We start from the raw sequence: 534,129 nt of genomic DNA on the forward strand, positions 1-534,129 counted from the left end.
GATTTGCGCTCCTGTCAATTGCGCTGCTCTAGCAGAGTGTTTGCTCCTTCGATTGTGCTTCTCCAGCAGAGTGAGCCCTCCTGTCGATTGCGATCCTCTTAATTGCACTCGCTTTGATTGCGCTCCTGTCGATTGCACTCCTGTTGATTGCGCTGCTGCAGCAGAGTGAGCACTCCTGTCAATTGCGCTCCTCACTGCTGCTCGTCTCTCGATTGCGCTCCTCTCTACAGCGCTCCTGTCGATTGTTCTGCTTTCGATTGCGCTACTGTCGATTGCTCTTCTCTTGATAGCACTCCTCTTGATTGCGCTCCTCTTGATTGTGATCCTCTTGATTGCGCTCCTCTTGATTGCGCTCCTCTCTGCTGCTCTTCACTCGATTGCGCTCCTGTCAATTGCGCTCCTCTCCAATGAGCTCCTGTCCATTGCGCTCCTCTTGATTGCGCTCCTCTTGATTGGGCTCCTCTCTGCTGCTCTTCACTCGATTGCGCTCCTGTCAATTGCGCTCCTCTCCAATGAGCTCCTGTCCATTGCGCTCCTCTTGATTGCGCTCCTCTTGATTGCGCTCCTGTCGATTGCTCTGCTCTCGATTGCACTCCTGTCCATTGTGCTGCTCTTGATTGAGCTCCGTGCTGTTATCAATTGCGCTCCTCTCTCTTCCTATGCTCTCGAGTGAGCTCCTGTCAATTGCGCTCCTCTCGATTGCGCTCCTCTCGATTGCGCTGCTGCAGCAGAGTGCTCGCTCCTGTTGTTTGCACTCCTCTTGATTGCTTTCCTGTCGATTGAGCTGCTGTTGATTGCACTTTTTTCGATTGCGCTCCTGTCGATTGCGTTCGTCTTGATTGCGCTCCTCTTGATTGTGCTCCTGTCGATTGCGCTGCTCTTGATTGTGCTGCTCCAGCAGAGTGAGCGCTCCTCTCGATTGCGCTCCTCTCTCTTGCTCTGCTCTCAATTGCGCTGCTCTCGATTGCACTCCTCTCGATTGCGCTCCTGTCGATTGCTCACCTCTCTCCTGCGCTCCTGTCAATACAGCTCCTGTCGATTGTGCTCCTCTCTATTGTGCTCCTCTCTCTTGCGCTCCTCTCTCTCTTGCGCTCCTCTCTCTTGCACTCCTGTCAATTGCACTCCTGTCAATTGCGCTCCTCTCTCTTGCTCTGCTCTCGATTGAGCTCCTCTCGATTGCACTTCTGTCGATTGCGCTCTTGTCGATAGAGCTCCTCTCTACTGCTCTGCTCTCGATTGCGCTCCTGTAGATTGCTCTCCTGTCGATTGCACTCCTGTCGATGGGTCTCCGGTCGATTGGTCTCCTGTCGATTGAGCTCCTCTCTTCTGCTCTTCTTTCGATTGCGCTCCTGTCGATTGCGCTCCTCTCTTCTGCTCTTCACTCGATTGCCCTCCTCTCGATTGCTCTGCTTTCGATTGCGCTGCTCTGATGCTGCTCTGAGTTGTGCCTCTCCGACAGAGTGGGCACTGTCAAGCAGTGCGCTCCTCTTAATTACGCTGTCCAGCAGTGCGCTCCTCTTGATTGTGCTGCTCCAGCAAAGTGTGCGCTGCTCTCGATCGAGCTCCTCTAGATTGTGCTGCTGCAGCAGAGTGAGCGCTCCTCTTGATTGCGCTCCTCTCTGCTGCTCTGCTCCCGATTGCGCTCCTCTCGGTTGCTCTCCTCTCGATTGCACTCCTCTCAATTGCGCTCCTCTCTCTCGCTCTGCTCTCTCTTGCGCTACTGTCGATTGCGCTCCTCTCTCCTGCTCTGCTCTCGAGTGAGCTCCTGTTGATTGCTCTCCTGTCCATTGAGCTCCTTTCGATTGTGCTCCTGTTGAATGCACTCCTGTCGATTGCGCTCCTCTCTGCTGCTCATCTCTAGATTGCTCTCCTGTCGATTGCGCTCCTCTCAATTGCGCTCCTCTCTCTCGCTCTGCTCTCGATTGCGCTACTTTCGAATGCGCTGCTCTCTCCTGCTCTGCTCTCTCTTGCGCTACTGTCGATTGTGCTCCTCTCTCCTGCTCTGCTCGTGATTGCGCTCCTCTCGATTGCGCTGCTGCAGCAGAGTGCTCGCTCCTGTCGCTTGCACTCCTCTTGATTGTGCTCCTGTCCATTGAGCTGCTGTTGATTGCACTTTTGTCGATTGCGCTCCTGTCGATTGCGTTCGTCTTGATTGCGCTCATGTCGATTGTGCTGCTCCAGCAGAGTGAGCGCTCCTCTCGATTGCGCTCCTCTCGATTGCGCTCCTCTCAATTGCGCTGCTCTCAATTGTGCTGCTCCGACAGAGTGTGCGCTGTCCAGCAGTTCGCTGATGAGATTGCGCTTCTCAGATTGCGTTGCTCCAGCTGTGCGTTGCTCTTGAGCTGTGTGTTGCTCTTGAGCTGTGCATTGCTCTCGAACAGTGCGTTGCTCTCGAGCTGTGCGCTGCTCAGATTGCGTTGCTCCAGCAGAGTGTGCGTTGCTCCAGCTGTGAGTGCGTTGCTCCAGCTGTGCGTTGCTCAATTTGCGCTGCTCCAGCAAAAATAAATTTGTTTGCGTTGCGGCACTTGAGCAGTGTAAATTTCGAGTGCGTTGGGGGTCAACGCAGTCGCGTGAATTTCGATTTTGGCGGAGCGCAATTGTGCGTTGCTCAATTTGCGCTGCTCCAGCAAAAATAAATTTGTTTGCGTTGCGGCACTTGAGCAGTGTAAATTTCGAGTGCGTTGGGGGTCAACGCAGTCGCGTGAATTTCGATTTTGGCGGAGCGCAATTGTGCGTTGCCCGCAAGCAAGACACACCGGCTAGGGCTAGGTGGTGATGCATCACTGCATGGAATGCAAACTCCAAGTTGACCAGGATCGAGGTTGCTGTATTGACTGGCTTGGATGTGCCATCAGGAGAGAGGCAGAGGTGGAGGAAGGTGCGTAGCAGAGGAAGACGTTCCAGCTCACCATAGGCAGGAGGATCTTGGGTGATGAGGTAGACACTGATCGACTGGATGCCACTAAATGCTTGCAAAACCACATCAGGATGCATGGAGACATCAACATCCAGATTGGGATCATGGAAGAGGTCCTGAAGGTCCTCAAAGAGCCCTGCAAGCTGTTCACTGATGCCAAGGTGTGCATCCTGATCATCATCACCATAGTAGCCAAGAACCTTGCCATCTAGCATGACATGAGCCAGCATGGTGATGAGCATTGCCCAGCAGTCAGCATGCTTGATGACTGTGGGTTGATCAAGGGAGTATGGATGGCTAGGGGTGTCGTCAAAGGCATGGAAGGTTTGTGTCAGGGGTCTCGCGCCTGAAACCCAGGTCGGTCTGTCGAGATACTCGGTGACTATCAAACTGTGTGACAGCTATTGTCTCGGTATCAGTGACTATCAAGTTGTGCAGTGACAGCAGGTGGCGTTCGTTGTATATACTATCGTAGGTTTCGGCTGACCTCTGTGGACACTCCGTTCAGGGGTAGCTCGGCACGATCAATATCAATGTTATGATGACACCAAGGTCTGGTGTGGGTGTTGATGATGATGAGGTTGATGGTGTTGGTGATGAGATTGGTGATGTCGATGATAATGAGGTTGATGGTGTTGATGATAAGATTGGTGATGTCAATGATAATGAGGTTGATGGTGTTGGTGATAAGGTTGGTGGCGTCAACACGAGTGTCCAGTGTGTTGACTTGATGCTTTGAAGTGATCCCCGGACCGCAGTGGACTACTGCCTTCGGTTCTATCTATATCCGGACCGCTAACCTGCTATGGGCGCCTTCGGACGTCAGGTAGTGGTGATACAACACACACACTACGATGAGGAGCAACCTTGATAGATTGCTGCTATGCTGACTGAAACTAATGTATACTTATGCTGAAGTGATAACTAGTTATGGTGAGTAGAGTGGATGGGGATCCACTTGACCTATGATGATGAGAAAGCATGGTTATATACCTCTTCACAGCATCGCCAGCGATGCTGCTCCTGCTCTCTCTCCAGAGAGTACTTTCTTCATCGAGTACTGCTCAGGGGCCTCTCCTGCTTGGCACCCCTGTGCCTCTTGAGTGGTGTCGACTCCTTCGACACTGCTCCTCCTCCTCATGACCTGTGTCGACTCCTTCGACACTGCTCCTCCTCCTCATGACCTGTGTCGACTTCTTCGACACTGCTCCTCCTCCTCATGACCTGTGTCGACTTCCTGTCTCTCAAGCCCCTGAGTGGTAACCATCTGAGCTTGGTCCTCCTCATGGCTGCGCCTGCTCTTTGAGCTTGGTCCTCCTCGTGGCTGTGCCTGGTCCTCCTCGCATATGGGCTCAGTGCTCCTTTGCATGTGAATCCATAGGAGTCCATGGTCTCCATGGAGACTGCACTACGACCATGCTCTCTACTGGTATCGACTAGGTCTTCGATACCTGTGCTCCGTCCATATGAACCAGTGACCCTCCTGCTTCTTGAGCATCCAGGCCCATGACAGTTTGCTGCACCTGGCGGCCAGATTGAAGAAGTGCCTCCATCCACTGCTGCATACACTGTTGTGTCATGCCAAGCAGCCAGTGAAGGAAGTCCTGGTGGGCACCTGGCCACTTGTGAGGGTTGCAGCCAAGGGAACCAATGGCCGCCACTGGCTTGCCAGCCCAGTACTCCTGCCAGCCTAGCTGCTTGAGCCATGGGCTGAGATTGCCAGTCACAGTTCGTGGTTGAATGCCCTCCATGTCCAGATCTGCCTTTGCCATTAGCTCTGCATCCTTGGCAAAGAATGCTTCCAGCTGCTCCTTGAAAGCTGTGTCCTCCTCTGTGTTGATGTTGGTGTTGATGTTGAAGGCAACAGGAGGGGGTGTAGGCTCGAGCTTGCTGTTGAAGACCCACACATAGCGGGTGAAGGGACCACTGGTGAAGATGGGCTGAATGAGAACAGGGTGGATGACAGAAGCCTTGCCATCATGGCTGCTGCACTGGTGCTTGTATGCAGAGGAGCTCAACTTGACAGCATACTCGCAGATACTGCAACAGTAGCCATCAAATGTATCAAGCTCCTTGATGAGGTTGATGGGGAGTAGATTGGTGTTGATGCTGACAGTAGCAGGGCTGACAAGGTCGAGAGTAAGGAGTGTCTCCTCCAACAGCTTGATGCCAGTCTTGGTGAGCAGATGATGGTGGGACTTGAGGTGCTGAGACACATTGGCATAGGTTGGGATGAGCGGCAGGTGGTGAGTGCACTCAGGGCGAGTGCAGAGGAGAAGAGAAGGGTGCTGGAGGAGGCGGAGGCAGAAGCTGCAAAGCTGGTTGGCAACCTTCAGATCAACTGGAGCAGCAAGAGCAGTCTGGTTGGCAGCAGGGAGCGGCAAAGTGCTGTTGATGACAAGGAGAGCATAGATAGCACAAGTGACGTCAGTTGATGCTGATCAAGAAGATACACTGGAGAGAGAAGCAGTGTACATACAAGTCATCATCACTGTTGATGGCATCAGAAGGAGCGAGGTCATCAGCTACTGGAGATGGGAAAGCATCATCAGGGTTTGAAAGAGCATTGGCACTGTGCATCGCAAGGTTCTTGATGATGGCAAGAGGAACTTGGCTTTCAGTGAAGGGGTTGATGCTGCTACTGTGACAGTGACAGCAAAGCTCGGTAAGAGACAGAGACTGGTCAGTTGGAGATCAATAGGAAGAGGCAAAGGAAGAGGATAATAGCACGTACCTGACTGCAGCAGCAGTGTTGATGCTGGCACCAATGGAGATGGAAGATGATTGAGACATTGTAGATTGTGGTTGGTGTTAGCAGCAAGAAGAGCTAGATGTTGCTGGTGTGGTATGGTGCTGAGAGATGTGAGCGTTGAGGAGACTTGCCATAGCTGTGAAAGAGGGCTGGTATATATGCTAATGCTGAGGAGCTCAGGTGTTGGCAATGACAAAGTCAAAGGATGCATGTGCAGACACACACACAATGATGATGGGGAACAACAACATTGGATTGCTGAGTGTGGGAATAGAGTACAGGCGGTGATGTGAAAGGTGATGTGCAACAAAGCAATGATGAGAACAAAGGGTTGAAGATCGACTAAGGATTGATGATGAGCAAAGGCCTGGAGGAAACAAGTGGCAATGGTGATGTGTGGTGATGGTGAGAAAAGCAGCAGTGGCAAGAACAAAGGGGTGAGAGCATAAAGGACAAAGGTGTGAGAGTGTAAGAACAAAGGTTAATGATGTCGACAAAGGTGTGAGAGCATAAAGGACAAAGGCTGATGATGTTGACAAAGGTGTTGCAAGGCTGATTGGTAGTGAGGTGTGAGCGTGAGAGAGAAATGATGTCGACAAAGGTGCTGTAAGGCTGAGCGGTAGTGAGGTGTGAGTGTGAGAGAGAAATGATGTCGACAAAGGTGTTGTAAGGCAGAGTGGTAGTGAGGTGTGAGCATGAGAGAGAACAACAGCTGATGAAGACAAGTGGTGATTATGTTGTGCGGTGATGATGAGAAGTAGTGGCAGCAAGAACAAAGGGCTAAGAGTGCAAAGGAGGCTCATGATGTCGACAAAGGAGTTGTAAGGCTGAGTAGTTGTGGGGTGTAAGTGCAAGAGTTGTGCTGGAGCTCTGCATTGCTCTCGAGCTGTGCGCTGCTCAGATTGCATTGCTCCAGCAGAGTGTGCATTGCTCCAGCTGTGAGTGCATTGCTCCAGCTGTGAGTGCGTTGCTCCAGCTGTGAGTGCGTTGCTCTCAAACAGTGTGTTGTTCTCGAGCAGTGCGTTGCTCTTGAGCTGTGTGTTGCTCTCGAACAGTGCGTTGCTCTCGAGCTGTGCGCTGCTCAGATTGTGTTGCTCCAGCTGTGAGTGCATTGCTCCAGCTGTGAGTGCGTTGCTCCAGCTGTGCGTTGCTCAATTTGCGCTGCTCCAGCGAAAATAAATTTGTTTGCGTTGCAGCACTTGAGCAGTGTAAATTTCGAGTGTGTTGGGGGTCAACGCAGTCGTGTGAATTTCGAATTTGGCGGAGCGCAATTGTGCGTTGCCCACAAGCAAGACACACCGGCTAGGGCTAGGGCTAGGGCTAGGGTGTGCCAGCCATGAAGGCACTCTTCACAGCACTCAGGAAGCAGTTGCAATGCCATGCCTGCCCTGACCCAGGCTACACATACACATGGGATGGTCAAGCCCAACAGTTCCAAATCAAGTGCTCAGTGTGTGGCAGAAAGCTGAACCAGTCCCAGGCCAGGGAGCATATCCTCCAGCTTGTTACCCAGGATGAGTTGATCTTGCCAGAGGAGTTCCTGCCAGCCCCTGCCAAGTCAACTTGGTCTCCCTCCCCAGCTGAGCCAATCACCACAGTGGAGCATCTGCCCACTCCAGAGGCTCCAGCTGCCACCACCACCATGCAGCTGCATTCCAAGATGGTCCAGGACCCTACAACAGCCATGGAGATGTCTTTGGAGATCCACTGGGTGCCCATGCTCAACACTATTGTCCCAATGGATGGTATGGTGGAGGTACCACATCTACCAAGGGTCAAGCGGTCCACCACAATCAAGCCAGATGGTAACTGTCTTTTTAGGGCTGTCAGCTACCATGTCTATGGTACTCAGGACCACCACATGGAGGTCAGGAAAGATGCAGTGGAGTGGCTCCATAGCCAACCATACTTGGTGGCCACCTTTGCTGCAGAGGGTAGTGGTCACCTTGGACCTGGTGCCTGGCTGGACCAGATGGCCAAGGAAGGCACCTGGGGAGATGAGCTCACCCTCCTGGGACTCGCAGAGGCACACCACTGCAGCCTGTGGGTGTACTCTGACCAGCATGACCTCCACACCACCTACCCAGGTGGAGCTGGTGGACCATACCAGGGGCTCATCCACCTGGGTGGCAACCACTATGAGATCCTGAGCTTGTGATCAGACTGACCAGACTGTATGTACATAGCACTCCTCACAAAGCCCAAAGAAACACCCTTGTAAATAGCCAACAACCTCTGCTGGTCATGACTGTTACATGTCACCAAGTAGGGTTAGAGTTGGCCAACACAAGTCACCATATCTCAATGACCAGACTTCACTCCTGTCTGAAACTCTGTATCCATCATCTCCTAGCATGTGTCTACAATGTTCATTAAGGTAGCATAAAGATCTGAGGTGGTCCATATCCTACCCCTCCAAGGGGGGACCCTTGCAGCTTTGGCCAAAATTTCAAAAATGCAAAGTTGGCCACAGCTCCACAACAAGTTGGTCTATCATCATGACAGTCTAGGACACTCTTATTGGTGTATAGAGCAACAACTTTTATTATGGGTGCATGTCAAAAATATCAATATTTCAATGACCTGACTCGTACCAGGCCCAACTTCACCAAGCTGTATCGGAAAATTTTATTACTCAACTGGAGTAGGGTTGGATAATGAAACATGCATAGTTTGGGTAGTACTACAACTTTGATTAAGCAACCCTACTCGATTTAAAAATGGAACCCCCTTGTAAGCTCTCGATTACACTCCTCTCAATTGCGCTCCTCTCTCTCTTGCGCTCCTGTCAATTGCACTCCTCGTGATTGCGCTCCTGTCAATTGCGCTCCTGTCGATTGTGCTCCTGTCGATTGCACTCCTCTCTGCTGCTCGTCTCTCGATTGCGCTCCTCCAGCATAGTGTTCTGCTCTCGATCGAGCTCCTGTCGATTTCACTCCTCTCTTGCGCTCCTGTTGATTGCTCTCCTCTCTTGCACTCCTGTTGATTGCTCTCCTCTCTCTTCCACTCCTGTCGATTGCGCTCCTCCAGCATAGTGTTCGGTGCTTCGAATTGTGCTCCTATCGATTGCACTCCTGTCTATTGAACTCGTCTTGATTGCACTCCTCTCGATTGCTCTCCTCTCGATTGCACTCCTCTCAATTGCGCTTCTCTATCTCGCTCTGCTCTCTCTTGCGCTACTGTTGATTGCGCTCCTCTCTCCTGCTCTGCTCTCGATTCCGTGCCTGTCGATTGAGCTCCTTTCGATTGCGCTGCTCTAGCAGAGTGTTTGCTCCTTCGATTGTGCTTCTCCAGCTGAGTGAGCGCTCCTGTCGATAGAGCTCCTCCAGATTGTGCTGCTCCAGCAGAGTGTGACCTCCTCTCGATTGCTCTGTTTTCGATTGCGCTCCTGTCCATTGTGCTCCTGTTGATTGCACTCCTGTCGATTGCACTCCTCTCTCTTGCTCTGCTCTCGATTGGGCTCCTCTCGATTGCACTTCTGTCGATTGTGCTCCTGTCGACTGTGCTCCTGTCGATTGGTCTCCTGTTGATTGAGCTCCTCTCTTCTGCTCTTCTCTCGATTGCGCTCCTGTCGATTGCGCTCCTCTCCAATGAGCTCCTGTCGATTGCGCTCCTGTCGATTGTGCTCCTGTCGATAGAGCTCCTGTCGATTGCGCTGCTCTTGATTGTGCTGCTCCAGCAGAGTGAGCAGTCCTCTCGATTGCGCTGCTGCAGCAGAGTGAGCGCTCCTCTCGAATGCTCTGATCTCAGTTGCGCTCCTGTCGATTGCGCTCCTCTTAATTGAGCTCCTGTCAATTGCGCTCCTGTCAATTGCGCTCCTCTTAATTGCGCTCGATTTGCGCTCCTGTCAATTGCGCTGCTCTAGCAGAGTGTTTGCTCCTTCGATTGTGCTTCTCCAGCAGAGTGAGCCCTCCTGTCGATTGCGATCCTCTTAATTGCACTCGCTTTGATTGCGCTCCTGTCGATTGCACTCCTGTTGATTGCGCTGCTGCAGCAGAGTGAGCACTCCTGTCAATTGCGCTCCTCACTGCTGCTCGTCTCTCGATTGCGCTCCTCTCAATTGCGCTCCTGTCGATTGAGCTCCTCTGAATTGTGCTGCTCCAGCAGTGGAGCGCTCCTCTCTCCTCCCCTGCTCTCGATTGCGCTCCTCTCTACAGCGCTCCTGTCGATTGTTCTGCTTTCGATTGCGCTACTGTCGATTGCTCTTCTCTTGATAGCACTCCTCTTGATTGCGCTCCTCTTGATTGTGATCCTCTTGATTGCGCTCCTCTTGATTGCGCTCCTCTCTGCTGCTCTTCACTCGATTGCGCTCCTGTCAATTGCGCTCCTCTCCAATGAGCTCCTGTCCATTGCGCTCCTCTTGATTGCGCTCCTGTTGATTGCGCTCCTGTCGATTGCTCTGCTCTCGATTGCGCTCCTGTCCATTGTGCTGCTCTTGATTGAGCTCCGTGCTGTTATCAATTGCGCTCCTCTCTCTTCCTATGCTCTCGAGTGAGCTCCTGTCGATTGCGCTCCTCTCGATTGCGCTGCTGCAGCAGAGTGCTCGCTCCTGTCGTTTGCACTCCTCTTGATTGCGCTCCTGTCGATTGAGCTGCTGTTGATTGCACTTTTGTCGATTGCGCTCCTGTCGATTGCGTTCGTCTTGATTGCGCTGCTCTTGATTGTGCTCCTGTCGATTGCGCTGCTCTTGATTGTGCTGCTCCAGCAGAGTGAGCGCTCCTCTCGATTGCGCTCCTCTCTCTTGCGCTCCTCTCTCTTGCACTCCTGTCGATTGCACTCCTGTCAATTGCGCTCCTCTCTCTTGCTCTGCTCTCGATTGAGCTCCTCTCGATTGCACTTCTGTCGATTGCGCTCTTGTCGATAGAGCTCCTCTCTACTGCTCTGCTCTCGATTGCGCTCCTGTAGATTGCTCTCCTGTCGATTGCACTCCTGTCGATGGGTCTCCGGTCGATTGGTCTCCTGTCGATTGAGCTCCTCTCTTCTGCTCTTCTTTCGATTGCGCTCCTGTCGATTGCGCTCCTCTCTGCTGCTCTTCACTTGATTGCCCTCCTCTCGATTGCTCTGCTTTCGATTGCGCTGCTCTGATGCTGCTCTGAGTTGTGCCTCTCCGACAGAGTGGGCACTGTCAAGCAGTGCGCTCCTCTTAATTACGCTGTCCAGCAGTGCGCTCCTCTTGATTGTGCTGCTCCAGCAAAGTGTGCGCTGCTCTCGATCGAGCTCCTCTAGATTGTGCTGCTCCAGCAGAGTGAGCGCTCCTCTTGATTGCGCTCCTCTCTCCTGCTCTGCTCTCGATTGAGCTCCTCTCGATTGCGCTGCTCTTGATTGAGCTCCTGTCGAATGCACTCCTGTCGATTGCGCTCCTCTCAAGATTGCGCTCCTCTCTCCTGCTCTGCTCTCAATTGCGCTTTTGTCTCTTGCTCTGCTCTCGTTTGCGCTCCTGTCAATTGCGCTCCTCTGCAATGAGCTCCTGTCGATTGTACTCCTGTCGATTGCGCTCCTCTCTTCTGCTGGTCTCTCGATTGCTCTCCTGTCGATTGCACTGCTCTCTCCTGCTCTGCTCTCGAGTGAGCTCCTGTAGATTGTGGTCCTCTTGGTTGCGCTCCTCTCGATTGCGCTGCTGCAGCAGAGTGAGCGCTCCTCTTGATTGCGCTCCTCTCTGCTGCTCTGCTCCCGATTGGGCTCCTCTCGGTTGCTCTCCTCTCGATTGCACTCCTCTCAATTGCGCTCCTCTCTCTCGCTCTGCTCTCTCTTGCGCTACTGTCGATTGCGCTGCTCTCTCCTGCTCTGCTCTCGAGTGAGCTCCTGTCGATTGCTCTCCTGTCCATTGAGCTCCTGTCCATTGAGCTCCTGTCCATTGAGCTCCTTTCGATTGTGCTCCTGTCGAATGCACTCCTGTCGATTGCGCTCCTCTCTGCTGCTCGTCTCTAGATTGCTCTCCTGTCGATTACGCTCCTCTCTCTCGCTCTGCTCTCTCTTGCGCTACTTTCGAATGCGCTGCTCTCTCCTGCTCTGCTCTCTCTTGCGCTTCTGTCGATTGTGCTCCTCTCTCCTGCTCTGCTCGTGATTGCGCTCCTCTCGATTGCGCTGCTGCAGCAGAGTGCTCGCTCCTGTCACTTGCACTCCTCTTGATTGTGCTCCTGTTGATTGAGCTGCTGTTGATTGCACTTTTGTCGATTGCACTCCTGTCGATTGCGTTCGTCTTGATTGCGCTCATGTCGATTGTGCTGCTCCAGCAGAGTGAGCGCTCCTCTCGATTGCGCTCCTCTCAATTGCGCTGCTCTCAATTGTGCTGCTCCGACAGAGTGTGCGCTGTCCAGCAGTTCGCTGAGATTGCGCTTCTCAGATTGCGTTGCTCCAGCTGTGCGTTGCTCTTGAGCTGTGTGTTGCTCTTGAGCTGTGCGTTGCTCTCGAACAGTGCGTTGCTCTCGAGCTGTGCGCTGCTCAGATTGCGTTGCTCCAGCAGAGTGTGCGTTGCTCCAGCTGTGCGTTGCTCAATTTGCGCTGCTCCAGCAAAAATAAATTTGTTTGCGTTGCGGCACTTGAGCAGTGTAAATTTCGAGTGCGTTGGGGGTCAACGCAGTCGCGTGAATTTCGAATTTGGCGGAGCGCAATTGTGCGTTGCCCGCAAGCAAGACACACCGCCTAGGGCTAGGGTTGGATAATGAAACATGCATAGTTTGGGTAGTACTACAACTTTGATTAAGCAACCCTACTCGATTTAAAAATGGAACCCCCTTGTAAATCGTTCCTCTCGATGACCCTGTCTGGTAAGCTCTAGCTGTGCTTCCAATAGAGTGAGTAGTCTATCGAGCTTATTGTTGAGGTCTGTGTCATGGGCCTGGATGCTCAAGAAGCAGGAGGGTCACTGGTTCATATGGAAGGAGCACAGGTATCGAAGATCTAGTCGACACCAGTAGAGAGCATGGTCGTAGTGCAGTCTCCATGGAGACCATGGACTCCTATGGACTCACATGCAAAGGAGGGCCAAGCACAGCCACGAGGAGGACCAAGCTCAAGGAGCAGGCACAGCCACGAAGAGGACCAAGCTCAAGGAGCAGGCACAGCCACAAAGAGGACCAAGCTCAAGGAGCATGCAGATGGTTACCACTCAGGGGCTCGAGAGACAAGAGCCAAAGGAACTGTCACTGATCAAAGGAGGAGGAGCAGTGTCGAAGGAGTCGACACCAGGTCATGAGGAGGAGGAGCAGTGTCGAAGGAGTCGACACAGCTCAAGAGGCACAGGGGTGCCAAGCAGGAGAGGCCCCTGAGCAGTACTCGATGAAGAAGGTACTCTCTGGAGAGAGAGCAGGAGCAGCATCGCTGGCGATGCTGAGAAGAGGTATATAACCATGCTTTCTCATCAATAGGTCGAGTGGATCCTCATCCACTCTACTCACCATAACTAGTTATCACTTCAGCATAAGTATACATTAGTTTCAGTCAGCATAGCAGCAATCTATCAAGGTTGCTCCTCATCGTAGTGTGTGTGTTGTATCACCACTACCTGACGTCCGAAGGCACCCATAGCAGGTTAGCGGTCCGGATATAGATAGAACCGAAGGCAGTAGTCCACTGCGGTCCGGGGATCACTTCAAAGCATCAAGTCAACACACTGGACACTCGTGTTGACGCCACCAACCTTATCACCAACACCATCAACCTCATTATCATTGACATCACCAATCTTATCATCAACACCATCAACCTCATTATCATCGACATCACCAATCTCATCACCAACACCATCAACCTCATCATCATCAACACCCACACCAGACCTTGGTGTCACCATAACATTGGTATTGATCGTGCCGAGCTACCCCTGAACGGAGTGTCCACAGAGGTCAGCCGAAACCTACGATAGCATATACAACAAACGCCACCTGCTGTCACTGCACAACTTGATAGTCACCGATACCAAGACAATAGCTGTCACACAGTTTGATAGTCACCGAGTATCTCGACAGACCGACCTGGGTTTCAGGCGCGAGACCCCTGACATTAGAGTGGATCGTTCAAGCAGCTCCTCACAATCACCATGACGGACCCAGACCTCAACAATAAGCTCGATAGACTACTCACTCTATTGGAAGCACAGCTAGAGCTTACCAGACAGGGTCATCAAGAGGAACGATTACAACAAGCTCAACTGAGCAGGGAGGAGACAATGGACCTCTCTCACTCAGAAGACCAAGCAGGAGGAGGAGATGAGTCTATGATAGGAGACCCACATACTCCTACTCTGGCTCCACGACCAAGACGATCAGTCTCATTCAACCTGGATGAGCAGGAGGACATCAACTACGAGAAGTATGCTTCACTTACTGGGCCAAGATATGTCAAGACTAAGCTGGACCCCTACAGCAGGACTAGGATGGACCCTTACCCCCTGGACCACGAGGAGGATACCAGCATCATGGCAGAGCTTAACCGGTCAAAGCCCATCACCACCCCCTTTCCAAAGTTCAATCCCCGAGACATGGAGATCTTCATTCTAGAAGCCGAAGCATGGTTTAAGTTCAACCAGGTGTATGAGCAGTCTAGGATGATCAATCACATGGGTGCTCAACTGGAAGGGACAGCAAGAGAGTGGTGGACCTCCAAGCTCCGTATTGATAGAGCTAGAGAAGGAAGGTTGTTCAATGATTGGCACTACTTCACAGAGCGACTGTCAGAGCAGTTCAACCCACGCAATGCTAGGATGGAGGCATACAACAAGCTGTTGGCTCTCAGACTCACAAGTGATGCTCCTGGTGCCGCCACATGTCATGTAGAGCGGTTCAGAGACTTGGAAGGACAGGTCAACCTAGATGACAATGAGCTAGTGATTGATCTCTTCAGAGGTAGTCTCACTCGTAGCATACAGGAGAAGTTCGAGAGGAATCCACCTGGGAAGAGATGGGAGTGGTATCGAGAGGTCGAGGAGATCGATCGACAGAGGATGCTACTACAGCAGTCCTCAGCTAGACACTCACTTCCAAATGCCACGTCACCTCCACTAAGAACTGGGTCTCGGCCAAATCAAAGTTCAATCCCCATCCGACAACCCACTCAACCTTATCCAGCTCGATCACCATCACAAGCAACTACACAAGCAACTATACAAAACCTAAACCGACCCCTTCCTCATCATCCCACCCAACCCTCGAAGCAAGGAAGCCCTGCTCCATCAGGTATCAACACCTGTCATGTATGCAAGGGTATCGGCCATTGGGCCAGAGACTGCCCCAGCAGGAGGGTAAACCCTCTTAGCTCTCGACCCATGGGACCAAAGGTTATGGTCACCACAGCAGACCCCTTCGAGGAGGCCACCGACTCAGGAGATGGCCACACAGGCAGTACTGAGACGGGTGACCCCGAGGCCATGGACCTCAGCTCATACCAGCAACCCATGGACCCCGATCACGAGGAGGAGCACGATGATGATGACGATGAGGGAAACGTCAGTGGGGTGATGCACTGATGGCATGCATTGCTCTACAAACCTCCTCGCCATCACTCTGTATATATCAAGATTGTCAAGTATGTTTCTCTACCAGTGGAGGCAAAGCAGTACTGGAGCTCTCTGGAATGGTTCAAGACCATCCTGCTCGGATACTAGCTGATACCGGTGCTGGTTTGTCCATAGACTCAGATTCTTTCATTAGTAAGTACCAAATACCCACAAAACCCATAAAAACAAGATCGATCCATGGTGTCACCGGGCACCAACTCTCCATCAATAGTTCTGCGAGCATGCAGGTATCTATTGGTACACACAATCTGGGTGTGGTCGAAGCTTCAGTGGCTGACACTGCGGACTATGACCTCATCCTGGGGTTCACTGAGCTATGGAGGCTCAAACCCACCATACAATGGGATACGGGCCAGCTGGAGTTCAAGACTCAGGAGCAGGACCGACCCCCTAGGAGACCCCCTGAAGCAGCAAGAGCAGGGGACCTAACCATGAGGAGACCAACCCTTCATGGTAACGAGTTTGTCTCAGCAGAGCGCATACTACGAGCAGCTCTGGAAGATGGACCCATAGGGTTCATGCTGTTAGAGGAGCCACCATCATCACTCCCGGCCTTTGGTTTTGTACCTACAGGCGCAGACAAAGGAGTCGAGATGGAGGTGGAGGTAGATAAGGTGGTGACGGCTGCAGACATACCAAAGCCATACCAACACCTGCGAGATGTGTTTGATGAGGTGGAAGCAGACAAGCTGCCCCATCATACCGAGCATGATCTCCACCTCGAGTTGATAGAAGGAGGTAAGCCACCTCAAGGGCCCCTATACCTTAAGGGACCCAAGGAGATGTCCGAGTTGAGGAGATACTTGGATGAGAACCTCGAGAAGGGGTTCATAAGACCATCGAAGAGCCCGGCACGATCACCAGTGCTCTTCGTACCAAAGAAGGATGGAGGTCTCAGACTCTGTGTGGACTACAGAGGTCTCAACGAGATCACTGTCAAGAACAGGGCACCATTGCCCCTCATCGAGGAGCAGCTGTTCTTACTCAGGAAGGCAAGGATCTATACCAAGCTAGACCTTAGAGCAGCATACAACCTCATCCGGATTGCTAAAGGAGATGAATGGAAGACAGCTTTTGGCACTCAGTTGGGACTCTATGAGTACCTAGTGATGCCCTTTGGCCTAGCCAATGCTCCGGCTCACTTCCAGTCATTCATCAATGACATCTTCCGAGACATCATTGGAGTATATGTAGTGGTATACTTAGATGACTTCCTGATCTTCAGTGACACTGAAGAGGTACATGTGAAGCATGTCACCGAGGTCCTCACTCGCTTAAGGAGCAACAGGCTCTTTGCTAAGCTGTCGAAGTGTGAGTTCCACACCAAGACAGTCGAGTTCCTGGGGTACATCATCAAGCCAACGGGCATAGAGATGGACCCAGAAAAGGTGCGCACTGTCAAGGAGTGGCCAATGCCAGAGTCAATCCATGACATCCAGAGGTTCCTGGGTTTTGCCAACTTCTATCGAAGGTTCATAGCCCACTTTGCTTGCATAGCCAAGCCCTTGACAGCACTGGTAAAGCCTATAGAACGGTTCAAGAAGTTCGAGCTACCAGAGGAGGCCCAACAGGCCTTCCACAAGCTCATCCAGGCCTTCACATCAGCAGGAGTGCTTCAGCACTTCGACTACCACCTTCCAACAAGGTTGGAGACTGATGCAAGTGACTTTGCTATAGCAGGAGTGCTCAAGCAGGAGCATGAAGGACGATGGCATCCAGTGGCCTTCTACTCTAGGAAGATGTCTTCTGCCGAGAAGAACTATGAGATCCATGATAAGGAGCTCCTAGCTGTGGTCGCCTGCCTCACTCAGTGGCGACACATGCTAGCTGGACTACCGAACCAACTGGTCATCCTCACTGACCATGAAGCCCTCAAGTACTTCAAGTCACAGAGACGCATCACAGGTCGACAAGCTCGATGGGCAATACTACTAGCAGACTTCGACTTCATATTGCAGTATCGACCAGGAGACAAAGGTGGTGAACCCGATGCTCTCACCAGAAGGACAGACATGCAACCAGCCGGTGAAGAGCAGGATCACAATGTGAGGCAACTACTGCCTCCTCGAGTGTTCAAGGAGACAGCAGACCATGATTCGCTCCTAGTGGCCCCCATGATCTCGATGGAGTCCATAGCATCAAAAGGTCTCAAAGACCTGGTCCAGATCTTCCAGCCCTTAGACCAAGAGCTACAGGAGATACATAGGAAGAAGCCCTTCGAGGTCAGGGATGACCTATGGTACAGTGGAGGAAGGTTGGTTATCCCCAAAGTGATCATGCCAGGGAGGACCAACAACCGACACTCAAGGAGTGCCAAAGAGGTAGATGGACAGTCTCTCTCTGTAGAGCATCTGCGATTCATGGTGATGACCCAATGCCATGATGGTATCACTGCTGGACACATAGGAAGAGATGCTACCATCAAGGCAGCACAACGACATTACTGGTGGCCAAACATGACAGCTTGGATTGCAGACTATGTAGCAAGTTGTCCTGTATGTGCTAGGTACAAAGCTCCTCGTCATCGTCCATATGGTTTGCTACAGCCACTAGCAACCCCAGACAGGCCCTGGGGCTCCATATCCCTCGACTTCATCGAAGGACTACCAACATCGAAGAAGTATGACTCCAAGACCTATGACTCTATCTTAGTCATTGTCGACAGGCTAACCAAGTTTGCCATACTAGCTCCAACCCATAAGACAGTCACGGCCAAACAGACTGCAGTATTGCTATATGGACACATGGTTAGACTCTTTGGATATCCAGATCACATGGTCTCAGACCGAGGCAGGCAGTTCATATCAGGAGCATGGAAGGCATTTGCAGAGCAAATGGGTGTGAAGCACTCACTTAGTACGGCTTACCATCCTCAAACTGATGGTCAGACAGAGAGAGTCAATCAGGTCATAGAGCAATACCTCAGGATGTACTGCAACTATGAACAGGATGACTGGGCCAACCTGCTGGACACTGCAGCCTTTGTATACAACAACATGGTCCACAACAGCATTGGTGTCTCACCATTCTTTGCATGCTATGGATGGAACCCCAAAGCTCATCCTGACATCCCTCAACGACTAGGAGTCAATGATCCAGGTCGCTTCGAGTACCTCATGGATGGAAAGGAGCGTTGCAAGTACCTCCAGGAGCAGATCAGAGAGGCACAACGGAGATCAGTAGACCAGTATAACAGGAAGCACAAGGACATTGAGTTTAAGGTGGGTGATATGGTCTATATCAACCGCCGAAACTGGAAGACACGGAGACCCACACCCAAGTTGGATACCCGGTTTGCAGGACCCTACCCAGTTCAGGAACGGGTAGGACGCCGAGCTTACCGAATCACATTGCCAGCAAACCTTAGGGTGCATGATGTGTTCCATGTCTCCATGCTCGAGCCAGCAAGAACAAGTTCTCTTCCTCAACGTGCTGAACAGCCCACCATGCCACCACTTCCAGATGAGGACCTCGACTTCGAAGTCGAAGCACTCATCGACAAGCGTTCACACAACGGGACTACAGAGTACAAGGTGTTGTGGAGAGGGTACTCAGAAGAAGCTGCTTCATGGGAACCAGTAGAGAACCTCAACTGTCCCGACCTCATCCAGGAGTATGAGGTGTCGGAGGGGGGACGAGTAAGTAGACAAAGTAGAGAAAGGAGGAGAGAACAGGAGGAGTAGAGAGAGGAGGATGACGTTGAGAGAAGGAGGAAGGATGATGGGGGCGATGTTGTCAAGGAAGAGGAGGAGTCAGCATGAACCAGACCAGAGCATGCCTCGACGGAGCTCGGCTCTTAAGAGGGGGGTAGTGTCATGGGCCTGGATGCTCAAGAAGCAGGAGGGTCACTGGTTCATATGGAAGGAGCACAGGTATCGAAGATCTAGTCGACACCAGTAGAGAGCATGGTCATAGTGCAGTCTCCATGGAGACCATGGACTCCTATGGACTCACATGCAAAGGAGGGCCAAGCACAGCCACGAGGAGGACCAAGCTCAAGGAGCAGGCACAGCCACGAGGAGGACCAAGCTCAAGGAGCAGGCACAGCCACAAAGAGGACCAAGCTCAAGGAGCATGCAGATGGTTACCACTCAGGGGCTCGAGAGACAAGAGCCAAAGGAACTGTCACTGATCAAAGGAGGAGGAGCAGTGTCGAAGGAGTCGACACCAGGTCATGAGGAGGAGGAGCAGTGTCGAAGGAGTCGACACAGCTCAAGAGGCACAGGGGTGCCAAGCAGGAGAGGCCCCTGAGCAGTACTCGATGAAGAAGGTACTCTCTGGAGAGAGAGCAGGAGCAGCATCGCTGACGATGCTGAGAAGAGGTATATAACCATGCTTTCTCATCAATAGGTCGAGTGGATCCTCATCCACTCTACTCACCATAACTAGTTATCACTTCAGCATAAGTATACATTAGTTTCAGTCAGCATAGCAGCAATCTATCAAGGTTGCTCCTCATCGTAGTGTGTGTGTTGTATCACCACTACCTGACGTCCGAAGGCACCCATAGCAGGTTAGCGGTCCGGATATAGATAGAACCGAAGGCAGTAGTCCACTGCGGTCCGGGGATCACTTCAAAGCATCAAGTCAACACACTGGACACTCGTGTTGACGCCACCAACCTTATCACCAACACCATCAACCTCATTATCATTGACATCACCAATCTTATCATCAACACCATCAACCTCATTATCATCGACATCACCAATCTCATCACCAACACCATCAACCTCATCATCATCAACACTCACACCAGACCTTGGTGTCATCATAACATTGATATTGATCGTGCTGAGCTACCCCTGAACGGAGTGTCCACAGAGGTCAGCCGAAACCTACGATAGCATATACAACAAACGCCACCTGCTGTCACTGCACAACTTGATAGTCACCGATACCAAGACAATAGCTGTCACACAGTTTGATAGTCACCGAGTATCTCGACAGACCGACCTGGGTTTCAGGCGCGAGACCCCTGACAGTCTGGGTCTGTCATGGTGATTGTGAGGAGCTGCTTGAACGATCCACTCTAATGTCAGGGGTCTCGCGCCTGAAACCCAGGTCAGTCTGTCGAGATACTCGGTGACTATCAAACTGTGTGACAGCTATTGTCTCGGTATCAGTGACTATCAAGTTGTGCAGTGACAGCAGGTGGCGTTCGTTGTATATACTATCATAGGTTTCAGCTGACCTCTGTGGACACTCCATTCAGGGGTAGCTCAGCACGATCAATATCAATGTTATGATGACACCAAGGTCTGGTGTGAGTGTTGATGATGATGAGGTTGATGGTGTTGGTGATGAGATTGGTGATGTCGATGATAATGAGGTTGATGGTGTTGGTGATAAGGTTGGTGGCGTCAACACGAGTGTCCAGTGTGTTGACTTGATGCTTGAAGTGATCCCCGGACCGCAGTGGACTACTGCCTTCAGTTCTATCTTGATCCGGACCGCTAACCTGCTATGGGTGCCTTCGGACGTCAGGTAGTGGTGATACAACACACACACTACGATGAGGAGCAACCTTTGATGGATTGCTGCTATGCTGACTGAAACTAATACATACTTATGCTGAAGTGATAACTAGTTATGGTGAGTAGAGTGGATGAGGATCCACTCGACCTATTGATGATGAGAAAGCATGGTTATATACCTCTTCTCAGCATCGCCAGCGATGCTGCTCCTGCTCTCTCTCCAAAGAGTACCTTCTTCATCGAGTACTGCTCAGGGGCCTCTCCTGCTTGGCACCCCTGTGCCTCTTGAGCTGTGTTGACTCCTTCGACACTGCTCCTCCTCCTCATGACCTGGTGTTGACTCCTTCGACACTGCTCCTTCTCCTTTGATCAGTGAAAGTTCCTTTGGCTCTTGTCTCTCGAGCCCCTGAGTGGTAACCATCTGCATGCTCCTTGAGCTTGGTCCTCTTCGTGGCTGTGCCTGCTCCTTGAGCTTGGTCCTCTTCATGGCTGTGCCTGCTCCTTGAGCTTGGTCCTCTTCGTGGCTGTGCCTGCTCCTTGAGCTTGGTCCTCCTCATGGCTGTGCTTGGCCCTCCTTTGCATGTGAGTCCATAGGAGTCCATGGTCTCCATGGAGACTGCACTACGACCATGCTCTCTACTGATCTCAACTAGATCTTTGATACCTGTGCTCCTTCCATATGAACCTGTGACCCTCCTGCTTCTTGAGCATCCAGGCCCATGACACGTTGCTCTCAAACAGTGTGTTGTTCTCGAGCAGTGCGTTGCTCTTGAGCTGTGTGTTGCTCTCGAACAGTGCGTTGCTCTCGAGCTGTGCGCTGCTCAGATTGTGTTGCTCCAGCAGAGTGTGTGTTGCTCCAGCTGTGAGTGCATTGCTCCAGCTGTGAGTGCGTTGCTCCAGCTGTGAGTGCGTTGCTCTCGAACAGTGCATTGCTCTCAAGCAGTGCGTTGCTCTTGAGCTGTGTGTTGCTCTCAAACAGTGCGTTGCTCTCGAGCTGTGCGCTGCTCAGATTGTGTTGCTCCAGCAGAGTGTGTGTTGCTCCAGCTGTGAGTGCGTTGCTCCAGCTGTGAGTGCGTTGCTCTCGAACAGTGCATTGCTCTCAAGCAGTGCGTTGCTCTTGAGCTGTGTGTTGCTCTCAAACAGTGCGTTGCTCTCGAGCTGTGCGCTGCTCAGATTGTGTTGCTCCAGCAGAGTGTGCATTGCTCCAGCTGTGAGTGCATTGCTCCAGCTGTGCATTGCTCAATTTGCACTGCTCCAGCAAAAATAAATTTGTTTGCATTGCGGCACTTGAGCAGTGTAAATTTCGAGTGCATTGGGGGTCAACACAGTTGCATGAATTTCAAATTTGGCAGAGCGCAATTGTGCGTTGCCCGCAAGCAAGACACACCGGCTAGGGCTAGGGTTGTTGGGCTCATAACCTGTTGGAGTTTGATGGTGTTTGGGTCCTGATACTGGCGATTGGGGATAGTCTAAGTATGATGTCACTACTCTTTTAAGGCAGAAACATATACTAAATTGACTGAAGGAATGTGGTGAGAGCCTAGTGCTCTCTGTGAGGTATATATACATGTGAGCAGCACATGCCAGATGTGGAAGTTGCCATATCTAATGATTTAGCCTGACAATGAGTGGAACTTCATTGTTCCCAATTTCCAGTGAAATCAGTTTGTCCTCGATCTCTGATCAGATCAGTCCTCTGACCAGATCGGCTCTCCCTGATCTCCGATTGGATCGGTTCAGCGTCACTCTTTAACATCTCACTGGATCGTAATCTTCAACAGCGTCAAGCCAGAAAGAATCGAGACCCTTTGATTCACTCAATAGGGGGTTTCAGTTTTTTTTTGCCCTCGAAAACTAGAGTCTTCCAATAGTGAAAAAAGGCCAGAAAATTGATGCCCCCAAATGTAACCTGTGTTTTTAGAGGGTTATTTTTTGAAGCCAACAAAGGGAGGGTAGTGTCAGCTGGAACATGAAGTGTCAGCCAGAAAATGAAGCAGTTCTGAAATCCAAACCACCTGTTCTGGAATCCAAACCACCTTGTAGCTCCACCATCTTTGACACTCTTGTCACACAATCCAAGTATATACAGTCATCATTGACACCATGGGTTCATGCAAAACAAGCTGTGCAGGAAAAGTGGAGGCATTTGTGCAAGTAGATCACATGCAACATCACATGAGTGAAAATTAAAGTCCAATTCTGAAAACTCTGCTGCATTGGTACTGCTGAGGCAGTGTTTTCAAAAACTAGGGTATTTTCCAAAATGGCAGAGCTTACGTAAGTAATGAATATTCAACGCAAGTGAAAACTCAAAAAAAAAAAACTTGAGTTTCCAAAAAGAAAAAAGAAACTAAAACCCCCTAATTGCGTCCATGCTGCCCAGTTGTCACACAGACGTACGCCGGGTGCTTTCCTCGTTGGATCACACTTCTGATCGATTCACCGCCTTACGACAGGACAGGCTGGGAGCACTCAAGGAGTAAAGGGAAGTTCATGATGCATTAGAAAGGTCATTACAAGTTCGTATTATATATGAGTGCTGCTTGCACTATTGACTCTATGCTTTGATGCGAAGCGACCCGATCTCTGGCAACTCTTGGACACTGGCTAGAGCTGCCTCAATCTGTACGCCGGTAATTGGAGCATTGGTCGTGTGGTTCAGGTCAGCAAGAACTTTGCCGCTCTTAGCAGATGCAATGCTGGACGCTCGTGAGTGGCGAGGACTGAGGTCGTGAGGGATCTTCTCCGTCCTTGCAGCTTGGATAGCGGCCATTTGTGATGGACTCAAGTTGCGCTTGGGCGGAACAGGCTGCTGCGGTGGAGGGCTGTTGCCGAGCACTGCAACTTGAGCGATGGAGGCCTCAGCGACGACAGACTGTTTCTTCTTAAAGACGTGTCGTTTTGGGGCACCTGCTGGGTCGGTCAAGGACACGAGACTAGGTGCTATCGCGGGCTCGACATCTGCCATGGCTGCTGGCATAGCTGAGAATGACTTGGTACCCTGTGCAGGCGTTTCGGCGCTCGGTCCATCGAGCGGATAGTCCCAGGGCCGCGGCACAAGAGCGAGCGGCATGAACCAGGTTCCAGCAATGCAGACACCGTGACCTTGATCTTGCGCCTGAATTGCCTTGTACTCAACCTCCATGAACATCGAGATGTACTTGATGAAGGGCAAAAGCTCCGGAACACCTCCACCTACCGCCATGGTCTGCAAGAATGACAGGAAAGCGCCAGAGACTGAGTGTGCTGTGCCCAGATAAGCTATCGATGCCTTGGGAAGCGTGATCTCGAAGCCCCACCAATGAATAAAGATGGCCATGCGATCCAGTGGTGGGTGAATCGAGTCCATGTCCTGGGTTGCTCGAATTGCAGCACCGGAGACATTGGCGAGAACATCGAAGGCACCAGAGTTCTGAGCCGCTGTGCCGACGGGATCCATCAGCAGCTGCAATGGTGTCGATCCCATTAGACGCTGTCCGTCCTGAAGTGTAGGCAAGTTGGCCATCGACAAGCTCTTGAGCATGGGGCGCCTAGCACTCGATGACACATTCTTTACAGCTGCGGCGGATGGCTCATCTGGAGACGTCACAGCAGAGCGGGTAGCGAGCAAGCCACCGACACCGGCGAGAGCGGCAGCGGCACCAGTAGCAATGGAGGCAACACCGAATGCACCATTCCCGTCCGCCGAATTGGTGTTAGCTTCGCTTGTCACGACTGTGGCAGCATCCAGGTGTTGAGCGTGCCTTTGATGCGCTTCGCGTTCATCGCAGTCGAGACAAACCATCTTGAGAGGGCGAGCTCCTGACGCACCAGTCGCAGCCTTGGTCACTGGAGTTGACTGTGCTGGAATGGGTGATGACGCAGCGCTCGCACACCTGTCGTCAGCAAAAGGCGGAAGCGAAGAGGTGCGTGCGGTGACGAGAGCTTTCTGAGGCGGAGCGCTTGCTTCAGCCTGTAGGGTGATCTTGCGGAGAGCCTCTTCGGCCGCCGATTTGGCTTTTCGCCCAAGAGGAGGCCGTTCGCGTGCAGTCGACGCAGCTGCTGCAGCAGGGCCAAGAGCCTCAGGGGTGGCGCCGGGCCTCTTGCGGATCTCGCTGTCATCCTTGCTGTCGTTTCCTTCTAGCGCGGCGTCCGGAAGACTGGCTACAAGGATGCGTTCCTCACCATGCTCTCCCGCGGTGCCAATGTGAACGTCGGGAACAATCTTGCCCAGACCGCTGCGAAGAGCGTCAAGAGGGACCGGCATATTTCGGAGCTCGCTGATGATATTGTTGGCCAAGTCGACATCGAGCAAAGCTGATTTGAGCCCTCTCAATTGTGAGCGATCGACGACCGGAATTGGCTTTGCTCGAGGAACGTTTGCCTTGTTGCCGCCTTTGGCTGTTACTTGTTGGGCAGCAGCAGCAGAACTGCTAGGCGGCAGAACAGGATGAAGGCCCATACCTGCATTGATGACTTGCTCTAGTGTCTTGGCGTGACGAGCAGCGAGGGCCTGATGCTTGGTGACTTTGACCTTGGCCACTTTGCCCTTGTCGCTGACTCCCGAGTGGTGAATGCCCTTCCTGTCCCACCGGAATAGTCGACGCTTAGCTGCGGCTGCTCCTGGAAGTGCAGCACGGTCTTCGAAGCGTTCGGAGGTGCTCGAGCTGGCAGCCGATGAGACGGTGAGCGTCGAGTCCATGCTCACCCTACGTGAAGTATTGGTGAGGTCTGATGTCGATTTGGACTTGAAAGCTCTCCACTTGCTCGTCTTTGCTTTCGACTTGCCCTTGGCCTTGGACTTGGATGGATGCTGTGGATGTCGTTCTTCATCGACCCTGTCTGCCTTGGTTTCGGCGTTCTGGCCGAGAGTAGCAAATGCCAGAGATTGTTCGCGTAGGTCGGCGACCTCTTCGGTAGAAGGACTGAAGCTGACGCGGTGTGGTGAAGTAGTTCTAGATGGGCGCTGAGCAGAGGCAAGCGATGAGGGTTTGGGTCGAAGCTCGTTGGGTGGTGCCAGCTGCTGTGTTGCAGGAGAGTCATGCTCCGTGGATGTTGTTGTTGTAGCTGCAATCGGTGCATCAGTGATTGGAGAGGGGTGCGTCCCGGAAACTGGCTTTGGTTCGCTGAGATTCGCTGTTGTGGTCAGCACGGCTGGGCCAGCGTCTTGAAGATGATCGGAGTCAGCTTTGGATATCCAGGTGGTAACGCTTGCTTTGCGAGGAGACGAGACAAAAGGGATGCGGAGAGCATCCAAGCTGAATCTATTCTTTCCATGTGCGGATGCTTCGTTGGTGTTGGTAGAAGCTGCAGGTGGCTTCGATGGAGCCAACGACGTTGGCACTTGTTGAAAGTCAGAGCTGGACTCTGCTGTGGTGTCAGACATGATCGATATGGCCGAATTTGCAGTGGAGTGGATTGAGGGTATCGATATCGTGTGCTGGAGAGGATTCAAGACCGAGTTTGGCTGTTTTGACTTGTCTCTCTTACGTTCCAGAAGAGTGTCACTGTGGGACTATGCCGTTGATGCCTGAGCCAAGGTCGGTATATGCATCTGTGATAGGAGCAGAGACAGTTGGGAAATGCAAACAGGCTAAGCGGAACTCCTTGCCGAAATGGCAGCGCAAGGAGGGAGGGCGATTGGTTCGGAGAGGGCGTGCAGATGCCTCGAGAACAGATGGTCCAGGCTCCGGTGTTAGCGTCAGGGGTCTGAGATGGGTTGGGGTTTGAATGAGCTGGTGATGTTGCAAGCAGGGATGGTGGAGGAGGTAGGCAGTGATTTCCTCGCTCTGTTCTTAGGCGCCGAATGAGGACAAGTTGAACGCTGTGCAGTTCGGATCGGTTGCAGCGTTCTGACGGCTAACTTTAGCCAAGAGCAAGTTCACACGTTCCCGCCCCTCTTTTCGACGGCCCCACTTCGGCCCCGGATGAGGCTGCAGCAGACAGATCTTTGCTGCTAAGCCTAAGTTGGAATTGAAGATTGCAAGTAAAACGCCGCCAATCGGAGCTACTAGCAAGCTCAACTTCACAGGTGTATAACTTCAAGAAAAATGCTTATTATTTCTATTTGTGAGTGCTACAACACGAGCATGTATATATACTTGATTGTCATCCTTAACACCTGCTATGTTGTAATGAACTCTTCTTTCATATGGCCCCCTGTGTTGTCACTTTCTAGTCATTGCCTCTCCCTGAGTGTTATGGTTGTATCATTTATACATCCCACATGCACATCAATGCATGTCGATATGCAACTCTGACTCACTATTATCTAACTTGAACTCCGTGGACCCCGTAATTCATGTTAGGATGCTGATGCATCTTCAACTCCCTCCCTCAATGGCATCATCAACCCTATCAGATGCACAATCCGAGATGTGGCCAGACCTTTTAACAGTTTTGTGAGGATATCTGTGATGTTGTCTGCTGTCACAACAAAATTGATTTTGACTTCTCCCTCCTGAATGTGATCTCTGACAAAGTGATATCTTGTGTCAATGTGCTTCAATTTCCAATGCTTCACAGGGTCTTTGCTTACCTGGATACATCCTTGGCTGTCTGTCCATAGTGTTGGTGGCTGAGTCTCAATTCCCAGGTCCCTGAGGAGGTATGAGAAGAAGAGGGCCTCTCTCATTGCTTCTGAGGCAGCTACAAACTCAGCTTCTACTGCTGACAGTGCTATGCACTTTTGAACATGTGACCTCCAACTAACCAGACATCCATATATATATGTTACTCCTCCTGATGTGCTCCTTCGTCTGTTCATTGGGTCCGATGCCCAATTCACATCAGTATATGTGATGATATGTTGTTCCAAATGTTTGTTCATTCCATCTCTGAAAACTAGCTTGTACTTGCTGGTTTGATTGAGGTACTTTACCAAGTGTAGTGCTGCCTTCCATGCATTGCTCGTTGGGCTTGACATGTATCTTGCAAGTGCTCCTATGGTAAATGATATGTCAGGCCATGCAGTGTTGGACACCCATAAAAGTTGTCCAACCAGTTCTTGGTACTGCTTTGCCACTAATGGGTCACACTTGTCGCCACCTGTAATACCTGTTAGGCTCTGCATTGGTATCCATGACTTCTGATCAGTTGTTTGTAGCCATTTTCTCACCATAGCCTTAATATAAGCCATTAAGTTGAGTGTCATCCTCTTTTGTACCCTGTCTTGGTCTATGCTTATGCCTAGGAACTCCTTCATGGGTCCTTTATCCTCCATTCTCCACTTTGCCATTATCTCATTTTTAGTGCAATCTACTTCTGTACAACTGGGTGTTGCTATGAGCATGTCATCCACATATGCTGTGATGATTGTCATGCTATTGCCTGTTCCTCTTGAGTATAAGCATGGGGTGCTTGGCATGCAGTGGAAACCTATTCTTTGTAGGTGTGAGTCTAGCTCTACATTCCATTCTCTACCTGATTGTTTTAAACCATATAGTCCTTTCACTAGTTTTAGGGCCTTTCCAGAGGAAACCTTCATCCCAAGTGGTGGTTTCAAGAAAATGTCATGATGCAGCATTGAGTTCAGGTATGCCTGCTTAACATTGACACAATCTACTTCCCAGTCTCATACAGTTGCCATAGCCAAAACTTCTCGAATTGACTGGATAGGTGCTACAGGAGTGAAAACCTCCATATAGTCAATACCCTCTCTTTGAGTGAAGCCCTGTGCCACTAACCTTGCCTTGAACTTGGTTGGGATCAAGTTCACATCCATCTTGATCTTTAACACCCAATGCATGTTGACAGTAGTCATGCCCTTTGGGAGATCAGTGACTTCCCACATGCCCATGGCTTTAAGTCTGTCCAGCTCCTTATGCATCGCTTCCTCCCAGTGTTTCTTATCTTCTCTGGATAGTGCCTCGCTAATGGTTGGATCCATGTTCTTCCTTTTGTTGTCGCTGATCGCTGTAAATCCAGAAAGTTTATCATTATTCCATCTATCAGCAATGGGGTTGTGTTCAATCATTTCCTTGGCAACTTCATTTGAGATCTGTCCCTGGTCCATTTCATCGACATTCTCCATGTCCATGTATTCCTGCAATGGTTCCTTTTCCCTCTCATCAAAAAGGTTCTCATCTGTGTATCTTAGATCATTGAAGTTTTCCTCATTTGCTAGTGCTGGTGGTGACTGTGCAGTCACTGGTCACCACTCCATCCTGTTGGACCAGCACTTGGTCTCCATGAACCTTGCTGAATTACTCCAGAATATGTTTGGGCTGTAATCTGGGCTGTAGAAGAGCCAACCTCTCCTTTCTAAACTATATCCTAGGAATATGGATGCTATGGCCCGTTGGTCGAGCTTCTTATTATCTCTTTTAGCTTTAGGAATGTTTACCCATGATAAACATCCAAACACATGTAGAAGTTTCATAAGCTGTTTTGGCAATCTTCCAAACATAGCCTGATATGGGAGATCACCATCTACACTTGGGGTGAGATTCATCTTGAACACTGCAGCCCTTATTGCATATGGCCAAAACCTTTTCAGCAATTGTCTCTGCATGAGTAGAGCCCACATTCTCTCACCTAAACTCCTATTCATCCTTTCAACACATCCATTCTGTCTGCTATCATAACCTACTGTCATTTGCCACTCTATACCTTTGTCATGTGCCCATTCATGGGCATTGTTACTCCTCCATTCAGTACCTTGATCAGACTGTATTGCTTTCAGGCTCTTTCCTGTCTGTGTTTCAAGGTATGCTACTATTGATTTTAGCTCCTTAAAAGTGTGGCTCTTCCATAGTAGAGGTCATATGTATATGTACTTGCTGTAATCATCAACCAACACCAGAGTGCACATATGCTCTGTTGCATGTGATGAATCAACTATCAAGTCAATATGGATGAGATCAAGTGGAGAACAAGACCTCTCTCCACCACCCTGGCCCATCCAAGCTGCCATACTTTTGGATCGGATGCATTGCTCACATGTCAAAGTGGCATTTGGGTTCAGGCTTACTGGGTGATCACCTTTTAGGTGATTAATGATGGCTCTTGTCTTGTCTTGGCCTGGATGCCCCAGATGCTCATGCCATAATTGTTGTTTGGATATCTGGGGTTTGTTTTCAATACACTCAAAATCATCATCAACACCTTCAAATAATGATGTTGATGTGATCATTGCATTTTCCTGCCATGTATTGCCTCAGAACTCCAGAAGTCCTTGCTTGCAATTCTTGATCATTTTGAGTAACATGCCATTTGCTAGATATATTTGTCCTCTGGTTGAGTCTAGTGTCACTCGTGCTCCTTCATTTGTCAGGGAATTTGTTGACAACAAGTTAACATTGAGATGCTGGACATACAATACATTTTGAAGAAAGATATCTCTGGTGTTTGTTGATATGCTAGCATCTCCTATAGTGGTGGCTTCTAGAACCTTGCTTCCAGCAGTGAGTATGTGCTTTCAGCAGGTTTTTGGACCAATGAGCATGCTATAGTTGTTTACCATGTGGTAGCTGGTGCCCAAGTCTAAGATCCAATGAGAGGTCTCTTTGGAATCTATGGGCCTCTGCCAGCTAGGTGTAAAGGAGCACCAGACTTCCTATTTGGGCCTGGCAAAAGGAGAATTCTCTGGTATAGTCACCAATGCATCACATTGACTGATCCCATGTCCAGGCCTCTTGCAGATCCAACATCAGAGCCTTCGGGGTCTTGCGGCAACCTTGGTGCTGGTGCTATCAGTGTCCTTTTTGTCCTTCTTGTCCTTTCTGGGTGGTTCGTCCTGGTTGTCACTGCTGGCAACTCTGGCACTGGCTTGTTGGGGATCAACCCTCAGTGCAGGGTTGTTTTTGATCGCTGATTGCCAGATGGATAGGGTGGTGGTGAGGGTGCTAAAGCTGAGCTGGCTCACAGTGGTGATGGTCTCTTTGTACATTGGGTGTCGGATAGTACACTTTTGTAGATTAGAAAATAGAGTGTCATCGGCAAATGGCTTTCCCAGTAAGCTACTCTCTGTTTGGATGGTCCATATTTCTTGGATGAGCTTTTGTGCATCTGAATTGTACATCCTGAGCTCTCCTAGCTGAGTGATTAGTGCAATGCAACGAGATATGGTGGTAGCCTCATTGGTGAGTCCATTTTCAATCTTCTTCCATACATCATGGAACATATGGTGCTCCCTGATGATGTCAAGGATCAAGTAATTGATATTGAACTCTCCGGTGGTGTCAATGGTACTGTGTAGTGCATTTGTTAAGGCATCATCAAACATTCTGCTCCACTTCAGATGTTTCTTGTTGCATGCTCCATTGAGGTGCTTCATAGCATAGGGGACACATTGTAGGAAAGACTTGATATGGGCGCTCCAACTATAATAGTTGTGGGAAGTGAGTTTTGGGACAGGCTCAAGTAGTTTTGCTAGGGTACGAAAATTGTATTGTTTTCCATTGTCATCATGATCTGAGTCGGAGTCAGTTTCTTCCTCAGCATCATCATTGATCACCTCAGTGTCTGACTCATTGGTGGCCTTGTTGTCAACAGCTTGCAGTTGCATTATCTTTCCCTTTCTTCCTCCTTTGGCCTTGCTTGTGACATCTTGAGCTTCAGCCTCTTGTACCATGTTGTCAATGATCCTGGTTGGCTTAGTTGGTAGGGCTTCAGACTCTTAATCAATTGAAGATTGCAAGTAAAATGCCACCGATTGGAGCTACTAGCAAGCTCAACTTCACAGGTGTATAACTTCAAGAAAAATGCTTATCATTTCTATTTGTGAGTGCTACAACACAAGCATGTATATATACTTGATTGTCATCCTTAACACCTGCTATGTTGTAATGAACTCTTCTTTCATATGGCCCCCTGTGTTGTCACTTTCTAGTCGTTGCCTCTCCCTGAGTGTTATGGTTGTATCATTTATACATCCCACATGCACATCAATGCATGTCGATATGCAACTCTGACTCACTATTATCTAACTTGAACTCCATGGACCCTGTAATTCATGTTAGGATGCTGACGCATCTTCAACTGTTGGCCTCGGTGTTGGTCTCACTTCATCACAACCCCTGAACGCGTCCCTCTAAATACGGCCCTAAAGGATTTGTTTGCTGCTCCCACTCTAACAAATACGACAAAAATTTCGCCTCCACAAAGGTCAACCGTCGCCCAAATTTGGCCAAGTTGGACCCTTGCTGCTGCAGTCAGCATAATGGCTTCCTTGTGACACAAGAAGAAACGGCTATCATCAGCCCACGCCCGCTTTGAAGATCACATTGTCGAGCCGATGCTCTCATCTCATCAATGCCATCAACCTAGGCTTGTTCCTACCTCAACGATTAGCTTGTCCGCATCCTCCTATGGCAGCATGCGACCTTTGTGCTGATGGCGTAGTTCGTCGAGGTAGCCAACATGTCAACTTCTGGGCTAGCTTCTAAACGAGGTCCGAACGCATCCATATGGCCTATTCAGCTTTGCGACAAGGGTCCGTCCATCTCCAACCGTCAGCGATACAAATACGTGGCGATAGAGCAGCTCGACTTCGAACATGTTTCCTATTCCATCGACTTGCATTTCCTCGCTGACAAGCTTCTGCAGAGGGTTCACCTTCAAAATCACATACCCACTCAGCATCAAAATCTCTACAACAACACCAGCGCTGGATCCAAACGCAAACGCTCATCTTCTCCCGCCAATGGTGCGCCCATCTTGCAAGGCAATACGCCCAAGAGGTTCAAGCATGAAGAAGGCCATGCCGAGACCTCTCATCAAGTGGAGCTGGTCGAGACCTGTTGTCTCTTCAGTGTCAAGGCACGAGAGGCACATGATACTGACATCATTCTTGCACTCAAGCAGATGCCTGACCACCCTGAGCACTCTTGCCTCAATAACCTCGCATTCACAGTCATCTCGCATGCCGATCACCAGTGCCCAGACGACACCTTGATTGGAAACTTTATCCAACTCAGCGATCCGACAACTGGCGCGTGCATTGCAACCTTGCCGGTGCTCAAGGGACAGCAATACAACAACCGCCGTGGAAGGCTCACCAACGGCGATTGGCTTCTCTCCTTATCCAGCATGCTTTTGAGAGGCGCTGTTACCGCCAAGTTCGCTCTCTCGCTGGCTACGCCACCGTTGCAATACCCCTCTGACCGTATCACTGCCGGCTCCCTCTTTCTCCGGCTCTCCATCTCAGTTCGGGTCAACGTTTCAACGTCAACTGCATCGTCATCGCCGCTCCCATGCGACCGCATCTTAGACATGGCAACCATTGTGCGCTTTGCTGATCGCTTCCCTGATCCCGACGACTGGGACACGGGCGAAATCAACGACAGCTTCGTTTTGCACCATCTGCGACCAGCAACAATAGACTCAAACGCCCATGCTCTACAGCCCGCAGAGCTCAACCCCACTCTGCTTCCTTTCCAAAGGCGCTCAACCGCTTTCATGCTCGGTCGTGAAGGCATGATCTTCGACCCAAACGGAAAGCTTGTCCGAAGCAAGTCAGTAGTTGGTCACCAAGGGCAGCAACATCTTGGTCTTTGGTGGAAGAAGATTCAATCTCACCTCTACTACAACTGGACCGAAGCCCGCTTCGTACAGAATCCTGAGCTAACCCTTCGGTATGACTTCAAAGGCGCCATGCTTGCCGAGCAGATGGGTCTTGGGAAAACCGTCGAGGCTGTCGCACTCATCTTACTCAACCCTGATCCTGATGCCCACTCACGTCCCGCATGGCATGACGAGCGCAACGACATTCATGTCGTCCCGACCAAGACGACGCTCATCGTCGCGCCCGAGACGCTGCGAGCTCAATGGATCGAAGAGATCGAAAAGCATGCCCCGCATCTATCCGTCTATTCCTATCAAAGCAGGCAAAAGGTCGAGGAACAGGTTCCTGCCCGCCTGACCTGGGAACAATGGGCCCAAGACTTTGACGTCATGGTCATTTCCTACCGTATCTTATCTAGAGAGCTCGATACTGCCAAGAAGCCGCCTGATCGTTCTCGTCGCCACCAACGCAAGTATGAACGCCCTCGCAGTCCTCTCGTCAAACTTCACTTCCACCGCGTGCTCATGGATGAGGTGCAAATGGTAGGCCAATCGAATGCCGCTGAGATGGTCTCGATGATCTCGCGTGGCTCCTCGGTCGCTGTCTCCGGTACTCCGGTTAAGAAGTTAGATGACCTTAAATCATGCTTTCGCTTCCTTCGTGTCCCTGGCTACCATGCAACTTCATCGGAGTGGCAGGCCATTCTTCATCCCCTACTTGCTCCTGCACTCGTACGCGTTTTGCGCACCATTGCTACCCGCCACACCAAAGCTCAAGTCGCCTCCGAGATGTCATTGCCGCTACAGACGCGGCGCGTCATTCCGATTGACTTTACCTCGATAGAAGCCGCCTTCTACGCCGATATCTGGAAGGATGCCTTGCATGATATCCGCTACGGCTCAGAAGGCAGCCCGCGATCCAATGACCATCAGATCGACGTGGCCAAGATGCGCAATCAACTTCTACTCCTCCGTCAAGCTTGCACGCATCCTCAAGTCGCTCTCCAATTCCGTGGCGGTGTCGTGGGGTCAAGAAATCTGCGAAGCATCGACGAGGTGCTCGAGTTGATGATCGACTCTACTCGCACCGAGCTGCACAGCACCCGGACGCATTGGTTCGATCGTCGCGTCCATCGCAACATCCTCTCCCTCTACCGCCGTGACGAAGATACACGTCTCCTGGTAGCATCGCAGTTCCGCGATATCGAAGACGAGATCAACAAGAACATCCTCCGATTCGAGCAAGAGATTCGCAATGCTGCGATTCTTGGACCGCTCTATCGCTTCACCAACCTTGAACGGGAAATGGAGCAGAAGGCTGAAGCACGCACGAAACGCCTAGGCAGCAGCAACGGCAACGACGACGAAGACGGCGACCAGGCCTTGCAAGCGGTTGTTCAAGATCTTGAAGCCTACCAAGCCCTTCAACAGAAGCGCAAAGTCAGAACCAACCACATCATCCAGCTCAAAGCCTTGCTGCGATCCCTGCTCATGAAGCTGCACCGCCTTTTACAATTCGTCGGCAATACGTACTACCAGCGCGGCGAGTACCTCGATGAACAGCAAAAGCTGAAAGAGAAACGGAGCGAAGCCATCAAGGTCGAGAGCGAAAACGATGTCCGAGTGCGTTCTCTTCCTGCCAGTCAGCCTCCATCGACGGTCGATGCTGAGGGAGAACCTGTCTCTCCAGTTACCGATGACACTGATAATAACGAGAACGCCCTAGCCAGACCCGAGCCAGTCTTCATGAGCCCCGAGCGCCAATGCCTCAAAGATCAGGAGGACGTTGCTTACGCCAAGGCTGAGAAGGTTCGACAACGGCTCCTCGCAGAAGCTGGCGACGAGGTGCGAGCAGCCATCGCTAGGTTGGAGCGGGATCAAGTCAAAATCAGCTTGCAGTCGATCAAGGCGTCCAAGGACCTCTTCGAGTCTGGTGGAGGTATCCTAAGCACCGATTGCTACGAAAGACTGTCAGAGAATGTCGACCTGCTCAACGAGCACGCCCAAGTGCTCTTCCGCTGGAGGGAGAGTATCATCGATCGACTGGTGCGTCCTGTCAATCGCGACGTCAGCCTTGAACGTGACGATGACGACCAGTATCAAGAGAACCTCGACACGCAGGCAGAAGCCGAGGTTCTGCTTGAAATGTATCGTCCGCTCTTGGCAGAGCGTGAAAAAATCTTGAAAGGCGCCGTGGCTGTCGGAGCCACTGACCGTCCGCGACTGTTCAAAGAGCTGGAGCAAGCAGTGCGGGCTGCAAGGCAGGATAGACTCAAAGGCATCGCGCCCGAGACAGAGGCTGATGAGGAGCTCTTGCGAGTGCAGCAGCAACAGCTCACTCACTTCAAGAAGCTTGACGAGGAGCAGCGGTCGGTCTCCTTGGCACACCCCTCCCAATCCTTCACAGGCGTAGCTGAAAGGCTCGGATTCCAGCGCGACAGCATTGTCGGACCAGAAGAGATCGCTCTGGCCAAGCAAGCTTACATTGAGGCAAGACGTATCATCGGCGAACAGAGCAAGCACCTAGACCACCTCGGAAGAGAAGAAAGAATGCTACTAACGGCGCTCTTCAATGCTCGTAGTCAATACTTCAAAGAGATCCAGGTGCTGTCCGACACAGTGCGTGATCCTATCTTTTACGATCTCGAGAAGACGATCAAGGCGACGCAGAAAGAGGAAATCGAGGCTGTCTCGAAGGTCGAAGATCTCGAGAGGCGGTTGCGGTACCTCTTGCATCTGCAAATGGTGCAATCGACGGACAAGCTGGACCAGGCAGCCAAGACTTGCAACATCTGCACCGACCCGATTGAGATTGGCATCCTCACCAACAAGTGCGGTCATGTCTGCTGCGAGAACTGCTGGAAGGAATGGCAATCGCAAGGCCATCGAACGTGTGTCATGTGCCAGACGCGGGTCTTGCCAACCGAGGTGCATCGCATCATCTATTCGAGCGCTGATGCGACGACTCGCCACGGAACCGTTGCATCTGCGGCGGAGGGCCAAGGTGTTCCTGACTCGGTCGATGGGAGCTACAACAGTGCAAATCCATTGGCGGTGCGTTACAACGAGCTCGACGACTCGCTGCGATCTACTCTCAATCGATTCGCCATTGAAGGACGATATGGCTCCAAGATTGACCACGTCAGCAAGCACGTCCGACACATCATTAACCGGACTGGCGAGAAGTCGCTCATCTTTTCGTCGTTCCAACGAGGATTGGATTTCGTGGCACAGTCGCTAACAGCCAACGGCATCCGCTATGTGCGATTGACAGGCGCTGGTAAGATGGGCAGCGTGGCGGCCAAGGACTTCCGGAGCGATCCCAACATCCACGTGATGCTTCTACACTCGGAAGTGCAGAGCTCCGGTCTCAACCTGGTAGCTGCCTCGCACATTCACATTCTCGAGCCATTCCTAGATACGAACAAAGAGCTGCAAGCCATTGGCCGAGTGCATCGTATTGGGCAGACCAGAGAGACCAACGTCTGGTGCTACTACGTCAAGGATACCGTGGAAGAAAGGATCCTGGCGCTTTCGGCGTACAAGGGCCACAGCTTGTATCTCAGAGGACGGCATACGAGCTCGACCGAGGGACTGATTGACGTTGCCTTTTCATCGAGCGGCCCTGCGTCCGGCCAGTCGCGACAGGCTGCAAGCAGGGTAACGGCGTCAGGAAGAGCTAAAGGCAAGGGCGCTGCAGGGGCCATGCGAGGCGACATGACGAGCAACAGCAATGAGTTGCTGGCTTGCTTCTTTGCTCGATACTTGCCGCTGCAAGGGCAAATGCCGAGCGTGCCAGCAGGTGCGACGACGAGTGGAATGGCCAGTCGGAGCAACGCCATTGCGAGCGCCGCTTCAACAAGGGAGCAAACAGCAACAGTGCCAGAAGGGAGCCGCAGCAGAGACGTTGTTGAGGAAGATGAGCTCACGAAGCTCCGCAGAGCACGCTTGGCTGCTTTGGAGCAGCGTCAGTCGACCAATCTGCTTTGATCAGCAACTACGAGCGTATGGCTGTGGCCGCCCTGTTGCTACTTCTTCACGCTTGTGCCAATAGTTGTGAAAGACTTACATCATGTGCTAGTGATCTGATTCTAAGGTCTGTCGTGTGTCGCCTGCAAGTGCTTCGACTCATAACGTCTTCGAAAAGAGATATCCCGTCCAAGGCAAGCCTGGCCCATGCTTATTTTTTACGTCGAAAGGGCCCAACGGCTGGAATCCTAGTTTTTGATAGTACCTGTCGAATCGAATCATATGAAGGGAAACAGATGAGACTCTTGGTCACTAATAGCACTACTTCAATCTAGATCACTACACACTCACTTCATAAGGCCATCACGATTGCCACGCCAGCAGTCCCCGTAGAACTTGCTCTTCTTGAGTGCTTTGCCTTGCTCAACAGCAAAAGTCACAAGTTGATTTCCCGCACCTTTGGCCAGATCGCCTGTTCTTCTGTCGACGATAAGGTAGTTGAGATAGAGGTAGTCTGTCGCTTTGCGCAGCTCATCACTGATAAGATCATGCGGAATGTAGTCTGGGAAACTTGTTGAGGTACCTTGTGCTGCGACTCTTGCCCACCCTTGGTCAGTTTGGACTTCGTAGATGAGGAGATGTTGCCAACTCTCCAAGTTGCTGCTGGCTGAGAGTTCCGAATTAGCATTAAGACTGTAACTGTCCTGCAAGTACCCAGCGAACGATTCGCGAACCTTGGGCTTCTCCGAGAAGAGCACTGTCCCCCACTGAGCTTCAGAGCCAATGGATGCTAGATACGGTAGGGCCGAGTCGAAGGCGTGCAAGACAAAGTCAACGTCGCTTTCGTCTGGGTTGATGACGCCCAGCTCGGTCAATGTCTTGGCAGGATCAGAGGCTGGTTGAGCTGTGCGGAATCGTGCTTTCCTATCCGAAGCGTATGCAATCATCTTGGAGAGAGTAACGCAAGGTATTGATTGAGATATGATGGAGAAAGGAGGCTGAGCTCGACGTCGACAAGAAGGGTCTGCAAAAAGGACGAAAGATTGGTGTTCAGACCGCGCATGGCTTTGATGGCAGCCGCCGGATTGCAAGATTCCGTGTTTTGACGATATCATCTCAAACGTGATCTCTTCTGTTCCTACCACCAAAGACGCGCATCCATACGACATCATCGATCGACTTGGATGGACTCACAAACGGGGCCGTCACGGCCCTCTGAGCCCGTCACTTCGCCACCACGGAGGAGCACAGATCAGCGATCGGCGGCAACTCCTACACTCACCCACAAGACATCGATGGTCGGCACTACAGACACATTTGCATCCGCAACAGACGGCGAGGGCGAATACACTGACGCAGCCGCAGATGTGAGCGCATGTCATGCCGACGATGCGCAAAGCCGCTTCGAGAGGGTACCGCAAAAGATCCATGCACATGTTCACGAACGTGATGACCATACAGCGTTATCTCGAACATCTTCAGCCCAGACAGCTCAACGACAACACACGGCAACAACTGATCAGCTACACGCCACGGCTTGGGCAAATGGCGTCGTAGCGCCACAGGAATCAGTAGGCGCGCAGCTCGCATCATCCTCAACCTCTGACTCAAACACGCAACAGCATTCAGCGGTCGAAGAAGCGGGCAAGCAGATCGAGCGAGGCCATCTTCCCACACCAACACTTCATCGAGCTATGCGGCACTGTGCTATTCTTGGCCTGCTCACATTTGCTGCAATCTGGGGAACTCTAGCGCGCGAAGGTCTTGTCGCCCTCAACACTTACGACGGCGAAAGCGTCGCATCTCTCGTCTGGGCTCAAGCTGTTGGCTGTCTCTTCATGGGTCTTGCGATCGGGACAAACAGGCAAACGATCGAAGGTCGATATCCCCCTGCATACATCATGATCACAACTGGCTTCTGTGGGAGCGTCACGACCTTCTCCAAGTGGATACTTGATGTGTTCCGTGCGTTCGGCAACCAGCGTCACTTTGATCGACACGGACTGCATAACGTGATGGATGCACTGTCACAGACAGGTGTCACGTTCGGCATGGCTATTGTTAGTGTTGCTGCCGGAGTGTCCTTGTCGAGACTCGTCAATCTCGAACTCCTCGTCGCTGCGTACTCGTCGCGAACTAAGTCAAGGTCACAGCTACCGCAGGCGAGTCAACCTCAGCATGCTCCGACTGCAGACAAGGGTAAGGCCAGCAAAGCTGATCCGGGAAACACTCTTGTCCTCGACGCATCGATGTTCTCCCTTGGCATTCTCGTTTGGATAGCCTCTGCTATACTCTGCGCTCTCTACGCTTCATCCCGACGTGTCACCTTCAGTCTCGTCCTTGCCCCATCTGGTGCCATCCTCCGTTGGTATCTCTCGCGCTTCAACACCCACCGCATCTCTCAACGCTATTCTCTCCCTCTCGGGACACTAGTTGCTAACCTTTTCGCGACCGCTGTGATTTGCGCAGCTTTCACTGCATCACGCGCTGGTTCCGTGCCACGCTCGTTTGCAGGTGGCTTGACAGGCTGCGAGGCACTGCTGGGTCTCGAAGATGGCTTCTGCGGCTGCTTGTCGACTGTCAGCACGTTTGCGGTGGAGTTGCGAACGATAAAGCCACGCAGAAAAGCTGTTAGGTATGCAGTGATTTCCTGGGTTGCGGGTATACTGCTATGCGTGCTACTTATCGGCGCTCCCTGGTGGAGCATCGGAACGGACGGGAGGTGCTTAGGGCTTACTTCATGACCTGCATTGTACTTGTACCACTTTTCATTTCATCAGATCCGATCGGAACGGCATCTTTGGAAGCAATGGATACACAGAGCTACTGAATACGAAAGCGTTCTCTGAACGTCAAACACAAAGATTGCTGGATGCAAATGAATGTGCATTACGTAGAACATATTATCGCTCAATACGATCAAGAGCTTGGTGAGACTCTTTTTGCAAGCCCGGACTTCTCGTAAATGGCATCAATAGTCTTCATAATGATCACAGACTCCTCGTTCTGCACCCAGACCGGAACTCTCTTCTCCCCCTCTCGGTCCTCATTGATCATGTTGATCGGGCTGACTTCGTGTGCTGGTGTGCCTGCCTGCACTGCCCTAACACCCAGAACAAATGCTTCCATCTGCCACCTGTAGGTTGTCCACCACACCTCACCGGTTCCCTTGGGCCAGTGGCCGTCCTTTGCCGCCCTACGCATCTGGTCTGTCCCCGAAGTGTCACTGGGCACGTAGGCTTTGTAGCTCTTTGTCGTTCCTTGCGGCACGTTGGCGTTGATTGCCGATTTGCCGCGATAGGTAGCCACGATCTTGTGCCATAAGAAGGGCGCGACGAAGTTTTGCAGTTCCACCGTGCTCCCGTCCTTGAAGGTTGCCTTGAGTGTAGGGCAGATGCGGCTAGTGTTGGGGACACGCCAGCCAAGGAGAGGAAGGGTGAAGAGGGATCGACCAAGCGAAGTCTCGATCTTGCAAGGAAGTTTCGCGGGTCGCGCGGTGGGGACGAGGATGGTGGTGTCCATGGAAAGGTCGACTGCTGGGTCGCCCTTGTCGTTCAAGTGATGCTTTGCTCCAGCTGATTGTGGGTAGAAGTGGGTCGGGCGAGCCTCGCGCACTTCGATTCCGTCTTCCCAATTCGCACGTTGCCAGCATCCTGCAGCAGCGCGCATGGTGTATAGCACGGCAGAAGTGGGATAGCAGCCGGCGTCCATCAAAGCACCTCCAGCAAGCTTCCAGTTGAAGCGAATGTCGTCATCCTTGACGAGACCCGCGGGGCCGAACAAGAAGGCCGATACTTGCGTCATAGGGTTCTGTGGAGACATCAAGTCATGAAGACGGTAGGCAAATTCGTGCAGCGCAGGGTGGAAGCGGTAGTGGAAGGCTTCAAGAACGAGCACGTTGGCTTTCTTGGCCTCCTCAAAGACTTTCCTGGCTTCTTGCTCGTTGGAGGTGGAAGGCTTCTCGAGAAGAACATGCTTCTTGGCAGCGATGCACTTGAGGGTCCATTCATAGTGAAGGCCGTTGGGAAGAGGATTATAGACAACATCAATGCCCGGATCGTTGATGAGGTCATCGTACGAGTCAAAGACATGGGGGATGCCGTGTTTCTTGGCGAACGCTGTGGCACGGTCTTTGGAACGAGCAGCTACTGCTGAAACGATGATATCGGGATGTGTCTTGGCGGGATTGATGACAGCTCCAGGAGCAATGGCGGCTGCTCCCAGAATGCCCATCCTCAGTGGGCCTGCAGAGGAAGAAGCGCCATCAGAGACAGTACGCTTCGCCAAGGTTGGTGGATAGAGAGATGTGTAGATCGAGGAGAGCCTGTTGTATAGGTCTTTGACTGCCGTGGTCATTTTGACGAGTGCCTGAGCGAGTTGTGATGAGGGTGAAGGGAAGCGTGGGACTGCTGTCGTGGTATCGCCGGATCTTCTCCAAAGACTTCTTTTAGCCACCATGAGGTGGAATTCTTGAGTGTGAGTCCGATAAGTTAGTTACCACGGTTCTTCCTGGCAAAAGTTCGGACATGTCAACGTGGGGCTCATCGTTGCAGCAAAAGGCAATGGCTGCGGGTTGGATGGACTCTTACCGAGCTTGAAGCCAATCAAACTCGCCATCATCATGCACGAGCCAGTCAGCAACCATAACCTCTTTTTTTTTTTTTTCGTCATCTCGGTCTGTCTCTCGTCACTGGTCTCTTCATCAGCATTTCAAGCTTCTCTGAGCTTTCATCGGCATCAGCGCAGACTGCAAGATGCTGTGGTGCTGAGCTATAATGGAACGTTTTTTCACCATGACCTTTGGAAGAACCGAACTTTAACGTCAAAGAGACTGCCTAGCCGAGATCGGAAGCAACTCAGCCTTATTCCATGGCCACGTCGACATCCACACCACGTTGATGCTTTTGCCTCACCTCTAGCGACTGTCAGAAGCGAGGCATGGCCCGCAGCGCTCTCGCAGGGCAATACAGCTTGAGGCCTTTGTGATCCTTGCACTCAACACCGCATTGAGGTGCGAAGGAGCAAATTGTGGCGCTGGTGCCATCAGTGCTCTTCACAGTGAGGCCCAGGTCAGACAGTCAGTAATGGAACCGCAGTGTAGATTCCCTCAATTGATCAGCGAATAGGGGCCCACAATCAGCCTCAGCCCGCAGCTCATCTACTTGGATGGCATTCGATCGCACATACTTCCGTGTTCATTACCTTTGTCTTTCCTAGGTCCTGTCGACCATCTCCACTCCGTCAGTTACGATCTTCTGTGGTTCCAGGTGGCTCTCACTTGACAGTCTCGAAGCGAGCTCGAGCGTACAGAGGGCGGAGCTCAGCATCAATTGAGGTCATGGCGAGCTCGTTTGCGAAGTAACTGGCCAAGAGATTCACAATCCGCACTTGCACTTCGGAGATACGTATTCGTCCAGCAGCCATGTTCCAAACAGCATGCGAGAGAGTAAAGAAAGAACATAGTAAAGAGTTGCAGGGCTACATTATTACAAGGGCAGGAACACTGTACTGTACTGTACAGATCAACACAACTTTCAGCCCTTCAGACGAGCAAAGTCATCAGCTCGTCCAGGAAGTATGTCACGCCAGCTAGGAGCGCAAACGTTGTGAAGAGCAACACTCCGATGTTCTGTCTAGAGATCCATCCCGCCGCCGAGGGAGGCTTCCTCTGCGCTGTTCCTGCATTGGCTTGTCTCGGAGGCGCTGCCGAACTGCTGCTTGCCACAACACTCGACGAGCTTCCTGATGCGATTGGAACAGTCGTAGGCTGTGCTGATGAGATGGACACGCCCGAGGGTTCGAAGATCGTCACAATCCCAGATGAGGGAAGTGTTTGACCATTGACCGAGACGGTGGAGTGAGGTTGCAGGGCCATCGACATGCAATCTGGTCGCACAGTGAGGGGCCCGATTCCATGACCGCCCGCTGACTCGGTGGCTAGAATAGCGGAGAGGGTGCAGATGGCTGCAGAGTACGAGGAACCTGTGATCTGCGGGTCATCGGAGGCTGATTGGACTGGAAGTGAGTTGGGGGGTCGGGAGATGGTTTGTGCCTTTGCTGAGCTGAGAAGCAGGCTCAGAGTGAGGATCAGAAGGGCGAGTGATGCTGTTGCTAGCATTGTGGGGATGCTGATGGTGATGGCGACGAAGCAACGTGCAAGTAGGCATGGTAGAGAGAGGAGGTCAAAGCGGCTTCGATGCAGCAACATGCATCCTATCGAAGCCATTGGACTCGTGACAGCAAGCGGCATCTGAACTTATACCTTCCTCGCAAGGGTCCCAAGCGAACCATCAGACAATTCGTTTAGCAATTCCTTTCTTACATGGTCTCAGTAAAGACTTTCTTCTTGGATGTTACACCTTGGCAGCATACATGACCGGCCAAAACCAAGTCTTATCGTGGTTCCCGTGTTCGAATGAGAGCTTAGCTCGACGTTTGATGCTTCAGCTCCTCGTTGCCATCTCCTCGATGAGCTGATAAGCTAGGTGCCCAACGGCTCTCGGCGTCTTCGAGTGCTGAGAACGTAAAAGCTTGAGTATAGCGACTGTACCAGCTGAGATGGTAGCGGCAAGGACCAATTGTGACCTTGCAGCTTCGCAAAAAGGCAGACAGATGGTTGTGCAATTGCCATTTGAGCGAAGGATGACATACTTGGTCATTGACCCACCGGCGCAATCCACGCATGCAGGCATGGGTGTGGGAAGGTAGTCGACGTCACCCTGAGCGAAGCGGTCTCGTGGCCTGCTTCTGCTGTTGTTGCTCCTGCTGCTGAAGCCAAAATAACAGTCCAAGCCAGACATAGAATTGAGAAGATCCTGATACCCATACTGATAGCGGCACGAAGGCGATGGCCACCCAACCAAAAGCGAACAGATGGATGGAGCGCCAGTAAAGAGCATCATCGACAACGAATGTTAGATCTTGACATGGGGGTCAAGACAGTGTAGCTGATCCTTCCAAAACAATTTTTTTCGAAAATCGAGCGGTAAAATGATGGCCGAAATGAAGGCTGAGAAATTGAATTCCGACCCAACACGACTCAGTTCTGCTTCTTGCGCAGGGTCCACCTCTCTCACCTCCATCGCCATCACACCTAAGAACTCTCCGTCCTCCTCGTTCCTCCTTCTCTCCTTCTCCCCTACCCTAGAACCGACTGAAAATGGAACACTGCATCGGTATCCTCATCGAACCGCTCGTTGGGATCCTTACCGTTTGCACCGAAGTGGTCGCCATTTGCCTCGACGGCTGTCTCCAAACCTGTCGCGAATCATGTCGTTGTATCGGATGCAACTCTTCTCTTTGCCAAAACAGCTACGACGAGGAGCATGGTGAACAATCGCAACCCATTCTGCAACGATCTCGGCCAACAGCACAGCCTCAGCCTGAAAGACGATGGAGCTCAGTTCAAACATTGCAAGATGGTGGCAGATCCTAGATGCGCGTACATCTCGTCGGGTATATGATTGTATTCTATCTCAGGAGGAAAGGGTGACGAGGCAAGTCAAGAGTCGTTGTAGCTCATCGACGTACAGCGATGACTCTTTCGACTGAGAAGCGGGCAAGGCAAGCTCGGCCAAGCGGGCGGCAGCAAAGCCATTGATCCTCTCACAGCGCTCCTCACCCAGCAGCTCCTGTCTCGTGGCGTTGCCCGATTCCGACTGGGCTGTTTTCGGTCCTCCGAGCAGCGACATAAGCGCACTCGCGGAGCTGACACGGATTTTGAACACCTTTGCGTCCAAGTTCACGCACAGCAACTCTACACTTTGATTCAGCAATGGTCCTTTCTCCGACAAAAGGCGGAAGACGATATCCGAGCGTAGTGCACGCTCCATCGCAGACGCTGCATTCCAGCGCGACTTTGGCGGCTTGAATGTCGTACCTAGCACCTTGCAAAGCTGTTCGATTAGCTTGACGGCCAAGCTGCGTGCTTCCGCTGATGCTGATGGTGCAAGCAGCGCAAGCAGACTGCCAGAAGCCCGACATGCAGATACAGCAACTCCTTCGATGTCTCGTGCTGCCTCAAGACAGTATTGCGCATCAGAGATCCACTGTTGGGCAGAAGGAGATGTGCCGGAGCGAAGCCGAGCTTCGACGACGTTGGAGAAGGCCCATGCTGCTCGCTGACGAACTAAGCTTGATTTGTCGTGCAGTAGATCGGCTCCCCACAGTGCTTCGCGGAGACTGTCTTGCACCTCAGCTCCATCGCTTGCAGCATCTGAAGAAGGCGAAGATGTGTCTGATGGGAGGACGAGCAGTCCCAGCACACGAACGGCTGCAGCACGAATCGCCTCGTCACCATTCTCACAACAACTTTTGACGTATTGCAGGATAGTCGGAAGCATTTCGCCGTCCACTGTCGAACCCTGCGACAACACCTTCCAGAGATCTGGAAGGCTCGATAACGTGGCATTCTGTTGATCCGACGTTTTGCAGGTCCTCGTGCTTAGCTTTTGCCAGATTGTCAATAGCCGCTTACACTCTATCGTTCCGAGCAAGTCAGATGGGCCGTCAGCGAGAGCTTTCACGAACGAGGACCACGTTGGTAGATGCTGTACCGGGTCATTCGCCGCTTCGAAAGCTGCCAGAACCTGCTCGCATAATGAAGCGTTTAGCTCTGCTTTCTCGCTAAGCAGCGCTGTGAAGTCTACCATCGTTTCAAGGCCAGAACACATCGCGCTGCTGGAAGCAACGGCTGGATTGCCTGCTGCAGGAGGGAGTGAATCCAGGGGTTTCGCTAGCCCAGTACGGGTCAGGTTAGAAGCTGGTACAAGCAACCCCAATACTCTTTTCGCTGCGCCTTGCACCTCAGTATCGCTGTGCGAGACGAACGGCACCACAACCTGGCCCAGCACCGCCGCATTTGCGATGACGAGCTTCGCCTTACTCGTATTGACAACGAATACTCGTATCAGTTGCAATAGCGCAATGATCAGCGTGGAAGGAATTCCCACTGCTTCCCCACCGCTGCCCGACGCACTTGGTGCACGCGCAGCCCTCTGTAACGCAACCACCAAGTACGAGCGAATATTAACAATCCAGCCGGCCAGCTGCGACGATAGCGAAGTAAACGATAGTGCGCGTTGTGCTCGTTCTTGCGCCATCGAAAATTGTAATGCGCCATGTGAAAGGATGGATTCAAGGGCAGACATGGCTGCAAGCCGAACTGAAGTCGATGAATCGTTCGTAATGAGTGTGCACAATGAGAGAGGAGCACTGTTGACTGCAGACGGTAATGGCCGTGAGACCAAAGGTGGAGTGGGCTTATCGAAGGGATTCGAGGCTGGCTGATCAGGTAAGAGATGGCTCCATCGAGTTATGAGCGAGCGCGATTCAAGCCGGTTGAGTTCGGTCAAACAGTACAAGGCGTTTTGACGATTGAGTTTTTTGGCTGTCTCCAGCTGCCGGGACTCAGCTTTGCTGCTGCGAGCGCTGGAGGTGGAAGTGGTGGAAATGTCACTAGGCTCGCTTTCGCTCTTGTCGCTCTTGCGGTCCGTTTCGCCGCTCGACGAATCATCGGCTCTCGAGGCATTGTACTGTTGATCACGTGTCGACGCTGGATGAGAGTACCGCACGGGTTGTTTCCAAGAGAATGCTCCAGCTTGTACACTTGAGGTGGAGCGGGGTACGGTCATTGTCGCTGGTCGTGCTGCTTGTAGGCCAGCGAATATACACGGTAGTAGGATGTCGATCAAGCTCGAGAGGCTTGCATTCTTGCTGCCTGTGCTCGAAGCCGGAGATGGAGTCTTGGTTTGCTTGGGCAGAATCCGCAGAAGGGCATGAAGCGTCTTGAGTGCTGCAGCGATGGCGCGCAGGGCAGAGGTGGATAGACTCAGAATGTCGGCGCCCGATCGAGTTGCCGAAAGAGGGACCGCCTTCGAGCTTTTAATCTTGAGCGTAGATCTGAGAAAGTCATCGATGGGTCCCAACAGCGCGTGGACGGCCTTCAGCGCATGTTGGTCGGAGTTGATACTGGAATGCTCCTTCTCGATGTGCAATGAGATGCTTTGCAAGACGGTTCGACGGACATCGCTAGGCGCTTCTCGGATCGCTGCCTCGATCAAAGGATCTAAGGTCAAGTCTGTGAAGCTACTGGCTATCAAAGGATGTAGTGCTTGACGAAGCGTCTCGAGTGAGGCACGACGCTCTTCGGCCGGAAGGCGCGACTCGCGGAGCCTGTGCAGAAGCACCTCGACGTCGATCCCATCCATTATGATCCCATCCATTATGACAGTATGTAGGGATGAGATCTATGCTCCTTGCGTCTGTGTCATTGTGCGAGCGGATCAGTCGATGTGAAGGATGACTTTCGAAGAGAAGCTCTAATCGAGAGTTCAGGGTGCAGGCCAATATTGTTAGCACATGTTCGGAAGTCGGACTCAGCTCTGTCAACTCCACTTTGATACTCCACCCTCCTCCTTGTTCACCTTGCTCAAGCGCTTGACTAGCCAACAGCAATGCTGCACATCTACCGACCAGCTGTAAGCGCACTGCGACGTCCGAGACCTTTGTTCAGCCAGGTTTCTAGATCACTCGCAAGTTCTTCACGCGCCATGTCGTCGCCTCCGCTCCAGGCGCACAATTGCGAGCCGTGCACGGCCTCTCTCCCCGCTATGTCGCCCGACCAAGCCAAGGAGATGCTCTCCTCGCTCAAGGGTAAGTGGTCTCTTTCGCCACAGCCCAAGGCACTCCTCTCCTCTAAAGCAACGCATCCTGATGCACTGCATCGTACGTACAAGTTCAAGGACTTCACTTCTGCACAAGCATTTGCAAACAACCTGGGGGAACTGGCAGAAGCAGAAGGACATCATCCTGCAATCATGGTCGAATGGGGCCGAGTGACTGTCTGGTGGTGGAGCCATACTATCAGTGGGGTAAGTGTGATAGATCAACAGATCCAAAAGAAAGAGCGAGGCTTACTGACGTTTACTGGCATCATCTCGTTGGGAGTTGAACAGCTGCATAAGAACGACTTTGTCATGGCGGCCAAGACGGAAGAGCTTGTGCACCAGGCCGAGGGATATACCCCGCCAAATCCGAAAACATAGATGCAGCTCATAACTCATACCTCTTCGAGCTCGAAGCTACTACTTGTGCAGAGAAGGACGAAAACCTGTGATTTGATAATAGTATTACAAGTATGAGTGAGTAGAAGCGGGGTTTGTAGGTCAAGAGCGGTCCAGATCTTTGACATAAGCCTTCCACATCTTCCTAGACCACTGCACCAGCCACGGGCTTTCATCGAGCACCTTCTTGAGCTTTCTGAGCGGGTCGTTTGGGCTTCCTTGCGACTGAGGCGTAGCTGCCAATGTTAAGATTGTGTGAATGACGCTGAATGCCAGTGCATCGAGTGAAGTTGGCTTGTCGGCTCCCAGCAGGAACTGGACTTGAGATGAGCTCTCAGACAGATGAGCTTTGGTTCGAGCAGCGAGCGCTTGCAAGCCAGCAATAGCATCAACGGCAATCTTCTCCTGGTCCACCGAAGGGCTAGCCAGAGCTGCACCGGGAGTGTCTCCTCCGCCACGCGATTCAAGGTCTGAAGTGGAGAGAGCCGATGCGGCAGATGCGGTGGTGGCGCCAATCCAGCCAAGGAAGCCCACCTCCCAGCCTGGAAGTTTCGTAGTTGGCTGAGCTGCAGAAGAGGAGCTACCTGCGCTTGAAGTCGAGGTAGATGCGGTTGGGTTGAGTGCTGAAATGCGCCGCAATTGTTGGTCGAGGAAAGAATTCTGCAGCTGGGCAGAGAGTAGCGAGGAGAGATAGGGCTGCGAGTCGGTCTGCGCATACACTGCTGATTGAGGCGAGAGAAGGACAGCAAGCAAGACACCAGCCATGATTCGGCCTTTGATCATGTTCTCCCAGCTTCTTGCTTCGAGCTTTGTCGACGCATGTGGCCATGCTGACGTCGCTTTCTCTCCAAGTTCCGGTCGAGAAGCGGGATAGTAGTTGTCGATCAGATGTGGGATATCGATAGCGGAGAGGAGCGAAGAAGAAGCAGTGCTTTCCACCGCATCAGTGCCGAGACGGAAGCGCGATGGAAGATGTAGGAATGGCATAGATTTGGCGGGTCCCCAGTTGTGGGAGGGGTGGATGAAGCGGACCTCAAAGTCGATATCGCGGAAACGGAGTTCCATCTGCCAACGCAATGCAATAGGGTCACTGCTTGTCCAGCCGGAAAGTTGCTGACCAAGGCTTTCCTCGTCTTCGACAAGGTCTAAGGCCGAGCTGGCGTCGTCTTGAACGCTGGAAAGGGAACCGTCACGATTCAAGTGAGGAGCAACGTAGAGCGTGGGCTTGACCGGAAGCGCCGAGATCGACGGTGAATAGACTTTGGCAGCGGGATATGTGTGTAGTGGGAAGGCAGAGAAGATCGCAGCAGCCCATCTGAGGACGTAAGATGGTTGACGTGCTTTCCCCGTTGACCAGACTGTAGAGCGAGGAGGTGCTGGTGGAACAGCCTCGATCTCTGGATAGCTTTCCATCGACATTGCAAAGTGTTGCTGCGACTTGATCTCCTCTGCGTCTCGATCTGAGTACGATGCGTTGTGTTTCGGCCAGAAGTGTCCGGGTCGTTCGAAGCGATGAATGTGTTGTCGGTGTACAAGATGATGTATGTGGCTCGATACTGTTGAAAAATAGCAATCCAATATGATGATGCAAGGTAACATGAGACGATACGGGAGGGATCGGGCGAAGCCGATCCGGTCAAAGATCGGATGGTGCCAATCTCATCAGAGATCGGATACCACATGGTCCTGCCCGTTGTCAAGCATCGTCATGAAGGAGGATACACCCACATTCGGCATGTACTGTACCATCCAGATGTACAGTATGCATGTAAACTGTCCCAAGATTTTACATGTCACCATACATCACTCTAATGCTCAATAGCTATAAGTTGTATTGCCACACTGTCTGATATTGTCTGAAAGCACTGCTTCTTCTCTCCAAGACTGTGGAATTGATATTGACTAAAAAAATTGTGCTATGAAGAAGAGCCAATTTTTTTTTTTATTGTGGGACAGTTTATGGAGCACTCCTTGAGAACACCTTAGTACTTTGTATTCCCTCCTTTGGCCTTCAGAACCACCTTGATGCAGTCTGGCATGCTCTCTATTAGTATCCTACATGTCTCTGGAGTGATCACTTTCCATTCAGCTTCACATCTCTTGAGCAGTTCATCCCTGGACTTTGCAATCATACTATACTGTGAAAGTTGCATTTTGAGATGGTGCCAGAGGTGTTCAATTGGGTTCAAGTCCAGTGACTGCCCCAGCCATTGCATAACCTTAATGCTATTGCCTTCCAACCATGTTTTTGTCTTCTTTGACATGTGTTTTGGGTCATTGTCTTGTTGAAACATGACATCAGTGTATGCATGCTGAAGCCACAAATCTGAGATTGTTTTCAAAAGCTTGTCATTCAGGATATTAATGTATTGGTCTGAATTCATTGATCCCAGCACAAAGTGTATACCTCCGACCCCTTCCCACATCATACAGCCCCAGATCATGATGGAGCTGCTGCCAAACTTGACTGTCAGCCTGACAAGCTTGCTGTTGAAGCCAGTGTTCTTAATCCAACAGAACTGCTTCCCATCCAGTCCAAAGAAGTTGATCTTTGTCTTGTTGGACCATACCACATTCTTCCAATCCTCAACAGTCATGTCCTTGTGCTCCATTGCAAATTTGAGACACACTTTGTAATGTCTCTTGAGTAGCTTTGGTTTATTCACTAACCTTCATGCTTTGTAATGACAGTAATGAAGTGCTTTTCTTACTGTCATTGGGCATGCTTTGATGTGAAACATCTCCTGCAGTGCATGACATGCTTTCCTGACTGTGGATGTTGAATTGAGCTCAAAATAGTGGTCCAGGAAGCAAACATGATGAGGCTGGAGTTTTCTTGGCTGGCCCCCCTTTGACTTTGGAGCATCGGTGGAGGCACTTTTGCTGATGCGAGACAACATAGACTTGCTCAGACTGAGTTTCTTGGCAACTGAATGGGTAGATTCTCCATTTTGGAGGTGAAAGAGTGCCAATCAGTGCTTCTCGGGAGTGGTTTTTGTCATGATAATATAGATATGATGGTGACAGACTGGAAGTGCTACTGGATCACTCACAGTCATCTGATTGAGCTGAAACTTTCCATGTCACTACTTTTGATGTGTATGAAGGTGCCCACCAAGTTACATTACAAGTTTCATTGTAGTCAAAAGCCCACAAGGTCAGGAATGGAGTGGTGTTGCTATTTGGGAGCATGCTTCATAAACTGTCCCACAATAAAAAAAATTCAGCTCTTCTTCATAGCACAATTTTTTTAGTCAATGTCAATATCAATTCCACAGTCTTGGAGAGAAGAAGCAGTGATTTCAGATGATATCAGACAGTGTGGCAATACAACTTATAGCTATTGAGCATTAGAGTGATGTATGGTGACATGTAAAATCTTGGGACAGTTTACATGCATACTGTATATTTATCTCACTGGGAGCACTAGGCTCTCACCATGCTTCTTAGTCAATTGAGTATATATGTTTCTGTCTTCTAGCAGCAGTGACATTGTACTCAGACTCTCCCCGATCGCCAGTCATTGGGACCAAACGTCTTTACTCTTCAACAGATACAAGGCGAGGGTTGGAACAGTGGCCAAGGCAAAAAAAAAAAAAAAAGTCGAGAAGAAGCCGAAATCCTCCCTCCCTCCACCTTTCCAAGCTTGGGACTTGATTTGTGAGTGAGCATGTTTGATTGCTATGTGACAAACATGTTCAAATTCGAGCCAAAAAAGCGCATCTGCTGCACGTGACATGGCGTGCGCATCTGAGCTGAACCACATGTGTCACAAACCGCTCAATCGGTTTTATTTGCTTTGTTTGCTCCCCACTCTGTCGAAGTTTGGTCCCGATTACTGGCGATCGGGTAGAGTCTGAGTACAATGTCACTGCTGCTAGAAGACAGAAACAAATATACTCAATTGACTGAAAGAATGTGGTGAGAACCTGGTGTTCTCAGCTTGATATATAACATAGTTCACATACATGTCAAATTAATGTAGGTCTTGGATTGGAAGTGGCCAATTTTGCTCTTGAAAATGGAGGGGGACTTGGGAGTTTCTGGACTCAAAATTGCTGAAACAGCCAAGTCCCCCTCTCAATTTCGAAATTTTGAGGCAGCAGCTCCACTATGATTCTCACACTTTTCTTTTCTCATCTTGAACTTGTCTTGATCTCATCTCCATACACTCCTTTCTTGTCAGCACTGCTCAACATACACCACTTTGACATCAATGGCCAACATCTCACCTAGGAAGAGGGTTGCAAAAGCCCAGCTGCAGACTGACAGGGACCAGAAGGAGCATGAGATCCAGGAAGCTCTTAGTGCATTCCAGAAGGGTCAATTCAAAGACTTGAAGGCTGCTGCTGAGCATCACAATGTCCCTTACAACACTCTCTGGGATCACAGCAAAGGGTGCAAGAGCCACACTGCTGCCTTTCAACATCTGCAGGCTATACCACCAGGGGCCAAAGAACTCTTAGTCCAACATATACAGAAGCAGGCTCACTATGGTTTCCCAGTAACACCACAGAATCTCAGACAGTTGGCTGAACAACTTCTCAGGCAGAGGACTGACAACAATGATGCTACTCTTGGACCTAATTGGGTGTCTGCTTTCAAGCAGCAACATCCAGAACTCAGAAGCTACTACTCTCACAAGATGGATGCTGCAAGGGTACAGACCACTAGTGATCCACCAGTTGTTGAAGCATACTTTGATGTCTTGGAGAAGACTGTGCCAAGTATAGGATCCTACCCAAAAACATCTTCAACATGGACAAGACTGGGTTTCTCATTGGACAAAGTCAATGCTGATACATCATTGTACCCAGGGAGAATGGGAAGAATCAGTGCTTCAGGTCACAGCCAGGCAATTGGGAGACTATCACAGTGATTGAGTGCATTGGTGCACAAGGGACAAAGCCACCACCTATGGTTATCTTTTGGGGCAAGAACCACATGCAGGGCTGGTACTGCAATCACACTGCAGCTAAGGACTGGGTCTTTGCAACAAGCCAGAATGGCTGGACTGACAATGAGCTTGCACTACACTGGCTCAAGGACTGCTTTGACAAGCACACCAAGCAAAGGGCTCAAGGAAAGTATCAGCTGCTTATCCTTGATGGTCATGGCTCCCACATCACAGCTGAGTTCATTCAGCAAGCATGGGACTCCTGCATCGTCTGTCTCTGCCTTCCTCCCCATGCAACACACCTCCTACAGCCTCTTGATGTCATGATATTTGGACCTTTGCAGCAAGCTGTCAGGGGTCTCGCGCCTGAAACCCAGGTCGGTCTGTCGAGATACTCAGTGACTATCAAACTGTGCAACAGCTATTGTCTCAGTATCAGTCTTGACGAGCTATGTCACTTGGTGACTATCAAGTTGCACAATGACAGCAGGTGGCATTCGTTGTATATACTATCATAGGTTTCAGCTGACCTCTGTGGACACTCCATTCAGGGGTAGCTCGGCACGATCAATATCAATATGTAGGTTATGATGACACCAAGGTCTGGTGTGAGTGTTGATGATAATGAGGTTGATGGTGTTGGTGATAAGGTTGGTGAGTGTTGATGATAATGAGGTTGATGGTGTTGGTGATAAGGTTGGTGAGTGTTGATGATGATAAGGTTGATGGTGTTGGTGATAAGGTTGGTGGCATCAACACAAGTGTCCAGTGTGTTGACTGATGCTTGAAGTGATCCCCAGACCGCAGTGGACTACTGCCTTTGGTTCTATCTTAATCCGAACTGCTGGTTTGCTATGAACCGCCTGTCATGGGCCTGAATGCTCAAGAAGCAGGAGGGTCACTGGTTCATATGGAAGGGGCACAGGTATTGGAGATCTAGTCGATACCAGTGGAGAGCATGGTTGCAGTGCAGTCTCCATGGAGACCATGGACTCCTATGGACTCACATGCAAAGGAGGACTGGGCCCATATGCAAGGAGGGCCAGGCACAGCCACGAAGAGGACCAAGCTCAAGAAGCATGCAGACAGTTACCACTCAGGGGCTCGAGAGATAAGAGTCAAAGGAACTGTCACTGGTCAAAGGAGAAGGAGCAGTGTATAGAAAACTGGCAAGCAGGTCCTGAGGAGGAGGAGCAGTGTTGAAGGAGTCAACACCACTCAGGAGGCACAGGGGTGCCAAACAAGCAAAATAGCAAGGAGGAGGAGCAGTGTCGAAGGAGTTGACACAGCTCAAGAGGCACAGGGGTGCCAAGCAAGCAGGATAGCTCAAGGAGGACAGGAGTGGTGCTAGAGGGGCCCCCTGTACAGTACTTGATGAAGAAGGTACTCTCTGGATAGAGAGCAGGAGCAGCATCACTGGCAATGCTGTGTAGAGGTATATAACCATACCTTCTTGTCATCAGAGGTTGAGTGGATCCTCATCCACTCTACATACACCATAACTAGTTATCACTTCAGCATAAGTATATATTAGTTCCAGTCAGCATAGTAGCAATCTATCAAGGTTGCTCCTCATTGTAGTGTGTGTGTTGTATCACCACTACCTGACATCTGAAGGCAGCCCATAGCAGGTCAGTGGTCTGGATATAGATAGAACTGAAGGCAGCAGTCCACTGCGGTCCGGGGATCACCTCAAGCATTAGTCAGCACACTGGACACTCGTGTTGATGCCACTGAAATACCACCAACACCACCAACCTTATCATCAATGTCATGGGCTTGGCGGCGCAGGAAGCGGGAAGACCCGACAGTTCATATGAAGGTAGCACAGGAATCGAAGGATCGGGTGGATCAGTGGATTTACAGAAGAATTCAGCAGAATCGGTAGTAGACCCGGTTCTATGACAGATCTCATTGGGATCTGCATGAACGAACTCGATATCACAGATCTTACCAGAATCTGCAGTAAGTATGATAGTATGGCAGATTTTGTTGAGATCAGTGACAACAACATTCGTACAACAATTTCACATGCAAGAGGGACTACACTTGCAAGCGAGGAGGATCGAGCACTGCCGAGACAGGGACCGAGCTCACGAAGCATGCAGACGGTTACCACTCAGGGGCTCAGGAGATATGCAGACAAGAGAACCATTGCCGGTTGAGGGAAGAGGAGCTGTGTGGTGGGCACCGACAAACAATCACGAGGAGGAGGAGCAGTGTCAATGGAGTTGATACAGCTCAGAAAAGACAGGAGTGACGAGGCGTGGTGAGGGAGGAGTTTCAATGGAGACTCCTGCACAGTACTTGGTGGTGAAGGTACTCTCTGGAGAGAGAGTCGGAGCAGTGTCGCTGGTGACGCTGTGAAGAGGTATATAACCATACCTTCTTGTCACAAATGGTCAAGTGGAGGGACATCCACTCTACTCACCATACAACTAGTCAATACTTTAGAAACATAAGTACTCATTAGTTTTCAAGTCAGCATAAGTTGCAATCAATAGATTGCTCCTCACCGAAGCACATGTGTTGTATCACCGTTTCCTGACGTCCGAAGGCAGTTCGTAGCAACCAGCAGTCCAGATAACAATAGAACCAAAGGCAGTTGTCCACTGCGGTCCGGGGATCACCTCAAGCATAGTCGACGCACTGGACACTTGTGTCGACACCACCAGTCCATATTCACACCAGACCTTTGGTGTCATCAGCAAGTTCGCATAAGTTATTGATCGTGCCAAGCTACCTCTGAATGGAGTGTCCAACAGTGGTCAGTCAAAATCTGCAATAGCCTCATCACAACTACAGATTCGAGCGAGAAAAGTAATAGAGACGGCTCTACTACATATCTCATGAAGAATTGCAATACCACAAGCGCTGTCGCATAACTCGACAGAATTGGTAATAGTATTGATACAACTACCGATCTCAGGTTTCAGGCGCGCGACCTCTGACAATCAACACCATCAACCTCATCATCATCAACACTCACACCAGACCTTGGTGTCATCATAACCTACATACTGATATTGATCGTGCCGAGCTACCCCTGAATGGAGTGTCCACAGAGGTCAGCCGAAACCTACGATAGTATATACAACGAACACCACCTGCTGTCATTGCGCAACTTGATAGTCGCCAAGTGACTAGTTCGTCAAGACCAATACCAAGACAATAGCTGTCGCACAGTTTGATAGTCACCGAGTATCTCGACAGACCGACCTGGGTTTCAGGCGCGAGACCCCTGACAACGCTGTGAAGAGGTATATAACCATACCTTCTCATCATCAGAGGTTGAGTGGATCCTCATCCACTCTACTCACCATACAACTAGTACTACTTCAGCATATAAGTATTCATTAGTTATTGTCAGCATAGTAGCAATCTATCAAGGTTGCTCCTCATTGTAGTGCATGTGTTGTATCACCACTCACTGACATCCAAAGGTGGTTCATAGCAAACCAGCAGTCTGGATTAAGATAGAACCAAAGGCAGTAGTCCACTGCAGTCCAGGGATCACCTCAAGCGATAGTCGACACACTGGACACTTGTGTTGACGCCACCAACCTTATCACCAACACCATCAACCTCATCATCAACAAGACCACTCACACCAGACCTTGGTGTCATCACAACCTTCATATTGATATTGATCATGCTGCGCTACCCCTGAATGGAGTGTCCACAGAGGTTAGCCGAAACCTACAATAGCATACAACATTCATATCAAATGCCACCAGCTGTTGCACAACTCAATAGTTGCTGACCAACACAACTCACTGAGATCAGTATAGAGACAATAGCTGTTGCACAACTTGATAGTCACCGAACGACGAGCAGACCAGGTTTCAGGCGCATGACCCCTGACACCTTCCACCCATGCCACCCTTCACATGATCCTATGTTGCATTGCAATTCAAGTGTTGTTGTTGTGCTTTGATATAGTGAAGGTCCACATCTATGGTGGACTGGCCTGCTTGTTGTGTGTGTGTGTGTTGAACCAAAATTGACTGGAGCTGCTGCCTCAAAATTTCGAAATTGAGAGGGGGACTTGGCTGTTTCAGCAGTTTTGAGTCCAGAAACTCCCAAGTCCCCCTCCATTTTTGAGAGCAAAATTGGCCACTTCCAATCCAAGACCTACATGAATTTGACATGTATGTGAACTACATTATACATTTGTGAGGCTCATACCGAATGTGGGAGTATGCTACTTCATGACCTAGCTTGACAACGAGCGGGACCATGTTGTACCCGATTTCTGGTTAGATCAGCCCTATCGAATCTCTGATCAGATCGACCTGTCCCGATCTCTCCACCATTGGCTTATGTCACCTCATGGTATCAATCCACGAGCATAGGCTGCATATGTTCTCACAAGTGTTGCACCTATCTCATCTTTCTTGGCGCTTAGTGTCTTCCCGATCTCCCGATTCTGAGTACTCTGGTCTAACACGTTGACCTTTGAAAATGCCAATTGAAGATAACAATTAATACACGGCATTATCAGGGTCATGATCAGACTCCCTTTACAACAGCCATATGTTCTATGTAATGCTTAGTTTTTCATAGTGTGAACCTAAATGACAAACACATATATATACTCCATTTGCTGCTCTAGTCCTATCTGAGACAGGATGTGTCACTTCATTCATACTCCTGTGTTGCTATGATACTGAGTGCCACTGAGCTGTCACCATGACAACAATCATGTACCTCATTGTGCTTCTCACTTAAGTAAGCCTCCTGTGCCTCAGTGTCTCAGCCATGGCATGTGCATCTTGCTTGAGATGCCAACACATCTTCAACTCCCCCCTTCAGCAGGATCTCCAGCCCTATCATCCTAGCCAATTGTGAGGTGTTGAGACCCTGTAAAGGTTTTGTCAAGACATCTGCAATGTTGTTTGCTGTTCCGACATGTTTGATTGCCACATCACCCTCTTGCACATGATTGTGGACAAAATGATACTGTGTGTTGATGTGCTTTAACTTCCAATGTTTGGCTGGATCTTTACTCACCTGCATGCACCCCTGGCTATCAGTGTATAGTATGGGCCAAACATCCATGATCTCCAAGTCCCAGAGCAAATATGAGAAGAACAATGCTTCTTGCACTGCTTCGGAAGCAGCAACAAACTCTGCTTCAACTGCTGACAATGCTACACATTTTTGAACATGAGACTTCCAACTCACTGGGCATCCATACACATATGTTATCAACCCTGAGGTGCTCCTTCATCCATTTGTGGGGTCAGATGCCCAGTTTGCATTGGTATACATTGTTACCAGTGTATCCGAGTGCTTGTTTGTCTCCCCTCCTAAGTGCAACTGATATCCATTTGTCTGGTTCAGGTACTTTACCATGTGAATGGCTGCCTTCCATGCACTGTTGATCAGGATCGACATGTATCACAACAATATGCCAATGGCAAAGGCAATATCTGGTTGGGCTGTGTTGGAGACCCATAATAGTTGGCTGACCAACTCTTGATACTTCTTTGCTTGCTGAGGATCACATCTCTCGCCTCCAGCAACATTCACTATGCTCAGCATGGGTACCCAAGATTTCTCATTTGCTCCTCCTAACCATTTGTTCAGCATTTCTTTGATGTATGCCATTAGACCCAGAGATATCTTCCTCCATCTTCTATCACATGTGATCTTGATACCCAGAAATTCTTTGATCCTTCCATTGTCTTGCATCTCCCATTTGTCCATGATCTCTTGCTTAGTGCAGTCTACTTCATCACAACTGGGTGATGTTATCAGCATGTTGTCCACATATGCTGTAATGATCATGATCTTGTCACCTGTCCCTCTTGAGTATAGGCATGGTGCACTTGGCATGCAATGAAATCTGATCGTCCAGAGATGTGAGTCTAACTCAATGTTCCATTCTTGGCCTGATTGTTTCAGACCATACAGTCCTTTCACTACCTTCAACGCTTTTCCAGGTGGTATTTTGATTCCTACTGGGGGCTTTAGATATACATCATGGTGTATAGTAGAGTTCAGGTATGCTTGTTTTATGTCAATAGAGTCTATTTCCCAATCTCATATTGCTGCAACAGCAATCACCCCTCAAATGGATTGGATGGGCACTACTGGTGCAAAAACCTCTGTGTAGTCGATGCCCTCATGTTGGGTGAAACCTCATGCCACAAGCTGTGCTTTGAACTTTGTCGGCACAAGGTTTGCATCAGTTTTGATCTTGAGTACCCAACACATGTCAATGGTGTTTGCACCCTTCAGGAGGTCAATGATCTCCCACATGCCCATCACTTCTAATCCATCCAGCTCCTTTCACATGGCCTCCTCCCAGTGCTTTCTGTCTTCTCCACTCATTGCTTCATGTATGGTTGGGTCCAGGTTCTTTCTCCATTCCAGTCACATTGCTATGAGTCCAAAGGATTTACTGTCAATCTGAGTTTCAGTGATTGATCCTTGTTCCATCACCTCTGCCATTCCTCCACTTAACCTTTCTTCCGAATCTGTCTCCATATCCATGTATTCTTGTAGTGGCCCTTTATCTGTTTCATTGAATATATTTTCTTTGTTATATCCTAGATCTTCAAAATTCTCTTCTGTCATCATTGCTGGAGGTGCCTGTCAGGGGTCTCGCGCCTGAAACCCAGGTCGGTCTGTCGAGATACTCGGTGACTATCAAACTGTGCGACAGCTATTGTCTCGAGATACTCGGTGACTATCAAGTTGTGCAGTGACAGCAGGTGGCGTTTGTTGTATATGCTATCGTAGGTTTCGGCTGACCTCTGTGGACACTCCGTTCAGGGGTAGCTCGGCACGATCAATATCAATGTTATGATGACACCAAGGTCTGGTGTGGGTGTTGATGATGATGAGGTTGATGGTGTTGGTGATGAGATTGGTGATGTCGATGATAATGAGGTTGATGGTGTTGATGATAAGATTGGTGATGTCAATGATAATGAGGTTGATGGTGTTGGTGATAAGGTTGGTGGCGTCAACACGAGTGTCCAGTGTGTTGACTTGATGCTTTGAAGTGATCCCCGGACCGCAGTGGACTACTGCCTTCGGTTCTATCTATATCCGGACCGCTAACCTGCTATGGGCGCCTTCGGACGTCAGGTAGTGGTGATACAACACACACACTACGATGAGGAGCAACCTTGATAGATTGCTGCTATGCTGACTGTAACTAATGAGTACTTGTGTTTCTAAAGTATTGACTAGTTGTATGGTGAGTAGAGTGGATGGGGATCCACTCGACCTATGATGATGAGAAAGCATGGTTATATACCTCTTCACAGCATTGCCAGCGATGCTGCTCCTGCTCTCTCTCCAGAGAGTACCTTCTTCATCGAGTACTGCTCAGGGGCCTCTCCTGCTTGGCACCCCTGTGCCTCTTGTCGACACTGCTCCTCCTCCTCATGACCTGGTGTCGACTCCTTCGACACTGCTCCTCCTCCTTTGATCAGTGACAGTTCCTTTGGCTCTTGTCTCTCGAGCCCCTGAGTGGTAACCATCTGCATGCTCCTTGAGCTTGGTCCTCTTCGTGGCTGTGCCTGCTCCTTGAGCTTGGTCCTCCTCGTGGCTGTGCCTGCTCCTTGAGCTTGGTCCTCCTCGTGGCTGTGCTTGGCCCTCCTTTGCATGTGAGTCCATAGGAGTCCATGGTCTCCATGGAGACTGCACTACGACCATGCTCTCTACTGGTGTCGACTAGGTCTTCGATACCTGTGCTCCTTCCATATGAACCCATGACCCTCCTGCTTCTTGAGCATCCAGGCCCATGACACTACCCCCCTCTTAAGAGCCGAGCTCCGTCGAGGCGTGCTCTGGTCTGGTTCATGCTGACTCCTCCTCCTTGACAACATCACCAACACCATCAACCTCATCATCATCAACACCCACACCAGACCTTGGTGTCATCATAACGTTGATATTGATCGTGCCGAGCTACCCCTGAACGGAGTGTCCACAGAGGTCAGCCGAAACCTACGATAGTATATACAACAAACGCCACCTGCTGTCACTGCACAACTTGATAGTCACCGAGTATCTCGAGACAATAGCTGTCGCACAGTTTGATAGTCACCGAGTATCTCGACAGACCGACCTGGGTTTCAGGCGCGAGACCCCTGACAGTGCCTTTGTGTCGACCAGTTGCCACTCCGTTCTGTCTGACCAGCACTTTGATTCCATGAATTTTGCTGAATTGCTCCAGAACATGTTCAGATTATAGTCTGGACTGTAGAATAGCCAGCCCTTTCTCTCTAGACTGTATCCCAAGAAAATGGATGCAACGGCTCACTGGTCCAGTTTCTTGTTGTCCTGTTTGACTTTGGGTATGTTTACCCATGCCAGACAACCAAACACTCGTAGGAGTCTTAAAGCTCGCTCTGGCAACTTGCCAAACATGGCTTGGTAAGGGAACTCATTATCAATGCTTGGAGTGAGGTTTATTTTGAATGCCACAGCTCTGATCACATATGGCCAGAACTTCTTCAGTAGTCTCCTCTGCATTAGCAACATCCTTGTCTTCTCTCCAAGGGTCCTGTTCATTCTCTCTACCTGTCCATTTTGTTTACTGTTGTACCCTATGGTGGTTTGCCACTCTATGCCCTTTTCTAGCAACCATTCTAATGCATCATTGCTTCTCCATTCAGTTCCTTGATTGGATTGGATCGCTTTTAGCTTCCGATCTGTCTGTGTTTCCAGGAACAAAACAATCCTTTTGAGTTGCGTAAATGCATGACTCTTTTGTGTCAATGGCTGTGCATACACATACTTGCTATGATCATTGACCAGCACTAACATGCATGTGTACTCCATCACATGGGACGAATCTATTATTAGATCGACATGGATAAGATCCAGGGGCCCTATGGCTCTTTCGCTGCTACCTTGCCCCATCCAAGCACTTGTGCTCTTGGATCGTGTGCACTGCTCACATGTCAGAGTGGTGTTTGGATCCAATTCCATGGTATGCTTATCTTTTAACTTGCTTGTGATCACCTTAGCTTTATCTCTTCCTGGGTGTCTGAGATGCTCATGCCATAGTTGTTGCTTCAAAACTTTTGGCTCATTCTTAATATGCTTGAACTCCTCATCAATGCCTTCAAACAATGGTGTTGATGTGGCCATCGTGCTTTCTTGCCATGTGTCACCTCAGAACTCCAAAAGTCCTCACTCACAATTCTTTGCAATCTTAAGTGTCATGCCATTTGTTAGAAAAATTTGACCACTGGTTGTGTCCAATATCACTTGTGCTCCTTCATCCATTAATGAATTTGTTGACAGAAGGTTAACATTAAGGTGCTTCACATATAATACATTTTGTAGGGAGATTTCCCCATAATCTGTTGATATGCTTGCATCTCCTATAGCTGCCGCTTCCAAGACCTCGCTTCCAGCAGTAATTATCCACTTTCAGCAAGTTCTCGGATGGATGAGCATGCTATAGTCATTCACCATATGATAACTTGCCCCTGAGTCCAAGATCCAATGAGCTGTTTCTTTTGTGTTCAGGGGGTCTTGCCATTTCAATGGGAGGGTGAGGGAGCACCATGCTTCCTATTTAGGTTTAGCAAGGGGGGAGTCTTTGGGAATGGTGACCAAGGCATTGCATTGACTAATACCATGTCCAGGTTGCTTGCAGATCCAGCATTGGATTTGGCATGGTCTGCCTGTGTTCCTTGAGCTTGCATGGCTGTTGTTGGCTTTGGCTTCGGTCTCTCTGGCCCATTCGTTTTGATCATCATTGCCAGCAGTTCTAGCACTGGCTTGTTGGGGGTTGATCTTTTGCATGGGGACACTCTTGACAGCAGTCTGCTGGATGCTTAGTGCAGTGGTGAGGGTGTTGAAATCGATTTGATGGATGGTGGCAACCATCTCCTTATACACTGGATGCTGGATTGTGCATTTCTGCAGAGCCGAGAACAATGTATCATTGGCAAATGGTTTGCTGAGGAGGCTACTTTCAGTCTGTATGGACCAGATCTCTTGAATTAGCTTTCTGGCATCTGAGTGAAACATCTTTGTATCATTGAGCTGCGAGATGAGTGCAAGTCTGTGAGACATCTTGGTGGCTTCATTTGTGAGACTGTTTTCGATCTTTCTCCATACTTGATTGAAAGTAAGGTACTCCTTGATTACATCTAGAATGAGGTAATTTACATTGTATTCTCTGGTAGTGTCGATTGTTCCATGCAGGGCATTGATTAAAGCATCATTGAGGGAGCAGCTCCATTTTGGGTGCTTCTTGTCATATGTTCCCTCAAGATGTTTCATCGCATGGGGCATGGATCAGAGGAAAGATTTCATGTGAGTGCTCCAGCTATAATAGCTGCATGATGTGAGCTTTGGCATGGGTTTGAGGAGCTTTGCTAGGGTGCAAAAGTTATATTGCTTGTCACCATCATCAAAGTCGGAGTCAGAATTGGTGTCTTTGTCAGCTTCATTGTCAATGGCCTCTGGCTCATTCTTGTTCATGGCATTGTTGTTGACCCGAACCTGGGTGTTCTTGCCTTTTCTGCTTCCTTTGATCCTCATTTTGGTGTCTTCTACCATTGTTGTTGATGAGTTTCAGTTGGCTTGGTGATAGCTTCTTCAGACTCTTAATCAATTGAAGATAACAATTAATACATGGCATTATCAGGGTCATGATCAGACTCCCTTTACAACAGCCATATGTTCTATGTAATGCTTAGTTTTTCATAGTGTGAACCTAAATGACAAACACATATATATACTCCATTTGCTGCTCTAGTCCTATCTGAGACAGGATGTGTCACTTCATTCATACTCCTGTGTTGCTATGATACTGAGTGCCACTGAGCTGTTGCCATGACAACAATCATGTACCTCATTGTGCTTCTCGCTTAAGTAAGCCTCCTGTGCCTCGGTGTCTTGGCCGTGGCACGTGCATCTTGCTTGAGATGCCGACGCATCTTCAACTATGCCGATGTATCTTCAACTCGGATTGGTCAAGCCGATTCTGCTCAGCGACATCACCGAGCAGCGCTCCTCCCTCTCTTCTCCGCCCACACACACCATCACCATAATTATCCAAAGCGCCGCGCACGATTAGCAGAGACTAGAGATTGTGTGCTATTCGCGACATCTCTGTCTCCTCTAGCATTCAATTCTCTTCCATCATCTCCTCGAGCCATCTTCCACTCGAGAGATGGCTGCGTCGGGACGTGGAGCGACCATCAATGACTTGCCAACCGAAATACTCCGCGAGATTGTCGGCCTAGTATGGCTGGACTCCATCCCAAAGTCCTCTTTCCGCAACATAGATCCGCACGGTCTACCCTCCTCTTACCCCGACGGTCGCAAGATCTCATCCACCCAAAATGATACCCGTAAGACGCTCTATAATCTCTGCCTCGTCAACAAGGCTTTCTATCATGAAGCGAGAGTGCTCTTGTTCCGACGCATCCAGATCACACTACCGCACAGCTTCAATCTTTTGTTGAGGACGCTAGGTGCCTCGCATCTTGCCAGCGCCTATGAAAAGTACGCGACAACAGGTAGTGTCAATGTCGACCCTTCAGATCCAGCTTCCTTCGTCAACATGGTCGCCGCCGCAGGCTTCGCACATGCTCTCGGCCACAAACTTGTCATCGGAGGCACAGCGACACCCACACCTCCCGCCAGTCGAGATCAGAGTCCAGCATCCTCCAACCAAGGCACAGGAGAGCGCACAACTTCATTGACCCGAGCGCGATCACGTCGTGACTTTATTCGCATCAACGCCGATCAAGATGGCGAGGTCGAGCTCGTCTGGACCGAGGATCCCACATCGACACCCGAAAGTCCCGTCTATCACGTTACGCTTCGAGGAGAAGGCGACGACGACGAGGCGGCTGAGCTCCATCGTTGGGTGCGTCTCGTTGACTTTTCCAACTTTCGTACACAGGGACTACGCCGAACCATCGGGGAAGGTATGGATCGTCGCTTTGTCACACCAGCACGTCTCCTGGCTCTCGTCACTGCAGCCGAAGGTCTCGTCGCATTCGGCGCAAGTGAGAGCATGGATTCGGCTCTTTCCAACGATGTGCTCGAAGCGCTCCTCTTCCGTGATGGCGAGTACAGCAAGCCCAGTCGGCTTCGTGGCGTCTCGGTCGAACGTAGCAGTGGTCGCTCCAACAAGATGCTCCAAAGTCTCGACTTTTGTGGATGCGTTTCACCCCGCTTCGAAGAGGCTATGAAGGAGTTCGTTCAAACCCACCTCAAAAAGTTCAGCGGCAGAATGACTGACACTGTGGAGGAAGAGAGTGAATCAGACGATAACGAAGACGAGAGCATGGATATCGACGAAGAAGAGGAACGTGGACGTGGACGAAGCGCTTCAGCTAGGCGGCAGAACAAGAGTCTCAGTCGATCCCTCTCGACTCGTCGCAGAGATGGTGATGGACCGAGCAGGCACCCTGCGAGGCCAACTGCTTTCCCTTCACTCAACAGATTGGGACTCTCAGGTCTCACGCTGGGTAACGAGCTTCTTAATCCTTTCGTGCTTGCTTTCCCTCGACTGACCCACCTCGATCTATCCCGGACCAAAGCAGATGCTGCCCTCCTCAACGCACTCAGCAGCTCATACCAGTTGCAACTCGAGAGTCTCTCGCTGGCGTTCTGCAAGCGTATCACCTCAGAGTCAGTCACTGAGCTTCTAGTCGACGCGCCCTGCACACAGGGTCTAGTTGAACTGTCGTTGGCGGGCACGCCCATCTTTCCTACACCTATCGACTCGGAAGACCTCAAGGCCATCCTCACTCAGGCACCTTGCTTCCGTTCTGGCAGATTGCGATACCTCGATTTGGGTGGATGTGCTCTCACTGATGAATTACTGGGCATGATCGGCCCGCAACCCTCGTTGCTCGACCTGGGTCTATCGCACTGTCCTCATATTCGACTCGAAGCCGTAAGCATACTTCTCCGCGAACGAGCGCCCAACGTTCAGGTCTTGGAGCTCTCCGACTCGTGCACCTCTCGATCATCCACCGAGGGTCTCACCACCAACTTTCCGGGCTACGACGCAACCGATGCAAGTGCGATCAATGCCGTTCACCTGCAGAGCATTCTCGTTGGGCCCTGTGCCAAGACGCCGCCGATTCCCATCTCGGTGCAGCTCGCAATGATGGGATTCAAGACCGGCTCAGATCCGCCACCGGTAATGCCAGCCAAGCCTCGAGCAGCAACAAATCTCAGAGTGGTCGGGTTGAACCAGGCCAGTCTGAAGAGCGTAAGAGGGGGTTTTGGTAGCTGGAAAGTGATCAAAGGAGCCGGTCGACGAGGATGGGTGGTCGATATCGCGGCAGGTCCCAATCCTGAGGCTAGTGATGAGGTTTTGTTGGAAAATTCGATGGGTGCGGTTCCCTCTGCTGTCGGACTGTCGATCGAAACGGCTGGTGCGGGAGATGACGGTGCTGGCAGTGTCGCAGAAAGCAGTCCTATGCGAAGAGGGAGATCAGTTAGGTATGACGAAGTGTCTCTCTCGCCTGTCGATCGTTCGTCCCGCTCTCTTCTCCGTGTACCACCCACATCCAACTCACCATCCTCTTCTCTCACGCGGCCGACCATCCCGTCCATCCGTCGCGCCCATTCAGTTGGCGGTGGCTCAACATCTCGTTCACGCTCACGCCACCTTTTCTCCTCAACAACTCTTCCCTCCAACGCCAAAGTCACTCCACGTGACGAAGTCATCCGTGACCTACCTGCCGAGCATCCTCGCCGCATCGCACTCCAACGCCTCGTTGACTGCAACGGTCATGTCACAGGTGACATTGGCTGGCACAGTCGCAAAATGGAAGTTCTGTTGGGCTTTGGATTCTTAGGACGAGAAAGTGGTTTATATGCCTTACCCTCCTTCCAGGTCTAGTATCATTTGTATATTTATTGCATCGCATTGCACATGGACTCCATCTATACCCTACATTCTATGGCTTGTGTCAAGACAGAGAGAGATGAGAAGGCAGTCTCAGGGCCAGTCGGACGAGGTCTAGTGCACCTTCGGTGAGCTGGTTATGTCCGCCGGTGTCTGTTTCTATCAGGGTCACCTCCGCAGCTTTGTTCGAGGGAAGCTTTTTGATGGATGCGTAATCGTTCACTCTTCTCTCCAGAATTTCTTTGTGTTTACGATGAGATCGGATGTTCTCAAACAGTTTATGAGAGTGGTAGAGTGGGATGACAGGGTCATCTTTTGCATGGAGTAGCACCACTGGAGTCTTCTCTAACTGCGGGAGTGTGTCTTTGGTGTTCAGATGAGTCTTGAGGAAGGTATCCAAAATGACACTGTTGAATGGAATCAAGCCGATAGGTTTAAGTACTGGGAGCAAGCCCCCGACCTTGAAGTCCTTCACGAGAGACTTTAAATCGGTATAAGGAGCCATGAGCACGATTCCATCTGCAGGTGATGATCGAGATTCAAGAGCAGCAGCTAACAAAGCAGTGATTCCTGTGCCCAAGCTCTGACCGAAAACTATCACTGGTTGCTTCGCTGTGCCCTGTTGTTCGCGAACAAAGTCGTAAGCTGTCTGCGCGTCTTCCACCAGCCCGGGCTCAGAAGGTGTACCGCTGCTGTCACCGAACCCACGGTAGTCGATAGCGATCACATTTGCATCAACCCTCGAAGTCATGCCTTGGTAAGCGGAAATACGCCAAGGTGCCGCCCGGTTCATCGAGTTCCCGTGAAGATACAGTATTGTTGGATACTCGCGCAATGCCCTTGAATAAACATCATCTCCCCACTTTTCTTCATCTTGCTTCGCAGGGAGTTCGGATTGGTAGTAGATCTCGGGAAGAACATGCCATGCTCCTATCTTTTCTCCGTCAGAGGTGGCCAGCTGGAGGTTGCGGGTCTTGTGCGGTGCCAGACCGTAACATTGAGGCTGATTGTACGTCGGGAAGAGGGGAAAGGCAATGGAGTGAAGGAAGATGAAGTGTCGCTGAAAGAAGGGGATGAGGAGGGCGAGGAAGAACGTCAGATAGCACAGGGTGGCGGTGCTGAGAGGGACGAGGATAGAGCGTCGGATCAGGTCTGATGAAGGGGAAGATGAGAGTGCTACTTTGGACAGCATCGTGTACAGATTATGACGAGAGCATATTTGGTCGTGATCAAGAAAGATGGTAGTGGTGATGAGGAAGAGGGAAGAGTAGGGGAAGCGAGGTGGTAAAACGAACAGGTAGGGGGTGAGTGCGGTGGGGCTGGCATGTGAATGTCAACGTTCTCTAGCGCTGGAATGCTGAATTTGAGTTGAAGTATGTGGTACCTCGGCGATTGATGCATGCAAATGCAGCATTCGCTGAGCCCACATGACCAATCACCAATGTCACTCACTCAGATTCAGTGCATTGCTTGGGCCAATTGCCAAGCCCCAAGATGCTGGTCACAATGCAGCTGGTGTCTTCTCCCTTGACTTTTCATTCACTCCTTCATGTTCCCACCCTATTAGTCCTTAGCTTTGCACACACACATGAGGAGGATTGAGACATATATAAACACTTGCCTCATCATGTATTTAGGAATGAAGAACTATCACAATTGATACTTGTGATCACTGACTTTGATGCACTCCCAATTGACCTTGATGACACCCTTTAACTGATTAAGAGTCTGACTGTTCTTGCCACATGATCCTCAACACCATGCCTCTGCAACCCAATGATCTGCATTCCACCAATGACCCCTCACTTGAGGAACCCTCTGACAATCAGACTTAAATGATTCTGGTACCTGCAGAACATCAAAGAACCACTGAATCCAACTCCAAATCCTCTGATAACTCTGACAGCAACAACAGCAAACCAAATGAACCTCTGTTCAATCTTAACAACATCAACAAAATGAATATCAACACCCTCCAGAACATTGTCACACAATCCACCCTATGCAAACAAGCCAAGACCTCCTCATATAGGCTACCTTCCAAGTGCCATGGTTTCCTTCAAGAAGTAACCCAACTCAATGATGCACTAAAGGATATGCCCAAACTAACCACAAAGAATTGGTATGCCTGGAACCCTTGCTTCTGGGACATATTGGCCTCATGGTCCCCAGCTCTTAAGCATCTCGATGGCACCACCAAGCTGGGTGATAAGAAGTATGACTGAAAACTAGATGCAAAACTTTGTACAATCATCCAGAGCAATGCCAAGCTCATCAGTCAGGTTGTATGAACTATTTGTTCATACAACCTGCTAATACCAAATCATGGAGGACTCACGAATTATATGCCTGACTCAAGAAGGACCTCACCAAGATGGAGCACATTGCTGAATTGACTCTCCTCTATGAGGCCAGACAGATCTGGATGTTTAATGCAGGCATCCAAAAATTCTCTGCCAACCTGAACAAGCATTGGGCCAAGGCTGAAGCAATGGGTTTCAACCTCATGAGAGTCCTCAAAATCAAAACCCTCATCAATCAGGCAAGACTCATGACTGCTTACAATACCTGCATCATGAACCTGCAAGATAATGGCTGAGGAATGGATTACAATGTGATTTGTGCAGCCCTGTTCAAATGACAAGATGACATGGTGATGAAACCAAGCCATAGGACCAATGGCAAGATCACACAAGCTTTCATTGCAAATGGACAAATCATGAATCAAGATGCATATAGCATGGGAAAACCAGGTCCCAATGGTCATCAAAGATGCTATTACTGTCAGGGGGAGAACCACATCAGTCAGTTCTGCCCTAAGAACCCAAACAGCAAATCTCAAAACAACAACAATACCAACCCTGCCCCTGGATTGAGGAACAACCAAACACCTGCCTAGGAAATCTGGTGCACCATCGCATCAGCATATCACACCCCCTTGAGGCAACTACCCAATACATGGGTTATAGACTCAGGGGCAACTGAGCACATTACAAATGACAATACAATCCTTATTTTCCCATCTCCATGCACCAGAATTGTGAAAACTGCTGGTGGAATGCTAATTGGAATCAAGGCTAGGGGTCAAGCCATTGTCAATGTTGATGGATTCAAAGTATATCTCAACAATGTACTTTATGTTCCAGAAGCAAGCATAAATCTAATGTCAGTGCGAGCCCTAACATCCAATGGTGTATGTGTGATGTTCAATTCAGATAATGCACACCTCATGTGGCCTAATGGTCATGAGGTGAAAGGATATACCAATACCTGTATGAGGCATTGGGAAACCCACCCAACAAAGTCAGAAGCCCTTATATCAATGATAGACAACAAAATGAAAGAACTACCAGAACAACTCAAAATTGAAGAGCCACCAAAACCACGAAGTTTCACCAGGGACTTCATTCACAAACAATGTGGTCACCCTGGCCACAACAAAAGCAGAATGATAGAAAACATGTACAACATCAAGATTAGACCATATGAATGTCAAGATTGTATGGTGAGCAAGTCAATGAAAGCACAAATGGGACAAGGCAGTGGCAAATGTGCCAAGCATCCATTAGAACTTATACATGTTGACTTGGCGACACACTTCTTGACAAAAACAAAATTCACCTCCATATTGGTGGCAGTAGATGACACATCCAGTTTCACTTATGACAAGCCTCTATGTTCAAAGGCTGATGTGCTGCAAGTATTGAAAGAATGGGTCAACTATGCCAAAACTCAAACTGGACACAAACTCAAGGCTCTCCAATCCAATAATGGAACAGAATGGATCAATGCAAATGTGATCACATGGCAGAATGACACAGGATTTCAATGGCAGAAGACATCGACATACAACAGCAAGCAAAATGGAAAGGCAGAATGAACTATAAGAACAATCAAAAACATGATGATGGCAATGATGTGATCTCATAGCCTACCTCAGACTTTCTGGCCATTTGCAGTTGAAGTGGCAGTTTTCATGAAGAACTTGATACCTAATGTCCAAGGTTGCATTCCATAGCCTAAGATGAAAAGGAAAAAGCTTGACAACCTGGCTATACCTGCCATATTTGTCAGATATGATGAGGAGCACAAGGGGTGGAAGTTCATATCCCCAAAACACAATCTGACAGTTTTTTGGTCCAATGCAGCTAAATTCCTGGAGAATAAGTCATGGGATGAACATACAGAAGTGATACCAGGTTACAACATGGACCCTGAGTACCACACAGAGGATATTGAAGATATATGATACACTGAGCAAGACATCCATGATGAGGAACAACGAGGACTAATTGAAGATATAAATCAACTGGATGATGAAAGTAGCTGTCACAGGGTCAGCAGGCCAGCGCAAGAGAGTGTGCCAAATTGATCAATGGCAGTCATGGGAAAGTCATGCAATGGAGCAATGTATGAAGGGGGCACAATGGATCAATATATGAAGGGCATGCCAGATTGATCAGTGCCAAACCATCAGGGATCAATGAGATTAATCAGGCTGGCAGCACATATGAATTATGAGATCGATCGAACCCTGGGTTCCAGATTAATCTCATTGGGGATCAGTCAGAATCAGTCAGATCAGTATGCTTCAACAAGTCAGCCAATATGAGCAAGTACTAGGAGCTGTGTTGAAGTGACCACATGACCAAGGGGTTTGGTCACATGGTTCAACAAGTGGCTAAAGGGATTCACAAGACAAAGTCAAGAAGGAGCTGTGCCAAAGTGACCACATGACCAAGGGGTTTGGTCATGAGGTTCAAAAAGTGGCTAAAGAGATTCACAAGATAAAGTCAAGAAGGAGCTGTGTCAAAAGGGGGCATCACACATCATCAGGCAGATGGAGAGCATGAAGGCAAGAGGGCAGTGTTGCATAACCCTTACACTGTGCAAATGGTAGGGGTGCAGTATCAATGGGATTGATGCCAGCAGGACAAGACAGTGCCTAACAGGGGACAAAGGCCCCTCAAGAGGAGCAGGATAGGTGTTGAGGGAAACACCAACCAGATGCATAAATACTCTCATTCTACCATAGTGTCATGGGCCTGAATGCGCAGGAAGCAGGAAGGCCGTAGGTTCATAAGGAGGGAGCACAGGTATCAGGGGATCAGGCCGATCTACAGATGGGTCGGCTATAGCATGGTTGTAGTACAGTCTCCATGGGGACCATGGGCAAGGAGGTCCAGATCCACATGCAAAGGAGGATCAGGCCCATATGCAAGGAGGACCAAGTGCATATGCAAGGAGGGCCAAGCACCACCAAGAGGAGGACCAAGCTCAAGGAGCATGCAGACAGGTACTACTCAGGGGCTCGAGAAATAAGGGTCAAAGGAACCGTTGCCAGTCAAAGGAGGAGGAGCAGTGTATAGGAGACTGGCAAGCAGGTCCTGAGGAGGAGGAGCAGTATCGAAGGGGTCGACACAGCTCAAGAGGCACAGGAGTGTTAAGGGGGCCCCCTGTACAGTACTCAACAAAGAGGGTACTCTCTGGAGAGAGAGCAGGAGCAGTATCGCTGGCAACACTGTGAAGAGGTATATAACCATACCTTCTTGTCATCAGAGGTTGAGTGGATCCTCATCCACTCTACTCACCATACAACTAGTACTACTTCAGCATATAAGTATTCATTAGTTATTGTCAGCATAGTAGCAATCTATCAAGGTTGCTCCTCATTGTAGTGCATGTGTTGTATCCCCACTCACTGACATCTGAATGTGGTTCATAGCAAACCAGTGGTCTGGATTAAGATAGAACCAAAGGCAGTAGTCCACTGCAGTCCAGGGATCACCTCAAGCGATAGTCGACACACTGGACACTCGTGTCAACGCCAACAACCTTATCACCAACACCATCAACCTCATCATCAACAAGACCACTCACACCAGACCTTGGTGTCATCACAACCTTCATATTGATATTGATCATGCCACGCTACCCCTGAATGGAGTGTCCACAGAGGTTAGCCGAAACCTACAATAGCATACAACATTCATATCGAATGCCACTAGCTGTTCCACAACTCGATAGTTGCTGACCAACACAACTCACCGAGATTGGTATAGAGACAATAGCTGTTGCACAACTTGATAGTCACCGAATGACGAGCAGACCAGGTTTCAGGCGTGCAACCCCTGACACATAGCATATGAGTGGATCCCCATCCACTCTTTAATATTCTTACTTACTCTATCTACTTACTCAGTTACGTACCATTGCAATAGCAGTGCTCTTGCAACAACTCTCAATGTGTGTGTTGTATCACTGTTAGTTGACAACTGTAGGCAATGTTCTTCAACACTTGCAGTCCAGTGCCCTTACTGTAGGCAGTGTTCTTCAACACTTGTGGTCCAGTCCCTTGCTGTAGGCAGTGTTGCTTGACACCTGTGGTCCAGTCAGTTATTGTAGGTGGTGAATCACACCTGTGGTCCAGTAACTCCCATCCTCTGTAGGCAATTAGCATATCATGGTCCAGACAACATCCAAGAGCATTATCAACAGTACTATGAACACTCATACTGTAGGAGAGGGTGTTTCACTCACTCACCAATGACCAGTGTCCATGCCATGCAACCTCTGAATGGAGTGTTCAAGGCAGTCAGTCAAGACTTACCAGGCAGCAACGTTTGGTTACATTTAGGCGAAACATACTGAGTAGACCTTACTCAATCAAACTCAATATAACACCCCAAAGCAAAGTCTCTCTCTCTGGCGTGCGACCGCTTACAGTAGCCAAATAACCCAGGAAGATCAACACACACTCGTAATGACCACGGTATCAACAGAAACAGCAAATAGTGACAGCGCTCATATGACTGAACAAGTGCATCTGTGGCTCCACCCAATGATGGTTATGGCAGCTCTCAGGATCTACTGTACATTTACCTCCACCAGGGGAACTGTATTGGTTCCAACAAAAACTTCACCATCAAGGCAAAATGCCGGGATTGTCACACATTGTATGCCACAAGATGAGTGCAAACCTGGCCAGTGCTGTAAATCTGAAACCAACAGTAAAGGAGGCACTTGCAGGACCAGACCAATCTCATTGGCATGAAGCAATCCATGCCAAGCTGGAGGGTCTCAAAAGCATGAACATCTGGAAAGTCATTGACATGCCACCGAAAGCCCACCTCATTGACTTGAAGCTAGTACTCAATGTCAAAACAGATGCAAATGGGGTACCATACAAATTCAAAGTGCAACTCTGTGCTTGAGGGTTCTCACAGAGGGAGGGTGTGGACTATATGGAGATCTTTGCACTGGTGGTACCTAGAGATGCAATCTGGATGATACTAGTAATAGCAGCTAAACTTGATTGGGAACTGGATTCGATAGATGTTAAACAAGCATACATCAACACAAGGCTAGAGCACAACATCTATCTCAAACCACCTGAAGGTACAAACACCCTGTCAGGGGTCTCGCGCCTGAAACCCAGGTCGGTCTGTTGAGATACTCGGTGACTATCAAACTGTGTGACAGCTATTTTCTCGGTACCAGTCTCGACAAGCTAGTTGCTCGGCGACTATCAAGTTGCGCAGTGACAGCAGGTGGCATTCATTGTATATACTGTCATAGGTTTCGGCTGACCTCTGTGGACACTCCATTCAGGGGTAGCTTGGCATGATCAATAACAATACATAGGTTATGATGACACCAAGGTCTGGTGTGAGTGTTGATGATGATGAGGTTGATGGTGTTGGTGATAAGGTCAGTGAGTGTTGATGTTAATGAGGTTGATGGTGTTGGTGATAAGGTTGGTGGCATCAACATGAGTGTCCAGTGTGTTGACTTGATGCTTGAAGTGATCCCTGGACTGCAGTGGACTACTGCCTTTGGTTCTATCTTAATCTGGACCACTGACCTGCTATGGGTTGCCTTTGGATGTCAGGTAGTGGTGATACAACACATGCACTATGATGAGGAGCAACCTTGATAGATTGCTGCTATGCTGACTGAAACTAATATATACTTATGCTGAAGTGATAACTAGTTATGATGTGTGTAGAGTGGATGAGGATCCACTCAACCTTTGATGACAAGCAAGTATGGTTATATACCTCTTCACAGCGTTGCCAGCGACGCTGCTCCTGCTCTCTCTCCAGAGAGTACCTTCTTCATCGAGTACTGAACAGGGGACTTCTCTAGCACTGCTCCTCCTCCTTGCTATCCTGCTTGCTTGGCACCCCTGTGCCTCTTGAGCTGTGTCAACTCCTTTGACACTGTTCCTCCTCCTCAGGACCTGCTTGCCAGTTCCCTATACACTGCTCCTTCTCCTTTGACCGGTGATGGTTCCTTTGACTCTTGTCTCTCGAGCCCCTGAGTGGTAACCATCTGCATGCTCCTTGAGCTTGGTCCTCTTCGTGGCTGTGCCTCCTCGCATATGGGCTCAGTGCTCCTTTGCATGTGAGTCTGTAGGAGTCCAAGGTCTCCATGGAGACTGCACTATGACCATGCTCTCTACTGGTATCGACTAGATCTCCAATACCTGTGCTCCTTCCATATGAACCAGTGACCCTCCTGCTTCTTGAGCATTCAGGCCCATGACACCCCCCCCTGGGAAAGGCGTATAAGCTGCTCAAGAGCCTCTATGGCCTCAAGCAATCTGGACGAGAATGGTACAAGGAAATGGACTCTCACCTGTGACACATGGGATTCTTTTCAGTCCAGGGAGCACTGTGTGTATATTCAAGAGGAGCAGGGCAGGAAGAGGTTATTATTGTCATGTACATGGATGACATGCTTGTTATGGCCCCATGTAGGTTGCAGGTAGATGAAGTGAAACAAGCAATTCTCAACAAATGGAAAATTGAGGACAATGGTCCAGTGATGGAGTTCTTGAAGATTAAGATTACAAGGGACTGAATGAAATGGACTATGGATCTGGACCAATGGGCATATATCAAGGAAATTGTTAAGGAATGGATAGAGCCTGATGACAAAATCTGGATACCAATGATGACCACTCCCATGAAGGCAACTGATGAACTCATGCATGACAACAAGCTAAGGGAAACCTACCCTGCACTTGTGGGAAAGTTGCTCTGGGTATCAAACACTGTCTGCCCAGACATCTGCCATGCAGTCAATACACTTGTGCAACCCATGTCTTGACTGACCAAAGAAATGATGCTGGCAGCACTACACATTGTCAAATACCTGAACCAGATTCAAGACAACATACTATGCATTGGCAGAACAGATACCACTGGCAATGCTATCAAAACCTACATGGATGCAAACTGGGCTTCAGATCCCAATGCCAATCAGAAAAGCACTTCAGGTTTGATTGTAAAAGTTTTCAGAAACATTGTTACCTGGAACTCTCACATCCAGAAGTGTGTGGCTAGCTCAGCAGTCAAGGCTGAATATATTGCTGGATCAGCAGCCATTAGGGAAGCTCTATTCCACAGGCATCTTCTCTGTGGACTTGGATTCAGAGACCACACCCCCATCATCTTTACAGACAACACAGGCTGTATTCAAGTGGCAAAGGACCAAGCTATGCATTCCAAATTTAAGCACATCAACACAAAATATCATCTCATCCAAGATCACATACCAGAAGGGGATATCATGATTAGGTATGTTAAAACTGAAGATAACATTGCCGATTTTCTCACAAAGCCTGTTTTGGGGAAACTCCTGTCACATACCTGTACTCACCTTGGAATTGTTAATGCAGGATCATATGGTTGCTCCATTGGCAAGGAGGGGAGTTGAAGTATGTGGTACCTTGGTGATTGATGCATGCAAATGCAGCATTTGCCAAGCCCATAAAACCAATCACCAATGTCACTCACTTGGATTCAGTGCATTGCTCAGGCTGACTGCTGAGCCCCAAGATGCCAGTCACAATGCAGCCAGTGTCTTCTCCCTTGACTTCTCATTCACTCCTTCATGTTCCCACCCTATTAGTCCTTAGCTTTGCACACACACATGAGGAGGATTGAGACATATATAAACACTTGCCTTGTCATGTATTTAGGAATGAAGAACTATCACAATTGATACTTGTGATCACTGACTTCGACGCACTCCCGATTGACCTCCTCGACGCCCTTTAACTATTTGGGTTGAGGTCTGAGGCGCTACCTTCCGAGTTCCGCGACTTGGCCGATACCATCACAGCAACTCATTGCGACTTATCGTCTATGACCGACTCTGCACGGAACGCGCTGCTTGTCGATTACGATCTCACTGCTTTTCGATGTTGAGCTTCGATTGGTGAAAAAAAGTGCTGCCTTTACAATTTAGCTTCCTGCGCCTTGGCTGCTCTCTCAGCCTTGATCTTTCGCTGAGCCAACACCGCCCTCCCCGCGCTACTAGCATTGCTTCTCCCAATCTCGCCATTGATCCATTCGCCCAAGTCCACTAACTTATCCAGATCCGTTCCCGTTTCATAGCCTTCATTGTGCAGCGCAAAGACGACGCTTTCTGTGTCGATGTTGCCTGTCGCGCCTGGTGAGTACGGGCACCCGCCAAGTCCACCTACAGCCGAGTCTACTGTCCTTACACCCAACCTGACCATGTGCAAGACATTAGCCAATCCCGTGTTCATTGTATCGTGACAGTGTGCTGCAAATTGCTCGGGCAAAGCATTGCTGTGTCGAATGGAGGCATTAAGTGCAGCTTCCATGATGGATGGTGTTCCGGCGCCGATTGTATCACCGAGCGAGATTTCGTAGCAGCCCATGTTGAGCAACGCTTTTGAGACACGGCCGACGGCTTCGGGGTCTATGCGGCCTTCATACGGACACCCTGCTACTGTGCTGATATACCCTCTCACTTTCAACCCTGCTTGCTTCGCTCTACTTGTAACCTCCTCGAGCCTCTGCAGAGATTCGTCAATGGAGCAGTTTGTGTTGGCTTTGCAAAAAGATTCAGAAGCGGCGGTGAAGATGGCGATCTCATCCGTCGGTTTCTTCTTCCCTTCATATCCACTAAGTAGCTTGAATAACCCCTCCAAGCCACGCATGTTTGGCACCAGAACAGGGTAGGATTTGGACGAGTCGACTGACATCCCCGAAACCACTTCGGGTGTATCGCCCATCTGAGGAACCCACTTGGGCGAAACGAAAGATCCTGCTTCGATGACCGGAACCCCCGTCTCGGCCAGCCTGCGAATAAGCTCGATCTTAGTTGCGGTGGGGACGATGGCTTTCTCGTTTTGCAGGCCGTCTCTGGGAGAGACTTCGACGATTTTGACAAAGTTTGAGGCTGTGGCTAGAGTTCGGGTTGCGAGGATCGGTCGCTGGAAAGAGGCGTGCAGGGAAGATCTTGAGAGAAGTGATCGGAGCATCTTCGGCGATATCGAGTGTTGAAGATGCAAGAGAGCAGGATCGTTGGGTCTGACAAGAATCGGTGAAGACCTTGAGATCGTGAAGGTGTCTCTACGAGAAATGGAAATTGCGGGGCACCGGCAATGGATTTTCGGGGGAAGTGCGCGTTTCAGCACAGTGACAGCCGACACACCCGACTGAGCCGAAACCACTGAATTGCCTTCGGTATTCGAGCGTCAAGTTCATTTCGCTCAGCTTTCTATCACTTCCAAACCAACGCAATGTAGCTGTGCAGGCGAATGCAGGGTATCGATTGACAACATGTGAAGACCAAGATTACGGTGACAAGAGGGTAACAAAAGGTGATGGCCGAAGAGTTGTCGATGCGCAGTAAGATACAAGTACAGATGCTCAAGCCTAGAACTTAAAGATACAGAATGGGGAAAAAAAGTACGAGGAGTGTGTGTATGTGTCAACGGCCAAACAAACCGGTTAATCATGATTGTAAAAGGACGATGCTCAAGGGATGGCAACGACGATGGTCACAACAACAACAGTGAGGAGCGTGTTGAGTGCCATGATGCGAAGCGCCTTCATCTGCTGTGCTCTACGTACGCGTGCGTCGAGCACACGCTCGGTGCCGACTGCGAAACCGGTACCACGCTGAACTGCAGTCCAGAGCCTCTCTTTCAACGATGCCGGGGTTGGTTCGTCGTAAGCTCGCTTGGGACCAAAGGCGGTAGCGGCAGTAGGACTGACGGCGGTGGTGCTTGTTGCGGCCGACATACGAGACTTGCGGATCGATGGGAGCGCGAACAGAAGCGGTCGGTTGGAGAAAGGCAGGCGAACACTCCTAACAGATGGTGCCGCCCAGGGCGCAATCTCGCGAGGGTCGCGATGAGAGATGGGCATCACGGGTACCGACGAAAGAGCGGCTGGATTCGGAAGTGAAGGCAAGGCATGATCTTGTTTCTTGGTGTCACTCTCAGCGTTTGCTGCGCCTCGAGTGAGCGAGCTGAGTTGGACGTCCTCTTCCATCTGCATTTGCATGCGGCCACTCGACTTGTGGGGAAGCAATGCGTGGGCCAAAGTCTTTTGTCGCGTCGCAGCAGGCGGCGAGGTGTGAGGAGAGCCCGACATACGACCCACCGAACCATCGAGAGGAGCTGTTGGCAGCGTCGCCGAAGTCACTCTGGCTGCCAGTTCCGGGTCGAACAGCAGGGCATCACGAGTCAGAACAGGAGCATCAGAATGATCCTCGGCTCGCTCATTGCCCGATGATGAAACGATGCCGATGCTAAAGTTGAGAAGAGGAACGCGCTTCTGCCTCATCATAGCGGGACCGTTGGGGCTGTTGCCGTTGACAGCAAGGGATTCAGCTTGACCAACATCGTTCAGCGAGTTGCGTGCACGAACAATACTAGGTCGCACCGAAGGCGAAGCATTCAAGTCGAGTGCCGAGTGAGCAGCAGTGAGACGGCCGGATGGATCGGATGCGCCAATCATGACCGAAGGTCGTCGCGGCGTGTGCAAGATGACAGCGGCTGACATGGTAAGAGCGGCATCCTTTTCCATGTAAGTAGGAGACGACAAGGCCGAGGGCGAGGTGATTGAAATGTCGGCGTGCTTCTTGGCTGCAAATGAATTCTCAAACGACACTTTGGTCGAGTAAGGAGCATCAGTGACCTCGGACTTGGAACGCTGTCGGCCCTCTTCCAGGCCGCGCACGTCTGTGCTAGATCGTCGCCGCCTTTGCTTGTCCTTCTTCTGTCCCCTGTTGCCGGTGAGGATGTCAGCGATCTCGGGAGCCATCCAGGGGTTTGTGTTCAACTCGATGTCCATGTCGCGGTCATCGGCGGAGGCTTGCAACTTGGCCAAGTCGAAGCCGACGACATCTTCGCCCGAGTTGCGTGAACGGATCCCTTGACGCTCTCGCTCCTCAGCCTCATCTGGCTCACGGTTGCCGCGCAGGGTGAGCCAGACACAGAGACCGGTGAAGTAGGCAAGTATGTAACCGAGACCAGCGCACCAGACGGGCGCTGTGACGAGACGCCACCATCGGAGGATGTTGCCGGTACCGTTGCCAGCACGTGGGGCAAGAGGCGATGGTGTGACGATGAGCAGGATGGAAAAGACGAGGGCGAGGACTGTGCAGACAACGCCAACCAAGAGACGACCGCGCTTAGTGTTGGGACTGAGATTGCGAGCCACCGAGATGAAGAAGAAGGGAACGACGTGTTGTGACATGTAAGCGTAAACTGCATCAGCGATAGGGCCGAGCACTTGGGGATGTGTGGAAAAGTCGCACTCTGCCAACGAAAGCTGGAGATCGCTTTCGGAGATGAGACCGACGTCAACCATCCATCGAAGGCGGGGCATCTTCTCAACGGCTGAGGAGCCAACGATGCCAGCCGGAGTATCGGCTCCATCGTCAGCAGTGTCGGATGAAGAGATCGAGTCGCGCTTTCGTCGATTCCTACGCGAGCTCGGCAGAACGCAATGGCGACGAGAGCAGAGGTATCGGTGAACGAGGCGGTCGAACTCGACACGGAGTGGCTGCGTCTCTGGCATGAGACCGAGGTCTACTGGTTTGAGGTTCTTGAGCACTTGACGCTTGACGTCCTCAGGGATGTCGGCATCGTCTTGAACTTGTAGCAAGAAGTCAATGGCAGTGAGGTCGGAAGAGACGCATGCCTTGCACTGTTGTCGAACATAAGCGCCGACTGCCGCCTTGCAAGTGGCCGGGTCTGGACTCTTGAGTCGGTCGGACCGCGATTGATCCCTGAACTTGGCGAGGTAGCGCTCATAGGCAACTAGGAAGTCGAGCGCATCGACCTCGTCGTAGTGAAGACGCGGAGCTACCGACTTCTTCTTTGCAAGGTGTGGGGATGGTGGCGAAGCGGTGATGCTGTCGATATTGAGATCAAAGTCGTCGATGGCGGAGCTTTGCATGTCGGAAGCGGGGAAGTAGGATGGCAAACGTTTGTGTGGCTGGCGCTGGAAGTGCAAGAAGGTGCGGAGATCGAGTAGACTGATGGGACGGCAGCTACGGCCGTGGATGACGTCGATGAGGCTAACACCGAAAATGCCCTTCTGCTCGAGTTTGGCGAGATCAGCCATCTTGGAAGGGCCGGCACCTTTGTTGGAGGAAGATTGGAGGAGGAAAGCAGGAGTATGCTGAGCTGGACCTTTGGTGTGGGTGGCGCGACGGCTGTATGCGCAACACTGTGCTCCGTAGCCACAACTTGGTCCACCGCAGCTCTGTGTTGGTGAGGAGGCCGTGGGCTGTTCGGTGTCGGTGAGACAGTCTACACACTCGCCGCGAAGAAAGTTGTTCTTGTTGGGGCCTGCAATGATGTGCCATTCATCTGGTTGAACCCAACCAAAGGTGTTCTCGTCGCGGTTATCAGCGTAGACGTCGTGTTCTGTTGCCAAGCGCCATCTAGAAGCGGATGAGGTGCCTAGAGTGGCACTACCACGACGTTGCGCTGCTGTTGGACTGGAGGCCATTATGATGAAGCGCAAAACCAAGCAGTCGACAGCTGGTGGTGCTTATATGCGGGTGCGGGTCAAGTGGCTGACAAGAATTAATTGGTTGGAGGGATCTGTTCAGCTCCGTGTCATGTTGATGATGGAGGGTGATGATGGATGATTGAAGAGTAGAGGAAAGGTGAAGGCGGTGAGGTATCTATGGTGAAAGGAGTTGAAGCGATTCAAGGGCCTGCACTGGAGGAGGTGGTGGTGTCGCAGCTGCTGGATGTATCGAGACTTGAAAACAGTTCAGAGGTCAAAGGTTGTGATGATGAAGGCGTGCGAGACGAGTGAAGGACGCGGTGGCGGTGATGATGAGTTGGAAGAGAGGGGATGGGATAATGGTACGTTGTGTGGATCGAGGTGCTCAGCAAGGTAAAAGTTGGAAGCTACAGGTGAGTGATGGTAAGCGAGGAAGGCTTGCTGAATGGAATGAATGCAGGTTCAGGTTCAGTCTATTGTGGTTGCTGTTGAGGGAGAGACTGTTGTTGCGGATTTTGACGCTGGCGTAAGGTCGAGCGGCTGCTGGGCTTGAATGGCTGGCAAAGGGGAGACAAGACAGCAGAGGAAGGGTGTGCGATGCAGGTGAAATGTAGAGGCGGTAGGCCGTCTCGGCAAAAAGAGACGGACGAGCTCTGTTTTTGGCAAAGGTTTTGCTTGGGGTTCTCATGTGCGGGGAACCACACGTTCATTGTTCTCCGCATCGCTGCAGGTGCAGGGTGTGAGAAAGTGTCTGACAATACCAGGGAAAAGAGGCAAAGCATTGCAGAACAAGGACGGGAGACAGAAACGAAGCAACGAAACTCGAAAGAAACAGCAGCGCGGCAAAGATGAGGCAGAGCAGAGAAAGGAGAGCCCTGTTTTTTGTCTGGACCAAAGCGGCCTTCTCTGTACACCCTTGTTCAAGTACATTTCCATCGACACAAGCACAAGCACCTCTCGAACACTTCCGTTCGTTCTCTACCAAAGACAAGCAAAGTCGTGGCAAGACCATGAACCATACTCGATGGTTACCAAGAAGCACGATCGCGTATGCAAATGAACAAGGTTCAGACAAAGGAGTGAAGCCACGGTGTTGAGCTGTCAGGTAACGAAGCAAGGCGGTCTTGTGCTTCAACGCCAAATCATCGAATTTGTGCCATCTGCTGCCTGCTTTTCTCAGCCAAAAAAAAAAATCAAAAATCAAAAATCAAAAAAAAAAAAAATCAAATCAATTAAACTACTTGCATTAATTTGACGTCGTTGTAATCGCGTGCACAGTGACGGTGTGTGTGTTTTTGCTTTCTGCAAGATCGCCAAGTTTCGCGGTGTTCGACTCGCTTCCTAGGCCAAATCTCACAGCGCGTATTTCCTACTTGATCTGCCACGAATACAAAAGGGAATTCACCTCGCGCAAAAAGCGTTCCTTACTTGAGCCACAAACAGATTTGACGCGGGAGATGGCCCAAGAAAATCCAATCAGGCACAGTTTGATACCCCCTGACATCGTCACAGCCTTGCGCGTGGGAAATTTGCCAAATCCCAGTGACACACCAAGCAAGCAAGGTATCGAGGCCCGATCGATCGTTCGAAGTCGAGCTGATCGTCGATATTTCCAACCTCATCTTGTTGTGCCAATGTCGAATCTGAATCATCGACGCCAAACAGCCATTGCTTGGACTCTTTGGCTGAGCCAATCGCAACAAGTCGTGGGCAGTCTGAGCCGGCAAGGTAGGACGAGCCAAACACCATCACGAGGCACCACCTCGTCTCCTTAACCGAGGCTCGAGATGGTCATTCGATCCATGTCTCGTCGTCGAATATGTACCTTCCTTGATCATGGAATTGCAACCTGCCAGACACAAAGCTTAATCTCATGTCTCGCTTCTCATTGCATGTCTGTCGGAAGACGGTCAATGGTACAAATCCGAGTTGTGCCTGCAGGTTGGAAGCCCCCCCCCCACAGCTTACAACAAACGAATCCAAACGCAACAGGGTCCAAGATCATCTCAACCGCCGACACCAAGCCACATCTCGCTCCAATTACTTGACACAACAATGATGCAGCTCAGATCGTCATTGTTCGATCGTCATTGTTCGCACTTCACTCCCCTTCCTCCTATACTTAATCGCCTCCTCGTCCCTCTCTTGCACCTTTACTACCATCATACTGTGACATCAGGACATACAACCTTCCCTACAGCATCAAAGCAACACCCTTCCACACACAAACAATTGGCCAAAGATGACCAACACTTCTCCCCGAAAGAGCAGCGCCTTTGCACCCTTCGCAGCAGTGGAGATCCCCTTCTCTTCCATTCCCGCCGCTGGGACACCCGAATATGCCGAGTTTGTCGCCCACTACCTTTCCTCTGCATTTGCTTTCGTTCGCGGCACTCCAGAATGGAACAAGACCAAGGCCTTCAACACCGACATCGGCGGCAATGTCCAATGCAAGATCCTTCCAAGTCAAGTTCAACAACTCGCAAAGAAAGGCTGGCATCTGCGCGAGTCCCAACACGGCCCCGAATATGGCTTGACATTCGAGGACTTTAGAAGGTACCTACGATTTCAGCACCCTACCTTCGAGAGACAGTACATCCAAGACATTACCTTGGTCGAGTGCGTCCACAAGGTCAAGAAGGATGAAACCGAGATTTGGCACAATGCTTGTAAGTTCACTCACCCTTGATAGGGCCTCTATTGCAAGTGAACGGATCGCTGACTGACATATATTCCTCCTTCGCTTTGACAATTCGAGCAATACAGACAAGCTCCCTATCGTCACCGCAGACAGAGACTTTGTCCAGATGCTTCTCACCATCGACCTTCCACCTCATCCTGAGCCATTCTCCGAAGCACACCAAGCCGCCACTCTCGCTTGGGTCCGTGACCCTAGCCGCACCATCGACCCTCCTTCCGCCTCCACCGAACCTGCGTATCGCTCCTTCTTAGTCCTCCAAATCCCTATCTCCCACCCCGACTATCCACAAAAGCTACCCAAAGTTCGCGCGGTCTACTCGTCCTTCGAAGCTGTATTTGAAGCTCCGGCTGCAGATGAGCAAGGAGCAAAGGCGGTGAACTGGAAGATGGCCGTTCAATCAGACACGAGAGGAAGGATTCCAACAATGATGCAAGAGATGGCTATGCCCGGTGAGATCGCACACGACGTTCACGCCTTTATCGGTTGGGCGAACAAGTACAAGGCTGAGAACCCCCCTGCGGCTAACAACTGATCAACACGACAATTCATTCTAGACTCTGTTCTCTTTCATGCTTTCGCTAATGCACATTCGACTCACTCTAAATGTGTCATGCCATTACGTTTGTGCTTTGGGAGGACTAAGACTTCTCATCTAACCCCATCTCCCCCAATCGCTCCTCTATTGCTGCTGGTGGAGGAGGTGGCGGCGTTCCTGGTGATCCCGGCACTCCACCTCTGCTCGGACTACTAGCTCTACTATTGCTACTGCTCGCCGACCTTTTCTGGAACAGCCTCAATGCTGGATGTGCTGATTGACTCCTGTGTTTTCTTCCCTCATCCCGCCCATCCCTGCTCTGAGGTACACTGGTGTATTCATTTCTCGCCTTGTTCCTCCGTTGTCTGAGCTCATTCAATCGGTCCCATTCCCGCTGATAGTCGTTCTGGTTGACGTGGAGATCAGCCAGGACTTCTCGTGCTTGCAGCTCAAACTCGACCTCATCTTCCGCCTCTATTAGCCCGAACCTTGCTGTTTCGTCCGTGGGCGTCGAGCCAGAGTAGCTTCGTGTTGAGGTTCTTCGGTCTTGTCTACCTCTTACATCCGTCATCCCCACTGCTGCTGCTGCGGCATTTGTGCTGGCGCCTGCAAAGCTCGAGCCCGAAGCAGACGGATCATCCGTACTTCCTCTCCTACTCACGATCCTGGACAACGTCGGACTAGAACTTGAGCTCGAGCTTCTGCCTCCCGCACCGATACCACCATTCCTGAGGAGTCTCTGCTGTAATCTATGACTTAGCATCTCTCGCCAGATCTCACTACTAGCCTGGATTTCACTTTCGCTTGCCGCCTGTTGTTCCATCTCCATCAGATGCTCCAAATCTTCTCCGCAAACACATTGAGTGAAGGATTCGTGTTCATTGCGACCGGCCCAGAAGTCTCGTGAGATCTTCGGTACAGGGTTGGCGTCTTCTTCTGTGTAGGATGGAAGTCGCATGGTTTGCCATCGGCAGGCGCAGGAGGGAAGGATGAGACCCCAGGATGCTCGATATGTGCGGACGTCACTGCCGGACGGAAGCGACGGGTCGGAGTACTGGATAGTGAGTTCGAGGGCATGAACCATCCCAATGGCACAGTCGCTCCCAGGTAAGGTCGATGCTCGCGCTTCGGAGTCGTTGGGAATCCGAGCTACCCAGTTGCATTGGCCCAGTTGAGGCAAGGAAGAGTATGCGATGGGATCTGTGGAGCACAAAGGCCCAGAGGCATCAGCTTCATCGTTTCTTGATTGCCTTTGTTGATGCTGTTGCTGCTCCTTGGCGAGTGCGAGAAGTCCATCAAGTCCACCATCATCATGTGCTTGCTGCAAGCACTTCTTGAGCTCTTCGGCCCCTGCTTCAAAGAACACGAATCGCTCTGAAGGCGGATACTCCAAATAGTTCCGTCGCACTCTCGACTTGAGTGTCGTCTGCTGCAACAACGCCAACTTGAGCGAATATAAACGTAGTGTCGGACTTGGACTAGCCAATGAGAACGTGATGCGCAGATATCCTCCTACGGTCAAATGCTGTGTTCGCACACCCAAGAAGATAGGGCCTAAACCTTCTTCCGCCGCTCGATGCACATGATAATATGGCAGGAATCCCGTCGCAGCCACTGTCTGGATGAAGAATAGATTCTTTTCTGCCAAGAGTGTCTTCTTGCCCAACAATCCGGGGAACGTCGCTTTCACCTGTACCTTTTGATGATGCCTTCCATACTTGCATCGTTGGTACGGCGCCGTACTGTGGTCAACACTGAAGGAGACCTCAAATTGATAAGTGGTCCCTGCTTCGAGCTTGAGATCGATAGCGGATGCGATATTCTTCTTGTTGTAGTAAGGTTGATTCTGTTCGAAGCCGCCTTTTGGAAAACCGATTGATTCGTAGCCGACCAAGCTGGCTGTCAGACTAAGGAGTTTCAAGGGAGGATTGTAGCCAGCGGGTATGGTGAGTTGGATGATGATCTGGACGATAGCTGGCTCATGGTCTTCAGGTGTTTCGTTCTCGGAGCAGACCTGAGGGCTGAGAAAGACGTCATTGACGGTCGTGCTGAGGATCTTGAGGTCCATGTTGGCGGAGACCGTTGACTGTATCCGTGCTCAAGCTCGTGGTGAGGATGTCGCTTAGAGATCTCGAGAGCTGTCCAACGACGGTAATCAGCTCCCGATGTCCGCTGGCCTAGCTTTCCTTATAGGCGAAACGGGCGCATGCACGGGGGCCCAGTTTCAGCCAGAGGGGCCGTCGACGGGCCGAACAATGTGGGCCTTGACCGGTCGAGCGGTTGGTGAGATATGAGATAGACAAGGCTAAGCGGTATACTGCTGGTTCGAAGGTAATGTTGGAGATGTAGGAAGATGGAGGCTGAGTAACATTGAGTGTCGACTTGGTTGGCCAGAATCGCTCGTTCATCTCGCGCAATTTTCTAGTGACAATTGACATCATCACTTTTCCCGAAGCGCCGGCAGACCCCAGATCCACGGACACTTTTACGCGAAGAAAGCTGGGCATTAAAAAAAAATCAAAAATCAAAAATCAAAAATCAAAAATCAAAAATCAACAACAGGTGAGTTCGAATTGGCGGCGCGACCAAAGGTTGCCCGATGATCGGGATGACGCTGACGGTGAGGTACGATGCTCTACAGCACACTCAACAGTTCCAGATCGGCACTTGGTCATCCCTTCCGACATCAGCCTGCGCTACTTTTCAAAGCGCTCGCCTTGGTTCCATGCAGCGAGCATCTGCCACTTCATACCGCCGACAAGCACGGTGCTCGACAGGCTGATCTATGAAGCCCATAATGTAATGTCTGAATCGTACGCTTGGGGTTCCCTCGCGCCATTGTTTCGAGATGAGTTGATTTGATTCGGGTCCTTGATCAACTCATCCCAAGAGTGGTCATTGGAAGTAATCCTGTTGACGGATCAGTCAAGTTGACTCGACCGGCTTCGAGCAGGGCTGCAGCAAGGTCGCAGCTTGACCCGCTCATTCATCTGTCCTGTACTTCTATCGTCATCTTCCGACCTGCATGAACAGCCTGCTTCTGTATGTGGATCCCAACACTGAAGCTGGTATTGCCAGTGATAGTGGTTCATGGCAGCCGACGGAAAGGACGAGGCCCTGCATTGTCGTACAGAGGAGTCAACGATGAGAAAGAAGCTTGCACACTCCAAGATTTGTGTTCAAGGTCAGCTGTCAAATGCCAAGACCGCGCTACCATGATCCGACTTTGACCGATCGCTTCTATGCAAGGAGACTTCATGACTTTCGAGTAGGGCGTCCTCTCGTCGTTTGGGCGAATGAAGAGCGGGGTAACACGCGGCGGCTCACGTTATAGCCTTGTCCGCTTCGAAACATTCTTTGCTTCTAAGCCATCTCCAGGCTGAAGAGTGGATCCAGGATGCAAATCTCCCCCACGCACGAAAGTGGTGATCATTGCAAAAGGAGACCCCTGAAAAGTATTGCCGTCTGCTGTGGCATGCTTATTTCAGGCAATATAAGTTCCCATACTCAATCTAGCCTCAGCCCCCATTGTCAAGCGAGCCCACGCTTAGCCAAAGTCGAGCTTCACACTCTATCGCCACTCCCTTGGCGCGAACGACTCTGACCAATGCTTGATGTTACGACCCCGAGCTTGTTCAATCTTCATCTTGCACCTCTTCCCAGGCCAGAGAAGAGCCCGAGCTGGAGCGGCATCGTCGGTTCCCAGTGCGTTGCATACAATGCCAGAGAGCATGTCACGCTGCAGGTGTCATTGTGAGCAGAACGAGCCAGAAGGATGCTGATAGACTAGACTACACCACCATGGCGTCGAAAGAGGGGCAAGAATGAAGGTCCAAGCGGAGATGCAGCACCGAGCCTGCGTTACTGGCTCGATGTTTTTGCAACAGCTCGGCGCGATCCGGCTATACAACCTGCCCAAACAGAGAAGTCTTGGTTTGGAGCTCGATTTACAGGAAGCTTTTACATGCTCCCAGCAACCGAAGAGCCGATGCAGCCTCATACTTCGGATATGCTTTCACTCGTCCTCGCTTGTCAGTCGGCGCAATCGCCATGATCCTTCATTTGGCATCGACCCGTGGTTGTAAGTGCACAGAGCAGGAATGCGCGTTAACGTAGACCGAAGGCCTCTCTGCAGCAAAGAAGCAAGAGGTATAGCATTCATGCGAACTGCTGCGCCCCGCTTGAGCGCTAGCAGAGAAACAGCAGAGGAACAGCCGATCCAAGCGATCCTATCGTCGCTAAGCCAAGCTAATGCTCTCCGTGCAAGTCCGCGTGCGATCGTCCTGTTGGCTGAGGAAGCCTCTTCTGTACCAGAAACGATAGGGGCAGCTTAAAGAGATGCTCCACGCACGAGCTTCAACTACGCTGCCGTGTATAGCGGGAGACGATTCAGTTCGTCACGAGGATAGAAAGGTATAAGATGAGGGACTTTTGAGCAAGTCCCGTCCGCACATCATTCACGATCTTCATCCATCAGGTCACACTTCTGCCACCCCCTAGTACCCAGTTTACTCGCAGTCTCGACCTCTTTTCTCAATTGCCAATCTCAAGATGGTCGGAACCTCCTTCAACGCTCTTGTCGCCGTTCTTGCGGTCGCCTCTTCGATCGTCGCCTCGCCTCTCCCCGTCAAGCGTGCTCCCACCTGGGCTGACCGAAGCACTGCCACCATTTACCCCGGTGTCAACACAAACACTGCCGGTAGCTGCACTTCTAACTTCATCTTCTACCAGGGTGACGAAATCTACATTGGTCAAGCCGCTCACTGTGCTAGCACTGGCGAGTCGACCGACACTGATGGTTGCTCTTCCGGTTCTCTTCCTGAGAATTCGCCAGTAACCATCACTGGTGCTTCTCAGCCTGGTACCCTCGTCTACTCGTCCTGGTTGCGAATGCAGCAGCGTGGTGAGACGGATGCCAATACTTGCGCCTACAACGATTTTGCCCTCGTCCGTATTGACCCTGCGGACCACGACAAGGTCAACCCCACCGTCCCCACTTTCGGTGGTCCCACCGGTCTCCGCACCTCCGATCTCTCTCCTCTCGAGCAGGTCTACAGTTACGGCAACTCGGTCCTCCGTCAAGGCATTACCCTCTTGAGCCCCAAGTTCGGTGTCAACCTTCAGGAGCAGGGTCATGGCTGGTCGCACAACATCGGTACCGTCAGCCCCGGTATCCCTGGTGACAGTGGAAGCGGTTTCTTCGACAAGTCAGGTTTGGCTTTCGGTACTCTTAGCACCCTCCAGTTCGCCCCTCTTCCCGCTTCCAACGGTGTCGGTGACCTCAACAAGGAGCTCTCGTACGCCAGGACCTTCGGAGACTTTGCCGGCGTTCAGCTTGCTACCGGTACCGCTCCTTTCGCCGTTGCCTTGCCAGACCTTTCCACGGGTCTCGTTTCCACCCTTCAGAACCTTCCAGGTGCCTTGGCCAGCGACCAGGGTCTCTTAGGCCTCTAAGCTTTGAACCCCTCCCTCTAGACTCTAGACCTTTCGAACTCTTTCTCCATACTTTCATGTTCCGATTTATACTCTATGCAATAATGAAAATTGGATCGCACGGATCCCGATGACTGGCGATCGGTGAGAGTCGGAGCACGATGTCACTGCTGTTTTAAGACAGACACATGTATACTCAATTGACTAAAGGAATGTGGCGAGAGCCTAGTGCTCTCGGCTTGATATACAGCTCGTGCATAAACTGTCCCATGATTTTACATGTCACCACACATCACTCCAATGCTCAATAGCCATATGTCTGATTGCCACACTGTCTGACATTGTCTGAAAGCTCTGCTTCTTCTCTCCAAGACTGTGTAATTGATATTGACATTACATACAAAAATTGTGCATCAAAAAAGAGCCAAGAAATTTTTTATTGTGGGACAGTTTATGGAGCATGCCACCAAATAGCATCACCACTCCATTCCTGACCTTGTGGGCTTTTGACTACAATGAAACTTGCAATGTAACTTGGTGGGCACCTTCATAAACATCAAAAGTAGTGATGTGAAAAGTTTCAGCTCAATCAGATGATTGTGAGTGATCTGGCAGTGCTTCCAGTTTGATGCCATCATATCTATACCATCATGCCAAAAACCACCCCAGAGAAATGCCAATTGGCACTCTTTCACCTTCAAAATGGGGAAACTACACATTCAGTTGCCAAGCAACTTGGTTTGAGCAAGTCTACTGTGAATCACATCAGCAAAAGCACCTCCACTGATGTTCCAAAGTCAAAGGGGGGCCAGCCGAGAAAACTCCAGCCTCATCATGTTTGCTTCCTGGACCACTATTTTGAGCTCAATTCAACCTCCACAGTCAGGAAAGCATGTCAAGCACTGCAGGATACAATCCAAGTCACAGTTTGCCCAACCACAGTAAGGAAAGCACTGCAATATTGTTGCTACAAAGCATGGAGGTTGGTGAAAAAACCCAAGTGTCACAGGGCCAGCACAGAGATCATAAGCAGACATGCTGCGCAGCCGCCAAAATGTGCTTGGCACACAAGAAGCGGGACTGGTCGAGAGCCAGGGGCTCCAACCAATCTCATCGAGAATGGTCAGATAGCAAGCTGGGGCAAAACCTCATCTTGAGACAGTGGGAACTGGGAAGTTTCACCAAGACTGGCCCAAGATGAAGCAGATCAACTGGTCCCATGATGAGATGAGGATGTCTCACCAAGATTGAAGGGCCAGCCACTGAGAGCAGGGAACGAGAGAACTTGCCACCTGATGAGGTGGGAGGAGACCCCTGAGCACAATGAAGGCAGCATAGGAGGATCGCTGCCTCAGCAAGAGGAGTAAGGGTAGGAAGGGCAGGAAAGTAGTTGGAGCCAGATAGACAAGGGTGGACAGGGAGGCCACACCCCTGTAAGGAGGGAGGCCATGGTGAAGTAGACACGATGGCACAAAGATATATATACACCCTGTCATGGGGCTGGATGCGCAAAAAGCAGGAAGATCCATCAACTCATATGAAGGGAGTGCAGGAATCAAGGAATTGGGCAGATCGTAGGATTTGCAGCAGAATTCATTGAGATCTGTAGTAGAGACAGCTCTATTACAGATCTCACCTAGATCAGTGCAAGCGAAGTTGATATCACGAATCCCACCAGAATCTGCAGTAAGCATGATCATATGGCAGATTCCATGGAGATCAGTGGCAAGGATGATCATTTGGTGTTTTCACATGCGAGGAGGACCAAGCTCTGCCAAGGACAAGGACGGAGCCCAGAGGCATGCAGCTGGTTACCACTCAGGGGTTCACAAGATGAGAGTCAGGAGAACAGTCGCTGGTTAGGAGGAAGGGGAGCTGTGTCACTAACACCAGCATATGGGTCATGAGGAGGAAGAGCTGTGTCGAGGAGGTCGACACACAGCTCAAGAGGGACAGGAGCAGTGCTACAGGGTCCTCTGTATAGTACTCGACAAAGAGGGTACTCTCTGGAGAGAGAGAGCTGGAGCAGTGTCACAGGTGACACTGCAAAGGATGTATAAAAGCATACCTTCTCATCATAAGTGGATGAGTGGATCCTCATCCACTCTACACCATATAACTAGTATTACTTCAAAAGCATAAGTACTCATTAGTTTCAGTCAGCATAGTCTCAATCAAATAGATTGCTTCTCATTGTAGCATGTGTGTTGTATCACCACTCACTGATGTCCAAAGGCAGTTCATAGCAAACCAGTGGTCCAGATAAAGATAGAACCAAAGGCAGTCATCCACTGCAGTCTGGGGATCAGCACAAGCACTTAGTCAACACACTGGACACTCATGTCAACATCACCAGCAATCATATTCACACCAGACCTTGGTGTCAGTACAAGTCCACATCATTATTGATCATGCCGAGCTACCTCTGGACAGAGTGTCCACAGTGGTCAGTCAAAACCTGCAATAGCAAAACCCTTACTGCAGTTCCAAGTGAGAAAAGTGATAGAGACAGCTCTACTACATATTTCGCTGAGAATTGCAATACCACGAGCATTGTCGCATAACTCGACAGGATTTGTAATAGACACGACTCTATTACCGATCTCAGGTTTTGGGTGTGCGACCGCTGACACACCCCTCTGTCATAGTGAATGAGTGGATCCAGTATCCACTCTATTCTTAACTAAACTATACTCTACTGTAACATATACTTAGTTGTTCTGTCACATAGTGCAATTGCAGGCCATTGCTACTAATCCAAGCAGGTGTGTCATATCACCCCTCACTGACATTGTCTGTAGGCAGTAGTTACTGTGGTCCAGATACTCATCTCTCTGAAGGCAGTAATCATACTGTGGTCCAGGCTTCTCTCACCAATTTGCCATTTGATCATCAACACCTCAAACACTTGTGTCAAGTTGACAGATTATCATCCTGTATATTAAGTGTTCTGCAACAAGCAGGAACCAACTGTGCCATGTTACCACTGAACTGAGTGTTCACAGCAGTTAGCCGAAACTCATCAAACCAACAATCCTTCAAGCAGTCTCAGTGAAAGTGGCCAACAGGTGCATACTCAAGAGTGTTCACTGAAACTGGTTGAAATCACCCAAACTGGTAGCTTTCGGGTTCCAGGCACATGACCGCTGACACCAAGCTACTCAAGAGACACCACAAAGCCCATCGCAAATTTGCCAATGAGCACAAGGATATGACTGTTGAGGATTGGAAGAAGGTGGTATGGTTGGACAAGACAAAGATCAACTTCTTCAGACTGGATGGTAAGCAGTTCTGATGGATTAAGAATGCTGGCTTCAACAGCAAGCTTGTCAGGCCAACAGTCAAGTTTGGCAGTGGCTCCATCATGATCTGGGGCTGTATGATGTAGGAAGGGGTGGGAGGTATGTGCTTGGTGCTGGGTTCAATGAATTCAGACCAATACATTGATATCTTGAATGACAAGCTTGTGAAAACAATCTCAGATTTGCAGCTTCAACATGCATACACTGACATCATGTTTCAGCAAGACAATGACCCAAAACACATGTCAAAGAAGACAACAACATGGTTGACAAGCAATAGCATTAAGGTTATGCAATGGCTGGTGCAGTTGCTGGACTTAAACCTGATTGAACACCTCTGGCACCATCTCAAAATGTGACTTTCATGGTATAGTATGATTGCAAAGTCCAGGGATGAACTGCTCAAGAGATGCAAGGCTGAATGGGCAGCAATCACTCCAGAGACATGTAGGAACCTAATAGAGAGTATGCCAGACCACATCAAGGTGGTTCTGAAGGCAAAAGGAGGGAATACAAAGTACTAAGGTGTTGTAGAGGAGTGCTCCATAAACTGTCCCACAATAAAAAATTTCTCAGCTCTTTTTTGAAGCACAGTTTTTGCATGTAATGTCAATATCAATTACACAGTCTTGGAGAGAAGAAGCAGGGCTTTCAGAAGATATCAGACTGTGTAGCAATCAGACATATGGCTATTGAGCATTGGAGTGATGTGTGGTGACATGTAAAATTGTGGGACAGTTTACACGTGAGCTGTATATACATTAGTGTGGCACATGTCGAGTGTGGGAGCATCCTACTTCATGACCTAGCTTGACAACGAGCGGGACTGTGTTGTACCCGATCTCTGGTGAGATTGGCTCGGCTCGATCTCTGATCAGTATGGGAATCAGAAATACAATGGCAGTTTGGTGAAATCATGCTTTGTCTGTCAGGCTGACGAGATTCTCTTGCAGCAATGCTAGCGCCTTGTATCTGTGTGAAAGCGAGTTCTTCTGCTTGGGGTCCATCTCTGCGTATGTCAAACCGGTGCCCTTTATCTCAAGAATCGGGTCCCATCCAAAGTATGTTGGTCCACGTGGAGGAACGATGACACCCTCGGTCTTGCCTTCAAAAAGCTTGACTTCCTCGCCTGGTCCAGCACAGTAGGCGAAGGTGCAAATCGCGGACGCGGTGCGATCTTCGAAGCCGTCAAGCATCTTGTTCAGCCCGTCGTGACCTATTGTTTTCATGAAGTCCTTGATGTAGGGTCCTGGCAGTCCACCGAGCGCATGGAAGCCGAGTGCAGTGTCTTCGGTGATGCAGGGTCCATTGAGGGCTTGCGCTGCAGCTGCGCATTTGGCTTGAGCTACTTTTCGCGTTGATCCTTGAATCTCGGGTAGGTCGAGGTCCTTGTTTGTGAGCTCGTAAGAGAAGTTGGGAGATGCTGCGAAGATCTGCTGAACCTCACGCAGCTTATTGGCGTTGCCTGTGACAAAAGTAAGGGTGGGCTTAGACATGATGGCCGGCCGTATGACAGCGTCTGTATGTGATATGCGGGTAACGATGAGGAGAAGACGATCAGTAGGAGAAAGTTGGAAGAAAGGATGGCAGAAAGGAAGAAAGTGAAATTAAGATTCCTACGCGTTACTCGACTCAGCGTCAACTGACTGCGAAACTTTATTTCCACGGAGAGACGTGACATTTCCGAATTCCGCGATTTTTCATAATCCTGTACTGCCGCTCTCATGACAGCATGACCATCTGGTATTGTCTCTTCTCAATCTATGAATGACAACTGGTTCTTAAAACAAGCAATCAAGGTTCGCAAGAATAATGCAACAAAACTTTCTTGTACAGATTGCATGTGTAAAGTACAGCCTGGACGCAGTTTTGATGCTTGCCTCTTGAAAAGGCGAGCGAGTCGTGGTATATGAGGAGAAGTAATCAGAGCATGTAAGTGAACTCGGGGTGGGCATCACCAAGGTACTCGCGGATCTTGGAGTCGCCCCAGCCGAGCTGCTTGAGTTCGGTGACACGATAGTCACGCTTTCCTGCCTTGCGTTGTCTGTTCTCCCAGAGCATGTATAGCTCTGCTATTGTGACTAGAGCGAGGGCGGCTATGTTGAGACACAAATTGACAAGGAAACCGCGCCTATAACGAGGGGCCTCGTTGTTGTAGAAAAGCCAGACTGATAGGATACCCCCGCCGTTTGTGAAGACGATGTAAAGCGCGATGGCTGTCGCGCGTTTGTAGAGGCCTGCAGTGTTATTAAGCATCCAGCTAATTCCAAGCGGAGGAATTGAATAGGTACCGCACGAAAGGAGGATGATACCACCATATCGCTGCGAGGCCACTTTCGAGCCGTAGGCAAGGCCAACACCAGCAATGGAAAGGAGAATGAGACAAACGACCGAAATCCAACGCCACCTGTACTTGTCAGAGAGGACGGCTGCAGTAATTGAGACGAAGAAGGCGGCAGCAGTGGGAGGAACTGAGAGTAATTGAGCCTCAGCAGTGGTGCTTGCGATACCAAGAGTTCGAATGATAGTTGGGCTGAAAAAAGCCGAGGAATAGAGCAGGGTAGCGTAGGCGTAGCCAGAAGCAGCGAAAAGTACGACCAATGGATCGGTGAAAGTACGGATGACCTCGCGAAGCACGAACTTGCCGTTGTACTCGAGCTTGTCATCAGTAGCGGCAGCAACACGCTTCTCAGTGGTGGTAAAGGCGTCAACGTTTTCGGGATCCTGAGTGGGCTTAGAGACGGGAGGGGCCATACGAGCGTAAGCAAGCTTCTTCTCCTGGGGGGTTACCCACCAAAGCTTGGAGATATCGTTGGGCAGAATCCAGAAGCAGAGCAAACCGAAGAAAATGGTGAAGATGCCCTCAATGATGAAGATCCACGCCCATCCTCCAGGCTTGTGCTTGATCAGACCGATGGCAGTGGCAAGGAGACCCCCGAAGGTACCAGAAAGCGAAGCGCCGGAGAAGTAAAGTGCCTGTCGAACACCCATCTCCTCACGCTTGTAGAAGAAGCTAAGGTAGAGGGCGAGGCTCGGTAAGATACCAGATTCTGCTAACCCTATAAAGGCACGGTTTACGTACAAACCAGTCTTGTTTGTGACCAGACCTTGAAGAGTAGAGACCAAACCCCAAGACATGACGAGGAAAGGGATCCAGCGTGCAGGCCCGAAGCGTTTTACGACCAGATTCGATGGGATCTCGAAGATAATATAAGGAATGTAGAGAACAGTGAGAGCAATGCGGTAGTCGTAGCCATCCTTTCTCATCTTCAGGTCTTCCTCGAGACCGTTAAGACGGGCCTGGCCAATGTTTGTGCGGTCCAAGAAACTCAAGAGGTAGAGAATTAGACAAAGGGGAACAATCTGCCAGTCGAGCTTCTTCTTGAGTGACATCTCGAGAGCGGCTCGCTCCTCTTCCGACAGAGACTCAATGTCATCGTCGGCGGGAACAGCGGCCTGGAGGTGGCTCTGCTTGTTGTCGTTGATGCTGTCGGAAGGGGAAGAGCCTTCGTGCTGATGAGAGAGCTCTGCCGGAGCGGCAGCCTGAGCGGACATGTTGGGCCAAGTCGATATCGTCGCCGCGTAGGTGGGAGAGAGACAAAAAGGTCAAATCGGTAGGGAAAGGGTGATGGTCAGGAAGGGAGGCGGACAAAGGAGAATGTTCGGAAGGCAGCAACTCTTTATACCGATCTTCTTGCCAAGAAGAGAAAGATTGAGGGGAGTGTGCGAGGCAGCTGTCAGAGGTGCAGGTATGGCGACTCAGGTCCCGCCGTGTGACAAGCTCATAAACCCGGGTTTTTTGAAAAACGCGCTTTTCAAAAAGACGCAAAAACTTTGATACGCGCCACGAAACGCCCCTTTGAATGAAATCGAGCTCCGCACAGACGGCACAGACCAGTTGACTGGAGTATAGCTTTTGGCTCAAGAATCATTGCTCAAGGCAAAGCGAAGACGTGGGTTGGTGCAAGTCGAGTCAGGGCAGACAGATGCAATGCGTCAAGGTGCATGTTGAGATTCTGCAGATGAGATCAGATTGGTGGAGAATCTGAGCGAATCAGCGCGGGGAACGTAAAGGGGAAAATAAAAAAGGGGACATGTGCAAGAAGCGCCAAGCGAAGCTGAGTTGAGAGCCCTCCTCGGTTTCGTTGTGTCCCGATACATGCCCAGCTGTGGCCCTCATCACCTTTCTCTGGTGCAGGCGCCAAGCGAAGCAAAGTTCCAAGAGACGAAAATTTCTCCAAGGGAAAGGTTTACCCGACTCAAGACCAATTCGAGATGGACAAATGGAACGTCGAAATGGCGCGGAGAATCGAGCAACGAACGACATGGCTTCCTCCGCAATCCGAAGAACCGAAGCCGGACACTCTTCCTTGCACGACCTCTCTCACTCACTCTGCAATGCGTTCTGTCCCTAACTTGAGGCCAGAAAGCAAGCCACCCCCGCGTCGATCTATGCTTCTTTCCGCCGTAACCGTCCGCAACTCCTGTTAGGAGTGACATGTGGACGGTCCAAGTGTCAGCGGAGTACAAAATCGTAAGACGGTAGCTTCCAAAGGAAAGTGGCGGCTTGCAACCACGTTTCAGGGTCCGCAACTGCCATACTGCGACAAGACTCCTTTGTCATAGCCGGTCCAGCCGGTTGTCAATTGAGCCCCGTGCCTGAATGGCCCCTCTTGTAGCCTTCGTCCACCTCACGGACCTTTTTTGGTTTACCTTGCCCCGCATGCTCATGTTAACACATACACCGCGGATCTGGTGATGGACATTTGAGGTGACGACGCGATTGGACCAAGCTTTCTGTAGAAATGAGATGAGAGCAGAACAAAGTTGCTAAGCTGGACTTTCAATGCGTTTGATCATGACATTGTAATGGAAGCGGAGTGAGCAGGGTCTGTGAGTTTGCTTTGCGTTTTGTCTTGGCGTTCTTGAATTCGTTGTTCCGCTTGCTGTGCTTGCTTGCTCGGTTATGACACTTCAGATCCGCGTTATCCCTTCGGTTGCTCCCATGGCTAACTTCCCCATGCAACTCGATCCAATCTTACCCCGCAAAAGCAAGCAAGCGTGTTGTTCCTCGCATGGTCAGGCACGGAGGTGGGTTTCCATCGGTGCAAGCGGCCAAGGTGACACCGCCTAAACTGCAGAGCGCCACCGTCTAGAACGCATCTTTGCCGCCAGAAGACCACGTCAAACGGATTTTGCGGGGTAGCTGATTCTTCTTGGTCGTTACAGCTCTGCATGCTCATCGCAGCCATGCGATTGGTTGTGCCTTTTCTCTCGGTCTGATCCAAGTTTCGTTGTTTGATTGCAACTCGTTGTGCATGAGATCAAGGTGCAGACGAAAAGATGCGAAAGGTCGGACGAATCAGCATCGACATCCGTGACTCGCAAATATCTCTTGTCCAACCACATCTTCTCGCCCAATCAGCAAAGACAAAATCAGAATTGTCACATATTGCGCCAACGTTTGACGTTGGAAGTGTCGCCCTAACATCGCATGCTATTTCTCCACGCTCTAACACTGTACGTTTTGTTGCCGGCGGCTGCTCGGTTTTGACGGCTGCTTTGGGATTCGGAAAGCGAAAAAGTCGACTTCTTTTCTCTTTTTCTTTGTGGAATGCAGAGATCTTCTTTGCACAGACCCTGGAAGAAAAACTCTTACCCCGTACGACCAACATCTTCAAGGGCGATCTCCATCTTCACCTTCACCCTTACAGTCATCGAGAATGTCGTCGTCAGCAACTTCATTTGAAGGCGCTTCGGCACGTGAATATCATGCCAACCCAACTTGGAAGTCAAAGAAGGAAGCTCAACAGGTCGATTACCCTTCGCAGGAAGCTTTCCAGTCGGTCATGAACCGAATCGAGCGCCTTCCAGGTCTCGTATCCTCCAACGAGATCGACCGACTTCGATCTCAACTTGCTTCTGTCGCAGAGGGCCATGCTTTCCTCCTCCAAACTGGTGACTGTGCAGAGCTCTTCGACTACTGCAACCCAGAGCAGATCCAAGCCAAGCTCAAGCTCTCATTGCTCATGAGTCTCATCCTCATCTGGGGCGCACGCAAGCCAGTGGTGCGTATTGGACGAATTGCCGGACAGTACGCAAAGCCACGCTCAAAGCCTACCGAAATCATTACCAAGATCGATCCTACCACCGGAGAAGCAACCAAGCACGAGATCATGTCCTTCCGAGGAGACAACATCAACGCATTCAGTGCAGAGCCTGCCAGCGCACGTATCCCTGATCCTGAACGCTTGCTTCAGGCCTACTTTCATTCGGCTGCCACCCTCAACCATATTCGATCGGAGCTTGCGAGCGGTCTTGCCGATCTGCATGCCCCTCGACAGTGGTCCTTCCAACACGTCCAGTCCAGCGCGCTTCAGACTGAATTCGAGTCGGTCGTCGATTCGCTCACCGACGCTCTCGACTTTATGAAGGCCATCGGTGCCGACCCTAGCGCCTTCTCCTCTAGCAGCGTACTCAACTCGGTCGACTACTTCATCAGCCACGAAGGACTCTCGTTGGCATACGAAGAGGCGCTCACTCGACTCGTGCGCAAGCCAACACCATCCAACCCTAAACCTGCACGCAACGTTCACCCCTCTGATCTTGCCAGCGGTGAGCCGGACGACGCGGCACTGGAGAGATACGATCTCTCTGCCCACACCATTTGGCTAGGCGACAGGACAAGACAGCTTGACGGTGCGCATGTTGACTTCTTCTCTTCCATTCGCAACCCTGTTGGTGTCAAGGTCGGTCCCTCGATGAAGCCTCAGGAGCTGATCGAGATCCTCAACATTCTCAACCCAGATGTGCCCATTCCCAGCACAGCAGCATCAGGTCGCACGAGTGGCTGGTCCACCACAAGTGGCGCACCTCAAGTCGTCCACGGCAAGGAGAAAGGTCGAGTCATGGTCATCATCCGTCTTGGTGCTGGCAAAGTCGCCACGCACCTTCCACCCTTGCTCGAGGCAATTGCAGCAAGCAACCACAAAGACTCGATCATCTTGCTTTGCGACCCTATGCACGGCAATACTCAAACCAGCCCTTATCCACCTGCTTCCTCTGACCCCAGTGCTCAACCCCTCAAGACGCGCTCTTTCGGTGATATCATCTCCGAGATCCTCTCTTTCCTTCAGATCATCTCTTCTGACTTCCCAACACTTCATCTCGGAGGTGTTCACCTCGAGTTGACGGGAGACAAGGATGTCACCGAGTGTTTCGGTGGATCAATGAGGCTGGAGCCCAAGGATCTCGAGAGGGGCTACAAGAGTCACTGTGATCCAAGACTCAACTTTGAACAGTCACTGGATATTGCCTTTTTGCTGTCGCATTACTTCAGAAACCAGAGATTAGGCAATCAGGTCAAGGGAAGCGCTAAGACTGAGGAGGAGATCAAGAGGCAACAGGCTATCATTGAGTCTGGTTCCGGCGACGAACTGCTTGCCGAGTTGATTTGCGGTATCACCAACCGTCCTCAGTAATCTCTTCTCGTTATCGTGTACTTCTATAATCACCCTTTCGTCTCGATGCTTTGTGTACTATCGAACGCAGTTTTATCAAACGAGCTTCAGCTTTCGATTGCAAATTAGAAAGATTAATAACGAATGTGTGGATGCAACGATCTCAACAATAAAGAATGGGTGTAAAATATCACTTACGGGGCAGTGAAAGCAAAGACATGACGAAGGGTAAGCTAGCGCACCTACGTTGCATCTTTCAATTCCCCAGCATCGTCTTGCCGCCTTGGAGGATGTTTCCGCATCTCTTTGAAAGTCTTGATTATTTTCCCTCGTGAGGAAGTCGGCGACAGATTCATCAACCTTCGATAAACGTCTCGAACGCGCTGCGAAGGACTTCGCAAAAGTTGCGCCATCGATGCACGATTGAACACGACGCCGCGCGAATCGTTAGGATTAACAGACGGGTCATAGTGGATGTTGGGCGCTTCTTTGATTCTGAGTGCAGGCTTGAACCCTTTCAATTTAGGAGAGGCAAGGTCGAGCTTAGGCGGTGGGAAGTTGAAGGTGTTCTGATCAGCCTCGTCGAGTCTGTCAGGTCGTTTACGCTTCCGAGGAGGTGCTTCGGGCGACGTAGGTTCGAGAGCACGATTATTACCAGCTTGAACGACTTCGTCATTCGACCGCTGTGCGGCGATTGAACCTCGAATCGAAGTGGGGGGCTGCGAATGAACGTCTGAAAGCCTAGGAGACTCCGTGAAGCTGGACATGTCAAAGATTGGCCTTTGACGTGCCTGTGTCACGGTAAACAGGGTTTCGCCCCTTGGTCCTGTTTCCCAGTCTTTCTTGGCGTTCAAGGCATCCTGCGACTGGGTGGTTGGAGTCTGAAGGTCGTTCTGGTCGTCGCTGCTGCTGGGACGAATCTTTGCAGATTGTCCCCTTACAAACTGCGCCTTTCCTGTTTGCCCTAGTGCTGGATCTTCATTGTAGATGGCGTAACCGGCGTCATTCAGCTCGGCTATCTCCTGCACCTTTCTGATACCTTCGTTTGTCGGCCTGCCCCCTTCCCAGCCTGCGCTCACGCTCGCACTCTTTGCAGGATCGATTTGCTGCCCAATAGGGTCGGTAAAGACGTGCAAATCATTTGGTAGACGTTGGACATTCGGACGGAATCTTGCCCTGTGCAAGATGTCGGTGTAGTCGGCAGGAAGACGAAAGCTTCCAGGTGTGTTACTCTCCATATTGCCAGCCGTTTTCGGGATGTTTGACGTCCAAGACTCTACTGGCAAAGGGTCCGGCGCCACATCGTGTGGAGAGCGAAACGAGCCTGCGGGAGTATACGGTGTGCCTGGAAAATGTGAACTAGAGAAGCTAGAGATCGTTGCTTGTGGTGTTTGTGGATTGGAGACGTCGGCATCCATCGCCGTGAGATCGTCAAACTGCCTGGGTGTCGGATCTGGGCTGATCTCCTGCGAACCCTCTTTCTTCAGACGCAAGGGAGACAGCCCGGTGCCTTCTGCCACCACTCCCTGTTTCGCCTTGGTGGAGGCTGTTAAGGCAGGTTCCGGATAGCCAATGTATCGAGATGCCGCCCTCCTGATCTGTTCCTCCTTGAACTTCATGATTTGCTGGTACTTGTCGTTCGATTCAATGAGGAAAGATTTTACATCAGCATTTGGAGGTTCTTTCTGAGACTTCTGTTCCACAGTTTCCATTAAAGGTTCGGCTCTTGACGCTGCTTCGATGACGGAAACTCCGTCTCGCGACGGACTGGCTTGTCCACTTGGCATTCCTTGGTCCGACTCAATTTCAGGGACCGGGGTTCTCGGTGGAGGCGGGCGGCGATTGGGCTGGCTTGCCTTGAAATCGTTGAAGCTTTTCTTGCGAGTATAACTTGAGCGCCTGCGCTCACGAATTGCTCTACGTGAATTCTCCTCCTTGGAAGGTGATGCATCGGTCTTGACCTTGACAGGTGTCTTTGTGCCGTCTTTGCCCAACTCTTGGGAGAGTCCGGGTACATGAGCGCGCGCTAATGCTTTAAGGCCTGAATCGGGCTCAGAACTTTTGACAGCGGAGACGAATTGCTTGAGATTTGGGACAGGAGTCTCTTGCAAGATGGCTGGTACTCGCAATACACGCGGCAAGACGTATTGCTTGCGGAGATCAGGTTCGTAGATCCACTTCTTCTTGATGTACTTCCACTCGGGATACGGTTGGCGCATCTTGTCGACTTGCCTAAGGACACCAACGTATCCTTTGCGAATCCCTTCGCGAACACGGCTGCCATCTTGAAAGATCTTCCAGTTCTTGAACCTGTCAGGGACCTCTGCTTTGGCCCAGCTCGTTGCTGCTTGTAGTTCTTGTCGTCTAATGAGCTGCGGTTGTTGAATGGCACGGCATGTTGCGCCTGGAGCGCAAGAGATGACTTGCCAACTAGAAACAACAGAGACGACGAATGACAGGAGTAGAAACGTGCTTGGACGTGCAAAACGCATAATGAAACGAGAGTTCAAGCCGTGAACATGAGTGGGATGAAGTATACTGGTAGCATCCTCCGTGCTCTTTATAGTATGTTGACTGAGAGACGAATGGTGTGACGTAGCGAGACGGAACGCCGAGACGAAGACGGAGAAGCTTTAGGGATGAGCTTGTCGGCGACGGTCGAAGTGAAGCGATGTTGTTCGTTGAGAAGACGAGTCGATCGACAGACAGGGAAGGCTCTCTGGATTGCCAGAGTGTCTGTAGCTCATCAAATGAAGGTGCGGCTGCTGAAGGCACGCCTCCCGACGGAGAGTGATGCTGCGAAATGAGATGGGTCATCATTGCTGCATTGTCTCCTTGACCCACGTTGCGCGGTCAACGGTCCGATTTGCCGGGCGTGTAAAGCCGAAAGGTTGTCTGGTCAACCAGCTCGAACTTAACGAAAGATGACAGTTGGCGACGCTCAAGCACAGTACTGCTGCTATTGGGCAGAAACACTATACTAAAATGACCTAAGTGAAGCAGCGTAGAAGAATGAGGTTCTCTACTTGATATATATATACAGGAGAGAATTGTCGACGAAGGTGGGAGTATCAGCCTCCCACAACTTGAGTGAGAGGGTACATATTTCAAGATGAAGTGTGGCCTCGAGCTGGATCAAGCATTGGCCGATCTCTTACCATATCGGCTCATGTCCTCGTCAACATCTTGCTGGATCGTATCCTTCTGCAGAACTATGAAGCCGTACCAATCGAGGTAGTTGATCATCCCCGTGCATACTGCCCTCCTTTGACCTCTTTTTCTAGAGCTGTAACGTCTCGTCAAGAGTCAGCAGGCTCGTACATCGATTTGAGACAAACAGGCCTGCTTGTCGCAATTGCACAGGTCCCACATGGTGATTTCATATGTGGCACTTGCTTGCAGCGGGTGGTTGTTGTCGCTCAACGAGTGGGATAGGTTTTCGAGTCGTGCGGTTCCGTTTCAGTCATCGGCCGATCGTAATGCTTCTCGACGATGAACGAATAGAGGGGCGAAATGAAGTACAGTATGTTGTGCATTGCAACATTACAACGACGCAACTCATACCGTCACAAGCGGCCTGATAGTTTTTGGATCGGTGAACCGTATGTAAGTCCATAACTTGGAAAGTGAGGCAATAGCATACGATGTCTGGTGACGCTATTACGCCCGTCTCACGTCGTTCGACACATCTGATGGAAATCGGAACGCCATTCTGACGACTCTTCTAAAAATTGATTTCCACGTGCAACAAATAACGACAAATCAGGTTATGGTATGCCTGGCTTTGGGGAAGATGATGGTAGTGAAGAGAGAAGCGAAGAGCGGAGCGGAGAGCAGAACAGTTGAAGTATGTGATGCATCGGCGACTGAAGCATGCAACCACTTGGAGAGTGCAACTTCTATGCTGAGCTCACATCCAATCACCAGCTTTGCTCACTTGGATTTAGCACATTATCCAGACCAACACTCAGACATCAAGACACCAGTCAATGGATAACTGGTGTACTCCTGCCATAGTCTCACTCATGTTTTCAACCTCACTCTGATGAGTATCATACATGCATATGGAGACATCAAGAGACACTGGTAGATATATAAACAGCCATGTCACCCTGTAGATAGAATACACCCTCATCACAATTGATACCTGTGATCATTGACATTGACACATCTTTGATTGACTGTAACAACACTCTTCAACTGATTAAGAGTCTGACTGCTCTTGCCACACAATTCTTGACACCATGCCTTCACAACCCAATGACCCACATCCCACCAATGACCCCTCACTTGAGGACTCCTCTGATGACCAGGCCGAAATGATTCTGGCACCTGTAGACCATCAAAGAACTGCCAAACATGATACCAACTCCTCTGACAATTCTGATACCAATGACAGTGAACCAAATGAACCTCTGCTTGATCTTAACAACATCAACAAAATGAATATCAATACACTCCAGAACTTTGTCACACAATCCACCCTGCACAAACAAGCCAAGACCTTCTCATACAAGCTACCCTCCAAGCACTGTGGTTTTCTCCATGAAGTGACCCAACTCAATGATGTGCTAAAGGACACTCCAAAACTAACCACAAAGAACTGGTACACCTGGAACCCTCATTTCTGGGACATATTGGGCTCATGGTCCCTGGCCCTCAAGCATCTCGACAGCACCACCAACCTGGCTGATAAAAAGTACAACTGGAAGCTGGATGCAAAACTCTGCATGATCATCCAAAGCAATGCCAAGCTCATTGGCCAGGATAATGTGAACTACCTGTTCATGCAACCCACAAATGCCGAATCCTGGAAGATTCATGAATTATATGCCTGACTCAAGAAGGACCTCACTAAAATGGAGCATATTGCGGAATCAACCCTCCTATACAAAGCTGGTGTCAGCGGTCGCACACCCAAAACCTGATATCTGTAATAGAGTCACATCTATTACAAATCCTGTCGAGATATGTGACAACACTTGTGGTATTATGATTCTTGGTGAGATATGTAGTAGAGGTGTCTCTATCACTTTTCTTGCTCAGAAATGCAGTAATGGTTTTGCTATTGCAGGTTTCAACTGACTGCTGTGGACACTCTGTCCAGAGGTAGCTTGGCACAATCAATAACTGGTATGAACTGGTACTGACACCCAGGTCTGGTGTGAGAGATATGTTTGGTGGTGCTGACATGAGTGTCCAGTGTGTCGACTGTATGCTTGAAGTGATCCCCAGACTGCAGTGGACAACTGCCTTCAGTTCTATCTTTATCTGGAATGATGGTTTGCTATGAACCACCTTTGGATGTCAGTGAGCAGTGATACAACACACACACTACAATGGAAGCAACCTATTGAGATTGCAACTTGCTGAGTACTAATGTATACTTATGCATAAAGCTATAACTAGTAATGTATGGTGTAGAGTGGATGGTGATCCACTCACTTGCTATGATGGGGAGCATGGTTATATACCTTTCTTGCAGTGTTGCCTGCGACACTACTCCTCCTCCCCATCCCTGCTATCCTCCTCATCCCTGCTATCCTCCCCATCCATCTTGTGATGCCACTCATTGGCATTGCTTCCCATGCCTCCTGTGGATGGATGGGCCTTGTCATGGGCCTGAATGCTCAAGAAGCAGGAGGGTCACTGGTTCATATGGAAGGAGCACAGGTATCGGAGATCTAGTCGATACCAGTAGAGAGCATGGTCATAGTGCAGTCTCCATGGAGACCATGGACTCCTATGGACTCACATGCAAAGGAGCACTGAGCCATATGTGAGGAGTGCCAGGCACAGCCACAAAGAGGACCAAGCTCAAGGAGCATGCAGATGGTTACCACTCAGGGGGCTCGAGAGACAAGAGTCAAAGGAACCATCACCAGTCAAAGGAGAAGGAGCAGTGTATAGGGAACCGGCAAGCAGGTCCTGAGGAGGAGGAGCAGTGTCGAAGGAGTTGACACCACTCAGGGGGCACAAGGGTGCCAAGCAAGCAGGATAGCAAGGAGGAGGAGCAGTGTCAAAGGAGTTGACACAGCTCAAGAGGCACAGGGGTGCCAAGCAAGCAGGAGAGGCCCCCTGAACAGTACTTGATGAAGAAGGTACTCTCTGGAGAGAGAGCAGGAGCAGCATCGCTGGCGATGCTGTGAAGAGGTATATAACCATGCTTTCTCATCATCAAAGGTCGAGTGGATCCTCATCCACTCTACACACCCATCATAACTAGTTATCACTTCAGCATAAGTATATATTAGTTTCAGTCAGCATAGCAGCAATCTATCAAGGTTGCTCCTCATTGTAGTGTGTGTGTTGTATCACCACTACCTGATGTCCAAAGGCAACCCATAGCAGGTCAGCAGTCTGGATATAGATAGAACCGAAGGCAGTAGTCCACTGCAGTCCAGGGATCACTTCAAAGCATCAAGTCAACACACTGGACACTCATGTTGACACCACCAACCTTATCACCAACACCATCAACCTCATTACCATCAACACTCACCGACCTTATGACTGACACCATCAACCTCATCATCATCAACACTCACACCAGACCTTGGTGTCATCATAACCTATGTATTGATATTGATCATGCCGAGCTACCCCTGAACAGAGTGTCCACAGTGGCCAGCTGAAACCTACAATAGTATATACAATGAATGCCACCTGCTGTCATTGCACAACTTGATAGTCGCCGAACAACTAGCTTGTTGAGACCGATACCGAGACAATAGCTGTTGCACAGTTTGATAGTCACCGAGTATCTCGACAGACTGACCTGGGTTTCAGGCGCGAGACCCCTGACAGGCCTCTTGCTGCCTCATCTTCATTAGGGGCAAGTCCCACTTCATCTGAGTGGCAACTTGCACCCCCTTTCAGCACCCTCTCATCCACAACACCCACCTGTTGGCACTGACTTCATCATCATGCCAGTCCCCTGCTTCATCCAGTGGTGTCCTCACCTTGTACAGTATCTTCTCCTCATCATATCAGTGATGAGGTACCTTGCTGATCGATTCTCGTGAGATCTGTCATACTCCATGTAATATTATGATTCCTACTGAAACCTGTAGTAGCAACTTCATTCCTACAGATCCTGGTGAGTTATGCCATAGGATCATTTCTACTACCAATCTCAGTGAACTCTTCCTTAAGCCCTCGTTTAGCCTGATCCTGTGATTCCTGCACTCCTTCATATGACTTCCACTTCTTCCTGCCTCCTGCGCATCCGGCTCCTATGACAGCCGGCAGGATCCACATGTTCAATGCAGACATTCACAAGTTCTCTGCCGATTTGGACGAGCATTGGGCCAAGGCCGAAACTATGGGATTCAATCTAATGTGAGTTCTCAAGATCAAAACGCTTATTGACCAAGCCAAGTTTGTAACCATATACCATAATTGCATAATTAACCTTCAAGACAATGGCTGCAGAATGGACTATGACTCAATTTGCACAGCCCTATTCAAACGACAAGACGACATGACCACGAAGACAAGCCATCAGACCAATAGTGTCAGAGGTCGTGTGCCCAAAACCTGATATCTGTAATAGAAATGTGTCTATTACGAATCCTGTCAAGATATGTGACAATGCTTGTGGTATTATGATCCTTGTCAAGATATGTAGTAGAGACATCTCTATTACTTTTCTTGCCCAAAGATGCAGTAATGGTTTTGCTATTGCAGGTTTTGACTAGCCACTGTGGACACTCTGTCCAGAGGTAGCTCAGCATGATCAATAATGTTGAATGTATTGTAAGACACCAAGGTCTGGTGTGAGTGAGATAGTTGATGCCATTGACATGAGTGTCCAGTGTGTCAACTGAGTACTAGAGGTGATCCCTGGACCACAGCAGATGACTGCCTTTGGTTCTATCTTTATCCAGACCACTGGTTTGCTTATGAACCACCTTTGGACATCAGTGAGCAGTGATATGACACATGTGCTGCAATGGAAGCAATCTACTTGTGATTGCTACTTTGCTGACTAAAACTAATGTATACTTGTGCTTGAAGTGATAACTAGTTTGATATGGTGTAGAGTGGATGGCAATCCACTCTCTTACTAGGACAGAGAACATGGTTATATACCTTTCTTGCAATGTTGCCTGTGAGACTGCTCATCCTCCTCATCCCTCCTATGCTCTCCATCCACCTTGCAATGCCACTTGTTGGCACCACCTCCTCACTTCCTCTAGATGGATGGCCTCTGGCTGCTTCATCTCTGTCAGGGGCCAGTCCCACTTCATCTGGGTGGCGACTCACACCCATTCATCACTTCTTTGGCACCCACCTTCTTTCGCCGGTTTCATCACTGTAGGGCCCCTGCCTCATCTGATGGTGTCCCCTCCTCGTTCGGTGACCTCTTCTCGCCGTATCGGCGATGGGGTCGATGCCAGCAGGAGAGAGGGTGTCGAAAGTGGACGAAGGCCTCTCAGGAGGAGCAGGAGAGGTGTCGTGGGCAACACCAATTGAATGCATAAATACTCTCATTCTACCATAGCATATGAGTGGATCCTAATCCACTCTACTCTATACTTTACATACTCTTTACTTGACTCATAGTTACATATCATTGCAATAGCAGAGCTTTGCAATGACACCTCAAACATGTGTGTTGTATCACCATTAGGCATCAACTGTAGGTGGTGTTCCTCAACACCTGCAGTCCAGTCCCTTACTGTAGGCAGTGTTTGCTCGACATCTGCAGTCCAGTCAGTTATTGTAGGTGGTGTCCAACACCTGCAGTCCAGTAACTCCCATCCTCTGTAGGTGATAAGCATATCATGGTCCAGACAACATTAGAGAGCATTAGCAACAGTACTACAAACACTCTTACTGTAAAGGAGAGTGTACTACTCTCCCTCCATGGAATAATGGACATGCTGTGCAACCTCCAAACAGAGTGTTCAAGGCAGTCAGCCAAGACCTACCAGTACAAAGCTGTCTGGTTACAATAGTTGAAACATCCTGAGTAGATCTTACTTGATTGACCTCAGCAATACCAATCAGAAACACCCAACCTGGTTTCTGGTGCGCGACCGCTTACACCACGCTCCTCCTCCTGTCATTGCTGTCTGACTCGTTTTCTTACTCCAGCATGACACCCTCACCTTACTTTACTCGATCGCGGGCAGCCGCTACAAGCGCGCCTCCACCCGGGGTGACTGTAGTTCTTACATGTTGTTGCCAGGTTGTCATCCAGCTTCATCCCTGTGAGGTTCCAACCCCTGCAGTCAAACCACCTGCCTCCCCAGTGCCAGCCCATGTGGTCAACCCCCTTGCTTCTCCAGTGGCTCTTCCTTCGCCACTAGAGCCACTCTTCCTGGGGATGGATGATGACACTGTCATCCCCAGCCCCCTTGCTTCTCCCCCTCTGGCTCGCGTTGAGCCTGATCCTGTAGGGGGAGATTATTCTCCTGCCTCCCATGTGCCAGGTCCCCATGAGGTGGATGGGGGTCGTCCTCCTGCTGAGTTGACGACCCCAAATGTCAAGCTATGTGGGAGGCCAAACTGGCTCGCTCCCCCACCCCTCCCCCAACCGTGGATGAGGTAATTGATGCGATCCTGGTCCCTTTGCATGCTACTACCCCAGTGTATTGTCTGGAGATCCAACCCCTGACACCTCCTCCTTGTTGGGTGGATCGTCGTACACCTCCTCCTCTCCCTCCTCACCGCCACCTTCCCACTAACAGTGAGATTGCTGGATGGTCCAAGCAATTTGTGGCTGCCAACCTTTTGGTCCATGTTACAGATGGATACTTCCCTCACAACTGGGAAGTTCCCGCAGGTTTGTGTCAGGGGTCTCGCGCCTGAAACCCAGGTCGGTCTGTCGAGATACTCGGTGACTATCAAGTTGTGCAGTGACAGCAGGTGGCGTTCGTTGTATATACTATCGTAGGTTTCGGCTGACCTCTGTGGACACTCTGTTCAGGGGTAGCTCGGCACGATCAATATCAATGCTTCGGTTATGATGACACCAAGGTCTGATGTGAGTGTTGATGATGATGAGGTTGATGACATTGGTGATAAGGTTGGTGAGTGTTGATGATAATGAGGTTGATGGTGTTGGTGGTAAGGTTGGTGGCATCAACACGAGTGTCCAGTGTGTTGACTGATGCTTGAGGTGATCCCTGGACTGCAGTGGACTACTGCCTTCGGTTCTATCTATATCCAGACTGCTGACCTGCTATGGGTTGCCTTTGGACATCAGGTAGTGGTGATACAATCCACACACTACAATGAGGAGCAACCTTGATAGATTGCTGCTATGCTGACTGAAACTAATATATACTTATGCTGAAGTGTTAACTAGTTATGATGGTTGTGTGTAGAGTGGATGAGGATCCACTCGACCTTTGATGATGAGAATGCATGGTTATATACCTCTCCACAGCATTGCCAGCGATGCTGCTCCTGCTCTCTCTCCAGAGAGTACCTTCTTCATCAAGTACTGTTCAGGAGGCCTCTCCTGCTTGCTTGGCACCCCTGTGCCTCTTGAGCTGTGTCAACTCCTTTGACACTGCTCCTCCTCCTTGCTATCCTGCTTGTTTGGCACCCTTGTGCCCCCTGAGTGGTGTCGACTCCTTCGACACTGCTCCTCCTCCTCAGGACCTGCTTGCCGGTTCCCTATACACTGCTCCTTCTCCTTTGACTGGTGATGGTTCCTTTGACTCTTGTCTCTCGAGCCCCCTGAGTGGTAACCATCTGCATGCTCCTTGAGCTTGGTCCTCTTTGTGGCTGTGCCTGGCACTCCTCGCATATGGCTCAGTGCTCCTTTGCATGTGAGTCCATAGGAGTCCATGGTCTCCATGGAGACTGCACTACGACCATGCTCTCTACTGGTATCGACTAGATCTCTACCTGTGCTCCTTCCATATGAACCAGTGACCCTCCTGCTTCCTGAGCATTCAGGCCCATGACAAGCACCATCTGCACCACTTGGTCATGCTCCGCCTGACTGAGGGTTGCATGCCCTGGCCGAGTTGGTAATGTCGTCGTTGCTTCAACTTGGGTATCCTGTGAGTGCCCCCCTCCTCCTCCTCTTAATTTCTTTCGCTGATGCTGACCTCCTTCGTTTCTTCTTCCTCCAGCTGTTTTGCATTGGTGTTCACAAATCCTTTTGGTGAATGGCACCAAATTCCTCATGCATGCATCCACTGCTACCTGGCTGGGCTAGGGCATTGTGAGCAGGACATTCCTGCTCACCCAGGCATGGAGTACTCCAGGGACAGTACTCCAAGCTTGCAGCCCTGCAGCTCGCACCAGGTGGAACAAGCCCATCTGACTGTGGCAGATGGTTACAGCCCAGGTTTGGTGTGTTCAGACAAAAGGGTGACTGATCCCATCATGACCCATGGCTGGGTGACAGCAATGCAGGTCTTATGGCACCTGTGCAACCAACAGCTGGTGAGTTCCCTTCTTCAGACCCTCCAGCTCTTTGTCCAATGTCATGACAGGCTGCTTTCTGAGTAGCAGCCTCATGAGTCAGTGACTGAGGCTGGTGGTCCCCCCAACCCTATCAATGCATGGGTGGAGCCCACAGTTGATGAGCAGTGGACTCGTGCAGCCCTTGCTGCTCCTCCTGTCCCCTCTGGCTATGTCGACATGTAGTGACATGCAATTCCAATCTCCTGTTCCTTTTGATCTCATTGAGCCTGTGACCTGTCTCTCATGAGATTGCTTGTGACCCTGCTTGGGAGTCGTTTCGTCCTTGACCCTTTTGTGTGTAAAAGGGGCCGCTGCCCTCTCCTTCATGGTGGAATCTGTGATACTGCTCCTCTATTTACAGATTACACAGAGATCTGTAGTTACGCGTCCTCTCTCACAGATTATGCAGGAATCTGTAGTTATGCATCCTTTCTCACAGATTTCACCCAAATCAGTCCCAACACTCTTCCTACCTTGTGCCTATTTCCTCTCTTCTTTGCACCTCCTTCCTGAGCCTGTGTGTGCTAGTCCCGTCTCCCTCCCGACGCCTCATACTCCTGGATGAGGTCCGGGCAGTTGAGGTTCGAGAATGGTGTCATGGGACGGGATGCACAGGAATCAGAAAGATCTGTCAAGTCATATGAAGGGAGCATGGGAATCATTGTAGGACTTGTAATAGAGTCCACTGAAATCTGTAGGAGAAGCAGCTCTAAGGCAGATCTCATCTAGATTGGTACAAGCAATAAGGGTATCATGAATCACACCAGAATCTGCAATAAACTGGATCATATGACATGTCCTGCAGAGATCAATGGCAAGGGTGTTCATACAATAAAAGGCTAGAAGGGGAGGACACCTGGGGTCGCCACCGGATGAGGTAGGGGCCCTACATGACATTGAAGTCAGCACCAGCAGGTGGGCACCAATGACAGCGAGTAATGAGAGGGGGGGTGAGTTGCCACTCAGATGAAGTGGGATGGCCCCTGACAGAGATGAAGCAGCAAGTGGCCATCCATCCACAAAGGTCAAGGGATATGACATGAGCAGCAATCTAGTGTGGATGGAAAAGCAGTGGGAAAGAGGAGGAGGAGACATGGAGTCGAAGGGGCCTCACAGGACAGGAGCAGTGTTGCAGGCAACATTGCTGGGATGGTATATAACCATGCTCCTTGTCATAGCAAGTGAGTGGATCCCCATCCACTCTACACCATACATAACTAGTTATCACTTTAGCATAAGTATACATTAGTTTCAGTCAGCATAGTTGCAATCAAGTAGATTGCTTCCATTGTAGCATGTGTGTTGTATCACCACTCACTGATGTCCAAAGGTGATTCATAAGCAAACCAGTGGTCTGGATAAAGATAGAACCAAAGGCAGTCATCTGCTGTGGTCCAGGGATCACCTCTAGTACTCAGTTGACACACTGGACACTCATGTCAATGGCATCAACTATCTCACTCACACCAGACCTTGGTGTCTTACAATACATTCAACATTATTGATCATGCTGAGCTACCTCTGGACAGAGTGTCCACAGTGGTTAGTCAAAACCTGCAATAGCAAAACCATTACTGCATCTTTGGGCAAGAAAAGTAATAGAGATGTCTCTACTACATATCTTGACAAGGATCATAATACCACAAGCATTGTCACATATCTTGACAGGATTCATAATAGACATGGTTCTATTACAGATATCAGGTTTTGGGCACGCGACCTCTGACACTGGATTCATATCTGAGGAGTTTGGGATTCTTCCCTGTGCGAGGTGTTCCATGCATCTACCTTCGAGGTGCTCATGAAGAACAGGTAATTGTCATATTTTATGTTGACAACATGCTCATTACAGCTCCACTCCGATCGCAGGTCAATGCCATTAAACAATTGATTGTCAACAAATGAAAAATTGAGGACAATGGTCCTGCAAAGGAATTCCTGAAGATCAAGATCATGCAAGATAGGAACAATTGGATGATAGATTTAGATCAGCATGCCTACATTATGGGCATCATCAACAAATGGGTAGCACCCAACCAGAAAACCTGGACCCCTATGAGTATGACCCTGGCCAAGGCCCCAATGGATTCCCACATTGATGACAGCACCAAATGAAACAACCCCACCTTAGTTGGGAAGCTACTATGGATATCAAATACAGTTCACCCTGACATCTGTTATGCAGTCAACACTTTAGCAAGACACATGTCCAATCCAACTACCAAAGTGATGCAGGTGGTGCTACACATTGTCAAGTACCTTAATCAAACTAAAGATGAGGTCTTATGCATTGGAGGCAAGGAAGTTAGCGAAACTACAATTGAGACATACACTGACACAAATTGGGCATCCAACCCTAATACAGACTGGAAGAGCACCTCAGGATCAATTGTTAAGGTTTTTGGTAGCACTGTAACATGGAACTCACACATTCAGAAATGTGTTGCCAGTTCAGCAGTCAAAGCTGAGTACATTGCTGGCTCTGCAGCCACCAGAGAAGCACTTTTCCATCAACATTTACTCCATGGCCTTGGATTTGACAATAACACACCAACCATATTCACTGACAACATGGGCTGTGTTCAAGTTGCTAATGACCTGCTATGCATTCAAAACTCAAACATGTTGACACAAAATATCACCTGATTCACAATCATGTGCAGGAGGGTGACATCTCGATCAAATATGTCCAAACAAATGACAATATTGCCAATTACCTTACAAAACCTGTTCCCTGAGATCTCTTAGTATGCACATGCAACTGACTAGGAATGGCCAACATTGGATCACTCAATTGTCAGGGGTCTCGCGCCTGAAACCCAGGTTGGTCTGTCGAGATACTCAGTGACTATCAAACTGTGCGACAGCTATTGTCTCGGTATCGGTGACTATCAAGTTGTGCAGTGACAGCAGGTGGTGTTCATTGTATATACTATCGTAGGTTTCGGCTGACCTCTGTGGACACTCCGTTCAGGGGTAGCTCGGCACGATCAATATCAATGTTATGATGACACCAAGGTCTGGTGTGAGTGTTGATGATGATGAGGTTGATGGTGTTGGTGATGAGATTGGTGATGTTGATGATAATGAGGTTGATGGTGTTGGTGATAAGGTTGGTGGCGTCAACACAAGTGTCCAGTGTGTTGACTTGATGCTTTGAAGTGATCCCCAGACTGCAGTGGATTACTGCCTTCGGTTCTATCTTGATCCGGACTGCTAACCTGCTATGGGCGCCTTCGGATGTCAGGTAGTGGTGATACAACACACACACTATGATGAGGAGCAACCTTGATAGATTGCTGCTATGCTGACTGAAACTAATGTATACTTATGCTGAAGTGATAACTAGTTATATGGTGAGTAGAGTGGATGAGGATCCACTCGACCTATGATGATGAGAAAGCATGGTTATATACCTCTACTCAGCATCGCCAGCGATGCTGCTCCTGCTCTCTCTCTCCAGAGAGTACCTTCTTCATCGAGTACTGCTCAGGGGCCTCTCCTGCTTGGCACCCCTGTGCCCCTTGAGCTGTGTCGACTCCTTCGACACTGCTCCTCCTCCTCATAACCTGATGTCAACTCCTTCGACACTGTGTCATGGGCCTGGATGCTCAAGAAGCAGGAGGGTCATGGGTTCATATGGAAGGAGCACAGGTATCGAAGACCCAGTCGATACCAGTAGAGAGCATGGTCGTAGTGCAGTCTCCATGGAGACCATGGACTCCTATGGACTCACATGCAAAGGAGAACCGAGCCACATGCGAGGAGGACCAGGCACAGCCACAAGGAGGACCAAGCTCAGATGGTTACCACTCAGGGGCTCGAGAGACAAGAGTCCTAGGACACTGGCAAGCAGGTCCCGAGGAAGAGGAGCAGTGTCGAGGGAGTCGACACCAGGTCATGAGGAGGAGGAGCAGTGTCGAAGGAGTCGACACCACTCAAGAGGCACAGGGGTGCCAAGCAGGAGAGGCCCCTGAGCAGTACTCGATGAAGAGGGTACTCTCTGGAGAGAGAGCAGGAGCAGCATCGCTGGCAATGCTGTGAAGAGGTATATAACCATGCTTTCTCATCATCATAGGTCGAGTGGATCCTCATCCACTCTACTCACCATATAACTAGTTATCACTTCAGCATAAGTATACATTAGTTTCAGTCAGCATAGCAGCAATCTATCAAGGTTGCTCCTCATCATAGTGTGTGTGTTGTATCACCACTACCTGACATCCGAAGGCGCCCATAGCAGGTTAGCGGTCCGGATCAAGATAGAACCGAAGGCAGTAGTCCACTGCGGTCCGGGGATCACTTCAAGCATCAAGTCAACACACTGGACACTCGTGTTGACGCCACCAACCTTATCACCAACACCATCAACCTCATTATCATCGACATCACCAATCTTATCACCAACACCATCAACCTCATTATCATCGACATCACCAAACTCATCACCAACACCATCAACCTCATCATCATCAACACTCACACCAGACCTTGGTGTCATCATGACATTGATATTGATCGTGCTGAGCTACCCCTGAACGGAGTGTCCACAGAGGTCAGCCGAAACCTACGATAGTATATACAACGAACACCACCTGTTGTCACTGCACAACTTGATAGTCACCGATACCGAGACAATAGCTGTCGCACAGTTTGATAGTCACCGAGTATCTCGACAGACCGACCTGGGTTTCAGGCGCGAGACCCCTGACACACTGCTCCTCCTCCTCATGACCTGGTGTCGACTCCTTCGACACTGCTCCTCCTCCTTTGATCAGTGACAGTTCCTTTGGCTCTTGTCTCTCGAGCCCCTGAGTGGTAACCATCTGCATGCTCCTTGAGCTTGGTCCTCTTCGTGGCTGTGCCTGCTCCTTGAGCTTGGTCCTCCTCGTGGCTGTGCTTGGCCCTCCTTTGCATGTGAGTCCATAGGAGTCCATGGTCTCCATGGAGACTGCACTATGACCATGCTCTCTACTGATCTCGACTAGATCTTCGATACCTGTGCTCCTTCCATATGAACCTGTGACCCTCCTGCTTCTTGAGCATCCAGGCCCATGACATCAATCACTCAGCTGGCAAGGGGGACAGTTGAAGTATGTGATGCATCAGTGACTGAAGCATCCAACCACTTGGAGAGTGCAACTTCTACACCAAGCTCACATCCAATCACCAGCTTTGCTCACTTGGATTTAGCACATTATCCAGACCAACACTCAGACATCAAGACACCAGTCAATGGATAACTGGTGTACTCCTGCCATAGTCTCACTCATGTTTTCAACCTCACTCTGATGAGTATCATACATGCATATGGAGACATCAAGAGACACTGGTAGATATATAAACAGCCATGTCACCCTGTAGATAGAATACACCCTCATCGCAATTGATACCTGTGATCATCGACATTGACGCATCTTTGATTGACCGTAACGACGCTCTTCAACTAGAACAATGCGATTGCTGAGTCCAGCCCAGACGCGCACGCTTTTCTTTTGAAAATCACGTGATGCATTCTTTAAGAAGCAGTTTCCATCCGTGTAGAGAAGGGCGGCGTTTGCGGGGAAGACTGCTTGTGACAGTAAGTCCGCAAAGAAGATAGAGAGAGGATCGTCAGGATGCAGCATCATGCTTCTAGACGTGCTCCACCTTGGGGCCTCTGCTTCACGTCTTCCTTTTCGCCCTTCATCCATCCATCCATCCATCCTTCCATGGTCGTCTTGGCTTCCAGATAGCATCGACAGACCCGAAGCCTCATGAGCATGGCGTAGACACACGACATAGACAAGTGCCTTCTTTTGCACGATCCGACACGCTGACTCAACAAAGACTCGAGGAGACTTAAGCTTCGGCCTGTCCAAGCCAACCATGGCCTACGTTTCGATGCCTGGCTCATCAGAGCCTTATTCTCTCGACTATCCTGCTGACACATCCATTACCCACACGTTGCACGACAATGCCGAACTCAGCGCGGTTCCAGAGCATCCTCACAGCAAGAGCAAGGCAGCTGCCGTACCCAATGATGCTCAGCCAAGGCAACAGCAGCAGCTCTCTACTGTCACTCATCCCACTATCTCTAGACCATTCCAACATTTATGCGACAACAGCAAGGGCGATGCCACTCAGGACGGAGCACAGCCAAAGCGCAAGTCGATGGGATCCAAGGTTCTCTCCAAGTTCAAGCCAGGATCCAGCGACGACAAGGGTCATCACTCCAGCAATCCTCATTCGCAAGCTACTAGCGGGGCTCATACTCCCGCTTACACTCTCCATGAGGGCGAGAGCGAGACAACCTTGGGTGCAAATCAGCTTCAACAGGCCTTGGCAAAGGAGCAACAACGAAGGCACAGGAGCAAGCAGCAGTCCTTCAGTAGCGCAGACGGGTTCCGACAAAAACGACTTTTCCTCACAAACAAGTCAACGCAATACCATCCTGACTCCGATGCCGAGGCCGAAAGTGAGGAGAACTACCGCGAATCGGCACAAGATCCCCGCTTTACTCCGGCACAAATACAGCCGGTTGGCTACCAACGTCCTCGCAGCGGCACCATCCACCACTTCCCAGGGGGGCTCTACGATGATGAACCGACTACCGATGCCCGCCCAGCCCGCGACGCTGAGGCCCTGAATCATCTCGACCATTCGCACGGCCTTGATGACGGGCATGACGATCTTCTACTCGGCCATCAACACAAGTATGACTCTGATGACTCGGACGATACTATCGCCCACCTCATCCGTGAAGCCGATGGTTATGACAGTCTCCGCTACAACTCCAAAGGTCGAATGTCGGCTGGTCTCGACTATGACACACTGCATGCTGTCCGCGAGAAGGAAAGATCCGTCCACGACAATGAAGATGCACAGAGCGGTTACAGCGCCTACTCGGGCGGTGCTGCCAAAGCTCTTAGTCAACCTCTGTTGGAGCTCGAAGACATTGAGCTCGAGACCTTCTTGCAGAACTTCGCGCGCCATACAAAGGAAGTCACCGTCACCCGTTCCGACAAAGCGCAAAAGTACAGGATGCCAAAGTGGTCCGACTTTCGTGTCTCACCAGAGGAAATCGCTACCACCAATCCGGAAAGTAAGCGACCCTCGATGCTGGCTCGAGTCGATCGCGGCCTCCATCATCTGTCCGAGAATCTGAACCCGCAGTCCCTAGCTAAGAGCTCATTCAAGCAGCCCCACAAAGAGCGAAGCCAGACCGATCCGGCAGCAATCCAGGGATCGAAATCGAAAGAAGATGACATGACGGCCGAGTCAGCAGCCTCCGATGTCAACGATCATGGCGCCAACCTCAATTCGCCATCCAAGAAAATGACAAAGTCCAAGAAGCTCAAGAAGCACAACACCGCCAACGGTCCCGTGTCACCTGGACAGAGTGGCATGCAAGACGAAGAAGACTGGGATCTCATCGTACCTTCCTCTGCGGAACCCAGTGGCCTTGAGGCATCCTCGCCGCTCGATGAACTCCGTGTCAATGCAGCTGACGAAGGTGTGGACGGTGTCGCTTTCTGTATCGCTTACATTCTCGTGCTTGTGGAGAGGCTCGCGCCCGAAGAGATCGACCATCACCCAGACAGAGGCTATCGCGAAGGTCTGATCCGCTCGCATCTGGAACGTCTTTATACCATCGCGCCGTTCTGGGAACAGCTCGCTTTCCGCATTCGTCGGCTATATCGATGGGAAGATCCCAAGACCACTGCTGCAGCTGCCATGATCTACTTTGTGCTATGGTACACCAACATGATCCCGACAGCTTTCATCCTCATGATCATGTTCTACATCATGAGGTTCAAGTACTTTCCTCCTTCGGAGAGCTATCTGCACGAAAAGGTCAAGATGCGCATGGCGCGAGGTCAGGCTGCCAACACCCTTTCCGAACGCCTGCGACGTCGCAGTCGACTTGACATTCTCAACATCTACAAGCGATGGATTGTCACCTTTGGCGCTCCCACGCAAGAAGCTATGGGTCTCGTTGCTGACTTTCATGAGAAGGTCAAGAACCTGATCCTCTGGCGGAACACGGGGGCAACGCGACGTACTCTGATCATGTTTGGTATACTTAACCTCTTTGTCACATTTGCACCCTCGCAGTACATCTCGAAAGCTGTCTTCTTCTTCCTTGGCATCACCTTCTTCTGTCTCCTGCCGCTGCAGAGTTACTTCCCATCCCATCGCAAGGCACTTTCACCCTTTTGGTGGGCTACGTTCGGCGCCCCTACAGATGCCCAATTCGCAGTCCAGCTCTTGCGCAAACGCCACTTGGACGTCGATCGCTTCGCTGGCCAGCTTCGCACTGCAGAAGACATTCGACGCGCTGTCCGCTCACAAGGTGGCTCCAAGGTCAAACCTCGCCCTGACCGTCGCGAAGAAGGCATCGCATACGATCAGATAGAAGATCCAGCTCGAGCTAGTCTGGACTATGTCGAAATGACCAACGATGCTATGCTCAAGCCCCGCAAACTAGGAAGCTTCTTCTGCCAGTACAAAGGTCTCCCTGGTCGGCTTCACATCAACACGAAGTACCTCTACTTTACACCGCTGCATTCGCCTTCACATAAACGTGGTCGTACACCGGTCGATGCTATTGAGTCGATCGTCAAGACGAAAAGCATCCGTCTGATGGTATGGAGCTCGTTGGGCCTCAAGATCGTCAGAAACAACGGTAAGGCTCCGTTCCTGCTGGCAAACATGCAGAACAGAGATGAAGCTTTCAATTTGATTCTTGCTGTATCTACCAATGGTGAGTAAGCTAAAGCAGTGCTGACAGATGCATGGGGCTGCAAGCTGACCCTTCTTACCGTTCCATTTCTTCCAACAGTTGGTGCCAAAGCAAGCTAGAAATCCACATGTCATTCCTGAAAGAAATTGTTATTTTTGATACCCCTTTGTGTATTAAGAGTGGCGTGGCTTCGTGTAGCTTATGGTTCGGACGAGCTGGTTTTAGGTTTGTAGACAACTGGGGAGAGCAGTGTATTGACATGACTATCTACAGTAAACGAGTGCAACTATTTATGTTTGCTGGAACCAAGTGAGACACACTGGTCAAGGAGCTCCAAGCTCCTCAACCCCTATGTCAATGCAGGGATGCATTGACAAGGAGGTCCATCCCCTTGACCCCTATATTGGGATATTGGCACGACGTCGCCAATACGAGGTCAAGTTGACCTCCAACACTCCTCCTATTGGTGACCAATCTACTCAGCAAGAACACCCAAGTCTTCCTGTGACTTGTTACTCCCTCTAGCATTGAGCAGCTTAGTAAGGCCATCTGCAACCTGTAACTTGCCTGGGATCCACTTAATGATAACGAGCCCCCTTTTGACTGTATCCTTGATGTATGCTGCCCAGAGTGTGAGAGCCTTGTTTTGTTGAGGTCCATTGGAAGATGCGACCCATTGTGCAGCCTGGTTGTCAGTATGAAGCACAACTCCAACATCATTACCACTGATGAGACCAAGGCCCTTGACTATATCAATAAGCCAGTCAATGTCATGACAAGCATTGCTGAGGGCCACCACTTCTGCCTCAGCAGTTGATGTGGATATGATCCTTTGCCAATGGCTCCTCCAAGCTATGGCACCCCCAAATAACATTAGTACAAAACCTGACATGGAGTATGGGTTCTCCTTCCAGCTCCCAGTGTGATTGGCATCTGAGTAAGCAAGCAGCACCCTGCTGTTGTCGTCAATAAGGTATGTTAGCCTGCTGTTGCACATATATGATATATAGCAAAGGAGATGGCAGGCTTGGTTGAGGTGCACCATTGTTGGCAAAGAGAGATACTTGGCAAGGTTTCCAACCACAAACACAAGGTCCAGACAAGTTGATGTCATGAGGTAAATGACAGACCCAATCATCTGTTGATAAATCATTGTCTGAGCCTTGTTCAGTGTCTTGTGGCTTGCATCCTTGGGGCTGAGATTGACTGCTGATGGATCCAATGGTGTCTTCACAGGGTTGGCCCTTGTCATGCTGAAGCACTCAAGGATGGTGTCAATATAAGACATCTGACCAAGCAACACTGTGGTACAGTCTTGCAATTGCTGGATGTGAACACTGAGGCACCATTCAGCATCATCACTGCCTGTGATCTTGAACTGTGCACAGATTGTGGTGATCATATGGTCCACATCACTGTCAATGCCAACAATGATGAGATCATCAACATATACTGCAACAACAACCAAGCCCATCTTGTACATGGCCATGTCTTGCCCAAGTTGAGCAAATGCCATCACTGTTAGGCAATGATCAAGTTTAGAGTACCACTCACAGCCTGACTGTTTAAGTCCATATAGTGCCTTCTTGAGATTGCACACTGATTGTGGTGACTGCTTGAAGCAAACTCCAAAACCTGGTGGTAGGACCATGAAGATGTCCATGTCCCTGAGTTCACCATTGAGGTAGACAGCAACAAAATCAAGCTGACAAATCCTATAGCCATGCTTGATGCTGTTACACATAACTGTTTGTAGACAAGTCATGCTGACCATGGGTGAGTAGGTATTGTGGTAGTTGACTCCATGTCCTTGAGAGTCCCCACAGGTGAACAATCAAGCCTTGAACTTGCTGATATTGTTGTCAGTGCCTCACTTTGTCTTGAAGACCCATCTTGCCGATATGGGCTTGCGGCCTTGAGGTAGGTCGACGATAATCCTGTTGAAGTCATTCATCAGTAGTCAGTGATCACTTGTGTCTGTATTGCGATGATGAATCACTCCTAAGTACATGATGAGACGAGTGCTTATATATGTGTCGATGTTCTCTAGATGCATGTGTGATTCTAGGAGCTGATTGGGCAGGAGCATGGTGTCATGGGCCTGAATGCGCAGGAAGCAGGAAGGCCGTTGGTTCATATGGAAGGAGCACAGGTATCAGGGGATCAGGCCGATCGACGAGGAGAGGCCGTAGATCTCGCTGGTACAGGTAGTAAGCATGGTCGTAGTACAGTCTCCATGGAGACCTTGGGGCAAGGAGGCCTGTACAACGAACTCACATGCAAAGTGTCATGGGCCTGAATGCTTAAGAAGCAGGAGGGTCACTGGTTCATATGGAAGGGGCACAGGTATCAGAGATCTAGTCAATACAAGTGGAAAGCATGGTCATAGTGCAGTCTCCATGGAGACCATGGACTCCTACAGACTCACATGCAAAGGAGGACCAGGCCCATATGCAAGGAGGGCCAGGCACAGCCACAAAGAGGACCAAGCTCAAGGAGCATGCAGATGGTTACCACTCAGGGGCTCAAGAGACAAGAGTCAAAGGAACCATCACCAGTCAAAGGAGAAGGAGCAGTGTATAGGGAACTGGCAAGCAGGTCCTGAGGAGGAGGAGCAGTGTTGAAGGAGTTGATACAGCTCAAGAGGCACAAGGGTGCCAAGCAAGCAGGATAGCAAGGAGGAGGAGCAGTGTCGAAGGAGTCGATAGCTCAAGGAGGACAGGAGTGGTGCTAGAGGGGCCCCCTGTACAAGTACTCGATGAAGAAGGTACTCTCTGGAGAGAGAGCAGGAGCAGCATCGCTGGCAATGCTGTGAAGAGGTATATAACCATGCTTTCTCATCATCAAAGGTTGAGTGGATCCTCATCCACTCTACTCACCATACAACTAGTCAATACTTTAGAAACATAAGTACTCATTAGTTTTCAGTCAGCATAGCAGCAATCTATCAAGGTTGCTCCTCATCGTAGTGTGTGTGTTGTATCACCACTACCTGACATCCGAAGGTGCCCCATAGCAGGTTAGTGGTCTGGATCAAGATAGAACCGAAGGCAGTAGTCCACTGCAGTCCGGGGATCACCTCAAGCATCAGTCAACACACTGGACACTCATGTTGACGCCACCAACCTTATCACCAACACCATCAACCTCATCATCATCAACACTCACACCAGACCTTGGTGTCATCATAACCTATGCATTGATATTGATCATGCTGAGCTACCCCTGAATGGAGTGTCCACAGAGGTCAGCCGAAACCTACAATAGTATATACAATGAATGCCACCCACTGTCACTGCGCAACTTGATAGTTGCTGAGCGACTAGCTCGTTGAGACCGATACTGAGACAATAGCTGTCACACAGTTTGATAGTCACCGAGTATCTCGACAGACCGACCTGGGTTTCAGGCGCGAGACCCCTGACACAGGTCTTGAGGAGGAGGAGAAGGAGGAGCAGTGTCAAAAGAGTTGATACAGCTCAAGAGGCACAGGAGTGCTAAGCAAGCAGGATGGCAAGGAGGAGGAGCAGTGTCGAAGGAGTCAACACATAGCTCAAGGAGGACAGGAGTGGTACTAGAGGGACCTCCTGTATAGCACTCGACGAAGAAGGTACTCTCTGGAGAGAGAGCAGGAGCAGTGTCGCTGGCGACACCATGAAGAGGTATATAACCATACCTTCTCATCATCAGTGGTCGAGTGGATCCTCATCCACTCTACTCACCATACAACTAGTATTACTTCAGCATAAAAGTATTCATTAGTTATTGTCAGCATAGTAGCAATCTATCAAGGTTGCTCCTCATTGTAGTGCATGTGTTGTATCACCACTCACTGACATCCAAAGGTGGTTCATAGCAAACCAGTGGTCTGGATTAAGATAGAACTGAAGGCAGTAGTCCACTGCAGTCTGGGGATCACCTCAAGCAATAGTCGACACACTGGACACTTGTGTCGATGTCACCAACCTTATCACCAACACCATCAACCTTATCATCAACACCACATCAACCTCATCATCAACAAGACCACTCACACCAGACCTTGGTGTCATAACCTTCGTATCGACATTGATCTTGCTGAGCTACCCCTGAACAGAGTGTCCACAGAGGTTAGCCAAAACCTACAATAGCATACAACATTCATATCGAACACCACCAGCTGTTGCACAACTCGATAGTTGCTGAACAACACAACTTGCCAGGATCAGTATAGAGACAATAGCTGTCGCACAACTTGATAGTCACCGAACGACGAGCAGACCAGGTTTCAGGCGCGTGACCCCTGACACAGGGTTATTCTCGATTGCCAACTGCCAAATAGTCAAGGCAGTAGCAAGGGCACTGAAGGTGAGCTGGTTGATGGTGGTGACTGTTTCTTTATACATTGGGTGGTGAATAGTGCATTTCTGTAGGTTCAAGGACAAAGTGTCATCAGCAAAAGGTTTTCCCAACAGGCTGCTCTCTGTCTGGATAGACCTGATTTCCTGGATGAGCTTTTGAGCATCAGAGTTGAACATCCTAAGCTCACCTAACTGAGAAATGAGTGCAATTTGGCAAGAGGTGGTGGTGGCTTCATTGGTCAAGCCATTCTCAATCTTCTTCCAGACCTGATGGAATGTATGAGGCTCCCTGATGATGTTGAGAATCAAGTAATTGACATTGTATTCCCCAGTAGTATCAATGGTGCCACATAGTGCATTTGTTAAGGCATCATCGAAGGTGCAGTTCCACTTGGGGTGCTTCTTGTCATACACTCCCTTGAGGTGTTTCATTGCATGGGGGATGCATTGGAGGAGAGACTTGATGTGGGCATTCCAACTGTAGTAGTTGTGTGATGTAAGCTTGGGCACTGGCTCAAGAAGTTTCACCAAGGTGTGGAAGTTGAATTGCTTGCCACCACTGTTGAGGTCAGAGTTGGAATCAGTTTCTTCATTGGCATCATTGTCAATCACTTTGGTCTCTGTCTCATTGGTGGCCTTGTTATTGGTGACTTGTGGTTGGGTGGTTTTACCCTTTCTACCTCCTATGGCCTTGCTTGCACCAGCTTGAGTTTCAGTTTCTTCTACCATAGCTGTTAACAGGGGTGCAGCTTAGTCAGTAGAGCTTCAGACTCTTAATCAATTGGAGATTACAAGTCCTGTATGCTGACCTGAGCTACTAGCAAGCTCTTGTTCACAAGTATATGTCTTCTTGAATGCTTATCTTTTCTATCAATGGGATGCTATGTACATGGGCATATATATACTTGATCATCACCTCCAATACATGCTAGACTGTGGTGAGCCACTCCTCACATTACTCCTGAGTTGTTGCCTCCTGTATTACTCCTGAGTGTTGCTATGGTAATGCTTATGCAGCCCACATGCATGCCACCTATATGTGACTTTGCTTCATCGATGGCTCACTTGTGCTCTGTGGACCCCATGAATCCCGTTGGAATGCCGACGCATCTTCAACTGAAGCGCACCTTTCGTTGCTGATTTTTCGTGACAGCCGCGAAATTGACCGACCATGGAATTCGCGATCAGACCTCCACCAGTTTTCTCATTAACCTTCTCGCCATATCTTTCCCCCACACCACCTTCAAGCCAAAGCAGGGGTCTGTAGGAATGCAAGACCAGCTCAATCAGCTCGTCACTGAGCTGCTTGCACAGGCCAACAGCCTCGAATCAGATGCTCGACTTCTGGTTGGAGTCTCAGGCTTTCCAGGATCAGGCAAGTCCATACTCGCAACGAAGCTCGTCTCAGCCCTTAACGCAAGCTCATCCTTCTCGCCGATCGCTATCTGTGTCGGAATGGATGGATGGCACTACCCACGCTCTGTCCTCTCCACTTTTTCCGATCCAAAACTAGCTTTCGACCGCCGTGGATCGGAATGGACGTTCGACTCTACCCGCTTCGCCGACTTCGTCTCCTCCGTCAAGCGAAACCCCACATCCACGCTGAAAGCACCTTCGTTCGACCATGCCGAAAAGGACCCATTGGAGGACGGTGTATTGGTTCTTTCCAGCCACAAAGTTGTAGTCTTTGAAGGTTTGTACTGCAATTGTAGCGTAGGAGAATGGGGTAGAGCAGCGAAAGAGATGGATAGAAGACTAGTGTTCGAGATGGATAAAGAAGAGGCGAAAAGGCGATTGGTTGTGAGACACGTTGCGACAGGAGTAGCGAAAGATGAAGATGAAGCTATATGGAGAGGTGAGTTCCCAATCACGACCTGCCTTGACTTCGCGAAGGGAGATCAAGTTGCTGACGTTTTCCTTACTTCCTGTTGTGTCCGTGCGGTAGCGGACAACAATGACCTTCCGAACGGCGACTGGCTCATGTCTCACCTTCTCGAGCCTTATGCTGTTGTGAGGAGCATAGACGATCCTACATGGCGATAGCAATCAAACATTACTAGCAACAGTCCAGATAGAGACGCAGTCTATTGTGCGAATGGTACAGTACTGTACATATACAGGACTGACGCGGTCCTACATGGCAACCTTGCGCAGGGCAACGCTCTTAATGATCCTCCGGTCCTCGATCGGCTCCAGCACTTCTTCCACCACGACCCATTTGTAGCCTGCTTCTACAAGCTTGTTCCACCTCTCAACCAAAGCCTCGACTTCGCCTGGTTGTATACGGCCTTCGTGGGAGGGTGACTCGTAGTCGAGAATCGCCTCGGGATGCGCTTCAGCAGCAATGAAGCGCTCAGTAGGGGAGAGTGTGACAAAGTGGCTTAGCAGCACGATGCCACTTGTGCGGACGAGGGATGAGAGGCGTGGTAGGAGCGAGCGGGGGTGGAATCTGATGCTTAGGATCAGATCGAACCCTCGCTCTCTCACATCCTCACTCTCTTGCGATTGCGCGGTGCTGACAGGAAGGAGAGCTTCGAGCCCGAGCGCTACATGCCGCTGCCACAACTCCGCATCATCTTTCGGCGAGAGTACAGACTTTCCCTTTCCGCTGCCGACCAAAGGATCAAGATAGCCCGCATCGCTGCATTTTGCCCAAAGCATACTTTCGCATCTTGGCTTTCTCTCCTCCGAAGTCAAGCAAAGATCCTCCATCAGCAACTGTGCGCGTGAGAGGGCAGCCTTCCAATTGTCGACGCCTACTCCTATCCAAGAGCAGGGCGAAGTTCGGGATCGAGAGCCGTGCAGGATCCAAGCTAGGTCTCGGGCTGCTCCACAACCCAAGTCGAGCACTCGCAGTGTGTGTGCTGTGCTGCGAGACGATTCGAGGTTGAGCACGGTTCGTTGGACTGCTGGTGAAGGCCGGAAAAGCAAATTTGGGATGTCGTCACTGTGGGTTGCTGTGATTCGGTCTTGATGCGAGCCTGATGTTCGGACGAGACCGCATTGCTGAGCACTGGCAAAGAAGGCTTCTCGATCTACTTTGGTGCTTTGGAATGAGGAGGTTGCCGTCGCCTCTAATAGATAGATTAGCCTCGCAGCAGGAGTCGAAGCAAATGCTTCTGCCACTTGATGCCGCTGATCTTGGTCAGCTATAACGAGAAAAGGAACATTTCGTGGGGGCAAGTAGCTGTATCTGGACTTGAGCTCTGCTATCGGGTAGATATGATACGAGTTGGCTAGATGTGCTTGGTGGAATGCTGAGTCGGATCGCACATCGAGCACGAGACGAGGCTCTTCGAGTGAGAAATATGGCCAAAGCGGGTTGACAAGGCCGGCGCTAGAAGCGATCATGTACTTCTGCTCAGCAACATGGTCGAGAGCAGACATCCCCACGACCTTCTTGTCAGCAGTATCGGCAATGATCGTGTGCTGCGAACAAGCGTCAGCTACCTGGACCCTGAGTAAAAGTAGAAGTGGGCCGTGCCCTCTCACTTGTGCGGCCAATTGGCTGCTGTGGAGTTGCGAATGAATTTTTTTCGGTCTTGATACATACGCTTTGCTTTTATGAGACTAATACATCTCTCTTAACCATCGTTGGTATCACAGCGATGCAGGCGGGAAAAATCGTTCAAAGACGTTCGGGCAATGGTACGCCCATCTTACAACCTGTAACTTCATCAGAACAGCCCTCTCCCCAAGGCTCTGGTTCGACCCACGGCGTTCTTGCGGCTGCGGTAGGAGCATCCGAAACTCTTCCAGCACAATCGCTGGTATCCTCTGTCGCATCGCTGCAACCACCTACACCCACTGTCAAAGCTTCGGACTCAGGCTCTGGTGCTAGAGCTGCAACTCGATCCAAGACTATCGTGCTCACCGATGCTGGCCGTGCTCCCTGGTACAACTCAGTCGGAGAACCCGTGCCAGCCTACGTCGTCGGTATCGCTGGTGGCTCTGCTAGCGGAAAAACTTCGGTAGCTAGAGAAATCCTCAGAAGGCTTCCCAACGTTCCTTGGGTCGCTATCGTCAGTCAAGATGCCTACTACAAATCCCTCTCCGCTGAACAATCTAAACTCGCTTTCCAGGAACAATACGATTTCGACCACCCGGATGCTTTCGATTACGATATCCTCAAACAGTGCATCAAGGATCTGCGTCAGAGCAAAGCAGTAGAGATTCCAGTATACAGTTTCGTGCAGCACCAGAGGACCTCAGAGACCAACTATTTATACGGACCAGCAGTATTGATTGTGGAAGGCATCTTTGTTTTGCATGATCCCCAGATTAGAGATTTGCTAGACCTCAAGGTGTTTGTTCAGGCGGATTCGGATCTGATGTTGGCAAGAAGGATTAGGAGGGATATTGTTGAGAGGGGGAGGTCGGTCAACTCGGTGCTGGATCAGTACCTGAGGTTCGTTAAACCTGCATTCGACACTTTCGTATCGGCGACGGCGAGACATGCCGATATGATCGTGCCTGGTTCGCATAACCAAGTTGCTATTGAGGTCATCAGTCAGCATATGGAGAAGCAGTTGAGGAACAGGTCGAGGAAGTTGCGAGCCGAGTTCTACAAGACACCTGCTACCCAGCTTCCTGCGCGTGGAGCCGCAGGCAACAAGAACAGCGATGCAGTACCTATGAGCCCCTACGATGGGCTAGGCTCTGCAAACGAAAGGCGATCCAGTCTCACACCCATCAAGCCTCACCTGAATCGCAGCGATTCGTATGCTTCGAATGCTACGCATACCGAACGAGGAGCTTCCAGCACCTCTGCTACTGCCGACGACTCCAGCCTACCATCAAACGTCATCATGCTCGCTCAGACCCCTCAACTACAAGGCCTGCTCACCATCCTCCACGATCGATCCACACCCACTTCTGAATTCACTTTCGCATGCAAACGTGTCGGCACCCTGATTGTCGAACTTGCTACCACTCTCCTCCCCTATCGCGAAAAGGAAATCACCATCCACGGTGGCCGCAAACACATCGGTCACGAACTCAACATATCCTCTCTCTGCTCCGTCTCCATCCTTCGCTCTGGAGCCGTACTCGAACCTTCCCTCCGCCGTGCATTCCCAGCCATGTCACTCGGCAGCCTCCTCATTCAATCCAACGAAGAGGACGGCGAACCGCACCTCTACGACGTTTCACTACCCTCGTTCATTCGTCGTCGAGAAACAGCGGGAAAGTCGTGGGTCTTTTTGCTGGACGCTCAGATCGGGACGGGAGCAGCGGCGTTCATGGCCATCCGTGTCCTGTTGGATCACTCGGTGCCTGAAGATCAGATTATCTTTCTGACCCTGCTGGCTAGCTCGCAAGGTGGAATTCATGCCCTAAACCGTGCTTTCCCCAGAGTCAGGATTGTAGTCGCTGGTGTCGATCCAGGATTGCAGAAGTTGCGTATTCCTTGGTCCACCGTTTCCTCTTCCGCCACCGGCATCGCGACGAAGCAAGACAGAACGGAGACAAGAGGACACGCGCAAAACGCACCTGTAGACGAAGACGATCTTTCACCAGGTTTCAACAAAAGAGAGAACTTGCATCTATTGGCTTCTCCTCCGCTCTTGAGCATTGACGGGAGGTTTGGAAGCCAGAATGAAGCGGAGAAGAGGCAGCCGCAGAGGCAACCACATATGGCGAAAGGGAGCAGGGTGGTGTTTGCCATCACGCCGGGTTGCGGGTCCATTGGAGACAGGTTCTGGGGGACTGGGTCGCGATAAAGTGCCCCCCTCCAAGTCATCTGTTTCAATTTTTTCATTCTCACTGCATCGCAAATCGCAATCGGAAACCATGTAAACGGAAAAGCTGTTTGACCGCTTGGGATTGTGTCATTGCAACCGCAAGCATGATTGACTTGTTCTGCGGGTCAGGCCTGGTCTTCATCAATAAGCTCGCCAACAATACCATATTTGCCTGTAAAGTGAGCTTCCCACTCTTTCATGTTTTTGCTATCCAACCCCGAATCAAACGCAAAAGCAAGGTCAGCTACTACACCAAATTCCACACTGCCACACCGAGGATGCGCAACTTACAATTCGCTCGGGGTCAAATCCTCCAACTTGTCAATCGGCTGATCTAAAGGTGTTAACATCTCCATATCGAAACTCTGTTTTGCCATTCCTCTACTCGCATCTCTTCCTGCAAAGTTACCATAAGGTCCACCTGGACCGTAAAAGGTCTTGCCCTTTGTCACGTCGAACACTTTCCTATTGATCGCTAGCAAGATCCGCGATCCATCAGAGTCGGAAGAGTTACCGGTTCCGTCGAAGACCGCAAGTGTGCGGGGGATGTATTTGGTCCATTCGACCGTGTCTGGATGTTGGGACGGGAGGTAGGTGTATCTATTGGAGGGGGCGGAGAGATGCGAGCGTGCTTCGGCGGGGGTCGGGGTCCAGCGTGATGATGTTGGAGATGAGGGTCGGATGAGTGGGATGAGGATGTAGAGTAGAGCGAGGAGAAGGAGGAGATTGAGTGGGTTGGTGTAGATGGATTCTGCCAAGCGTTGAAGTTTGGTGATCAGGAGGGAGGTGGTGGGTGGATCAGGTTGGCCGAAGAGGCGGTGTTTGAGCTGGTCCATGTTGGATAGACCGATGTTGGTAGAGGGTGCTGGAGGCAAAGGATAGCTGATGGAGGTGATATGGGACGTTGGTGGACAACAGATTGAGGTGTTGCGAAGCTCGAAGAATGGAATGCGCCGCCAAAATGAAAGCCGAGAGCCGAACATCTTGACCTCCACCAGAGGGATTTTGCAGTGCCGCACCGACACACTTCATACCATCCTCAATCACCTCTCACAGTATCTTTGAAACGCACGCTCTGCTCTGGTAGCCATCGATGGCATCGAGGGCTGCCCCGAACTCTCTTCTCGGAGACGTGGTGCAGCCTGAATCTCTCAGCCTCTTTTCCTCCACCTCCTCGAACCCATTCGCACTTTGGGCGCTGCACCAAGATCCTGACCTAGAAGAAGACTCTGGTATACGCCTGCTCATCGACTCGACCGACGTTACAGCACTACATGATGCTGGCATTCCGGTTGATAGCTTCAAATTGCGATCCGATGAGCCCATCAGAGGATCTTGCTCGGAGCCAGTACTTCACATCCAGTCCCCCTCCATTCGAGGCACTTTCATTCGATCTCCTCCAAACAAGCACACGCAACTGGGCATCAAGCTACCCTATCTCACGTTTCAATTCAGACCCATTGGCAGCTTCCGACCTTTTCTTTTCGAGGTCGGCATCATAGACGAAAGGCACCAGCAGGCAAGGATACGCGTCAGCAGCTTCCAGGTTGAGCCAAAGCTGTATTTCAAGCCCGCCCAAGATGATCGGACGCTGAATGCAAATGGACAGAATGGAGTGAAGAAATGGGAGCAGATCCTGCATCTCCCTCTCACAATGGCTGCTCAGCCAACGCAAGAACAGACTTCGTTGACCTCGTGGCAGGTGCTCACTCTTCCTCTGGATCAATTTGTCAAGTACTGCTCTGATACTTGCTTGCTAGGACATGATGGGAATGAACAGGGGAAAAATTCAAAAATGCAAAGGTTGGGGAGGTTTGAGGCTGTGTCACACGTCAAGGTTCATGCCAATGTGCGGTTGAGGAGGGCCTGGTGCTCGAAGCAATTGCCTGATCATGATCTTGCCGAATTTCAGGTCTTTTCGTAGTCATATTGGCCTCGTCTGAAGCAGACCGGAGCTGTCCATCCTATCCTGTGGCCCGCTTCCAGTCTGTAGTGATCCAGAAGCGTTCCTTGACGCCGTTCAACAGGCGGTGATGAGAAGGAGCGTGACACGAGTTCTGTTTTCCCTGTCAATTTCGCGACCTTCTTTTTGATGTTGTATTTCTTTTCGTGTTTCTTTTTCGCAAAAACAAAAACAAAAACAAAAAATAAAATAAAAATAAAAATAAAAATAATAAAAATAATAAAAATAATAAAAACGCCGAAATGTGGAGGTTTTGGGTTTAGGGCGCTCAAGCGCTCAGGGGTCTCGGCCTGCATGACAGATCCTGCTTCCTCAACCCTGCCACCATCTCTTTTTCCCCTCAAATCGACTGCCGAGAGATTGCACTCTGACACAATGTCAGACCTACCAGAAACGGCACAGGCGACATCAACAGCAGAGAAGATCACCACCGCCGTCGCACCTCCCTCCTCCAACCTCAATACAACCTCACTCACCAAACTCACCGACCTCCCTCCACCGCGGTTCACCCTAACCGAAAAAGCCCTCGACGAAGCATTCAACGATATCTGGGCGAACAACGCAAACGCAATCTCTCACTGCTATTCCAACACCGATGCGCTCAAAGTCGATTTCACGCGCACGGGCAAACGTAGTTTCTTGGGGATGATCAACGATGCCACCAACTCGGTCTATCGTATGGTTCAAGGTGCGGTCACTGACTTCTTCCGTCAGACTGTTCTAGACTTTACATATGGCTCGATCGGTCTAGGTGGATTGGAGAGGTATTATGATGACCTCAATAGTAGGGATCCTTCGGAATCGATAAGGTTGGCGAGGGTTAGAGCATCTGCCATCGAAAGCTGTCGACGAGAAGTTGTGTCCGAGACGGAGCCGCTTATTGGTGGGTGGACACTTTGCTCTCCTCTGCAGGCGAATACGGTGGCTGCGTTGAAGCTGGAGGAGAAGGTAGCGCTGTTGACGAACAAAGCGATGTATGTTTGCAGCTACGATTTCGGGAGTGAGAAGCTCAACGAGTTCACCAAAGTCTTGGTGGGAGATATCGTGGGTATTCAGCAAGGATTGTATGTTACTTCCCCACACGAGAGTAGTCATCCGGAAGACAACTGGGGCTTTGTAGTGACGTATCTCAACTCGATCTCGAGGAGCAACACTACAGCGTCGATCAAGAACATCACTACAACGAATGCAGTAGCGAGCAATGCAGAGGAAGCGGGGAAGAAGATCTTTGCTTTCAGAGCGATTTCGGATGAAGTTGGCGAGTCTGCTATCGGACGAGGTGGAGGGTCGACGATGCAGTCAAGACACCTGCATCATACAGTCAAAGGCAATCAGGGTGGAAAGGGTGCTTCGAGTGCTGGTAACGATGATGACGCGGAAGGGGAGGAGGAAGGTTGTGTTTCATCCAAGCACAAGGTTAGGAGGATTGTAGAGCTGCTCCGCGAGTGTTGCGTCGACGCAGGAGCGTTCGATCCCGATAACAAGGACGAAGAGGAACCTTTCATTACCGACAAGACGATTCAGAGCCTGGATGAGGCGAAAGCGATGATGCCGCTATTCGGTCCGCTCATTGAAGGTTTGAAGCGTCGACTATGGCTTTAGATCGTCGCTGCCTTTCTACTCCTTTTTTACTCAGACCATCTTGTTATTGTTCAATCGTATACCCTTGGATCTGCCTTCACCTTTGCAATGGTCTAGAATCACACTTTCACATCCGCAGAAATCCGTCCGTCACCGCATACTGAAGTTAGGGTATCTAGTGAAAACAGAACAAAACGAGAATCGAAGGAAACACAAGAGGCCGTCGTCTCAGGCCGCAGCGGAAACACTAGCAGTGTCAGGAGCAGCACCAACCCTGATCCCCAATCTTGCCATCTGCCCAGTCAACACATGCCTAGCAAACGCAGACTGAACCACATTCGTTCTATCCAAACAATCCAAACACGAAACCCGAAACGCACCCGTTTGCCTACTCAACACCTCCACCTTCCCCTCCCTTTCCCCTCCTACACTATGATGATAATACTTGATCTGCCCCAACGTTTCCTCCATTTGACCTATGAGCTTGGCCACGTTCTCAAACCGCATTCCAGAACATTCTTTGTGAAAGTCAAAATCGACATAATGCAACTTGCTTCTATCCCACTGCTTTCCCTCCGTACTCGCAGCTTCGGTTTTGAGGTTCTCAACGGCGGTCTTGTAGGCTTTTGAAATGTGGCCTTCTTTACCACCTTGTTCGGCAAGGTTGACGCAGGTGATGGATCCGTAGCGTTCGACTTGGACGGAGAAATGCTTGCGACAGGCTTCGGTGTTTTCTGCTTCGGTACGCTCGAGTACGGGTGGTGGCTTGAGCGAGAATGGGCTCTGAGACCAATAGAGAGGGATCGAACCACGGATCTGGACGAAAGAGAGAACATCTCCGATCATCTCAGACTTGGGTTTGGTGGAGCTGCGGAGGACGTAGAGAATTTGTTCGGTCTCAACAAAGTTGGCGACCTGGCCGGACTCGTTGATTCCTCGACGCTGATAGCGTAGTCCTGCGCGCTCCTTGGATCGGCGGGAGATGACCATCATTTGACAGCGCAGAAATGCATCTGCGCTATCTTTCGGAGCTTCTTCCTGATTGGCCTGGCCAATGGGCTGGATTGGCAAAGTGACAGTCTGCAGATACCCTTGCATGACAGGCAAGATATAAGCATGGAGTCCAGCATGAATGAGATCCTTCGACATATGCTCGTTATGCCAGAATCTGCGATCGGCTCTTTTCCACAGCGGCAAGTTTGGGTACGGCTCAGCGAGCAAAGGGAAAGCAGCTATCTCCTCAGCATCCTCACTGAGAACCTTCGTGGTGGGTAGCGGCATGGATCTGGAAGTGGGGCTCATGTCTGGCTTGGGATTGTTCTCCAGCGCCCGTCTCTTGTTCTGCAGCGAAGTCGTAAGATCAAAGTCGTAGCTGAACCAAAACTCGCCTCGAGCCCAGTACTTGGCTGTTTCCCTGACCGCCTTGTCCTCCAACTCGGCTTGCTTAGCAGCGTGCCACTGTTCATCGGGAGTCGCCGACGCTACTGTTGCAGGAAGCTCTTCCACAGCAGCTTTATCTTGGATCTCTTCAGGCGACTGAGGGAGTGGGTTAGCAGCGGGAAGCTCCACGACATCGGTCGATGCATCTGCGGACCGAGACTGCGTGGCTGGGTCTTCAGAGATGGTCTCAATGCGACCATCGGATACTGCACGAGCAGCGCGTGTGAGCCAAGGCCTCGACTTGGGCATGCGTAAAGTATCAGATCGTTGAGTGTTGGATAGAGATGAAAAGAAGGGCTCTTTGGGGATGGCAGCCGGAGTCTCAACGTCGTCGTAGTCTGACTCGGATGAATCACTATCGCTTGCTGAGCTACTATCTCCAGCAGCATCTTCATCCGTCGAAAAGTCACTGGGCTGAGCAGCAGCGGGAGTTTGTGAAGCTGCACTGCCTTGTTTTGCTGCTTGAGCATGGATAGCCTGGGATGCTTCTTCTCGTAGCAATGGGATGGGTAGGACACCAGTACAGCAATAGATCGGGCGGGTATGGTGGAAGTAGTGACCGATGAGGTTTGAGCTAGTGATGACGAATAGGTAGCTGCTGCTGAAGAAGCGTGAAAGGCCGATGATACCAGAGCACTCGATGGATGCATCGTCTGACGATGCACCGTCTAGGATTGCCTTGCAGGCGGCAGGCTGGAGAGGAGTGATCTTGGCATCTTTGCTCCAGTCGATAAGGAAGCCGACATCGGGCGAGGTGATTGGCGGAAGAGCTCCTGTGGCAGTGAGTGAAGCGGTCGAAGCTGCCAGCGATGAGGCATTGTAAGCGCCAATCGTAGCGACCTTGAAGCCATCGCCTGAGCCAAAGGGACGAAAAGCGGGTGTGGATGGAACTGCTGAGGTGCTCGCTTTGACGTGGTGACTTGTGTGGCCATGGTGATAATGTCGGTGCTGATGTAAGTGTGTGGAGTTACGAGGATAAACCAGCAGGCCCTGTTCTGTCGTCAGAATGCCAATGCGACTCTCCGGAAGAGGATATGGAAACGGCGGAACAGTCCAAGCAGCCATGGCAGAGCTAGATCCGTGCGATGGCGGAAGCGGACCAGAAGACATATTGGGCGACGATGCAGGTGAAGCTGTTCTGCTTTTGGATGAGGATGGTGAGGAGCCGGCTGTATCGTTCGGCGCTTTTACCTTTGCCGACTTGGAGCTGCTCGACGAGGAAAAGATGGCTTTCAACATGATGGTCGAGGAGAAGGAGGAGGAGATAGGAGGCTAGGGGTCGTTGACTTCTGAATGCATGCAGGACGCTAATCATTTTGTAGTGCTTGATGCATGACGATTATATTTGGCGAATACAAAAGTGCATCGTGTGGGTGTTCCAGGTTGAATTTAAGACTAAAGGTGGAGGCGAAACGACCAGAAATGCGGCATTAGGGTGTTGAAAAGTGAAGACGTTTTGGTCCCGATACTGGCGATCGGGGAGAGTCAGAGTACGATGTCACTACTATTTTAGGGCAGAAACATACAGCTTGCACATAAACTGTCCCATGAATTTACATGTCACCATACATCACTCTAATGCTCAATAGCCATAAGTTGTATTGCCACACTGTCTGATATCATCTGAAAGCCCTGCTTCTTCTCTCCAAGACTGTGTAAATGATATTGACATTGACTAAGAAAATTGTACTATGAAGAAAAGCTGAATTTTTTTTTATTGTGGGACAGTTTATGGAGCATGCTCCCAAATAGTGACACCACTCCATTCCTGACCTTGTGGGCTTTTGACTACAATGAAACTTGCAATGTAACTTGGTGGGCACCTTCATACACATCAAAAGTAGTGATGTGGAAAGTTTCAGCTCAATCAGATGACTGTGAACAATCCAGCAGTGCTTCCAGTCTGACACCATCATATCTATACCATCATGCCAAAAACCACCCCAGGGAGGTGCCAATTGGCACTCTTTCACATCCAAAATGGGGAATCTACCTGTTCAGTTGCTGACCAACTTGGTATGAGCAAGTCTACTGTGAATTGCATCAGCAAAAGCACCTCCACTGATGTTCCAAAGTCAAAGGGGGGCCAGCTGAGAAAACTCCAGCCTCATCATGTTTGCTTCCTGGACCACTATTTTGAGCTCAATTCAACCTCCACAGTCAGGAAAGTGTCATGGGCCTGAATGCTCAAGAAGCAGGAGGGTCACTGGTTCATATGGAAGGAGCACAGGTATCAGAGATCTAGTCGATACCAGTAGAGAGCATGGTCGTAGTGCAGTCTCCATGGAGACCATGGACTCCTATGGACTCACATGCAAAGGAGCACGGAGCCCATATGCGAGGAGGGCCAGGCACAGCCACGAAGAGGACCAAGCTCAAGGAGCATGCAGATGGTTACCACTCAGGGGCTCGAGAGACAAGAGTCAAAGGAACTGTCACCGGTCAAAGGAGAAGGAGCTCACAGCATCGCCAGCGATGCTGCTCCTGCTCTCTCTCCAGAGAGTACCTTCTTCATCGAGTACTGCTCAGGGGCCTCTCCTGCTTGGCATCCCTGTGCCTCTTGAGCTGTGTCGACTCCTTCGACACTGCTCCTCCTCCTCAGGACCTGGTGTCGGTTCCTTTGACTCTTGTCTCTCGAGCCCCTGAGTGGTAACCATCTGCATGCTCCTTGAGCTTGGTCCTCTTCGTGGCTGTGCCTGCTCCTTGAGCTTGGTCCTCCTTGTGGCTGTGCCTGGCCCTCCTCGCATATGGGCTCAGTGCTCCTTTGCATGTGAATCCATAGGAGTCCATGGTCTCCATGGAGACTGCACTACGACCATGCTCTCTACTGGTATCGACTAGATCTCCGATACCTGTGCTCCTTCCATATGAACCAGTGACCCTCCTGCTTCTTGAGCATTCAGGCCCATGACACAGGCCACTAGTGATCCATCAGTTGTTGAAGCATACTTTGATGTCTTGGAGAAGACTATTGCCAAGTAAAGGATCCTACCTGAAAACATCTTCAACATGGATGAGACTGGGTTTCTCATTGGACAAAGTCAATGCCAATACATCATTGTACCCAGGGAGAATGGGAAGAATCAGCACTTCAGGTCACAGCCAGGCAATTGGGAGACTATCACAGTGATTGAGTGCATTGGTGCATGAGGGATAAAGCCACCACCTATGGTTATCTTTCAGGGCAAGAACCACATGCAGGGCTGGTACCACAATCACACTGCAGCTAAGGACTGGGTCTTTGCAACAAGCCAGAATGGCTGGACTGACAATGAGCTTGCACTACACTGGCTCAAGGACTGCTTTGACAAGCACACCAAGCAAAGGGCTCAAGGAAAGTATCAGCTGCTTATCCTTGATGGTCATGGCTCCCACATCACAGCTGAGTTCATTCAGCAAGCATGGGACTCCTGCATTGTCTGTCTCTGCCTTCCTCCCCATGCAACACACCTCCTACAGCCACTTGACATCATGATATTTGGACCTTTGCAGCAAGCCTTCACCAAGGAGGTTGACAAGTTTGCTGGAGCAAATCTTTCAATCAGTAAGAAGGATTTCATCGACATGTACAGCAAATCACAACAGGTCATAACAAGCACCTTAGCATCACAAGCCTTCAGAGATGTTGGGATCAACTCAAAGCTCCACCCAGAGAAGGTTCTATGGCACATGCCCAGCTACCATCGAGAATCAACACCTCCATCTTCAGCTCCTGCAGTTGAGGAGACTCCAACAACTCCTTCTACTCCAGAGGAAGCAAAGAAGATGTTAGCACAGATGTATGCCATCATGGATCAGGATCAAGAAGAACAGCAGGCACTTCTGGCAAGCAATCACTGACAAGGATGCATTTGGATGAAGAAGGTAGGTAAGTTCATGGACCTTCTCTTTGGCCAGCATGCAATTGATCAAGCTTGCATTCAAGAGCTCACAGCAGCCCACTCTAAGAAGCAACATGCACTCCCAGGTGATAGGAATCAGTTGTTGCAGGCCAGGGTACTACACCAAAGTGACTTACCAAGGCTACTTGCAGCATGAGAAGAGCAGGCTCAGAAGGATTCAGGAACAAGGGCTCAAAAGGGCAAGAAGCAAGCAAAAGGCAAAGAGTGAGCAAGCAATCAAGAGAACCTGCCAGTCCAGCTGACACCAACCTTGTCATCTGAAAGAAGCTTCTGGCCTCCACAATCAATGTTGCCTTTTCCAGGTTATGAGTCTATGTCAATGGTACCCCCACCTCTGCCTTTTGCTAGTTCAAGTATCTTACCTGTCAAGCCCCCACTGCCCAGGTGGCAGCCAATGCCACCCTTCCTTCCACCCATGCCACCCTTCATGTGATCCTATGTTGCATTGCAATTCAAGTGTTGTTGTTGTGCTTTGATATAGTAAAGGTCCACATCTATGGTGGACTGGCCTGCTTGTTGTGTGTGTGTGTGTTGAACCAAAATTGACTGGAGCTGCTGCCTCAAAATTTCGAAATTGAGAGGGGGACTTGGCTGTTTCAGCAATTTTGAGTCCAGAAACTCCCAAGTCCCCTGGCCACTTCCAATCCGAGACCTATGTGAATTTGACATGTACATGAACTACGTTATACAAATTATCGGCATATGCCAAAGGTGGGAGCATTCCACTTAATGACGATGTGTGTCAACGAGCGGGACTAAGTTGTATCCGATCTCTGTTCAGATCGGCTCTGCCCGATCTCTTTCATGTTCGCTTACGTCAACTCGCATCATCATATTAGATCGTTTCCTTCAGCAGGCATCACTCACAACTTGATCCTTAGACCGCAATCTCATTGCATCCATAGCCAGGCCTGCTGTCCATAGAAGAACAGCACAGCCAACCAGTGGCAGTAGGCTCACGGCATTCAACAAACGCAGCAATGGCAGACTGTTGAGCAAGTGGACTTGTTTTATTCCTGGCAAGGGTCAAGGTGAGAAGGTGACCTAGCGAGCCGTTCCATGCCTGTCCAAGCAGAGCAAGAACGTGCGAAACACACACCGTTGGAATGCAAAGAGATCAGGGAATATCCTTGTGTGAAGTTCCGGATGTGTTTGGTTGTCCAGAATCCAGCACAATATGCAACTCCTTCTAGCGTCTTAGACGAGAAGACCGAAGGAGAGCGCAACGGCACCGAGCACAGAGCCCAGGATCGAGAGGATTGTAGCACCGGCAAAGTTGCGGCCAGCAGAACCCGAACCCGAGCTCTGGCCAGTGGCGGAAGCAAGAGAGCCAGCAGCAGCCTTGGTGGAGGTGAGAAGGTGAGTGCCCGTGGAGCCAACCTCGTTGGGAAGCGCACCAGAGCTGTTCGAGTAGGTCTCGATGTAAGCATCGCCAGCAGGCTTCTTGAGACACTCGACGATGGGCATGAGGTTCTGTCTAGGCCTCATCTGCTGAGCAGCGGGAAGAACAATGTTGACGGCAATGTCGACAGCCTGCTGGTAAAGGTCGTGTGCGAGAACAATGTAACCGGTGGAGAGGGAAGAGGCGTTCTTGATGATCTGTTCGAAACCGTAGACGACCTCGGCAGGCGAGACAACACCAGCAGCAATGCGCCAGTCGTTGGTGTCGTAAGGCTGACCACCGGGAGGGGTGGTCCAGATGATAGGGGTGAGACCCATCTGAAGCGAGATGGCGCGAACGCGGTCGTCAATGTCACCGTAAGGAGGACGCATAGTGTTGGGAGTCACGCCAATCACTGAGCGAATGACCTCCTTGGTCCAGCCAAGCTCGGCAACAATCTCTTCGTTGGTGAGGGTGGTAAGAGCGCGGTGAGACCAGGTGTGAACCGAGATCTGGTGACCCTGCTCAAATTCGGTCTGCACCATCTGGGGACGCGAAATGACACGCGATCCAACGACGAAGAAAGTGGACTTGAGGTTGTTCTGGTCCAGGTACTGGAGGAGGGTAGGAGTGTAGGGCGAAGGGCCGTCATCGTAAGAGAGACCCCAGGTGTTGGGATCAGGGCAGGTGGTGATGTCGGTGGAACGGGTGCACTGACCGCAAGACCACCAGCAGTTACCGTCAGGGCCGGCCTGGCCAAGGTTGGCGGGGTTACCGCTGCAAGAAGCTGAGTCAACGGTGGTGGTGACGTTGGGGACCTGAGACCAGTCGATCTGAGAAATCCAGCTCTGAACCTGAGCCGAGTTGGTAGGTGGTACGGCATCGAGAGCAGGGAAGTTGGAAGGAAGGATCGAATTGATGTCGGGAAGACCAGGAGCGCCGGTCACCTGGGGGTTCTTAGCACCAGCTGCGTAAGTGGTGAAGAGTGAGGTAGTGGATGTGGTGACACCAGGTCCCGAAGAGACGCCAGCAAGGAGCGACGAAATCGAAGCAGGGAGGCTTCCAGTGAAGGTGGAAGTAGGAGCAGCAGCAGCAGCAGCACCACCACCACCACCACCACTAGCATTGGCAGCGGAGGAGGCTCGAGTGGCAGCCGAGCCAGATGCAGAAGCTTGACGCTTCTCAAAGTCGGGCTTGGCCGCAACGACGGCAGCAAGCGCCAATGGGAGAGCCGCAAAGGAGGAGAACTTGACCATGATGGGACGAGACCGCCTATAAGAAGAGGAGGAGGAGGAGGAGACGGTGATAGAAGGGGATCCAGTCCGGGTCGATTCGAGTCGAGTCGAATTGGATCGGAATGGGATGAGATGATGGAGCAGCGAACCGAGGATCTCGTGCAAAGTTGATGGATGGTGAAGGTCGGGAGGAAAGATGACTCTAGAGGACGTCGACACCAGCACACACACAGACACACACCGAACTGGACAAAGCGGAATGCGAATTGCACAGATTGGAATCGGATGTCAGCTGAGGTTCTGCACCTTGGACTGTGTCACTGCCGAGTCCTGAAAGGAAACCTAGGGATCGGGCAAAGAAAGGTAACCAACGAAACATGGTTGTCGTTGCTGTTTTTGCTCGCTCGCATGATGCCGCTTTCTAGGAGGTTACTTACCCCAGCAGCTGTATTGGCGTCGCTCGTGCATCTAAGGAGCATTCGGAATGACCAACTCTTGATCATCTTGCAGCAAAGTTGACTCTGAGCTGTCGCCCTGCACCTTTGCCCTGCACCTTTGCCGCTTCTCTTCGGCATTCGTTCCCCCGGGGAATGCTTTCTTTTTTTGGCTTTCATGATCTGCTTGAACACACCGAACCTCGTCAAATGACATGCCACCGGCGATCAACGTTGCAGCTTCGGCAAACTTGCAGAGCATCACGAGCTTTTGTTGCTGCCCAGATGAACGATGCAAACCACGATGAGAGTCTTGCTGCGATGCGAGCAGATCATACCCTGGTCTTGTTCAATCGAAATCGGATCATGATTGGTTCCCGATCATCGTGATATCTCCTGGCTCGGAATTCGGAGATACTGATTGCCTTGCTGCAAGCCAAATTTTCCCCTCGATTTTTCCTCAGCTGTCGAGTTTCTCAAGGGTCCTCCTTTAGGATGCTCTTCTGAGCTTCTTTCTCACTGTCACTGCCACCATTGATCTCGTCACCATAAGCCTAAGTCCGCAAAGATGGGAGGAAAAAAGGTAAAATAGACGCAGATCATTCCAAATGCCAAGTTCCGCTTGCAGTCTGCTCACAATCGTCCCCTTTTTTTTGCTTGCACTCACCGTAGATCTCGGAACGTTCCATCAAGAAAAAGTCGAGTCCCACCCACCCCTTCTCGAGAAGAGCTACCCAGCTTGCGAGAGTAGCGCACCGCAAAGATAAGCTCACTCAGGCCAAGGCTGTCCGAAATCGCTCCTCAAATGCCAAGGTCGACCGTCTCTCCACTCTCATTCTCATGCTTCCGGACGACATTGATGCTTTGCCAGATCTTGCCACTGTGCACTCCTTCATCACCGGAAACTTCCTCACACGACACAATGACCAGCTTGACCAGCTCAAAGCCGATCGGAGGCCAGGTAGGCCGCCTCACAAGCGTGAGCTCGAGCTGAAACAGATCATCGCCCTGGAGCTCCAAGAATACGAACAAGGTTTCGAGGTCCCAGATCTCACAAGCAAAACCAACGTCAAGCTCCTTCGAGATTGGCAAGGTGATCCGCAAGCCTTTCCTCTCTTCCGCATGGTCCGCATCAGCGGAAAATACCCGTAAGTCCCTGCGCTGGCCCCCTACCGCACTTATGCTTCATCGATACTGACCTCGTTGCAACGCCGTTCCCATAAACAGTGAGCAATGCAATCTAATCCACCCCGGCAACCATAAGCTTCTTCAGCTTGAGGAAAAGGAGCCAGGCGCGTCGGCCTCTGCTGAGTCCTCATTCGAGATGGACATCACCCAGAATGGCAACTCCGTGGACTCACCTGCCTTCCAACGCGCTGACGAGTTCGCTCAAATGGGCTGATTCCGCTTTACACGTCGTCCGCCATTATCAGCAAACTGCACATTCTTTTCTTTCGTTCTCCAACGTTTACCCGGCCGCAACCAACCGACATCTGTAAAACTAGCTTCTTCGAATACCATACATTTGCATCCTGACATTCTTTGTTGCGTTATCCATTCTCAAGGCTTCTACTCTCGCAGGTTTCGCCTTCGCTTCTGACTTGCGCAAAGCACAGGCAATTCATCAACAGTCGAAAAGGTACAGTCCTGACATGTGTCTATTGTCCTCCACCTTGAGCTGCGAGAGTGACAACCCAAGAGTCGTGATTCTATATACAAAAGGGGATGGCTAAGGCGGATATTGCGCCACGCCGACGATCAATTAAGTAGAGGTCTTCTGAAGAGAGTAAGCCCCTTCGCCGGAGAATCTCTTTTCAAAGATCTTCTCAAGCAGCGCAGAAGGCCACATGGTCACCCAAATACCAACCGCCAGAAGGAGCGGCGCGGCATCCAGTACGAATAGATAGACTGTGACACGCTCAAAAACAGTTTCAAGGCAGAAAGTGTCAGTCACTTGACCACTCAACAAGGCAAAACTCGATTCATCATCACCATGCAAGAATACTTACTCTCTTGCGACACCAGGTAGCCGCTGTAGCCTTGCGAGAACTCGATGATACGATAGAAGGACCTGATCTGTTGGTCGGCAGCGATTCACTCAAATTGAGAAAAAGGTCAGTTCAAGTTGTCTTGATTCGGATTCTGGACGAAGGATGAATGACCTACTTACGATGACAAAGATGGATGAGAAGTACAGTCCGCCAACAAGAGCGAACACCGGCTTGTCCAAGCCCATAATTTTTCGGTCTCCCATTTGTCCGACATTGTTGCGCGCACCTTCCCGCATCACCAGAATGGTGGCATAGGTCAGAAGAAGTGTAAAGAGAATGTACGAAACACCCTGAAGGATCACACCGACTAGGAAAAGCTTGTCGCCGATCTCAGTCAAGCCGGGGTTCTCAGCTCCACCGCTAGCCTGCATGCCACCAGCGGAGACTTGGACCAAAAACGTAGCCACATCGCTCCAAACGAAGACTCGACCCACGATGCGTGGCGGGATGAAAGAATAGCGAGACTTTTCCCTTTTAGACCCTCCAGCCTTGTGCAGCATCGTGATCTTCTCGGCAGCAGTCAGTGGCTGACTCTCCATCGCTTGCAGATCCATTCCGGAGCTACCGAACTCCTTATCTACCGCCAAGATCATGCGTCCATACAAGAGATAGTTGAAGGCGAGGAAAGCGGCTGGCGAGATGACCACAAACATGCTCTGGATGATGTACAAGCCAAGGCTGACGTTGTAAGGGTCGATGGATGGACGCACAAAGTAACCGATTGCAGAGAAGAAGCATCCGAACGGAAGGCACAGAGCCCATTGGTCTTTGTGCCGGAAGATGTAGTAGAAGAGAACAGCTGCATATACGGCGTAAAGGCCACCGACAAAGTAGTTGCCGCCAGGACTGGGGATGTACTTGAGAATGCCGTCTGGCGTGCCAGACGGTGAGACAGCCGCGATGAACCTGATGCCCATAACCGTTGCAGTGGCATCAGTCAAGGTCGCTTGAGCGACAGCACCCACGGCCGTGATGATCAGGGTGAAGGCGAGTCTATCTAGCATTCTGAACGAGCTTGCGGACGAGTATGGAGGTGAGGAGATTGTGTGGTAAGTGGATAATGAGCGTCAGAGGAAGGCAAGGAATCTCGACGAAACTTTATACTTTCGGTTTTCTTTCGGAAGGTGGTCCTCGGCATGCCGATGCAGCGCTCAGCTGTCAGCGACCATGTGCTTTCGGAGAACAACACAGTATCGCAGAACAACACAGTGTCAAACGCCAAGCAACGATAGAGGATAGCTGCATAGGAAGATACCCAAACTTTGACGTGGGCAACTTGTCCGGCGGACTTGCTTCGTGGCACAGGAGCTCCCTTGCTTCAGTGTCCGGACTCCTGCCAACTTCTGACTGCCAAATCCATAGCAGAGATCGATACCGGGCTGTGTATGAAGTCCGACGGACTTATTTTTCTCTGCCAGGATAAACGGTAAAATTTGCCTCGTGTTCATACAAATTTGACAGGTCCGGCGGAGTTCGACCGCAAACACACAGCCAACGAGCTTCATCTCCTGTCCAACGTCATCCTGCCATATTGACGTCCGAACAACCTTCAGCTCCATCTTGTCGACTCGATCCTGTTGTCTGAACACCACACTCATCTGCTGCTACTACGACCACCAGCTCATTTCAGTCAACCTCAACCTGCGGGTGCATCTTCGCATCAACGAAGGAATCAACCAAGCCACGATGGGGCCCAAAAAGCGTCCGCTGGCTCGAAGAAGCTGCCTCAAATGTCGCGAAAAGAAGGCACGCTGCGAGCTGCCAGACGTCTACGTAGATAGCTCCAAGACACCTCTGCCGACAGACAAACAGTGCCATCGCTGCAATGTCCTTGGCATCGAATGCATCGTTTGGGACGGCGACCGCAAACGAAAGCCAAAGCTAGATTATCGCTCGACCGCTTCCCCCAGCAGCTCTGTTGAGCGCGGTCGAGCGACATCTTCCAACGAGTCTGCTGCAAAAGACAGCGGCGTAGCTCATCATCAAACATCAAACACATTGCGGGCTGCGAGATCAGCCGATGGAGTCGGCCCCTCTGCTTTTGCTGTCGGCCCCTCCCAGAATGCAGACGGTGAACAGCTAGCAGCCTCTGACCTGAATCATGCTCAGAGCCTGCTCATCAACAGACAAAGAGGCTGGAAGACCTTATCTACCACCTTACACACTCTCATAGAGCGCTTGCAGCGCAAACAAAGGTATGACAACTATCTCAAGATGCGAATCGACACGCCTCCTTCAACACCAGACATAGTGACCTTCCTCCAACCCGACAAGATGGTGCTGATGGATCTGCAATTGCAGGACTACCTCGTCGGACATCCTTATTTGCCCTCACTGACCAGTCTGCACCGTCAGCAGTCTCTCAGCGCGAATCGACCACGAGCCCTGCTGCTAGCCACATTGACATTACTTGCTCTGAAAGGGCTCGAAGATGAACTGTCGTCGCCTGACGCTCGGAACCTCTCCAACTACGTCGATCGGCTCGGTACACAAATGCTACTATCATCGCCACGCGATATCCATCTCGTCATGGCCTTTGAGCTTTTGCTTTCTCACGAACCCGGCCTTGTTGGCACTGCTGCTTCCCAATTCGAGCTCGATGGCAGAGGTTTCGGTCTGGCTTCCGAGAATCTTCTCACTTGCTCGCTCAGGATAGCCAGGGAGCTCAAATTGGACGATTCCATCACAAGTACACAACAGTCGTCATCAAAGGGGCTTACACATCTCAGTCTATGGTGTTGCCTGCGCTCTTGGGAGGCACTCTACGCCTTCTTAGGTCAAAGACTCACGATTATCGATGATCTGGATGTTCAATTTGCTGCCAATGCACATAAGCTGCTGTACAACGTCGATGAGGAAGGGCAGAAGCTGCCATCTCCACCGCGGCTCCAGGATCCGAACGGCCCGACCACCAAATCCTACAACGAGATGCGAGAATTTTGCAGCAGTTTAGAGAAGAAACATGGCCGAGATGGCATTCTACGTTCTGCTGGTCGTACCGTGATCTGTAAGCGCGTGGAAACCGCTTGTTGCTTCTTGAGCGGCTTGCGTCAGCTTCAAGAGACAATCTCGGATGCTCAACTGTCGCAGGAAGAGAAGCACCAGCGATATACTGACCTTCACTGGGAAACTACTGGCAGGATTCTTAGTGTTCGAGATCGTACGGACGAAGCCTTGGGTGAGTCGCAGCTACGTCCTACCGAAAGAATACAGAGACCGCTAAATACTGACAAGAAATCGTGGTTCAATCCTTGATAACAGGAGTCTATGCCGGCCAACGCCTGGTGCGTTTGTGGGAACAGTTCGTGCACATCGAATGTGCCTTCTTCTCCGCTCTGATCGGCAGCCACCATACTTCGTGCATCTTTTCGGGCAAGTTGGAGGGCTCGATCGATGCCACCGAGTTGATGCGCTCAGTCCGATTTCGATTGAGTGGTGCTCAGCACATCTCTGAGGTTGGAGCCTTCGGCATGGAGATGAGTCGTGCCTTACTTTCTGGCGTGGCGCAGCTGGATCGTCAACCTGTGCTGCACAGATCCAACTCTCAAGCCCAAATTTCACCCAGGTATCTGCAACGCTTGCCGACGTTGCTTCTGTGTGCCATGACGGTGCACGGAGCCAGGAGATGTCTAGAGAGCATTGCGTTTGTATTGGTCGCTTGGGCACGTACGTCTAGTGACGCTTCACTGAACATCACCGTGATGGAAGCGTCCGCTCAGAGCATCAGACGGCTGTTGCCTGAAAGCTCCAAGTCGAACGCCGACACAGTTGCGCAGATCTCTGCCGACTACATTGACGAGATGATTGAAATGGCCCAACTGTGGCAGGTGTTCTATCGTGTCTATCGTCCCGTCTCCTCGCTTCGGAACGATCAGACGTCGAAGGGGGTCCCAAACCGAGGGACCTCGACGCAGGCCGAAGAATCCTTTGAAAGCCACGCCGCTGCTGATGCGGACGGTCGATCCGTCCGCGCAGAAACGTCCGCAATGGACTTTCTTGCATCGGCGGCGGAAGCAGTGCAGGGTTCGGGTGCTCTCAATACGGATCCAACGCGGGCAGTCAACCAGCAAGTACGCCATACGACAACGACTGAATCAGCCAGAGTGCCAGAAGAAGCTTCAAGAAATCATCCTTCCGCCAACAATGAGTCGATGAGCGAGGAAGCATTGTTCTGGAATTTACCGGGTCTAGAACCTTCACACGCCGCTTCGACGGCTTCTGTCACTCCCACACCCGGCCATTCGGATGTGATGGATGCGAGCATGTTCGATGCCTGCATTCCCTTTGATCTCGAAGCCTTTCTCAAAGATGTAGACCAGCTTTTTTGAATGATCGCAGTGCAATCAGTGCCTCGCACAGGAGCATGCTGTTCAAACTGTAATGTTGAGACAGTACTATTGCCCTGAGAAGTCTGGCATTCTTCTAAACAAGTTTAATGATTGCTTAATAAAGCTTGAATGCGTCAAGGCACGTCAAGAAAGGGTTGAATGGAGTAGTTGGTTAACTTAGGAGATTCTGATCAGGCGAGTTCAGCTCGGCGATTCGATTCGACTTCTCTTGCCCTGGGTTCGAATCCCAGTTCGACCTTCCTCCTAGGAATGCTTTTTTTGCTATTTTTTTGGCCACCACGAACGCGGCAATCTGAGGGAACCGCCCTCACCAAATTTGGACTAGGATTGATCAGAAAATGGATGAGTAATGATGATTTAGAGTTTTCGAGATGATTGTGTTCTGACACCCATCAAGAAGTGCCATCTGCAACTCCTCCTTGGCCCTATTACCCTGTCTCACAGCCCAATACAATTGCATCGCCTACCCTAAGCGCAGGCAAACATACCAAGTCTGGAATCCCAGCATCATCTACTCGCCTCGCACCAGCCCCTTTGACCCTTCAGCATAATACCAGACCAGAATGATCCTTTTTTAATGGAATTCAGCCTTTCGTGGTAACTAACAACTTCTGAGTGACATTGGGGAGCCCCTGCACCGAGCAACGACAAAACCAACACCATTATGAGCCCTTTAATTGTGCCAAAGACTTGTCTGCTGGAGTCCAGCCACCACCTGATCACGACAAGCCCTCTCTTGGTCTGTGAGTTTACGAACTTTGCTGCGGACCACGTCGCATTAGTCTGCAAGACCATTACTGACGCTTATGAAAAATGCGCAAGTGCTTGTTTCCAGTGAAATCAACCGGAAACCTGTGATGTGGTGGATTCCACATTTTGTGCGCACAATGCACCCCATATCTCATTTCGGGTCTTCTGCGCAGACCCTATGACACAATTTGGGGTTGGGCTCGTAGAATTGGCCGGCTGTTGCATTTTTGTGGGCAGTTGTTGCATCTTCGAGGCTTTGGCTGGTACTACAGGTAGACATTGGCAGAGGTACAAGTTGGTTTGGCTGTTGGGATGGGAGCGTGTGTGGGGGAAGGTTGAGGTATGATCAAGGTAGCAGGGAACGGTGGCATCGAGAGTCTGGGTCGAGGCGGTGTTGCTGGGGTGAGGGTGCCGCTGGTAGCCACCAGATGAGGAGGGGTGTGGCAGTGTTCAGATGGATGCCGGCAGTGTCTCTGATGGACTGTGGCTCAAACCAGGTGGGGTTGGACCCCACGGTGGGCTTGGATTCCATGGTAGGCTTGAGGTGGATAAGGGGTGTACATTGTGGGGACAGCCTCTTCGCTGGCCCGTCATGATTATAGACTGGTGTAGAAATGGTCGAAAGGTCTTTGGATTGGTCAAGGGGGTGTGTGTTGGTGCTGGTTTTGCCCCTGCAAGAGACGGGGGCTCCCCAATGTCGCTCTAAAGTCGTGTGTAGCCAAAAAGGGGGTCAGAATCATTTGGGGTTCAATCATGTTAGGCAGTTCTTGGATGAGGAATTCAAAATGGGCAGTGTGTGGCAAAAAGGGGGTGTTGGAGCCCCAGATCTGTTGTGTTGGCCTGCGCTAAGTGTTGTTGGAGTGGTTATATTAGGCCATGAGGGTGTCACAGGACCGGATGCGCAGAAGCAGAAAGATTAGAAGTCATATGAGGAGGAGCGCAGGAATTGCAGGATCGGGCAAAAGAGGGTTTACAGCAGAGTTCAGCGAGATCGGTAGTAGAAGTGGCTCTATGATGTAAGCAGTCGTGTGCCAGAGACTAGTTTTGGGTGTTATTTGATTGGTATAGATGGGATTGATTGAGTAAGATCTACTCAGTATGTTCCAACTAAATGTAACCAGACAACTTCATACTGGTAGGTCTTGACTGACCACCTTGAACACTCTGTTCAGAGGTTGCACAGCATGTTCATTGATTGTTGGTGAGTGAGTGATACACTCTCTTTACAGTACAAGTGTTCACAGTACTGTTGTTAATGCTCTTGGACATCATCTGGACCACAATATGCTTATCACCTACAGGGGATGGAAGTTACTGGACTGCAGGTATGAGACACCACCTACAATAACTGACTGGACCACAGGTGTTGAGCAACACTGCCTACAGTAAGGGACTGGACTTCAAGTGTTGAAGAACACTGCCTACAGTTGAGAACTGGACCACAAGTGTTTGAAGAACACCACCTACAGTTGATGCCTAACAGTGATACAACACACACATTTGGGGGTTGTTGCAAGAGCACTGCTATTGCAATGATACAAAAGTAAGAGTCAAGTAAAGAGTAAAGTATAAAGTAAGTAGAGTGGATGAGGATCCACTCATATGCTTATGGTAGAATGAGAGTATTTATGCAATTGATTGGTGTCACCTGCAACACTTATCCCACTCCTCCTGAGGGGCCTTCATCCCCTTTTGACACTGTCCCTCCTGCTGGTGTCAATCCCCATTGATGATGCACCTCTGCCATTTGCACAGCATAATGGTTGTGCAGCACTGCCCCTTTGCCTTCATACTCTCTTTCTGCCTGATGATGTGTGATGACCCCTTTGACACAGTTCCTCTTCTTTGTTTAGCCAATCTCCATTCTTCTTGACACAGCTCCTTCTCCCTTCACCAGCAACCACCTCCTTGACCTTATCCTGTGAATCCCTTTAGCCACTGGTTGGACCTCATGACCAAACCCCTTGGTCATGTGGTCACCCCTGTGCTTGGGCCTGTGTGGCTATATGCACATGCCCCTTGAGCATTAACCATCTGTGTGATGCTGAGCTTGGTCCCCATTCCTACATGTGGTTATTGTCAGGGGTCTCGCGCCTGAAACCCAGGTCGGTCTGTCGAGATACTCGGTGACTATTAAACTGTGTGACAGCTATTGTCTCGGTATCGGTGACTATCAAGTTGTGCAGTGACAGCAGGTGGCATTCGTTGTATATACTATCGTAGGTTTCGGCTGACCTCTGTGGACACTCCGTTCAGGGGTAGCTCGGCACGATCAATATCAATGTTATGATGACACCAAGGTCTGGTGTGGGTGTTGATGATGATGAGGTTGATGGTGTTGGTGATGAGATTGGTGATGTCGATGATAATGAGGTTGATGGTGTTGATGATAAGATTGGTGATGTCAATGATAATGAGGTTGATGGTGTTGATGATAAGATTGGTGATGTCAATGATAATGAGGTTGATGGTGTTGGTGATAAGGTTGGTGGCGTCAACACGAGTGTCCAGTGTGTTGACTTGATGCTTTGAAGTGATCCCCGGACCGCAGTGGACTACTGCCTTCGGTTCTATCTATATCCGGACCGCTAACCTGCTATGGGCGCCTTCGGACGTCAGGTAGTGGTGATACAACACACACACTACGATGAGGAGCAACCTTGATAGATTGCTGCTATGCTGACTGTAACTAATGAGTACTTGTGTTTCTAAAGTATTGACTAGTTGTATGGTGAGTAGAGTGGATGAGGATCCACTCGACCTATTGATGAGAAAGCATGGTTATATACCTCTTCTCAGCATCGCCAGCGATGCTGCTCCTGCTCTCTCTCCAGAGAGTACCTTCTTCATCGAGTACTGCTCAGGGGCCTCTCCTGCTTGGCACCCCTGTGCCTCTTGAGCTGTGTCGACTCCTTCGACACTGCTCCTCCTCCTCATGACCTGGTGTCGACTCCTTCGACACTGCTCCTCCTCCTTTGATCAGTGACAGTTCCTTTGGCTCTTGTCTCTCGAGCCCCTGAGTGGTAACCATCTGCATGCTCCTTGAGCTTGGTCCTCTTCGTGGCTGTGCCTGCTCCTTGAGCTTGGTCCTCCTCGTGGCTGTGCCTGCTCCTTGAGCTTGGTCCTCCTCGTGGCTGTGCTTGGCCCTCCTTTGCATGTGAGTCCATAGGAGTCCATGGTCTCCATGGAGACTGCACTACGACCATGCTCTCTACTGGTGTCGACTAGGTCTTCGATACCTGTGCTCCTTCCATATGAACCCATGACCCTCCTGCTTCTTGAGCATCCAGGCCCATGACAGTTATCTCCATATGCTTCTCCTTCTAATGCCAGTATCCTCCTTCCTGAATCTCCTGATGCTTGCTTGTGTTGGCTGACTTGCTAAGACATGCTGATCAGGTTGATCCTGATCAATCCTTGTGAGATTAACCTGGATCCCCAAGTTTGGTTGGTCTTGTAATCATATGCACTTCCAACCCGATTAGCTTCATCAATTCCCAATGATTTGCTGCCAATCAATTTGGCACACCCTTCATATGTTGATCCGCTGACCCTGTGACATTACCATAATTGCCGCCGATCAATTTGGCACACCCCTTCATATGCTGACCTGCTGACCCTGTGACATATGACAGATCTCGTCCGAATCAGCACAAGCGAGAGGTTACTACAAATCTCGCTGGAATCTGTGACATCCAGGGTCATAGAATAGATCTCAAGGGAATTGGAGAGAAGATGCTGATCTCACAGATCACACAACACAACGGGGGCGGAAGGCATTGGGTTCGCCACCCTGATGAAGCAGGGGGTCAGCCTGATGATGAAGCCAGAGACAGGAGGATGGGGGAGATGAAAGGGGGTGCAAACTACAACTTAGATGAAGTGGGAGGAGCCCCTGTTGACAATGAAACAAACAAGGACTGTCCATCCACAGGAAGTGAGGGACAAGGTGCTGTTGAGCAGCATCACAGATGGAAAGGATGGGAAGGACAAGGAGGAGGAGCAGCATTGAGGAGGCCCCAGAGCAGGAGCAGTGTCACAGGTGACATTGTGAGGATGGTTATATAACCATGCTCCTTGTCATAACTGGTGAGTGGATCTCCATCCACTCTACACCATACATTACTAGTAATAGCTTTCACATAAGTATACATTAGTATTCTGTTGACAGTTGCAATTGCAGAGCATTGCATCTACCTAGTGTGTGTGTTGTATCACTGCTCATTGACATCATCCAAAGGTGGTTCATTCTGTGGTCCAGTGTCAGGGGTCTCGCGCCAGAAACCCAGGTCGGTCTGTCAAGATACTCGGTGACTATCAAACTGTGCAACAGCTATTGTCTCAGTATCAGTCTTGACAAGATAGTTGTTCAGTGACTATTAAGTTGCGCAATGACAGTGGGTGGCATTCATTGTATATACTATCGTAGGTTTCGGCTGACCTCTGTGGACACTCTGTTCAGGGGTAGCTTGGCACGATCAATATCAATGCATAGGTTATGATGACACCAAGGTCTGGTGTGAGTGTTGATGATGATGAGGTTGATGATGTTGGTGATAAGGTTGGTGAATGTCGATGATAATGAGGTTGATGATGTTGGTGATAAGGTTGGTGGCATCAACATGAGTGTCCAGTGTGTTGACTGATGCTTGAGGTGATCCCCAGACCACAGTGGACTACTGCCTTCAGTTCTATCTTGATCCAGACCACTAACCTGCTATGGGGCACCTTTGGACATCAGGTAGTGGTGATACAACACACACACTATGATGAGGAGCAACCTTGATAGATTGCTGCTATGCTGACTGAAACTAATATATACTTATGCTGAAGTGATAACTAGTTATGATGGTTGTGTAGAGTGGATGAGGATCCACTCGACCTTTGCTGATGAGAAGGTATGGTTATATACCTCTTCACAGCATCGCCAGCAATGCTGCTCCTGCTCTCTCTCCAGAGAGTACCTTCTTCATCGAGTACTGTTCAGGGGGCCTCTCCTGCTTGCTTGGCACCCCTGTGTCTCTTGAGCTGTGTCGACTCCTTCGACACTGCTCCTCCTCCTTGTTATCCTGCTGCTTGTTTGGCACCCCTGTGCCTCCTGAGTGGTGTCGACCCCTTCAACACTGCTCCTCCTCCTCAGGACCTGCTTGCCAGTTCCCTATACACTGCTCCTTCTCCTTTGACCAGTGACAGTTCCTTTGACTCTTGTCTCTCGAGCCCCTGAGTGGTAACCATCTGCATGCTCCTTGAGCTTGGTCCTCTTCGTGGCTGTGCCTGGCCCTCCTCGCATATGGGCTTGGTTTTCCTTTGCATGTGAGTCTGTAGGAGTCCATGGTCTCCATGGAGACTGCACTACGACCATGCTCTCTAATGGTATTGACTAGATCTTCGATACCTGTGCTCCTTCCATATGAACCAGTGACCCTCCTGCTCCTTGAGCATTCAGGCCCATGACAGCAGCCTGATGACAGCTGCTGCCATCTTCGACAACTGACAGGCTGTTAGGGTATGCACTAACAGCAGTTATGGTGTCCCAGAGCAGGCCGTCAATGATCCAATCATGATATCTGACAGCTGTGAGGTTCTTGGCAGGATCCCATTGATTAGCTGACCCTGGCCGCTTCTTTCTTGGAGCCAATGGGAGCACAACCAATGGGGTTTTAAGGTTGTATGCAATGCCGGCCCATACCTGGATGCTGAAACGGCCAGATGTGCATCCGGGCCGGTAGCCAACCTCGACAGCTGCCTTGTCCATGAACAGCACACCCCTCCAATCAGTGGAGCTGTTAGCCTTGGCCCATTCTAGACATTTATGCTGGTTTTTGGCTGTCAGAAACAGCTTTCAGAGTGCAATCCAGTGGTTAATACTGGCCCGGTATGCTGCTTTCCAGAGCTGTGTAATTGGAATGCTGCCAAGTGATGCTGACAGCTGTCACCATGATAGAAACAGGTTTTTGAGTACCTCACACTGAAGGTATTGGTCCAAGGTAGCTGTCCAGGAGCATGGACAGCCAGATTGTGCTTTTGTTTTGAAGGTACCATGCTCCTTAAAGTTATGGATGGTCTTGTGAACTGCTGTCTTGGAAATGCCACTTAGCTCCATGATTTGTCAAATTGGCAGCCCAGTATCATGCATTGCAATGATTGCAGCATGCTTGCTTGGAGAGAGCTCATTGCCACAGACCATGTTGGCATTTGAAGTGTTCTTGATAAGTATGATGGTAGTGCTATTGCTCAATGACAATGACAACCCAAATGCAGGGTAACTGGCTAAATTGGGAAATTACCCAATTGTCCCCAAACTTATGCACAGGGAGTGTACAATTGCAATGCCCAGGGATGAACTGCTCAAGTGATGTGAGGCTGAATGGGCAGCAATCACTCCAGAGACATGTAGGAACCTAATAGAGAGTATGCCACACCACATAGAGGTGGTTCTGAAGGCAAAAGGAGGGAATACAAAGTACTAAGGTGTTGTAGAGGAGAGCTCCATAAACTGTCCAACAATAAAAAATTTCTCAGCTCTTTTTTGATGCACAATTTTCATGTGTAATGTCAATATCAATTACACAGTCTTGGAGAGAAGAAGCAGAGCTTTCAGATGATATCAGACAGTGTGGCAATCAGACATATGGCTATTGAGCATTGGAGTGATGTGTGGTGACATCTAAAATTGTGGGACAGTTTATGCACAAGCTGTATATACATGTGGGTGGCACATGCCAAATGTGGGAGTTGCTATAGTTAATGAACCAGCCTGACAATGAGCAGGACTTGGTTGTACCCAATCCCTAGTGAGATTGGTTATCCTCAATCTCTGATCAAATCTGCCACCTCATTGGATTGGCCCTGCCTGATCTCCGATCTGGTCGGCTTTGCGTCGCCCTTCAGCGTCGTCATTGGATCGTCGCCCTTCAGCGTCGTCATTGGATCGTCGCCCTTCAGCGTCGTCATTGGATCGTCAATTTCAGCATTATATTGCAACCGCATTGAAACAGATATAGTTGAAGATAAGCCGGAATAACAAATATGCAGGAAAGCCGAGATGCCGACAGACCGATGTTCTGCATGCATGTTAATTGTGTGGCGACCAATCAGGAGACATCCACAAGAGAGAACACCAAAGCATGAGGAAGACAACGCCGAGACAGATCGTGATACACACAGTTTGGAGGGTAATGATAGACAATCTCATGGATCAGACAAAAGTATATATATACATGATCCTGTAGCTATAGTACATGAAAATCTTAAGCATTGCATCTACGATACACCTGTGCGAGAGGAGCTAAATCGTAGCCCAGTCGATGCGGTGTCTTGCATAGCTTCTACTGATATTGTACAAAAGGGCACAAGGGGGAGATAATGAAAAATGCCTCTAGGCCAAGATCAAACTTCTCGACCAACAGATGCCAACAAACTTTGGGTCCTCAGAGAGGTAACTTCCTGGTCGCCGAGGCAAGCAAGCAAGAGAGTCGTAAGCCAAAGTCACCGATAAATGCCAGAAGAGTCGCAGACACGAGGTCAGAGGCAGGTTGGAGTTGCCCGCGTGTGGTGCGCACGGTGCACCAAGAGCACAAAAAGGACCCACCGTTGTGATCACCCGCCGTTGTGATCAGGCCCTCCAGAGCTGTTGCTGAGAGATATTGATGATTGTGCTAAAGGGTCATAACGGAAAGGGATGCTGGTTTTGCCTGGCATTGCTATGCTGGGCTCCCCAGCGTTGCTAAAGTAGCGCAGCTTGCGAGAGTCGCAGTGTCATTGAGTCGAGTTCGAGCGAAGGTGGTGTTTGCTGTCCTTGGAGTCAGCAGAGGTGTCGATGCTGTCGGGCCTTGGATGCGCTGTGGTCTGCTGAGTTATCAGCAATGCTTGCGAGAGTCGCAATGTCATGGAGTCGAGTTCGCGCCGTTTGCGGATGGATGGAAGGATGCGGAGAGTGCGAAGGTTGTGTTTGCTGGCCTTGGCGCCTGCAGAGGTGTCGATGCTGTCGGATCTTGGTGCGTTGGGGTGCGCTGAAGTCGGCTGAGTGTCCTTGTTGAGTCTGGTGAAGAGTTGTGATGTCGAAAGGTCGAGGTGATCAGGAGCGACGCCTGATTAGTACCAGTGACACCATCTCGAAAACCTTAAAATCACCATAGCTCGGCCATTTCTTAAAAAGTCTTGTTCGAAAAAGTTGGAGGGCCCTCGATCTTCCGCGTTTGTGGAGGCCCACAAAAGGGCAAAAAGTTTCGAAAATTCGTACCAAAAAACAGGTCGTACTGGGATTCGAACCCAGGGCAAGAGAAGTCGAATCGTATTGTGGCACTTGAGGCACAGAACAATCAGAATCTCCTAAGTTAACCAACTACTCCATACAACCTTGGATGCCGCAGTCGGGGAAACGCAGAACTAAGAACGAGTTTGATTTGTGGATATTAAGCCATATTCTGGCCAAGTATTTGGCGCCTGTCGTTGCGACCCAAAACTTGCCTTGTTGCGACTGCTACTGCAAGCGACATCTGACTTGGGTTCTGATCATCTAGTACGACAAATCAGACTGGCCCGCGACGGTAGAGATAAGAGCAGAGATACTAAAAAGAACGACAACTTGAATGGCAAGAAGGCAAAAAATATCCATCCTGAAAAGGACTTCTTTTTATATAGCAGGCCTTATGGCCTTATTTTATTATGAGCAAAAAAGAAGGAAACAGTAACTACAAGGGAACCAAAAAAAAAACCCTCTCAGGTGGAGCACAAGCATCTAGCATTAGGGGGTTTCAGTTTTTTTTGCCCTTGAAAACTAGAGCCTTCCAATAGTGAAAAAAGCTCAGAAAGTTGATGCCCCCAAATGTAAGCTGTGTTTTTAGAGGGTTAATTTTTGAAGCCAACAAAGGGAGGGTAGTGTCAGCCAGAAAATGAAGCAGTTCCAGAATCCAAACCACCTTGTAGCTCCACCATCTTTGACACTCTTGTCACACAATCAAAGTAGATACAGTCATTCATATTGCCATTGCTATGTCTGTGAAACCTGTTGGACATCCACTGTATGCTGTGAGCACTCCGCCTGCTGCCTCTGCCTTTGTCTTCATTGTCAAGATTCAGTTTGCCTGCTCTGCCAACCTTGGTGCGCTTTATATGCCACAGTTGTCATAGCTTTCTGTCAGAGGTCTCATGCCCAAAACCTGATATCTGTGACAGGAACGTGTCTATTACGAATCCTGTTGAGATATGTGGTAACATCTTGTGTATTGCAATTTCTATTGAGGTATGTCATAGATAAGCTTCTATGACTTTTCTCGCCCAAAGATGTGATAATGTAATTGTTACTGCAGGTCTCGACTAACCACTGTGCAGCAAGGTCTGGTGTGATTGAGATGGTTGATGTCGTCAACACGAGTGTCCAGTGTGTCGACTGAGTGCTTGAGGTGATCCCCAGACCACAGTGGATGACTGCCTTCAGTTCTATTGATATCTGGACCACTGGTTTGCTATGAACTGCCTTTGGACATCAGTGAGCAGTGATACAACATGCACACTACAAGGGAAGCAAACTACTTGATTGCAACTTTGCTGACTGAAACTAATGTATACTTGTGCTAAAGTGATAACTATTTATGTATGGTGTAGAGTGGATGGAGATCCACTTGACCACTTCTGATGGGGAGGCATGGCTTATATTCATCTCTGCAGGGTTGCCTGTGACTCTGCTCCAGCTCTCTCTCTCCAGAGGGCACTGTCTTTGTCGAGTGCTGTGGTAGAGACCTTTACCAGGGCATCCTCCCTGCTGAACCCCGCTTCTTCTGCTCCTGGGTCGAGGAGAGCCAGCATCACCTCATCACTGATAGGGGTCCCCCCACTTCATCCCAATGACAATGCTCGCCCCCTCTTCCATCTACCTCCTGACTTCAGCACCCATCTCCTTGCACTGACTTCATTGTCATGCAGGGTCCCTACCTCATCTGGTGGTGACCTTGAATGTCCTTGTCACTAATCCCTACTGGCTCTGCTGTACAATCACCCTTGCCACTAATCTCCACAGAATATGCCATATGATCTTGTTTACTACTGATCCTGGCAGGATTTGTGATACCATCTTTTCTCATGCCAATCTGTGTGAGATCTGCCATAGAGCTGTTTCTCTTACAGATCTCAGTGAACTCTTCTGCAAGTCCCACATTCTGCCCGATTCCTTGATTCCCATGCTCCCTTCATATGAATTGACTGATCTTCCTGCTTCCTGCGCATCCAGGCCCATGACACAGGGCTGAGATCGTGAAGGAGAAGACCAGAGCCAGTCTGTGAGAACGTATTCTTTATGGCAATGTATTGACTCTCAAGCCAGTGCAGCTTGGTCTTGACATGACCACCACCATTTGTGATGTTGCTGTTGGGAAAGATCTTGTCATAGATCTGCTTGTAGAGCATCTCCTTGCTTGTCTTCAACCCTTTCTCTTGCTCCTTTGTCAAGCGACCTTTGAGTAGCAACTTTTGATAGTAGTTGCTTTCAAAAGGATGGTGACAAGTTGCAAGACCTTGTCATTGGGCCAAACAAAGTATTTCCCACTGTCTGTGTCCTGGTTCCGAGTTCTGCTTGCTGTCAGGGGTCTCGCGCCTGAAACCTGATATCTGTAGTAGAAACACATCTATTACAGATCCTGTTCAGATATGTGATAAAAGGCTGTTATTATTATTCTTGTCTAAATCTGTTGTAGAAGGCTTCTATGACTTCTCTCACTCAAATATGTGATAGATTGATTGCTATTGCAGGTTTTGACTAACTGCTGTGGACACTCTGTCCAGAGGTAGCTTGGCATGATTGCTAGTTGATAGATACTTGAGGTAACACCAAGGTCTGATGTAAGTAATGTTGTTGATGCTGACACGAGTGTCCAGTGTGTTGACTGAGTGCTTGAGGTGATCCCCTGACTGCAATGGACAACTGCCTTTGGTTCTAATGATCAAGAGAGCTGGACTGCAGTATGAACCACCTTTGGTGTTGATCAATATCCAGACCACAGAATGAACTGCCTTTGGATGATGTCAATGAGTGGTGATACAACACACACACTATGTAGAAGCAATGCTCTGCAATTGCAACTGTTGATGGAATACTAACTATACTTTCTGTGAAGCTATAACTAGTGATATAAGGTGTAGAGTGGATGGATCCACTCACTCACTACGACAGGGAGCATGTTGTCACAGGGCCAGCGCAGAGATCATAAGCAGTTGTGCTGCGCAGCCACCGAGTTGAGCTCGGCACATAGGAAGCAGGACTGGTTGAGACCCAGGGGCTCCAACCAATCTCATTGAGAATGGTCAGACAAAGAGCTGGGGCAAAACCTCATTGAGAATGGTCAAGACAGTGGGTTATGGGAAGTTTCACTGAGACTGGCCCAAGATGAAGTGGATCAATTGGTCCCACAACAAGATGAAGACACTCCAGCAAGACCATAGGGCCAGCCACTGGGAACAGGGGATGAGAGACCTTGCCACCTGATGAGGTGGGAGAATAACCCCTGAGTACAATGAAGGCAGCATAGGAGGATTGCTGCCTCAGCAAGAGGAGTAGGAGCAGGAAGGACTGGGATGCTGAAGGAGCCAGATAGACAAGGGTGGATGGAGAGGCCACACCCCTGCAAGGAGGGGGGCCATGGTGGAGTCAACACCATGGCACAAACATATATATACACCCCCCCATCATAGTGAATGAGTGGATCTGGCATCCACTCTATTCTAAACTAAACTATACTCTACTGTAATGTATACTTAGTTGTTCTGTCACATAGTGCAATTGCAGGCTGTTGCTACTAAACCGAGTGGGTGTGTTGTATCACCCTCACTGACAACATCTGTAGGCAGTAGCTACTGCAGTCCAGATAACTATCTCTCTGAAGGCAGTACTCATACTGTGGTCCAGGCTTCTCTCACCAATTCACTGTCTGATCATTGACATCTTGAACACTCATGTTGAGCCAACAGATTATCACCCCATATACTAAGTGTTCTGCAACAAGCAGGAACCAACTGTGCCATGTTACCACTGAACCAAGTGTTCACAGTGGTTAGCCAAAACTCATCAAACAAACAACTCTTCAAGCAGTCTCAGTGAAAGTGGCTGACAGGTGCATCCTCAAGAGTGCTCACTGAAACTGGTTGAAATCAACCAAACCAGTAGTTTTCGGGTTCCAGGCACATGACCGCTGACACATGTATGCCTTATATGTGTCATGGGCCTAGATGCTCAAGAAGCAGGAGGGTCACTGGTTCATATGGAAGGAGCACAGGTATCGAAGATCTAGTCGATACCAGTAGAGAGCATGGTCGTAGTGCAGTCTCCATGGAGACTATGGACTCCTACAGACTCACATGCAAAGGAGGACTGAGCCATATGTGAGGAGGGCCAGGCACAGCCATGAGGAGGACCAAGCTCAAGGAGCAGGCACAGCCATGAAGAGGACCAAGCTCAAGGAGCATGCAGATGGTTACCACTCAGGGGCTCGAGAAACAAGAGTCGAAGGAGTTGACACCAGGTCATGAGGAGGAGGAGCAGTGTCGAAGGAGTCGACACCACTCAGGAGGCACAGGGGTGCCAAACAAGCAGCAGGATAGCAAGGAGGAGGAGCAGTGTCGAAGGAGTCGACACAGCTCAAGAGGCACAGGGGTGCCAAGCAGGAGAGGCCCCTGAACAGTACTCGATGAAGAAGGTACTCTCTGGAGAGAGAGCAGGAGCAGCATTGCTGGCGATGCTGTGAAGAGGTATATAACCATGCTTTCTCATCATCAAAGGTCGAGTGGATCCTCATCCACTCTACTCACCATACAACTAGTCAATACTTTAGAAACATAAGTACTCATTAGTTTCAGTCAGCATAGCAGCAATCTATCAAGGTTGCTCCTCATCATAGTGTGTGTGTTGTATCACCACTACCTGATGTCCAAAGGTGCCCCATAGCAGGTTAGTGGTCTGGATCAAGATAGAACTGAAGGCAGTAGTCCACTGTGGTCTGGGGATCACCTCAAGCATCAGTCAACACACTGGACACTCATGTTGATGCCACCAACCTTATCACCAACACCATCAACCTCATTATCATCAACACCCACCAACCTTATCACCAACCTCATCAACCTCATCATCATCAGCACTCACACCAGACCTTGGTGTCATCATAATCTAAGCATTGATATTGATCGTGCCGAGCTACCCCTGAACGGAGTGTCCACAGAGGTCAGCCGAAACCTATGATAGTATATACACAAACGCCACCCATTGCACAACTTGATAGTCGCCGAACAACTAGCTCGTCGAGACAGATACCGAGACAATAGCTGTCGCACAGTTTGATAGTCACCGAGTACCTCAACAGACCGACCTGGGTTTCAGGCGCGAGACCCCTGACAATATGGATGTTTTCGCAGGGTCGCCTGCAACCCTGCTTCTACTCTAGAAGGCCCATTCCAACACTGCTCACCCTCCTGTTGTCTCTCCTATGACATCCTCCTCCTTGGCAGTACTGTCTCCTGTGCTCCCTGCAATAGGAGGATGTTGGGCCCCTACTTCATAAGGTGGTGGCCCTGTCCATATTGTTCCACTATTGCTAAAGGAGGTGTCTGTCATGGGCCTGAGTGCGCAGGAAGCAGGGAGAACCGCTAGTTCATATGAAGGGAGCGCAGGAATCAGGGGATCGGGCAGATCGTAGGATTTGCAGCAGAAGTCGCCAAGATCTGCAGTAGAATCGGCTCTATGACAGATCTCAGTGAGATCAGTACGAATAAGGATGATATCACGAATTCTGATGAGATCAGTAGTAGGAGAGGTTGTATAGTAGATTCTGCAGAGATCAGTGACAAGGATGTTCGTATGATGAATCCACATGCGCAGAGGACCAAGCTCTGCCAAGACGGGGACCGAGCTCAGTAGATTGCAGCTGGTTACCACTCAGGGGTTCACAAGATAGGAGTCAAGAGAACAGTCGCCAGTTAGGAGGAAGGAGAACTGTGGCAAGGACACCAGTGTATAGTTCATGAGGAAGAAGAGCTGTGTCGAGGAGGTCGCCACGCAGCTCAAGAGGGACAGGAGTAGGGTTACAGGGACTCCTGCATAGCACTCGACGAAGGAGGTACTCTCTGGAGAGAGAGTTGGAGCAGTGGCGCTGGTGGCACTGCGAAGAGGTATAAAGCCATACCTTCTCGTCACTAAGTGGTTGAGTGGATCCTCATCCACTCTACACTCATCAAACAAACTAGTATTACTTCAAGCAATAAGTATCATTAGTTCACAGTCAGCATAGTAGTAATCAACAGATTGCTCCTCATCAAAGTGCATGTGTTGTATCACCGTTTCCTGACATCCGAAGGCGGTTCTAGCAAACCAGCAGTCTGGATATTGATAGAACCGAAGGCAGTCATCCACTGCGGTCCAGGGATCACTTCAAGCATTAGTCGACACACTGGACACTCATGTCGACGTCATCTATCCATACTCACACCAGACCATTGGTGTCAACATCAAGTTCACTTAGAGTCGTATCGTAGTTTGATCGTGCCGAGCTACCTCTGGATGGAGTGTCCATGGTGGTCAGTTGAAATCTGTCACAACATCAATACAACTACAGATTCCAACGAGAAAAGTGGCAGAGATGGTTCTGTCGCATATTACACTAGGAATCGTAATACCACTAGTGCTGTCGCATAACTCGACAGAATCGGTGATAGTACTGATACTACTACTGATCTCAGGTTTCAGGTGCGCGACCGCTGACAGTGTCTTCAACCCAGCTTCCTTGAGATCTGTCATACAATCATGTTACTACTGATCCTGCTGAACTCTGTGACAAGACCTTTGCTTCTGCTGATCCTGACAAGTTATGTCATATGGTCCTTGATCCTACCAATCTCGCTGAGCTCTGTTGGATCTCCCCTTTTGCCCAATCCACAATCACTGCGCCTGGCCCTTCATATGTATCCAATTCTTCCTGCGCATCCATCCGGTCCCATGACAGCTTGCTCCTGCTCTGAGAGACCTCCTCCAACACTGCTCCTCCTCCCCGCTTGTCCTTCCCTTACGATGCTACTCGTTAGCACCGCTTCCCAGGTCTTCTGCAGATGGACAGTCCTTGTGCTGCTTCATAATCAACAAGGGCCATTCCCACTTCATCTGAGTGGTGATTCATGGCCCCTTTCATCTCACCCATCCCCCTGCCCTTGGGTTCATTGTCAAGTTGCCCCCCTGCTTCATCAGGGTGGTGAGTCCAATGTCCTCAGCATCTATCTTGTCATGATACCTGTGAAATTGTTGCCTGCTCATCAGTTCCTGCGAGATCTATCATATGATTGTGATACTACTGATTCCAGTGGGATTCGTTGTACCATACTGCTCATGCTGATTTGGACAAAATCTGTCATAGAGTCTCTTCTACTACAGATCTTGATGAACTCTGCTGTAACCCCTTGTTTGGCCCAATCCTGTGATTCCTGTGCTCTTTCTCATATGGCTTCGGTTCTTCCTGCTTCCTGCACATCCGGTCCCATGACAGATGGTCTTTTGAACTGCTGTCTTGGAAACACCACTTAGCTCCGCAATTTGTCAAATTGGCAGCCCAGTATCATGCATTGCAACAATTGAAGCACGCTGCATTGGAGCGAGCTCATTTCCACAGACCATGTTGGTGTTTGAAGTGTTCTTGCTTAATATGATGATAGTGCTATTGCTCAATGACGACAATGACCCAAATGCGGGGTATCCGGCAATATGGGGAAATAACCCAATTGTCCTCAAATTTCCACACAGGGTCTGTACACACTCTGTCAACTGCGACTCAGTGTGAGCCTCAACTGGGACAAACTAACAGTTCCTGAATTGTTGTCACTTCCAGTTGAAGATTTGCCGGCATTCAAATCGGACTTAGAAGGTTTACCCGAGACACTGATGGAGCAAGGTCGCGAATAGGCAGTGTGCATACGAGAACGTATGAAAGGTTGCCATGGCAACGGCTCAGGGGCATCGCAGGAGGAGCACAACTCATCTCAGTATTGTGTGCTCAGGAGGAGACCCTAAGGTATATATATGCTCTCAAAGTCGCACTCATCTATAGTAACATAAGTATTCAAGAAGTCATACGTCTGTGATAAAGGAGCCTGATCGTGGCCCTAGTCAGATTATATTAACTCGATATCTTCAATTCTTCCCTTTTACAACAACATGTTTGGATTTACCTGGCCAGACGTTTCCACCACGACAGTGTGTGCTTGGGAACGGAACGGTCCTCGCAAGGGTGATCTACTATGGTACAATCCTTGACTAGCGGTCTGCTGCTCTCGGATGGAGTTTGGACGGCGTTGTTTCCGGCTTTCTTGCTCACTTGACTGGGGAGTCACAGTTAAAGTCATTCGTCAGCGTCTTGGAGTCATTCGTCAGTGGTTGGGGTTGAGGTGTCTTTGTTGATGATGATGGTAGGAGAGAGAGAAAGAGCGAGAGAGCTAGGAGTCTATATATACAAAAGAAGAGTGGCGGAGAGCCGCATTGACTGCGGAGCATAACAAAGCATTTGCCTTGAGTAGGTTGTGACACATGTGGTCCGTGCTAAGATGTTCAGGCCTTTTACTCGGCCGTAAGCACTACCTTCACTGTCTCCACGCTTTGTGCGGCTTTATCTACTTCAACTCCCCCCCTCAACAGCATATGTACCCTGTTCATTATGCTGTTGCTTCAAGGTGTGACCTCCGTTCTTCAACACTGTCGCATAGCTCGGGGACCCCGTTCCGTACACTGCTGCCGGTATTTGCAGGTGTAGCCCAGATCTTGCTTGCTGCATTGCCTGCCTCCCAATGGGCTTCGTGAGTACGTCTGCCAAGTTTCTTGTGGTGTCTACGTACTTGATCTGCACCCTTCCCTCTTGTACGTTGTTACGGACGAAGTGATACTTGGTGTCGATGTGCTTAAGCTTCCAGTGCTGTGCTGGGTCCTTACTAACCTGTATGCAACCAGTGTTGTCCGAGTAGACCGTCGGTGTGCCTGTGGCAATGCCAATTGAGCGTAGCAGTTGCTTGAGGAAGAGCACCTCACGTGTTGCTTCCGTGGCTGCAATGAACTCTGCCTCGACAGCGGACAATGACACGCATTTTTGTGTCGCTGACTTCCAGGCTACTGGGTTCCCGTACACTAATGCCACTGACCCCGATGTGCTTCTTCTCTGTATGGTGGCATCGCTTGCCCAGTTTGCATCGCTGTGTGCAACCAGTGGCTCTTGCGACTCACTCGCCCTATAAACCAATCCAACCTGCCTTGTGCTTTCGAGGTAGCATAAGACTCTTTGTGCTGCCTGATAATGCTCCTGCGATGGTTCACGCATGTGCCTAGCGAGAACACCCACGGTGAGACTAAGGTCGGGCCGGGTGCTGTTGGCAACCCAGAGCAGCTTGCCAACAATCACCGGATACTCCTTCTGTTGTGCTGCGCTTGCGACAAGGGTTCCCTCCGGTATGCTCTGCATTGGAACCATGGTTGGCTTCGTACGTTTGTCCAGGTGCTTCGCCAGCACTTGGTCGATGTACCCTGACTGACCAATCGTCATGGTGTGCATCGCACGGTCTCGACTGATTTTGATGCCCAAGAAGTGAGAGACCTCACCACTATCTTCCATCTTCCATCTCTGACTAATCTGCTTCTTAACCTCTAGGACCGTTTCCAGCCGTGGTGCTATGACTAATGTGTCATCGACGTAGATGACCACAATGGCCATATCTTCACCCTGTCCCTTGGTGTAGATACAGGGAGCGCACTCTACCTGGAAGAATCCCATGCGTCGCAAAGACCTGTCGAACTCCTGATTCCATTCTCGCCCAGACTGCTTTAGGCCATATAGGCCCTTGACTACCTTGTACACCTTGCCAGGTGCTACTCCTGATCCTTCTGGCGGCTTCATGTAGATTGCTTCCTTTAACGTGGAGTTCAAGTAAGCCATAGTGATGTCCAGAGCATGTACCTCCCAGTTGTTCTGCACCGCTAGTGCTAAGATGGCTCTGATCGCTCCGAGGGGTGCTACTGGAGAGAAGGTTTCTTGGTAGTCGATCCCCTCTCTCTGTGTGAAGCCCCTTGCAACCAGTCGCGCTTTGTGCTTAACAGGTACACCGTCAGCATCAAGCTTCAGCCGAAGCACAACCTTAGAGTCCACAAGTGGTACTCCTGGTGGTTGGTGCACCACCTCCCAAGTCCCCATTGCCTCAAGTCCTTCTAGCTCCTTTCGTATTGCCTCCTTCCAGAGCTGGGCGTCCTCACCATTCATTGCTTCCCCAAGCGTTGGGTCCAGGTTCAGTATTGCTGTGTTGGCGGCACCCACTGTGCTGTCTACGGCTGGTAGGAGATCCTCCACTGCAGTCTCTGATCTGGTCTCCTCCTCTACTATGGCTGGCGTGACACCCTCCTCCTCGACCTCCACGGTCACCATGGGCCTGACTGCCTCTTGTTGGCGATCACTCCATCCTTTGTCCTCATGGAACGTTGCTGAGTTGCTCCATTGAATTGACGCGGGCTGGTCCGGGTTGCAAAACTTCCATGCTTTGTGTTCGTCGTCATACCCAATCATGATGGCTGGCTTTGCTCTAGCTCCGTGCTTGCCTTGCTGGTCCTTCTGTTGAACATGAACCCATGCCAAGCATCCGAAGACTCGCAGTTGCTGGGCCAGCTTGTGCGCAGTGGTTCCATAGAAGGCCTCGTGGGGAATGGTTTTGGTGGCTGACGGGGTAAGGTTCATCACGTGTGCTGCTGCTGTGATTGCGTACGGCCACAACTCTCTAGGGCAAGCTCGACCAATCAGCATCGAGCGCATCTTTTCTTGGACCGATCTGATTGCTCTCTCTGCCCGTCCATTTTGGACGCTGATCCCCAGGACGCTCTTTTGCCACTTAAAACCCTCTTGAGTTTGCCAGTCTTCGGCTGCTATGCTGCACCATTCTCCTCCATTGTCGCTGCGGAGTGTTTTGAGTTTCCTGTCCGTTGCCCGTTCCATCCTGGCTATCCACCTTCTCAGCGCCGTGAGTGCAGCACTCTTTGTGCAGAGTGGTTCCACGTAGATCAGAGAGGAGAAGTCGTCCACAGCAACTAGTGCATAGTGGTAGTTGGCATGTCCTTTGAAATCTGTCATCAGGTCTACGTGTACCAGCTCTAATGGTGCCTCCATTCTTTCCGACTCTGATTGGCTCATCCGTGCTCGAGTCTGTTTTCCTTGACTGCACGCATTGCAGTGCTTCGACTCATGTTCCATTTCCTCATCGGTACCTAGGTAATGGGCCCGGATTTGTCTCGTTTTGTCTCGTCCTGGGTGTCCGAACCTCTCATGCCATAGGTAGCTGTCTCGATGCTTCGTGTCCTTATTGCCCTCTGGGGCATTATCTAGTTTTCCTGTGTTCTGGTTGTCCTCTGGGACGCCATCTCGTGTTTCCTCCAGTTCCAAAGCCAGTGCTTGTCCTCGCACTTTGAAGTGGCCCTGTCTTCTGTCCCTTTTGAATTGTGCTTGGGTACCATCGTTCTGCTTTATGGTAGTTCCAAACTCATCAAAGATTACTCGTGCACCATTCTCGATCAAGCCTTGTACGGACAATAAGTTAGCATTCAGTTTCGGTACATAAAGCACATCCAATAGTTGGATGGTGGCCTCACCGACCCGAAGGGAGGCATCTCCTATAGCCTTCACCTGAAGCTTTTCGTCCCCTGCCATACTGATTTGGCCGACCTTGTTCGTTGAGGTGAGCAGCATTCTCTCATCATTTACCATATGATGGGTTGCACCTGAATCGATGATCCAGGTGTCGCATGCTGATCGCTCGCCCCTGTCGACTGCTAGAAAGGTGCACCCGAGTTCCTAGTGGTTCACCTCCTGTGTCGTACGAGCGACAGGTTCGCTTGTGCCTCGTGCGTTTGTGCAATTTCGAGCAATGTGATTTGGTCCTCCGCAAGCATAGCACTTTGGAGGGGCCAAGGGATTGCGAGGATCGCGCCTTCCCCTGGGTCCTTGCTCCGCCTGGTTGGCACTCCCCTGTTCCGCGTTTGTGGCGACCCTTGCTGCTCCTCTAATACGACCAGTGATCTCACCATCCTGCTGTTTCTTGGCCAGTGCATGGTAGGCTTCGTCATACTTGCAGTCTGGTTTGGCCGTTTTCAGTGCATCGACGGTGTTGGCGTAGAACCAATCTTGAGCCGTGCAGCGATAGAGAGTTGATTTCTTGAGGTCCTCGTCGAAACGCTTTCCGAGGCGTGCCGCATCGTTCCAGATCGAATCAAGTTCCTTGCCTAGTCTGACAACGTCTCGATTGTGCAAGCGCACTGTGTGGATACGATCCTGCAGTCCTGCTCGCTTTACAGCGTCGTTTAGTGTTAGTGCCTTCTTGAGTTTGGCATAGAGTGTGCTACCAAGTTGAACTTCTTCATCCACCCCTCTGACGGTGTAGGTGTCGATGCGGCTATCCGGGCTGTTATCGCAGCAGGCGTGGATGAGGCCCACAAGTGCCTTGTCTAGGTCTTCATCGTATTCCTCGCTCCCGGGTACAACGGTACCATACAGGATTTCCTTCGCGTTATGCACTCTCTGGAGGCAGTCGATAAAGGTGGGTTCCCAGGTGTGCCAATTGCTATCGCTGAGCTTCTTGATGTGAGCAATGGAGCTCGATACGTCCTTGGGGATCTTTTCGGTCTCCCCGCGTGGAGCTTGGTTGCTAATGTTGACCAGACCCATGGCCCGTACTATTGCTTCCTCTGCCGATAGTGCCGGGTTCGCCAGCTGGAGGATCCTGACTACCTGCGTGAGCCATCCTTCCTCCTGTCCATTGCTTGTGGTCGTTTGATCATCATCGCCCCTTCCCGTATGTCCAGCTCTTGTCGATGGCGGCATTGCGTTGAGTGTCAGACTCTTAATCAGTTAAAGTCATTCGTCAGCGTCTTGGAGTCATTCGTCAGTGGTTGGGGTTGAGGTGTCTTTGTTGATGATGATGGTAGGAGAGAGAGAAAGAGCGAGAGAGCTAGGAGTCTATATATACAAAAGAAGAGTGGCGGAGAGCCGCATTGACTGCGGAGCATAACAAAGCATTTGCCTTGAGTAGGTTGTGACACATGTGGTCCGTGCTAAGATGTTCAGGCCTTTTACTCGGCCGTAAGCACTACCTTCACTGTCTCCACGCTTTGTGCGGCTTTATCTACTTCAACTGTCACCTCTACTAGAGGACTCAACGCTGGAAGAGCAACATTTGCTAGTGGTTCGGTCCTGCCTTACTTCGTGTTGCAAGTTCGGGAGCGGCTGTGCAAGATCCTCTTGTGGAGCCCACAGCCCGAATCTTGGCCGTTCAAAGCGGATGTATCACAAAAACACAGACTAAAGCCTGCCATCTGCTCTCGTTTACATTCATTTCTGAACATCCTCGGCTCACATTTCCGCTGGCTTGCATCAGGAGCGTTTCTGTGTGTGTGTGTGGTGGAGCAACGGCGAACCAAATCATTGGACCCAAATCAGATTCACGCGCTTGTGTGGCTTGAAGCCTCTCAGTTTTCTTTGCAACCCCGCTCATTGTCAGCAAGCACACTCAGGCCATCATGGTCACATTGGGCATGTCGTGAGGCCTCACCCTGTCCAGTTCAACGTAGGGTCAGGCCCAGTACAGTAATGTGATGGCTCAAATGTCGATCAGCGATGCGAGTCAATGAGCTTGTAGATGTGAAAGTTTGACATGAGCTTGTTTTGTTGGTTACTGACTGACACAGCCGCTGCTGAACCAGGATCCCCAGGTTACCGCCAAGCTCAAGCGAGCTTTATCCTCTGCTGGATCTCTGTGCGGCAGCAGTTGAAAGGCACGCGAAACACCTGGCGCCAAAACTAGACGAACTCGCAACAGCAGCATGCACAATCATGCCCGCCTTGCCTAGGGTGAGCCGCCCTTGCTCGCCACTAAATCTTTCCAAGAGCCGCGCAGTTACGTGAGGTAATGCAACAAGCCCAGGGACAAAGGACTTTCGCCATTGTCCACAGCGACTCTGTGTGGGTTCAGCATTTCAGTGCATTCCAACCTTCTCGAAAGTGCACAGAATCGGGGAAGCGGATTCGGCGTGATGTGGTAGAGCAGACATCAGGAGCCTCTTACATGGTTGTACGAGTGTGTCCGTGTATCTGTCTGTCGTAACAAGGCATCGTAACAAGACGCATTTGCTGTTCCGCTTAACGAGCGTTGAGCTCCTTGCCGTGTTCAATTCCCCCCGCACTTTCAGCTTTCAGCCTGTTGATGATGGCAACTTCTTGTCGTCTCACGGTCCTTTGTTCACACACTTGTCCTTTGTCTTCCCGGTTACCGCCCCCTTCTCCCTTAGGCTGACCAACACTTCACAATTTCCCCGCACAGCTCAGCCTGCTCTTGTCGGCCTCCAGCGTAAACGCTTCTCTCACAGATACTTGCGCCCCCCATCTCATACCTTTCCCATACTGCCACCCTTTCTTCCTTTCACTCCACAGCCTCTTACGCCGGCCACGCCTATCCCTCCAACTTCCTCATCAATCTAAGGCTTCACCACCATATCACCCCATCCTCTCTAGACGTCAACATCATAGAGCTACTTTATACTCTACACTCGCCCCTCCATCATCTGACCATTCGTGTCACCCCATCTGACAACATGTCCGTCTCAACTCAGGGAACAATTCCCATGCCAAAGGTCATCAAGGCCGAGGAGTATTGGAATGAGGCTCAGAGAGAAGCCTTTCTCGCCTTCGCCGACGCCATCATCCCCGAACTCGATGGTGCAGAGGCCGCAGATGTACTTTCTCATCTGCCTGCCGAAGCCACCGACCGTCAACGAGAGCTCGCTCCTCGTTTCGCAAAGGAAGGCTTCAGATCAACGCCTCGTCTGCTCGACTGCGCCGCCCAGCAAATCAAAGCATCTTCCTCTTCCAAGGTCGCCGGCGACATCAATCGCTTCCTCACTCTGCTTTCCACTCGACCAGGAACCATGGCTCTTTCTGGCTATGTTGGTCCTTTTGCTCAGCTAGACCGTGCTACTCGCGAAAAGATCATCTTCGGCTGGTTCACTTCTCGCCTTACCCTCTTCCGCAAAGCAGCTTCTGGTCTTAAGGGTATCGTCCTTCTTGTCTACTACCGCAACCACCAGCCCGCTTGGGAGGCTATCGGATACCCGGACGGCCGTCCAGACGACTGGACACGCCCAATCCAGGGCGGCGAAGCTGCCCCCGCTGCGCCCGTCTACGACTACAAGTTCGAGAACGAAAAGATTGCCGCCCAGCCATCCGGTTCGGAGATCATCGTAGACACTGAAGTTCTCGTTATCGGCTCCGGCTCTGGAGGTGGTGTCGCCGCCAGCTACTTGGCTCAGCGTGGCGTCCGCACCTTGGTTGTCGACAAGGGCATCTACCTCCACCCCGACAAGGTCGTAGGACGTGAAGATCAGAGCTACGGTCTTCTTTACGAGGGTGAGGGTATCTTGCCTTCTGAAGATGGCTCCATCAGCATTCTAGCCGGCTCCACCTTCGGTGGCGGTTCCTTGATCAACTGGTCCGCCTCGCTTAAGCCCCGCCACTTTGTTCGCAAGACTTGGGCCGACAAGTATGGCGTGCCTTACTACAACAGCCCCTACTTCACCTCTGACCTCAACGCCGTCTGCACTCGTATGGGCGTCGCTGTAGCACCTATCCGCCATAACGTCGGCAACTCTCTTCTGGCCCTTGGAGCTCAGCGTGCTGGTCATCCTGTCGAGCCTGTTCCGCAGAACAGCGGAGGTCACACTCACTACTGTGGCAAGTGCCAGCTCGGCTGTGTCTCAGGTCACAAGCAGGGTGGTGTTGTCTCATGGCTCAAAGATGCTGCTGAGGCTGGTGCTGCCTTCATGACCAACTGCTATGTTGAACGCATCCTCTTTGACAGGAATAAGCGCGCCGTTGGTGCTCTCGCTGTTGTCGACGGACGCAAGGTCAAGATCCTTGCTGCTAAGGGTGTTGTCGTCTCGTCCGGTTCGATCCAGACCCCCGCCTTGCTCCTTCGTTCGCCCGAGCTCAAGACCAACAAGATGATCGGCCAGACCCTCCGACTCCACCCTGCTACCGTCGTCACCGGCTACTACAACTTCCCTGTGAAGCCATGGGAAGGTGGCTTGTTGACCATAGTGGACAACTCTGCCGAGATGGTTGACCCAGCTGGATGGGGTTGCAAGATCGAAGTCATTGCCTCGTCCCCCTCGGTCCACGCCGCTTTCCAGAACTTCTCCAGCTCTAAGGAGCACAAGGCACGCATGCTTCAGTACAGTCACAGCTACACGATGGTCATCATCTGCCGTGACCGCGACAGTGGTCGAATCGTTCTTGACGAGAAGGGACAGGCTCGTATTGACTACACTATCTCTTCGTTCGACCAGCGCACCTTGCTTCAGGGTATCCTGCGTGGTGCTGATGCCCACCTCATGGCTGGTGCCGAGGCCATTGCAACTGCACAGGCCACTGTTCCCATCTTCTCTGCTAGCTCCCTCAACGCGCCTAAGCCCGCCAAGTCAAACGGACCTGCTCCTGCCTTGCCCGTGTCAGACAGCATTTACACTGAGACCACCCAAGTCCCTGCTACCTGGACACCCGTCGAGACCGTTCCCCGTGACCTCAACGACCCTGCGTACAAGGAGTGGCAGAAGAAGGTCATCGCTGTCGGTACCAAGCCCTACGTCATCTCGATCGGCTCAGCTCACCAGATGGCATCGTGCCGCATGGGTCGCGATCCCAACATCTCTGCGCTCGATCCTGAGGGACGTGTTTGGGGTGCCAAGAACTTGTGGGTTGCTGACGCTTCCGCCATGTGCGAGTCAAGCGGTGTCAACCCGATGATCACCACTATGGCCACCGCTCGTGGTGTTGCGCGTAACGTTGCTCGTGATATTGGCGCCATCACTCCTCTTCATTTGCAACAGTCGGCTGGTCACCAAGCACACCTGTAGATACCACATTCTTTGTCGTTCCGTCTTTCAATCCTAGATCTTTCTCGTTCTTTGTTCAGATGCTTGTGAGGAATTTTGTCCATCGTTTGCTCGTGTTCTCTCTGTGCGGGCTAACATCCCTGAGGGAAAAAACGATCGGACTAGCGGATCAAGTCCGAAACTCCACTTCTTTGCAGCAACGGTTCGAGCTGTATCATGGTTCGTTCGCAAAGCTTTTGCTGCCACCGAGTCTTTTGTCCCTGACTATCATCACTTCCATAACGATCGATAGAACAGCGTTCACCATGGCGAGCGATCTTCATCAAGAAGACAACGATCTTCCACCTGCAGGCAACCCTGCTGAAGCATCGAACAAGGACGTGCCACCTGCGATCGCAAAGTTCGTTGAACGCTTCTACCAGGTCTCGGACACACCCGGCGTGCACGAGCAGTACGCAGACGACTTCTTCATCAACGACGAAGACCGACTGAGCTTCCAGATTGGACCTATGCAGCCAACCAACAAGCGTGACGGTATCGTTGCATGGAGACAAAAGGGCTGGGAAGGCGTGACACGACGCAAACATGTTGTCAACGGTGTCTTCATCAGCCCCAAGTGGGAGAACGAGATCATGCTCGATGGTAAAGTCGAGATGGACAAGAACGGCTCAACGCTCAAATTCAATTGGGCTGGCAGAATGGTGTTCGACCAGGAGAGCCTCGACGAAGGCTCCCCGAAGATTGAGACATACAAGGTCTGGTTGGTAAGTTTCGGCGTGATACGATATCGCTCGCGATTTCCACGGTACACCGCACAGAATGTTCGATTGCAGGCCTCACAGGCGTGCATGGGTACTCACACTATCTCCTCTTGCATCTTTTGCTGTGGTTTAACTTGACTAACGTTCCTTCCTTTGCTCATCTTGCCTTCTTTGTGGAATCTAGAGTCAAGACTGAGAGCAGCTCAAAGTTCAAATTTGGTCGCTAGCATCACCTTCCACCACGCCGAATCTCAAAGTGGTTGCAGCGATATACGTGGAGCCAACATCTCAACTCGAGACCCGGAAGTTTGTTCGAATGTGGGCATTAGTCTGAGCCGGATACGGACGCTGTGAATTCAGGTAACATTAGATTTGACAAAACGGGAGCAACGCAGAAAGTCGCCGACCTTGATAGCCCAAGGATGAAGCTTGAGCTTGAGACAAGAGACCCTGACGGCCAACGCGGCGAGCGTCCGAGCGATCTCTTCGGCAATCCTATTTACCACCCTGATCGTACTACAGAACATTTCAACTTGCTTTGCTTCTGTTCGAACTGTTCGCCGAGATCAGCGAGGGTAGGCAACAAAGCTTCGAGATGAAGCCTTTGATAGCCGTGACGGAAAGGCTCGGCGGTCGGACACCGTCTGGCGTGTGCGAGCGTCAGCGGCTGTCCAACTTTCTCCACTTTTTCTTTTGTGGGTTAAAGCTGCATCTAAGGCGGCAACTCTGAGACCTTGAACAACACACAAAAGGTTGGTAGCTGTTTCGGTTATAGAAGCCACAACAGTCCGACGTGAAGCTTATGGCCAGTGTTGTCCACGCCCCGCAAATGAGCCGAGCCGAGGTCTTGTTTCTGCCTAGCCGGACCAGATGTGTGCCGAACGGGCCCTCTCCGGATATTAGCAACGCTGGGCGGGCACAAGAGCTTCTCACAGCACCCACATATAAGCTCGTCCAAGTTAACCCTTCTTCCGTCTCATCTCAAAGCCATCTATACACTGTCATTTTCATACCACATCGATACGTCCGCTACAATGTCGCTCATCGCCCTCGAAGAAGCTTTCAATATCCCCTCCTTGGCGGAGCAGTCGGCCTATCAGGCGCGGCTCTTCGTTGCCGATGGTAACGGACAGGCCCACGCAGACCGTCTGGTCGACATTCACGGCGAGCGACTGGCCAAGATGGAGAAGCACGGCGTTGCTCACACCATCCTTTCGCTCACTGCTCCTGGTATTCAGGATTTTGATGAGCCCAAGGCAGCAGCATCGGCAGCCAAGGAGGTCAACGATTGGGTCTACCAGCAGGTGCAGAAGAATTCGAAGCGGTTCAGCGCGTTTGCTTCGCTCTCGATGCATAATCCTAAGGACGCCAGCGAGGAGTTGAGACGCTGCGTCAAGGAGCTCGGCTTTGTCGGAGCGCTCGTCAACGACAACCAGCGTCTCCCTAACGATGAGGCTGCATGGTACGACCAGCCCGAGTGGGATGAGTTCTGGAAGACGGTCACCGAGCTCGACGTTCCTTTCTACCTTCACCCGATCGCACCCAAGGGTGAGATTCACCGCCGCATCTACAAGGACCGTGCTGCCCTCATTGGACCCGTTCTCTCGTTTGCCAACAACGTCTCTGCACATCTGCTCGGTATGATCGTCAACGGCGTTTTCGACCGTCACCCGAAGCTCAAGATCATTGTCGGTCACCTCGGAGAGCACATTCCATTTGACCTATGGCGTATCAACCACTGGCTCGAGGATGGTAAGTTACAACGAAATTCTCACCTAGTCATGCTGTGCTGCCTTAGCAAGTATACTGACGTCCACCGGTTGCTTCTGTCTTCCTTCTTATAGTCCACAAGCCACGTGGCGCCGTCTCGATGAGGAAGACCATTCGCGACTACTTCAACGAGAACATTTGGGTCACAACTTCGGGTCACTTCTCCACCTTGACGCTCAAGTACGTTCAGGACGAGATTGGCATTGACCGCATCCTATTCTCGATCGACTACCCTTATGAGAAGTTTGAGGATGCCTGTGACTGGTTCAAGACACTGGATGGAAAGTTCTCCGCAGAAGATCTTGCCAAGATCAGCCACGAAAACTCGCAAAAGCTTTTCCCTCATCTGCGTTCTTAGTCCAGGTCACAATGAAGGACAATCCTCTTTTTATTAGCAATACATTGTAGCTTCTAGATAGTCTCTTTTGCAACCATTTCTGTGTCTGATAACCGCTTCTCCATGCATACAGATGTGTCGCCTCCTGCGTAGTATCCGAAGTTGGGGACGATCTTGTATCCATTTCGGCTGTAGAAGCGTTGTGCCTCCATGAGCTTGTCTCCTGTCTCGAGCAGCAAGCGGGTAAGCCCGAGAGAAAGTGACTTTTGTTCCAAAAATTCAAGCACTGCTTGTGCTGCTCCGTTGTATCGGGTCTTCTTTGTGACAACCATCCTTTTGAGTTCAGCCGATGTATTGTCAAGCTTGCGAAGTCCTCCACAGCCAACAGGCTTGCCGCCCTGATAGGCTACACAGAATGAAGTGATGTCGTCAGCAGTGGGAGGAGCTCCTGGTTCTGAGTCGACTCGCTCGTAGAGTACAGCTATGTCGATGCGTTGCTGTTGTCGCCGAGTGAGTCTTCTGATAATGGTAGAGGCAGGTAAGATACTTTTTCAGATTCGATAAGCCGGACTACAGCTACCACTGGAAACACGGTTGTACTCACCGTCTGCCATGGTTCCGAGTTGACCAATTTAAGCGGACGAGGGAAGATGGGCAGCGACTAGCCCTTCTGGTAATGGCGGCAGATTGCTACCTTCCAGCGGTGCAGAGCATGGTTCGATCAACCGGCACTAAGGCGAGCTGCGTCGGACTTGAAGGGTAATTGAATGTCGATCGTACAGCCAGTTAGAGACATTGGAGTGGTTGCTTTCGAGTCGTGTCGGTTTTTTGAACGGCAACCCTCGGTCAATTTCCTGTTGAAAAGTGAAGAAGTTTTGGTCCCGATACTGGCGATCGGGGAGAGTCTAAGTACGATGTCACTGCTGGTTTAGACAGAAGCATGTATACTCACTTGACTGAAGTGAACATGGTGAGGACCTAGAGTTCTCAGCCAAATATATATACATCTCTGAGGCTGATACCGAGTGTGGGTGCTATCTACTTAAAGACAATGTCTGACAACAAGCAGGACCAGGTTGCATCTGATCCTTGGAGAGATTCTCTCTCTCCCTAATCTCCGATCAGATCTGCTTTTCCTGATCTCTCATATTGCCTTATGTCTGCTTACATCACCATGTTGGATTGTCTACTTTCAACATTTCCATGGTCAATTTCCATGGACCTTCTCCATAAACGCAGTTAACGGATCACAGATTGTGGACAAGATTGGAAAAGAATTGAAGATGCATCGACATCTCAAGTGGAATGCATGAGCTATAGCCAAGACACCAAGGGGTCAAAAGCATGCATAAGCAAGAGACACAATGAAGCACATGAAGGTTGCCATAACAAAGGCTCAGGGGCATCACAGAAAGCAGCAACTCAGGGGGTTACAGAAGAGATGATTCATCTGGCTTGGACATGACCAAGGGTGGCAATAGGGTATATATACATGCTCATCATTAGGATGTAGATCAAAAAAATACCAAGCATTACAAGAAGACATATGACTGTGGTAAGGGAGCCTGATTGTGGCCCTGTTAATGGCATATACTAATTGTTATCTTCAATTGATTAAGAGTCTGAAGAAGCTACCAACCAAGCTAATTGAAGCCCATCAACAATCATGGTAGAAGACACTGAAACCCAAGCCAGTGCCAGTGCAAGAACCAAAGGAGGCAGGAAAGACAAGACAGCCCAGGTGTGAGCCAATAATGAAGCTATCAACAAGAATGAGCCAGAAGTTATTGACAATGAAGCTGATGAAGAAGCTGACTCTGACTCTGACTTTGATGGTGGCAATAAACAATATAACTTTCACACCTTAGCAAAGCTCCTTGAGCCTGTACCAAAGCTTATGTCGTGCAGCTACTACAGCTGGAGTGCCAAAATAAAGTCATTCCTTTGTTCTGTACCTCATGTGTCATGGGCCTGGATGCTCAAGAAGCAGGAGGGTCACTGGTTCATATGGAAGGAGCACAGGTAGAGATCTAGTCGATACCAGTAGAGAGCATGGTCATAGTGCAGTCTCCATGGAGACCATGGACTCCTATGGACTCACATGCAAAGGAGCACTGAGCCATATGTGAGGAAGGCCAGGCACAGCCAAGAGGAGGACCAAGCTCAAGGAGCAGGCACAGCCACGAAGGGGACCAAGCTCAAGGAGCATGCAGATGGTTACCACTCAGGGGCTCGAGAGACAAGAGTCAAAGGAACTGTCACCAGTCAAAGGAGAAGGAGCAGTGTATAGGACACCACAAAGCAGGTCCTGAGGAGGAGGAGCATGTCAGGGGTCTCGCGCCTGAAACCCAGGTCGGTCTGTCGAGATACTCGGTGACTATCAAACTGTGCGACAGCTATTGTCTCGGTATCAGTGACTATCAAGTTGCGCAGTGACAGCAGGTGGCGTTCGTTGTATATACTATCGTAGGTTTCGGCTGACCTCTGTGGACACTCCGTTCAGGGGTAGCTCGGCACGATCAATATCGATGTTATGATGACACCAAGGTCTGGTGTGAGTGTTGATGATGATGAGGTTGATGGTGTTGGTGATGAGATTGGTGATGTCGATGATAATGAGATTGATGGTGTTGGTGATAAGGTTGGTGGCATCAACACGAGTGTCCAGTGTGTTGACTTGATGCTTGAAATGATCCCCAGACCGCAGTGGACTACTGCCTACAGTTCTATCTTGATCCGGACCGCTAACCTGCTATGGGCGCCTTCGGACGTCAGGTAGTGGTGATACAACACACACACTACGATGAGGAGCAACCTTTGATGGATTGCTGCTATGCTGACTGAAACTAATATATACTTATGCTGAAGTGATAACTAGTTATGGTGAGTAGAGTGGATGAGGATCCACTCGACCTATGATGATGAGAAAGCATGGTTATATACCTCTTCACAGCATCGCCAGCAATGCTGCTCCTGCTCTCTCTCCAGAGAGTACCTTCTTCATTGAGTACTGCTCAGGGGCCTCTCCTGCTTGGCACCCCTGTGCCTCTTGAGCTGTGTCGACTCCTTCGACACTGCTCCTCCTCCTCATGACCTGATGTCAACCCTTCGACACTGCTCCTCCTCCTTTGATCAGTGACAGTTCCTTTGGCTCTTGTCTCTCGAGCCCCTGAGTGGTAACCATCTGCATGCTCCTTGAGCTTGGTCCTCTTCGTGGCTGTGCCTGCTCCTTGAGCTTGGTCCTCCTCGTGGCTGTGCTTGGCCCTCCTTTGCATGTGAGTCCATAGGGGTCCATGGTCTCCATGGAGACTGCACTATGCTCTCTACTGATCTCGACTAGATCTTCGATACCCGTGCTCCTTCCATATGAACCCATGACCCTCCTGCTTCTTGAGCATCCAGGCCCATGACACTACCCCCCTCTTAAGAGCCGAGCTCTGTCGAGGCATGCTCTGGTCTGGTCCATGCTGACTCCTCCTCCTCCTCCTCGCCAACATCGCCAACATCATCTCTCCTCCTTCTCTCAACGTCATCCTCCTTCCTCTTCCTCTCTCTACTCCTCCTGTTCTCTCCTCCTTTCTCTACTTTGTCTACTCGCTCGTCCCCCCTCCGACACCTCATACTCCTGGATGAGGTCGGGACAGTTGAGGTTCTCTACTGGTTCCCATGACGCAGCTTCCTCTGAGTACCCTCTCCACAACACCTTGTACTCTGTAGTCCCATTGTGTGAACGCTTGTCAATGAGTGCTTCGACTTCGAAGTCGAGGTCCTCATCTGGAAGTGATGGTATGGTGGGCTTCGATCCCCATCTGACAACCCACTCAACCTTATCCAGCTCGATCACCATCACAAGCAACTACACAAGCAACTATACAAAACCTAAACCGACCCCTTCCTCATCATCCCACCCAACCCTCGAAGCAAGGAAGCCCTGCTCCATCAGGTATCAACACCTGTCATGTATGCAAGGGTATCGGCCATTGGGCCAGAGACTGCCCCAGCAGGAGGGTAGACCCTCTTAGCTCTCGACCCATGGGTCCAAAGGTCATGGTCACCACAGCAGACCCCTTCGAGGATGCCACTGACTCAGGAGATCGCCACACAGGCAGCACCAAGACAGGTGACCCTGAGGCCATGGACCTCAGCTCATTCCAGCAATCCATGGACCTCGACCATGAGGAGGAGGAGCACGATGATGGCGATGACAAGGGAAACATCAGTGGGGTGATGCACTGATGGCATGCATTGCTCTACAAACCTCCTTGCCATCACTCTGTATATATCAAGATTGTCAAGTATGTTTCTCTACCAGTGGAGGCAAAGCAGTACTGGAGCTCTCTGGAATGGTTCAAGACCATCCTGCTCGGATACTAGCTGATACTGGTGCTGGTTTGTCCATAGTCTCAGATTCTTTCATTAGTAAGTACCAAATACCCACAAAACCCACAAAAACAAGATCAATCCATGGTGTCACTGGACACCAACTCTCCATCAATAGTTCTGTGAGCATGCAGGTATCTATTGGTACACACAATCTGGGTGTGGTCGAAGCTTCAGTGGCCAACACTGCTGACTATGACCTCATCCTGGGGTTCACCAAGCTATGGAGGCTCAAACCTGTCAGGGGTCTCGCGCCTGAAACCCGGGTCGGTCTGTCGAGATACTCGGTGACTATCAAACTGTGTGACAGCTATTGTCTCGGTATCGGTGACTATCAAGTTGTGCAGTGACAGCAGGTGGCGTTCGTTGTATATACTATCATAGGTTTCGGCTGACCTCTGTGGACACTCCGTTCAGGGGTAGCTCGGCACGATCAATATCAATGTTATGATGACACCAAGGTCTGGTGTGAGTGTTGATGATGATGAGGTTGATGGTGTTGGTGATGAGATTGGTGATGTCGATGATAATGAGGTTGATGGTGTTGGTGATGAGATTGGTGATGTCGATGATAATGAGGTTGATGGTGTTGGTGATAAGGTTGGTGGCGTCAACACGAGTGTCCAGTGTGTTGACTTGATGCTTGAAGTGATCCCCGGACCGCAGTGGACTACTGCCTTCGGTTCTATCTATATCCGGACCGCTAACCTGCTATGGGCGCCTTCGGACGTCAGGTAGTGGTGATACAACACACACACTACGATGAGGAGCAACCTTGATAGATTGCTGCTATGCTGACTGTAACTAATGAGTACTTGTGTTTCTAAAGTATTGACTAGTTGTATGGTGAGTAGAGTGGATGGGGATCCACTCGACCTATGATGATGAGAAAGCATGGTTATATACCTCTTCACAGCATCGCCAGCGATGCTGCTCCTGCTCTCTCTCCAGAGAGTACTTTCTTCATCGAGTACTGCTCAGGGGCCTCTCCTGCTTGGCACCCCTGTGCCTCTTGAGTGGTGTCGACTCCTTCGACACTGCTCCTCCTCCTCATGACCTGTGTCGACTCCTTCGACACTGCTCCTCCTCCTCATGACCTGTGTCGACTCCTTCGACACTGCTCCTCCTCCTCATGACCTGTGTCGACTCCTTCGACACTGCTCCTCCTCCTCATGACCTGTGTCGACTTCCTGTCTCTCGAGCCCCTGAGTGGTAACCATCTGAGCTTGGTCCTCCTCATGGCTGCGCCTGCTCTTTGAGCTTGGTCCTCCTCGTGGCTGTGCCTGGTCCTCCTCGCATATGGGCTCAGTGCTCCTTTGCATGTGAATCCATAGGAGTCCATGGTCTCCATGGAGACTGCACTACGACCATGCTCTCTACTGGTATCGACTAGGTCTTCGATACCTGTGCTCCGTCCATATGAACCAGTGACCCTCCTGCTTCTTGAGCATCCAGGCCCATGACACTACCCCCCTCTTAAGAGCCGAGCTCCGTCGAGGCATGCTCTGGTCTGGTTCATGCTGACTCCTCCTCCTTGACAACATCGCCAACATCATCCTTCCTCCTTCTCTCAACGTCATCCTCCTTCCTCTTCCTCTCTCTACTCCTCCTGTTCTCTCCTCCTCTCTCCATTCTGTCTACTCACTCGTCCCCCCTCCGACACCTCATACTCCTGGATGAGGTCGGGACAGTTGAGGTTCTCTACTGGTTCCCATGAAGCAGCTTCCTCTGAGTACCCTCTCCACAACACCTTGTACTCTGTAGTCCCATTGTGTGAACGCTTGTCAATGAGTGCTTCGACTTCGAAGTCGAGGTCCTCATCTGGAAGTGATGGTATGGTGGGCTGTTCAGCACGTTGAGGAAGAGAACTTGTTCTTGCTGGCTCGAGCATGGAGACATGGAACACATCATGCACCCTAAGGTTTGCTGGCAATGTGATTCGATAAGCTCGGCGTCCTACCCGTTCCTGAACTGGGTAGGGTCCTGCAAACCGGGTGTCTAACTTGGGTGTGGGTCTCCTTGTCTTCCAGTTTCGTCGGTTGATATAGACCATATCACCCACCTTAAACTCGATGTCCTTGTGCTTCCTGTTATACTGGTTTACTGATCTACGTTGTGCCTCTCTGATCTGCTCCTGGAGGTACTTGCAACGCTCCTTTCCATCCATGAGGTACTCGAAGCGACCTGGATCATTGACTCCTAGTCGTTGAGGGATGTCAGGATGAGCTTTGGGGTTCCATCCATAGCATGCAAAGAATGGTGAGACACCAATGCTGTTGTGGACCGTGTTGTTGTATACAAAGGCCGCAGTGTCCAGCAGGTTGGCCCAGTCATTCTGCTCATAGTTGCAGTACATCCTGAGATATTGCTCTATGACCTGATTGACTCTCTCTGTCTGACCATCAGTTTGAGGATGGTAGGCCGTGCTAAGTGAGTGCTTCACACCCATTTGCTCTGCAAATGCCTTCCATGCTCCTGATATGAACTGCCTGCCTCGGTCCGAGACCATGTGATCTGGATATCCAAAGAGTCTAACCATGTGTCCATATAGCAATACTGCAGTCTGTTTGGCCGTGACTGTCTTATGGGTTGGAGCTAGTATGGCAAACTTGGTTAGCCTGTCGACAATGACTAAGATAGAGTCATAGGTCTTGGAGTCATACTTCTTCGATGTTGGTAGTCCTTCGATGAAGTCGAGGGATATGGAGCCCCAGGGCCTGTCTGGGGTTGCTAGTGGCTGTAGCAAACCATATGGACGATGACGAGGAGCTTTGTACCTAGCACATACAGGACAACTTGCTACATAGTCTGCAATCCAAGCTGTCATGTTTGGCCACCAGTAATGTCGTTGAGCTGCCTTGATGGTAGCATCTCTTCCTACGTGTCCAGCAGTGATACCATCATGGCATTGGGTCATCACCATGAATCGCAGATGCTCTACAGAGAGAGACTGTCCATCTACCTCTTTGGCACTCCTTGAGTGTCGGTTGTTGGTCCTCCCTGGCATGATCACTTTGGGGATAACCAACCTTCCTCCACTGTACCATAGGTCATCCCTGACCTCGAAGGGCTTCTTCCTATGTATCTCCTGTAGCTCTTGGTCTAAGGGCTGGAAGATCTTGACCAGGTCTTTGAGACCTTTTGATGCTATGGACTCCATCGAGATCATGGGGGCCACTAGGAGCGAGTCATGGTCTGCTGTCTCCTTGAACACTCGAGGAGGCAGTAGTTGCCTCACATTGTGATCCTGCTCTTCACCAGCTGGTTGCATGTCTGTCCTTCTGGTGAGAGCATCAGGTTCACCACCTTTGTCTCCTGGTCGATACTGCAATATGAAGTCGAAGTCTGCTAGTAGTATGGCCCATCGAGCCTGTCGACCTGTGATGCGTCTCTGTGACTTGAAGTACTTGAGGGCTTCATGGTCAGTGAGGATGACCAGTTGGTTCGGTAGTCCAGCTAACATGTGTCGCCACTGAGTGAGGCAGGCGACCACAGCTAGGAGCTCCTTATCATGGATCTCATAGTTCTTCTCGGCAGAAGACATCTTCCTAGAGTAGAAGGCCACTGGATGCCATCGTCCTTCATGCTCCTGCTTGAGTACTCCTGCTATAGCAAAGTCACTTGCATCAGTCTCCAACCTTGTTGGAAGGTGGTAGTCGAAGTGCTGAAGCACTCCTGCTGATGTGAAGGCCTGGATGAGCTTGTGGAAGGCCTGTTGGGCCTCCTCTGGTAGCTCGAACTTCTTGAACCGTTCTATAGGCTTTACCAGTGCTGTCAAGGGCTTGGCTATGCGAGCAAAGTGGCCTATGAACCTTCGATAGAAGTTGGCAAAACCCAGGAACCTCTGGATGTCATGGATTGACTCCGGCATTGGCCACTCCTTGACAGTGCGCACCTTTTCTGGGTCCATCTCTATGCCCGTTGGCTTGATGATGTACCCCAGGAACTCAACTGTCTTGGTGTGGAACTCACACTTTGACAGCTTAGCAAAGAGCCTGTTGCTCCTTAAGCGAGTGAGGACCTCAGTGACATGCTTCACATGTGCTTCTTCAGTGTCACTGAAGATCAGGAAGTCATCTAGGTATACTACCACATATATCCCAATGATGTCTCGGAAGATGTCATTGATGAATGACTGGAAGTGAGCCGGAGCATTGGCTAGGCCAAAGGGCATCACTAGGTACTCATAGAGTCCCAACTGAGTGCCAAAAGCTGTCTTCCATTCATCTCCTTTAGCAATCCGGATGAGGTTGTATGCTGCTCTAAGGTCTAGCTTGGTATAGATCCTTGCCTTCCTGAGTAAGAACAGCTGCTCTTCGATGAGGGGCAATGGTGCCCTGTTCTTGACAGTGATCTCGTTGAGACCTCTGTAGTCCACACAGAGTCTGAGACCTCCATCCTTCTTTGGTACGAAGAGCACCGGTGATCGTGCCGGGCTCTTCGATGGTCTTATGAACCCCTTCTCGAGGTTCTCATCCAAGTACCTCCTCAGCTCGGACATCTCCTTGGGTCCCTTAAGGTATAGGGGCCCTTGAGGTGGCTTACCTCCTTCTATCAACTCGAGGTGGAGATCATGCTCAGTATGATGGGGCAGCTTGTCTGCTTCCACCTCATCGAACACATCTTGCAGGTGTTGGTATGGCTTTGGTATGTCTGCAGCCGTCACCACCTTATCTACCTCCACCTCCATCTCGACTCCTTTGTCTGCGCCTGTAGGTACAAAACCAAAGGCCGGGAGTGATGATGGTGGCTCCTCTAACAGCATGAACCCTATGGGTCCATCTTCCAGAGCTGCTCGTAGTATGCGCTCTGCTGAGACAAACTCGTTACCATGAAGGGTTGGTCTCCTCATGGTTAGGTCCCCTGCTCTTGCTGCTTCAGGGGGTCTCCTAGGGGGTCGGTCCTGCTCCTGAGTCTTGAACTCCAGCTGGCCCGTATCCCATTGTATGGTGGGTTTGAGCCTCCGTAGCTCAGTGAACCCCAGGATGAGGTCATAGTCCGCAGTGTCGGCCACTGAAGCTTCGACCACACCCAGATTGTGTGTACCAATAGATACCTGCATGCTCGCAGAACTATTGATGGAGAGTTGGTGCCCGGTGACACCATGGATCAATCTTGTTTTTATGGGTTTTGTGGGTATTTGGTACTTACTAATGAAAGAATCTGAGACTATGGACAAACCAGCACCGGTATCAGCTAGTATCCGAGCAGGATGGTCTTGAACCATTCCAGAGAGCTCCAGTACTGCTTTGCCTCCACTGGTAGAGAAACATACTTGACAATCTTGATATATACAGAGTGATGGCGAGGAGGTTTGTAGAGCAATGCATGCCATCAGTGCATCACCCCCCTGACGTTTCCCTCGTCGTCATCATCATCGTGCTCCTCCTCGTGATCGGGGTCCATGGGTTGCTGGTATGAGCTGAGGTCCATGGCCTCGGGGTCACCCGTCTCAGTGCTGCCTGTGGGGCCATCTCCTGAGTCGGTGGCCTCCTCGAAGGGGTCTGCTGTGGTGACCATAACCTTTGGTCCCATGGGTCGAGAGCTAAGAGGGTTTACCCTCCTGCTGGGGCAGTCTCTGGCCCAATGGCCGATACCCTTGCATACATGACAGGTGTTGATACCTGATGGAGCAGGGCTTCCTTGCTTCGTGGGTTGGGTGGGATGATGAGGAAGGGGTCGGTTTAGGTTTTGTATAGTTGCTTGTGTAGTTGCTTGTGATGGTGATCGAGCTGGATAAGGTTGAGTGGGTTGTCGGATGGGGATCGAACTTTGATTTGGCCGAGACCCAGTTCTTAGTGGAGGTGACATGGCATTTGGGAGTGAGTGTCTAGCTGAGGACTGCTGTAGTAGCATCCTCTGTCGATCGATCTCCTCAACCTCTCGATACCACTCCCATCTCTTCCCAGGTGGATTCCTCTCAAACTTCTCCTGTATGCTGCGAGTGAGACTTCCTCTGAAGAGATCAATCACTAGCTCGTTGTCATCTAGGTTGACCTGTCCCTCCAAGTCTCTGAACCGCTCTACATGACGTGTGGCGGCACCAGGAGCATCACTTGTGAGTCTGAGAGCCAACAGCTTGTTGTATGCCTCCATCCTAGCATTGCGTGGGTTGAACTGCTCTGACAGTCGCTCTGTGAAGTAGTGCCAATCATTGAACAACCTTCCTTCTCTAGCTCTATCAATACGGAGCTTGGAGGTCCACCACTCTCTTGCTGTCCCTTCCAGTTGAGCACCCATGTGATTGATCATCCTAGACTGTGTCATGGGCCTGGATGCTCAAGAAGCAGGAGGGTCATGGGTTCATATGGAAGGAGCACAGGTATCGAAGACCTAGTCGACACCAGTAGAGAGCATGGTCATAGTGCAGTCTCCATGGAGACCATGGACTCCTATGGACTCACATGCAAAGGAGGGCCAAGCACAGCCACGAGGAGGACCAAGCTCAAGGAGCAGGCACAGCCACGAAGAGGACCAAGCTCAAGGAACATGCAGATGGTTACCACTCAGGGGCTCGAGAGACAAGAGCCAAAGGAACTGTCACTGATCAAAGGAGGAGGAGCAGTGTCGAAGGAGTCGACACCAGGTCATGAGGAGGAGGAGCAGTGTCGAAGGAGTCGACACAGCTCAAGAGGCACAGGGGTGCCAAGCAGGAGAGGCCCCTGAGCAGTACTCGATGAAGAAGGTACTCTCTGGAGAGAGAGCAGGAGCAGCATCGCTGGCGATGCTGAGAAGAGGTATATAACCATGCTTTCTCATCAATAGGTCGAGTGGATCCTCATCCACTCTACTCACCATACAACTAGTCAATACTTTAGAAACACAAGTACTCATTAGTTACAGTCAGCATAGCAGCAATCTATCAAGGTTGCTCCTCATCGTAGTGTGTGTGTTGTATCACCACTACCTGACGTCCGAAGGCGCCCATAGCAGGTTAGCGGTCCGGATATAGATAGAACCGAAGGCAGTAGTCCACTGCGGTCCGGGGATCACTTCAAGCATCAAGTCAACACACTGGACACTCGTGTTGACGCCACCAACCTTATCACCAACACCATCAACCTCATTATCACCGACATCACCAATCTCATCACTAACACCATCAACCTCATCATCATCAACACTCACACCAGACCTTGGTGTCATCATAACATTGATATTGATCGTGCCGAGCTACCCCTGAACGGAGTGTCCACAGAGGTCAGCCGAAACCTACAATAGTATATACAACAAACGCCACCTGCTGTCACTGCACAACTTGATAGTCACCGAGTATCTCGAGACAATAGCTGTCGCACAGTTTGATAGTCACCGAGTATCTCGACAGACCGACCTGGGTTTCAGGCGCGAGACCCCTGACACAACCCTTCATGGTAACAAGTTTGTCTCAGCAGAGCGCATACTACAAGCAGCTCTGGAAGATGGACCCATAGGGTTCATGCTGTTGGAGGACCCACCATCATCACTCCCGGCCTTTGGTTTTGTACCTACAGGCACAGACAAAGGAGTAGAGATGGAGGTGGAGGTGGACAAGGTGGTGATGGCTGCAGACATACCAAAGCCATACCAACACCTGCTAGATGTGTTTGATGAAGTGGAAGCAGACAAGCTGCCCCATCATACTGAGCATGATCTCCACCTTGAGTTGATAGAAGGAGGTAAGCCACCTCAAGGGCCCCTGTACCTTAAGGGACCCAAGGAGATGTCCGAGTTGAGGAGGTACTTGGATGAGAACCTCAAGAAGGGGTTCATAAGACCATCAAAGAGCCTGGCACGATCACCAGTGCTCTTCGTACCAAAGAAGGATGGAGGTCTCAGACTCTGTGTGGACTACCAAGGTCTCAACGAGATCACTGTCAAGAACAGGGCACCACTGCCCCTCATTGAGGAGCAGCTGTTCTTACTCAGGAAGGTCATCCAGATTGCTAAAGGAGATGAATGGAAGACAGCTTTTGGCACTCAGTTGGGACTCTATGAGTACCTAGTGATGCCCTTTGACCTAGCCAATGCTCCGGCTCACTTCCAGTCATTCATCAATGACATCTTCTGAGACATCATTGGGGTATATGTGGTAGTATACCTAGATGACTTCCTGATCTTCAGTGACACTGAAAAGGCACATGTGAAGCATGTCACCGAGGTCCTCACTTGCTTAAGAAGCAACAGGCTCTTTGCTAAGCTGTTGAAGTGTGAGTTCCACACCAAGACAGTCAAGTTCCTGGGGTACATCATCAAGCTGACAGGCATAGAGATGGACCCAGAAAAGGTGCACACTGTCAAGGAGTGGCCAATGCCAGAGTCAATCCATGACATCCAAAGGTTCCTGGGTTTTGCCAACTTCTATCAAAGGTTCATAGCCCACTTTGCTCACATAGCCAAGCCCTTGACATCACTGGTAAAGCCTATAGAATGGTTCAAGAAGTTCAAGCTACCAGAGGAGGCCCAACAGGCCTTCCACAAGCTCATCCAGGCCTTCACATCAGCAGGAGTGCTTCAGCACTTTGACTACCACCTTCCAACAAGGTTGGAGACTGATGCAAGTGACTTTGCTATAGCAGGAGTACTCAAGCAGGAGCATGAAGGACGATGGCATCCAGTGGCCTTCTACTCTAGGAAGATGTCTTCTGCCAAGAAGAACTATGAAATCCATGACAAGGAGCTCCTAGCTGTGGTCGCCTGCCTTACTCAGTGGTGACACATGCTAGCTGGACTACCAAGTCAACTGGTCATCCTCACCAACCATGAAGCTCTCAAGTACTTCAAGTCACAGAAATGCATCACAGGCTGACAGGCTCGATGGGCAATACTACTAGCAGACTTCGACTTCATATTGCAGTATCGACCAGGAGACAAAGGTGGTGAACCTGATGCTCTCACCAGAAGGACAGACATGCAACCAGCTGGTGAAGAGCAGGATCACAATGTGAGGCAACTACTGCCTCCTCGAGTGTTCAAGGAGACAGCAGACCATGACTCGATCCTAGTGGCCCCTATGATCTCGATGGAGTCCATAGCATCAAAAGGTCTCAGAGACCTGGTCAAGATCTTCCAGCCCTTAGACCAAGAGCTACAGGAGATACATGTGAAGAAGCCCTTCGAGGTCAAGGATGACCTATGGTACAGTGGAGGAAGGTTGGTTATCCCCAAAGTGATCATGCCAGGGAGGACCAACAACCGACACTCCAGGAGTGCCAAGAGGTAGATGGACAGTCTCTCTCTGTAGAGCATCTGCAATTCATGGTGATGACCCAATGCCATGATGGTATTACTGCTGGACACATAGGGAGAGATGCTACCATCAAGGCAGCCCAACAACACTTCTGGTGGCCAAACATGACAGCTTGGATTGCAGACTATGTAGCAAGTTGTCCTGTATGTGCTAGGTACAAAGCTCCTCGTCACCGTCCATATGGTTTGCTACAGCCACTAGCAACACCAGACAGGCCCTGGGGCTCCATATCCCTCGACTTCATCGAAGGACTACCACCATCAAAGAAGTATGACTCCAAGACCTATGACTCTATCTTAGTCATTGTCGACAGGTTAACCAAGTTTGCCATACTAGCTCCAACCCATAAGACAGTCACGGCCAAACAGACTGCAGTATTGCTATATGGACACATGGTTAGACTCTTCGGATACCCAGATCACATGGTCTCGGACCGAGGCAGGCAGTTCATATCAGGAGCATGGAAGGCATTTGCAGAACAAATGGGTGTGAAGCACTCACTTAGCATGGCTTACCATCCTCAAACTGATGGTCAGACAGAGAGGGTCAATCAGGTCATAGAGCAATACCTAAGGATGTACTGCAACTATGAGCAGAATGACTGGGCCGACCTGCTGGACACTGCAGCCTTTGTATACAACAACATGGTCCACAACAGCATTGGTGTCTCACCATTCTTTGCATGCTATGGATGGAACCCCAAAGCTCATCCTGACATCCCTCAATGACTAGGAGTCAATGATCCAGGTCGCTTCGAGTACCTCATGGATGGAAAGGAGCATTGCAAGTACCTCCAGGAGCAGATCAGAGAGGCACAATGTCGATCAGTAGACCAGTATAACAGGAAGCACAAGGACATCGAGTTCAAAGTGGGTGATATGGTCTATATCAACTGTCGAAACTGGAAGACAAGGAGACCCACACCCAAGTTAGATACCTGGTTTGCAGGACCCTACCCAGTTCAGGAATGGGTAGGACGCCGAGCTTATCAAATCACATTGCCAGCAAACCTTAGGGTGCATGATGTGTTCCATGTCTCCATGCTCGAACCAGCAAGAACAAGTTCTCTTCCTCAATGAGCTGAACAGCCCACCATACCATCACTCCCAGATGAGGACCTCGTTTTCGAAGTCAAAGCACTCATTGACAAGCGTTCACACAATGGGACTACAGAGTACAAAGTGTTGTGGAGAGGGTACTCAGAAGAAGCTGCTTCATGGGAACCAGTAGAGAACCTCAACTGCCCCGACCTCATCCAGGAGTATGAGGTGTCGGAGGGGGGACGAGCGAGTAGACAGAGTAGAGAGAGGAGGAGAGAACAGGAGAAATAGAGAGAGAAGGAGGAAGGAGAATGATGTTGAGAGAAAGAGGAAGGGTGATGTTGGCGATGTTGTCGAGGAGGAGGAGGAGGAGGAGTCAGCATGAACCAGACCAGAGCATGCCTCGACGGAGCTCAGCTCTTAAGAGGGGGGTAGTGTCATAGGCCTGGATGCTCAAGAAGCAGGAGGGTCACTGGTTCATATGGAAGGAGCACAGGTAGAGATCTAGTCGATACCAGTAGAGAGCATGGTCGTAGTGCAGTCTCCATGGAGACCATGGACTCCTATGGACTCACATGCAAAGGAGCACTGAGCCATATGCGAGGAAGGCCAGGCACAGCCAAGAGGAGGACCAAGCTCAAGGAGCAGGCACAGCCACGAAGGGGACCAAGCTCAAGGAGCATGCAGATGGTTACCACTCAGGGGCTCAAGAGACAAGAGTCAAAGGAACTGTCACTGGTCAAAGGAGAAGGAGCAGTGTATAGGACACCGGCAAGCAGGTCCTGAGGAGGAGGAGCAGTGTCGAAGGAGTTGACACCACTCAGGAGGCACAGGGGTGCCAAACAAGCAGCAGAATAGCAAGGAGGAGGAGCAGTGTCGAAGGAGTCGACACAGCTCAAGAGGCACAGGGGTGCCAAGCAGGAGAGGCCCCTGAACAGTACTCGATGAAGAAGGTACTCTTCTGGAGAGAGAGCAGGAGCAGCATCGCTGGCGATGCTGTGAAGAGGTATATAACCATGCTTTCTCATCATCAAAGGTCGAGTGGATCCTCATCCACTCTACTCACCATACAACTAGTCAATACTTTAGAAACATAAGTACTCATTAGTTTTCAGTCAGCATAGCAGCAATCTATCAAGGTTGCTCCTCATCATAGTGTGTGTGTTGTATCACCACTACCTGATGTCCGAAGGCACCCCATAGCAGGTTAGCAGTCCGGATATAGTTAGAACCGAAGGCAGTAGTCCACTGCGGTCTGGGGATCACTTCAAGCATCAAGTCAACACACTGGACACTCATGTTGACGCCACCAACCTCATCACCAACACCATCAACCTCATTATCATTGACATTCACCAACCTTATCACCAACACCATCAACCTCATCATCATCAACCCTCACACCAGACCCTGGTGTCATCACAACCTACATATTGATATTGATTGTGCCAAGCTACCCCTGAACGGAGTGTCCACAGAGGTCAGCTGAAACCTACAATAGTATATACAAAGAACGCCACCTGCTGTCACTGCGCAACTTGATAGTCGCCAAATGACTAGCTCATCGAGACAGATACCGAGACAATAGCTGTTGCACAGTTTGATAGTCACCGAGTATCTCGACAGACTGACCTGGGTTTCAGGCGCGAGACCCCTGACAGATTGCTTCAGGCCATATAGACTCTTGATGAGCTTGTACACCTTCCCCGCTGCGACTTCTGCACCCTCTGGTGGTTTCAAATAGATGTCATGATGTAGGTCAGCATTGAGGCAGGCTTGTGTAACATCCATGGAATCTATTTCCCAGTTGAACTTTGCTGCAATTGTGAGAATGGTCTGGATCAAATCCCTAGGCACCACTGGGGCAAAGATTTTGTTGAAATCAATCCCCTCCCTCTGAGAGAAACCATGTGTGCAGAATCTAGCCTTGAACTTATATGGAACATTGCTTGCATCAGTCTTGACCTGTAGGATGAGTTTGGAGTCCATGAGGTTTGTGTCTTTGGGCCAGTCCACAGTCTCCCAGATATGCATACTCTCAAGACCATCCATCTCTGCCTTGATTGCCTCATGCCAATGGATCTGATTGGGTCTGGTCAATGCTTCTTTCACTGATGGCTTTACATTTGTGACCAAAAGTGTATATACATTGGCATTGTATTCTGGAAAGGTCCAATGTTCACTAGTTTTCCATGGTGCCAGAGCTTCTCCTGGAACTGGTGCATCTTGGCTGCAGGTGGGAACATTCTTGGGTAAATGCAGATCAGTTTGGCAAGTGTTGTTGGATGTAGCCATGGGTACATCTTGTGCTTTGTGGCAAACTTGTTGTGGTAGTATTGTGCATTTTGTATTGATGAGTACTTGGAGAAAGTGGAGTCTTGAGTGTGGCATGCATGGTCTCTGATTGGGAGTGGCGAGGCTGGTGGCATTTCAGATCAGTATCCATTTTCCACTGAACTGTTGGACACCTGGTTTGAGGGCATGGTCGATGAGGTCAAACCAGGTTCCATGTCCATCATGCCATCCAGGTGGTCAAGGGTGATATCTGCCAGTTCAGGGGGTGGTGTTTTCCCCCCAGAAAACATATCTTGCTCCAGTGTTGGGCAGTAGATGTCATCCAAGGGTTGTTGGAGTTCTTTGTTGTGTGTGTTGACATTGTCATAGCTGAGGTCTGCAGTGTTGGCCCCAGGGCTGTAGTGCAGGGTGTCTGTGTCTTGGATCTGGGTCATGTCTGTGCAGTCATTCCATGACCTGTTTTGCAGGAAATGTGCCAAGTTGGACCAAAAGACCAGCAGGTTATGGTTTGGAGATAGGAACTTACATCCCTTGTGTTCCTCATCATATCCAACAAGGATTGCTGGGTTGGCCAGTTTGTCCAGCTTCTTGTGCTTTGCCCTGGGTATGTTGACCCATGCAAGGCAACCAAAGGTCCAGAGCATGTTGAATGGCTTGCAGGGATCCTTCCTGTAGAAAACATGGTATGGGACCCAGTTTTTGATGTTTGGCAGAAGGTTTTTTGTGAATGTGGCAGCCTCAGCAGCAAAAGGCCAGAATGTCTGTGGCAGGCAATGCATGCACATCATGGTGATCATCATCTCCCTGATTGTTCTGATCATGCACTCAGCCTTACCATTTTGTTTGCTGGTGTATGGTGATGTCTTTTGCCACCAGAAACCAGCATCATTCTGCCACCAAGACCCATTGGCCCCCATTGTCTGAGCAAAGGGTTTTGAGCTTATGGCCTGTCTGTACCTCAGCATATTGAATCCACTCTTTCAAGACTTGCAGTGCATCTGATTTCATCTGGAGTGGTTTCATGTATGTAAAACTAGAGGCATCATCAATTGTGACTAGCAAGCAAGTGACCTCAGTCTTCATTGACCAGTGCATAGCCAGATCAACATGTATCAATTCTAGAGGGTCTTTAGCATGTGTACCACTCCCACATCCCATCTGGGCTTTGGTTGACTTGCCAACCACACAGTCCTGGCATTCACCATCCATGATTTTAACTTTGTAGATCTTCTCAATGAGTCTTGTTTTGTTTTGGCCTGGGTGGCCACATTGTTTGTGCATGAAATCCAGGGTGAATTCACATTTGTTTCCTTTTGCATCATTGTCGAAACACTCAGGCAAATCTGACAACCCATCATTGGGGCCAATCACTAGGGCCTTGCGCCGAGATTGCAGGATTTCATAGTGCCTTGTCTGAGGGTTGAGTTTGCTGATGACCATTTTGTCAGCTGACAGCTCTATAGTTACATATTTGGAGTCAAACATCATGTGTGCACCATTGTTTGTTAATTCTTTTACTGAGATCAGGTTTGCATTGGAGTCTGGGACATAAAGTATATTGTCTAGTAGTACTTTATGGCCATTCACTTTGAGCATGGCCTGACCCACAGCCATGATGCAAATCTTTGTTCCACTAGCAGTTTTCACAAAGCCAGTGCAGGGAGGGATGTGTCAGAGGTTGTGCACCTGAAACCTGAGATCGGTAGTTGTATCAATACTATTACCGATTCTGTCGAGTTATGTGACAGCGCTTGTGGTATTGCGATTCTTCACAAGATATGCAGTAGAGCCTTCTCTATTACTTTTCTCGCTTGAATCTGTAGTTGTGATGATGCTATTGCAGATTTCGACTGACCACTGTCGGACACTCTGTCCAGAGGTAGCTTGGCATGATCAATAACTTATGCGAACTTGCTGATGACACCAAAGGTCTGGTGTGAATATGGATTGGTGGCATCAACACAAGTGTCCAGTGTGTCGACTATGCTTGAGGTGATCCCCGGACTGCAGTGGATGACTGCCTTCAGTTCTATTGAGATCTGGACTGCTGGTTTGCTAAGAACCGCCTTCGGACATCAGGAAACAGTGATACAACACACATGCTTCAATGAGGAGCAATCTATTGATTGCAACTTATGCTGACTTGAAAACTAATGAGTACTTATGTTTCTAAAGTATTGACTAGTTGTATGGTGAGTAGAGTGGATGAGGATCCACTCAACCACTTAGTGATGAGAAGGTATGGCTTTATACCTCTTCGCAGTGCTGCCAGCACCACTGCTCCAACTCTCTCTCCAGAGAGTACCTCCTTCGTCGAGTGCTATGCAGGAGTCCCTGTAACCCTACTCCTGTCCCTCTTGAGCTGCATGTCGACCTCCTCGACACAGCTCTTCTTCCTCATGAACTATATGCTGGTGTCCTTGACACAGTTCTCCTTCCTCCTAACTGGCGACTGTTCTCTTGACTCCTATCTTGTGAACCCCTGAGTGGTAACCAGCTGCAATTTACTGAGCTTGTTCCCCATCTTGGCAGAGCTTGGTCCTCCTCGCCTGTGAGCTTGGTCCTCTGCATGTGTGAATTCATCATATGAACATCCTTGTCACTGTTCTCCGCAGAATCTACTATATGACCTCTCCTACTACTGATCTCATCAGAATTCATGATATCATCCTTGTTCATACTGATCTCACTGAGATCTGTCATAGAGCCGATTCTACTGCAGATCTCAGCGACTTCTGCCGCAAATCCTACGATCTGCCCGATCCCCTGATTCCTGCGCTCCCTTCATATGAACTAGCGGGTCTTCCTGCTTCCTGCGCACTCAGGCCCATGACAGGATGAAACAAGATTCAATTTATCATTTGTGACATGATCTGTTGCCCCAGAGTCTACAATCCAGTTATTTGGTTGCTGATCCAGGGAGACACAGTGGGCAGAAGCAATGGTACACCACATATCCTATGTGGTCATCTGGGTTGAGGCAGGGGCTGTGGCAGTCATGTCTCCTTGGGTCTTTCTTGGGCAGTACCTGGAGATGTGGTTCTCTGCATTGCAATGATAGCAATGTCAGACACTGTCAGGTCCAGGTTTATCCTGACAGTAAGCCTCCTCATTCTTTACTTATCCATCAGCCAGGTTTGCCTGAGCAGACTTGAGGTCAACAGTCCTGTGGTCCATTCAGGTGGTCATGCTGTCCTGTTGTTTGAAGAGTGCAGTGCAAAGCACTTCATAATTCAATGCCATTCCAGTGTCCTTGAGCATGGTGATGCGATGATGATACAAGGTAATATACCTGGCCTGGTTGATAAGTGTCTTGACTTTGAGGATCTTGGGAAGGGTGTGACCCATAGACTTGGCTTTGGCCCAATGTTCATTGATATCAGCAATGAGCTTCTGGACATTTGCTTGGAACATATGGATTCTCCTGACTTCATTGAGCAGGGTCAACTGGGCAATCTTTTCCATCTTTGTGAGGTCTGTCATGAGCCTGCAGTAGAGGTCATGTAGTTTCCAGGGTTCTGAGTCAGCAGGCCATATGAAAAGGTAATTGATGTTGTCATTTCCAGCAAGTAGGCCACTACTTTGAAGGATAGTGCAAAGTTTGCCATCCAGGGCACAGTCATATTTCTTGTGTTCAGTGGTCATGGTGCCATCAAGGTGCTTCATAGCTGCAGGCCAGTTGGACAGGATGCCTCTGAAGTGGGGGTTCCAGGCATACCAGTTTTTGGTCATGAGCTTGGGGGCTTCTTTTAGGGCATTGTGGGTGCAAGAAAGTTGCTGGTGGAAATTGGAGTGGCACAAGGGTTTCTTGTATGCATCAGAGTTCTTCACTTTGTTGTGTTTGGTTAGTTCAATAAGCATGCCCCTGAGCACTTCAGGGTTGAGTTTGGAGATGGTGTTGATATTGCATTGGGTTTCATTGCCATCATTGTTGTCATCAGAATTGTAGCATGAAGGGGTCTCTGTGCCAACCAGCATTTGCCTGTGTGGTGCAGTGGGAGCTCTTTCCTTGTGCAGTTTGTCAGACAGGTCACTGCTCTCAGCATCTGGATCATGGGTTTGTGGAGGCATGCTGGTTTGTTGGGCTAGGTGGAGGCAGGCCCTTTCTTCAGGTGGCAGAGGCAGGTGAGGATACAGATTGGACAGCATGGCGAAGCAAGGCAGTGTTCCTACAGCAGAGTGTTCAGACTCTTAATCTGTTGAGGAAAGCACAATCAGGGCAGTCAAGTGAGCAGTGAAATTGTTAGCATTTGAAAGGAACTAAGTACAAAGCAATAACAGAAGTATATATGCCCCTGCTGTTGGTTGATGTGTGTGTGTATAGGGGAAAGTGACAGGTATGAGGGTGTGCCATTGTCAAGTGGGATAGGAGTGTTGGTGGGGAAAGCCAAGCATTGGTGGGAGTTGACAGGTGGCAACACCAAGTGAAGTTTGCAGTCATGTTAGAGCATGAACATGCGGTCATGTGATTTCACTAAAAGTGAGCCATTTTGGCAAAAGCCTCGGCAGGGAGATGCGAACAAAATTTCATCGTCGTTCCCTTTGTGTGTGGAAGAAAATGTAACAGAAGAAGAAGAAGAAGCAGCTCCACACACAGAGACTGGAAGAGAATCGCGCGCCACCGACGCAACACGATTCTGAGAAATTCTGCGGGTCAGGTGCATGTTGACATGCAAGGCGCTATCTTGCAATCATCCCGAGCGAGTTGATACCCTGCTCGTCACACCTCCACCATCTAATCCCACAAGGCTTTCATCAGAATGAGCTTTACACCACGCTACGGCTCGTCTGTAACGAGGGACTACACATTGCTTCAAGGTCACCCCAGCTCTTATCAGCACTTTGGTGCTCTTGGATCCACTCAGCCGCGAGGCACGAACAATCTCACCTTCACTCGACTAGATGATGATGATGATGATGAAAACCAAAGCACTCACGATGATCACCAACATGAAGATGGCGACGGCGATGCTTCTGCATCCTCTATTCGCCATGATGACTCCACGGACAATGGCCTCAGCAACATCTCTCTCCCGCCAAATCATTCAGCAGTCGGTAGTGCGCCCGCCTTTAGCCGCAGTGGTCGACTCGCTACAGCACCTGTCGTATCACCTCGCGCTCGCCGTCCTAGCGTAAACGCTTACTCACAGATAGCAGGTATCCCTTCTGAGTATCTTCTCGGTGGACCTGCACATCCACCCACACATCATCCTGCCACCGCCTCCCATCTCACACTGGGAGCACCTGTTGCTTCTACCTCTGCTCAAGCTTCACACAAAGCCGCGAGAACATCTCATGAGGACGGAATCGAGGGAAGGAATGATGGTGCCGACGCCACAGAATCTACCTCCCTCTTGCACCGTCGACCGGCACATCAAGCAGATGCACATCATGGAGCCAGCGGGTTTGCTACTTCGTATGGCGCCGTCCGACGCTCTTCGATCGATGGAGCAAGTATCATGAGCGGCGGTCCTGGCGTTAGCGGCTGGGCTGCGGCCAATTCGATACGAGAAGCTCCTCTTCCAGGTGTCGAGCAGATCGAGTCCATTGCACGCGAATCTAACAACAATATCGCTTGGAGGGAGGCACGAGTCTTGTTTGGCTACACTGTTCCTATCTTTGCCACGCATCTCCTGGAACTCTCGCTCTCAGTCGCTTCTGTCTTCTCGCTTGGCCATCTGGGCACTGTTGAGCTCGCTGCAGCTTCTCTTTCCAGCATGACTGCCAACGTCTCAGGCTTTAGTGTTCTCTCAGGCTTCATCTCGGCCTTGGATACCCTTCTTCCCTCCGCCTACACACAGCAACCCAAGTCGGTCGGTCTGTGGACACAACGCATGGGTGTCATCCTCATCTGCATTCTTCCCTTCATCCTTGCCATCTGGCTCAACGCCGAAGCAATCCTCATCCGCATCGGTCAGGATCCTGAGGTCGCCTACCTCGCAGGCCGCTATCTTACCGTCCTCTCTATTGGCTTGCCCGGATACGCCCTCTTTGAGGTTTGCCGAAGATATCTCCAAGCGCAAGGTCTCATGCATGCTCCCACCATCGTGCTCATCTTTGTCTCACCACTCAACGCCATTGCCAACTACCTTCTCGTCTGGGGGCCCGAATCCATTCGTCTCGGCTTCATCGGCGCCCCACTTGCTTCCGCTCTTTCCATGTGGCTCATGGCCATCCTTTGCTTCTTCCAGTGCGTACTCGGCCCTCGTGATGCTTGGGATGGTTTCACCACCGCCGCTTTCAAATGGGAAGGCATCAAGCCCGTGTTATACCTCGGATTCGCAGGAATGATCAGTCTGGCAGCCGAATGGTGGGCTTGGGAGATTGTCGGTCTGGTTACCAGTCAGCTTGGTGTTGTTGCTCTTGCTGCGCAGTCGGTATTGCTTGTAAGCTCGTCGGTCACTTACCAATTGCCGTTTGGTGCCTCGGTGGCCACTGCCGTTCGTGTGGGAAACCTTCTTGGCGCCAACCGACCTGCCGAGGCCAAGATCTCAAGTAGAGTTGCTCTCATTCTCTCGCTTGCTATGGGAGGGCTCAACTCCGCACTCTTCCTTATCTTCCGCAGGCAGTGGGGATGGCTTTTCAGCTCTGACATTGAAGTGATCAAGCTCGTAGAGTACATCTTGCCTCTGCTTGCATTCTTCCAGGTCGCCGACGGCATTTGTGGTATCGCTGGTGGTGTCTTGCGTGGAACAGGCAGGCAGGCAGCTGGTGCGGGGATCAACATGGTCTCGTACTACGTCATTGGTATTCCAATTGGCCTTGTGCTCACTTTCACTCGCATCAACCTTGGATTGGCTGGTCTATGGTGGGGTCTGACGATTGCTCTTCTCTTCGGATCGGCTGGCATGATCTGGTTGATTAGTATCACTGACTGGGAATGGGAGGTCAAGAAGGTGCAGTTGCGCATGGCTGTTGATGATCCAGGTGTGGCTGTTCCTGCTCATGGCGCTGTTAAGCCTGATGCGGAGGCTGCATCTGATCCACGCCTGCTATCAACCTCTTCGACTGTCGATGCCATCAATAGCCGCGACCCAGCTCTCAGTCCGCTTGGCCTGCGACCCTCGTCTCTCGCTGGGTCAGTCATAGAGGAAGAGGAAGATGAAGTGTCGATCTAAACTGTTCAGCAAGCTCAAGGCTTGCTCTCCGGATTTTGGCCGCTTACATATAAGTGTTAGTCCTACATTCAAGTCTACATTTGCAATAGCATTTTGCATGTTCCATCTCTAGCAGTCAGGAACTAGTGAGACAACTTTTGTGCTTGGCTTCTGTGCGCTCGGCAGAAATAACGGCCAATTGGCTGGCTTCAACGTGGGCCGGCTATCAATCGAGTGAGGTGACCTGAGCGCGACACAGAATGCCCTGAGCAGCAAGCCGCCGCTTCCCTGCGGAGCCTCAATTACTGTCACTTCCGTCAATTGCTTCCTTCTTTCCACACCCGTCCCTCTAGGTCATCGTCCCTTGCCGAAGACGGTATATGGAAGAGCAACCATGACAGGCTGTTTCGCCTTCCTCAAGCCCACTCGCGGCAAAGCCAACAAGGCGGCCCCGAACAACAAGACGTGCAACTGCGATTGCAAGTGCTCTTCGCATTCAAAGTCAAGCTCTCAACAGACGCCCGCAGAGAAGACCCCTATCTCTGCATCCATCTACTACGACGCCTGCAACCCGCCACCTTTCGATGCTAGCGAGCAGCAGCAGCAGCAGCGATGCTGTGGCGGCATCACCGGTTCCGGCCTTTCTCACTCTCATCTTCCCACCTACGGGGACTCGCAAAAGCACGCCCATCACTCAGTACGCTATGCTGAAGGCCAAGCCGACTCCAAGCTGAGCGATCTTATGCAAGATGTAGCTAAGAATATCGAAGCCGAGATCGAGAAGCTCGATAAAGAATTACGAGACCTGTCACTCGACATGCACGATCATCCCGAGATCATGTGGGAAGAACGTCGAACCCACGATCTCTTAGTTAAGTACTTCCAAGGCAAGCAAGGTTGGAAAGTCACCCCGCACGCTTACGGCCAGGAAACGGCTTTCAAGGTCGCCTTCTCGCACAAGGCTGATAAAAATTCAAGGGTGATCGGCTTCCAATCCGAGCTCGATGCTTTGCCGGGCATTGGTCATGCTTGTGGGCATAACTTGATTGCTATTGCTGGTGTCGCCGCTGCGCTGTCAGTTGCTGCTACTCTCGTGGCGAAGGACATTCCAGGAACAGTTGTGCTGCTTGGAACACCTGCAGAAGAGGGCGGAGGAGGAAAAATCCGGCTCGAAGAAAAGGGCGCTTACAAGGACATGGATGCCTGTCTCATGGTTCATCCAGCTTATCAATCCGGTACGGGCGCCATGCTTGCTGTCCAACCCGTCGTTGTCACTTACAAAGGCCGAACCGCTCACTCTGGCGCTGCGCCCTGGGAGGGCATTAACGCACTAGACGCTGCCGTGCTGGCATACAACAATATCTCGGCGCTTCGACAGCAAATCCAGCCCTCCGAACGAGTGCATGGTGTCATCAAGGGCACCAATTGGGCACCCAACGTTGTGCCCGGAGAGTCGACTCTCATCTACAATGTCCGCTCACCCACGGTGTCAGGGTTAAAAGCGCTGACTGCTCGAGTGCAGAAATGCTTCGAAGCAGCCGCTCTCGCCACAGGGTGCAAGGGAGAGTACGATTGGCAAACAGCCTATGCTGATGTGCATAACACTCCTTCGCTCTCAACTACTTACGCTAACTTCCTCGGTCAGCGATATGGCTTGGATGTTCCAGATGCAGATTTTGCCGCTTCAACTGACTTTGGGAACATTACTTATGCACTGCCCTCGCTGCATGCTGAATATGCGATTCATTTGGACGATCCAAAGACTCAGGGCAACCACACTGTCGGATTTGCTGCTGCAGCAAGGACTCAGGAGGCTCATGATAGGACCAAAGAGGCTGCATTGGGTATCGCTGTGACTGGAGCTAGGGTGTTGTTAGAGAAGGAGTATCGCGATCACATTTGGGACGAGTGGCAGAAGTGGAGGAAGGGCGCTGATGGACCGTAGGCCCGCCTTTGTGACACCTCAACCTTCAACACGGATCAGGACTGTCATTCGTGATCGTGTCAAAACCTCATCTGATGTCAATGTCAAAACTTTATTCTAACCAAGCAACGACGTTGGCGAAATAATACCGAGAGCAAATCTAGAGCTTCGAGGGACGAGCGGCAGAGCTGCTGCCTTTTTGAGCAACGATAGAGCTGAGACGGTTGATGTGTTTCTCAGCGTCGCGCTCGATGTTTGCACAAAGGTCCTTGCACGAGGGCTGTCACAAGAAAATGAGAAAGTAATGTCAGCTTGCCGTTCGTGTGCTGTCGTCAAGAGGATGGGAGATGGGCGGACTTACGATGTCGTGAATGAGACCAATAGTGATACCGGCAGACCAGATACCAGCGTCGAGGTCACCGTTTTCGTACACGGTCTTACCACGTGCACCGGAAACGAGCTCTCGGACGTCCTCGAATTTTGCGCCCTCAGGACGGTTCTCGAGGCGAACGACTTCCATTGAGACCTTATTCCTGCAAGTGTTGATGAAGTGAGAGAAAGGGGAGGAGGAAATAAAGTAGGAGATGGTTGAGTAAAGTGTTCAGAGGGCGGCAGAACAGATCCGAACTCGGAGACAATTCCAAAGCAAGAAGGAAATAAGATCGGCGGAGAAGGCTGCTTCAGGCTTTGGACTCCTTGACAGGCCCGCTCTTCTTGCCACGAGGAACAAGCCAAAGAAGGGCAAGCACCAGTTTGAAACCAGCACTGATTGCCAGTCCGCCACTCAAGTTGGCACTTGTATGCAAAAGCGACTCGCCTACACCAGCACCAACACAAAGCGCAAGCACCGCGAACATCCTTCGATCCCTGCCTCTCGTCTTCTCCGATGGGATCAAATGGAAGAGGTACGGATCTGAAGCGATTTGCGTCAACGTTGCGGTGAAAGCGACCGTGGTGGCAAACGCCGGCGAAACCAGCTTCTGCGCCAAGATACTCTGCATGCCCATCGAGAAAGCAACCAGGACAATAACCGCTGGATACCATTCGAAGGTCGGCATCTCGCTTTTCGGCCGACTGAGCAAGATGCCAGCGCCTCCAAAGAGGAAAGCACTCTGAATGACACTCGACACGATCAGCCAAACCCGCCTTTGGTGACCGATCCGCCTACCCAGCTGAAACCCGATAAAAGATCCCAAGAAGAAGCCGACCACACTCAAAATCCGCAGCAGGGTGAGCAGAGGAAACTGCTCAGCACCAGGAATGATGAACTGCGCGATATTAGACGAGAATTGGACCATGTTTCCCGTCTGAAAGGCAAGCCAAACTTGGGACCGACTGTAGAGCAACATGTCGACCATGCCAGTGAGGAAAGCTTGCCAGGCGAGCGGAACGTTTGCTGCGCCATGGTCGATCTCGTCGTTGAGATAGCTCTTGGCTAGGCCCCACGCCTTCCATTTGTCCTGATGCTTTTCCTGCAAGGTGTAGCTATCAGGATCGCGCGTGCCGAGCAACTCGACTGCGCCTTCTTTCGTGGCCTGACGCTGCAACTCGTGGTCGGGCGCCTGGCCTGGGTCTAGGATGTCGGGCGGCTTGTCTGGATCTACTGCGGGTTGAGTGGATGGTGCGGGCTCGCTGTCAGCCGCTGATGCACTGCTCTGCTCTGAGGCAGTGTGGCTAGAATCATGCGTGTCGTCGCTGTTGGTCAGCAAGAGCAGCGATCGAGCCAAAGTCAGCAGAAGTCCATCGAAATCAGTAACATTACAGAGCCGCGTAATGCAGTGTCGAAAACTCACCCAATGAAAGGGCCCTTGACTTAATGTTGCGTCGACCGTATTGTACTGAATGGGCTAGTCGACGTGGGTTGTCAAAGTCAAAGCTTTGAGGTATTGGCATTGGCGGGCCCTTCCACTGGTACCTGAGACGGCACAAGTCCTCAACTCGGGCGTTGAGGCGCCCATCGTGAAACAGAAGAGACAAAGGAACAGAGAACAAAACAAAGGATTAGAATATACTTACTTGAAGACACGGGCAGTGTTGCGGAGGGTTCGGAAGATATGGGTAGTGTTGCGCTCGTCCGACTCGACAATAGCGCGCTTGACGTTCTCGTGGATCTCAGCCTCTTTTGTGCACATGAATCGAGTACCCACTGTAAAGAGGGAAAAGAATGAAGTTTTAGACACGAGGTCAGCATTTGGTGTGGATCAGTCAGTGAATGCGTTGGGAAACTTACTGTTGGCACCGACGGCACCGAGAGCGAGAGCAGCGGCAAGACCTTGACCGTTGGCGATACCACCTGAAGCAATGAAGGGAATCTTGAGCTCCTCAGCAGCCCTAGCCATGAGCACGAGACCACCAATATCGTCCTCACCGGGGTGACCGGCACATTCAAAGCCGTCGATGGAAAGCATATCAGCACCGAGGCGCTCGGCACTGCGAGCATGACGAACAGCAGTGCACTTGTGAATAACGTAAGCACCAGCCTCCTTCACAACCTTGATGACCTCTCCTGGGTTGTTACCAGCGGTCTCAAATATGCGAACACCCTCCTCGAGGGCGGCTTTGGCGAATCCGACGTAGTCGGGTGGGTTGATAGAAGGGAGAAGAGTGATGTTGACGGCGAAAGAGCCATAGTGGTTCTCACGCTCCTTCCTGATGTCCTCGGAAATGAGAGATTTGGTCTCGCGGATGGCTCTGCGAAGAGCTTCGGGCGAGGGCTGGGTCAAGGCGGTGAGAGTACCAAGAGCACCAGCATTGCTGACAGCAGCAGCGAGAGCAGGGGTACCGACCCACTGCATACCACCTTGAACAAGGGGGACACGAAGGCCGAGCTTTTCGGTAAGAGGAGTGACGAGCATGGTGTCGAGCTGATGCAGATGTTGGTGGTGAGTCGTCAGATAAATCTAATGGATTACGGAAGCTGAGAAGGAGAAGATGTATGGTGAGAAGAGCAAAGGTGAGGTGCTGAAAGTGCAGTTTGGTATGCAAAGGGTTCGTGCTTCAACACAGAAAGCAACACGAGGTCGGGACGAAAGAGTAACCGAACGACCGGAATGCCTCGGCAAGGATTTCGAGTGTGAGATCAAGCGACCAAACATCTGGAAGGAATTTCCTGTTTCTGTCAACCCGCTGCTCGACCTCCTCGTGATTCTGGCCTCGCCTCGAGCCACCTTCCGCACCCTGCTGCTTAGCCGCCAAGGTCTGGACAGGTCCAGATGCAGCTTCTGTGCCGCCCAAGCCGTGGTATGGGTAGTGGAATGCTGTGCTCGACTTGCTTTTTGAAAAAAGTTCGACCGAACGGTTGTTCCCGCGAGGATGAGATATTAATGCGGATGCATACGACTGTCAGACGAGGTGACAGGTAGTTATATCTTGCTAGAGATCAAGGGGGTCCTGGCCTGCAGGGTGTCAAGCTGGATAGACGACGAGAAAAGTTTCCGAAGGTCCATCGAAATGCAATTCTAACGTGCTGAAGCCACCGTTCGAGTCAGAAAGATTGAAGTCCGATGAGACTCACAAGAACCTTTTCACTGTAAGCAGGAACCCCTCGAAATGCATCACTGTATTGCCGCCATCCATTAGGTCGCCTGTCAATCAACTGCGGATAGGTGTGGGAGAGTCATCCGGACCATTTGTCGGCTAATTTGCTTGACTCCCTATGCTGCATACTCAAGATGGAGAGTTCCGTCCAACGGATTCGGCTGTATGTCCTCGACCAAACCGTAAAAAGCCGTGGCTTTCCGTGGGAAAGTCATCCTTGATCTTGTTAGCTCGTCGTCGTCAACATCACACAACCGGCTGCGAAGGTGGACCTTTTGGACGCTCGGCAAAGCATCACCGTCGGACGAGGAGCCTCCGAGAACCCTTGCGCTTTCATTGTCTGAATGCAGTGGACTGTCTGCAACAAGGCTAGCCAGAGTGATCCGAGCGTCGTGTGCTCTTGTCAAAGGATCCTTGTAGAGGCAGAGAGTATCGACCTTTCATTCCGTAACACTGCCATCTCGCTCCCCACAGTGTACACAGAGTCGCTGTTTGCAGCATGGCTCCATTCGAGAAGCAAGTGATCGAAGATTGCTACAATGCGGTCGCATCGTCGCTACCTACGCCTAATCTTCAAGCCGCCAGCACTGATCGTGATCAGCAACGCAAGCCGATTCCCAAGCATCGCTGGTTCGTAACCGGTCTCGTAATCTTGGCATATTTTTGGCTCTCCTCGCCCGCTGCCAACGATGCTTTCAATGACGTTCGCCGCAGGATCCACAAACACAAGGGCTGCTCGTCACCAGACTCGTACCTCAAGCCCGAAAACCAGACCGACTTTTCTCAAGCTGCTCGTGGCGAGGTCGTCTGGTTCGACTGTGATGATGAGAAGCGCTACCCTGCTCCTCTTAAGTGCGGTCGCATGAAGGCACCGCTCGACTGGACCAACGCTGACGAGGACAACCGCAACGCTTCGATCGCCGTCATCTTCTACCCTGCTGGTGCGGGTAAGACGTCCAAGAAGGAGATCCTCGGGTCCCTGCTCACCAACCCTGGAGGCCCCGGTGGCTCTGGCTTCGAGTTCATCGCCCGCAAGAACGCTGCAAAGAACAACGAGCTTCTCGCTGCCAACTTCGACACCATCTTAGACCACAAGTACAATATTGTCTCTTTTGACCCTCGAGGTGTTGGACGCACTTTCCCTCGTATGGACTGCTGGAACAACACGGAGAAGAGCTACGTGCACCGCATCGAGTCGGGCTCGTTTGGTGCTCTCTACTCTCATCCTGGTGCTCTCGACAGCGAGATCGGCTCGCTACTTTCCAGCACAGACCTTCTGTCTGAGCTCTGCAGCGTTGACCCCTTTGTATCGAAGCACGGAAAGTTCGTGGGAACCACCGCCACAGCTCGTGACATGCAGCTTCTCCACCGCTTCTTTGGCGACAAGCGCATCAACTACTGGGGTTTCAGCTACGGTACCGTGCTCGGCTCTACCTTTGCCGATATGTTCCCTGACGACGTTAACCGTCTCACAATCGACGGCGTTGTCGATGTCCCCAACTACATGCAGGGACTGTGGAGCACCAACTTGCTCGACACTGACGCAGGCTTCGACGGCTTCTTTGACGAGTGCATCAAGGCAGGACCAAAGGCTTGTGCTTTGTCGGAGCAAGCGTCTGACGATGAAAGTGGCGAGGACCTGAAGAAGAAGTTCTTGCATCTGCTTGATGATCTCAAGTACCATCCTCTGCCTGTCGTCCAAGCCGACGTGCCTCAGCTGCTCACCTTCAGCATGGTGCTCGAAACCTTCTTCATGGCTTTGTACAAGCCTGCAGGCTGGCCCAAGCTCGCCGACATGCTCAACGATGTCATGAACGGCAATGGAACTGCCTTTGTCAACGCCTACGGAGACTCAACCTACCACGTGCCCCAGATCCCAGAATCCGAGGAAGCCAACGCTGCCATTGCTTGCGGTGACGGCCTTCACGACCCTCGCGAGAAGTCGTGGAGCATCAACCGCGCCAAGGAGCACATCCGCACTCTCGAGAAGGACTCGCCTTTGTTTGGCCAGTTCTTTAGCGAGCAAGGTATCATATGTGTTGGTTCGTGGAAGATCCGTTCCAACGAGCGACACCAGGGCAAGTTTGACAGCAACACTTCGTTCCCCCTTCTCACCCTCGGAAACGATTTCGACCCTGTCACACCTGGTCGGTTCGCTGATATGATGGCAGACAAGTTCGGCTCTGCCGTGTCGGTGCGACGAGCTGGTTACGGCCACTGCAGTATGTCTCAGCCGTCCAAGTGCATCAACCAAATCGTTCGCGAGTACTATGTGAACGGCACTGTACCCAAGAAGGGTATCAAATGCGACGTTGACGAATCGCCATTCCCTCCACCTAAGAACGAGACGGCGATTCTTGCTTCGCTTTCGCCGGAGGAGGCTCGTGATGCTGAACTCAACGAGGCTATGGCTGCTATCAGCGAAGCTGTCGCGGAGTACAATGCTCGTCGCTTGATGTAATTACACAGAGCTCTAGGAAGTTACATCCTGACCAAAGATGCCCGCGGCCATACATACAACGTGAGCATCTATACAGTGTTGAAAGCATTGAACATCTGAGCTGGGTCGACAGAAAGACTTGAGCATTCAATGAACGTCCTGCGCCGTGCAGCGGCGGCGTGTCTGCGACCATAAGCCTCCACATGCATGGGATGAGTGAAATTCCGACTCCCGGGCCACCTAGGAACTCTTCTTCTTAGCTTCTTCAATATCATCCTCTGCCTTGCATCAACCGTCCTTACCTCTCCATGCTTGACTAGCTCAGCACCTTGAGCGGCAAGCGTGTGCTGGTCGCTCGTGTCACGCCGCAAGCACACACTGGAGCGATGAACTCGACTTCTGGCACACTGGGCTTACTCGGTGCTCTACCGTTGGATCTGCTTGTACCCATCCTCTCACACCTGCGTCATCGAGTCAGAGACCTGGCAGCCTGCGCACTCGTAGGCCGTCTCTTCAACGAGATAGCTACTCCATTACTATACGAACGCCTCTTTCTACGGGATCAAACACGGCTCAAGCTCATCTTCGCCTGTCTTGGCAGTAACCCGGATCTTTGTCGGCTTGTCAGGATCATCGAACTACGAGTCTTCCCCTTCGGTCTGGACGCTGAGCGCCTCGAAAGGCTCGAAATCGACATCGAGACGACTTTCACTAATGCGATCAACCTAGAAGAGCTCGTCTGGACAAGAGCGGGGAGTCTGAATGACCGGCTACTTCCGACCCTACTCAGCTCATCTCCAAAGCTGCGGAGGCTGGAGCTCGCTGGAGACGTTCGATTATGGACTACGTCGACACTGTTGAAGTATGTGCCGCTGACGGTTCGGGAGCTTAGTCTGGTACTGCCAGAGAAAGCGACGCTGAGAGGCCTCGTGGACATTGCGGAGAAGCTGTTGCGGGGAGGTCAAAGTGACAACACAACGAGTCTAGCGTCAGGGATGGATGCACTCAAAATCGACGACAGCAGCACAGAAGATGCCACGGGATTGCGAAGCCTCAACATCCTCTGCCAACACTCCTCACATCTTACCGATGTTATTTTGATGGCGTTGGCTCCCCACCTCAAGCTGTTGCGGCGGCTATCCCTCGCAGGATGTAGAGCAATCACCGGGCGTGGTATTGAAGCAGTCCTCCGTTCAGCGGCGGAAGGTGGACCAGGCGTTAGTGACCTAGCTATGGAAGGACTCAACATACAGGCGCAAGACGTTAGCCTGCTGCATCCATATGCTTCGTCTCTACGCCTGCTGTCTCTTACATATCCGCGGTCGGCATCTTCTTCGGGCTCGAAACCGCTATCGGCAGCATCACTCAACGAGTTCTACACTGACTTTGCAAAGCTCATAGAGAAGGCCGACCATCTGGTGGAGCTGACGCACTACGCCGGCTCTGGCTCACGGCCTGCCATGGATGGAGGTCACGAGGGCGACGGGGGATTGGTTGATCTGGACGAGCTCGACGATGACGAGTCAGACTACGACGATGACGAGTCAGACTACGACGATGAAGGACACTACATCCTAGCAGGACGGTCGATCTCTAACGGCAACACCGAAGCAACATGGGCATCCAACGACTGGATCCGCCGCTTCTCAGGCCCACCACCAGAAGGCAGCGTGCGATACGGCCAACCTGAGACCTCAACTCCGCCTTCCAACCTTCCGCTTCTTCCGACATGGTTCTTGTCCCGTCTCGTAGTCAGTCGTTGTAGCCAGCTTACAAAGCTGCGCTTGCATGGTATCGGCATCTCGCTGGATCAGTTTGGCTTAATTGCGCAGCACTGTGCTCGGGTGCGAGATCTGGTGATTCAGATTTGGGAGGATGATCTGCCACGACTCGCAGCTTTGCTCTGTCAGCTACCGCATCTCGAAACGCTGCACATATTAGCGTCAGCATCATCCGAGACGAGCTTGGGAGAAAGGGAGATTCAATGGATTGCCCAGGTGTGCACTGATGCCAATCGGGAACGTCGAAAGCTTCGTCACCAAGAGTACTTGAAGGGAGTGAAAGGAGCAAACTTGACACCAGAGGGTAGCGGTCTGCATCAGATCGGGTTTCGCAATCGTGTTTGGCTTGTCGAGCGTAGCTTTGACAATGCCGATGAAGCGCAAAGCAAAGAGTCAGAAGCGACGCAACAAAACGTGAGTCGCATTTACACGAACGGCAAACCGGCACGTGACGAGGAGGAGCCAATCCGCGTCTCCTTGAAGCGGTGGGACCCTGCTGCAGGAACTTTGCCTGAGGTGCTATTGGTTGTCAAGTCATGAGGGACAGCATCTGACATCGACACCTGACGCATTCCTTTTGCTTGGCTTTCATTCAGTGGACTCGCATTTGCCTTCGAGAGACGATGCAAGCTTTTGGTGCGTATGCACGCACTATGTAGACTTCTACGATGCACGCTGAATCGTAGCCCGTCGACCAGCCCCGTACATCTCAAGCGCAGAAGGATCGACAAAAGCAGCCGTGCGATGGGAACACCAACATCGCACAATACTTGGACGAATCAGCCGCATGGCAATGAAGCCCCAAACAACTCTCCGAGACCCAAGGGAGCATGTTTCTGTATCGTCCACAGGGTAGACGCATAAGCACAAGACTTAGTTCGTTCTTCACTAGTATCATGTCCATCCACTGTCTCTACATACCGTTCCTCGTCGCCATATGTAATAAAACCGCGTCCTACCATCCAAGTCTGCCTCGCAAGTGATAAGCGAGCACACTGTTCGCTCCAACAATTGCTACTTCGGATGAACGTGACAAGTCGAGAGCTGCATCTTGGCTCGGCTCCAACCTGCAGACCCTGGATTGGAGCATTGCAGATCACCAACCCAAATCAGGTATCGGCTACTGCAAGGATCGACGAGTAACCGGTGTTCAGTTCCAAAATTTGGGTAGCGTCTACTGACAAGCAGACAGACGAGGGCGAGCATGTCAGATAGCGGTCGATATAGCAAGAGTTTCAGGGTCCAAAGATGATCATTCGTCCGAGCTTTCGGCCTGGTGCTGGACGGAAAAAGCGGACACATCGGCGAAATCTGGCAAGAAGATAATCGTGAACGCGATCTTGGAATAAAATTTCAAATCATTTCTGACGAAAGAGGCAGAGGTATGCAGGAGAGAGAAGAAGCATCTCTGCAGCTTTGCAGATAGGAAATTTTACCCTCTCACAACTCACTTGGACCGGCTTCATGGTACTACCGGGTGCCGCAGAGCAGCTTGATCTATCCATATCGATCCTTGTTACACACGACACTGGACAGCGCGTCAAAGGACTACGAAAGAGACGATGCTGAACGTCACCGAATCGACTTAGTTCGCAATGTATAGCAACGGATAGAGTGAAGAGTGAGCAAGAGGCGTCGAGGTGTAAGCTGCTGGTTGGGGGTGGCACAGTGAGCACATCGGAATCCAATCAGCGGAATCGCACGAAAACTAGGCACAGAAAAACAAACAGAAATTTAAGAGATTTCTTATGAAATTTGATCAGCTGCGTTCGGAGATTGAACTCCACGGAACAGAATTCGTCGGTCAAACAAAACGAAACTTTAACCGAATCGGATACTGTCACTACACAACACAAGAGAATGCGAATACCGCGGCAAATCCTCCTACAGATCGTCAGCAACACACACAATTTGAGCTGCTTGTATGCATAGGTTTTGGCTTCGACAGCTCGGACATACGATGGAGCTCAAGGCGTTCGCAAGCCAGCTGTGCAACAAATGCAGGCAAGACGCTCACATTTTCTTAAGCGATGCAGGACAGGACACACACTTTTCTACCATGTCGTTTTGCTTGCCTGTGTGTCCTGCGCCTGTGCTTGTCATCTTCCAAGACGGCCGTCCAACCGTAAACTTTTTTTTGCCCTAGATCATCGGGTGGATGAGTACAATCAATATATACACACCCTTGAATTGACGCTGACATCCCTTCGTCCGCCACCCATCATCCATCTATACCTTTCTCGTTAGACCCGCCTCCGCCCCTGTGCGAGTGCAATTTCATCATGTCTTCCAAACCTGCTTCCTCAAAGACACCTTCCGTCAACCAGTCGAATCTCGACCTCGAAAAGCAAAACTCGTCCACTGCTGGTGACGCTGCCACTGCCGTTGGTCACGGTGACAACTCCGTGTCTGAAAAAGAAGATACAGTCCCTCCCATCAAGGGCGCATCCGTTGGCTTTGCTCCTCAAGAGACGCCCACATATATCCCAGCGGATGGCTCTGATCCAGCTGCCACACGTCCAACGCGCACCTTCTCTCGACGTGAATGCAGCGGGGCCAACGACACAGCACATCCCTTCGGTGGTGATCTCGAACGTGCCGAAACCGAAAACCATCTCGAACGATTCCAGTCACAAGCGGGCAAAGAAACTGTCATCGTTCATTGGGAAGGCGAAAACGACTCTGAAAACCCTTTCACGTGGTCAAGAGCCTACCGATGGTACCTTACCATGCTCGGTGGTCTTCTCGTCTTGAACTCCACCTTCACCTCTTCTGCACCTTCCGGTATCATCCCACAACTCGAGGCAGAGTTCGGTTTCGGTCGTGAAGTTGCCATTCTCAGCTTGTCCATCTTCGTTGCAGGTTACTGTCTCGGTCCTCTCCTCTGGGGTCCCCTTTCCGAACAATTTGGACGTAAACCCGTCTTTATCGCTGCTATGCTCGTCTACACTTGCTTCAACGTCGGTTGCGCACTTTCCAAGAACACTGCTTCCATCCTTGTCTTCCGTTTCCTCGCTGGCACATTCGCCGCTTCGCCATTAACCAACTCTGGCGGTCTGATCGCCGACCTGTGGGATGCAAAGACTCGTGGTATCGCTCTCTCGCTCTTCTCGTTGGCTCCTTTCGCAGGGCCAGCACTCGGACCTATCGTTTCTGGATTTATCGCCGTTAGCGGTACATCTTGGAGATGGCTCTTCTGGGTCTGCACCATCTTCTCTGGTGTCTGCCTTGCATTGGTCATCTTTACTCTGCCAGAGACGTATGCTCCCATCATCTTGTTGAGGAAGGCTCGCAGGATTCGGAAGGAGACCGGTGATGACCGATACAAGGCTCCTATCGAACTCGTCAAGATCGAATGGAAGGACCGCATCAACAAGACTTTGCTCAAGCCTTTCATCATGCTTGGTCAGGAACCAATGTTGCTCGTCATGACTATCTACTTGAGGTAAGTAACCCACCTTGAATCGACCTATAGACCTCGTGCCGAGAACGATGGGACCCGCTCGAGCCCCTCTGCATGCATGACGCTTGGGCCTTCTACACACGTTTGGCGTGTCTGATCTGAATCTCTGCGAAAATGCCATTCTGCTGACCAAAATTTCTCCTTCTCGTCCTCCACCCTCTCCATGCGACCATTCCTTCGCTCCATCTTCACCAACTCATCGCCATCATCGTCCTCGCCATACGCAACGCAGTTTTGTTTATGGTGTGGTGTATTTACTTTTTGAGGCCTATCCCATCGTCTTCTCACTTGGTCATGGTTTCAACGCTGGCATATCGGGTGTCATGTTCGTTCCCTTCTTCCTCGGAGGATGTGCCGCCGTAGCACTCTACATCGCCTATTTCAACCCTCGATACTCCAGGACAGCCGATAAACTCAAGTCCGAGGGAGTCAACCGGGTCCCACCCGAGGAGCGACTTTACCCCATCATGCTCGCTGGTCCTTGCTTGGCCATCGCATTCTTCTGGTTCGGTTGGACTTCCTACCCTTCGATCAGCTTCTGGTCTCCCATGATGGCAGGTAGCTTGATCGGCTTCGGTGTCTTGTTTTGCTTCTTGGGCGTCTTCAACTACCTCATCGACGTCTACCTGATGAACGCAGCTTCGGCTTTGGCTGCCAACACTGTTTGCCGTTCCGCAGCAGGTTTCGGCTTCCCTCTCTTTGCCACTCAAATGTTCGAGACATTGAACCCAAGATGGGCTTCAACGTTGCTAGGATTCATCGCATTGCTCATGGTACCGGTTCCTTTCTTGTTGTACAAGCAGGGACCTAGAATTCGTGGCTTATCTAAGCACGCCATGTAACAGGATAATCAGCTCAGTTAAACCAGATCCATCCTGTGTTGCCTTGTATGTGTTGGAGGGTCTGTGAAGTGAGAAACCGAGGGAAGGGAGGAACCGTTGAGATGTGACGACCGTCGTATCGGACGAGCATGTCCGCAGGTATAACGGCACGCTGGTCGTCCGCTCTTGAACGCAATGATGAGTTCAGTTGCTGCAGCGAGGTCGGGTGGGTATATGTCCGAAGTTCATGTGCCAACACACAAGAGAGGGAGAGGTGGGTCGAAATTGGTGTGGGATGAGTTACGTCGATAGTTTGCACAGACAATCCGTGACAACATGGAATGAAGTCCATCTGACTCGCCGTGAGCCTCATCTCAGGCAGACAGAAAGGTCCATATAAAAACATGCAGCGTTGATGTCGCCCCTCCTTCGAGTCCCTCTTTGGATCTTCGCCTTGGCATCTCCTCTTCGTCAAGTTCTCGATCACTCGCTACCTCAAAATGAAGCTCACACTCAACACCGCCTTCCTCCTCACCCTCGCCTCGCTGCTGGTCATCAGCATCGACAGTGTAGACGCCGACGTCCCACTCCCCGACTACACTGCCCATGACTACCCACTCGCCGCAACGTTTTACTGGTTCTCCTCCGTCGAAGTCGGAGTCTGCTACAGCCCTAAAGCTCGCGTCGGTAGCATCAAAGGAGCACTCCACTGCACCCACCAAGAAAACTACGATATTGAAAACAACACCTGGACGCTACCCCAGACTTGCGTCGCTCTCAAGCCTCTTGGTGAACCTCTTTCCAACGCTGTGCGTGACTCGTGCACAAACGCTAAAGGGAGTTTCAACCTCATCAAGCCTGCTTCTAGCAATGCTGACGGTAGCCAGGCTTACAACGCTATCAGCAACAAAGGTGCTGATGGTGCAGCATCTGACCCTGGCTCGCAGACTGGCAGTGACGATGACGAAGGTGACAAGAAGAAGGATGGTGGCATGCTCGGCGGGTTAGGTAAGATGGTTGGGCTCTGATGTGCGATCGAGAGCTCAAACTCATCGCCCTGGCGATGTTTGACAGCCTTCCCGTGACGTTCTTGCTTTCCTCCTCAACCACCTAACGCCTTCAGCATGAAGCGCGCATTCAGTCTTTGTTAGAGCAACTGTTGATTTTGCATTAAAAGTATTTTAACCTATTCGCGAAGCGCCTTTGAGACCGCTGGTGTGAAAGCGAGCGGCTGCCACACAGTGCAGCGACTGCAGCGATGCCCCTACGACCTCTCGCACTCACGCTTCTGTTGCCACGAGACATGAGGCTACTGGCATCAGTAATGACGCCCCTTTCTCAGAGCAGACTTCGTGCGGCGAACACCCTGTTCTGAACCAAGAGTAGCAAGAGCCAGCTACTCTGTCCAGCAGGTTGAGACTAAGAAACTCACGAGCAGGCGTTCTTCAGCTGCGTGCAAGTCGAGGGATCTCCAGAAGGTGGCCCAAAGCGCAGCCTTGTGCAACACCGAGCGTCACAAGCCTATGACTGTCGAGCGTGGAACTGTCTCTTTGCTTGCTCTCTTCCCCACACTTTTGCTTGGACGGCATTGATCGGCGAGTGCACGACAATCCGGGACAAGAGAATTTGTATTGGAAGGTATTGAAATGGTTCAAAGTGGATGGATCTCACATTCGAAAAAGGCCGGCTATTGGAGCTCGCTTTCTCTTGGCTCGCTCGCACAAACTCCACAGTCTTGCTCTGGATTTCTCCGTGCCCCTGTGTGTGTGCCTTTGAACCTGAGCTCGAGCCGCAGCGGAGATACGCTTATTGCTGTCACTTTGTACTGCTCCTGTGGTGTGGCAGGTAGCGAGCAGAGAGTGAGTGTGAGTGTGAGTGTTGAAGCAAGCGCGTGTTTGATGTTCATCCGGTCTTCAAATGAGCCGACTTTGCCGTGTGTGCTCGTACCATGCTCAATTCCTGGTCTTGTCTTGCTCGCTAACTCGACGATCCTTGCCTGCACCCTTAAGGAGACATTCCTGCCCAGCAACGTCGCTTAAATATCTTCATTCTCCCTCTTGCTTGCTCTTGATCATCACGTTTCCCTCATTCTTCGTCATTCCCGCAACATTCGCCTCTTCCGTACAACATTTTCAAAATGGCTGCTCGTAAAGCTTACATTGTCGGTGTCGGCATGACTGCCTTCACCAAGCCTGGTAACAAGGACTACCCCATCCTCGGTCTCGAAGGTGCCGTCAAGGCCCTCATTGACGCTGGCCTCACTTACGACCATGTCGACTACGCCGCTGCCGGTTACGTCTACGGTGACTCCACCTGCGGTCAGCGTGTTCTCTACCAGCTCGGTATGACTGGTATCCCCATCGTCAACGTCAACAACAACTGCTCCACCGGCTCCAGTGCCTTCAGTCTCGCTGCCAACGCAGTTCTCGCTGGCCAGGCCGAGTGTGCCCTCGCAGTCGGTTTCGAGAAAATGGCTCCTGGTTCGCTCAGCTCGGCCTTCACCGACCGTGCTGCTCCCATGGAGGGCACCATGTCGCAGCTCTTCGAGATCGAGGGTGACAAGGAGTACGAGACTGAGGACTTTGGTCCCTTTGCCGCCCGTATCTTTGGTGCTGCCGGTCTCGAGTACTGTGAGAAGTATGGGGCTACCTGGGACCACATTGCCGAGATCGCTGCCAAGAACCACCGTCACTCGAAGAACAACCCTTACGCCCAGTTCCGTGCCACCCCTACTAAGGAGCAGGTCCTCAAGGCACGAAAGATCACCCGTGAGGTGACCCTTCCCATGTGCTCGCCCACTTCGGATGGTGGTGCCGCCGCCATCGTTGTCTCGGAAGCATTCGTCAAGAAGCACGGTCTCGAGGACCGAGCTATCGAGCTTGCAGGTTTGGGTGTCGCGACTGACTCGATTCGTCTCTATGAGGACCGTTCGCGTATCGAGCTTGCCGGTGCCGACATGTCTCGTCGTGCCGCCAAGATTGCTTACCAGCAGGCCGGCATCGGTCCTAAGGACGTCCAGGTGCTCGAGCTTCACGACTGCTTCGCTCCCAACGAGCTCGTCACCTATCCCGCTCTCGGTCTCTGTGCTGAGGGCGAGGCACACAAGCTTGTCGAGCAGGGTCTCAACACCTACAACGACTCCGGCAAGGGTTGGGTCGTCAACCCATCGGGTGGCCTCGAGTCCAAGGGTCACCCTCTCGGTGCCACTGGCCTTGGTATGATCAAGTACATGGTCGACCAGCTCCGAGGCGACGCCGGTGTGCTCCAGGTCAAGAACGTCCAGCACGCACTTACACACAACATCGGTCTCGGTGGAAGCTGTGTCGTCACTATTCTCCGACGTCCTTCGTTCTTCAAGGCAGGCGCAACCAACTCGGCCAAGCGATTTGGCTACAACGCTGGTGACCAGGTCAAGAGCATCACTGAGGAGGACCTCAACAAGGTCAAGAGCAAGCAGTACTCTGACTACCTTCCCGCCGACCTCTAAGCTGTACGCTTAGACATGCACTGGTTGAGCACGTGTATTGAACCCACCATCATGATCCGTCCTTCCCGAGCTCGCGTTGACTTGCAACCAACGATAATGTCGGATCCGCCGGGAGGACCTTATTGGGAAACCCCACTTGCTAGAAACCTACAAATTTTTCTTCTCATCGTCATTTGCAGTGATTCTTGCGTTCTGCTTGTACATATACTGAATCGCGTGCTTAATTCAAAGCATTTCTCATGCTCTTGTAGCCCGGTAACCATGCTAGTTTCTTTGGCGGGCATGCATCATCGAGGTCGATTTGAAGTTGTTGAGCACTCTGTGACATTGTAACAAGACAATGGCGACACTGGCGACTGGCAAAACTTTGTGCAATTTCTTCCAGTCATGACTTCATCAAGCCAGAGTCGCCCACGTTCTCATTGGTTACGTCTTGTCCGAACACGTTCGGCATTGTCTCCGTTTCCGTTCCCGAAAGAGATGTCTGACGCTGACTCCAGCGCACATTCAAGCCCGGTTGCGCCTACATGCAGGATGGGTGGTCCTCACGAATGCGAACAAGAATGGATTAGATGTCGCTCTGTGGAGCACGTTTCTCTTCCTTTCCTCTCCACCTCATCGCTGTAACCTTCTCACCACCGGAACGGATCACCTGGAACATCAACCGGCATCGATATAGGATTCTGCAATCATCACGAATTGGCTCACTCATCGTTCTTCGCATCGACGGTGACTTCTGACACGGCATCTGAACCTTAACCGTTACATTCTCCTACCGATCGCACACATCGATAACGACTCAGCCGCTGTAAAACAAGCTTCGACGATCTTCCACGACCCTCTTGCTTTCGCACGTATCATCTGCTAATCAAAGCGTGATCAGACCGGTGACTCATTAAACGTCGCAATCGCAGTGTAGGGACAACGATTGGGGACAGTGTTATTTAGAAGGGTCAGCTATCACCACCATCAGTGCCACAAGCCTTCAGTATCGTGATCAGCAACTCTGCTTCATCGCTTGCCACCTTCTACATCAATGCCCCTAGCAACCACGTAGTGACGAAAACCTTTAGAAGTACAGCAACAGTCAGCCCAATTCCACCTCGTCAGCTACCTCATCAGCATAAACAGGATACCACGACACGTTTGCAGACATCGCGGAAAGCTATCTCCATCTCACGTCCTGTTTGTCGCCGCGCTCCAGGGACCAGCTTCTCGGCACTTCATCACACCACGACCTTGACAAAGTGAAAAGGATGCGATCAAGCGTCATCTTGTCGCTGCTCACATTCGCAATTATTGCATCTCTTATACCGCCATGTATCGGTCAAGCAGATGCTACAGCATCTGTTCATCCGCTAAAACAAGTAGCCCAATCTGATGCCTTCGACCATCTCATACGCACGCTCTCACACTCGCTCTCGCCAACGAAGATCAAAGAGGTGATCCAGAAAGCACCAGACATACTCAAACTCCGTTCCAACAACTTCCTCGGTACTGGCTTAAAACGCAAATCGATCGCGGGTGCGTACGGCACAAGTATTGCTGTGGCTGGTGGCGCAGGTGCAATCATATACCAAGGTCTTAATCTTGAGTCGAGGAATCGAGAGCAGGAGAATAAAGATGGCAGTAAGTACCAAAAACTCGAGCCTGTGAGTGCGCTCTTCGTCGACACGTATCGAGAACAGGTGCTAACAACCCTATTTTTTCAAATCATGCGTCAAATATCGCGGATGAACAGAAGATCGACTATATCGAAAAGCGATCTGCGCTGCATTACAAGAAGCAAGAAGAAGGAATGCAGCAGCAAAAACAGCATCATCACCACCAAGCGTGCCCGAAGCTGCTCCTGCTCTTTCGCCTAATACGGCTGAAGCACCTCCACTCGCACCGCCGAGCGCGCGCTGGCAGAACAGATACAAATTTGGTGACAGGACCAAATCCGACCCATCAGTGCCGCCCGAATCAAGACCAAAGGCTGATTGGGACAAGAGAGCTCTCAACGATGCTACGTTGACCGCGATAGAGGATTACAACAAACTCATTGCAGGAACAGAGGCAATCGTGTCTGGTTCACTTGCTCTTGTAGCTGCGTAAGTTCTTCAACTTCACCCTGGGTAACGCAGCTTTTAAAGGTAGCTAACATCGCTCTTTCATATACTTGTCATTACAGAGCTCAAGCACATCATCGTAGTCACAAGCCATCGCCGCTCGAGTTCTACTGCTGAACCCAAAGCTTGGCAAATTCTGTCGTCCAATTCTCTCCGGAAAACGAAACGATCCATCATGTAACACTCCTAGAGCCTCATCAATGACAAATGAAATGTTCAAACATGGTTGGTTCCGCGTCCTGTTAACAATAAGAAGTCCCGAGCTATGGAACATATAGTCCTGTCGAAGGCGGAACAGCGCGTGGCCTGACCCCGGGTCAGTGTCTGGGCCAGTGTGTGGCCTGAATTTAGTCGTCAGTCTCGGTGAACCAAGCCCTCTTGTTCGAGCATCTATTCTTCTGGCTCTTGTCTTCCATTCGCCGGTTCTCGAAAACTCTGAGCCAAGTTCACGATGGCCTACATCCTTTCAAGCCTTCGATCTGAGATGCTGTTCACTTCTGGATTCAACGCATGCGATATAAGAAGTTTTTTTAAAAAAAGAAAAAAAAAAAAAAAAAAAAAAAAAAAAAAAAAAAAAAAACCCCCACAATGAAATTGAGGCACTAAAATTAAGCAAAGAAGCTGCTCACAAGTCGACCGACAAGCATCGAAACGAGCTGCGCAGCTTCCCTGGAGACATTAATTTTCGCCCTCTCGCGAGATCGAAGATCGGAACGGCAGTGTTGATAGGTTGCGGCAGACGAGCTGACAATGGAAGCGAAGTCGCACTAAGGGAGAGGGAGAGGAATGATGATCTAAAAAATGCGGGGAAGCTTTTTTCACTCTCTGCGAAGGTCATGTGCTTATCGGCTTCTGTGCTTGCATTTGTTGCCTTCTGATCAAAGGCTGGTGATCGAAGCTTCCAACTCGATTGGTGGAAGGAAGCGCTAGCGGAGAGGGAAGTACGAATTGAAGCCTCAAAAGTCCCACGACACACCAACAGCCGAGCTTGTCGTATGCAGCAACCACCACGAACCGACTTTGAGCCTAGGCTCATTTGCGGGAAAGAAGCGTGAGGGCCAAAAGCCAAATAAAGCTACTTGCTTCGCTAAGAAGAGCAGGGATGTTACATGCGCAGGCTATATGCACGTTGTAACGGAGCAACCAAGTGGATTGCAAGAAGGAGGATGTAGAGGGAAGCTTGTTTAAGTACTAGCTTCCGTACAAAGCAACGATAGGAATTCGAACTCTCTCGTGCGGTATGTTATTCGCACGAGAAGGAGCCCAGGCGTGACAAGGGAGGATTGCGGGAGGCTGGCGCAAGTGTTGGCCGGAGCTGCAGATCTGAGCGAAGACAGCTGATGTTGCACTTAGAGCAGACTCACGCCGCGAGTTGGCTCTTTGGTTTGTGTGTCGTGTGCCGCCTTTCTGGAAGGGGACCAGAAAGCTCGCACGGACACATGTCCATGACCTCTGGGTGTGTGATATTGCGCTTCCCCGCAATATCAGACTCAGACATTCAAACGTCCATTGTCAGCTTTGATTGTGTCGAAGAGTGCCTTGCGATGTGGAGAAAGTCCGGCAAAGATGAATCCTCCTCGTTGGCGGCAGAGCACCGGCTTCTAAGCGCTTTGACCTTTCTTCTCAGTCCACTCAACGACGGAAGACTGGCGGAAACGCAGATTATGCCAGGGCGTCTGGAAGCTGACGGCTAGCCGTAAAGTGAGAGTCAGCTTAGCAAACCTAGCGTAAAGTGGGAGTCAGCATAGCAACCTAGAGCGTGAGCGCATCTGCGGCACCTTCATCCCGCAAGCTTTGTTAGCTGAACGCCAAAGCAAAGACCGAGGCTGCCGCAATGCCTTCTCATCATCCTGGCTGGTTGCAGCTGCGGCGCACTTGACCCTTCTTGAGCTTGTCTGCGCTGTGCACTGACTGCACCTCTGTCATCTGGCCTTAGCCATGCAACACAACTGACTCAGCGTCCCAGAAAGCATATAAGCACAACCCGGACCGTCTCTTCTCCAACCCATCGTCATCTCACAGCCACCTCTCTATCACTACTCAACAACAGCATCACAAATTACTCTCAAGCTCAACCTCGAACTCCATCGACTTCTTCTCGCCAACAACACAACAACAAACACAAAATGGCTCCCGCTGCTACTTCTTTCCGCTCCCAGTCCGCCCAGGACCCTCGTGAGCAACAGCTCGAGGTGCAAGGCCAAAACCGAGTCGCCATCTTCGACAAGCAAGGTGGACCCGTTTCCATCAAAGATGTCCCCATCCAGCGCGAGCTCAAGCGCGGCGAAGCTCTCGTTCGTGTCATCTACACTGGTGTCTGTCACACCGATCTTCACGCCATGCTTGGTGATTGGCCCCTCGACAACAAGCTCCCCTTGGTTGGTGGGCATGAAGGTGCCGGTGTCGTTGTTGCCCTCGGTGACGGAGCTGACCAGTATGTCAAGGTCGGTGATCGTGTCGGCATCAAGTGGATCGCCACATCTTGCTTGAACTGCTCCTTCTGTAGGACTGGCGCCGAGCCTAACTGTCCTCACGCCTTGTGTTCTGGTTTCAACGTCGACGGTTCGTTCCAAAAATACGCCGTGTCGTACGCTAACCATCTCTCCATCATTCCTGATGCTTTGCCCCTCGACCAGGCCGCACCCATCCTTTGTGCCGGTCTCACGGTTTACAAGGCACTCAAAGAAGCTCAGCTCATCCCCGGTCAATTTGTCGCTATCCCCGGTGCAGGCGGTGGACTCGGTCATCTTGCCATCCAGTACGCCGTAGCCGCTGGCTACCGCGTCATCGCCATCGACACAGGCTCAGACAAGAAACAGCTCTGCGAACAACTCGGTGCTGAAAAATTCATCGATTTCAAAACCTCCAAGAACCTTGTCGACGATATCAAAGCGGCCACTCCGGATGGATTCGGTCCTCAAGCTGCTGTTGTCGCCGCTTCGGGCGGTCTGGCGTACCAACAGGCGCTGGATTATATTCGTCCTCGCGGTGTGCTCGTTGCTGTCGGTCTGCCGGGTAACACGGATATTAAAGCTAATGTGTTCTTTACCGTTTTCAGGTCGGTTAGGGTGGTAGGTTCGTACGTGGGCAACAGACAGGATACTCAGGAGGCATTGGATATCGCGGCGGCTGGAAAGGTCAGGACTCACTTTAAGAAACTGGGTCTGTCGCAGCTGCCAGAGGTCTACGATGATATGCAGAATGGGAAGATTGCTGGTCGTATTGTGTTGGATATTGATCAGTAGGCGGGGGAATGCTTTCGGTTCTGCTGTGTTCTCGTCCTTTGTTCTGTCTTGGCTTGGAATGAAAAGTTCTTGTTCGTCAATTTGCTCGCGCGTGAATGGTATAATATACATGAAACACTTGATTGTTATACACACTGAAGCGGAGAGTTAGTCCAAGTAACACCTTCATTGGGGTGCCACTACCATTACTCCCTTCCTCCAAATCATATTCCCTGACTTCCCTCGCCTTCCCGACCATGAATCCTAACGCTGTCAGCACCGCACAAGCTCCATACTCGAGAATGCATTGGACCACCAACTTGATCCAAACGTTCTTCGGCACAAGCAGTCCACCGCTAAAAGTGGGATACGCTGCATATCCGCTCCTGATAGCCATTAGTGGTAGAGCGACTAGAAGAACCACTTCCATTACTTTTGGGTCCGTCTGCCTTTGCACTCCTTCCAAGAAGACTACCGCCAGAAGGAAGATTGTGAGAAGGAGGGCAATGTAAACCACGGCTGCGACCTTCGTCTGCACCGGTAGGGAAGGGTTGAACATCTCGGCTTGACAGTTGGTGCACTTTGTACGGAAGTATCGCGTTATAACGCAGATCAAAGCTGCGAGGTTGACCAGGTTGAGCAACTTCATCATTATCCCCAGCTTCTTCTTCTCTTCGTCGTCAGCGAGGAGAAATGTTCTGACGCGGGAGAGGAAGGCGAGTGCTGCAGTAACGAGGAACTAAAGTCGGATCGATTTAAGAATGTAGCGCCAAACGGTGGAGGTGATCGATGGGTAGGTGTTGAGATACTCGTACACCAATAGAACGTTCCCAAAGAGATGACAAAAGAGAGAAGTGGAGGAGAGAGATGAACCCGGATGTACGAGATCGACCATGTTTGACCACGTTAACTAGGTTGAGGGCCCCGAGGATGATGTAGAGCGGAACGAAGACCAGATTGATGATTGAGCCTTATGTATTGATGCAAGGCATCAAACCTTCTCGCTCTCCCTCGGACCCTTCTGGTCCGCATCCCTTTTCTCATTCCGCAAGTACATCAACCAGTTCGTCAACGCTAACGCGACACCAGCACCTGCAAAACCCATGCCCATGTAGAAAGCCCCTCTGTAACCCTTCAACGTGTTCCTACCGCCATCATTGACATGCGTTTCCACCACTCCCGCAAACCCTAACCCTAATGCAACCGAGTAATTGACCACCGTATTGACGATACTACTGGCCGCTCCCTGTTGATGCGTCGGCAAGAAATCACTGAGAATAATGCTTGCGGCTGGAAAGGACATGTCCATGCCGAAAGGCATGATTGCACTACTGATGTAAGGTAGAGCTTCGGTGCGGACGGGAGCGTTTCCGGCGATAGAGATGCCGATGCAAAACGCGAGGAGCGAGAGGAGCATAACGAAAGGCGGCGAGGTTCGACCCAGGATTTGGGCCGAGGAGAAGGCTGCGATGATGCCTGCTACTCCGGCGGGCACAAAGGTGAGGAGGGTGAAGATGGGGGTGTACTTGCGGATGTTTTGCTCAAACAAGTTGAGGTAGAAGACCCATATACCGAAACTAGCCCACCCAAATGCGAGGGAGAGGAGGATGAGGCAGCCGGAAAGGTGGAATACGCTCGTAGGAAGGAGAGGGTAAAGTGCCTTGCCTTGGCCCCATATGAAGATCGCGATGAAGATGACGCCGACGATGAGCAGCACGTAGACGTAGACGGTCTCCCAGCCGACAACAAGTGCTTGGTTGAAGGCAAAGTTGAAGAGGACCAGGCCAACAACGCCTGTGATCGTCCCGAACAGGTCGAGCCGCTTCCAAAGTGCATCCTTCTTGCCTCCTACTGAAGCGGCTTCATTAGTCGCTGCAACTTCCCCTTGCTGCTCCTTGTTGTCAAGCTTCCACAAAGCGCTAACAGCTTTCATCTCCTCTTCACTGGGCAGCACCCAAAGACACAACCCAGCTAGAAGCGCCGCAGCAATGGCCATGACGTAGAATCCCCACCACCAGCCCATTCTCCTATTCATACTCATCAAGGTCGAGAACAATGCTCCTACCAAGAATCCATTCGGCGCTGTAGCTGCGAAGAAGCTGAAGCTGAGGTGTTTCGCATAGGTCCCTGGTGCGAAGACCCTTCCCAAGATTGCCAATGAGTTGGGCAGCAACACCGCACAACCGATACCCTGCATCGCTCTGCAGACATCAAAGAAGATGTACGATCCCGTGTAGTGTGACAGGCCAGCAAGGAGCGAAAAAAGAGTTAGAATGAGATAGCCAAGCACGACGATAGGTTTGTGACCCACAACATCGCCCACTCGACCAGCGGGAAGGACAAAAGTGCCGACAGTAAGTGAGAAGGAAGCAGCGAACCAAGATTGTTGCGCGTCCGAGGAGAGGACATTGAAGGTGCGAGCAATGTCACGGATCGGGACGACGGTCTGTCCGAGCGCAGATTGGGTGAGGAGCATGGCGCAGCATAGCGCTGCTACGCCCACGAGTTGCCGGATCGTGCCGAGTGTGCCGGCATTGTATAAGCGCTTCGAAGATTGAGGGTTGGAGGGGTGAGGTTCAACCTCGGTGACTGAGGTGGATGAGGAAGACATGGCATCGATATGGAAAAAAGGGGTGAAGAGCTATGTCGAATGCATCCTTGAGGTTTTATATACTACCGCTCCCACGAGCTCGGTGTGATGGTGGCAGAGGAGAGAAGGATAAGGTGGAGATAGGCATGAGAAAAGAGCAGCTAAGCAGTTCCGGATTCGCCGAATGTATGGGAAAGGGTCTTCCAATGATGATACAGATATGCTCATGTCACATTTGGAATTTTCCCGCTTAATCTCCGATGTCTTGTTTGCTTGTTTCCGAAGATGCTTCGATCCCTTTCGCTGTCTTGCACACTTGTTTTGCACTGGAACAGCTTCTAGAACAAGGATTCGGATCAACCGAATGTCGATCTTTCCTTTAGCCTTCTTATACCAGCATAAGACTCGACCGTGATCTTTGATGCCATTCAGAGCAGCAGAAGAAGCTGACAGTAACGGGTAGTCAGTAAGTCCGGATATACGGTAGATGCAATCGCCGAACGCATCTGCCAACCATCTGTGGTCATGCAAGCAACATAGAGCTAGAGTGATAATACTCGGGACGTCGGATCGTCGGCAATGGTACAGTCAATTTCTCTGCCTCGATTTGTTTCATATAGGTAGCCTAACAGCGCCTTACGTCGCCTTCCGCCCGGCTTTCAACTTCAATTTTCGATCGACTCGATTGCGTGAACCCTTGACGCCCGCGATTTCTCGGACTGGCCGTCTGGTGAGTCAGCTAGGCTTGCTGTCACACAGAGCGTGTGTGAGGGAGAAAGGGCGCAGACTTTATTCCCACGATCGCGAGGTGTTTTGGCAGCATCGGCAGCAGCAGCAGCAGCAGCTGTAGCTGTGGAATTGGCATTTGTGTGTGGAAATTCCTGTCACCGGCCCGCTTTGAAAGCGAAAAGAAAGCGGTCTAGGCCGATGACGGTCTCCCAGCTTGGAGCTCTCACACCCACCCTTTTTTCGGGACCTTTCCGCATGATGCAGCAGCAGCAGCCATTCATCCCACATCTTCTCCCCGCGATCTACTTTTCCCTGTTGTTACGCTTCGGTTAATTTCTTGAAGCACACGCCCAAGCTCTCTTTCGCGCCCTTTGCTACCGGTCACGGTTGCAGTTGCAGTTGCAGTTGCGGTTACGGTTACGGTTACGGTTACGGTTACAGTAGCAGCGTGCGGTTCTGATTCTCCACTCAATCGCCCTTGCTGCTCTTCTCAAGACTTCCCATCTCCTTTCTCATCTACTCTTCCCTCTGTCACCACCAACTCGAAGCATCAGACGCAGACGAGCATATCTCAATTCGTCGGACTCTGCCAAGCAACATTGCAGCTCTCCCACGCCATTTAAAATCGTGACTCATTGCATCGGCACTTCCGAGGAAAACCTAGAATGCTGCCATCATTCTCATCATAAGCAACGACACAACGATTCGGAATCAAAATCAGAACCCATGACCCTCACTTTCTAGGCGTATCACCACATTCGGACATCCCGATTATCACCCTCTCTGGCTTGGCGGCAGACTTTGCCAGTACGGATGCTACACAATGAGGTCCTCTTCATATCGATACAGCGGAGCAGCGCGAGAGCTATTCGCTTCGGCGGCTCATCCGAAGGCGCCTGTCGCTGGGTCATCACGTCCACTTCACTCGTCGACTGCCATCGCAGGTTCCAAAACATCCGCGACCAGCATCGCAAACAAGAGAAACGCACTGGCGCAGATTCGAGATTCGACTGCGTACGTTGCGCGCTATCGCACTCTCGGCGCATCGGCACATCCTTTGCTCTCGTCATCATCCACCAAAGCCAGCAGCTCAACGCCACCGGAAGCATCATCATCCTCTACCGCCCCAACAAGCAGTCACGCTGGTATCAGCACCACACTCAACAAGCAATCAAGCAGCACCATCCTCGACACCTCTGGACCAGCCGCCCTCTCAGCATCCTCTTCTGTACGCTCCAAATCCACCAACGCATCTGAACAGCTTGATGACACATGGGCTTTTGGTGGTGGAGCCAAGAGTCAGGGCGGTCCTGTCACATCCAGCTCAGATGTGGGGCCAAGCACATCCAAAGCAAAGGGATCAACTGCCCCCATCGTCATGGGCAACGCAGGCAAAGGTGCTATTCCCAACTATGGCAAACGAAGAATGAACACTATCCACGTCAAAGGTCCAGCTGTCTCATCCAAGCCAGCGGCAACAACTGCAGGAGCAGGAGCACCAACAGACCAAGTGCTCGCCCATCGCTACCAGCACCGCTACTCTCCCTCGACACGCAGCGAGCAGCCGCTACCTCAGCACACTTATTTTTCATCCCCTTCGTCCAGCTTCAATGCATCTTCCTTTGTCGCTCCTGGCACACAACCTCCTCTCGCAGGCACCACAACAGCAGGTGTCGGTCAAGGTCATCCCGGAATTGGTATAGTCCGTAAGAAGTCAGCACTGATCTTCCCCGGTCAAGGCTCGCAGTACGTCGCTATGTCCAAAGACCTCTACAAGGCTTTCCGTTCAGCACGCTCAATCTGGCATCGGGCGGAAGAGGCTCTCATCGCAACACCTGGCATTCACTCGCATCACTTCATTCAAGGCGAGCGTGCAGAAAGTGCAGAGCAGCGTGGGCTCTTCGAAGCTGAGCTCGCAAAGACGCGGCATCTCGACCCCAAGCACGGATTACTTGCCAGCGGTACAGCCGTTGCAAGGAGTCGTAGAGGCTGGTTGCGAGATCTAGTCTTCTCAGGTGACCAGCTCGAGCTGACTCGGGCTGAGAACGCACAGCCTGCTATCCTGACCTGCACGCTAGCATTCCTGCAGGTATTGCGGAAAGAGTTCCACCTTGATCTGGTGCAGGATCATGTGCAATGGGCATCAGGGCATGGCTCAGGCGTATATGCTGCGCTCGTAGGTTCCGGTGCGATGGACTTGCACGACGCTGTGCGACTCTTGCGTCACCGTGGGCTGGTAGCATCGCACTACACCGCCAATCATCCTCTTCTCTTCCCACCAGGCTGCAAGAAGCCTGAGAGCATTTACGAGACCTGGGCGTTCGCCAATGCAGGTAGCGGCAAAGGAGCCGACCTGCTCTGCGACGAAGACGCCGCTTTCTCTAGCAGCAACCCTGGCCAAACCAAAGCACAGCCCGGCTGGAAACGCACCCAAATGTCCGGCGTCGTCGTTAGGCCAGGCAAGCTCAACTCGGTCATCAAAGAAGTCGAATCGGTAGCAGAAGACATTCGCAATGGCAAAATCCCCTCCGTCGCACGCGATGAAGTTGTCGAGGTGGCAAACATCAACAGTCAGCTTCAGATCGTTCTTTCGGGTACCCGAGTCGGTGTTTCGTACTGTTGCGACAGGCTGAGGTCCAAAAACCTTGGTGCTCGTGCAGTGAATCTTCCTGTTAGTGGCGCGTACCACACCAGTCTGATGTTGGAGGCGTCCCACTTTTTGCGTCCTGCGGTGAAGTATATGCCGCTGTCGGATCCGGAAGGGTTTTCGCTGGTTTCGTCGAAAGATGGTCGGGTGGTGCCGAATGTGGCAGCGATAAGGGAGGACTTGGCAGGGGCATTTGCGAAGCCGGTACATTGGTTGAACTCGATCGATACACTCTTGGCGCAGGGTGTGGAGAGGTTCATCTGTTTAGGACCCGGAAGAGCTTGTGCGCATCTGTTGAGTAAAGAGCTGGCGTATAGGGATAAGCAGAAGGAGATGAGAGGAGATAAGAGTGAGTCCGGGTATGAGGTGTGGTCGTTGGCTACGGTGGAGGATGTTGAGCAGCTGGCGGAGGCACTGGAGTGTGTCGCTGACGATACCCCGCATCGTAGCGAAGTCAAAGTGACGCTTGCTCGCCAATGGGATGAAGTGCAATCGTCACGCGGCGTAGCCTTTCGTTTAGAGCAAAGACCGCAGATCAATAGAAAGCAATGGCATTGATCCCGCACATTCTTCAGTCTTGGTCTGCTGACTGTTCAGACCGAGGGTGCACCCAGAAGAGACGATTCGTGATGGTACAAGCGCCAAGGACGTAAGCTGAAAACACTTATAGCTCTGTGCTGGAGAGTACAGTGGATTTTAGCAAGCTTACTCGTGACGACTCGCCTTCAGCGCAACTTTTCCGACTGCATGCGAGCAGTGGAAGCCTTTGGATGTGCGAACACCGGACTCTGATAGAAGGCAATAACGTCAATGCCGCACATTATAAGCTCAGGCTTTGTGGTGGGCCAGGCTGGTGGTGTTACAGCTCGCGCGTAAACCGTCCCATAAATCATCGCATTACTCAATGAACAGTGTTGAGGGTCCATGCTTGCCTTATACCGTTGGAAAGCTCTGCTTTCACTCTTTCTGATCGTACCAAACATAAAGCTGTGTATGCAATTCTATGTACAGTGAATAAAAGTCGAGAATTATTTTAAAGTGGGGCGATTTCTGGAGCGCTATATTGATGTGCTCTAGTACTTTGTGTTACCCCCCCTTTGCCCTAATGGCCGCCTCTACACGCCTTGACATGCTTTCTATAAGTGTCTTGCATGTCTCTGGCGCAATCACACACCATTCTGCCTCACAGTGCTTGAGCAATTCGCTCTGGGACTTTGCAATTGTGGTCTTTGCAAGTTGCGGCTTGATCAGCCGCCAACCCGCCCTTCATCAGCACTTTTGGGGCTGTGGCGATGGCGTTCCGTATTCCTACTTCATCTTGCGTTGACGTACCCATCAATCCCCAGATAACTTTGCCGGAGGGACTTGTTTGTTCCTGCTTGAGTTGTCGTCCCACACACGCTTCTTTTGATCCGTCTACAACAGATCAATGACCAGCGACCAATCAGCTCTTCCAACTGTCTACATAACTGAACTCTCTTGCCCGCTTGACATTTTTTCCCCACCTCCATACATACTCGGTATCGCTGTTAGCCAACATGTGTGGGTTCAAATCTCTCACCTGCCTCCTCTTCGTTGCGCTCCTCAGCGTGACCGTCCAAGCCGAAGCCCTGATCGGACATCATCCAACCCTCCACCGCCACATGAAACGGAACGAGCTCCAAGATTGCACCAAAGATATGGCCAGTCAAGCATTCAAAGTTGGAGCTTTTCGCTCCAACACCACCGCCGCCATCTGCTACAAGGCAGGCCACGACTACAAGATTGAAGACACAAGTGTGACTCATTTCAGACCCGGGTTTGATCGCAGTTGCTACGTGAGAGGATGGTTTGGGAATCTCTATACATATGAGTAAGTCCTGCCTTGCTCCCCCAACATCAGTCTCGTTTAGTTTTGAAAGCAGACAAAAGAGACTGACATTTCTGTGCTTATGGTTCTCGGCAATTTTACATGCTTCTACCTCCTGGGCAAAAACAAGTTTACAGCAAATGGTGATGGAGGAGACGAGAATATCGCCTTTGAACAGGTTGCTGACAAATGCAACTGGGATTCAGACAAAAAGGAACTTTCTTGCACCGACTGATCCTCACATACATTCACACTCAAGCACAAGTCGAGAGTGGTAAGGTTACAGGCCAATCATGTTAATGTATTGAGAGAAAACAGGTTGTGTGAAGAAACTGTTTAGAGCTTGGCCTTCTGGCTCTTAAGAACGTTGTCGATCTTGGTAGTGAGCATAATGTTACCCTTAACCTTGAGCTTGCCGGACATGAAAGCCTTCTGACTGTTGACCTAACCGTCGGCGAGGTCGTTGAAGGTGTCGTCAGAGAGGTTGATGGTGACATCGGCCTTGCCCTTTGTCTTGCCTTCGTAGGCCTCAGCGTTCTGTTGAGATTGTAGAGATGGGTTAGAGGAGAGTTAGTCAGCGAGATGAACAACAGACGAGGTGGGAGCGGGAGAGCTGCTCTTTGCACGACCATTGCGGTAGTCGTCGGCGATGCGGTGTTGAAGCGAGGCGCGCAGAGTCATATTTGGTGAGCTTGCCTGGTCTAACGACGACGCCGGACATTTGGGTGCGTTTCTAGCCGGGCTGTGCTTTGGTTTGGCCAGGGTTGCTAGCGACCTGCTCTACGATGAAGACGCCGCTTCCTCTAGCATTTTCCCTCCGCAGCCTGCTTTCGATTCGGATCGACTCACTGCAGACTGAATCATCGACCTTTGAGCAGGTCGAGAGATGTCATTCATTCATTCATTCACTCGATGGCTATTGGATTGCATTTTTGTAATACTACTCATGACTCGCCCGCACTTTTTGCAACGATTTCGTTCCATTGCAATCTTCACGGTTGCAGAATAATGTCTGTGAGTACAACAGAATAGCGGCAAGGAGCTTAAGCCTTGCTAACAAGCCTTCGCACGCGCAACGGCATCCCCGCACCAGCCGCACCCTCACTCGTCTCCACCCTCGGACGCACAATCAACGCTTGATGCTGCTTAATCGTTACCCCTGGTTCCGGAGATAACTCGAATCTCGCCAATACAGCAATGATCAGAATCTTCATCTCCGTCAATGCAAACTTGGATCCAATGCAAGACTTTGGTCCGCCAATAAAGGAGTATGTTCCGTAGGGCGGGATTTTGGCGTTTGAGTGTGATTCGGGGAGGTCACCGAAACGGTCTGGGTTGAACTCATCTGCGTCTGGGCCGAAGAGACGTTTGTCGTAGTTGACAGTTTTGATTCCGACAGTGACGCGGGTGTCCTTCTTGATGACGAGTTGGGATGTAGTGGTTCCGTTGGTGAGTTTGATGGGGGTCATGAGGGGTAGGACTGTATCTTGGGTTGCTTCACGGTCGTTTCCTGGAACAGGTGGGCATAGGCGAAGAGTTTCGGCAAGGATCCAATCGAGGTATTTCACTTGATCGCACCAGACATCGTCGTATTCCAAATCTGCCGCTCTGATCTCTTCCAGTGCTATACCCTTTCGTTCCTTCATCGTTTCGTCCAACACCTTCCTCAGTTTCTCCTGCACCTTCGGATGCTGCGAGAGGAAATGCAAAGCCCAAGAAGTGGTAACAGAAGACGTCTCATATCCCGCAAACATGAACGTCTGAATCTGCCCACTAATTTCCTTATCCGTCATCCTCTCCGCCGCCCCTGCATCCAGATTACCCTTCATCAGCAACGAAAGAAGATCCTTTTTATCCCCCAAATCTTCCCCTTCCTTTTGCACCTTGGTCTTCGCTTCACGTACAATCTGCATCGAAATCCTATCCATCACCTTATTCACCTTCGCAATCCTCCTATTCGCCTCGGACAACGGCCAAGTACAAGCTTTGGGGTAAATCATCGCACTCAGCCCCAAATGAATCGCTCTACCCAATCCAAAATCAATCGCTGCTTGATTCACAGCATTAAATGCAGAACTCAACTCGGATCCATCGCGACCCTTCTCCAATGCCCTACAAGAATATCCAAACCCTGCCATTCCGATAATGTCTAACATCGTACAGTCTAGATACTCGGCCAAATCTACTGTATCTTTCCCGCTCGCTGCTATCTTTTCGCACATGAGATCCGCATACTTGCTAAAGATTGATGTCAAGCCTTTCAAATGCGCAGGTGTGAACGCCGGAGCCATCAATTTCCGCTGCCGTCTATGCGCATCTCCGTAGCGAGTAACAATGCCGTTACCGACGATAAACTCTATGATGGAGGATCGGAGCAGGTCGGATTGGAATTTGTCAATGTCGCCAAGGATAGCGTTGAGAGCGAAGGGATCGGAAATGAAGATGGATTCTCCGCCAAAGGGTTCTGGGAAAACAAAGACGGAGGTATCGAGGGTTCGGGCGTAGTGTTTGACTACTTCGCCTGGTCCGCTAACCTTCACAGGGGTAGAGTGGGGTGGGGTGTAGGTGAGGCCTTGCGCTTCGACAGCTCGTTGTCCGAGGATGTATGATGCTCGTTGAGGGCGTGGAAGTTGGCGGTAGGGTGAGGGAAAGAGGATTGGTTTCATGGCAAGTTTGTAGGTTATGAAGATGACCAGGAAGGTGAATGCGGAGGCCAGGGGTCGGTGCAAGACCACCACAAGAAGCCCCTCTAGGGAGAGAGATGTCGTAGACACCGACATCTTCGTTTCAAGGACGGAAGGGAGTGAAGGTGACGGGACAGAGATCAAGATGAAGGGTGCAAAGGGAGGATGAAAAGTGACGGGAGCGAGAAAGATGTGCTCGCATAATCGCAGCCGTGACATTCGGTGTTGCACGCATCCTACTCCACACAAGTAGGAACACACAGGTGCTTCTGTTGTGCCTATGCTTCTTCGGCGGAAATAGATTCACTGGTTATCCTCGCTCTGCAAATCCCGCGGAAAACCGGCAACGCTTGACTTTTTGTTTGCCATTGTTCCTGATCGTCTTGTCACGCCGCGTAAACCTTAACCCCATACACAACACATCGCATGAGATCCCCAATGTGAAGCTTTGTTATTCCCAGATTGGCTTTTTGATTCGGTGAGCAGAACGCACTTTATCAAGATCATCATGGACAGGCTTATTCACTGACAAGAGATACTGTTGCATTGATGTCGAAGTGGCTGCAATCTATGCTTGTGTGGGTATATTGACATTACATCGACTCTACAGTAATATCATCATGTTCTAAGCCTCATACGAGAGGAGAATGATGGGATTAGACCTTGATCGCTCGCACAACATGCAAGAATTCACCCCCCGCTCTCCTCTTCAACACAACCTCCGCCTCCAACCCTTGTTCCCCTAATCTCCTCACCAACCCTTCCGGATCATTCTGTTTTATCGCTACCAAATAAAACCTCCCCCCTTTCGACAACACCTCCTTTATCACACCTCCCCTTATCAGCTCATCGACCAACTTCGTCCCTGTCGCACCGCCCGCCCAAGCGCCCTCAATCCCTGCTTTTCCCTGCGCCATCGCCTCTTCCTCCTCCTCTGTTGGGACATATGGCGGGTTGAACAACAGTACATCTACTTTCCCATCCAGCCGGGGCTGTAGGCCGGAGAGGAGGGATGTACGGATGGCTTCAATGGATACCCCATTAGCGCGGCCTGTAGCGAGGGTTGCGGTGTTAGCGTGTGGGTTCAGGTCGATTCCGATGTAATAGGCTGATGTGGGGCCGATGATTTGAGAGAGGAAAGAAAGGGCGATGCCACTTCCTGAACCTATTTCGATGCAAAGGGGGGATGGAGAAGCCAAGGTGGTGAAGGGGGAGGAGAAAAGGGAGGCATCGGCTTCAAGAGCATCGAGAAGGATGAAAGAGTCTTCTGCCGGTTCGTAGATGTTTCGGAAGTCTTTTTTTGTAAGGTGAGTCAGTGATGGTGTTGGTATCATCGCGATTGAGCTCTAAAGTGCGGAGCAGCGTCTATGGTCTCCTTTGCGCTGCTGTGAGAGTGATGCAGTGTGCAGGGAGTGTGTGAAACGGATCGATACAAAGTGAGAAGAAGCTTAAGAAGAACAAGAGACCGACGCAAGTTAGCCAGGGGAAAAAATCCCGGCTTTCGGAATTCAACTCCAACGCACACGCCCTTTCTCGACACTTCACCCCTCACCTTGACTTCTTCCCACTCTTCCCTCTCCTCCGCACCACACAGCACACATCACGATGACAGCGAAACCACAAGCAGAGGTACGTCTCGCTCTTGCTTTCCTTTTCTTCACCAAGACTCTTCATGTTGGGCGCATCTGACCTTACTTCCAATCTTGGCTTTTGTCGGGTTCACAGGTCATCCAAGATTGGGCAGACTTCGATTCAGCAGGATACAGCTTCGAACGCGGTCGTATGGAGAAGACGGTTCAGTCGCTTTGCTTTGGTGACAATGCCGCAACAGTTCCTGCGAGCATCGCTGCTGGTCCTTCGCAAGGTCAAAAGTTGAAGAAGGAGGATGTTGAGTTTATTGTAAGTGTCCCATCCCTTGACTTCAGTCCTACTCGAGTTAGACGGGGCAGGCTGACGAAGCTATCTTCTTTCCTTTGCAACGATGTTGCAGGTCTCCGAACTGCTAGTCTCACGGCAAGTTGCAGAATCGACACTAGCCAAGCACAAGGGAGATATGGAGAAGGCCCTTGGCGAACTCGTTTCTGGGCCATAGATCTGCACTCTTAGCAATCAATAGAGTATTCTTCTTCTCAGCATCTCCCTTCCACTGACTCGCTGCAACCACACATCTGCATTGCAGAAATGACAGAAAGATCCCAGTTCCATCCTCTCCCCATCCCCAACCATTCATCCTTTCCGACTAGCATCACCATTCATCGCCTCATAAACCCGAATCACCTCACTATCATCCTTAGACTTCAACCCGCTTCCCACTCCTGCTACAAACATTTGCTGTGCTGCCGCCGTCAATGGCGTAGCAGCCCCCACTTCTCTCGCTGCATCCGCCACGACCCCTAAATCTTTAACAAAGATCTGCGTCATCTAATTGACTTTTGGCTCTTCCTCCGACATTCTAGGTCCTCTATCTCTCAACATCCAGCTACTTGCTGCAGAGCCAGAGACAATTTCGAGTGCTATCGCTTTATCAATTCCCATTTTTGAAGCGAGAGCTAACGCTTCGGCTGCGGCAGCGACATGTACTCGGCATAGAATTTGATTTACAGCTTTCATCCTGTTGCCCTTGCCTGCTTCTTCGCCCATGTGGAAAAGTTTATCTCCCATGGCGCGGAGGAGGGAGTGCAGTGCTGGAATAAGGGGGGTTAGGGCAACCGATCATGATGGTTAACGTGCCTTTGGTTGTAGGCCGATGGACCCAAATTTGGCCTTGGTTTGCTGCCATGATGCCGACTTTCACTTTGCGACTGGTTTTCACGAGGATGGTGTGAAGATGGTTCTTTCCTCTGCCCTTAGCCTCTTATAACATGTATTTAGTCCCGCTCCTGGTCCGGAATGTACACACACATTAATAACATGTGTTTGTCTCCACATCAAAGGGTCGTGGTCCGAGCTCCAGAACTTTGGACCGAACTCCGCCCCACACAGAGATTAGACTAGGTAAGCTCAGAAGCCGAGGAATTCTCCGATCCTCCCATTCCACACACACACCGTAACGCCGGTCTGACCGGTAAAGCATTCACAAGTGTTCACAACGATTGACAAAGGGTAAGAAAGAGAAACGAGCGTGGGCGATGAAATGCAGAAATGCAAAGAAGGAGCGTGGTGTGGATGTGGGGATGTCGCCAGCGAGAGATGGGAAATAACCGGCGAATTTGGAACAGCGAGTGTGTCAGTATAAGCAGGTTTGTTGATAGGAGGACTGTTCGGGTTATTTTTTCTGAGGATTGCTATTGGGAGTAGGGTTGTTCGTACCTGCGCCTACAGCAGCGCTGGGTGGCGGAGCATTGTGGGGATCAGATACAGCGGGGGTTTGAGCGGGCGGGGTATGGGGCTGGCCAGCAGGAGGGGGTGAAGGAGGAGCATTAGCATCTTTGGCACTGTCAGGAGTAGCAGCTTCGTTTGCAGGTGGTGCAGAGGGAGGAGCGTCGACAGCTTGAGGTTCAGGAGTCCATTGGCTGACGAAGCCTGATGAGCCATATGAGCAGCGCGTGCGATGTGGGCGTCGTGAGCTGCACGACCGCCGGGTGACGGCAGAGCATCATTGTGAGGATCGCTTCCACCGCTAGGACCGTTGCTACCCGGTGTACCTGAGACACCTTTGTCGCCGTTGTTGCCCGTAGCTGAACCCTTTGGAAGAGTCTGAACAGCGCTGTTGTCGGCAGAAGGTGACGAACCAACACCAATGTCACCACTGCCACCACTGCCACCACTAAATGGAGCCTGGAGCGGAGCCACTCCTGTCATTTTTGTCACCCTTGGCATCTCCGCCATTGTTTGATATCTGTGAGGTATGGAGATCCTTCTGGCTATCTTTGTCACCGACGGTACCTGTGCCACCGTTACCACTTTGTGTCTTCTGATTCCCCCCGTCAGCCTTTGAGCCTCCCTCTAAACCGCCAGCATCCTTTCTAGCATCACCCTTCGAACCCGTCGGATGCTCTCCATTAGGCACTCTAACCTCCTCAATAACCCACACCTTCCCCCCCTCCATCATCTTTGGCTGCGTTTTCAATGTCGCACCACCCGTACACAACCCCAATGCCGCAAAGTCCGGCTCCGGCTTACTAAACTTTATCACAATATTACTATACACCTGTTCCGACAATGGCCAAGTACATCCCTTACACTCCTGTGTAATAACAAAACTATTCATAATTTGATCTCCCGCACTTCTCAAATAGCTAACCATTTTCCCATCGATCCAGCTCTCCTGCGTCCTGAACCCATTCTGCGTCCTATACACCACCGTCATAGTTGTATCGACCGGGTAGAAAACAGGCATGTTACTCCCCATACACATGTGATCCTCGGGGCTGTATCTGAAGTTGGAGTATTCTGCAGCATAAATGCATAATCCTTGGCGAGGGTTTGCTGCACATCCATCTCCATAGAACACGACAGTTTGGATGAGATCCGAACGAACTTTGGGGTTGTAGTTGGAGATTCCAGCCCAAAAAAACATGGCGTTAGGAATGTTGTCCCTGCCAGCGATGGGTTTGTGTTGAACGGTGTAGTTGTTAATAATTTCGCGCTCTTGTTCTTCGAGGTTTGCGAGTCGTTCGGAGAATGCGGGGAGGGCACAACCGGCACTGTTGAGGGAGGAACCGAAGGAACCATAGCGCGCGCGGAAGGTTAGGACGTCGATTAGGCGGGTGTGGTAGGATGCGTCCAGGACTGGTTTGCCTCCTTCTTGGTGAGGAGGGGTTGGAGGGGAGGAAGGGGGTGTATCGCGACGCTGAATGCTCTTAGCAGGGTTCGTGGTGGTGGCTGCATCGTGAACGTCGGTGAACCAAGTTGAGGGTGGGGCCTGGCCGGTACGGAAATCAAATGAGACTTGTTCGATGTTGCTGGTTGTGGGATCCCAGCGACAGCCTGCGCCGAAGACGCTTTCGCTTGGGTCGGGTTTTCGAGCTGTATGTTCACCTGCACTGCCTGAAGGAGGTGTGTGTGAAGTATCGGGTGAGTTGGGTGCTGGTTGAGGTTGCGAACCTGGAGAGGGGTTCTTATCTGGAGCCGGCTGAGGTTGGGCTGGTGGTCGGGGCCAATTTGGAACAGGGTCCGCTGCTAGAGTGACTGACAGCAGCGCTAAGCAACATGGTAGAACATTTCGCCAAATCATCGTGCTGACCTTCTGTGAGAGAAAAGGAGGGCAGCGAAGATAAGGATAAAGAAAGGAATATGATTCGAGTCAACAACGAACGACAGGTCAAATCAATTGAAACAATGAGTGGATCGACAGGAGCCGCACGAGCTTCGAGGGAACGGCCCAACAAGTACCCAGTCAGATCTTCCCTGTAGCCCATGCTCGTTAACAGACACGAGCTCGACTTTTGCTCCTCGTCATCGCTCTTCCACTCAACTCCTCAGGTGGTGGGACTGACTTCATTTATAGTTCCGATCAAAGTGGTTGTCACAACTCTCTGCAGTGCACGGACGGGCAACGTGGGTTGGAAGCCACCACGAAATGCATCCCTCTTTATCTCCCACCTCGATGTTGACTTCATTCGGTAGCGCCGCCAAGCGCCACCTAGGTGGGTCTTTGTCACAACCTGTCTTTGCACAAACGAAGTAGGGATCGGGTTGTGTTTGTGACAATGCGGACGGGGATCCCGACGACTCGTATTGAGCGGGCGATTCGCGGCTCGCTACAACCAACGATGTGTATGAATCGCAAATTCCAAAAGGTGACAAAGTTGTTACAAATGAGGTGACTTGAGCTAGTGTATCCTTTACATTTCATGAGCGATGATGAGACGAACGACTATTGCATCGTCATACATCGACTGTATACATTGAGCATGAGGTCACACCAAGAACCAGTCTCGACGCGAGCTCTGCTGTGCAATCTTGACTTTTCGAACCAGCGAAAAGCAACGATCTCTGCTAACCCTTGAATTAGTTGTAGTTGAGAGGGTATCCGTTCTTGAGGGCAACATTGTGACCAGTGAAGCAGCCCTTGACACCATTCATCCATCCCGCAGCGTTGGGGTCGACGTAGCTTCCAGTAGGAACTCCCTTCAACTTGGTGAACAAGTTCATGTTGACGTCAACGGAAGTCCACTCGTTAGCGTCACCGAAGTAGGCTTTGAAGCTTCCAGCAGGACCTTGGATGACCACCTCACGACCACACCAGTCGGCGATCATCTTGCGCCACAGAGGTTCGTGGGAATAATAGGTGACAGATCCACTGAAACCGTAGGCTTTAGACAACTGGGCGAGAGGAAGAGCAATGATGGGAGAAGTCTTGTCAAATTCGACGCCGCACCACGTAGTGGTGGCTTCACCTTTCCAGTTAGGCTGGAAAGCGGTGGCGGTGAGGTCGAAGCAGCTACCCCAGGGAGAGTTCGGTGGTGCAGCACCGGCGTACAAGGATGGTGCGCCCGACATCGCGCCGGAGGACGAAGAAGCGGTGGTAGTGGAGGGGCGCGAAGACGATGAAGTCGAGGAAGGGGTGGTAGCAGTAACCGCACGTGTGCTCGTGCTTGCAGCTTCCGACGAAGCTGTAGAGGCAGCTTTGGCGGCAGATGATGCAGGCTTGGTGCTAGACGAGGTTCCAGCCTTGTGAGGGTTCCGCCAGTAAGTGCCGGAGGAGGGTCGCTTGACGGCGTGGTTCTTGCAAACCTTTCCTCGGCGCTGAGGTGCGTGGACAATGCCGACGAGATTGTGATTTGCGTGCCTATTGCTCAGCGACCTAGCTTCGGTCTCTTGGATGTTGAAGCTAAGCGTGCTGAGCACGGCGAGCGATGCGACGATGAAAAAGGTGGTACGCATGGTGAGATCTAGAGAAGAGAAAAGCCCAGCTTTCGTTGTTAGGTGGAGAGATAAAGAAGAGAAGGTCCTGACCTCGAGACAAAGAAGATGAAGAGAGAGAGAAGGGAATATAAGGGAAAGTGGAACCAGCCACGGGAAGGGATAACGTCAAACGCGAACGAAGGGGTTTCCTTGAGGTTGATGCTGGGGAGAGAAGGAAGGACACATTGAAGGAGAGACACAGGAACAGATACACAACCACAGTCGAGGCGGAAAATTGGCGTTCCCATAGGGAAGGTCTGCTCGAAGCTTCTGCAGGCACTTGTTACGAACCCAATCAGGCAGGTAGAATAGAAGGGGAATGTATCACCGTCAAAGAAACCCCATTTGCGAAAGGATAACGAGTGGCCAGCGAAGAGAGAGATTGCATTCGAGATGGCGTTTGCCGAGGTGTTGGTCCACGCTTCCCTTTGGACGAGACAAGTCTCTGGCTTCCTCTAGACTGCGAGTCGGGACCCTCGAATTTACAAAAAGAAGTTCAAGTCCGAGGCACAGTCGCCTCGTGTCAAAAGTCAACTTTTTTCCGCAGCTTCTGCACGCGTCTGCCTTTTTCCTTTTTCCTTTTTCCTTTTTCCTTTTTCCTTTTTCCTTTTTCCTTTTTCCTTTTCTTTTTTCTCTGTCTTTGCCATTCGTTTCTGCTGGCAGCGCAGACGCGAGGTGTGACACCACCACACTGACTTGGCGGTCTCTATCTTGACCGACGGAGAAGCATCTTGTGCTGTCTTGTGCTGCGGCTTGACAGAGACCTAGAAACTGAAGCCTCGATCCCGCTCGTCCATCGATGCATGTCGTGTTGGGAACCTTTAGGCTAAGTTAAGCGGTTTGTTCTTCCGCTCCTGTTCCGCGGGCAGAAGTAATGTATGGTCATGCATGCAGGCTTGCACTGGCTGGCACGCGCATGGAGATGCCAGCGAGAAGCGGTCTATGCAACTGGGCGCACTTCTGTTCCTAGCTCTTGGGAAGAAAAGAGAGTCAAGGAGAAGGGGTTGCAGGCAGGGGACCAACTCTGCTTTTAGGGGACAGTATCTTGGCCGATCAGGCAAAGACCATCGGGCTCGTTCAGATCAGAGGCTTTGCAAAACATTTTACACGGCCTAACACTGCTGTTGAGACCCGAATCCACGGAGAGTTCAGGAACTAACTTCAGCTCGGAAAACGTGCAGGAATCAGCTCTAAAAAGTGAAGCTTGCAGGTTGCACAGAAGCTCGATCCAACAATGACGGCAGCCGCTTGTGCTGTCGCTTTTGCCGCCGACACCCGGCCGTTGAGCAGCTGATCTGCCTCTCCTTCTCAAGACACTGTCACCATCCGTGCTGGGTCACGTCCGGCATCAGGTCGACGGCGTCAGGTCATGCGGTCTCATCCGAATTAGCGTCCCCTCTTCCGACCAATATCAGGTGCGATTTGTGTCTCTTGCAAGGCAGTAGCTCAAGATGACGGAGGCTGCAGAGACGTCGACGAATGCGAAGGGCAAGCGCAAGCTCTGGATTGCCTGTAATGCTTGTCGCTTTCGAAAGGTCAAGTGCGACCGAGAGCCACGCTTAGAACGGGGCTTCTCGTCATGCACCAACTGCGAGAGCGCTTCGATGGACTGCATATTGACCGTCAACCCGCCCAAGAAGCGTATGGGCAAGCGAATGAAGATGCTGCAAGAGCAGGAAGATGCTGATACTCCAAGCTCGACCGGTGCGACACAGTCAACATCAACTGCTACAACTGGGGCCACCGAGGCGCAAGTGCCAACCTCATCTGCAAATTTCTCAGAGGAGGCAATAGCGATGTCGCCCGGATTCGGCAGTCTTCTACAGGCTGTGGATCAGGAGGTATCATCGGGTTTCACGAGCACAGGCAGCATCGGTCCATTGACACGCCAAGCCAACGCCAACGCGACTGGGGACGGAATGGTAGGGCAGCTAATAGAAGACGGACAGTCGCATGTTCCTATCGTCCAGAATGGCATGTTTGCTGCTTTCGACTCCACCACCGATGATTTGCTTCATCCCTCTTCCGATCTGTCCGCGAGAGAGCAGCGCAGAACGAGTCACGGGCATGTAGGTCAAGTAACGGCGGTCTCTCGACCGACGCCAACGTCCACGAATGGTGCCTCGGGGCAATCACCACCCGATGGATACATCTCGAACGCGGCATTCCTGGATAAGTCAGTCATCAACGGATCAACATCGCGGCAAGAAGCATCGAAAAAGCTCAATCCGCTCCACAAGTCTGCAGAGGATACCAGCTTTGCCAGACAAGTCGGATTCGTGGGCGGCTTGCTCGGCATCGCCTCACTCGATAAGCATATGCTTGATGTCTGTACCAAGGCTTACTTTGACAGCTTAGGTCAGTGTATCGGCTTCATTCGTCCTGAATGGTATTGGCCCCGATACCACGCATTCTTCACCCGCTACTCTGGCTTGTTCCATTCCTCGGACGCGGATTCGAACGAGGAGCCGCTCTCAGAGCTCCTACTAATTGCGGTAGCATGTCGTGGCGCAGGTGCAACTCGGATGGCCAACCGTTTTCAACTCCAGTCCGACCTCTTCGATCACTACTGTCGCCTCATCAAAGACCGACAGCGCCTCGTCAGAGATGGCTTTGACGGACTCGAATCTCTGATTCTCATCGTAGAGCAAACGGATGCTGCACCAAAGTCTTTTCCCGACCCCATGTCTATCCAAGGCGTATTCGACATCCACATTCTCTCTCATGCAGGTCTGATCGCGCTGATGAAAAAGCTCGAATTGCATCTCGAGAAGCCCTTTGGCGCAAGGCTCGAAGGACGGGACGCAATTCGTCAACGCTTGCTTTTCTGGACACTGTACGTCTACGATGCTATCCGAGCGGAAGCTGGTCGAACATTGCCCCTGATTCAAAAGGATGAGATCAGTCTGCCACGGACGTTTCCTGGCCTGCAAGTTCAAGGTGCAGACATGACACGGCTAATGTTCCGAGACGCTTTCGTCGAGCTCTCGGATATTTGTCGCAAAGTGTCTTATCGAATCCAGTCGAACCGAGCGCAGGGGCAAGGCATCGATCCAAAAGATGTCATCGAGATCCTTGACGATCTCAAAATGTGGCACGACAAGCTCGGCCCCCTCTTCGCTTGGGACTGGAACGACATGTTGCACATCACTGGACCCCCTGAAACGGAAGACCAAATCTGTCGCACATTCCTCATCTTCCTCTTCCTGGGTCAGTGGCTGACACTCGAGTATGCGGTATCAGAGATCGGCCTTTCACCCACTTCCGAGCCTGATACAGAAGCAGTGATGCACCGCCGATTAAAGGAAGAAGTGGACACAGCACTAGATCGACAAGTGCTCGTCTGTGATCATGGTACACTATTCGGCATTATTCGATTACATCCAGGTATGATGCAGTCTTGGACCATTACTTGGGCTACATGGTGTATTGGTAAGATGCAAGGGATCATTGCGGAAGAAGGGAATGGCAGATTGGCGAGTGCCAAAGCGGATCAGGCGTTTAACAGGTATCAGTCGGCAGTGCTTTGCTTCATCAACGCGATAGCCACTTGCGATACTGCACAGCATACCCCTACTACGGTGCAGGATCTGATGAACGCCCTGAGCAAGGCTGATGAGGCGAGGAAGATGTCTAGACTCACTTTTGATTTGTAGCTCGATCAGCACGAATGCATGACCAATGTTGGTCACGTTCGCTTTAGCCACACCACATCATCCAGAGGACAATCTTCGGGGCTTGTTGCTCTGCTTTGTTCATTCCTAGTTGATAGATCCAACATGTCAGTGACTCGGTCGTGGTACCAAACTCTGAGATGTTCAGCAAAGCTATCATGCTGTGAAGACTATTATCGTCTGAGATGCTAATGCAACGTGTGATTGTTAGGCCTTATTCGAACTCACAAACACTCGTTACGGCCTGCCCTTCTATTTCAAGCGTTAGAAGATGAAGACGATCGATTCGAAAGAGCGAGTGTTGAATTCAAGGATGACAAAGCGAAAGGGTCCAATTTGTATTCATGTCGCGATCCTGGTCGGCTGATGCGGTTTCTTCGCACGGTCTTTCTCGATCTTCTTGAGTAACACAGAACTGCCACCTTGCGTGTATCACCAGAAGGAACGGTGGGACCGCTCGCTCGCCCGCATTGGTCGGCTGATCGGTCAATTGGGGGTGTGTGCGTGTGTGTGTGCGTGGAAGCAAAGCCACGCCGAACGGACCACCTTTCCCGCATCGAGAAGGTCACACTCAAGCTCAAGCTCCTATTTGCCTTCCTCTTCTCTTCTCATTTTACACCCATCTTCTCGTTCCTCACACATTCTTCTTTCCGGTCCTATTTGCATTCGTGTCCGCTCCTCGCGCATCGTTCAGCATCTTTCAAGCTCCCTAGCATCCACTTCCTCGCATTAGACATCCTCTTGAGCATCCCCCACGAGAGCAATTTGACGCAAGCAGCATCCTCTTGTCATCACCATGTCCTTCGCAACAGCATCAGCAGCCTCCGCAGCATCAACTCCTGCCAACGCGGCGGTTAATAGCGGCAGCACAACCGCAACTGCAGGCAGCACCACGACTACTGCTCAGACACCGCTCGTCCCTGCCTTCAAGAGCGCCATCGTCCGCAGCGTCCTCAGTGGTGACACCATCGTCATTCGACCCAAAGGTGTCAATATCCCCGGCAAGGAGGAGACCGTGCACATTGCCGGCATCGCTGCTCCTCGTCTTGGATCGCGAGATCGTGAAGATGACCCGCAAGCTTTTCCTTCTCGCGAGTATCTCCGTCTGCTCACTGTAGGACGTGAGATCAGGTACCGCAATGAGTACACCGTCCCGGCTCCTGCAGCAGTTCCTGGCAGCGTCGTCGCTCAGCCTCGTCAGTTTGCCCACGTCTTCCTCCCTCCCAAAGGGCCTGGTTTACCGGACACCAACGTAGCTCACGAGATCCTCGCTGCTGGTTGGGCCAAGGTGCACGACTCGGTTGCTCGTCGCAGCGATGAAGCTGATGACAGCGGCAGTTGGAAGCAGAAGCTGCGCAGCGTTCAGGAACAAGCCGTAGCTGCTGGTGTCGGTCTCTGGGGTCCCGATGACTTGCTCAAGGTCCACCACTCGATGCCAGAAGACACGGCTGCATTCTTGGCCGAGTGGAAGGGCAAGCCCATCGAGTCGATCGTCGAACAGGTTCGAGATGGCAGCATGCTCCGAGTCCGTCTCTTGCTTTCTTCGACACACCAGCAGATGATCAATCTCAGCTTGGCAGGTATCAAGGCACCGCGTGTTACTGGTGGCGGAGGTGCTAGCCCCACCGATACCAGCGAACCCTTAGGTGAAGAGGCCAAATTCTTTGTCGAAAGCCGTCTTTTGCAGCGAAATATCAAGGTCACTTTGCTCTCAGTGCCTCAGCCTGTTGCTGCATCAACACCGTTTGCTAGCACTGCTTTGTCCGCTGCCGCCCCTGCACCTGCACCTGCACAGCCTTCAGCTAGCGTTCTGATCGGCCTCGCCATCCACCCTGTCGGTGACATTGCTCAGTTCTTGCTGGCTGCTGGTCTCGCTCGCTGTGTCGACTGGCATGCCGGTATGCTCGCTTCCTATGGCGGCATGGAAAAGTACCGTCTAGCTGAACGAGCTGCTAAGGAGAAGCGTCTCAACCTCTGGCAATCTTACTCGGCCCCTTATTCGTCTTCGACCACCCTCGCCAGTCAGCCTGTCGCTGCACGCACCTTCGACGCCGTCGTTTCACGCATCATCTCTGGTGACACTATCCAGGTGCGCAAGGCCCTCGGCGATGGCAAGCTCGGCCCCGAGAAGCGCATTCAGTTCTCGTCACTGCGTCAACCTCAGGCGAAGGATGCCAAGCAGGCTGGCTACGCAGCTGAAGCACGCGAGTTCCTCCGCAAGCGTCTCGTCGGCAAGACCGTCTCGGTGCAGATGGACTACATCAAGCCCAAAGAAGGCGACTTTGACGAGCGAGAGTATGCCACCATTAAACAAGGCAAGCAGGATGCCGACATTGGTTTGCTTCTCATCTCCAAAGGTCTCGCCACTGTCCAGAGGCATCGTCGTGATGATGAAGACCGATCTCCCGACTTTGACCGTCTGACGGAAGCCGAGGCCAAAGCCGTCAGCGAAGCTAAAGGTATCCACTCCGGCAAGGAACTCCCCGCTCCCCGTATGGGTGATGCTTCGGAAACCGCTTCCAAAGCCAACACTTTCCTTCCCGGACTTAAGCGTGCTGGTCGCATCACCGCCATTGTCGACTTTGTTGCTTCTGCTTCTAGGTTCAAGCTGATCGTTCCGAGGGAGAATGTTCGACTTACGTTTGTGCTTGCTGGTATTCGTGCGCCAAAGACGGCGCGCAATACGAGCGAGAAGGACGAACCGTTTGGGAGGGAAGGGTTGGATTTCTCGACTATGCGTGCATTGCAGCGAGATGTGGAGATCGAAGTGTTCAGCACGGACAAGGTCGGTGGGTTTATCGGTGCGTTGTATCTGAACAAGACGGATAATATGGCTGTGTCGTTAGTCGAAGGAGGATTGGCTACTGTGCATGGCTACAGTGCTGAGGCAACGCCGTTCTACAAGCAGTTGTTGGATGCTGAGGAGAAGGCGAAGGCGGGTAAGCTTGGAGTTTGGCATGATTACGATGCTGCTGCTGAGGAGGCTGGAGAGTATGCTGATTCCACGGGTGCTGTTGCTGGTGGCGCTGTTGGTGGTGGTGTTGGAGCTGCCCGTGCTCGTGGAGCTCAAGCTTGGGGTTCAGCTGCTGCCAATGGAGGCGGTGCTGCTTCCGCTACTGGCGCTGCTCCTGTTCCCGCCAGGACAGAATACGTGGACTGTATCATTTCCGACGTCCGCGGCTCATCCAATTCAGACGACCCGTTCGGATTCAGCATCCAAGTCCTCAACGACCAAATCCAAGAACTCGAATCCCTCATGGAAGAATTTTCTTTGCATCACGAATCACCCACCTCTTCCTCCCCCTCCAACTTCATCCCTCGCGCTGGTGATCTCGTCTCGGCCAAATTCTCCCAAGACAACGCCTGGTACCGAGCCATCATCCGCAAAACCTCCCCTGCGCTCAAAGAAGCCCTAGTATCCTTCATTGATTATGGTAACCAAGAACACGTGAAATTCTCCAACCTTCGTCCACTCGATTCCACACGTTTCGGTCGCACCCGTCTCGCACCGCAAGCTAAAGACGCACGTCTTTCCTTCGTTAAGCTATACGATGGGAAACAGGCAGAGTACGTAGAGGAAGCATTGGACAGGTTCAGACAGATCGCAGCAGAGGGTAGGAAGATGATCGCCAACATTGATTATGTTGAGCCAGGGACGGGGGTTGTACATGTTACTTTGTACGATCCGGAAAGTCCGAGTGTTGGAAAGAGTCCGGAGGAGGGATGTATTAATTATGAGTTGACGAGGGAAGGGTATGCGTTGTTGGATAAGGGTGTGAGGTATTGGAAGAGTTATCCAGTGCTGACAAAGGCGTTGGAGAGAGGGTTGGAGGAGGCGAGTCATAGGCATAGGGGTGTTTTTGAGTATGGTGATCCGACCGAGGACTAAACTTCGCACTCAACAGCAAAAAAATAAATATGAAACCACTGCATTCCACAAAGCATCATACTCAACGCAAAGCAACATTCATTCTCACGATGTTCGGTTGTAGCTTGGTTTGAGGTTGTGAGTGAGGCATTGATGGATTGCTGATGCGGCTGAGAATGGCGAGACTGATCAGACACACAAACTTGAGGTGATTGAGGGGATCACCACCTGCGATAAGGCAAAAACTTGCCATCGAGTGTGATCTTGACCCTATCCTCTCCCTGCTTTCCCTTCACCTTCTCCACATGACCTTCAAAGTCAATCGCCGACATGATTCCATCGCCGAACTATCAGCATACATCAAGCAGATGGACTTGTTTCGTCAGTACTATGCTCTTTCGCTGAAACCTAGGACTTCCTGAGTCCCTAGTCTTCTGTGGGCGTTGTAATGCTTACCTTTTCATAAATCAAATGCTTTAACGGGTATCCATAGACCACCAGCACTTCATACAGCCTATACAGCACTGGGTCCTGTGGAGGAAAGTCAGCCAATCCTCTATGAGGGACACAATCCTCCCTGAACTGTTCTTCGAGAAAGCTCTGCGGTAAGTTCAACGCAACCGACAACTTCTCCACATCATCTTGATCCGGTTTAGCCTGACCGTAAAAGATAGCGGCTACGTACCACTCGTCTCTACCGACTTGAGATGCTATGTCGGCAAAGGAGAGCTTGGATCTGTATTTAGCCTCGTGAAGAGCAGTGAAGACGGGTCGGAGAGTGGAGAGGATTGGTGGGAGAGTGGAGAGGTCTCTGGGTTTTTGAATGATGCCGCTGCTCCAACGGTTTGACATTTTTGCTACGGTGCTTGATAAAGTAGGAGCTTGATAAAGTAGGAGCTTGATAAAGTAAGAGCGAGTTCGTGTGAGTGCATGAGAGAGCGGGGTGGGGGGGGGGGGGTAGGGTTGGAGAGAATATATAGGGAAGAGGGGATGGGAAGCTTATCAGAAGGAGGAAGAACGCGGCTATGCAGGGTTCAACGCCGTTATCAGCGCGCACAGATTAGGCCAAGATTTCTATGGCTAAACGAGATCATGCTTCTTATCACCCACAAACACAGACGAGGAGAGCTTCGCATCGGCAATCGCTCAGAAGAGGCTATGATATGTAGGATCTGATTAATGCTCGGCAGCAAACAGCTTCCCCGCTGATCAGAGTGGATTGCCGATGCGGAGGTAGACGCCGACGTCGCCGAAGTGCAAAGCCGGTTACAGTGAAGAAGAAGCGTCACCCCAACCTGATCGCGATCCACCGTCCTCAACCACTTATACTACAACACGTACAGAGACATCGCAGCGTCTACGTCGATCATTCACTATGCCGAGGTATTGCATTGCTTAGCCTATCGGCCAAAAGGAAGACACCACAAAAGTGAGACTAGGCAGTCTGATCCTGCATCGTAGCAGCACCCTCAACGAGGCTCTCCCAATCCTTCTTGTTCTTGGTGAAAACCTGTGCTACGGGAGCATCGATCTCCTTACCCCAAGCACCCGATTTAGCAAACATACCCATCTTGATGATGGCAGTACCGGGACGAGAGGTAGCAACGGTTTGGATAGGGGAGCCACATTCGCCACAGAAACGACGGGAAGAGTGGTTGCCGCTATCGGGGGTGGTGTCTTTGTACGCTTTGGGTTCGCCAGTGATTTCGACGTGTTCCTCGGGGAGGATGGCGACCAGGGAGTAGGCTGTATAGCAAACATCCAATGTAAGCGATGATGAGTAAAGGTGAAAGAGACCAAAGGGAATAGGGTAGGGTGGGGACAACTTACGAGCTCCAGCAGTTTGTTGGCAGTTGCTACATCGCTCGAAACCGAATGGTGGTGTGAGATAGTGAGTATCATGGATGGGAAGCGAATCATGATGACGACGGTGAAAGTGAGACTTACGTGCATCGACAAGTCACAGGCTTCAAAGGCAAACCACCATCCTTGACAGTGATCTTGATGTTTCCGCAGAGACAGGAACCGTTGAGGGGCGGCATCTTTTGTAGGTTGGGGAGATGATGTCGCACGACACTCCCCTTTTCCTCAGAGACACTAGCTTATATACTCGCACTCAAAGAGCTCCCATTCATGCCCACAAAGCCTTTCTGCCCTGATTGAGGGCGGGCATGGTTCTCCGAACAGAAACCATGCACGGACGCATAAACAGAAGCATCCAGACGGGTATTCTCATCCATATACTGCGAGGTCGTCAGGGAGAATAACGGCACAAACTAATGGTATATTAACACTTGTCAGTCGAAACTGATACACCGATGTGGGAGAGGCTTAGTGGTTTGGCGTGAGATTGCAACTTATCTTCATTCATGGAAGAAAGGCGCCCTAATAAACATCTTGAGGTCGTGGGTTCGATTCCCACCTTCCACTTCTCTTTTTTCCCGACTTTTTACCCTCCTTCATCTTTCGTTGAGACCGTTCACAAGCCGATCGCCAAGCTTGTATCTGCCATTCTATTCTTCTTTTTGAGATCAACACCTTTGGCTGGCAGCCAAGGGTCACAAACAGGGTGTCTGTAAGGAGTCGAAGAGGATAATTTTTACCCAGCGCTCTGTAAAAGCAGCGATGCTTGGCTGACCATGCGGGGTGAGCAAAGCGGGGTGAGCAAAGTGGGGTGAGCAAAGTGGGGTGAGCAAAGCGGGGGAGAATGGAAGGGAAAATGCGGAATTTCTCAGAATATTCCCATATGGAAAATCGGCTCTCTCGCCTGCTCTGAGTTTCAGGTTTTACGTTGGCAGTTTCTAGATCGGGGAAGTTGTAGTCAAGAGAAATTTCGATTTGTGCCTTTTCTCCAACTGTCTTGATTGTTGACCCGCTTTTCCCGCAGGTTTGCAAGCCTGATAGGCACCAAAGCAGTGGGTAGCGATCCATCCAAGAGTACAGCTGTTGGTCCTCTGCTTTTGGTTTCCACCTCCGCTCCTCTTTCCTTCTCGTCATCATCACCAACACCTTCCGTCTACACCACACGCGCTTGTTCGACGCCATTCAGTTCGTCGTCGCCACCACCACACCGCCTTCGTTCGAATCGAAAAAGAGATCCTTGTGCTGTGATTTACACCTGGCGATCATAGAGGCCCAAGCATCCATTCCATCTTCATTTCCGCATCGACCCCTTCGCACGGTCTGTTTGGTGCCGTCAACCGCAACTCTCTTCGCTCCTTCTCTTGCACACCAACACTTCATCTCGCCACCATCAGAACCCCTTTCATCACATCATTACCACCACCACATCATTACCACCACCACATTCATTCGTTGCTTCAATATGCGATTCATCACCCCCTCCATCCTTGCCATTCTATTGGCCCTTGCTGTCACTCTTTCCACCGCACAACTCGCCGATTCGGTCTCTGAACCCTTCCAACGTCCTCTCGACTCCTTCTTCTCCTCACCCGACCTCCTCAACCAGCGTTCTCTTCTGGAGGCCCGTCAATCATCCTCCAACTCTACCTCCACCTCCCCTTCCCCATCCTCCTCCTCCTCCGCCCCCGACTCCACCGCTTCCGGCTCCGCCCCACCTGGTGGAGAGGCAACCATCACCGAATCCACCTGCAGCATGACAACCCGTCTCTCCGTCAACCAACAAGCATCCTGGGGTAACGGCTTCGTCAACACCTGCTGCGGTTTCGCTACCGGAACACAATGTTGGTATAGAAACCAAAACATGGTTGAAGGTAAGGACGAGTGCGAAATTCCAGATTGCGCAGATTTGCAAAGTGAGGATAAGACGAGGATGATTGGGTTCATTCCGTTGAGTTCCACCAATGGAAGCGGCAAGTACGCAAACATCTTTTTGAGTTTAGGAATGTTGAGTGCCGGAATGATGACTGTTCCTGGAATGGGGATGATGCTGGCGGTGGCGGTGGCGGTGACTATTTTGGGTTTTGCTTGAAGCTGAGGTGTCGGAGTGATTGGTCGTACCACCGTTGGCTAGTGTATACACGCTCTTTTGGATTCTCCCTTTGCCAGTTGTGGCTTCTGTCTTTGTTTTCTTTCCTTGTTGTACTCTCACTGCTTCATTTTTTCACTGGAATACGGAACTCTTTCACGGATTCTGACTTGGTGTTCGTGATGAGAAGACATGCATGTGATGAAGATGCAAGGCAGAAAGAAGCTAGAAGTATAGAATGCAAAGACAAGAGAACGGTAAAGTATGGTTGCGACGAGCTAGAAGGAATCAGCATCACTCTGCCCACCCGCACTTTCAACGTCGACGAACTCTCCATCGCTCCCCCTCTCTCTCTGTAGCCCATTCCCATTTGCTCCACCACCGCTCGCTTTCTTCTTCGTCGCCGCTCCCGCAACGGAGCTGTGCGAAACCCTAGTCACCTGCACATCATCATCATCATCCTCATCCTCTTCATCGTCATCTTCACCCTCTTCATCCTCCGAACCCGCCTGTACTTTACCCCCGCTTCTTCGCTGCGAGTTAAAGTTGGTATATGAATCCTCGTCCGAATCATCAATAATCGTAAACGTTTTTTGCTTCCCCGTACTCGCACGAGGCGTAGTACGCAACGGAATTTTGATCTTGGCCCCTGAACCAACTGCAGGACGTGAAGCAAGTGCAACATCCTCATCTTCGTCCTCATCATCATCGGATATCTCACCTTCTTCACCTCCCTCCCCATCCGATCCTCCACTATCAACACCATTTTCGCCTCCCTCTTCTTCATCTTCTTCATCTCTCTTCCGTTTACTCCCTCCATAACCAAGTTTCGAATTGCTGTTGGCTTTCTTATTTGCCACCGCTGTGGTATTGTTTGGATTCAAAGGCGACCCGCTAATAACAGTCGAATTGCTCAACCCAGAAGGAGCGAAAGTATGACTTGAAAAGCTCCTCCCCGTCTCCCCCGGCGGAGGGGTTGGGCTGGAAGTTTTGATCCTCTTATTCATCCTGGACGCCACAATCGGACTGTTTGATCTCTTGCCACCATTCTTACCCTTCTTTTTAGAAGCAAATGCATCTTCGTCCATATCACTACTATATTTTGGCGTTCCTCTGCCACTGCCACTGCCACTGCCACTGCCACTGCCATTCCCATTGGCTACCAACCCCCCACCACCACCGGTTGTTGTGGCTTTAGCATTCCTCGCCGCCCCCTTCCTCCCACCCTTACTTCCCATCCCCATACACTTGGCTAGGTGTGTCGCATATCGATTCGAACTAACTTGTCGAGAACAAACTAAACATTCAAATAGAGGATTGTTTGAGTAATAATCCGGCTTGTTCACTGCTCCTCCGCCAGGGACAGGGGTGGAGGAACGGGAAGTGGGAGTGGTGGAGTCAGAAGAGTTGTTCGTGTGGGGATGGGTGGAAAGCGAGAGGTTGGTGGATTGCTCAGCAGCGGGGGTATGTGTTTGACAACGAATGCCGCAAAGTTTGCAGATCGAACGAGCCCGTTTGATGGTGGAATGGGTTGAAAGGGCAACATCGAGAACGATTTGAGTGAGAAACGAATCGAGGAATTTGGCCGCTATTAGGGCTTTTGGGTCTGACATTGTCGACGATAGCTCAGCCAGCCAGAAGGGGTCCTGGCTACGTGCTAGGGTGGGTTGGTGTAGATGATGCTCGTGCAATGTCAACAAGGTTGCACCCATGATATTGTTGGCGCTTCGGGTTCGGCAATCAGATTTCGCCAATGCTCGCAATGTGGGGTCGCGCAGATTCAACAGCCGATTTTTATTATTATAATTTCATGAGTGTGTGAATGTATGGCCTAACACTGTGCGATCTAAAAAAAGGTCCATTAGCTCCAGAAAGCATGTGCGGAATAGAACAACTGGCGACGGCTCCGAAATGAAATGCGCAAATGGCAAGTGGGGTCCAGTGCAGGGTCGAGTAAAAATGGCGTGCCCGTGGTGATGCCAGAAAAATCTAGAGTAGCAAAATTAGCATGACGGGCACATTCTCCCACATCATTCATTCATTCGGACGGATGTGCCCAACTTGAACCGCAAGTGAGTGAATCATCGTTGCTGCGCCACCATCATCATCCTCTTCTTCTTGCCTGGCTCCTTCGGTTTCGATCCTCCTTCTCTTGCTTCTTCCCTTACGAAGGGGGAAGCGGCGTCGACACCTAACAAAACTTACGGGAACATGGTCTCGACATTGGCTTAAGGCGCCTCCCTTCCCTTTCATTCGCAACCCGAGCTGGCCCATACAATTCAATACTATATACACTCTTTAGGCCCAGTCACTGCTACGTCCTCATCCACATTCACCCTTTGTTGCAGGCGCATGACTCTCTCTCTCTCTCTCTCTCTCGCGCGCGCCACCATGTCTCCGCCAGCAAGTGTCACCATCACCCAGCTCGAACCCGTCGTCTTTCTTCGAGGTCAGTCCTCTTCAGGCGAAGATGCTCGTGGTCGACGTCGTCCCGTCAACATCGATGCTCCACCATCCCAGCTTCGTGCTCTCGTCACCGTCTACCTTCCTAAACCGTCCAAGATTAAAGAGATCAACATCTCACTCAAAGGCACCGCCAAGACAGATTGGCCCGAAGGCATCGGTCCCAACCGTGTAGAAAATGCCGAAGAGATGACCATCTTTGATCAAGCCATTGGTATCTACAATGCAAAGTATGACAAGGCTGTCGCCGCTGTCACCCGTCGTAGAAGCAACTCTGTCGGTCCAGGTATCGGTCTTCGCCAAGATGTAGATTGGGACTATGCTGCAGCCAACGCAAATGCGACTGCAAATGCAAACTCGGATGCTCGACCTTCTTCCAGCAACGCAGGCCCAAGACAGGCTAGTGGCAGCAATTCAGGCCGTAAGGATGATGACCGACCCAAGAGCTCTGGCAAAGATAGTGGTAGCGGTGGAGGCAACCTGGCTCGTCAGATCGCTGGTGCTGCTGCCAAGGCCGGCACCGCTATGATTCCACCGACATTGCGTCCGGATATGGGTCTCAGCAAACTCAAAGATAATACTACTACTACTACTACTACTACTACTACTACTACTACTACTTCTTCTTCTTCTTCTTCTTCTTCCTCCTCGTCGCGCAACCGCCCTCCCCCCCAGCAAACTGGATCAGGCACCACCTCGTTCTCGCAATACGCAACCAGTCCTGACTCGACATCAGCAACGTCACCTCCGGCTACATTCAACAACCCTCGGTCTAGAGCTGCTTCCTCGGCTGGTTCCACTTCGCTCGGTACAACTCCCGCCACATCTCTCTTTGATGAGCGCTGGCCTCCGGCTCCAACTCATCAGGACATGTCTACCTGGCACGAGTACTTTGAGTCGCGCGGCTACGAACGTCCGCCGCTCTATGCACCTCGTTCGGCACCTTGTGAAGGTTACGACAGCTGGCCCACCGAAGTTCCTGCAGAGGCTTCATCAGCTCGAACCGATGCTACATCTTCTGGTGACCAGCCTGCTAGCTCGTCTGTCAACAGTGCATCATCCAGTGCTGCTCCAAGCGCAAGTGCCACACAAATGGACCGCACTGCTGCCAACTCGACCGATGTCATGGGATCCGTTTTAGCAATTCGGATGAACGGCGCTGCTCTGCCAACAGCTGGCCCTTCCTCTTCTTCTTCTTCTGCTGTTGCTCCTGCGCGGAGTATCCTTCACACACAGCTCGCCACCACATCCCGCCCAAAGGAACATACTGTTCGCTTTGACCCTCAATGGCGTGTCGACAATGCAGCCAGCAGTAGTAGTAGCAGCAGCAACAACGGCTTCTTGCCCAAACCCAACGGTAACAAGAGCGCACCCTCAAGCCGACGAGGCTCAGTCGAACTCCAGGACAAAGACAGAGGCAGCAAGGGCAAATCGAGCAGCAAGTCCAACACCAACAAGAAGCCTGGTCTCAAGACTCTCATCAATGGCCTTCTCAAAGAACCCATCATCACCGCCACCACTGATAACAAAGTTCACCCCAACGATGCCGCTGCGTCTGCTACCGACTCGAAAGAGTTCAAAAAGGGCACCTACACTTACCCCATTTGCATCTCTTTGCCCTCCAATCTCCCGCCCACCTTGCACGCTGATTTTGGGTTCAACCGTTACGTCCTTCGTGCCAATGTCGTTCGTGCCGGTCCTCTTACCCCGAACCTCACCGCTCAGCGTGAGGTGACGCTCATTCACGCACCGGACGAAGATGCACTCGAGGAGACCGACTCGATCGTTGTCGAACGCTGCTGGGAGGACTTGCTCTCCTACATGGTTATGTTTAGCGGCAAGAGCTTTCCTATTGGTCAGAAGATTCCGCTCTGGCTCAAGTTTATGCCTTTGGGTAAAGTCAATATCTATCGCATCATTGCAACGCTGGAAGAGCGCACAGACTACTTTGCCAAGGGAAGGAGGGTGGCTAGACACGAGGTGCCCAGGAAATGGACGCTGATGAAAATTGGACATGCTCCTGCTACCGAGCCTATTCTGCCCATTCTGTCGGATAGCGCTGATGTGTTGGATAAAAGCCCTCTCGCTCCGCTAGCTAGAGCTGCAGCAGGGGAGGATGAAGGCTCGAATGTATTGCCTTCGATCTTGGACCCCACAGGACCATGGGAGTTGGCTACAGAGCTGAGCATTCCGGCTTGCAGCACGACGAGGATCAATTTGAGCACGAACCATTCCAAGTCGAATATCGCGGTGCATCATCTGATCAGGCTTTCCATCCGAGTTGGCAGGTCTTCGCAGGGCGATTGGGAGGTTTGGAACGACAACGTTGGATGCTCTTCTTCCTCAACCGCGGCGGAGGCGGGGAAGAGAAAGACCCCTCAGCTATACGACATTATCATCGAAGCACCTATCACTCTCACTCACAGTCACACCGCTGTGGATTGGACAGCCCTGCCGAACTACTCCAGCTTACCTGCTGAGCCCGCCGACGCAGACCCGAGTGGAAGCGTGGAGATAGAAGCTCCACTACGACCTGCTTTGCCTTCTCCTGTGATGATCAGTAGGACTGGCATGGTTGGACAGACACCACTCGCGGTTGGAGGCGCCTCGACTCCCAGCCCTCTTAGATCTCCTACAGGAACAAATGGCGGCGGATGTAATCCGGCAAGTAGCTCTCCACCAACATCACGCAACCCAACTCAACTATCACGAAGATGGCTCGCTCTCAGTGCAGATTCCTCGTCGAACCCGCAGATGAATAGCGGCGACGCTGCTCCTCCACCACCGGCATACCAAGCGAGTGCTCGAACAGGCGAAACAACAGTTGCTTCCACCAGCATTAGTCAGTCTCCTTCCGAAACCAACCCTAATCCACTCAACGGCAATACTGTTGGGAATTCCTGCAACCTTGGTATGGCACACTAAACCACTCACACTCTACAAAACAAGAACAATCTACTTCGAATCCGCACCAATTCAATTGTACTTTTACTCTTCTCATTATGGTCACCGCTTAATTCCGAGCGTTTTATTATGGGTCTCCAGAATTATAAAGGCCACTTCATAGAGCGCTTTTGTGGTGCATGAAGTGCGTTCTGTGCAGATTTGAATTTGATCTTGGGTCGGATGAGAGGATCCGAGCTGTCGGAGTCTGGGTTAGGACGCTGGAAGCTTGTGGTGGTGGTATGGGGGGCGGCGATAAAAGGTTTGAGAGAGATGGTAGCACGTGCTCTCCCTGCTGTGTGTTCTTCTGTTGATCTCCTCCTCGGCTAAGAGTCGGTGGACCCCCTTTCGGCTTGTCAACTTTCTTGGTTGGTGGTCCCCACTCGTTCATGCGTAAGCGCTGACCTCGTCTATATAATCCACCCTATTCACCACCTTTCCTCCCTCACTCCTCATCACATCTCCAACACTCACACAAATCACCCTCCACTCAGCAAAGGACAAAATGACGAAAGATCAAGAACTGGAAAATGTAGTCATCATCGGTGCAGCCACCGCCGGTATGAATCTCGTTTTATCCCTTCTTAAAAGCCTCCCTTGCACCCATCGCATCGTCCTTATCGAAGCAAACCCTGTGGGTTATTGGTCTATCGGTGCACTACGAGCTTCTGTTCTCCCTGGGTTCGAGGAAAAGGTGGTACATGATTTGACCCCGACAACGGTGTTCGGTTCTGCTTCCACCCGTCACATCCTCCTCTCATTCACGCGAGTGGTTGATATCCAGCCCGACTATGTTGTCGTCGACAAGGACGTCACTTCCACTCTCCCCGGATCTGAACTTGTTGAAGGCGGCAAGAGTAAGATCAGAGTAGACAAAGCAGTTTTGGCGGTGGGGTCGGACTATGGATTCCCCGCGAGAATTACTCCAGGTACACAGACCAAGGAGCAGGTACTAGATGGATTTAGGAAGATGCAGCGAGACATAAGCGCCGCACAAGAGATATTAGTGGTTGGTGGAGGTCCCACAGGAGTAGAATTCGTGGGTGAAGTATTGGATGTACATCCGAACAAAGTTGTTACCCTTATCACTCGTGGTCCTGGTCTCGTCACCACCGGAAAAGATTCTTTTGGCGGGCTTAGTGCTAAACTTCTCTCCCAACTCAAGAGTAAAGGTGTGCGGGTGATTCTAAACGACTCGCTCTCCTCCTCTTCCCTTGAAGGAGTTAGAAGCGGCCCGATCGAGCCTCGAACCTTCACAAGTGAAAAGGGAGAGGAGATTTCAGCAGACTTTATCCTCCTTTGCTCCGGTGGCCGTCCAAATACCTCCTGGCTCCAACAATCTCACCCCGACATTGTTGATCCTTCAACCTCCCTCATTAAAGTCGGTCCTACCTTCGAGCTGAGCACTAAAGGCTGGGACAGATATTATGCGGTGGGGGATGCATCTAACAGCCCCGGTCCAAAAGTCTCATTCATGGCAGCACAACACGCACCCTTACTAGCAACCAACCTCGTCACCTCCATCAAAGGCGAATCCGAAGCAAGGCTCAAAAAAGCTGGTGGACCAGCAATGACCGTCATCAGCGTTCCCTTGGGCAAAAGCGGAGGAGCGAGTTATTTGGGTTTCGGAAGTGTGGGAGGGTGGTTAACGGGTGCAGTGAAGGGCAAGAGTTTGTTTGTTGGTCAGTTTGAGGGCTGGTTCAAGGCATGACCGCCCCTTTTCTTTGTAGGTAGCATAGAATTGAATAGATATTTGTTGCACACTTGTGTTTGAGGGCGATACGATTCGATATTAACGTCAGACGAGAAGCAATAATATGAATGGGAGGGGGGGAGTTAAATCTCGGCACTTCTCTTCGCAGCAGCTTTAAGCATGGGTCCGATTTCAGTAGAGTACCAATCAGGAACTCCCTTTCCAATGTTCTCAGATCCATACTTGTACACTCCGACTTTATCAATCTCGGCCAGACCAGGTACAGCTCCAGGATGATTAAGCGGGTTAGCCTCTGCGTCGGCCATCAACTGTTCGTACACCCTTCCGTCTTTCCTCCCCAAGCTGGAGCCTAGTTCCCAATCCAACCATCCGAAACCGTCGCTCAGGCCGATGACCTGAGGCAAGATCTCCTTGACCAGTTCTCTGATTGCTTTTTCCAGCAGAATGACAGAGTCCGGGTGAAGGATAGCTTGGTTGGTCGAGTATCCGGCAAGATTCCGGCCGCTTGAGGCGGGAAGAACGAGAGGGGTGATGTTCCTCGAAAGCGCAGTAAGGGCGTGAAGAGTCACTAGCTTGTTCAACCACTTGCATTCCTTCTCGCCCAATCGTTCAGCATCGTCACGAATCCCTTCACCGAACCAAAGATCGACGACAAATTCAGCATGAGATTTGGCCACCTCGATGCATTCATACGAAAGATCTCCAAATGGACGTCCACTCTTGATTTCTGCTCGAAGATCGACCACCAATTGAGCCGCCCTCAGCCCGAGCGCTGCTGAGTACACCTCGGGCTTATACCAATCGCTTGCCTGCTTCGGCTGCTGGAACGGAATCGCTCCTTTGGTTCCGATAGCTTTAAGGAATCCAGACGTAGCAGCAACTTTCGTTGCGTTCGCGTTAGAATCAAGCTCGCTCGAGATCTTAAGCATCGCACGACCGACTTGGGAAGCAAGCACGATGTTGTCTCCCTCGTACGTAACCGCGGGGGCTTGCTCGGGGAAAACAGAGGTGAAGCCGGCATAGGCGGAGAAACCGTGTCCACCGAGAGCTTGACGGCATTCTTCGATTCCATCGAGAGCCTGTTTTGTGCAATAGGCTTTGAGGGAAGAGGAGGCGACATGGACATCGGCGAGAAGTTCCGTGTTTCCTTGTTCGAGTTGTTGGGCCATATCTTCGTACAGAGTGCGCATGCGTCGTCCAGCCAAGATGTAGGCATATGCTTTGGCGAGGAGCGGGAGGATACGTCGTGCGGTGGAAGGGTAGGAGAGAACGCTGCGTTCGACATCGTTAATATCCTTCGAACTAGGGTCGCGGAATTGTCGACGAACGAGGGCGTATCGAGTAGCAATAGTTACACCTCGCGAGAGCATCCATCCCGTGCGATCGATCATCTGGGAACGAATGAAGATCATACCACCATAGCTGAGTTTGTCACTGGGAGGCTTGACATACTCTCCACCCTTCTTAACTTGAGCGTGCTTAGAAAGCATATGATCTCTGGCGATCTTGAAATGCTTAAACCTAGCCCAACCGTTGTCTAAGCCAGCAAAGGCACCATACGTCTTTGGTCCGATATCTCCGGCTACAATCCCATCGAGCAACTTTCCACTATCCATGTCCCTGAGCTGCGTGAAAAAGAGATGCGGACCATATCGCTTCCCCTTGATAATCAACTGTGCTTGCACCACACCATGGGTCGCCGTGGTCCCCAACCCTCCTGCCCACCACTTGGTTGACGTCAATGTCGGAGAGTGAAGCACAAATCCATCGCTCTCCTCATCATAAGTACAAGTAGTTTCCAGCATCTGCACGTTGGTCCCATGTCCCAGTTCCGTCTGCATATAGCAACCCAAAATTTCATGATTCATCGCTTTATTCCCCCATCGTTCAATCTGTTCGGCACTGCCCTGTCCAAAAATAACCGGAACAAAGGCAACCCAGTGGATAGTAATCGGACTCTGCAAATCGAGGGTCAGAGCAGCTTCGATAATCTCGTGCGTGGACCAGCCGTGTTCTTCGGCAAGGTTCAGAAGGCGACGACAGGCGAAGTGGGATTGACGCATTTGTTGTTCTCGATTCATATGGAACATTCGTTTTTTCCAGTTACCGAAAATGGGGTCCTTGGAGAGAATAGTCATGACGGCAATGCGGGATTGGTTGTCAATGCGAGCGTCGCGGAGAGTGTCTTCGATTCGGGATGGGTCGAAGTCGGCGGAGGATCGGGCGGTGGCAATGTCGACCGAGGTTCGGGCTGCAACGGGACCCATCGGAATGGGGAGGGTGACTTTTGCTGCGGGCCAGCCTCCGGTGGGCTCGTTGAGCGGTTGGAAAGTGGTCGATTTGGGATCGGGGGCGGACATTTTGGTGAGATTGTCCAAGGGGTGGGATGGGCAGGGAAGAAGAGGGAAGCGGAAGGGAGTGATTCGGGCTGCCTATGTGTAGATGTAGCAGACAATGGGTTGTGGTCGGGACGGAAAGATGCAGTGCGGAGAGGATGAGGGTCTATATGAACCATAATCTCGCACCCACCCATACGACGACTTGGCTACACGCACAGCTTTCAACAATAGCGCTGATGCAAGTTAGCGAGCTATCAAGCACAACACAATCATTTTTTACATGAACGAGCGAGATCTGAAAGCGACCGTCAACACTACCGTGTTGCAGCGGCGAAAATACGCCGAGCATACCACAAATGCGGGGTCGCTGACTGCTCAACGCTCAAACCAAAGGGAGAGCAAGCTGGGAGCCGAGCGAAGATCACGCTTGAAAAAGCAGGCCAAAGAAAGGAGCCTGGTGTGGGGTAAAGCAAAAGCGAGCGAGGGATGGCAAGCGAGCAACTCGAAGCGGCACTTGTTTGCGCCCTTTGACAACATCAACCGGTCCAATAGAAACCGTCTAGTCACCGGTCTTTACAGCCAAAAAAAGCGAGATTGAGGAACCGACGCGCACCCAACAACTTGCACGGTTACACAACGCTTTCTTCCTCGCAAAGCTTGCCACACACTTGAAACATATGATCTAGGTCCCAACGATGTTACATCATAGCACGGAAACATAGGAGTAAAGGCGGAGAGATGATCATCGTTCTTTACGACTAAGCAAACGCTGCAATCCCTCCAGATGAACGACGTGACCTCGAACTCTTCTCGCATAGAACACCAGATAGATCAACGTCGCTGCCCCTACCGCCGCCAACGAAACTGTTGCTGCGTATTTGAACTCTTCCGGCCCATTCCACCCGAGCGTTAGTCCGTAATGACCCAGATCGAACACGTTTTGCAGCGAGAACTGCAATGCCATCAACGCATTCTTACTTCCTGCATTTGGTCCTAATTGCTCTGGCGAGAGAGCGGTTTGAATCATTGCTAGTTGCGTCAAATCAAACGACCATAGGCCGATGCGGGAGAGTGCGAGACCGGAGAAGAGCAAGCCGGTGTTCCAGCTCGGACGACGTTTGTCCCTCAACCCGAAACGGTCGGTGGGCGAGCCGGTGATCCAGAGTGAGACGACTGCTGGGATGAGTGGGATGAGTTCTGCGAAGAGAGAGTAAGATCCGGTGCGAACGAGACCGATCTTCTTTTCGAGGATAGGCATGATAAAGGTGCCGATGAGACCGGTTACTACGCCGACTGCACGCATGCCTGCGATAAACGCATCGCTGTATAGCGTTTCCGACTTGAGGTAGGCGATGAAAGTTGGGTCGAAGGAGAGGACGGACATGTAGAGAAGGGAGATGCAAAGTGAAGTGAGAAAGATGGGGAGTCGGATGAAGAGTTTCCAATCTTGATATTGCTGTCCTATATCTCCCAGCACCGAGCTTGCCACTTTCTTCGTCACTCTAGCCATCCTATCCTTCTGCTCCCGAGTCTGAGACTGCTGTGGCGTCGAAGAAGAAGGGTTCCTAGCTTCTTTTCTAGCAATAGCAGCCCTCTCATCAGCAGCTAGAGAAGGAAAACGCCTATAGACAATCCCCACAAACACCAACTCAAACACCCCCGTCACCGCATTCACCCCCAACAGCACCACTCCGGCCCATCTATACCCAGCCCCACTCGTCAACGCCGAAACAAACAAGGGACTGACCAACTTGGAAATCAAATCAATCCTCCTCATTATCGCATTCAACCGAGTCAATCTCGCCGAACTGCCATCACTTATGATCGTTACCCATTCCCTCTCCACCCCTACACTCACACCGATATTGCTCAGTATCACACCTATCCCCAGCACCGTTATCGCTGCAAAAATCGACCAGGGTTTCACGTTTGCTTTTACTTCCTCCGGCCCCTTTCCCCCATTCTGAGCTTGAGTACGCAGGGTGGAGGAGGAGAAGAGGATAAAAAAGAGGGCGTAGGAAAAGCCAACGAGAAGTTTCTGAGAGAGAATCATGGCCCGGAGGGTACGAAGTTTGGTGTGGGAGTAGGTGTCGACGATGCGACCGACGTTATTGGACAAGAGGATGGCACCGGCGGTTGTGACGAAGCCGTAGATGGAGGCGGGGAGGAGAGTGTTTGTGAATAACTGGATCATGAAAAGCGGGTATGCAAATTCTGCGGAGCGATAGCCCCAGGAGGAAGAGGCGTGTTGGATCGCGAGGAGAAGTGTGCCTCGGAGATCGAGGTCCGAGGGTCCGGTGGAGGGAGTGTTGCCGAAAGTTGATTCTGTTTCGTTGGCGTCAGCATCGTTGGTAGGCGGGGTATCTCGCGGTTGAGATTGCTGCTGTTCAAGTAGGTTCGAAGGATTGGGGTAGAGGTTGAGCTTGTCGTTGTTTGTGCTTCGTGCGATGCAGGTTCGGCTTGATTGGCGGTCCAAACGAGATGGGAGAGGTTGGAGTGCGATGAATTCGCTACCCCCGTCATCTTGTTGCCGTTGCTCGACAGCCACCGCCTCCGTGCTACTCATGGCCGCTGATATCCTCTTGCTACTACCGAGACCAGGAAGTGTTGTGGCTGATCATGAGGGTGATGTCGAGTACACAAGCAGGTTGGTAGCTGCATGAAAGAATGTCAAGATCTGCTTGCTCATCATCTCGCCACAATTTGTAATTCGTAACTGCAAGCGTCCACCACAACGGAGTGCGACCATCGCCGCACTTTCCACCCAAGTGTTAGGATCGTAAGCTAACAATGGTGGCGGGAGGTACAAAACGTTTTCGGCAACGGAAAGGATTCTTCCGGAGCGAAAGAGCTCGTGTGCACCCTGAATACACGCCTCCCACTTTGTTTCTTAGATAGGAACTCCTGACAGCCGACCTATTCTCCTTGCTCACCACCACCAACCACCCCTCCATACAGACCTACGGGTATAGAGGTTCCAGCTGGTTGAAGAAGCATGGCAGGCGCTTCCGAATCAACGCCTCTTCAGGCTCCATCTACTCCCGACCCGCCCAACGGCAAACTCAATGTCTACGGAGCCATCCCTAACTCCACCACAGACAATGCTTCACCCCAAGCCGGCGCGGATAACAACAATGTAGAACCTCCACTGCCGAAACAATACCCTCGAGGGCCGAAGTTCGCCGTGATCATCGCAAGTCTATGGGTGGTTCTATTCATGGCAGCACTCGACGGAACTATCGTGGTCACCTTAATTTCTTCCATCTCTTCCTCATTCAAGGCTTCGGAAAAGTCAGGTTGGCTTAGCACGTCCTACCTTCTCTCCGTATGCGCCTTCTCATCGATCTATGGTCGTTTGAGCGATATCATCGGTCGAAAAGGAGCACTATTGGTCGCACTAAGCTTCTTCACGATAGGAACGTGTCTTTGTGCGGTAGCGAAGAGTATGAATGCGCTGCTGGTGGCTAGGTTCGTTGCTGGTATCGGCGGAGGCGGACTGTTGACTACGTCTTCGATCTGTATGACCGACCTTGTCCCGCTTCGACAGCGAGGTTTGTGGCAAGGAATCACAAACATTCTCTTTGGCTCAGCCTCGGCACTCGGCGGCCCCCTAGGAGGGTTCATCAACGACGCATTCGGCTGGCGTACAGCATTCGGCTTCCAAGTCCCTTTCCTCCTCGTCGGAGCCTTGTGCATCGCATCCTTTGTCAACATCCCACTCCCATCCTCCGATCAATCCTGGCACAAGAAGTTAGGCCGAATCGACTACCTCGGCTCTCTCGGCTTAATCTCATCTTCAAGTTGCTTACTCCTCGCCATGAGCTTCCTTTCCGCTTCTCTTCTACCCTTCTCCCACCCTCTCGTATGGGGCTTTCTCCTCGGATTCCTCATCACCGCCGTTCTCTTCGTCCTTGTCGAAGGCTGGGTTGTGCGCGAACCAGTAATGCCACTCTCGCTTCTCACTCGCAAATCCCCTGCACTGATCGGCGCATCTTACTTGCTCGGCTCCTTGGCACATTTTGCTACCATTTTCCACTTCCCACTATGGTTTCAATCCGTTCGACTCCAATCGGCTTCTCAAGCAGGACTTCATCTTATTCCGATCTCCTTGTCCGCTGCTGCGGGGTCTCTATGGGCAGGGTTGTATATGCGGAGAACGGGTAAATACTGGCATGCTAACATCTTCTGCTGCTTCCTGAACATTGCCTCTACTGCATACGGCGCAAGTTGGACCCAAGCCACTTGCAGCTGGGTAGAATACTTGACCTTTTGCCCACAAGCATTCGGCACGTCAGCGATCTTTACTTTTATGCTCATCGGTCTCATTGCTTCCGTCTCGAAAGAAAAAGCTGCGGTGGCTACGGGAACGGTTTACCTCTTCCGATCTCTCGGCCAAGTGATGGGAGTGAGTCTTTCAACAGCTCTGTTTCAGATGCTATTACAGGCACAGATGGGGAAGAATATCACACTAGATCTCCTACCCGATCCAGGAGAGGGTGTCGAAGGTGTAAGCAAGTTAATCTCGGCATTGAGACACGATGCGTCGTTAGTGCCGAGTTTAAGGCCGGTCGAGTTGAGGGAGGCGGCACAGTTGTCGTATGAGAATGCGATCAAGTGGGTGTTTGTGTTTGTGACAGCGTTGAATCTGTTGTATTTGGCCGTTTGTTGGCCGGTTGAGGAGTATGAGTTGTCGGATAAGCCTGCTACTTGGGCTGAGAGAGATGATGGGGAGGTGAGGAGGGAGGAGCAAGATACAAGACCAACCTCTACTGGTTCTGAAGCGTAGACATAGAAGCCAGTGCTTCTCACCATACATTGCAATGCTACGGATCAACCCACCATCTTGTGTCTGGATGTTGGTTGACAAGTTGCTTCGTACTGTTGCGGTCTGGGTGTTCGCAAGCTACTAGAAAATCATGGTTGAAAAAGAAGAGAAAATATCGACGGAAAAAAAGGCACCAAAAATCAACGCGGAAAGGGGAAGCGCTGGTCAGCAGACTCTGCCTGCAACATGCCCCGGATTTCTTTGCTTCTCTGCTGCGTATGTATGAATGATGAGCTCGGCGATCTTGGCGTTGCGCACTGTTCGTGGGCTTTGAGAGGCTCACAGACTCGCACAAGAAAGAGAAAGGCCGGTTTGATTGCCAGACGACTCTTCTTCTTTTGGGTTTTCGCATGTTTTCCGCTCTGTGCATCCGGCCTGTCTGTGTGCCTTTCCCTGCTTTTTGGGCTGAACACTCCCGAATGAAATCTCGACGCTTTTTGCTTTTGCCCCACACTCGCCTCGTCCTCATCCACCTTCTTCCTCCCTCACTTGCTCGCCATCGTCTCCCTGCAGCAAGGCTCAAGCCCTCTCTAAGAGCAAATCTCAGAGCAACTGCACGACCTATCTTCAGGCCTCAGTCTCATCGCCCCGGCATGTCATCTTCCGATCGAACCTAGCCAAATCCACCCTCACATCCCACCTACAACCCAACCGCAACCATGTACACCAACCAAACCCAATCTCCACCCTCCCAACCCAAACACGAACCTTCGGACTCTACGCCTACTAAACCCGACAGCTTAGACCCCGCAACCTCTTCCACCTCTAAATCCAAACCCCAGGAAGACAGGAAAACGGCAAAGAGGCCCAGAGAACAATATAGCTGTGTCGAATGTTTCCGTCGTAAACAAAAGTGCGATCGTCGATTTCCCTGTAACAATTGCATCAAACGGAGGCTGCCCGAACGATGTGTTCCTCCACCTAGTGTTAGAGGGGGTCCGGAGTCTCCTACTCCTTCCGATAGCGGGATGGTTTCGCATAGGCCTAGTGTCACGAGGACTACTTCGGAGGTGCAACTGACGGCTGGGGCGGGCGGGTTCAAGAGACAGAGGACCGAAGATGTGGATTCTTGCGACGAGAGGAAAATCGATCATCTTGCCCGCACCACTTCGAGGATTGCGAGGTTGGAGAGGATTTTGGCGTTGAATGATGCATCTTATCTCGAACAGCGTTTAGCATTGGCTGAAAAAGCGGTGAAATTGCGGCTGGGTGAGGAAGCGCGCGGTTCGACGAGGGATGCTGATGCGACGGGCGATGCTTATTCGAGAAGATCAAGCTATGTCCCTGAAGAAAACGAGGGTGTGGGGCATGCAGATGGGCATTTGGATGATAATGATGGCTTCCTGGGAACGTCGGCGTTGGAGGCTGTACCGTTGCAGTTGAAGAATGGTCTAGCAAAGGCCGGGGTTGCTGGGGATGTGGCTCCACAGGCATTGCTCAGCTACATCCATCCCAACCCTACAAGAAGAGGGTTTCCAATCCCCTCCGCAGATGTGCAAGCGATCAGAGCAACTCTACCCTCACGAGATCAGTGCGAGAGGTACTTTGACGCCTACTTCGCACATTACAACTGGGCGAGGCTGCCTCTGCACGAAGCAACGCTACGCGATCGATTCCGGCAATTCGTGGCGGGAGTACCCAGTCCGAGCGATGTTAGAATGGATGCGGAAACCCTCCCCTTCGTTGCTCTGGTGTTAGCGGTGATGACGCTGGGAAGTGTCCCACCGATCGTACAACCTCTTTCTTCTGCCACGTCACACGCCTTTTTCTGGGCAACGAAAAAGGCGTTGGTCTTGTGCGAAACGTTAGGTCTGGCAAGTCTGGATTCTTGCTGGGCCCACGGAGTACTCGTTAGGTATCTCGATGTCATCAGGGTCACAAGGGCAAGTTGGCACGAGATTGGAAGTTGGATTCGTGATGCACTCGATTTAGGGCTGCACAGAGATGGAAGCTCTTTTGGATTGCCCAAAGAACAAGTTGCGGCGAGAAGGATCCTCTGGAGTCATGTGATACATAATGATCGCGAATGGAGTATCATTTTGGGCAGGCCATTGACGATTACGTTTTACACTACCGAAATGCCGACACGGGAGGACCTGGAACCGTTGGGTTTCGCCTGTCAGACTTATTTGCTGGCGAGGAACAGGTTTACGGCGTGTTTGGAGAGCATTACGCATTGTTTCGAGGAGAGATCCCAGAGTAGAGGTCCATCAGGCAGGACGTCGAGAGCGTACTATAGAGTGTTGGAGGTGGAAGATATGATTGCTGAATTCGTCGATTCGCTTCCGCCCTACCTGGCGCCTAATTGGTCGAGTAGTGGCAAGAGTAAGACGGATACGAGTCTGGATCAGGACCATCCCTTGCTGCCATTCTATAGGTACTTGATTCTGGGAGAAGTGTGCTTCTACCGCTCGCTGCTGCACCGGCCTTACTTGTTGAGGCCTGCGTCGAACGGCAAGCATCCCTTCCCGGAATCGCGACGAGTATGCGTAGAGATGGCCCTGAACGATCTTCGGTTACGAAAAGAATACGCAAGGATACTCAGCAAGGAACAATTGGCACAGTCGTTCGGTGGAGCCTACGCCCTTTTCAACTCTGCGATCGTTGTCGGGATGTCGCTCTTAATTGGGTTCAGTTTAGGGGAGAGGATAGATACAGTGGATCTCAACGAAAGGATTGGATATTTGCAGAACTTTATTACTCAACTGAGGCGAAATTTCGATGCAGGCAATGTGGATGCTTCGGCGGAGAGAGAACAGATGGTGATCGAGGTGCTAGTCTCGAGACTCGAGCCATTCTTGCCGAGAGATTTAGCAAAGAGAAGCAAAGGAGAGTTGGCAGCGGCAAAGGGTAGTATGCGGGCAACAATCATGGCCGATCCTGCGGTAAGGAAGGCTGCTAGGGTGGAGCAGGAGAAACAGGCGGTGGATAGTTTGAGGATGTTAAGTAGTAGTTTACCTGGAACGCCCGTGATGTCGGGGAACAGCGCTATGATTCAGGGCATGGGTGCGGGGCTCGCTAGTCCTTCGAATATGGCAGGCGCTGGAGGATTCGATGCGCAAACACTCCCCCCAATGATGGCTGCTGCTGGAGGTGCGGGAGGTGGTGTAGCAGGCGGATCAACCAACCCAATCGACCCTTACGGCTGGTTACTGACTCCAACAGCACTAGAGAGTCCAGAAGCCGCCAAATCAAACTCAACCAGTACAAGTACCGCTCATACTCCTGTCAACATCCCTCCCGACTCAAACACCAACACCAACACAAACACTGGGAAAATGGGCGCCACTCCAACACCTCACAACCCGCCTGCTGCACCAGCTGCACCACTGCCACATGCACATTCTCTCAGCGGCAGGGGGCAATTTATGGCTGGTGCTTCTCCAAGCCAAATTGCAGGTGGAATGGCTAGGGTAAGTGGTACAGCGGGAGAAGGACAGATGTTTGATTGGGAAGGGATTTTACAAACAATTGGAAGTGGTTGGACGGGGGATGGGACGTTGGAGACTGGGATGGAAAGTTTGTTTGGTTGATCCAGTCCCACACATGAGAAAGTGTCGCTGTCATTGTTAGGATGAGAATGATAAGGGTTGTTTGGTAGCACAAGACGTAGGATTGAGTCGTGAGAGAAGTTTGATTGTGTTTGTGTAGTTGTTTGTTTGCAGGGTTGAGGAGGTCGTCGGTGTTGGAGGTCGTGTGACCGGATTTCGTCGGTGAGAGAATGAAGACCGGTGATTTCCAGAGCCAAAAACGCACGGGCCAGCGAGGCAACAGAAAGATACAGTAGAAAGTGCGAGGATTCGCGAGTGTGGAGTGGCTTTTCTGCGCTTACTCTCAAGGCTGGAGTCTGTCGGTCTTCGTCATCATCCTCTTGCCCTTCGCTTTCCTCTGCAACTACTTCTTCTCCTGATTTCTCCTTCTCTTCCTTCCACACCATCTCCACCCTCTCGCCCGCTATCCCTCATCCTTCGACCGTTCCACTCGGGCTAATTCGCAACAATGACAGCTTCAAAGGTTTCGGACCCAGTCCCACTAGTCACCTCTCTAGACTCGATCTATTCCCCTGCTGGACTCCTCAAAAACTCCTCTCGCTGGTCTTCACTCGCCTCCTCTTTCTCATCCGCCTTTAATGGCGAAGCGCCCGACTTTATCGCTCGTGCACCCGGACGAGTCAATCTCATTGGTGAACATATCGATTATGTCGGATTCTCTGTCTTCCCCGCTGCTATCGAAAAAGATATTCTTATGGCTACTAAAGTCCACTACTCCCCTTCCGCCTCTGATCAGGTCGAAGTGGTGCTTAAGAACACGACGAAAAGATTCGAGGCTACGACCTTCACCTCTTTCTATCACTCCCCTGACCAAGTGCAACTCTTGAACGAAGGGAACAAAAGATGGGCCAACTATTTCAAGGTCGCTTTCAAGGGTTTACACTCTCATCTACCCAAGGATGTGCTTGAGGAGGCAAATAAGAAGCGACCAGTGAAGATCGAAGTTCTGGTCGACGGAACAATTCCTCCTGAATCAAGCCTGAGTTCGTCTGCGGCAATGACGACGTGTTCGAGCATTGTCGTATTGCAAGCGTTCGGAGCACGGCAGTTGATCGATAGGAAGGAGATGGCAGAGGTAGCTATCGAATCCGAGCGTCTAGTTGGGGTCAATTCGGGTGGGATGGATCAGAGTGCATCGATTTTTAGTATTCCCCATCATGCTCTCTACATTTCCTTCTATCCGACACTTTCGGTGCAGCCGACAAGATTGCCGCCTAGTATGCCAGATCATACGTTTGTTATTGTCAACACTCTTGTTGTCTCCGACAAAAAGGCTACTGGTCCGGTCAACTACAACCTCCGTGTAGTGGAGACTAGGATGGCTGCTCGCGCACTTGCCAACTATCTGGATTTGAAAGCGGCAAAGGGGAAAGCATGTAAAGATCTGCGAGGCGTACTAGAGACTTATTTCCAAGAAAACGGTGGCAAGGCAAGGCTGCAGCTAGAGATGGAAAACAGTGCTGCTGTGAAGGAGACGTTCGAGAAGAGTGGAGAGGAGGCAGCGCGGATCAAAGTTGTTGAAGAAAAAGTCGACTCCCTTTATGCGACTCTGCAACACGCACTTCCTCGCAACGAAGTGGAAAAGCTTACCGGTTACTCGGGTGCAGAGTTCGAGGAGGAGTTCCTTTCGTCTTTCCCAATCCAAGCTGAAACCTTCGAGCTCTATAAGCGGTCTAAGCACGTCTTCACGGAATCCCTCCGCGTACTACAGTTCCAAGCACTTTGTAGAGCTCACCAATCGCCTTGCTCCCCCGAAGAAAACACCGAGGTGTACAAGCAACTAGGAGCGCTTATGGATGGATCGCAAGCGTCGTTGCGCGATCTTTACAATTGCAGCTGTGACGAGCTAAACGAGGTGGTTGATATTGCGAAGAGGAACGGAAGCTTGGGAAGCAGATTGACTGGCGCTGGTTGGGGTGGATGTACAGTTCATTTGGTTGCAAAACCAAAAGTGCAAGTTTTCATTTCGGCGATGAGAACGCAGTATTATGCGAAGAGATGGCCGGAATTGACAAAGGAACAGTTGGAAGATGCTTGTTTCGATACACAGCCTGCTGGTGGTGCTTGTGTTTATCAGGTGTAAGGTCAGAGGATGCGGTTTTAGCGACACTGCGATCAAGCAACGTTGGGATGTCTTGGTGCTGCATGCTTCTCAAACAAAAGATCGAGCAATGCCCTTCGTTGGTGACGAAGAGACTGTGACAGTGTGCGTGGGTGTGCATGGTTGCCAATCGTTGATCAGCGGTGCTCTTCCTCGGTCCGTGCAACGATGTTAGTCAGGTTATGAAGTCGTTGAGGCGCAGGTGTACTACTGGAGGCCGAGTGCTTGCTTGTCCAGGCTAGTTCGAGGGATTCCGAGTCACAAACACCACAATATTAAGACAAGCGAGGCGAGCTAAAGATGCTCGTTTTCCAACGTGGGCTATCCAGGTTCTTTCTTACGTTTTGAGAAAGTGGCGTAGGGCTGTCGACGAGAATCAGGAGCCATGGGTTCGGCTTCACGCTCGTCTGAATGGCATGAAAAGCAGGTGGGAAAAGAATGGTCAGGGTCCAGCGAACAACGTCGCCTTGTTATCATGCAGAAGCAGGGCCAGCATGGTCAGAAAGGCAAGGGGCGGTACAAGGATCGAAGCACTTGCGATCTAGAGAGCCGTTTCCGCTGCTATTGCTCGGAAAGGTGTATTAGCGTGCCGACGGAAGGCGAAGGGAAGGAGGGAATGGTATCATCAGCCTAGGAAAAGAAAAGGTGGCGCACCGAGCAAAAGCCTGCCGATCTTCGCTTGGCTTTTGACCTGTCATGCAGATATTAAAATCGTGACTGTATCGAGCAACTGTGTGACTCCTTTGCTGTCCGTGTTCTTGTTGTTCTACAGTAAACGGGAGGTATGTGCCGTCGGATTGATGGATTCGAGTTGAGTAGCGTGAACCAAGGTCAAGGTTGCCGATGAATGCAAATTGGACCGGGATGCTGAAATCGGCAACATCGGCCATCCGAACATCGAAAGGCATAGCACAGCACAGCACAGCACAGCCTCGTCGCTCGTCGCTCTCGTCGCCACGTCGCGAACAAAATCGTATGCACACCTGTGTCATAAAGAATGTAAGGCCAGGCAGGATGGCAGAGTGAGCACAATTTCATCCACCGATCGCGTTTGCCGAGGCGAGAAACACACAAACAAGACTCACCTACAAGCGCTCCTTTTGCTGACTCTCGCTCGTTTCACCTCAAAGCAAGCTCGGATGTAGCGTGGCGGCAACGCGCCGAGCAAGAGGAAACTTGAGAATGAGAGGGAGAGAAAAGGACTCTAATCCAGCTTCATGCGGAGGAAATTTATCCTCATCACGTCAGCGAGTTTAAACACCGCAAGGTGCTTCCAATTACAAGAGTCTCGGCTTCAAGACCTACCGAAGGATGGCTCGAAGACGGTGCGAAGATGCATTGACCCGCCCCGTTGACTCAGGCTTCATCAGTGCTGGCAATCGTGGAGCGGCGACGAAGAGGACTACAGAGTAAGCTTGTGCCCCCGCAAAGCTTGATTGGCTACAAGGGCTCGGCTCTGAGGTTGAGGGCGAGGGCGAGAGGGTCAGGCAATGCAATTGGCGAAAAGAGGGGGATGATGACAGGCATCGGTCGCTACGCTTTCGAATGTAGGTTAGTCGCTGTTCCCTGCTTTATTTGTCGCCTCTTGTCGCCAATTCCTGCAGACTGTTCAATGATGCCGACTCTAGAAACAGCGTGAAGGTGAGACTGGATCACGTCTGGGTTTGAAAGCTGCTGCATGCTGCATCTTCGAGAGGGATGCACGAAATGTCATACCTTCGGCCTCGTGCTTGCTGAAAAACGAATGAGATGGAGTTGCTCTGCGCGCGCAGTCGGACTATATTCCCACGTTGTTCTGACCCTCGACCTTGGTAAAGGCCGGCGTGCATCATGTGTCCGTTGCTTTGCCTCTTCTCTCTCCCCTCTCTCTCCTGCACAGAACAGAAACCTCGGCACCGATGTTTGATTGGTTTTGTTGCATGCCTTGACTGTGCATTCGCCCGCAGAAAGTGCATCTGCACGAGCAGTGTTGCGCTGCAACAGAAGTTTAAACCACCAGCAGCAGCGGCAGCAGCAGCAGCAGCAGCAGATCACAAGCCCGGATACACTTGTTCCGTTGGAGCCGCATGTCGGTGTTTCCCACGAGGGACTCACCTGCTTCATTGTGATTGCACATCAGTTTGGCAGTGCATGGTGGTAAGGTGAGCGGATTGCCAGGGAACACAGCTGTGCTCCTCGACCATGGTCAAGCTGAACGCAATGCTGGAATCACATGGTTGGGATACTGTGGACCATCAGCAGATGCCAGCAATCAAGCTGCACGATTCATGCCGCGGCATCGGACCCCTCGAGCACTTCGTTTCTCGCTCCTTCAGCGAGACATTTGCGACATTGACAACAATTGTCGTCACCGGTGTACTCGACGACTTCGGTATAGAATCTCAAGGTGCGGCGCGCCAGTCTATAGCTTGCACCGAGACAAGACAAACGGAGGCGGCAACGGCAATGGCGATAATGGCAGAAAGAGGAGGCGCGGTATGGAAGAGAAGGGGCGGCTGGGAGCGGTTCAGCTGGTAATCTTGGAGACACACACAGGAAGAAATGACTTCTGGGCGCGAAGCGGCGATTGCCAACCAAAATAATGTCTCGGATTTCTCGATAGGATTTCCCCTTCCTTTTGCCTACATCGGCGCTGATGAAAGTGCCTCCAATTGTCGTTCCTTGACCCTCTCTGTCATCTGACTCACCCACAAGTGATCACGGCCTCGGACCTAGCGGAATCATAGACCTGAAGAATAGATAGCCAACGGCAAGGCTGAAGGTGATTTACCGGAGAGAAAGCCACCGACGCCATCTTTTATTCGCCTTCGCCTTCGCTTTCCACTTCATCTCCGTCACAGGGTTCGAGCTCAGTCACTGAATGAAATCAAAAACCTCGGGTTAGACAAAGAGCACCACTCACCACTCTCACTAGCAGCGCGGTTCTGTTTGTGTAGTGTCTTTCGTGAAACGTATGAGTGGCGGCAACACCTAGCCGAGTGCAGACTAAGGGTGGTCGACGACGCTATCTCTGCTTAGCCTGCTGGAAAATCGCGCCTTAGACTGGATCTTGCAGTGCTTAGCGTATCCAGGGAAGTTCTTGGCTCCCAGCGGCAATGGCGTTGGCGCCTGCCGCTCCATGTCTCGTTGTTTTTCTTAGCAGCCGTGGTTGAATGGAGCGAGGTTATACAAAGAAGATGCCGATCCTACTCGTCCCATCAGACCCACCATTGCAACCCAACAAAAAACTAGGTTATCGTGTTGGCGACGCTGGCGGCACCATGTAAAACATTCATGTCCCACTCCCGCTCCCTGCCCCACTCACATCATCTCATTGCAACCATGGCAACCATTGCAACCGCCAGATGGAACTGTGTACTGTAAACTCACTGCTTGTTCTCCTTACTGTACAGATCCATACAGCCCACCACTATCGGCTCCGTGTTACAATCGCGTTGCAAACAAGAGCCGGGATTGCATTGCAGCCATACAATGGTCGCACGATCCCATCTGTTGGCGCATCAATAAAGCTCTTTCTCCGTTTATAAATACAAGAATCAGGGCTTAAATTGCATATCCGTTCAATCCAATCCTCTTTCTCATGGATTCCTGGCAATGCAAAGCCGCTTGGCTTCATTGTCTACACTGCATTGTTCGCCCATCTTTCTCCCATTCGGATCTGATTGGACCTATTCTTAGAAGTTTGCGATGAGGGTGGGAGCTTTCGATCTGGTCGGCCATATTGACAAGTGGGTTCTGTCATTTCAACATCGTGTATGGTATTGTAGCTCAGAGTCGACCCTCTGAGACGGAAGGTTGATGAAGCAAGGCCAGAGACAAGGACACGAGGAGGTAGGCGAGCAGAGTCTCGGAGGTCTAATTGGCCGTCGTGATTTAACCCAGCCAAGATAAATTGTAAACAGCAAACAAAGCAAATGAATGACGACGCGCGTTTACAGGCGGACTTGGAAATTCGAGTCCCTGCTGCGGGAACTTTCTTTATTATTATTGTTTTTATTGAAAAAGGAAAAAGGAAAAAGAAAAAGAAAAAAAGAAAAAAAAAAAAAAAAAAAAAAAAAAAAAAAGGAAAAAAAAATTCAATAATAATAATAATAATAATAAAGAAATAAAGAAAAAATGAAACACAAGAAATTCGCCTTGTGTTTCGCCTCGTCGTCTCGACCCAACTTCCAATTCGCCTTTTGTCTGAGTTGCGCCCGCCGCCAGCCAGCCAACACCAGCCGCCTGCTTTTAACTCACACTCCTATCTTGGTTTCTCATGCTCCATGCTCCATGCTGTTGCTGCTGGTGTAACCGCCCACCGCTGTCTCTATTCTCTTTGGGTGTGTGTTCCTGTGCCCTAGACTAGAATTCATAGCCGAGCGGAGATCCTTTTCCCTCAACACCCTTTTCTTCCCCTTCGCTCTTCGCTTGTGCTCCCTTGTTGATTGCACGCTGCAGTTACCATCCCCGTTGCCGTTACAGTGGCCCTTTGTGCCCATGCTGTTCTCTTGGCTTGCTTGCGTGTATCTTTCCCGTCTCTGTCAGCTTTGCCCTTCTTTCTTCTTACTTAATTTCCTTCTTTTCCGCCGCAATGCGCTCAGTTTTGGGAGTCTCACTCGCTCAATTTGGCCCAGATTTCGCCGTCTCCTTTCCCTTCGTGCCCAAGAGGGGGGGCGGTTGACCGTGACTATGACTGCTGCTGTACCGTTTGCTTGTGTTGCAGGGTCGAGTGTATGTGCATGTGTGAGTCTGCGTATGTTTGTAACTCTAGTCATTTTGGCCTGTTTCTGAGACGCATCGCCCACGCCCAACCCCCTCCCTCGTTGGTCCCGTCTCTCTCTTCCTCTCTCTTTATTCTTTCTCCTATCATATTCGATTCCCTGTCCCACATCCCCTAAATGAGACCAGACCAAGCCAAAGCGAAGATCGAACCCGACGTCAATCATACCCTCTCGAATGCATGAGCGCTTCTGTAGCTGGCTGCCTGACTCGCCGGGCTTTGTTCGGGCACTCTTTGACCGAGATCTCAGACACTCCTTTGCCTCATTGTTCCTCTTCCCTTGTTGCTCCCATCTTTGCGTCTGCTGCTGCTGAGCCTTTTCGGACCGAAACACCGCCTTCCTCCCATCCTCGCTTGCGTGGCCACAAACAAACCCGGCTTCTAATTCCATGCATCACGCTGCACTCTTGCTGCGCAGTCTCATTCTCCTCTTCTTCCTCCCGCTCCCTGTCGTCCTTCTTCGCCTTACCCTCCTCTTCCTCCTTCTTCGGCTCGTCTTTGCCTCAGCCTTCATTTGCCTTTGCAGACTTTGCCACTTTTGAGCTCTTCCACTTGTCCAGCCCTTCTGCATCTTTAGACTGCCCTCTGCATCTGCACCATACCAACCGCTGAGACCCGTTCCACCGGCCATTGCAAACAAAACGTCTAGACTTAAGTCTGTCGCTCATTCCTTGACTTGAATCGCTGCTTTGCTTTGCCTCGTCTAGCTGGTGGACTTGCTCGCTCGCTCGACTTCGACCTCTCCTTCGTCGTCGTTGCTCCCTCCTTCATCACCGCCCACCTCTTCACCTAGCCCACCTCTTCCGTCGCTAACCAACTCTGTCATCTTCATCATCCTTGCCTTTCTTCCCACCTCCATCATCATCTGTTTGACACAGCGTCGGCTACCGTTACATCAACTCTACTTTGAGCATTATCACACCTCTACCTGACACAGCAGTCAAGTCATTTTTCCTTCTCGACTCGAATAGACGCATCGCTTCAGCAGCCACCATCCGACTCAGCACATCTCTTCACCATCACAATCACCTTTCAGTCTTCTGTCATACGGCCTGGCCTGGCGTTGCCTGAACGCTTCAGCCCATTTCGCTCCTCATTCTCCCCAAGGTCGCGGCAGGCACCCCGCTCTCTGTCCGCATGGCCACCTCGGCGCGGCGCCAGCTCTTTCGGCGCTCCAAAGCGGGTTGCTGGAATTGTCGCTCCAAAAAGAAGAAATGCGACGAGCTTCGTCCTCATTGTACACGATGTATCCGTGCTGGCGAAAACTGTCGCTACCCAGATGCCAGTACAGAGTCGCTTTCTGAGTCCAACACCTCCATGTCAGTCAATGACTACGCCTCGCCCTCCAAGACATCTTCGGCTTCATTTCCCACCAGTCTGTCCAGCATGCATGCTGCACCCATGCTTTCACGGTCATCCTCCACGTCTGGCTATTCATCGCAGCCTCATCACCCTCGTCACGGCCCTAGCTCACATCATCCTTACCATCATCATCCCTATGCATCGCCATCTGGTCCAGGTCCTAGCCATGCACTACCGCCGCAACACCGAGACTACCACGCCCAGAGACCATCAGGCTACCAGCGTCATTCACCGCCGGCGCCTGTGCAAAATGGTTCTCATCATCCCTATCACCACGGGCCGCACAGCAACGCTCATGCCCAACTCCCTCAGCAGCAGTTCCCACCTCCTCCTCTGTCAGCGAGTGCAGCTGCAGACTGGGACCACACTTCGCAGCAGCATGTCTCCAAACGCACTCGTTACGATGAGTTCTCCTCCTCAGCCTCTTCGACTTCGTCCAACCCAGCGTATCAGGACGCTCGCGCACGTCAGCCATTTGATGCTCATCACAGGATCCCCTCCAACCAGAGCCAGACAAGCAGCAGGGGGAAGGCTCGTGTCACGCTTCCGTCCATCTCACCGCATCAGCCTAACTCTGTGGCCATAGCCGCCTCAGCTTCACTCCCGCCCATCCACACTGTATCACCGCCGCAGCATCGTCCCACCGCTTCCCCTGACCTTTCGACTCGTTCGGTCAACACGTCTCCGGACCATCATACGAGTCCTGTCTTTGCCAATGGTCGACACCAGGGTCCAGTGACAACAGCTAGTGCAGAGTCGGTCGCTCCTGATTCGCGCGTGTATCCACCTTCCCACGATGCAGCCAATGTCAACTCCCTGCCTCCTCTGGCTCGCGTTTCTGACTTGCAGTCTCACGCATCACCGAGTCCTTCGTCTCGCCTAACATCATCTTCGGGCGCTGCTTTGCCACGACAAAAGCTTGTTCTGGACTATTCTTCCGCCGAGCTCGACCCGGAGCAGCTCATGGACGGACTGCCATCGCTCTCGCTCTCGATTGTAACAGAGCAGACTAAGGGCGCAAAGGCCTACTTCAATCTGCTCCAAGGCATCGCACGCATGAGTCAAGGCCAAGCGATGGCGCATGCTTTGGCAGCCATGATTGCGACGCAGCGAGCCAACTTGTCCTCTGCTAACACGAGCAAGAAGACCGCAACAGGTAGCCCACAAGATGGAGTTGCGGCGGCCAAGGACGGCAGTTCGAGCAAGAATGCAGACGATGAAGCAACGGATCTGCTCGAGCTTGCCAACCGTCATCACTTGGCTTCTATCAAAGCCTTGCAGACTCAAGGGCAACCCAGCCGTCGTCGACGCTTTTCAGTCATCGAGTCGAGCTCGAGCACACCTACCGCTGAGCTTCCGATCGGCAGCAATGCAGCTGTTATGATGCTTCTCATTCTGGCATGCAGCTCTGTTGGCAAGTCGCTCATGCTGCCTTCGTACTTCAACCAGTGCGAGCAGTACCTTGCCGATGCCGTTGAGCACGTCTCTTCGCATCGACTCTTCCCTTCAGTGACCGGCGAGCCCACTGACGGCACTCCTGAAGAGCCACCCATGTTTATGCCCGAAAACCTCTCCAACTACGGTACGCTTCTCCTCCTGGGCACTGTGGTGGGTCTGTACGAGTGTTACCTCTCCCAGTACACTGCCATCACCGACTGGGATTACAATCCCGCTCGATTGCGTCGACTTCTGCCTTTTAACTGGAACGAGTCCGATGCTGCTATTTTTGATCAGACGCGAAACACTGTATCAGAGACGACGTACAGCGTTTCCATGGTCACCTTTGAGCTCGTCATCGAGACGCTCGACACGATGCGAAAGTTCAAGCAAGCCGAGGCTAACGCTTACGGCGACCGCAAGAGTAGTCGTCGTGAGGCAGAAGATGGCTCAGCAGCCCTCGACAGTCTTGCACATAGAGAAGAGCTTGGTCTGATCATCCGCGATCTGGAGGCCGGAACTTTCTGGAAGGGTGCCATTGCCATTCTCAGCGAGACTGAGCAGCTCCAGGTGCTCGACAGCATCGACGGCAAATTCTCACAAGACAAGGACGAAGACAAGAGCAGCAGGCAAATGCCTCCTCCACCAGCTCTCACGAATGGCGACACATCCAGCACCGCCATTCTCACGGCCTATAGGTCGGGTTCGCTCTTTGTTACTCCTCAGACTGGCAGCGAGGCAGACATCAAGCAACAACAGGTCAACCGACTCCGCCTTGGCAACCATCTTTACCGCAACGCCCTTCTCGTCGATCTGTACGTCACGGTCTTCAACCGTCCCGCTTCGAGCCAGAACATTCGCGATCTAGTATCTCGCAGCATCTCGCTCCTGGCCGCAGTACCGGACAAGTTGGAGTCGGGACTCATGTGGCCCGCCGTCGTGCTCGGCTCGTACGCGCAGAACGTATCTGAGCGCAACCAGGTTCGCCAATTCGTGCATCGAGCGCAGTGGAAAGGTACCTCAGGGCCAGCTTCGGCAGCAGATGTGCTTGAACGAGTTTGGAGTGAGGACGCAGAATCGTGGCGGGAAAGCGTCGCTTACTTTGGCAGCCCTTATTTTTCTTAGTCACCCGACGCTCATTCTTTTGACATACATAGACTTTTCATATATAGACTTTTCATAGATAGACTTCCTTATAGACTTTTCCATGCATACCCCTCAGATCCTTTTACTCGGGCTGCTAATGCTAATGCCTCTCCTAGATCCAAGCTTCGATCGCCAGCTATACGTTGACGGCGATGCAATGTATATGTACGCTAATCTGTACTCTTTTCCTGTAATCTAAACGCCCGCAATCTTTAGACACAAGCCAAACACATCATCGTGGTGCAGAATATGACTGGCATTACTGAAACGACAAGCATATCTATCCTGACAAAGACGATGGGCACATCTATCTAGACAGATCAAAGTCGAAACTCTAAGCAGAAGCTCCACCTAACCGCAATCCGCCTACTTGGCAGCAGCGCGGCCGAACAACTTGACACTCACCAAATGATCCGGCAGATGCTTCCCAACACGCCTCTTTACCGCTCCCACATCCTCCAATACTCTCCGCCACAATCTCGATCTAGCCAAAAGATTGTCGACTTCAGGTCTCCGACCATCCACCCTGTTCCTATTAACAAACTTGGAAGGCTCAGAGTGGATTCATGGTAGCAATCCACACCCTGCTGGCATCGGTGCGAAAAATGTCTGGAAAGCATGGTCGAATTCAGCATTCTCCGACCAATGACTAGCGCGCATAAGGGGCAACAGCCATCTGCATCATCTTAAGGAAAGAATCGTGCAAGCCGGTCTCGCTCATGTGATCCGCGCCGTCCTGACGTCGTTGTAAAATCAAGATCATAAAATTTGGAGAGAAACAAAGGTTCTGTCAGCTTTTGCCTGAGATTGAACTCCTTGAAGCCAAAGGAGTGATACTTACGTTGACGATATAGAAAGGAATGCTTTGAACGCCGTTCATCTCGGCTTGTTGCAGCTTATTACCTAGCTCGTACTCGAGATCATCCGACTCTAACCACTTCCTCGCCTCTTCCTCCGATCCAAAAAGTCCAAACTCTTTTGCTACAGCGGCAAGATACATATCATCCGACATATCCTTACTATTCGCATGGAAATCCTCATAGAGGATGTCCATCAAACGCACCTGCAACGTCTGTGTACATGCACCAGGATCCTCCTTCGCCAACGCCCCACTCTGCTCATCCATCTGACTCGCCTTCAACACCAACCTATGCGCATTCCAAGTCGCCCCAACTTTCCCTTGGCTCGTCCAGTCGAACTTGGGCATACCTAGCTCTTGGGCTGCTCTCGAGATCTTGACGTCGAACGCATCGAGGTTTCCGCCGAACTTGGATCCGTAGTAGAACTTCTTTGTCGGCGGTGAGTGTTTCTCGTATGGCGTGGTGTCGATCGCGTCGTAGTACTTGTATGGAGTATCGTAGCTGGATGCAGGTAGGCGAGGATCGAGGATGTAGGGTTCTATTTTGAGGACGGTGTTGACGTAGGGAGCGATTTGGGTTTTGTAGTCGTCCGAGGAGAGGAAAGCTTTCAGTCGACGTGATCCGACGAAACACCATGGGCAGATGACGTCGGTCACGATTTGGATTAGGAGCTCTGGTTTGGCCATGTTTACTTGCTGTGTCGTTGGCGTATGTGATGGTCGCAGGGTTGGTGTGAGTGGCTGAAGCTGCGGCTATACAACGTTGAACGATGTCCAGCTTGGGCCAAGCAGCAAATGCCGGGTGAAAGTGTGGAGGTGGGACATAGCCGCGCATCTGTAGATCATTTGCAGACCCATCCCGATGTGCAGCCGGGGCTGGTCTGTTAGACCTTGGCACGTTTGTCTTTATTGTAAAATAACGACTTTCACGCTTTTCATCTGGAAACCCTCACTGCCATGTGGTTTCTACGCGCAGCTGTTCCTGATGCAGATTCGACACTGCCACACCTTTTTTACCGCTCTCTGCAAGCATGACGTCCCTATGAACCCTTTGCTTGCTTTCGTGATTTGAGGGTGCCGATAGTTTTGCTAATTTGCGAGCGTGGTGACTCGAGTCGAGTTTGAACCTGTATGTGTCGCAGCATGATGTGGTATCAGACCTTTGCAAAGTCATTGCCGGTGCTGAGAGATCTTGGCAGGTCGTGATCTTTGAGTTGATAGCGTCAACCTTGCTCGACGCCGTGCTTGGCGCAATCTTGGTCACGTTCAAATTCTTGGCTTGATTGGGACTCGCTAACTTATTCGAAACACATTCTGAAGCTGCTCCATTCGGTATCGGAAGCAGTTCCGGACCGGACATCGTCTTCACACTTCATGGCAGCGAAATGTATCTGCATGGCCATTTACGAGCATTTACGGTGTGTCTCGAAAGCATATGTCGACCTTATGACCAATGGCATCTTGCGTTCCTGTTTCTCACGTCGTTTCACGCGACACCAGGACGGTGCGCTGGGTAAGGGACAGAGTTGAAAGCGCCGGTGGTTATGATCCATTGTACACCGGTCATGTGTCCTAGCGTATCATCGGAAGGCGACGGAGGCTGAAGGTAAAACAAGCCTGGTCCCATTTGGCGCCACTGCCCGAGTTTAGAGCAATGAGTGATTGTACGAGCGTCGGATCGGACTGGTGGGACCGTGTTAGGGTCAAAGTGAAAGCTCAGATGCCTGGCAAGTCCGAAGAAAGGAGGCAGAAGGGTTTGGATAGTGAAAGAAAGGTTGTCAGATACGAGTTCTTATCGTGCACGCAAGGGCCCCTAAACATGGCCTCTCGGCTGTGAAGCATGAAAAGCAGATAGGACCGTAAGTGAGATAGCAGCATGAATCTCTCCGGGTCAGCTGACTTCAAGACATGCTATCAACGACAAAATGTGGCTGACCACAACCGTAAGGTGTGATATCAAAGAAATCAATGGCGTGGGAATTCTCGACGCCGACATCAACGTTGACATCCTTTCAAGTCCCCTTTGTCGGTCTTTCCATTTCAAGTTGACGCAACGGGATCGGAAGTCGGTCCTTGCTTTAAGCATGTCCTCTTTCACAACCCTGCTTGAGCGATCATCAATTTGCTGTTCGCTGAGCATGTCAAGTTGCCTGAACCCGGAGAGTGACCTTCCGTGAAGACGCTTTGATGATTTGTCGGCGAGCATGCAAGATGAGGCCTGCTCGCCGGCGAATCTGACACAGCAGCCCACATCTTATGATGCAGAAAAAGCAGGAGTCGAGGATCGACAGGCTCAGATGGGAAATTTTAGACAAGCATCGAGAGTCAGACCCTTAGACAAGTTGAAGCTACCGCAGCGGGCTGCAGATCGATGCAATGACTGAAATGAAGTAACGAAAATCTTGCAAAATTCTCCGATTTTCGGGTACGGAGAATTTTCAGAGAGCTTTGCTTGACGTGCGGGTAACGATTTTCTGGCGAAATTCTGCTACAGTAGATCTGACGCTTTCACTCTATCACGACGGCTGATGACGATGCGAGTGTACTCAATGGCAACGCAGTCACGATAAAGCTCAACGAGCTCTAGAGGCTTCTAAACAATAGAAGAAAAGCCAAGCAAGATTCACGGTAGCGTTCCAAACAACTAGACGCGTGTCGCTTTGCCCAGATGGTCGGCAATTTTTGCGACAAAGAGTTGAAGATACGTCGAAATTTCCAGGGTTTACCCGGGATGTCGACAGGGCGAAGCTCGTGAAAGGATACGCCGCTTATTCACAAGCTTATTCAGACACGTGAAACGCATGAAGGCTGCTATGTCAACTGCTCAGGAGCTCTGCAGGAGAGACACTTGGCTCATCTAAGGCAGCTCAGCGTCCTCGAAGATGGTGTCAAAGGTCTATATACTCATGTTTATAGTCTCAGTTTTTTTTGGATTTTTTTTTTTTTTTTGAACATGATAAGCATTGTTATCGCTACACACCTGTGCGAAGGAGGGCCTGATCGTGGCCCCAACGAATCGGTGTCTATACCTTTAACTCAAAGATCGACGTCCGTGAAAGAGTTGACGCAAAAGAGTCTAGACGTGCTGTGCTGTACCGCGCGACCGTCGCTCAGGTTTCACACCACCGATCCTCGCAAAAAAAGGGTTCGAACACGTTGCAAACAAAGGTGCAGCTGTCCAAAAAAAATAAAATAATAATAATAATAATAATAATAATAATAAAATAAAAAACAGTGGTGACTGTGTTCTTATGCGAGCAGATGGCCCCTGTTTTTATCTCGGCAGAATGTGCTTTGTAAAAACGTTCCTATCCACAGACATGCCGAGTTCTGCTTGAACTCTGCCACAGCTGAGCCTCGCGTTCGGCTGAGCTCGTGACGTGTCCTACTTCACAGGGAGCTGAGCGTGATACCCGCCACTGGCGGATCACGAAGACCCCTACAATGAAGCCTACACGGGAACCGTGTTGGTCAAGGTTCCTGCTTGGTCCAGGGCCAAGGACTGTGCATGTTGCGAACAAAAAGGTCTTAGGAAATAATCCAAAGAGGATACCGGCAAATCTGATCCATGGAAGATACATTAGAAGCGCAAAGAAGAAAAGCTGCCGAGCTGAAAAATCTCCGAAGAATTCAGGGCGGCACCCCTTGCTTGCTTCACTGACGTTTCCTGCCTGCGATCTGCTCAGCGTTTATGACTCAGTGTCCTCAGCTTACACCATACCGAGATGTCGACACGTTCCCGGCTCCTCGGCGGGCGAGTCTGGTCAATAGGACCAAGCGTGAGAAACTTGGTATTTTGAGGATGTTACCCGACCCTCTCTATCGTTCCAGCAGTGATTGAACCAGGTTTTCGGTACCGCGGATTGCTAAAGAAAAGATGAAAGCGTCGAGGGTGGGAGTCGGACAATGCTCGGCGGTGGCAGTGTCTGAATGATTAGCCTCGGTGGGCTCTGCCAGAAACAGAATTGTTCGCGAATCTGAACATCTGAAATGGCAGACGGAAGAGAACAAGAATAGCTGAGCTGGTTTCACGGTACACCGATGATGGCCGACCAAAGATGGTTACTCATTCACCCCTGCATGTGAGCATCGCTAGAACAAAGCTTTGTGAGGGTCCGTGACATTGCTGACTCTTCATCGCTTTGCAGATAAGTCTCTTGACAGAGTTCTTCCTGTCAAGTTCTTCGGCTCCTTCTCGTTGCTTGTCATTCGTTGTCGCATTCCTGGGTGGAATTGCGCGGCGTGTTAGAGAGTTACTCATCGGCCTATGACAGTAGAGTGGGAACATCCGCTTCCCTTTGAGTACAGAAATGAACTGCAGTCACCCTTCTTCATTGTCACTGTGAATGTCATTGACAACACGGACCTCCGTTCTGCGTGCTATCATCGTATCATGGTGTCAGCTGCTCAATCCCGACCCTAACGACCGGCGCGCTCCGATACGCTTTTGCGTTGGCTGTCAAAGTGCAATCAAGTTCGCGTGTGAATGCCTCTCCTTCTCCTATCATACCCTCGTGGTGCAGAGTTGAGCAAGACCCTGTCAAGTCTTTGCAAGCGAAGAAGGTCCTTCTCAAATATAAGAGTCGGACAATATTTGACCCTGTTCCTTATCCTCCGGCCTTCACCTTCATCTTCACCATTCACGCTATCACCACCTTCTTCAGCCTTGACAAGTAGTCAAGCTAGCTGACACCCTTCTGGCACAAAGACCGTCTGGTATTGGCTTCCTTGTCTTATCACCAAACCATCACACCCTACGCCAAGCCTGGAATCCAGGCACAGCATCACCTCATCGTACTTCTTGGCTCTTGATTGTCATCAGCCTCACTTTGACCTTCCAAGAAAGCAGCTTCCGCTACGCCCGACACACTTAAAATCCGACGCTTTTTTTTTTTTTTTTTTTTTTTTCAACACGTAACGCCATTTCTCAGCAGCGTTTCATATCCGAAAAAGAAAAAAAGATCAAAGAAATAAATAAATAAAATCGGCAATCGGACCCTGCTTCGTCATAAGACAGCCCACCCGCAGCAAAATCTCCTCTGTCGATCTACGCCACGATACTTTTTTTTTTTTTGTTTTTTGTTTTTTTTTTTTTTTTTTTTTTTTTTCCCTGTCTCTACCGTTCCCATCATCCAATCCCGCTTTGGGTAAGAGAAGAGAGAAAGTAAAGCGTTACGCGCCTGTCTTCTGGATCGACCTTTCATTGTCCTTCCAGTAAGCGAGATTGCTCACCTGCATGTCTTTGCTACAGAGTAACTAGCTCAGCTCCTCTTCACGTCTTGTGACTGCAAGCTTTCCTTTTAGGATTCTAGCTCCGCTCTTTTACATCGAAACGGCGGTACTTTACCACCCATCCTCCACACTTGCAGCAGACGATCCGGTTCTCTGTATCCGGAGGCTCTTCTTTCCTCTCTCACACGCTGTTGCCGATCCAGCAGTAGGAAGCTTGCTCATCCATTCACAGTCAGCTTAGCTTTTGTTCTTTGGCACGTTGCCCCGCTGATCGTCTTTGTGCGACTTCGGTATATCAGGAGCTAGCCCTTCGTAACACAGTATGGTGTTTGAGCTTCCATCCATCCTGAAGCAATCTTCTTCTCCTCCACCTCCTACCTTTGAACGAGCACGCAAGTATCGTCCTCCTCCTACCTCCCATCACTCTTCCGTACAAGTCTTAGACGAAGAGTTTGGCAGTCCACGCACATCCACTCAGGTCAAGCTGGCGTACCTCGAATCTCACCCTAACTCGGACGCAGAGAGTGAGCACTCTAACCACCGCCTCGAAGAGCACCACGACGCATCCTCAAGCATCGCGCCGACTCCATCTCTCGTCCGTTCTTCCATCGGCTCTCCTCCCATCTCGCCTGCAAGAGCCTCTGCCGAAGCCGACAAGCAAGCCCCCAACAGCCGACTCACTATGACTGACGTTCGCACTTCCACTGATCGTCCTCGTCCAAAGCACGGTCACGGCACCGCTGCTGAGCAGGGTGCTGCTCTCCGTGCTGCCGCTGATCGCCAAGTAGGCCGAGCTTCTCATTATGATGACGGGCACACACGTACTGTCAAAAGCTCCCGTCGTTCGTCTCGCCGTTTGGTCGATAGCCCTTGTGACTCGCCTCGCACTTCCAAACGCTACAGCCGCCATCAAGGCGACGAGCAGTTCAACGAGAAGCGACAAGTCGGCTCTGCCGCTGCTCAGGGTGCTGCTTTCCGTAGAGGTGAAGATGCTCCTCTGCCTTCTGCTGAGCAGACTAGAGAGGCACGAGAACGTCACTTGCGTGCAGCATACGGCCAAATACCCAAGCTCGGCAAGGGTTCCCCCGTCAAGCCATCCACAGGTATCGACAACCTCGCGTTGTTGATGGAAGACGACTCGTACACCACCTCGTGCTTCTCCATCTACATGTTCAAGTCCGAACTTGACCTCGAGACCGTCGAGAACTTCTTCGAGGTGCTTGCCCAGACGTACCCCAAGTACCGCTACGTTGTCGACCTTGACCCCAAGCTGTCAAAGAAGTTGGAGAAACAGACGCTCCGTCGTCAGCCTGGCACATCGTCTCCTCCTGGCGAGTTCGATGCCGGTCGCCGCACCCGCTATGGCAAGGGCCTGAAGGCTGGTTCCCTCTTCTCCCCCGCCCGATGGCGTTACGTCCCTGATTTTGACATCAAGGAAAACATTGAGCATGTTGCCCAGTGTCCCGATGGCGGAGATGACGCCGCCCTCAACAAGCTGGCTGGTCATTTCCTCGGTCGTCATTACGACTACTCCAAGCCTATCTGGGAAGCCTTGGTGGTCAACCGACTCAACACCTCGGATGGTGGTCGCAGCGCACTGATGATCAAGATTCACCACTGCTTCTCCGACGGTCAAGGAATGATCCAGAGCTATCACGCCGCTCTTGGTGCATTGGAGCAGGGTGTCGGTATCCGTGACATCCAGAAGAAGGTCGACTCCAACACCTCGCAAAACAAGCGTCCTGGTCAGCGAGAGGCCAAGCCCACTGCTTGGGGCACCGTTCAGCACGGCTTCCATTTGGTTCGTGGTCTCTACTTCCGCAAGCGCAAGTCCTTCCTCTATCAAGAGAAGCGTTCACGTGCTGCTGGTAGGCTCTACTGTCACAGCAAGGGTATTGACATGGACGACATCAAGATGATCCGCAAGGTCTACGGCACTGAGAAGCTCAACCTCACTCTCAACGACGTCGCCTTGGCCATTCTCGCACGTGCTCTTCGTATCGCATCGGAGCGTGTTGATCCCAGCAGAAGGCACAAGGACAAGCGTGTTGCCATTTTTGTCCCTATCTCGGTACGTCCTAAGGGCGACTGGTCTCTCAGCAATGCCACTACCGGTTCGATCGCCTGGCTTCGCTTCGAGAAGGAAGAGCAACCCGACTTCGAGGCTCAGCTGGCTCAAGTTCATCGCGAGATGGGTCGAATCAAGAAATCGTACGGTCCCAAGCTTCTCTACGACACCTTCAACGCCTTCTGCAAGCGACGCATCACCTACCTGCCCAACTACCCTTTGCTGCGACAGTTCTACTACCGCGCCTTCCGCGAGTACCACGTTGCCACTAACGTTCCTGGTCCTCCCAAGCCAGTCAAATTTGGCGATCACGAAGCATACAGCTACCACGTGCTGCCACCTTCGAGTCCAGGCAAGTCGACCATGGCTATTGGTATGATCTCGTACGCCAATGACTTCTCGCTCGCCGTTTCATGCGACGATGTGCCCGAGTTCAAACACTTGGCTGAAGAGATTTGCAAAGCCTTCCAGGATGCTGCTGAGCAGATCATCGAAGCTGCCAACCAGAAGATGACCAGCAGCAAGGAGGCTGGCGCGACTCGATGAAGCCGAGGCTGTTCCGTCGACGACCCAGCCCGCTCCGCTCACCTCTCCGAAAAGACAGGTCGAGGTAGGAATGTGGCTGAGGTCGAAGGGAGGAAGAACAGCTCAGTAATCGGCAAATCCTCCAGAGATGTTCTTGCCTCAACAATCCCCTCGTTGCCGTCGGTCGAGTTGATGGCAACCAACTCGGAGAATGAGATGGAGGAGACTAGGGTGGCAAGCTTGAGTTCCTCACCGTCTCGACACTCAAGCTCGCTGCCCAGGCCCATAGGACGCCGAATTAGCACGTTCTTTGCACGCGCTTTCCGACACAAGGAGACTGCACATGTTTCAGAAGAAGGCGATGATGCTGTTACGCCGGAGACCGATCTTAGCATCGGTGAGAGCGATTCAACCCTGGATAGTCGGCACCCCTCTCCATGGACGTCTACTTCGGCGACACCGCTCTCGACGCCTGGCACCTCTATCGCACATGGTGATCTCAGGTCAGACCCGCCTTGTGCTTCTCGACCAAATGAGAAGAAGCGACTTTCTTGGTTCGGCTCGACACCAGCTTTGCAGTGGACCTCATATCGGGCGCCCGTCTCCGGTGATGGCCCGTCACCGCCGCCCACTCGCGTCTTACGCAACAAGCCACCTCTTCATCCTCGCTCCAGCTCTTGGTCCTCTTCATCAGGCAGCTCTGCCATTCGGTGCTCCCTCGAGCACGTTTCCAAGACAGCCTCGTCGAGAGGAGCAATTGAGCAAGCGCCTCAACAAGGTATTTCGGCGCTGGTCCCGAACGCTCAATTCCTGGGGCTCATGCTGCTCGTGATCCTACTCATCTCTTCACCACTCATCAAGGTCCTCTCCGTCTTGCTCTTTATCGTCGTGGTTTCGCTCGATGATTCTTGATCAAATACTTTGTATACCCATCGCTTTATCTCTTTCTTTATAAATTACATACAATCCTTCACTCGTTCAGATAGTGTGTGTGTAATGGATTCGCTGTTCCTGCAATCACAATCGATCATCACTTCTCAGTACATGTTTTCGTGATGCTGACTTTAGACAGTGGCCAAGAGCCGAGATGCAGAGGGTGGAGCGGTATGGGAAGCGAAAGTTGAGGAGAACCTTCTTCCATCATGTTCAGACATTTTAGCGCAATCGTGTTACCTTCTCTTCGCACAGGTCGCGCGCTAAATGAGCGGTACGCGAGTCCAACGCTTTCCATAAAGTCCGAATGCTAAGCTACCACCTTATAGATCATCGCCATCTTGGTCTTGAGGCGTCAATTCTATATTGGCACTTTGTCGAGGACCTGCGGTTGGAATGCCTGCAGGACAGCTGTCACTCTTGTTCCTCCCGCGTGCAGCAGCTGCTGCAAGGTCGATCGCTTCGCCTGCTTCTCGGACCCGTTTCCTTTGGCTCCCCTGGACGTGTAATGGGTTGTTGATGAAGTGGGTTAATGATCGAACCTCGCGCTCGGATGACTTCTGACCCAATCTAGTCCCATGAACATGATACGAGATCCGCGCTTCATTAATGGGGTCAGTCAACGGTGCTACGCCGAGGCTCGACATTCGTATCACAGATGAAACAAGGTAGGATTTGAACTTCATGCAAGCCATGTCAGCCAGAAAGAGGGACCCGACGGTCGGTAAGTGCTTCGCAAGTGGCTAAGCTTTGCGGTCGATGCCGCTCCGCCCCTCTTTAGACGAGGCTAAACACGCAGGTGCCTGTTCAAGACTCATTTGGTCCTACCGCTTGTGGGGCTATGGCGTGGAAGCCCCTGGGCTACTTTTGCAGCCTCATCCGTAGATGTAATCGAGTGGTGTCGACTCGTGAGAGAACGGCAGCAGCTTGTGTGTTGGCTTCCTCCTCTCTCCTATGAGCTCACAGCGATCTCATCTACCCTTCCCCCCCATCACCTGATCATTATATAGTCCCCATCCTCCCTGCTTCATTTCACTCTTTAGAAACCGTCACACCTTCATACATTGCGTAGATCTTACTTCACCGGCATTCAGCCGAGCACCTCACCCAACGATGCTCGCCAAAAGCTTTGTCGGACTCCTCCTCGCCCTTCTCACCGTCCACTCCAACGCAGTGACCATCCAAAAACCAGGCCTCACCCAGTCCGCCACCTCCAAACAGCGCGCAGATGAGATCAAAGCAGCATACCGTACCTCCTATTCCGCCTACCTCAAATATGCCTCTAATCACGACGCCCTTCTCCCCCTAACCAACGGTTTCGCCGACCCCTTCGGCGGCTGGGGAGCAAGCGTAGTGGATTCACTCAGCACATCTTTCCTCATGGGTCACACGGATCTCTACAATGCCGGTGTCGAGTTTTCTAAAAAGATCGATTTCACCAAGACTTCATCCAAAACCATCTCTCTCTTCGAGACTAACATTCGATATCTTGCTGGACTCATCTCTGCTTATGAGCTGGGTGGGAAGGAGGAGCAGAAGCTGATTGATCAGGCGAAGGTTGTTGGTGATCATTTGGTGACGGGTTGGTTAGGTGAGAACCCATTGCCGTGTAATAAACTGAAGTGGAACAAGTTTACGCCTCCGGATGCTTGTACTAAGTCGGGTATAGCTGAAACGGGAACGCTGATTTTGGAGATGGATAGGTTGTCCAAGTATACCGGTGATCCTACATACTTGAAGCTGGCAAAGAAGACTATGAAGACGATCGCAGAGTCAAAGGGCGTGTTTCCGGGGTTGTTCGCTCAGGTGTATAACCCGGTTACGGGTCAACCTACGGATGATTATGTGACTTGGGGAGGTGGAAGTGATAGCTTCTTTGAGTATCTGATCAAGTATGCGTATCTGATTGGTGATGATAAGGATGTTTGGATTCCAACTTGGGTGAATTCTGTTGCGAGCTCGATCGAGTATCTGGTTGAACATCCCGAACAGACGAAGGAAGGGAAGTTGACTTATTTGACCGACTACTCTGAAACGAGAGGTGGCAATCTTCCGCGATGGTCCCACTTGGGCTGTTTCGCAGGCGGAAACTGGATCCTTGGCGCAAAGATGATCGGGCAGCCCACATTCGACAAGTACGGTCAATCCCTAACCGCAGCTTGCGCCAATACCTACTCTTCTTCCCCCTCAGGCATTGGTCCTGAAAGCTTCGTCTTCATCGGCCAAGGAAACAACACCAACAGAATCACCATCAACAATGCCCCCTTCTACCGCGAACACGGATTCGATTTCGAGATAACTGAATACGTCCTCCGTCCTGAAGTGATGGAGTCAGTGTTCTACGCCTACCGCACCACCGGTGATGCAAAATGGCAAGAGATAGCCTGGAATGCTTGGCAATCGATCTATCGAAATTGTTTGGCGAAGCAAAATGGTGCACTGGCTGCCTTGGCCAATGTCAACTCGACGAATCCGACCCAGCTGGATGATTCGGAATCGTTCTTGTATGCGGAAACGTTCAAGTATCTATATCTGATCTTTGCTGATCCGGAGACAGCGAATTTGGATAGGTACGTGTTCAACACAGAGGCACATCCGTTTTTGGTGGATAATCCGGAAAAGAAGAGTTATGCTGCGCCGAACGTGCAGGTGAAGGAGCCAGCGAAGAAGCAGGGTGGTATGGATAAGAAGGAAAACTGAACCGGTGGTGGGGGAGGAAGGATGTGCCGGTTCCGATGTTTAGTAGTTTGCCCGGGTTGAAGTTGCCCTCTGGAGGAGGGGGAATACGTGGAGGAATATGATGGGCTTGTTGGGGAAGAGGAGTGCGAGTGAGGTTAGGAGACATGCGAATGGGAAGAGGAGACAGATCGTTGAGGGGGGTAATTAGAGGATAGCGGGGTGTTGGTGGTAGGGTTTCGGTTTGCTTTAAATGCTTTCTGCTTCTTGATGTTTTAATCTTACGCTCTGTTCGGCTTTCATCACGCTTGGTACAGCAAAGACTGAATGTTTGTCGATTGCATTCCCTTTACTATATATCCTACTTGAGTGTTGTTCACGCTGAGAAAGGTGACGCCAACCCATAAAGCGAATCCAACACGCTCTGTAACCCACTCCTTCCCTTCCCAGCATTGTCTCTAAACCTGTTATACGACCACTCTTCCACCTTTCTCGCCGCTCCTGACAATATCCCTGTAAATCCGGTACAACTAATATCGGCAACCTGATTGAGCATGGTCCCTTCCCCCAAACCTCGGCGATTCTCTTTCGGTGTATATGTGATGTACTCTTTAACCAGCATGTATTGGGAGAGCGACAAGTTCGTACTTGTCATCTGGAACTGTTTTGTCCAAGGGTTGACCATGACTATCTCTCGAACATACGTGTCTTCGCTTGCGCCGACGAGACGGACGAGCCAACCGGGAGCGCCTTGACGAACACCGATGATCCGTTCTGTGCGAAGTTGGCCGGAGTTGGGATCGAAGGATTGGTCGAGTACGTCGACTGAGACGACGTGGTCTGCGTGTGGGTTTGGGTATTTGTTCCAGACGGCTGTCAGTGCACAGAAGGAGGGGTCAGGAGGATGATGTCCGCGAGGTGTAGCGATGGAGAAGAGGTGGAAGGCGCAGGGGACTTACCATTGGCAGTCTGATGCCATGGATAGGCAAATTCCTGTTCCTGGAAGAAGGTCTGTGGCATCTTGTATGACCGTCGACTGATGCAGAGGAAAGATGAAGCACTCGTGGGTATGATTTGATGGTGATCAGGTGGAAGAAATGCTTGTGACAGGATGTTGGTGGTGCGTGCGTTTTCAAGAAGAGCTGAGTGAGCTTTGGCCTCCGCCAAGTGTTGTGTTGTGTTGCGTGTGTGTGTGGGTGTCTAACTTTTTTCCTGGGCGTTGAAAGCCTCGATATGTGGAGAGAAGCATCGGGAATCGGGGTATGATCTCTATTGAAATACCAGTCATAAGCAGCTGCATGATTTAGATACACATCTGCGGCCATAGAACCTTGAAAGCACCGCATCCCGTCCGATCTGCGAAGTTAAGCAAGGTATCGCCTAGTCAGTACTGCGGTGGGGGACCACGCGGGAATCCTAGGTGCTGCAGTTATAATCTTATTTTTTTCGATTTTCGATTTTCAATTGTTGGAAATTCATCCGAGTTGACGGTTTCAAGCCAAATTTCGAAGATTCTCTCCTCTCCCACTCGGAGGGACCGGCTATCTTTTTTTTTTTTTTTTTTTTAATTGCGTGGAAAAGACACCCATTACAGTTCTGCCGAGCTCAACACCGACACGTTCGATTGCATGAGGGGAAGGAAGCGCAGCACTTCTTGCTTCTTGGCCGTCATCAACACCATACGTCCTATCAACTTGGGCATCCTGAACACCAATCCTGCTCCATCTTTCTCTCATCGGCATCGAATAGAAACACGATGCGTGCATCATCCTCGGTAGCTGCTGGCTCGGCCAGGCTCATCGCCTCTACCTCGCCAAGTGCTCGTCTCGCATCGGCATCACCACTGCGTCTGACCTCCTCTCCAACCCTATTCACATCACGAGCAACAGTTGCATCGCCAACAATAACAGCCTCGACAGGCTTTTCAGCACGTCGACCTCTTACAACGACCCCAGCACCGAAAGCAGCTGGCATCAACCTAGTCAAAGCCACCATCGCCCTCTCCCTCGTCGGTGTCACGTCTTATCTTTTCGGTTCCATGTATCCACCACAAATTGTCAAACTTATTTTCAAACCTCCCTCCCCACCACGTTTGAAAAGCGATGGACCAGAAGCAGAAGCTTACACTCGAGCGATCGAAGACGCACTTCACTCCCTGCCCATCATTCAACCCCTCAAATCAACCTCGGTAGCTCACGGATCGGCAGCAGAACTCGAAGTTCTCCGATCCCAAGGTAAATCCATCACAGACCTCGATCCTTCCACCACCGTCCAAGTCCCCGCTCACGGCCGTATCCCAGGCGCTAACGTCGCTGTCTCTGGTCCACCCGTGGAAGGAGGCGCTGCAGACACACACCAATACATCATGACTCGTCCTTACCTCAAATACAGTCGGGAGAAAGCTCAGCATAACCTCACCGCTGGGTCGTTGCGTGGGCCTGGCATGCTCGCCATCCCACCTCTTGTGTTCACCAAAACCGGCAAAGGCGCACGCGAGCTGGGTGGTGCGGAAGGCGACTCCACTATTGTTACTCACCTGGGTCCAAGTGTGTGTGGACATGATGGGATCGTGCACGGTGGAATGCTAGCAACAATATGCGATGAAGCTTTGGCTCGAACTGCAATGTACAATCTGCCAGGCAAGGTCGGAGTTACAGCCAGACTAGAGATCGACTATCGCAAGCCTACAATGGCGGATCAATTTATCGTAGTGCAGACAGAGTTGGTGGAGCAGAAGGGCAGGAAAGCGACGGTGAAGGGGACGGTAAGGGATGTTGAAGGGCAGTTGCTGTTGCAATGCAGGGCTATCTTTGTCGAGCCGAAGTACGCGAAATACTTCTTGGACGCAAAGGCGATAAAGCAGGATATTGAAGGATAGAGAGGTTCAACCATGTACCAACACACACATATCACGCATCATCATAGACAATAGACACTTTATCAAAGCTCTATATTACTTCTAGCCCTTTCTCTGAGATGGATGAGTCATAGACGACCCCAAATACCAAAGGCATTCGCCAACCCGTGATGTTCGACCACCAGATCCAACTTTTCCAACGCCGGTTCACCATACATTTTGCTTGCTTCATCTGCGATGCTATCCCCCGTACACAGCAAGAATCTTGCATCTTTCTTTGCTAGAAGCTTTGCTGTGGTTGCGACTTTGGACTGCGTGCCGACGTTCAAAAATGGTGGGTCGGAAACCAGTACATCGAACGTCCCGAGCAATTCTTGCGGGACGGTTTCGGGCTCGTGAAGATTGTAGTAGACGAAACTTGTCTTGCTGAGAGCATGGAATCGTTTATCCACCTCGAAAACGAATGCTTGAGATTTAAGCGAAGGAAATCGGTGAACGAATCCTACCCATGCCGTGGGGCAACACAGAAAAGCTACTCTTGCGTCTCCAAATGCTGCTTTTACCGCATCTTGCTCCCTCGGTATGGAAGTGGAAGAAGGCGAAACCAGCTTAAAGATGAGCTCTGAAAGCTCACGAACGAACTTTGCAGAATACCAAAACTGTGACAGCTGCCAACTTTCACCAAAAGTCTTCCTAAACGTATCCACATCCAAATCCTTCCCTGCTTCCCCTTCCTCCCCTTCTCCTTCGTCTGAACCAGCTTCACTTCCCACCTCCAACCTCGAACTCAACGTCGACAACATAGAATCCGCACTGTCCGACACAACCCCATTCAACCTCTCCAAATCCGCAATTGCTTCGATCTCAGCTAACAATGCAGCTTCCGCCTTTGCTACCTGCGCAGCTTCTTCTTCGGATGTGAGCTTTTTGCTGGCTTGTTCCGTTCGTTTTTCCGATTTGGACTTCTTTCTGGATTTGCGAGAGGAAGATTGGGCAAATTTGAGCAGGGAAGCTTCTTCAGCGGCTTTTTCCGCTCGGAACTTGTCGAGAGCGGCAAGAGCGGATTTGTCCAGGTCGTATTGTTCCGATGCTTCCTCCGAGTTCGAGGCGAGGGTTGTGTCGGTCATCGTGAGGTGTGTGTGTAGGGTGGTGAGGTTAGGGATGGTGGGAGCTGGAAGAAATTTAGAGCGTTTTCGGATCTCGGAGACGAAGTTTGGAAAGTTTCAAAATTTGTTCCTGAACCCTCCACATGCACTCTCCCTCCCTCCTCCTACACACAGGTCGAGTCCCACGCAAAGCAGACACTGTTGGCACAGTCAATGGAGCAAAGAGGTGTATACATCATTGTAGCTATGCTCCTCCAGACACTGTTCAATCAAGGATCTTCCAATAAACAACAGTCGAAACAGTTCCAGCCTTGATGCTCTCTTCCATGGTCAAATTCTTCTTTGTCTTGCCCTTTCCAGTCTGAGCCAAAACTGTCGCTGGTGCCGTGGTCATCTGATCTTTCGACGAGTCTGTAGGTGGCAGGTGGGTATTGGCCTTAGTCTTTGATGCGAGCTGTAATCGGTTATGAGGCATGTGCGTTAGGGCGCCCGAGTTGATATCCGCCTCTCGCAACTTTGGGTCGGCGGTTGGCAGGGACGCCTGAGGCATAGCGGCTGCCTTAGCAGCCGACACAACAATTCCATCCTGTTCCGAGAGAATGTTCCCGCCCTCAACGGTCGTCAATGCGGGGAGCGGCTTAAGATGCTGAGGAACAGCCAGGTTGGATCGTTTGCTCAGACCGAGTTGGAAACCTGCATTGGCACCCCAAACCATCACATCGCGACCGAAAGCCAAGTGATCTGCCGACTCGACAGTATCGAGCACAAGCGCAACATGGCCTGGCTTGCCAATACTGATACTGTGAATAGGAACAGGATGCGTCTTACCCGTAGCTTCCGAAAACTCCATCAACCCCGACACAGTCTTAACTCGCGAAGGCTTAGAAACGACCTGACTCCACATCGCATTCCCAATCGAACCCCACTGACCCTTACCAGAAGCCAAAAGATCGATCTTCATCCCGTTCTGCTCACGACGAGTCGTCATAAAGAACGAGTTATCCGCACCAGCAGCAATCGAGCTCGCTCGCACATCCATCGAACTGTTGGCGAATGACCTACTCAGCACCACCTCAGTGGGAACAGGGACACATTCCATGCTGAAGTTGGTGCCAAGACCGCATTGGCCGTGCGTGTGCCGGCCCCATGCAAGCACACGTCCATCGTGAGTGCGGGCTAGAGAGTGCTCGCTACCAGCAGCGATTTGGACAATGTTGAGGTTGCGGAGCGCAGGGATCTCGTGAAGGGTAGTGCACCATCGGATACTTCCAATGGGTTCGGTAAGAGGTTTGGGAGGGGGAGCTTGGTCAGTGTTGGTTTCGAAGGCGGGTTCTGAGCTAGCCTTTGGCTTGGAGGTGCGGTCGGTCTCGGTGGATGGAGCAGGGAGCCAGCCAGAGGGAACGAGCGTAGAAACGGGTCGACCACCGTGGTTTGCCTCAAGCTCGGCAAAGACACAAGGTTCGAGTAGAGTCTCGACATGACCTGCTTTGCTGTCGGGGGTCTTGGGTGCATTGAGCCAGACACGACGGGTACCGAGCTGGCCAAATGTGTTGCCCTCATCGCCGATGGGCGTTGCGAATGTTCGACCCTTGTTGGTCACAGTGATAAGGTGGTGGCTTCCAGCAACGAGGTCTTGCACCTTCTCAGTGCTGCCCCAGTGTGCAGAAGGAGCGGGGTGAAGCACTTCGTGGTCAATAGTGGGACTGGCGAAAGCGTTGAAGAGCTTGAATGGGTTTGCAGACCAGCCCGGGTACTTTGGCTTAGACTGGAGCTGCTGAACCGCAGAGAACACGTAGACGTGGCCGTCTTTCGACAGAGCATAGATCTTTTCTTCAGTCGCTTCTACCTTGATGATATTCTTGCCTTTCAGCGTCTTGACCGGGTTCAGTACGAGAGTTGCAGTGCCGCCAAGAGGAGCCCGAACGTTGGCAGTGGCCTTCTCTCTCTTGCGTCCAAGAGGCACGTCCTCGATCGCTGTCATCTCGCGCACGGAGGGATCAAAGAATCCAAGGCCCCACTGATAGACATCTCCTTCAGCATCAACAGCAACGCCGTGCTTTTCTTGCAGGCAAATATCTCGAAGAGCCACTCCGTCGAAGAACGGAATGGAGCGGGGAGATCGAATGAGCGTTACTGAAGGAGCATCTGGAGCAACGACATTGTATCTGTTCGAGCCCCATGCGTAGACACCTTTCAGCTTTGCACGCTGACGCATCTGGTCTTGCTGTGACATGGTCGTGGGAGTAATATCGGCATTCGTGGCTACTGATTGTGCGGCCTCACAATGTACGGGTGAGGTGGTAGCATACCATGTTGTCAAGGCGACTGTGGTCACAGCTCCCGCAGCAGTAGCGTATCGTAGTTTGTTCCGAGCAGAAGGGCTTCCTCCTGCAATAATGCTGGCTGCCTTGACCTTCGAGCCGGACGACGTCGAGTGGGCTCGCAATGAAGACGAGGCATGGTGGCGGAAGGCGCTTGAGCGCAATGGAGCACGGAGAGCGGCAGTACCTGATCGAATAGGCACGGCACTGGCCGCAGTCATCGGTCCGACCATCTTAAGACGTATGGATCAGCCTGGTGTCGTTGCGGTTGAGACGATGTAATCAGAGAGAGAGAGACGATGTAATCAAAGTGATGGCTCCTATGTGGCAAGCCAAGATCTCGTGAGCACAAAAAGTTGATGGTGGCCCTTGCAGCGCTCTCAGCTAAGCAATACACGATTGGTAAGCACCAGACATTTTTGAAATTTGTTAGAGTGCATGATTCGACAAAGTGGAAAAAAAAGTTGCCTCCACATGCAAGTCTGCAGCGGACCCTGCAGCGTTTCAGCGGAACGCACAATGAGCTCACCATTAACCGCTTCGCCTGTTGTACGACAAGCAAAAAATGACTGATGGCATTCACCGCTTCCACAAACTGACAGGTTCGTCTGGCAAGCAAGACTCAACTCGTATGCCACTGACTTGCCCAAAGACCTCAGACCTCAGCCTGATGAAGTTTTCTCGCTCCATCACAGCGAACAAATCTTCTTTCGCGTCCAATGCGGGCTTGTGCTCAGTGTCACTCTTACGCTTATGGTGTTCTTCTCCTGACCGACGCCTTCACCACCTCCATTACCCTCAAGGATATACGCTGGAACATCTCATCTTCGTCCCCTCCCACAATTCTCCCTGATCCCAAGAGTCTTCAAGACTCACCACACTTGTCTTCGGTCCAGTTCTCGCTGCTGCCCCGTCGCTGCAGTCAGTGATCCTGCATGTTCGCTTACCGTGGCCTTTACGCCTCTTCACGCCTCCTACTAGTGTCGCACACGCTCAAGACACCATCTTTACAAGCGACTGCACCTATAACACGCACTCTTCACGTATCCATCACCACCATGGTCCGACGAAGCGCACGAGCATCTGCGTCCGCTTCGATCAACTATGCCGAACCTGACGTCCACTCAGATCCGCTCGCTGCCGCGGAGCTGGCACCACCGCCGAAGCGAGCGAGAAAGGCTGTCAAGGAACCACCTGCCAAAGTTAAACGATCCGATTCTGGCGACGCCACTCCGTCACGAGCGACAGCTCGAGAAGTCGCAGACACGATCATCAAAGATGCTGCTTCACCTCCCCCCACCCCACCTCGAAGCGAGTTAGAGCTTTCATCCGAAGCAGAAGAGAAGCCTGCAAAGAAGAAGCCAGCCAAAGCACCCAAGAAGGGGAAAGTGGAGACGCCAACACATTTCGAGACGCGCAATAATGTTCATGGCGAAGAGTATCAGATTGAGCTCGACGAGGAAGGTGATCCAGTTCGTCGTGACAAGAACGGTCGTCGTCTAGCCAAGCGCAAGAAGAAGGATATCGTCTACGAGATCCCTGAAGTACGCAAGCGCGACTTCCGACTCGAAGGTCCGCCTGGGGAACGTCAGGAGCGCGCCAATGGCTTCTCCGGCGAGCTCGGCTATGCCTGCCTCAACACTGTTCTTCGATGGCAAGACCCACCTATCTTCTCTAGTCGAACAGCTCGCATCAAGACCATGGATGAGCAAGGACCAGATTACATCAAAGAGCTTGGTCGACTCAACGCTCGTGATATGATCCCTATGATTCTGTGGAATGAAGAGAACAATATCAAGTTCATGCGTCTCTCGTCCGAAATCTTTCCATTTGCTTCGCATGAAAAGTATGGCTACTCGCTCAAGTACGCCGAGAAGGAGTTGCGAGTTGCAGGCGATCTGGCAAAAAAGCTCGGCCATCGTCTGACAATGCACCCTGGCCAATTCACACAGCTAGGAAGCCCGCGTACCGAAGTCATCGAGAACAGCATTCGTGATCTCACATCACACTGCGAGATGCTCGACTTGATGGGAATGGGCAAGGATAGTGTCATGATCATCCACGGTGGAGGAACCTTCGGCGATAGAGAGGCTACACTCAATCGTATGCGAGAGACATACACCACTCGTCTGTCCCAGAACGTCAAAGACCGTCTTGTTCTCGAGAACGACGAGATGGCATGGAGCGCGGAAGAGCTCCTCCCGCTATGCAAAGAGCTCGACATCCCGTTGGTGTTTGATTTCCATCACGACTTGCTCCGCCCTTCGTCGCGACCGCCTTCAGAGTTGCTACCAGAGTTCCAAGCCATCTGGCACAAAAAGGGCATTCGACCCAAGTACCATCTCTCCGAGCCAAGACCAGGTGCATCTAATCTACGAGAGCGACGTGCCCACTCCGATCGATGTGGATTCCTCCCACCTGATCTTCCAGCCGATGCACACCTGATGATCGAGGCAAAAGACAAGGAGCAGGCAGTGCTCGAATTGTATCGCATCTACAATTTGCGTCCAGTGAAGCACGAATCGTTGCGCCCACCTGCGAAAGATATCGGCGTCAAGACTTCCGGCCGAAAGAGTAAGCTCGGTGGCGAACGTCTACCTCGCAAGGGCAAAGCTAGGAAAGATCCTGACGCCGCCGAAGAGGAGGCGAATGTCGCGGCAGGCGAAGAGCCGAAAGTTGAGCTCAATTCGAAGAGCCTATCGAAAGTGGAACGTGCGATTCTCAAGTCCAAGGAGGCCGCAAAGCGTTTGGGTAGGGTTTACACTGGTCCAGGGGCGGATGTTGGCGAAGATGAGGGAATTGAGCTTGCCGAGCCTGGCCCAGGTGAGGAAGGGTATGTCAAGACAAGTGAAGAGGTGTTGAGGGATATGTACATGGAAGCTGATTGGGTACGTGCCGAGTTGCAAGCTGGTAGAGAGCGAAGGCCGTTCGGTACAGAGCCGGGAGCTGCGGTGGATGAGGAGGGTGATGCCGATGACATCGATGAAGACGGAAATGGGGTGGAGAAGGATGAGGAGGATGTAAAGCCTAAGAAGGGTAGGAAGAAGGCGGCGACACCCAAGACGCCAGCACCAACAGATGCGCCAGTGTTGAATGCTCAGCAGAAGAAAAGAGCCAAGGCAGCGATGGAAGATGACGGACAAAGAGTAGTGCTGGCTCAAGGTGCTCCGCCGCAAGAGCTTGTTGCTGATCACGAGACCATTCCTGTTGATGTCAAGCCCGTCCAGAAGCAGGTTGGCGGCAAGAGAGGGCGAAAGCAGGCTGCCGCCTGAGAGTTAGTACAACTAGGTTACGGCTCTTCAATGATACTTTTACGACCAGAAACATGCTGTATCGACTTCGTTAGTGTGAGTCTGAACAAAGCTGAAGTTGATTCGAGTTTCAAATTGAGGTTAATAAGCGGCCAAACGAGCTTAACCAGCGGTAAGACTGGCGGAAGAAGCGTTGAGCTGTCGATCCTCCCATAGGAAAGCCACGTTTGAATTGGTTACAGTATCCGCAACTCGGCAGCAATATTTGAGTTCCGGTGGATCGTTCGGCATCTTTGTTTCTTCTCGTTGTTGTGCAAGGTCGTTCATTCCAACGGAGCGTGACTCGACCTTCAAGATCATTCCCTTCTTATACCCGCATCACCATCACCTCTCCACATTCCTTGGATACCATTATCACAGAACTTACTCTTCGCATTTAGGATGATCACTCTCAGCGACGAAGAAGCGGCTCAACGCCTTGGTCCCATCGTCACCACCCCTGTCGCCAAATACCCGGCTCGCATTACCATCTCAGGCCAATACATCGACCTTGTCCCCCTCTCCCCCGAGCATGCAGATGCGCTATTTCCCGTCGTGGCCCAACCAGAACACGAGCGATTATGGGACTACATGCTCAACCCACCTTTCCAAGGCGACGCTTTGCTCTTTTCCTCTTTCATCGCTGCCCGTTCAGCAAACGAAAACAACATGGTCTTCTGGGCCATCATCGACAAGGCTCCTCCCACATTGAATTCTCCGAAAGCGCTAGGTATGATCTCGTACCTTCACATCTCCGAGATCCATCGCACTATCGAGATTGGCAACGTCATGTTTTCGACCTTGTTGCAGAGATCTAGGAAGTCTTCCGAGGCGATCTACCTTTTGCTCAAGCACGCGTTTGAAGATTTAGGTTACAGAAGGGTCGAGTGGAAGTGTAATAACTTGAATACGCCGAGTAAGAGAGCAGCTGTTAGGTACGGGTTTACATACGAAGGCTTGTTTAAGAAACATTATGTGATCAAGGGAAGGAGTAGAGATACAGCTTGGTTTGCAATGGTCGATGATGACTGGCCGCAGAGGAAGCAGGCGTTGGGGGGTTGGTTGAGTCAAGACAACTTTGATGAGCAGGGAGGGCAGAAGATGAGTTTGAAGGAAGCGCATCAGAAGGCTGGCTATACGGTTCCCGAGACGGTTAGCGCTCCACCACTACAACTGTAGATCCGACTCATTCATGATACCATCTGTTTTCAATGCGATATTACATTAGAGGATCTTCTGCAAGTGTACATACGAGTGAGCTTATGCTTTGGTAGTAGAGTGCAGCGCCATATGTTGGACAATAGCCAATAACGCCAGTGCCTGGCCATAAGGCATTGGAGTGATGGGAATCTTTCTGTAGAATTCCAGATCATGACCCATCGCAGTACCAAACGAAGTCTGTTGCAGTTCTCCATCATCTGCGATCATCTCCAGGACTCCTTTGAGTGCTTTATCTGCCATCTTCTCGTACTGCTTTTTCTTGTCTTCATCCTTGATCAACCCGAATCGCAGCGCTAGATAAGCACCAGCAGCGAACCCAGCAGTAGCAGAAGACTCGACATACGAATCGTCGTACTTCAATAGAGTATGCCACAAGCCTGTCTTTTCATCTTGCAGCGGTACAAGAGCGTCAAGTTGTGCGTCCAGCGTTCCGATCAAGTGTCGTGAGAAAGAAGAATTGTGGTCGGCAAGATCGGAATCTTGCGGTCCGAGAATGTGGAAGAATAACGGAATAGCAAGTGTGATCCAACAGTTTCCCCTAGCCCAGTGTGCACCAGCAAAGTGATGTCTTCCTTCAAACGTCCATCCGTGAAACCACAACCCTGTCTTTGGGTCATATAGATACTTGATATGCAAAAGGAACTGATACTTTGCCTCCTCGACATACTTCGCCCTGCCCAGTACCTTTCCGATCTTGGCAAGTGGGAGGACAGTCATCATGAGCGTATCGTCCCACACCTGACCTTTGTTCTCGTTGTCGTAGGTAATGTGTTGGAATCCGCCTTCTTCAGTTTTGGGTAGGTCGTTCATTACCCACTCCGCCCATTCGATCAACCAGTAGCGATATTCAGGGTGGGAGTTAGGGTCAAGCTCGTACACGCATGCGAGGGAGAGGAGGGCAGCCATAGTGTTGATGTTTTTGGTTGTTCCTCCTTCTGCCATGCGATCGGAGAACCAGGAGTGGATGATGGAGAGAGATTCAGAGGAGGAGGTGAGGGTGAAATGCTCGAAGAGGGCGTAGAGGGCAACGCCGTGAGTCCATTCCCATCCAGCCCATCCTTTGGTGTCGATGATACGGCCATCGGGGAGGGGCAGGAGGAATTTGCCGTCTTGGTCTTGGTTGTGCAGAAGTTTGTGGATCAGCTTTGAGACCAAGGTTGACGCTTCCTCGGTCGAGAGCTGGAGTGGGGAGGTGTTGGATGTCATTGCGGCTAGTTGACTTGGGGTGAAGTTGGTGATGGTACTGTCGATAGAGGTGAAGGTAGAGGTTGCATGACGAAGGCCGAAGTGAGGAATGTGAAGTCGAGTGTGAGCACAGACCAAGACGGACAGAGAAGCTTGACTCAAGCGTCGAGAACATTATGCAGCAGAGAGGGACCGATTGACCGGTGTGTACCGCGAACTTCAATTAACAACGGCCGAGCATACCGATGATTCGGAATCTCAGGTCCGAGAGCTGGGATTGCACACCGACGCTCGGAAAGCAATGCATGTAACGGCCTTGTTTTCGTGGACGACTCTAGTTGAACGAGTTGGCGGAGAAGGGTCCACAAGCTGGTGAGTTGATTGCAGATGTTGGAGAGCTCAAAGTGTGTTGTTCTCGCAGCTCACGCTTGAGCCAGCGTTTTTTGGTCCCCCACTCCGATCAATTCGCCTTGAGCTGCAACGAAAATCACACGTCAAGAAGCCGTGCTTATACCATAGAGAAGGTTGTCAAGTCACTACATTGATACCAGAGCAGAAATTGGAATAGAAACAGCAATGATCAAGTCATTATAAACACAAGCGAACAGAACCACCACAATCCTCCCGCTCGCTTAGTACACGATCCTAGCCACACCAAAAACCATCGCCAGCCCCGTTGCCGCCAACACCATAGCAGCAACCTTCCATCCCCTCACCGCATCATCAAGGGCATTCCTCCCTGCAGAACTCTGGAAAATAGCCCCCGTACTTGCATCCTTGTACCCCGCTCCCGTCGTCGAAACATCTGTATAAGCTCCCGGTTGACTCGGCACAACCGTCCCTACATCGTTATTTGCAGCTGCTACGCCGCCCAAGAGCGCACTACCTAAACCACAGATGTTTCTGAGATTTGTGATAACATTGTTCGCACCCGTGCCTTCCGGGTCAGTACCGAGGTAGTAGCATTGATCCGTGTGTTGGAAACAATCCAAACACTGAGGGTAGACAGCTTGGAAGGTGTCAGTGCAGGCGCACTTGATGACGTTGATGTATCCTATGGGATTGTTGAAGAGGTTCGAAGCATTTGCAAAGATTGCCGATGCTCCCATGCATGAGGAGAGGGAGGGGTAGCGTTCTTCGCACTTAGGGCAGGAGGGGATGTCGGAGGGGAAGGAAGGCGGGCCAAGGGAGGAGAGTGGGACAGAGGGCTGGTCTTGCCGCTTGACCGGGGTCGGGTGGTCACTCTGGAAGAGGTGACGGGGTGAGTAGAACTCGTAGATCTCATCTGGTGTTGAGCGTGGGTTGAGAGAGGGGACTCGAGGGAGGGGTGTAGGTTCAGGCGAGCGCTTTTGAAGTAACGTCTGGCTGTCTGAGATCGGTCGAGCTGAAGTGAGGATGGTGAGGGAGCTGATGAGGAGCAAGGTAAGTAGCATTGAGATGCTAGCCTTGCCAGAGGTTCGATGGCTGTTGAGTCTCATCATTGAGATACTGGGCTCGCAGTAGTCGTTACTGTAGTCGTGAGATGCGTGTGCAGCTATGAGGTCGTCAACTTGATCAATGAAGGTTTCCTTGGATAACCTTGAGATGATGGTAGCAAAGATGGTGAAGACGACAAAGACTTTGGCAACAAAGCAGACGAAAGGCATTGATGCATAGGACAGTGCGCACCTCAGTCTGCAAACATCTCAGACACCATTCATCGTACAAGTTCGGTAGACTAGCAAGCTTCAGGGGGAAAGGTGGCCCCTCCACAAAAGCAAGGTTCAGCTGCTCAGTCGGGAAGCAGCTTTGCATGACACTCATCAGTACTTCAAGGCTTGTTGCGCCGTAAAAGCTTCGTTCCCAAGAACCCCTGTCAGACTAGCTTTTCTGAGATTAACACTGACACGCACACGCCCACCGCCCTCTTTTCCATTCCGACAAGGTTTGACAGGGCCTCCTTTCTCCTCATCATTTGTTCCCTTCCCTCTCTCCTCTAAACACAGCAAGCTCGAGCTGCTGAGGATCTTTGCATAAGGAGATCCAGCAGCTTGCTCTGAACATGCGCTGCTGCGCTGCTTCTGAATTGGCAATCCAATACAGACACAAGGCATGTCCAGAAGAGGCAAGTGTAGTTTGGTGTGCGGCGGAAAGAGCGGGCTGCAAAAGACCCCTGAAGAACGCAAGCTGTCAAAAGAAGCGAGCTTTGAATAATGCCAAATCCCGACAGGGGCTCATTGCATTTTTCGCCATGATGTTAGGCCGACACAAGTGTTCTCATATCGGGAAATTTCATATCCGAGATCCAGATTTTGACCAGCAAATTTAGAGCTTCTTCTCAACAGGGTCTGCTCACCGTCCCTTACCTCCTCGAACAACATCATTCTGTATCAAGGCGACCTCAGCAAACAGTCCTGGAAGCAGGCTGAAGAGGCCAATGTAGCGAGTTCAGCTGCTATGGCTCACGCCTCCCCCTCCTCATCTTCCAAACCACATCCACCATCAACTTCAGCAACCTCTACCTTCCTGACTACACTCTCACGCGTACGATCAACTCTCGATCGCACGTCGCACAATGAAGCTCTCCTACGAGACGATGCATGGCCATCAATACTGAAGCGTATACATGGCGCTCTGAATACGGGAAAGCCGATTACAGGCGCTGGTCCAAATAGAGGTCTTCCCATGGATGTGGTGGTGCAAACGTTGAAAGCGGGTTGGCATGTTGATGGGACTTGGCCGATTGGGCCAAATGCCAGGCAAGAGTTGGAGGAGCAGAGCAAGGAGATTGCAATGCTGGAGAAGGGGCCAGAGGCAAAGCAAGATCCTAGCCCGGAGGACGTGGCAGAAGCATATCGGGTTAGAGGGGTTGATGTTGCGGAACCTCTGCAGGTTGATGACGATTGGTGAACCACCTCAATACCGCCAATCGAAGCTACGCACACGACTGAGCGTTCCCGGCGTCACTATCAACAGCACAACTTACTCAGGCTGCAAATCGATCCGTTATTTGTTCAACAACATCCTCACACAGCCGAGCAATGCGCTTGGTTTTGGTTACCTACTGTAACATTTTGTACAACACGATATGTCTATTGCAATTATGTTAGATTCTTTAATCCCCACACCTTAGTGGGATAACCTGCAGACAATAAAAAAGAAAAAAATAAAAAATAAAAAATAAATCCGCAGGTTACAAGAACGCAGCGAAGGAAGTAATGCGAAAACACGGGCTTAGAGCTTAGCCTTGGCAGAGGACTGGTGGTGGTTCTGAGCCCTCTTGTTTTGTCTTGCGAGTGGGTCAGCCTCACCATCCTTGCCAGCACCGGGTGCGCCAGGCTCGTGCGACTTCTGTGGAGCCGACTTGTACTCGCCCTTGTACGACTTCACCTTGTCTGCTCTTGCAATACCACTCTCGTCACGGTAAACACCAAGTTCGATCAGCTTAGCGAACACCTTGGAGAAGTCTTGGAAGAAAGCATCTCGGTCTTCAGCGTACTTCTCGACCCAAGGACGAAACTTGTCGTCCTGGATCAAGGCGTAGTCGGTGGGAAGCATCATGAGCTGTTCGTCGTCGTCATCGGCACCTGGAGCCTTGGCGACGTACTGGAATGGACCATCCCACTTCTTAGGCGACCACTTGAGCTTGAGCAAGAGCTTGTAATACTGGTTGGAGAAACGTGTCGGCGAGTTGACCCATGGACCTTCGAAACCGGATCGGTCTGAATGGCATCGACCGAGATTGTGGGCGCCAGAAAGGGCGACGATCTCTTGATTGTTGAAGCCCATGCGGTAGAAGATGAATCGGAGGTGATCAGCACCCTGTGCACCGTCGGGAAGACGGCCGCGAGGTGGGAGTCGAGAGTCGTCGGCAAAGTCGGTTCGGCCGGGACGCCACTGGATCTTGGGACCGCCCATAGCCTCAATGGCAACCACACCGGCCAGAGTCCAGAGATCGGCGTAAGTGATCCAGGAGTGCTTCTCCTTGATGGGTTCGAGGAAGACACGGGCGTGCTGAAGACCAGCGTTGGCAGGGTCACCACCTTCGGCCTCGTATCGCATGCCGGCACCGTTGGATCCTCCAGTGTCGGTCTCGGCACAGTAAGTGCCACTTGCGTGCCATGCAAGACGAACAAGCACGGGACCGGCGGAACCGTCATCGTACTCGGGCTGCTTGAGAACAGCAATAATGTCCTTCTTGACCTGGTCGTAATCTCCCTGCTTCGACATGTTGGCGATGGTGAGAGAATGGGAAGGGGATGCCTTGTCCTGTATTTGTGACTGATGCGATAGATGAATGCAAAGGTTGCAAGAGGTGGACGTCGGATGATCAGGAGGAGGTAGTGATGATGGAGAGAATGGAAGATAGGTACGACGCTGTACTGAAAGTCTAATCGGGTGAATGTATGTGGGGCAGGGTCAGAAGTGAAGCGGCAGCCAATAGACGAGGCTGGATTTGGCTGTGTGGGACTGTAGATAGGGTTTGATCTCGACTGGCCTGCAGGCAGAACGACGACGTGAATGCTCAGCTGCAACTGCGAACCGAGTCGGACTCTCACACGCACAGAGCTCAAAAGGTGAGAGGTTGTCAACATTGATAGAGGGTCTCAAGCACGCATTGCATACAATGCGGGGAGGCTGAGAGAGAGAGTGAAGGCTTCGAGACTGTTGTGGAAGGACAAGGTCCACCCGACTCGATCCGGGCGTAAGTGAGAGAGTGCTTTTGCGCGGCTCAGCTATAGGACCGGAGAACGAGTGCGCGGTGGAGGCCGATTCGGCTTCACCTTCTCCAATGATAGAGCGGCGGTCTCAAGCGGCTCAAAGACAAGTTTTGCTGTCGTTTCGATATCGTACAGTCACTCTTACTACTGTACGCCTTGTTTGACCCCACCAAGCACCCTTGTTCGTGCAACGAGAAGCCAAGTTCTGTCTCACCGCCATCGTGTCAAATCCCTCAAGCCTCCTCAGTTTCATGTCGGGTGTCGGTAGGCTTTGTACTACTCACACAATCGAGCAAAGCTGATGGATGTATTGAAATGTCAACGGCTGTGTCGCTATCTTTGCTTTTGTTCGCTTCCTTACGTGATCTTCTGAGATTCTGGCTAAATTCGAGCTCAGCACTGTCGATCCACTCACAGCAGACCCGGTCAAATATTGCACGATAAATTTCCTTGATCGCTAAGCGAAGAAAATTGCGATCTTCTTGTACCCTTCACCTCGTCATCGTGGCGGTCTTGTCACTGTCGGAGGGGAAAAAAAAAAAAAAAAAAAAAAAGAAAAGTATTAGTCGCAGAATGAAACTGAGACAGAGATTTTCAAAGTCGGTAGAAAACGGTACAGCAGAGTACAGAGAGAACTCAACCACTGAGCATGTGAATCGGTTAGTCTCTTTGTACCGACCCGACGCACCTTCTTGCATCTTGATGTCGACCGCAACCGGAACCTCGAACATTTGCCGGTCGCCACCATCTGCAGTGATACACCATGACTTCCTTGCTTTTTGTGCTCTCTAGTGTGCTTTTGTTTCTCAACGGTTAAAGCAGAATTCATCAATAGCAAATATCGTACATACTTGCACCGCCGGATAGCAGCCAAATAGAGGCAAAGGAATGGCAAAGATAGGTGGTCGCTTTAGGCATGTTCGACAGCTCCGCGTGAAAGCCGGATTACGGGAGCAATCGAATTCGTCTCAACGCATGACGAAAGCCATGACCTCGCTAGCTAATTGTTGTTTCACCAAAGCGATGTTTCTGTATTTCGACCTAACATGAGCTGTCAAACCTTTCTTTCGTTTGATCAAATTTAGTATGCACTGTTAGAAACTAAAGTCGTTTCGGTCCCGATACTGGCAATCGGGGAGAGTCTAAGTACAATGTCACTGCTGTTATAGACAGAAACAAATATACTCGATTGACTAAGTGAACATGGCGAGAGCCTAGCACTCCCTGCTCAATATATATACAAAAGTGTGGCACATGCCGAATGTGGGAGACTCTACGGTTAATGACCCAGCCTGACAACGAGCGGGACTTGGTGGGGGGGTGTCACAAAGATGTATATATATCTCACAGAGAGCACTCTCGCCACATTTGCCCAGTCAATTGAGTATATGTTTCTGCTTTAACAAAGTAGTGACATCGTACTTAGACTATCCCCGATCACCAGTATCGGGACCATAAAACATCTTTACTTTTATCATGCACAAGTTGAAGAAACGTCGGTATTTCGAGGGCCTGACATGTTAGATTGGAGTATTCGGGACCAGAAGACCGAAATTAAGCGCAGTGCCGGCGCGACCGAGATAAGCATGAACCTCGTGGGAGCATGTGCAGCTTACTCTCCAGGGTTGACACCGAGAAGGTATGCCGAGTGGTACGTTAACATGGCAACGGTTATGAAGGCGGGCGCCACTGGACAGACGGTTTATGGTTATGACTCACCTGGAACAACACAGCGAATGTCAGTGGCGATTAAAAGGAAATATACTCATGTTTTGTAGTCTCCATTCTCTCGTAATATTTAAGACCTTTAGTAGAGATATACCTGTCCGAAGGGTGCCTGTTTGTGGCCCCATCCAAGTGGTGTTTCTAATTTCAACTGCACATCACAGGATCAAGTTCGAACAGAGAAAAGGGTATCATCATATTGTTCATTAAATATCATCGTCAGGCCATCTTATCTATGCCAGCATGAGATCAGGACTCAGCGCGACTACAACTCGCTCAAAGAGCAAAATGGCCAGCAGTGTGTTGGGTCCGGCAGCTTGAGGAGAACAGAACGGCTCTAGCCAGCTCGTGAGTCGCTGCAGCTGAATCCGGGTATCTTGCACACGCCAAGCCCGATCGCCCCTACGCATGCCAACATCGGCGCATCCCAACAGTATCTTCTTGACAAGCCATGGAACCATTGCATCTTCGCTGTTCTGAGTCGTTCCGCTCGCCCATGCAGGAGGACGCGCAGATCCACAAACTAGTCGAGTCCGCAAGCGAATCCATTCGGCTTCCTGCATCTCTGTGTCGGGATCAGGTACCGAAGGTGGTAGGTGACCATCGGGTAGCAAGATCCTACGAAGCTCACGCACCATCTTGGCAAGCTTCTGCGTATCCCTCAGCTCCGAATTGATCTTGCGTACTGCCATTCGATTGATTGACTCGTCCAGTCCCGTCGTCCCAAGTATCGTCCTTGCAAAGCCGAACGTGACTCGCAATACCAGGTGAGAGCTTGCCTGGAGCAACTCTTCCACTGCATCAAGCCAGTTGCCAACATAGTCTCGAGCCAGATCCTCCTCATCCGATACGTCGTCATTGTTAAGCTCTGTGCCTCCAGCTCCGGTGTTACTCTGCGCTCTCGCCAAGTCAGCTTGCGGTAATGTCAGCTTGCCGTCAATGGTCAAAGAGCGGCCTTGTGCAGTGATTGTGTCGTCGTGACTGAACTGGAACTTGCGAGATGGGAAGCGACCATGCATCTTGCGTTCGTACAGGCTGCCCATCGACATCGAGGACGGGAAAGTACCTTTGCTAGACGAGGAGCGTTCATGATTTGCCATGCGTTCTTCCTTCTGCTGCAGCTGCTGTCGCTTTCTACGAGTCGCAGCACGCTGCACATTGAAGATATCCAGATAAGCATGCACCAGGAATGGCAGCGCGGTGAAGACGATCAGCGTCCACACCTTGATAATGATTGCCGGCAGCCAAGCAAGCAGTCCAACTGCCGCCGAAAGCAGGTCCGCGCTCGGAGGCGACTTGTCCGCCGTGGCCAACTTTTCGTCCTCCTCTCCGTCTGGTACCAGAGCAGATGGAAGATTGGGATTACTCGGCCAGCCAGCAGCATCCAACACCTTGTGGATGCTCTGTACAAAGAACCAAGGCCGGAAAGAGCGAGCAAGCGCACCTCTGAGCACTGTCACTAGAACATCTCGCACGATGAACTTTTCCGTATCTGGAGCGAACTCGTCGGCGGGGAGCAGTGAGGAGAGCAGATTGAGCACAGCGATTCGTAGATATGCCAGATCTATCTTGCCATCTAGTGAGCCGGTGACCGGATTAAGACCTGGATGCGGCGAGGCGGCATGGAAGAGTTGTGCGATTCGCAACGGCGAAGCTGCTTGCTCGGTGGTCGACGTCGTTAGTAATGCATCTCGGTATTCTGGTGGCAGCTGCTCGCAAACTTGCTGACGCCGCTGTTCTTCCTGCTCAGCAATAGAGACACCGGTGGACGTGGCCAAAGAGGATTGTTGAGTACCCAAAGGTGCCCATACGCTGTCCGCTTTGCTCTGAGCCTGTCTGAAATCCGAGCAATGCTGTCGAAGAATGAGTGGAATGTCGCGAGAGAGCAAGTCGTGAATCCGGGACAGCTCCGCCGCAATCCTAGGCGCGTTGATGTCGCTTTCATTTGCTGAAGCAGCTTTCGGCAGCGACGTTTGGCGTTGCACAATGGTGTGAATGATAGAAGTAATGATCGATGTTACCTGGGTTAGGAACTCTCGATCCGGTGTGAGCTTGCTATACCATGGCAGTACAGTCTCGCGCAGGAGGTAAGCCAGCAAAAGGAGGACCTCGTGATCGAGGTCGACGTCATGGGTGATGCTGGGCGCTTCGGTCGAGGTCGGTAGGTCCTGAAAAAGGATGCGGCGATAGAAGGCACGCTCCGTGACCTTGTCTGCGCTCGGTGTTGCTGAGGAAGTTGACCAAGATGACTGCTGCGAGTTGGCAGAAGCTGGATTGTGTTGATTGTTACTTCCCTTGGCAGATGAAGCGCCGGTGTTCACTTGCATGCATGCAATGGAGGATGGCACCTGCGCATGACTCGCAAGACTATGGTCGATGCGATACGCCGCAGGCGACATGGGACGTGGTGAGAGTGTAGCGTGTACAGGGTTCGTGCTGAGCGAGGCGTGCGAAGCGCTCATCGGAGATGCGACGTCACGGAAGGCGGGCGATGGCGCGAAAGGTAAAGATGTGTCCTTTCGCACAGCGGAAGCAGCCACCGTGGATGGCGTGGGTGACGAGAGGGGCGAAGGTGAGGTGGCCCCTGGTCGAAACGTCTCACGAGCCATCGCGGCAATCTGCCCGCGACGCGTGCTGTAAGAGTTGGTGTCTGTATCCTTGAACAGCGGCGCCTGCTACTTGAATTGGAGACGAGACATCGTAGCGCGCTCTCCGAGTCGGAGCAAGGCTATTGAGCTTGAAGGGGTGATGGAAGTCGTCAAAGATGAAACGAGCGGAGAGAGCAACAGGTGGGTACGATGATTATCTCCGCGTTCCGAGTCCTCGCGTGTCAAGTGTTGGTTTGCAACTCAGGAGCACAGAACGCCATCTTCTCTCTTTTGTTTGCAGATCTCATGCGTCAGAGTTCAGCTGTAAAGTTGTCGTCGTCGAAGAGCAACGTGACAAAGGTATCGATCCAATATGATGATGAAAGTTGACGTAAGCCGATGGTGAAGAGATCGGGCTAGGTCAATCTAATCGGAGATTTGGTAGAACCGATCTGACAGGAGTTCAGGTACAACACAGTCCCGCTCGTTGTCAAGGTAGATCATTAAGTAGAAGTATTCCCACCTTTGGCAGGTACCACGCAAATGTATATATATCAAGCCAAGAGCACTAGGCTCTCCCCACGTTCTTTAGTCAATTGAGTATATACATATGTTTCTGCCCTAAATCAGTAATGACATCGTACTCAAACTCTCCCAGATCATCAGTTATCGGGACAAAACTTCTTCACATTGTATCACAACGTTGCTCGCCGTTTTCAAGCCCTTCATGTAAGCATTATATGAAAAATGCGGAGCGAAATGATGACACAAAAAACAGTATGAAAATCGAGCTGATGAGGTGATCGTCTGTGCAAGGCTCAAGACTTCATTCCGGCACACCTCTCATGACACAAGCAAGCCAAACCGATGATTCCGCTGCTCAACCTACAAAACCCGTGGTCCGAGCAATGAAGATTGCGGGGCACCGACGGATGACGCTTTCACCAAGTTAAAGTTGAACGCAAGCTAGTCAGAATTCGGCACCTGTCTGTTGACAAAGCTAACTACGCCGTGATGATAGGTCTGCGTTGCGAGGCGGCAGCGGCACAGGACCGAATGACATCTTGCAGATTTGTGCTGACAATGTTGCATTCGCAAGCAACACGGCATCTGCTGTACATTGTGTGACTGCGTCTATGCTTCCAGCCACCACAATTAGAGGAGCTACCCCTGCAGCAGCAGAATGGGAGCAGAGATGAATGAGAACGAGGGTCTGAACAACAAATGGCAACGAGTCTCACATCTCCACACAATGTCTGGAAGAGCGTGGGATGCAAGCGACACATGCAAGGCGATGCTGTGCCAAGGCGTAGTGTGGGAGCCTTACAATGGGTTACAAACCCATCATGATATCTTGTGTCGAAATCATCAACCGACGCAAAACGGCAGCCTGATGTCTCTTTCGGCTGCAAAAAGCAAGCCTCACATCTCTCTGTCCCGCCGAACAAAGATACTTGGTGCTCAGCGCCTGTCTGTTCTGCGGCATTGCTCGCCGACTCGTGGAGTCACTGTTCCAAGCTCACGACGACACTTGGCCGGCTATGTTGCCGTCCATCCCACCAACAACATCAGAACAGTGGTCGGCATTGCGACACCGACGAAGCGAGCGTTGTGCATAGTAGCCTGAGCATGAGCCTGCTGGCCTATCTCCCCGATGTTTCGCCGAGATCGCATTCGCTTAGATCAGCAAACTCAAGCCTACCCATTTTGTTCGCTTCGAAGAAGTGATCCGTGATCATGCTCGATACGAGTACAGTCGCTTTAGCCCTTTCGGCCAATTCTTCACCGACGTCTTCAAAAAAGGGACGGATCGGCGGCAAGCAGGTGTTGTAGTGGAGCACAGCGAATGCTCGGATGGCTTGGCGAGCTGCAAACACGGAGCGATTTCGCTCCATCAAACCCTCGCTTAGGCGCTCGTTCTGATATATTTCGGTCTGTCTCGTGCTTTTGAGTCTCTGCGTGTCGACATTGAAGTTCGACCTAATACCACCCTCTCTCCTCCGTTTTCCCTCCCTATCTTGTCCTTGTCATAACCGATGCTGTTTGCGCAGAACCATGCCAAGCCCTGTCTCGCCGCGATTCCCCCAAGCGAAGGCAAACAAGGCCGACTTGACGCAGCATCACAGCTCTCCGCTCTATTGCTCGGCTTTCTACTCGGGCTCCTCCTGATTTCTTGAGAACCAAACTCCGCGTGTTCACCAGCTTCTCGGAGCCATTTGCTCTGCTTCTTTGCAGCTTCTCTCCCCGAGATGGCTTTAGATCTTTCCGCTTTCGTACCCCCTCAACAATGTCTTGAAGAGATCTGTGGGAGACTCCGCAGAAGCTCGGAGCCCCTTGCTCTGCTAGCTTTACCTCCCACGCAGTTTTTACTTAGGTTGTGGGCGATTGCTTGCCCGCAACCTCATTGTGCATCCTGAGCTTCATACCGTCCACAGTCGTCTTCATTTGTACCCCCATCATCGGTATGTCACACGGACGCATTGGATGTCAAGGAGTGGCGCAACTCCTTAAGGGGCAGACACACCGGTCCACCGCCTTTGCAGCCTTACCTGACGACCGTCTGCAATCCTCTGCGAGCAGTGTGGTTGGGGTGTTTGTTCCCACATTGTAGCAGCCATCTTCATCTGCGTAGTAGTAAGGATAAAGTGGCCGGCCGAGGGTCACCAGCTCACCGATGTGCAAGGCAATTCAGGGACAATGGGCCCACCTCTTTCAGCCATTTGCAGTTTCAGTTGACCTCTCTGGAGGAGCCCCAACATATTCTGGCCTCTCTTATCCCCACGTTGTATGACTTGCACACTGATCTTCTTCCTTGGAGCCGTGCCTGGTCTTGCCTCGGTCGATCAGGACCCTCAACTGATCTTCATTAAACCTGTCCTCCCTATTTTCGGACCTCCCTCGCACATATATAACAACTCCCTCTTCATCTTGGACGTTGTTTTCCTCGTATCCCCGCAACCCACCCATCCTCCCGCTCCCTTCTCCATCTCTCTTTCATACCGTTCTCCTCAAGGACGCTTCTTACCCTTTCTTGCTGTAATTGCGGAATTGGAGTGACTACCCTTCACTGCAGGACGTTTCAGAACTCCACTCAGACCTTTTCGATCTGCTTCGTGGTGTCCAGATCCCTTTGCAATCCACCTTTCGAACAGCCCAAACCCCACACCGGCTGCAAGACCGCCGCAGATTCCGTACCCCTCAAAAGACACTCACCGTCGGTCGGCTTTCTGAATTTCTCGCCATGAAGTCAAGCTTTGTCAGTGCCATCTTGGCATCCTTGGCCATCGTCAAGGCTTCCGCGGCTCCTTCGCCTGCCGATCCCTTCGACTTTGGCATCAAGACAAACCTCGTCTACCCGAGAACGAACAATGGTGGCAATCAGTACGATAGCAGTAGCAGCAATGCCAATGGCAAGCACCTCAGCTCCAATGGCTCATCGGTGGCGGGCTACCGGCCTCCCGTCTACACTGAGCCAATTCGACCTCAAATCCACTTCTCGCCCACGGTCAACTTCATGAACGATCCCAACGGTCTTGTCTACAGCAATGGAACTTGGCATCTCTTCTACCAGTACAACCCTACCCAGAACATCGCTGGTAACCAGCACTGGGGCCACGCCATCTCGGATGACTTGTACCACTGGAAGAACCTCCCCATCGCCATCGCTCCTGAGAAGGAGGGCGAGGGTATCTTCAGTGGCAATGCTGTCATCGATTTTGAAAACACCACTGGCTTCTTCAACGAGTCGACTCCCAAGGATCTGCGCATTGTCGCCATGTACACGCTCAACACACCCACCTCGCAGACACAGCACCTCGCTTACTCGTCCGATGGTGTCACCTTCACAAAGTATCCCGATGCTGTCATCTCGCGCAATCAGACGCAGTTCCGTGACCCTAAGGTCTTCTGGGACGAGAAGTCTTCGCGCTGGATCGTCGCCCTGGCCCTGTCTCAGAAATTCGGCATTGTCTTCTACGCTTCGCCCGACATGAAGAACTGGACCGAGGTTAGCCGCTTCCAGTCGTACGGTATCCTCGGCTACCAGTACGAATGCCCCGATCTCTTCCAGGTCCCTGTTGAGGGCGGCCCCGACGATGGCAAGATGATGTACGTGCTTGCCATCTCGATCAATCCTGGTGCTCCTCAGGGTGGCTCGTTCGTTCAGTACTGGGTCGGTGACTGGGACGGCACCAAGTTCACCCCTCGTGACAACGCTGTCAGGAGCATGGACTTTAGCAAGGACTTCTACGCCTTCTCGAGCTGGAGCAACAGCCCTGGTAACAAGGCTTATGCGGTGGCGTGGGCCAGCAACTGGGAATACGCTCAGGTCGTTCCCACATCTCCTTTCCGTTCGATCCAGTCTCTTCCCCGTGAGCTTACACTCAAGTACTACCGAACCACGCCTCAGTTCGGTGACTTGATTCTCAACAACCGTCCGGCCAACCTTTCCGTCATCCCCAGCCAGAAGCTATACTCGCACAAGAACCACCACAACAGCGGCAACAAGACTGTTCAGCTCAAAGGCAACGGCGCTTTCGACGTCCAGGCTACCTTCAAGCTCCCCGCCAACACCAATATCACGTACAACACCATCGCTTCGTTCGAGTTCTTCTCCGCTGACGGCAAGCAGAGCGTCAAGACCGGCATCCAGATGGGTGAGCCAGCATTTGCATTCATCGACCGACGCAACGCTGGACCCTCGTTCGCAGCGAGCAACCCCTTCTTCACCGACAAGACATCGGGGATCATCCGCTACGACGCCAACTACGCCGGCTCCAGCAACACTGGCGGTGACCAGAAACAGTACATTCTTGGACCTCTTCTCCCTTCGGCCTATATTGATGCTGAGGGCAAGGACCAGTACATTACGCTGCAGGCTGTTGTGGACAGGTCGGTGATCGAGGTGTTTGTTAACGATGGTGAATTGGCGGGCACTTCGGTGTTCTTCTTTGAGAACGACCAGATTCCGTCGAAGCTCAAGGTGTCAATTGGCGACAACAAGCTCCAGGTGGTTGACCTCGAGGTCAAGGCACTCAATTCGATCTGGAGAGACTGCAAGAAATAAGGGTGAACGCGATCCTTGCTTGCTTCTTCTTAGACTTTCTTCATGTTGCATACTTCATGTTGCATACTTCATGTTGCATACTTCGTTCTTCATCCTTAGACCCATGCTGAGCCCGACTGAATGTCTTGCGTGCTCACTTCCTGTAAAAAAAAAAGCGGCCATAGTTATCGGCACACAAACAAAAGCAAGATCAGTCCCCGATTCTCAGTGTATCGTTGGACGCTTCCGCCAGATGTGTGATCCCGATTTCCGCACCCATGAGAGAGACAAGGAAGATCGCAATTGTGGACCGCAACGATCTTGATCAATCATTTGACTGTTCAGAGCTGGTTCAGAGCGAGCTCGGGAACTCAAAGGATCTCTGAGCAAAAACGAAGCACAGGTCGGAATTCAAGAAGCAAGAACATTTTGCTCTCATGCGCCAAGACAAGGGCTACTCATGATGACGATTGTGCGGGGCTGGTACGGACCGGGTCGCCTTCCCCTCGCTTCCCGAGCGTCTGTCTTTCGATGCTATTCGGCAGACAGGAACGGAACAGGACCGAAGTGATCATGACCGCCCAAGATTGTCCAAGCGTAGCCACAGTACCTTTTGCCACGAGCACGGCACCTGAATCGCCACGCGAGAGCGGCATGATGTTGAAATCTTGGTTTTGCCGATCGCGATATCGATGCGAGCATGACTGTGGGGTTTGAAAGCAAGGGTGCAGGAACCAATCTCTTACACGTCGGTCATTGCTACGGCGCTCGGCCAGGGTCTCGATCTCTGTCCATCGTTTCAAGAAAGTGACATCTATATTCACTGGCATGAGTAGAACTAACTCCCCCACGCGCCCATGCTGAGTCACGAAATGTACGCTGGGAGGACACGCTCTCAGCAATGCAGCGACGTCTGAATGAGTCCTCAGCGTCGAGTGATGGGGGCGTCGATCACTGTCACACACAGCCTCTAGCTAAAACTTGAAACATGCCGCGGGATCGAGGCCATCGTGCTAACGCCAGAGATGTAACTATCAGCAAGCTTTGGCCGCTGTTGTATACGACCGTTTTCCGTGACCAGTCAACCCATCAGGTCGAGGTGCGGGACAATTGTTTTTTTTTTTTTTTCTTTTTTTTTGTTTTTGTTTTTTTTGTTTTTGTTTTTTTTGTTTTTGTTTTTTTTTTTTTTTTTTTTTTTTTTTTTTTTTTTTTGTTTTTTTGTTTTTTTGTTTTTTTGTTTTTTTGTTTTTTTGTTTTTTTGTTTTTTTTTTTTTTTTTTTTGTTTTTTGTTTTTTGTTTTTCCTTTTGACCAATCCATGAAAAAGAAAGTCGAGGCGTGAATAGACTTGCTGCCGCACTTTGTAGGGGTTTTTTCTCGTCTCGAATTCCCACTTGATCATCTCGCCCATCCCCGCACCCCACACTGACCTTGACACCGACAGTGACAAGACTATTGTAAACTAACTGCGATTTGCCGGGGCTTACTCGCTTTTCCCCTTCAATTCGCAATTCGCATTTCGCCATTAGGGCCCCGATGGACCATGCTCACTTCTCCTCGCCATGCAGCACCGGCACGCACGCCCCTTTCAAGGAACGGAGACATTCGCAACCAATCCACGTCAAGATACTGAAGATTTCTGCCTTTCGCTTCTGCACGACCGTAACGTTGTTCCGGTCTTGGCGAACCCGTGTACCTTTTCTGCTTGTCCCATTCCTGACTCACTTCTGCACTGATGCTCGGCTTCAACGCTGTTTGGCTCTTAGTTCAGGCTCCACCGGACCGGATCCCGGTCATTTGCGTTGCTCTTTCACCCAGGATGCAAGCATGTTTCCGATTTTGGTTCTGAACGAGTTTGTTTTACCCGTCCCTTCTACTGCCGCCCGAGCTTGTCCATTAGAGATTCGCCACCAATCGCGCTTTGCTCTAGTCAAGCCTATCTGGGGCTACACCTGCAGCCTCAAGGCCAGATGCGAACCTTCCTTCCTCCTTCATCCGTGCTAGAGAGCAGCGTCGATATCTTCACAGAAACTATATAGACCTTGACTTGACTTACCCCATCCTTCCCCGCATCCCTCAACCCGCATCTCCCCCACACTCGCTTCACCTCCCATACCCTCATCCACCGGGCCTTGGATTCAGACCCTTCTGTGTCGCAGGAGCAACTTTCATCTGAGTCATTTTTCTGCCCTTGCAGGCAACCCATCTTCCTCGATCACCCCACATCGGTCTCACTTTGAACACTGTCAAAGATGGCCGAGAAGCAACAGACTCCTGACCTCGAGGGGGCTCACAAGCTCGCCGCTGTCCAGTTGGTCACGACTGATGCATCGATCCTCGACAAGGAGAGCGTCATCAACGGCAAGCTTTCACAGAACGATATCGCCGTTCTCCCAAACACAATCATTGAAGAGGCCGACGAGGAGGTGCTCAAGTACACTGATGCGTCCGTCACCATCACTCCTGAGGAGAACAAGCGCCTTCTTCGAAAGATCGACAAACGTGTCCTCACCATCATGCTTGGTACTTACTTCTGTCAGTCTCTTGACAAGCAGATCCTCTCCTTCGCTGCCATCATGGGCATTCGTACCGACCTCAAGCTCAAGGGCCAAGAATACAGCTGGCTCTTCACATGTCTCTACTTGGCCATTCTTTGCACCGAAGGTCTTCAGAATTACCTCGTTCAGCGTCTTCCCATCAACCGATGGCTTGGTTTCTGCGTGACTGCATGGGGTATTTCGTGCTGCTTCGTCGCGCTCTGCCATGATTTCACCGGTATTCTGATTCTTCGAATCATGCTCGGATGCTTCGAGTGCGTCTGCCAGCCCGCTTTCGTCGCTCTTTCTGCTATCTGGTACCGCAAAGAAGAGCAGGCAAGGACTATTACTCTTTGGTACTGCTGCAATGGCTTGCAAGCTATGTTCGGTGGCCTGTTGGGCTTCGCTTTCTACCACATTCAAGGTGCTGCACTGGCCTCATGGAGGATCATGTTCCTCGTCCTTGGCTTGCTCACCGTCATCTGGGGCTGCGCTATCGTCTACATCTTGCCCATCTCTCCCATGAAGGCTCGTGGCTTCACTGAAGAGGAGCGAACCAAGGTGGTCGAACGTGTTCGAGAGAACCAAACCGGTGTTCAGAACAGGAAGTTCAAGATGGACCACGTCTGGGAAGCCGTCAAGGACCCCCAGATGTGGGCCCTTTTCCTCATCAACTTGCTCAACACCATCCCCACCGGTGGTCTCGGAAGTTACGGTAACATCATCATCAAGACCAACCTTGGCTTCTCGGTCCTCCAGACCAACTTGCTCGGTCTTGCTCAGGGAGCTTTTCAGATTCTTGTCCTTCTCGCCGCTGCTTGGGTCGCCAAAAAGTGGAACCAGACCATTCTTACTGCTGTTCTGTTCACACTTCCCAACATCATTTCCGCCGTTCTCTTCCTCACAATCCCAAACACCAAGGAGCACGCCGGTGGTCTTCTCTTCGCCTTCTACATGACCATCTGCATCCAGGCTCAGGCGACACTCTCCTTCTCCTTGCTTAGCAGGAACGTTGCTGGACAGACAAAGCGTGCTGTTGTCACTACGGCGACTTTCGTTGGTTGGGCAGCTGGTAACTCAGCTGGTCCTCAGCTCTTCCAGGATAAGGATGCGCCATTATATCGCCCCGCATTTTTTGGTCAACTCGGTTGCTATGTTGCCTCGATTCTGGTGCTCCTTGGGCTTCGATTCTACTACATGGACCAGAACCGAAGGAAGCGTCGTGCCACCAACGTTCTTAAGGGCCGCGCCGAGGATGCCGAGGATCAGATCGATTATTCACAGGCTTTCCTTGACTTGACTGACAAGAAGAACATCAACTTCCGATACAGCTACTAGATGTCTCTCAAAATGCAAATTTGTAAAACTTATTTCATAAAGTACAGTAAATGGTGCACTAAGCGACGCGGGGATGACATGCATTCAACGGTGACTTATCGTGCCTTGACAACGCGTGAAAATTGTTGGAAAAGGAGGCTGAGAAATTGAGGGAAAAAAGGCAACGTTAAATTGCCTAACTCGAGTGAGTTGCTTGCGAGCTCCCAGCCGTGGCCGTAAGGGGCAAGGAAGGGCGAAACTTGACGAAGCGCAGCCTGGAGGCAAGCGCGAAGAAGAGAAGGTGATCGAGAAGAAGGAAGAGGGGAGAGCCAGCGAGACGGCTCAAAGCGTTGCGACGAAATGGAAGGCTGCGCCTTGGTCACGTGCCCCTTCGCTCACCATTGAAAAAATGCGCATCTCTCCATTCGCACGATAATTCTTTTGTTCCAAACACTTACTTTTCGATTGCCTGCAGATTGAAAAGAAAGGGGGGGGGGGGAAAAAGAAAAAAATTCATCAAAGAAAAACAAATTTGAACAATTGTCGACAAGGGTGAACCTCCGGACGAATTGAGAGATGATCATGGTTGAAGAGTAGTTTGCGATTGTCATCGAAGGTTCGTAATAGCGGTGTAAAGACGGAGTTGCAAACTTGGGTGGCCCAATCACAGGCATTGAGCGGGATGGCGGAAGAAGAATTCAAGGATTGCTCATTGGTTTTGCTCGAGCGGCCATTTGAGCTGCCGATGCCGAAATGGCCGATGGCCGAACACTGCCTGCCAAGCTCCCCGAGGTTGTCCCTTTTATTTATTATTTGTTATTATTTATTTATCATTTATTAATTATTATTGTTAATTGATTTATTCTATATTTGTTTATTACCTTTACCCGAACTTTTCTCCATGCCTTGCCTCGCTTGCATGCCCGCCACCGATTCCTCACTTTGTTCCCGTTTTGCTTCTTTCTTCGCCACTTGAACAGTCTCTGCTTTTCTCTCCTTTATGGTGTTGACAGAACTGGAAGGTGGTCGGACCGTTGAGCCGTTCGTACCGACATGTTCCTGCCGAAGAAAACGGCTACCCGGACCGGAGCCCCGCAGCGAACCGAGGCGCCTTCTCCCACTTCCATGATAAATCCGGAGAATTTAAAAAACTTGTTTTCTTTCGCTTTTCGTGGGGATGGACCCTGAGCTCGCCTGATCTCTCAGAGAGGGTCTCTCTCACCAGCCAAAAGTTGGTAAACGACAGACCGTAACACCTGGACACAGGGCTGGGGTCAATCGCCCCAGCTTTATGCCCTTGCTCGGCCTTTTGCTCGGCTAGCTTTCTTGAAACATTCCAAACTGCGTCTTTCTGTCTGCTTGTGACCGAGAGAGGCTCGTGCGGAGCTGTTGAGTTCTTCCGGATCGGATCTCGTTTCCTCGGTGCTGACCAGGTCGGCAGTTGGTTCTTAAGCAACTTGCTTCTCCCATGACCTTCCTTTCCTCCTCATCACCCGTCACTTCTCCGCCGTCGATCCTCCTCTTCCGGCGAATCTGTCTAAAATCATGCTGGTAGAGAGACCTTTGACAAATCTTCAGCCTGCGGGCCAACAGCCTTCGGATGCCTTTGTGCTTACCAACAAGCAGGGTTTCGAGTGGTCGTTGCGCTTCCTCACTCCCACCATCTTCAAGATCGTCGTCACTGGGCCTAACCACCCTCTCCCGCAACAGAGCAACGTCCACTGGTCCAGCAAGCCCCTCGCTGTTTCGTCCAAGGTCAATGCTGCCGCCAAGAAAGCCACCATCAGTGTTCAGGGTCTTACCCGCCATGTTACCGTCCAGTGGGATGACACTCCCATCATTGAGGTTCACGAGAGCATTAAAGGCAGCTCGGAAAAGGTCCGTGTCTTCGCTGACACTCCTCACAAGTCGTACTGCTTCTCTGACAAGGGCTTCATGCGATACACTCGCTTCAACAACCACAACCTCCACGTCGGTATGGGAGAGAAGGCTGCTCCTCTCGACTTAACCCATCGATCTTTCGCTATCTCGGGAAGTGATGCTGCCAGCTACGACTCCTACCTCTCGGACCCCCTCTACAAGCACACTCCTTTCCTCATGTCGCTACCCAAGCCTGTCGACGCCGAAGGCAATCCTCAACCCCTCACTTCGGTCGTCGGTATCTACTCGGCTTCCAACTCGGATGCCAACTGGGATGTCGGCCGCTTCATCGACGAGCCATGGACTATGTTCAAGAAGTACGCACAGCACTGGGGCGGTCTCGAGGAGTACATTCTCTTCGGCGAGCACGCTCAGCAGGTCGTCTCGCAGTTCTCTGACCTTGTTGGTCGACCTCTGCTTGTGCCACGAGACTGGTTGGGATACCTTGCCAGCGGTATGGGTCTCGGCGAGAGTGATGTTCCCATCGCTCAGGAACTCCTGTCTGGCTGGCCTGGTATGTGCAAGGACAACGACATTCCCTGCTCTGCTATCCATCTTTCGTCGGGTTACACTGTAGACGATCAAGCCAACCGTATGGTTTTCACCATGAACACCAAGCGTTACCCTGACTTCGGCGAGATGGTCAAGACCTTCCACAAGGCCGGTATCCGTGTCACACCCAACATCAAGCCATACGTCTTGCAGTCCCACCCTGATTACCAGAAGCTCTACGACGCCGGTGCTCTCTTCTCTGATCCTAACAACGACAACAAAGCCTGCGTGACTCGTATTTGGTCGAGTCTTCCTGGCTTCAACGCCCTTGGTTCGTGGGTGGACCTAACCAGTAAGGCCGGTAGGGATTGGTGGAGACAGGGTGTGCTCGACTTGTGCAAGCTCGGTGTTGACTCGGTGTGGAACGACAACAACGAGTTTTTGCTCTTTGACGATGCTTTCGAGTGCAAGAACGACCTTGTTGGTGATGCCAAGACTGACGGTAATCGTACTGGTAAGCCTACTCCTATCGGTCTCCTTGGTCGCATGACCAACACCGAACTCATGGCAAGAGAATCGCACGACGCTCTCGTCACATGCCACCCTGATCGACGACCTTTCGTGCTCACTCGATCTGCCAATGTTGGCACTCAGAAGTGGGCCGCCTCGACATGGTCCGGAGACAACCGCACCAGCTGGCACAACTTGCGCGGCTCTGTCGCTATGAACCTCAACGCTCAGATGTCTCTTCTCCAGTCATACGGCAACGACATTGGTGGCTTCGCTGGTCCTCTCCCCAGTCCTGAGCTTTTCGTTCGATGGATCCAGTCCGGTATTACCCAGCCTCGATTCTGCATTCACTCGTTCAAGCCATGCAAGGAGGACCCACTGGGTGTCAAGCTCAACAACCTTCCCTGGATGTACCCCGAAGTCGTTGACATCATCCGCAACACCATCAAGCGCAGATACGAGCTCTTGCCGTTCATCAACAACCTTAACTGGCGCTCGCACCTTGCTGCTGAGCCCATGAACACCTGGCTTGGCTGGAACGAGTTTGCTTCCGACCCCGAGGTGTACAAGAAAGAAGTGCTTGAGGGTTTCGACTACTGGATCGGACACGGTCAGCTGCTTGTTGCTGGTTCCTACCACGAGAATGAGCTCACTCGTCGTGTCTACCTTCCTGCAACAGGCAAAGACGACAAGAAGGTGTACTACGACACCAACGCACCTTTCAATGTTTACAAGGCAGGTCAGTGGATCGACAACGTCTCCACTCCTCTTTCGCACTTTGCCATCTTTGCTCGTGAAGGAACCGTTGTCCCTGTCGGTCTTCCTAAGGTCACCCTCACCCAGTCGCAAGGCTTGGCTACGGTCACTTGCAGTGGCACCAAGATCCTCACCGAGGAGGAGGGCGGTCAGGTCGTCCACGATGACTGGCGTGGTGTTGAGGTCTTCCCCTCGCCCGCTGATGCTGTTAGCCCCAGCGACTACACTTATACCTGGATAGAGGACGATGGTGTTTCTGCCAAGCCGGCTGTTGCTGAGATCAAGCTTGAGATCTCTTCGAGCAGGGATGAGGTCAAGGTCAAGGCTACCGCTACAAAGAATGACTTTAAGCCATTGTGGGCCAACAGTCTCTGGGTTATCTTGCCCAGACCAGACACACGAAAAGTGCAAGGCGCCACAAAGACTATGTCTTACAAGGGCCAGACTGCGTACGCCGTCACCGTTGCTGGTCTCTGAGCGCGGCCGCTCATTAACTTGACTCAGAATATAGTTACGTTCCTCAATTCGATCTTTTCACAAACTGATGATGTGATTGCGTGTCCATTCTGAGTCAAACCGCTGATTGAATTGATTGTCGGTGTTGAAAAATCAGGCTCCGTCTGTCGACAAACGGAAAACATCGTTCCAGCTTGTGTTGTCCGGTTGTGCTCCATCCTTCCTCATCTTCAAGGCAACCCTCTCCGCATCGGCAAGGACACGGAGCACGTTCTCTCCGACGAATCCATTAAGCTCTCGATCGGTCCATCCTTTCTCAACAAGCTTGGCTACAAGGTCAGGATAGTGACTCACATCCTCCAAGCCCTTAGGAACCGACATGATCCCATCAAAATCGGTACCAACGCCAACGTGACCCCTTCCAACAATGCTGCTGACGTGTTCTACGTGCTTGACTACCTGGTCCAGATCTTCAGTCCCGCCAATGAAGCCAGGATAGACGTTGATCATAACTACGTGATCTTTCTTTGAAGCTGCGAGTTTATTGAGCACTGAATCAGGCACGTTTCTTTCGATGTCCTTGAGGGCTCTAGCTGAAGAGTGAGACAGCATGACGGGGCCTCGTGTCATGTCGATGGTTTGGAGAGCTGCATCATCCGAAACGTGTGAGATGTCGGGAACGATAGCGAGACGGTTGAGCTCGAAGACGAGATGACGAGCAAAGGGGCTGAGACCGTTCCATCGAGGTGGGTGCTCGCCAGCACTGTCAGCGAAGGCGTTGTGGCATGTATGGGTCAAGGTCAAGTATCGCACTGGGCCGAACGATGTGCTGAACATTGATGCGAACGCTCTCAAGGCAAAGAGAGAGTTGCCGAGTGAGTGTCCTCCTTCGATTCCGATGAAGCTGATCAACTTGCCATCCTTGAAGGCTTTGCGAGCGGACTTGACGTCCGAAACGAGACGGAAGTCCTTGTGATACTTGTCAATCATCTGTTTGATCACGTCGAGCTGCTCTACTGTGTTGCGGACAGCAGGTTGGGATCCAGCATGTTCAAAGTCCTTTCCAACAGCGGCTGAATCGGGGCACTCGACGAAGGCTGACCAGAAGAATCCACCACTCTTGCCTGCTCGGAGCCTTGGGATGTCGACGTGACCCTTGGTAGGATAGCTACCATTAGCGAAGGCCGGCTGGTCAAAAGGAATTTCGTCAAGCTTGTTGTAGTAGAAGTAGCGTGCTAGGGCGGGAACATCGACGTGTCCGTCGATGAGTGGATGCTTTGACAGGAGTTGCTCGGCATACATACGCGAGTTCTGACAGCGCGAGTTTGACAAGGTGGTCTCGTCGCATCGTATATCCATGTTCTGCTGCCATACCGCATATACTGCTTCAGGTACGGACCAGGAGCTGAGAGAAACAAAGATGAACAGAGAGAGAGCTGCTGAGCACAACGCCAGCTTTGCGCGAAGCTTGAGCGACAGCTTGGGCCCTGGTCCAGCGTCTGTGGCAGTCAAAGGAAGATAGCCTTCCTTGGCCCTCTTGTCTAGCGGTATCGGTGGCATGATGAATTGCTGTTTGTTTGATTGATTGTTTGTTTGTCGAGATCCCAGCCTGGCTCACACGGCCGTAAGATGAGGTCAGTCGGTCGATGCAGAAGACAAAATGGAGGTCCTGTTAAATTGCGGGTCAGCGAGGTGGCTCGCTGGCTCAAAGGCTCCCAGCCCGCCGTAAGGGGGCCGATCGAGCGCAGAGAAGAGCGGGTTGTACAGGCGGAACGTAAAGGAGGGAATCGGGTGGGAAAGAAGGGTTTTTAGCAAGGTCGGTGTTGCGTGACTCTTGCGAGAAGAGGAGATGGTGGTAGGAGAGAGAGAGAGAGAGCGAGGAGTGAAATGGAGCCTATATATACAAAATGAGTGGCTGAGTCGGTTTGCGACAGCGCGGAGCAAAACAATCTGACTGAGTAGGTTGTGACACGTGTGGCCTGTGCTCAGATGTGCACGCCAAAATCACGTGCAGCAGAGTCGATGTGGTGGTGTTGCAAGTGAAGGTGGGTCGAGTGTGTGGAGGACGGATGTTGGGAAGGGTCAGAACTCGTCAAGCCTGTCTAGACGGTCAACTCATTTTGCTTCGGTTTATCAATTCGGAAAATTGAGGCTCGATGCCATCTTTGACAGCGAGCGCAAGGATGTTAATCAGTACTTGAGAGCTTCTTTGCTGTGAATCTGTCTGCCTTCGCTCCACATACAAGCATCAATCTTCCCCACCGCCAACAGCGAAAGCCGTTCCCGCAACTGTCATTTACAAGACCGCCTCAAGACGGAAAAACACTCTAGAAAAAATAAGCCAGCAAGAGAACGGCGACAAGCCTCCAGGGAATTTGAACAGGGCCTGACTCTTTGAACAGGACCTGACTCTTTGAAGACTATCGGGCCAAGGACGGTCACGTCTGGGAACACATGCAAGCTTAAGGCGCAAGAAATATTGCCGAGATGGAGGGGACTAGTCCTGAGATGACTTCTCAGCCTTCGTCCAGCGAAGGTGCAGACAGATCAAAGTCAACCTTCGGAGAGGACTCTGGAACAGCTCTTTGACTTTGCAAACTTAGCGTCTTTCACAGAGCCAACGAAGAAGCTGAAGCCCCTCAACTCAGGCCTTTCCGACAAGCTTTGAGGTAAGGGTTGATTGGCATCGCTTTGCGACGAGTTTGAGCTCATTTGGGTATAACAACGCTCAGAGCGTTGCATCCGCGGGGATCTCGGATGCGATCAACTGAGCTCTGCAAAAATTCCCCGAGCGTGCGGGCTTGAGACTCGGCTATGCAGGACATGGCAGTGGCTACGTCAAGATTCAAGACACACAGCCTTCCACCTTGGGCTACAGTTTGTATGACAACCCAGTCGGCATCCTATCCTGGATCCTGGAAAAGTATTACGCCTGGTCGGACCCACGCTGTCCCGCTTTCAACGATGCCGACACGAACGCATTCTCACATTGACACATTTCGGACGAGGACACCCTGACTACGGTCATGATCTACTACCTAACCAACACGATCCACACCTCGTTCTTGCCGTACAAAGAGTCGCACATGTTCGCTAACCCAGATTGGAAGCTGTGGTAGGAAGCAAAGCAAAAGCCTTTTGGGTTTTCGCACTTCAAGTACGAGGCGATCGCGAGACCAAAGAGCTGGCTGATGTCAAGTACCGTCTCAACTGGCAGTTCTACAAGATGCACGACTTTGGTGGACATTTCGCTGCTTTGTAAGTCGTCATCGTCCAAGTCGAGATATCTGAGCTAGTATAAAGCAATCACTGACCATCTTTTTTCCTCTTTTCCTTAATCTGACACGATTGCAGGGACAACCCTGATGCGCTGGTGGGAGACATGCAGGAGTTCGCAAACAAGAACTGGCCTGGCTTCTGATGTTTGATGATGTAGCTAGGCTGTTTTTGCACGCAGAAATGGTCAAATTGTTGTTTTAGGAGTCCATACTATACGTCGAATGTACTGCAACGATGAAACATGTCGAATGCAAATGTGAGTGTCTGTGAAGGCGAGCAGATTACGAAGCGCTGACAAAGTTACGGGCCTTGATCGCTTCCTTGTTTGCCTTCCTCAGAGACTTTCTTCTCCCTTGCTCCACCTGGATCGCTTTCTCCATTTGGTTAGCACGTTTCTCTTCCGGTGTCCATTCGGCCTTCTTCGCGGCAGCGGCGCCCTTTGTGGTTTCCATCCAGGCGTTCCGAGTGGCTCGTTCGGCAGCTTTAGCTGCAGCTTTCTCCTTAGCTAGCTGTGCGGCACGCAGGATCTTGGACTGTCGCTTCTGAGTGGCACGTGCTTCGCCTTTTGACATACCAGCCATCTCAATGGAGGCAAGAGATGAAGAAGAGGCGATAGAAGGGTCATCGAGAAGCTTGAAGAGCCAAGGTGGATATTCCTTGTCCTGAAGCGCAACGGGGTCTGCTTTGTCTTTGTAGATCGAAACACCCTTGAGGATGGTGCCAGGTGGCGCTGCTGATGGGAGAGACGTCGTTTCTGAGGCTGAATTCGAGGACGACGAGGCGGCGGAAGATGAAGGGGATGCAGATGCGTATGTGCGGGAGCATGGCGACAGTCGCAAAGACGAGCCAGAGGCTCTGACAGATCGAGTTGCAGCTCTGAGCATGATGATCAGTATGTAGGGGCGGTGACGAGAGCTTCTTGGTGTTTGGAGATCTTCTGGTATGTATCTCTTGACGATGCAAATGTCGAGCGACCTCGAGTTGGACGAGGATGATGGGAAGGAGCTGCAAGAAGGATCGGAAGCAGTTTGAAGTCGAGAAGAATGCGAAAAAGTGTTGGAACAGGGACTTCTGTCCGAAAAGTGTCCTCACGTGACATTTTCAAACAAAATGTTAGACCTCGTATAAATGCACGATAACATCGTGCTAGCCGCAGCTCGAGCTCACACGATCCGAACATCATGACATTGTCTCACTGTCTCATGAATTGCACGCTCTAGGCACATCTGAAGGTGCGATTTTGATAGCAACAGGAGGAGCGAGATCAGTAGTATGAGTACGACTATCATATTTGTTGGATCGCGATACAAACCATCTAGATGTAATGCTGAGCGAGTAATTGCGGCAAGGTCGTTCAACGGAAGACAGGGGCGAAGTACGATTACGTCGATGCAGAAGCGCCATTTGCGACAGGGTTTGAGCCGTTTGCCGCATTCTGCTGTCGCTCGAGCAGCTTCCTCCTAGCTTCTAAAATCATCTGCTCCTTGCGATCCTTGAGCAGCTTTGCTCTCTCCTCTGGCGTGGTGGCCCAGCTGCTCGGACTGCCTTGGCTGTTGTTGCTGGTGTGTGAGTTTGGCGTTGATGGCAGATCATCGGAGCTGGCTATGCGGGACTGAAGACCGAAGCGAGAGATCAAGTTGGGAGACTTGCTGGGCGTGCTGACCGACGACGCAGATGCAGAGGCGGAGCCGTTGGGAGTGCGATTAGTATTCTGCGCCCGAAGCGTTGCTGCGTTCGGTGTCGATGGCTCCGCAGTACCGAAGAAGCCTGCAGGTGGTAAAGGCAGACCACCTTCGTTGAGAATGCGTTCACAGGTAGCTTCGACGCTACCCGAGCGTTGAAGATCATAGCGGATAGATGCGTCAGAGATGTGCGGGAAAAGGGTCTTGACCGAGTCAACCATGTGTTGTGGGACCTGACGTGTGCGAGCGGTGTTGAGAGCTGGTACCTGATGGCCGCCATTCGAGTTGCTGTTGGAGCCGCCGCCAAACGCGAAGCGCAAGATCGACCAGAGTACGACAATGGCTAGCAGCGCACCAAGACTGTCGTTCATGGTGAAGGAAAACTAAGCGGGCGTGGAATCACAAAGTGGGGCCCTTGCTTTTGCTTGATGTTGTAGATTTGTGGAATGCTCCTAGAAGGAGAGACGTAGAAGCTTATCGGAAGATAGGCCACTGCTACCTCGTGAACAAACGGGCCGGTTCGGAGAGCTGTTAAAGCTTGAGTGTGTCGTTGGAGGATCCTTGAAAGGGTGTGCCGAACGACTACAGGCCAGAATGGTGACTTGGAAGTCTGTGTCGTAACTTGGCGAATGAAAGAGCTGAAGATGCGGAAGAAAGGGTGTGAGTTGGTCTTCATGAAATGGGCGTTCGAGCTCTAAATTGTGGAGCGAGTATGAAAGCGCAGAGTAACACAGCTCTGCTGCTTTCGTCCGCGGCTCAGAAGGCCAGCTGAGTCACGTGAAACCCAGTTAAATTGTCAGATCGTCAGAATCCACATAGCACACACCCCGATTTTGCAGCTCATCTTCGCTCGAAGCCGTCTTCCAATACCACATCCCAGCCAGCAGCTGTGGGCTGCACAATCTAGCTCGTCTCTTTGCTCCTCCTGCGTTCGCACGAGCATGCTCCAACACAGTGTGTCTCCGCACTGAAGAGAGTATTGGCAGCTTGATCTTGTCGTCCGACAATACGCGCTCCTGAGCTCGAATTGCGCCAACCGGATACTCCGGCGAGCTTTATTGCCGGACCAGCAGTCTTGTCCTATTTTTTCCGTGCGACCCCACACGAACTGTTCGGCAACTACATCTACAAAGGAAGGAGGGTCTGGCGTCACAGATGCCCCCAATCCATCCTCCTCTTCTCTCGGTGCCGACTCATCATCAACACCTGAAACTCACCAAACGGCCCCGTATCAGGATCGAGCTGTCGATTCGACCAATTGAGTTTTACATATAGAGTGTTGCAACGACTCTGCTCACCCTCATCTTTCCACGCGTACGCTTCATCACCTTATTGACACGATGCCCACCGACGACTTCCGACCGGCGGAGCTGTTGCCGTCTCTTCAACCTCCCCACCCGCATGTGCGACCCGCCATCCCAATATTAGCCCCACGAGTGGTCTTCACTGCTCCTTCTCAAGACCCATCTTCGAACGGAACACAGCAATGGATCTCGACAACGCACGTCTATCCTGCTGCCTGGCCGCGCTCGCACGTTCGATCTGCGAAATCTGACATCTATGATGCCAAGATCCCAAGCACTTCCCGGCTCGGTCCTCTTCCTTCGGATCCACAAGCAGCCAAGGCGGAACAACGTCGGCGTAGGGAAGCTGACTTCGAACACTGGGTCGGCGTCTGTGGTGGAAAGGAACACGAAGGTCAGCGCAAGGTTATGCGTAGTTTACGTAGCGGCTGCTTGCAGTCTGGACACACACAGCGAATCACTGAAGCAAGAACAGCCAACGAGGCTCAGCTCTGGATGACCGTCAACCGCATTGTTCCCGCTCAGCTCGGGTCCGATGCCAAGCCAAAAACGAAGGATACGAGACAAGGTATCACACTGGTCATGGCACATGCCAATGGCTTTCACAAGGAGATCTTTGAACCAGCTCTTGAAGCATTGGTACAAAAGCTACAGACCGAGGAGCTGCGAGGCAAATATCGCATCGATGAGATCTGGAATTTTGACTGCACGCATTCGGGCCAGGCAGGTAGCATCAACCGTGACATCCTCGGAGACACCATCAGCTGGGCGGATCATCCACGCGACATGCTCAAGTTCCTCGAAAACTACTTGCCTAACTTAGCTTCCGACCCCAACGCTCCTCCGTCGTGGCTTCCCACCTTTCTTCCATCGCACAAGGCTTCTTCACCAACAGCCAAGCGCCGCTTGATAGGTCTTGGTCACTCCTTCGGCGGAGCTTCGATGACCTTCCTCCTTCATGCGAGGCCACGCATGCTTGAGGGTCTCATCCTCATCGATCCCGCCATCATCCCATGCGAGGACGAGGAGCGCCTACAGTTCGACAAGCTCCCCAATGAAGTTTGGCCCGCTCTCACTGATTTTCCTCTCGCAAAAGGCGCCGTCGCACGCAAGGACACCTTCGACTCACTTCCCGACGCGAAAGTCTACTTCGAGTCAAAGCCTTTCTTCAAGGTCTGGCACCCGCGTGTCCTCGACCTCCATCTGCGTTTTGGTCTCCGCCCCTCAACGTTACCTCCTTCACGCGCTCTTGCAGTTGATGACGTACAGGAGAACGATCTCAAACGCACACCGCTAGAACTCAATAACACAAAATGGCACGAGGCCGCTGCTTTCGTCTCAACTTGGATGGGCTACATCGGTAGAAAAGGTATGCTGGCTACAGACCACGGTGCTTGGGTCGGTGTGGTTAACATGAAAGGAGGGTTTGACAACAAGGGCCTTGCAGCCGACATCGACGGTCTTGAGCGTGGTATCAGCTTCACCATCGAGGGCAACCACCTAGTCGCCCAAGAAGAGCCCGACAAGCTCGCAGATGCTCTCGTCAAAGTGCTCAAAGTGCAGTCGAGTCCGCAAGCTTTCAAGGAAGAGAAGCTGCATAGAAACGTACAGAAGCCAAGATTGTAAACTGACTGGAATCGCAATATACCATAGAGTAACCATAGGCTGTCGTGTGAGACTGAGTGCAACATGCTGCCCTTTCAAGGAAGCAAAATAGCGAACTCGATGATAAGCCATGAATTACGGCGAAGAGGTACAATGGCATTGCCGTATGCTGCGCTGGTAAGCTCGTCAAGGACAAAGTGATCAGACAGGGCCGCAACGAAGCCACTGGCCAACTCACGGGCAGTGCAGAATGATAGTCATGCGCATGACGGCGGGCTAGACAGGACTTGCTGCAAGATCGGCTCGCAGAATACGTCCGAACCACACGTTGTGAATGCTTGCAGCTCTCCAGGAGAACTCGCATCGGCATTGTGCTTCGAACGTGCGGTCCCAAATTGGCAAGTGGACCCTGAAAACGTGCTCTCCCTCTCTATGCACAGTTTGCAATTCGGCCGCTCGCTTGGGGTCGTACAAGCCTCGGCAGCGTTTCATCGTATGTTCCTTGTCCTAGCACTTGCTTCTTTCTGTTGAGGCGACTAGCGGATCGAACCTTGTGTGTCAGGAACGTTCGAGTCAGCAGTCACAAGAAGCATGGCTAGGATAGGAATTGAGCAGGATGTACGGGTCAAAGAAGTGTTCGACAAGGCCTGATCGCGATATGCAGCTGTTTGGAAAGTTCACGTTTCGCTTCGAGCAGCCTAAGAAGCGATATTCGAGCTCTCTTTGCCTTACGATACGTCCACCAACTGCTCCTCCTCTACCGGCTGCCCCGGCGGCAGCCTCTATACCCCTCCCCTTCCCTGTCCTTTCCCAGTCGAACGAAGATGGTGAACGAGATGTCGAACGACATAGAAAAGCAACCCTTCCCAGACACCAAACATCCCGCTTCCCTGCCGCCACCCACATCTACATCCACTGCTCCATCTCTCCTCTCCGTTCTGTGGTATATGATGAAGGTGGTCGCCTCCCTGGCCGCCCTCCTGGGTCTGGTCAAGCTCGCATCTTCTTCTCCTGCCCGCTACTTTCCGCGCGATTCTGCCCCATCATCAGCTCCGTCTCGAGCAGGAGACTTCCACCAGCAAACTTCGGCCTACACTGCAGCAAGCGCTTTCCCTACCTCGCTCTTTGCTTCGTACTACAACGATCCCGCATCGATGACTGCTGAGCCTCGTCCTGTGGTCGCTGACGTCGCACGTAACTCTGTCTTCTCCGATCTCCTCGCCAACCCCACCATCCTACCACTCGGACCTTCGCCTTCTGAGGCCGTATACCCGCTTCCCACCGGTGCAGCTTCACCGGATATCGCATCTCAAGTCCGCAAGGAGCTCAGCGACATCTTTAGCTCGACCAACGCCAACTGCACAAAGTGCACCGATGCTCTCAAGGTCGCACAGAAGCTCACCAAGCAGTCACCCAAGGAGGTCCCCGGTATGCTTGTCGAGATGTGCAAGAAGTACAGCTACAAGTCCAGCTCAGCTTGCGAGAAGACGTACGCTCCGCAAGTCCTCGGATCTGTCTACGCTCAGGTGCTGAGCTATGCCGACTTTTCCTCGTCGAACAGCACCGATGCTCAGTACATCTGTAACATCGTTGTCGGCTCTTCCACTTCCAACTGCACTCTTCCCAAGCCTCGTCACCTTGACGAGAGCTTCCTTGACAACTGGTTTGGTAGTAAACGTACTCTACCTGCATCGTACAACCGCAACGTAGGCGAGCCGACCGAGAATGGGAAAGATCTCCGTGTGCTGCATATGTCGGACATCCACGTCGACCCACGCTTCTTCGTCGGCGGTGAAGCTTCATGCACCAACGGACGATGCTGTCGAGCTGATGCATACAACTCCACCCTCAGCAACGGCAACTTCACACAGGGAATGCTGCCCAAGTCCAACATCTCAGAACCTGCTACATACTGGGGCAACTTCAAATGTGATGCACCCTGGAGTCTCGCCATGTCCTCTCTTGAAGCTGTTACTCCCCTCAACGGCGGAGAAGAGGTCGACATGACCATTCACACCGGTGACATGGTCGTGCATGATCTTGCGCAGTATATTTCGCAAGATTTGGTCAAGTACACCCACCAAGCGCTGTACGACAGTATCCGAGCATTGCTGGGTAAAGGTCCAGTCTTTAATGCTATCGGTAACCACGATTCGGCACCGTCCGATCTCGCCTCACAAGATGCACTACCGGATGGAAGGTCCGATCAACTTTCTTGGGACTGGGACAATCTTGCTCGTCTCTGGGAAGCTGAGGGGTGGTTCAACCACAAGGAGGCTGAGCAAGTTCGTTCTCACTATGCTGGATACTCGGTTACTCCGCGAAAGGGGCTGAGGATCATTGCGATTAACACTGACTTTTGGTACAAGAACAACGTGTTCAACATGATCCATACTCAAAACCCTGACTATTCGGGCAGTTTGCGGTTCCTGACGGACGAACTGTTCCGTGCGGAGAAGCACGGAGAACGGGTCTGGATCGTAGGTCATGTGCTCACAGGATGGGATGGAAGCAATCCCTTGGACAACCCAACCAACCTGTTCTACCAGATCGTAGACCGATTCGCACCGCATGTCATCGCACATATCTTCTTCGGTCACACCCACGAAGATCAATTCAACATCTTCTACACCAACAACGCTACAAGCAAAGCAGCTTCTGCTGCTAAAGCTGTCTCTTTCATGGCTCCCTCTATTACTCCGGGTAACAACGTCAATCCAGCACTACGAATCATGCATGTGAACGCGACAACCTACGAAGTTGTTGACTATCATCAGTTCTACACTGAAGTTCCCACTTTCCCTGGGTTGCTGGAGACAAGTCACGGACCAGTGTACGACTATCTTTACTCGGCAAGGGATGCGTATGGTAACTTTACCGCTTCGAATGGGAACTCAACGCATCCTGTCCCGGGCGGTGTTTGGCCGAAAGATGCTCCGTTGAACGCCACTTTCTGGGCAAAGCTGACAGAGGAGATGGCGGTCAGGAAGGAGTTGGTGCAGCAGTTTACGGTGTATCAGGGTAGGAATAGTCCGAAGAGTCCAAAGTGTACGAGTGATGAATGTGTGAAGGCAAAAATCTGTTATATGCAGTCAGGATCGGGTCCGTTGGGGAAACAGTGTATTCCTGGTTATGCTTCTGTTCAGTCCGAATAGGCACCCTCGCCATCACAGACGCGTTAGGTGTACCACTTCACAGAACCGCTTCGTGATAGAATTTAGAACATCCTCAGACGCACAGGCTCAGGCGTGAAATGTGTGAGAGAAAAATGCTTTCCGTGCCAAGAGAGTGTGAGAGAGAGATCTAAAAGTACACCGAGACCAAAGGATATATATGAAGAGATTAAGCAAAATGTAATGGGAAAAGAGAGGCTAAAGTCATCGAGAGAGAAGAGGGGTATCCAGCGCCGTATCTTTTTCCGTTTTCCTTGCCGTGGAGTGAGGTTTTACTTGCGAGCAGAAAGCTTTTCCTGTTCGACCATAGCTCGGATGTCCTTCTTAAGGATCTTACCCGATGCAGACTTGGGGAGGGCATCGAGCCATGTCAATCCATGAAGCTTCTTGTAGCTAGCGTTGACACGACCGTTGACGAAAGCAAGAAGCTCCTTTTGGAGTTGCTTCTTCTTTTCAGCGTCATCACCAACTTGCTCTTTGGTTTTGGGGTTGAGGACGACGAATGCCCATGGAAGTTCTGTGCCTTCTGCGTCAGGGACGCCGAGAACGGCACAGTCGCCAACACGGTCTTCTTTGAACAAGAGAGCTTCGAGTTCCGAGGGAGGCACTTGGAAACCGTTGTGCTTGATTACGTCCTTGAGACGGTCGGTGATGGTGACGTAGCCTTCCTTGTTGATTTTGACAATATCACCGGTGCGAAGGAAGCGGTCAGGAGCGTCGACGGAGGGGATGAAGGTCTTGGCGTTGGCTTCGTCGTTGTTGAGGTAGCCTTGCATCATTTGGGGGCCGCGGAGGCAGAGTTCACCTTCCTCGTCAAAGCCGACTTCTTTCCCGTCCAGACCGATGACTTTGGCTTCGGTGCCGGGGACAAGCCGACCGACAGTGCCGGGGTAGTGTTTAAGATCCTTGTTGTTTTGACTGCAGACAAGGGGAGACATCTCGGACATACCGTAGCCGTCGGTGGAGAGGATGCCGAGACGCTTCTTGACAGCATCTCGTAGCTCGAGTGGTAAGGAAGCGGCACCGGAGCTGACCTTGGTCAACGAGCGAAGATCGTACTTCTCAACGCTGGGGTGTTTGGCGAGAGCGAGGAGGATGGGAGGAACGACGAAGCAGAATGTGACTCGGTAGTTCTGAACAGTGGAGAGGAAGACGTCAAGCTGCAATCGTGGAAGCACGATGCGGGGAGTGCACGTGTGGAGACCCATGAAACCCATCAAGAGACCGTAGCAGTGGAAGAGAGGCAACAAGTCAAGGTGGAACTCGCCGCGACTGAGACGAGGAGCGAGCTGAAGACCACCAAGTTTGTCGGTGACAGTGTTGATGGTGTCGGCAGCAGTGTTCCAAGTCTCGGCGAGGCGGGTGGTAAAGTAGCCACGGAGGTGCTCGCGACCGTCAGCGTACCAGTTGCCCTCGTCAAGGAGAGGGTCGTTAGTACGGTCAAGCATGGAGTAAGAAGCCTGGATGACGTTGGCAACCATAGCATAGTGCGAAAGCATGACAGCCTTGGGACCACCGGTAGTACCGGAAGAGAAGCAGAAGACGGCGGTGGTGGTCTTTGGGTCGACCTCGACATTGTCCAGCAATGCGCGGGTCTCTGGCAACTCATCCTTACCGACCTTGAGGATCTTGGCGATGGAAGACGTGTGGGACTCTTCGAAGACGAGGATCTCAGGAACGGAGGTGAGGTGCTCAAGACCGTCCTCGCCCTTCATGGCAGCCTGACGAGCGGCCTCTTGGGTGGACTGGTAAGATGCCTGGGTGGTGATGACAGCAGTGGCCTTGACCATTCGGATCTGGTGAGCAATCTCGTCTGGCTTGTAAGCGGGATTGAAGAGAGCGACACTGGCACCGGTCATCATGATACCGAGAGCGCAGGCGAGGTAGTCGTGCTGGTTGGCAGCGTTGATACCGACGACATCGCCCTTGCCATACTTGCGACCGGATTCGGTGGAACCCGAGATGAGTGCCGAAGCAAGGTTGGTGGCATATTCGCGAGCGTCGACAAGAGAGAGGGGCTTGGCATCAGGGCGGCCAGAAACCTCAGGATCAGCGGGGTAGAGGAGAGGTGCGTTAGCTCGCTTCTTGCATGCCGGGTTATCGATGGGCTTGAAGAGGAACTGGGGCAGAGTGTAGTTGGTGGGAGCGGTGAACTGGCGAGGCGAAGTGATGATCGTTGTACCGTTGTCGATCTTGAAGGTGCGGTTGTAATCTTTTCGGGCAGCTTTGAGAACGCCGAGCGAGCCGAGAGATGCAGCGAGGATGGCTGCATAGAGTAAGACGGGATGAAGCGAGGAGGATCCTGAATGGGATCCAGAAGACGTCGAGAAAGCGACGGATGAAGATGTGGAGGAGCTTGTGAAAGCTTGGAGGTAGTCGGAAAGGTGATAGAAGGAGTTGCGAAAAGAGTCGAGCATGTTGGAAGGGTTATATATGAGTTCCTAGCAGGGGTCGGAGTATGTAGGTGCACGGACGAGTGTGCTCCACCCGGATGGGTGAGCGATAGGCAGATGCCGAGGAAGACCACAAGCGAGTGTACCAGCGAGGCTGAACCTTTGGAGAGGCTGCAGAGACACGGCGAGCACAACGCAATGAAGAAGCTTGGCAAAGAGCGACACACATGCACAGTGAAAAGAGGGCACAATCTGGACGAGCGAGGCGAGGCGGAGATTAAAGGATAGGGACGGCGTCGACTGATGAGAAGGTATAGCTTAGAGCTGGTGCTGGCGGCAAAGGTTTGTGTCTAGGAATGGGAAGAGCGAAGGAAATGAGATGGTGATAGGAGATGAGATGGTGATAGGAGATGAGAGATGGGACAAGGACAGACGAGTGGAACACAGGAAATGGACCAAAAGGCCGACTAACTACAACGGAGCGTTCCGACGTCAAACAAGGTTGGGAGGAATACAGCCGAAATACTGTTCTCACACCAAGAGGGAGAGGCGAGAAAGCCAAAGAGAAGATGATCCGTGCCTCTTGCTGCAAGCGTGAAAGGAACCAAGCCAGCCGCCCAATTCCTGCGTGAAAGTGCAGTTGGAAAGTGGAGGCGTGACTGTTCCGGTTCGGATGTGCCGCTTGGAGAAATTTCAGCTTTGAAAAGTGAACAGGACGGTGTAGAAAGATTTGACTCTTATCGACGCTTATCGGGCGATGTCAATCTAAGCACAGTGTTTGCGCTTTTGAGCAGAAACACTATACCATGTATATTGACCTGAGAGAAGAACGTAGCGGGAGCATTCCACTTAATGACAAAGTCTGTCAACGAGCGGGACCCAGCAGTCCCCCGATCCCCACTAATCGGCCTTGCCCGATCTCTGATCAGATCGACTTTGGCCGATTCGTCATCAGATCGGTTCTGCCCGATCTCTCGCAACATCGACTCATGTCACTCTTCGCGTCCTGCTGGATCGTTATCTTCAGCAGACGGAAGGGTCAAAATTGAAATAGATGCTCCACTTCGTTGAGGCCACGATCAGGCTCTCTTCGTAGCCGCCACGCGAATACATCTTTTCTAAGTTACTTTGCGACTACTCGCCGCGATAGACAGGCTCACGCTTCTCCGCAAACGCCTTGAGTCCTTCCAATCGGTCCTTGGTGCCGAGGATTGTCTCATAGCACTGTCGCTCAAAGTCAAGTGCTGTTTCAGGATCCATCTGTTCACCCTTGTCGATCGCAAGCTTGGCCGCTCGTACCGCCAACGGTCCTGTTAAAAGGCAGGAGCAAGACCAAAAAAAATAAATTGTGTCAGTGTTAGGTTCGCCGAATTTTCGAGACAACGATTTTGTTCCGCTTTCGGACGCTCCTGCCTTGGTGTCGAGTTGAGATTGTAGTTCCTTTCTTCACCACATGTGTTAAGCATGCTGCGATCATACTCTGATGAGCTGCAATCCCATCAGAGGACATTGTCATCAGCCGGAATCATTTTCCCTGCTGATCCGAGCTTGCTGTCGACCCCTTGCGCCCTCGGCACTCTATCCCGCACCATCCAACGATAGATGCGGTTGAGATGAACGAGGTCGTACGATGCTGTCTTTCTTCTATTCCGAGCAGATCCCAGTGGTATTCCGAGTTCTCCAGCGTGTTCCGCAGCCACCCGATCCCGCATCGATTCGGCTTAAGTGAAAGAGAGCGAGTTCGGCGCGACTTACCATTCTTAGCAAACGATCGAGCGAGCTGTACGCCCTTTTGGAAAGCAGCTGTACTTTCACCTTCCTGAGCCACAATGTCGACAAAGCCAATTCTACTTGCCTCGACAGCATCGACCAGCTTGGCACTGAAGATGAGCTCCTTGGCACGCGCAGGTCCCACCAACCTTGTTATCCTGCTCGTACCGCCAGCACCAGGAATGATACCCAGCTTAGTCTCTGTAAGACCGAGCTTGGTGGCAGCAGGACCAGCAATACGCAAGTCACACGTAAGAGCCAGTTCCAGACCACCACCCATGGCCAAGCCATCCAGACAAGCAACGGTAGGCATGGGCAATCTGGAGACGTTTGTAAACACTTTGCGCAGGCCAAGCAGGAAAGCGTCTACTTCAGGCTTCGACATTCCTTTGCGTTCTTTGAGGTCTGCACCAGCGCAGAAGGTGCCTGGAACCGACGATCGTATCAAGAGTGTGCGGACGTTGCTGGAGGTGAGAAGCGAGCTGACGTGCTGGTCCATCTCAGCGAGCAGCACGCGAGAAATGGCATTCTTGGCGGGAGCACGGTTGAGCGTCAGTACTGAGATATGCTCATCGTAAGGCGAAGTCGAACCAAACTCGCTCTTGGCAATGTCTGAGAGATGGGAGAGTGTTACAAGTTGAGATGGGTCGGTCGCTGTCGAGTAGCTTCTAAGTACCGAGGTTGAACGGCTGACGGTTGAGCAACGCAGCGAGGCGGCAGCGAAAGTTGCGCTCGCCAGAGCTGGTCGGAGCGAGAGCATACTTATGGTGATGATCAGCGCGCTCAAGTATGTGCAGATGCGAGAAGTAAGTGTGCAACAAGTGTCGACGTCGACGAGCAAGTGTTGGTCTCTGTCGGTCCAAGCGTTTACCCCGCAACAGCTGCCCCGGGCGGACCGGTCAAGGGTCTATCCAACTGAGCCGGTATACCCGAATGCGTTGCCACGAATCGGGTTGAAACTCATGCAGTATCGCGATTATATCGGGAATTTGAAATTGCACCTTCCTCTTGTTGCGGTCGGTCCAACAAAGTGTTGGTCTGGAGGCGAAGGCGGCATATAAAGCTCATGGCATCAGATACTTGCCTCTTGATTTCTTTCCCTGAGCGACAGCAGCAAAAACATCTGCATGTCGCAACCGGAAGAACACCGCATCAACCAAGGCGATTGGTCCAAGGTCTACGGCGAGCCCACCACCAAACCAGGCTCAATCAGCGTCGACGAACTCACATCTTGGTACGCCGACAAGACCCCTGGCAAAGACTTTGTTGTCATTGATGTGAGGCGTGCAGATTGCGAGGTAAGCAGTCTCCGACACTGACCTTTGCAACATCGATGTGCTTCACTAACATCGCTTGTTTGCGTCTCTGCAGTATATTATCCCAGGAGCTATCAACCTTCCAGCCCACTCGATGCCAGCGACATTGCCGACAATGGTCAATATGCTCTCGACCATTCCGAAGCTCATCTTCCACTGCAACTCGAGTAAACGTCGAGGAACAAGGACGGCTGGATGGGTAGCAGATGCGCTTGTAAAGGTGCACACGCAGGCAGGAGCGTCCGAGGCACAAGCAGATGAGAGTATTGCAAAGCAGGTTCTCATCCTTACGGGTGGCATCAATGCCTGGACAGAGAAACATGGCAAGCGTCGTTTCGAAAGCAGAGGTCAGCCTTGGGATGGCAAGTCGCTGGCCACGATTCCGCTATAGGTCGGGATCGAGGCACAAAACTGTAATGCAATGGTAATCTGCGCACTGCGCATGAATCTCTGTTTACATACCCTCAATCATCTTTGAGAAGGTGAGCTGGGCGGCTTCTTTGAGTCGGATGAGGATCAGAACTTGCCAAGGAGCAAGTTACCGATCATCTCTCGAGCAGTGATCCAAACAGTGACACCAAATGTAGGGAAATCAAGGGTGGAGCTGAGCACGTCAGCAAGACCAAAAGGAAGCATAGGAGGGATCCAGCCCTGAGCCAACTCGAGAGCCCAGCAGCCATCTTCGGGCATCATATACTGCTTGACCAGTCCTCGGCGAAGGTGGTGTACCGAACCAGCAGGGTAGTGCTCAGCCTTGAGTGCACCAGCAGGGAAAGCATACTGGCTACCAGTGAGGATGTTGAAGTAGTCATCAGCCTGTCGCGTCGCAATCCAAATAGAACATGAGTCAGTATATGGAAACCTCTCTTCATCATACCGGGGCTGGTATGGAAACTTACAGTGTGTCGACCGGTATGACCCTCAGTACCAACCGGAGTACCGAAGAAGATCAAGTACTCGGTAATCGAAGCATGAATGATGTACATGCTACCCATAGCACCACCTGCATTGTTAAACATCCACTCGGACTCTACGCTAAAGTGGTTCTTGTTGATGTAGGGAGCTGTCTTGGGGTCTGCACGGAGGTGGTCGAGGATCTCGTCAAAGATAGCGGTTGCGTTGCCTGGGTGGTTTGCAACAGCTGTTGAAGCGACCTTGTGGATCTGCTTGTGGTCAAAGATGTAGAAGTTGGATCGAATCGAGTCGAGAGCGGCGATGAGGGCGCAGAAACCGACAATCAGAGCAGAGAGCAAGACCGAGGTGCGCTTGGGAGAGGCCGAAGCAGCATTGGCAGTTGCCTTACGAGGTCGGTGCGAGGACATGGTTGTAGATGAAGCGAGAAGTTCAAGGGCAGGAATGAAACACAGATCGAGAAGGTGAAACGAGAAGGAACCGTGTAAAGACCGTGTAGATAAAGAGAAGAACGAAGTTGTGAGGAAGTGATGGTGATGATATTGGCTGGAAAGTGTTGGTCTTTGTGTGCTTTCTTCTTGATTTCTTCGAGCTGATGTCAGGAACAGAAGAAATAAAAAGACGAGGCAACAACAAACAAGTCGAACCCGAAAAAACGCCCGATTTTTGGAGCACCACAACTTCAAGGCAAAAATCAGACCACTCTCTCCACATGTTGCCAATCCACGCAAAACAAAGACACATCATCACTCCCCGGAGTTGGTGTGCTGTGAATGCGGCTTCATAGCTCAAAGGAGAAGATTGTCAGCTCCGTTCGGGACCGTCTGACGTTGCTGTCGAATGCCCGAAGAGCTATGTGATATTTAGCCAGATCACGAGCCAGGTCACGAGCCAGATCACGAGCCAGATCACGAGTGTTACATCGTCTTCGGCTGACAAGATTTGGAATTTTGCGACGTTCTTTTCTCTTGATAAAGGACAGCTGAAGTTCAGGGTCTCTCTGATGTTGTGGAACGCTGAGAATAATACTCGCGGTTTTTGCTTGTGAAATTGGAAATGTCAACTCAGCCAGCCAAGCAGAGCGCTATTTTGAGATCTGCCAACAAGCAAGCGAACCTTTTGTCCCTGTTGCTCATAGAAGGCCATTCAGGAGCCGCTGTCCCTGCATTCAGGCACGCCCGTTCCTGTCCGGCGCTTATACAGTGTACTCAAGCTAGCTCTATTCGACGACACCAAGTCTGACGAGCGTGACCCCGTCCCTTCTCTTGCTATCATTCCTCCATCTGACACGTCCACCTTGTCCGAACTTCGAACATTATACCCGACGAACATACCCCTCTCGTCACCTCATCTTCCACACATCATGACAGTCATCGCACAGCCTGTCTCCGCCCTCAACGCGGCATGTACCTCGGACGAATACGTGCTTGACCCATGCAAATCGCTCCCAGACTACCGACGCGAGATCTACGACCTACTCCAATACCTTGATGAAGAGCAAGATAAGATCGAAAAGCAGCTCGCCCGCTTCTCCTCTTCCTCCACAAACGCGAACAAACAGCCAAAGACACGGCGGCCCTCCATCTCTTCCGCTAACAAGCGCGACGACCATGGTGCCTGCTCAGAGTCGGAAGACGGCGACGACGATTTTGTCGTTGTCGAAGATGTCAACGCAGCGAGTAGGAAGAAGCAGCTTTTGACTCAATTGCAGCAGCTTTGGAGGACAAGAGACGCGCTGAGGAAGCGTGCAAAGCAGCTCAATATCAGGATCGATAGCTTGACTCACGGCAAAGGTTCCGGTCTCAAGCCTACCGACGAGCTGATCCAGACCGGAGTCCACTTCAATGGCCAGGATTTTGGCGAGGAGTTCTGATTGCAGGTATAAAGTTCAAAAGCGACATCGATTGTTGCAATTTCCCCTGTCCAGCTATATAGAGTTCCGTACGCTCGTCTGTCACATATCGCATGGCAAAGTTTCTTCATCTTCGCCTTCAGTTGTCGCGGTAATTCAATACCCTTGTGCACGCTTCACACTTGCGATTCGGTGTCATTTGCTGTGATTGCTACTAAGCACTAACCTAAACATCGTACAAGTTCATCCCATTGAGGATCTGCATCTGCATCTTCGCCTTCACCCTTACCCTGATCGCTAATCGTCTTGAGACAAGCCAAGTGCCGCATCGTCGGTCTGCCATGTGGACAGTTCCACGGCTGCTCAATCGTTCCCATATTCCGCAAGATCGCGCTCATCTTCGCCTTGTTCAGCGCAGTTCCGATCATGATCGATTTCCTACACGCCCTGCTAGCGAACATGTTCCTCGCTTTACTGCAGCGTATTCTCCGTGCTGCTTCCGACCCTGCGCTTGTGTCTCTTAGTAAGAAGAGTAGCTCTTCGAGATCTTTGACACCAAAGACGGTGCTCTTGCTGATTGGCTGGGTGACGAGCTTCACCCGTGTCCCAGGCAGTCCTGTTTCTGAGACGGAGATCTCGAAACCGTTCGCGAGTAGCGTGTCTTGGTGTTCAATCGCGACTAGTTCGTCAGAAGCAGACAGCTCGAGCAAGCGTGGAGAGATGAGCTTCTGTGACCGGATGGTGGTGGTGAGCTGGAGCGTTTCGAAGTTGTACTTCTCGTCTGATGCGTGCTGGTCGACAATGAAGAGGTCGTCCATGTCGTCGTAGTCAGTGCGGCGACGAGCGATGATAAAGCCAACATTGAATTGGCCGACGACTTCCATGGTCGAGAAATCTTCTTTGTGGATGACGCGAGAGAGTGCTTGTTCGACTTGGTTTTCGTCTTGATTGGAGACTCCGGCTCCTTGCAACAGCTCTTCATCGCCGGATGCTGGGAGACTCTGGGAGGCTGATTTGGATGCAGACAGAGCAACGGCTCCTTTTCGGGCTTGCAGCCTTTTTTGCAGACCAGTAAGGTCGAAAAGGATATGCGCTCCGTCTGTCACATCATCATCAATGGTAAGGGAAGACTGTTGCATAGCAGCAAGCCTGTTCGACAGCGGCTCCTCGTCTTCTTCGTCCATTGGGACGTCAAGGCCAGCTTCTTCGGCAGCTTTGAGAGCTGGAGCAGACTCCTTCTCTTCCTCCTCGTCAACTGTGGAACTGTCTTCCACCTCGTGCTCAATCGCCATGGGGATCGACTCTGCTTCCTCCTCACCAGCTGCCATCCTGCTGGACACGGGCAGATCGTTATCCATCTGGGATCCTGGAAGCGCGAACGTCCGCAGAGAAGCAAGCACATTCCGAGCCTCACTTCTAGACCGATCGGATGAAGGCGATTGCAGCGACCTCGATGGTCCAGGAGGAGACTGTGCGGTGCGAGGCTTCTTTGATGGTGACCAAGAAGCCTGGCTAGTATCGAGAACTTCTTCGTAGTCGCGCTTTGAAGAGGCGCGTGCGGAGGAGTCAACCTCAGGAACAAGCGGGGCTGGCACATCGGGCTCGCTGCCATCGTCGTCATCCATTGGATTCGCAGCGCGTCGCGGGAGTGGTAGTGCGGGTGAATCTGACTCCTCACGATACTCGAGATCCTTTTCCTTTGCTGACGATGCGAGAATCTTCAAAGGTGGCGGCATCGAATCCAAGTCCTCGTCATCGCCTTGACCGACCCATCCTGCAGCATCCTCTTCGTCATGGACGTTTTGATCCTCTTTATCGTCAGCCTGACCGAGCCATACCGCGTCTTCCTCTTCGCGATCATCCTGAACCTCCTCTGGCGATGCTGCTGAGCTTGACCTTCTCGCTGTCGATGTGAAACTGCTCAGCTTCGACTGAGCGCTTAAGCTTGTGATCCCGTTGCCGTTCCGAAGTGAGTGACTTGCTCCGTTGACCAAGAAAGTCGCCCTACTAGGCGCAAAGAGCTCGTCGAGCGCCTCCTTGACCTTCTCGATAAGTCGACTCTCCTCGTGCAGAAAGATGGTCCGCTTGTCAGGGCTGACGTTGACATCGTACGAGTCTGTGGGCAGTCGGAAGTCAGCGATGACAAAGGGAAAGTGATTCGAGTTGAACGACTTGTACACTTCGTTGAACGCTCGACTGACTCTGCCTGCTTCCCAAGGTCGACCGTTAATGTAGAAGAACTGACGATCGGAAGAGGTGCGACCTGAACCATAGACCGGTTTGCTGATGAGACCTACGACGGTGACTGTTGATGTTTCGTCTTTTTCTTCCTCTCCATCTGCGTCCTGCTCGCTTTGCCTCGCGACGCTCTGCAGATACTTGTTGCGAGCTCTGGCCACCGAGAACGTGAGCTCGAGGTTCAACGGCATCAATGTAGGAGCAACTCTCGCACCGAACAAAGCAGACACATTGGTAGAAAGGTAGTTGTAAGCGCCCGAAGAGTTGACGCTGAATTGCGGAGTCTTGCGACCGCTTGCTGGAGTGTTGGTGGTCGTCCAGCGGACTCCTTTTGTGATAAGCGCGTAGGCTTGCAATAGATTCTGCGCCTTGGCGTATTCTCGTTTAAGGTTTTTCTCGAACTCCTTTCTGCGCACTGGTAGGGTCTTGAAGAGACCCTCGATGGTGATTGTCGTGCCACGCTGTCTGGCGGCTCTGCCGGCGTCGCTTTCGACTCTGCCTCCACGGTCGAGTCGTAAGATGGTGCCCATAGGAGCCTGCTCAGAGGTTGCAGTGTGGATCGTTACCTTCGCCAAGGCGCAGAGAGAGGAGAGCGCTTCACCACGAAAGCCGAACGTTCGTACAAGAGCTAGGTCTGAGAAGGATGAGAGCTTGCTGGTATAGTGCTTGAGAGCGACTGAAGCGTAGTTGGACGGGTCGATCCCGGTACCATTGTCGATGACCTCGAACGACTCTGCGCCGTAGTCACGGAAGTTGATGGTGATGTTGGACGCTGAGGCGTCAAGAGCATTCTCGATCAGCTCTTTGACAGCTGTCTGGAGGTCGAGAACAACTTGACCACTGGTGATGCGGTGTACGTCGGTCGAGGGGATCGGTCGGATGACGTTTGAGCTCGTTGATGCGGTGTTTGCAGAGGGATCGCCCCTGTCGCTCTGCCGAAGACTTACGGTCGTCATGTTCGATTGTACATGGCCGTACTGAAGAAATGCACTCCCTGATTCGCAGTGAGCCCTATATTGAAGTTGGAGGGATTGCGTGTGGCTCAGTCAAGAGCGCATGTGGTGGGTGAGCGCAATGAAGTGCAACGAAAAGTGTTCTTCTCAGCTGTCACAAGTGGAGTCGAACAGACCCTTTTTGTGGCGTAAAGCACAAGCGCGTATCGCGTTTTCCGTGCAAAGATGTGAGAGCGCATTTTGTCAACAAACTCAGCCTGTCAAAACCTCCACCTTGAGCATGGACTGGACCCTAATAAACACCACCATCTTTGCCGAACGGTTTCCTACCTCCATCCATACCCTACACCCATGCTGATACTCACAGAGCCGAACAGAAGGCGCACAAGAAGATGAAGAGGCAAAGAGCCGGCAGACCGCGACCATCTCAGCCACCATGACCACCGTGGACAGCGCTGCACCGAGAGACACTGCCCGACTACCTCGCACAGAAAAGACGGACCCCACCTCATCCGACCCTTTCTTTCGTGTACGACTGATCAACATCGATCACATCCTCACCGTACCTGGTCCGCTAGATCGAACGCAATGTGCCTTCAATGCCGAAGGTCAGACGTTGCGCAAGGTCCCAATCCTTCGCATCTTTGGTGCAACACCTGCCGGCCAACGAGTTTGTCTTCACATCCATAACGTATACCCCTACTGCTACGTCCAGTACAAAGGCTCGCTCGATCCAGGTGACGCGCTCAGATACATCCACCGTCTCGGTAGGGAGCTCAACGCGGCTATGGCTGTCTCTTTGCGCCGCAATCCGGACGACCCAGAAGCAAACCAATTTATTGCTGCTATCCACCTCTGCAAAGGCGTCAACTTTTACGGCTACCACGTCGGCTACTCCTACTTCCTCAAGATCTCCTTTGTTGATCCATCACACAACTACCGCATTGCAACAATCCTCGAATCAGGCGGTGTCATGAAGACCATCTTTCAGCCTTTCGAGATTCACATCCGATATCAGCTTCAGTTTATGCTCGACTACAACATCTTTGGCTGCGACTATGTTGATCTGGACGATGTCAGCTTTCGCCTGCCAATACCGGAGGGCAGCACCGTGGCTTCGGATGAGCCATCACCTCCCGACTCTCGCCGTAAGATCTGGGACCGCAACTCAATACCTTACACCCACGTTCAACCGGAAGAAGTGCATCGAGGAACACATTGCGAGTTGGAAGCAGATGCTAGTGCGCCTTGGATCATCAATCGGCGCAGGCTGAAGCAGCGAGACCTACATCGCGACTTTGATGAGGCTCCCAACTCAGGGACGGAGCAGAACATCCTCGTGCCGAGTCTTTCGGGGCTGTGGGAGGGCGAAAAGGATCGTAGAGCTGCGGCGGGTCTTCCACCATCTATACCTACAGAAGATCCTTCTCGAGATCCACGCCTGTACGCCACTGGAGAGTCCCCACCATGGAACTCAGAAGACCGCATGCGCCTGCTACTAAAGAAGCGACTCATAGATGAAAAGCAAAAGACATTGCCGCGGGAACGAGCACCGAACCACTTCACCGATCGTTCTGGGCTAGACCATTACATCATGACTACCTTTGATGCCGTCGAAGTCTTTCATCCGTATCAGGATCAGATCCATGCTGCAGATCCATACTCGCAGCGCACGGGACCTTCTGCTTCTTCCAAGCTCTACGATCTTCAGCATGTCCTTTCACAGACGCAGCGAGGCGATTCCGATCAGACCGACCCACCTCAGCTGACGCAACAAATGAAGGGGCAACCAGAGGACTTCGACGCCAAGTTCTTCGAGAGCCAGGAATTCACCAACCGGCTCAATCAGGCAGAAATGGAAGACGTGGCCGGCAACAACGACCCGCCATCAGATGGGGAAGACGAGCCGACCGAAGGCGAAGCTGCTGATCCCGCAGAAAATGTGAACGACGGTCAAGGGCCACCTCGGAGATGGCACTGTACAGAAAGCTCGGATTCGAATATGTCAACAAGCAGCACCTTCAGCCGGAGCCCTTCGTCGACACCTAAGAAGCGAAGATATGCTGATGTTCTGGGCAATACGACGAAGACGCCCACCATGAGTCCATCGTCCAGACTGTCGAGAGAGTTCCATGAAGACAGCGTGTGCAAGTTCAAGCAAGCCAAGCACGAACATTCGACTGGCACGACCAACGGTACGAACAGCACAAAGTCACCACCATCGGCGACTGCCGGCCGTTCGACAAGAGTGAGATTCGCAAGCGAATCGTCGCCTTCGCCTGCGGAGACAGCAAAGTCTAATGGCTCAAGTACGAAGCGAGGGTCGCACACGATGACTTCCGTCTCTGAAACTTCGCCATTCAACGGCTCGGAATTAGGCAAGCGACTGTTCACCTTTCACGAGCCAGCTCCGTCCCTCAAAACAGTCGTCGAGACCTTCTCGCTATTCTCCATCGTCCGCCAGGTCCATCTGGAGCCTTTCTTTAGTGATCCGAATGATGTCCCAGCTCGACCTCGAGAATATGCGGGACGGATGTTCCAGTTTCAGTCACGGACCTTGCCTTATCTACACCCATTTGAGCACTGGCACAAGTCATCCGCAGACACCTCTGCTCAGCAGGGGAAGCCACCCCGACGGCTGTACTGGCAATTCGGTCCGCCTCCACCGACAATGCTTGAAGCCCGCGCTTGGAGGCAGAGGGAGAAGATCGTCGAGAAACAACTTTCCAAACGTCGCCGTGCCCGACTGCTCTCGCAAATCGAAAGACTAACCCAGACCAACGATTACGGCTTCAAGATCTCCCAGCACAAAGCAACCACCCTCGTCGCGCGTGACAAGCAACACATGACGATACTCGCCGTCGAAGTGCTCACCACCACACGAGGCAACCTTTTCCCCGACCCCGCCTTCGACCCAGTCCAAGCCATCATATATTCCTTCCAAAACGAAGATGAGAATCTCCAAGACACAGGTAGTCGACCCGACCTACGCACAGGATTGATCCTTGTTGCGAATGAAAACATGAACGCAGACCGACTGGGACTCTCCCATCTTGCAGTCGAAGTCGTCGAAGATGAACTTGAATTGTTCAACACTCTGATTGATCTGATTCGGGCTTTTGACCCAGAAATCATCGTTGGATGGGAAATCCACTCCTCTTCATGGGGGTACATTATCGAACGAGCCAGTAAAGAGTATGATTTTGATCTTGTGCCCCAACTGGGTCGATCTGTTGTACACAACACCGGTAGAGCAGGTGGCAAATCAGACAACTACGCCTATACCCAATCTTCCGCCCTACGCATCACTGGTCGGCACACTCTAAATCTTTGGAGGCTGATGAAAGGCGAGCTTACACTCAACCTCTACACGCTGGAGAATGTTTGTTATCATCTACTGCATAGACGGATGCCCAAGTTTTCGCACCAGACGTTGACGCAGTGGTTTGTTTCAGGGAGGGTGGAGTTGATGAGGAAAGCATTGTTGTATTTTGTCGACACGGTGGAGTTGGAGTTGGAGATCATAGCCGAGTCGGAATTCGTTTTGAGGACTGCAGAGTTTGCCAGGATCTACGGAATTGATTTCTTCTCGGTCATTTCGAGAGGCAGTCAGTTTAAGGTGGAGAGCATCATGTTACGCATCGCCAAACCCGAGAACTTTGTCCTTATCTCTCCAAGCCGAGCTCAAGTAGGGAAGCAAAACGCAGCAGAATGCTTGCCGTTGATCATGGAGCCACAGTCAGCGTTCTACAAAGGACCTTTGATTGTGTTGGATTTTCAATCGCTCTATCCTTCCATCATGATTGCGTACAATCTCTGCTACTCGACCTGTCTCGGTCGTGTAGCGGGGTTTAAAGGGACTAGCAAATTCGGAGTGGTGGATTATGCTCCGCCGAAGGGATTGCTGAGTCTGTTACAGGACGATGTGAATATTTCGAGTAATGGCTTGTTGTTCGTCAAACCGCATGTTCGAAAGTCGTTGCTAGCAAAGATGCTTTCAGAGATTCTGGATACGAGGGTTATGGTGAAAGGTTCAATGAAGGGGACGAAGGCAGACAAGTCTTTTCAGCGAATTCAGAATGCTCGGCAGCTCTCGTTGAAGCTTTTGGCGAACGTGACCTACGGATATACTTCGGCAAGTTTCTCGGGTCGTATGCCATGCGTGGAGATCGCAGACGCAATTGTTCAGACGGGAAGAGAAACTCTGGAGAGGGCAATGGATCTCATCAACGGAACCGAGGAATGGGGTGCACAAGTTGTATACGGTGATACCGACTCGCTTTTCGTTTACCTCCCAGGTCGGACGAAAGAAGAAGCGTTTCGACTGGGCAACCTTATTGCGGATAAGGTCACCAGTCTTAATCCGAGACCGGTTAAGCTCAAGTTCGAAAAAGTCTACCTACCCTCTGTCCTGCTAGCTAAAAAGAGGTATGTTGGGTTTAAATACGAAACCCTGGACGAAAGAGAACCTGGATTTGATGCAAAAGGGATAGAGACGGTCAGGAGAGATTTCCACCCAGCGATCCAACGTATGCTCGAAGCTTGCATTCGCATTTTGTTCCGCTCGAGGGATCTTAGTATCGTCAAGAGCTATCTTCAACGACAATGGCGGAAGATCTTGGAGGGCAGAGTCAGCCCACAAGACTTTATCTTCGCTAAGGAGGTGAAATTGGGTTCTTATAGTGACAAGGTTGCCCCGCCCCCCGGTGCAGCGGTTTCTTCGAGGAGAATGCTAGCCGATCCCAGGTCAGAGCCGCAATATGGAGAAAGAGTGCCGTACATCATTTCGCAAGGTGAACCGAGGGCAAAGTTGAACCAGCAAGCCGTGTCCCCCGATGCATTCCTCAAGAACCCTCAACTGCAGATCAATGCGATGTACTACATCACCCGAACGATCATTCCTCCGTTAGCTAGGGTGTTCAATCTTCTGGGTGCGGATGTGGAAGGATGGTTCCACGAAATGCCAAAACCAAATAACGCTTACTGGAACAAGCGGCCGACCGCGGCGCTTCTGTCAGCGGTACTAGAGCAACAGCGACTGGAAGGCAAGGCTTTAGATGAGGAAGAACCAACATCTTCACCCTCAATACCAAAACCGATCAAAACAGCAACTTCGACAACATTGACCACACTCAACTCGCACTATGCCACCGAAACCTGCCTGCTCTGCTCCAACAGGACGGAAGCGTTGGTTTGCATCGAATGTCGTCAATCGCCGACGGATAGCATGCATAGCGTCGCGTCAAAGTTGCACAGGTTGGAGGCGCAAGCAGTGGCGATTGATCGGATTTGTAGCACTTGTGCGGGGATGGAAAGACCGGAACCGGTGGAGTGCGTTTCGTTGGACTGCCCGTATACGTATCAGAAGACGAAAGTGAAGAAGGCGTTGGAGTATACAACGTTGGTTCATACCTATGTTGCGAGGATGTTTGATGCGGAGGGTCAACGTGTGGCTGCTGTGAGACATGCTTGGTCTCATATAGAAGATACTAGCAATGACATCTGATCAGTCTGCAGGCAAGATTGGGATAGAGATGATGCAAGAACTGACTTTGATGACAAATGCGAATGATGACAAGCTAATGCTGTTGATACAACTACAAACTGACGAGAAACTTTGCATTTTGAGACGATACATGGAGCAAAAAACTGAGCACTTAAGCTTCACTGAGAGCGGCCGGCATCTTCTCCTTCGATCCTGGTCCAAATGCTGGAGCGCCCCTCTTCGACTTGATGTTGAGAGGCGAATCGCCACCGGTGTAGCAGAGTGTGTCGTAGATGATGCAACCCATAATGGCACCGGAGCACACTGCGATGATGGGCGTCCAGAGCCAGTACCACGCGTTGAAGGTCCAGAGGATCTTGGGCGAGTATCCGACAATGTACAGCATCAATCGAGGACCCAAGTCTCGAGCGGGGTTGACCGCATAAGCAGTCTGCCAGCCGAGACAAGCACCGAGACCCCAGATCAACCAGAGGAGAACCAAAGGTGCCATACCATCGGGTGGAGGCGTGTTGGACGAATCACCGATGGCGAGAATGACAATGAGCAAAATGGCGGAGGTGAAGAACTCGTTGTAGAACGCGCTCATGCGGGTTGTGGGTGAGCGAAGGAATTCGGCAGGGTAGGTGGTGAAGAGCGCTGCGGTGGTCTCGGTCTGGTTAGGATCGACGGCACGGATAGGGTTGACGTAGAGACCGTAGATGCACAACGAGCCGACCAGACAGCCGAGGATCTGAGCGAAGATGTAGATTGGCACCTTCTTCCAAGGAAACTTGCGGAAGATCGCAAGTGCGAGGGTGACAGCTGGGTTGATCATACCACCAGAGATACCACCTGCAACCCAGACACCCATGGCGACACCGACACCCCATCCGAACGAGATCGAGAGGTAGTCACCCTTAGGAGCACTAGGATCGTAGAGCTTCGAGACGCTGACCTGACAGTTGATACCGTTTCCAAAGACCATGAGCATGAAGCAGCCTAGGAACTCTGCGAATGGCTCGCGCAGCTTGTATCGGATGGCAGCCCACTTGTTGGGAAACTCGTATTCATCGTCGCTCTCGTCTCCTTCATCTCGGTAGCCGCGTTCGGCAGGCTGGGGATCCTTGATGGCAGTAATTTGGCCGTCGATGACGCGAGTACCCTCGCTGTTCTTCCTCTCGTAAGAGAGCGCCTTGTCATCGTCGGTGGTGGCGATGGCAGTCTCGCTAGAGTCGGGACCCTTAGACTTCTTGAAGACCGAGCCGTCAGAGTCGACGCCATCCTCCGAAAGAGGTTGCTCAGTGGCAATGATCTCTTTGACATCCTCGATGTGATCTTCGAAGCGCTGTTGCTGTTCGAGATTTGCCTGATGCACGTGTTTCCTCAGCTCTTCGCTCTGACCCTTGTTTGCCTTGGCAAACTCGTCGTGGATGACCTCACGAAGCTGCTGGAAAAGCTGAGCCCTGCCTTCAAGTGTGTTGACATCCATAGAAGCACGGTGACCATTCACGCTGGCGCCAGCGACAGAGGGTGACCTGGTACCGGAACCATTGTTGGACCTGCGAGCCACCTTCTCTGCCTTGTACTGCCTGTTCTGCTCTTCAGTTGGGAAAGCGTGACCAAGACCGATTCGACCAGTAGTACGAACGCTAGCAGCTGAGACGGTGGGAGCACCAGTGGTGTGACCGAGAGAGTAAGCGGGCTTGGCTACAGGCCGCTTCTTGTAATGCTTGCCGGTCTTGACGTCCCTGACGACTTCACCGGAGTTTGCGTGCTCGTGAGGCTGGACCTGGTGTAGCTCGTACATGCCGCCTTGCAAGGAAGAGTCACCAGTAGCATGTTCTGGCAGATAGATCTGGTGTCCTGTGAGGTCGACCTGGCTGTTGTTGGCGCTGTTGCTAGCGCTGTTGCGGCCGGGAAGGTTGATGTCGATGGGGACGGCGACGTCAGCAGCTGTGGAAGGCTGCTGCTCGGCCGCAGCCATACTTGAGCGGCGAGATCGCATGGTTGTTGCGTAATGGAAGTTGAGAAAAAGCAGAAGTAACGTCGAGATGGTCAGGCGCGAAGGAAGCTGGGGTGGATTATGGGGACCTTTGACAGGTGCGGGTTGCTTTTGTAGTCGTAGGCTGGAGGAAAGGAGGAAGGGTGGAGTCCCGCAAAGATCGAGACTATGCTGGAGCGGAGGGAAGGAGAAAGAGGAGAGAAGAAAGAATGTAGCGTCTTTATGGCTGTTGCTGTTAGGAAGCCAATCAGATGATGCTTCGGCTGTACCTGAATCCGTGCTGCTGACTGCCACGCACGCTATGCAGCTTCACTCGTTCTCGCTTGAGGCTGCCTGACTGTCGGAAGGACCGATGGCAGTAGCAGAGGAGCAACGCAACTTGAGGCAGCTGAAGAGTGTCGGCTTTGATGCGATAGAGCAGCGCCTGAGGTCTCGCCTGGACTCGGGCGTATGCCGCCGAGCTGCGATAAGTAGGATGGTGCGGGCGATTGGGCTGTTGCAAGTTACTAGCTACGCCACCGCTCAATCTCGAATCAAAGTCGGGTTGAGAGCCAAGGACAATCCGCCAACCAGAACGAAGCCTAAGACTGAAGGCAGAAGAGACTGATTCTGGGGTATGCTTTGCGTTGCCAAGGAGAACCTCGTATGAATAGAATCGAGAGACAAAGGGAAACGAGCCCTTAGGTCATCTCAAGGTCATCGTCGGTAGGGCCATGCGACAGGACAGATCGGTCACTTGATTCATTGAGCGACAAAATGCTGAGTTGCTTGGACGGAAAGAGTTCCGAAAGCTAACACACAAGAGCGAGCCTTTGACACTCGACTGCTGCGTCCGAGTTTAGCCCGAAAGACATCGAGCAGGCATGAAGATGCGTTGCTCTCTTTCTTTCCTGAGAGTGACGTAGCAAGAGCCAAGCTTTCTCTGTCTCGCTTACACTTTGTCAAGAGGGGTTCCACTTTGCACTTTTCTCTCTGCCTCTTCCTCTTCCTCTGCCTCTGCCAGACTAGAATTGGCTCACGACTAAAGATCCTCCAGTTCTTCGAGATTCATCTTGCGTTCAGACCTACACCTTAGCATGGCTTCCTTGACTACAGTATTGGCTTGGGTTCTTAATCTTTTCTCAAGGATATGACCCAAGGCGCCCCGATAAGAAGACGAAACTCACCGGTAGCGTGGGAGCATGCGCTTTGTCTTTGTTGCATCAATAACAGTCAGCCTAGGTTACGAGGCAGAGCTAGGGGATGAAAATGATTTTTTCTTCGTCAGAGCTATGACCTCGAGGACCAGCCGCAAGCCTCTCTGGCTGTTCATGCCAGCCAAAGAACGACAGCTTGAGGGGAATAGAGAGAGGGGATGTTCGTATGAGCCGGTTATTCAGCTCTGCTGCAAATCTGGAAAACCTGTAGGGTCAGCTGTCTCTTTTTCCGTTGCCGAGCTCTCTCGTTTCCCAAGCATCGGCACCAGCGGGCAGCAGCATCACAGCAGCAGTGACCAACTCGCAATCGAATGAACCGTTCCCAGGCGTCGTTCTCAGGGTAAATAAAAGAAAAAACGACTTTTCTTCACCTTTTTCTCTTTTCTTCCTGCGTTCTTTCGCCTGTCAAAGAGAGCGAGCGCAATTCCCAGAATGAAATCACCGCGACACGTAAATTGGTTTGTCACGATCTTCAGCTAAGAATCTAGAGAGGCGGCTAGACGCTTTGAAAGATTTCGATCTCAGAGGCAGAGAGAAGCTCATAGATTGCGAGTTGCAGTAGAGCCTTGGCGAATGAAGTTGCTGGCTGGCCTCAAACTTTCAATGCATAGCCTGCTTCACGCTCACATGATTTGTCTTCCCTTTCTCTCGGATCCGAACGACTTCCAAGCACTGCTCCGGATAGATCGTGACCTTGACTTCTCGGGTCTTCCCTTTCCGCAGCAGACAGCGTGGCGTTGCGAACATGAGCCCTTCCTGATGGGCGGGCGCGCTCGAACGCCAGGAGAGTCGGTCGTGCCGGCAAAAGGCCACCGCCATGCGAATGCGAATGAAATGACCGATCGACTTGGAGCACCCGCTCGAAAGCAGGTTCGGGGACGTGCGCCATGCTTCTCTTCACCTCTGCCGCGCAACCCTTGGCGTTGGGAGTGCAAAATACTCTCTCCGAGCTTCTGCCGCATGGAAGACAGTTTACGGGTGGCGCCTTTACTTGCAAAAAGAAGCCACCATCCAAGCCGAGGAAGGAGAAGCGTGGAGTGTTAGGACGCCGGTCGCTATCGAGCGAGTTGTGGCTTGTCTTTGTGCGGCAGGCCAGCATGATGCACAGCACCCGGGCTGTCCGAACATCCGGATGAGCCGACAGAGTCCGTGAACTGGCTCGCTCCAAGGCTTTAAGGTATCCATAGTCCGAACCATTTTCAAACCTGAGAGCTCTTGGAAACTTTCTGTTTTCTATAAATCGGCGAAAGTGCCGACTCCGGCTAGCTTCTCCCTTTCAGGCTTTCAGGCCGGTGTAAGCGCTTTCGAGACAGACGGTCTGATCTGGAGCTCTTTTGAGAAGGCAAACATGAACACTGTCACCGATACATAGGAGCTCAACGGTCTCCCGCAAGCGAGAGGCGCAGATTGGCTCAGCTCGTCGCTTTGAGGAAAAGCATCGCCAAAATCCCAATGCCTTGGTATGCTGATCCAGGCGAGTGAAAATTTCTCCGAAGCGGACCACGTCAGAAATTCAGCCTAAATTTCGTTCGAATCTTCTGTTGTTATCGAACATAGCTGTAACACTTAGCACTCTCGTAAATTTGTTCTTACTCCCGACTTCCGAGACACAAAGTCCATGCACGGACTCCAGCATGCAATCAAACCTCCACGACACTTATTCTCCTCAGTACAACTCACACACCCTTCTAGCTGCGGGCCGCCCTTAACTGCTCTTCATTGGCCGCTTCTATCCGCAAAGGCGATGCAGAGGCTTCTAGTCATCAAGTTGGATTCCGAGCGCAGTCAATAGTTACGATGTCGAACCTAGGGCCACTCGCGCCGGACAACAACCCATTCGCCGATGATCAGGACGAAACAGATACTCACACCACACCGAGAGCATCGAATGGCACCACAAACAGAGCGAAAGGCACAATACTAGAAGATGCAACAGCCCGTGACCTGGCAGGACTTCAGCAGCAACACTGGGACGACCAAGACCAACACCTGGATGCGCTTTCAGCCTCGCTCAATCGGCAACATGAGATGAGTCTCCAAATGAACGAGGAGCTCGATTTGCACCAGGAGCTCCTGGAAGAGTTTGACGGCGATGCAAATCGGACAGGACTGCGGCTGGGTGGCGCTTCGAACCAAATGGACCGCCTAAGGAACAGCCTCAAGGATCACGGTGAGTCGCCAACCTCTGCTACATTGGAGTTTTCAGGAAAACATCACGCTGACAACGAGAGTCTCGCTTTCTTCCAAATGTATGCAGGCACCATGTGGATACTTGGAGCGTTGATCGTCGCACTGATCCTGCTCATAGCGTTCTTCAAGTGATCGTCGGATCATTGCTTTATGTGATCAGCAACTACTCGGTCCATTGTCGGCAACGGCCACTCTCATTGTCGGTATTTATGATGGGTAGGGCTAGGCAAAGACACGGATTGTCCCAGCGCCATCATCGTTCAAGTTGGTAGCCGTTCGAATTGGCGGTCTAGTCCCGTTGATGTGGCTGCCAGGTACAGTCTTCGGACCTGCATCCTGCATCCGCGTCCCCGGCGCTGACCCAAACGAGCGATCATCGGGATCTTTGCCGATCCGATCTACCGTTGCAAGATCCACATGATCCACGCATGAACAGCAGGTGGATGATGGTCGACTTTGAAAGCTTCCGTATCTTCAGACAAAAGCCATGGCGGGGACAAGCCTGTCTCGGAGACACACGAAAAGGGAGTCAGGGCCAGCGTCCCGGCGCGTCCACAGGTTCGAGACACGATCTGAACACGCCGTTGCAGCACCTGTCATTGTAATTATAGAAGCTCAAGTTTCATGCTTCCAGAGCCTCATATCATACACACATACACTTCCGCAATCAGCCGTAACCTACGGATAGATCAGAGAGAACAGAAGTTTCTTGGCTGTGTCGGGCCCAAGTGTACAACGGTTGGAAGTGAGAACAAGAAGAAAAGAGGAAAGGGTTACCGGACTTCCTTGTACGGCCAGGGTCCACCGACCTTTCGCAAGGAGCTTGGCGAGATGGGAAGCACTTTCAAGACGTCATCCAGCATCCGCTTTCGAGACTTTTCCTTTGGGTCTCGCGCTCTGGCTCAAATGCCACAAGGTAGGCTGCAACACGGGAATTTCTGATTCAAAAGTCCAGGCCAAGAAAGGCCAATTTGCTTTGCTTTTCTTTTCTCTCTCTGTCTCTCGCCAACCACGGATCACATCAGGTGACCAAAGTCACGTGATTACCAAACTTGCCCCCACTCTGTTTCGACTGTGGGTGTGTATCCTCCTTTCCCCCCTTGGTTCTCGCCTCCGGACCCCGCTGTGTGCCGTTGCGAGCAGGCCACACTTTCCAACTCCGGCTCTGTCACCGGTGGGACGAGGACGAGGCAACCCTTGTCAACCCAACTTTCATGCTTTCTTCACCCTTACGGCACGACAGGATGGTTGATGGTGGTGCAACGCCATCTTTCATTTCATGTTGTCAACGAATGCAAGCGCATGTCAAAAAGCATACACACAATGCGTTCGAGCAGCGTGTGCATGAGGTGGAAGATGGATGGATGGACAGGGGTCCCACGTCCTACTGTGGTTCTGTCGAAGAAGCAGGCGGTCTGCGCGCAGCTTTGTTCGGCTCTCATCGTGCTTGTGGTTCATGCGTCTCTTGCATCTCATCTCCTATCCTCGAAGAACCCTGCACAGCATATCTTGTGCTTAGGCAGTCCTCGCTTATGCAATAGCAAAGCCACACAGTTGCCCCACACCAACTGGTCTAAGCCTCGTTGAACTTGGATGCTGCTTGCCCACCATCGCAAGCCTTTGCTTCTCAAGTCGCCCAACTCCGCCTTCCAGTTTTTCCTCCTAGTGCTTTCATTCTAGCCAGACTCGGAACTCCGCTCATCTTCGCTGAGATATCCGCCTTCCTCTACCGAGCATTCCTACATGACACTTGGCCGTCTGACACTACCTTGCTTTCTTCCACATCATCTACACCCTCCTCATTCTTCAGCATACATCTGTTTAAAAGAGCAGGCGCCTTCCAGCTGCTCGGGTGCAGGAACCCACGCTCCTGTCCTCAACTCTGTCAATCATATTCACAACCATCGTTGGCTGCCAGCGCCAGTAGCTAGCTATCCACCATGACTACAGCTCACGGCAGGGCATCATCACAGCTTACGGATTCGCTCCGAGCTGAAGCGCAAGCCAATCTCTGGAGAGGAGCGATAGCCAAGGACTCCCCTTGCTCGACCTCTTCATCATCACTCACCGTCAAACCAGCAGCACCATTTACACGCAACCTCAAGCGAAAACCAGCACCCAAGATCCCCACGGAGCTCTTACAAGATCCTTCACTTTCCATCCCCACCACTGCGGCATTAACATCTGTTCTCGGGGAGAAGTCGCTGAAGGCTGGAAGCGATGCGAAGATGACACTGACCCCAAGCACGCCAGAGCCAGTCAAATCGGCACAGCGACCCCAGCAGCAGTACATCCTCAACATTGATGAGCCCGTCACATTTGCAGAGAGCAACAGCGCCGCTGACAACGCTGTTCAGCAACTCCTTCGCTCTGCTAGCGTTTCCCCTGCTTCTGCCTCCACCGCCGCTGCAGCACGTACCCGCAAAGGGCCCCTTCGATGGATGCAGGACAAGGAAGAGCATACACCAGCAGCATCCACCTCAACATTACCACCACGTCAATCCGCACTCACCCGCAAAACCAGCATATCTGCTCATCTCAAACTCCTACGACGTAACAAGAGCGAAAACCAACCAGCTTCCATCACCATCTCTCGTCCGACCAACTTTGTTCATGTCGCCACAGGAACGGATGATTCTTGTGCCAGTGCAGGTGCGCAACAGGCGACATCGCTTCGACGAGCATCTACAACGTCGAGAGTCTCAGATCAGCCTTTGTTGCGATCGAGTATGTCCTCGAACTACAATACGAGTTCGTATGTTAGTGGAGACACTTCGCCTTCAGCGACGGAGAAAGATGCAGCGAATGAGGATAAGCCCTTGTGTGTAGCGATGGAGAAGAAGCATCCTCTTCGACCGCTCAAGTCCATCCGTCGCCCTTCGAAGCCGACGCTAAAGCCGGACGAGCCGGCTGTAGACGTTCCAGCTGGACCCACAAGCCCCAAGGACAAACGCAAAGCGATCTACGCTTCCCTTGGTTCAGTACCCGCTATCCTAGAACCTATCAATGTCACTCAACCTTCATCGAACCGAGGGGCAAAGCTGAGCCCTATCGTATCTCCGGTGGGTTCGCAAGCAGGAGAACACTTTGCAGCTGCTCTCGATTACACCCTTGGTCGTACAAGAGGGTTGAGTTCGGAAGGAGGAGAATTGTCACCAGAACCAGACCTCAGTAGAAGTCCTGGTTCAGGGTATGAGTCTTCTGCATGCACCAGTAACAGGTCGAGCTTCGGTTCGTTGCATGAGTTCAAGAGCTTCTTGGATTTTCCTGATACGCCAATGTCGAGGAGGAATTCGGAGAAGGGAAGACAGGAGGAAGATATTTGGTCGGGTGTTGCTTTGACTTTTCCCGTAGCTGGAAGGTTTTGAGTTTTCGGGTTCTTGTATACATTGATATCCTCATCCTTATTTTAACATACTGATAATGCTTTCGTCTTCAAGAGGATCTCTTCTTCATACAAGTGAGCAATCTAGTGTGGCAACATCTTATCATTCAAAGTCTATAAAGTACAAGGCGCTCCGGCTCGGAGGAGACTGAGATCAGAGCGAACGCCAAGGGCTATCATCTTCCTCCTCAACAGGAGGATGTGCCGACAATGGCGCGCGGGTGATACTATTGCTCCTACCTGCATCACATGTTGCTGCATGTCTCGAAAACGATCTTGGCGACAGCAGTGTTGGCGGGTAAGGGCTTTCTGGAGTCTGAGGAATCCATGGGCTCGAATTTGCACTTTCACCTGTTCCACCACCGTTCAAATGCCCCAGATAAGGATTATGGCTGTGCCCCGTCGGCCTTCTCGCCAAGGTTGGTACAGTAACAGGATCGAATGCAGCCCTTTCAGAATCCACTTTTTGCGTCGAACTATGACCTTCGCTGGATCTATGCGCAGCTTCATCCGTACCTTGGATCGCCAGTCTGGGCCACTGACGCTGCATTTCGAGCGTTTCAGGATCAGGATTGTCGGAAGAGTAACGAGGTGAGCCACCGTCCCATTCCTGATCGACGTCTTCGGAGCGAGAGACGGTGCCGATGGTGACGAGGATGCTGTTGTGTTCAAGATCGGTGGGATCGTTGCGTGAGCGGGTGAGCGGGTTGCGTCGACCACCCCAGGAGATGCGGGTTAATTTTTCGGGTTGGGCGCTGATAGTGCCTGGATTGGAACGCGATTGGAGGACATATGAGTTGACACCTACTCCTCCGGTCACAGAAGTTACACCGTTCAATTCGGCGGAAATACCGCTAAGAGGGGCGGCGGAGCCCTGTCGGTTACGAGTACCTCGAGCACCAGAATTATCACCAGAGGGAGAGTTGGTAGAGTTCATAATCTCGTTCACGTCTGCATTCTTTGCTGTGACGAGAGAGGCTTTCTTGCCCATCTCTCTGAATGCAGCTGCTGCGGCAATGGGTGGAATGCAGAGAATCAAAGCAGTACCCAAAACTTGATACGAAGGCTCGGTGAGACTGAAGTAGGTCGAGACGAAGAAAATGTCGGTACCCAGCTGAAGGACGTAGAAGTGGAAACCTTGGCGAATGAGGAAGCTCGATAAGCTGCGGTCCGTGATACCTGAGTAAAGCTGTTGAGGTTTCTTGCTGAAAACTGCTTTGAGACCGCCGTCGACAAGTCGATGCAGAGTGAGAAGGAGCAAAATGACATCGAAACTCATGCTGAGAGACTTGTAGACGATGTTGGCTGCAAGTGTCCTTGTGAGGTGTCTGCGGGTATTGTATGCACAGAACTCGGTTCCTGGGATCCTGTACCCGACACCATAGAAAGGAATGCACACTGCCGCAGCAGCCAGCACTACACAGTAGAACATTGTCAACGGAGCAACAATCTTCGGCTTCCAACCATACAAGGCCATCGTCCTTTGCACAAAGACCAGCGAAACCGAATCCAGCAGAATCATACCCAAAATGTTGAACGCCTCGGGCACTGCTTTGCAATCATCAAACTTTAAGCAAAGGAAAAGCACCACAAGAAGCAAACAAACGACAGAGAGGTAGCGGCAGGAGAGATAGGCGATACGGGAGACGAATTTGGCTGGCTGTGTCCAACCCGGTTTACGGATGAGATTGATGTCGAATCGGATGTGGTTGAAGAGCTCCATAGTGACAGCGCCGAGACAGAGACACATGACGATAAGGAGAACGAGGAAGGATTTACCAGCGGAAGGGGGGATGACGTTGAAGATGACTTGCGGGTCAGCGGAGAAGGCGGCAGAGCCAGAGTAAGTGGCAGGGAGGGTGTCACTGAAAGGCATGGCGAGTCCGGGGGCGACGGCTGCCATCTCGACAAAGACAAGAGGAGCACAGGTGTCGCAAGGTACGAAATGAGTGGTTTGGAACGGGGAAAGGGTGAATAGGTCGTTACCTAGCGTTGCAAAGGGCTAATTTTTAATTCGAGGTGTTCCAGAATAGACAGGCTGAACAGGAGGAAAACGACGTGAATTGGTGGCTCTGGATGGTTGATACGAGTCGAGCAGGGGAAGTCGGAGAGTGAGGGTCGGGAAAAATGGTCCTGGGCGGTTGCAGGATGGCAAGGGCGACGGAGGTGGCATTCCCTCACGACCATGGTCATCTATATATCTCAGTCCTCATGTTCAGGTTCAAGACGATGTATGCACGACGGCGAAAAAGGGAGCTGTCACACAGTCACTCACACTAGATTTGCATGTCACTTGACCTCGACCTCTCGCAACCGAGCGCCACTCGGTCCTGTCTGAGTCCGACTGATTGCGAAGGAGGGGCAAGACGGCGGACCTTGAAGGTTAGCGGCGAGGTTTTCGGGGGTGGCGGCTGCCTGTCAAAAAAAGTAGTGAGCACAATTTTTCGAAGCTTGCAGCATTTAGCGCGGTCTCGGTATCGGCAGCTCGGTTGGACCTGGTCAAGAGTGATGCGACCTCGCACAACACTCAGCTGCAAAGAGCGAGCGAAGCCTGTTCAGATACCCGCACAGCACGGCTCTCGAGCATCTCAGCATCTCTGCCGAGCTGGAAAGCAGCGACCGAATGGGAAGGCAGGGGAGAAGGAGGTCGGAGGAACAGAAGTTTGAGGGAGAGAGTTGAAAACAGATGCGAAGTGCAGCTGCAACTGCATTGCTGTAGAGGCGCAGAAGCGAGTTGGACAGCTTGAATGAGCAAAGAAGCATCTCCTTCTCATTCGTGGTCATTCATTGCCGCTCGGTCGGTTCGCACAGACATCTGAAAGCATAGCTGTTTGCTTGGCGCCTGCAATGAACGGCGGCCGTTACTACCGAGCCAGACTGCTTGTGCCAACCCATACATGCCGGCCGAATTTTCTATGCTCCGACCATGATGACATGATCTTCAAGGCGTCGATACTTATCGTGCGAATGGATAGATGCGCATTTTTTCAATGATGAGCAAAGGGGCACCTGACCAACGCGCAGCAATCCTCACCCGAGTTAGGCAATTTAACATTCCTTTCCCCTCAATTTCTCAGCTCCTTTTCCAACAATTTTCACGCGTTGTCCAGGGCGATAACTCACTGTTGAATCATACCGACGGAGAAGACAGATGCGTCAGTTTGTGCGCACAAACGTGCCGTCGTATCCTCTTGGCAACTCAGCAAGAGCCTAGGAGCTCGTGGTGCGGCAGCTTTGATGGCGCACGGTTCGGCGACAACACCTCTCTTTGCTCCGTAAGTTTTCTCGCTCATCTCTCTCCGCTCGTGTCATTCGATCTGTTGCGAACGGCAGCAACCGTTTTACACTCCGATCGCATTAATGTACCAGCTGCTAGACTGGGGTACAAAAGAGAACAGCGTGTGTGTGTGTGTGTGTGTGTGTGTGTGTTCGGCACACAAAGGCGGGGGTGGCTGAATCGGTCTGCATCTCTCTTCTCTCCTTTCGTGGTGTGCATGTGGACGTTTGCACATCGTCATCGTGTTTCGCATTCTTCGAGTTATTTTGTTCCTCCGCAGCTGAATCTAGCATGCTACGGTGTTCACAGCAGATATAGCGCTAGGATGTACAGCCTCGATTGTCATCACGTATCGCGTTTTAGCCGCCGACGGGTCTGAGAACGAAGTAGAAAATGCAAGCGATAGAAGGTCGAGCAAAGAGAGAAAGCCTTGTTGGCACCTCGGATAGCATGGAAGGCTATGGTTTCGCATTCCAACTTGCTCAAAGCGAGACACAGAATTCGAAAAGGCCCCTAGATAGAGGTCCCGTATGGCTAAGCGAACGTCGCTTGTTTGCTTGTCCTCGTGCCAGCAACATCAATTCTTGCTCGCTCGGTTGCTCACACCCGGACTTCCCACGCGGGCTTTGAGTCTTAGCATTGTTTCCAGGCCTCATTGTGGTCCAGAGTCTAATTCCTCAACAATGGTGGCTGCTTGCGTTAGCATCGGATACTTTCCTTCGACCCCTCGCGAATCGAACTTTGCCTCACCGTCGGTAGGTCGCCTGATTGCATCTGAATCTGTCAAGACAGAAGAAGGGCAAATAGTTTGGCGATACCCGAGCTGTCGAATCTCACGAGAAGAAGAGGTTCAAGAATGGCGTTGGCTGCAACGAACCAGAAGGATGGATGCCATGCGACGTGGTTCTTAGTATGAACCAAAAGTTCGGCTAGCAAGCGAGCTCAAATCGACACACGCGCAAGCTCGCACCCAACTCACACAAGCGACCCTTTCCTTCAACGGTGAGTTATCTCAAGTGCCTGGAGTCTGTGTCAGAATGTTAAATTGCCTAACTCAGGTGAGTCGCTTGCGGGCTCCCAGCCGTGGCCGTAAGAGGCACGGCCGGTCGAGCGCCGCGTGAGAGCGAGGCGGAATGCACGTGAGAACGAAGTACAAAAGAGAACTAAGTGTGAGAAGCATGAACCAGCGTGAGAAGGTAAGGGAGGGAAGGGAGGGTGAACTTGAGACGAAGCGCAGCCAGGAGAAGGCTTGCGCAAGAGAGAAGATGATGGAGAAGAAGCAACGAGAGAGACAGGAGATGAGATGAGCGATATGAAGTGACACGACTCAGGTCACGTGCCTTCGCCCACCATTGAAACGAGCGCACCTTCCATTCGCACGACTCGACTTTTTCTCGCTCTCATCCGAACCTATCAGATTTGCGTGTTGGATTCCGAGGCATGCTGCTGCAGAGATCTTGGTCTTGACTATGCATTGGTCGTTCTTTCATTCATTCCGCAGATGTCTTTGGTTGTAGGTGTTACGGATTCCGACGGTCGAAGATGAGCTTTCAGGGTTTTGACGTCCAAGTGCCGAATCAAATCTATGCTATGGGAGGAGAATTCGAGGGCGCTTCCCGCTGCTGTGTCTGTTGTTCGGCTTCGGCTAGCTCTAAACGTACTTGTGTCTCTTTCACTCTTGAGTCGGAGCCGCTTCGGACGACGACGACGACCTCGACTTTGCTTGTAGCGAGATTCAGTCACTACAAGGAGAAGCATCGGTAGCTTGAATGTCAGAAACCGGCCTCAGATCGAGCTGCACAGTCGCTTGCTTGGGCACCTGTTCAGAAGCTTCCTACAGATGGCAGCATCTGTACTTTGTTGCGTCCTGAGTATAATAAGGCCCATCGACAGCCGGAGTCGGCGCCGAAACTGTGGCGTTGTTGTCATCTCGCATCTCCTCCTTGACGGGTTGCACAAATGCAACTCGTACAATAGATCGGACATGCAATATGGGACGCCACAATAATGTTCTTATGTACAACACGGACTACATTGAGGCCCGAGCGGTCTGTGCCCTTGTCACCTCTTCCATGCTTCGAAAGAAAGGAGGAAGTACAGAGCGGTCGAGTTTGCCGAAATCCGATGGGATCTTCCCAGACTGTGGTGCAAACAAAAGCCTCATCATTGTTTGGCAGTCACCGATGCATTCCCGCTTTGGCCCCGATCGACACCGCAACAATAAGCTCAACTTCTTCCCCACAGATCAGACGTCGCCGGTGAGAGGTCAAAGCTCTGTGTATGGGAGCCATCGAGAGTCATTGAGCTTGGGCCTCCCTGGGAAATGAGAAGGTTCTATGGGGAAGGAATCCGTGTGACGACGGTATCACACTAATGGTCTTGATGACGAGAATTGGGTTGATGAAGATCGCTATCGTGTCTTGCTAATGGAATCGGGGCAACGAGTTGTTTCGTCTTCCGATGGGAAACGGGGCCATCCTTTGCGTTAGAATGAGTTGCGGCAATAACGCGTGCATAAGCAGAACATAGAGGTCTGTCAGCGCCTTCTCGGCATGATTCATAATATTGTGGAGAAATGATGGGCATAAATGTTTGTGACACCTTCCACCATCACCTCTTCTTGGCATAGAATATCCCCCGGAATAGAGTGGAGCAGGATGCCGCTACCCCATCCACCAAAGAACGCACGATATGCGGTATCCATCATCACCCTAGAGATCCCTCTCGACACGCCAATAACCCAAGATTCCCCGACACCATACACCTACGCGGAAGGCGGGACCACGAAACCCATTCTCACTACAGACACTGTCCTCGTCACTATCTACTACCCGTCTCAGCTTGCGAAGGAACACAATCATGGTCAAGCACTCGACTGGCTCGAAGCACCCAAACTACGCTCCATCGGCGGTCTATTGAAATATGCAGGCATTCCGAAGTATCTCGCTGTGCCCATCATCTTGCCTGCATACAGCGTCGTTTCGCAGAAGCTTCCTGTTGTGGTTGATGCTCCTTTAGCCTCGGAAGGACTCGAGGGCGGATTCCCAGTAGCAGTATTCAGCCATGGTATGGGAGGTACACGCACAACGTACTCTGCGTATTGCACTTCGCTCGCAGGTTCCGGCATCGTGGTTGCTGCAGTGGAGCATAGAGATGGATCTTCAGCTTCAACGACCATCCACCATCCTCTTGACAAGGACAACCACACCGGTGGTGGAGGCCTGCTCCGATGGTTTACAGGCAGGTCGAATGGTGTGGAGAACAAGATCTACGTGCGACCCACCGAAGTCGATGGTAAACCTGAACCACTCGATTTCCGTCGAGCCCAAGTCGAGTTCCGTCGCAAAGAAGTTCTCGCTGCTCTCAATATCCTCACCGACGTCAGCGCTGGTAAGGGCTCAACGCTTGTCAATTCTTGCACTCGAACAACACGCAATGATGCAAAAACACGCGACCATCGTTCTACCATCCTTGCTGGGTTCAGCGACAAGCTTAAGATGTCAGACCCCTGGCTCATCGGTCACAGCTTCGGCGGTTCCACCGCGATACAAACTCTTCGTCAATCTGATTGTCCCTTCGGCCAAGCCCTTGTGCTCGATCCATGGGTCGAGCCCGTTCTCATCACCGGCGCGAATGTAGTTCCTGTTAGCAAACCACTTTACACGATCAATAGCGAAGATTTCACACAATGGAAATCGCACATGGACGACGTCACCACCATCTGTCGCGAATCGAAAGCTAGTACTGGAGGTAAAGGATGGCTGCTTACCCTCGGAGCTGAGGGAACGGAGAAGTCGGATGCTGCTGCTGCGGCTGCATCCGCGAGAGTGCGACCACCGAGCAGGCTCGTTATCGTGCACGACATGTTCGGTACACTGTTCGGGCTGGGTGCTTGTATCGAAGCGCTAGTCTCGTTGTTCCCGGACCAGCTGAAGGAAGCGAAAGGAATGCCGAAGATTGTACCGGAGTTGGTGGTGATGGATTGGTTCCATGGTACGCAGCGCGATTTCACGTATTCGAGCATCTGCGGACAGTACAAGTCTATTGCTGAGGTGTTCAAGGGTACTCTGCCTCGAGTCTTGCTTCAAGCTGAAATTTTGCCGAAGAAGGGCGCTGATGCAAATGCAAAGCCACTCGCCCAAGCAGGATCCTTCGCAGATGGCGGGGCAGCAGAAGAAGCTCTCAACGATCCATTCGACGCCGTAGTCACCGAGACGATGATGGGCGCTCTAAAACAGCTTCGGCCGCGACCAGGAATGGTTGATGCTCTCACGCGAATCTACCGTGACCGCGATGGGAAGGGCCGTCTACCATCAGGCGTAGACAAAGTTGATGTATGGGCTGCCACCAACGGCTCACTTCAACTCGGACGCTCTTCCTTCCTCCGTGCACTAGGCGACACTGACGGAGCAGACATCGACAGCGAAGCCGCTCGCTCCGGTCGCTCTGCTCAAGACAACGCCATCGGTTCCGGAATTGGTCTCTTCAGCTGCGACGAGGTCGGAGTAGCCAAACCTGACCCGAAAGTCTACGCTGAACTTCTGCGTCGAATCAACGCTGAACCTCTTGACCCCAACTCGGCGAAAAAGGAGTATCAGGGGATCTGGTTCGTTGCTTCGCACACATGGGACACGTTTGCAGCCAAAAAAGCAGGGTTCCGAACCGCCTGGGTTACGTACGAAGAACACTACTCTTGCCCTTCTGTTTACGGTACACCCGATGTGGTGGGGCGAAATATGAAAGAGGTGGCGGAGAAAATCCTCGCCTTTGAACGAGACCTTGCGTCGAAGAGCGACGGTAAGGCTCTGAAGGGGTGGACATACAGCAAAGGTGAACAGGTACAGGAGAACAAGGCAAGTCAACATGTGTCGTTCTCCGATTTCCCTTTCTTGCTGCCTAACATGACCAAGTTCGCGGGTTCGCTTTCCTCACAGTCGATCTTGGAGGTGAACAGTGAGATCGCGAGGAGGATGGTGCTGGACGGGAAGAGGGAGGAGTCGGAGGGTGTGTTCAGTGCACTGAAAGGGGAGAAGGATGGAACGATCTGGAGGATTTGGAAGGAGGGTAAGGAAAGACCTGCTAATCTGGAAGAAAAGAACATGGGAAGCGATGGCAACCGCTTAGGAAGGCTTGTTGTCCACGCTCTCTAGTGCTGGCTTTGACGTTGTTTCCGTCCTCATGTTATCAGATATACTCGACATAGACGCGATGATAAATTTGCCATGGAAGCAAACAGGGCTTGTCTGATGTTGCAGGGATTGACGGTTGGTGAGGTGTGGGCCTATGAATGAATCGGGGCACGGGCGAGTTTCCGAATCAGATCCGAGTTCTGACTGCCGAGAAGAACGCCGACGCGCTTTGACCAATTTCGGCCCAGAATTTGTGGGTGTGTTTCTTCTATCGGACTTCGCCGAGACCCTTGTCCACAGCAAAGAAGCGGATTGAACAGCATGCTAGCACACCATGCTAGCACACCATGCAAAGACTCATTTGCAATAGAGCGGCACCAAGGTGAAGGACGGTAGGCACGCGGTGAAGTCAAGAACACAAAAGCATATGATCGTGTGAGCTGATGGAATGCTGGGCAACGAGGAAAGAAGCTGTCACTTCGCGTCATTTCCCGGCAAGTGAATCGTGATTGTGGAAGGGTGACAGAAGAGAAAGCTGGGGCCCAAACTTGGGTTCGCTTCCCACTTCTTATCGCTTGTCCCACAGCATCCGAACCTGCTTCCTTCCTTCTCTCACCATCCTCGCTCTCTCATCTACTTCTCCATAGATTTACAAAATGACGGCCATCCCCCTCGACCAGTTCGATGCCGTCCTTGGCTCCACCTCGACCGAGATCTCCTCTGTCGCCCTTGGTGGCCACATCCTTAGCACCTCTGATGAGTGGTTCGCTCCCGCCTCTTCCCTTCTCAAAGTCGGCCCTGCACCTTCGCTCAAAGGTCAATTTGGACCCAAAGGAGCCCTTTTCGATGGCTGGGAAACTCGTCGTCACAATCCTACCTACGACTGGGTCATCCTTCGTCTTGGCCCTTCCGCCGGCGGTCGTCTCATTGGCTTCGACGTAGACACTGCTAACTTCAATGGTAACGAAGCACCCGAGATCTCGATTCACGCTCTCGCTCTCACTCCGGAAGAAGAAGCTCAGACTGGCAACGCTCTCGCTCAAAACGACGCTCTTTGGGAAGAAGTTGTCCCCGTCTCGCCATGTGGACCTTCGCAGAGGCACCTGTTTAAGGTGGCAGAGGGTAAAGGAGACAAGATCTACACGCATATTAAGCTGCACATGATCCCGGATGGTGGTATTGCAAGGTTCAGGGTATATGGTGTGATCCCACCCCCTCCTGTTGGGCAGGGCGAGGGAGAGGAGGTGAATGCAGAAAACAGCGCGCTTAATGTGTTGGATCTGGCTCATTGTTTGAATGGCGGTAGAGTGGTGTTCACGGATGACCAACACTTCGGTGCGGGTAGCAACATCATCTTGCCCGGCAGGGGTAAAGATATGGGTGATGGCTGGGAGACTCGTCGTTCCAGAGCAAAAGGTCATTTCAATTGGGCTATCATCAAGCTGTAAGTGCACCGCCAACCCCTCTTTCACTCATCTTTCTGACTCTTTACTGACCCTCATCCTTGCTCTTTCCTTCCATCTTTCGATACGTGTATAGTGGCGAACCAGGTTTCCTCTCCTACGCAGAAGTCGACACAGCCCACTTCCTCGGCAACTTCCCCGAATCTGTCGAACTTCTCGGCACAGTCTACAACCACTCTTCCACCGTTCCCTCCGCTGCTGCTGAATGGATCACACTCCTTCCTCGTACCAAGCTCGGTCCTGGTCGTCGTCACTTCTTCCCCATCTCCGGTGGCTCCTACATCACCCATGTCATGGTCAAAATGCATCCCGATGGAGGAATCAAGCGTGTCAGACTACACGGTCGTCGTGCCGCCACGATCATTTCTGCTGCCATGGACGTAAATGCCCTCCCCGTCATTCCTGTACCGCAGGATATCCAGGACCCTTTGCCATCAGCCACTTCGGATCCATTCGCTCCTGTAAGTGCCCTCCCTCCCTCCACCATCTCTCGTGGTACCTGCAAGTGCAATACAACCACCGGCATCGTCCTTCATTCCACATTTGTCGCGGCGGTGCATCTCACTGCAGAAGCATTCAAGCCTTACGGTGCGGTGATCGATGGACCTTCCGCGCAAAACCCAGACAAATGGAAGCCGTTCAAGATCGTCAATCAGGGAACCGCCAAAAAGTACCTGAATTTGGCGGAAATTCTTAACAAGTATCCCAGCGAGGCGGGCGCGAAGACCAACGTTCATGTATACCGATGCGATCCTGCCCCAACACTGCCTTTTGAGGTGAAGTTGTTGGAAAGGCACAGATTTACTACGCAGGCGTTCATCCCGATGGTACCGGTGGATGGGAAACAAAAGGGATTCTTGGTTGTGGTTGCGCTTAATGGTCAAGGTACGACCACACCACCTCTTCCCCGTTTCAGATATGGTGACGATGGGATGCTTTTACTGACACCAACTTCTCTTCGTTTTTGGATTGGGATGAACAGATGACAAGCCAGACCTGAACACCCTAGCCGTTTTCCTAGCTACAACCGAACAAGCGATTCAATACCACCCAGGGATTTGGCATCATCCGATGATTGCTCTCGGTAAACAGGCCACGGATTTCGCTTGCATTGTGAACGAGTCCGTCACACAGCCTCAACTCGATTGTGATGAGGTCGAAGTATGAGCTTCCAGGCTTATCACACACATGAACACATGTCAATATAGATCATTTTCATTTTCATTTTTTCTTTTCTTTTACCACTCCTGCATGTTGGTGTCTAGGGCAGATTAATGCGTAAGACCTGGCCCCTCGCTTCCTTCTCCTTCTCGGGGCTATAGAGCGGGTGATTAGTAGCTAAACGAGTGACCATCTCAAAAGTATCCACCGCAGCATTCTTCGACAAAAGCCTGACCCAGATATCGTGCCTTCTACTAGTACCAGCGACCCTCTTCCACTCTCCTTCCTCCCCCCTTTCCCACCTTTTTAACGGAATGTCTTCGTCCCTCAACCTCTCTTTCTGATCAAACTCCACCTTCATCCTCTCCTGAGTCAACACCATCCACCAGCAAACACCGCAAACCACAACATTGACCACTGCAAACCACCATCCCACACCTTCGACCTTCCTCACCCACTCCGCCCCACCACCCTTCGTCAATCCTAAATACACCTGTGGAAGGTTCGAAAGCAGCGAGGTCGCAACGAGGATTCTATAGATAGTAGACATGCCTCCCTGGCTGAGCACAGTTCGATTAGCGAGAGTTGCATCGAATTCGGGTTTGTTTAGAACCAGGCGCAAGGCACAAGCCCGTTCGAGAGTGATGTAGCGAGATGTGAGAAGGTTGAATGTGACGAGTGTACAAGCCCATGTTGCGATTACGCGGTAGAATAGGGGTGAAGAGGGGAGGGGAGAGTTGAGGATGATTGCGGAAAGGAGGGCGTGGAGGACGAGGGAAATGGTTGAATGGGTCCGGTAGGTTGGGTCGATGGGGGTTATGGAGGGGAGGGTGGATGTGTATGATGGTGGTGCGCCTGATGGGAGTGGAGAAGACATGTTGGATGCAGTGGAGGTGGTGCTGTGGCGCTGTGGTAGGGTGTAGGATGGTGGTGATTGAGAAGTCATTGTGGATGATGGTGGTCGAGGTTGGGAAGGAAGCGGAGAGAGTGTCAGACGATGGGAAGAAGTCTCCTAGTCGGCTCACCGTGCCAAGCTTTCATAGAATTCCGAAAAGTGGGCGGGTTCTACTGGAGAATCCGGCGGCGCTTAAGCAAAATTTGATCGACATGGCGCATAGCAGCCACCTGTCAATCTTCGTTTGACCTTACATCATCATCAAAATGGTCGTTGGACTTCCTCTATACGGTTCTATTCTGACAGGCGTGGTTGAGGTAGAGAATGTTCGAATAGACCTCCTTCACCATCGAAAGAGCCCCATTTGATTATAGCTTGACGCTTTTCTAGAACATCTCGCGATATCGTACCGTCAAAACTCCCAATCGCACAAAGCACAAACGCAAACACGAAAGCATACCATCAACATTCTTTATATTACCTCTGTATGAGCTCAAAGTGTAACACGCAACACCTTCCCAACAACGGTTCCATACAAGGAGCATTGCGAGTCAGACATGCATACCCTAGAGAACGACATCTATTGCAAGGTTACACCGGCTAGCAACACTCAGGTTGTTTCGCCTGTTGCTCAGGACAAGATCGGTAAAAACTGCAAAAATCAACCACCAAAACGCAAAAAATAAAATAAAACTTGTCAGCTTTTATCCTCACCAACTTTCCCATCGCAACAGTAGAGCGTGAGGACGGGGTAACTTACATTCCCAACAACCAAACTCGGCAAGTCAAAGATATCCCTCTTGATCGTAAAACTCCATGCACAAGGAACCAGTTTCCCATCCGGCTTCACCAGTGTACATGTGGTCATCACGCTCTGTGTTGTATTCTCAAACGCATGCAATGCGAACTTTTCCCAATAATCCAAGGTACTCTCCTTATCCATAAACTCATATATCCTCCTTCCCACCAGCTGATCCTTACTCCACTGCGTAAGCATGCAAAACTCTGCCCCGACTACGCAGATCTCGCACGTCCTTCTCCACACTACCGTCGGCGTTCCACTGAAGCTGATCAGTTTTTCGAATTCGAGCATTGTTCGCTGGAATGATCGCTCGACGAAAATCTCGTCTTCTTCGGTTAGGGGCATTTGGAGGGCAATGAGGGAGGGTCGGAAAATGGCAAGGGCGCGAACGATGCGTAGGACGTCTTGCTTTTCGAATTTCGAAGTGACGTATTTGATGAGGAAGTGGTAGCCTTCGGGGTAAGGAAAAGGGGCGGTGTTGTCGCGGTAGGTTTTGGCGATACGGGCACGCCAAATTGTGTCTTGTTGTTGACGTGCGACTCGACGGGAAGCGATGGCTTTGTTGATGTCTGCGACCGGTTCGTTGGAGGTGCTGCGTTGGGAGGAGGATCCGAGATCCACTTGATTGTTCCCTCCACCAGAGTTGTGATTGCTGACACTCGATTGCTGCTGCTTCTGTCCCTGCTCGTCAGCAAGCAGCGTCGATTCTTCCATCATAGCCGGTTTAGGACTGGGCACTTCCAAATCCCCAAACTCCCCAGCGCCAGTCATATCCGTCAACCCTGTGGTCCCTGCCCCTCCTGCATCCGCATACGGGCCCATCCCCGCAGTATCGCTATACGTTGCTGCAGCAGTATCCAACCCACCCGTCCGCGGAACTCCTTGCTGCTGCTGTTGCATGTCCATATTTAAAATCGCATCCAGTCCACCACTGGCGATGTTCCATCCATCCATCACACCCACCGCCGGGCTAGTCTGGAAATCAGGACTTGCACCCGATGGACCCAACAATTGCAGATCTGTCCCGTTGAGCATCGACGAAAGGATGGAATACTCTAGACTCGTTGCTTCACTTCCAAAGTTGTGCGTTGATGGGTCGAACGAAAGATCGAACGGTGCTCCTCCTGCTCCGCTGTTCCCGCCATTACCAGACGGTGCAAGATCATTCGTGGAGGAGGAGTCGAATGTGTTACTGGAAAGATAGTCGTGCTGATGCGGCGAAGGACCATGACCGGAAGACGAGGGGGTAGGAACACTATTTGCGGCGACCTGATCGAGGATGCTGCTTACTGCCATTGCTTGCTTCTGGGATGATGAAGCTGTTGCTTGCGATACTGCTGAATCCTGCTGCTGCTGCTGCTGCTGCTGTTGCTGCTGTTGCTGCTGGGCATTCTTCGCCTTCTGCGCCTGCTTAGCCGCCTTCTTTGCCTCCTTCTGCCTTTTCAACTCCTCCAATTCATCATCATCCAGCAAGTATTTCGCCTTCTTCCGATGTCCATCCGTACAAGAATCAGCCAGACCCTTCTTAACACACCTTTGACAAGGCCGAGAGTCGTTGCAGGTCAAATGAGCTTTTTGACAGTGCAAACATGCGCGACTCGCTTTCTTTCTCTTGCCTGAACCACCTCCGCCCTTGGCTGCGCTTCCACCTCCAGTCGAAGCCGGTGTGCCTGCCGAATAAGAGGGCTTCCTGGCTGGAGTCGAAGAGGTTGAGGGAGAGGCGGAAGATTTTGTGCTTAGATCGACTTCTTTCTTCAGGGGTGAACCGGAGGGTGACCGGCCTGCATTGTTCGCTGAAGATTTGGATGCTGATGAGGAAGCGTTGGAGTATAAGCTCTGATCCAACATGGATGCTGTGTTGGAGCGGACGCCGACGGAAGAAGTTGAAGTGGATGCAGATGGGTTTCGCTGCTGTGATGGTGGTAGAGGGGGTATAGAGCTGGCAGGTGGACTAGATGCAAGAGCGGCAAGGGTGGATGCGGCTGCGTGTGATGCTGGGCTTTGCTGACGTTGCGAGTTGGTTGTCGACGGATGTGGTGGTAGGGAGTGAGATGGGATAGATGAAGAGCCGGAGGAGGAGGAAAAGGATGGCGGGCGCGGAGCCGACTTGTTGCCATTTGCACCGGACATGGTGACTCGGTAAGTATGCGAGGTGTTATGAGCTCATGCGAGGGTTCAATGTCTCGACAAGAGTATTTGTGATACTGTGCGCCTTGCTAGGTGCGTTGCAGCTCTTGGTCTTACAAGGTGGTTGATTTCGATGTTCCCGTGGGCGAGCGGAGGTCGGTCCAATCTCGACAGGATGGCGTCTCGGAGCAACGATGGTATCTATGGCGAAGACAAATCGGCGTCGGGCGAGGCCAGCAGAAGAGCGACCCCCTCAGGTGTATGTGGTGGTGCTGGTTGCCGAATTCGCCGCAGCTGGTGATGATGTGGGAGAGACGATGGAAGTTGCTTTGACATGTGACTCGTCCACGACAGCATGACTGTTTCCAACGCGAGCTGTGGAAATTGACCGTTGCAGGGCACAGGAACGGTGCAATCTACGCGAGGACACCGCGGAATTTAAACAATGTTAGCAAAGCAAGAGGAAACATTGCTCAAAATTCTCGAGCCTGCTATCTGTGCCGAAAGCTGACTGACTTACGCTTCAACTGGTACAGCCTCAGGATGCAGCGTATGCCAGTCGAGATCAATCAGACCTGTGGTCATTGGTTAGCTGAAAAGCTATAAGAATACAGTGAAGAGCGCAGAAGAAAGAGATTGACCGCAAAAAAAGTCATCGGACGGGTCGTTCGTCAAAGGCCGTATGAAGCCCGAGTCCGGAAAGGCTGATATCTTGCTCTGCTCAGAAGAGCTTGCTCAACATTCTCTTGATAAAGTCGATAACGAACGGAATATAGCTCAACGAATAGAGCAAGAAAGCGACGCTGTTTTCACAAAGCCAGATCGAAGAAAAGAATCATTGTCAGTAACCTCCTCCTCCATCACTTCTCCCCTTACCCCGCTTATTATGATACTTACTACAGCACAATAACAAAGATTACCGCCAAAATGGTACTATCGATCGCAAACACCGACACCCAAACCATGATGAACGCCACGATCATCACCAGTGTAAACGCGATCCGGACCGGTTTGAACATCTGTTGGAACTGCTTCATGAATCCAATCAAAAACCCTGTTCCTGTCAAAGCTACCAGCACTCCTACCGTATACAGCACTACGAAAACTGATATTGATCCGGTAACGAGAAGGACTGTGCCGAGGATCGAGAGCACAAATCCACCGAGAGTACAGGCAACGAAACCGATCATACGTTGTTGTCGAGTAAGTTCGATACCGAACGTTTTGGAGAATGCGTCGGATTCGCCTGTGAGTTCTCCCGAGAAGTTCTTGACTTGTTGCGTGTCCATATTGATCCATCGTGAGGAGCCGGTGTTGGCGAATGGGTTGGAGAATGAGGTGGAGGTGGTGCCGCCAGAGGGGGCTGCGTTGGATTTGAACCACGACATGGTGTGCGATGTAGAGACTGAGATGGATGACCAGGTATCGATTCCAGTAAGGTGTGTAGGTAAAGAACCGTGCGTGTGCGGGTAAATGACGATGAGATGGTGGGGTTGAGGAGAAGAATTAAGCGCGTGTGCATGTCTCAATAGTGGATCTGGTGTTGCACTTTTTCCACTCCGCCCGAAAAAGACGTCGTAGCGTGGCAAAAGACAGGCCCTGACTGCGACTCAATTTGCTGGCCCCTTTTCGTCTGCCCGGTGTTCCACGCTGACCATCATACCTCATCTGGAACGCTGGTGTTCGCACATCACACTCTATCTTGTCACAATCAAGGTAGCAAAGTATTCTATCACTGCCTGCGTATGAGTTCAAGGCCCAATAGCGCCCTCCTCCCGCAACTTGACAACCTCTTCCTCACTCAACCCCAACTCCTGCATCAGCACCTCATCCGTATGCTGTCCCAACACTGGCGGAGCACGCCTCACCCTCATTTTCCCATCACCATACCTTACCGCGGGCGCAACAATCTTAATCCTCCCCGCTCTCGGATGATCCACTTCCTCCACCACCTTCCTATCTTTACTCTGCGGATGCTCATCAAACGTTCCCCTGATATTCCTAATCGGGGCAGCCGGAATTTTTCCGTTAATCGCATCGCACCATTCCTGCACCGTCTTTTCCTTGAGCAATTTATCCAGCAGTGGGATCAGTTCTTCTCTGTGCTGAACCCTTGCTGCGTTCGTCGCATACTTAGAGTCTGAAGAGAGTTCAGGTTTGCCGAGAAGATTGCAGAGGAACTTGAACTGACCGTCATTTCCTGCGCCCAGCATGATCCGGCCGTCTTTGGCCTGAAATGTTTGGTAGGGGACGATGGAAGGGTGCTTGTCTCCGTGTCGACCAGCTTCTTGTCCTGCGATGAGGTAGTTAGATGCGATGTTGGCAAGAGAGGCAATTTGAGATTCGAACAAGCTGGCATCGATATGGACGCCTTTGCCTGTTTGCGCTCTGCCGAGTAGGGCGGCCATGATCGCTCCATGAACGTATAACCCCGTCGTGAGATCTGTCATTGCAACTCCAATCTTGACGGGAGGTCGATCAGCTTCGCCGGTGATATGCATCATTCCCGCATCCGCTGCAATAATCACATCGTATCCCGCTTTGTCCCTGTACGATCCCGTCTGGCCGTATCCTGTCAAACTAGCATAGATGATGTCGGGTTTGATCTTGTTCAAATCCTCATAGCCCAGACCCATACTGGCGAGTTTCCCGGGGAGGTAGTTCTCGACCACAACGTCCGCTTTAGCAACGAGATCGTGGATGATCTTCTTTCCCGCGGGAGATTTAAGGTCAACAGTGATGGATCGCTTGGAGCGGTTGACGGAGAGAAAGTAGGCTGATTCGGGAGGCAGGCTAGCCCAGTAGTCCTCTTTTCCAGGCGGAGGTTTGGGTGCGTCCTTGCCGGTGGGTGGTTGAGCGAAAGGAGGGAGCCAAGCTCGGGTATCGTCACCGCCGCGAGGATGTTCGACTTTGATGACGTCTGCACCAAGGTCAGCGAGGAGCATGGTGCAGTAAGGGCCTGCAAGAACGCGAGTGAGATCGACGATGCGGATTCCTTTGAGCGGTGGTGGGATGGAAGGGCCGTCGTCGGTGGATGTGCCTGATGCTCTTGTGTCGCTGGACAGCTTTGGCTGCCAAGTTGCAAAGCCGCGATGGATTGCCTGGACGATCTGGCGCTTCGATAACTTGGTGCCCTGATCGGACGGGGTCGTCATGGAGACGACGGATACTGTCCTCGTAGAGATTGACTTTGGAAGCCCCAGCCTTGCCCGCTCGCGCAGCACGGGTCGAAAGCGGCTGGCAATTGCCCGCATCTTTGATCTTTTGTTATCGGAACAGTTGAGAAGCTCGATGGCTCTGAGACCCTTCAGACGTCGCGCCCTTATCAAGTTGTCGGATCTCGTCTATCTACGTTTGACGAGCGTAGGAAGGATGTGGTCGAGTAAGAAGCCAGAGTGTCGAGGACTTTGAATGCTTCCGGTTGTTGGTGCCACACACGCTTGTAAGTAACCGAATTACCGCACCTCTTCGGACCGCATCGCCCGATTTTTATCTCCACGAATGCGGCGAAAGCGGAATTTAGCTGCACAACTCCACTTTCTCACAACTCGACTTTCCCCCGCACTTTTCACTTTTTGACATTCGGACACTTCGACTCTATCATTCTTCCTGCTCATACACCATACGCTCTCTCTGACAAACCGCCTTCTCGCTGCAAGAGGTCGTCGAAGCAAAGATGGTAACCCGCAATCTAATCTCTCCGCTCTCTAGGGTCCTTCCCTCAGTCAAAACCCCCGTCGTCCTCGGCGCGATGGCCGGCGCCTCGGGCGGCGATCTAGCAGGTTCTGTCTCGGCAGCAGGCGGCTTCGGCTTCATTGGCGCAGGCTACCTCACTCCCACCTCTATCCAAACCGAAGTCGAAAAAGCATACGTTCAGCTCTCCATCACTTATTCTTCCCTTCTCTCTAACAAGAAGAGGGCTGATTTTGGAATCGGAATCCTCGTCTGGCGTCTTACCGAATTAAACAATGGCAAACGACCGCACCAGTCCAGCCCCAATAAGGCTGTCACTGACTTCTTAGAGGCTATCCTCAAAGCTAGACCACGCGCTGTCTGGCTCAGTTTCGGAGATGAAGAAGAGCTCACCTCTTGGCAAAACGTTCTTGTTGAGCTCGATGAGAAGATCAATGCGGATATAAAGGGAAAGGAAGGAGAGGAGATAAGGTGGTTCATCATGATCGGCAGAGAGCAGGAGCTGCAGTCTGCAGTTGAGAAATGTCGATGCGATGTGCTGATTGTACAAGGCTGCGAGGCGGGAGGTCATGGACATTCGCAAGCTCCACCACTGTCTGCGTTGCTATCGGGCGTTTTGAAACGCCTTCCTTCGTTGAAGTCGAATAATGTAGGGAATACTACACCGCCGGTGCTGGGAGCCGGAGGTTTGGCAGATGGCAAATCGCTAGCGTCTCTCCTCGCAGCTGGCTGCGCAGGCGGTGTGTACGGAACACGCTTTGTTCTTACCCCTGAATCAACATATTCGCAACTGCAAAAAGAGCAGCTGGTCAAGGCGAAGAGTTCAGCTACGCTTCGTACATTCGCTTTCGACGATGCTAGGGGAACACTGGGCTGGCCCAAAGGAACTGATGGAAGAGGGTTGAGAAACAAAACGGTCCAAGAGTATGAACAGGACCTGCAACAGGAGGTGAAAGAGGGAAGAGAGGACCCAGAAGGCGCAAAGAGGAGGATGGAGAGATACAAGCAAGCAGCGAAAGAGAACGATACGGATCGAATTGTCATCTGGTCTGGGACGGGTGTCGGAGCGATGGACGCTATTGTGCCTGTGAGGAAGGTGGTGCAAGATATCACAGAGGAGGCGATCGAGGCGCTGGCTAGGGTTCAGGGCTATATTCAATAGTGATTTTGTTGCTTCATTCATTGCATTACGATTCAAACAAAGAGGATGCCGATAGATTGTGTGAATGTTACTGCCCCTTCTGACCCCGTTCCTCAAGCTCCTTCCACGCGCCAATGATATCGGTGTACACCTGAGTCCTTCCCTCTCTCGGTCTACAAATTACCTGCACACCGCCCTCGACCCTGTCACCTCCCTGTTTCTCACCCAACCCGGCCTTTTCCGCCTGCTTACTCTTGGTTGCAAGAACGAAATCATCAAACTCCATCTTCCCTCCCTGACTCCTGCTCCAGCCCCAAACAGCCTTGTACGCCGCACCAACACTGCAAAAGTTGTAGTTCGCCGCAGTCCAACCCTTGCCATCTTCGCTCGGTTGGACGGGTTTGACGATCGCGCAACCGAACACGTCTGCCATGGCTTGAGTGATGGTTGTATTCGAAGAGGCTCCTCCAACGGCGTAGATCGAGGCAAGGGGCAACTTAGATGTGTCCCGTGCAGAAGAGGAGGTGCCAGAGACGATCGAGGATGAGCGATAGCGGTAGTTCAGCAATTGTGTTTCCAGGATTGCTGCTGCGTTCATACCTGCCATTTCAAAGTCTTTTACCTTGTTCCATTCCGAGCTGGAGGGAGGGGAAGAGGTGTAGCGATGAATACCAGATGCGCCGGAAGGGATGATCTCGGGACGCAACCAGTAGAAGCCCACCCTCTTCTCTCCTTCCTTCGCCTGAAGCTTGTACTTTTCAGCATCGGCGTTGAACGTGTCCCAGTTGGAGTTGCTGTACTGATCACGGATCCACTCGCGTGCCAGACTGCCAGACTTGTAGACGAGCATGTTGAAGAATGCGTTCTCCTTGGATGGTAGCTTGGCGGGGTGGAAGAATGCATGAAAGTCCGGGTCGGGAACATATTGGTTTGTGGCGACCATAACAGTGTCGGATGTTCCAAGGCTGATGATCGCTTGTCTTTCGGCTAAGCTGAATGCGAGGAAGGTGGCTGGGTTGTCGCCAGTGCCTGGGAATACTTGACAGTCGGGTGAGAAACCGTAGCGTTGAGTCCACCAGCTGCCGACCTTGCCAACTGGCGCACCTGCATCTCGGTAGATTACGCCGAGCTTGCGTTCCAACTCTTCTGCTCCACCGAGGGAGGAGTCGGCTCCTTCGCTTTCGCCAGAGGCAAGGGAGAGGAGGGTCTGGTTCCAACCTGGTTCCAACTTTCCTCTCTTCTCATCAGAAGAGATAGAAGGGGAAGATCGCATGTCCAGCAAGTTCATACCACAGGCATCCGACTCGTCGATACCCTTGATCACCTCTTTCTCGTCCTCCCCCTCTCCGACACAGAGCATGGTAGTAATGAAGCTCGATACCAATCCGATGCGTTCCGTGTCCTTGTACGCTTCCGGCTGCTGCTTGCGGAACTTGTAAATCTGTGGACCTGTAAACCTCGTGTGTGCCTTTGATCCTGTCACTTTCGCCAGCTCCTCCGCTCCACCCGCTGCCGCTTCAAACGCCTTGCATGCTTCCGTAGTTGACGAGTCTTGCCAATTAGGAACGACTTTTCTGCTGAATGCTCCCTCAACCTGCTCCGTAAGTTTCTTCTCAGAGGACAAAGTGGTGAAGATGCGAGGCGCAGCACGAGAGAAGTATACCGAAGCATGCTGTTGTCCAGCAGCAGAGACTGATTTGATCCTCGAGACTGGCCAGGAAGCTGATCGGATCTTGTCGGCGAGAAGATCGATCGACTCGACATACAGCATGATGGGTGCTACGACTGTGCCTTCATCGTCGTCAGCGGTGGGTTGGGAGACTCCACCCGTAGTTTTGTGGTGAGGTAGGTCACGATCAAATCGGACCTCGAGCTCGGAGAGGACATTGAGGTCAATATCAAGGAGAGCAGCTTTCAGGGCTTGAGTGCTGGCGTCGAGGCCGAGGAAGAGGGGGCCCGTGCCGTCCATTTTTGCTATCCGTCGGATGATGCCAGTGGTGATGCAACGAGACGAGGAGTCAGGAGGGGAGGAAGGAAGGCAGGCTGCTGGGTATTATATGGCTGACGCTCGGTACGCCCCCCTTATCGACAAGTCAGGAACCAGAAGAAAGGTCCGGGAGAAGGTCACCGGTGTCAGTCTCCTTGGTCGAACAAATGCACCGATGCAAAGCAAAGATTCCCGCCACGAAAGATTTCCGAGGATTTTTTTTTGATGATTTGTTAGCCCCGCTTTCTAACACCACGAAAACGAGCAGATTATTGCGGAGAAGCGGTGGCACAAACGAGAACCATGCCATTTCCTGTTCCCTTCTGACCATCATCATCGACAACCATCTCTACGTTCTCAACTATCTCATACAAAAGCATCGAATCTTGGTAGCAAACCAAGGTCGCTCATCGTCTCTCCAGCACTGAATTCCGCTACTCAACCAGCTCTCAAGCTGCCCAATCGAATGCAGCCCTCATCGCAGCTCCTCAACTCTGTCTCTATGGTCAGCAACACTTCTGGCCTCAACTGCTTCTTCGCCTCCGTTCAATGACATAGGCTATTCGTCCTCTGTGGCCTACATTCTTAGATCGTCACAAATCGGGTCAGCTTCAACTCATCTTAAACCAACCCCCTCGTGTGCAGGCATCGTAACAATGCCAGCGCACCTCATCGAAGTGGACCTAAGCGAGGTCTCCAAGTCGCTCGCTGTGCTTGGTGGCTTCATCGTCATCTATGGTCTGCTGTCATACGTCGTGAAAGAACGACTGTACCTGTCGGAGCCTCTTCTGGCAGTGATGGCGGGTATCATCGTTGGACCGTATGTGCTCAACTGGGTCGACCCTATCAGTTGGGGCACGATTGAAGAGACCAATGAGGTCACTTATCAACTCACCCGCATCGTCGTGGGGATTCAGGTGCTGTTCTGTGGTATATCTCTACCTAAGGCGTACTTATGGAGAGAGAAGTTCTCGCTTGTCATCTTGCTGTTTGGCATCATGACTACGGCTTGGTTTGCAACAGCTTTGCTCATCTGGGGTCTCATTCCCAATCTTACCTTTCTGGAAAGCCTTTGTATCGCAGCAGCCGTGACACCCACTGATCCGGTGCTCGCCAACTCCATCACCACGGGTCGCTACGCCGAGAAGCACGTCCCCGCCAACGTACGTAACATCATCATCGCCGAGTCCGGAGCAAACGACGGCCTCGGATTTCCCTTTCTCTACCTGGCTATCTATCTCCTTGCTCGCCACGGTGAAGATGCGGATAAGAGCGTAGAAACCGAAGTAGGAAGCTGGACGTATGCCGTTGTCATTTACCAAATTGTTCTCTCCATCGCATTTGGCGCTCTGATTGGGTATTTGGCTCGTAAGTCGCTCAAGTGGGCCGAATCAAGATCGTACATCGACAAAGCCAATTTCTTCGCCTATGGTCTCGGATTGGCCTTCTTCACCCTCGGAACCACGGGCTTGTTTGGGTCGGACGATATCTTGGCATGCTTCATCGCTGGTAACTCGTTCACTTGGGATGACTGGTTCCGTATCCGCACCGAAGACAACGATTTCCAGGAGATCATCGATACAGTTCTCAACATGACAGTATTTGTCTATATCGGTGCTATTATTCCTTGGTCTGCTTACTCGAACATGGAGTTGCAGCTGACAGGTTGGAGGATGGTAGTGCTGGGGATTACAGTGCTGTTGCTCCGTAGGCCGCCTTGGGTGATTGCAGCTACGAAAGCCATCCCGGCACTGCGAGACTTCAAGGAGTCGGCATTTGCTGGTTGGTTCGGTCCGATTGGCGTTGGAGCCGTGTTCTACATTCAGGTCGCACTCAGGCAGTTGCCAGAAGATGGAACAAGGGAAAGGCTGCGTGCGGTGTATGCACCTATCGTGCTCTTCATGGTGTTCAGTTCGGTCCTGACCCATGGAGTCACGATCCCGATCTCCAAGCTTGGACCTGGTGTTATGCGTCGCACTGCTACACTGACCAAGACCAAATCGATCACCTTCTCGCGCCCTATCAGCCGCAGCAACACGATCCAGCCCACCAAGACGAACGCAAACACCGCTGTAGCTCGGGAGAGCTCGCCTGAATCAGCGTCCATGCCTGATCGTTCGGACTCTGAACGATCGGGCGGCGGCAGCCGTGGATCGTTGCAGGGCTCGCCCCGAGGTCACGTAGGATACGATGAATCAGGTAAAGCGTTGTGGAATCCGCTGGTTGCAATCGCCGACTGGGGCATTCACGTGTTTGCCTTTTGGCAGAAAGACAGTTTTTGGCGCAAGGATGTGACACCAGGCAAACACAATGCTCTCGCCTCCCACCACGGCGGCGTCAATAAAACCCACATCTCTGCTCCCACTCGCCCTGTCAAACAGCGCAGCGTTGAAGAGGACAAAGATAACAGCGCTGACAGCATCCGCATGGTGGAGACCAACGCAGATGGTGAGCAAATGAAGTCGCGTCTCCCTCCTCCGTCCATGGAGCTTCCCACCACAGGCAGTGTCAAGATCCCGAGTGCAATCTTGCAGAACCCTTCAAAGTTCGGTTCGAACAGCGAAGGCAAGCCGGACATGCCAGCGTTGTCGAGAACAGTCTCGCCAAGGAGGTTTGCGATCCTACGTGTCTTAGACAAGGAGATGAGCGAAGAACGTAAGGAGGCGCAGACGGAAGCGCAGCAGGGTTGGGAGAAGGGAGAGCAGAAGGAGCAGAAGCGGCTCAGGGAGATGTTGAAGCTTCGCGAGGCTGAGCAGAATGGTGGTGCGGAAGAGGTGCAAGGAGATGCGCAATCCACTCATTCGAGTCAGAGAAGGACTCTTCGCTTCGTTTAAGTTGTATCAACTCGACTTCATCACATACATCACACACAATTCATCACGCATCCCGTTCGCATCATATCACATCACACTACGCCTCACTACCTTTCCTACCACCGATCGTCTCGGTCCATCTCATCACACACATTCGACTTCGCTTTGATACAAATTCGATACATCAATTAAAGGATTCCATTGCGATAATAGTGCCAATTGTCTGTAACGACGCCAAGCTTTAGCCAAGGGCAGGCAAGCCAGGTCTACCGGACGAGGCCTTTCCAACCTGACCACCGTCTCTTCTCTTGGCAGTGTTCAAAGTGAAGGCATTCTTGAATGTTGAGTTGCGATAGGCTGACTTTGCTGTGCCCTGTTCCTCCGCCCTCTCTTCCCCTGTTGACGGCGCTGGGTGTGGTCTGGCAGGCAAAGGAGGCAAGCTGATGGGTTTCCTGACCTTGACGCAGCACAACAAGAGGAACGCGATGGCAAACATAGCTGTGCCCGCCACGAAGATAGCTGGAGGGAAGGTCTTTGTCGTCCTCTTGAACACCTCGGCGAAGAGAATAGGGCCAACGACAGTACCTGAGATGGCAGAGGTGATGCTCCATGCGCCGAAAAGCTTTCCTGCGTCTGCAGGAGACTTGAGCAATGCGAGTGCTAGCGAGGACATGGCTGCACCTCCACCACCGCCGAGCGCCGTAATAGCCGTGGCTAGGAAGAAGAGCTGTGGGGTGTCCGAGAAGATGAGAAGGCCATAAGATATGGTGTTGACGATGACCGAGATTTTTGCGAGTTTGAGGTCAAACTTGCTGTCGTGAATGAGGCGGAGGTGCTTTGCTCGCAAGGTCCACAATTCTTCGACGGACTTCTTAGTCTCATCCCATTCGCCATCTGCTTGCTCGTTCTCCGCGTCCTCGCCTGCAGTGTCGTGGTGAGATGAGCGACGAGACTGATCGACAGCACCGTACGAGTTCATACGTCGATGCGGTCTACCATCGTCGTCCAGCGTGGAGTGCCGACGAGAGTCAGGAGCAACAGTCTGCTCCTCCTCGACCGGCGGCCCGTCTTGTGGCAGCCTCAACGCCTTGACTGGTCGATGGAGGAACTTGATGGCCACCGGCAGGATGAAGGTAAGTGCAAGGACACGAGTGATGCTGAGGAAAGTAAGATACATGCCCAACTCAGCCGATCCCCAGATGAACTGCTTCTGGGCGTACTGCATCTTGAAGGACATGATGCCAATGATGGCAGTCTCGGCGAAGTACGTGAGCGAGAGGAAGGAAAGATTCCAGTCGTAACGCATCTTGGGTGCGACACGAGAGACGGAGATGTGCGATGCTGATGCTTCGGGCGCAGCAAGTGCACCACCAGGTCGAGGTGTGCTGCTGCCAGAAACACCACCTTGGTGGTCGGCTTCTTCGGGCTGGTGAACGGGTACCTTCTTGGGTAGAAGGAAGCTTAGCGGTTCCAGAGGAGCGTAGAGGAAGCTATTCAGGAAGAGAACCTTGGCTCGCTTCCAGACACGCTTCTTGAATGGTCGACGGTCGCCTTCCCAGCTTCTTGAGCCGAGCAGCGGTTGCATTTCGACAGTCTTGCGTTCATCAGCCTTACGTTTAATTTCGGCACGTTGCTCCCCGTACTCCTTCAATGCTTTGGCACGGAACTGCTGGCTGGTGCTCTCGGGGATGAAGGAAAAGATGCCGACAACATAGAGCAAGTGCATGGCGAGCGCGAACCAGAAGGGCGCCAAAATATTGTCTGTGTGCTTGACGAGCAGACCTCCGAGTGTAGGACCAACTGCAAGACCAGCATAGACGATGCCCATAAAGTGTGCAAAGATGTGGGCACGGGTGCCACTGGGAGTGACGTCCGAGATGTAGGACTGATGAACGGCGATTGCAGCGCTGTATCCTCCGAGCAAACCTTCGACTGTAGTTCCGAGGACGAGGAAGCTGTAACCGAAAGGAAGCCTGTTGCGAGGCACGAGGGCAGCCGTAAGAATGACAAGGTCGGTGAAAACGATACCGGCCATAGCGAGACGAAGTACAGGCAGACGACCACGCCTCGAGGACAAGTTAGACCAGAAGCCCGTAGTGAGTGCAGCAAGAATACCCATGGACAGGGTCATTCGGAGCTGCAATGTAGCGAGGGCGGACTGCACCTCTGGACTGGCGAAGCAGGCTTTGCTTGGTCGTCGGGGTATCGGGATGATGGTGGAGTTGGGTTGTTCGAGGGCTGCAAAGTAGGCGGTGACGGCGTACATGTCCGAGGCAGTGTCTGTGTGCGAGATAGGGTTCGAAGCCACCGACCATGGATGGAAGCTGTCAAGGTGTGCGCCTGCAGCTGTTGTCGCAGTCTCTACGCTCGCGAGTTGGGCGAGGGTGGTGTTGGCTTTGGCAGGAGGTTGTGGAACGATGATGTCGCCGCCGCCGACGTAGCTGTCTCCAAGGACATGCTCGCAAACGAACATGTTGAGTAACTCGAGCTTGGGACCCATGCACATACCTCCTGCCATTGAGATGAGCAAAGCGAAGGGACGAAGCCACTTTTCTGAAGGTTTGCGGTACCAGGGCTGATCTTTGAACCATGCGAGATGGTCGTCGATTGCGACGTCGCTGTGCGCTTCAGGATTGGGTGCGTGATTGTTGTTGCCGTCGCCTGCAGCTCCATCACGCTGCCGTTGCTGCCGTTGATGTTGCTCTTCCTGCACCTCATCATCATAGCGATAGATCATGTCAGCGAGGACTGGATTGCTCGAATCGATTTCGAGCTCACCACCGAGTGGTCGAGCGATAGAAAAAGACTCTGGCGGTGCATTGGAGCCGTTGCTCGCCGAGCGCTTGATCGGTGGTGGATGAAGGGTTGCACCAGCAGAGCGGGAAGTAGATCGAGATTTGCGCTCCTCCTCCAAGACGTCGCGTGGCAACGAAGGAGAAGAGACTGTAGATGAGAAGTCCGATAGAAGCTTATCATTCATACTTTTTGCCTCGTCTGCGGTGATGGGTTTACCACCGATTTTGACACCGAACTGCTCGCTGGGAGCTGGCAGGCAGTAGTGACCTCGCACCCCGTAGGCATCACTGGTGGTGAAAGGCTTTGAGTAAGACCAGATGGCAGCTTTGAGCTCCTCAATGCGTGATCCGGCCTGAGCTACATCGTGATACTGAGCAAAGCCTTTGAAGGGGCAGTAGGTGACCTTCTTCTCGCTGGGTTTGAGCGCAAATGACCATTGCAGTGCGTCGGGTAGGAAGTAGAATCTGATGGGATAGTTGGTTTCGGCGAGCTGAAGAGCATCAGATGTGTCGACGAGGGTACGTTTACGTCCCTCAATGGTTGTGGTGATGGTGAGTTGTCGACCGAGCGGCTTGACTACGACTCTGTGAGGCGGCTTGGAAGCCGATGCTTCTGAGCTCGACATGATGGCGGGCATTGATGTGAATCAAACCTGCAGGGCTAACTAAGCCAGCATGTTGGTGGTAGTGGTGGAGAGGAGGAGAAAGATGGAGCTCGTTCCGATGCTGGATGATGAGGAGGCACGAAGGTGCTTATCTCACAGCATGAAGGAATGACCGATGCTGCTTCCCAAACTGTCAATGCAGCAAGCAGCATGTTGGCAGCGAGCTTGGCTTTTTGGACTCGGGCCGATTCAAACAACGAAACGCAGCTCTTCTGTTTCTGCTTGCTCAACAGCGAACCAGCCAAGGAAGTGTGCGGCGTTGTGATATCATCAAGCGCTTGCGACGTCTTTCCAGACTCCCTACTGTACAGTTCCTTCCGAAAGTTTGGGGACAGGGTTCAGTGAATAATCATTTAACTCGTGCGGTAGCATACCTTCCGTCCGCTTGAACGACTTACGTCCTATAAGTGTCAGGCTGTACGAAACACACAGTGAGCAAGTCCGAAAAAAGAGCTTTCGATTGCAGTGAGTCTCGGAGCTGATTGAGCGGACCTCCATTTGGGCAGGCAACACTTACAACCAGAGTGGATGTAACGCGCACTACCCCGCTTGCAGTTATCAGGTGGGCTATAATGGAAGTACTTCAATCAGAATTATTGCGAGGTGGAATCGTTGAGGTTGTTCACAGAGGGTGGGAGCACAGCGAATGCGAAAAACCCGCCTCAGACGGCGTCTAGTCAGAAGAGCACTCAGTCGGGCGCAATGTCGTTGGTGACTTCGAGGAGCTCGAAGGTCTTAGCTTCCGTGTTAGCGGTGGTTGCCTCGGTGGCGTTTGTTGCTGCTTTGTAGAGAGAGACCTACAGCGATTAATTAGAGCTTCATTAGACCACACAATTGCATTTGTCAAGAGGTGTCAATTCCACACACCTGGTTGTCAGACATTGAGTGGGATGTCAGGGTGAACGTTTCGATTTCATGATAATGTTCATGAGCGTGAACAATTGGACCGCTTCCGTCCCCGAAGTGAACACAAATCCAGCAGGTGCATCGACACGACTCACGCAGTTCGAACCCGTGACACTTCCATCGCCGGACGGAACTCGGGGAGGCGACAGGTCTGAAGAGGAGTCGACGTCGTAGTTGTTGGAATATGATAGTCTTTGATGGTAGGACGCGATGTTAATTACGTGTAGCGACAACGAACGTAAGTACAGATGGATGGTTCTTTTTACAGGAGCTACTAACTGAGTGCCATTTCTTCTACGTACTGAGCACAACGGAAACTACCTTCTACCTTCTAGAAGCTTCCACTTAACCGGTATGTCCGAGCCTTATCGGGTTACCGGTCTTAACGAGCCGATATGCCCGAGTTGAAGATGCGTCGGCATCTCAAGCAAGGTGCACGTGTTACGGCCGAGACATCGAGATACGGGAGGCTCACATAAGCGAGGAGCACAATGAGGTACGCAATTGTTGTCATGATGACAGCACAATGGCACCCGGTATCATAGCAACACAGGGGTACAAATGAAGGAACACACCCTGCCTCGGATGGGATCAGAGCAGTGAATGGAGTATATATATGTGTTTGTCATTTAGTCTCACACTAAGAAAACTAAGCATTACATAGAACATACGGCTGTGGCAAAGGGAGTCTGATCGTGACCCCGATAACGCCGTATATTAATTGTTATCTTCAATTGATTAAGAGTCTGAAGAAGCTATCACCGAGCTAACCGAAAACTCGCCGACAACCATGGTAGAAGACACCGAAACGAGGACTAAAGGAAGCAGAAAAGGCAAGAACACCCAGGTTCGGGTCGACAATAATGCCACGAGCGAGAACGAGCCGGAGGCCATCAACGATGAAGCCGACGGAGACACCGATTCCGACTCCGACTTTGATGATGGCGACAAGCGATATAACTTTCGCACCCTAGCAAAGCTCCTTGAACCTGTGCCAAAGCTCACGTCACGAAACTACCATAGCTGGAGCGCTCACGTGAAATCTTTCCTCCGATCCGTGCCTCATGCGATGAAACATCTCGAGGGAACGTACGACAAGAAACACCCAAAATGGAGCCGCTCCCTTGACGATGCTTTAATTAACGCCCTGCGTGGAACAATCGACACTACCGGAGAACACAATATAAACTACCTCGTTCTAGATGTAATCAAGGAGTACCTTACTTTCAACCAAGTATGGAGAAAGATCGAAAACGGTCTCACGAATGAAGCCACCAAGACGTCCCACAGACTTGCGCTTATCTCGCAACTCAACGATGCAAAGATGTTTCACTCGGATGCCAGAAAGCTAATTCAAGAGATCCGGTCCATACAAACTGAAAGCAGTCTCCTCGGAAAACCATTCGCCGATGATACATTGTTCTCGGCCCTGCAGAAATGCACGATCCGGCATCCGGTGTACAAGGAGACGGTTGCCACCGTCCATCAAATCGACTTCAACGCCCTTGCCACCGCATTAAGCATCCGGCAGACTGCTGTCGAGAGTGTCCCCGCACAAAGGATCGACCCCCGACAAGCCAGCGCTAGAACCGCCGGCAACGACGATCAAAATGAACGGGCCGGAGAGACCGAAGCCGAAGCCGACAACAGCCACGCGAGCCCGAGGAACGCAAGCAAACCACGCCGAATCCGATGCTGGATCTGCAAGCGACCGGGACATGGTATCAGCCAATGCGACGCCTTGGTTACCATTCCCAAGGACTCTCCCCTCGCTGAACCCAAATAGGAAGCGTGGTGCTCCCTCACCCTCCCAATGAAATGGCAGGACCCCTCGAACCCAAAAGAAACAGCTCATTGGATCTTGGACTCGGGGGCGAGTTATCATATGGTGAACGACTACAGCATGCTCATTCACCCGAGAACTTGCCGAAAGCGGATAATTACCGCCGGAAGCGAGGTCTTGGAAGCGGCAGCTATAGGAGATGCGAGCATATCAACAGATTACGGGGAAATCCCTCTGCAAAATGTATTGTATGTAAAGCACCTTAATGTTAACCTTCTGTCAACAAATTCATTAACGGATGAAGGAGCACGAGTGATATTGGACACAACCGGCGGCCAAATTTTCTTAACAAACGGCATGACACTTAAGATTGCAAAGAATCGCGAGCGAGGACTTCTGGAGTTCCGAGGCGACACATGGCAAGAAAGCGCGATGGCCACATCAGCACCATTGTTTGAAGGTGTTGATGAGGAGTTCGAGCATATTAAGAATGAGCCGAAAGTTTCAAAGCAACAACTATGGCATGAGCGTCTCGGGCACCCAGGAAGAGATAAGGCTAAGGCGATCACAAACAAGTTAAAGGATAAGCATACCATGAAATTGGATCCAAACACCGCTCTGACATGTGAGCAGTGCGTACGATCCAAGAGCACAAGCGCTCGGATGGGGAAAGGTAGCGGCGAGAGAGCCGTAGGGCCCCTGGATCTTATCCACGTCGATCTAATAATAGACTCGTCCCACGTGACGGAGTATACATGCACGTTGGTGCTGGTCGACGATCATAGCAAGTATGTGTATGCACAGCCATTGACACGAAAGAGTCATGCCTTTATGCAACTTAAAAGGATTGTTTCGTTCCTGGAGACACAGACGGATCGGAAGCTAAAAGCGATCCGATCCGATCAAGGAACAGAATGGAAAAGCAATGATGCATTAGAATGGTCGCTAGAAAAGGGCATAGAGTGGCAAACCACCGTAGGGTACAACAGCAAACAAAATGGACGGGTAGAGAGAATGAACAGGACCCTTGGAGAGAAGATGAGAACGTTGCTAATGCAGAGGAGACTACCGAAGAAGTTCTGGCCATACGCGATCAGAGCTGCAGCGTTCAAAATAAACCTCACTCCGAGCGTTGATAATGAATTCCCTTATCAAGCGATGTTTGGCAAGTCGCCGGAACGAGCTTTAAAGCTCCTACGAGTGTTTGGTTGTCTGGCATGGGTAAACATACCCAAAGTTAAACGGGACAACAAGAAACTGGACCAGCGAGCCGTCGCATCCATTTTCTTAGGGTACAGTCTAGAGAGGAAGGGCTGGCTTTTCTACAGTCCGGACTATAATCCGAACATCTTCTGGAGCAATTCAGCAAAATTCATGGAATCAAAGTGCTGGTCAGACAGAACAGAGTGGCGACCGGTTGATACAAAGGCACCCCTAATGACGATGACAGAAGAAAATCTCGAAGATCTAGGATATAACAAAGAAAATATATTCGACGAAACAGATGAAGAGCCACTACGAGAATACATGGATATGGAGTCAGACTCGGAAGAAAGATTACGCGAAGGAATAGCAGAGGTGATGGAACAAGGACCAATCGCCGAAACTCAAATTGACAGCGAATTCTATGGACTCGTAGCGACGCGACCGGAACGGAGAAAGAACCTGGACCCAACCATACATGAAGCAATGAATGGAGAGGACAGAAAGCACTGGGAGGAGGCCATGCGAAAGGAGCTGGATGGATTAGAGGCGATGGGCACATGGGAGATAGTCGACCTTCCAAAGGGTGCAAACACCGTCGACACACGTTGGGTACTCAAGATCAAAACCGATGCAAACCTCGTGCCAACAAAGTTCAAAGCCCGACTCGTGGCACGAGGTTTCACTCAACGCGAGGGCATCGACTATACAGAGGTCTTCGCACCAGTAGCACCTATCCAATCCATTCGAGGGGTGATCGCGGTCGCAGCAGTACGAGATTGGGAAATGGATTCTATTGACGTAAAGCAAGCGTACCTGAACTCCACTATACACCATGATGTATACCTCAAGCCCCCAGTAGGAATCGAAATACCACCCGGAAAAGTGTTGAAGGTAGTGAAAGGACTGTACGGTTTGAAACAGTCGGGCCGAGAATGGAACATTGAGTTAGACTCACACCTCCGGACGATCGGATTTCATTGCATGCAGAGCGCTCCATGCCTATACTCAAGAGGGACAGGCGACAAGATCACGATCATCACAGCATACGTGGACGACATGCTGATAACATCACCCAGTCGTGAGGAAGTAGACCGCGCAAAGCGGGAGATCATGGACAAATGGGAGACGCAAGACAATGGAAGGATCAAAGAATTTCTGGGCATCAAGATTATACGTGATAGAAGACGGAGGAGGATATCCCTGAGTCTAACGGCATACATCAAGGAAATGGTGAACAAATGGTTAGGAGGAGCAAACGAGAAATCCTGGATACCCATGCTGAGTGTAGCGAACACCGCCGGAGGCGAGCGATGTGAACCTAAGCGAGCAAAGAGGTATCAAGAATTGGTCGGCCAACTATTATGGGTCTCCAACACAGCCCGACCAGATATTGCCTTTGCCGTCGGCGTATTGGCGCGATATATGTCGATCCCGATCGACAGTGCATGGAAGGCAGCTGTCCACGTGGTAAAGTACCTGAACCAAACGAACGAATATCAGTTGCACCTAGGAGGAGAGACAAACGAGCACTCGGATACACCGGTAACGACGTATACCGACGCAAACTGGGCATCCGACCCCACAAATGGACGAAGAAGTACCTCGGGGTCGATAACATATGTGTATGGATGTCCGGTGAGTTGGAAATCACACGTTCAGAAGTGTGTGGCACTGTCGGCAGTCGAAGCAGAGTTTGTCGCCGCTTCCGAAGCGGTACGAGAAACCTTATTCTTCTCATATTTGCTCCAGGATTTGGAGGCCACGGGCGTTCGGCCCGTACTATACACAGACAGCCAGGGGTGCATACAGGTGAGTAAAGACCCAGCCAAACATTGGAAGTTAAAGCACATCGACACACGGTATCATTTCGTACGCGATCACGTACAAGAGGGCGATGTGGAGATCAAATATGTCGGAACGGCAAACAACGTTGCAGATGTCTTAACAAAACCCTTACAGGGTCTTAACACCTCACGATTGGCTAGGATGATAGGACTGGAGATCCCGCCGAAGGGGGGAGTTGAAGATGCGTCGGCATCTCAAGCAAGGTGCACGTGTTACGGCCGAGACATCGAGATACGGGAGGCTCACATAAGCGAGGAGCACAATGAGGTACGCAATTGTTGTCATGATGACAGCACAATGGCACCCGGTATCATAGCAACACAGGGGTACAAATGAAGGAACACACCCTGCCTCGGATGGGATCAGAGCAGTGAATGGAGTATATATATGTGTTTGTCATTTAGTCTCACACTAAGAAAACTAAGCATTACATAGAACATACGGCTGTGGCAAAGGGAGTCTGATCGTGACCCCGATAACGCCGTATATTAATTGTTATCTTCAATTGCCCGAAATCCCCTAACAGTAGTTGGGTAGTTGCCCGTGCCAAGCCTATGCTTGCTGGTGCTCAGGCTGTACGACGAGATTGATCTGGTGCAGTTGCGAACTTGAGTTGGTGCATTTAGACACCCAGACATGAAGGTACGAAAGTGCTGTGGTGCAAAGTGCGAAAGCTATCGACAAAGAGAGTATTAGAACAGCAACGGACACATGAACTCTTGAGACGCCGGATGAGAAAATGCCGGCTTCCGTCTCAGCCCGTAGCTCGTTGTCACACTCTTTCAATCTCGATCATGATACGTCACTTCTGAGGAAATGAGTGTGGAAATTGCGATTCAAAGAATGTAACGACGTGGTGGGTGTGAAGAGAAGGACAATAATCTTATGAATGTGAGTGTTGGCTACGATTGAAGAGAGCGGAACAACGTAGCAAGTGTCAGTGGCCTTGTCAGTGGCCTTTTTTGTCGAGAAGAGGACCTGCCTCTGATAGTTTGTCGTTTTAAGAGAGAGAGAGAGAGACAGCTATCGGCCCTAAAGAGATAGTCCGGCCCAAACGACCGTTGAACGAGCATATGAAAGTTTGGATCGGAAGGATACTGCTCGAGCATTCCCGAGATATCTGCTGTTGCACTCCTAGTGAACGTGCGCAGCAGCTACGGCTTCCTGGGTTATCGCCTCTATGTGCTTGTCCACTGCTTCAAAGTGTGTGGGTTTTACATAGCCCATGCCGTAGTGCACGACGGTCTTTCGAAGGTCTAACTGTTCATGTTCAAGAAAGCCCCAGAAGTTGTAGAGCGTCTTACCAGACAGTTTGTTTCCCGTTGCCTTCTTTCTTTGCAACCTCAACCTGTGAACGGTCATCCGGACCTTATCAATACCATCTGCTCCTCCCTCCAATCCTTGCGACTTAAGGGTAACGTAAGGGAGTACGCGGCTAGGCTGATGGACTGCCCTCTTCTCGTCCGTCCAAATACGAGGATCCAATTCTGAAACATCAACTTTCTCTAGTTTTCCGCCGAATATTTTTGTGTTGATATCGTTGAATATTGTAGGGTTCTTGACCTCCCGAAATTGAGTGGGGCGGCGTTGTTGTTTTATGGGCGCCACATCTTTTCCTATGGGCGCCACATATTTCAACGGAGAGGCACTGTAATGGAAGCTATTGAGAGATTTGGGTTCCTGCACTTTTTTTTGCATAATCTTGGCGTACTCATTGACTTCGTCAGGGGTTGTGTAGATTTTGAGCGAGCTCGAAGCTCGCTTCTTGGAGACTCGGTTGTGCATTGCAGTTGCTGCACTACCGTGGGGTGGAACATCAGGTTCATCCTGTCTCTGTAAAGCTCCTGCATTTTGTCTGAGCTCAACCGCGTGGTTGTAGCTCGGTCCGGGTTCGAGGAATCCACGCGCTTCGGAAGATGAAGGGTACCAACCGGCATGAGATGGTGGAAGAGGTGGAGGGATTAGCGATTCTCTTCGAGGAGGGCCTTGCAATGCAGAATCCAAGGCAAAACGGCCCCATTCGTTGTCAGGAAGAATGCGAGATGTTGAACTGAATCCTGGAGGATTTTGCGCGAGTTGTGGGGCGTTCCCGAAGGACGACAAATGCTGTTGAGGCAACCCATGTTGAGGGACATTCGGACCTTGTTGAGTTACGACACTCTGGAGGCTAGACGGTGGCCACTGGTTGGGGGTTCGGCTCTGGAAGCCGTAGGGTGACCATCCATAATTGGGACCGGTAGGTAGTGATAGTGCAACAGGAACAAGGCTGAGGAAGAGGAGAGAACCCAAACCCGAGTGTAAGGATAGTGGATTCCGCATGATTGCAAAAGGAATGGAAGAGGCTGGATGGGAAGGAAAGGAATGTGCTGTGAGCTCTGTATGCTGCCTGGGATGCCGACGCACCCTATTTGTGGGCCAGAGCAAACATGGTTATATACCCACACATCCTCAAACACTTTGTGGCGAGTGCAAGACCAATTTGCGACCTCGTTGTCTCCTCGGCACGTTTTAGTCGCCAAGCCGTTCACCAAACCCTCCATCATTTCAGGTGTGGGAAAGTTGGGCAGCCGCCTCGGATTCGTGCTTCAGAGCCTCTAACAGAGACCAGGGAGGAGCTAGACAAACGCTCCGTGTAAGTGGGAGCCAAACGAAGGTGTTGCAAAGCTGAAATCGACAACGTTGCTTCGGTTGCACAGGCCTCCCACACCTAATTGTTGAAAAGTGAAGATATTTGGGTCCCGATACTGGCGATCAGGGAGAGACTAAGTACGATGTCACTGCTGCTTTACGACAGAAACATATATACTCAATTGACTAAGTGAATGTGGCAAGAACCTGTGGAAGTTTGAGTCCCGATACTGGCGATCGGGGAGAGTCTAAGTACGATGCCACTGCTGGTTTAGACAGAAACATGTATACTCAATTGACTAAGTGAACATGGCGAGAGCCTAGCGCTCCCTGCTCGATATATATACAAAAGTGTGGCACATGCCGAATGCGGGAGTCTCTATAGTTAATGACCCAGCCTGACAACGAGCGGGACTTGGTTGTACCCGATCCCCGATCTCGTCGTCTTTGCGTCACCTCTTAGCGTCGTCACTGGATCGTAATCTTCAACCGAGAGAAGCTAGAGAACATGAGTTATATACCTTAACAGCTGATCATGCTCGCCCTCCGAGTTATTGTCATACTGACATACCTCCTGCATGCCCCGGTGTCAAACCTCGTGCGTAGGCTGCATATGCTCCCACGAGCTTCGCATCCACCTCATCTCTGTTTACACTTGGCATCGCTCCGGCCTCCCGGCCCTTAATGCTCCAATCTAACATGTCGACCCTTGGAAATACCGACGTATCTTCAACTCATTTCCCCACGCCTCGCTCTTTTCGCTTCTGCTCCGTCCGAAAGTCATCGGGCAAGCCGAGCAATGGAATCAATTGAAGATAACAATTAATATACGGCGTTATCGGGGTCACGATCAGACTCCCTTTACCACAGCTGTATGTTCTATGTAATGCATAGTTTTCATAGTGTGAGACTGAATGACAAACACATATATATACTCCATTCACTGCTCTGGTCCTATCCGAGGCAGGATGTGTCTCTTCATTTGTACTCCTGTGTTGCTATGATACCGGGTGCCACTGTGCTGTCACCATGACAACAATTACGTACCTCATTGTACTTCTCGCTTACGTGAGCCTCCCGTGTCTCAATGTCTCGGCCGTAACATGTGCATCTTGCTTGAGATGCCGACGCATCTTCAACTGAATCTGAAATCGCGTTTTCCGTTCAAAGGTGTTGGTTTCGCATTCTGAAGATACGCAGCAAAGCGGATGCTCGGAAGATGCCGAAAGTGATAGCCAGCCAAGCGCACGGACGATGTCTTATGACCTTGAATTGCACCCTTTCCAAATCGACAAGTTCATCAACCACTCCTCGTCTTCCTCGTATCGTCATACCGCAGTCATCCCAACTCGCTCAACAAGTACAAAGATGGACTCTAAAGACCTGCAGCTTATCGCAAACAAGAAGCACGACCTGCTCCACGCTGCGCAAGAAGCACGCAAGCTCTCATACTCTCCGTACAGGTAAGCACCAAACCCTCAATCCTTGGGTACCGCACCACTAATGCTAATAACAAGGCCGCATCGTCTCATCATCCCGCTTCTTCTCTGATAGCAAGTTCCGCGTTGGCGCGGCCCTCTTCACCAAATGGGGCGAGATCATCCTCGGCGCCAACTACGAGAACGCATCCTACGGCGGCACTGTCTGTGCTGAACGCACCGCTCTCGCCAAAGCTCTCATCCGATCCAATACTCTCGACGTTCAAGAACAGAATACAGCACGCAAGATTGAGCGAGGCGACATTATTGCTGTAGCGGTAGCAAGCGATCTCGAGGGCAGTTGCAGTCCATGCGGCATCTGTCGACAGGTCATTCGAGAACACTGCAGCTTGCAGGCTCGTGTGCTCATGGTAGGGTGCAACTGGAACAAGGCAAATGCACAGCAGGCTGTTCAAGGCACAGTGAAGGATGAAGGCGGAAAGGAGCTGAACGAGCCCAATGTTGAGGTCGTCACTCTGGAGTATCTGCTGCCAATGAGCTTTGGCCCTGAGGATCTGGACAAGCCAAGACACTAATGAACGCAGTCGATTGCATTCAATGATACCTTCTTTCAAGCCTTCAAGTGCCTGCGTATTGCTATTGTAGGCCAGTCTAGATTACAGTGATGTTGGAGATGTGAGATGAGAGCGCTTCATGCTTGTATTTGTTCACGAGTTCAGCGCCTCTTGTTGCTCTTATTGCCAGCTGGGCTCCTGCCGCCTTGAGGCAGCCAATCTTGGTCGACATTAGGATTCCGAATAGCTGTCGAACTGCCTGCGTTTTGCGACTGTGCCCTAGCGAGCGCCTCTTCAATCTCTTCTTGCGAAACTTGCTCTCCTGCTCGCATCCTTGCCGCAATCTCGGGTGTCACTGCCATGCGCTTCACTCCAGTCTCTGTTCAGTCCAAGCACGAAAACAAACAAGTTCGGTTTAGTATGTGTTCACGGCTGAGGAAATCGTGCACGAGCGACGTTGGAGTGAGATACTTACGGAACCCGGGGGCACCGCGTCCGAGACCAGTCTTTGGGTCATACTTGCCAGTGTATCCTCCCTTCTTGCCAGCGCCAAAAAAGCGTGATGCGACAGCACCGACAATGATGAGCGGTATGAGGACTGAGGGGATGCTATAGCATTTATTGAGTGGGACGATGAGGGACCAGGTCAGCCAGAGAAAGCACGACAACCAGCTTTGGGGCCATGATCAAGAGTCTTTGCTACCCTCATACTTACAGATACCAGCCTGCCATGGTGGTGTTGATTCGTGGAGATGGTGAGTGTTTTGAAGGAGGAGCACCAAGATAGCGTTGGAAGAACGCGCTCTGTTGGTTGGTACAAGCTGCATTTCGCCTCCACAGCTCTAAAACGCGGAAATCGGAACTGCAACTTCAACCAACACTTTGACTTCCACCCTTCCATTCTCCTTCCTCTCGATCTCAGTGGCCATTCTCACCATCACACATTGCCACCGCTTCGGCCTCTAGGCGCGATGTCAGCTCCTGCTCTACCAGGCGCCGTAGCCAGCCCCTCATCACAGACCGGTGCTCCAGCAGCCCAACGAGCACGCGAGATCCAAGACGCACTCAAATCAATCGTTCTTCAAACCGCCTCCACCCTTCGAGCCAAAACCCAGCTTGCGCGGCTACAGTCGTCTATCCCTCCATCATCAAGCACTGCAGCAGCAGACGTCAGTGCTGTATCATCCGGCTTGGATCAGCTCACCGGCGAATGTACACGTTACCTCTCACTGGTACATGGTCTGCGCGACTACTTGCTGCATGCACAAGCAGCACTAGAGATCGAGCTAGAAGCAGCGACTCAGAGAGAAGCAGAAGAGTCCAAGAGAGCAGCAGAAGCAGCGGCAGAGGCATTGAAGAAGCAGCAGCAAGCAGAGGCAGAAGCAAAGAAGAAGGCTAAGGTGGAAGAGGAACGAAAGAAGAAGAAGGATGAGGAGAAGGCCAAGGCTCAACCTGCAGAAGAGAGTAAGAAGGAAGACCTGACCGAGACAGGAGATGGGAAGAAGGATTCAGGAGCAGATGACTCGTTTTCTGGATTGACGACTCCGCCATTACCACCTGCGAAGAGTGAAGGTGCGGAAATGAAGCCCGGTTCTAACGAGGCGAAGAAGAAAGACCCTGGCAAAGCGGCAAACGATGCCATTGTTATCGATAGTGATGGAGATGACGATGAAGACGATGTGCCACTTGCCTTTGCACCCAAGGCTGGTGCAGCAGAAGGTAGTTCGAAGGCGATCGATCTCACAGAATCACCTGCTCTTGCCAACGCTGCTAAGCCACTTCCCTCCGACACCAATAGCACCTCCGTGCCAGCCTCCATAGCAACAGACGCAGCAGCAGCAACAACAACAACAACAACAACAACTCAGGACCCAACGCCATCTACCTCTACCGATACTGCTGCTGCAGGCGGCATCCAAGGATTGGACCTCTCAGCATTTGGCATCAACCTCTCATCCCTCGGCAACTTCGCTGATCTCTCCTCCCTCGGTATACCCTCACTCAACACCGCCTCGTCCTCCACAGATACATCGAACCCCCTGGTACCAGCAACAGACTTTTCAGAACTGGAAAAGATGATGGGCATGGACTTTTCATCCGCTAACAACACCACCTCCTCCGCCACGGGCGACACGAATACAGGCGCACAGGACTTCTCTTCACTAGGCAACTACAACCTTGGCAGCCTCGGGGGCAATACTGGATTTGGAGATGATAATGACTTGTTCGGCGCAGGTAGCGGCGGGATAGACCTCAGCCAATATGACTTTTCATCACTAGGGGGCAGTGGTGATGCCGGTGCGGGAGGTGTTGATTTGAGACGTTCTTGACCAACCATGTTTCGAGTAACAGTGGTGGTGGTGAGGGAGACAAGGACAATAACACTAGCTAGACTGATCGAGGAAAAAATTTGTATTTGTACTTGTGAACGAGTCTGTAAACTATGCTTAGCACGCTTGTGAACAAAGTCGTATGCCTCAAAGTACCAGTTAGGCTTGCCGACTTGCGATTTGGCGAAAGCAGACAAAGCTTCGCAAAAAGCGCTCCGACTCTAGAAGCTGGTGTCTCCGCACAAATGCGCTTGAGCTCCTCGAGAGAGTTCTCTTTTGTGAGCCGTGTACGCGCTGCTTTACGAGCAGATCATGCAGCGGCAGTAGCCGTCGAACGCAATCAAACTTGTGCTTTCCAAAACATGCCTTTCGCCACATCATTGCAGGGCTTGACGAGCTCGGGAACGAAAGTTTCTATGACTTCGGCCGTCTTTGCACGCCAAGCTGCCCTAACCTCTGGCAGCCTTGGACGAATCGCATCCTCAACGATCGTCCTGATTGAGTTGTTGGGTGAATAAAACATAAGCTTGTGTACTTGCCACGGAAAATCCTCTTGGACCCTTGGATTTTAGGTTCTTCCAAACCAACACTTTTGTTTCTTGCTATTCGACTTTTTCCTACCAACCTGGCGCCCTTCTCTTCCCTCTGTCCTCTGTCCTTTACTCACCACCTTTCGTCTTTGCCTCAATCAGGTTAGCCGCGCTTATGAGCGGTAGTCGAGCGACGAGACCGGGCGCAGGGGGCTTACCTTACCACGAAGCATCGTATTGGCAGAATCGCTTCACCACCGACCCTCGCGAAGCATCTGGATTCGAATGGCTTTCATCCTCAACATCCCTCATCTCACTTCTGCCTCAATCTCTCCTGCTTCGCTCATCTCCGACTCGCATATTACACATTGGTGTTGGAACCTCCCGCCTCTCCCTCGAACTCATACAATACTATAGACAGAATGCGCCAGAAAATTGGAAAGAGCGAGCAAAGCAGGTTGTGAACGTTGATTTCTCAGAGAAAAGTATTGGGTTTCAACGACATGCAGAGGCAGTATGGCTCAAACAGGTCGGGGAAGATGCAGGAGAGGAGACACTCATGGTATATCACGTGCTTGACCTGCTCGACTATGCTGAGGTGAATAGAGAGCTAGGAGGCAAGGGGAGAAAGTTCGATGTTGTGTTGGATAAGAGTACGTCCGATTCAATATCTACTGGTGAAGATATACCGCTGGAATCAATACACAAGGGAAAGCATCACTCAAGCTTGATGGAGCTTACTCAAGGGAGAAAGGAGAGGAGAGTGGCGACAACGCAGATTCTAGGAGTCAACCTAGCTTCGATTGTGGAGAAGGGTGGTGTTTGGTTGTGTCATAGCTATAGTTCTGACCGGTGGGAAGACGTCATCCCAGGCAGTAACCACGTTACTGAAGAGCAAGTATGGCCATGGACAGAAACATCAAAGATACCGGTCCCGGTGAAGTCGTCAGACCCAAACGCACCACAGATCAATCACTGGATATATACCTTGCATCGCACATAGCATTCGATATACCACGCCCGAGACACACAGATCATAGGAAAGTGACGATTGACAAAGCTTGTCGTTGTGTTGTGATCAAGCCTTCTTCGAGCTCCTGCTGGACTTAGCACGCAGCAATTTGTTCCGTAGCTCTCGTTCTCTGTCCCTCTCGTGCTCCTTCTCAGCGTCGCTTGGCAGTTCGAACTCGTCATCATCGGAACTCAGATCACTTCTTGACATCTTCTGTCTGCTTCGTTCGGCTTCAAGCCTGTCTTCCGACTCGCTATCGCTGAAGACCATGTCTCGGAAAGCAGACCGCTCGACACCCCTCTTATACGCATCTTCCTCCTCCTCTGGTTCTTCCCGCCCGGTTTTGGATCTTGGACCAGGCTGCGAGCGAAACTTCTCCCGTAAAGTCTCGACCTTGAGGGCGTCCCGGTTGGAAGCATCCTCTCGGTCCTCCGGCTTTGGGTGCTTAGATCTGGAGGGTTGTGCAGAACGCTTATTCTCGCGGATAGCGGCGCGATAGTCTGGTGTGACAGAGCGTGATCGTGATGGTGAGCGAGGAGGTGGTGATGGACGAGGAGGTGGCACGGGGGAGGGTGATCGTCGACGATGACGAGGTGGAGGAGAAGGGGATCGACGAGAAGGACGATAGGAGTCTGCCTGTTGAGGAGCTCGAGAGCCCCAGCCTGAATCACGGCTTCGGTCGGTGTTGTTACCGTTTCGATTTCTGAAATTGCCACTGTTGCGGTCATCTCGACGGTTCCGAGTGCTTCGATCATCTCTGCGACGATAGTCGACTCGAGGAAGAGGTGGTTGCTCCCTATCCCTCCCCCTTGTATATGCCGGAGGACGTCGATCAACCTCTCCTGCTGGCGCTGAAGTTGTTGGAGCTCCTGCACCCCATCTCGATCTCCTCTTGCCCTCCCTCGCCACCGCCTCACCACTTGCACCCGCACTCTCTGCCGCTCTCGCCGCCCTCTCCCTCGCCTCCCTCACTACTCTCTCCCCCTCCTCCCTCTTCTTCCTCAACTCCTCCTTCTTCTCCTCCACAAACCTCTTCGGCACGCCCCCTAGACTCTCCTGTGCGCTCACCAACAGTTCCCACAACTCACTCATAAACTCTGCTGTTTTACCCTCCAAAAACCCCATCAGCTGAATTTGCACCTTTCGCGGATCCGGAAACCTCTCTTCCTCCAGCATACCACTCGCATACTCGAGTACGACATCATCTTCAAAGCCGAGAAGTTCGGTGACTCGGCGAGCAATCCAGGGTTTGATGACGGACAGTTCGACTTTGCGCATGTCGACTTTGGTGTTGAAGTGCGGTGGGAAGGTGAGTTTGCGGAGAAGGGTGGATTCTTTGTTGGAAAAGCGAGAGTCTTGGGACGCTGAGACGCCTTTGTATGATGAGTCGCCCATGGTGGTGGTGCTAGCTGCTGAGCAGCGGCGAAAGTAAGACGGTGAGGAATCGTGGTGGTCGATCGTGTCGGAGAGAAGGATGGACAGGGGTGAGAAGAAGTGACCAAAAGGCAAGAATTGCATCGAGCTCGAAATTTCGAAAGGGTCCGCTCGCTTCACGTGAAGCTTTCCAAGCCACAACACAACATGTTGCTGCTCAGCATACGATACCAGCCTTTCGCAAGATATACAACACACCTCAAGCAAATATGTGGAATAGATCAATACTGGCATTCATGTGTCGTACAGTACTGCTACTACTCCCTGTCAGGATCTAGAGCTTGGCGAATTTAGGAGTCTTCTTCTGCATAACAGCCAGCATAGCCACTGGCATATCATCCGACTGCAACAAGGCCGAGTTCAATGCCGTAGTGTACTTCAATCCCTCATCCACAGTGTGATCCCTTCCGTGCAGCAAGAAGATCTTTGTCCCTCTCACCGCAACTGGTGCCTTACCAGCGATGAAACTAGCAGTCTTGACGGCCTCAGCTACGACCTCTTCCCTACCACCATCCACAACTTTGCTCAAGAATCCAATCTCTCGTGCCTCCGCTGCGTCGAATTCCCTCGCAGTATAGCAGAGTTCTCTTGCCAGCGAATCATTTCCGACGATCTTGGGGAAGCGCTGCAAGGTACCGATATCAGCAGCTAATCCTGCGTCAACCTCTTTGATGCTGAACCGAGCATCTTTAGTGGCGTAACGAATGTCGCAAGCAGACATAATGTCGATGGCGAGACCGAAAGCTACACCGTGTACGGCGGTGATGACTGGTTTCTCGACGTATTCGAACCAAGAGATGGCTTCTTGGAAGTCTCGGATGTGGGCTCGCATGGCAATGGCTTTGCGGGCGGGGTCGGGGAGGTCAGAGGTGACAGAGCCTAGGGATTGCTCGTTGAGATCGAGGCCAGCGGTGAAGCATCGCCCTTCACCAGCGACTACGATGGCGGATACGTTGGGATCATCACGGACTCGACGAAGGATGAGGGCAAGCTCATTCCATTTAGGATCGTTCCATGCGTTGACGGGAGGTCGGTTGAAGCAGAGAAGCAGGACTCCCTCGGCAGGGAGAGTGAGTTTGTGGTACTTGGCGTCTGTATAGCCGGTGTATGGTTGAGGGTAGGACATATTCGATAGTGCGATAAGCGAACAGGTTGGGAAGAGGTTGATGCTGCCAGGGATGGTGGAGAGAGAAAGGTATAAGAGGGTGTGATGGGGAAGGAGGCGACACGCGCGGTTGTCGGAAACGTTAGAAGCCGCTTAGCCGGTTAGGGTTCCTGCGAAATTCCGGCCCAAGCACTCGCAGCGTCGTAAACATCGGGCGGATCCATCGGACTATTCATCTTCACTTGCTTCAGGCACAGCCAAATTGCTGTCTTGGTCGTCATGAGCCGCTCCAAGCATCATTCGAGTCTTCCATTTTCAGTCTCATGGAACCTATGGTGACGCTGAAGAGTTTGGGGGGGGGGGGGAAATCGTGTAAAGTACATAGGGGCGGTTTTGTGCGAGAGAAGCGGCGTGCATGATCACTGTTCAGAGTCATCCTTGTTCGACTCTCTACCACGCGAGCGCTGTGTTGTCTGACGATTGAAAGCAGCCGTAAGGCTTTGTAATGGCGACTGTGCGTACTTTTCCTGGTTGCTTGAAGACATAACTGTGAGGCAACGATGGCGAAAGAACGGAATGAAATCGGTCAAAACATCTGAGTAGATGATCGGTACGTTCGCAGATAATCAAGTGCTACTTACGGACTGGCGTTGAAGAAGGAGCAGGCGACCCATCCTCCAAAGATCCATTCTGCCGCCGTTGCAGCTCCTGACCCTGCTTGATCATAAAATCGCGCTTCTTGGCTGTGTTGTTCGACTTGACCGCGAAGTAACCGAAGCCAGCGACGACGACCAATGCTGCCCAGCTATCGCACATCAAGGTAAAGACAGTCGTTGTTAGTAGCTGTGAGAGACTTTGTCGTTCGACATCGAGCAAAGAGACTCACCCCCAGAAGATTGCCTTGGGCTGATCCAAGCCTTGTCCTTTTGGTGCTTGCCCAGGTCGAGGTGGTGGTGGTGTCGCGGTGCTGGTGGAGTTGAACCTGCGGTGTGCGACATTCGTGAGCCTTGTCCGTATTGTTGACGGGAGCATCTTGTTCGTGTTGGCCTCGTTGCGGTAGGGTTGTTGAAAGGTGTTGGGAGCAGGACGGTGGTGAGCTCATACAACTTTTCTGTGAGTGGAGGCTGCGAAGGTCTACAGTTGTGAGATCTTGCTACACAACAGCGCATTACATAAAAAAAAAAAAAAAAAAAAAAAAAAAAAAACAAAAAACCAAAAAAAAAAAACAAAAAACCAAAAAAAAAAACCAAAAAAAAAAACGCTCCCGCTCAGGCGAGGCTGTGCGTCTGTTGCAGCTGGACCCTGACTTGTTCCCATTGTGTGGCTTCTCGGCTTGGCGTACCCACATGCGAAAGGTCCCATCATAAAAGGCAAGTCGTCATAGCTTGGGCTCGCTCTTATCTTCTCAACCACACCTCATAGCTGCTGTCGACGAAGTCTTGTGGCCCGAGAGACCGGAAGGTCCGACCGAACTGTAGCTAACAAGATGGCGCTCGACGCCGCACTCTTCACCCTCCACTTTGTACGAAGGAGGACTGAACCATGGATTGTCGACATCTACCCTTCGCCTACTGCCCAGGGTAGCAGTCCAGCACCGCCAATACCCTCGAAAGGCACGAATGGGGCGTCTAGCAGCAGCTCGAAACCAACGGCTTTCACCGGCACTATCCCGGATGTAACTGCACAACGTGCTCTCGCCCTTGAATCGAACGACTTTTCTAAGCAAACACCTAGCTACACACGGGTGCGAGCCGTAAATCATACACAGTACAGCACTATCCTACTAGATGGTCTCATGAACGACTGCCTGCTTGCTTCTATCTCTCAGCCGCACAGCAATACTAAGAAGAAGGATATCCAACTCTACAACCCCGATGCAGAAGTCGAACTTGAAAAGCGCACCAAGACGTTCCAGCAAGCTTGGCTCTTCCACTTTGGCGACCCGTCATCTCAATACACCGAAGAGTTCTCTTGGAAACGTGAAGGTGGACCGTCTAGAGGCTCGCCAACACAGTCCGCCTATGTTTGCGAAGTCATCCGCAAGCCCGACCCGAGCGTGTTAGCAGCACAATACCGACCTCCAGTAGCCAAGGGTAAGCCCGGCACCCTACAGCTGATGGACTACAACCTCGATCGTTTAGACGTGCAAGACAAGAAAGGCCTCGAAGTCGCACTTGTGATGACCCTCAGTGCGCTGCTTGATCAGGAGTATGATGAGAGGCTGGCAACAAAAGGGGAACGTAATATCTACATCTGCACAACGGGCATTCCGACCGATTTGAGCAGGCAAGGATTCAGCTCAGCGTGGCAAGAAGCGGAGCAGCGACATCAAGCAAACACAGCTGTACTACAGCAATCAAGTCGAAATCGCGAAGCTCCAGGTCTACCACGCAACCCTAGCGATTCATCGGACGTTGCCAACGTGGATCGCATTGCCAGTCTCGAGCCTAACGAGATGCTCGTCTCCAAATGGGGCTCTATCGACGAGTATGTCCAGCACGCTATTCGGCTGCTCAGGTCTGATGGTCAGGGTCAATCGATGTACCTCATAGCCTTGCTGTCCGACGCAGCAGAGACCACACCAAAGCTCGTCCAAGTCGCTGCTGCCATTAAGGCTGCTTACTATCGACTGCCTGACGACGCCAAAGGTACAGTGTATGGCCTATCCACTGACGCAAGCGCAATCGAAGACGAGCTCTATCAGTATGTTCAGACTCTCGACGAGGAGCCCAAGCAGCATTCTGCGCCGGAATCACCTTCTGCTGACCCGCAATCGAGAAGACGCATCATCAGGCTCGATCCTCCGTCCCCGCCCGCGGGCTCGGGCACACAGGCAGGAGGCTCTAGCTCTCGACCTTCTTCTGCAGCGCCTTACCAGCCACCAAGCAAGCTCAAAGTCATCCTGTCGAAAGAGCGCATTGGTGAGCTCGAACCAAAGAAGGTCGATGATTCGCATCCTTCAGCTGCATCCAAAGCAAAACCCATCCCGCCCGCGAGCAACGGTCAAGGCAGACTGGATGTACCCGCTTTGCCGAGTCGTCCTGTATCACCAGCACGACCGCAGCCACAGCAGGCGCAACCACAGGAAGATGAAAGCCAATCCTCGCCTCAACCAGAGAAAAAAGGCAAAGGAAAAGCGCTTCTCTCAAAGCTCGGTCTGCATCATTAGCACACAAGTCACACAGCAATATGATTCACCTTGCAATGCTCTTTCGATTGCGTTCCTGTGAGAACGACAGCTCTTGAATCTTCTGAATCACATCTAAAGCCTGTGTCCAGTCTTCGACCCTAATAAGCACTCCGCCTTCCTCTTTCTCCCCCGCTTGCAGGAAGTCTGTGTGATCCTTGTAAAGCTTTTTGATCGGCGGCTTGGCTCTTGCAATAGTCTTGCCGATCGATGACTCCTCAAACCCATCCTTGTTCTTCATCACCAGCCCGAAATCCGCGTTGACTAAGCAGGGTAGATCTGTAGTCGAATCTCCAACGTATACCTTCACTACTTCTTCCTCCTTTGCGAGAGCTTGCATGATCTCAAGCTTGTGAATTCCAGTCCTAATCCCGCCTCTGCTTCCTCCAGCCAGATTCAGCAGACTGAGTGGTAAAGATTTGGTCAACTTCCCTGTTCCCTTTCCATCTTCGTCCATGTCTATTTCGTTTGCGTAAACTTTGCTGATTCCGGCATCGTTACCATCTGCTGGGTTGGTGATTGCTTGACGGATAAAGTCTGCGCTCCAACCAACGCTGATTACGTCTGCTGCACCAATAGTTCCTTCTCTCGATTGTTCAGCGAGCCAGGAGTAGAATGTGTCCCAGCCATCCCTAAACTGTACCTTTTCAGCGCGCTGCAGCAGTTCGGTTTTGGGCATATCCTTGAACAGTCCTCCTTCTTCCACTCGCCCAACGGAAGCAACCTCGACCTCGTCAATCCCGGCCAAAAACTCTAGCTGAGCAGACCAAGAGTCGGGCTCAGAGTGAGATGAAAAGTAGGTGGAGAGATCAGACATGTACGCTTCTGTGTAGTGGTCGAAGCTAGGACCGTGTAGCTGGGTGGAATCTGGAGGAGCGATGAGGGAAAGTGTGTCGGAGGAGGTAATTGTTTCGTCCCAGTCGAAGAAGAGACGAAGTTTGGGTGCCGAAGCGCCAGAAGAAATGATGTCTGTAGCAGCGGTGGTGGGAGTGGCAGGAGTGGACCGTGTAGCTGCTGCTCGACGAGGCGGGCGGGACGGGCGAGTGAGGGAGGATGAGCGGGAGAGCAATTCTGAGTCGTTGGTTAGGTCCGTGGGAACGGCGGAGACAGGGGCTACGGATGATGTTGGAGAGCTGGCGATGAGTGCGACTGGCTCGGAAGAGGCATCGATCGTAGCAGCTTGCGTCTTGATTTCGCTATGCAATGGGATCGAAGCTTCTCCTGCTTCGTATGCCGGGAGATCCACTCCCTGTTCTCTCGATACTTGGTCGAGGGTACTTCGATTGAGCTCGTCGGCAAGGGAATCAACACCATGGAGTCGACGAAGTGGTAGCGCTGGCTTAGGTGGCTCTGGATCGTAAAGGTCAATCGACTCCATCTTTCCCTCGTCCTCTGGCGCCGTTTTCTGCTCTGCGCTCTGGAAGTGCAGCGGCGAAGGAGCAACTCTCCTCTTCCCACCCGGTGTAGTTCCTCTGTTCTCCCAGTACCCCGCCACCTTCTTGTGTCTGGGTGGTGGAGGCAAAGCCCTGACCGCAGCTCTTTCCTCTTCTTCCCTCCTCTTTGCTTCTTCCTTTTCCTTCTTCTCCAGCGCCAGATCCAAGTCGTCGGGAATACCAGCTTCTTCCAAGGCCTCCAACTCCTCTGGCGTAGGGGGAAGTTTCAGCCTCTCGCCATCTTGAAGTAGCTCTGCTGATTCTTCCAGCTGCAGTTGACGCACTGCTACGTTGGGAGGGGCATGGATGTTCTCGTATACGGTTCGCTCGAGCGAGTCACCCTGCGCAACACCTGTTTCGGCATCGCGCAGTGCGCGGTATAGAGGGTCAACGAGGGAAGGTTTCCTCACTTTTCCTTCCAAAATATCGCGTGCCGTGATCCCAGGCCAGTAGTATATGCGTTCGTTTTCGTCGAATCGGTGCAAGAAAGCTTGTGCCATAGCTTCCACTCCTCCGTACAACCCTCTAGAACGAACGTAGGAGAAAACAGGGGAGCGATCAATACCCATTTCAGCGCTGATACCTGTACCGAAAGGTCCTGCTGCAACTGCTGTTTCAGCTCCCAGTGTCACCTTGTGCGATTTGAACGTCTCCATAGCTCTCTCCGTATTCACCACCAGTATCACATCAAAGATGTCGAACCCTAGTAGAAGACCAACGGCAAGATTGTTCGGACTGATAGTCGAAGGAGCACTCCAACTTCCATCCGGCAATCTCGCCAGCATCAGTCCTGCTCCACCAGCACCGCCAAAGGGCGCAATACCAGATCGCATCGCTGTGTATATCACAATACCTTTCGCTCGCTTAATGACTTGAGGAGGGATCTTGCGCAGCACTTTACGCTTCTTCTTTATAAAGCTTTCCTTTCCCTTTTCCTTCGCCACTACTTTATCATCTTCGGCTTCGCCATCTTTCGGGGTGGGAGAGGGTTTTGTTTCGACACCTTCGACGGTGAAAGCTCGGAGAATGCGCTCGCATTTAGCAATTTCTTCGGGGAAGTCGTTGCTCTTGGGCCAGAACCGTTCACCACCGAGCTTGGCGGATGCGGAGTTGGCATAGCCCGATGCCCAGTCGGAGACGACGATGGATTTGTCGAATGCTGTTTTGCCCCATCGTTTCCAACGGCTTTCATCTGTGGAGGAAGAGGGGTTGTTGGACATTGTTGTGGGTTGGTGGCGTTAGAGGAGGAAGTCTATGGGGCGTGTGTGGGCAGGACAGACGAAGCAATGGTGGGAGGATGGAACTGCTATTGGAATTGATTGACAGATCGTTGCCGCGGACTTGCATCTCCGGTCATCTTCATGTTCCACATTTAACTCGCCCGATAAAATTCTAAAAGTGGAGGAAGATCTCAGAAAGACAATCGGCAATACATCCTCCAAGGTTTTCCGCAATCCGAAAAGTGTGTCGACAAGTGTGTCATCGAGCAGTATAAGCTCGGCTCAAGCTCTACCGGCTCTCCGAGTCAGCATTTCTTCTTGCTTCGAAGAAAACGTTGCTACAAGGCGACGTTCGGTTATTCTTACTCGCTCGGCAAGAACTGCTAGTCTCTGTCCGCGTAGCGCTCGTCAATGTGCATGATCGAAGTTGTGTGAGTCTGCCTCGCCTTGCGTGTTGGGCTCGGACTTTAGCCACTTCCTCAAAAGTGAAGATTGATAGCCGAGTGTGTTTTGAGAAGAAGCCCCTGTTGCAGAGACGGAAGAGTATATAGGACATGAGTTTCACCCCACCTTCCTTCTCACCAACGTCAACTCATCCGTCCGTCCTCCCGCTCTGAAACAATCGCAAAAATGGTCACCAACCACCAAGTCCTCTTCAACAAAGTCCAGCCCACTGGTCTTCCCAAGCCGGGCGAAACCACCACTCGTGGCTCTGCCGGGCTCGACATCGACAATGTTGCCCTCAACGGCGGTGTCCTCACTCGCAACATTGCTGTTTCTCTCGACCCTACCATGCGTAACCGTATGAAGGGTGACATTGGCTACTTCACCCCTGCCTACGTCGTTGGCAAGCCTGTCACCGCCATTGGTATCGCCGAAGTTGTTCGATCCGAAGTCGACGACTTCAAGTCTGGCGACATTGTCTTCGTCTGGTCCCTCGGTATCGAAGAATACACTCTTCACCCTAAAGAAGCTACTGCCGGTTTCCGCAAGATGGACCCCACCGCCCTCTCTTCCGGTCTCTCCATCACCACCTTCCTCGGTGCAGCAGGTATGCCTGGCATGACCGCCTACATGTCGATCAAGGAGATCATTGGCGATCTGAAAGCTGGTAACAAGATGTTCGTTTCCGGTGCTGCCGGTGCTGTCGGTCAACTCGTCGTTCAATTGTGTCACCAAGCCGGAGTCAAAGTCATCGCTTCCGCTGGATCTGATGAGAAGTGTGATTTCGTCCGATCCCTCGGCGCTGACGAGACAATCAACTACAAAACCGAAAATCTCCCCGCCAAACTCAAAGCTTTCGCCGCCGACACCGGTATTCACTACTACTACGACAATGTAGGAGGTGAACAGCTCGAAGCATACATCAACGTCGCCGCTCGTTACGGTATCATCGTCGCCTGCGGTTATATCTCGGGTTACAACGCCGAGAAGCCAGAAGATGTTGTTTACCCCAAGAACCTCTTCAATATCGTCACGAAGGAGTTGAAATACCAGGGCTTCATTGTCAGCTCCTTCTTGCCAAAGTGGTACGGGAAATTCATGGAGGAGGTACCGAAGATGTTGGCAGAGGGAAAGATTAAGAACAGGGAAGATGTCACTTTTGGGGTGTACGGTGCAGAGGATGCTTTCTTGAGACTGTTTACGGGTGAGAACCAGGGTAAGGTCGCTGTCTTGATCGACACGGAGCGTGCGGAGAGGTGGAACCTTGGAAAGCAGATGCAGGGGGCCAAGGTTTGGAAGTAAAGCAATGCGATGTATGAGTAGTTATGTTCGGAATCTGAACCATTTGCATAGACAGACACGAAGCACGAAGCATTTCGTCTAAGTACCTCTAGTGGATGTGTGGTGTGTTGGAGTGTTGGTAGTGCAGTGTATAGGTTAGTGTATAGGTTTGCTTCCGGGATATTGCACAAACCTAGGTGCGGAGAGATGCAAACAATGAAAAGTTTATGTAGGACTTTGTCGGCTCAGTCGATACGTCTATTCGCTCCTGTTGACGAGCATGGTAGAACGAGGTCAGACAAAGGTCGACACAACCTAGACAAGCGTTGCTACATCATAAAACCATTTTCATTTACATCCGAAGAACCCAATTATCTCTACAGAGCTACAACGTCATGTGTCTGCTTCAAAGGAGTAGCCTTCACGATTAACGGAATCAACGTTCCAGTCTGAGGCTTAATCACATAGTGTCCCACAACCCTGAACAGACTCTGCATGACACCCGAGTGACTTGTCAACGAAATAACCTGTTCTGTTGGGGCTTCGTTCCAAACCTGCGTCAGAGCCTGTTGAATTCTAGCATCCAGATGGGAGACCTGCTCACGATCGGTTGTCCAAAGGGTATCTTGCTCGGTGAAAGCGGGTTCAAAGTGCATGTTGGGGTAGTCTTTTTGAATTTCGGAACGAGTACGACGTTGATCGCAAGTGTGTTCGCCGTACTCTTCCCTGAAGAGCTCCTTTAGCTCGGGAGAGATTTTGCGTGGACCACCGATCTTGCCGAGAATGTCTTTGAAGAGACCATCGATACCGCCATGTCCAGCAGGCTTAGACACAGTGTTGTTAGAGTTGTTCATAAGAATGTTATCATAGCTAATCTCCATCGTCGAAATAGCTCGGCTGAGGGGGGAAGAATAAAGCTTTGTTGGCAGGGGTGGGGGATCTTGTTGCTCCAACAACGAGACCCAAGCATCATGAACCGCTTGAGCCTGCTGAATGCCGAGTGGAGTCAGACGAGCATCAGGACCCCAAGTGATGTTTCCATCTGTAAAGATTTTGGACCAGGTAGCGTCCCATGCTGGAGTCCCGTATTGTGATTCAGCTACATTGTGGTATCCCTGACCATGGCGGCCTGCGAAGAGAAGTTTGTAGGATGAGCCATCGTGAAGGGCGCCCTCAAGGTTGAGTTGGAAAAGGGTGCGTGTGAGGTCAGCCCAGGTAGTGTTCTCACGAAGACCGAAGTTGGCGGCTACGGCGGGGAGGGATGAGCCATCGGCGTTGTCGTATTTGAAGAAGCCGGTATATGTCTACATTGTGCGAAGGAGAAGAGGTTGAGTGGGTCAGTATACGGGCAAGTAGGACGAAGGAAGTGCGATGAAGGGGCGTGAAGCTTACGGTAAAGTTGTAAGACTTGGCAGGCATGGCGAGAGGGTTCCAAAAGGGAAAGATCTTAGCGGGGACAGCCTGAGCACCGGAGACGGCGACAGCGACAGCGAGGAAAGCCAGAAAGACAGAAGAGGAGACCATTTCAGACGCAGTGAGGTCAAGGAAAGGATTGGTGTGGAGTACAACGCTTACTATGGAAAGGTAGGGTGGGACGGCGAGGGTATATATGCTTGAAGTCGAGCTAGAGGCGACTGGAGGAGAAGCAAGGCGAGGTAGTGGCCAATGCCAAGAGCAACGAAGAAGCTCAGGAATGGCGAATATCGGACCGACGATGCTGGACAGAGACTGACAGCAGAGATACAGGGCCGATGCACGAAGCAGATGGTCGAGAAGAAGCGAGGTCGATGGTCTGAAACCCAAATCGAAGAAGCATTGAAAGGAAAAAGACCGGCGGCGGCGGCGATGGTGAAACGATCCTTCGATTGCCAAGTGTTGGTATGGGGGCGGGTATAACCTCTCAGATTCTTCTTGCAACACATGCAAACAATGACACTGGACCCTCTTTCAAGTTCATCACTGGACGTCCACACACTCTCTTGTGCATCGTTCCATCCAGGCCTCGCACACAACGTCAGCGTGGACACGATTGATGTGCATCTTCAAATTGACCGAAGCACCGAAGGGATTGGCGTAACGGAAGAATCAAGAGGGCTCGTTCTAAACTCGCACCGAACTGTGGGATGAGAACGTGCGCGTTTTCACGCTTTGCAATTCGTGCGGAATCTGACGTTCCGACCAACGCCGGTCACTTTTGGATCCTTCCTATCGACCCTCGCCAACATCACCGATGTCGGTATTCTCACGTGTATCGCTTTACCATTCACATTCATGCCACGATATCAGGATGCCTCCCATTGGTTCCTGACCATCGCCCTTAATCACAAAACCATGGTTCCTGACAGAACATCGTCATAGACTTGCAGACCTCGAGTTCAAGTTCGAGATCTCTTGTCGGTCACCTTCGGACATCAGGGTTCTGTTCCAGACCGAGATCACCCCGGCCTCCTCTCACAGTCACTCATCAACACATCAGCTCAGAGATCTAGGAACGTAAGAAATGTTATCATTGAAAAGACCGAGACATATACATTTATCTACGACGACTCGCACCTGAACACGACGAGAAGCCACGACCTCCAGTGTATATGGTCGTTCGCTTTCCACCGAGACACTTGAAGAGTCCCAATTGCTCCTTCCCCAGAGTTTTACTGCTTGAAGAACCCAACAATAGCCTGAATACCTGCTGGTGAAAGACCGTGTCGTGGGTAGCAGATGTATACCCTGTCTTCGACCGCACCCAACTTCTGCCTGAACTCGCCCTTGTTGGTCAATCGGTTGTGTTCCGCAATCGATGCATAAGCCTTGGTGAGCCACTTGGTAGTCATCTTGCTCAAGCCGTGCTTGGCGACGAAAGTCGAAGTAGCCGAGACACCGAAAGTCATTTTGCTGCCTGCATTGTTCTCAAGTGCATGCAGGATAACATGCTCGATGGTACCGTTGGGAGCACCAGGGAAGTCGAGCGCCCACTTGATGTGCCATCCGTGCTGAGGCGAGAGCTGGTGAAGCACCACCATTGCGCATACTTTTCCGGACGCATCGCGGGCGATGTAGTAAACTCGGTGCGACATGTCTCTCCAAGGGTGGACATCGGTCATGTGCACCTGTTCACCCTTGCGGTTCTTGCGCCAGTCCTCGATGCGCTCGTCGGTCTCGTGCACCACCTCGTCAGGCACATTCTCGTTGAGTGAATAGTCCTCAATCTTGACACCCTCCTTGCGTGCGTGTCGCACCTTCTTCTGGATGTCGGGATCGCGACGCGCAGGGTTCTTGGCCAGGTCGTCAACACGTTCTTCCGCCAAAACCGAGAGCGTGCACCAGTTGAGCCTGCCTCCTAAGATCTCTTCGACCTCTTCGCACACCATCATCCAGATGGGCTTCAGCTTGGCCTCTTTCTTGATGTACTGGAGGAAGGCCGAGACTACCTGGGTCATCTGAGTCTTGTCACACAGAGGATCACCGACGATCATGGCGTAGCCCTTGAAGGGAGAGTAGCCGACAGCAGCACCCGTCTCAGGGTGTCGCCACACCTTGTATCGATCATCGAGCCAGGCGGTGTTGGAAGCATCACCGTAGTTGGCGATGAGCTTCTCAAGAGCCTGCATATCGCGCAGATCGCTCTCGCCATCGGCCTTGAGTGTCAGACGAGGGTGCTTCCAGGGTGGAGGGTTGGTGCTGGCCTCAGGATGACGCAGCTCGCCTTCGACGTTCTTCTGAAGCGGCAAACTGCGTGGATCACGGTGGAATAGAGTGCCGAGACGAACATCGCCCAAGTTGAGGTAGAGGAAGACTAAACGTTCAAGACCGATACCGCATCCAGCGTGAGGAGGTGCACCGAGTCCGAAACCCTCAAGGTAATCCTGCATGCCCTTCGAAGAGATGGAAAGACGCTGCATCTTCTTCTCGAGCTCTTCGATATCATGGATACGCTGGCCACCGGTGCAGATCTCCTGACCTCGGATGAAGATGTCGAACGAGTTGGTCACCTTAGGGTTTTCCTTGTCCTCCATGGCATAGAACGGTCGAACCGAAGTGGGGAACTTGTCGAGGATGTAATAGTCGGTATTGTACTTCTCCTTGATCAGCTCACCAAGGCGAATCTCGGCACGAGTGGCCAAGTCCTCGTCCTCCTTGGGCATGCTGCCATCCTCATCGACGTAGCCTGACTCGCGCAAGATGCGAACACCCTGAGCGAAGGGGAGAATGAGCGTGTCTTCCGGGTAGACAAGGTCTTCGTGCGGGAAGTGGCGCTTGATAAGCTCGCGTTCGGGCTTGAAGTTGTCCCTGAGAGCAGCAAAGATGCTCTTGAGCATACCGTCAATGACCCGAATGGCATCGTAGTAGTCGACAATCTCCATCTCGATATCGAGACCCGTATATTCGGTAAGATGACGAGCCGTGTTAGAGTTCTCGGCACGGAAGACGGGACCGATCTCGTAGACCTTCTTGAAGTCAGCAGCAATACACATCTGCTTGTACAGCTGCGGACTCTGTGCCAAGAAGGCAGGTCGACCGAAGTAGTCAAGCATGAAGACGCTCGAGCCGGACTCGGAAGCACCACCCTGCAACTTGGGGGTATGGATCTCGATGAAGCCATTCTTGTCGAGATGAGCGCGAAAGTTATTGCAGATGGCAGCGTTGATGCGGAAGATGGCTTGAGATGTAGGTGTTCGCAAGTCGATTATGCGGTTGGTCAGACGGACACGCTGAGTGATGACGGGGCCCTCGTGACGTTCGATCGAGTGATTCTCGTCACGGGGTGCGCCCTCGCCGTCCGAGTCGGCGCCGTGACTGCCGCTATCTTCGCCTTCGTGGCCGTCGCTCTTTTTGAGGACGAGATCGGCGTCGTAGACGTTGAAGGGGAGCGTCTCTTTGGGAGGAGCCACGAGGTAGAGCTCCTGGACCTTGATCTCGGCCTGCTCGGTGGTAGCACCAGTGATGGGCTCACGAGGCTTTTGCAGCTCACCGCGTACCAGCACGATGGACTCGAGGGGTAATCGCTTAGCCCATCGGACCATGTGACCGGTAATTACGTCGGTTTCTTCAGCCAGAACAGCTTGAATGGTCGAGATCTGCTGTCGCAGCACGATGAAGACGAGGTGTGAGCTGACATCGCGGATAGTGTGAATACGAGCACGGAGGGTGACTGTATCGCCAATCTTGTTGTCGTCGCAGATGGTAAAGATATGGGCCCACTTGTCGTGTTCCTTGTTCCATTCTTCGGGGTACTGTTCACCGTAGCGAGCACGCTGCTCGGGAGTTTCGATGGCAGCAGCACGAAGATCGGACTGACGACGGAGCATGGCGATCTTCTCCTTGACCTTTTCTTGCTGAATGGCCTTTCGCTCCTTTTCCTCGACCTTTTGAGCCCTCTTGATGGCACTTGGACGTGGTTCATCGAGACTGACACCTCGCGAGGTGGATCTACGAGTTCCGGGAAGAGTATGACCGGAGAAGATGTGCGAGAGACGAAATTTCTTATCCGTGTTTTCGCTTTGAGTCGAGTTTACGGTGGACTGAGCCGAGGGTGGCTGAACGGGAGTGGTCTGACCACTTGCGGGGTTGCTGGAGCTCTTGGAGTGTCCATCTTCGCCATTCGAGTCTCCTGTGACCTTGGCCACAGCGCGTTTCAACATCTTGACGTTGGTCTATGTTGTGCTTGCGGGAAAGAGGGATTGTCTAATTTGCTCTTTGTGATTCTGACGAGAACTCGCAAAGTGGTTTCTCTGGGTGGGTTGGTGACGGTAGCAGCCCACACAGTCGAGACTGGACGTGGAGGTGAAACCTTGTCGCAAGAGCGAATGCTGGAGGGAGAAGGGTGGGAGGTGGGGGGGTAAAGGAAAGCTGGTGTGCAGACGGAGAGCGTTGTTATAGCGATGGGTAAAAATAAAAAATAAAAAATAAAAATAAATAAATAAATAAATAAAAAAGAAAAAAATAAGGAAGTAACGCAAGGCACGACGACGAGAAGGAGGAGGAGGAGGAGAAGTAAGCGGCTAATATAATTTTGGCGGTTTTCGCAAAGCAAAGACAGAGCATGGCATGGAAGTGTCGCAGTTGAGCCTAAGCTCGAAGGGGCAATGACATTCCAGTATCAAACGACAAACCGAACAAGCAAACAGAGAACCCTGTTGTGAAGGCATTGGGCATGAGTTCGCAGCCGTCATGCCTATCAGTCACTTCCAAGTCGGTCTCGCCTGCGGAAAGACTCTTTTCTTTTCTTTTTTCTTTTTTGTTTTTTTTTGTTTTTTTTTTGTTTTTGTTTTTGTTTTTTTTTTTTTTTTTTTTTTTTTGACAGAAGCAGCCTTTCGACAGTGTGGAGGTGCCTAACGCCCTTTTAATTTCGGGTACAGTCATGTTTGAAGCTCGCCTTCACAATCACTATGATCAAACGACGATTAGCACCTCGAGCAAAGTAGTTACAGAATAAGACAATGGAGCTTGAGCTGAGCCACAGCATTGGCTAGTATACACAGTCGGATGAGCCATCCGCGGATACAAACGGTGCCTGCACGGGACGATACAGAGAGTTAACTATATCAGCCTCATTTTCGGGTCGTTTTGCGGAGCCAGTCGACAATAAGAGAGGAGGGAAGGTGTAAAGCCATCTGACAACGGTAACAAGTTGAACGAAGATGGAGAAGATCTGCTATCAAGCCATCGATTTCGAGCGAGCGAGCATGTGTGTGGGTAGGCAGATCCCGTGGTTCGGAAGCCATCAACCGCGGAGTTGAGCTAAACGCTCGTATCTTTAAAGCCGTCTCCGCCAGCCTTGCTCTCCACCTTGACTTAGCCCTTGGCATCCTTTGCGACTTGTCTCCAGCATTCGCCCGCTCTGAGGTCGCCACTTCAGCTCGATGCTTCTATCGACTCTTTCCCGAAGCCAAAGTGAAGCCAACTCTGACGTTTGAAAGTGAAATACAGCAGAACGAGCGTATTTGTCTCCAGGCTGAGTCACGAAGAGCTGTCTTTCGAAGCAAGCTGATCTCTTTCTATCGAGCGCAGCGAGTGACCTCAGTGTCGATCGCTTCGCAGCCATCATCTTAAGCCAGCTTCTGATCACGAGCAGACACAGGCTACTGCCTTGAACAACGTCTGGCGACGCTTTGTGATGAATTTCATATGCCGTGACGTTCTGTTTGCTTTGAAGCTCAATTCCACGGAAACAACCAGGCTGCACGGCACTTTTTCCCGATCCTAACTTGTCACAATGAAGCGCGAAGACGTCACAACGCGTGTGGTGCCTGGACGGATTTTGACTTGAGTTCAAACCTCTGTAATTTGGCAGGAATCGAAGCTTCACACTAAGAGGAGCGTATGCTGAGATGTTACCGGATTGCCTTGCCGAGAACAAGATATTGTCGCTGAACGATGGTCTGGCTATCTTCGGCGTTACCCTTCCGGGCTGTCGCTCAGTTCGCCCTTTTGTTTGATCCGCTGACATTCGACGAGCCTAGATCTCGTTAGAACGTGGATCGAGCAAACGACATAATACTGTGAAGCTGCTTGACGAGAAGTCGCCTTTTCAACCTGCTCCGGGCAAGGATGTCGGGGTGCTAGGGCGAGGCAATTTCCTGGCCAAAGAGTAAATACGGTCTAACAAACATCCGTTGTTGCGCGATGCAGCCAAGAAGAGGCTGCAGAGCTGCACTATCAGATAGCCAGAATTGGCCTCGGAACTCGGGATACGTGCTAGAAAAAATTCCACTTTGAGCCAAAAAGTTTGCAGCAAACTTTTTTTTTTTTTTTTTTTTTTTTTCTTTTTTTTTTCTTTTCGATACAGAATCCAAGGGTCCTCACTAACATCAACGACATCGTCATCAACAACCGCATCTCAAACCAACGACTACACCATCACAGCCCCAATCAGCTCAGCCATAGGTACTCGTGGATCGACGAATCTGGTACATCCTTTCAGTCGCTAATTACAGCAACCTCCACCCGTGTCTAGCGCCATGACCAAAAAGCGATCCCGTGCGTCCTCGATAGCATCCAACGAAATGAACTCCAACAATCACACTCCCATGTCTCACGAAGCCGGTGGAAGCAGTGGGGCAGGAGCTTCTTACAGCCGCGCTGCATCCGCGCTTCCCGCATCCGGCCCTCTCGTACACGCATCTCAGGATCTCGATGACTTCCAAGCTTCTTTCTGGCGCTACCAAATGGATCTGGTCGAACAAGGCGGTGATGCAGATGGAAATATCGTCGACTTCAAATCCGGCCTCCCCACACAGGGTCAGCTTCCTTTGGCGCGGATCAAGAAGGTCATGAAGTCAGATGATCAGGTCAAGATGATCTCTGCTGAAGCGCCTATCCTTTTTGCTAGGGCTTGTGAGATCTTCATCTCGGACTTGACGTGTCGTGCGTTCTTGATTGCGGAAGAGCACAAGAGGAGGACAATTCAGAGGTCGGATATTGCTGGTGCCATTGGAAGGTCGGATCTGTTCGATTTCTTGATTGACTTTGTGCCAAGGCATGAGAGTGTACCGAGTAGTAGGTTGCCTGGTGGTGGAACTGCGAAACGAGAGAAGACGGGTGAGGGGAAAGGCCTTGGTCGATCCAACGCCGGCGCCAGTGGTAGCAGGAGACAACATCAGCCTGCAACAGAGGAAGAGGGCGACGCATCGCGTGGCGACCACCTCTTCCACGCGATACCGGGCTCTTATGGCGATGCTGGAGAGACATCTGCAACAGGTGGTGCGGACTCGTTCAATGTCCCACACACTGCCGGCGAAGCAGGCAACAGCAACAGCAGTATGGCACACTGGATCCATGACACTTCGGCAGACGAACACTCTTCACAGCCAGACATCTCGACGCATCCACACAACGCGCATCACTCGCATCACCATTCGCATCACGGAGGCCACAACTCGCACGATCACCAACATCACCACGACAGCTCTGCTCATTACCACTCATCCGCACATCACAGCGGTCATCACTCACATCAACACTCTCTCATGGACTACGTCGCATCTAATGCCGGTACACCGAACAGCATCGGTGCAGGAAGTGCGAGCGGCGGGGCTTGGTCACATACCTTCTCTGGCTTCTCTTGAGGTCTCATCGTCTGATAAGACTCTGTTCTTTTCACATTCACTTCTTGCTACTCCGGCTTTTCAGATTTCACGCTTCGCTCCTTAATCCATGTACCATCGCCTCTGCATCAACCTGCTTGTAATCGTAGCGTTTGTCTTGGGAACTATATCAGTCTGTAACATCAACCTTTCCAAAGCTCAAACAGCCACCCGTGCTAGCATCTCGCATGAGATGCGAACCAAGGTCCTTTACGTCGCATTTTTTTTGCGGAGTTGGACGGAAGCAAACCGTTCTTGACAAAGCCTAGAAGCCGACAAGGGGGACACAGCTGCCGATACTCGCCATTAAGCTACAGCCACGGATCGTGCGTCCAGTGGCACCCTACTTCGTAACCGTTGCCATGTCGCCGTCCTGCATACCTCATATCTCGGTGTCAACCCTGGAGAATAAGCTGCATATGCTCCCACGAGCTTCGCCTTTATCTCAGTCACGTTGACACCCTGCTTAATTTCGGTCTCCCTGTTCCGAATACTCCAATCTAACATCCCTGGCCCCGGAAATACCGACGTATCTTCAACTGAAAATTATGATCACGTTCGTTTGCTTGGCTTGAAACAGGCACTTGTCGTTGTGAATCGTGCCTGCTCGGCAGTATGTCTGTGGAATGGTGCAAGTCTTTTGCAGAATGTGTTTCGAGAAGCAAGTTCAGACATGTGCGCTTCCTGCAGAAAGAGTGTTCGAGGGTCCAACTTTATCGTGTACCCCGCAGTTCGGATTCGCAGCCACATGTTAGGGTCCAGGAACGTTGTTCAAGCCATACGACGGTGCTTTTACCACCTTTCTGCGCTTAAACACACCTCGCACTCCCTTGCCCCTTCATATCCTACGACCAAACTCCATTCTTATCAACGTCGACTCCCCTTGAGACGAATGTAACCATGCAAATGCTAACCTGGGCCCTCGCCTTCCTTGTTATCCACCTAGCCCGAGTCGCATTCTCTCGCTTCTCCTGTTACAAACACATTCATCAACGCTATGGTTCACGCTATGCTCTCCCTAACGACCCCGCTTCTTCTTCCAAACCTCGAATGATCGATTCTTACCGCGGTGTTCGTGATGCCCAACGTATCAGTCGACTTTTCGCAACCGTCGACTTTCCTTTTCTCTTCACCAAGTCGCTCGAGTTTGCTCTTTTCCGATCTTACGGTATACCGACCATCTCCTCTCTGCTGCTGCACACTGGTCAGTTGGGTAAAGCGGAGAATGCTGCCAGGAGGTACGTCGATACTGCTACCCTGATCCAGGCATTTACCACTTTCCCTCTTCCCCGTCTTGATCTGCCGGATGGAGGTGAGGCTGAAGCGAACAACCCTGTCCCAGGCGAAGACAACCGGGAGCTTTTCGGAGAAGCCCTCGATGATCCGCGCTCAGCTATAGCTCTGGCCAGAGTCAACTTCTTGCATGGGCGATGGAGGAGTAAGATCAGCAACGATGACCTGTTGTACACGCTAAGTACGTTCATCATTGAGCCGGCCAAATGGATCGATCGTTGCGAATGGAGGAAGACGAGCGAGTTGGAGAAAGAAGCTCTCTTTGCTCTGTTCTACCATATTGGACGATGTATGGGCATCAAACGTATTCCTGAGACAAGGGAGGAGCTGATCGAGTGGAGCGTTAACTACGAGTGCCAACATATGGTTTTCGAGAAGTGTAACAAAGAAGTTGCGGACCACACTACAAATCTTTTGCTCTACTCCCTCCCCAAAGTTTTGCATGGTTTTGCGAGGAATATGGTTTCCTCGCTTATGGATGACCGGTTGCGGCATGCTATGGGCTACACTGTGCCTCCGAGCTGGCTCGTTGGGTTCAAGGATGCGCTTCTTCGCATTAGAGCTTTCGTTACTAGATACCTGCTCTTACCCCGCAGGAAACCGCTAGTCAATATCCCAATTGCTAACGACGAAGAAGGGAGAGTATTCTCGATCCAACACTTGCTCAACGAAGGGATTCCAGCAGTCTGTCCTGCATCAGGCGCACGTGCATCGGACGGCAAAACTTGCCCCGTTGGCGGTCACCTCCACGCTCCTACCCCTGCGAACAAGGAAGAAGGAGGTTTCAAACCGGCTGCGTGGAGAATGGAGCTCAAATGGTACGAGAATGAACCGGTTTACTCTCGACCCTACTCCAAAGGCTCGGTAAGGTGGTACGCAGAGGAGGTGAAAATTGTGCTGGGGTTGTTGAAGAGGGAGGAGAGGAGAGGCGCAAAGAAGTGGTTGCCCGTCACCCTACCCCCTCCTGAAGAGGTGAAAGGGAAGGAGGATAAGGGGAAGGGAGATGTCGTGGAGGGCTTGGGAGGGTTCAGGTTGGAAGAAATGGGGCCGAAGGGGTTGGAAGTGAAGGGAAGGAAGGAGGTTTTAGCTGATGCCGAGAGATTGTTTGGTGGCAAGATTGAGGGGAAGTGGGCTTTTGAGCCTTGATCGCATCCTACAACGCACATGCTTTGATTTGTTAGTTCCACTCTGATTTAAATGAAGATGGATGTGAATGCGAATGCTTCGATACAAGTACATATGTGTGTGTGCCATCGTGTCCGAATTGAACCTGACACGAAGATGCTGAGATATGATACTGGCATGGCTGCTTCTTACTGGGTATATTGGCCTTCCTGCCACTTGGTCTCAGCAATCTCCCTTCCCTCCTATTACCTCACCCACTAGTCACCCCTCGGCGCCACCTTCAACTCAGGAAAAGCCTCATCCAGCGCCGCATCCAGCTTATCCTTGTACCTCTCCACCGCCGTGTGTTGACCATAGCTATACTGATTTTCGCTCGCCAGTCTATTAACAAAGTTTCTCGTATGAATATCTGGGTTCTTCCCCGCATCCAGCATCTCCAGTACATCCTGCGGCACCATTAGATGTGCTCTATGCAGTTCTTCCTTGGTCGCATCGAGAGCAGCGAGAGCCTTGATACATTCGTTGACTTTGTTGGCTACAAGGTGTTGGGAACCTTCTTGGACGTCGGCTGAGCAAACGGCGAGTTGGTAAAGGAGGTCGACGACGGAGCGGACGCGCGTTTCGAGGTTTGCGCGGACGGCAGAGGTCGGATCGCTGGAATCAGAAGTTTGAGGATGTGCGTTGGAGGAAGGAGGTTGCGGGGAAGACTGTTGGGGTGCGGCGTGTGAGGTGGTGGTGGTTGTGCCGTTGGCGGTGCCTTGTTGAGGTTCGGGAGAGGGGGAAGGGGAGGTTGGGGTGATTTGACGTTGACGTCTTGCTGCCGAGGGCATAGCTACAAATCCTTGATGTGACAGAGCTCCACTAGCTGATGTCCTTGGTTGCTGCTCGAGAATCGATGCTATTGAGCAGAAGTCTGCCGACGTCGTTGCTGGTGGTGAAGATAAAGCTTCGAACGTGCTGCAATCCAAAGAAGGGTTTTGCCGCGGATCTCACCGAGACGCGAATTTAACTCATGTTCGTTCGGCCCAGCTAACAGTGCGGTAAAATCCGGACTCAGCCTCCACACTGCTTCATGCCTACCGCACCGGCCACTTCCAACACTTCCTGCCCTTCACATCCTCCTCTCCTCTCTTCCACATCACCTTATTCCACCCCCTCACCTCTACTCCGCGACCTCTGGCCCCATAGAGATCATCTCACAATGACAACCACCACCACCCGCCCCAAATGGGTTCCTTTGGAAGCAAATCCCGACCTCTTCACATCCTGGTGTTCCTCCATGGGCATGGACACCTCCAAGTTCGCCTTCCATGACATCTACGGCACGGATCCTGACCTTCTCGCCATGGTACCCCAGCCCGTTGCCGCTGTCCTTCTCCTCTTCCCTATCCACCCTTCCATGGAGAAATCACGCACTGAAGCCTCCGCTGCAGCCCCCGCCTCCCCTCCTGGCACCGAAAACATCCTCTGGTTCAAACAAACCATCGGAAACGCATGCGGTACAATCGGCCTCCTTCACGCCCTCGCAAATACTTCGGCCGTATCGGCGATCAAATCTGACTCGCCGCTCGATACTTTGTTCAAGAAGGCTCGTGCGACGAAGGACGCAGATGAACGCGCAGAGGTGCTGGTAAACTCGAAAGAGTTGCAGATGGTGCACGAGTCAACGGCGAGTCAAGGTCAGAGTCAGGCACCGGAGGATTTGGATAATGTTCTTTGTCACTTTATTGCTTTTGTGAGGAGCGAGACGGGCGAGCTGGTTGAGCTGGATGGAAGTTGGGGTAGGAAGGGACCGCTGGCGGCGGGGAAGAAGGTGGAGTCTCAGGAGGATTTGTTAACTGTTGCTGTGGAATATGTTAAGGAGAACTACGTGAGTGACCAAACCATTCCACACGCTGACCAACTAGCTGACACCAGCATACTGACACATTTACTTTGAACTACGTTGCGCTCAACAGATGGCCATCGACCCCAACAATGTCAACTTTAACCTCATCGCCCTCGGACCATCGTTCGATTGACCGAGCTCAACGCACATTCTGGATCTCACACACCTCATCTCGGAACTACGTCTGTTGTCGGTCACTGCACAAACACCGCTGCAACGCGTGTGTGAAGGCTAGAGATGCCCCTGATTAGCAGCCCTAACTGCATGTGCAGCAGCAGCAGTAAAGTCATCATAAAACGCAAACTCCAACCCAGACTCTTCCAGTGTCTTTTTCGCATCTTCACTACCCGTCCCCTTCATCCTGACCACAATCGGTTTCGTAATATTATCCTCCTTCGCCGCATCGATGATCCCTTGCGCGACAATATCCGTTCGAGTAATCCCTCCGAAGGTGTTTACAAAGATCGCTTTCACCGCTTCATCTCTATTCAGCGTCTCAACTGCAAGTTTTGCGTTGGTGCGATTGGCTCCCCCTCCACCGTCGAGGAAGTTTGCTGGTCTACCACCCGCAATGTTGAGACCGTCCATGGTGGCCATTGCGTTTCCTGCTCCATATCCGAAGCAGCCGACGTTGCCTTCCGGTTCTTTTCTGGAGGAGGTGAGGGGTGTAGGAGAAGAGATTTGGGAGAGTTTGACATAGAACAGACCGCCGTCCTCTGCGCGGGCTGTGTTCGGGTCTCGTGGGCGAGAGGTATGGTAGGGTTGGAGGATGGGTTGTCGTCGGATGCTGAAGTCATCGAACTCCAGGTAGGGGTTGAGGAGTGAAAGTCCAGATGAGGAAGGGGAGAGGATGAACGTGAACCAGAGTCCTTCATGAGTGTCAAACACTTTCCAGAGCTCTTGGATGACTGTGCGAGCTTCTGAGCCCAGGCCGTGAACAAGAGAGTCGAGGGTGGAAGAGGGGAGGGTGGAAGTGCTTGAGCGGAGAGTAGCATGTGCGATTGCTTCTGGATTTTGCCGACGGAAGTTGAGGAGTCCTAGTCCACCACGACCGAAGTATGTGCTATCGAGGGAGGAGAGGGAAGAGACGGTAGCGGAAAGAATGCTTGGTCCGAAGAACTTTCCTTTGCCTTCATCGTTGGGCCAGGTTAATTGAGGTTCGCGATCGGCTGAGATAAGGATTGCTACTCCTTCAGCCGGAGTGGTTGAGGAAGCGGACTCGACTTTGACTGAAGATGGAAGAGACACTCCTGCTTCAGTGAGGAACTTTGGGATGTCTTTCGATTCCAGGTGGAAGTCTCTTGCTGCAAGAGGAGCGACAGTTGCGATAGAAGATGAGACACAGGGGCGTGTTGCCCATCGCAGAGCTGGAAAGGCTCTTGTTGAGGTGCGCGACAGCATGATTGCTTGTCGTCAACACTATTGATGGTCGGGAGTCAGAGCCTAGTTTCGACGAGGATCGAAACTGTCGCGGTTGTTGATGACGAAGAAGAAGGTAATTTGGCACCGAAGCGCTGGTCGATACCATCAGCTTGCAAGCGAAGAAGAACAGTACTGTGCAACTGACCCTCCGAAAAAGCTCGTGGATACGTTCAGCGTGGTTGACGGTGAAGAGGAGCAGTATTGCCTGGCTGACTCTCAGGAAGAGCTAGTAGATACCTTGAGCAGACAAAAAGTGGGGTCAGTGCCAAGTGTGGAGCAGCAAGGAATTGCGGGTTTAACTCTGGCTACCTTCGGCTGCGGGATGGATGTGCGAATTTACGAAAGCTTACAGCCGGAAAGCTTTCTTCACCGCTCTGCTCCACTCCCTTGGTCTTGCCGATCTGTCTTCCCCGCACCGGCCACCATTGGGAAGAGGCGGTGGGCAAGCGGGGCGCCTCATTAAAGTGTTGTCCTTTGAGACTGATTGCAGCTTCATCATCACCACCGGTCATTACCTTCCGTTCCTGCCTTCATCAGGACCCACAAGTCAGACTGCCACGTCAAGCTCGGGAGCAATTGCGGACAGCTAAAAGCCATAGAGACAGAGAGAAACTGTAGATCGGTCGCTCCGTAGCACCCGCACCAATCTACTGACACAGACTAGCTGCATTCCGATTGGGACGAGACCGTATCATTGTGCTGCAAAAAGTACTTTGGTGACTTTTGGCGAGGAGGTGCTCATACCTTCCGCCAACTATCCAGGATGATGCACCCAGTCACAGCTCGGACGACCCTCGCAACCTCACGGAAGACCGCAGCTCTCACCTCAACCTTACGGCGTCGCTTCGCAACAACCTCAGCCCGATCCAACTACTCAGACACGATCTCCAACCTCGCCCAAGGCCCCCAAAGCAACGTCGTCGTCCAAGGTTTCACCGGCAAAGCCTCTACCGTCCACACATCCATCTCCCTCTCAATGGGAACAAACATTGTTGCAGGTACCTCTCCCAACAAAGCAGGCACAAGCCATCACGATCGACCTGTTTTCTCCTCTATCAAAGAAATCCTTGATGCAGGGATCAAAGTGGACGCAACATCGATCTTTGTCCCACCTGCTCTCGCTGCTGATGCGATTATCGAAGCGATCGAAGCTGAAGTTCCGCTCATTGTTAGCATTGCTGAAGGTGTACCCGTCAAAGACCAGTTCAGGGTGATGGAAAGGCTACACAGTCAAAATAAATCGAGGTTGGTTGGGGCGAATAGTCCCGGGTATTGCAATCCTCTGGGTTGTCGGATGGGTATTAGTCCGATGATCACCTGCGCTCCAGGACCGGTAGGGATTGCGTCAAGGTCAGGAACGTTGAGTTATGAGGCTAGTTGGGCGACCAAAGCACTAGGTCAATCTTATATTATCGGCTTAGGCGGGGACTTCTACCCTGGCACACGAACAACGGAAGCGTTGGAGTTCTTAATGAGCGATTCAGATACAGAGGCCATTGTGCTAGCTGGTGAGATCGGTGGTTGTATGGAAGAGGAGGTGTACGAGTTGCTGAATGACCAGAGGTGTAAGTACAAGGAAGGTGGAAAGTTTAAGAAGCCGATAGTGGGGTTCGTGGCAGGATTGAATACGCCGCCTGGTCAAATGTTTGGTCATGCAGGGGCGATTTGGAGAGATGGAACTGGATCAGCGATCGAGAAGAGGAAGATGTGGGAAAGCGTTGGGATTAGGATGGCGGATGCGATTGCAGATGTGGGCAAGTTGATTGAAGAGGAGATGAGGAAGTACGGGGTCCCCGTCAACAAGGCCTGATTCACTCGCTGCGACTCATCAACACCATGGAAGATCGGAAGGATGGAATCATACACACAGTTGTACACACCCAATGATAGGGGGCTTGAAAGTCTGAAATTGAGCCTTCCAACGGTATACAAAGGAAGCGAGAACCAAGGGACCAGTAGACTACCTGATGATACTGTTGGTGTTGGAACGGACCCTCGAGTTGGCGGTCGAGGTGTTGGTCTTGGAGTTGGCAGAAGTACGAGCGGTGGGGTTCCACTTTTCGAACTTGATAAACTCTCGGGAGTGACAGAAGATAGCCATCATCGAGGTGACTGAGTACCAAATAGTAGTGCACATGGCAAACAAGAAGATGCCGCCCATTCTGGTGAAGTGCGATCTGTTCCTTGCCTGAATGCAAGCTGGTCAAACCCATACAGATCAGGTTGACAGCAAGAGCGAACATCGACAACGAGTATCCACCAAAGTCCTCAAAGTACCGCTTGAGACCCTGAGTGGGGAGGTTGTAGCAGATACCAAATGCAAGCATGAAGACGAGCTGAGAATTGATGTAAAAGTAGAACTCGCGGTAGAGGAGAAGCTGGAAGAGACCGATACACGAACGCCATTTGTTGCCCTCCGAATAAGCACCACGACTAATGGAAGCAAGAGCGTGACGGAAAGCGACCTGGGTCCAACCTTGAGCCCAGCAAAGACCTTGCTTGACAAGAGCAGAGAGGGGTCTCGGGAGCAAGCTCGTAGGAGAGAACCTTGAGGTTGTACTCGAAACGAGCTCCCGAGATAATGGCGCGCATATATGAGTCGATATCTTCGGTCAACATATGCTTTTGCATACCCAGAGTGCGAAGAAGAGAGGCGTTCCAGTGTCCGTTGGAACCGCCGAAGAAACCGTAATCCTGAATTTCGGCACGACAGGAGTGCATAACACCGTAAATGAGATCGGATTCGGAAGCGATGAGTCGGGTCATGAAGGTATCGGAATAGTTGTAGATACAGCATCGACCCTGGATGATATCGACACCTCCTTGCATGAAGCGCTTGGCGACCCAGCGAAGCGCATCGGGCTCGGGGTAGTGATCAGTATCGTAGAGAGTAATGATTTCGCCCTTGGACTCGAGAGTGAGGAAGTGATTGAGGTTGTCGGCCTTGGAAGTGGACTTGGGGACCTTGAGGATGCGGAGGCTGGAACGCTCCTTGGCGAGATTTCGAAGTTCTGTCTCGACGGGCTCGATGGGGCAAGGGGTGTTGTAGCAAACGTTGATGGTCATTCGGTAAGGGGCGTAGTTGAGCTCTCGAAGAGCATATCTGGCTTGACGCCTGATGATATCTTGTTCATTGGGGAGGTAGGTGGCGAGAACGACATTGATCAAAGGCCACCCTTGACCTTGGTTGAGCTTGAAGCCGTGGACCTTGGCATGACGCCATGCCTTACGTGCGTTGATGGCAGGTCAAATACTCTGGATGGCTTCGGTAGACACCGAAAGCGCAGTGAACGTCTGTAGCGCAACGGGCGAGTACCAAAGAGCTCGGTGGAGTACGGCTGGGATAAGGAGGTAGAAGAAGAAGGATATCATCGAGTAGCAAATGAGCATGATCATGGGTGTCCAACCGTAGTACCATACCGAAGTCTGGCCGAAAAAGCCTTGTCATTGAAGATCCTGCCATGTTTGCGGTGTGATTTATCTGTGGGCCGGATCGAATCGGTGCTTGCGATGAGGTGTGGCTGGTTGCTCTACGGCCGCTCTAACAGATTGGAACTACCTTAAAGGGGTGAGAAAGGGAGAGTGAACGTCTTGAAGGAGTGTCTCGGTGAAGGGTATATGAGGGATGATTGTGACGGGTGAAGAAGAAGGATGTGTCTGCTTTTTGAGAATCGTCAAAGGAATGGCAGAGAGTCGCTTGGCGGAAGACTCGATTGGCTGGAGGGAGAAGGCGTATGTGGCTGACAATGAAGCTCGCGGTTCGAAAGGCGAGGCTCTATCACAAAGAAAATCACATTCATTCCTGTGACAATATAAGGGTTTCCAGACGGAAAGAGGAGGCGCTCTGCTGGCGTGCGAATGCGCTTACGCCAGATGGAATCAGAAGAGAAGCTCGAAACAAAGCGGCCAGGCTGAAAACGGCAGGTGCGGGCAGAGATAGGCAGAAGAGCTTGCCTGAGACACTGTTTGCGGAAGAAAGTCAACGACGACAGCTTAAGCTCGTGCACAAAGTCGAAGCTGTTGCAAGCAGACGGCGGCAAAGCATGGATTGCCGTCGCTGTAATTGTACGCCCGCACCCGACAGCTAAAGACGGAAGGCCAAAAGAGTATACGATACGGATCAAAGAAATGAGGTCAAGAGCCATGCCATGCCCTATACGGCACTCTTGAAAGGTGTCAGCCGTCCAAAAGAGCGCACGAAAACGAGGCGTCGAAATAGTTGAAGTAGATAAAGCCGCACAAAGCGTGGAGACAGTGAAGGTAGTGCTTACGGCCGAGTAAAAGGCCTGAACATCTTAGCACGGACCACATGTGTCACAACCTACTCAAGACAAATGCTTTGTTATGCTCCGCAGTCCGCTGCTCTTCTTTTGTATATATAGACTCCTAGCTCTCTCGCTCTCTCTCTCTCCTACTATCATCATCAACAAAGACACCTCAACCCCAACCACTGACGAATGACTCCAAGACGCTGACGAATGACTTCAACTGATTAAGAGTCTGACACTCAACGCAATGCCGCCATCGACAAGAGCTGGACAGACGGGAAGGGGCGATGATGATCAAACGACCACAAGCAATGGACAGGAGGAAGGATGGCTCACGCAGGTAGTCAGGATCCTCCAGCTGGCGAACCCGGCACTATCGGCAGAGGAAGCAATAGTACGGGCCATGGGTCTGGTCAACATTAGCAACCAAGCTCCACGCGGGGAGACCGAAAAGATCCCCAAGGACGTATCGAGCTCCATTGCTCACATCAAGAAGCTCAGCGATAGCAATTGGCACACCTGGGAACCCACCTTTATCGACTGCCTCCAGAGAGTGCATAACGCGAAGGAAATCCTGTATGGTACCGTTGTACCCGGGAGCGAGGAATACGATGAAGACCTAGACAAGGCACTCGTGGGCCTCATCCACGCCTGCTGCGATAACAGCCCGGATAGCCGCATCGACACCTACACCGTCAGAGGGGTGGATGAAGAAGTTCAACTTGGTAGCACACTCTATGCCAAACTCAAGAAGGCACTAACACTAAACGACGCTGTAAAGCGAGCAGGACTGCAGGATCGTATCCACACAGTGCGCTTGCACAATCGAGACGTTGTCAGACTAGGCAAGGAACTTGATTCGATCTGGAACGATGCGGCACGCCTCGGAAAGCGTTTCGACGAGGACCTCAAGAAATCAACTCTCTATCGCTGCACGGCTCAAGATTGGTTCTACGCCAACACCGTCGATGCACTGAAAACGGCCAAACCAGACTGCAAGTATGACGAAGCCTACCATGCACTGGCCAAGAAACAGCAGGATGGTGAGATCACTGGTCGTATTAGAGGAGCAGCAAGGGTCGCCACAAACGCGGAACAGGGGAGTGCCAACCAGGCGGAGCAAGGACCCAGGGGAAGGCGCGATCCTCGCAATCCCTTGGCCCCTCCAAAGTGCTATGCTTGCGGAGGACCAAATCACATTGCTCGAAATTGCACAAACGCACGAGGCACAAGCGAACCTGTCGCTCGTACGACACAGGAGGTGAACCACTAGGAACTCGGGTGCACCTTTCTAGCAGTCGACAGGGGCGAGCGATCAGCATGTGACACCTGGATCATCGATTCAGGTGCAACCCATCATATGGTAAATGATGAGAGAATGCTGCTCACCTCAACGAACAAGGTCGGCCAAATCAGTACGGCAGGGGACGAAAAGCTTCAGGTGAAGGCTATAGGAGATGCCTCCCTTCGGGTCGGTGAGGCCACCATCCAACTATTGGATGTGCTTTATGTACCGAAACTGAATGCTAACTTATTGTCCGTACAAGGCTTGATCGAGAATGGTGCACGAGTAATCTTCGATGAGTTTGGAACTACCATAAAGCAGAACGATGGTACCCAAGTACAATTCAAAAGGGACAGAAGACAGGGCCACTTCAAAGTGCGAGGACAAGCACTGGCCTTGGAACTGGAGGAAACACGAGATGGCGTCCCAGAGGACAACCAGAACACAGGAAAACTAGATAATGCCCCAGAGGGCAATAAGGACACGAAGCATCGAGACAGCTACCTATGGCATGAGAGGTTCGGACACCCAGGACGAGACAAAACGAGACAAATCCGGGCCCATTACCTAGGTACCGATGAGGAAATGGAACATGAGTCGAAGCACTGCAATGCGTGCAGTCAAGGAAAACAGACTCGAGCACGGATGAGCCAATCAGAGTCGGAAAGAATGGAGGCACCATTAGAGCTGGTACACGTAGACCTGATGACAGATTTCAAAGGACATGCCAACTACCACTATGCACTAGTTGCTGTGGACGACTTCTCCTCTCTGATCTACGTGGAACCACTCTGCACAAAGAGTGCTGCACTCACGGCGCTGAGAAGGTGGATAGCCAGGATGGAACGGGCAACGGACAGGAAACTCAAAACACTCCGCAGCGACAATGGAGGAGAATGGTGCAGCATAGCAGCCGAAGACTGGCAAACTCAAGAGGGTTTTAAGTGGCAAAAGAGCGTCCCGGGGATCAGCGTCCAAAATGGACGGGCAGAGAGAGCAATCAGATCGGTCCAAGAAAAGATGCGCTCGATGCTGATTGGTCGAGCTTGCCCTAGAGAGTTGTGGCCGTACGCAATCACAGCAGCAGCACACGTGATGAACCTTACCCCGTCAGCCACCAAAACCATTCCCCACGAGGCCTTCTATGGAACCACTGCGCACAAGCTGGCCCAGCAACTGCGAGTCTTCGGATGCTTGGCATGGGTTCATGTTCAACAGAAGGACCAGCAAGGCAAGCACGGAGCTAGAGCAAAGCCAGCCATCATGATTGGGTATGACGACGAACACAAAGCATGGAAGTTTTGCAACCCGGACCAGCCTGCGTCAATTCAATGGAGCAACTCAGCAACGTTCCATGAGGACAAAGGATGGAGTGATCGCCAACAAGAGGCAGTCAGGCCTGTGGTGACCGCGGAGGTCGAGGAGGAGAGTGTCACGCCAGCCATAGTGGAGGAGGAGACCAAATCAGAGGCTGCAGTGGAGGATCTCCTAACAGCCGAAGACAGCACAGTAGGCGCCGCCAACACAGCAATACTGAACCTGGACCCAACACTTGGGGAAGCAATGGATGGTGAGGATGCCCAGCTCTGGAAGGAGGCAATACGAAAGGAGCTAGAAGGACTCGAGGCAATGGGGACTTGGGAGGTGGTGCACCAACCACCAGGAGTACCACTTGTGGACTCTAAGATTGTGCTTCGGCTGAAGCTTGATGCTGACGGTGTACCTGTTAAGCACAAAGCGCGACTGGTTGCAAGGGGCTTCACACAGAGAGAGGGGATCGACTACCAAGAAACCTTCTCTCCAGTAGCACCCCTCGGAGCGATCAGAGCCATCTTAGCACTAGCGGTGCAGAACAACTGGGAGGTACATGCTCTGGACATCACTATGGCTTACTTGAACTCCACGTTAAAGGAAGCAATCTACATGAAGCCGCCAGAAGGATCAGGAGTAGCACCTGGCAAGGTGTACAAGGTAGTCAAGGGCCTATATGGCCTAAAGCAGTCTGGGCGAGAATGGAATCAGGAGTTCGACAGGTCTTTGCGACGCATGGGATTCTTCCAGGTAGAGTGCGCTCCCTGCATCTACACCAAGGGACAGGGTGAAGATATGGCCATTGTGGTCATCTACGTCGATGATACACTAGTCATAGCACCACGGCTGGAAACGGTCCTAAAGGTTAAGAAGCAGATTGGTCAGAGATGGAAGATGGAAGATAGTGGTGAGGTCTCTCACTTCTTGGGCATCAAAATCAGTCGAAACCGTGCGATGCGCACCATGACGATTGGTCAGTCAGGGTACATCGACCAAGTGCTGGCAAAGCACTTGGACAAACGCACGAAGCCGACCATGGTTCCAATGCAGAGCATACCGGAGGGAACCCTTGTCGCAAGCGCAGCACAACAGAAGGAGTATCCGGTGATTGTTGGCAAGCTGCTCTGGGTCGCCAACAGCACCCGGCCCGACCTTAGTCTCACCGTGGGTGTTCTCGCTAGGCACATGCGTGAACCATCGCAGGAGCATTATCAGGCAGCACAAAGGGTCTTACGCTACCTCGAAAGCACAAGGCAGGTTGGGTTGGTTTATAGGGCAAGTGAGTCGCAAGAGCCACTGGTTGCACACAGCGATGCAAACTGGGCAAGCGATGCCACCATACAGAGAAGAAGCACATCGGGGTCAGTGGCGTTAGTGTACGGGAACCCAGTAGCCTGGAAGTCAGCGACACAAAAATGCGTGTCATTGTCTGCTGTCGAGGCAGAGTTCATTGCAGCCACGGAAGCAACACGTGAGGTGCTCTTCCTCAAGCAGCTGCTACGCTCAATTGGCATTGCCACAGGCACACCGACGGTCTACTCGGACAACACTGGTTGCATACAGGTTAGTAAGGACCCAGCACAGCACTGGAAGCTTAAGCACATCGACACCAAGTATCACTTCGTCCGTAACAACATACAAGAGGGAAGGGTGCAGATCAAGTACGTAGACACCACAAGAAACTTGGCAGATGTACTCACGAAACCCATTGGGAGGCAGGCAATGCAGCAAGCAAGATCTGGGCTACACCTGCAAATACCGGCAGCAGTGTACGGAACGGGGTCCCCGAGCTATGCAACAGTGTTGAAGAACGGAGATCACACCTTGAAGCAACAGCATAATGAACAGGGTACATATGCTGTTGAGGGGGGGAGTTGAAGTAGATAAAGCCGCACAAAGCGTGGAGACAGTGAAGGTAGTGCTTACGGCCGAGTAAAAGGCCTGAACATCTTAGCACGGACCACATGTGTCACAACCTACTCAAGACAAATGCTTTGTTATGCTCCGCAGTCCGCCGCTCTTCTTTTGTATATATAGACTCCTAGCTCTCTCGCTCTCTCTCTCTCCTACTATCATCATCAACAAAGACACCTCAACCCCAACCACTGACGAATGACTCCAAGACGCTGACGAATGACTTCAACTGAAATGTCGATCTAGACCCGGAAAAAATTAAAATTCCGCCCGACTCAATTGAAGCGTATTGTTGTTTTTCGGTGATGATCATCTAAGTACAAGTTCGCATCCGGAGGTTCCCATGTCTTTCGCCACTTGCGCACAAGCAGAACTGATGCAAAATTTTTGATTTGGCCAGAGTCTTTGCTTTGTTGTGTCTCATTCGGCCAGAATCTTCAACTCCCTCCCTCAACAGCATATGCAACTGTTTCGTTATGTTGTTGTCTCAGCATGTGGTTTTGCAATGGTCCTTACAGGATGGCTGCATAGCTTGGAAACTTTGTTTCAGTGTCTACAGTTGGGGTCTGCAGGTGCAATCCAGGTCTTGCTTGCTGTATTGCCTGTTTCCTGACAGGTTTTGTAAGGATGTCTGCTAAGTTCTGCTTGGTGTCCACATATTTGACTTGCACTCTCCCTTCTCGGATGTTGTCATGAATGAAATGATACTTGATGTCAATATGCTTGAGTTTCCAGTGCTGCACTGGGTCCTTGCTGACTTGTATACAGCCCATGTTATCCAAGTAGACTGTTGGAGTACTGGTGGCAATACCAATTGAGTGCAGTAGTTGCTTGAGGAAAAGCACTTCTTGTGTTGCTTCTGTGGTGGCAATGAACTCTGCTTCAACAGTGGATAATGACACACATTTCTGTGTTGCTGACTTCCAGGTTACTGGGTTTCTGTACACGAACACCACTGATCCTGATGTACTCTTCCTCTGTATGGTGGCATTGCTTGCCCAGGTTGTGTCACTGTGTGCAATCAGTGGTTCTTGCAGTTTGTTTGCTCTGTAAATCAATCCAACTTCCCTTGTGCCTTCAAGATATTGTAAGACATGCTGTGCTACCTGGTAGTGCTCCTGCAACAGTTCCCACATGTGTCTAGCAAGAACACTCACTGCAAGGCTGAGGTCTGGTTGTGTGCTGTTGGTGATCCAGAGCAGTTTGCCAACAATCATTGGGTACTCCTTTTGCTGTGCCCTGCTTGCCACTGTAGTCCCCTCCAGGATCTCCTGCATTGGGGCTGCAGCTGGTCTTGTGCATTTGTTCAGGTGCTTCTTTAAGACTTGATCAATGTATCCTAACTGGCCAATTGTCATTGTATGCTCTGTGTGATCTCTGCTGATCTTGATGCCAAGGAAGTGGGAGACCTCACTGCTGTCTTCCATCTTCCACTTTTGACCAATTTGTTTCTTGACTCTTAAGATGGTTTCAAGTTGTGGGGCTATAACCAGAGTGTCATCAACATAGATGACCATGATGACCAGGTCCTCACCATGTCCCTTGGTGTAGATGCAGGGAGCACATTCTACCTGAAAGAAGCCAATGTGCTGTAGAGACTTATCAAATTCCAGGTTCCATTCCCATCTGGATTGCTTCAGGCCATACAAGCCTTTGACTACCTTGTACACCTGACCAGGTGCTACTCCTGATCCTTCTGGTGGTTTCATGTAGATTGCCTCCTTTAGCATAGAGTTCAGGTAGGCCATTGTGATGTCCAGGGCATGTACTTCCCAGTTGTTTTGTATGGCTAGTGCTAGGATGGCCCTGATTGCTCTGAGGGGTGCAACTGGAGAGAAGGTTTCCTGATAGTTGATTCCCTCCCTCTGTGTAAAACCTCTTGCAACTAACTGTGCCTTGTGCTTTATTGGCACACCATCAGCATCAAGCTTTAGGTGGAGCACAATTTTGGAGTCCACAAGTGGTGCTCCAGGCAGGTGACATATGACCTCCCATATGCCCATTGCTTCAAGTCCTTCCAGCTCCTTGCAGATCACTTCCTTCCAGAGCTGAGTGTCCTCCCCATCCATTGCTTCTCTGAGTGTTGGATCCAGGTTTAACACTGCTGTGTTGGTGGCACCAACCACATTACCCATGGCTGGTAAAAGGTCCTCTATGGTGGCCTCAGACATAGCCTCCTCCTCCACTGTGGTAGTTGCTGTGGCATCTTCTTCCTCAATTTCTACTATGGTTATGGGCTTGTAAGCTTCCTGCTGGTAATTGTTCCACCCCTTGTCCTCATGGAAAGTTGCAGAGTTGCTCCATTGGATTGATGCTGGTTGGTCTGGGTTGCAGAACTTCCATGCCTTGTGTTCATCATCATATCCAATCATGATAGCTGGTTTTGCTCTTGCCCCATATTTGCCTTGTTGATCCTTCCATTGGATGTGAACCCATTCCAGACATCCAAATACCTGTAGTTGTTGCACCAGCTTGTGTGCAGTGGTTCCATAAAAGACTTCATGTGGGATGGACTTAGTGGCTGATGGAGTAAGGTTCATCACATGTGCTGCTGCAGTGATTGCATAAGGCCATAATTCCCTGTGACAGGCCTGGCCAATGAGCATCAAACACATCTTCTCTTGAACTGACCTAATCGCCCTTTCTGCCCATCCATTCTGGGCACTGACTCCCAGAACAGTCTTTTGCCACTTGAAACCTTCCTGAGCTTGCCAGTCCTTGGCTCCTTGGCTGGACCACTCCCCACCATTGTCACTGTGAAGTATCTTGAGCTTCCTGTTTGTCATCTGTTCCATCCTGGTGACCCATCTCTTCAGCATGGGAAGTGCTGTGCTTTTGGTGCAGAGTGGTTCTACATAGGTTAGGGATGAGAAATCATCCACTGCAACTAGTTGGCATGGCCCTTGAAGTCTGTCATTAAGTCAATGTGCACCAGTTCTAATGGTGCCTCTGCTCTTTTTGACTCTGATAGACCCATTCATGCCTGGGTTTGTTTTCCCTGACTGCAAGTATTGCAGTGCTTTGACTTGTGTTCCATCCTTTCATCAGTGCCTAAGTAGTGTTCCTGGATCTGCCTTGTCTTGTCCCATCCTGGGTGGCCAAATCTCTCATTCCAAAGGTAGCTGTCCTTGTTTTCCTTGTATGTATTCATGCTCTGGTTGTCCTCTGGGACATCATTAAGTGTTTCCTCCAATTCCAAAGCCAGTGCCTGTCCACACACCTCAAAGCAACCTTGTTTTCTGTTCCTCTTGTATTGTATTTGAGTACCATCATTCTGCTTTATGGTGGTTCCAAACTCATCAAAGGTTACCTGTGCACCATTCTTGATCAAGCCTTGTATGGACAATAAGTTTGCATTTAGTTTTGGCATGTAGAGTACATCCAATAACTGAATGGTTGCATCTCCAACCTGGAGGGAAGCATCTCCAATAGCCTTCACTTGAAGCCTTTCGTCTCCTGCCATACTGATCTGACCTGCCTTGCTTGTCCAAGTAAGCAACATGTTCCCATCATTCACCATATGATGGGTTGCACTGGAGTCCACAATCCAGGTGTTGCTTGTTGGTTGCTTGTGCCAGCTGTTTGCTAGGAAGGTGCACCCAAGTCCCTATTGACTTGCTTCTTGGACCAGGTGGGCAGCAGGTCTGGCTGTGTTTGGTGCAGGATTGTGGGGATTGTTGCTGTTTGTGCAGTTGCATGCAATGTGGTTTGGTCCCCCACAAGCATAGCACTTTGGGGGAGCCATGGGGTTGTGGGGATCATGTCTGCCTCTGGGTGCTTGCATTGCCTGATTGGTGTCTGACTGTCCCATACCTGTGGTGACCCTGGCTGCTCCTCTAATGCAGCTGGAGATTTCACCATCTTGCTGCTTCTTTGTGAGTGCATGATAGGCTTCATCATATTTACAATCAGGTTTGGCTGTCTTGAGCACATTGACAGAGTTGGTGTAGAACCAATCCTGGGCTGTGCAATGGTAAAGGGTGGATTTCTTGAGGTCCTCATCAAAATGCTTTCCAAGGTGTGCTGCATCATTCCAGATGGAGTCAAGTTCCTTGCCCAACTTGACCACATCCTGATTGTGCAGGCACATGGTATGAATGCAGTCCTGCAGCCCTGCTCGCTTGACAGCATTGTTCAATGTCAGTGCCTTCTTAAGTTTAGTGTAAAGTGTGCTACCAAGCTGGACTTCCTCATCTGCACCTCTGACAGTGTAGGTGTCAATGTGGCTGTCTGGGCTATTGTCACAGCAAGTGTGGATGAGGCCTACAAGGGCTTTGTCTAAGTCTTCATTGTAGTCCTTGTTTCCAGGTGCAATGATGCCATACAGGATCTCCTTCGCATTGTGCACTCTCTGGAGGCAGTCAATGAAAGTAGGTTCCCAGGTATGCCAATTGCTGTCACTGAGTTTCTTGATGTGTGCAATGGAGCTTGATACATCCTTCAGAATCTTCTCAGTCTCCCCATGTGGAGCCTGGTTGTTAGTGCTGACCAGGCCCATGGCCCATATGCTTGCTTCCTTGGCCATTAGTGCTGGGTTTGCTAGCTGAAGGAATTTGACTACCTGCATGAGCCATCCTTCCTTGGGTCCATTGCCTGTAGTCACTTGATCATCATCCCCCCTCCCTGTCTGACCAGCCCTTGTCGATGGCGGCATGGTGTTGAGCTTCAGACTCTTAATCAATTGAAGCGTATTGTTGTTTTTCGGTGATGACCATCTAAGTACAAGTTCGTGTCCAGAGGTTCCCATGTCTTTTGCCACTTGTGCATGAGCAGAACTGATGCAAAAATTTTCATTTGGCCAGAGTCTTTGCTTTGTTGTGTCTCATTCGGCCGGAATCTTCAACTGACTCCACTTTGCTGCATTTAATACTGCTGGAGATAACGATCCAGCAGGACACGATCTGGTGACTGATTGGGGAGAGTCAATCAGATCAGAAATTGGGCAGGCCCACATGATGAAGATTGAGGGCAACAGTGGCACATCCATTGTCATAGACAGTCATTAGGTGGGATATTCTCACAGACAGCCACAAACCAGAATGTATATAGCTAGTGAGCAGAGAGCTCAAGCTCTCCACTATGTTCTTTCCTTATGTCAATATAGTATAGTGTTTAGCTCAATAAGCTTGGACACTGTACTGTGACTAATACCTCCCGATAAGGGTCGATCGGAGTTCTATATTTCAACAGGTTATGAGCCCAATAAGCCGATACACTACCGATACACTATCAGCAACAATAGCAGGTTATGAGCCCAAATCGCCGTTTTCACTACCTCCGATCAGACACTTAAAACGATGTCTAACATCAGCTACTTTCTATATGACAATTTCGTCACCCCGGTGCAAGATCTCTTGCCCTGGTTGCCAAAAATCCTTCAGAATCGCTTCAACCGAGTAATGGCAAACGAAGCGTACAGTCCCTGTCCAAAGTTTGGGGACAGGGTCCAATAGACAATAAATCAACTGTCTGATAGCATACCTTCCATCTGCTTGGAGGAGTGATCTCTCATAAGTGTCAGACTGAGCAAAACACACAGTGAGCAAGCTCAGAAGAAGGGCTTTTGATTGCAGTGAGTCTCGGAGCTGACTAATACTTGAGCAGACCTCCATGCTTAGTAAGCACTTGCTCCACATGATGCTCCATCGACTTGATCACAGGTTTGATATGTTCAAGCATGATCTGGGTGTTCCACACTTCCTCTGCAGCTCTGGCAAGCTCATCCCAGGTTTTTGGAACTGGCAAATGCTTACCAAGCAAGTTTTTGAACACATACCATATGTTCTCAATAGGGTTAAGGTCTGGTGAAGCTGGCAGGTGTTCCTGCATCTTAATGTGGTATTCGGCCTGCCATTGCTTGCAGATAGCAGCCTGATGACAGCTGCTGCCATCTTCAACAACCAACAGGCTGTCAGGGTATGCACTAACAGCAGTTATGGCATCCCAGAGTGGCCCATCGATGATCCAATCACAATATCTGACAGCTGTGAGGTTCTTGGCAGGATCCCATTGATTAGCCAACCCCTACCACTTCTTTCTTGGAGCCAATGGGAGCACAAACAATGGGGTTTTAAGGTTGTATGCAATGCTGGCCCATACCTGGATGCTGAAATGGCCAGAATGGAACATTGGAACCATGTTGTTGATGTCTTCTTGAGTGTTTTTCTGGTGACTAACAGTTAAATTTAGATACACCGATACAGAGGCCACTAGCAGGCGCTCGCTCAATCAGATAGTCTCAGATAAAAGGCTTGCATTGCTTATTGTATGATAGTGACATGACTTGGAGTATATATACATGCTCTGGGCACTCATCTGTGCTTACCTTGTCGAGTCATTCCCATATGCCACATATCTACTTTCATGTGTGTTGTCATGTCAATGTATTAGTCCCCACTAGCTTCGCATTCTGCTTGTCTTTCCTCATTGTTCTGTCTCTTCCCGATTTCCCAATCCTGTGTACTCCCATTCAATATGTCACATGTTGGCGATGCTGATGCATCTTCAACTCCCCCCTTCAATGGCATATCCAATCCCATCATTTTTGATATCCTTGTTGTATTGAGTCCCTTGAGAGGCTTTGTGAGTATGTCAGCCATGTTGTTGACTGTCCCAACAAACTCAATCAATATGTCACCATCTTGTACATGATCCCTGATGAAGTAATATCTAGTGTCAATATGCTTGAGTTTCCAGTGCTTGGCCGGGTCCTTGCTGACCTGTATACATCCTTGACTGTCAGTGTACAAGACTGGTCTAACTTCCATGATCCCTAAATCCCTCAGTAAGTATGAGAAGAAAAGAGCTTCTCTTGCCGCCTCTGACACAGCAACCAGTTCTGCCTCCACTGCCGACAATGCTATGCACTTCTGTACATGTGACTTCCAGCTGACTGGACATCCATATACATATGTGACTGCCCCAGATGTGCTCCTTCGTCCATTGGTAGGGTCTGAAGCCCAATTCACATCAGTATACATGACCACTGGCTGTCTCACATGCTTCTTATGCTTTCCTCCAAGCTCCAGGTGATATTCACTCATTTGGTTCAGATACTTTAGCAAGTGTATCGCCACTTGCCATGTGCTATCGATTGGTTCTGACATGTGTCATGCTAGAACTCCAACTGTAAATGAGATGTCTGGCTGTACCGTGTTAGACACCCATAGCAATTGGCCCACCAACTCCTGATATTGCTTAGCTCTCTCTGGCATACATTTGTTTCCTCCGACAGTGTTTGCGATGCTTTGCATTGGTATCCATGATTTTTCATTTGGCTTCTCCAACCACTTGCTTACCATGCCTTTAATGTACACTGTCAGATCAAGTGAAATTTTGCTTTGGCTCCTATCTTGCATGATCTTGATACCTAAGAATTCCTTCACCAGTCCATTATCCTCCATTTCCCACTTGCCCATGATCTCTGCTTTGGTATGGTCAACTTCCTTCTGGCTGGGTGATGCAATGAGCATATCATCCACATATGCTGTTATCACTGTGAGTCGATCATCTGTCCCCCTTGAGTACAGGCATGGAGCACTCGACATGCAGTGAAAACCGATCTTTTGCAAATGCATGTCTAACTCTATGTTCCACTCGCGACCTGATTGTTTCAGGCCATAGAGGCCTTTCATGAGCTTTAGTACCTTCCCTGGCTGCACTTTCATTCCGATGGGTGGCTTGAGGTAGACATCATGGTGTAGGCTCGAGTTTAGGTAAGCCTGCTTTACATCAATCATGTCGACCTCCCAGCCCTGTATGGCAGCAATTGCTAGCACTCCTCTGATCGATTGGATGGGTGCCACAGGTGCAAAGATTTCTGTATAATCTATGCCCTCCCTTTGCATGAACCCTCATGCTACTAACCTCGCCTTGTACTTCGTGGGAACCAGATTTGCATCCATCTTAATTTTCAACACCCAATGCATGTCGACTGTGTTCATATCATGTGGTAAGTCAGTGGTCTCCCATGTATTCATTGCTTCTAGCCCTTTTAGCTCTTTGCACATTGCTTCCTCCCAGAACCTCTTGTCCTCTCCAGCCAGTGCTTCCCGAATGGTTGGATTGAGATTCCTTTCCTTCTTCTTAAGCCCTGTCATCACTAGCCCAAAGGAAGTTTGTGCTTTGTACCTCGGCTCCTTGTGTTCCCCTTCTCTCAAGGTTGTCTCCATGCTCATGTATTCATTCAAGGGGTCTTGATCACCCTTGTCAAAGAGGTCCTCCTCCATGTACCCCAGATTAGCTAGGTCCTCCTCATTGTTTAGGACTGGAGGCAATTGAATGTTCACTGGCTTCCATTCTGTTTGGTCTGACCAGCATTGAGTTTCCATGAACTTCACCGAGTTGCTCCAGAAGGTGTTTGGGCTGTATTCAGGACTGTAGAACAGCCATCCCTTTCTCTCCAAGCTGTATCCTATGAATATAGCCAGGACTGCTCTCTGATCCAATTTCTTGTTGTGTCTCTTGGCTTTTGGGACATTCACCCAAGCCAAACATCCAAACACATGCATGAGGCATATGAAATGTTCCAGCGACTTTCTGAACATCAGCTGATAGGGGAACTCTCCATCAACATTAGGGGTCAGGTTCATCTTGAATGCTGCTGCCCAGATTGTGTATGGCCAAAAACTCTTTGGTAGATTTCTCTGTATCAATAATGTCCACATCTTCTCACCTAAGCTCCTGTTCATTTGTTCCACTTGTCCATTTTGCCTGCTATTGTACCCCACAGTGGTCTGCCATTCTATCCCTTTCCCAAGCGTCCATTCCAGTGCTTCATTGTTCCTCCATTCGGTCCCTTGATCAGATCGAATTGCTTTCAATGTTCTGTTCATCTGCGTTTCTAGAAATAAGATGATTCTCTTGAGCTGCACGAATGCATGACTCTTCCATAATAGTGGCTGTACATGCATGTACTTGCTATAGTCGTTGACCAGCACTAATATGCATGTGTACTCTGTCACATAGGATGAATCAATGATTAGGTCGATATGGATGAGGTCCAGGGGCCCCGCAGCTCTCTCACTGCTACCTTGCCCCATCCTGGCGACTGTACTCTTGGATTGTATACATGGCTCACATGTCAGAGCTGTGTTTGGGTCCAATGCTTCTACAGGTTCACCTCTCAATTTGTTAACAATTGCCCTGGACTTATCTCGACCTGGGTGTCCCAGTCACTCATGCCAGAGCTGTTTTGTGGAAACTTTTGGTCTCCATTCAGCTAGCTCGAATTCTTCGTCAACCCCTTCAAACAGCAGTGTTGACACAGCCATCGCATTTTGTTGCCATGTATCTCCTTGTATCTCTAGCAATCCACTCTTGCAGTTCTTTACTATTTTTAGCAGCATGCTGTCTGCCAAATGTATTTGTCCCCCTTTAGGGTCTAAGGTCACACATGCTCCTTTGTCTGTCAATGAGTTGGTTGACAATAGATTAATGTTGAGGCTGTGAACATAAAGTACATTTTGGAGCAGTATCTCCCCATACTCTGTTGATATGCTAATGTCCCCTACAGCAGTCGCTTCTAAGACTTCGCTTCCAGCAGTATATATGCACTTTCTGCACTTTCTTGGATGGATCAACATGCTGTAGTCATTAATCATGTGGAAGGTTGCTCCCAAATCCAGAACCCAATGGGTCGATTGGTCTGGTTTTGGGGGCCTTTGCCAACTTGGGGTGAGTGGGCACCAGACTTCTTATTTAGTCTGGGCAAGAGGAGAGTTCTCGGGGATGGTGACGGTGGCATCGCACTTTCTGGTGCCATGTCCATAGTGTTTGCACACCCAGCAGCAAATCCTCCTTGGTCTAGTCTTAGCCTTTGAGCTTTCAGCATCCTCATTGGCATTGCTATCCTGCTTGTTGCTACCAGCTGCTCAGGCACTTGCCTGTCATGGATCCACCTTTTGGGTGGGAATGCTTTTGATTGCAGATTGGCGCATCATCAATGCTGTGGCGAGGACATTGAAACTAACTTGATGGACAGTGGTGACTGTTTCTTTGTAGACTGGATGCCAGATAGTGCACCTTTGGAGTGCTGCATATATGGCATCATCACTGAAAGGTGCTCCCAGGAGGCTTGTCTCCATCTGCATGACTCTAATCTCTTGGATTAGCTTCTGTGCATTGGCATTGAACATCTTGACTTCATTGAGTTGGGCGAGGAGTGTGATTTGTCGTGAGGTCCTAGCAGCTTCACTGGTCAAGGCCTTTTTGATCTTCTTCCAGGTCTGGTGGAAAGTCAAATATGCCTTACTAATGTCGAGCAATAAGTAGAGAGTGTTGTACTCTCCTTCAGTGTCTAGGGTGCTATGTAGCACACCCACTAGGGCATTGTCAAAGGTTCTGTTCCATTTTGGATGATCGCTATCATACATGCCTTCCAAGTGCTGTGTGGCATGAGGAACAACCCTGAGGGTGGCCTTGATGAGGGTGCTCCAGCTATAGTAGTTTCACAATGTGAGTTTAGGGACCACCTCCATGATCTTGGCTAAGGTACAGTAGTCATACCACTTGTTGTCATTGTTGGAGTCTGACTCCTCTTCAGCTTCATTAAACTCGTTTTTGTTGCCATCGGTGGCCTCATTGTCGATTCATACTTGTTGAGCCACCTTTCCCTTTCTTCCTCCTTTTGTCTTCTTAGTCACCTCACCAGCTTGGTGATCTCCTTCTCCTGCCATGGTGAATGTCATGGGTTCGAGCCCCACATTGGGAGCCAGTTAAATTTAGATACACTGATACAGAGGCCACTAGCAGGTGCTTGCTCAATCAGATAGTCTCAGATAAAAGGCTTGCATTGCTTATTGTATGATAGCAACATGACTTGGAGTATATATACATGCTCTGGGCACTCATCTGTGCTTACCTTGTCGAGTCATTCCCATATGCCATGTATCTACTTTCATGTGTGTTGTCATGTCAATGTATTAGTCCCCACTAGCTTCGCATTCTGCTTGTCTTTCCTCATTGTTCTGTCTCTTCCCGATTTCCCGATCCTGTGTACTCCCGTTCAATATGTCACGTGTTGGCGATGCCGATGCATCTTCAACTCTAACCCATGTGTGTCCAGGCCAGTAGCCAACCTTGACAGCTGCCTTGTCTGTGAACAGCACACCCCTCCAATCAGTGGTGCTGTTAGCCTTGGCCCATTTGAGACATTTATGCCAGTTTTTGGCTGTCAGAAACAGCTTTCAGGGTGCAATCTGGCAGTTAATACCAGCCCAGTATGCTGCTTTCTGGAGCTGCATAACTGGAATGCCACCAAGTGATGCTGACAGCTGTCACCATGATAGAAATGGGTTTTTGAGTACCTCATGCTGAAGGTATTGGTCTGAGGTAGCTGTCCAGGAGCATGGACAGCTGGATCATGCTTTTGTTTTGAAGGTACCATGCTCCTTAAAGTTATGGATGGTCTTGTGAACTGCTGTTTTGGAAACACCACTTAGCTCCGTGATTTGTCAAATTGGCAGCCCAGTATCATGCATTGCAATGATTGAAGCATGCTTGCTTGGAGAGAGCTCATTGCCACAGACCATATTGGTGTTTGAAGTGTTCTGTCAGGGGTCTCGCGCCTGAAACCCAGGTCGGTCTGTCGAGATACTCGGTGACTATCAAACTGTGCAACAGCTATTGTCTCGGTATCTGTCTTGTCGAGCTAGTCGTTCAGTGACTATCAAGTTGCATGATGACAGCAGGTGGCGTTTGTTGTATATACTGTCATAGGTTTCGGCTGACCTCTGTGGACACTCCATTCAGGGGTAGCTTGGCACAATCAATATCAATGCATAGGTTATGATGACACCAAGGTCTGGTGTGAGTGTTGATGATGATGAGGTTGATGGTGTTGGTGATAAGGTTGATGGTGTTGGTGATAAGGTTGGTGGCATCAACACAAGTGTCCAGTGTGTTGACTGATGCTTGAGGTGAACCCCAGACCACAGTGGACTACTGCCTTCGGTTCTATCTGTATCTGGACTGCTGGTTTGCTATGAACCGCCTTCAGACATCAGGTAGTGGTGATACAACACATGCACTACAAGGAGGAGCAACCTTGATAGATTGCTACTATGCTGACTGAAACTAATATATACTTATGCTGAAGTGATAACTAGTTATGATGTGTGTAGAGTGGATGAGGATCCACTTGACCTTTGATGATGAGAGAGTATGGTTATATACCTCTTCACAGCATCGCCAGTGATGCTGCTCCTGCTCTCTCTCCAGAGAGTACCTTCTTCATCAAGTACTGTACAGGGGCCCCTCTAGCACTGCTCCTCCTCCTTGCTATCCTGCTTGTTTGGCACCCCTGTGCCTCCTGAGTGGTGTTGACTCCTTCGACACTGCTCCTCCTCCTCAGGACCTGCTTGCTGGTTCCCTATACACTGCTCCTTCTCCTTTGACTGGTGACAGTTCCTTTGACTCTTGTCTCTCAAGCCCCTGAGTGGTAACCATCTGCATGCTCCTTGAGCTTGGTCCTCTTCGTGGCTTTGCCTGGCCCTCCTCGCATATGGGCTCAGTGCTCCTTTGCATGTGAGTCCATAGGAGTCCATGGTCTCCATGGAGACTGCACTATGACCATGCTCTCTACTGGTATCGACTAGATCTCCGATACCTGTGCTCCTTCCATATGAACCAGTGACCCTCCTGCTTCTTGAGCATTCAGGCCCATGACATGTTCTTGATTAGTATGATGGTGGTGCTATTGCTCAATGATGATGATGACGAGAATGTGGGGTAACTGACTAAATCGGGAAATTACCCGATTGTCCCCAAACTTATGCACAGGTACTGTACAGTACCCCAAACTCCCCAAAGGAGGGCCACCTATTGGAGTTTGCCATCACTGGTGATAACAAACAGGTGATTACTCCAGTCTCCATTATGGTCAAGTGTGTTAGTGCACTCTACTATGGGTTGCATGACCTTGGTCCATTCACCAGCCAAATCGAGCTTGGCAGACAGATGCGAGCTAGGGTAAATCTCTTCCTCACTAATGAAGGATGGGATGTGACCTGTGTCAGGGGTCTCGCGCCTGAAACCCAGGTTGGTCTGTCGCGATACTCGGTGACTATTAAACTGTGTGACAGCTATTGTCTCGGTATCGGTGACTATCAAGTTGTGCAGTGACAGCAGGTGGCGTTCGTTGTATATACTATCGTAGGTTTCGGCTGACCTCTGTGGACACTCCGTTCAGGGGTAGCTCGGCACGATCAATATCAATGTTATGATGACACCAAGGTCTGGTGTGAGTGTTGATGATGATGAGGTTGATGGTGTTGGTGATGAGATTGGTGATGTCGATGATAATGAGGTTGATGGTGTTGGTGATAAGGTTGGTGGCGTCGATGATAATGAGGTTGATGGTGTTGGTGATAAGGTTGGTGGCGTCAACACGAGTGTCCAGTGTGTTGACTTGATGCTTGAAGTGATCCCCGGACCGCAGTGGACTACTGCCTTCGGTTCTATCTATATCCGGACCGCTAACCTGCTATGGGCGCCTTCGGACGTCAGGTAGTGGTGATACAACACACACACTACGATGAGGAGCAACCTTGATAGATTGCTGCTATGCTGACTGAAACTAATGTATACTTATGCTGAAGTGATAACTAGTTATGGTGAGTAGAGTGGATGGGGATCCACTCGACCTATGATGATGAGAAAGCATGGTTATATACCTCTTCACAGCATCGCCAGCGATGCTGCTCCTGCTCTCTCTCTCCAGAGAGTACTTTCTTCATCGAGTACTGCTCAGGGGCCTCTCCTGCTTGGCACCCCTGTTCCTCTTGAGTGGTGTCGACTCCTTCGACACTGCTCCTCCTCCTCATGACCTGTGTCGACTCCTTCGACACTGCTCCTCCTCCTCATGACCTGTGTCGACTCCTTCGACACTGCTCCTCCTCCTCTTGACCTGTGTCGACTTCCTGTCTCTCGAGCCCCTGAGTGGTAACCATCTGCATGCTCCTTGAGCTTGGTCCTCTTCGTGGCTGTGCCTGCTCCTTGAGCTTGGTCCTCCTTGTGGCTGTGCCTGGTCCTCCTCGCATGTGGCTCGGTTCTCCTTTGCATGTGAATCCATAGGAGTCCGTGGTCTCCATGGAGACTGCACTACGACCATGCTCTCTACTGGTATCGACTAGGTCTTCGATACCTGTGCTCCTTCCATATGAACCCATGACCCTCCTGCTTCTTGAGCATCCAGGCCCATGACACTACCCCCCTCTTAAGAGCCGAGCTCCGTCGAGGCATGCTCTGGTCTGGTTCATGCTGACTCCTCCTCCTTGACAACATCGCCAACATCATCCTTCCTCCTTCTCTCAACGTCATCCTCCTTCCTCTTCCTCTCTCTACTCCTCCTGTTCTCTCCTCCTCTCTCCACTCTGTCTACTCACTCGTCCCCCCTCCGACTCCTCATACTCCTGGATGAGGTCAGGACAGTTGAGGTTCTCTACTGGTTCCCATGAAGCAGCTTCTTCTGAGTACCCTCTCCACAACACCTTGTACTCTGTAGTCCCATTGTGTGAACGCTTGTCGATGAGTGCTTCGACTTCGAAGTCGAGATCCTCATCTGGAAGTGGTGGCATGGTGGGCTGTTCAGCACGTTGAGGAAGAGAACTTGTTCTTGCTGGCTCGAGCATGGAGACATGGAACACATCATGCACCCTAAGGTTTGCTGGCAATGTGATTCGGTAAGCTCGGCGTCCTACTCGTTCCTGAACGGGGTAGGGTCCTGCAAACCGGGTATCCAACTTGGGTGTGGGTCTCCGTGTCTTCCAGTTTCGGCGGTTGATATAGACCATATCACCCACCTTAAACTCAATGTCCTTGTGCTTCCTGTTATACTGGTCTACTGATCTACGTTGTGCCTCTCTGATCTGCTCCTGGAGGTACTTGCAACGCTCCTTTCCATCCATGAGGTACTCGAAGCGACCTGGATCATTGACTCCTAGTCGTTGAGGGATGTCAGGATGAGCTTTGGGGTTCCATCCATAGCATGCAAAGAATGGTGAGACACCAATGCTGTTGTGGACCGTGTTGTTGTATACAAAGGCCGCAGTGTCCAGCAGGTTGGCCCAGTCATTCTGCTCATAGTTGCAGTACATCCTGAGATATTGCTCTATGACCTGATTGACTCTCTCTGTCTGACCATCAGTTTGAGGATGGTAGGCCGTGCTAAGTGAGTGCTTCACACCCATTTGCTCTGCAAATGCCTTCCATGCTCCTGATATGAACTGCCTGCCTCGGTCCGAGACCATGTGATCTGGATATCCGAAGAGTCTAACCATGTGTCCATATAGCAATACTGCAGTCTGTTTGGCTGTGACTGTCTTATGGGTTGGAGCTAGTATGGCAAACTTGGTTAACCTGTCGATGATGACTAGGATAGAGTCATAGGTCTTGGAGTCATACTTCTTTGATGGTGGTAGTCCTTCAATGAAGTCGAGGGATATGGAGCCCCAGGGCCTGTCTGGGGTTGCTAGTGGCTGTAGCAAACCATATGGACGATGACGAGGAGCTTTGTACCTAGCACATACAGGACAACTTGCTACATAGTCTGCAATCCAAGCTGTCATGTTTGGCCACCAGTAATGTCGTTGAGCTGCCTTGATGGTAGCATCTCTTCCTACGTGTCCAGCAGTGATACCATCATGGCATTGGGTCATCACCATGAATCGCAGATGCTCTACAGAGAGAGACTGTCCATCTACCTCTTTGGCACTCCTTGAGTGTCGGTTGTTGGTCCTCCCTGGCATGATCACCTTGGGGATGACCAACCTTCCTCCACTGTACCATAGGTCATCCTTGAGTTCGAAAGGCTTCTTCCTATGTATCTCCTGTAGCTCTTGGTCTAAAGGCTGGAAGATCTTGACCAGGTCTTTGAGACCTTTTGATGCTATGGACTCCATCGAGATCATGGGGGCCACTAGGAGCGAGTCATGGTCTGCTGTCTCCTTGAACACTCGAGGAGGCAGTAGTTGCCTCACATTGTGATCCTGCTCTTCACCGGCTGGTTGCATGTCTGTCCTTCTGGTGAGAGCATCGGGTTCACCACCTTTGTCTCCTGGTCGATACTGCAATATGAAGTCGAAGTCTGCTAGTAGTATTGCCCATCGAGCTTGTCGACCTGTGATGCGTCTCTGTGACTTGAAGTACTTGAGGGCTTCATGGTCAGTGAGGATGACCAGTTGGTTCGGTAGTCCAGCTAGCATGTGTCGCCACTGAGTGAGGCAGGCGACCACAGCTAGGAGCTCCTTATCATGGATCTCATAGTTCTTCTCGGCAGAAGACATCTTCCTAGAGTAGAAGGCCACTGGATGCCATCGTCCTTCATGCTCCTGCTTGAGTACTCCTGCTATAGCAAAGTCACTTGCATCAGTCTCCAACCTTGTTGGAAGGTGGTAGTCGAAGTGCTGAAGCACTCCTGCTGATGTGAAGGCCTGGATGAGCTTGTGGAAGGCCTGTTGGGCCTCCTCTGGTAGCTCGAACTTCTTGAACCGTTCTATAGGCTTTACCAGTGCTGTCAAGGGCTTGGCTATGCGAGCAAAGTGGGCTATGAACCTTCGATAGAAGTTGGCAAAACCCAGGAACCTCTGGATGTCATGGATTGACTCTGGCATTGGCCACTCCTTGACAATGCGCACCTTTTCTGGGTCCATCTCTATGCCCGTTGGCTTGATGATGTACCCCAGGAACTCGACTGTCTTGGTGTGGAACTCACACTTCGACAGCTTAGCAAAGAGCCTGTTGCTCCTTAAGCGAGTGAGGACCTCGGTGACATGCTTCACATGTACCTCTTCAGTGTCACTGAAGATCAGGAAGTCATCTAAGTATACCACTACATATACTCCAATGATGTCTCGGAAGATGTCATTGATGAATGACTGGAAGTGAGCCGGAGCATTGGCTAGGCCAAAGGGCATCACTAGGTACTCATAGAGTCCCAACTGAGTGCCAAAAGCTGTCTTCCATTCATCTCCTTTAGCAATCCGGATGAGGTTGTATGCTGCTCTAAGGTCTAGCTTGGTATAGATCCTTGCCTTCCTGAGTAAGAACAGCTGCTCCTCGATGAGGGGCAATGGTGCCCTGTTCTTGACAGTGATCTCGTTGAGACCTCTGTAGTCCACACAGAGTCTGAGACCTCCATCCTTCTTTGGTACGAAGAGCACTGGTGATCGTGCCGGGCTCTTCGATGGTCTTATGAACCCCTTCTCGAGGTTCTCATCCAAGTATCTCCTCAACTCGGACATCTCCTTGGGTCCCTTAAGGTATAGGGGCCCTTGAGGTGGCTTACCTCCTTCTATCAACTCGAGGTGGAGATCATGCTCGGTATGATGGGGCAGCTTGTCTGCTTCCACCTCATCAAACACATCTCGCAGGTGTTGGTATGGCTTTGGTATGTCTGCAGCCGTCACCACCTTATCTACCTCCACCTCCATCTCGACTCCTTTGTCTGCGCCTGTAGGTACAAAACCAAAGGCCGGGAGTGATGATGGTGGCTCCTCTAACAGCATGAACCCTATGGGTCCATCTTCCAGAGCTGCTCGTAGTATGCGCTCTGCTGAGACAAACTCGTTACCATGAAGGGTTGGTCTCCTCATGGTTAGGTCCCCTGCTCTTGCTGCTTCAGGGGGTCTCCTAGGGGGTCGGTCCTGCTCCTGAGTCTTGAACTCCAGCTGGCCCGTATCCCATTGTATGGTGGGTTTGAGCCTCCGTAGCTCAGTGAACCCCAGGATGAGGTCATAGTCTGCAGTGTCGGCCACTGAAGCTTCGACCACACCCAGATTGTGTGTACCAATAGATACCTGCATGCTCGCAGAACTATTGATGGAGAGTTGGTGCCCGGTGACACCATGGATCGATCTTGTTTTTATGGGTTTTGTGGGTATTTGGTACTTACTAATGAAAGAATCTGAGACTATGGACAAACCAGCACCGGTATCAGCTAGTATCCGAGCAGGATGGTCTTGAACCATTCCAGAGAGCTCCAGTACTGCTTTGCCTCCACTGGTAGAGAAACATACTTGACAATCTTGATATATACAGAGTGATGGCGAGGAGGTTTGTAGAGCAATGCATGCCATCAGTGCATCACCCCACTGACGTTTCCCTCATCGTCATCATCATCGTGCTCCTCCTCGTGATCGGGGTCCATGGGTTGCTGGTATGAGCTGAGGTCCATGGCCTCGGGGTCACCCATCTCAGTACTGCCTGTGTGGCCATCTCCTGAGTCGGTGGCCTCCTCGAAGGGGTCTGCTGTGGTGACCATAACCTTTGGTCCCATGGGTCGAGAGCTAAGAGGGTTTACCCTCCTGCTGGGGCAGTCTCTGGCCCAATGGCCGATATCCTTGCATACATGACAGGTGTTGATACCTGATGGAGCAGGGCTTCCTTGCTTCGAGGGTTGGGTGGGATGATGAGGAAGGGGTCGGTTTAGGTTTTGTATAGTTGCTTGTGTAGTTGCTTGTGATGGTGATCGAGCTGGATAAGGTTGAGTGGGTTGTCGGATGGGGATCGAACTTTGATTTGGCCGAGACCCAGTTCTTAGTGGAGGTGATGTGGCATTTGGGAGTGAGTGTCTAGCCGAGGACTGCTGTAGTAGCATCCTCTGTCGATCGATCTCCTCGACCTCTCGATACCACTCCCATCTCTTCCCAGGTGGATTCCTCTCGAACTTCTCCTGTATGCTACGAGTGAGACTACCTCTGAAGAGATCAATCACTAGCTCATTGTCATCTAGGTTGACCTGTCCTTCCAAGTCTCTGAACCGCTCTACATGACGTGTGGCGGCACCAGGAGCATCACTTGTGAGTCTGAGAGCCAACAGCTTGTTGTATGCCTCCATCCTAGCATTGCGTGGGTTGAACTGCTCTGACAGTCGCTCTGTGAAGTAGTGCCAATCATTGAACAACCTTCCTTCTCTAGCTCTATCAATACGGAGCTTGGAGGTCCACCACTCTCTTGCTGTCCCTTCCAGTTGAGCACCCATGTGATTGATCATCCTAGACTGCTCATACACCTGGTTGAACTTAAACCATGCTTCGGCTTCTAGAATGAAGATCTCCATGTCTCGGGGATTGAACTTTGGAAAGGGGGTGGCAATGGGCTTTGACCGGTTAAGCTCTGCCATGATGCTGGTATCCTCCTCGTGGTCCAGGGGGTAAGGGTCCGTCCTAGTCCTGCTGTAGGGGTCCAGCTTAGTCTTGACATATCTTGGCCCAGTAGGTGAAGCATACTTCTCGTAGTTGATGTCCTCCTGCTCATCCAGGTTGAATGAGACTGATCGTCTTGGTCGTGGAGCTGGAGTAGGAGTATGTGGGTCTCCTATCATAGACTCATCTCCTCCTCCTGCTTGATCTTCTGAGTGAGAGAGGTCCATTGTCTCCTCCCTGCTCAGTTGAGCTCGTTGTAATCGTTCCTCTCGATGACCCTGTCTGGTAAGCTCTAGCTGTGCTTCCAATAGAGTGAGTAGTCTATCGAGCTTATTGTTGAGGTCTGGGTCCGTCATGGTGATCGTGAGGAGCTGCTTGAACGATCCACTCTAATGTCAGGGGTCTCGCGCCTGAAACCCAGGTTGGTCTGTCGCGATACTCGGTGACTATTAAACTGTGTGACAGCTATTGTCTCGGTATCGGTGACTATCAAGTTGTGCAGTGACAGCAGGTGGCGTTCGTTGTATATACTATCGTAGGTTTCGGCTGACCTCTGTGGACACTCCGTTCAGGGGTAGCTCGGCACGATCAATATCAATGTTATGATGACACCAAGGTCTGGTGTGAGTGTTGATGATGATGAGGTTGATGGTGTTGGTGATGAGATTGGTGATGTCGATGATAATGAGGTTGATGGTGTTGGTGATAAGGTTGGTGGCGTCGATGATAATGAGGTTGATGGTGTTGGTGATAAGGTTGGTGGCGTCAACACGAGTGTCCAGTGTGTTGACTTGATGCTTGAAGTGATCCCCGGACCGCAGTGGACTACTGCCTTCGGTTCTATCTATATCCGGACCGCTAACCTGCTATGGGCGCCTTCGGACGTCAGGTAGTGGTGATACAACACACACACTACGATGAGGAGCAACCTTGATAGATTGCTGCTATGCTGACTGAAACTAATGTATACTTATGCTGAAGTGATAACTAGTTATGGTGAGTAGAGTGGATGGGGATCCACTCGACCTATGATGATGAGAAAGCATGGTTATATACCTCTTCACAGCATCGCCAGCGATGCTGCTCCTGCTCTCTCTCTCCAGAGAGTACTTTCTTCATCGAGTACTGCTCAGGGGCCTCTCCTGCTTGGCACCCCTGTTCCTCTTGAGTGGTGTCGACTCCTTCGACACTGCTCCTCCTCCTCATGACCTGTGTCGACTCCTTCGACACTGCTCCTCCTCCTCATGACCTGTGTCGACTCCTTCGACACTGCTCCTCCTCCTCTTGACCTGTGTCGACTTCCTGTCTCTCGAGCCCCTGAGTGGTAACCATCTGCATGCTCCTTGAGCTTGGTCCTCTTCGTGGCTGTGCCTGCTCCTTGAGCTTGGTCCTCCTTGTGGCTGTGCCTGGTCCTCCTCGCATGTGGCTCGGTTCTCCTTTGCATGTGAATCCATAGGAGTCCGTGGTCTCCATGGAGACTGCACTACGACCATGCTCTCTACTGGTATCGACTAGGTCTTTGATACCTGTGCTCCTTCCATATGAACCCATGACCCTCCTGCTTCTTGAGCATCCAGGCCCATGACAACCTGTATTCTTGACCACAAGATCAAGGGATCAATCAAACTCACCTGTGACATTGAGACATGTCGCCCAGTTAAGGGTGAAGCTTCCATGTCAGTTAGAGGGAGCACACCCACCTTCAACCCAAATGATTTTGACCACCACCTCTGTCTAACTGGCTGTGATGCTACACCAGTGCTGACCCCAGAGCTCAACAACCTAGCAAACCACCATTTAAAGGTATTGTCTGGGTTAAATGACAAAATGAGGTGGGATGAACATGACCTCCTAGACCTGAGGATAGTTTCTGTCCACATGTGGTAATGCAAACTACTTGTGACCTTGTCCATTGTCCCTTTCACTTGGAACATTCTCAACCAGAAGGTAATGACCTTTAAGGATGCCAACTCACTCCTCAGGTCAATCATAATGCATAGCTTCTCAAATAGGTTGCACACTGAGTACTTCACCAAACATGGAGATCAGCCGGTACCATTTGCCATGGACTTGTTTGACTGGGTGGTGAAGAAATGTACTGCACACTCCATCACTAAGGAATATGAATTACTTGCTATCACATATGCTTTGCATTGGGATCAGGTCAGGAGTCATGCATATGATTTATTGACCAAATGGGTAGCACATGTTTCTGAGCTACATACTTATTGGCAGGAACCTTGGACACCCATACACTGGTATCAGACCCTCAAGTGAGCTTTACCTTCTAACAGGAATGCTCTCTTTAATTCAGTCTTCATATTGCATGAGCAACTCCATGGTAAAGAACAAATGACTGCAAGCATCACTGGTGTTCTTCAGCAATGTTATGAGCTCACTGCCAAAAATACTCCTGTTTGCCTGTCTTCTACAACTGAGGTTCCTGAACTCACCACCCTGTGAGCAGCCACCCTCATCAATTGCTGGGCCTGCAGAGAACTCAGACATGCTGCGAACTGCTGTCTGAATGATGCAGCTCATGTGAAGTGGAAGCAGGGACAAATCAAGGTGCAACCCAAGGGGCATGCCAATGCATGCATAGTGTTACCACTCAAGGACTCTTAAGAAGAATAGGATATGGCACTGGTCTTGGCTTTCTTCACTGATGTCAAACTGGCACCCATTAACCTGCCGCCCCGGCTCGTTCCTTTCATTTTTGACTCTGGAGCATCGTGTGTCATGGTTGTCACAGGGCCAGCGCAGAGATCATAAGCAGCCGTGCTGCGCAGCTGCCGAAATGAGCTTGGCATACCAGAAGTGGAACTGGTTGAGACCCAGGGGCTCTGACCAATCTCACCAAGAATGGTCAGACAGCGAGCTGAGGGGAAACCTCATTGAGAATGGTTGAGACAGTGGGTACTGGGAAGTTTCACCGAGACTGGCCCAAGATGAAGCAGATCAACCAGTCCCACAACAAGATGAGGATGCCCCACCAAGATCGAAGGGCCAGCCACTGAGAGCAGGGAATGAGAGACCTTGCCACCAGATGAGGTGGGAGGAGACCCCTGAGCATGATGAAGTTGGTGTAGGAGGATCACTGCCTCAGCAAGGGGTGTAAGGATAGGAAGGGCAGGATAGTATTAGGAGCCAGATAGACTAGGGTGGACAGGGAGGCCACACCCCTGTAAGGAGGGAAGCCACAGTGAGGTAGACACCATGGCACAAAGATATATATACACCCCTCTGTCATAGTGAATGAGTGGATCCAGCATCCACTCTATTCTTAACTAAACTATACTCTACTGTAACATATACTTAGTTGTTCCATCACATAGTGCAATCACAGGCCATTGCTACTAATCCGAGCAGGTGTGTTGTATCACCTCTCACTGATGTCATCTGTAGGCAGTAGTTACTGCAGTCCAGATAATCACCTCTCTGAAGGCAGTACTCATACTGCAGTCTGGGTTTCTCTCACCAATTCGCTGTTTGCTCATCAACATCTCAAACACTCATGTTGGGGTGATGGATCACCATCCTGTATATTAAGTGTTCTGCAACAAGCAGGAACCAACTGTGCTGTGTTACCACTGAACTGAGTGTTCACAGTGGTTAGCCAAAACTTGTCAAACAAACAACTCTTCAAGCAGTCTCAGTGAAAGTGGCTGACAGGTGCATATTCAAGAGCACTCACTGAAACTGGTTGAAATCACCCAAACCGGTAGCTTTCGGGTTCCAGGCACACGACCGCTGACAATGGTCAACTCGCCTCAGTATAGGAAAGGTTGGCGGGATCTGGACAATACAGTTAACATTACCACAGCTGATGGGGGGAAACTCACCACTACAAAGATGGGTGGCACAGTCAGCTTGCTGAGCTTCAGTCCCAAGATGTGTCAATGGGAGCAAATGACCTATCAGAACTGCCTGCTCATTCCTAACCTTGTGACTAACCTCATTGGCACAAAGTCAGTCACACATGCACAGGGCCAGGTGACTTTTGCAAATGAGTTAGTTACCAACCAGGATAAACTTGGCCATGCCACCAGGGTGTCTACAAGTGGTGAAGGCTATCCTGCCACTGGAATGATCATATGGGATGACAGCATGCCAGAACCTGCTGTCTCCTTAGCCTTCACTGCCACATCAGCAAAAGTGAGCTGCCTGCCCAGTCCTGTGATAAAGCAAATCTCTGGCATTGCTGACTAGGTCACACTGGCCACAATGTGATCCTGCAGACTTGGGCAGTGACCCTTTCACATGACATTCCAACAACCCCAGCCATTGATCTAGGCACTCTGTGTGACATCTGCATGCAGAGCAAAGCCATTGCCATCAACGTGGCTCATCCACAACACCTCACCAAGCCTCTTGAACTCGTGTCAATGGATGTCATGGACTCGAAAGTGGATGAACAATGGTGGCCACATGCTATTGCACAGGCAGCTTTCATTCATAATCAATTGGCAGGGAGTACATGGGGAAACATTATGCCATTCAAGCTCTTCCACAGCAAATGCCCTGAACTTCACAACATTTGATGCTTTGGCTGCGTAGTGTCAGGGGTCTCGCGCCTGAAACCCAGGTCGGTCTGTCAGGATACTTGGTGACTATCAAACTGTGCAACAGCTATTGTCTCAGTATCTGTCTTGATGAGCTAGTCATTTGGCGACTATCAAGTTGTGCAGTGACAGCAGGTGGCATTTGTTGTATATACTATTGTAGGTTTCGGCTGACCTCTGTGGACACTCTGTTCAGGGGTAGCTCAGCACAATCAATATCAATGCTTCAATTATGATGACACCAAGATCTGGTGTGAGTGTTGATTATGATGAGGTTGATGATGTTGGTGATAAGGTTGGTGGGTGTTGATGATAATGAGGTTGATGGTGTTGGTGATAAGGTTGGTGGCATCAACATGAGTGTCCAGTGTGTTGACTTGATGCTTGAAGTGATCCCCGGACCGCAGTGGACTACTGCCTTTGGTTCTATCTATATCCGCTAACCTGCTATGGGCGCCTTCGGACATCAGGTAGTGGTGATACAACACACACACTACGATGAGGAGCAACCTTGATAGATTGCTGCTATGCTGACTGAAAACTAATGAGTACTTGTGCTTCTAAAGTATTGACTAGTTATATGGTGAGTAGAGTGGATGAGGATCCACTCGACCTTTGATGATGAGAAAGCATGGTTATATACCTCTTCACAGCATCGCCAGTGATGCTGCTCCTGCTCTCTCTCCAGAGAGTACCTTCTTCATCGAATACTGTTCAGGGGCCTCTCCTGCTTGGCACCCCTGTGCCTCTTGAGCTGTGTCGACTCCTTTGACACTGCTCCTCCTCCTTGCTATCCTGCTGCTTGTTTGGCACCCCTGTGCCTCCTGAGTGGTGTCGACTCTTTCAACACTGCTCCTCCTCCTCATGACCTGGTGTCGACTCCTTTGACTCTTGTCTCTCGAGCCCCTGAGTGGTAACCATCTGCATGCTCCTTGAGCTTGGTCCCCTTCATGGCTGTGCCTGCTCCTTGAGCTTGGTCCTCCTCGTGGCTGTGCCTGGCCTTCCTCGCATATGGCTCAGTGCTCCTTTGCATGTGAGTCCATAGGAGTCCATGGTCTCCATGGAGACTGCACTACGACCATGCTCTCTACTGGTATCGACTAGATCTCTACCTGTGCCCCTCTCATATGAACCAGTGACCCTCCTGCTTCCTGAGCATTTAGGCCCATGACACCAGACCCCTGCTTCATCTGGTGGTGTCCTCCCCTTGTATGGTATCTGTAAGCGGTCGCGCGCCAGAGACTAGCTGGGGTTGATTGAGTAAGGACTACTCGATATGATTCGCCTAAACGTAACCAAGTGTCATCGCCTAGTAAGTCTTGACTGACCGCCTTGAACACTCCATTCAGAGGTTGCATGGCACGGACATTGTTTGTTGGTGAGTGCGTGATACACCCTCCCCTACAGTACAAGTGTTCGTGGTACTGTTGATATGCTCTTGGACGTCGTCTGGACTGCGATATGCCAACTGCCTACAGAGGACATGAGTTACTGGACCACTGGTGTGAAACACCACCTACAATAACTGACTGGACTGCTGGTGTCGAGCAACACTGCCTACAGCAAGGAACTGGACCACTGGTGTTGAAGAACACTGCCTACAGTAATGAACTGGACTGCTAGTGTGAAGGACACCACCTACAGTTGTTGACTAACAGTGATACAACAGCCATGTTGAGAGTCGATGCAAGAGCACTACTATTGCATTGATACGTAACCGAGTAAGTATAGAGTAAGTAGTTGAGTTTCAGAGTGGATGCCAGTCCACTTGAATGCTATGGTAGAAAGAGAGTATTTATATGTTCGATTGGTGTTTTCCCTCGACACCTATCCTGCTCCTCTTGGGGGGCCTTTGTCCCCTGTTAGGCACTGCCTTGCCCTGCTGGCATCATCCCCTTTGATACTGCACTCCTACCGTTTTGCTTGGCGTAAGGGTTATGCAACACTGCCCTCTCGCCTTCATGCTCTCCTTCTGTCTGATGTGTGATGCCACCTTTCGGCATGGCCCCCTTTCGACTTAAACTTGTGAATCCCCTTTTGAACCTCGTGACCATACCCCCTGGTCATGTGGTCACATCGGCTCAGTTCCATCTCGACTTGTTTGGATTGGCCAACTAGTTGAAGCATGCTGATCCGACTGATTCCGACATCGGCACAGCTCCGAATACCTGTTCGGATTGGCCAATTAGTTGAGGTGTGCTGATCCGACTGCCTCCATCGTCGGCATAGCTCCAAGTACTTGTTCGGATCAGCTGACTCGTTGAAGCATACTGGTCCGGCTGACTCCGACCGATCCCATGAGATTGATCTGGATTCCTGGGGTTCGATCGATCTTGTAAATCATGTGCGCTGCCAACCCAATTAATCTCGTTGATCCCCAATGGTTGTCAACTCTGATCAATCTGGCACACCCTTCATATGTTGATCTTCTGCACACCCTTCATATACTGCTCCGTTATGCGACATTATCATAACTGCCGCTGATCATTTGGTGCACTCTCTTGCGCAGGCCAGCCGTCCCTGTGACAGTATCCTCCCCTCATCATATCAGTGATGGGGTGCCTCTCTGATTGATCCTCATGAGATCTGTTATACCCAGCATGATATTATGATTCCTACTTAACTCCATAGTAATGACTTCTTTCCTACAGATCCTGACAAGTTATGCCATAGGATTGTTTCTACTGCTGATCTCAGTGAACTCTTCCTTAAGCTCTCGTTTAGCCCAATCCTTCAATTTCTGCACTCCTTCATATGACTTCAACTTCTTCCTGCCTCCTGCGCATCCAGCTCCTATGACAGCATGGCCGACGTGTGGCGACCAATCAGAAGAAGTTTGTGGGAGACAACGCCGAGGCACAGATAAGACAATGCCGAGGTAGCACATGGCACACCCAGCTAGTGGGCAACAACAGAGCTACTCAAGCATGAGACAAAGGTATATATACAGACAGTCCTGTAGTCATAGTTCACAAGAAATCTCAAGCATTGCATCTATCTTACACCTGTACGAAAGGAGCTAGAACGTAGCCCGGACAAAGTGGTGTATTGCATAAACTTCAACTGCTTGTCTTACGATACCACTTGTTAGCACTGCTTTCCTCGCTCCTGGCATATGGAAAGTCCTCATGCTGCTTCATTACCGATAGGGGCCTTTCCCACTTCATCTGAGTGGTGACTCACACCCCCTTTTCATCTCGCCCATCCTCCTGCTCTGAGTTCATTGTCGAGTTGGCCCCCCTACTTCATCAGGGTGGCGAACCCACTGCCTTCAACATCTGTTTTGTAGTGAGAGCTGTGAGATTGGCGTCCCCCGCAAGATCTGTCGTACAATCATGATACTACAGATTTCAATGAGCTTCGCTGTAAGATCTGTCAGAGGCACCTAAAACCTGATATCTGTAGTAGAAACGCGTCTATTACAGATTGTCAGAGGTCTCGCGCCTGAAACCTGATATTTGTAATAGAACCGCGTCTATTACAGGTCCTGTCGAGATATGTGGTAGAGTGCTGTGTATTATTCTTCTTGTCGAGACATGTTGTAGAAAGGCCTCTGTCATAGGAGCCAGATGCGCAGGAGGTGGGAAGAAGTGAAGTCATATGAAGGAGTGCAGAAATTGCAGGATTGGGCTAAGTGAGAGCTTAAGGAAGAGTTTGCTGAGATCAGTAGTAGAAGCAACCCTATGGCATAACTCATTGGGATCAGTAGGAACAATGTCATTACTACAGGATTCAGTGGGGATCGCAATATCATGCTGAGTACAACAAATCTCATGGGAATCAGTCAGAGAGGCACCCCATCACTGATACAGCAAGAAGAGGTCACCAACTGGGGAGGAGACACCATCAGATGAGGCAGGGACACTACAGTGATGAAGCCAGCAAAAGAAGGTGGGTGCCAAAGACAAAGAAGTGATGAAAGGGGCATGAGTCACCACCCAGATGAGGTGGGACTGACCCCTGATGGAGATGAAGCAGCCAGAGGCCATCCATCCAGAGGGGGGCGAGGAGGTGGTGCCAATGAGTGGCATCACAAGGTGGATGGGGAGCACAGGAGGGACAAGGAGGATGAGCAGTGTTGTGGGCAACATTGCAAGAAAGGTATATAACCATGTTCTCTGTCCTAGCAAGAGAGTGGATCACCATCCACTCTACACCATACATTACTAGTTATAGCTTATCATAAGTATACATTAGTACTCAGTCAGCAAGTTGCAATCTCAATCGATTGCTCCCATCATAGTGCGTGTGTTGTATCACCACTCACTGACGTCCGAAGGCGGTGTCGCAGGGTCAGCGGATCAGCATATGAAGTGTGCACCAAATTGATCTATGGCAATCATCAGGAATCGACAATATAATCGGGTTGGTAGTGCATATGGCTTGCAAGTTCAACCAAATTCTGGGATCCTGATTAATCTCACAAGGATCAATTGGAATCAGCCTGATCAGCATGTCCCAGCAAGTCAGCCATCATGAGCAAGCATCAGGAGGTTCAGGAAGGAGGATACTGGCAATAGAAGGAGAAGCATACAGAGATAACCACATGCAGGAGTGGGGACTGAGCTCAGCATCACACAGATGGTTACCACTCAAGGGGTATGTGCATACAGCCACAGGGGACCAAGCACAGGGGTGACCACATGATCAAGGGGGCTTGGTAACAGGACTCAACAGGTGGTTAATGGATTCACAAGATAAGGTTGAGGAGGTAGTTGCTGGTGAAGAGAGAAGGAGCTGTGTCAAGCAGACCAGGGATTGTCTATGAGGAGGAGGAGCTGTGTCGAAGGGGTCATCACACATCACCAGGAAGAAAGAGCATGAAGGCAGAGGGGCAGTGTTGCACAAACCAATACACTGTGTGAACAGTAGAGGTGCAGCATCAAAGGGGTCAATGCAAGCAGGAGAGAGGGTGTCGAAAGTGGATGAAGGCCTCTCAGGAGGAGCAGGAGAGGTGTCACAGGTGACACCAAGTGAATGCATAAATACTCTCATTCTACCATAGCATATGAGTGGATCCTCATCCACTCTACTCTATACTTTACTTACTCTTTACTTGACTCATAGTTACATATCATTGCAATAGCAGAGCTTTGCAACAACACCCCAAACATGTGTGTTGTATCACCATTAGGCATCAACTGTAGGCAGTGTTCCTCAACACCTGTGGTCCAGTTCCTTACTGTAGGTGGTGTTGCTCAACATCTGCAGTCCAGTTAGTTATTGTAGGCAGTGTCTAACACCTCAAGTCTAGTAACTCCTGTCCTTTGTAGGCAATAGGCATATCGCAATCCAGATGACATTAGAGAGCATTAGCAACAGTACTATGAACACTTGTACTGTAAGGAGAGTATACTACTCTCCCTCCAAAGAATAAACAGACATGCTGTGCAACCTCTGAACAGAGTGTTCAAGGCAGTCAGCTGAGACCTACCAGAATGAAGCCATCTGGTTACATTTAGTTGAAACATCCTGAGTAGATCTTACTTGATTGTCCTCACTGATACCAATCGGAAACACCCAATCTGGTTTCAGGCGCGCGACCGCTTACAGGCGGTTCATAGAAACCTGCGGTCCGGATAACAATAGAACCGAAGGCAGTTGTCCACTGCGGTCTGGGGATCACCTCAAGCAATCAGTTGGCACACTGGACACTCATGTCAGCACCACCAGCAAGCATACTCACACCAGATCTTGGTGTCATCATAATATATTCTTTGTTATTGATCATGCCAAGCTACCTCTGGATGGAGTGTCCACAGCAGTCAGTCAAAACCTGCAATAGCAAAACCATTACTGCAACTTTGGGTGAGAAAAGTAATAGAGACATCTCTACTACATATCTCAACAGGAATTGTAATACCACAAGTGTTGTCACATATCTCAACAGGATTCGTAATAGACACATTTCTATTACAGATATCAGGTTTTGGGTGTGCGACCTCTGACAGCCTCTATGACTTTTCTTGCTCGAAGATGTAGTAGTGTGTTTGCTATTACAGGTTTTGACTGACCACTGTGGACACTCCATCCAGAGGTAGCTCAGCACAATCAATAACTATAGGAACTTTGTACTGACACCAAGGTCTGGTGTGAGTGTGATTGTTGGTGGCACCAACATGAGTGTCCAGTGTGTCGACTGAATGCTTGAGGGGATCCCTGGACCACAGTGGATGACTGCCTTTGGTTCTATGAATGTTATCCAGACTGCTGGTTACTATGAACTGCCTTCGGATGTCAGTGAGCAGTGTTACAACACATGTGCTACAATGGAAGCAATCTACTGTGATTGCAACTTGCTGACTGAATACTAAGTATACTTGTGTGAAGTTATAGCTAGTAATATATGGTGTAGAGTGGATGAGGATCCACTTGACCACTTATGACAAGAAGGCATGGTTTATATTCATCTTTGCAGTGTTGCCTGTGACTCTGCTCAAGCTCTCTTTCCAGAGGGTACCCTCTTTGTTGAGCACTGTGGTAGAGGTCTCTACCGAGGCATCTCCTCCTTGCCAAGCCCTGCTTCTCCTGCACCTGGGTTGAGGAGAGCCAGCACCATCTCATCATTGATAGGGGTTGCCCCACTTCATCCTAATGACAGTGCATGCCCCCCTCTTTCATCTACCTCCTGACTTTGGCACCCATCTTCTTATGCTGATTTCATCATCATGTAGGGCCCCTACCTCATCTGGTGGTGACCTTGAATGTCCCTGCCACTGATATCCACTGGATCTGTCATATGATCATCCTTGCCACTAATCTCTGCAGGATATGTCATATGGTCCTGTTTACTACAGATCCTGGCAGGATTCATGATACCATCATTGTTTGTGCCTATCTAGGCAAGATCTGCCATAGAGCTGTTTCTTCTACAGATCTTGGTGAACTCTACTGCAAATCCCACAATCTGCCCAATTCCTCAATTCCCATGCTCCCTTCATATGACTTGATGGGTCTTCCTGCTTCCTGCGCATCCAGAACCATGACACAGATCTTATCGAGATACAGTCGCATCCAAAATTGCCCAGCATCTAATTAATTTGATATGGTGTTCTCAGGTCCTTTTCATGATGATGACCAGTACTCTTTGTTCTTTTTGACAACACCTACTTTGTGTGGTATGGTTGCAAAGCTTGGATAGCCTGCTATCAGAATATGTGAGAAAAAAAGGGTGGTCCCACCAAAGAATATGCTGGAATTTAGGTTGGCACTCTTTGAAGCCCCTCCTCCTCCTCAATTAATTCTGTACCTTGTGTAACTTATTGCTTTGCACAGAATTGAGCTAATAGACCATGCTCAAAACTTCATATGATTGTAGTATGATATAAACAAAGATGTTTCAGGGTGTTTTGACAAGCTTAGGACATCATATGGCAATACTGCTGTCAACATGGCAAGGAGGGCAAATAATCAATATGGGGAGGACTAAATACACCACCACTCACCTATTATGGGTCAAAGAGCTGCTCCAAGCAGGTTTCTCAACAAGGGAGATAGCAACTAAACTGTCTATCAACAAATCCAGCAATGCTGAACTGGCAAAATGGGTACCAGAGAGTGAATATGTGAAAAGGACCCCTGGGAGGCCCCTCCTCCTCTCCTTGCTCCAACAGGCATTACTCACCAGAGGAATTAGCAAGGATTCTTATACTTCGGCTACTGAAGCTTCAGCCTACTGGCTATGATACTATCAACTTCATTTGTCCAGACAAACCATTACATGTGCACTGAAGCAAGCTGGACTCAAGTTTAGGGCAAAAAGAAGAAAACCCTTGCTCACAGATAAACATAGGAAGGCAAGGAGGATGTTTGCCAAGGAGTATAGACATTGGACTGTTGAACAATGGAAGAATGTCATCTGGAGTGATGAATGCAAGGTTCACTGCATTGGAAAGAGCTTGGAAAAGTGATACTGGTCCAGGGATGTCAACTATGATATATGTCAGTGGTCGCACACCCAAAACCTGATATCTGTGACAGGAAAGTGTCTATTACAAATCCTGTCAAGATATGTGGTAATGTCTGGTGTATTACAATTCTTGTTGAGATATGTAGTAGGGACATCTCTATTACTTTTCTTGTCCAAAGATGTAGTAGTGGTTTTGCTATTGCAGGTTTTGACTAACTGCTATGGACACTCTGTCCAGAGGTAGCTCAGCATGATCAATAACTATGAATGTATTGTGACTACACCAAGGTCTGGTGTAAATGAGACTGTTGGTGGCACCAACACAAGTGTCCAGTGTGTCAACTGAGTGCTTGAGGGGATCCCTGGGCTGCAGTGGACAACTGCCTTTGGTTCTATCATTATCTGGACTGCTGGTTTGCTATGAACCACCTTTGGATGTCAGTGAGCAGTGATACAACACACACACTATGATCAAAGCAATCTACTTGTGATTGCTACTTTGCTGACTGAAAACTAATGTATACTTGAGTAGAAGTGATAACTAGTTTGTAAGGTGTAGAGTGGATGGCAATCCACTTGCCTGCTATGATGAGGAGCATGGTTATATACCATCCTCACAGTGTCACCTGCAACACTGCTCCTGTTCTGTGAGGTCTCCTCCAACCTATGTCTCCTCCTCATCTTTCCTACTGCTTTTCCATCCATGCTGGGCTGCTGCTCCTTGGTGGCACATCCTTTGTCTCCTGTGGATGGATGGGCCTCTAGCTGCCTCACCTCTGTCAGGGGTCAGTCCCACTTCATCTGAATGGCGACTCCCCTCCTTTCATCACTCCCCTGTCATCGGTGCCCACCTGCCAGCACCAACTCCAATGTTGTGTAAGGCCTCCTACTTCATCCAGTGGTGACCTCATACATCCTCGCCACTAACCTTTAATCGTACGATCATCCTTGCCACTGATCTCCGCAAGATATGTCATACGATCCTGTATACTGCAGATATCAGCGGTCATGTGCCTGGAACCTGAAATCTACTGGCTTGATTGATTTCAACCAGTTTCAGTGAGTGCTCTTGAATATGCACCTGTTGGCCACTTTCACTGAGACTGTTTGAAGGATTGTTTGTTTGATGAGTTTTGGCTAACTGCTGTGAACACTCAGTTCAGTGGTAATGCAGCACAGTCAGCTCCTGCTTGCTGCAGAACACTTAGTATATGTGGTGATAACTGTTGACTTGACATGAGTGTTTGAGGTGTCAATGATCAGACAGCAAATTGGTGAGAGTAGCCTGGACTGCAGTATGAGTACTGCCTTTGGTGAGATAGTTATCTGGACTGCAGTAACTACTGCCTACAGACAATGTCAGTGAGGGGTGATACAACACACCTGCTCAGAGTAGTAGCAATGGCCTGTGATTGCACTATGTGATGGAACAACTAAGTATACATTACAGTAGAGTATAGTTTAGTTAAGAGTAGAGTGGATGCTGGATCCACTCATTCACTATGATGGAAGGATGTATATATATCTTTGTGCCATGGTGTTGACTTCGCCATGGCCCCCCTCCTTGCAGGGGTGTGGCCTCTCTGTCCACCCTTGTCTATCTGGCTTCTACTACATTCCTGTCCTTCCTGCTCCTACTCCTCCTGCTGAGGCAGTGATCCTCCTAAGCTGACTTCATTGTGCTCAGGGGTTTTCTCCCACCTCATCAGGTGGTGAGTTCTCTCATCCCTTGTTCCCAGTGGCTGGCCCTATGGTCTTGATGGAGCATCCTCATCTCATTGTGGGACTGATTGATCCACTTCATCTCAAGCCAGTCTTGGCAAAACTTCCCAGGTCCCACTGTCTCAACCATTCTCAATGAGGTTTCACCCCAGCTCACTGTCCAACCATTCTCAATGAGATTGATTGGAGCCCCTGGTTCTTGACCAGTCCTGCTTCCTGTGCACTGAGCTCATTTCGGTGGCTGTGCAGCATGTCTGCTTATGATCTCTGCGCTGGCCCTGTGACAGCAGATTCTGGCAGGATTCGTGATACCACCATTGCTCGTACCGATCTAGGTGGGATCTGCCCTAGAGCCATCCCATCCACAGATCTTGGTGAACTCTACTGCAAGTTCCACGATCTGCCTCATTCCTCGATTCCCATGCTCCCTTCATATGACTTGACAGATCTTCCTGCTTCCTGCGCATCCAGGCCCATGACAACACTTATGAGAGATTGCTCCTCCAAGCAGATGGAAGGTATGCTATCGGACGGTTGATTTATTGTCTATTGGACCCTGTCCCCAAACTTTGGGCAGGGACTGTACACGTTCGAGTACTTGGGTATCATCGCTTCCAAGGCATTCTGGCGTGCTACTTCGGGTAAACTGGGTCGACGTGTAGGTGCCTAAAAAATATCACTCTCTTTTATACTCTTGACTCTATACCCTTTTTTGTTCTCTCGTGCTATCGGGAATCGCTTTGTTAGATACACATCTTAGCGTCTAGTGCCATGCAATGTATAGTTTGCCAATCAGACATCTCGCAGCTCCTCGTGTGTGTGTTCCAACCTGAGCATGTGAATGAATGCAAATTAGGTATCAACATGCGCAGTATACAATGATTAGAAGAGACTTGCTGTTTAGTTGTCAATGATAGAACGACTGGATGCATCAAGCATTAATACACATCTTACTCCTCAACCTAATCGCCTTTCCATACTTCAAAAACACAAATGGCACCGGAATAGCCGCCACCGATACAAATCCTAACACACTTGCCGCCCATCCCGTTCCCAGTCCCTCGAACATCTGTCTACCGAAGAGCGGCACGAAGATAGCAAACAGACACCTCGAGAACGCCATCGCTGCTAACGCCGACGCCGTGTAGATATGGTAGCATTCTGCAGCATAGGCAGCTAGGGAGTTGAAAGCAAGCATGAGCGAGATACCGATCGGTAAGCCGGCAAGTATCGGGACCATGTAGTGGATGGAAGGTCGAGCAGTCCAACCGAACCAGAAGAAGCCGATGGCGAAGAGTGGTGCTGAGAGAGCGACTTGTGGCAGCCGAGATTCGGGAACTGGTTTACCGCCTGCTGCGACGCGGGCTGCGATGGAACGCTTGTTGAAGTAGCCTATAATGGGAGTTGAGATGGCAATGCCCGATCCAATGGCAAGGAACGCAAGACCGACTTCGCCAGCATTGAATCCGTAGGTGCCGTTGAAGACGACTGGATAGGCCTCGAAAAAAATGAAGATGACCGCATAGCAGAAGGACGTCCAGAGTGTCGCATACATCAAAGGCGCTTCGGTGAGGAGCATACGGAATGGTCGACCAATGTGGACACACAGGATCTCGGACCAAGGAACGGGTGCGAGAGTTCCATCCTCGCGCAACGACTCGCCTGGTGCCAACATGTCGTTTCGACCCGTCTCCTTGCGCGACCTTTTCGCTTTCTGCTTGAGTAAGACTGGTGGGTAAGATTCTTTCTGGATGACAACCACCAACGCCATCGAGACAGCCGAGAGCATGCATAACATCCAGTAGATCCATCTCCATCTCTCGGACTCGATGTCGCTTCCTGCAAGAAATCCGCCGGCCAACGGACCCAGCGTGGGACCCATGAAAGCCGCGAGTGAATATGTGAACATGGGCCACAACCTAACTTTGGGCAGCCAAATATCCGAAATTATGCCACCCGAATTGGCCTGTGGCGCAGCAGCAAAGAGTCCAACAAAGAATCGGCAAACAAGCAGGGTGCGAATGTTGGGTGCAAGCGCACATCCGATGTTGAAAAAGAAGTAGCCGGAAACGGAGAGATAATTAACGACGAGACGGCCGTACAACTCAGAGAGGGGAGCCCAGAGGGGAGGGCCGATGCAGAAGCCCACCATGTAAATAGATAGGACGAGGGCGGACACTTCCTGCGATATCGAGTATTGGTACATGTACTGAGAGGTAGCGCCAGTACCGATAGAGGAAGTGATGGTAGCGTTGAAATAGAGACAGGACACAAGAGCTGTGACAGTCCACTTGTGGCGGATGCTCCAATTCTGTGGGTTCTCTTCGTCTGAGAGAATGACCAGCGGAACCTTCTCTCCTTCGTCATTGCTGGATCTTTGTGCTTTCTCTGCATTGCCAGACGCCGAAGAGCTGCTGCCCTCTTCCAATGCGATGCTGTCCCATGCATGCTCTTCATCTTCGGCCTTGTGAGAATGAAGCAGGTTGTGGAGGTGAGGATAGTGCAAATGAAGTTTATGATGCTCGTGCAGAGGCAGCTGATGAAGGTGGGCGAGCTTTTCAAATTCGGCAATGGCGGTGGTGTCACCCTTCTCGACCTGGTTGTGGAGCTTCTGAAGGACACGCTCGACATCGATCGAGTTGACGCGAGTTGCAGCTTCTGACCGGTCCATGGGCGTAGCTACGGCAGTAGAAGCATATGTGAAGGGATCGTTGTTCGCATCATCAGAGTTGCTTGAACCAGGTGATTGAGGTTGTTCATTCCCGGGGTATGGATTAGGTATCGTAGATGAGTCGGTAGGGGCAGCCGCAGTCATAGCTGGACACGATGTCGTTGGTGGTTCGCCGATTGTCATGATTATTCGTTATGCGCCGGGTAAGTAACGGCCTCGACGTAGAGAGTGAGAAGGGACGAAAAGGTCGATTGCTCTTGAAAGGGTCGCGGAAAAAGACGGAAGTGGTATGAAAAGCAACTAGCCCGGCGAGGGCACGGACGTTTGAAAAGGGGCGCGTTGAATGATTGCGTCAAGAAGGAAGGCAACGACTTGGACACCAGTGGCGTCCAAACGAGAGCTGGCCGGACGGAAGTGACGAGCTGTCACACAGTGTTCTGCAGATCACATCAGCGGTGGAGGCATTGACCGACGACGGCAAGTCTTGGGGCTATAGCCGAAGGGCGTATCGACACCGTTGTGACTCAAAGAGAAGAACAAAAGTCGCCAAAACCGCTTTCGATCCGACGCTCGCTTTGCTGCGCACACGAGATTGACATCCATTCCCATTAGCATCATATCGATCCGTCATCATCAACCACAGGCGCGCACACACTAAGGGATCGGAACAGTAAAGCGAGACGTGTGAAAGCATTGGCAAAGTTTTGTTTCCCGACGGCATAATGATAGGAGTAGTAGCCGCCGCCATTTGCTGCCGGTAAAAGATTTCCGGCCCAATGCAATGCAGCATCTCAAGGGTTCTGTAGTGAACGGGGTGAACCTGAGGCTCGTCTGGCCTCGGTTAAGGATCAGCAAACGTTTCTCTTATCTGTGTCTGAATTTTTCTGCTGAAACTTTCGCCTTTGCACATCCTTCCAGCATCGCCCTTTGGCCATACCGCCTCGCTGTTCTGCAACATGTTTCGTTGATCGCTTTGTCTGCAGTATTGGCAATACTTCTGTCAATGGGGTCGACCTCCGTATGTTGGCATTCTTCTCATAAAGAGCCGCAATGAATTTATACAAGCACTTGTCACGGAGAGCTGTCAAAGAACGAGCTTCTGTTTGCCGGCAAACTGGCTAAAAATGCAGCTGTAACGTGACGTCCGAATTGTGCCGAGACATAGCCACTGTGAGATTTCTATCCTAACATTCATCAAAAAAGTAGGCTGAAAAGATGCTCTTCCGTTGCACGGAGAAAACTGATAGCAGGACGTATACTCTCCTCCATGGGATCTGTTTATCTGCGGCCATAGAACCTTGAAAGCACCGCATCCCGTCCGATCTGCGAAGTTAAGCAAGGTATCGCCTAGTCAGTACTGCGGTGGGGGACCACGCGGGAATCCTAGGTGCTGCAGTTCATTTTTTTCCCTCGCCCACATTTTCATCCACATTTTTGCCGCTGTCCACACTTCATACCTCTTGTGTTCAGTGCCCACATCGGCTTCTTGCTGCTGCCAAATGAGCTCGCACTAGACGTCAGTCTATACATGTACCATTCTAGCAAGTCTACTGTACAAGAGTGTATGCATCAAACTTGTGATCGCTACCTCTATGTAAACAAGTATCCCATGACAAGCACCGATAGCATCCAATAGAACATCGCCGCCGGCCGACCCTTCAGACTAGCAGCATTATCATAGATCCTCATATAGTTGATTTCCCACCTCGCATCACTGAACGCCTGTGGGTAGTTACGCACAAAGTTGTCACACGATAAGTTGTTGTATCGTGCCGCACATCCACTCAGTGCAAAGGTCTCTCCTGCCCAATCACCGCACAAGCTTAGGTTGATGATGATCGTATGCTCGTCGAAGAACTTGTTCATCTCGCATACGGAACCGTCTCCTCCAGCGAGAGATGCTGGTGTGGCCGAAGAGTTGGCAGTGTTGGCGAAGAATGCGGATGGTGTACCCCACTTGTTGAGTTCGCTTCGGTCGTTGCCGGTTGCGTTGCTGTTGGTGACGACGTACTTGGGCGCTGAGACTCCGTCGGCGAGTGCAGCGACAGCAGAGGGTAGGGAGGAGGGGGAAGAGGTGATGGGCCAGAAGTAGACTCCAATGCCCCAATCGCCAGGTCGTGTTTCTCTTCGGACGGCAAAGTAGCCTCCGCCGTTCCGGTTGAAGTTGGGACCGAAGGAGTTGTCGGCGGTAAAGGAGGCTGAGCAGCCAGGTTGGTAGGAGCAATCTGTTTGGGAAGTGATTCCGAGCTGGTCGGACCGTGAGCCTGATGGAATATGACAGCCGTATAAGGTGTGTAGACTGGCAAGGTTGCGAGGACCTTGATCATTGGCTCCTTCGACGATGTCAATCTCTCCTCCTGCTGGCCAGTTGCCATTTGTGCACATCCAGAAGGCCGGCCATGTCGCACATCCTTGAGGCATGAACGAGAACTTGCCGACAATGATACCGTCGCCGACAGTGCGCTTGCTATGCATTCTGACGCTCTGTCGGCCTCGACCTGGTGGTACGACGGAGGTGTTGTCAGCGCGAATCACAAAGTGATTGTTCGAGTTGACGTATGCCAGCCGGTTGGCAATAGCAGTGAACTGATCGACATAGTTGACAGTACCGTGTGTGGGATCGTTGTAGGACCAGAACCAGAAGCGATCTAAGAATTGACGACCCGTAATCTCATCTCGCAGGGTATAGTTGCCGGCCAAAACGGCGCTGGAAAGCACCAGCACCACAGTGAGCGCCGTCAGTGGCGAGGTGGATTGAAACAACATCCCGAGTTCGTGTTGATCCGCGACCGATCCGTAGTGTGACGTTCTAGAGTGCGAGCTGAACCTAGTCGAGGTTCTCTATCGAAACGGGGATGTCGTTGGCATGATGATAACTCGCAACGAAGGTGGAGAGGTTGGTGGTTGCTCGAAACCAAGCTGGTCGGTCATCATGGGAAGCACTGGGGGCAAGGGTGCGGACGAACGGCATCTCAAAGGGGACACTTGAAGATAGCGAACAAGGGTTGCACAAGGCTATGCCCATCTGACTGCCCCTCAGCCTTTGCGCCGCGTCGGCGAATTTCGTGATCTCGCCTGTTTGCGCGGGACAGCCCTGTTCGGCAAACAATTTATTTGTTCCTTCCGTAAGAAGGCCTGTAAGCAATCGAAGAAGAAACACGGCCCGGCACGTTCTTGAACCCTGTGGCAAGACTGTCTTTTTCGATACTGGATCTGTAGAGTGGGCCTACATACAGTTTGCAGAGTTCACAGTTGCTCACGGTGCAAGTTCCTTGCAGCGATCCCGCTCATATCTAGTGTCAGATTTGCTCTTTCTGTATGGTAACCGTCCGAACGAGGCGTGCCAACACAAACCAAACAACGCAATGGCCTCGCGCCGTCACATAGAGCGCCCGACACTTGATCCTCCTGTCAACTCTTACACTTTTCCTCTCGCACTCACTACACACTCCAAGGATCAATGTGAGGTTGCGATGATGCAATGAGGCTAGCTAAATCTACGTTCGACCCATGAGATCAACAGGGAGCGGGGACTAGGCTAAACGTACATGAGAGATATCGTCTGGATGGGTGCACACTGCGGTAGCTATGTTGGTCAGTGCTTGCCTCAATACCGTCTTGCAAGTTGAGGCTTGTCTGACGGATTCACCCCGAAAGCTTTAAAGATCTCCTTGTGATCGGGGCGGATTTTGATATAGAACCACTCACACTCGCAGAATTCCTTGTAAACCTGAGCGATCTCGGGGAACAAGCTGATCTCCTCACACATTTCGGCGTCCTTGATGAGATCTTCAATCGAGATCTCGCTTGTGATATACTGGAGCGCAGCGATTCGTAAACCCTCGATACCGTACTTGTCAGCTAGGCGATACATATCAAAGGCGTTCGCAGGGCGCAAATGACCGTTCCACCATGGTTTCGAGGCGTCAGTGGAGGACTCGCCCTTGCCGGACGACACCAACAAGTTGCGGCGTTTTTCGAACACCGCAACGCCGGTGTAAAGATAGTAGACAAGTGTCTGCAGCTGCTTGTAGCTGATGTCGTCGACGTTAATTGTTGGGATCGTGTTGGACCCCATAGTGCCACTTATTTCCACCCTATCCTCCTCTTGTCGTTTCAATGCTTGCTCTTTGTCAGCATGAGGTTGCACTCGTCGCAAGTTCGAAGCCTCTGCGAAGTCCGATTCGAAAAGAGTGTCAAAATAGGTGCTGGCTTCGCACAGGAGGCGGCGGTGTACTCGTAGCGTTCGCTTTTCTTCCGCCGGGACCGTGGGCGCAAAAAGAACAAAGTCGGCATCCGATGAAGTCAGGAGAGTCGCCATGGACACGAGCGATTGTTGAGGATGAGAGACTTTAGGAAGCTCTTGAAGAGGGTAGCTTACTTCCGAGTTCAGGCTGTATCCTGTGACCTTGATGAAAAAGCATCCATCAACTAGTTCCAGACATCTTGCTTCGGCACCGTCTTTTTGGAATAGCCAGGTGCAACAGTAATAGTCTGGGCCCCCTAGGGGGTGTTTAGTCAGTTCGAAGCGTGCATTTTCCTTGCTCAAGCTGTAGGAGTACAAGGCACCTCCGACATAGCCGGAAATGCAGACGTCCAGACGTCTACTGCGCTTCTTGAAGTTGCCGATGTTACCACATGAGCCTTCGGTGACGTGGAGTGTCACATCGAGCGTTCCATCTCGAAATGAGACGTAAAGGCCAGTCTCGGCGCTGCGATCGTAGTGTGCTTCAGGTGAAGTAGCCTCCAGATCATCTTCATATTTGCCTTCAGGACCAGCTCTGCCGCCATAGAGGATGTCGTGGGCAACCCAGTACGTTTTGCCTTCGCAGTCATGCAGCATGGTATCAATGGAAATGCTCAGAAGGCCGAGAGCCGGTCAATAGGGCTGAAAGTGCGTAGCCACGGGAAGCGAGGGGGCTTGATTGAGGTCGGTGGTGGAAAGAAGCTGGTGTCGAGTTGTTTGATGATGAGACTTTATACCTGACAGACTTGGTATAGAATGTTAGAAAAACTAGCTCTAATCGACACTTATCGGGAGATATCAGTCCAAGTATGGTGTTCAAGCTTTTGAGCTAAAACACTATACTATATTGACATAAGGGAAGGACGTAGCGGTAGCCTCAAGCTCACCGCTCATTATCTATATACATTTGTGGTTTGTGGCTGACTGTGGGAGCATCCCACCTAATGAGCAAGTACAGTTGAAGATGCGACGGAATTACCAGGAGTTTTAGCCGAGATGCAGGAAAGTCGAGTCACCGAGAGTTCGAAGAATGAACCTGCATGATTGACATGTGGCAACCAATTAGGAGGCACTAGTGAAAGACAATGCCAAGGCAACACATGGTATGCTCAGTTAAGTGGGTGACAATAGGGATTCACAACAGTGGGCTAAAGGTATATATACAAGTGATACTGTAGACATAGTTCATAAGAAATCTCAAGTATTGCATCTACCATACACCTGTGCGAAAGGAGCTAGCACGTAGCCTGGACAAAGTGGTGTATTGCATAACTTCAACTAGTACGACAATGGACGGGACCCAACGGTTCTCGGTCCTCATCATATTGGCTTGCCTGATAGTTGAAGCATGTGACATCTCGGTGATTGAAGCATGCAAATGCAGCCTTTGCCGAGCCCACACATCAAATCACCAACTTTGCTCCCTTGGACTTGATGCAGCACCCAGGCCAATTGCCAAACCTCAAGATGCTGGTCAACAGCAACTGGTGTTTTTCCTCCTCCCCTTTAGTTTCTCATTCATGCTCTTGCCCTATCAACTCCTAGCACCACACACACATGCAAAGGACATCAATGCATATATAAACACTTGATTCATCATGTACTTAGATATGATTCATTTTTGCAATTGACACCTGTGATCATTGACTTCGATGCTCTCCCAACTGATCTTGATGATGCTCTTTAACTGATTAAGAGTCTGACTGCTCTTGCCATATGATCCTCAACACCATGCCTCCACAACCCAACAATCTGCACCTTGCCAATGACCCCTCACTTGAGGACCCCTCTGATGAACAGGCTGAAACAATTATGGTACCTGCAGAACATCAAAGGGCCACTGAATCTGATACTGACTCCTCTGATAACTCTGACAGTGACAACAGTGAACCAAACGAACCTCTGTTTGACCTTAACAACATCAACAAAATGAATATCAACACCCTCCAGAACATTGTCACACAATCTACTCTACATAAACAAGCCAAGACATCCTCATATAAGCTACCTTCCAAATGTCGAGGTTTCCTCCACAAGGTGACCCAACTAAATGATGCACTAAAAGACACCCCCAAACTGATGACAAAGAACTGGTATGCCTGGAATCCTTGCTTCCAGGACATATTGGCCTCATGGCCCCTGGCCCTCAAGCACCTCAATGGCACTACCAAACCAGGTGACAAAAAGTACAACCGAAAACTGGATGCAAAGCTCTGCATGATCATCCAGAGCAATGCCAAGCTCATTGGCCAGGATAATGTTAACTACTTGTTCATACAACCTGAAAACACTGAATCATGGAGGACTCACCAATTATATGCCTGACTCAAGAAAGACCTCACCAAGATGAAGCACATTGCTGAATTGACCCTCCTCTATGAAGCCAGAAGGATCCATATGTTCAATGTGGATGTCTGTAAATTTGCCACTGACCTAAATGAACATTGGGCCAAGGCCAAAGCCATTGGTTTTAACCTAACAAGAGTCCTCAAGATCAAAACTATCATCGATCAGGTGAGATTTGTGAATCCATACAATAATTGCATCATGAATCTACAAGATAATGTCTGAGAAACAGATTATGATGCAATTTGTGCAGCTCTGTTCAAATGACAAGATGACATGGCCATGAAGCTGAGTTATAGGACTGACAGCAAGACTACACAGGTTTTCATCACCAACAGGCAAATTACAAACCAAGATGCCTACAGCTTGGGCAAACCAGGTCCTGGCAGCTGTCAAAAGTGCTACTATTGCCAGGGTGAGAACCACATTAGCTGATTCTGCCCCAAGAATCTGAACAGCAAACTCTGGATGCCAAGCAACACTAGCACCACTCCCATGACCAACAGCAACCAGATGTCTGCCTAGGATATATGGTGTGCTGCTGCTTCTATCTATTGCCCATCACTAGATTAGCAATCCAACTCATGGATTGTAGATTCAGGTGCAACTGACCATATCACTAATGACAATACATTTCTCATCTCTCCCACTCTGTGCATCAGCTTTGTGAAGACTGCCAGGGGAACAATGATTTGTATTGTAGCTAGAGGTCAGGTTGTGATTAATGTTGAAGGACATGTGGTGCACTTAACTGATATACTCTATGTCCCAGATGCAAACACAAACCTGATATCAGTATGGGCTTTAGCAAACAATGGCATACATGTGACTTTCGAATCTGATAAAGCACATCTTGAATGGCCAGACAGCTGTGAGCTATATGGGCATGCAAACCCCAGAACTAGACTCTGTGAGATCTGCCCAAACTGCTCAAAAGCATATATAATGATGATCGATGATGACATAACAAATTTACCAGACTGACTCAACTCAGACAATGATCCTAAAAGATGTATATTTAGCCACAACTTCATTCATGAATGGTGTGGACACCCAGGCAGAGACAAGACCAGAATGATCGAAAAGCTCTACAAACTCAAGATTAAGCCTGACAACTGCCAAGTCTGTGCAGCAGGCAAATCAATGAAAGCCCAGATGGGGCAAAGCAGCAGGGAATGTGCAAAATCACTGATGGAACTAATACATGTTGACCTAGCCATGCATTTCTCAATGATGATGGAATTCACATGTCTGTTAGTGGCCATAGATGATGCATCCAGCTTTACATATGTTAAACCACTGCAAGCTAAATCAGATGCACTTCAAGTATTGAGAGAATGGATCTGATATGCCAAAATCCAAACAGGTCACAAACTCAGAACACTCAGGTCAGACAATGGATCAGAATGGGTTTCAGCAGCTGCCACTGCATGGCAAAACAACACAGGGTTCAGATGGCAGAAAACATCAACATACAACAGTGAGCAAAATGGAAAAGCTGAACAAACCATCTGAACCATCAAGAACATGATGGTAACTATGATGCAGACCCATAGTTTACCTCAATCATTCTGGCCTTTTGCAGCCAAAGCTGCAGTTTTCATGAATAACATCACACTGAACATCAAAGGCCTCATACCATATGATGTATTTTACAATAAAGATCTGTGAAAACCATTCAAGTTACTGTAAAATTTTGGATGTCTCACCTGGGTTCATATACCAAAGGCTAAATGAAAGAAACTGGATGATATGGCTATTCCAGCCTTCTTCATCAGATATGATGAAGAGCATAAGGGCTGGAAGTTCACTTCATATCATAACAACCCCCCAATCTTCTGGTCCAATGCTGCCACATTCTTCAAAGACAAATTGTGGCAGGATCACACTGACACCATCCAAGTCCAAGACATGGGCCCCCTTCACTACAACAAATCATCAGACATAGAGGACCTAGGATATGCTGAAGAGGACATACATGATGAACCTCACCCACAACTCATTGCTCACATTGACAAATCAATCAAAGGACAAGATATGGATCCCAAACAGGACTGTGCAAGTTTAAATGACACCCTTAGCGACAAAGAAGGTGACAGGATTGACACTGCCCAGGAAACTTATCCCTGGCTACACCTGGTCATGGTTGCCGAATCCTTCTGAATCCATGGAAAACGATTGCCACAACCAACCAAGCTTCAGAGCTTCCAAGAAAAGCTCTGCCAATGAGGAAAATTGGATGTGCTCATGCCAAGACCAAACACTGGTGCAAACATGATGACTGTTACCAACCTTAGACCAATGGTGAAGGAGGTGCTCAGTGGGCCAGACCAAAACCACTGGCAAGAGGCAATCTGAGCCAAGATGGAAGGCCTTGATAGCATGCATATCTGGGAGGTTGTTGATATGCCACAAAAGGCTCATCTTGTAGACTCAAAACTGGTACTTAATATCAAAATGGATGCAAATGGTATTCCATACAAATTTAAAGCCTGACTCTGTGCATGAGGCTTCTCACAGAGAGAAGGGATAGATTACATGGAGTTTTTTGCACCAGTAGTACCTCGAGATGCAATACAAATGGTATTAGTACTCTCAGCAAGGCTTGATTGGGAGATTGATTCAATTGATGTTAAACAAGCATACCTGAATGCCAACCTGGAACATGATATCTATTTGAAACCCCCAGAAGGCACAACCATACCACATGGAAAGGTTTATAAGTTAGTGAAGAGCCTCTATGGTCTCAAACAGTCTGGGTGGGAATGGTATAAGGAAATGGACTCACACCTGCACCACCTAGGGTTCTTCTCAGTACAAGGTACCCCATGTGTATACTCCAAAGGGGCTGGTGATGAGCAGGTGATCATCATAGTATATGTTGATGACATGCTCATTACTGCCCCTCACAGATATCAGATTGACATGGTGAAACAATCAATCATCGACAAATGGAAAATAGAAAACACCAGGCCAGTGAAGGAGTTCCTCAAGATAAAGATCACACATGATTGAGAAAAATGGATGATCAACTTGGACCAATGGGCATATATCAAAGACATCATTAACAAATGGATAGGCCCTGATGACAAAACTTGGGTCCCTATGATGACAACACTGGCCAAAGCAGAAATGGATATCAAAACCCACCATGACCTCAGGCATGATTACCCAAAGCTAGTAGGAAAACTCCTTTGGGTATCAACCACTGTATGCCCTGACATCTGCTATGCAGTAAACATGCTCACAAGACACATGTCAAGGCCTACAGAAGAAGCGATGCAAGCAGTGCTACACATTGTCAAGTATCTCATTCAGACCCAGGATGATGTCCTGTGAATCAGTGGCAATGATCCCAATGATAATGCCATTGAAGCCTTCACAGATGCAAATTGGGCTTCCAACCCCAACACTGACTGGAAAAGTACATCAGGCTCAATTATCAAGGTTTTCAGCAGTGTTGTAACCTGGAACTCACATGTTCAAAAGTGTGTTGCTAGCTTGGCAGTGGAAGCCAAATACATCACTGGTTCGGCAGCCACAAGAGAGGCACTATTCCACAAGCACCTACTCCACAGCCTCAGATATGGAGATCATCCACCCATCATATTCACTGACAACACCAGATGCATTCAGGTGGCGAATGACCCCACTTTACATTCGAAACTCAAACACATCAATACAAAGTATCACCTCATTTGTGATCATGTACAAGAAGGGGATATCTCCATAAGGTATGTCAACACTGATAGCAACATTGCAGACTTCCTCACCAAACCAGTTTCTAAGACCCTCTTGGCACATACATGAAAATGATTGGGAATGGTTAATGTTGGACCATACTGTAGCTCAGTTAGTGAGGGGGGGAGTTGAAGCATGTGACATCTCAGCAATTGAAGCATGCAAATGCAGCCTTTGCTGAGCCCACACATCAAATCACCAACTTTGCTCCCTTGGACTTGATGCAGTGCCCAGGCCAATTGCCAAACCTCAAGACACTGGTCAACAGCAACTGGTGTTTTTCCTCCTCCCCTTTAGTTTCTCATTCACACTCTTGCCCTATCAACTCCTAGCACCACATATGTGTCAGGGGTCTCGCGCCTGAAACCCAGGTCGGTCTGTCGAGATACTCGGTGACTATTAAACTGTGTGACAGCTATTGTCTCGGTATCGGTGACTATCAAGTTGTGCAGTGACAGCAGGTGGCGTTCGTTGTATATACTATCGTAGGTTTCGGCTGACCTCTGTGGACACTCCATTCAGGGGTAGCTCGGCACGATCAATATCAATGTTATGATGACACCAAGGTCTGGTGTGAGTGTTGATGATGATGAGGTTGATGGTGTTGGTGATGAGATTGGTGATGTCGATGATAATGAGGTTGATGGTGTTGGTGATAAGGTTGGTGGCGTCAACACGAGTGTCCAGTGTGTTGACTTGATGCTTGAAGTGATCCCCAGACCGCAGTGGACTACTGCCTTCGGTTCTATCTATATCCGGACCGCTAACCTGCTATGGGCACCTACGGACGTCAGGTAGTGGTGATACAACACACACACTACGATGAGGAGCAACCTTGATAGATTGCTGCTATGCTGACTGTAACTATTGAGTACTTGTGTTTCTAAAGTATTGACTAGTTGTATGGTGAGTAGAGTGGATGGGGATCCACTCGACCTATGATGATGAGAAAGCATGGTTATATACCTCTTCACAGCATCGCCAGCGATGCTGCTCCTGCTCTCTCTCCAGAGAGTACTTTCTTCATCGAGTACTGCTCAGGGGCCTCTCCTGCTTGGCACCCCTGTGCCTCTTGAGCGGTGTCGACTCCTTCGACACTGCTCCTCCTCCTCATGACCTGTGTCGACTCCTTCGACACTGCTCCTCCTCCTCATGACCTGTGTCGACTTCCTGTCTCTCGAGCCCCTGAGTGGTAACCATCTGAGCTTGGTCCTCCTCATGGCTGCGCCTGCTCTTTGAGCTTGGTCCTCCTCGTGGCTGTGCCTGGTCCTCCTCGCATATGGGCTCAGTGCTCCTTTGCATGTGAATCCATAGGAGTCCATGGTCTCCATGGAGACTGCACTATGACCATGCTCTCTACTGGTATCGACTAGGTCTTCGATACCTGTGCTCCGTCCATATGAACCAGTGACCCTCCTGCTTCTTGAGCATCCAGGCCCATGACAATATGCATGCAAAGGACATCAATGCATATATGAACACTTGATTCATCATGTACTTAGATATGATTCATTATTGCAATTGACACCTGTGATCATTGACTTCGATGCTCTCCCGACTGATCTCGACGACGCTCTTAAACTCCGATCTCCGATCAGGTCGATCCCTCCCGATCTGTTGTCAGCTTGTTCTCTGCTGGATCGTTATCTCTAACATAGAAGGGGGTATCAAAGAGTTGAAGATTAGGGGGTATCAAAGTTTTTGCGTTTTTAAAAACGTGGGTTTTTTGAAAAGCATGTTTTTGGAGGAAAGTTGAGTTGAAGTAGATAAAAGCTACACAAAGCATAGAGACGGTGAAGGTAGTGCTTACGGCCGAGTAAAAGGCTTGAGCATCTGAGCACGGACCACATGTGTCACAACCTACTCAAGACAAATGCTTTGTTATGCTCCGCAGTCGATGCAGCTCTCTGCTGCTCTTCTTTTGTATATATAGACTCCTTCTCTCTCCTCGCTCTCTCTCTCTCTCTCTAAGAATCATCATCAATCATACGAAACTTCAACTGGCTCCCAACGTGGGGCTCGAACCCACGACATTCAGCACGACATCCAGCACGACATTGACGCATCAAGAGTCCAACGGCAAGTATAATGCCCCCATCAACACGAGCAGGACAGATGGGAAGGGAGGAGAGAGATGATGATCAAGCGGCTGCCACCACGGGCAATGGTCACGAGGAGGGTTGGCTCACACAGGTAGTAAGGATCTTACAGTTGGCAAACCCAGCATTGACAGCAGAGGAAGCAATTGTATGAGCAATGAGTCTCGTCAGCATTAGCAATCAAGCTCCAAGAGGGGAGGCAGAGAAGAACCCCAAGGATGTCTCGAGTGCCATTGCACACATTAAGAAACTTAGTGATAACAACTGGCACACCTGGGAGCCCACCTTTATCGACTGTCTGCAATGGGTGCATAATGCAAAGGAAATCCTATACAGCAAAATAGCACCTGGAAGCGAGGGATATGATGAGGACCTGGACAAGGCACTGGTAGGCCTTATCCACGCTTGCTGTGATCACAGCCCGGAAAGCTGCATCGACACATACACCATCAGGGGTGCGGATGAGGAGGCCCAACTTGGAAGTACACTTTACGCTAAGCTTAGGAAGGCACTAACATTGAACGACGTGGTGAAGCGAGTGGGCCTGCAGGACTGCATCCACACTGTACACCTGTACAATCGGGATGTTGTCAGGCTAGGCAAGGAACTTGACTCCATTTGGAATGATGCTGCATGTCTTGGGAAGTGCCTTGATGAGGACCTAAAGAAATCCATGCTCTACCATTGCATGGCACAAGATTGGTTCTATGCCAACTCCGTTGATGCACTCAAGATGGCCAAACCAGACTGTAAGTATGATGAAGCCTACCACACACTCGCCAAGAAACAGCAGGATGGTGAGATTTCAGGTCATATCAGAGGAGCAGCCAGGGTTGCTACAAGCACAGAGCAAGGGGGTACCAGTCAGGTGGAGCAGGGGCCCAGGGGCAGGTGTGATCCACGTAATCCCTCAGCTCCTCCAAGATGCTACACATGTGGGGGACCCAATCATATCGCTCGTAATTGCACAAACATGAGCGAACCTGCCGCTCGTACGGCACAGGAAGCGAGTCACTAGGAAATCGGTGTCAGGGGTCCCGTGCCTGAAACCCAGGTCGGTCTGTCGAGATACTCGGTGACTATCAAACTGTGCAACAGCTATTGTCTCGGTATCTGTCTTGGTGAGCTAGTCGTTCGGTGACTATCAAGTTGCGCAGTGACAGCAGGTGGTGTTCATTGTATATACTATCATAGGTTTCGGCTGACCTCTGTGGACACTCCGTTCAGGGGTAGCTTGGCATGATCAATATCAATGCGTAGGTTATGTTGACACCAAGGTCTGGTGTGAGTGTTGATGATGATGAGGTTGATGGTGTTGGTGATAAGGTTGGTGAATGTCGATGATAATGAGGTTGATGGTGTTGGTGATGAGGTTGGTGGCGTCAACATGAGTGTCCAGTGTGTTGACTGATGCTTGCTTAAGGTGATCCCCAGACCACAGTGGACTACTGCCTTCGGTTCTATCTTGATCCAGACCGCTAACCTGCTATGGGCGCCTTCGGACATCAGGTAGTGGTGATACAACACACACACTACGATGAGGAGCAACCTTGATAGATTGCTGCTATGCTGACTGAAAACTAATGAGTACTTATGTTTCTAAAGTATTGACTAGTTGTATGGTGAGTAGAGTGGATGAGGATCCACTTGACCTTTGATGATGAGAAAGCATGGTTATATACCTCTTCACAGCATCGCCAGTGATGCTGCTCCTGCTCTCTCTCCAGAGAGTCCCTTCTTCATCGAGTACTGTTCAGGGGCCTCTCCTGCTTGGCACCCCTGTGCCTCTTGAGCTGTGTCGACTCCTTCGACACTGCTCCTCCTCCTTGCTATCCTGCTGCTTGTTTGGCACCCCTGTGCCTCCTGAGTGGTGTCGACTCCTTTGACACTGCTCCTTCTCCTTTGACTGGTGACAGTTCCTTTGACTCTTGTCTCTCGAGCCCCCTGAGTGGTAACCATCTGCATGCTCCTTGAGCTTGGTCCCCTTCGTGGCTGTGCCTGCTCCTTGAGCTTGGTCCTCCTCGTGGCTGTGCCTGCTCCTTGAGCTTGGTCCTCCTCATGGCTGTGCCTGGCCCTCCTCGCATATGGCTCGATCCTCCTTTGCATGTGAGTCCATAGGAGTCCATGGTCTCCATGGAGACTGCACTACGACCATGCTTTCTAATGGTATCGACTAGATCCTCGCTACCTGTGCTCCTTCCATATGAACCAGTGACCCTCCTGCTTCTTGAGCATCCAGGCCCATGACACTCGGGTGCACCTTCCTAGCGATCGACAGGGGGGAGCAATCAGCATACAACACCTGGATTGTTGATTCAGGTGCAACTCATCATATGGTAAATGATGAGAGAATGCTGCTCACCTCGATGAGCAAGGACAGTCAGATCAGTACAGCAGGGGATGAAAAGCTTCAGGTAAAAGCCATAGGAGATGCCTCCCTTCAGGTTGGTGAGGCTACCATCCAGCTATTGGATGTGCTCTATGTGCCAAAGCTCAATTCTAATTTATTGTCCATACAAGGCTTGATTGATAACAGTGCACAAGTAATCTTTGATGAGTTTGGGACTACCATAAAGCAGAACGATGGTACCCAAGTGCAATTCAGGAAGAACAGGAGACAAGGCTGCTTTGATGTGCAAGGACAAGCACTGGCTTTGGAGCTGGAGGAGACAATCAACAATGTCCCAGAGGACAACCAGAACACAGGAAACCGAGACAACAACTTGAAGGAAGACAAAGATAGCTACCTCTGGCATGAGAGGTTTGGACACCCAGGACGAGATAAGACAAGGCAAATCCAGGCGCACTACCTTGGCACTGATGAGAGAATGGAGCATGAATCAAAGCACTGCAACACATGCAGTCAAGGGAAACAGACCCAAGTGTGGATGAGCCAATCGGAGTCGAAGAGAGTGGAGGTGCCACTAGAGTTAGTACATGTAGACTTGATGACAGATCTTAAGGGCCATGCCAACTACCACTATGCACTAGTTGCTGTGGATGACTTCTCCTCCCTGATCTATGTGGAACCACTCTGCACTAAGAGTGCTGCACTCCCAGTGCTGAGAAGGTGGATCACCAGGATGGAACAAGCATCAGACAGGAAACTCAAAATGCTCCACAGCGACAATGGAGGAGAGTGATGCAGCTTAGGAGCTGAAGACTGGCAAACTCAAGAGGGTTTCAAGTGGCAAAAGAGCATCCCAGGGGTCAGTGTCCAGAATGGATGGGCAGAGAGAGCGATCAGATCGGTCCAAGAAAAGATGCACTCAATGCTCATTGGTTGAGCTTGCCCCAGAGAGTTGTGGCCATATGCAATCACAGCAGCAGCACACATGATGAACCTCACCCCATCAGCCACCAAGACCATCCCCCATGAGGCCTTTTATGGAACCACCGCACACAAGCTGGCCCAGCAGCTGTGAGTCTTTGGATGCTTGGCATGGGTCCATGTTCAACAGAAGGACCAGCAGGGCAAGTATGGGGCTAGAGCAAAGCCAGCCATCATGATTGGATATGACAATGAGCACAAAGCATGGAAGTTTTGCAACCTGGACCAGCCTGCATCAATTCAATGGAGCAACTCAGCAATGTTCCATGAGGACAAAGGATGGAGTGATTGCCAACAGGAGGCAGTCCAGCCCATGGTGACCATGGAGGTCGAGGAGGAGGGTGTCATGCCAGCCATAGTGGAGGAGGAAACCAGATCAGAAGCCGCAGTGGAGGATCTCCTACCAGCTGTAGACAGCACAGTAGGCACCACCAACACAGCAGTACTGAACCTGGACCCAATGCTTGGAGAAGCAATGAATGGTGAGGACACCCAGCTCTGGAAGGAGGCAATATGAAAAGAGCTGGAAGGACTCGAGGCAATGGGGACTTGGGAGGTGGTGAATCACCTGCCAGGAGTACCACTTGTGGACTCTAAAGTTGTGCTTCGGCTAAAGCTTGATGCTGATGGTGTGCCCATAAAGCACAAGGTGTGACTGGTGGTGAGAGGCTTCACACAGAGAGAGGGAATCGACTACCAGGAAACCTTCTCTCCAGTAGCACCCCTTGGAGCAATCAGAGCTATCCTAGCACTAGCAGTACAGAATGACTGGGAGGTGCATGCACTGGATATCACAATGGCCTACTTAAACTCCAGGTTAAAAGAAGCAATCTATATGAAACCACTGGAGGGATCAGGAGTAGCACCCAGACAGGTATACAAAGTGGTCAAGGGCCTGTATGGCCTAAAGCAGTCTGAGCAAGAATGGAACCAGGAGTTTGACAGGTCTTTGAGATGCATGGGATTCTTCCAGGTAGAGTGCGCTCCCTGCATCTACACCAAGGGATGGGGCGAAGATATGGCCATTGTGGTCATCTATGTCGATGATACATTAGTCATAGCACCACAGCTGGAAACAGTCCTAAAGGTTAAGAAGCAGATCAGTCAGAGATGGAAGATGGAAGATAGTGGTGAGGTCTCTCACTTCCTCAGCATTAAAATCAGTTGAAACTGTACAATGTGCACCATGATGATTGGTCAGTCAGGGTACATTGACCAAGTGCTGGCTAAGCACCTGGACAAATGCACCAAGCCAACCATGGTTCCAATGCAGTGCATACTGGAGGGAACCCTTGTTGCAAGCACAGCACAACAGAAGGAGTATCTGGTGATCATTGGCAAGCTGCTCTGGGTTGCCAACAGCACCCGGCCTGACCTTAGCCTCACCATGAGTGTCCTTGCTAGACACATGTGTGAACCATCTCAAGAGCATTATCAGGCAGCACAACGGGTCTTATGCTACCTTGAAGGCACAAAGAATGTTGGATTAGTCTATAGGGGAAATATGTCACAAGAGCCACTGATTGCACATAGTGATGCAAACTGGGTGAGTGATGCCACCATTCAGAGAAGGAGTACATCGGGGTCAGTGGCGTTAGTGTACGGGAACCTGGTAGCCTGGAAGTCAGTGTCATGGGCCTGAGTGCGCAGGAAGCAGGAAGAACCGCTAGTTCATATGAAGGGAGCGCAGGAATCAGGGGATCGGGCGGATCGTAGGATTTGCGGCAGAAGTCGCTGAGATCTGCAGTAGAATCGGCTCTATGACAGATCTCAGTGAGATCGGTACGAACAAGGATGATATCACGAATTCTGATGGGATCAGTAGTAGGAGAGGTCGTATAGTAGATTCTGCGGAGATCAGTGACAAGGATGTTCATATGATGAATTCACATGCGCAGAGGACCAAGCTCACAGGTGAGGAGGACCAAGCTCTGCCAAGACGGGGACCAAGCTCAGTAAATTGCAGCTGGTTACCACTCAGGGGTTCACAAGATAGGAGTCAAGAGAACAGTCACCAGTTAGGAGGAAGGAGAACTGTGTCAAGGACACCAGCATATAGTTCATGAGGAAGAAGAGCTGTGTCGAGGAGGTCGACACGCAGCTCAAGAGGGACAGGAGTAGGGTTACAGGGACTCCTGCATAGCACTCGACGAAGGAGGTACTCTCTGGAGAGAGAGTTGGAACAGTGAGAGTTGGGGCAGTGACACTGGCGGCACTGCAAAGAGGTATAAAGCCATACCTTCTCATCACTAAGTGGTCGAGTGGATCCTCATCCACTCTACTCATCAAACAAACTAGTATTACTTCAAGCAATAAGTATCATTAGTTCACAGTCAGCATAGTAGTAATCAACAGATTGCTCCTCATCGAAGTGCATGTGTTGTATCACTGTTTCCTGACATCCGAAGGCGGTTCTAGCAAACCAGCAGTCCAGATATCGATAGAACCAAAGGCAGTCGTCCACTGCAGTCTGGGGATCACTTCAAGTGTTAGTCGACACACTGGACACTCGTGTCGACATCATCTATCCATACTCACACCAGACCATTGGTGTCAACATCAAGTTCACTTAGAGTTGTATCGTAGTTTGATCGTGCCGAGCTACCTCTGGATGGAGTGTCCACAGTGGTCAGTCGAAATCTGTCACAACATCAATACAACTACAGATTCCAATGAGAAAAGCGGCAGAGACGGTTCTGTCGCATATTACACTAGGAATCGTAATACCACTAGCGCTGTCGCATAACTTGACAGAATCGGTGATAGTACTGATACTACTACTGATCTCAGGTTTCAGGCGCGCGACCGCTGACAGTCAGCAACACAAAAATGCATATCATTGTCCGCCGTCGAGGCAGAGTTCATTGCAGCCACAGAAGCAACATGTGAGGTGCTTTTCCTCAAGCAGCTGCTACGCTCAATTGGCATTGCCACAGGCACCCCAACAGTCTACTCAGACAACACTGGTTGCATACAGGTTAGTAAAGACCCAGCACAGCACTGGAAACTTAAGCACATTGACACCAAGTATCACTTCATCTGTAACAACATTCAAGAGGGAAGGGTGCAAATCAAGTATGTGGACACCACAAGGAATTTGGCAGACATACTCACCAAGCCAATCAGGAGACAGGCAATGCAGCAAGCAAGATCTGGGCTACACCTGCAAATACCAGCAGTGGCATATGAAATGGAGTCCCCGAGCTATGCGATGATGTTAAAGAATGGAGGATATACCTTGAAACAACAGCATAATGAATGGAGTACATATGCTGTTGAGGGGGGGAGTTGAAGTAGATAAAAGCTACACAAAGCATAGAGATGGTGAAGGTAGTGCTTATGGCCAAGTAAAAGGCTTGAGCATCTGAGCACAGACCACATGTGTCACAACCTACTCAAGACAAATGCTTTGTTATGCTCTGCAGTCGATGCAGCTCTCTGCCGCTCTTCTTTTGTATATATAGACTCCTTCTCTCTCCTCGCTCTCTCTCTCTCTCTCTAAGAATCATCATCAATCATACGAAACTTCAACTAGTTGAACACCTAATTAAGGAAAAGCGGGTTTCCAAAAACACGATGAAATCATACAGCCAATAAAAGATGTAAACTAACAGTAAGCATATGTAACTTGTCCTGCTCTTGTTGCTATCACCCATTGCTTGCTTATATCTTGCTTTCCTTTTCACACAATGCACTCAATGTAACATTTCATATGATGGTGACAAGAGTTGTATTTAACAGAAGGAAAGAGAGTGTTGTCATGGGCCTGAATGCTCAAGAAGCAGGAGGGTCACTGGTTCATATGGAAGGAGCACAGGTATCGAAGATCTAGTCGATACCATTAGAGAGCATGGTCGTAGTGCAGTCTCCATGGAGACCATGGACTCCTACGGACTCACATGCAAAGGAGGACCGAGCCCAAATGCAAGGAGGGCCAGGTACAGCCATGAAGAGGACCAAGCTCAAGGAGCATGCAGATGGTTACCACTCAGGGGCTCGAGAGACAAGAGTCAAAGGAACTGTCACTGGTCAAAGGAGAAGGAGCAGTGTATAGGGAACCAGCAAGCAGGTCCTGAGGAGGAGGAGCAGTGTTGAAGGAGTCGACACAGCTCAAGAGGCACAGGGGTGCCAAGCAAGCAGGATAGCAAGGAGGAGGAGCAGAGTCGAAGGAGTTGACACAGCTCAAGAGGCACAGGGGTGCCAAGCAAGCAGGAGAGGCCTCTTGAACAGTACTCAATGAAGAAGGTACTCTCTGGAGAGAGAGCAGGAGCAGCATTGTGGGCGATGCTGTGAAGAGGTATATAACCATGCTTTCTCATCATCAAAGGTCGAATGGATCTTCATCCACTCTACACAACTGTAAGCGGTCGCGCGCCAGAGACTAGCTGGGGTTGATTGAGTAAGGACTACTCGATATGATTCGCCTAAATGTAACCAAGTGTCATCGCCTAGTAAGTCTTGACTGACCGCCTTGAACACTCCATTCAGAGGTTGCATGGCACGGACATTGTTTGTTGGTGAGTGCGTGATACACCCTCCCCTACAGTACAAGTGTTCGTGGTACTGTTGATATGCTCTTGGACATCGTCTGGACTGCGATATGCCAACTGCCTACAGAGGACATGAGTTACTGGACCACTGGTGTGAAACACCACCTACAATAACTGACTGGACTGCTGGTGTCGAGCAACACTGCCTACAGCAAGGAACTGGACCACTAGTGTGAAGAACACCACCTACAGTAATGAACTGGACTGCTAGTGTAAGGAACACCACCTACAGTTGTTGACTAACAGTGATACAACACACATGTTGAGAGTTGTTGCAAGAGCACTGCTATTGTGAAGATACGTAACCTAGTAAGTATAGAGTAAGTAGTAGAGTTTTCAGAGTGGATGCTGGTCCACTCGAATGCTATGGTAGAAAGAGAGTATTTATATGTTCAATTGGTGTTTTCCCTCGACACCTATCCTGCTCCTCTTGAGGGGCCTTTGTCCCCTGTTAGGCACTGCCTTGCCCTGCTGGCATCATCCCCTTTGATACTGCACTCCTACCGTTTTGCTTGGCATAAGGGTTATGCAACACTGCCCTCTCGCCTTCATGCTCTCCTTCTGTCTGATGTGTGATGCCCCCTTTCAGCATGGCCCCCCTTTCGTCTTAATCTTGTGAATCCCCTTTTGAACCTCGTGACCATACCCCCTGGTTATGTGGTCATGTTGGCTCAGTTCCATCTCGACTTGTTTGGATCAGCCAACTAGTTGAAGCGTGCTGATCCGACTGATTCTGACATTGGCACAGCTCCGAATACCTGTTCAGATCGGCTGATTAGTTGAGGCATGCTGATCCGACTGCCTCCATCGTCAGCATAGCTCCGAGTACTTGTTCGGATCAGCCAACTCATTGAAGTGTAATGGTCCAGCTGACTCTGACTGTTCCCATGAGATCGATCTGGATTCCTGGGGTTTGATCGATCTCGTAAATCATGTGTGCTGCCAACCCGATTAATCTCGTTGATCCCCAATGGTTGTCGACTCTGATCAATCTGGTGCACCCTTCATATGTTGATCTTCTGTGCACCCTTCATATACTGCTCTGTTACGCGACATTATCATAACTGCCGCTGATCATTTGGCACACTCTCTTGCGCAGGCCAGCCGTCCCTGTGACAACAACCATCATAACTAGTTATCACTTCAGCATAAGTATATATTAGTTTCAGTCAGCATAGCAGCAATCTATCAAGGTTGCTCCTCATCATAGTGTGTGTGTTGTATCACCACTACCTGACATCTGAAGGTGCCCCATAGCAGGTTAGCAGTCTGGATCAAGATAGAACCAAAGGCAGTAGTCCACTGTGGTCTGGGGATCACCTCAAGCATCAGTCAACACACTGGACACTCGTGTTGATGCCACCAACCTTATCACCAACACCATCAACCTTATCACCAACACCATCAACCTTATCACCAACACCATCAACCTCATCATCATCAACACTCACACCAGACCTTGGTGTCATCATAATCTATGCATTGATATTGATCGTGCTGAGCTACCCCTGAACGGAGTGTCCACAGAGGTCAGCCAAAACCTATGATAGTATATACAATGAATGCCACCTGCTGTCATTGCACAACTTGATAGTTGCTGAATGACTAGCTCATCAAGACCGACACCGAGAGAATAGCTGTCACACAACTTGATAGTCACCGAGTATCTCGACAGACCGACCTGGGTTTCAGGCGCGAGACCCCTGACAAGACCGATCTGGGTTTCAGGCGCGAGACCCCTGACAAGTGTGTTTGTCAGATTGAGAATGGTTGCATCAAAGCTTGCTCCCGTCTCCTAGCTGAAGCACTTTGAGTCATGGCATTGTAGTCGGCAGTAGTCTTCTCATGATGTCAAGACAATGCAGTAGTGTCTTCCTCATTGCAGCCAGTGGATCTGAACAGTGCCTGGAACAATTCCTCTTATCATGTGCAGCAGAACTTCGAAGTCTTGACACTGCATACTGCGACATTCCTTGCTTTGCAGAGGCAAGATCCAATTCGTATTCCTGCTGATTTGAGTGTCTTGTTCTGAGATCTTGTGCATCCATGACATCAAGTTGGAGGCCTTGCACAACTTTGACAGCGGTCTCGCGCCTGAAACCTGGAACCTGTAATAGAAACGCATCTATTACAGATCCTGTCGAAATATGTGATAGAGTGCTCTCTATTATTGTTCCCATTGAGATCTGTCTTAGAAGGCCTCTATGACTTTTCTCATCTGAAGATGTGATAAGTGGTTGATACTGCAGGTCTTGACTAACTGCCATGGACACTCCATCCAGAGGTAGCTTGGCATGATCAATAGCAATAGGAACTTTGTACTGACACCAAGGTCTGGCATGAGTGTGCTTGTTAGTGGCACTGACACAAGTGTCCAGTGTGTCAACTGAGTGCTTGAGGTGATCCCTGGACCACAGTGGATGACTGCCTTTGGTTCTGATGATCAAGAGAACTGGACTGCTGGATGAACCGCCTTCAGATGTCAATCAATGTCAATGAGTGGTGATACAACACATGCACTACAGTAGGAGCAATGTCTTACAATTGCTACTGCTTGACTTAAATACTAATGTATACTTTATGTGAAAGCTATAACTAGTAGTGTATGGTGTAGAGTGGATGGCGATACACTCAACAGCTATGATGAGGAGCGGGGTTATATACCCCTTTGTGTAACATCATCTGCAATGCTGCCTTCACCCTGGCATGTCTCTTCTCAACACTGCTCCCCTTTCTCTGGTACTGCTCCTCCTCCTCTTGTCCTCCTGTTTCCTCTTACAACATTGCCCATTGGTGTCACCTCCTTTGCTTCCTGCAGGTGGGCAGTCCTCATACTGCTTCATGACCAACAGGGGCCCCTCCCACTTCATCTGGGTGGTGACTGGCACCCTCTTTCATCCCTCCCATCCTTGTGCTCCCGAGTTCATTATCAAGCCAGCCCCCTGCTTCATCAGGGTGGCAACCCCAATGACTCCAGCATCTGATGTATCATGAGATCTGTGAAAATGGTGTCCTTGTGCCAATTTTTGTAAGATCTGTTGTACAATCCTGATACTACAGATTCCAGTGGGCTTTGCTGTAGTATCCTGCTTGTACCAATGTGAGCAAGACCTGCCATAGTGCCCTTCTACTGCAGATCTCAATGAACTCTGCTGTAGACCCTTGCTTTGGCTGATCCCACGATTCCTGTGCTCCCTTCTCATATGACTTCGGTTCTTCCTACTTTCTGCGCCACCGGCCCCATGACAAACTTCATCCACCTCATCCTCAGAGAGAGAGGGCAACAGCAGGTCAGCAATATTGGCAGGACAGTCATATCAACTCATAAAGGTGTGTGCGACAATGCAGGTGTGGATGGTCTCTCCAGCAGTGATGCAGTCCTTGAAATGGTAGATGTTACCACAATAGCCTGTAAGACACTGGAAGCAGTTTGTCATGGGCCTGGATGCTCAAGAAGCAGGAGGGTCACTGGTTCATATGGAAGGAGCACAGGTATCGAAGATCTAGTCGATACCAGTAGAGAGCATGGCCGTAGTGCAGTCTCCATGGAGACCATGGACTCCTACGGAATCACATGCAAAGGAGGACCGAGCCATATGCGAGGAGGGCCAGGCACAGCCACGAAGAGGACCAAGCTCAAGGAGCATGCAGATGGTTACCACTCAGGGGCTCAAGAGACAAGAGTCGAAGGAGTCGACACCAGGTCTTGAGGAGGAGGAGCAGTGTCGAAGGAGTCGACACCACTCAGGAGGCATAGGGGTGCCAAGCAAGCAGGAGAGGCCTCCTGAACAGTACTCGATGAAGAAGGGACTCTCTGGAGAGAGAGCAGGAGCAGCATCACTGGCGATGCTGTGAAGAGGTATATAACCATGCTTTCTCATCATCAAAGGTCAAGTGGATCCTCATCCACTCTGCTCACCATACAACTAGTCAATACTTTAGAAACATAAGTACTCATTAGTTTTCAGTCAGCATAGCAGCAATCTATCAAGGTTGCTCCTCATCATAGTGTGTGTGTTGTATCACCACTACCTGATGTCCGAAGGCGCCCATAGCAGGTTAGCGGTCTGGATCAAGATAGAACCGAAGGCAGTAGTCCACTGTGGTCTGGGGATCACCTTAAGCAAGCATCAGTCAACACACTGGACACTCGTGTTGACACCACCAACCTTATCACCAACACCATCAACCTCATTATCATCGACATTCACCAACCTTATCACCAACACCATCAACCTCATCATCATCAACACTCACACCAGACCTTGGTGTCAACATAACCTACGCATTGATATTGATCGTGCCAAGCTACCCCTGAATGGAGTGTCCACAGAGGTCAGCCAAAACCTACGATAGTATATACAATGAACACCACCTGCTGTCACTGCACAACTTGATAGTCGCCGAATGACTAGCTCATCGAGACAGATACTGAGACAATAGCTGTCGCACAGTTTGATAGTCACCGAGTATCTTGACAGACCGACCTGGGTTTCAGGCGCGAGACCCCTGACACAGTTCTTCAGGTATGCAATGGCATGTTTGACTTGTACTTGGACTTGAGAGAGCATGTAGTTGAAGTATCAAAGGTCTCGGCTCTTGTTGGTGGCAATATGAGAGAATGGTCCAACTGTGATGGCAGAATGGCCATATCCACCATCAACCCAGATGAACTCACATTCGTCAAGGTACAGGCGAGGCTTCTTGAGGATGTTGCTGTCAGGGGTCGTGCGCCTGAAACCCAAAATCTGTGGTAGAAAAGCAACTACTACTGATCTTAGCGAGATCTGTGATAGAGGCCTTCTATTGTTGTTCTTGCTGGAATCTGTTGTAGAAGCCTGTCAGAGGTTGCATGCCCAAAACCTGATATTTGTGACAGGGATGCATCTATTATGGATCCTGTCAAGATATGTGGTAACATCTTGTGCATTATGATTCTTGATGAGATATGCAATAGAGACACCTCTATTACTTTTCTCACCCGAAGAGGTAGTAATGGTTTCACTATTGCAGGTTTCCACTAACCACTGTGGACACTCCATCCAGAGGTAGCTCAGCATGATCAATAACTGCTAGGAACTGATATTAACACCAAGGTCTGGTGTGCTTGTGATTGCTGTCATTGACATGAGTGTCCAGTGTGTTGACTGAGTGCTTGAGGTGATCCCTGGACTGCAGTGGATGACTCCCTTCAGTTCTATCTTTATATGGACTGCTGGTTTGCTAGGAACTGCCTTTGGATGTCAGTGAGTGGTGATACAACACACATGCTACAATGGAAGCAATCTACTTGATTGCAACTTTGCTGACTGTAACTAATGTATACTTGAGTGAAGTGATAACTAGTTGTGTATGGTGTAGAGTGGATGGCAATCCACTCACTTGCTGTGGTAGGGGACATGGTTATATACCTTTGGTGTAGCATCACCTGCAACACTGCTCCTCCTCCTTGTCCCCCTTAGGCTCCTTATCCATCCTGTGATGCTCCTCAATGACACCGCTTCCTTGTCCCTTGTGGACAGATGGACCTCCTGTTGCCTCCTCTCTGTCAGGGGTCAGTCCCACCTCAACTGGGTTGTGACTTGCCCCTTTTCATCACTCCCTGTTGGTGTCCACCTGCTGGCACCCAATTCAATGCCATGTAAGGCCCCTGCTTCATCCAGTGGTGACCCCAGCCATCCTTGCCACTACTCTATCTATCATGTGATTCTCCTTGCTGTTGATCTCTGCAGAATATGTCCTATGACCTTGTGTACTGCAGATTCTGGCAGGATTCACAATACCATTATGGCCCATGCCAATCTAGCTGGGATCTGCCCTAGAGCCATTCCTCCTACAGATCTCAGTGAACTCTACTGCAAGTTCCACAATCTGCCCGATTCCTTGATTCCCACGCTCCCTTCATATGACTTGCTGGATCTTCCTGCTTTCTGTGCATCCAGGCCCATGACAAAGCCTTTTATGACTGTTCTTGCTCAAATATGTTATAAATGACTTCTGTTGCAGATTTTGACTAACCGCTGTGGGCACTCTGTTCAGAGGTAGCTCGGCACGATAGCTAGTCAATAGATACTTTGAAGTGACACCTGTCATGGGGCAGGATGCACAGGAAGTAAGAAGATCCAAAGTCATATGAAGAGGAGCACAGAAATCATGGGATCGGGCTAAGCGAGAGCTTAAGGCAGAGCTTGCTGAAATCAGTAGTAGAAACAACTCTATGGCAGAACTTGTCAGGATCAGTAGGAATGAGGTCATTACTACAGAGCTCAGTGGGAATGGTAATACCATGCTTGTATGACAGACCTCACAAGAATTGGTTTGAGAGGCACCCCCATCACCAATATGGTGAGAGGAGGATACTGGACAAGGGAGAGGGCACCACTGAATGAAGAAGGGGCCTTGCACAACAATGAAGTCAGCACCAGCAGGTGGGTGCCAATGACAGGAGGGCAATAAAAGGGTGTGAGTCACCACTCAGATGAAGTGGGACTGGCCCCTGATGCAGATGAGGCAGCAAGAGGCCCATCCATCCACAGGAGACAAGGGGAGCAGTGTCAACAAGTAGCATTACAAGGTGGATGGGGAGTATAGGAGGAGCAAGGAGGGGGAGCAGTGTTGCAGGTGACACTGCAAGAAAGGTATATAACCATGTTCCCCATCATAGCAAGTGAGTGGATCACCATCCACTCTACACCATATATTACTAGCTATAACTTCACATAAGTATACTTAGTATTCAGTCAGCAAAGTCACAATCACAAGTAGATTGCTTCCATTGTAGCACATGTGTTGTATCACCACTCACTGACATCCAAAGGCAGTTCATAGTAACCAGCAGTCCAGATAATGATTAGAACTGAAGGGAGTCATCCACTGCAGTCCAGGAATCACCTCAAGCACTTAGTCAACACACTGGACACTTGTGTTGGTGCCACCAACACTCACACTCACACCAGACCTTGGTGTCAGTACAATGTTCCCATAGCTATTGATTGTGCCAAGCTACCTCTGGATGGAGTGTCCACAGCAGTCAGTCAAAACCTGTAATAGCAAACACACTACTACATCTTCAAGCAAGAAAAGTCATAGAGGCCTTTCTATGACATATCTTGACAAGAAGAAGAATACACAGCACTCTACCACATATCTCGACAGGACCTGTAATACATGCGGTTCTCTTACAGATATCAGGTTTCAGGCATGAGACCTCTGACAACACCAAGGTCTGGTGTGAATATGCTGGTGCCAACACAAGTGTCCAGTGTGTCGACTGAATGTTTGATGATCCCTGGACCGCAGTGGACGACTGCCTTCGGTTCTATGATCGAGAGAGCCGGACCGCAGTGTGAACCGCCTTCGGTGTCTCAGTCCTGTCTACCTTACGATGCTGCTTGTTGGCACCATGTCAGAGGTCATGCACCTGAAACCCAAAATCTGTAGTAAAAAGACAACTACTACTGATCCTATCAAGATCTGTGGTAAAAGGCCTTTATTATTATTCTTGTGGAAATCTGTTGTAGAAGCCTTCTATGACTTTTCTCACTCAAATATGTGGTAGCTTGAAAGTTATCGCAGGTTTTGACTAACTGCTGTGGACACTCAGTCCAGAGGTAGCTTGGCACGATCAGTAACTAACCGAAACATAGTGAACAGCAAAACCACTACACCAGCTAGTCCCTTAGCTGGTGTACCCAATTCACACAACACTGAAGTATAAGCATTTCACTCCCAATGCTCCGGACTCGGAGAACGGAATTCCATTCCGGTGACAGTCTGGTGCTGATGATGTTGCTTGCGCCGACACGAGTGTCCAGTGTGTCAACTGAATGATTGATGATCCCTGGACCACAGTGGACAACTGCCTTTGGTTCTAATGATTGAGAGAGCCAGACTGCAGTATGAACTGCCTTCAGTGTCGATCAATATCCAGACCACAGTATGAACTGCCTTTGGATGGCATCAAGTGGTGATACAACACATGCACTGTGGTAGTAGCAATGTTCTGCAATTGCTACTGATGACAGAATACTAATGTATACTTATGTGAAAGCTATAACTAGTAAGATATGGTGTAGAGTGGATGGAGCTCCACTCAACCACCATGACGAGGAGCAAGTGCATGTTATATAGATGTCCTTGGCATATTGCTGGCAACCATGCTTGTTCCCCTTGTGACCTCCTCCTACACTGCTCCTCCTCCTCTCAACTCTTCCTCCTAGTGGATGGGAAGTCCTTGTGCTGTTTCATTACCAATAGGGGCCTTTCCCACTTCATCTGGGTGGCGACTCACACCCCCCTTCATCTCTCCCATCCTCCTGGTGCTGAGCTCATCGTCAAGTCGGTGTCAGCGGTCTCGCACCTGAAATCTGTAATAGAAACACGTCTATTACAGATCCTGTTGAGATATGTGGTAGAGTGCTTTCTATTACTGTGCCTGTTGAGATCTGTCATAGAAGGCCTCTATGACTTTTCTCATCTGAAGATGTGATAAGTGGTTGATACTGCAGGTCTCGACTAACTGCTGTAGACACTCCATCCAGAGGTAGCTTGGCATGATCAATAACAATAGGAGCCTTGTACTGACACCAAGGTCTGGTGTGAGTGTGCTTGTTGGTGGCACTGACATAAGTGTCCAGTGTGTTGACTGAGTGCTTGAGGTGATCCCTGGACCACAGTGGACAACCACCTTTGGTTCTAATGATTGAGAGAGCTGGACTGCTGGATGAACTGCCTTTGGGATGTCAATCAATGTCAATGAGTGGTGATACAACACATGCACTATGATAGGAGCAATGTCTTATGATTGCTACTGCTTGATGAAATACTAATGTATACTTTATGTGAAAGCTATAACTAGTAGTGTATGGTGTAGAGTGGAGGGGGATCCACTTGACCACTTAGGACAAGAAGGTATGGTTATATACATCTTTGCAGAGTTGCCTGCAACTCTGCTCTGGCTCTCTCTCCAGAGAGTACCCTCTTTGTTGAGCACTGTGGTAGAGGTCTCTACCAAGGTGTCTCCTCCTTGCCAGCCCCTGCTTCTCCTGCTCCTGGGTCAAGGAGAGCCAGCACCATCTCATTGTTGATAGGGGTCACCCCACTTCATCCTAGTGGCAGTGCACCCCCCTCTTTCATCGACCTCCTGACTCCAGCACCCATCTCCTTACACTGACTTCATTGTCATGTAGGGCCCCTACCTCATCCAGTGGCAACCTCAAATGTCCTTGCCACTAATCTTTATCATGTGATCCACATTACTGTTGTCTTCCTACCGATCTTCTGTGAGATCTGCCATGTGATTACAATACTACTGGCTCCAGCAGGTGTCACCATAAGGTCCCACTCATGCTGATTCAGCTGAGACCTGCCATAACCCATCTCTACTACCAATTTGGCTGGGACCTGTTGTAACCCATCTCTACTATCAATTTGGCAGAGACCTGTCATAAACCTTCCCTACTACTGATCTTGGTGAACTCTGCTGTAGACTCTCGTTTGGCCCAATTCCATGATTCCTGCGCCACTCTTCAGATGATTCTAGATCTTCCTGCACATCCGGTCCCATGACAGCTCTCACACTCCGCACGGCATACATCAAGGACACAGTCGAGAAGGGACTCGTCATCATTAAGTGGATCCCAGGTGAGTTACAGATTGCAGATGGCCTCACTAAGCTACTCAATGCTAGAGGGAGTAACAAGTTATGCGAAGACTTGGGTGTCCTTGCCAAGTAAATTGGCTGCCAATAGGAGGAGTGTTGGAGGTTGATTTGACCTCATATTGGCAGCATCATGCCATTATCCCTGATATAGTTGAGGGGACGGGCCTCCTCATTAATGCATCCCTGCATCGACATAGGGGTTGAGGAGCTTGGAGCTCCTCAACCAGCATGTCGCACTTGGTCCTATCATGCATAAATAGTTGCACCTCTTGCTGTAGATAGTCACAAAATATCACCCTTTTTCCCTAGTTGTCTGCGAACCTAAAACCAGCTCGTCCGAACCATAGCTACGCGAGGCGACACTTCTTTCAACATCGTGCACGTACTCGCTAAACATGTTGGCTGTGGTTGGTGAGGATAGCAGTGTTGGACAACGGTCAATCGCGGACCGAGAGATGGCTCGAAGTTGGTGATGAGCGGGCAAGCTAGATTTCTGCTGACGAGCTGGGCTTTATAGCTTTCGAACAACAGGACTTGCAGAGCTTCAACCAGCAACTTGCAAGCTGAGCAGGTCATCTCCAAGGCTGAGTCGCCCTTGTCACGTTGTCTTCCGTCTGGTAAATCTGCCTTTCATCAGAGCGTTTTGATGCTGATTCGTCGAATGAGCTGAAGCGTACTCTGAGCAAAGTGGTCAGTGCCACCCTTCGCATCGCCACACAGCTTATACTTTGACTGCGCTGAGCCCTCCAAAGCCGAGCCCGACCCAGCCTGCCTTGATGAAAAAGATGGCTTTGCCTCTAGGCGCGGCGCGATCCGTAAACGCGTGCACACAAAAATGTGATCTTTGGCGACGGCTTGCCGCCTTGCCTTCGACTATTTAGTCACATCCGTCAAATAGACTCAAGCTTGGCCACGTCGAAGCGTTGAAACCTCTTTTTAACATCACTGAGTTGCGCAGTTAAGCTCACATGTTCCCACATTTTGCGTTACGCCACACCTCCTCGACAGGGAGCAGCCGATTAGTAGTTGCCGCACACTGCGCCAGGCGACAGAAAAAGTCCTTCGGAGAGCGAAGACGAAGCGGAGTAGTCCGAACAGGACGATACGAAGAACGTGTAGGTCGATGCTCTGAGTTCGCGACACATAGCGCTAACCAGCGTCAAATCTTCATTGTCGCGTTCAGACTTCATTAACGTAGGTCTTAGATTGGTTGCATGGACACCCACCTGCTGGAGCCTTCTGCTTTAGGTGCGGAAGAGGCCCACTTTGCAAAGCCAACCCCTCTTTGGGCTCGCTCGCGCTGAACGTCGAGCTATCGTGACGACCATCACCTCCAAGGCTTGGATTTCACGGCAGCAAAGATGCGGCTCATCCCACACGTTTTCTCGCTGATGGCGCTTACGGTCACGCTCTGCCACCTGTTGCTGTTGCAAGGCGCGCAAGCAGCTCATCGAGAGCATCAAAGGCTACACCGTCGACAGTCGCAATACCAATACATCGCAGATGAACAGGACCCACTCAAAGCAGCAGCCGACATTCAGCAGATGGAAGGTGTCCCCAACAGCAGCTCGGAACCCAAACCAGACTGGCTCATCATCAAGGACGATGGCAGTAATGGCAATCCTCCCTGGCTTTCTCAGGTGCCTTTCGTCGCAACACCCCAGGCCAACACAATTACCCTCGCGAGTGGTAAGTCGGGATGGCAAAATGTACCGGACATGGAAGGCTTCACTCTGAACCGCACTTGGAAGGTGCTTCCCGATCTCAACATGCCCGTGTACATCTCCTCCAATTATCAGCCAGGACAGGACAACAGCCGTATTCAGCGTGCCATCATCACCATGCCAGGAAAACCTCGCGACTCGTGGAAGTACGCCAATCTCTTCCGAAACGCCCTGACCATTGTCGCATCTAACGCATCGAACGGCATCTCTGCCGACCAGGTCATGATCGTTGGACCCGTCTTTCTCAATTCCGACGACAAGGAAGCCGGCGGCGTCAAAGATGGTGAACTGTACTGGCATGGATCGCAGTGGCAGTCAGGTCAGCATGTGCGCAACGAACCCAAGGTCAAGCTCAGCTCGTACCACATCCTCGACAACATCACCGACTGGATCTTTACATCTGGCGAGTTTCCGTCGATCAAGCAAGTCGTCTTTGGCGGTCACTCGATGGGTGCACAGGCCGTGCAACGATACGCTGTGCTGAAGAAGACAAAGGCGTACGATCCAAACATTCACTTCTGGCTCGGAAATCCCGGTTCTTGGGCCTGGCTCGACGATCAACGTCCGTATCAGAACGACTCTTGCACTGGCTGGAACAGCTGGGGTTACGGCATTGGCAATGTTTCCAGCGTCATCAGATACGCCCGAAGAGATGTCAATGCAAGCAGAGAGGCGGTTGTCGAGCGCTTTCGTTCGCGCAAAGTGCACTACGCTGTCGGACTTGCCGATACCGGAGCTGGTGACACGCATTGTCAAGCCAAGACGCAGGGAGGAAGCCATTTGGACCGCGGTTCACAATTTGTCCTCACTCTTGGCAGATTAGGCGGTTTCCCATCCAGCCAAACATTTGATGTCATCGCTGGAACTTCGCATCAGGATTACCCAATGATTCGAGCAGACAAGTCAGTGCAGCGTATCTTCCTCAGCGACTTCAACACGAGCTTCCCGCTGCTGACCAACACCACCAACCCAGGCGACCACGAGCACAAGCACCACAATTCGACACACCATGACCCCGAACATCCCAAGTTGAAGATGTTCTCCACTCCCAAGCATCGGATCATTGCCTCGGGTCTGTTAGGTGGGTCGGTGGTCACCGTGATTCTCTTCTTTACCATCTTGCCGTTCATCTTTAGCAATAACTACGACGAGACTGGATACCAGGTTGAGATGTCGAGTCGGCGAAGGCTCTTGTCGTAGATGTGGGCGGGTTTTCCAAGTTCTCCAGAACGTTCCTTCTGTCAGGTTTCCACTGTCATTCAAGCATACATCTCCTTACTCTTTGCAGCCTACTAGTCCATCGTCTCTCTCTTGCGATGCAGGACCGTGCCGTTCATATAAGATGTGTACTGTACTGTTCCAGTGAAAAGGTCATGACAGGTGACTTTGACGAGGAAAGGGAAGAGTTGTGGCAGCTCGGAGCATTTCCATGCTGTGCCTCGATGCATGGGCTGAGCATGAGTGGAGGAATTTTTTCCCGGTTGCTCATCAGTCCCCACATTTTTCCTGCGTACTTTCCGAAACCCGAACTTGTCTTCTGCTCACCACCTAAGAAGTGTTACTTCTCCAACATCGACCTATCCTTTCGCTTCCCAACATCGCTGCCACCCATACCCTTTTACTTATCTCTCCACTTATCAGAGAGATATTTGCATCAAGATGGTCGGCTCTGTAAGTCTCTCGCCTCACACTCATTTTGACAGCAGCTGCATTCCCACTGACACACCTCCTCCTTGGCTCATGACAGTGTCTACACATCCGTCAAGATCTCACCGATTGCGTCCTCAAAACCGACTGCTATCTCAAGCAAGGCAACTCGGCACAAGAATGCATCACATCACATATGACCGAATTGCCATTGGAATGCCAACAGCTCTACAAGTCCTTTGTTGAGTGTCGTCGTGGTATGGTAAGCACCTCAGACCCCCTCTTTCCCTGTCATTGATGAGTAGCGAAGTACAGCTGACGGGTGTATGTATCTTGTACCGATGGGGTAGTTGGATATGAGGAAACGATTTAGGGGCAATGCACCGCCAGCAGCGGGAGGGAATAATGCCCCGGGTGGAACTAGTCAGGTTGATCCTTCGACTGCTGGTCAAGGGTCGTCGTAGTATGCACAGAAGAGGAAAGTAGGCTCGTCCAACAGCCGAGCATCTAAGGAGTGGAATCAAGGCTCAAAGATGGTCCTGATGAACCGAAACTCAAGCATGCGCACTTGTACTTGTATCGAATCACACAAACACTTCTCATCTCCAACGTTTTGTTGTCTTTCCTTCCGCCATGATTTCGTCAGTCCCTCGATCCGTCAAAACTGTCCTCTACACTCGATGAACAAGACACGACTTCAGGCTCAAATCGACACCGGTTGAAACCATTAACATTCCAAAACAACAAACGAAGGAACAAAAGAGACAAGGATAATCGACTACAGAGAGAGGGAAACATTGAGCAGTATAGAAAAGAGACAGTCGGATGTCATCCGATCCCAAGTACTCACAATACCCAAATGTACGGGTTGCCTACTGGGACCGGCATCGAAATTAAAGATAGACCATCGCTCCATCCCTCGCGCTAGATCATCGAGTAAAGACAGTATGCACCACCCAGATCTCCACCTCCTTAGAGCATCACCACAACAATCGCCGCCGCCGCAATGGTAATAAAGATCGCCTTTGCCGCTGCGTAGTTGAAAGCGTCCGGAGCGCTGTTTGCGATTTGCAGATTTGCCGGGTTTGGTGCCAAACCCTTTGCATCGGTTGCGGTGTTGTATTTTCCTGCTGATGCCAAGCTTTGGTAAACGCCTGAGGGGAAGATGGGCGGAACGGTGGCTGTGGGGATGGTGTAGTTATACTGGTAAGAGGATGTGGCGGGGGAAGGACCAGGACCGCCGATCACGGTTGGGTTTCCACCTTGTGCCTGTGCGTAAGTGGTGACAGGTGTGAAGGTGTTGCTGACAGTGTAGGAGGAGAGGGGGAAGGATGTTCCTGCGAAAGCGGAGGCTACTTGAGCGTTGGAGGTGGAGGCGAGGATGAGAAGGATGGATGCGAGGAACAGTGCGAGTGATCTTGTTGGTGTTGGGATGGTCATTGTGATTGGTGTGATGTTGGGGGAAGATGGGAGATGGATGCTGTGATGGCTCTGGGGCAGGGTTGGCCAACTGAGGACTTCGCTATGAGATCGAGTCTGAATATAGATCCGCAAGTGTGGGATCCGATCCTATCGATGCTGATTATGGGAAGGTGTACGTTCGAAGTTCGAGCTGCCCGGAGGCAAGCAGACGATGCAAGCGAGTCGAAGAAGTAGGTAGACGGTGGATGGGTCCCAAGAGTGCTGTTCCGGAACGGTACTAGCGAGAAAACAGCGAATCTGGTCGGGGGAATAGCGACCAGCGGGAAGATTGATTGGCCAAGGGTATCAGAGCAAGGAGGAGGAGGAGGATGGTCTGGAGATGAAGGAGCGGATCGTGCGGGGAAGTGTGAGTACAAAGTTCAGACCTTGACTCACAGACATGCAAGAAGGAGAGGTCCCAGCTGAGCGGGGCAACTGGATGGACACAGAAACACAAAGCGGCAGCAGAATCGAGAAAGAAATTTCGTGCTTGCTGTTGATGCATGATGCTGCTGCTGAGTCTGGGCCGAAGCAGCAATCCCAACCCCGCAAGCGGCATCGGCAACGACGATCCTTCCGCATACAAAAGGGTGTTCCTGTGCTGAAGGCGAGAGGAGAGAAAATATTCCCCGTCTGCGGCCGTCGTTTGCAAGAAAAAAATGGACTTGAAACTCGATATCGCCATCTGCTGTCGCTTAGCTCGTGCGGTGCAACGCAAAAAAAAAAAAAAAAAAAAAAAAAAAAAAAAAAAAACACAAAAAAAGCAAACTTGACTCCTGCTTCTCTCTCAGCCTCTCTCTGCCCTGTTGTAACATTAACTGCGCCTCGAGTGACGAAAAATGCTGCTTTGCAAATTCAGGTCCCGACTGCTTTATGGGTCGCGATTTCACAGGCCAAGTTTCACAGCCGCTCTTACGACTTGACTTGTGCCCGTCAATTCTGTCAATAAGCTGACTGCGCTACGTTATGTCTTCCTTCTGCGGATGCAGACGGAGCCAGAAAAGGTTCTCTAACAAGATCAATGGCCTTTCTGTCCTAAGGTCATCATTGCTAAAGCGAACAAAAGTAACCCAAAGGTGCCGAGCGGACGGTTCCCTTGCATGGGCGTGCCCGATGAATTGGAAGATCGGGCCAACTCAGGGGCAGCTGCCCCAAGCTCAAGCCTCTCCATTCATCCACTCCTCTCAACCTTACTCAAACTAAGGGACAAGCACATTGCATGATCCGAGAGGTCCCGGCGCTCTCTATCTTGAAGCACGAATACAGATGCATTAGCGGAACGAGCAAGAAAGGCCATAAGATATCCCTCAATGGCGAATGACGACGCGAATATTTGTTAGATCTTTAATCCCTACACATTAGTAGGATAACCTGCAGACAAAAGAAACTTCCGCAGGTGGCCGAATGACGATGCGAAGATGTGAGCGGATATAGCTTGTGGACGGGAAGATGGCAATGCACAACCTTCCTCCGGCGGCATGTTTAGCAGCTAGCTGGCATCAGCAGCCTTGGTATCCCGACTCTGATAATCAGCCTGGAACCTCCAACTAGCCACTCCATCAAACTCGCTCCATTCCGGCGTGACCTCTGCTGCCTTTGCTGCCACGCTAGGATCATAGAACGAAGGAACCTTTACCCGCACCTCTGCCTTGTACGGCACTGGGGGAATCTTCGCCTGGTCCAAATCAAAGACGAACTGTGTCAAAGTATCACCTGTTGCCCAACCGTACCAAGGTCTACCAGCCCACTGTACCGCTCCGTTGTTTGCTGATGAACCCTGTACGCCATCTTTGGCAAAATTGGATTCGATGTAGTTCTTCACATTGTATAAGATGTTTGCTTCGTCATCTTGATAGATCGAAGGTGACTTTGCTGGGGTGATGGTCACCAGACTACTCCTAAGCCCTGCGATCAAGCTTGAAGAAGTGGACAGAACAAAGTTGGAGAACAGAATGAACTGCTTGAAGACGAAGCCCTTTTCTGCGGCATTGGGCTGTTGACCCGCTAGTGAAGGGTGACGCATGCCGAGGACTTCGAGTTTGGCCTCGTCAAAGCTGGGTCGGAACAAACGTGGTCCGGGACCAGTGTGGTTCTGGTATCCCAATTCGAGCATGACGGGGTGGTTGACGCCAGCATTGTATTCACTGGGGCTGAGCCCAAGGGCCTGGATCTGGCCATGTGTGAACGGAATGAGAGGCGAAGGCTCGATATCGCGCACTTTGCGAGGGAGCAAGTTGAGGATCTGGGCTATCGGCATCAGGAGAGGCACTAGCATCACATCGTAGGTTCCGTTGATGGCAACCATTTTGGCTTTGCTCTCGAAATGATCGGCTTCAGGGTCGAGCTGATGTGCGTGAGTGGGTTGTAATGGTGGTAGTAGCGAGAGTAGGTGGTGATGATGGCATTCTAATATGGGTTCAGGGGAGACTCAAAGGGTCGCCTTGACCCATCTGTCAGCTGCAACAAACGTCAGTCTGCGAACGAATAGAAAAGTGGAGTAAGCTGTCGGAAATGATTTTGTACCCCACTTTTCCCAGCCCTCTTTTGCAATTCACGTTTAAAAGCAGCACAACACGAGCTGCGTGAGAACAGCGCTAGCGAGCTCGGCTCTTCTGTTCTGCAGTTTCCTCAGCATGTGGTCACCATCCTTCTTTTCACCAGAAAGAACTCACAAGAACGAGCTTCGAGAAGGCTTTCACACGCCAACTTGGATGCCATGTCTATTAGGAATCCTTTCGTCTGGTGTCTGGTGTCTGGTGTACAATTAAAGTCTATCTGTCTAAGTGGGAACAACAGTGTTCGTGCAGGTGTGCGCTACGCAGACCAACCGATCTCGAACCAGAGATACTCTTGCTCATCGTTGCGACCCACGCTAGAGCGCTTATCGAGCCTGCGTCGCTTCAAGATGGTCAGTTCCGCGGAATGCCTCTTTACCTTATGCGTTTCACGCAGTGAGATGGCTTCCATGCGTGAATGCAAGAGGTCGCTATGCTTCGTGCTTCCCTTGTGACTGTCGCTTGCTGGGGATTCTGCCATTTGTGCAGGTGTTCCCGGCATGGTATCAAAAGGCGTCACGGTGCTCGAAGCGCTGAGCGAAGGCACATCTGTGGAACGAGCTCGAGGCCTGAAAGCGTCCTCTACGGTCTTGTAAAGGCCCTCGAACTTGCCTGAGTCACGAACGGCCATGATGATGTGTGCCCGAGGCTCACTTCCCACGGTTTCGCTTGGAGAAGGCTTGCGAAGCAGTGTCTCGATCGAAGAGCGGATCCAGAGAGCATGTTCGGGGGCGTAGATCACGTCGGCAAGCAGCAGCAAATCGTGCTTGGGGGGGCTTACAAAATCCTCCTCCGCGATGCCTTGCGTAACCTTCTCATGGACTTGAAGCCAGTCGAGATGCTCCACTGACACTGAGACCGGGCCGCAGCCATGTGATGCTCCTGCATTGACCTCTGATGCAGGGAAATTCTCGTGCACATTGTATTTGAGATTCTGCAACACCTTGCAATGGTAGTCTGTGAGCACTACGTCGGCTGCGATGTTGCGTTGCTGCAACATCTTTGCAGCGACCATTCCAAGCAGCCCGGTACCAGCGCCAAGCTCCGCTATCCTTACACGCTGACCAGACGAATAAGCTAGAGCAGGATGGAAAAGTGTGGGATGTCGGATCAAGACATCACTGACGACGATCGCCGCTCCCCACGTCTGAACGCCGACAGCTGCGGCGGCATCTTGACTCGATCCAATTTCATTTTGCGTGTTGGCTTCTGACTTTGAATGTGAAGGTGGAAGAGGGTCATCGCGAAGCACGATCTCCACTGTTTCCGGCAAATCTACGGCTGGGTGAGCGAGAGCATCAGCCTCTGAAATCGAGACCAGTTCCTTAAGTGGGAAGCGAAACTCGCGAGAGATAGCGCCAGCTTCCTCCAAGCTTGCATGTCCACCAAGGATTCGGCCAGCTAAGTCGAGAAGAGCATCAGCAGAGGTGACGTCTCCCTCGTCGTTGATCCAGTAAAGGCTGCTGCCGATCAAGCGGGTGAGCCAGTTCATGGCATAGCGCTTTTCATTGTCGTCTACTTTGGCCGAGTCGAGAGCATCCTGATATGCCAGCGCATCGTGCTCACTGCCATTGCTCGTGTTGTTGTCGATAGAGGCTCGGTAGCTGGTCTCGTTGCGAGTTAAGGATTGTGGAGAGTAGAGGTTTGCCAGATGTGCGAGCGCCAAGAAGATGTCGACAAATGGGGGCTCGTCTTTGATGCGAGGTAGGCAGCTTGTCGGATTGACGCGAGTCGCCAGCTGCTCTGCGTTGCCCATCATCGTAGGCTCGAGTTGCTGAGGATGGCAAGTCGATGTCTAGGTCAAAACAATCCGGTCGATGGAAATCTAGTCTATGGAGGCCCGCAGGCATTGGGTCGATTCTTCAGATCATCTCCGCAGACTGTACACTGAAAGCGCAGCTGGGTCAACGGTTCGACCTTGCCAGGGAGGAATGATTAGATGTAGAGGGTGGTGGTCAGGACAATGAAGTTACACACACTCAGCTGAACGAAGAGGTGGAGCAACACACTTTTCAAAAAAAGTTCGAACCCTGGGCTCACGGCCGAGAGTGTCCGAAAGCCGGATTTTGAAAGAGTTGCGTTTCACAGGCGGCAGAAGCAGTCTCGGCGTCACAGTCAAGTGGTGGTTATCCGTCAAGAGCCGCGTTCTCTGTAGCGAGCCGTGCCTTCACGATTGGCGGTGGTTGCGGGGAAGGCGGTCCAATTCAGAGCTGCGAAAGCGCACAGAAAGCGCTTTCAGTCAGAACCGGTCCATGGTATCGGCTTAACTTCGGCCCAATAGAGGAAGCTGTCAACTTTGTGTCTTTCAAGCTCGCTTTGGCGTTTCCGGTTCTTCTTGATCTGATGTCTTCCTCCTCTGTGTTGTCGATACAACTCACTTACACTCCCACCATCACCCAACCATTTGGAGCAGTTTCAGCATAGAGCATCAAAACAACTCGAAAACTTTTCCTTACCATGCCATCTCGCCTCGTCGCTGCTCGTCTTGCGCGTCTCAACGCAGCTCGAGTGCAGTCCTCTACTGCTTCATCTTCCAGCGTCGCACGCTTGAGCATCCACTCACGCTCAGCCCACGCTCTTCCTACCTTCGCTTCCTTCGCTTCGGTATCTTCATCGCCTTTCGCTGTCAGGATGAACTCGACCGCTGCAACTTCGCTCAACCCACAACCAGCTCCGCTCCGAGTACAGCCACCTACAGCTCAGCAGGAGCAGGCAGACTACGATGCTGCTATCAAGCAGGTCCAGGAGTGGTTCGACAGCCCACGTTTCAAGGGCATCAAGCGACCTTACGGTCCTGAAGCCGTCGTATCTAAACGTGGCTCGATGCCCGTCCAGCCTCCTGCTTCCTCTCTCATGGCCGACAAGCTCTTTGCTTTGCTTTCTGAACACGCCGCCAAAGGTACTCCAGCTCACACCATGGGTGCCATCGACCCTGTTCAACAATCGCAGATGGCCCACAACCAGGAGGTCGTCTACGTCTCAGGCTGGGCCTGCAGTTCCGTCTTGACCACTTGCAACAACGAGGTCGGACCCGATCTTGCCGACTACCCTTACACTACCGTCCCCAACCAGGTCCAGCGTCTTTTCAAGGCGCAGCAGCACCACGATCGAAAGCACTGGGATGAGCGATGTCAGCTCTCCGCAGAGCAGAAGGCAAAGACCCCGTGGGTCGACTACCTCCGACCCATCATCGCTGACGCCGACACTGGTCATGGCGGTCTCAGCACCGTCTTCAAGCTCGCCAAGCTCTTTGCTGAGCAGGGTGCTGCTGGTATCCATCTCGAGGACCAGCTCCACGGTGGTAAGAAGTGTGGTCACCAGGCCGGCAAGGTCCTTGTTCCCACTTCGGAGCATGTCAACCGTCTCACTGCTACCCGATTCGCATGGGACATCCTTGGATCGTCCAACATCTTGATTGCCCGTACCGACTCAGAATCGGCCAAGCTCATCTCATCCAGCATTGACGCCCGCGACCACGAATTCATCAAGGGTGCTTACAACTTGCCCGAGGGCACCAAAAGTCTTGCCGACACCCTCGCTGCCAAGGAGGCTGAGGGTGCTTCTGGACCAGGAGTTGACGCAGCAGAGAAGGCATGGATGGTCAAGTGCGAGCTGCTCACCTTCAATGAAGCTGTTGCTAAGCACAATGCTTTCAACAAGCAAGGTGTCGAGACCTACAACAAGAAGGTTGCCGACGGTGTCTCGAATCGTGAGGCTCGTGCCATTGCCAAGGAGGTATTCGGCGCCGAGGGTGTCCCTGTATGGAGCTGGGATGCACCACGAACCAAGGAGGGCTACTACCACTTCAAGGGTGGTGTTGGGGCCGCCATCAAGCGTGTCAAGATATTTGGTGCCTACGCTGACATGCTCTGGCTCGAGACCAAGACACCCGATCTCAAGCAGGCGCAGATCTTTGCTGCCGACATTCACAAGGACTTGCCAGGCAAGTGGCTCGTCTACAACCTGAGCCCAAGCTTCAACTGGAGTGCCCACGGCTACTCTGATCAGGATCTGAAAAACTTCGTTTGGGACCTGGCCAAATCTGGTTTCGTCTTCCAGCTCATTTCGCTCGCCGGTCTCCACTCGACAGGTGCTATGACTTGCGAGCTCTCGCAACGATTCAAGAACGACGGTATGCTTGCTTACGTCGAGCTAGTACAGCGAAAGGAGAAGGAGATTGGATGTGACGTTCTCACTCACCAGAAGTGGTCAGGTGCTGCTTACGTCGACCGCATGCTGCAAGCTGTTAGTTCGGGTAGCTCAGCGACTCAGGCAACGGGTGCTGACAGTACCGAGCGCTCCTTCTAGATGTCCTAAATGTAACACAGCTTTCTAGCCAATGTCAAGTCAATAGATTCAGAAGCGTCAGAAGCGTCAGAAGCGTCCGTGTGAAGCCCGATGAGCTGTAAGAAGAACTTGAACCAAATTTCCCGAGTTCCGAGAAACGCACGGGAAGACTTGGATTTTTAGAGCTTTCTGCTCCACTTTTATGTACCTTCACTAAGACCATACAGGCTGCTCCTCAGGTGCTGGGCGATGTTACGATCAGCATGTCAGAGCGCTAGGGCATGCCCATCACGAGTGCCAGTGGCCTCGACTAGCAGGCTCGCTTCGAAGCATGCACGATTCAGTCCGACCGAGCCGCTTCGTCCCGCGACAGCCTCGAACAGACAGGCGGATTGTTTGACCAAAGCGACACCAACTTCGTCACATCGACAGTATTCGACAACAATACCAAGGCAGGCATTGGCATCACCTGCTGCTTCCAACTTCAGCGCAGCAACCAAATCTGACGCACGAGACATCTCCAAATTTGATCGCCTCGAGACACGGACATTCTCCATCATCAGCCATGTCGACCATGGCAAATCGACACTCGCGGATCGACTACTCGAGTTAACTGGTACAATACCTTCAGATGGATCAAATCAGCAAGTTCTTGACAAGCTCAAAGTGGAGAGGGAAAGAGGGATCACTGTAAAGTCACAAGCAGTGACCATGGTGTACGACTACGATGGACCACGAGAAGGCTTTATCTCAGCTTTCCATGATGGCTTTGCGCCGAAGCCAGGTCGCTACTTGCTCAACCTGATCGACTGTCCAGGCCACGTCGACTTCTCATACGAAGTGAGCCGATCGCTCTCTGCGTGTCAGAGTGCGCTACTCGTCGTCGACGCAACACAGGGCGTGCAGGCACAGTCCATCACTGTGTTCGAACTCGCCAAGCAAAAGGATCTCGCCATCGTTCCCGTGCTCAACAAGAGCGACCTACCAGCAGCAGATCCAGATCGATGTGCCTTACAGATGGAAGAGATCCTCGGTATCGACACAACCCTGCCCGGTCAAGAGCCATTACTCATTTCCGCAAAGACAGGCAAAGGCGTCGATAGCGTCCTACGAGCATTAGTCGAACGAACAAAACCACCAGAAGGCGTCGAAGATGGCAAGCTGGAGGGAAGAGAAGGGCCTGGATTCAGGGCGTTGGTGTTTGACAGTTGGTACGATCAGTACAAGGGAGTTGTTTCGCTTGTCTCTATCGCGGATGGTGCGGTGAAGAAAGGTGACCGCATCACTTCATGCCATACTGGCAAGCGATACGAAGTGCTCAGTCTCGGCGTCAACTCGCCGGAGATGATCGCAACAGATGTGCTGCGCAAGGGACAAGTAGGGTGGATCATCGCCAACATGAAGGATATGAGCGAGGCACAGATCGGTGATACATTCCATCTGTCATCGGAGAAGGTGGAGCCATTGGAAGGCTTTGCACCCACGGTGCCAATGGTCTATGCAGGTATCTTCCCTATCGAGACAACAGACTTCTTGAAGCTGGAAGAAGCGATCCAGCGACTGGCGCTGAATGATCGTTCGGTGACAGTTCAGAGGGAGTCGTCGATGGCTCTAGGTCAAGGCTGCCGTTTGGGCTTCCTCGGATTGCTGCATCTAGATGTCTTCCGACAGCGACTGGAAGACGAGTACGGACACGCGATCTTGGTCACAGCGCCATCTGTACCCTACAAGGTCACCTGGCGAGACGGTCGCGAAGAGATCGTTTCAAATCCTATCCACTTTCCGGACGACTCGGAACGCAAGTCCAAAGTGAACTTGCTAGAAGAGCCGATGGTCAGAGGCGTGGTGCGTTGTCCGGAGGAATACACCGGTGAAATCATGCAGCTCTGCGCAGAGCATCGTGGCGAGCAACTGGATGTTTCCTTCCCACCTACTGCATCGGCGATTCGATCTGTCCAGATGACCTATCGACTCCCGCTATCCGAGATTGTGACTGACTTCTTCGACAAGCTCAAGTCTTGCTCTTCAGGCTTTGCATCATTCGAGTATACCGAAGACGGCTATGCAGCGAGTGACTTAGTCAAACTCAACTTCTTGATCTCCAATACGGTGCTCGACTCACTGTCGATCATCATGCATCGGTCGAAGGTGATGTATGCCGCTAGACAGTGGACGAAGAAGTTGAAAGATATCATTCCGCGTCAGCAGTTTGAGGTCTCGATCCAAGCAACGACGGGAAGTAAGGTCATTGCAAGAGAAACGCTGTCGGCGTATCGAAAAGACGTTACGGCAGGACTGTATGGTGGACATTACGAACGCAAGCTCAAGCATCTCAACAAGCAGAAAGAAGGAAAGAAGAGGTTGAAGGCGCTCGGTGTTGGTAGAGTGCAGATTCCAACTGAGAAGTAAGTCACACCCTGCAACCTGGCAAACGGACTCCTTTCATCGGGTCTTGCCTTGCCGAAGCGGAAGACGTTCTACTCGCCAAGTATTCATGCACAGAGAAGAAGAGCCATGACATGCTAACACCGATTCTTTTGCCCCTTTTCTTATCCAAATCGCACAGGTTCCTAGAGGTGCTTGATACCCGCTCAAAAGCAAAGTGATAGAATGGCAATACCTACAAACGGTTCGTCTCACACCGGTTGCTTGATGCAGTGCGTGTCCCATACAGAACCTCGCGATGCTACCTCCGACAAACGAGGGAGCGTCAGCTCTTCAATGACGAAGCTGAGCGCAATCCCGCGCATGAATCATTTCGAACGATGCGGATAGTCACCATGCGGTGTATCGGAAAGATCCCTTCTGCATTGCGGTCGTAGCCGTATAGTGCAACATGATCGTGCAATACTGTGGGAGGGCATGTGGGATGTGATGTAGGATAGGTCCTAGCGAATATAGCCGAAGGCGAACCGACCTGTGAAGCTGAGACACAGACAGAAGCGAGTTGAAAGAGGGCCGGTGAAAATTTCTCCGTGTTTGTTTCTTTTTGATTCTCAGCAAGCGGCGGGAGCGTATTGCAAGCCACGGTAAGTGTGAAGCGGCGCTCTGTCCAGACCCAGAGATTTGGCCGACACTTGCATCCCCCACGCAGAGCAAGCAATGTAACTCCGCATTCATTCTGCAGCTCGATTTGACAGCCGTTTCATCCACTTTGACTGTGTGGCTTTGGTCTCGGTTGAAATTGGACCGACGTTGAACCTTTGAGCGTGCCAATGCTGGGCTGCAGTCGGACCCTTCGTCCCTTGCCACAGTTGTTATCTCTGCGTATGCATCCCACCAGCCAAGGTCTTGAAGTACCGCATCGTTCCGTCAGAAACCACCTGCCTGTTCATGCGTTCACATGGTCGGAACGGCCTAGGCAATTCTTCTCGACCACTCGCGGAACACGGCATTTCAGCAAAGAATGCATTGCTGAGCCAGCCTTCAGCGTTGGGCAGAGGCAGAGTTGCATCGGCAAATTATGCAGCCTGCAATGAGGAGACCGGTGATCTCTCCTCAGTATCGATCGGAAATTAGCCGGCAAGCCAACGAGAAAGTCTGCTATGACTTGAACAAGCACTGTCGTTTTAATTGATGAACGCGCTCTAATTCGCTGATCGCTGCTAGAAGAAGCCGTTGAGCTCAACAAGTCGACAGGTTTTGACCGGTGTTCAGCCATGAGATAGTTCAAAGCATTGCGGGACGAGAGCAATCTTGTGCGGCATCAACCAATCAGCAACCTCGCATTGTCGTTGTATGCTCGGTCAAATCCGTTCCTAGCATAGGAGGACGCTTACCGGCGAGCAGATGAAAGTGCAAATGTTGCTGGCGCCCAACTTCGCGCATAGGTGCTTGCTCATTGGACAGCAGCTTCGGCTGGTTGCGCCGAAAGAGACAGTTGTTGGGCCACTGAATAGTCGGAAGAGGTTTGACGGATGTTTCCGCAGATGATGGTTTACCCTCTTCACCTGCCGTTGCACGGTATGTTGGACCAGGTTTTTTTCTCTCCGTTGGCTCTGGTCATTTCCACCATGCCGTGCCGCCGACTCAAACGGGATCGAAAACCCTTCTTTTTCGATGTCAGCCAGCCTGCTCATCAAATTCGCGACCCTCGCTAGACATGCCTCGCTTCAAGCAAGCGGCCAACCTCCTCTCACATCGACTGAGTTCCGTTGGTATTGCCAATCCCATCTCCCTTCCTCCGGCCCTTTCCGTTGCCCTAGATCCACCATTCTAGACCTCATCCTTTGTCACAATCGCTGTCATCAGATCGCTCGAGATGACGCTCGTTGCCCCACCATGTACCCCACGAAAGCGGGGAAGCATTGACGAGGTTTGTGGAGCTCCAGAAGTCTTAGTATGGTCCGCTTTCGAGATTGAGAAAAGCAAGTGTGTTCCTGAGATGACACACAAGTACAAGTTCTGCAGTGCTGCTGTCTGCAAGTCGTTCATGTGTTGCACCCGCCGTGCCCCTTCTACTCTCGGTCGGCTATACTTCCTTTCCGTGCACGTCTGCTCCTGCAAGTTTGCCACTCATCGTTTAAAGACTGAGCACCCCGCACACTCATTCGCCTCGCTCGTGTCTCATCTCTGACCGCGTGTATGTCGTTCCTCTCGCTTACAGTCTTTGATGTGGGCCCCTTTTTGACCAGTGCAATATGCTGTAGGGAAGGGCCGCAGCATTCGCCCTGCTTCGGTCCCTCCTCTTCACCATCAATCCCCCCCACGCCGCAGAATTGACGGTGCTCCCTCTTCCCGTGCCCTGCTACATGCTGATTGATTCAATTGATGGCTCTCCTGCCGTGCCTGACTGCGCAACTTTGACAAAGTTTGGGACCGCGAGCAGGATTCTGCAAAGGGGCCCCATCTTTTCCTTTCCTTTCTTTTGATGGCCTGAAAAGTTCTGCACAAACCCCTCCCTACTCCAGCTACCTATAAGACACCGGTCCCTGCCCGAAGTAAGACTCCCCTTCTCTGCCCCGCACCCCCCTTCTCCACGACTGCCACCTTACATCCTTCCGCGCCTCTCGTCGTCACTTGGCTTCGTCCGCTGCTAAGCCAACCCTACACATCGCCCAATACAACCGACGTCAACATGTACCTCCCTTCCAAGTTTGCCCACTTTTCCGAGACGCCCAGTGCGGCGCTCAACTGGCGTCTGGCTTTCGCTGTCGTTGGCATGGGTCTTCTCGGTGCCTCCCGTGGTATCGATGAAGGTATCATCGGCGGCATGATCTCCCAGAAGACCTTCGAAAAGGCTTTCGGTATTCCTGCCAAGAGCAACAAGGAGTCCAACGTCACTGCCATGGTTCAGCTCTTTTCGGTTCTCGGCGCCATTCTCGGTTACCCTATTTGCGAGCGCTTCGGTCGTGTTCGCGGTGCCCAGATCGCCTGTGCGCTCGTTCTTCTCGGCAGCGCGCTGTGGGCTGGCAGCCACGGCAGCTACGCCATGCTCATGGTTGCTCGTGCTATCGCCGGCACTGGTGTCGGTCTCACTCCCATTGTGGCTCCCATCTTCCTCGTCGAGGTTGCTCCTCGTCAGATTCGTGGTCTTTGCACCTCCGTCTACTCGTTCAACGTATACCTTGGTAAGTACATCACCGTGACGTAGTCCCCGATACATGTTCGCATCGTCACCCGATCATTTTTTTTTGACTTATTGATGTTTATTCTGGCGACCTAACATGCCCAAATTTTAGGGTTGCTTTTGGGCTACTGTACGAACCTCGGCGTAAAAACGCACGTTAATCTCAGGAGCAATGCCGTGTGGCAGGTTCCGCTCTCGCTCAACTTTGCGCTTCATTCTGTCGTGTTGGCCTGCCTGCTCCTCCTCAAAGAATCGCCACGATGGCTCATGATGAAAGGACGTGTCGAGGAGGCTTCCACATCGCTCGGATGGTACCGTGGCATGGAACCTCGCGACCAGGCGTTCGTTGAAGAGTACGAGCTCATTGTCGATTCCGTTAGGCAGGAGAAGGAGGCCACCGACGGTCTCAGCTTCATGGCCAAGGTTCGCGAGCTGGTTGGCAACAAGAACAACCAGTTCAAGCTTACCATCTGTGTTCTCATCCAAATCCTCGGTCAATGGCAGGGACCTGGTGCTCTTTCGACTTACGCCAACCGCATCTTGACCTTGATCGGCGTCCACGATAGCAAGGGCTACGTCATGTCGGCTGGTTTCGGTGCGGTCAAGCTTGCCGCTGGTATCCTCTCGTCATTCTTCTTGATCGATCTCTTCGGTCGTCGACGAACGCTCTGGATCTCAACCCTCTGTCAGGGTCTTGCGATGCTCTATGTCGCCATCTACCTCGGTATCTTCATCGACCGACCTCACCCCAAGAACAAGTCCGCTTCGGAAGCCGCTCTCGCCAGTATCTTCATCGCTGGTGCTTCCTGGTCGGCCGGTGGTAACTTGGCACAGTACCTGATCAACTCGGAAATCTTCAGCCTCGACGTTCGTGCTCTCTCCGCTTCGTTTGTCATGGCGTTTCACTTCTTGATGCAGTACAGCACCACTCGAGCTGTTCAGCCCATGCTGAACTCGAACCTCAAGGGCGCCGGTACATTCGCCATCTTTGCTGCCATGTCGTTGCTCGTTGCTCTGCCCGTCTACCTCTTCTTGCTCCCTGAGACATCGGGCAAGAGTCTGGAGACGATCGACGAGCTATTCGACTTGCCCTGGTACAAGATCGGTCGTGCAAGCCGAAGGCCTGTGCGCGACGAGGTACCTTCGCACTCGATGCCTGCCGCTCTCGAGGGACAGTGGCAGCGCGAGGGTGCTCATGGCAGCCTCACACCGGAAGACAAGGAAAAGAAAGAAACTTATGCCGCTTCTCAGCCTGCTAGCGGTGTTCGCGATGCCAAGTAGATTGGCTTCCATTTCCAGTCTGGTCTTCGTTCATCTATGTACTAGTACGTTGCAATCTAAGTTAACATGAAACAGCTTCAATAATCGCCTGCTTGACGAGCCTCGAGTCGAAATGAGATTAGCTTCGTTTCGTTAGTCGATAAGAGCCGTCTTTGTTCATGTGGGCTGTATCTGCATCGGGTGTCGGAAAGGGTGTGTTTGATCGGGATTGACGCGGAAGATGCTCGCTTCGCAAGACAAGCAAGCAAAGCACGGCAGGCTGCGTGGCTTGCCAGTTGCGAGAGTCAGGCGAGAATCTCAAGCCTTGCTTTTGACAGAATATGCGTGACTGAAGTTTCAAGCGGGAGAGCGGCCACCAGTCAGAGGTTGACGGTAGTGGATTCGCAAGTACGTTCAAGAGGAGATCAGGAACGGGTGTAGGAACCGCGCAGGAGCAAGGGCTACATATGCGCCATGGTATATATTGTTAGAAGATTTAACTCTGATCGACACTTATCGAGAGATATCAGTCCAAGTACGGTGTTCAAGCTTTTGAGCTAAAACACTATACTATATTGACATAAGGGTATTGGAAGTAGAGAAGTTTTATAGTCCTGATACTGATGATCGGGGATGGTCTAAGCACAATGTCACTACTTTGTTATAGCAGAAACATATACTCAATTGACTGAGTGAATATGATGAGAGCCTAGTGCTCTCTGTGAGATATATATACATGTGAGTAGCATATGACAAAGGTGGGAGTACTCCTATCTAATGATTTACCATGGCAACTGGTGGGACTGTGTTGCACCCAATTTCTTCCTAGATCAGTTCTCTTGAATCCTTGATCAGATTGGCTTATCCTGATCCCTTCACCATCGGCTTGCGTCACCTCTCATTATCATGTTTGATCATTACCTTTGTCACCCCCTCTCAATCCAACATGTCTATCTGATGTTGTTAACCCAAATGAATGATGGTGGTGTAGAAGTGTTGGTGCTGCCAGCAGTTTAGTCATGATGTCAGTCAGGTTTTTGCTACTTTGAACTGGAGCAATAGTGAGCCACCCACTCACTATTTCATCTCTCAAAAAGAAATGTGCAATGTCAATATGCTTCATTCTCTTGAAGTGTTGAGGGTTGTTTGCAATGGTGCAAGCACCAGATGAGTTGCTATGTAGTACTGGGACATTTCATTTGAAGATGAGATCCCAGTCACAGGAGTGTAGTACTGATGTTTCAGCACTTACATGAACCTCAGTTGCCTTCAACATGGGTTGTTCCAATTCACACAGGAACATTGAGGTCCATAGCAGCTCTCTGGCCACTGCTGCTAGTGCCACGTACTCTGCTTCCACAGAGCTGTTGGCTACTGTAGGTTGGAGTTGAGATGACCAGCTGCACACCAGCCCATCAATAATGAACATGTACCCTGAGGTAGATCTCCTACAGTCATGTGATCCTGCCCAGTCACTGTCAGCCCACCCCATGAGCATCTGTCCACCAGTCTGGGTCATTGCTGAGAGACTCACCATTGAAGTCCCCTTGAGGTACCTTAAGATGTGCTTGGCTGCCACCAGGTGTTCTCCTGATGGGTTTGCAACGAATCTTGCACATCTGCCAACAGCGAAGGCGATGTCAGGCCTGCTCCCTTGTGCAATCCACAATAATGATCCTATGAGTGAAGCATAGTACCTAACTTCCTCTGTGTTTGCAGGGTCTCCCTCCCATGGCTTGAGGGTGTTGATCACTTCAGTTGCAGGTGTAGATGCTGCCCAAGCTTCACTCATTCCAAATTTCACCAGGATTCCTTCAATGTACCCTCTCTGATTGATCAAGAGTGTGCATTCTTGTCAGTTGTAATTTACACTTAGGCTGATAATGTGTGCAACCTCTCCTTGGTCAGTGATACTGAATATGCTGGAGAGTTGTTGCCAAACTGATTGTACTCATGCAACAGTTGCCCCAATAACAAGCAGGTTGTCAATGTATACTGCTAGTAGTACCATTGCATCACATGAACCTTGTGTGTATACACATGGTTCTGATTGACAGTGTTGGAAGCCGAAGGCTTGTAGCTGCTCATCAAGTGCAGCATGCCATAGACGCCCCGCTTGTTTGAGGCCATAGAGTGCCTTCCTTAGCCTGTAGCACTTTCCATTAGTCTCCTCCATCTCGAATGTTGGGGGTATCCTGACAAAGACATCCTTGTCTATCTTCCCATTCAGGAATGCTGTACTGATGTCGAGTTGAATGACATGTAGTCTGTATCTGCAGGCAAGAGCAAGTAGTATATGGATGGTTTGAAGTCAAACCACAGGGCTGAAGGTTTGATCATAATCCAGACCCTGCTGCTGAGCATACCCTTGGGCAACTAGGTGTGCTTTGTAGTGCATGGCTCATCACTGTGCATCGAGCTTGAGTTTGAAGACCCAACAGACACCGATGAGCTTGCTGTCAGTTGGGGTGTCCACTAGCTCGAACACATTCATCTTCTTCATGCTGGCCATCTTGCTTATCATTGCTTCTTTCCACCTGTCCCAGTTGTCATGCATTTTTGCTTCATTGAGTGACAATGGCTTGAGTAGTATTCCATCTGCACTATACATCTGTTGTCCACTTGCAATGAACACAGTACTGTTCATTACTGTGACTGCAAATGCCATGTGGTCAAGATGATTATCCATGGGAGTGGGTGCCTGGGTTCCTGAGCATTTCACAGCAAAGGCCAAAAAACTATGTTGGGTCAGTGTTTCTGCATGGGTCAACCCAAGAACTGAGATGTTGTCATATATGTCCATGGATGTGTGGCTGTTCAGCATTTGGAGAAGGGACACCATTTCTGGATTGTTTAGAAGCACCAGGTCCTGATTCTGCAAGGTGATGTTCCCCCCCTCAGACAGAGTTGTGTCAAGTTCAGCATCCAGTTTGGCAGCAATTGCATCAAGGTCCACCACAACCTCACCTGCCACTTCTATCTCCACCATCATGTGGTCCCAGTCTCAGTCATACCCTGATGGGGTTGGTGAGGGTGACCATGAGTTTGAGTTTCTCTGGCAGGAGTATGGTTGTATGGACAGCAGGGTGTTGTCATTGAGGTCTATCAGATCATGGTCATCGCTGTGAGGGAGCCACATATAGGAATGTAAGAGCTCACTGTTGCCAGTGAGGACAGGTCGGTGAGCTGGAGCAGTCCCAGGTTCTAGTTGTTCAAGCTCTGAGAACTGTACATCTTTTGAGACTACAATGCAGTCTAGCTCTGGAAGCCATACCTGGTGGCCCTTGACCACACATGATGCATCAGAGAAGCCCAAGTATACCCCACATAGAGCTTGTGGGTGGAGGTGCTTGCTGACAATTGGATGGTTTTGTAGCCATGTCATATGAGTGTTCCCTCAGAGTACAACATAGGCTATGCAGCCGAAATGTCGGATCTGATGAAGCTCAGGGCATTTGCTGGAGAAGAGCTCAAGAGGGGTGACATGTCCCCAGGTCGTTCCTGCCAACCTGTTGTGGATGAAGGCTGCCTGGGAGATAGCATAGGGCCACCAGCATTTGGCCATATTAGCATCATAGAGGATACTTCGAGCTATCTTTTGGATAGTTTGGATGGCTCATTCAGCAAACGTGTTATCTGAATGTTGTTGAGTTGGTGAAGCAGTGACTTTCACACCTGTGGAAGAGCATAGATCACAAAAGGCTGTTGACCATAGCTCACCTTGGTCCACTTGTACCTCCTTAATGCCATGATCAAACACTACCTCTGAGAGTTCCCAATGTGTGGCAACACAGATTTCAGAGAACCACCATCCTGCCTCTTGGGCCACTTGACCCTTGCTTGTTAGGCCTTGTACCCAGACCATCCCTGAATATGCATCATGGATGATCAGGACATAGGTAAACATAGTTGTACCATGCAGCAGTCCCATTACATCCATAGACACTAGCTCAAGTGGCCCTTTGGTCTGCCAAGGATGAGCAGGGGTTCTAGCAGTCGCTTTGCTCCATACACAGGTGTCACAAAGGGTGTTGGGATGTATGGCAGGGGCTGAAGGAATATCATGTGAAAGGGTTACCATCTGTGTTCGCATAATTGAGTCATGACTAGCATGACCTAGTCTGCAGTGCCACAGGTTCGCCTTAGGACATGTTCTGTGAGTATTCCCAGTGTGTGAGGTGGTGGCTGCAAAGGCAAGCAAGATGGTGGGTTTGGCCATTTGGTCATTCCATATCATCATGGCTGCAGCTGGATAACCATCTCCACTCATCAGCACATGGACTGCACAAGCACATTTGTCCTGTACAGTAACAAGTTCATTCTCAAATGTCACCTTGCCCTGAGCATGTGTGACTGACTTGGTTCCAATGAGATTTGTCACTAGGTTAGGGACAAGAAGGCAGTTCTGATATGTTATCCATTCCCAGTGCCACATTTTAGGGCTGAAACTCAGCAGACTGACTGTCCCTCCCATCTTGGTTGCTGAGAGTTGTCCACCATTGGCAGTGGTTATGCTGACTGCTTCCCTCATGTCTTGCCAGTCCTTCCCATGGAGAGCAGAATTGACCATTACACAGGATGCACCCGAATCAAACACAAATGGTACAAGCCTAGGTGGTGTGTTAAACAGTGCCAGCTCAACTTTTGTGGAGAAAGCTAAGACTGGCATTGTATCCTATTCCTCTCAAGAGATTTCAAGTGGTAATACAATACATGTGTTAGTGCAACCTTTTGGCGGGACCTTGACCTTGCCTTCTTTCCAACAAATGTGAGCAGCATCATTAGGGCAGCAGTTAGCTGCATGGCCGAGCTCGCCGCATGCCCAACAGTTGATGAGGGTGGCAGCTCGCAATGCGACCAGCTCTGATTCCTCGGTAGTGCGGCGGTGTTGCATGGTTGTAGGAGAGTTTTTGGCAGCCAGTTCGTAACATTGATGTAGGACATTGGAGATGCTTGCAATAGTCTGGTCTCTACCATGTACTTTCTCATGCAGTATGAAAACTGAGTTGAAGAGTGCATTTTGGCCAGAAGGGAGCGCATGTTTAAGTGTTCTGTAATGGTAGTCTGGCATCCATGGATCCTTTAGGTATTCATGCAATTCCAATACATGAGCTTCCCATTTGATGAGGAAGTCATATGTGTGACTCCCCACCTGGTCCCAATGTAGATCAAGAGTTACTGCTAGAAGTTCATACTCTTTAATGTTGGAATGTACTGTGCACTTCTTTAGTGCCCAATCAAAGAGATCTATGGCGATAAGGACTGGCTGATCCCTGTGCTTGGCAAAGTACTCAGTGTGTAACATGTTTGAGAAGCTCTGCATGACAATTGAGCTAAGCATTACATTGGCATCTTCGAAGGTTGTTGCCTTTCTGTCAAGCACTCTTCTCACAAAGGGGACAACAGATAGCATTGTGAAGATCTTGCATCGCCATGCATGTACTGAGATGACCCTTGGGTCCAGGAGTTCATGTTCTTCCCATTGCATCCTTTCATTCAGACTTGAGAGTACCTTGAGATGATGATTAGAGATGGTACTAAGCTCAGGGGTAGGTCCTGGAGTAGCTTTGTGACCAACTAAGCAACGATTGGGGTCACTCATGTTGGGAATAGGTGGATCACCCATAGCTGACATGGGAGCTTCAGTCTTGATGGGAAGATGCAACTCTGGGTTGCATACATGCTCAATCGGACCTTCAATCTTGAGGTCAAGGATACAAGTCACATCCCACTCTTCATTAGCTAGGAAGAGTGTCACCCTAGTTTGCATTGCTCTGCTGAGTTTGTTTTGATTTTGAAAAGGACCAAGGTTGTGCATTGCTTTGTAGAGGATAGCAATACATTTGATCATTATGGACAATGGTGAGATTGCCTGTTCCTCGTCATTGTCATCCATTGCATACTTTATTATGTGACCCATCTTTGGAGTGCTAGGTGTACCATAGACTTAGTTGGTCATAACCTGATTGAAGTGGTTCTTGACTATCGTCGGCAGGCAGGGAAGGAGTTCCTGCATGGAGTCGACGAAGTCATCATAGGTCAAATAGTCTGGTTCAGACATTGCTGAAGGTGAGTTCGAGGATGTGGTAGGGCTTGATTGGGCTCATAACCTATTGGAAGTAGAGAAGTTTTATAGTCCCGATACTGATGATTGGGGATGGTCTAAGCACAATGTCACTACTTTGTTATAGCAGAAACATATACTCAATTGACTGAGTGAATATGATGAGAGCCTAGTGCTCTCTGTGAGATATATATACATGTGAGTGGCATATGACAAAGGTGGGAGTACTCCTATCTAATGATTTACCATGGCAACCAGCAGTGTCATGGGCCTGAGTGCGCAGAACGAGGAAGGACCGAAGTTCATATGAAGGTAGCGCAGGAATCGTGGAATCGGGTAGATCGTTGGGGCTGCGACAGAGTTCACCGAGATCGGCAGTAGAATCAGCTCTATGGCAGATCACAGCGAAATTGGCATGAGCATCGTCGATATCACGAATCCCACCGGAATCTGTGACAAGCGAGACCTTGTGGCAGATTCCGTGGAGATCGGTAGCAAGGTTGTCCGTATGACGATTCACATGCGAGAGGGACCAAGCTCAAGTGACACGCAGACGGTTACCACTCAGGGGCCCACAAGACAGGAGTAAAAGAGAACTGTCGCCAGTCAGAAGAAGGAGAGCTGTGTAAAGGACACCAGCGAAAGGGACATGAAGAAGAGGAGCAGTGTCGATGAAGTTGACACAGCTCAGGTAAGACAGGAGGGACAAGGTCTGATATGGAGGAGGTGCCTCCTTGGAGACACCTGTACAATACTTGACAAAGAGGGTACTCTCTGGAGAGAGAGAGCAGGAGCAGTGTCGCTGGCGATGCTGCGAAGAGATATATAGGCATACCTTCTTGTCATGAATGGTCGAGTGGATCCATCCACTCTACACTCATCAAACAAACTAGTATTACTTCAAGCAACAAGTATCATTAGTTCACAGTCAGTGTAGTAGTAATCAACAGATTGCTCCTCATCGAAGTGCGTGTGTTGTATCACCATTTCCTGACATCCGAAGGCAGTTCTAGCAAACCAGCGGTCCAGATATCAATAGAACCAAAGGCAGTTGTCCACTGCAGTCCAGGGATCACTTCAAGCATTAGTCGACACACTGGACACTCATGTCAACGTCATCTATCCATACTCACACCAGACCATTGGTGTCAACATCAAGTTCACTTAGAGTCGTATCATAGTTTAATCATGCTGAGCTACCTCTGGATGGAGTGTCCACAGTGGTCAGTTGAAATCTGTCACAACATCAATACAACTACAGATTCCAACGAAAAAAGCGGCAGAGACGGTTCTGTCGCATATTACACTAGGAATCGTAATACCACTATCACTGTCGCATAACTCGACAGAATTGGTGATAGTACTGATACCACTACTGATCTCAGGTTTCAGGCGCGCGACCGCTGACACAGGACTGTGTTGCACCCGATTTCTTCCAAGATTGGTTCTCTTGAATCCTTGATCAGATTGGCTTATCCCGATCCCTTCACCATCAGCTTGCATCACCTCTCGTTATCATGTTTGATCATTACCTTTGTCAAAGGGAAGAACGTAGCGGTAGCCTCAAGCTCTCCGCTCATTATCTATATACATTTGTGGTTTGTGGCTGACTGTGGGAGCATGCCACCTAATGAGGAAGTATGACAACGGATGGGACCCAACGGTCCTCGATCTCCATCATATCGGTCTGCCCGATCTCCGATCAGATTGACTCTCCCCGATCCGTCATCAGATCGCGCTCTGCTGGATCGTTATCTCCAGCATATATGCGCCATGGTATCGCTCAAAAGCCACTTTCGCCACCGGAAGCAGAAGCAATGTTGACATGGCGCCGTTTGCGATGCATCGCCAAACCTTTATCTATCTTGCAGTCAGCAAAGCGAAAGTACGAGAGCCGATCCAAAGAGGCTTGAGTGGCAACTCGTCCGAGATCCGGGTGGATAATGGTATCTCGTTTTGCTTGCTTGCCTTCCCCCACAAATCTTGGCGTGCTTCTCGCCTTAGAGAGTGGGAGCGGAAGGTGGCCTTCCAGACGAGGCTAAATTCACTCGCGTACGGACAGAAATCGC

General features: G+C 51.0%; 175 protein-coding genes and 5 non-coding genes across 180 annotated transcripts; 97 read left to right on the plus strand and 83 right to left on the minus strand.

Annotated features, from left to right (window-relative positions):
* Nucleotides 1–7,005: 7,005 nt before the first annotated feature.
* UHO2_02334 (uncharacterized protein) lies at nucleotides 7,006–7,827 on the plus strand (the record flags this gene model as incomplete). Its single annotated transcript, XM_041555122.1, has 1 exon — nucleotides 7,006–7,827. The coding sequence occupies one exon, from the start codon at nucleotides 7,006–7,008 to the stop codon at nucleotides 7,825–7,827; it is 822 nt and encodes a 273-aa protein (XP_041411056.1).
* Nucleotides 7,828–13,707: 5,880 nt separating this feature from the next.
* Nucleotides 13,708–15,132, plus strand: UHO2_02335 (uncharacterized protein; the record flags this gene model as incomplete). Its single annotated transcript, XM_041555123.1, has 1 exon — nucleotides 13,708–15,132. One exon carries the CDS (start codon nucleotides 13,708–13,710, stop codon nucleotides 15,130–15,132), a length of 1,425 nt encoding a protein of 474 aa, XP_041411057.1.
* Nucleotides 15,133–15,239: 107 nt separating this feature from the next.
* On the plus strand, nucleotides 15,240–19,361 carry UHO2_02336 (uncharacterized protein; the record flags this gene model as incomplete). Its single annotated transcript, XM_041555124.1, has 2 exons — nucleotides 15,240–18,821; nucleotides 19,104–19,361. 2 exons carry the CDS (start codon nucleotides 15,240–15,242, stop codon nucleotides 19,359–19,361), a joined length of 3,840 nt encoding a protein of 1,279 aa, XP_041411058.1.
* A 3,856-nt stretch (nucleotides 19,362–23,217) lies between these two features.
* UHO2_02337 (uncharacterized protein) lies at nucleotides 23,218–26,025 on the minus strand (the record flags this gene model as incomplete). The annotated part of the gene is made up of 1 exon (XM_041555125.1): nucleotides 23,218–26,025. One exon carries the CDS (start codon nucleotides 26,023–26,025, stop codon nucleotides 23,218–23,220), a length of 2,808 nt encoding a protein of 935 aa, XP_041411059.1.
* A 4,263-nt stretch (nucleotides 26,026–30,288) lies between these two features.
* On the minus strand, nucleotides 30,289–31,212 carry UHO2_02338 (uncharacterized protein; the record flags this gene model as incomplete). Its single annotated transcript, XM_041555126.1, has 1 exon — nucleotides 30,289–31,212. The coding sequence occupies one exon, from the start codon at nucleotides 31,210–31,212 to the stop codon at nucleotides 30,289–30,291; it is 924 nt and encodes a 307-aa protein (XP_041411060.1).
* A 788-nt stretch (nucleotides 31,213–32,000) lies between these two features.
* On the plus strand, nucleotides 32,001–37,133 carry UHO2_02339 (uncharacterized protein; the record flags this gene model as incomplete). Its single annotated transcript, XM_041555127.1, has 1 exon — nucleotides 32,001–37,133. The coding sequence occupies one exon, from the start codon at nucleotides 32,001–32,003 to the stop codon at nucleotides 37,131–37,133; it is 5,133 nt and encodes a 1,710-aa protein (XP_041411061.1).
* A 138-nt stretch (nucleotides 37,134–37,271) lies between these two features.
* On the minus strand, nucleotides 37,272–38,059 carry UHO2_02340 (uncharacterized protein; the record flags this gene model as incomplete). The annotated part of the gene is made up of 2 exons (XM_041555128.1): nucleotides 37,272–37,377; nucleotides 37,464–38,059. The coding sequence occupies 2 exons, from the start codon at nucleotides 38,057–38,059 to the stop codon at nucleotides 37,272–37,274; spliced, it is 702 nt and encodes a 233-aa protein (XP_041411062.1).
* Nucleotides 38,060–38,296: 237 nt separating this feature from the next.
* UHO2_02341 (uncharacterized protein) lies at nucleotides 38,297–39,856 on the plus strand (the record flags this gene model as incomplete). The annotated part of the gene is made up of 1 exon (XM_041555129.1): nucleotides 38,297–39,856. One exon carries the CDS (start codon nucleotides 38,297–38,299, stop codon nucleotides 39,854–39,856), a length of 1,560 nt encoding a protein of 519 aa, XP_041411063.1.
* Nucleotides 39,857–40,031: 175 nt separating this feature from the next.
* On the minus strand, nucleotides 40,032–41,468 carry UHO2_02342 (uncharacterized protein; the record flags this gene model as incomplete). The annotated part of the gene is made up of 1 exon (XM_041555130.1): nucleotides 40,032–41,468. The coding sequence occupies one exon, from the start codon at nucleotides 41,466–41,468 to the stop codon at nucleotides 40,032–40,034; it is 1,437 nt and encodes a 478-aa protein (XP_041411064.1).
* A 1,186-nt stretch (nucleotides 41,469–42,654) lies between these two features.
* UHO2_02343 (uncharacterized protein) lies at nucleotides 42,655–43,230 on the minus strand (the record flags this gene model as incomplete). Its single annotated transcript, XM_041555131.1, has 1 exon — nucleotides 42,655–43,230. The coding sequence occupies one exon, from the start codon at nucleotides 43,228–43,230 to the stop codon at nucleotides 42,655–42,657; it is 576 nt and encodes a 191-aa protein (XP_041411065.1).
* Nucleotides 43,231–44,587: 1,357 nt separating this feature from the next.
* On the minus strand, nucleotides 44,588–47,320 carry UHO2_02344 (uncharacterized protein; the record flags this gene model as incomplete). The annotated part of the gene is made up of 1 exon (XM_041555132.1): nucleotides 44,588–47,320. The coding sequence occupies one exon, from the start codon at nucleotides 47,318–47,320 to the stop codon at nucleotides 44,588–44,590; it is 2,733 nt and encodes a 910-aa protein (XP_041411066.1).
* Nucleotides 47,321–47,722: 402 nt separating this feature from the next.
* UHO2_02345 (putative pterin-4-alpha-carbinolamine dehydratase) lies at nucleotides 47,723–48,157 on the plus strand (the record flags this gene model as incomplete). Its single annotated transcript, XM_041555133.1, has 2 exons — nucleotides 47,723–47,983; nucleotides 48,068–48,157. The coding sequence occupies 2 exons, from the start codon at nucleotides 47,723–47,725 to the stop codon at nucleotides 48,155–48,157; spliced, it is 351 nt and encodes a 116-aa protein (XP_041411067.1).
* A 120-nt stretch (nucleotides 48,158–48,277) lies between these two features.
* On the minus strand, nucleotides 48,278–49,594 carry UHO2_02346 (uncharacterized protein; the record flags this gene model as incomplete). The annotated part of the gene is made up of 1 exon (XM_041555134.1): nucleotides 48,278–49,594. One exon carries the CDS (start codon nucleotides 49,592–49,594, stop codon nucleotides 48,278–48,280), a length of 1,317 nt encoding a protein of 438 aa, XP_041411068.1.
* A 14,636-nt stretch (nucleotides 49,595–64,230) lies between these two features.
* On the plus strand, nucleotides 64,231–66,927 carry UHO2_02347 (uncharacterized protein; the record flags this gene model as incomplete). The annotated part of the gene is made up of 1 exon (XM_041555135.1): nucleotides 64,231–66,927. The coding sequence occupies one exon, from the start codon at nucleotides 64,231–64,233 to the stop codon at nucleotides 66,925–66,927; it is 2,697 nt and encodes an 898-aa protein (XP_041411069.1).
* A 70-nt stretch (nucleotides 66,928–66,997) lies between these two features.
* UHO2_02348 (uncharacterized protein) lies at nucleotides 66,998–68,125 on the minus strand (the record flags this gene model as incomplete). The annotated part of the gene is made up of 1 exon (XM_041555136.1): nucleotides 66,998–68,125. One exon carries the CDS (start codon nucleotides 68,123–68,125, stop codon nucleotides 66,998–67,000), a length of 1,128 nt encoding a protein of 375 aa, XP_041411070.1.
* Nucleotides 68,126–69,307: 1,182 nt separating this feature from the next.
* On the plus strand, nucleotides 69,308–69,532 carry UHO2_02349 (uncharacterized protein; the record flags this gene model as incomplete). Its single annotated transcript, XM_041555137.1, has 1 exon — nucleotides 69,308–69,532. The coding sequence occupies one exon, from the start codon at nucleotides 69,308–69,310 to the stop codon at nucleotides 69,530–69,532; it is 225 nt and encodes a 74-aa protein (XP_041411071.1).
* A 130-nt stretch (nucleotides 69,533–69,662) lies between these two features.
* Nucleotides 69,663–70,813, plus strand: UHO2_02350 (uncharacterized protein; the record flags this gene model as incomplete). The annotated part of the gene is made up of 2 exons (XM_041555138.1): nucleotides 69,663–69,737; nucleotides 69,833–70,813. The coding sequence occupies 2 exons, from the start codon at nucleotides 69,663–69,665 to the stop codon at nucleotides 70,811–70,813; spliced, it is 1,056 nt and encodes a 351-aa protein (XP_041411072.1).
* Nucleotides 70,814–77,179: 6,366 nt separating this feature from the next.
* Nucleotides 77,180–78,235, minus strand: UHO2_02351 (uncharacterized protein; the record flags this gene model as incomplete). Its single annotated transcript, XM_041555139.1, has 1 exon — nucleotides 77,180–78,235. The coding sequence occupies one exon, from the start codon at nucleotides 78,233–78,235 to the stop codon at nucleotides 77,180–77,182; it is 1,056 nt and encodes a 351-aa protein (XP_041411073.1).
* Nucleotides 78,236–78,734: 499 nt separating this feature from the next.
* On the minus strand, nucleotides 78,735–81,725 carry UHO2_02352 (uncharacterized protein; the record flags this gene model as incomplete). The annotated part of the gene is made up of 1 exon (XM_041555140.1): nucleotides 78,735–81,725. The coding sequence occupies one exon, from the start codon at nucleotides 81,723–81,725 to the stop codon at nucleotides 78,735–78,737; it is 2,991 nt and encodes a 996-aa protein (XP_041411074.1).
* Nucleotides 81,726–83,970: 2,245 nt separating this feature from the next.
* On the plus strand, nucleotides 83,971–84,961 carry UHO2_02353 (uncharacterized protein; the record flags this gene model as incomplete). Its single annotated transcript, XM_041555141.1, has 2 exons — nucleotides 83,971–84,397; nucleotides 84,519–84,961. 2 exons carry the CDS (start codon nucleotides 83,971–83,973, stop codon nucleotides 84,959–84,961), a joined length of 870 nt encoding a protein of 289 aa, XP_041411075.1.
* A 106-nt stretch (nucleotides 84,962–85,067) lies between these two features.
* On the minus strand, nucleotides 85,068–87,032 carry UHO2_02354 (uncharacterized protein; the record flags this gene model as incomplete). The annotated part of the gene is made up of 1 exon (XM_041555142.1): nucleotides 85,068–87,032. The coding sequence occupies one exon, from the start codon at nucleotides 87,030–87,032 to the stop codon at nucleotides 85,068–85,070; it is 1,965 nt and encodes a 654-aa protein (XP_041411076.1).
* A 2,483-nt stretch (nucleotides 87,033–89,515) lies between these two features.
* UHO2_02355 (uncharacterized protein) lies at nucleotides 89,516–90,418 on the plus strand (the record flags this gene model as incomplete). The annotated part of the gene is made up of 1 exon (XM_041555143.1): nucleotides 89,516–90,418. One exon carries the CDS (start codon nucleotides 89,516–89,518, stop codon nucleotides 90,416–90,418), a length of 903 nt encoding a protein of 300 aa, XP_041411077.1.
* A 4,195-nt stretch (nucleotides 90,419–94,613) lies between these two features.
* Nucleotides 94,614–95,195, minus strand: UHO2_02356 (putative HAM1 - protein involved in DNA repair; the record flags this gene model as incomplete). The annotated part of the gene is made up of 1 exon (XM_041555144.1): nucleotides 94,614–95,195. One exon carries the CDS (start codon nucleotides 95,193–95,195, stop codon nucleotides 94,614–94,616), a length of 582 nt encoding a protein of 193 aa, XP_041411078.1.
* Nucleotides 95,196–95,622: 427 nt separating this feature from the next.
* On the minus strand, nucleotides 95,623–97,254 carry UHO2_02357 (uncharacterized protein; the record flags this gene model as incomplete). The annotated part of the gene is made up of 1 exon (XM_041555145.1): nucleotides 95,623–97,254. The coding sequence occupies one exon, from the start codon at nucleotides 97,252–97,254 to the stop codon at nucleotides 95,623–95,625; it is 1,632 nt and encodes a 543-aa protein (XP_041411079.1).
* Nucleotides 97,255–99,422: 2,168 nt separating this feature from the next.
* Nucleotides 99,423–101,180, plus strand: UHO2_02358 (uncharacterized protein; the record flags this gene model as incomplete). Its single annotated transcript, XM_041555146.1, has 1 exon — nucleotides 99,423–101,180. The coding sequence occupies one exon, from the start codon at nucleotides 99,423–99,425 to the stop codon at nucleotides 101,178–101,180; it is 1,758 nt and encodes a 585-aa protein (XP_041411080.1).
* Nucleotides 101,181–101,401: 221 nt separating this feature from the next.
* UHO2_02359 (uncharacterized protein) lies at nucleotides 101,402–103,651 on the minus strand (the record flags this gene model as incomplete). The annotated part of the gene is made up of 1 exon (XM_041555147.1): nucleotides 101,402–103,651. One exon carries the CDS (start codon nucleotides 103,649–103,651, stop codon nucleotides 101,402–101,404), a length of 2,250 nt encoding a protein of 749 aa, XP_041411081.1.
* Nucleotides 103,652–105,403: 1,752 nt separating this feature from the next.
* On the plus strand, nucleotides 105,404–105,997 carry UHO2_02360 (uncharacterized protein; the record flags this gene model as incomplete). Its single annotated transcript, XM_041555148.1, has 1 exon — nucleotides 105,404–105,997. One exon carries the CDS (start codon nucleotides 105,404–105,406, stop codon nucleotides 105,995–105,997), a length of 594 nt encoding a protein of 197 aa, XP_041411082.1.
* An 8,800-nt stretch (nucleotides 105,998–114,797) lies between these two features.
* Nucleotides 114,798–115,238, plus strand: UHO2_02361 (uncharacterized protein; the record flags this gene model as incomplete). Its single annotated transcript, XM_041555149.1, has 1 exon — nucleotides 114,798–115,238. The coding sequence occupies one exon, from the start codon at nucleotides 114,798–114,800 to the stop codon at nucleotides 115,236–115,238; it is 441 nt and encodes a 146-aa protein (XP_041411083.1).
* Nucleotides 115,239–118,460: 3,222 nt separating this feature from the next.
* Nucleotides 118,461–121,346, plus strand: UHO2_02362 (uncharacterized protein; the record flags this gene model as incomplete). Its single annotated transcript, XM_041555150.1, has 1 exon — nucleotides 118,461–121,346. One exon carries the CDS (start codon nucleotides 118,461–118,463, stop codon nucleotides 121,344–121,346), a length of 2,886 nt encoding a protein of 961 aa, XP_041411084.1.
* Nucleotides 121,347–121,792: 446 nt separating this feature from the next.
* UHO2_02363 (uncharacterized protein) lies at nucleotides 121,793–123,082 on the minus strand (the record flags this gene model as incomplete). The annotated part of the gene is made up of 1 exon (XM_041555151.1): nucleotides 121,793–123,082. One exon carries the CDS (start codon nucleotides 123,080–123,082, stop codon nucleotides 121,793–121,795), a length of 1,290 nt encoding a protein of 429 aa, XP_041411085.1.
* Nucleotides 123,083–125,558: 2,476 nt separating this feature from the next.
* UHO2_02364 (uncharacterized protein) lies at nucleotides 125,559–126,386 on the minus strand (the record flags this gene model as incomplete). The annotated part of the gene is made up of 1 exon (XM_041555152.1): nucleotides 125,559–126,386. One exon carries the CDS (start codon nucleotides 126,384–126,386, stop codon nucleotides 125,559–125,561), a length of 828 nt encoding a protein of 275 aa, XP_041411086.1.
* Nucleotides 126,387–126,926: 540 nt separating this feature from the next.
* Nucleotides 126,927–127,700, plus strand: UHO2_02365 (uncharacterized protein; the record flags this gene model as incomplete). Its single annotated transcript, XM_041555153.1, has 2 exons — nucleotides 126,927–127,512; nucleotides 127,603–127,700. 2 exons carry the CDS (start codon nucleotides 126,927–126,929, stop codon nucleotides 127,698–127,700), a joined length of 684 nt encoding a protein of 227 aa, XP_041411087.1.
* A 90-nt stretch (nucleotides 127,701–127,790) lies between these two features.
* UHO2_02366 (uncharacterized protein) lies at nucleotides 127,791–129,044 on the minus strand (the record flags this gene model as incomplete). Its single annotated transcript, XM_041555154.1, has 1 exon — nucleotides 127,791–129,044. One exon carries the CDS (start codon nucleotides 129,042–129,044, stop codon nucleotides 127,791–127,793), a length of 1,254 nt encoding a protein of 417 aa, XP_041411088.1.
* Nucleotides 129,045–129,265: 221 nt separating this feature from the next.
* Nucleotides 129,266–131,377, plus strand: UHO2_02367 (uncharacterized protein; the record flags this gene model as incomplete). The annotated part of the gene is made up of 1 exon (XM_041555155.1): nucleotides 129,266–131,377. The coding sequence occupies one exon, from the start codon at nucleotides 129,266–129,268 to the stop codon at nucleotides 131,375–131,377; it is 2,112 nt and encodes a 703-aa protein (XP_041411089.1).
* A 146-nt stretch (nucleotides 131,378–131,523) lies between these two features.
* On the minus strand, nucleotides 131,524–132,234 carry UHO2_02368 (uncharacterized protein; the record flags this gene model as incomplete). The annotated part of the gene is made up of 2 exons (XM_041555156.1): nucleotides 131,524–131,605; nucleotides 131,690–132,234. 2 exons carry the CDS (start codon nucleotides 132,232–132,234, stop codon nucleotides 131,524–131,526), a joined length of 627 nt encoding a protein of 208 aa, XP_041411090.1.
* A 257-nt stretch (nucleotides 132,235–132,491) lies between these two features.
* UHO2_02369 (uncharacterized protein) lies at nucleotides 132,492–133,322 on the plus strand (the record flags this gene model as incomplete). Its single annotated transcript, XM_041555157.1, has 1 exon — nucleotides 132,492–133,322. One exon carries the CDS (start codon nucleotides 132,492–132,494, stop codon nucleotides 133,320–133,322), a length of 831 nt encoding a protein of 276 aa, XP_041411091.1.
* A 414-nt stretch (nucleotides 133,323–133,736) lies between these two features.
* On the plus strand, nucleotides 133,737–134,963 carry UHO2_02370 (uncharacterized protein; the record flags this gene model as incomplete). The annotated part of the gene is made up of 1 exon (XM_041555158.1): nucleotides 133,737–134,963. One exon carries the CDS (start codon nucleotides 133,737–133,739, stop codon nucleotides 134,961–134,963), a length of 1,227 nt encoding a protein of 408 aa, XP_041411092.1.
* Nucleotides 134,964–135,170: 207 nt separating this feature from the next.
* UHO2_02371 (uncharacterized protein) lies at nucleotides 135,171–137,621 on the minus strand (the record flags this gene model as incomplete). Its single annotated transcript, XM_041555159.1, has 1 exon — nucleotides 135,171–137,621. One exon carries the CDS (start codon nucleotides 137,619–137,621, stop codon nucleotides 135,171–135,173), a length of 2,451 nt encoding a protein of 816 aa, XP_041411093.1.
* Nucleotides 137,622–139,391: 1,770 nt separating this feature from the next.
* On the plus strand, nucleotides 139,392–140,222 carry UHO2_02372 (uncharacterized protein; the record flags this gene model as incomplete). Its single annotated transcript, XM_041555160.1, has 2 exons — nucleotides 139,392–139,442; nucleotides 139,566–140,222. The coding sequence occupies 2 exons, from the start codon at nucleotides 139,392–139,394 to the stop codon at nucleotides 140,220–140,222; spliced, it is 708 nt and encodes a 235-aa protein (XP_041411094.1).
* A 1,259-nt stretch (nucleotides 140,223–141,481) lies between these two features.
* On the minus strand, nucleotides 141,482–142,921 carry UHO2_02373 (putative Chitin deacetylase; the record flags this gene model as incomplete). The annotated part of the gene is made up of 1 exon (XM_041555161.1): nucleotides 141,482–142,921. One exon carries the CDS (start codon nucleotides 142,919–142,921, stop codon nucleotides 141,482–141,484), a length of 1,440 nt encoding a protein of 479 aa, XP_041411095.1.
* A 447-nt stretch (nucleotides 142,922–143,368) lies between these two features.
* On the minus strand, nucleotides 143,369–143,702 carry UHO2_02374 (uncharacterized protein; the record flags this gene model as incomplete). Its single annotated transcript, XM_041555162.1, has 2 exons — nucleotides 143,369–143,650; nucleotides 143,673–143,702. The coding sequence occupies 2 exons, from the start codon at nucleotides 143,700–143,702 to the stop codon at nucleotides 143,369–143,371; spliced, it is 312 nt and encodes a 103-aa protein (XP_041411096.1).
* A 200-nt stretch (nucleotides 143,703–143,902) lies between these two features.
* Nucleotides 143,903–144,736, plus strand: UHO2_02375 (uncharacterized protein; the record flags this gene model as incomplete). The annotated part of the gene is made up of 3 exons (XM_041555163.1): nucleotides 143,903–143,917; nucleotides 144,007–144,482; nucleotides 144,562–144,736. The coding sequence occupies 3 exons, from the start codon at nucleotides 143,903–143,905 to the stop codon at nucleotides 144,734–144,736; spliced, it is 666 nt and encodes a 221-aa protein (XP_041411097.1).
* A 360-nt stretch (nucleotides 144,737–145,096) lies between these two features.
* On the minus strand, nucleotides 145,097–146,389 carry UHO2_02376 (uncharacterized protein; the record flags this gene model as incomplete). The annotated part of the gene is made up of 3 exons (XM_041555164.1): nucleotides 145,097–145,242; nucleotides 145,344–145,410; nucleotides 145,505–146,389. The coding sequence occupies 3 exons, from the start codon at nucleotides 146,387–146,389 to the stop codon at nucleotides 145,097–145,099; spliced, it is 1,098 nt and encodes a 365-aa protein (XP_041411098.1).
* Nucleotides 146,390–147,071: 682 nt separating this feature from the next.
* UHO2_02377 (uncharacterized protein) lies at nucleotides 147,072–149,713 on the plus strand (the record flags this gene model as incomplete). Its single annotated transcript, XM_041555165.1, has 2 exons — nucleotides 147,072–148,563; nucleotides 148,647–149,713. 2 exons carry the CDS (start codon nucleotides 147,072–147,074, stop codon nucleotides 149,711–149,713), a joined length of 2,559 nt encoding a protein of 852 aa, XP_041411099.1.
* A 153-nt stretch (nucleotides 149,714–149,866) lies between these two features.
* tRNA-Gln(CTG) lies at nucleotides 149,867–149,972 on the plus strand. Its single transcript has one exon. It is a non-coding gene; the product is annotated as a tRNA-Gln (tRNA).
* A 4,247-nt stretch (nucleotides 149,973–154,219) lies between these two features.
* UHO2_02378 (uncharacterized protein) lies at nucleotides 154,220–154,552 on the plus strand (the record flags this gene model as incomplete). Its single annotated transcript, XM_041555166.1, has 1 exon — nucleotides 154,220–154,552. One exon carries the CDS (start codon nucleotides 154,220–154,222, stop codon nucleotides 154,550–154,552), a length of 333 nt encoding a protein of 110 aa, XP_041411100.1.
* A 4,182-nt stretch (nucleotides 154,553–158,734) lies between these two features.
* Nucleotides 158,735–158,843, minus strand: tRNA-Gln(CTG). The gene has a single exon. It is a non-coding gene; the product is annotated as a tRNA-Gln (tRNA).
* Nucleotides 158,844–167,124: 8,281 nt separating this feature from the next.
* Nucleotides 167,125–171,351, minus strand: UHO2_02379 (uncharacterized protein; the record flags this gene model as incomplete). The annotated part of the gene is made up of 2 exons (XM_041555167.1): nucleotides 167,125–170,300; nucleotides 170,352–171,351. 2 exons carry the CDS (start codon nucleotides 171,349–171,351, stop codon nucleotides 167,125–167,127), a joined length of 4,176 nt encoding a protein of 1,391 aa, XP_041411101.1.
* Nucleotides 171,352–173,117: 1,766 nt separating this feature from the next.
* On the plus strand, nucleotides 173,118–175,433 carry UHO2_02380 (uncharacterized protein; the record flags this gene model as incomplete). Its single annotated transcript, XM_041555168.1, has 1 exon — nucleotides 173,118–175,433. One exon carries the CDS (start codon nucleotides 173,118–173,120, stop codon nucleotides 175,431–175,433), a length of 2,316 nt encoding a protein of 771 aa, XP_041411102.1.
* Nucleotides 175,434–175,717: 284 nt separating this feature from the next.
* On the plus strand, nucleotides 175,718–176,400 carry UHO2_02381 (uncharacterized protein; the record flags this gene model as incomplete). The annotated part of the gene is made up of 2 exons (XM_041555169.1): nucleotides 175,718–176,176; nucleotides 176,350–176,400. The coding sequence occupies 2 exons, from the start codon at nucleotides 175,718–175,720 to the stop codon at nucleotides 176,398–176,400; spliced, it is 510 nt and encodes a 169-aa protein (XP_041411103.1).
* An 807-nt stretch (nucleotides 176,401–177,207) lies between these two features.
* Nucleotides 177,208–178,301, plus strand: UHO2_02382 (uncharacterized protein; the record flags this gene model as incomplete). Its single annotated transcript, XM_041555170.1, has 2 exons — nucleotides 177,208–177,925; nucleotides 178,018–178,301. The coding sequence occupies 2 exons, from the start codon at nucleotides 177,208–177,210 to the stop codon at nucleotides 178,299–178,301; spliced, it is 1,002 nt and encodes a 333-aa protein (XP_041411104.1).
* A 5,959-nt stretch (nucleotides 178,302–184,260) lies between these two features.
* Nucleotides 184,261–187,887, minus strand: UHO2_02383 (uncharacterized protein; the record flags this gene model as incomplete). Its single annotated transcript, XM_041555171.1, has 1 exon — nucleotides 184,261–187,887. One exon carries the CDS (start codon nucleotides 187,885–187,887, stop codon nucleotides 184,261–184,263), a length of 3,627 nt encoding a protein of 1,208 aa, XP_041411105.1.
* A 107-nt stretch (nucleotides 187,888–187,994) lies between these two features.
* Nucleotides 187,995–188,900, minus strand: UHO2_02384 (uncharacterized protein; the record flags this gene model as incomplete). Its single annotated transcript, XM_041555172.1, has 1 exon — nucleotides 187,995–188,900. The coding sequence occupies one exon, from the start codon at nucleotides 188,898–188,900 to the stop codon at nucleotides 187,995–187,997; it is 906 nt and encodes a 301-aa protein (XP_041411106.1).
* A 1,300-nt stretch (nucleotides 188,901–190,200) lies between these two features.
* On the plus strand, nucleotides 190,201–192,617 carry UHO2_02385 (uncharacterized protein; the record flags this gene model as incomplete). The annotated part of the gene is made up of 4 exons (XM_041555173.1): nucleotides 190,201–190,685; nucleotides 190,764–191,331; nucleotides 191,497–191,760; nucleotides 191,784–192,617. 4 exons carry the CDS (start codon nucleotides 190,201–190,203, stop codon nucleotides 192,615–192,617), a joined length of 2,151 nt encoding a protein of 716 aa, XP_041411107.1.
* Nucleotides 192,618–198,401: 5,784 nt separating this feature from the next.
* On the minus strand, nucleotides 198,402–199,373 carry UHO2_02386 (uncharacterized protein; the record flags this gene model as incomplete). The annotated part of the gene is made up of 1 exon (XM_041555174.1): nucleotides 198,402–199,373. The coding sequence occupies one exon, from the start codon at nucleotides 199,371–199,373 to the stop codon at nucleotides 198,402–198,404; it is 972 nt and encodes a 323-aa protein (XP_041411108.1).
* A 611-nt stretch (nucleotides 199,374–199,984) lies between these two features.
* Nucleotides 199,985–202,342, plus strand: UHO2_02387 (uncharacterized protein; the record flags this gene model as incomplete). The annotated part of the gene is made up of 1 exon (XM_041555175.1): nucleotides 199,985–202,342. One exon carries the CDS (start codon nucleotides 199,985–199,987, stop codon nucleotides 202,340–202,342), a length of 2,358 nt encoding a protein of 785 aa, XP_041411109.1.
* A 373-nt stretch (nucleotides 202,343–202,715) lies between these two features.
* UHO2_02388 (uncharacterized protein) lies at nucleotides 202,716–204,266 on the plus strand (the record flags this gene model as incomplete). Its single annotated transcript, XM_041555176.1, has 1 exon — nucleotides 202,716–204,266. One exon carries the CDS (start codon nucleotides 202,716–202,718, stop codon nucleotides 204,264–204,266), a length of 1,551 nt encoding a protein of 516 aa, XP_041411110.1.
* A 659-nt stretch (nucleotides 204,267–204,925) lies between these two features.
* UHO2_02389 (uncharacterized protein) lies at nucleotides 204,926–207,100 on the minus strand (the record flags this gene model as incomplete). The annotated part of the gene is made up of 4 exons (XM_041555177.1): nucleotides 204,926–205,940; nucleotides 206,039–206,057; nucleotides 206,272–206,391; nucleotides 206,476–207,100. 4 exons carry the CDS (start codon nucleotides 207,098–207,100, stop codon nucleotides 204,926–204,928), a joined length of 1,779 nt encoding a protein of 592 aa, XP_041411111.1.
* Nucleotides 207,101–208,281: 1,181 nt separating this feature from the next.
* Nucleotides 208,282–210,243, plus strand: UHO2_02390 (uncharacterized protein; the record flags this gene model as incomplete). The annotated part of the gene is made up of 1 exon (XM_041555178.1): nucleotides 208,282–210,243. One exon carries the CDS (start codon nucleotides 208,282–208,284, stop codon nucleotides 210,241–210,243), a length of 1,962 nt encoding a protein of 653 aa, XP_041411112.1.
* A 365-nt stretch (nucleotides 210,244–210,608) lies between these two features.
* UHO2_02391 (uncharacterized protein) lies at nucleotides 210,609–212,543 on the plus strand (the record flags this gene model as incomplete). The annotated part of the gene is made up of 1 exon (XM_041555179.1): nucleotides 210,609–212,543. One exon carries the CDS (start codon nucleotides 210,609–210,611, stop codon nucleotides 212,541–212,543), a length of 1,935 nt encoding a protein of 644 aa, XP_041411113.1.
* Nucleotides 212,544–214,285: 1,742 nt separating this feature from the next.
* On the plus strand, nucleotides 214,286–216,308 carry UHO2_02392 (putative mfs-multidrug-resistance transporter; the record flags this gene model as incomplete). The annotated part of the gene is made up of 2 exons (XM_041555180.1): nucleotides 214,286–215,448; nucleotides 215,699–216,308. The coding sequence occupies 2 exons, from the start codon at nucleotides 214,286–214,288 to the stop codon at nucleotides 216,306–216,308; spliced, it is 1,773 nt and encodes a 590-aa protein (XP_041411114.1).
* A 479-nt stretch (nucleotides 216,309–216,787) lies between these two features.
* Nucleotides 216,788–217,315, plus strand: UHO2_02393 (uncharacterized protein; the record flags this gene model as incomplete). Its single annotated transcript, XM_041555181.1, has 1 exon — nucleotides 216,788–217,315. The coding sequence occupies one exon, from the start codon at nucleotides 216,788–216,790 to the stop codon at nucleotides 217,313–217,315; it is 528 nt and encodes a 175-aa protein (XP_041411115.1).
* A 1,109-nt stretch (nucleotides 217,316–218,424) lies between these two features.
* On the plus strand, nucleotides 218,425–219,774 carry UHO2_02394 (putative sterol carrier protein; the record flags this gene model as incomplete). The annotated part of the gene is made up of 1 exon (XM_041555182.1): nucleotides 218,425–219,774. One exon carries the CDS (start codon nucleotides 218,425–218,427, stop codon nucleotides 219,772–219,774), a length of 1,350 nt encoding a protein of 449 aa, XP_041411116.1.
* Nucleotides 219,775–221,030: 1,256 nt separating this feature from the next.
* UHO2_02395 (uncharacterized protein) lies at nucleotides 221,031–222,002 on the plus strand (the record flags this gene model as incomplete). The annotated part of the gene is made up of 3 exons (XM_041555183.1): nucleotides 221,031–221,403; nucleotides 221,516–221,867; nucleotides 221,948–222,002. The coding sequence occupies 3 exons, from the start codon at nucleotides 221,031–221,033 to the stop codon at nucleotides 222,000–222,002; spliced, it is 780 nt and encodes a 259-aa protein (XP_041411117.1).
* A 2,009-nt stretch (nucleotides 222,003–224,011) lies between these two features.
* On the plus strand, nucleotides 224,012–225,130 carry UHO2_02396 (putative ADH1 - alcohol dehydrogenase I; the record flags this gene model as incomplete). Its single annotated transcript, XM_041555184.1, has 1 exon — nucleotides 224,012–225,130. One exon carries the CDS (start codon nucleotides 224,012–224,014, stop codon nucleotides 225,128–225,130), a length of 1,119 nt encoding a protein of 372 aa, XP_041411118.1.
* Nucleotides 225,131–226,100: 970 nt separating this feature from the next.
* Nucleotides 226,101–227,720, minus strand: UHO2_02397 (uncharacterized protein; the record flags this gene model as incomplete). The annotated part of the gene is made up of 1 exon (XM_041555185.1): nucleotides 226,101–227,720. The coding sequence occupies one exon, from the start codon at nucleotides 227,718–227,720 to the stop codon at nucleotides 226,101–226,103; it is 1,620 nt and encodes a 539-aa protein (XP_041411119.1).
* A 1,531-nt stretch (nucleotides 227,721–229,251) lies between these two features.
* On the plus strand, nucleotides 229,252–231,633 carry UHO2_02398 (uncharacterized protein; the record flags this gene model as incomplete). Its single annotated transcript, XM_041555186.1, has 1 exon — nucleotides 229,252–231,633. One exon carries the CDS (start codon nucleotides 229,252–229,254, stop codon nucleotides 231,631–231,633), a length of 2,382 nt encoding a protein of 793 aa, XP_041411120.1.
* A 2,334-nt stretch (nucleotides 231,634–233,967) lies between these two features.
* Nucleotides 233,968–235,704, minus strand: UHO2_02399 (uncharacterized protein; the record flags this gene model as incomplete). The annotated part of the gene is made up of 1 exon (XM_041555187.1): nucleotides 233,968–235,704. One exon carries the CDS (start codon nucleotides 235,702–235,704, stop codon nucleotides 233,968–233,970), a length of 1,737 nt encoding a protein of 578 aa, XP_041411121.1.
* Nucleotides 235,705–236,264: 560 nt separating this feature from the next.
* Nucleotides 236,265–236,942, minus strand: UHO2_02400 (uncharacterized protein; the record flags this gene model as incomplete). Its single annotated transcript, XM_041555188.1, has 1 exon — nucleotides 236,265–236,942. One exon carries the CDS (start codon nucleotides 236,940–236,942, stop codon nucleotides 236,265–236,267), a length of 678 nt encoding a protein of 225 aa, XP_041411122.1.
* Nucleotides 236,943–237,213: 271 nt separating this feature from the next.
* Nucleotides 237,214–237,700, plus strand: UHO2_02401 (uncharacterized protein; the record flags this gene model as incomplete). Its single annotated transcript, XM_041555189.1, has 3 exons — nucleotides 237,214–237,237; nucleotides 237,334–237,507; nucleotides 237,599–237,700. 3 exons carry the CDS (start codon nucleotides 237,214–237,216, stop codon nucleotides 237,698–237,700), a joined length of 300 nt encoding a protein of 99 aa, XP_041411123.1.
* Nucleotides 237,701–238,923: 1,223 nt separating this feature from the next.
* UHO2_02402 (uncharacterized protein) lies at nucleotides 238,924–240,784 on the minus strand (the record flags this gene model as incomplete). The annotated part of the gene is made up of 3 exons (XM_041555190.1): nucleotides 238,924–239,402; nucleotides 239,494–239,734; nucleotides 239,852–240,784. The coding sequence occupies 3 exons, from the start codon at nucleotides 240,782–240,784 to the stop codon at nucleotides 238,924–238,926; spliced, it is 1,653 nt and encodes a 550-aa protein (XP_041411124.1).
* Nucleotides 240,785–241,560: 776 nt separating this feature from the next.
* UHO2_02403 (uncharacterized protein) lies at nucleotides 241,561–242,436 on the minus strand (the record flags this gene model as incomplete). The annotated part of the gene is made up of 1 exon (XM_041555191.1): nucleotides 241,561–242,436. The coding sequence occupies one exon, from the start codon at nucleotides 242,434–242,436 to the stop codon at nucleotides 241,561–241,563; it is 876 nt and encodes a 291-aa protein (XP_041411125.1).
* A 1,472-nt stretch (nucleotides 242,437–243,908) lies between these two features.
* On the plus strand, nucleotides 243,909–246,113 carry UHO2_02404 (uncharacterized protein; the record flags this gene model as incomplete). The annotated part of the gene is made up of 1 exon (XM_041555192.1): nucleotides 243,909–246,113. One exon carries the CDS (start codon nucleotides 243,909–243,911, stop codon nucleotides 246,111–246,113), a length of 2,205 nt encoding a protein of 734 aa, XP_041411126.1.
* Nucleotides 246,114–246,927: 814 nt separating this feature from the next.
* On the plus strand, nucleotides 246,928–250,020 carry UHO2_02405 (related to transcriptional coactivator p100; the record flags this gene model as incomplete). The annotated part of the gene is made up of 1 exon (XM_041555193.1): nucleotides 246,928–250,020. The coding sequence occupies one exon, from the start codon at nucleotides 246,928–246,930 to the stop codon at nucleotides 250,018–250,020; it is 3,093 nt and encodes a 1,030-aa protein (XP_041411127.1).
* A 200-nt stretch (nucleotides 250,021–250,220) lies between these two features.
* Nucleotides 250,221–250,851, minus strand: UHO2_02406 (putative Cyanate hydratase; the record flags this gene model as incomplete). Its single annotated transcript, XM_041555194.1, has 2 exons — nucleotides 250,221–250,346; nucleotides 250,456–250,851. The coding sequence occupies 2 exons, from the start codon at nucleotides 250,849–250,851 to the stop codon at nucleotides 250,221–250,223; spliced, it is 522 nt and encodes a 173-aa protein (XP_041411128.1).
* A 583-nt stretch (nucleotides 250,852–251,434) lies between these two features.
* UHO2_02407 (uncharacterized protein) lies at nucleotides 251,435–252,041 on the minus strand (the record flags this gene model as incomplete). The annotated part of the gene is made up of 3 exons (XM_041555195.1): nucleotides 251,435–251,745; nucleotides 251,830–251,855; nucleotides 251,947–252,041. The coding sequence occupies 3 exons, from the start codon at nucleotides 252,039–252,041 to the stop codon at nucleotides 251,435–251,437; spliced, it is 432 nt and encodes a 143-aa protein (XP_041411129.1).
* A 278-nt stretch (nucleotides 252,042–252,319) lies between these two features.
* tRNA-Cys(GCA) lies at nucleotides 252,320–252,429 on the plus strand. Its single transcript has one exon. It is a non-coding gene; the product is annotated as a tRNA-Cys (tRNA).
* An 895-nt stretch (nucleotides 252,430–253,324) lies between these two features.
* On the plus strand, nucleotides 253,325–253,951 carry UHO2_02408 (uncharacterized protein; the record flags this gene model as incomplete). The annotated part of the gene is made up of 1 exon (XM_041555196.1): nucleotides 253,325–253,951. The coding sequence occupies one exon, from the start codon at nucleotides 253,325–253,327 to the stop codon at nucleotides 253,949–253,951; it is 627 nt and encodes a 208-aa protein (XP_041411130.1).
* A 275-nt stretch (nucleotides 253,952–254,226) lies between these two features.
* On the minus strand, nucleotides 254,227–255,561 carry UHO2_02409 (uncharacterized protein; the record flags this gene model as incomplete). Its single annotated transcript, XM_041555197.1, has 1 exon — nucleotides 254,227–255,561. One exon carries the CDS (start codon nucleotides 255,559–255,561, stop codon nucleotides 254,227–254,229), a length of 1,335 nt encoding a protein of 444 aa, XP_041411131.1.
* Nucleotides 255,562–256,339: 778 nt separating this feature from the next.
* UHO2_02410 (uncharacterized protein) lies at nucleotides 256,340–259,336 on the plus strand (the record flags this gene model as incomplete). The annotated part of the gene is made up of 1 exon (XM_041555198.1): nucleotides 256,340–259,336. The coding sequence occupies one exon, from the start codon at nucleotides 256,340–256,342 to the stop codon at nucleotides 259,334–259,336; it is 2,997 nt and encodes a 998-aa protein (XP_041411132.1).
* A 523-nt stretch (nucleotides 259,337–259,859) lies between these two features.
* On the plus strand, nucleotides 259,860–261,065 carry UHO2_02411 (uncharacterized protein; the record flags this gene model as incomplete). Its single annotated transcript, XM_041555199.1, has 1 exon — nucleotides 259,860–261,065. One exon carries the CDS (start codon nucleotides 259,860–259,862, stop codon nucleotides 261,063–261,065), a length of 1,206 nt encoding a protein of 401 aa, XP_041411133.1.
* Nucleotides 261,066–261,190: 125 nt separating this feature from the next.
* On the minus strand, nucleotides 261,191–263,428 carry UHO2_02412 (uncharacterized protein; the record flags this gene model as incomplete). Its single annotated transcript, XM_041555200.1, has 1 exon — nucleotides 261,191–263,428. The coding sequence occupies one exon, from the start codon at nucleotides 263,426–263,428 to the stop codon at nucleotides 261,191–261,193; it is 2,238 nt and encodes a 745-aa protein (XP_041411134.1).
* Nucleotides 263,429–264,149: 721 nt separating this feature from the next.
* Nucleotides 264,150–265,973, minus strand: UHO2_02413 (uncharacterized protein; the record flags this gene model as incomplete). Its single annotated transcript, XM_041555201.1, has 1 exon — nucleotides 264,150–265,973. One exon carries the CDS (start codon nucleotides 265,971–265,973, stop codon nucleotides 264,150–264,152), a length of 1,824 nt encoding a protein of 607 aa, XP_041411135.1.
* Nucleotides 265,974–266,402: 429 nt separating this feature from the next.
* Nucleotides 266,403–268,193, plus strand: UHO2_02414 (uncharacterized protein; the record flags this gene model as incomplete). Its single annotated transcript, XM_041555202.1, has 1 exon — nucleotides 266,403–268,193. The coding sequence occupies one exon, from the start codon at nucleotides 266,403–266,405 to the stop codon at nucleotides 268,191–268,193; it is 1,791 nt and encodes a 596-aa protein (XP_041411136.1).
* A 698-nt stretch (nucleotides 268,194–268,891) lies between these two features.
* On the plus strand, nucleotides 268,892–271,765 carry UHO2_02415 (uncharacterized protein; the record flags this gene model as incomplete). Its single annotated transcript, XM_041555203.1, has 1 exon — nucleotides 268,892–271,765. The coding sequence occupies one exon, from the start codon at nucleotides 268,892–268,894 to the stop codon at nucleotides 271,763–271,765; it is 2,874 nt and encodes a 957-aa protein (XP_041411137.1).
* A 466-nt stretch (nucleotides 271,766–272,231) lies between these two features.
* Nucleotides 272,232–273,866, plus strand: UHO2_02416 (uncharacterized protein; the record flags this gene model as incomplete). Its single annotated transcript, XM_041555204.1, has 1 exon — nucleotides 272,232–273,866. One exon carries the CDS (start codon nucleotides 272,232–272,234, stop codon nucleotides 273,864–273,866), a length of 1,635 nt encoding a protein of 544 aa, XP_041411138.1.
* Nucleotides 273,867–276,065: 2,199 nt separating this feature from the next.
* UHO2_02417 (uncharacterized protein) lies at nucleotides 276,066–276,401 on the plus strand (the record flags this gene model as incomplete). The annotated part of the gene is made up of 1 exon (XM_041555205.1): nucleotides 276,066–276,401. The coding sequence occupies one exon, from the start codon at nucleotides 276,066–276,068 to the stop codon at nucleotides 276,399–276,401; it is 336 nt and encodes a 111-aa protein (XP_041411139.1).
* Nucleotides 276,402–279,783: 3,382 nt separating this feature from the next.
* Nucleotides 279,784–282,570, plus strand: UHO2_02418 (uncharacterized protein; the record flags this gene model as incomplete). Its single annotated transcript, XM_041555206.1, has 1 exon — nucleotides 279,784–282,570. The coding sequence occupies one exon, from the start codon at nucleotides 279,784–279,786 to the stop codon at nucleotides 282,568–282,570; it is 2,787 nt and encodes a 928-aa protein (XP_041411140.1).
* A 670-nt stretch (nucleotides 282,571–283,240) lies between these two features.
* UHO2_02419 (uncharacterized protein) lies at nucleotides 283,241–284,137 on the minus strand (the record flags this gene model as incomplete). The annotated part of the gene is made up of 2 exons (XM_041555207.1): nucleotides 283,241–283,327; nucleotides 283,433–284,137. The coding sequence occupies 2 exons, from the start codon at nucleotides 284,135–284,137 to the stop codon at nucleotides 283,241–283,243; spliced, it is 792 nt and encodes a 263-aa protein (XP_041411141.1).
* A 4,867-nt stretch (nucleotides 284,138–289,004) lies between these two features.
* UHO2_02420 (uncharacterized protein) lies at nucleotides 289,005–291,296 on the plus strand (the record flags this gene model as incomplete). Its single annotated transcript, XM_041555208.1, has 1 exon — nucleotides 289,005–291,296. The coding sequence occupies one exon, from the start codon at nucleotides 289,005–289,007 to the stop codon at nucleotides 291,294–291,296; it is 2,292 nt and encodes a 763-aa protein (XP_041411142.1).
* Nucleotides 291,297–291,491: 195 nt separating this feature from the next.
* UHO2_02421 (uncharacterized protein) lies at nucleotides 291,492–292,187 on the plus strand (the record flags this gene model as incomplete). Its single annotated transcript, XM_041555209.1, has 1 exon — nucleotides 291,492–292,187. One exon carries the CDS (start codon nucleotides 291,492–291,494, stop codon nucleotides 292,185–292,187), a length of 696 nt encoding a protein of 231 aa, XP_041411143.1.
* A 344-nt stretch (nucleotides 292,188–292,531) lies between these two features.
* On the minus strand, nucleotides 292,532–292,903 carry UHO2_02422 (uncharacterized protein; the record flags this gene model as incomplete). Its single annotated transcript, XM_041555210.1, has 1 exon — nucleotides 292,532–292,903. The coding sequence occupies one exon, from the start codon at nucleotides 292,901–292,903 to the stop codon at nucleotides 292,532–292,534; it is 372 nt and encodes a 123-aa protein (XP_041411144.1).
* A 418-nt stretch (nucleotides 292,904–293,321) lies between these two features.
* Nucleotides 293,322–294,908, plus strand: UHO2_02423 (uncharacterized protein; the record flags this gene model as incomplete). The annotated part of the gene is made up of 1 exon (XM_041555211.1): nucleotides 293,322–294,908. One exon carries the CDS (start codon nucleotides 293,322–293,324, stop codon nucleotides 294,906–294,908), a length of 1,587 nt encoding a protein of 528 aa, XP_041411145.1.
* A 352-nt stretch (nucleotides 294,909–295,260) lies between these two features.
* UHO2_02424 (uncharacterized protein) lies at nucleotides 295,261–295,904 on the minus strand (the record flags this gene model as incomplete). The annotated part of the gene is made up of 2 exons (XM_041555212.1): nucleotides 295,261–295,757; nucleotides 295,844–295,904. The coding sequence occupies 2 exons, from the start codon at nucleotides 295,902–295,904 to the stop codon at nucleotides 295,261–295,263; spliced, it is 558 nt and encodes a 185-aa protein (XP_041411146.1).
* A 297-nt stretch (nucleotides 295,905–296,201) lies between these two features.
* Nucleotides 296,202–296,316, plus strand: UHO2_10187. Its single transcript, XR_005960695.1, has one exon. It is a non-coding gene; the product is annotated as a ribosomal RNA (ribosomal RNA).
* A 324-nt stretch (nucleotides 296,317–296,640) lies between these two features.
* On the plus strand, nucleotides 296,641–297,762 carry UHO2_02425 (uncharacterized protein; the record flags this gene model as incomplete). The annotated part of the gene is made up of 1 exon (XM_041555213.1): nucleotides 296,641–297,762. One exon carries the CDS (start codon nucleotides 296,641–296,643, stop codon nucleotides 297,760–297,762), a length of 1,122 nt encoding a protein of 373 aa, XP_041411147.1.
* Nucleotides 297,763–297,869: 107 nt separating this feature from the next.
* On the minus strand, nucleotides 297,870–298,868 carry UHO2_02426 (uncharacterized protein; the record flags this gene model as incomplete). The annotated part of the gene is made up of 1 exon (XM_041555214.1): nucleotides 297,870–298,868. The coding sequence occupies one exon, from the start codon at nucleotides 298,866–298,868 to the stop codon at nucleotides 297,870–297,872; it is 999 nt and encodes a 332-aa protein (XP_041411148.1).
* A 244-nt stretch (nucleotides 298,869–299,112) lies between these two features.
* Nucleotides 299,113–301,401, minus strand: UHO2_02427 (uncharacterized protein; the record flags this gene model as incomplete). Its single annotated transcript, XM_041555215.1, has 1 exon — nucleotides 299,113–301,401. The coding sequence occupies one exon, from the start codon at nucleotides 301,399–301,401 to the stop codon at nucleotides 299,113–299,115; it is 2,289 nt and encodes a 762-aa protein (XP_041411149.1).
* Nucleotides 301,402–302,226: 825 nt separating this feature from the next.
* Nucleotides 302,227–304,440, plus strand: UHO2_02428 (uncharacterized protein; the record flags this gene model as incomplete). Its single annotated transcript, XM_041555216.1, has 1 exon — nucleotides 302,227–304,440. One exon carries the CDS (start codon nucleotides 302,227–302,229, stop codon nucleotides 304,438–304,440), a length of 2,214 nt encoding a protein of 737 aa, XP_041411150.1.
* Nucleotides 304,441–304,860: 420 nt separating this feature from the next.
* UHO2_02429 (uncharacterized protein) lies at nucleotides 304,861–305,637 on the plus strand (the record flags this gene model as incomplete). Its single annotated transcript, XM_041555217.1, has 1 exon — nucleotides 304,861–305,637. One exon carries the CDS (start codon nucleotides 304,861–304,863, stop codon nucleotides 305,635–305,637), a length of 777 nt encoding a protein of 258 aa, XP_041411151.1.
* An 81-nt stretch (nucleotides 305,638–305,718) lies between these two features.
* On the minus strand, nucleotides 305,719–306,885 carry UHO2_02430 (related to unsaturated glucuronyl hydrolase involved in regulation of bacterial surface properties, and related proteins; the record flags this gene model as incomplete). Its single annotated transcript, XM_041555218.1, has 1 exon — nucleotides 305,719–306,885. One exon carries the CDS (start codon nucleotides 306,883–306,885, stop codon nucleotides 305,719–305,721), a length of 1,167 nt encoding a protein of 388 aa, XP_041411152.1.
* A 611-nt stretch (nucleotides 306,886–307,496) lies between these two features.
* Nucleotides 307,497–308,342, minus strand: UHO2_02431 (uncharacterized protein; the record flags this gene model as incomplete). The annotated part of the gene is made up of 1 exon (XM_041555219.1): nucleotides 307,497–308,342. One exon carries the CDS (start codon nucleotides 308,340–308,342, stop codon nucleotides 307,497–307,499), a length of 846 nt encoding a protein of 281 aa, XP_041411153.1.
* A 958-nt stretch (nucleotides 308,343–309,300) lies between these two features.
* Nucleotides 309,301–309,753, plus strand: UHO2_02432 (uncharacterized protein; the record flags this gene model as incomplete). The annotated part of the gene is made up of 1 exon (XM_041555220.1): nucleotides 309,301–309,753. The coding sequence occupies one exon, from the start codon at nucleotides 309,301–309,303 to the stop codon at nucleotides 309,751–309,753; it is 453 nt and encodes a 150-aa protein (XP_041411154.1).
* Nucleotides 309,754–310,077: 324 nt separating this feature from the next.
* On the minus strand, nucleotides 310,078–311,073 carry UHO2_02433 (uncharacterized protein; the record flags this gene model as incomplete). Its single annotated transcript, XM_041555221.1, has 1 exon — nucleotides 310,078–311,073. One exon carries the CDS (start codon nucleotides 311,071–311,073, stop codon nucleotides 310,078–310,080), a length of 996 nt encoding a protein of 331 aa, XP_041411155.1.
* A 2,008-nt stretch (nucleotides 311,074–313,081) lies between these two features.
* On the plus strand, nucleotides 313,082–313,342 carry UHO2_02434 (uncharacterized protein; the record flags this gene model as incomplete). The annotated part of the gene is made up of 1 exon (XM_041555222.1): nucleotides 313,082–313,342. One exon carries the CDS (start codon nucleotides 313,082–313,084, stop codon nucleotides 313,340–313,342), a length of 261 nt encoding a protein of 86 aa, XP_041411156.1.
* Nucleotides 313,343–313,522: 180 nt separating this feature from the next.
* UHO2_02435 (uncharacterized protein) lies at nucleotides 313,523–315,898 on the minus strand (the record flags this gene model as incomplete). Its single annotated transcript, XM_041555223.1, has 1 exon — nucleotides 313,523–315,898. One exon carries the CDS (start codon nucleotides 315,896–315,898, stop codon nucleotides 313,523–313,525), a length of 2,376 nt encoding a protein of 791 aa, XP_041411157.1.
* Nucleotides 315,899–317,129: 1,231 nt separating this feature from the next.
* On the plus strand, nucleotides 317,130–317,504 carry UHO2_02436 (uncharacterized protein; the record flags this gene model as incomplete). Its single annotated transcript, XM_041555224.1, has 1 exon — nucleotides 317,130–317,504. One exon carries the CDS (start codon nucleotides 317,130–317,132, stop codon nucleotides 317,502–317,504), a length of 375 nt encoding a protein of 124 aa, XP_041411158.1.
* Nucleotides 317,505–319,118: 1,614 nt separating this feature from the next.
* On the plus strand, nucleotides 319,119–320,942 carry UHO2_02437 (putative SUC2 - invertase (sucrose hydrolyzing enzyme); the record flags this gene model as incomplete). Its single annotated transcript, XM_041555225.1, has 1 exon — nucleotides 319,119–320,942. The coding sequence occupies one exon, from the start codon at nucleotides 319,119–319,121 to the stop codon at nucleotides 320,940–320,942; it is 1,824 nt and encodes a 607-aa protein (XP_041411159.1).
* A 2,229-nt stretch (nucleotides 320,943–323,171) lies between these two features.
* Nucleotides 323,172–324,794, plus strand: UHO2_02438 (uncharacterized protein; the record flags this gene model as incomplete). The annotated part of the gene is made up of 1 exon (XM_041555226.1): nucleotides 323,172–324,794. One exon carries the CDS (start codon nucleotides 323,172–323,174, stop codon nucleotides 324,792–324,794), a length of 1,623 nt encoding a protein of 540 aa, XP_041411160.1.
* Nucleotides 324,795–326,318: 1,524 nt separating this feature from the next.
* On the plus strand, nucleotides 326,319–328,928 carry UHO2_02439 (uncharacterized protein; the record flags this gene model as incomplete). The annotated part of the gene is made up of 1 exon (XM_041555227.1): nucleotides 326,319–328,928. One exon carries the CDS (start codon nucleotides 326,319–326,321, stop codon nucleotides 328,926–328,928), a length of 2,610 nt encoding a protein of 869 aa, XP_041411161.1.
* Nucleotides 328,929–329,060: 132 nt separating this feature from the next.
* UHO2_02440 (uncharacterized protein) lies at nucleotides 329,061–330,467 on the minus strand (the record flags this gene model as incomplete). Its single annotated transcript, XM_041555228.1, has 1 exon — nucleotides 329,061–330,467. One exon carries the CDS (start codon nucleotides 330,465–330,467, stop codon nucleotides 329,061–329,063), a length of 1,407 nt encoding a protein of 468 aa, XP_041411162.1.
* Nucleotides 330,468–332,467: 2,000 nt separating this feature from the next.
* On the minus strand, nucleotides 332,468–333,070 carry UHO2_02441 (uncharacterized protein; the record flags this gene model as incomplete). The annotated part of the gene is made up of 1 exon (XM_041555229.1): nucleotides 332,468–333,070. One exon carries the CDS (start codon nucleotides 333,068–333,070, stop codon nucleotides 332,468–332,470), a length of 603 nt encoding a protein of 200 aa, XP_041411163.1.
* A 497-nt stretch (nucleotides 333,071–333,567) lies between these two features.
* UHO2_02442 (uncharacterized protein) lies at nucleotides 333,568–334,239 on the minus strand (the record flags this gene model as incomplete). The annotated part of the gene is made up of 1 exon (XM_041555230.1): nucleotides 333,568–334,239. The coding sequence occupies one exon, from the start codon at nucleotides 334,237–334,239 to the stop codon at nucleotides 333,568–333,570; it is 672 nt and encodes a 223-aa protein (XP_041411164.1).
* A 969-nt stretch (nucleotides 334,240–335,208) lies between these two features.
* Nucleotides 335,209–336,798, plus strand: UHO2_02443 (uncharacterized protein; the record flags this gene model as incomplete). Its single annotated transcript, XM_041555231.1, has 1 exon — nucleotides 335,209–336,798. One exon carries the CDS (start codon nucleotides 335,209–335,211, stop codon nucleotides 336,796–336,798), a length of 1,590 nt encoding a protein of 529 aa, XP_041411165.1.
* A 929-nt stretch (nucleotides 336,799–337,727) lies between these two features.
* On the plus strand, nucleotides 337,728–339,932 carry UHO2_02444 (uncharacterized protein; the record flags this gene model as incomplete). The annotated part of the gene is made up of 1 exon (XM_041555232.1): nucleotides 337,728–339,932. One exon carries the CDS (start codon nucleotides 337,728–337,730, stop codon nucleotides 339,930–339,932), a length of 2,205 nt encoding a protein of 734 aa, XP_041411166.1.
* A 290-nt stretch (nucleotides 339,933–340,222) lies between these two features.
* UHO2_02445 (uncharacterized protein) lies at nucleotides 340,223–342,367 on the minus strand (the record flags this gene model as incomplete). The annotated part of the gene is made up of 1 exon (XM_041555233.1): nucleotides 340,223–342,367. One exon carries the CDS (start codon nucleotides 342,365–342,367, stop codon nucleotides 340,223–340,225), a length of 2,145 nt encoding a protein of 714 aa, XP_041411167.1.
* A 1,110-nt stretch (nucleotides 342,368–343,477) lies between these two features.
* On the minus strand, nucleotides 343,478–344,873 carry UHO2_02446 (putative methylglutaconyl-coa hydratase, mitochondrial precursor; the record flags this gene model as incomplete). The annotated part of the gene is made up of 2 exons (XM_041555234.1): nucleotides 343,478–343,653; nucleotides 344,099–344,873. 2 exons carry the CDS (start codon nucleotides 344,871–344,873, stop codon nucleotides 343,478–343,480), a joined length of 951 nt encoding a protein of 316 aa, XP_041411168.1.
* A 367-nt stretch (nucleotides 344,874–345,240) lies between these two features.
* On the plus strand, nucleotides 345,241–345,820 carry UHO2_02447 (uncharacterized protein; the record flags this gene model as incomplete). Its single annotated transcript, XM_041555235.1, has 2 exons — nucleotides 345,241–345,411; nucleotides 345,485–345,820. 2 exons carry the CDS (start codon nucleotides 345,241–345,243, stop codon nucleotides 345,818–345,820), a joined length of 507 nt encoding a protein of 168 aa, XP_041411169.1.
* A 125-nt stretch (nucleotides 345,821–345,945) lies between these two features.
* UHO2_02448 (putative C-8 sterol isomerase) lies at nucleotides 345,946–346,751 on the minus strand (the record flags this gene model as incomplete). The annotated part of the gene is made up of 2 exons (XM_041555236.1): nucleotides 345,946–346,245; nucleotides 346,329–346,751. The coding sequence occupies 2 exons, from the start codon at nucleotides 346,749–346,751 to the stop codon at nucleotides 345,946–345,948; spliced, it is 723 nt and encodes a 240-aa protein (XP_041411170.1).
* Nucleotides 346,752–347,704: 953 nt separating this feature from the next.
* UHO2_02449 (uncharacterized protein) lies at nucleotides 347,705–348,214 on the plus strand (the record flags this gene model as incomplete). Its single annotated transcript, XM_041555237.1, has 1 exon — nucleotides 347,705–348,214. The coding sequence occupies one exon, from the start codon at nucleotides 347,705–347,707 to the stop codon at nucleotides 348,212–348,214; it is 510 nt and encodes a 169-aa protein (XP_041411171.1).
* A 200-nt stretch (nucleotides 348,215–348,414) lies between these two features.
* Nucleotides 348,415–351,387, minus strand: UHO2_02450 (uncharacterized protein; the record flags this gene model as incomplete). The annotated part of the gene is made up of 1 exon (XM_041555238.1): nucleotides 348,415–351,387. The coding sequence occupies one exon, from the start codon at nucleotides 351,385–351,387 to the stop codon at nucleotides 348,415–348,417; it is 2,973 nt and encodes a 990-aa protein (XP_041411172.1).
* A 433-nt stretch (nucleotides 351,388–351,820) lies between these two features.
* UHO2_02451 (putative catalytic subunit of DNA polymerase zeta UPR-1) lies at nucleotides 351,821–356,890 on the plus strand (the record flags this gene model as incomplete). Its single annotated transcript, XM_041555239.1, has 1 exon — nucleotides 351,821–356,890. The coding sequence occupies one exon, from the start codon at nucleotides 351,821–351,823 to the stop codon at nucleotides 356,888–356,890; it is 5,070 nt and encodes a 1,689-aa protein (XP_041411173.1).
* Nucleotides 356,891–357,041: 151 nt separating this feature from the next.
* Nucleotides 357,042–358,874, minus strand: UHO2_02452 (uncharacterized protein; the record flags this gene model as incomplete). Its single annotated transcript, XM_041555240.1, has 1 exon — nucleotides 357,042–358,874. The coding sequence occupies one exon, from the start codon at nucleotides 358,872–358,874 to the stop codon at nucleotides 357,042–357,044; it is 1,833 nt and encodes a 610-aa protein (XP_041411174.1).
* Nucleotides 358,875–360,659: 1,785 nt separating this feature from the next.
* Nucleotides 360,660–361,166, minus strand: UHO2_02453 (uncharacterized protein; the record flags this gene model as incomplete). Its single annotated transcript, XM_041555241.1, has 1 exon — nucleotides 360,660–361,166. One exon carries the CDS (start codon nucleotides 361,164–361,166, stop codon nucleotides 360,660–360,662), a length of 507 nt encoding a protein of 168 aa, XP_041411175.1.
* Nucleotides 361,167–361,864: 698 nt separating this feature from the next.
* On the plus strand, nucleotides 361,865–362,389 carry UHO2_02454 (uncharacterized protein; the record flags this gene model as incomplete). Its single annotated transcript, XM_041555242.1, has 2 exons — nucleotides 361,865–362,237; nucleotides 362,325–362,389. The coding sequence occupies 2 exons, from the start codon at nucleotides 361,865–361,867 to the stop codon at nucleotides 362,387–362,389; spliced, it is 438 nt and encodes a 145-aa protein (XP_041411176.1).
* Nucleotides 362,390–364,197: 1,808 nt separating this feature from the next.
* On the plus strand, nucleotides 364,198–365,625 carry UHO2_02455 (uncharacterized protein; the record flags this gene model as incomplete). Its single annotated transcript, XM_041555243.1, has 1 exon — nucleotides 364,198–365,625. The coding sequence occupies one exon, from the start codon at nucleotides 364,198–364,200 to the stop codon at nucleotides 365,623–365,625; it is 1,428 nt and encodes a 475-aa protein (XP_041411177.1).
* Nucleotides 365,626–365,796: 171 nt separating this feature from the next.
* Nucleotides 365,797–367,545, minus strand: UHO2_02456 (uncharacterized protein; the record flags this gene model as incomplete). The annotated part of the gene is made up of 1 exon (XM_041555244.1): nucleotides 365,797–367,545. The coding sequence occupies one exon, from the start codon at nucleotides 367,543–367,545 to the stop codon at nucleotides 365,797–365,799; it is 1,749 nt and encodes a 582-aa protein (XP_041411178.1).
* Nucleotides 367,546–370,910: 3,365 nt separating this feature from the next.
* On the plus strand, nucleotides 370,911–371,246 carry UHO2_02457 (uncharacterized protein; the record flags this gene model as incomplete). Its single annotated transcript, XM_041555245.1, has 1 exon — nucleotides 370,911–371,246. The coding sequence occupies one exon, from the start codon at nucleotides 370,911–370,913 to the stop codon at nucleotides 371,244–371,246; it is 336 nt and encodes a 111-aa protein (XP_041411179.1).
* A 330-nt stretch (nucleotides 371,247–371,576) lies between these two features.
* UHO2_02458 (uncharacterized protein) lies at nucleotides 371,577–374,069 on the plus strand (the record flags this gene model as incomplete). Its single annotated transcript, XM_041555246.1, has 1 exon — nucleotides 371,577–374,069. One exon carries the CDS (start codon nucleotides 371,577–371,579, stop codon nucleotides 374,067–374,069), a length of 2,493 nt encoding a protein of 830 aa, XP_041411180.1.
* Nucleotides 374,070–374,704: 635 nt separating this feature from the next.
* On the plus strand, nucleotides 374,705–376,678 carry UHO2_02459 (uncharacterized protein; the record flags this gene model as incomplete). Its single annotated transcript, XM_041555247.1, has 3 exons — nucleotides 374,705–375,492; nucleotides 375,588–376,396; nucleotides 376,494–376,678. The coding sequence occupies 3 exons, from the start codon at nucleotides 374,705–374,707 to the stop codon at nucleotides 376,676–376,678; spliced, it is 1,782 nt and encodes a 593-aa protein (XP_041411181.1).
* Nucleotides 376,679–376,772: 94 nt separating this feature from the next.
* Nucleotides 376,773–377,549, minus strand: UHO2_02460 (uncharacterized protein; the record flags this gene model as incomplete). The annotated part of the gene is made up of 1 exon (XM_041555248.1): nucleotides 376,773–377,549. One exon carries the CDS (start codon nucleotides 377,547–377,549, stop codon nucleotides 376,773–376,775), a length of 777 nt encoding a protein of 258 aa, XP_041411182.1.
* A 649-nt stretch (nucleotides 377,550–378,198) lies between these two features.
* Nucleotides 378,199–380,499, minus strand: UHO2_02461 (uncharacterized protein; the record flags this gene model as incomplete). The annotated part of the gene is made up of 2 exons (XM_041555249.1): nucleotides 378,199–378,219; nucleotides 378,328–380,499. 2 exons carry the CDS (start codon nucleotides 380,497–380,499, stop codon nucleotides 378,199–378,201), a joined length of 2,193 nt encoding a protein of 730 aa, XP_041411183.1.
* A 718-nt stretch (nucleotides 380,500–381,217) lies between these two features.
* UHO2_02462 (uncharacterized protein) lies at nucleotides 381,218–381,884 on the minus strand (the record flags this gene model as incomplete). Its single annotated transcript, XM_041555250.1, has 2 exons — nucleotides 381,218–381,299; nucleotides 381,394–381,884. The coding sequence occupies 2 exons, from the start codon at nucleotides 381,882–381,884 to the stop codon at nucleotides 381,218–381,220; spliced, it is 573 nt and encodes a 190-aa protein (XP_041411184.1).
* A 363-nt stretch (nucleotides 381,885–382,247) lies between these two features.
* On the minus strand, nucleotides 382,248–383,750 carry UHO2_02463 (uncharacterized protein; the record flags this gene model as incomplete). The annotated part of the gene is made up of 1 exon (XM_041555251.1): nucleotides 382,248–383,750. One exon carries the CDS (start codon nucleotides 383,748–383,750, stop codon nucleotides 382,248–382,250), a length of 1,503 nt encoding a protein of 500 aa, XP_041411185.1.
* Nucleotides 383,751–384,172: 422 nt separating this feature from the next.
* Nucleotides 384,173–385,351, plus strand: UHO2_02464 (uncharacterized protein; the record flags this gene model as incomplete). The annotated part of the gene is made up of 1 exon (XM_041555252.1): nucleotides 384,173–385,351. The coding sequence occupies one exon, from the start codon at nucleotides 384,173–384,175 to the stop codon at nucleotides 385,349–385,351; it is 1,179 nt and encodes a 392-aa protein (XP_041411186.1).
* Nucleotides 385,352–385,418: 67 nt separating this feature from the next.
* UHO2_02465 (putative XKS1 - xylulokinase) lies at nucleotides 385,419–387,299 on the minus strand (the record flags this gene model as incomplete). Its single annotated transcript, XM_041555253.1, has 1 exon — nucleotides 385,419–387,299. One exon carries the CDS (start codon nucleotides 387,297–387,299, stop codon nucleotides 385,419–385,421), a length of 1,881 nt encoding a protein of 626 aa, XP_041411187.1.
* Nucleotides 387,300–387,973: 674 nt separating this feature from the next.
* Nucleotides 387,974–390,151, plus strand: UHO2_02466 (uncharacterized protein; the record flags this gene model as incomplete). The annotated part of the gene is made up of 1 exon (XM_041555254.1): nucleotides 387,974–390,151. One exon carries the CDS (start codon nucleotides 387,974–387,976, stop codon nucleotides 390,149–390,151), a length of 2,178 nt encoding a protein of 725 aa, XP_041411188.1.
* Nucleotides 390,152–390,371: 220 nt separating this feature from the next.
* On the minus strand, nucleotides 390,372–393,551 carry UHO2_02467 (uncharacterized protein; the record flags this gene model as incomplete). Its single annotated transcript, XM_041555255.1, has 1 exon — nucleotides 390,372–393,551. One exon carries the CDS (start codon nucleotides 393,549–393,551, stop codon nucleotides 390,372–390,374), a length of 3,180 nt encoding a protein of 1,059 aa, XP_041411189.1.
* Nucleotides 393,552–395,286: 1,735 nt separating this feature from the next.
* On the plus strand, nucleotides 395,287–396,282 carry UHO2_02468 (uncharacterized protein; the record flags this gene model as incomplete). The annotated part of the gene is made up of 1 exon (XM_041555256.1): nucleotides 395,287–396,282. The coding sequence occupies one exon, from the start codon at nucleotides 395,287–395,289 to the stop codon at nucleotides 396,280–396,282; it is 996 nt and encodes a 331-aa protein (XP_041411190.1).
* A 354-nt stretch (nucleotides 396,283–396,636) lies between these two features.
* On the plus strand, nucleotides 396,637–399,666 carry UHO2_02469 (uncharacterized protein; the record flags this gene model as incomplete). Its single annotated transcript, XM_041555257.1, has 1 exon — nucleotides 396,637–399,666. The coding sequence occupies one exon, from the start codon at nucleotides 396,637–396,639 to the stop codon at nucleotides 399,664–399,666; it is 3,030 nt and encodes a 1,009-aa protein (XP_041411191.1).
* A 798-nt stretch (nucleotides 399,667–400,464) lies between these two features.
* On the minus strand, nucleotides 400,465–401,649 carry UHO2_02470 (uncharacterized protein; the record flags this gene model as incomplete). Its single annotated transcript, XM_041555258.1, has 1 exon — nucleotides 400,465–401,649. The coding sequence occupies one exon, from the start codon at nucleotides 401,647–401,649 to the stop codon at nucleotides 400,465–400,467; it is 1,185 nt and encodes a 394-aa protein (XP_041411192.1).
* Nucleotides 401,650–403,326: 1,677 nt separating this feature from the next.
* On the plus strand, nucleotides 403,327–403,972 carry UHO2_02471 (uncharacterized protein; the record flags this gene model as incomplete). Its single annotated transcript, XM_041555259.1, has 2 exons — nucleotides 403,327–403,421; nucleotides 403,513–403,972. The coding sequence occupies 2 exons, from the start codon at nucleotides 403,327–403,329 to the stop codon at nucleotides 403,970–403,972; spliced, it is 555 nt and encodes a 184-aa protein (XP_041411193.1).
* A 140-nt stretch (nucleotides 403,973–404,112) lies between these two features.
* On the minus strand, nucleotides 404,113–404,683 carry UHO2_02472 (uncharacterized protein; the record flags this gene model as incomplete). The annotated part of the gene is made up of 3 exons (XM_041555260.1): nucleotides 404,113–404,330; nucleotides 404,427–404,560; nucleotides 404,667–404,683. The coding sequence occupies 3 exons, from the start codon at nucleotides 404,681–404,683 to the stop codon at nucleotides 404,113–404,115; spliced, it is 369 nt and encodes a 122-aa protein (XP_041411194.1).
* A 239-nt stretch (nucleotides 404,684–404,922) lies between these two features.
* UHO2_02473 (uncharacterized protein) lies at nucleotides 404,923–406,281 on the plus strand (the record flags this gene model as incomplete). The annotated part of the gene is made up of 1 exon (XM_041555261.1): nucleotides 404,923–406,281. One exon carries the CDS (start codon nucleotides 404,923–404,925, stop codon nucleotides 406,279–406,281), a length of 1,359 nt encoding a protein of 452 aa, XP_041411195.1.
* A 705-nt stretch (nucleotides 406,282–406,986) lies between these two features.
* Nucleotides 406,987–407,814, plus strand: UHO2_02474 (uncharacterized protein; the record flags this gene model as incomplete). Its single annotated transcript, XM_041555262.1, has 1 exon — nucleotides 406,987–407,814. The coding sequence occupies one exon, from the start codon at nucleotides 406,987–406,989 to the stop codon at nucleotides 407,812–407,814; it is 828 nt and encodes a 275-aa protein (XP_041411196.1).
* Nucleotides 407,815–407,889: 75 nt separating this feature from the next.
* UHO2_02475 (uncharacterized protein) lies at nucleotides 407,890–409,218 on the minus strand (the record flags this gene model as incomplete). The annotated part of the gene is made up of 1 exon (XM_041555263.1): nucleotides 407,890–409,218. The coding sequence occupies one exon, from the start codon at nucleotides 409,216–409,218 to the stop codon at nucleotides 407,890–407,892; it is 1,329 nt and encodes a 442-aa protein (XP_041411197.1).
* A 313-nt stretch (nucleotides 409,219–409,531) lies between these two features.
* Nucleotides 409,532–410,383, minus strand: UHO2_02476 (uncharacterized protein; the record flags this gene model as incomplete). Its single annotated transcript, XM_041555264.1, has 1 exon — nucleotides 409,532–410,383. One exon carries the CDS (start codon nucleotides 410,381–410,383, stop codon nucleotides 409,532–409,534), a length of 852 nt encoding a protein of 283 aa, XP_041411198.1.
* Nucleotides 410,384–410,781: 398 nt separating this feature from the next.
* On the minus strand, nucleotides 410,782–411,394 carry UHO2_02477 (uncharacterized protein; the record flags this gene model as incomplete). The annotated part of the gene is made up of 3 exons (XM_041555265.1): nucleotides 410,782–410,909; nucleotides 411,004–411,167; nucleotides 411,249–411,394. 3 exons carry the CDS (start codon nucleotides 411,392–411,394, stop codon nucleotides 410,782–410,784), a joined length of 438 nt encoding a protein of 145 aa, XP_041411199.1.
* A 454-nt stretch (nucleotides 411,395–411,848) lies between these two features.
* UHO2_02478 (uncharacterized protein) lies at nucleotides 411,849–413,531 on the plus strand (the record flags this gene model as incomplete). Its single annotated transcript, XM_041555266.1, has 1 exon — nucleotides 411,849–413,531. One exon carries the CDS (start codon nucleotides 411,849–411,851, stop codon nucleotides 413,529–413,531), a length of 1,683 nt encoding a protein of 560 aa, XP_041411200.1.
* A 25-nt stretch (nucleotides 413,532–413,556) lies between these two features.
* Nucleotides 413,557–416,202, minus strand: UHO2_02479 (uncharacterized protein; the record flags this gene model as incomplete). The annotated part of the gene is made up of 1 exon (XM_041555267.1): nucleotides 413,557–416,202. One exon carries the CDS (start codon nucleotides 416,200–416,202, stop codon nucleotides 413,557–413,559), a length of 2,646 nt encoding a protein of 881 aa, XP_041411201.1.
* Nucleotides 416,203–416,832: 630 nt separating this feature from the next.
* UHO2_02480 (uncharacterized protein) lies at nucleotides 416,833–417,948 on the plus strand (the record flags this gene model as incomplete). Its single annotated transcript, XM_041555268.1, has 1 exon — nucleotides 416,833–417,948. The coding sequence occupies one exon, from the start codon at nucleotides 416,833–416,835 to the stop codon at nucleotides 417,946–417,948; it is 1,116 nt and encodes a 371-aa protein (XP_041411202.1).
* A 356-nt stretch (nucleotides 417,949–418,304) lies between these two features.
* On the minus strand, nucleotides 418,305–419,346 carry UHO2_02481 (uncharacterized protein; the record flags this gene model as incomplete). The annotated part of the gene is made up of 2 exons (XM_041555269.1): nucleotides 418,305–419,231; nucleotides 419,320–419,346. The coding sequence occupies 2 exons, from the start codon at nucleotides 419,344–419,346 to the stop codon at nucleotides 418,305–418,307; spliced, it is 954 nt and encodes a 317-aa protein (XP_041411203.1).
* Nucleotides 419,347–420,575: 1,229 nt separating this feature from the next.
* UHO2_02482 (uncharacterized protein) lies at nucleotides 420,576–423,563 on the minus strand (the record flags this gene model as incomplete). Its single annotated transcript, XM_041555270.1, has 1 exon — nucleotides 420,576–423,563. One exon carries the CDS (start codon nucleotides 423,561–423,563, stop codon nucleotides 420,576–420,578), a length of 2,988 nt encoding a protein of 995 aa, XP_041411204.1.
* Nucleotides 423,564–425,882: 2,319 nt separating this feature from the next.
* Nucleotides 425,883–426,989, plus strand: UHO2_02483 (uncharacterized protein; the record flags this gene model as incomplete). The annotated part of the gene is made up of 1 exon (XM_041555271.1): nucleotides 425,883–426,989. The coding sequence occupies one exon, from the start codon at nucleotides 425,883–425,885 to the stop codon at nucleotides 426,987–426,989; it is 1,107 nt and encodes a 368-aa protein (XP_041411205.1).
* A 918-nt stretch (nucleotides 426,990–427,907) lies between these two features.
* Nucleotides 427,908–429,446, plus strand: UHO2_02484 (uncharacterized protein; the record flags this gene model as incomplete). Its single annotated transcript, XM_041555272.1, has 1 exon — nucleotides 427,908–429,446. The coding sequence occupies one exon, from the start codon at nucleotides 427,908–427,910 to the stop codon at nucleotides 429,444–429,446; it is 1,539 nt and encodes a 512-aa protein (XP_041411206.1).
* Nucleotides 429,447–429,682: 236 nt separating this feature from the next.
* UHO2_02485 (uncharacterized protein) lies at nucleotides 429,683–430,255 on the minus strand (the record flags this gene model as incomplete). The annotated part of the gene is made up of 1 exon (XM_041555273.1): nucleotides 429,683–430,255. One exon carries the CDS (start codon nucleotides 430,253–430,255, stop codon nucleotides 429,683–429,685), a length of 573 nt encoding a protein of 190 aa, XP_041411207.1.
* A 371-nt stretch (nucleotides 430,256–430,626) lies between these two features.
* On the plus strand, nucleotides 430,627–431,446 carry UHO2_02486 (putative ubiquitin thiolesterase L3; the record flags this gene model as incomplete). Its single annotated transcript, XM_041555274.1, has 2 exons — nucleotides 430,627–431,295; nucleotides 431,384–431,446. 2 exons carry the CDS (start codon nucleotides 430,627–430,629, stop codon nucleotides 431,444–431,446), a joined length of 732 nt encoding a protein of 243 aa, XP_041411208.1.
* A 98-nt stretch (nucleotides 431,447–431,544) lies between these two features.
* UHO2_02487 (uncharacterized protein) lies at nucleotides 431,545–432,714 on the minus strand (the record flags this gene model as incomplete). The annotated part of the gene is made up of 1 exon (XM_041555275.1): nucleotides 431,545–432,714. One exon carries the CDS (start codon nucleotides 432,712–432,714, stop codon nucleotides 431,545–431,547), a length of 1,170 nt encoding a protein of 389 aa, XP_041411209.1.
* A 784-nt stretch (nucleotides 432,715–433,498) lies between these two features.
* On the plus strand, nucleotides 433,499–434,545 carry UHO2_02488 (uncharacterized protein; the record flags this gene model as incomplete). Its single annotated transcript, XM_041555276.1, has 1 exon — nucleotides 433,499–434,545. One exon carries the CDS (start codon nucleotides 433,499–433,501, stop codon nucleotides 434,543–434,545), a length of 1,047 nt encoding a protein of 348 aa, XP_041411210.1.
* Nucleotides 434,546–434,695: 150 nt separating this feature from the next.
* UHO2_02489 (uncharacterized protein) lies at nucleotides 434,696–436,880 on the minus strand (the record flags this gene model as incomplete). Its single annotated transcript, XM_041555277.1, has 7 exons — nucleotides 434,696–434,847; nucleotides 434,951–435,168; nucleotides 435,230–435,960; nucleotides 436,052–436,073; nucleotides 436,156–436,239; nucleotides 436,295–436,508; nucleotides 436,604–436,880. The coding sequence occupies 7 exons, from the start codon at nucleotides 436,878–436,880 to the stop codon at nucleotides 434,696–434,698; spliced, it is 1,698 nt and encodes a 565-aa protein (XP_041411211.1).
* A 370-nt stretch (nucleotides 436,881–437,250) lies between these two features.
* UHO2_02490 (uncharacterized protein) lies at nucleotides 437,251–441,477 on the plus strand (the record flags this gene model as incomplete). Its single annotated transcript, XM_041555278.1, has 2 exons — nucleotides 437,251–438,250; nucleotides 438,350–441,477. 2 exons carry the CDS (start codon nucleotides 437,251–437,253, stop codon nucleotides 441,475–441,477), a joined length of 4,128 nt encoding a protein of 1,375 aa, XP_041411212.1.
* Nucleotides 441,478–442,025: 548 nt separating this feature from the next.
* UHO2_02491 (uncharacterized protein) lies at nucleotides 442,026–444,308 on the minus strand (the record flags this gene model as incomplete). Its single annotated transcript, XM_041555279.1, has 1 exon — nucleotides 442,026–444,308. One exon carries the CDS (start codon nucleotides 444,306–444,308, stop codon nucleotides 442,026–442,028), a length of 2,283 nt encoding a protein of 760 aa, XP_041411213.1.
* A 790-nt stretch (nucleotides 444,309–445,098) lies between these two features.
* On the minus strand, nucleotides 445,099–446,167 carry UHO2_02492 (uncharacterized protein; the record flags this gene model as incomplete). The annotated part of the gene is made up of 2 exons (XM_041555280.1): nucleotides 445,099–445,193; nucleotides 445,327–446,167. 2 exons carry the CDS (start codon nucleotides 446,165–446,167, stop codon nucleotides 445,099–445,101), a joined length of 936 nt encoding a protein of 311 aa, XP_041411214.1.
* A 29,612-nt stretch (nucleotides 446,168–475,779) lies between these two features.
* UHO2_02493 (uncharacterized protein) lies at nucleotides 475,780–477,702 on the minus strand (the record flags this gene model as incomplete). The annotated part of the gene is made up of 1 exon (XM_041555281.1): nucleotides 475,780–477,702. The coding sequence occupies one exon, from the start codon at nucleotides 477,700–477,702 to the stop codon at nucleotides 475,780–475,782; it is 1,923 nt and encodes a 640-aa protein (XP_041411215.1).
* Nucleotides 477,703–478,803: 1,101 nt separating this feature from the next.
* On the plus strand, nucleotides 478,804–478,918 carry UHO2_10188. Its single transcript, XR_005960696.1, has one exon. It is a non-coding gene; the product is annotated as a ribosomal RNA (ribosomal RNA).
* Nucleotides 478,919–479,109: 191 nt separating this feature from the next.
* On the minus strand, nucleotides 479,110–480,285 carry UHO2_02494 (uncharacterized protein; the record flags this gene model as incomplete). The annotated part of the gene is made up of 1 exon (XM_041555282.1): nucleotides 479,110–480,285. The coding sequence occupies one exon, from the start codon at nucleotides 480,283–480,285 to the stop codon at nucleotides 479,110–479,112; it is 1,176 nt and encodes a 391-aa protein (XP_041411216.1).
* Nucleotides 480,286–481,126: 841 nt separating this feature from the next.
* Nucleotides 481,127–482,362, minus strand: UHO2_02495 (uncharacterized protein; the record flags this gene model as incomplete). The annotated part of the gene is made up of 1 exon (XM_041555283.1): nucleotides 481,127–482,362. One exon carries the CDS (start codon nucleotides 482,360–482,362, stop codon nucleotides 481,127–481,129), a length of 1,236 nt encoding a protein of 411 aa, XP_041411217.1.
* A 1,134-nt stretch (nucleotides 482,363–483,496) lies between these two features.
* Nucleotides 483,497–484,090, plus strand: UHO2_02496 (uncharacterized protein; the record flags this gene model as incomplete). Its single annotated transcript, XM_041555284.1, has 1 exon — nucleotides 483,497–484,090. The coding sequence occupies one exon, from the start codon at nucleotides 483,497–483,499 to the stop codon at nucleotides 484,088–484,090; it is 594 nt and encodes a 197-aa protein (XP_041411218.1).
* A 708-nt stretch (nucleotides 484,091–484,798) lies between these two features.
* On the plus strand, nucleotides 484,799–485,458 carry UHO2_02497 (uncharacterized protein; the record flags this gene model as incomplete). The annotated part of the gene is made up of 2 exons (XM_041555285.1): nucleotides 484,799–484,982; nucleotides 485,106–485,458. 2 exons carry the CDS (start codon nucleotides 484,799–484,801, stop codon nucleotides 485,456–485,458), a joined length of 537 nt encoding a protein of 178 aa, XP_041411219.1.
* Nucleotides 485,459–485,863: 405 nt separating this feature from the next.
* UHO2_02498 (uncharacterized protein) lies at nucleotides 485,864–486,274 on the plus strand (the record flags this gene model as incomplete). Its single annotated transcript, XM_041555286.1, has 1 exon — nucleotides 485,864–486,274. One exon carries the CDS (start codon nucleotides 485,864–485,866, stop codon nucleotides 486,272–486,274), a length of 411 nt encoding a protein of 136 aa, XP_041411220.1.
* A 417-nt stretch (nucleotides 486,275–486,691) lies between these two features.
* On the plus strand, nucleotides 486,692–487,126 carry UHO2_02499 (uncharacterized protein; the record flags this gene model as incomplete). Its single annotated transcript, XM_041555287.1, has 1 exon — nucleotides 486,692–487,126. One exon carries the CDS (start codon nucleotides 486,692–486,694, stop codon nucleotides 487,124–487,126), a length of 435 nt encoding a protein of 144 aa, XP_041411221.1.
* A 21,728-nt stretch (nucleotides 487,127–508,854) lies between these two features.
* Nucleotides 508,855–510,417, plus strand: UHO2_02500 (uncharacterized protein; the record flags this gene model as incomplete). Its single annotated transcript, XM_041555288.1, has 1 exon — nucleotides 508,855–510,417. The coding sequence occupies one exon, from the start codon at nucleotides 508,855–508,857 to the stop codon at nucleotides 510,415–510,417; it is 1,563 nt and encodes a 520-aa protein (XP_041411222.1).
* Nucleotides 510,418–510,876: 459 nt separating this feature from the next.
* Nucleotides 510,877–511,328, plus strand: UHO2_02501 (related to PET191 - involved in assembly of cytochrome oxidase; the record flags this gene model as incomplete). The annotated part of the gene is made up of 3 exons (XM_041555289.1): nucleotides 510,877–510,888; nucleotides 510,965–511,126; nucleotides 511,215–511,328. The coding sequence occupies 3 exons, from the start codon at nucleotides 510,877–510,879 to the stop codon at nucleotides 511,326–511,328; spliced, it is 288 nt and encodes a 95-aa protein (XP_041411223.1).
* A 508-nt stretch (nucleotides 511,329–511,836) lies between these two features.
* Nucleotides 511,837–512,304, minus strand: UHO2_02502 (uncharacterized protein; the record flags this gene model as incomplete). Its single annotated transcript, XM_041555290.1, has 1 exon — nucleotides 511,837–512,304. The coding sequence occupies one exon, from the start codon at nucleotides 512,302–512,304 to the stop codon at nucleotides 511,837–511,839; it is 468 nt and encodes a 155-aa protein (XP_041411224.1).
* A 1,510-nt stretch (nucleotides 512,305–513,814) lies between these two features.
* UHO2_02503 (uncharacterized protein) lies at nucleotides 513,815–514,630 on the minus strand (the record flags this gene model as incomplete). The annotated part of the gene is made up of 1 exon (XM_041555291.1): nucleotides 513,815–514,630. One exon carries the CDS (start codon nucleotides 514,628–514,630, stop codon nucleotides 513,815–513,817), a length of 816 nt encoding a protein of 271 aa, XP_041411225.1.
* A 509-nt stretch (nucleotides 514,631–515,139) lies between these two features.
* UHO2_02504 (uncharacterized protein) lies at nucleotides 515,140–516,639 on the minus strand (the record flags this gene model as incomplete). Its single annotated transcript, XM_041555292.1, has 1 exon — nucleotides 515,140–516,639. The coding sequence occupies one exon, from the start codon at nucleotides 516,637–516,639 to the stop codon at nucleotides 515,140–515,142; it is 1,500 nt and encodes a 499-aa protein (XP_041411226.1).
* A 698-nt stretch (nucleotides 516,640–517,337) lies between these two features.
* On the plus strand, nucleotides 517,338–519,188 carry UHO2_02505 (putative isocitrate lyase; the record flags this gene model as incomplete). Its single annotated transcript, XM_041555293.1, has 1 exon — nucleotides 517,338–519,188. One exon carries the CDS (start codon nucleotides 517,338–517,340, stop codon nucleotides 519,186–519,188), a length of 1,851 nt encoding a protein of 616 aa, XP_041411227.1.
* Nucleotides 519,189–519,416: 228 nt separating this feature from the next.
* UHO2_02506 (putative GUF1 - GTP-binding protein) lies at nucleotides 519,417–521,576 on the plus strand (the record flags this gene model as incomplete). Its single annotated transcript, XM_041555294.1, has 1 exon — nucleotides 519,417–521,576. One exon carries the CDS (start codon nucleotides 519,417–519,419, stop codon nucleotides 521,574–521,576), a length of 2,160 nt encoding a protein of 719 aa, XP_041411228.1.
* A 2,668-nt stretch (nucleotides 521,577–524,244) lies between these two features.
* UHO2_02507 (uncharacterized protein) lies at nucleotides 524,245–526,017 on the plus strand (the record flags this gene model as incomplete). The annotated part of the gene is made up of 2 exons (XM_041555295.1): nucleotides 524,245–524,737; nucleotides 524,849–526,017. 2 exons carry the CDS (start codon nucleotides 524,245–524,247, stop codon nucleotides 526,015–526,017), a joined length of 1,662 nt encoding a protein of 553 aa, XP_041411229.1.
* A 3,595-nt stretch (nucleotides 526,018–529,612) lies between these two features.
* UHO2_02508 (uncharacterized protein) lies at nucleotides 529,613–531,916 on the minus strand (the record flags this gene model as incomplete). Its single annotated transcript, XM_041555296.1, has 2 exons — nucleotides 529,613–530,652; nucleotides 530,710–531,916. The coding sequence occupies 2 exons, from the start codon at nucleotides 531,914–531,916 to the stop codon at nucleotides 529,613–529,615; spliced, it is 2,247 nt and encodes a 748-aa protein (XP_041411230.1).
* Between the last annotated feature and the right edge of the window lie 2,213 nt (nucleotides 531,917–534,129).

This window comes from Ustilago hordei (assembly GCF_900519145.1).
Source record: "Ustilago hordei strain Uho2 genome assembly, contig: UHO2_contig_04, whole genome shotgun sequence".
NCBI classification, from domain to species: Eukaryota; Fungi; Basidiomycota; class Ustilaginomycetes; order Ustilaginales; family Ustilaginaceae; genus Ustilago; species Ustilago hordei.